The 549,559-nt window shown below is 33.8% G+C and overlaps 12 protein-coding genes, 9 long non-coding RNA genes and 4 pseudogenes across 22 annotated transcripts in view; 17 read left to right on the top strand and 8 right to left on the bottom strand.

The window, feature by feature from the left end:
* LOC128171131 (uncharacterized) overlaps positions 1–2,763 on the top strand; it is a 3,709-nt gene extending 946 nt beyond the window's left edge. The window contains exons 1-5 of one of the 2 annotated variants that reach the window (XM_052836881.1): positions 1–120; positions 983–1,115; positions 1,554–1,619; positions 2,284–2,319; positions 2,504–2,763. The exon at positions 1–120 is cut by the window's left edge and continues 306 nt beyond it. In XM_052836881.1, coding sequence (XP_052692841.1) covers positions 16–120; positions 983–1,115; positions 1,554–1,619; positions 2,284–2,319; positions 2,504–2,700 — 537 coding nt within the window. In that variant the 5' untranslated portion in view covers positions 1–15 and the 3' untranslated portion in view covers positions 2,701–2,763. Of the gene's footprint in view, positions 121–982; positions 1,116–1,553; positions 1,620–2,283; positions 2,320–2,503 lie in introns of those variants that run through there. The other variant, XR_008242009.1, reaches the window with a different exon arrangement.
* Positions 2,764–8,313: 5,550 nt separating this feature from the next.
* Positions 8,314–10,885, bottom strand: LOC128171086 (uncharacterized). The gene has a single exon (XM_052836840.1). The coding sequence runs from the start codon at positions 10,702–10,704 to the stop codon at positions 9,016–9,018; it is 1,689 nt and encodes a 562-aa protein (XP_052692800.1). The 5' UTR covers positions 10,705–10,885; the 3' UTR covers positions 8,314–9,015.
* Positions 10,886–14,172: 3,287 nt separating this feature from the next.
* Positions 14,173–18,973, bottom strand: LOC128171130 (uncharacterized). Its single transcript, XM_052836880.1, has 3 exons — positions 16,745–18,973; positions 15,434–15,484; positions 14,173–14,991 (listed from the first exon to the last, which is right to left on the bottom strand). The coding sequence occupies exons 1-3, from the start codon at positions 18,897–18,899 to the stop codon at positions 14,930–14,932; spliced, it is 2,268 nt and encodes a 755-aa protein (XP_052692840.1). The 5' UTR covers positions 18,900–18,973; the 3' UTR covers positions 14,173–14,929.
* Positions 18,974–19,119: 146 nt separating this feature from the next.
* On the top strand, positions 19,120–20,529 carry LOC128171113 (uncharacterized; annotated as a pseudogene).
* A 13,812-nt stretch (positions 20,530–34,341) lies between these two features.
* Positions 34,342–35,643, top strand: LOC128171135 (uncharacterized). The gene is made up of 4 exons (XR_008242012.1): positions 34,342–34,466; positions 34,976–35,036; positions 35,227–35,318; positions 35,586–35,643. It is a non-coding gene; the product is annotated as an uncharacterized LOC128171135 (long non-coding RNA).
* A 2,742-nt stretch (positions 35,644–38,385) lies between these two features.
* LOC128174799 (uncharacterized) lies at positions 38,386–44,428 on the top strand (annotated as a pseudogene).
* Positions 44,429–44,459: 31 nt separating this feature from the next.
* On the top strand, positions 44,460–45,065 carry LOC128174800 (uncharacterized). Its single transcript, XM_052840254.1, has 2 exons — positions 44,460–44,834; positions 44,984–45,065. The coding sequence occupies exons 1-2, from the start codon at positions 44,503–44,505 to the stop codon at positions 45,063–45,065; spliced, it is 414 nt and encodes a 137-aa protein (XP_052696214.1). The 5' UTR covers positions 44,460–44,502.
* Positions 45,066–53,657: 8,592 nt separating this feature from the next.
* On the top strand, positions 53,658–54,207 carry LOC128171122 (uncharacterized; annotated as a pseudogene).
* A 10,121-nt stretch (positions 54,208–64,328) lies between these two features.
* LOC128171092 (uncharacterized) lies at positions 64,329–379,504 on the bottom strand. Its single transcript, XM_052836844.1, has 7 exons — positions 379,000–379,504; positions 378,113–378,212; positions 377,550–377,723; positions 365,258–365,485; positions 360,470–360,589; positions 64,886–65,110; positions 64,329–64,543 (listed from the first exon to the last, which is right to left on the bottom strand). Exons 1-7 carry the CDS (start codon positions 379,312–379,314, stop codon positions 64,329–64,331), a joined length of 1,377 nt encoding a protein of 458 aa, XP_052692804.1. The 5' UTR covers positions 379,315–379,504.
* On the bottom strand, positions 197,095–198,662 carry LOC128171141 (uncharacterized). Its single transcript, XR_008242018.1, has 3 exons — positions 198,359–198,662; positions 197,340–197,494; positions 197,095–197,210 (listed from the first exon to the last, which is right to left on the bottom strand). It is a non-coding gene; the product is annotated as an uncharacterized LOC128171141 (long non-coding RNA).
* Positions 221,417–226,200, top strand: LOC128171139 (uncharacterized). Its single transcript, XR_008242016.1, has 7 exons — positions 221,417–221,546; positions 221,807–221,875; positions 223,672–223,822; positions 224,186–224,302; positions 225,200–225,350; positions 225,600–225,828; positions 226,103–226,200. It is a non-coding gene; the product is annotated as an uncharacterized LOC128171139 (long non-coding RNA).
* On the top strand, positions 231,824–240,790 carry LOC128171088 (uncharacterized). Its single transcript, XM_052836841.1, has 2 exons — positions 231,824–231,897; positions 238,835–240,790. Exon 2 carries the CDS (start codon positions 238,836–238,838, stop codon positions 240,402–240,404), a length of 1,569 nt encoding a protein of 522 aa, XP_052692801.1. The 5' UTR covers positions 231,824–231,897; position 238,835; the 3' UTR covers positions 240,405–240,790.
* On the top strand, positions 276,216–285,863 carry LOC128171144 (uncharacterized). The gene is made up of 4 exons (XR_008242021.1): positions 276,216–276,387; positions 279,821–279,952; positions 285,393–285,475; positions 285,772–285,863. It is a non-coding gene; the product is annotated as an uncharacterized LOC128171144 (long non-coding RNA).
* LOC128171129 (uncharacterized) lies at positions 305,889–308,502 on the top strand. Its single transcript, XM_052836879.1, has 3 exons — positions 305,889–306,375; positions 306,857–307,019; positions 307,136–308,502. The coding sequence occupies exons 1-3, from the start codon at positions 306,067–306,069 to the stop codon at positions 307,414–307,416; spliced, it is 753 nt and encodes a 250-aa protein (XP_052692839.1). The 5' UTR covers positions 305,889–306,066; the 3' UTR covers positions 307,417–308,502.
* A 20,693-nt stretch (positions 379,505–400,197) lies between the features above and the next one.
* Positions 400,198–403,003, top strand: LOC128174801 (uncharacterized protein K02A2.6-like). The gene is made up of 2 exons (XM_052840255.1): positions 400,198–402,204; positions 402,296–403,003. Exons 1-2 carry the CDS (start codon positions 400,198–400,200, stop codon positions 403,001–403,003), a joined length of 2,715 nt encoding a protein of 904 aa, XP_052696215.1.
* A 38,386-nt stretch (positions 403,004–441,389) lies between these two features.
* On the bottom strand, positions 441,390–444,647 carry LOC128171137 (uncharacterized). Its single transcript, XR_008242014.1, has 3 exons — positions 444,309–444,647; positions 442,702–442,858; positions 441,390–442,077 (listed from the first exon to the last, which is right to left on the bottom strand). It is a non-coding gene; the product is annotated as an uncharacterized LOC128171137 (long non-coding RNA).
* Positions 444,648–446,088: 1,441 nt separating this feature from the next.
* LOC128171115 (uncharacterized) lies at positions 446,089–451,050 on the top strand (annotated as a pseudogene).
* Positions 451,051–462,814: 11,764 nt separating this feature from the next.
* LOC128171136 (uncharacterized) lies at positions 462,815–467,158 on the top strand. Its single transcript, XR_008242013.1, has 2 exons — positions 462,815–463,539; positions 466,862–467,158. It is a non-coding gene; the product is annotated as an uncharacterized LOC128171136 (long non-coding RNA).
* Positions 467,159–475,717: 8,559 nt separating this feature from the next.
* Positions 475,718–476,575, bottom strand: LOC128174802 (uncharacterized). The gene has a single exon (XM_052840256.1). The coding sequence runs from the start codon at positions 476,528–476,530 to the stop codon at positions 475,718–475,720; it is 813 nt and encodes a 270-aa protein (XP_052696216.1). The 5' UTR covers positions 476,531–476,575.
* A 61-nt stretch (positions 476,576–476,636) lies between these two features.
* Positions 476,637–480,181, bottom strand: LOC128171134 (uncharacterized). Its single transcript, XR_008242011.1, has 3 exons — positions 480,035–480,181; positions 479,170–479,327; positions 476,637–476,773 (listed from the first exon to the last, which is right to left on the bottom strand). It is a non-coding gene; the product is annotated as an uncharacterized LOC128171134 (long non-coding RNA).
* Positions 480,182–490,837: 10,656 nt separating this feature from the next.
* On the top strand, positions 490,838–492,213 carry LOC128171143 (uncharacterized). Its single transcript, XR_008242020.1, has 3 exons — positions 490,838–491,213; positions 491,839–491,894; positions 492,059–492,213. It is a non-coding gene; the product is annotated as an uncharacterized LOC128171143 (long non-coding RNA).
* A 13,790-nt stretch (positions 492,214–506,003) lies between these two features.
* LOC128171081 (uncharacterized) lies at positions 506,004–511,115 on the top strand. Its single transcript, XM_052836837.1, is given in 3 exon segments — positions 506,004–506,213; positions 506,318–506,923; positions 506,925–511,115. Coding segments are annotated over 3 exon segments (4,803 nt in total). The 3' UTR covers positions 510,912–511,115.
* LOC128171146 (uncharacterized) lies at positions 511,114–516,935 on the bottom strand. The gene is made up of 3 exons (XR_008242023.1): positions 516,798–516,935; positions 516,563–516,611; positions 511,114–511,181 (listed from the first exon to the last, which is right to left on the bottom strand). It is a non-coding gene; the product is annotated as an uncharacterized LOC128171146 (long non-coding RNA).
* A 19,096-nt stretch (positions 516,936–536,031) lies between these two features.
* On the top strand, positions 536,032–540,132 carry LOC128174803 (uncharacterized). Its single transcript, XM_052840257.1, has 4 exons — positions 536,032–536,189; positions 536,318–536,445; positions 539,661–539,920; positions 540,007–540,132. Exons 1-4 carry the CDS (start codon positions 536,074–536,076, stop codon positions 540,130–540,132), a joined length of 630 nt encoding a protein of 209 aa, XP_052696217.1. The 5' UTR covers positions 536,032–536,073.
* Positions 540,133–541,626: 1,494 nt separating this feature from the next.
* LOC128171098 (uncharacterized) lies at positions 541,627–546,110 on the top strand. The gene is made up of 7 exons (XM_052836850.1): positions 541,627–541,759; positions 541,864–541,977; positions 542,719–542,807; positions 542,958–543,100; positions 543,297–543,471; positions 543,852–543,985; positions 544,704–546,110. The coding sequence occupies exons 1-7, from the start codon at positions 541,692–541,694 to the stop codon at positions 545,034–545,036; spliced, it is 1,056 nt and encodes a 351-aa protein (XP_052692810.1). The 5' UTR covers positions 541,627–541,691; the 3' UTR covers positions 545,037–546,110.
* The last annotated feature ends 3,449 nt before the right edge of the window (positions 546,111–549,559 follow it).

Below are 549,559 nucleotides of genomic sequence, written 5' to 3' on the forward strand. Positions count from 1 at the left end.
AAGAAGTGGCAAGACATGCAGTCTGCCGTCAAGAAGAAGGAAGCTCAGCGGAGGAAAAACTTGACGCAAACTGGAGGAGGGCCTTCACAGCTCCCCATGTTGAAGCCTTGGGAGGAGAAAGTTTGTTGAACATGCCATTATTCTATTTTAATCTTTACAGTGTTAAAAGGCATGCCAAACCTTCATGAAGTATTTCATACTGTTGTATTCATATGTTAATTTGTTACATGTGATCCTTACAAGGAAATTAAGGTAGGTCCGTAACAATGAAATGATAAACTTCAAGTTGAAGATATCCATGGTGTTACATACAAAGATAAGCTGTTATTGTGTCATTTGTGTTTACTGGTCCATTGATTTAGCAATTACAAAAGCCCAAATGGTATTGTTTTGGGGGTATAACTGACAATATGATATAAAATTAATATTTAGCTACATGCTAAGGTTTTGTCATTTAGTGAATGAATGCTTGAAATTTGTAAATGTCTGAGAAGACAGAGCATTGCTGGTAAGTATGAACTAACTAGTATTGATGCTTCACTGACAATCTCTCATGAACATGTGTTGATCTGTGTTAGTCCTTGTCTGTCCTTTTATGTACCCTAAATGTATATAACTGTCTTAGGAGATAATGGGTTCAAATCCCATCACTACTGCATATGTTTTCAAGTAGTGTTTTAAGGTAGGTCTCCAAGTTCTAGTATCAACTAATATAACTGTTATGTTTGCATGCTGTTTTATTTCTCCCTTGTTTTGTCTCCAACATCAATCCAATTCAAATCTAAATGATATTGTTTATAAAATTGTTATTAATTATGAATCATTTGCTTTACAAGAAAATGAAGATGAAATGAAAATGATTTTTTTTCAAATGCTTCTGACAAGATGCTTGATTTTTAACTCCTTTTTCTTTATGGAATGAATTGTAAATTGTCAGACTATAGTAAGGAAATATGTACTTTCAACTCCATGAACATTTTAGATATTGCAGTTGATTCCTCAGTCAGCCATATCTGGAATTGAGGATGGGGTGGACACCAGTGAAGTCAGGTCTTCCCTTCAGATGTCCCAAAAACCAAGTAGCCTTGAGATACAGCCATTTATTGTCACTGAGGGTAAGATTATAAGTTGCCATGATACTTCGCTATCATTGATCATGTTGGTTTATCACTATAAATGGTTACAATAGTTATACCCCCACATATTAAGTTTTAGGAAGGGGGGGGGGGTCTTTTTGGAAGCACTCTGTTCATCTCTTTGTCTGTCTGTTCTACATGATCAGTCTTCTAAGATATAGAGTTGCATTATTATACCATAGGAGTAAGTGATTAATAATGAAGGAGAAAAACAACTTATTACTTCTGTCAAGACTTAGATTATTCAAGGTTTTATCCATCAACGAGCTTTGCATGGCTATGTTCATTAACTGCAAAGGTTGGGTTTATTGTCTTTTTTTCTGCATTGTAAATAAAAAAAATATCATTAATGTAACCCAGAGGCCTCTGGTTAAAAGTATGACTAAATAAATAAATAAAGAACAACGTTTGTTTTAGTTCCAGCTGAAGAACTTGAAAATCTAGACACTAATAGTGATGTGCCAGTTGTCTCTCAATCTGAAGGTTAGTATATACCCTATGTTTAGTATTCTTTAAACAATTCAACATTTTGAAATACTGATATTAAACTGAAATTGGTCATTCAGCCCAAGAAAAGTGCAAAATTTATCAAAAAACTTATAATTGTTAGTTTAAGCAAATTTAATTATCAATCTGATGAAAATCAGATCTGCGATCCGCTCCAACAAATTCAATGTAGCTACACAAAGATCTCTTGTGTGGCAACATCGGAGAGGATCGCAGATCTGATTTTAATCAGATTGATATAATTTTACACACTGCAAATATGATTATACCCCTTGCAAACAAAGATTTGGGGGGGGGGGGGGGGATAAATAGGAATCTCCTTGTCCGTCTGTCTTTCCCTGTGTTCCCTGTCTGTGCAATCATGTCAATGATTGCATGTATTGCACACACATGATTGTTGCAATATTGAAAATGTAAGATCATCAATATGTTAATGATTCTGATGGATTTGCCATTCTCAAATGTTAATATAAGTAATATACAGCAATGTGAAAAAATCATCAATGAACTTTTCTCAATGCTGTATATTTCTTAGATTACTTGAATTATGATATTTTCTTAACGGGGTGTAGCATTTGTAAGCTTGCAAGCTCAAGGTACCTCTTGCTAGTTTTCTTTAAAATTTCCTTTAACTTCACAGAAGAATCTTCTTTGTCAGAACCGTCCACTTCTAAAGGTATGAAAACAAGAAAAACACAAAACAGAAACACAATTCTATTTTGCCTTACATATGTAAAAAGAGAAAGCTTTTTCCTAATTAAAAATAAAAAAATTTTAGTTTATATTAAGATTTTAAAAAGATAAAAAAAATGTTCTGGCATTACTCTGTATCGAGATAAGATTTATTTTCCGTTTATAAGGAAAACGGAAAACTCAAACATTTAATGAGTACAGCTACGGATCTCAGCGCCTCATTGAAATTGAGGAGGAGAAGCTTTCAATCAAAAAGCAGAGACTGGAAATTGAAAAAGAGAGGCTCGAGATTTTGAAGAACTTTTATGCTTTGTTTTCTTCTTCAAATGTTCAATCTGTTTATAATCTTTTGTCTGAGTTTTAATTAGTAATTTCATTTATACTTGCGTGAAACTTTCACCCTCTGTGAGACCAATGTTTTTTATACCTCCGCTCCAAAGGAGAAGGGGTTATACTGTTTTACCCTTGTGTGTCTGTGAGTGTCTGTCTCATGACTGTCCTTTTGTTCATCTGTCTGTCAGTAACGGTAATTTCTGTCACAGTTTTTCAGCAACTATTCATCGCAGATGCTTGAAATTTTAACACACTATTTGTTTAGGCATGCCAGAAGTTAGGATTTATTTTTGTACCAATCAGCTTTCCGTCAAATTTGCTCATTTTGCATATTCACATCAGAGCGTGGTATTACTAGTGAACATTAAGCTCACAGATATCTTGTTCTGCCTTTTCTGACCATTATTACAATTACAATTACTTGTATGGAAGCAGCATTTTTAATTTGCTGGTTATATTAATTTTTATTATAATTATCCACCATATGGACTTGAATATTTTTGTTTATATTTTAAAGAATGTGAAAACATTAAGTACATGAATGAATTGTCTTGGACAATAGACTTAATCATTTTTAAATTTATCAAATAACAAATAAACACATGCATTCTTTGAACAAGGGACGTTATTAGCCGTATTTGGCCGCAAAATTTATCATATTTTCAACGTCTTAGTTTTGTTTCTTGATGTGGTGCATTGTACTAAGTTCGAACACTGGCTAAATTCAACAGGCACCAAAATGACGTCATTTTTCATTATGACGTCACTAGTGTACGCTAAACATGTAATATCTCCAAAAATCGTTTTAATATATAGAAATATGAATAATCTTTGCTGAAATTAAAACCTTTCACATGCATTAACCACTTTTATATTTAACATACTTATTTTCTGTATCATAACAAATTCATATACTGAAAATGGTGACGGTTAATAAGTGTGAACAATGTGAATTTTAGCAGAAAATATTAGAAAATTGCACATTTTAACAACGTAATTCAAACAACGCGATCCGACACGGACAGTTACTCGGCGTAACACGCGGTTTTTACCGGTGAAAGAGGGTTTATCTTATAAAAATCTAAAATATTTTTTTGTATACGTAAGAGAAGCCAAAAGGAAAAAAGAAATAGAAATTGCAACCGAAAAATAAATAAATTGATCAATAAATAAATAGAAAACTACAACACACACACTATTTAGATGTAAACGATTATATAAAATTTTTACAGTGGATTTTTGTTGAGATCATAACAGAAAATAATCGTCGACATATTGAAAGGATTGATTAAAGCACTAATAATTTCCTCTTTAACTAAACAGTTTATGTTTAAGTCCATTTGTATCCGTCATATGTGATCGAAGTAGTTTAATCAATCGTAAAACCAGAACAGACGTTAGACATATTGTCATATTGTCTTCGTCTTCCGTGATCTTTTATTACTTTCGACTAGTACCGATGGTCGGCCGATTAAATATTCACCTGCAACTTCGTGGGCATTGCTTCAATTTATCGAGGAAAAGGGTTCCGCGCCTGACCGCCGCTTATATACTAACCGACAGCCGGTAAATGTTTAACCTAATCCGTATACGGTTGATCGTCAGTGCATCAGCCGATTTGTCAAAATCGCCCCCAAAGACCAATTGACCCTCGATCGTCAGTCGGCCGACATTTAAGAAAATCCAAATGCCGAAATGTCGATCGACGGAGCGACGACAGACTTAAGAACTGTCTTCCGAAGGTCGGAAGATGATCGAGAATTGCTCGATGGACTACTAGTATTGAACGACTGGTTTAACTGAAGAAATCGGCCACCGATGCAGAAAAAAATGTAACTTGGCCCGATGGACACAAAATTGGTCGGCATGAATACGACATCGTCCAAGACAACGGCTGATGAACTGCCGACTGTCACCTGATTAATCCCATTTTTACCCCACCCCCCCAAAAAAAAATGTCCGCCGTTGCTCGTTTTTGGAAATGTGTCTCGGGTTTTACTAAATTCTGCGATATCAAATCTAAAATATTAATGAAAACAATTAAACCTTCTCGATAAGAACAATATATGCAGTTAATTTCAACTTATATTTTCTTTCTATAAAACATTTTTATATTTGCTAGTATCTATTTTTTTCCCTATAAAACATGCACATGTTTCATACACCGATATATTAAAGGAATACGGAATCATTCTTTGAGTATTATGAGGTGGTAATTTAGGTCGGGGCGTGATCAAATCCAATAAAGCCCGACGGGTATATATTATATGATATCTTATTACTTATATTCATATAATTTTCAGATATTGTACGATTAATTACATTGTACTTGAATATAAATAATCAAACCTCACTTGCGCCCAAATTATACGTCATTTGAATTTATTGGACTGTACAGTACAAAATCGATACGTAGTGTTATCACAGGCAAAGACACTGAAAAATGTACATATTCATTTTTTTAGCCCGCAGAATTAGTGAATCAGTAGATAAAGTGTCTTTCGTGATCTTGTCTAAAATTTTAGACTTCATCTTGATCAAACCACTTAGAAACCTTTTGTTTATAGGCTACATCACTTGTTCCAAGAAACGAGAGAGAGAGAGAGAAAGAGAGAGAGAGAGAGAGAGAGAATGTGTGATAGACTAAACTTTACGTACATTTAATTTTAAATCACTAATATAAGCTATTTATTTGATCTACATGTCATATATTAAATCCTTTAATCGATAAAATAATGCACAATAGCATATTATGATGAAATTCAACCAAGCAGTTTCAGAGTCCACGTGCTATATATATACTCAGCCCGTTAGCTGCATCACATGCTCCTTCCGCGAGTCGACAACAAAAACGTGTCGTTCCTTTGTTTTTCAAGTCCGAAGATAATAGAAGTATGATCAGCAATAACTTAGTCTTAAATTGTGTGTTATGTTTGATATGATTCTTACACTGCGAGTGTGAAGTTTAATTTGTATATATTCTATACGTTGAACAGAAATAAACTCTCTCTCTCTCTCTCTCTCTGAATGTTTGTTTGTGCATACTAGCAGTGACTGAACTACTAAATCTTATTTGAATAAATTTTAATTATTTTAGACTCACGGTTTAAACAACGATCTCCACACAATGACTAAAAGTTTGTAGATTTATGACCAGGTTTATAGGTTTTATCTATACAAAGCACACGTAATCACTGTCGGATTTAAGGGGGGGGGGGGGGTGGAGGGCGCACGCCCCCCCCCCCCCCCCCTAAAATTTTCAAAGTATGCATGACTGTAGATGATTTGATAAATTTTACATAGAAAAATTATCATTTTGTGTTTCACTTTATTTATAATCATGCCTGACTCAATGTTACACCTCATTGATACACCAGATGTGCTATGCTGACTGTAATTCTGCTGCTCTATAAGCATCTATAAACATCTGATCCTAATGCATGTTGACAGGTTCTGATAACAAACCAATTAAATTGTGTTTAAAACAAGCAGTGTTGGTCATTTCATTATATTCCCCAGGGCCCTGAACTTGGGGCTTCGACCAAGAATCGACTGGAAATACCGGCAGTTTTGTTTCAAGTGTAGACTGCGCTGTCATTTCCCTATTGCGATGCAAGCAAAAATTTCTGAATATTTAAAAGCTGGTCGAAGGTAAATATATAATTGCATTTAAAACCAGATGGTCTATGTGCAATCATTAATTAATTACTGGATATTTTTTGAATTTTTTTCTAGGTAAATAGACTATTTTAATATAAGAATATTGAAGATTTGGTGCATCAGATATTTCTAACAGCTAATAGGGGTCGGATACCGTAACGTCATTCGAATGTTGTAACTTTGATAACCTGGTTCAATTTGGGAGTTCATAAATGCCTAAAATATTTTGTTTTTAATCCAATACGTGTATTAGGTATAAGTAACAATATGTGTCAAATTGTTATATATATGTTATAGGCTTCTGTGTAAAGTGTACATAACTAAAAAAAATACCACTATTTTGAGCCTGGTTTTACCTTCAAAATACACGAAAACCCAGGAGCTTCCGGGGGCTTCGCCCCCCGGGCCCCCACCAGGGCTCTGCCCTGGACCCACATTGGGCCTCAAAGCGGCCCAAGACCCCCTGCCTCAATAATTTTATCCACGCCCCCCCCCTAACTACAAATCCTGTATCCGCCCTGATAATTATATTGAAAAGAAAGTGCATTGACATGTGTTCAAGAAAACTAACAAAGTATAAGTAAGATATTAAACAATAAAATGCTTTCTATGGTGATTCATGCGGTAAATGAAGGTGGCGACATTGCAGAAAAAATTACATTACCCGCGTTCTTTTTTTTCTGCATTGATCGCTAATTTATTGTTTATATTTACATCTTTCTATCAACAAATTAATAAATTGGTTGAAAAAAGTCAGAAAAATTAACAAAATTGTTGTTACGTACATCAGTACGTTAGGTATAAGAAACAGCCAAATCGTCTCCTATTTGAATTTGATTCTGACATCACCATGATTATTTCGTGTAGTCCGGGATTATTCTTAAGTTGCTGAAGGTTTCGACCGATCGATAAACTAGTAAGAACTGGATCGTTTATATTTCAGTTTTGTCAATTTTAACAGCGCTATGAATGTAAAATCCATTTTCGTAATAAAATAGAGGGAATCATAATTGGTGGATGTAAATAATATATTCATTTACCTCTACTGGCTTTCGAGTATTTCTATGCAGTACGGATTCCCTAACTATGTCGGGTTAGTTAAACGAAATTCTTATTCTAAACAAAGGGAATGGAAAGTTTGGAAATAAATACTAATACCAAAAAAAAAAAAAAAAAGAGAGAAATGTTTGGTTGTGTTAAAATCCGGTTAAGCCTGTCCGTCATGTTTATGACGTCGCGTTAAAGGCTTCGTAAAATGTCGACGTTTCGTTTTAACAAGGCGCCGTGTTTAACGTAAAATGTATCATACTTACACTACAGTTATATGAATAAATCATATACCATTGAGTTTTGTTTATTCTTGGCTTTTGAAAATGGTAGGTATCATTAGATTTTAAAACACGGCATTTTTTGGCCAATAACGTACCTTGTTCTTTCAATGGACTAAATGTATTTTAAGAGTTCCATCTGAAGACAACTTTAACAATAATACATGCATATAAAGTGTAAATTAAAATGTACAGTAAGTCATACTCTGGCATTATCTTGATGTGCTGAACAGTATTAATTTTTTGATTTACCAAAAAAAATTGACAATGACACTGTGGAGTAACAAAAAATGTTTCTTTGTATGTTTTCCAATTAGATGGAGAATTCAAAAATGAAGTATTACAATTCTACAGTAAGATGGCAGCTTTAAATGATATCTCTCTTTAAAAATATCAAATAAAAGAAATCTAAAACAATAACCAAATTGTTTACCATAATTGAGTTGACAATGTTGTACTGTTTGAAAAACAGCAAGTATAACCATATTCAATAATTATTGGTAATCTTTATTGAATGTAGATCTGATGTAGATCTGATGTGGTAAATTGCTGAAACAAATTATAAACAATTTATAAATACATGGGATAATATGCAAACTGACATTTTAACAATTCACACAATAATACATTTATATTATATATTTATATATGACGAATTCCAAAATGTGCACCCAGTATTGAAACAGTAGCCCGAGGGAAATTATGGAATGTAGGTAAAAAAGGGAAAATAATTTAATTGAAAAATATAAATATAGAATTCACACTTTATAGGTGTGCTGTGTACTTATTAATGACCAGTAAATCATATAAATGATGAAGGTATCCTTATATGTTTAACATCAACAAATGTAAACACGAGAAAATATGGCGCCTACAACCTACTACAGTAACAGTCATTACGAGGGTGCTTATGTTTGCTTTATAAACATGTCATGGCAAAAACAACAAATAAAATGAATATTTCATATATCTAAATGCATATGATACTTACAATTTGAGGGGACAAGGATGAAACATGGAATATGTTGGTAATGAAAATGTGTAGCACTGCGGCGGGACCGCACGTACACAGCGTGAAAAACTGAACATAGAAGAGTTCCACATAAAGAGGAATAACTCTCAGACTGTATAATACAAGATCAAGAAAGAGAACTCTTGGTTCCACTACACTCCCCGCCTGGCATCTTTGAGATGCCACTACTCATATGCATGCACAAAACATTTCAAAATTGTGATAAACTAGTTGATAAACAATACATCTCGTGATCACTTGATACATGAATCATAATACAAGTCAATGTTTACAAATTCATTGTTAACAGTCCATTATTCACAGTCCATAAGTTACAGTCCATAAGTTACAGTTCACTTTCTATTAGCAACACGAGATCATGAATTGGTCGAATGTAAAATGTTGGTTTTCCTGCTCGAATAGTTCGCACAACAACTTTTCTCACGATTCCATCGTCACTTGGAAATACGCGGTCGATAATACCAGTTGGCCAGTTGTTCCGATGCTCAGCGGGATCTTTCAACAGTACCACATAATCTTCTTTAACGTTTCTGGTTTTGCTTTTCCACTTACGTCTACTTTGTAGGATAGATAGATACTGCTTACGCCACTGATTCCAGAAAATATCTGCAAGGATTTGGACACGTTTCCATTGCGCTCTGTAAACGTCTTGTAGACTGAGTGAATCAGACACGACTGGTAGGAAATCAACTTTTCCGGTGAGAATCATAGTTGGTGTAAGAATCATTGGGTCATTTGGATCCGAAGGTATCGGTGCTATAGGTCTAGAGTTTATGATGGCACAAACTTCACATAATAATGTTGCTAATGTCTCATGTGTTAGAGGTTTACCACTAGATTCCAAAAGCATTGAATCGAGGATTTTCCTTGTCATTCCTATGACTCGCTCCCAGACACCACCCATATGGGAGGAATGTGGGACATTGAAAATCCAGGTGATGTAGGATTTGTCCAGGAACTGTTGAACTGGTCCCTCTTCTACTTTTATCGTGTTCACTCTCATTTCCTCAGCAGCTCCAATGAAATTGGTGCCTCGGTCAGATCTTATTATCTTCACTGGGCCATGGAGTGATAGAAATCTACGCAGTGCATTTATAAAACATGAACTCGACATCTCTTCAATAACCTCTATGTGAGCTGCTCTTGATGTTAAACAGGTAAACATCAGTCCCCATCTCTTGCTGTTTGCAGCTCCTCCTCTAGTTCTGCGGGTACAGACTTCCCATGGTCCGAAGACATCAATTCCAACAGATGTGAAAGCTGGGCCTGGTGTGATCCTGTCCTCTGGTAAGTCTGCCATCATCTGTGTTTCGAGGCCACGGCGAAGTTTTCGACAAGTCACGCAAGTGTGAATGAAAGATGAAATCATGCGCTTGCCTCCCAGGATCCAATAACCTGCCGTACGAAGTGCACCTTCAGTGAATAATCTCCCCTGATGTTTGACTTGCTCGTGAAAATGACGTATCAAAAGAACAGAGATATGACTGTTCTTGGGAAGAATAATTGGATTGATTTCCTTTGATGGTAAAAATCCAGCAGCTTTGTTCAATCTCCCACCAACACACATTAGTCCATTTTCATCTAAGAATGGTGCAAGTGTGGATATACTTGTGTCTTTGTTCAAAGGTTTTCCAGACTTTAAACTGTTTATCTCTTTAGAGAAGAATTCTTGTTGAATCTGTTTTAGGACAAAGGTCTCTACTTCACGAATTTCATCATGACGGGTAAGTTGCATAGGTTTCTGGTCACGACAAGCTCTAAACCTGCGGCAAACTCGCTTGAGACAAGCAATGACCATAATGAGACAACTCCAACGATCAAATCGATCAAATTTCTTGGTAATCAGATCAGATCCTGTTGTTGTAATGGTAACATCAGTTTGTGAACATATTACAGGTCTATCGATTGGACGGACTTCTCTGTCACTATCAGGTTCAACAAGTGGAAACTGTGTAGGTTTCATTTCCGTCACATCACACAACCATTGTGGACCAGTAATCCATGGTAACCGCATAATGTTGATCACGTTAGTGTTGCATCTTGTACAAGAATCTGCAGGATTCTTTTCACTGGAAATGAAGTTCCATTGATTGGCATTAGATATTCGTAGAATACGATCAACTCGGTTGCTTACATAGGTGTAAAATCTTCGAGTCCTATTACCAATGTAGCCTAACACAACTCTGCTATCTGTGTAAAATCTCATTGTTTGCAATGGGATGCCAAGTTGTACAGATATGATCTCTGCGAGTTCCGTTGCTAAGACAGCTTCACACAATTCTAGGCGAGGAATGGTGTGGCCATTAAGAGGTACTTACTTCTTCCCATGATGAATCGAACGCTTGTTTGTCCATCACTTACAGTTTTTATATATGCTGATGCTGCTATTGCCTTTTCTGAAGCATCTGAGAATATGTGAACTTCTGCTGTCTGGGCTGAACTAACAGAAGTGTGAGACATCATACGGGGAATGGCGATATCACTGAGACAGTGAAGAGACGATTGCCACTCCTTCCACTTTTGAAGATTATTGACAGGTAATGGTTCATCCCAGTCAACTCCTTCAGGTGTGCATTCTCGGAGAAGTATTTTACCGCTGATGATGATTGGTGATATGAAACCTAATGGGTCGAATAGGCTGTTTACAGTTGAGAGCAGACCGCGACGAGTAAAAGGTTTCTCTTCAGTAGGTACAGTAAACACAAAAGTATCGTCCTTCAGTCTCCAACAAAGTCCAAGAGATCTGTGTATCATGTCATCACTATCTATTTCTTTCAGCTGTTCTCCATGATCACTAACATCAAAGGCGTCCATCACAGCTTGTTTGTTGGACGTGATTTTGTGAAGACGAATCTGACCTTCCTGTTTCATGGTTGACTGAGTACGCTTCATCAGGCTGATAGCATCTGATTCATTTGGTAAAGAGATTAACCCGTCATCAACGTAGAAGTTATGCTGTACAAAGTTTTTCACATCTCGATCAGCGTGTTCGACAGTCTTAAGGAGTCCATAAGATGCAATAGCAGGCGACGGACTGTTGCCGAATACATGTGAAGTCATTCTGTACTCTATCATGATGTCATCTGGGTTGTTTTCTTTATACCAAAAGAAGCGTAGGTAATTGCGGTGGTCTTCATCAACACGAAATCGGTAAAACATCTGCTCTATATCTGCTGCCATCGCCACCTCATCCTTCCTAAAGCGAAGCAAGATCCCAAGACGACTGTTGATCATGTCTAGACCAGACATGAGTACTGAATTGAGGGAAACTCCACCATACTTAGCCGACGAATCAAAAACGCCTCTTATTTGATCTGGTTTCTTTGGGTTACGAACGCCAAACAAAGGTAGGTACCAGCAACCTGTGCTTGTTGGAGGTGGCGCAACTTCTGCTGCTCCACTGTTTAGAACTTTCTCCATGAATTTCACAAACTGTCTCTTCTTTTCTGTATCTCTCTGTAAACTGTTGTGTAGTATCTGAGCTCGATGTAATGCCTGAGGTCTGTTGTTAGGAAGATCAGGTTGGTTCTCTCGAAAAGGAAGAGGTGCAGTCCACATGCCGTCCTTGTCTTTAGTGAATGATATATCCATCAACTTTAGGAATAGTCTGTCTTCTACCGATAAACCAGTACAATCATCTTCAGGGGTCTTCATGAAGACATCTTCACCATGAAATTGAAAGTCACGCTCACCAATTATATAGTTAGACACAAGTGTTTGCCCTTTCACATCAATGTTGTTCTGACATGGTTGACTACACGTAACTCTACCATCATTGAGAATAGACACTTTGTTGACATTCACGGAAGTTCTTCTATGAAGTCTACCGAGACAAACTTCACCAATTATAGCCCAACCAAGGCTAAGTCTTTGAGCGAATGGTTCCCCTCGAGGTCCAGTGATCTGCTCTTCAATGTGATGGGCCTCCTCTACCAATAAGGAGCTGTATTTTTGAATTCACATCAAACTCAGGTATACTAGATGCAATTCTGAGAAGGTGAGGGTAGCTCTTAGCAACTTCTGGTGTAGGAATTTCAGAGGTTTCGTTAGGGATGTCATCACATTCCATCAGAAGAGGAAGGTCCATTGTCACAGCTGTGTCCAATGATCGTATCTTCATACTATATGCTTGCCGACCATTTTGGGCTGTCTTTCCCATACATGTTGTCAAAGTGTAATGAATGGGTGAGGACATAATGTTCAAGGCATCAAATAGTTATGGAGATGCAAGAGACTGGTTGCATTGGTCATCCACGATTGCGTAAACACGATACATGTTGTTAGGACAGTCTGTGTGAAATACATCCGCAAGGAAAATTTTGCTGCATGATCTGCCTTGATAATGGTCGCCACAGAATGTAGTACACTTGACACTTGTGTTTGTTGAAGCTTTCATAGGTACAGGCGATATGTTGTCTGTTTCTGACTTCATGGTTTGTAGAGCTGAGTTGTACATTTTCTCCCCGCCATGCATGCTTGGGCTTGATAATGGACCTTTGTTTATATGCAAAGCTGTCGTATGATAAATACTCCCACAAGCAGTACATTGGATTTTGACTTGGCAGTCTTTTGCCGTATGACTAGTTGAGGTGCAACATCTAGTACAAATGTTTTTACTTTGTAAGAAGTTCTTGCGTTCAAAGAATGGTTTTGCACGGAAGACTCTACAATCATGGATGCTATGATCTGCCTTATGATATGGGCAGCGGGCGTTGTTGTTGTTGTCTGTTGACACCTCAGACTTTTTGGAGTATACCGGTCTCTTGAGAGCTGGTTGTCGGCTGTTGGTGAATACAAATGCCGGATCATTTCTGATTTCACTCATTTCGCGTACAAATGTCACAAAATATGAAAATGGTGGGAACGGCACTTTGTTTAACTTTTTGAAATTGGAGGCTTTGGCGATCCATTTTTCCTGCAGGTGAAATGGTAATTTGTTGATGATAGGATTCACTCCAATTGACGAGTTAAAATACGATAGGCTTGTAGAAAATGTTGAATTGGCCATCAGTGATTCTATCTTAATGAGAATGTTTAACAAGTCATACAGGCGTTTGTTTTCAGCTGATGTCACTGGTCGGAAGTTTTCTAGCTGGTGACGTATCGACGCTTCGATCATTTCTGGTCTCCCGTACATCTCATCAAGTCTTTTCCAGATTATTTGAAGTGCTTCCTTAGGTTTCCCAGGATTTGCATTGCGAATTCCAATTGCTGTAAGTTTGGAATTGCCAGTGAGTCTATTTAACATTAACTCAAGTTCTTCATTACAGGAAACTTTTAGTTCACTGATAATATTGGTAAATGTTTCCTTCCAGGCATTGTACGAATCTGGCGAGTCATCAACGTTTGAAAAAGTTCAGGAAGCATTTGCTTTTTAATCATAAGCAGGGCCATTTCAGACAGCACATGAGGCGATTCAGTTGTGGGTATCTGGACATCAACAGAATTGGAAGGGATGTTTTCCACAAACTTCTGTGTTCGTTCCCCTGAACTCTCTCTCTCAATGTCCGCAAGGTCTCGCTCCATTGAAAACTCATCATCACTAGCACTCTGTTCTTGTTTCAGTAAATCTAAGTCAATGTCCAACTCACACTTTTTTCTGTTCATTTCAGCTATACGTATTGATTCATCTTCCTCAAGGCGAAGTTTCTGTTTTCTTAGCTCTGCTTCTTTTTTCATTACTTCCAACTTCCGCTCTTTTCTTCTTTTCCTCTCAGTGCTGGTTGTTGATATTTCTGAGGCTGTTTCTAAGAGGTCTAATTTTGCAGCTTTAATGTTGTCTAAGGCCTTGTAAACCACTGACTTTCCTTTCTCAAAGTCCTCAGTACATCGTTTCATCTCACTTTTACCTTGTTCACTTCTAGAGTGTCTTTGTAGAAAGACAAGGTACTGTTTAATACTGTTGTGAAATTCACTGAATGTGTTCTCTATATCACTCTGTAAGATTTGATATTGTTCAATGTTTCTGTCACATTTTTGCACACGTAGAATACATTTCTCGACTTTCCCCCATGTTTCGAATATAGGTTTTTTATATTTGGAACTTTCATCTTCAAATGCTAAGAGTCCTTTTTCACTCAAGATAACATCATGTTTATCCTTGGTAGAGGTGTTGGTTTCTGCAATCTCGTTCTGGGAATCACCGTTCGGTGGTAAGGGGAGCCCTCCAGTAGCCATGTTTCCTTGGTGTGTAAATTCAATTTACTGTACTGTTTGAAAAACAGCAAGTATAACCATATTCAATAATTATTGGTAATCTTTATTGAATGTAGATCTGATGTAGATCTGATGTGGTAAATTGCTGAAACAAATTATAAACAATTTATAAATACATGGGATAATATGCAAACTGACATTTTAACAATTCACACAATAATACATTTATATTATATATTTATATATGACGAATTCCAAAATGTGCACCCAGTATTGAAACAGTAGCCCGAGGGAAATTATGGAATGTAGGTAAAAAAGGGAAAATAATTTAATTGAAAAATATAAATATAGAATTCACACTTTATAGGTGTGCTGTGTACTTATTAATGACCAGTAAATCATATAAATGATGAAGGTATCCTTATATGTTTAACATCAACAAATGTAAACACGAGAAAATATGGCGCCTACAACCTACTACAGTAACAGTCATTACGAGGGTGCTTATGTTTGCTTTATAAACATGTCATGGCAAAAACAACAAATAAAATGAATATTTCATATATCTAAATGCATATGATACTTACAATTTGAGGGGACAAGGATGAAACATGGAATATGTTGGTAATGAAAATGTGTAGCACTGCGGCGGGACCGCACGTACACAGCGTGAAAAACTGAACATAGAAGAGTTCCACATAAAGAGGAATAACTCTCAGACTGTATAATACAAGATCAAGAAAGATAACTCTTGGTTCCACTACACTCCCCGCCTGGCATCTTTGAGATGCCACTACTCATATGCATGCACAAAACATTTCAAAATTGTGATAAACTAGTTGATAAACAATACATCTCGTGATCACTTGATACATGAATCATAATACAAGTCAATGTTTACAAATTCATTGTTGACAGTCCATTATTCACAGTCCATAAGTTACAGTCCATAAGTTACAGTTCACTTTCTATTAGCAACACGAGATCATGAATTGGTCGAATGTAAAATGTTGGTTTTCCTGCTCGAATAGTTCGCACAACAACTTTTCTCACGATTCCATCGTCACTTGGAAATACGCGGTCGATAATACCAGTTGGCCAGTTGTTCCGATGCTCAGCGGGATCTTTCAACAGTACCACATAATCTTCTTTAACGTTTCTGGTTTTGCTTTTCCACTAATGTCTACTTTGTAGGATAGATAGATACTGCTTACGCCACTGATTCCAGAAAATATCTGCAAGGATTTGGACACGTTTCCATTGCGCTCTGTAAACGTCTTGTAGACTGAGTGAATCAGACACGACTGGTAGGAAATCAACTTTTCCGGTGAGAATCATAGTTGGTGTAAGAATCATTGGGTCATTTGGATCCGAAGGTATCGGTGCTATAGGTCTAGAGTTTATGATGGCACAAACTTCACATAATAATGTTGCTAATGTCTCATGTGTTAGAGGTTTACCACTAGATTCCAAAAGCATTGAATCGAGGATTTTCCTTGTCATTCCTATGACTCGCTCCCAGACACCACCCATATGGGAGGAATGTGGGACATTGAAAATCCAGGTGATGTAGGATTTGTCCAGGAACTGTTGAACTGGTCCCTCTTCTACTTTTATCGTGTTCACTCTCATTTCCTCAGCAGCTCCAATGAAATTGGTGCCTCGGTCAGATCTTATTATCTTCACTGGGCCATGGAGTGATAGAAATCTACGCAGTGCATTTATAAAACATGAACTCGACATCTCTTCAATAACCTCTATGTGAGCTGCTCTTGATGTTAAACAGGTAAACATCAGTCCCCATCTCTTGCTGTTTGCAGCTCCTCCTCTAGTTCTGCGGGTACAGACTTCCCATGGTCCGAAGACATCAATTCCAACAGATGTGAAAGCTGGGCCTGGTGTGATCCTGTCCTCTGGTAAGTCTGCCATCATCTGTGTTTCGAGGCCACGGCGAAGTTTTCGACAAGTCACGCAAGTGTGAATGAAAGATGAAATCATGCGCTTGCCTCCCAGGATCCAATAACCTGCCGTACGAAGTGCACCTTCAGTGAATAATCTCCCCTGATGTTTGACTTGCTCGTGAAAATGACGTATCAAAAGAACAGAGATATGACTGTTCTTGGGAAGAATAATTGGATTGATTTCCTTTGATGGTAAAAATCCAGCAGCTTTGTTCAATCTCCCACCAACACACATTAGTCCATTTTCATCTAAGAATGGTGCAAGTGTGGATATACTTGTGTCTTTGTTCAAAGGTTTTCCAGACTTTAAACTGTTTATCTCTTTAGAGAAGAATTCTTGTTGAATCTGTTTTAGGACAAAGGTCTCTACTTCACGAATTTCATCATGACGGGTAAGTTGCATAGGTTTCTGGTCACGACAAGCTCTAAACCTGCGGCAAACTCGCTTGAGACAAGCAATGACCATAATGAGACAACTCCAACGATCAAATCGATCAAATTTCTTGGTAATCAGATCAGATCCTGTTGTTGTAATGGTAACATCAGTTTGTGAACATATTACAGGTCTATCGATTGGACGGACTTCTCTGTCACTATCAGGTTCAACAAGTGGAAACTGTGTAGGTTTCATTTCCGTCACATCACACAACCATTGTGGACCAGTAATCCATGGTAACCGCATAATGTTGATCACGTTAGTGTTGCATCTTGTACAAGAATCTGCAGGATTCTTTTCACTGGAAATGAAGTTCCATTGATTGGCATTAGATATTCGTAGAATACGATCAACTCGGTTGCTTACATAGGTGTAAAATCTTCGAGTCCTATTACCAATGTAGCCTAACACAACTCTGCTATCTGTGTAAAATCTCATTGTTTGCAATGGGATGCCAAGTTGTACAGATATGATCTCTGCGAGTTCCGTTGCTAAGACAGCTTCACACAATTCTAGGCGAGGAATGGTGTGGCCATTAAGAGGTGCTAACTTACTTCTTCCCATGATGAATCGAACGCTTGTTTGTCCATCACTTACAGTTTTTATATATGCTGATGCTGCTATTGCCTTTTCTGAAGCATCTGAGAATATGTGAACTTCTGCTGTCTGGGCTGAACTAACAGAAGTGTGAGACATCATACGGGGAATGGCGATATCACTGAGACAGTGAAGAGACGATTGCCACTCCTTCCACTTTTGAAGATTATTGACAGGTAATGGTTCATCCCAGTCAACTCCTTCAGGTGTGCATTCTCGGAGAAGTATTTTACCGCTGATGATGATTGGTGATATGAAACCTAATGGGTCGAATAGGCTGTTTACAGTTGAGAGCAGACCGCGACGAGTAAAAGGTTTCTCTTCAGTAGGTACAGTAAACACAAAAGTATCGTCCTTCAGTCTCCAACAAAGTCCAAGAGATCTGTGTATCATGTCATCACTATCTATTTCTTTCAGCTGTTCTCCATGATCACTAACATCAAAGGCGTCCATCACAGCTTGTTTGTTGGACGTGATTTTGTGAAGACGAATCTGACCTTCCTGTTTCATGGTTGACTGAGTACGCTTCATCAGGCTGATAGCATCTGATTCATTTGGTAAAGAGATTAACCCGTCATCAACGTAGAAGTTATGCTGTACAAAGTTTTTCACATCTCGATCAGCGTGTTCGACAGTCTTAAGGAGTCCATAAGATGCAATAGCAGGCGACGGACTGTTGCCGAATACATGTGAAGTCATTCTGTACTCTATCATGATGTCATCTGGGTTGTTTTCTTTATACCAAAAGAAGCGTAGGTAATTGCGGTGGTCTTCATCAACACGAAATCGGTAAAACATCTGCTCTATATCTGCTGCCATCGCCACCTCATCCTTCCTAAAGCGAAGCAAGATCCCAAGAAGACTGTTGATCATGTCTGGACCAGACATGAGTACTGAATTGAGGGAAACTCCACCATACTTAGCCGACGAATCAAAAACGCCTCTTATTTGATCTGGTTTCTTTGGGTTGCGAACGCCAAACAAAGGTAGGTACCAGCAACCTGTGCTTGTTGGAGGTGGCGCAACTTCTGCTGCTCCACTGTTTAGAACTTTCTCCATGAATTTCACAAACTGTCTCTTCTTTTCTGTATCTCTCTGTAAACTGTTGTGTAGTATCTGAGCTCGATGTAATGCCTGAGGTCTGTTGTTAGAAAGATCAGGTTGGTTTATGGAGGCAATCCATTATTTCCCAGCATGCATCTGTGCTCTGACGTAGATGAGACACATTGCTGCTGCTGACTGGGTCAGTGTTACAAACTGATTGCACTACGGGAAAAACATGCCTGAATGTCAAGCAAAATTTTGCACTGTCAGAAGAGGACAAGGATAGTATACATTTTCTATTCCTGACCCTAAGCGTGACTATGAATTGTGCAAAAGATGGATTCATAATTTGGGGAATGAGAAATTAAACATAAAGACTTTTGTGTTTGCATATCATAAAATTGTGTGTGAAAAACACTTTGAAGAGGATTATTTTGAAGATGATCTTGAGGTAGGAATTGGCTTTAATGTTTTCAATTTAAGTTAAATATGCATTTGATATACGAATGATTTTCAAATACAGATAAAATATAATTATTTTGATAAACAATCTTAAAAAATTTAAAAAATAGCATATTTCTTTAATAAAGGCACGCCTGATGAATTTCAAACCAAGAAAAAAAATGAGAAAGGGGGCAGTTCCTACTATTTTCCTTGACAGCAAAACTCCAAAGAAAAGGGAAACAAGTGAAAAAAGAATAAAAGAGAAGGAAAAAGTGGAAGTGAGTACAGGGTAATTTTAATAACTAACGTTGATACAGTCAAATTCATGAACAATGAATCTGTGCATTAAATAAAAGCCTTAATTTGTATCATTCTTGAATTCACAGCTACTTGAAAATATTCTTGTCAATGCTGAAGATGATGACAATATAGATGAGTCAGGCTGTTCTTATGATACTGGGAGATCGGGACAGAAAAGGAAAGGAGAAACAATTCCTGTGGGAAAATAAAAAAAAACAAAGGTAAGAAATTTAAAAGTTAAATGTATATATCTATTTTGTAAAGTAAAAGCAAAGGCATTTTACATTTAAAATCATACTGTTTTGTAGAATTCAAAGAACACTGTTGATGTTGGAATTCAGTTTGAATACATGGATGAAAGAACTATGAAAGATATGGGAACACAATGTGACATAAGAACTGAAAAATCAACAGATTTCTATGTCAACTGTAGATCAAGAGAAAACCCTGGTCTAGCAACATCTGATCACGGATATTCCTTCAACATCAGAAACTGACACTATTTTTCTCTCCTCTACACCTGTGAAATCTGCACAGTGCTTCTCGCACACGTTTGAATCGGATGAATTATCGCCTGTCAAATCAATTACTACCAAAGCTGACCCAGATTTCTCTTTCATTCCCTCAGATGAGTCAACAAATGAGTTATCAAATTTATCAAGTGATGAAGAGCAAGATGTAAGTACTACTGAGGATTCAATATTTATTGTCTTTTGGTCATGTATCAAATCTCTTTTCTGTATGTTAATGTGCCAAGTTTGTAAACAACCGTTTGATGTGTCAATGCTACAAACCATTATGTCAATGGGACATGATTGTCTGTGGAGTTTAATTGCATGAACAACCATAAATTTACTTGGAAATCACAACCCTTTGTAGGGAAACAACCCATTGGTAACATTATGTTATCAGCAGCCACATATTTTAGTGGATTATCTTTCTCAGGCATTTTAAACTTTGCTAAGTGCATGAATTTACAAATAATATCTAGAACAACTTTTACCAATAACAGCAGAACATTAGTGTTACCTGTCATAGATATGTACTACAGAGAACAACAAAATGATATTCTTAAAAAAATGAAAAGAAAAGCCCTAGTAATTTGTTGAGATGGTAGATGTGATTCTCCAGGTTTCAATGCTAAATATTGTACATATACAGTCATGGAGGCCATGACTTCTGCAATTTTAGATTTTAATGTTGTTCAAGTAAGTGAAACGGGTCATCTTCTACAATGGAGTTTGAAGGATTTAAGAGCAGAATTAAAATACAGAATTAGATTAGATTGTATCATATGTGTGTGCAAGTGATTATACACAAATGAGATGTTGTTGAAATATTTCAAATAAATATTGATTGTATTTGAAATCATTCTTTGGGAGTCTTGTTATTTAAGTGCTCTGGGGCTCTTCCTCTCTGGCTTTTACCGGTATATCTTAGATAGATAATATAAGCTGTCACGAGGATGACAGGACTAAGACACACTGTATCAAAATCTGGGTGCTGGGATATGTACTTTATGTGCTCGGTAATGTAGTCCGCCACATAATGTTCAAATTCATAGCAACAAAGACATTCCTTAAATGTAGGTAGAATTGTACAGTTTTCACAAGTACACCAATCCAATGATGCTCCTATCACATTCACATTAACTGCAGGTGGAGGGGCATCATTCAGGGCTTCAATTTCTTCCTCTGTAAACTCTGGTTCAAAATGATAGCCCTCAACTTCAATTTCATTGTTTAATTCACTTTCTGACGATGACCTTTTAACTGCGTAACTGAGTGTTGATTAACCAATGTGCCAAAATGCAATGTGTCTCGCTGACGTCGGCATCAGTGCTGCCCTCTCTTAGATGCTTAGAGATAACCCAGCAGGGAGGTAATGATTTTATCAATATGGCGGCTCCCATGGATTGCAAGAATTAGTTACTTTTAATGGAATATCTTCTTACTGAGGAACGCTATGTCTAATTGGCTTTACAAAATCATTATATACATCAAACTGACAAATTTGAGCCCTTGATAATTTTTTCATGTTCACTTCCTTTAATACATTGAACACAATGGTCAATGTGGAGTCAGCAGGGGGTGAGATAAGATGGGCGATTAAGACACAGATAAGATTTATAGCCTTAGTGTAGATTATGTGTGAACAAATAATTAATGAAGAATTACTTTAATGGATATAACATATTAAACCGTTACAACCCCCCCCCCCTCCTTGCCTTAAGATTTGACTCCGTTCAAATATAAAGATCGCGCGTAACAAAATCTTTAAAACTAGCAACATTTATACGAATAACACGCAATTAAAACAAAAAAAAATCACATGTTATATGCTGACAATGCAAAACAAAAATTGTTCAATGAACTATTTAAACATATAATATGACATTTGAAAATGCATTTTTATTTCAAGAAAAACAAAAACACATCTCAAATTAAAACATGTTACATCAGAAGCAATTATTTACATATTCCATATAGGTTAATATCGACATAGTATTAAACACATAGAAGAAAAAAAAGTCATTAGCAAATTATGTATATCTAAATTATTTCGTCGCAGAATTTTTAATTCCACAATATTCGCATATATAATAATCCATGTATTTACATCTTGCCTGTTTTCTGCGTTATAAAAGAGTGAATAACAATTTAAAATACTTTTTCGGTCGTATTTGACGTCCTATGCGCGTTGTCTTGAAAACGGGAATTTGCGCGTTGTCAATACCAATTTCGTTGCTAAGAGCTCGTTCTGATTGGTCATCGGGTACTGTTTGATCCGTAACTTCTTGCTTGTCTCGCCGTCGCCGTGTAATTCTTCACCACCCGTCATGTTGTTATTATCATCGTCTCGATATAAATCTGCGGCTCCTGGAACGCTTGTCTTGAACGGTTTTAAGCTATCTGCATGTACCACTATATAAGTATGTATATATACTGTATATTATTAATATAAAAATACATATTGTCATATTTTATACAAATATGTACAATATCATTTCTTACAGTCTTCTGTACCACAAATCAACAGACCAACCCGATAACGAACCTGACTGTAATAATACTAAAAACCTGTCGATTAAATTAACAACGCAACGCTTGACACTGTTTTCCAGAACGTTTTTGTTTGTTGGAAAGAAAAAAAGTAATGGTACAAGTAATGCACGATATACACAATTTCCTCGTTTATTCAATACACACTAAACAGTAGAAAAGCCCAACTCGCAACATAATACTTCCCACAATTTTACAGAACTAATTTGTTAAGAATTATACAGGTAATGATACAAGCAACGCATATTGCTGACCACATACTGGCCTCGTTTATTTAATACACAACGATCCTGATAACAAACCCGAACATTAAAAAATTAATTTTCTCAAAAAGTGTTTACCAGACGCCACAAAAGTGTCAACTCAATCTGTTGTTTGACATTTAGAGGCTGTTTAGTAAGTATCATACTATTTTATTATTTATCAAACGCACAACGAAAAAAATGTAAAAACTGAAGCGGGACAGACATACTGACGGACGCAGAGGAAAACTATACACTGTCGTGTATCCGCGCCGGTAGTGACATGTTTGGATAACGTGAAAATGGCGTATCCATTGCAAAAACAATGATTGTTGTGTCCTTTTTTCTCTCGACAACGAGGTAAATATTAATTAAAATATCGTAATAATAATTCATATTTTTCTGAAGGTTTTGCAGTTGAAAAAAGTGTGCCTTATTTTTGTTCATCGTTAATAAAAACGACTTATTTATAGGAAAATCAATCGTTAACGTGTCATTTAAACGCTAAAGCTAAGAACAATTTCTAGATTACGTAGATAATATAACATACTAAAAATCTGAAGCAGCCAAAATTAATTTTAAACATTACATTAACCAAATAAAATCAAACCAATGTCTTTTTAATACATTATTATGTATAAAAATAGCAAGAACTTCATGCATCTGCTAAAGAAGTAGTACGGTTTGGATAAATAAATTATTCCGGTTTGGATGCTAAAATATAAATTGTGCAAATGGTACAGTTTGAATAATTTAAATTTATAGCATTTTTTACATATTTTAGACATAGAGCAGTTTGCTTTTCATCGGTGTGCAACCGAAGATACATCTTTTTAAAAAATAGTGGATCATTCAATTACATAGCATGCAAAAGATGTATTTAAAGCCAGGTAAAAAGAACTTAACATACAGACGGTGAATTTTTCTTTCCTGTCCGACATTTTTTATAAACGTGATGAAACCAAACGAAGGGGACTATAACTGGATGACTAAGTTCATTTCTTTAGACAAGCATGTTTTCTTCCTCTGATAAAATGGTATGTTAAGTATATAATTGATAAGAAATTGATTATTTAACTAATAAGGAATCATTCTTTGACCGAGTATCATGAGTTGATTATTTTGGTCGGGGCGTGGTCAAATCCAATAAAGCTCGAGACGAAATTATCACCTCATCTATATCTATACTACTATATTAAAATAATAGACCCGAATTTTTTGGCTTTAATACCGAGAAATCGGAAGAGTACTGCCATTTGTTTTATATATTTTAAACTTTATTGGCACTCGAAGATTACCAATTTGTTTTTACTTTTTCTCAATCAAGCTTCTCTAATTAATAATCAACGAAAATTCCTTTAAAAAAACCCGGAAATCATATGGAATTTTCGGATTTTACAACCTTGCGCATGCGCATTACATTCACGCTAAATCACGGGAGGCTCTTTAGTTTTTGTTTCCACAATATTACATTTGCATGGATAAACTCAGAAACGATATTACAAAAAAGTGTAAATTTTCATTGAAAATTTGTCATATATATTCTGTTCATCACGAGAGATAGCTCGAACTCAGTGCATTTAATATGAAAAATTACGATACATGTAGTTCGGAATGTCAACTTGAATCGGGTGAAAAACGTTGCTGGAGAAAGTGTTAAATTCTTCATTAATATGAATTAAATTTTTAGATGATAGGTATTTACAGCCTCAAAATTGTTTATTATGGATAATTTGACTGTTATTTTCAATTCAGCTTCGTTAATATCTCCAAAATCGTTTCGGAGCGATTCTGCAATTTTTTGCTACATTACGGGTATATGAGAGACATTTTAACTGTGGTGTAGGCCTGTCCCGAGACATAGTTGGATTATTCTAACTAAGCAGAGTGTAGTGAAATGTAGGCATAAAGCTTTATTATGTAGGCTAAATGGCAACAATACGGTGTGTCGATGTATCTATTTCGTAAATGTCCAATATCATATACAATCTCAACCCATGCACGCACGGGTCAAAGTCTAGTAATATCAAAAGAATGATTCCTTATTACTTATATTCATTTAATTCACAGCAATTGTACGCTTAAATATTTGAATATTAATAAGCAAACGTCATTTGAATTTATTTGACTGACTATGAACAAATTGATATGTAGTGTTATCACATGAAAAAACACTGAACAATGTAAATATAGTTATATCAAGTTTTTTTTTTTACTAACATCTCAAAAGAATACTTTCTTTAATTTTAATTTATAAAGAAATTATGAGTTATAGCTCGAGGAACACAATGAAATGTTTTAAGAAAAAGTTTTTCACCTTTAACCTGAAAAGCAATACATCATATTAACACCTTAACAGACAACTATCTACTACTTTAATGACAATCGACAATATGACGTGGGTTTTTTTTAGTTACTTCACGATATCGTGAAGTAAGTTGAACGGAGAAAGTGCTTGATAATAATACTATTAACATGAGCCTCGTTTATATTCAATACAAAGCCAGTTCATCGCTAAACGAAGAAAATTATACGATTATTTCGCTCCCAGTGATATAATACAAAAAACCATAGTTGTCTGTCAAGTCGTATATTTACTCTGTTGTTAGAAATAGTTAGTCCAGATAATTCAAGTGATGACGAGACCTAAATAAACATCGCCATTTTATATGTACATTTATTCAATCATAATTCTCACCAGACAATCAAAACGATAAATATGTATCTATGTTTATCAAGAAGTTTTGGTGACTCATGCGGGAAATGAAGGTGGCGTTACTGCAGAAAAAGTACAAAACCCGCGTTAGTATATAATGATAAAAATTTCATAGTTATAAATTTGCTAAAGCGCAGTTGTTAGGCTGTTGTAAAACTAAAAAGTTGTTTAGGAACGTTTCAATTTATAATTTTAAAAAATAGACAAGTATGATGTTTGATAAGTTAAATACTCTGTATCAAAAGTGAATTTTTTTTCATTTTCATGAAACCCATATAACGGGAGACCAATAATTAAGAATATCCACGTTATCACGGTTTGTTCTGTGTAGTGTACCTATATATGATATCGTTTCAATTTTAAAAGAGAAAAAAAAACACATTTGTATCATTAGACGATTTTACAGACTATAAACTTTTTAAAGTTGGTATAATTCTGTATTTGACTGATCTCTTTTATTCTTTCACGTTTAAAGCCGATAACGTTATAGAATCATAACTTAATTGAAACTGTCGTAAACACTTGTTTTTTTGTGACGGTAAAGATTTTTGTAAGGCTGAATCTTTCGAAATTAATATCGATAGAATGATTATACAACAGAATTAACATATCTGTAAAGCACTCTGTATGCAATTTTTATAAGCCAATTGCAAGTTATTTGGAGCTTGTTTAAAATTGAAATTCAAATTACGGTATATTATGTTTTTTTGACTTAAATGCATAATTAAGTCTTTAACGTTTATCTTTATGTTTTTAAACAATGTGACTTCGTATGTCTATCACATGACGATATCCATGTTTATTGAAAGCATTCTTTGCAGTGAGGACATGTATATCGCACAGTAGCGATGCTATATTCTCTTCGTGAGGGGATAATTCAAAGAACTGTTTACACTCTTATATTAACCACATCCAAACCGTATCAGATGCGTATCCAAACCGTTCCTATTTTGAAAAACAAGGTCATCCAAACCTGTTCCGTTGTTCACAATTAATCGACATAAACTGCTTGTTTACATAATATTAACACAAACTTCATAGAACTTTAAAGATTTTATATGCTTTTAAATAGATCTGACGATCTTTTTAATGTAAAAATAGACAATGTAAGCCTTAAATAACACGAAAACTTATCAAGAAGCAAACGGAGCCTCCATTTTCACTTTATCCAAACACGTCACTACCGGCGCGGATACACGACAGTGCTATAGATCCCTCCGATAAAACCGGTTTGGGACAAAAAAGTTTAAATACATTGATATGCATGCGTACCCCAAAACTAGGAGGCACATTAATCTCATCTTTTTTTTAGTCTTTCATTCTCTCCTTTTTTCAAATCATTTAAGACTTCCCAGGATCTGAGCTTGTTGTTCTACATGTAGCACAGTATTAAATTATTTTGCATCCAGGTGATGATACTTTATATATAAAGTTCTCAAAAACACAGTCCATTGATGGGGGTTATTTATGCAGAGTTTACGTACACAGAAACAGGGTCCACTGATGACGCGTTATTTATGCAGATTTCACGTACACAGAAACAGGGTCCACTGATGACGCGTTATTTATGCAGAGTTTATGAACACAGAAACAGGGTCCACTGATGACGCGTTATTTATGCAGAGTTTATGAACACAGAAACAGGGTCCACTGATGACGCGTTATTTATGCAGAGTTCATGTAACAGAAACAAGGTCCACTGATGACGCGTTATTTATGCAGAGTTCATTTACACAGAAACAGGGTCTATTGATGACGCGTTATTTACGCAGATTTCACGTACACAGAAACAGGGTCTATTGATGACGCGTTATTTATGCATATTTCACGTACACAGAAACAGGGTCTATTGATGACGCGTTATTTATGCAGATTTCACGTACACAGAAACAGGGTCTATTGATGACGCGTTCCTTATGCAGATTTCACGTACATAGAAACAGGGTCCACTGATGACGCGTTATTTATGCCGAGTTCATGTACACAGAGACAGGGTCCACGGATGACGCGTTATATATTAAGGTTTATGTACACCGACACATATTAAATTGATGAAGCCTTGTTTTCATGCAGTTTGGTTTTGATTTATGTGGACTATCCTGTTAAAAGAGAACAGAATTATAGCAGACTTCCTAGAATGGTAATGATTCATTTTAACTGTAATAATGTATATCTGGTAAATTTATAATGAAAACTTTTATAACCTCGTTTTACTATACTTTTAGAGTTAGCGTTGGCTAATCAGAGGTGTTACTGTCCTTTACTCTTTTTTGTGTCCCCGAAAAGGACTTGACTTGGTCCTCCTGAACTTGAGTCCAGCTCTCATGATTCCACTACACTCCTTAGATCTCCATGGCAGAGGTTAAACTATGTTGAAAGAGTGGTCGTCATTATTCCCCTCTTACCCTGAGCATGTATGTAATACTGTAGCCAAGGCATCACTGATACACGTCTTATTTTCACTCATTCAATTTTTCTGTCAATCATGGATGTTCTTCACTGCAGTTTGTACAAAGAATAATATGTGTGCATTAATAGAATAATATCTACCCTACACGCATATAATTTAAAAACTAGTTATCTTTACAGGATATACATGTACATGTCAATATACATAATTATAATATTCTGCATTTTTTTTAAATATGTGTCAAGTGTATGTTTAAAATATACACTATAAAAATACAATTGATCTTGTGATAGACACTTGACCCAGTTAATTGGGTTTTTTATGCCATTAACCGTATATTTTTCTTCTCAGTGACCTGTGAGATTTGTCACTTGTACTCTGGCTTTAAGGATGGCATGGTCTTCCTCGTTTGACTTCTATCATATCTCTGACTAAGGTTTTCAAAATCGCCCTTAAATTCATTTCCTTTGTATCATTGAGTGTTTTGTAGTAAACCATATTCAATAAAGATGGAACTCATTTTCCGTGCGTTTTCTTTGCTTGATAGCGTTTTAGACGGTCAAGTAATTATGTACCTGAAGTGGACTACAACAACTGTTATGATCTGATCTGCATTTGTTTGTTCTAAGACTATACATGTATAAATGTACCTGCCCCACACGATTCCTCCTCAGTGCTTTCAACACCTTTTGGAATTGAATAATATATAATAAATAAACATGTACCCAAATCAGTGCTTTTATGTTAATTTGTTTGTTATGTTACATGAGCATGTAAGATTATCAAAAACATAATCAAATATCAAAATCAAAAATATACATTTGTTTTTGTGTAATTAATTAAACATATGCCAACTTCCATATGCAAAACAAATAATTGTTTGATAAGCAGTGTATTTAATCTAATATGAAGTCAGAAAAGATCCTCTTTTTGGGTTTTCTCTTAGGCATAATTTCCTCCTCAATACCACTTTCTTCCTCAGTTGTTTTACCAGTTGTGGTGTAATCATATTGCTCACATTCTTTCTTGCTATCTAAAAGTAAAATTCAGCTTGTAAAAAAGGTAAACAGTCAAATTAACTTACAGATTGTCTAAAAACATACATATAAATTATTTTTTTTTTACACTGAGTGACAGTGAGTGGTTTTATACATAACATACCAAAGGAAAATTTTACCTTTATCAGGTTGAACTTTAGGCATGTCTTCTCGGGCTTTCGCATCTCGTTAAGTGCAGCTACTGCATTACTGCTGTCGGCCCATCGAATAAATTTACCTTCAATCCAAGAAGGGATGACCAATTTATCTTCCTGGTATCCTCTCCAAAACCGCAATGACCATTTTTTGCGCCCCGCCATTTATGAACACCTGAAAAAAGCAATAAAAAAAGATGAGATATCTTTACATTTAATTAATTCAACCATGAAATGCTTTGTTTACATCCGAAATTAAATACTAAACTAGCATGTTCACTCAGCTATAAAATATTAAGTAAGATTGGCAAGTGCACTTAACTGCATTGACATGCTGGTGCAAATAAAATACATTGACATAGCTGAGTAACTTTATTGACATTAAACTAATCATGCCAGAAATATGCAGTATTCGATCAGAAACATGTCATATTCTCCACCTCTATCACCATCTTTCCATCTCATGGCGCAGGGGGGTCATAACATACCCCGTACCATCTGGTAGACAAGCTGCTTTCCTCTATAACTCATCATACTTGAGCAACATTCGCCTGGCTGGTCTGCGCATATTTTGTAATTTTTGAATATTCACCAAAGAGGAGCATGGGTTTTCGAACAGGTTTTCCAAAGACGTTTGTGCAAACACATCACAGAGAAAACGTTTGTCTGCTCTCTTCTCTAACACAAAGGCAAATTTCCCTTTTTAGGTCACCTGAGTCACCCAACTGGGCAATTTTTATTTAAAGAGAATGTTTTATGAATACTCTTTTTAGTAAAGAAAATTAAAGATTGTACATGACAAAACAATGAATTTGTATTTATCATCAGTCTTGGTAAGCAGTTATCCTTTGAAAAATGTCTCTTCAATTTGTGAAAATGTTGATTTTTTTAACAAGCGACTAATTTTAAGATGACAAAATTACCCCGAATCAAAAATGACTGAAAAGTCACGACCTATTTGCAGACGTTCCTCTTCGAAATCTGGAAGATTTCGGGAGGGTGAAGAGGTACGTTTCTGATCCCTGGAAAATCAAAAGTCAAAGAAGGATAACCCAAATCCTTTGTATGTGTTTTTTCGTAAGATGTTTACACACCTTGCGATTGTTTTGTTTTTGGCAACCGATTAAAAATTACACTAAAACTGCTTTGCTGTCGAGTTGTATACTCTTTTAAATATAAACATTTGAAAACACATAATAAACTTAATATACCTGGTCCATGTTTTTCAGAGAAACTTATGACCCATACCAACATTTTTTTTTGCAATTTTTTTAGTATTCTTTACATTGATGGAATTGTGATTTTAATGTTATTAATTAAAAAGATATTAAGTTATTTGATATTACGTTTGTATAATCACACAAAAATAAAATTCGTTCAGTCGACAAGTTTCTAAATCTTCGTAACATTCGTACATTCTTTCGTAAAACTCTGGACAGCATTTTGTTGTCAAAGAGGAAGGAAACTCAAAATATGTTGTATAATAAATCAATTTATATTCATCTACTATAATTGTAAATTGTATTTATTTTCATTAAGAACCCTCGGAACAAAGAAAAAATCAAGAAAATCGATCGCTTTATTTAAATTTCCCGCCACTATGGGAGCTGCCATTGAACTTTAATCTATGACGTCCCACCATCTATTCAGGTTTGTTTTATCAACATAGCATCAGTATTAGTAAATCATGATATTCACTCTAAATAACAAGTTCTGGAAACTCTGAAACAATATCGACTTGATACCATTCTTTTACCTTTGACTTTCCACTAAATTACAAACCAACCTCAAACAGCATGTTCGTTGAATAAGTTAAGTGTTGGAGACAAAGGACATCTCCACGTAGATGACAAGTATTGTAGAAAATGTCTGCCGTCGTTATTTCGACATGGTAATTCCGACTTTAGAGAAAATATTTAAACAGCCCAATTACAATTATAACATACTTACAGCGAAGAATTTGACTTGGAATAAAAATTTACTCAAGGCCGGTTTCAACCTTGAATGATAGGAGATTAACAGCTGTCATTTATTTGATAAAAATGCATATATTTATGCATACTTGTACTTATTCTTTAGATTGACGTGTGAACCTAAACATCTTCAATTTTCTTCAGTCGATTACTTGAATAACAGAAAGGCACAAGTAAGCATTTTTATTCAGAGCACATTGTACATTGTATATGTAAACCAAACCAGAATAGATTGTGTGACGTCAAAATAATCAATTTTTTGGTTTTTAATACAAAAGAGTTCTACATCATGTCAGCTTCCATTAATTACGATTTCTCTAATTTCAAACATGCATTAAAGCTTAACTATTTAGTTTATTTTCAAAACAGCTTTACTACATGTGATAATTTAAACTACTTTATTAATTTAAATAAAATATATGTTTGACTTTCCTTTCTCTTTAAATTATAATACAAATTCAACCCTTGAATTGTATTATATACTTTTTGCCTTTTCTTCCCATTTCGGGATATTTTCAAATGGTTCTACATCACTTCTCTTGAGAGAAAATCTACAGTGACAAGTCATATGAATTACAATAATCACCTTAATTTAGCCAAAATAAAAAAAAAATAAAAATTTATATATCATTATATAGGAGAATCTCCTCTTAAGAAACCGGAATATAAAAATATTCAGAGAGGTGGACATCATTGCAAATAAAGCAAACATGAAATGCCTGCTGGGTTTGCCCAAATGAAGTCAAAATACATGTAATATATTGCACATTTCACAAATGAAGACACACAGAATCATATTACACAGGAAAAATGTCCACATGTGTAAAATATGTGTATAATTTTACACATGTTTTGCACATATAATGCATGTGTACAACACATGTTTTAAAATTTATATGTTGAACACATATATTATACACGTGTGTAACATATATATTTTACATATGTTTAACACATATATAAAATAATATATGTTCAATACATGTTTCAAAGAACATAAACACGATAAAAAAAATGTTGAATTTATTATTTATTTTCATGACTTTCACCTATATTTATGCATTTATTAACAAATATTTGTAAGAATAAAATTTATCTAACAAACTATGGCAGAGTAACTTACAGAATATTTATTATAAAAATATAGTTAACCAATTCCGGATTAAAATCTCGATTGGCTTTAATTTTGTCGTTTGCAATCATACGTCATTTTTTACGTCACGGAAGCAGAAGATGTTGATCAATCATTTACAGATATTCGATTTGAGGCTAAAGGTAAGGTTTGTCAATCATTCTTATTCATTTATTTGTATTGTAAAATTATACAAATATTGCTGGTAGCAACCTAGTCATTTTACAACACGTCAAGTAGCTTGTGTTCTTCGGGAAAATTCGGGTTCAAAACAAGAAACATGTATTGTCAACGATCGATGCTTATCCAATCTACTTAGGTGAAATTGATGAAAGTTTTTAGATGAACTATAAAGGCAAATACGGTGATTTAATGTATATAATACACATAAATGTATATACTACATCTGCTATATGTAGGTAAACGGTAGGTCTGTCGGTAAACGTTTTCCACAAAGCTACAATTAAGCAGTTGTAGCTGAAAAAAAGCAGATTTATAGACAGAACAATGCTTGAAAATTAAGCAAACATTAAATATATGTTTATCAAATGTATTTTTATTTAGATCAGACACATTTCAATCTTGAAAAGTGAAAGTAGAATAAACTAGAGTAAAGCTCGTTGCAAAGTAACGAGTAGCATAAAACTTAAAAGCAGCAAGTCGAAAGTTTTATATAATTTTGTTGTAGTTGTTGTTGATATATCAAAACTGAAAATTAAATTGATTGTTTAAAATGTTATTTATTATGCAACAACTTGCTAAAATGTTCAGTCGGTTACTTAAGTGAGTATGCTAATCAACACACTTTATTTTTAGACAGGTCACAGAAGACATAAATAAACTAACGCAGTGGATAGCAGGGATATGTCTCTTTAAACTGTTTATGCAGTTGTAAGTATTATAAGTAAAATTCAGTATTTTATCTTCAAAACTGATTCTTGACTTTCTTTTGAAAGTATTCATGATTTAAATTTTGTAAAAGAAAATCAATGAAATTTTCATATTAATTCTAAATGTCATGTTTTAAGTGTTTTTTATTATTATTAAACATGCAATAATATACCTGCAATGTACTATAATATGCAACTTATTTTGATATATACAACTATTGTGTGTAAATTCTTTTCTTTTTTGTAGAAAATGGCTATAGTACAAAGGCTACCAATATTGGTCGGTCAGGAACTCCGAAGACATAGGGTAATGAATTTTTCAAGATCCAAACATTCTTCTTGATTTCATAAGACAGTTATACACTGCAGCTGGTATAAAAGTGACAAATCATGGTAATTAAATCTAAATACGTAGAGTTCTGACTGTATTGTTAATATTAAGACTTTCTGTATAGTGTACTGTAATTTTTAAGAGTTGAAAATCTAACTTTTACAAATATTTCAGGTTTAATTATAAAAATATTATCATAATATGTCTGTTTTTCTCCTCAAAATTAAATATTTATTTTATGCTGATTTAAAAACCTCTGATGATTGTATTAAGTTGGTATAACTATGTTTTAGAAAGAACCCAGTCCACACATGAATTGATAAGGTCAATGCACTGAAAAGAAGGAAGTTGAAGTTAGATCGACATAGAGATGGCTAGTTTTTTTGGTTAGTTTGTCAGTTCTGTTGCAAAAATATGTGCATGCAGTATCAGAATTCTGTTAAAGCTGCTTGGTATCCACTGATGGCTGCATGTTTGTATTATTAGTTACTTAATTATCTCAGACTTCTTAAAGTTGCTGTTAGTTTTTAGCAATCAAAAGCACTTGTAACAATGAATTATTATATAACATGTACATGTACTTGCAAAACAGCAATATAATTCTGAAAATCTGGATATTTCAGTTTTTATAGTTTTAATAATGGTAATTCTAGGATGTACAACAATGACTTTTCTTACATGTGTATACAGTGACTGATTTAAACAAATACTTGTTTTTTAGTTTTAATATTGAAAGTCTGATGTTTATTTTTCTTAGCTGTTCCGCTCTACAATGGACTAATTTGAGATCCTCTCCCCCTGGATGGCTGTGCAATTATTTGTACAGGCAATTCACTCCACCAGGAAAGAGTTCTGTGGACATGAGGAGGAAGTAGATGACAGTAGCACTTGTAAGTCTGACTTTGTAATATCATGTGTATGATATACTTATATATTGATAAAAATCAACAATAGATGTACTATTAAGGCATCTTAAAAGTGTCAGATCTAATGTATATATCATGGAATCATTAAAATTCGTGGTGGCTCAATTTTCGAGGAATTCGTGGGTAGCCCTCTCCCACTAATTTAAATCCTCAACGAAAACAATTTTAGAAACAGTTATCTTTGTTACTGAAACAGTAGGCTACGCATCCACGAAATTACATCCCCACAAAGAGCAAAAAAGTCATAATCCACAAAAATTGGCCTCCACGAATTTAACTGATTCCACAGTATACTACATGTATTGGCTAACAACTCAAACAATTGAACTTAACATGCAACCATTCCCTTCTTTGGACATAATTATGTACAAATAAAGTGCATCATGTACATGTGTATAAATATATATAACTATTTATTGAATGATACTTTATAAAAGAATTTTGATTATTTTTTCTTCATTTCTTTAATTCAGAGGTTATTCTTAACTACGAAAAAGTTTACCGAATGATAGAAGTTCTGGCCAGAGTTTAAAGGTGAGAATTATAATTATATTATATACACGATTGTATAGTAATAACTACATGTTTGTAAGTTCTGTTAGAGAAATACATATATTTAAATTGAAATGAAAATTTGATTCTCACATGACAATTTAATTTATATCTTCAATCTATGAAATATACCATGACTATATATTAACTTGAGATTTTTTTCTGTCACCAGAGTTCTATGTATCAATAAAAAAAGACAACAGACGAAACATCTGGGAGCTTCTGCAGGAAAAAGAAGAAAGAAGAATTAAAGGTTACCAAGCGGTAAGTTAAAAAATTGTTGTGATTTCACTCTTTTACAATATTAATACATATTCTGACCTAGATTACCAGGTACTTATCTAATATATGTCTGTATGAATTTTAGTATTGAATCTATATAATGTAATATCATTGGATAGTGTAACAAGTGTACATGTATACTGTAAAACAGAGACATAGCAAACAATAACTAATGGTGTAGAACATTAAAAATGAAATAGAAACAATACATAATTATGTATGATTGTGTCATTTTTCTTTTTTTTACAGGAACAAGGAAGAGAGAAATGAATTGTTACATGGCAATGAAGAATAAACTCCTGAGAACAAATTAATGAAGTTTTTGTTATAATTTTTTTATATGCCTGGTGTGCATCTGCAATAATATACTGATGATCTATACATTGATATCAAGGAATAGTTTGCAATATGAAGCACACTGTACGTAATATATTTTAAATGAAAGCTTAAGTAAAGATGTACCTTTATTATTGAGAATTGCTAACAAAAAATTATATATAAATTTCATATATAAAATGCAACACATATATTACACATATAGAATATGTGTTTTACACATATAAAATATGCTATGTTTAATTTCACACATGTTTGACACAAATTAAACACATGTTAAACATGTGTGGAATTAAACACTTTATATATGTGTGCTCTTTTTATGTGTTTTACACGTGTAAAATATATATGTAAAATATATGTTAAACACATGTTGCACACATGTTGACATTTTCCTGTGTAGAGAATAGAGCTATATGTATGTTAATGCAATATAGAAATGGATTCATTACAAACTAAAATATCCATTTACCATTATTAAATCAATAATCATTGTTAATTACTTAGAATAGATTCTACTAAAACTATTAATCATGAATACTCACATAGCATCATCGGACAAGCAATACACTTGAATTCTAACATCATCCTCATTATCCTCAGATAGAGCTTTTACAGGCCATCTCATTTGATTGGGCACCCCTCTTATCTTCGCCCATAGAAACATTTCTATCCTGAAAAAGTAAAGGTAATTCACACATTTTTAACATCCTTAGCCCTTAAGCGACATACATTTATGGTCTTACAACACTATTTTTCCGAAGGTTCACGTCAAAACATGGCTGAGGCAAAATAATTCCCGAATTTCTCTTCGTTTTTAGGGGTTTTCCGCCAGCGACAGGAACTGTAGTTTTTTATGAGATAAAAAGCAACGTGTAAACTGCCTGATTTTCCCACTTTTGTAAAGATTCGAGGTCACTTGAATTGTTTATGCCAGCATACTTGCCAACCTTCAACATGTAAAAATCTGGTCATGACCAGATTTGGAAAGTAAAAAATCTGGTCATAGCGCATAACGACATTCACGACATATTTACTATGCATTTCAAAGGTGTATACAACAAAAATGTGTTAGAATATGTGTGTAATATTTTATTGCAAAGAAGCATTGTAACTAACAGTTGCTGATTTTGAATTGTTTAATACTTCCAATGTTGGTATGTACTCAAAGCAATCAATTTCACTGCTGTTTTTCATCCCCACCACCCGGTAGAAACTACACCGGTCTCACCAATCTGAATTTGAAATCAAATATGAATATTTTATGTACGTTTATACATACTCAAAAAGACATCGACGTACATTATTTATACACTTACACTTTTTACTTGGACCGGGCCAAGGCAGAGTCTCGTGCAGTTAGCCAACGAGGATGCTTCAGCCATAGTGAATGTAGGAGAAGAAAAGAAATTTGTCCTCATTTTCTTCTCATCTTCTGTCAACTCAAACAGGGTGTCCATGATCTACAAAAAAATATTTAAAAAACTACACAATTTTCCTATAATTCATATAGATATACATAGTGGGAGTGTGTATTTGTGTTTATTTTGATATGTTTTTAATTTAAACTATAAGGACGTAAATTAAAAACAAAACCAAAAAAATGCAACCTACGATTGAGTCAGCCTTAAGTTCGATGCCGAAGGTAGGGTGGCACGTGGCATTTACGAGCCTTTGCCTCCCCGGCCTCAGGGACTCGATAAGCGTTTTCTTGAACGTGGAAATGTTTTTGGTTGTTGTCTCCCCCTGGACAATAGCCGGAACGAAGTATTTCAAACTCCTTCCAGACTTTTCGTAACGGCTTTTAATTGTCCTTATGGTATGTTCATGAAGAACATACACTCCGAGATTCTGAAATTCATAAAATAAATGCTATGAATAAATAGAAAAAAAATATTTATTTATTGATACAGTTTGGATGTAAATTATGCCTTCTCAGGCAAAAATGTCACCAAAAGACAACACAACAATTATACGAGGAAAACGCAAAGTTGTGAAATACTGATCAAACATATATCAGACTGATAGAGACAAGCGTCAATACTAAATGAATTAAACATACAAACTTATATATATAACGCATTTGTTTGCATACTCACCCGTTTATAAATTAAATAAATAGTTATATAGAAAAAAGATACCAACACGTTTTAACAACAACTCTTACTTTTGTTGTAGCCTGGTCCTCCATACTTTCGTTTCTTCAGGGAGCCGGAATGAATTTAACAGGTTTACCGTGCAATATATATATACATGTAAAAAGTGCTGACTTGGCAATTCTTAACCTTAAACTGTTAAAGGGTTTATTATACCCCCCGCAAACGAAGTTTGGGGGGGTACATAGGAATCACCTTGTCCGTCCTTCCGTGTTTACGAGAGTGCATATATTGGGTTTTTTTTTTTATACCTAATTGGTACTAATTGGGTACATTTTTCTTATTGGGTATACCCAAGAGGAAGTGTCGCTTAATCTACTTAAAATGCCTTAATTGGGTACATAAAAGTTAGTACCCAACAAAACTTAGACACTGCGTCTTGTCCAAGAAAGTGTCTGAAAAAGTTGCTTCTATGGACGCATCGTATATTCACTTTTATATCATACTCTCGGAACACTAAACTTAACTACGCTGTTGTCGTAATAACTCCCGAGAGTTCCGAAAATCAACTTCCGTAAATCTTGATCTTTAAAGCGTTTGATTTCACTAAAACAGCAATGGCGTCTGCAAGGCATAGCACGAGGTCAAGATCAAAAGTAAGTTTCCTTAATTTATTCATACTTTAAAGATAAGTCTTGCTTTGATACATTTATTGAATTGTTAAACATAGCGATATTGTACTTTTTAAAGTAATGATGTTCTACATTAGGATAATTATCGGAACAAAGAGACGTGTGTAGTTCGGATTTCCTCTGTCTTGATCCACTTGCAGCGAGCTATATATTGAAAACTATACTATTTATGATATTGAAAAGTCGTAAAAGTAGATTATGAATTTTTGTACTTTATTAACATCGTGTATGATATTCGACGATGTATAAACAGTTAGGTAAAAGAATTATAATATAATATAGATAGATTGCATGTCCATTTCTTGTTGGATATCGAACATTAAGTATAAATAAAGAGATATATTTGTGTTTTTTATTATGCACAGGTGAATCAAATACCAAAAGAAGAAAGGGTGTACCAAGGTAAGAGCATGAAATGATATTTGCCAAAAGAAAATAGATCGCTGTACGAGTTATCAAATTTATTACTTCCTGTGATAAATCGAAAGTAGAGAACATGGCGGCAGCGTGTTGTGAGGACTAAGCTGCAATGTTTACTGATGTCTTGCACCAGTAATTTTACCGGAAAACATTAAAAGTACAGATATGATCTTAAAAAGGATAAATGTTTCTTTTTTTTTGTTTCATTTTTTTTTTAATTCTTTAGAATTAATTATGCTGAAACAATGCCAATGAAGAAAGGCAATGTTTCATTTTGATGTTTTTTCCCCAAATTGAATGATCACTGCTGCCAGACTCATGGGTAAAAAAAATTACACAGACTAAAAAAAAGTAGGAATTTGTTAATAAGGATACATATATCTAATTTTTTTCTCAAAAATAAAGTATACTATAATTTTTCTTAGGGTCATTGTTTTTTATGCTTTCACGTTTTAATATATAAAACAGAAGCAATCTTCATAGTAAAGTATTATAAGGTTCATATACTAACTGTTATTTAAATGTAAAATTTACCAGATTCGGAAGTTCAAAATGAAAAACAAGTATCCAGTGGTGTTATATGTGATGTATTTAATAATGTATTCTGAATTAGACACGCACTAAGAATACTGTTCATTGAGTTTCATCTAGTGGATTATATTTTGCTTAATCAGTGGTGAGACAAAATTTGTTAACTTCTGTTCTCATGATCTTGAACTTAATTACTATTAGAACATTGACAAGGTGCAATAAATATTGAATGGCTGTAACAATAAGCAGAAGCATGACACAAAGTCCAAATATCAAACAGTGAATTCAAATCCAACAAATATTTAGGATAAAAAAGTTACACTAAAACTTAGATATACTTATTTTGACAATGTGCGTTTGGAAAACGATTTCAATCGATTTCCTTGAATTTCAGCTAAGGTTGTTTTTCAGGCGTTTTTATAGACATGTTTTTGTCGTAATATCTTTTAGAAAGTTAGAAAATAGCTTCAAATGACATATGAAAATGCCGTACACTAAACAGACTACATCATTATAGAAGATTATGAAGTTTTCAAATGTTTTGTAAAAACTAAATAATCATATCAAAAAACTCAGTTGCAAAGTTGGACAATTTTTACGCTGGACCGTGTGTACTTTCCGCGACCCTTTCATACATTAAAATTATATTCAAGTACATTGAGTGAAGTACCTTACTAAACCAATTATAGAAATAATTTGTTAAATATGCTTTAGCTAGTGTGTCTTAAGGTGTGAGAATATTGCAATGATCTTCGATATGTTTTTAAAAGATATATTCCATAATTGAAATTGTTTTTGGTTTTATCAAATACTATAATCAAACACGGAGGAAAGTTTTGAAATTGTTTACCTATGAGTCTAAGGAGAGAAGACTGCAGTATTAATAAATTTGTTGATTGTAGTTGATTGACATGTTATTTTTTTAAAATACAATTTGCATTAAAAAAATGTGCACCTAGACATTATGTATCAACATTGAACTTGCGTGTTTAAGGAGTCTACACATGCAATCACAAAGTGATATAAGCTATCAAACGTGCATCATACTAAGTAGATGACATCTACGAATATTCAAATACAAACAGAATAGCGGTAGCGAATATTGGAATATAGATTGTATTTATTCGTTTCAGCTCTACTTTAATCAAATTTGAATTTTGATATCTGGTATTGTTAATAACATAATTTAGTTTTAAGCCCCCATTTGAAGAAGGGAAGGCAAATTGCTTTGCTACTGTCCTTCTGTCTCTCTGTGTAAGTCAGTCCACTAACAGTTTCCGTTCATTTTCTTCGCAGAGGTTGCATTTACTGAAATGAAGTTTGGTATTCAGATTTATTTTTAACCATATCACCTTTTCTGCCAAAGCACTCTATTTTTGTAATTTCTGATTGTATTCTATTTAGTACTTTATGATCATTTTGTATGGTCTATGGGTTTCTGGAGTTTATTACTAACATTTTCTGAATGTTTTTGTATTGAGTAATACATGTACTAACAACGTATCAATGTAAGATAATTCATATTATGCTGCACAGTTATGATTATTTGAAGTAAGATATAGTGCAGTTGTTTGGGATGGGGGGCTTAGGATGAAGAAAAGGGGGTATAGTTATTACAATGGTTTGTTAGTTATTCTGCCTCCTCTTTGTTTTCAATAATAAAAAATTCACCAGTTTTATCATTAATATATTTTTTGGCCTTCAATCAAGACCACAATTAAAAAAAAGTCTAGTCAAAGAACATTTTTTTTGGTGTTCAAACAAAACCATTTGGGGGTACAATTCAGCTTTCAAACATTTAACAGAAACATTGTTGTCTTATTTGTATCAATCATGTTTTTTTTAAAAGAATGCAATTAAGAAACCAAAATTATTGCAAATAGGATAATGTTAACGTATCAGCTAATCAAGTACACTAAATATTTAACTGATCAGAAACAGATTTTTTACATATTATTATTCTAAAAATTAGAAATTTTATTATTAGTTTCCATTATGTCTATCAAAAGGATAAAGGCATGTCATAAAGTGTTTAGTTTGTATGAGATTGTATTCTTTTTCGCAGTCACAAAAGAATTTTAAGCTGTCAGCTAGGGCCATTTAATAGGATTTAACCACATATATCTGTTTGCTTTCAGTAAAAGTGGCCAAAAAAAATCCAACATTGATCACAGATTATAGACACGATCTTGCAGAAGCAAGAAAAGAGCCCAACAAACTCGGCACACCTGCTCCTAGTGTGAAGGAACACGGCACACATGCTCCTAGTGTGAAGGAACCCGGCACACCTGCTCCTATTGTGAAGGAACGCGGCACACCTGCCACTAGTGTGAAGGAACGCGGCACACCTGCTCCTAGTGTGAAGGAACGCGATACACCTGCTCCTAGTGTGAAAGAACGCGGCACACCTGCTCCTAATGTGAAGAAACGCGGCACACCTGCTCCTAGTGTGAAGGAACACGGCACACCTGCTCCTAATGTGAAGGAACATGGCACACCTGCTTCCATTGATAAAGAAGATGGAATTTCTGCTCTTAAAACACATACTCTTAGTGTCAAGGAATGTTGTACTCCTGCTCTTAGTGCAAATGAACTCAGCACACTTGCTCCCAGTGAAAAGGAACTCAGCACACCTGCTCCTAGTGAAAAGGAACTCAGTACACCTGCTCCCAGTGTCATGGAACTCAGCATTTCATGCCCAAGCAACAAGAAACTTGGCACTCTTGCACCGTGCATCAAGGTACTCAGCAAACCTGCTTCTAGCCACAAGGCACTCGGCACGTCTGCTACTAGCGACATGAAACTGATCACACCTGTTCCCAGCGATGATGAACTCAGCACGTTTGCTTCTAGCGACAAGGAGCTCTTCACACTTAGCAAACCTGCCCTTAATGTCAAGGAACTCGATACAATTGCTTTCAGCGACAAGGAATTTGGCAAACCTGTTCCTAGCAATAAGGAACTCAGCACATCTGCTCCTAGCCACAAGAAACTTGACACATCTGCTCCTAGCGATATGGAACTGAGCACATCCGTTCCCAGCGATGAGAAACTCAGCATACCTGCTCCTTGCGACACGGAGCTCAGCACATCTGCCTCTAGTTATAAGGAACTTGTCACACCTGCTCCTAGCAACAAGAAACTTGGCATACCTGCTCCTTGCATCAAGGTCCTCAGCACACCTGCTCCTAGCATCAAGGATATCATCACACCAGCCCTTTATGTCAAGGAACTCGGCACACCTGCTTCCAGTGCAAAGGAATCCAGCACACCTGCTCCTTGCGACAAGGAACTCAGCACGTCTATGCCTAGCAACATGGAACGGAGCACACCAGTTACCAGGTTTGAGGAATTCGGCACATCTTCTCCTCTGGACAAGGAACTCAGCAAGTCTGCTTCTAGTGACAAGAAACTCATCATGTCTGCTTCTAGCGACAAAGAACTCAGCACGTCTGTTTCAAGGGACAAGAAGCTCAGCACATCTGCTCCTAGTGACAAGGAACTTAGCACACCTGCTCTCTGCAACAAGAAATTGTGCACATCTGCTTCCAAAGGCAAGAAACATAGCCAATGTGCTTCTTGTGACGAGGATGAGGGTGGTGGTGACTTAGAACTTGGCCAACATACTTCAGACAAAAAAGATCTAAATGATGAAGTTCATCAGAATCATCCTTTGCTTAATGAGCATAATGGTAATGCTCTCGAACAGGAAGTCAGTAATTCTTTTATTATTGAGGAGCTGAATAACAAGGAGGATTTAGAACTCATCAATTCAATTTTGGTTCTTGACGACATTAGTTCTTGCTGCTCAGTATCTGATGATCCTTCTTACATCCCATGTGAAGATGAATATGATACAGAGCATTCTAACAAAATATTGACAGTCAGACAGAAAAAAAGAAAATGATCCTTGGCATTTAACCAGAAGGAAAACTGGTGCAACAATTTAGATGAGGACAGTGGTCATGACCCTGTTGTCTCATCAGGAGATCACAATGAATCATACGTTTGGATTCCTAAAAAAAACAACAGAGGAATAGCCCAAACAAAAGAAAAGGACAAAAATCCAGAGTAATTGCAAAGAAAAGAAAAGTTATTATTGAGGAGGTCGTAAGTGACAGCAAGTCTTCGGAAGGTGAGGATGCAATGAGTGATGTCTATCCATGTTTGAGTATGCCTAACACAGATGGAGGAACACTTGACTCCAAACTTGTGAAGAATTTCAATAGACGAAAAGAAGTCTCCTGTAATGAGGAAGGTGATGAGAAGTCAGACACGTCTTCTGAAGAGAATCAATGTGCAGAAGATGATGATGACATTTATGTCAGAGAGTTGTCCAAAACAAACATTTATGACCAAGTACATGCTTGTGCATACTGCAGCAAAGTACTAACAAATATCTCCAAGCACTACCAACAGATACACAAAAATGAACCTCAAGTGAGAGAAATAATGGATTTCAGTGGAACTAAAAAGGAAAAACAGATTCTTTGGAATATTCTACGTAACCGTGGGGACCACAATCACAACGAACAGGTTATTGCAGAAGGTAAAGGGGAGCTAATTTTGTGGAGAAGACAGCAAAAACAAGTAAAACTAGAAGACTATGGACCATGTCCTGGCTGTTTCCAATGGCTTAAACTATCAGAGAGTATGTCCAGCGAAAAATGACAATGAAAGAACTAGTAGTAAAAAAAAATTGCGGGTTCAGAGTTTGTATCTTTGTGGAAAGCTTCAAAGCAAAGCCAGCAAAGCCTTAATAAACGAAGTCTTTCCCATAGTGACTAATGACATTATTTCTAAAACTGCTCAACAAGATCCTCTTATTATATGCCTTGGAAATACGTGGATGTGCAGAAACATTGAAAATAAATTAAAAAGAAAATATTATACTTCCTCTAGGATGAGAGAAGCTTCAAGACTGTTGTTAAACGCCAGGGACCTGTTGGACTCTAATTTATCTATGTCTGACTTGTTGCGCCCAGAAAATTTTGACATATTGCAAAGGGAGCATTGATAACTGCCTCACCTGGTTTTGATGACTTGAAAGCCCCCTTAACAGCTATAAGGCTAGGCTACGAGATAAAACGGATGTTAAGTGTAAAATGGGCAGAGGGAATCAAAAGCAAAGATAAAACAGCAGCTAATGACAGTAAGAGCTTCCTCAAGTTCATGAAATTCGAATGGTCCACGAAAGTCACAAAATTAGCAACAGTCACACTTCAAGTTCGTAGCTTCAACAAAGAAAAAAGTATCCCTGAGCCAGAGGACATTATCAAAATTCGGGAAAAGATCCTTAATGACATCAAGAACTTCGATGAAAAGAGCACAACGCCACAGAACTTCAGATTTGCTGCAGAAGTATCTCAGGCTAGATTGTTGCTGTATAACAAACGTCGATCTGGCGAAATAGAGGGTATCAGGTATATTCAACTTTTCTTTCTTTTTTAATCATTTTGATATGGATCACCCCATGTTTCTTTTGAATTTCATGATAAAACATTGAACAAAATAAAATGCTTTATTTGTTGAGCTTGATATTAATATATTTATTTTTCTGTTTTTCAAATAGGGTGAAGGACTATGTGAGAAGGCAGCAAAGTGAGGTCATTCAAAAAAAAATTCTTAATGGTCTCCCATTGTCTTTTCCATAATACTTCTGCGGCCTTTTTGTTGCTTTCAATAAGTCGTAGGCACATTTTCATACCAGGTAATGTTTTGGATTTGTAACAGTCAGAAAGATATTCCTTGACTTCTTTTTCTTCCTGTTTGGACCATTTTACTCTTGTTGCTATATAAAATATATACAGGTAATATAAAAACATGTATACATTGGCATTAAAGCAAAGTCCTAGAAAATGGCTATGGAGTATCATTTTTGTGCTAGAGCCAATACTTGCAATGTCAAAAGTGATCTGATAACAACTTTCTCCTGTACTTAATGGCTTAAACAGGTTGGGAACAATTACCTTATAGCGATATAGTCTCGTTTAAGTGCGAATATTCTTTTTTACAGTAATAGAAAAAAATCCTATAAACGAGGGGTTTAATACAATGTGTCTGTAAAACTCCGCCCTATTGTAAACTTCGTGGGAAAATCTGCTTCTTTCAACTGACCTTCCTGACAAGAAATACCACTCCTTGTGAGAACAAAATGGTTTCTAACTCACGGAATTCAGACTCAACTGCATTGAACAATTTTTCAATATAAAACATTGTTTCAAAATATAGTTTGCTATATTTGTAAATTTGAAATATCCACATTCATTATAACCACCACATTTGTTACAAATTTTACAAGGGAATCAACATAAAACTAGATGCTGTCATTAGACAGTAATACCCGCACCATGTGTTTGCCCCTAAATAACACTGTTTTGTACCAGTTTAATTAAAAATGAAGACTATATGCAAGCTCTGGTAATACAATTAAAATTTATGCACCCACCCCGTGGCGGTTGCCGGTTTCAGATTTGCTGCTGTGTGCCTACATGAACATCATCGTGTGCACAGATTTAGAGAAGGGGTGGGAGTGAGGGGTCCAGACCCCCCCCCCCCCCCCACATGAAAATTCATTTATATCAATTGTAAAATTACCAAAATACACCTTGGACCCCAATGCTCTTACAGACATGTAAATACTCTACCCATTGCGCTTCAATGTTAGGTAACATTATTTGGGGGGTAAATATTTAATCAATATTTAATATACGTTATTGTTTATCTCAATAGAAAGTATACATGTACATCACAATATGCAGGTGTTCTGCACCACCTTAAAGCTGTTATTTTCCTAATAAAATAGTGAAAGTGGATTTGAAGAATAGGTCATAAAAATACATGCATGTTACAAATGAATGATCTTTGTCTGAAGTTACGTACACAACACAGGTCTGCATGTCTCATTAGCGGGTACTAGTTTTACCCAGCTCTTCGATTAGATGGGTTCACGTGTATACATACATGGGTGTTGCTAAAACGCGGAACGGAAAACGGAACAGAGAGCGGAACGGAAGGGAAAACGGAAAATCTTATCTAATGTTATTTACCTCATAGATTTGTTAATCATGCTAAAACGATATACTTTATGTACCTTTTTAATTTGTTTTGAAAGATATCAGATTATTTATTCAAGAATATTTATTTCCTCAAAATTAACAGTACATGCATTGACCACTATATTCTGTCCCAAAATATCCTCGATTCACTTTTTGCTGTATATTTTTATATACCTCAGGGTTCACGCGATTCTCTTTTAGAAGCATTAAACATTCTCATTATTCTTTCTTTAAAACGTCCTCTCTAGCTGATATAAATACACGGCTAAAAATAAAGAAGTTTACGGGGTTTTGCATTTCAACAGACCCGGATAATAGTGTTGAAAAATTGTGCAAAGTCTTCTGAGTGACTTTCAAATGGAGAAAAGATGTCAACATTTTCAATTATAAATCGTCCAAATGTGCTGCAGGAATATTTTGGATCGACAGACTATAGGCCAAATATATAATTGGAAAATCAAACCAGGCAACGTCTAGAGCTCTCTATTCGGATCATATGTATATAGCTGCTGGAAAAATCAACTGCTTAGTAATGCAAACGTAAACAAAATTGCATTGCTAAAAATACTAGTTTCACAAATTACTAGTTTCACAAATTACCGGGTATTTTAATGTTTACTGTATTTTAATTTTTAATGTCGTCAGTCCTACGTTTTTTTTTCTTCCATCTCAATGATACTGTATCGTTTGTATGATAAAAGATCGTCTAGAACACCGAAAATTCAATTTTGATGTAAGTATATATGTGCATTATATTTGAAATATAAAAATACTCAAAACACGTATAAAACGCTTTCACTAACTGCATACGTAACGCTGATATGCCAGCAATACCATATAAGAAAAATAAGTAAAAAGTTATAGCTAATTTGCTCGTTTAATCATGATAATGTTTCACAATTCGTATATATACATTTGATTTTTCCGTTTCGTACTCAACTAAAGCCGAATGAATACAATGCTATAATTGATAGACATTCATATGAATATTAATAAGATAACAACATGTTGATAATCATTCATTAGATATACATAAAAGATACAAAGTAAATCGTTTCTGGCCAGACTATACCCTTTTTAAGCGATAAACGTGATGATATTTTCCATTCCGTTCCGCTTTCCGTTCCGTTTTCCGTGCCACGTTTTAGCAACACCCATACATACATGTCTGTGTTTTCCGTATGCAGAAAAGGATTAATATATTAGTTAAGATCAGCTAAAGGAATTCATTATTGTGTTTTAATTGGATTATCATTATGATGCTGACCAATATAGGTAAGCATAATACATGTAGTAGCAGTAGCACAATATAATGAGATGCCAGCATACATACATGTAAGTTCTACTTTCACTTTCTAAATGTGATCTCCCTTTGACAGCATACTGTATCATCATCTTTTAATATTTAAATGAGCTTATCATCGTTACCTATCCTATCGCATTTGTAAAGTTTCTATCATTTTAGTTGCAAAAGTTATTTTTTTTCATTTGTCAAACTGCATGCACTATTGAGTTGACCCCATATTGACCCTGTATAAACAATTTCTTATTAAATTTGTGTATTACATGTAAGTAGGTGTAGACACTTATCATTTTTATATGAGTTATAATAGGAAGGAAGGAGTATTTCTTTCTTAATGTTTTATAATGCATCAAATACAATGAAGGTCATGACCTTATGGGACTGTTCTAGCTGACCCCATGAAACAGGAAAATACAAAATATCTTCTAATGTCATTATGATGCATCAAATGGTGTAAAGTACATTAATGATCCCCAGGTGTTGTCTTTAACCCCCCCCCCCCCCCCGCCCCGCCTTTATGAAATAGGAAATGATATGATACACTGTATATTTTGTTAACTTCTGAGATCCTCATCCCTAAACTATAGTCATTAATTGTGCGTAAAATTGTATATAGATTATGCCCCCTTGGAGACACCCTGACATTTTAGAACTAGAAATAATAATGTATTTTAGCTTAATTCATATGTTATACAGTAGTGTTTGATCCATGTGGGTAATTCCTAGCCTAATGATGTCACTGCTTTGTTTAGGAGACTTTACAATTGCCCCAAATAGGCGAATACACATGGAAGTGATGCATATAACATTTTGTTTATGAATCTTAAAAATTGAATTAAGCAATTTCCAAAATGTTAATGTGAATCACGAGAGAAAAAGCAATCAAGAAATGATTTAAAATTTGCTACTGTACACATGTAAGAATGTATTAAGAAGACTGAATCTTTATAACCAGGTTAGATAATTTGGGGGGGGGGGGGGGAATGTGGAGTATAAACATTTATAATTTGAATCATTTATTGTTATTACTTTTAACTTGTCAATGAATACTACTTATTGATCCAAAGGTAGAAATATGACCTCTGATCATATCTCAATAGATCATTTGTCAATTATGCAAGGTGAAATATAATTTTTTTTTAAGAATAACATTTTTTACCAGTTTATAAAAGTTTTTAGACACCCAAATTATATTTTGATTTTAATAGATCATTCGACAAGGGAGGGGGGGGGGGGAGATCAGTTTATATTTGAGTTTGTTTGGGAGTGGGGGTTCCAAGTCATATATTTGACAATTCTTTAATGTAATTTAAAATAAGACTAAGCCATACTACAGTCATGAACATTAATATTATAGAACAAAACACAAACTAATACATGTACAAGTATATATACATACTAGGAAGTATTACAAAACAGATGATTGATCTCTATCTGGCCGGGTTCTTAAATTGAATCATATATCATGTACATATTATATTATTGTTTCTTTGTTCAAGGCATTTAAGATGGTATATAGGTAATGATCCCAAGTGCTCTTCCAGAAATTATTAAATATCATAAAAACCATTGAGATCCCCACCTTAATCCAATTGAAAGATATTATTCCTCATTAGGTCATGCAGGCGCATCAGATCATTATGGCATGTAAGTCATGACCCTAAGGGGTCATCCTGACCCCGTTAGAATCAGAAATTGTCAATTATCTTTAAATTATTTATGTTTGATGATCCTATCTATATTTAATCTTTATTATTAAGTCTCACGAATGAAATTTGGAGACTTATTGTTTTTGTACGGTTCTTAATACATGTATTATTATTCTTCATCTTCTTTTTCTTCTTTCCTGCTCTGAACTTGTTTCTCAGAGATGGCAACAGAATTGTACAAAACTCTAGGATATGATAGGCCTGCATAACTAGTTGTGCACCCTGGTTTGATTTTTCTCATTTTGGGTTAGACAATCACTTTTCGGGGGAGGGGGGGAGGGGGGTGTCAAAAGGGTGTGGGGTCTAACATTGAACCTTGTAGGAAGAATCGTAGACTCTATTGTAAATGGTAACTTGAAAACGGACAAAGATAATAATATAGGGTTTTCATAATCATATATTGGCTGTTACTGGCAATATATAGGGTTTATTAGATCTGACCCCTGGGGTCATCCCCATCCCCCAGGAATTTGAAATTACCATATATCTTAGAAACTGTTATAATCACGACCCCTAAACCTTATATATTCATGTTTCTGATGTCAAGGGGCATCAAATGTTATGTAGGTCATGGGCCCTGTGGGTGGTCCTGACCCCCTCAAATAGCAAGTCCCTTAATATCTTCAAAACAGTTGAGATCCCCACCCTTAAACCATATATATTCTTGTTCCTTGTGTCAAGGGGCATCAAACGGTATGTAGGTCATGGGCCCCGGGGGTGGTCATGACCCCCCTTGAACAGGAAGTGCACGAATATCTCGAAAACGGTTGAGATCCCCACCCCTTAACCATATATATTCTTGATCCTTAAAGGGCATCAAAAGGTATGTACCTGTAGGTAGTGGGCCTCAGGGTTAAATTTAATTTTTCAAAACCGTAATGCACATCTATGGAACAGTTCCTATCATATCCCAAGATATGATGTGTCTATCCATTAAATCATAAAAGGAGTTCTAGGATCTATGTTTTTTTAAGTGATAAACGTCAATTTTCTGCTACTTTTTGACTCCCTGGATGAAATTTAAATTTTTAAAACCTTACTGCACATCTATAGAACAGTCCCTATCATATCCCAGGATATGATTGTCTATCCATTAAATCATAAGAGGAGCTCTTGGATCAATGTTTTTTTTTTTAGTGATAAACGTCAATTTTCTGCTACTATTTGACTCCCTGGATGAAATTTAAATTTTTAAAACCTTATTGCACATCTACAGGACAGCCCCAATTATATCCCAAGAGATGACGTATCTACTCCGAAAGTTGTAAGAGGAGTTCTGGGAACTACATTTTTTTTTGCAAAAAAACGTCATTTTTTGTTGCCCACTGATCCCCTTACTAAAAAAAAATTCTGGAACCTGATCACGCCTCAATATGACACCCCCAATCATATTCTAGAAGATCATTTGGCTACTGCCAAAAAAAATGACGTTTTTGAAACCAGTTTTTTTGTAAAAAAAAAACCGTCATTTTTCAGCCATTAAATGACCCCCAGGACAAAATTGAAAATTCCGAAACCTTATTGCGCATCTATAGGATACCCTAAAACATATTCCAAAAGATGATTTGTCTACTGTTGAAAATGTAGGAGGAGTTCGAGGAAGAAGGTTTTTTGTGAAAAAACGTCATTTTTTACCAATTATTTGACCCCCAGGACTAACAGAGAAATTTTGAAACCTTTTTACAAAACAACATGATACCCCAAATCAAACTCCAAGAGTTCAGTTTGCTGGCTTATAAGATGTAAGAGCAGTTTGAGAAAGTAAAACGTGACAGACGGACGGACGGACGGACGGACGGACAGACGGACGGACGGAACAGGGTAGCAACAATATACCCGAACTTTCTTTAGAAAGTGCGGGTAAAATAAACTAAATACCACCGCTATACCTGGGATATTTCTATATCCATATTCGCACTATACAAGTTTTTATTATTATACTTCCATGTTAGATACTGAAATCTGATTGATTTAGACGGAGTTGATAATCATTTCTATTACCTTCAGCGTTAGCAACACGCTTGGCAACGGACCGACAGTACGAATTGTTACATGCGCGTACGGTTCGCCGTTATAATCACGTCATTTCTATATAAAAGCAGTAAAAAAAATTCTAAAATTAAGACATTCAGTACAATAAAAAAAATAGAGCCTGTTGGGGAGGGTAACAGTTGAAATTGACATCACTAAAAAACAATTGTCAACCGACGCGAAGCGGAGATTGACAATGATTTTCTCGGGGTTTGTATTTCAACTGTTACCCTCCCAAACAGGCACTATTTATATATTGTACAAGTATTATTTCAAAGACAACATTTATTCAAACAAGAGTGAAAAGGAATACTGCGCAAACTTTTGAGAGAAAAGCGTAAGTATTAATGATCGCAGGACCCGGCTGCCGACCAGTTGAACACTATGCACATTTCTGCTTTGAAAATAATATTAAAGAAACTAGAAAACTGACCAGTCAGGAAGGGCCCCGCTATGACAATTAATATAGAGAAGTGAAAAAAACTTTGAATTCCATCCTCTTTATATTAACAATGATGAAAAATAAATGCCCGGCAGAAGATGTAAAGAACTGGAATATATAGGATCTCGTGATTTGTAGTTGGATATGATTTTCATCCAACAATTAAAGTGTTTTTTTCTTGAGCCTTAGTGAGGGGATAAAACATACAAGTTGGATAAAAATCATATTATACTACAAATCATGAGATTCTATTTATCCCATATTTTATACACCGCAATCAATGTTTACACTGTTTATAAATCTCTACATTATTTTACTTCATTATGCCTAGGCAAATCCCATTGTAATGTCACAACTGTGGGATATCAAAAGTCATATCCACGGGATAAAGTGGGTTAACATGGGATGAAATAAAATTTGTTAAAAAAACAAAGAATTGATACCAATGCAATGATACCTAGGCTTTGCCTCTATTCAATAAAATTATTATAAATCATTGTGTACGGTATTTTAACCAAAATAAAATATGAATATTTTATTTTAAATCCATATTTCAAAGAATGTACACAATACTACACGTCATTCAAAATTGACCTTAACTTCAAAACAAAGTTCATTTGCAGACACAGGCAGTGCAGTAATTAATCTCAATGTGACAGATAAAGATAAAGCTTAGGATTTTCTTCCTGTGGAAGGTTAATTAATCCCAAAGGACAAATATTGCACAGCCTTCCATGTATACAATGGTAACATTCTCAGCAGTTATCTCTCTTTGCCCATTCATTCTCAGCAGTTATCTCTCTTTGCCCATTCTTCTTATGCATAGTTAGGAATCTACCCCACCACCCCAGCTCCAAACCAGAAGACATAGAGAACCAAACTTAGCATCAAAATATGTATTTCTGCCTACTGAACTACCATACCAAATTTGAACTTGATTGGGCAACCATAAAAAAAGTTATTAGAAAAAAACAGGAAATTTGTGGACGGAAGAGTGACAGACGGACGGACAGAAGGACGGACGGACAGAGTGATTACTATAGGGCACCCGCAAATCCTTGCGGGGCCCTAATTATTCTTCTGGATACTTCGGAAAAACCCCTGTATTGTGCAGGTAAAAAAATCTTGTCTTTCTTTCACTTCTTCCTTCCTTTCAACTCCACGTTGCTAAACACGGTTTATCACCTGTGTGAATAATTGTTCTTTCTATCCTTTTCTTTCTTTCTCAAAAGTATGCGGTATCGTTGTATGGGAAAACTCCGCCTCCTGTCACTCTTGGCCAATCCTAGACCTGTAAAGATACTGGTGACCATCAAGAAATTTGCACGCAGCCTTGACTTACATAATATTCTGCTGACCATGTACAATTTACAAAAAAAAATCAATCATGCCCTGTCACTTCGTGGGAGAAGAGGTGATTTGCTCTGGTATATAATTGCATTTTTTGTATCATTACTTGTAATTATTATATTCAAAGTATGGTTAGTTTCAAGTTTTGAACTTTATTTGTATTTTTATGTTAACGTACAGAGCCGGAAAAAATTACAAGGGGGGGGGGGGGGCAGGCGGAAGCAAACCTATTCCTCCTTTCTATATTTGAAAAAACATGTTAATGTATAATCAATCTTGTGCGAATATTTACGGTTTTAATGCATTTTTGAGAATGGATTTGAATTTTTTTTTCAGACCAAACAACGATCACAATGACTGACACGTCGTCTATGCGTGAGTTTTATATATTACTGTAATAATTTTTATATTTTTGTTGTTCGTTTATTTTGTTTGTTAATTATTTAGTTTTACATGGGGAAGGAATTGGGTCGATCTCTTTTCTTGTTCGTTTTTATGTTGTTGTTGATTTTTTTTTATTATTATTTATTTAGATACCAGTCCTCCATCTATCAGCGCGTCGGTAACAACTGACAGCAAGCGAACATCCGCCGGTGTTCTCATTGATACTCACACTCATCGTACATTGTCCACTGTTACTCACACACAGGTCCAAAGTTCATCTCGTGCCACTCGCTCACACACCCAAACTTCCACCCCCGTTGCTGACACACATGATCATACATCTACCGGTTCTACTCTCACACACACCCACGCATATCCACCCCCGTTATTAGTACACAGGATCAAACACCTATCGGATCTACTCTCACACACCGCACACATCCACCCCCGAAATTAGCACACAGGATCAAACATCTACCGATTCTACTCTCACACACCCAAGCACATCCACCCCCGTAATCAGTACACAGGATCTAACATCCATCACTCCCACAACTACTTCCACAGTCCACATTTCCACAGTCATTACATCCACCCTTGTTTCTATATCCTACCCTGCAGAGAGGACTAACACGAACGATAAACAAAGTAAATGTGTTTATTACTTCTTGAGTTTATTGGCAATACCCATAGTTATTCTCGCATGCATTTATAATCAACGGCAAAAAAAGAAAAACGGTTTTAATCGCATGACCAGCGACATCATAGAGGAACACAATAATTTCAACAGATTAAAAACCTCTGTTCATGACACTAATATCAAAATGGACGAACTTGATTCAGAATATATTTAATATTGTATTTCTGTAATATGCATGTACTCTTATTTTTGTGTTCTCGTTTCTACATGTATTTGGATTGTAGAAATAAATGTGATATTTCGCATGTACGTGTTTTTCTTTTCCAATTTGTTTCAATTTTGATTTTTGTTTTGCATGATACGAAACCTGATGTTGTAGATCAGCATGTAAGTAGTTAATTCATTTCTTAAATTATAAATTAAGTAGAGTGGCCCCAGGTGGAGTTTAAATATAAAGTATGCTATTGTGTTCATGTACAGCGTATTTATAATTAATTTTTGTTTTTAATTTTATTACAGTCCAAGATGCCTATGGCCTGGCAGTCTCTGCTGTGGTTATGGTGCTCCTCCTCCTCCTGGGATGGATCCTACGATCCATCTTAAGCCATTTTGGCATTGAATGCCGCGTCCCAGTGAGGAGGGGGGAGGGAGGCGGAGTGATGTCGAAAACCCCCAGCCACGGGACGAGGAAACCCGCCCCAAAGAGCGTGTATGTACAGAAGTTAACCTAATTGATCGTAACAATAAAAAGAGACCTCTTAAAAGCCTTTTCATATATAGATATATATATAGAAAAACATTTTAAATATATTTTGTTTAACAGCTGGAAATGATGGAATCGACTGCCACGGGAAAAACGGATCAAGACAGACCGCTGCCAATTGGGGCAAAGGGTGGCCGACCCCGCACGATGCCCCCCCCCCCCCCCCCCCCCCAAAGTCTCTTCTGATAACTCCGCCGTCTTACTACCTCAGATCTTAAGTCAAATGTTTTATTTCAGATTTCTCTATACTATACATTTAAAGGATTTTTCTTTGATTTTTAGCTCCAAGAATTAAAGGACAGAAAGACAAAAAGGACAGTGCGCTATAGTCAGATAGACTGTGCATCCTATTTACATGTTGAAAACAATTTTGATTAAATTTTATTGGATTACTATCATTGTTTGTTTAAATGAATTAACTGAAATGACAACAATGGAGCTATTGTTCTTGGCGCGTGCGGCTGTAGAGAGGGGGAAAACAATGGGCTATTGTCTGACCACCGGTAGGTGTAAAACAATGGATCAATGTGAAATTGATACCCGTGATCAAGAACAATCAATGTGAAATTGATACCCGTGATCAAGAACGGAAATTCAATGGTCTATTGTTAATTGGATTTTCTAGATGTTAACGTTATGAAATTTTCTATGACGTAGTCTATTCGTATATAATCTTGTTTTCAATCAAAATAAAACTTCATTCTTAACTCGCCATTTTACAAGCAAAGGTTGTATAATTAAATGTCGTTTATTTAAAGTAATCACCATCAGTTTTACATCTACCGGTGGTCAGACAATAGCCCATTGTTTTCCCCCTCTTTACAGCCGCGCACGCGTCCAGGACAATAGCCCCATTCAATTGAGAACAATAGCGCCCATTGATTTTCCCCTCTGTACAGCCACTTATACTACTTATATAATAAATGTAATATATATGTTATACGTATTTTAAATAATCATTAAGAATAAAATTTTCAATCATTTACAAAAGTAAACGTTGAAGCTTGTATTTACATTACAATAGATCGGTACGTTTTACTGTGAATCCACCTTAGATTCATTTAGAGCTTGCTGCAACACACTGGAAAAACAGGACATCTTTACCACTCAAAGAAATGTTTACATTCTTATTCTGAAATGTTCAAGACGCCCGCACATCCCTCTTCAAAATTTGTGGAAACATCAAAATGTATTTTTAGGGGTTCGAAATTACTTCGCCCGTGTCCTAGACTCTTCTCAATTTTTTCCTGGTTTATCTCTTGTGTCTCGGAGACGAGGTGAGCCTCGTCGAGTCTTTTTTGTTCTTATTTGATGAGTGAATTTTCAATCAATGATTAATTAAAATGTTCATTTACGTATATGAATGGCATGATCGTGACACATTGTACTTAAAACATTACTCAAGTATTATTCAAGTTCATTAAGTATGTTTTTATTAATTGTAATTTTTAATAAAAGCAAGAATTATATGTAAGTTGTACTCCGAGGTATACATGTAGAATTTATGTTCCTTTTTTAAACGTGTGCAAAGTGATATTATTTAAAGAAATTGAAATGATACACACTAATGGTTGTTTAATGAAATCAACTATTTGAATTGTTGCAAGAAACTTTTTTACTTGATAACATTTAAATGATTATTAAATGGCAAATCTTTATGACTGTATATATACATAATTTGTGTAATCTGATTGCAACTTTGTAAATGTTATTTTTATGATTATTTTCGCTCGATTGATGTTATTTTCGGTCAGTTAAATACTCAGTACCCAAGTAAGTAATCAACTCACCATTCTAGTATGTATACATTACGTAATATAGTAAATTGAAAGACGTCATTTTATAGTTGAAAATTGCAGATGTTGCCTTTTCAGGGAAACGTACTCAAAAGAAGTCTCTCTTATGATGAGTTCTCATCATCTTGGACCTTAACCTGGACGTCAACTGCCACATCATTTGTATTCATCATGTTTATTTTTCTCTCAGATTGTCCATCTGTGTTATTTCTATATTGTGAAGATTCGCACAGGCGGTTACTATCAAGCACGCTCTGTATGGCTTAATTCGAAAGTCAAAGTTGAAGGTATAGAACCTCTTTTTCAGAATCCCACTTTGCAATGACATCCAACACTTTAAACTGAGGATCACATGCCATCTAAAGTTTTTTGTAAAATTAGCAACTTCTTTGCATCTACCCGCTTATCAAACGCATCTGCCACAAGACTTCCCAAAATATGGCGATGTTGATCGCTTGGGCGATTGCGTAAAAGGTCAACTAGTGTTTTCTCTGATAATACTGTTAATTTTAAAGTTCTGATCAAATCATTATGAATTATAGTTTCTTCAAGTTTAATCTGAAAGAACATGAAAATACACATAAAATGTTATATAATTCAAATAGATATTATATTTTTTTTTAATTTAAATTACTATATTTACATTCTACTGTGTTTTTCCATTAAATTCCGTGATGTTTAAATGCCTCTAAATGCAACAAGTAGTCAAAGGTCAAATTGACGAGTTTTATTATGACGTCACAAACGTTGAACGCTGTAAACTGCAACGTCACAAGCGAAAATCAAAGTTCACGCTTGTGGCTGTTACTGTGGCTCTTCCATTAATATTAACTTACCCTTAGGATAAGATAGGAATTTTAAGGTATGAATCACATTTGCAGACAAGGCAAGAAAGTAAAAAAAATGTAAATATAAGCATTAAATCATGATTTTTTGAAGTATACACTCTCATAACTGCAGCGGTGTGTGCATACAAATTTTCATAACGCGCTAACGCGCGTTTCTCAATTTGTATGCACACACCGCTGCAGTTATGAGAGTGTATACTTCAAAAAATCATGATTCAATGCTATATTAATATTCAGAAAATTTGGGAATTACTTTCTAAAATGATAAAATATATTTATATAAATGAACTGAAAATCATTTAATTGTCACAACCGTCACACATTGTCATTACCATGACGAGAACGTTTCGAAAAATGGGCACGGTAAAGACAATTATTATGTTAATGACCTACAGGGCCAAATCGTGTCATCATGGCTGCTGATAGCGTCTGAATTGGTAATAAAATTAATCAAGTTTATCGACGACCTTTCATGTTTTCGTTTAGGCTGAGGTGTTTGTAGTTTTTGGTTTGTTTGTTTTTTTTTTTTTGCATACGGTAATGACACACAATAAACATTATTTTAGGTTGTTTAATGTTAAGACCGAGTTTTAGCTATTTCCTTCTTTTTCCAAACTTCCACCCTGCATCATCTACAACAATTTTCCCGGTTATAATCAGCCACGTGATATTTATAAAAACATTTCAATCTTTGTTTGATGAAAAAAGCGATTGTTAAAATTATTTCAATTTCTTGCGAAATCTTGATACACATGCTGAGCACTTTTGGGGCATTTGTGTGTAGAATGCCCCGAACATGAAAATAATTTCAGTTTGACCTTGACCTATGACTTTGACATTTTCCAGCTGGCATAGAACTTCAAATTCAATCTCATTTAATGTCATTTTTATTCAAACTGAGCAAATTAATCAAATGGGAAATAATCTATGGTCTAAAACTGATTATGAAGAGATCTGCTTTAACCTTTAATTGTCTTAAGGTCACTGCACGCCATTTACCAAAAAGCCCTGTTTAAGAAAAGTATCAGCCTAAATGGGCTAACTGGAGAATATATATATATATGCTCTTAAAGGGACATGGTCACGATTTTGGTCAAAAATTATTTTTCTGATTTTAATGTTTACAATGCGTAAGTAAGGCATTTTTAATATGCAACCAAAATCTGAGTGTCATTCGTTGAGTTATAAGCGAGTTACAGAGCTCACAGTTCCTTACTATGTAAACAGTGCCTTTTTTTTACATTTTGAATGTTGAAATGAAAAGTCCTATTTTAGATCTTAAATAAAAGTGTGAAACGTTATGTATTGTTTATTTATGCTTAAAATAAATAAAGAAGATAGAAAAATTAGTTTGAAAAAGATTTTTTACTGGTATATTGAACCTATGTAAACAAAAACAGGACACGAGCCTTGTTTATATAACAAAGAATTGTGAGCTCTGTATCTTGCTTATAAACTAATGACTGACTATCAAATTTCACTTGATCATTAAAAATGCATATCTAAAGGATTAAAAATGCATATCTAAAGCATTGTAAATAATAAAAACAGAAAAATAGAATTTGATGAAAATCGTGACCATGCTCCTTTAAGAAAGGATTTTTGTTTGATCCAATTTGACCTTGACGTATGATCTACAGACATCATTTAAAGTCACTGCATACCCTTTGACCTAAAGCACCATGTGGATGAAGCTTGAGCCTGTTTGGAGCAAAGGGAATGAAGATCTACTCAAGACAAAGATTTCTCATATAATTCTGCTGCGACCTTCACATTTGACCTTGAAAATTGGTTCAAGGGCACTACACACGCGTTATTCATAAGCTCTGTGTATGTGAAGTATCAACAAAAAGGCTAAGTGGAAAGTATACATGCTCTGAAAAAAGTATTTTTGCATGGTCCGATATGACCATGACCTATACAAATCTTCATTCAAGGTCTCTGCGCACCCTTTGACCATAGACACTCTGTGAGTGAAATATGAGGTAGATTGGACTAAGGTAAGAGAAACTATGCTTCGGACAAGGATTTTATTTATAATTCTGTTAAGAGCTAGAAACATACCGGTAGTTAAGGTGGAATAACACATCATTACAAAATGGTTGACCGCTGATCGAAGTACGAGTACATTTGATTTTCAGTAGTATAGAAATAAATAACAAGCACTTTAATGTTGTTGCCATTAATATTTGTGGTGACCAGGTAAAGGAATTTGTAATGCGTTTATATTGGATTAACACTACAATGTTATCAATACAGATGTATGTACATTACTATTTTATGTAACCTCATCAGCACACACACACAAAGACTTTAAGCTTCAAAATGTCTTTATTTTGCAATCTAAACGACACAATCAAAAAAAAAAAAGAATTATATAGAAATTTCTCTCTACTGTTCTGTTTAAAAGATACACAAAAACAGCTTATTTTTTTAAATTAAGGTGGTATGGGACACCTCAATGTCGTGTTTATTGAAATTAATAATGAAATGAAGTGTAATTATATAAGTAGTGTCTTTCGTAATATTGTCACCTAACAGCGTAGTGTAGTTGATAAGATGGTTAAATACGAATCTGTAAATCATGAGTTCGAATCCCGCTGTGGGTTTTAGATATTTTACCTCTGTTATTTACCTCTAATATTTTTAAAGGCTATTTATTGATTAAATATTGTAAAATTTGAAAATTCTAAACCGGTAAAAGTTTTTTAATTATAATATACTTTAATCTACATTAATATCAACAGATGTCCGATACCACCTTAATGACTGCATAGTTATAAAACAAAATGTTATTGCAGATATGCTACATGCCAATTAGAATGGGTTTTTTTTTTCTCAAACGCTGTATAAAATATAAAGGTACACAGTTAAAATATATACTGCATGAACTATTAGAAATGAAAAAAAAAACAAAGGAAAAGAAGTTCAATGAGCAACTTTAAAAAAATTGTCAATATGAGTAAGACTCAGCACAATTAGAACAAATTAATCTGACGCGATGAGCGCGATGAGAACAGCCGCATTTATTGGTGCAAATATAGAGATATACGGTAACATAAGTATACGGTTTCACACCGATAGTCGACCTATCAAAATAAACTTAGACAATAGTAAAGTCATATATACTTCAGAATTACTTTCTTACTTGACTGAATTTTTAGATCTTACTTTACCCGATTTAAAAAAAAATGTTTTCCCTTGGACTGAAATGTCACACTTTCATTGGTTTAAAAATTGCACGTGATTGCCTCATATATCTCTATATTTGTTCTGTGAGAAATAATATTAGGCAGTATGGCCGTCATTGGCCGATGCTTCACTTACTCATTTCGACATTTCATAGTATTTAATACATAAACCGCATGCCGTACGTTCTTAAAGTATTTGGAGTAGTTGCCCTTTGGAATTCTTTAAAACTAGAGTAGTTGCCCTTAGAATATTGAGGTTACATTGTTTTGTCTGGGGCAGAACAAAATGGCAGCGTCGAAATTTGCTCAAATCTCTGCAGAGGAAAGGGAGAAAACATTTAAAATTGAATAGCAACAAAACATTGTAGGTAAACATGGGTGAAGCAAAGATTTGCAAAGAATATTTGAAAGGTAAGATTGAAAATTTTGAAAAGTTTAAATGTGTTAAAGTGGACGAGATGTTGGGCATCTTGTACATGGCGTTGCGTAGATCATCGCTATTTGTGAATAAATATGTCGCTTGATAGTCCTCGGGAAAACAAAACACTTATTAGGTTACAGTGCTGCTATAGTGAAAGTTGACAAAACTATCCTATCCTATCCTATATCCTGCATCCTATCCTTCAAATAAACTCTATCCTATCCTATCCCATACCTTCAAAATATAGGAATGCAAGTTAAATGAAACGAAATTTAAGAATAAAATGATTTTATCAATTAATGTAGTACTCAAAATGAATAATTAAATCTTAAAAACCGAATATTCTTCGAGCGGGATGATTTACTTACCTGTGCTACGGTAAAATCAAATCGTACTCGGGATGGACACAATAACGTAAACAAACAGGTAAGCGATTCGATTTTTGATTTTGTTATATTTACGCATAAAAACAGATAAATAACTTAGATGCACTTATAGAGGAACTGTTTAGTCACATATTTTTATCAAATTAATTTCTTATCACATATAACCGAGCGTAATTTTCATTATTCGAGCGATTCGTTCGGCAATAAATGTAAACACGATCTGGAAATAAATAATTCCATTAGTATAGTTAAACAACTCGGAGTTATTTTTAAAGTATAAATTCTTAAACATTTATAGGTAGCTACCATTTATAAATTGGTTCAGGTTAATATCGGACAGAAATATGCGTCCCTGTTATTGGGCATCGAAGAAATGATATGGAACGGGAAGCAATGTCTGTTTCTTGTATACATGTTTATCTTTTAAAATGCAGAGTTGATCGTTTATAAATTCAAGCTTTTATTACTTTGCAGACTTTAAATGAAGTAAATACAGAAATCTATTTCTGACGTTGTCAAATGTTGCATCGAATTTTCGCAGTAGCTCCGTACTTGCGTACGAATTGACAAAGATGTAGCGCTGACATTTTAGCGCACATCAATATTATGCACCGCGTTCTTGATATAATAATCATTCTTAAATGGTTTAACTTGTAAAATGTATTAAATTGACATTGAAAATACATTGTTAAGCCAATTTTCGTTTCGCAACATAACTCTGAAATTTATACCCGAATCTGATTGGCTACAGGATGCAGGATAGGATAGGATAGGATAGGATAGAACTAAACTTTTATATTTCTATCATGTATCGTGCATCCTGCATCCTATCCTATCCTATCCTTGTCAACTTTCAGGATAGCAGCACTGTAGTTACTGACTCACTTCGGAAATATATTGGGTTGATAAATCTCATAGACGGCTCGGCTTTGCCTCGCCATCTATGACATTGATCAACCCAGTAACCTTGTCGTACCTCTGAAAAGGATGTTTTTGTATTTTGTTAAATTATCATTATACCCCCGCAAACGAAGTTTAGGGGGGTATATTGGTTTCACCCTGTCCGTCTGTCCGTCTGTCTGTCTGTCCGTCTGTCCGTTATTCCGTCTGTCTGTAGACGCAACTTTGTCCCCCCTATAGAATTTTTTATTACTGCATGGAACAGTTTGAAAATTTGTACATATGTTGAACACCATCTGAAGATGTGCACCTGCAATATTTTTTAAGATCAGACAAGATTTAATGATTTTATGACAGTTTTCATTTTCCTTATTCTATATATTGTACACTAATGTTGAAAAGTAAGGGAGGTAATCCTTACAGATTTTATTAATTAATTAATAGAAAACACTCTAAAATATATTTATATAAATACATCCAGATGGAGTTTTTTGTCTTTATGTCTTAATTAATAAAAAAAATTATTTTTTATAAGTATTCTATCAACTGACAATGCAAAGTTTCTGTTTGTCAATGATAAATTCTTAGGAGCTAATAAGAACATCAAAGACAAGTGTGGCTGAATTCATTTGTCCCAAGGGAGCCATTATCTGAGCCATGGTTCAGATGGAGCATGTGTTTAGGGGAAATTGATAATCTGTAAAGTGGGTGATGGTTTTGGGGCTATTTTAAAACTGTTTCATGTAAACCAAAAGGTCTATCATTATAAGGAAATAAATAATATAATTATTAATAAAGAAGTTAAACTATTTTTAGAGGTTGTTTAAATTTATTTGTCAAGTAAATTGATGAAGTGACCCTACTGGGCATTAATTTAAAAGAAATTCAAAATTATTGATATGATTGTAGTGTTTTGGCAATTTTAAAATTGTTTGTAATATTAAATTTTCTTTTTTACATATTTTTACATAGTAATGTAATTATGGTAATGTTTTGGGAGTTTATTAAATTTATAAGTTCATCAAAGAAAATCATAGTCCTATGGGATCAATTTTCTGATATGGAGTTCCATTGTGCCATAGGAGAAAGTAAGGAAAATTTGAAATAACTAATTGCATCTGTCAAGACTCTTATTAGAAAGATAGTGAAAGTTTTATCAACAGAAGAGCATTGCTTGGCTACCGGTATTTCTATTCACTGCTAAGGGAGGGGTTATTGTCATTTTGTTGGTTTTTCTTTAAATCAATTAAATTAAAAAAATATATCATCAAATACATACATTTGTAAATGTATTACTGTTAAAGATATGTATTTACAGTGAAATTCTGACAATTTTGATTTTAATTTTTCTTTGTTAACTAATTTTTTTTTTTTTTTACAATTCTAGAAATGTTTTTGTGTATGTGTTCCAAACCTTTATTATTCAATTCAATTATTTGTCCCATTTGAAATTAGCCTAGCGGGGGTATTAGTCCCATTAGGACAGTTCTAGTTTCCATAGGGAATGCTTCTTTTAACGCAGGAAAACAGCTTGATTGGGAGTGTGACGTCTGTTTACACACACACACACACACACACGAAAAAGACTTCGTTTTGAGGTTTTTAGTCAGATATTTTGAGAAAGTGCCTCTATAGTGTTACATGTATATAGTGAAAACAATTACAGATGTGTACCTTGAAACATAATTATGATAGTTATACGGATACGCCGAACACGTCAACTTCACAAAGAGTGAGATACTCAGTTATCTTGGAGATCTTTACGAATCTCCCCTCTGGTGACGTCGGACAGTCGATGACGACCAGCTGTGACGCAGTACCGGGGCCAGGAAAGAAACCACAGGGAGTGTTGACGTCTGATTCAGTCAGCCCTACAGTGACGGTGACACCTCTTAGCCGGTTTGACAAATCTAGAATAGTGAAAAAACATTATAAAAATAAATAACAGAAAAACATTTCAAGAAATGCATTTTTCAAATTTTAATAATTTATTTTCTCATTATATTACTCTTATGCATGTTATATTAGAATATAAATGACTTTACAACGAACACGTTTGAAACACATTAAACTTGATAAGTAATAAAATTCCTGCAAAGAAAACAAGAAACTAAATGACAACCTTTACATATGTACGCTATAGATTCAATGATTTTGTCAAAATGATAGACCATTACTGCAAAACTAGAAAATCCACATTGTATCCATACATTATATTTCTATTTTGCTGTGCTGATACTTTGTACGCTTACCTCCATTATGGTCTATTCCTCTGTTGAGTATTCTGACAGATTTGATGGAATAAACAGTCAGTAGATCCACCCTCCACCAAGGATTGGTGTCGCCCTCCCATGTGTGTGTACACTTGTCTTGGTAAATGTCTGTACCTCTGTTGTCGTCCACTGCATATTCAGCCCCAAAGGGCGACATTGTTGACGACTGTTTCGTATGTTTGCCCAATGCAAGACCTAGCAGAGCTGTCAACGATATTACAGATGTGTGGGTGTAGAGCGGATGATTTTTAAACGTTATATGAATCAACACTATACATTCAACCCCACCCCTCAAAAAAACACATTCAAAACACATACCCCTTTGTACATGAAATATACAATTTTGGTAGTAAGCTTCCTGGTCTACATAATTATGATTTAAGTAATTATGAATTCTTGGAAGTAAAGAAGACGTTTATTATCAATTATTTGCATTCACATAGGTGACCATTTTGACCCAACATTACAGTCAACACCCATATCCGGAGGAACATGAAATATTTAACTTTATAGAGCTCTTTCTGGTCAACATATTTATGAATTCAGTTTTTAAGGCGTGGAGATAATACTCGGCAGTCTACTCGCAATCATCTGGATTGGCCATCGTCAGATTTTTCTTCTTTACCGCCTTCTTAATGCGCATAAGAAATGAGTTCTTTTAAGTGTTAAAAGTATTACATGTTTGTTCCATTTATTCAGCTGAATTGTGTACACAAATCGAACTTTGCCTTCCTGGTTATAGACAACTTATTGTATAAGTATCAATTTGCTTAATCAAGAAATGGTGGTTGAATACAATAAGGTATAACAATTCGCTAAATATTATTTTAATTTATCGCTTAAATTTTAATTGGAGACCGTGCCCGATCGAAAGGAAATTTAATATGTAAATGTATTTGTTATCGGGCACGATCTCCAAAAAATGTAAGCGATAAAGATATCAAAGGATGAATGACCATCTTTAAGTCCTCCTTAAAGATAGCTTAAAGACGATCTTTAAGCCACCTTTAAGCTATATGTGCTAAGGTGGCTTTAAGAAAGCGTAAAGATGGCTTAAAGGTAGCTTAAAGGCTATCTTTAAGCCACCTTTAACTTATAGATCCTTAATGTCCAAACTTCTTTAAGACACCTTTTAGCTACCTTTAAGCCACCTTTAAGCCATTAAAAAAAAATCATTCAATTTTATCCTTAATATACCAACAAAATGTATTAACTATATGGGCTAAAGGTATTGTTATGGTTTTTATTTTTGAAAATAAAATGAAAAAGAAATAAATAAAAAACGCCTAAGGCGAGAATCAAACCCGGGAAACTTTGTTCACTACCATCTCCTCACATCCTCTGTGCCACGGTAACTTACATATCATAGGTGGTTTTATATCCTATATATCAGTGGCTAATGAATCAGTGTGTTTAGTGTGTATATATTAGTCGATATTGAATATATGTATTGAATGTGTATTTTTTACTTGAAAACATTTTGACAAACCATTCAGTTTGTAACAATCAATTATATCTAATTTATAAATTACATTGTAAATTGCATGTATTTAGATTGAAATACGGAACTTGGTCTTCAGTGAAAACAATATATTTATATCTCAAAGGAAACCGTTAGGCTCACTAGCAGGCCTTCTTAATGAATTTAAACCGAGTAGATAGACGGCCATCTAGATCATAGCTATAAAAATGTAAGAGAGAAAATGAAATCATTTCTTTTATTAAATGCAACTATTAGGGTATTAGTTCTAAGCAATTTCCCGGTTTTCATGATCACGGCACCGTTTCCAGTCTGGGCGGACTCCGAAAACGGAGTAAACGGAAGTGATTTCTCAAAAGTAAAAATACTCCGAAAAAGGAGTTTAACGCATGCGCAGTTAATCAAAATATCACATTTTTGCGTGAAACAGGGCACTCTGGAAAATTGATCGTGCAAAGCGGATTATTCATATGCAGGTCTGAAAATACGTTTAAATGCTTTATAAGACATGTTTCAACAGAATGTATCTAGCAAAAATATACGTTCGTTGGGCAAATCAAATTGTATTTGCTGTCAAAGTTGGTCAATTCTGTTTCGGATGAAGAAGTCAATAAAGTAAATATATTAATGTTTTTTCCATGATTTCACTATTATTAAAGATGATTTATGTGCTAGGGTTTGAAAAAAAACTATTACTGTGAGGTTTTCTTATCCCGTTTTTAGTCATTACACCGTTCTTTTGATCACGCGATGACTCGCCCAGTCGGCACTTCTAAAAACCTTGTATACATCGTAATTAGTCGTATTTAAAAAAAAAACATCACCTTTATTAAAGGCTTAAATACTTACATGAGTGCAACATTTAAATTTCAATCTCCATACTTCAAAGTTTTAATTTGAAGTCTGATTTTCTTGTCTTATAAGTCCTGGTCGACCACGTGTGAGTTTTAATATTTGTATGTATTTTTCCCGTTGTTTACCGAAACATTTCCACATTTCTTTTGAGGTATAATTCTAAAATTAACCATTTCTGAGTCGTTTCCATTTTTTTTCGCGCTTCTGAAGGATTTTATTCTATTTTTGTCCTCCGCCGCAACGCGGTGCGGGGACATAGAAATGCCGGGCGTCCGTCCGTCCGTGGGTCCGTGGGTCCATGGGTCCGTGTGTCTGTGGGTCCGTGCGTCCGTCCGTCACACTTTTTTGTAAGCGCTCTCATGCCTACAAATTTTGTCGGATTTTCATTAAATTTATACCAAATTATACCCTGCTGGTCAAGCAGTATACTAGTATCGAGTCTATCGACCAAGGCTGATTTAGGAACTTGACCGAAGTATTAGTGGTATAAACATTTGGTATAAATTTTATGAAAATCCGTCAAAATTTGTAGGCATGAGAGCGCTTACAAGGTCAATTTTTGGATAAAACAGTCATTATTGTGGTCAAAGTCCCAGAACTCCAACAAAAAGTATCGACCAATGCTGATTTTCAAACTTGACCAAGGTAATAGTGGTGTAAACATTTTGTATAAATTTAATGAAAATCCGTGAAAATTTGTAGGCATAAGAGCGCTTACACAAAAGTGTGACGGGCGGACACTTGGACGCCCGGCATTTCTATGTCCCCGCTCCGCGTAGCGGCGGGGGACAACAAAGCAGTAATATCATGCCCGGTATAACAAAGGCAGTTGAGAGTCTTTTCATCATTAACATGTACCTAGCAGATCTAGAATTAGACCTAGAAATAATTAAAATTTTAAAAAAATACAAGCCGTAAACCGATTATTAAATCAAATCAAGCATTTTGGATTCATTATTTTCATTTTGTTTAATAACCGGATGAACTAAGAGAGAGAAAGAGAGAGAGAGAGAGAGAGAGAGAGAGAGAGAGAGTTCACCAATTAATTTATAATAGGAAACAAACATACTTTATTTAGTTTCATGCACAGATTAAGATACAGAGACTGTGCTCACCCCTACAATAATTTTGAAACAACAAAAAAAGATAAATAATTTTATAACGGCAATCTGTGTCCATCAGAGCGGTGTTGATGATAGCGATCTGTGTTTAATGGAGCGACAATTAAAACCGCCTGGAACACCCCCCCCCCCCCCCTCTTCCATGGAAATTATATTATCACTCAGATCACCCCCTCCCATCCCTATAAAAGAGCTTTTGCATTTAATTGTTCAGCTTGATCAAACTTGACTTAAAGGGAACTTAAGAGGGTTTAAAGACAACTTAAAGGGAGCGTAAATGCCACTTAAAGATGCTTAAAGGTGGCTTAAAGATGGCTTAACGGTGACTTAAAGAAGTTTGGACATTAAGGGCATATAAGCTTAGCTTAAAGGTGGCTTAAAGATTGTAAATCCTTTAAGCCACCTTTAAGGACTTGCTTAAAGATTGTTTTTCGCCCTGTGTATATAGTGATTTTATTTCAATAAGAAAACATAAATATGCAGCTGGTTAGGTCGATCATTATCGATAGCACGTGGTGTGGATTTGTATGTAAACAAAAACACCATAGATAATCTTGTTCAAAGGGAATTGGATTTGATAAAATTATGTTTTATTATTATAATAAGGGACACACTGTAAATGTGCTGTATCTTCATTTTCAAATTCTGAACCTGTGAAAATTGCCTAAAGACTGTATAAAGCAGAAAGAAAATAACTTGAAATTTCTTTGATTTTTGTTACCATGATGGATTATTGTATTATTAATGCATCACTTCGTATCTTACAGGAAATATACTGAGTTATGTAGATGCATGTAGTATCGAATAAGGTTTCTTATCAATCAACGATTGACCGCTAAAATATTTAGTAAATATGTTTAACTGAAGGAAAACCTTTCAATCTGTGTCAAACAGAGTTAAGTGAAAATGATGGTTTCACTTTGATGACCATATTTTTCATAAACCTCAATGGAATTTGCAATATGTGGCATGCATTTTCTCAAAATTGCAAAAGTATTTTAATTCTATGACAAAATGTCTTTTCAGTGTAAGTTAAAAGAAGGCAAAGGTCAGTTTCAGAAAAAGTACCCGGTCAATATTTTTGTAAAATTGAGAGTTGCTGTTCTGGAAGGCTTATAAGTGTTGCAAAAATTAATGAAATTATTTCTAATACATGTAATAAATAAATGATTCTTGTTTAAATTGATATGCAATATGTAGGCCCCTAATGTTAAGAGGTTAAAGCTGACATGAATTCATAAATACGCATTATTTCCCTTTTATATCCGCCATATTAGTTGTCGATTTCTATTGTTCTGCTCATCGCTACATTCAGGAATTTCATACACCCGAACACGTCACCTTGGACGAAAAGACTTGTAAAAACACTGTCTGTGCAAAATAATACAGATACCTTGGACATCCTTTCAAAGAATAAACATTTTACTACATTTTACTACAATGTGTAGTTCATGCATTTAGAAGTCCGTGCAACGCGAATGCCTCGATCGAAACTAATATGGCGACCAAATGCTTTGATGAATTCATGTCAGCTTTAAATGGCTACACAGTAAAATTGCAAGTTAAAGACGGGAGATGAATTACACGAAAAGTAGGTGGACATAGTAAACTATACACCGGTAAGTTTCTGACATGTGATGGTGCAACATGCACATGTTACAGAAGATCAACTCTTTGCAGGGAATTAGCTGCAGGAGGTCTTTAAAGCTGAAAAATCATGAGAAAATGGACACAATAGGAAATGTTGAAAATCTCAGAAAAACCACTATGTAGAAAATTTTACTCATCCTGACTAGGAATTTGCCTCAGAAATTGGTGATTAGCGTGATAAGGAGTAAATTAAAGGCATTTGTTCTTTTTCATCCTGCAATACCTACTTAGCTAGTTTTAAATGATTCTAAATTGGTAAATATCCCATCATTTTACATTGAATACCATCAAAAAGCTATATAATTGTGATATAAATATAATGTAATGGTATAAAACTAGCCAGCCTACCTCGAATACAGTGAACTTTCTTACTGGACAGCGTCACACACAGATCGTCAGTAGAGCAAGATAGGCATTCATTTGGAATATGGCCAGTCTACAAGAGAACGAGGGTGTATGATTTTTGGAGGAAAGATAAGAGAGGTACCTTGTTCAGATAAGCAGGCACACTAAATCTATCGAAAAGATATGCGAGCGCTCTCGAACTCTTGCTCATCTGAGCTAGCCTCAGGTGTACATCATATACATGGCATTGATGGCTATTTGTTTATGGGAGGGTCGGATCAAGGATTTGAAGTGAGAGGGGTGCCAGCTTTAGGCAGGGTGGGTAAAAAAAGAAGTATTCAAATGAAGACTTCGGTGATGTATCTTCTCGTGATTATACTTCAAAAGAGTAATTGAATAATCTCTAAACTTTTAAGGTTTGTAGATAAAAGACAATCAGTTATCCCATCAAAACCCCGTGCCTTGCATAAATAAGAAATGTATCTTTTTTCATCTTACGACTAGCTGCACATGTACACTAGTCAGTAAAAAAAAATTCAATGAGATGATTTTTTAAAAACTTTTTTAAAGACTCGTTACATATAACAGGTCGGGGAAACTATTTTCTGTGATGTCGGAATAAATTTACATACTAAATGAGGCACAGACGTAATCGACAAACTGACCAATCAGCTGAATGACATTCATGGGTTGAAATGCATCATGGGTTACTACAAAATACTACATTTAAAAAATGCTACTTTTTCTAATTGCTTTTGGAAAGGCATATTCAATTTTTTTTTCAGCATTTTGTACATTAACACAATATTTTCATCATTATCTTCTATTTCCTTGCTCACATTCAAAAACACTCATTTTACAATGGTAAAAAAATGGGCTCATCAACTGCATTGTAAATGTCTATTTGTTGACAAAAGCCTTACTGCCAGCGCTTATTTTTTTAGTGAAGACAGATTTCACGTGATTTCATGGTCCTAAGCATTCGACTCGGAGGTGTTGGTACATGTCAGGCATTTAACCTCATGTGACCATTTAAAGCCTAAGTGTAAACGGTTACGAGATGCGTGTTTGACGGGTACTCTTGATATTAATCCATGTATTCTTTGAGACAATACTTACATGTCAGTGTATGCATCTACTGGGACTTGTGGCAATCCATCAGAGCGAGTATATACAACGATGACACATACTACTTATACATGCATGTTCATATGTACAATGATCAATGTACGTGCGTATTGATTAATACTATTGTGTTATATAAATGTCATACCACAATAAACATGCATCAAAATGAAATCAGTTTTAAATTCTAGTCAACAAATAGCACTACAACAGCGAAAAACACAAAATTTACGAAAATCAAATACTGGAATATAATGACTTGTGCAGACTTTATGAGAGGTATTTCAACGTAAATTAGTCTAAACTACGTGTTTATTGTAAAAACGTAAACATGTAGTAAATCATATGTGTTGCTTTTTATTCACTGATTGGACAGTTGCTCGCGGTACGCATCGCTCTGCGCAATGACAACAATATCCATATAAGGTAGTTTCCCCGACCTGGTTAAGAATACTAGCTAGTATAACTAGTACTACTTTAATGTGGTTGAAAGGTCCATTTTAACGAAATGAAAGGAAACCGAAATTTAAATGTTTTTTAATGTAAATTACACCACTGAACATGTCGTTTGTAAAGAAGTTCGCTGAGTACGTCATTGTATAGTGTGTTCTTCAATGACAACATCAGAATATGAAACATTTATAATTTGTAACATTCAAAATATTGGAATCTACTTGTCAATGCATATAAACCTACATGTGGTAATACCGTAAACTAGAAATTGTATAATCACAATAATTCCCATTTCCTAAACTAAATCTGAGACGGATATAAAAGTGATAAAAACAACTTTTTGCAGCTTAATTGAGCAAATAAATTTTAAAACTCGGGTTTGTTCAATGTGTAAATGACACTTTGAAAAGAAGATAAGAGAGAGAGAGAAAGAGAGATGTAAAGAATTAATTGCATGTACCTGATCGAGTTCAATTCTAACATAGTCAGATTTTGATTCCGTTTCGTTGATGATCGACACGAGATCGCACAGCAGTTCCTGTTTCTGGTAGTTGACTCCCCGACATAGCTTGGGTCTATATCTACATTCCCGGACACACTGCTGTTGTCCAATGATTCCCACTACCCGTACAAAGGGACCACGATACCTCTCACTATGAACAACGGCAGCTGTCGATCTTTCGTATAATGATACCAAACAAAGCAGTACTGTTGTAAATGCCACTTCATTCACAGATTTATTAATCAGAGAGCCAACCATTCTGTGCTTGTTCAAAAAAATGATAACAGTTTAAAAAAATTGTCTTTGCTTTGCTGACGAGTTTCACAATTTAGTAAATACAGTGGTAGCAACGTTATTGTTGACAAACAACACGCACGATTCTGATACACGAACGATCACGCACGTTACACGGACGATCACTAACTTACTGAATCTTCACGATACACGAACAAAAACGATTAAACACGCAACCGAACGATTCTACATCATTAAACACGCAAAATCAAAATAAATTTTTAAGATTAGAATTAAGGAAACGTATTACTTTAATTTGTATTGCTTTATGTTTGTGTCTTATTGAAAAGCGGCATGTACTTTAGTCATGCACTGTTTTGTATTTTACGAGTTAACATTTTTACACATCCATACACAAATATAAAGGATTCACACACAAATTATTTTGTTTTTGTCTCCATAACGAATATTAACTTCTATCATAAGTTAAAGAAAATTACGTTTAATAGAAATGAAGATAATGCATAAACTACACAAAATTATTTACATACGAGTTGACTGTTTATATATGTAATTTAATTCTCTTACGTACGATTTAATTATGCGGGATACAGGTAAATTTGTTACCTTGTTCCATAGAATTTCGATTTTTCACATCCAATATTTTCATAATTTACAGTACATAATTGATTTATTTCTATATATTCTAAATCTTGAAGCGTCTTAATAAATTTTATTTCAAACAAATGTGTATACAATCTATTAGATAATAATGCGTATCGTATTCTCATCTGAAAGAAAAACGTTGGGAATAATCGTTTAGTTTAAAACGGGGAATGGGTAAGCCTGGCCGCTTTCACTCAGCGTGTCGCTTTTGCTAATATGATTGAAATTATTTGTCAAGACACAGTTGATGCTTGATATAGGCTGATTATAAAATTAAGCAAAACTAACTCGACCGAACAAAGGATTGAATGAACTGGAAATACAAAAATGTATTTAACGACGAAAAAGAGAATGAATGTAAACAACCGTCAATGTTCTTATATAAAAACAAGTTTTATTAAATTCACATTGTTTTACAAAAACTACTTGTCTTTGTTTTAAGATTAAATCCTGGCATTCCGTAAAAAAAGTTACAAAACGAAAAAACCGCACGATCACGCACGAACACGCACGATAAAAAACGCAAACCAATTTTCCTGATACACGCACGATCCCGCACGTTACACGAACGATCACCCACGTTACACGAACTATTTAACACGATTGGCTTGTCAACAATAACGTTGTTACCACTGTACCAACAGCGTGTTATCTTAAAGCTGGAAACTAACATTGATTTCTTTCCTTGTGGCCTTCTTGCGGAGTTGATTGTATATACATATTAGGCAGTTTTCTATAATAGATTGTAACTGTAGTTAAACGGTTCGGATTAGATCAGGGAGGACACGACCGGACATTTTCTTTAAGAATGATCGACGTTGTCAACAGGATAAATTGATTTCAAAATTGCCATACCAATACATTTAACAATAGGTTTTGCTACAAGTAACATACACAATCAAAAGTGTCGTTTCATCGTATGAAATTATGTATGATATATCTGGAACTTTAACACATGAAAAAGAGCATAAACAAGAAAGTCATGTTTTTTCATTGTTATGAAACACAATAATAAAATATTCATCTTATTGATTTCATATAGAATCTTGCAAATCACCATTGTCACCTCTTCTCCCTCTGTATCTTTTATTATTTTACACAGTCATATATAATGCATGAATTACTGTTTCTGTTGAAAGCTTGCACAAGTACTCAGCCTTTTATTTATTTACACGATCTTTCTGCGTATGATTGTTTTGAATCTATTTTTTATTTCGAATACAAACTATAGTTTAAATGGAAAATTATTTATTTAAAGGGACTTGGACACGATTTGACTTAAACTGTTCAAATTTTGTTTTTCCATTTTCAATGTTTATACTGATAAATAAAGAAGTTTTTAATGCTATGCCAAAATTTGAAAATCAAATATCAAGTTATAAGCAAGAAACAGAGTTCATAGTTCTTTGTTTTGTATACAAAGCTCGAATGTTGTCATTTTTTCATATGTGAAGTATTGGTGTAATTTTCAATCAAATATATCTTTCTTTTGTTGATAATAGTATTTATTAAGGTATTAAGTTAAAATTGTTTCTACATGTCATTTTGTCTAAGAAATGGTAATTCTCTACATTAGATGTTTTGTAAACAACTATAAACTCGAGCTTTGTTTACATAACAACCAATTCTTACCTCTGTATCTCGCTTGTAACTTGACTTTAACATTCAGTATTTTGGTCAATCATTTAAAATGCTCCAGTTAATCATTTTATACATAAAAAGGAAAAATAAAAATGTTGATCTCAAATCGTGTTCAAGTCCCTTTAAAAGACAATGTTCATAACGATGTTCATTGAAAACAGGAGCTTGTAACATAAAGGATGCTAAGATTTTGACTTAGTGGGGTCTAAACTAGGACTTACGCGGAATCTTAGGACCTACATAAGTCATATTTAAGTATGTCTTATACCGTAACATAAAGCAAACTCAGCAATGTTTTAGCTAAGTCATGCTTATGTTAAAAAGTAAAAACGAATTCTTCATTTCTTTTATCGAACTTAAATGTACTGGTAATAAATCGTTATCTTCGGTTGATATCTTTATTCATAGATACAAGTGCTTGGTACTTTTTGGTAGAAGTAAATGTACTGACACAAAAATTCAAGGTGGGATGAGTGTAAATATATGCACCTAAAATTTTTTAAAAAGCTCAAAACAATATATATCAGGGAATGAATTCAGCCTATTGTTATATCCCCGCTTCGAAGGAGAGGGGGTAAACTGTTTTACCCTTGTGTGTCTGTCTGTCCGTCCGTAACAAAAATTGCTGTCGCATTTATCTCAGCAACTATTTATTGCAGATGCTTGGAATTTTTACACAGTGTTTGTTAAGGCATGCTTTATCGTGGGATATATTTTTGTACCAATCAGACGTCAACTTCCTGTTAAATGATGACTTTGCTTATTTTTAACCAAAATTTTCAAACAAATTAATCTTGAAAATACACGAACGGAAGATCAACAAAACCTATAGAAAATGAAGAAAGAACTCTGAAGGTATGTATATGAATTTGATTGAATACGTAGATTTCTCTTGATTTTTTCTTGAACAAATATATTGTTCGCAACGTTCGTTTGCATGATACATATTTGACAGATGAGAATTTTTCAATCCGTGTATACGTTATTCAGCCTTAAAGACTGTTTTTATATAGGCATGTAATTAAACACATACAAGAATGGTTATTAATCTGAATGTTTGGTCTAAAAACAATCAATATTCGATTGCCGATACTACAATGCATAATGGCGACCCAGTATATAGCAGATGTCATGTAGGCAAAGAGTTAGTCGTCTATATTTAGAAATAAAAATGAAGGACGCAATATACATGGAAAATATATATTTCTATATATTTAGTAAATAAATCAACCCATATAAAACATAATTATTTTCTTATTAGAAGGAAAAACGACGAAGTTTTTTGTTTTAAAGTTTTCTTTTAAGTGTACTGTACAACATGTAATTCCCATTCCCTCGGTAGTCTGAATTGTGTAATGGTAGGTTTCTCGATTGCAAATACGACGATCCGGGTTTGATCACCGCTCGGCGTGGTATTTTTTTTCTTTAAATATTGGCTATAGAAAAAATATTGTAATGTAGAAAAACATTTTCATCATAATTTGGCAATTGCAGTTTATCATCATATTATAGCAATTAAAGTTAATCTAGAAAACATGTGTAAATGATAATATATTGATCACACGTCTAAAACAACACTTGTAACACAGCTGAAGGTCTGCAGCTCCACAAAATATTAGAATGACAGTTCCATTAAATACATGGGGGGGGGGGGGGGGGGTGGGCACTGTAATTCTACAGTTTGTCAATCTGAGTTTTTCTGTAAAGTTAATTTATACTTGATACATTGCAAGTAGTAGTAAACATAAATATCCACAATACATATAAAATAATATCTTTATTTTTTAGTGAACATTAAAGTTGTGTATAACTACATTTTTGTTTTGTATTTTCAGAACATAAAAATGAATGAAGATCAAGTGAAAACAGAGGATAAAAAGATTTTCCCATGCATCCTTTGCAAAAAAAAGAACAAGACCAAATGACAGAAAAAAAATGTGAGTCAACAGCAATCCGTCGCTTCCTCAAAAAGAACTTTCTTGTTGAGGCAAACTCAAATGACATTTTGTGCAACAAGTGTAGACATAGCTACCATGGACACCAGAAAACATACCAGCAGAAGTCTAGTTCCCATCCTGTGTCTCGGCCTCCAAAAGCAGGAGTGTGCAGTCCACCATCTATATCTTTGCCTCTTTTTTTGAACGTTTTTTTTGGGGGGCTATTCTAAAGGTTCATAAAGAGAAGCAAATGTAAATATAGAGTAGTAATGACATAAAAAATAAATCATTAATGTTTATATTTACATTTCTTCATGATATTGATGGAATTAATGATATCTATGCCCCGCCATGAATTGGCTGGGGCATATAGTGTAACCCTGTTCAGTCATTCTGTACATCTGTCCTGTTATTCTGTCATTGTTCACTTTCCAGTCATTATCTTAACAACTGATGATTAACATTAACTAAGATTTGATACATGGATATGTCTTATGAATATATAGGTTGAATTTTGAATTTGGTTGCGGTCCCATGATTTTTGACAGAGTAATGCCTCTTGAACTTAGAAAATTATGGGAAATTCCCTTTCCGATCATTATCTCAACAACCGTTGCACATGTATACACATCTCAGATTTGATATATGGATGTGTCATAGGAATATACAGGTTGAGTTTGAATTTGGTTTCGGCTGATGATTTTTGACAGAAATGAAAAATTCTCAGTTTCCGCTCTCTAACTTTTGAAGGGATGCATATATTCATAAAACTGATATTTCATATACATGTAAGAAAATACAGATCATGTTCGAATTTAGTTTTGGTCTAATTTTTTGACAGAGTTATACCTCTTGAACTAAGGAAATGATGGGAAATTCTTAGTTTCCGCTCTCTAACTTTTAAAGTGATGCATATGTAAATCTGATATTTCATAAAAGGTCAATTTATTACAAATTCAGGTCAAGTTAAAATTTGGTTCCAGTCTGATGATTATTGACAGAGTTATGCCTCTTGAACTTCAAAGATAATGAGTATTTTTCAGGGATTTATAACTTATTCTGCAATCAAACCATTGTTATACTAAATTTGTAATTTGAAATTTTGGTCGCCTGCGGGGGCATTAGTGGCGTTACAACACATTTATTTTTTGTTAAATTAATCAGAATAAATTGCAGATCATGGAGGTAGTAAATCAGTAATTACAAGAACAGCTGTTTTAACTTTGTAGATTTAGGATGTAACACAATGTGATTATGGCCACATCCAGGACATTCTAATTTCATTACTTTTTTAAATATTTTTTTTTTTTGGGGGGGGGGGGGTGAGCCCTTTGAGAATTCTGGCCATATATTAAATATAGCTTTGGAGAGTTTGTCCAGACAACTCCTTAAACCACTGCACAAGAAGTAGAGAAATGTTGTAGGTATTTGAAATTAATTGTATTGAACATTATGTTTGGAGATTAATTTTCTTAAGAATTTTGGCCATTTTGAAATTGATAGATTTTTTGTCATAATTTTTCAGTGCAATTTCTCTCCACTGAATAAAAGTTTTTGAAACTTTGTTGATATTGAAGACATAATATGTAGATATGCATTATTTCAGGAAATCACACACTTTTATTTGAGCTTGATTACTTCTGATATAATTAATTATGAATAGTGAATGAAATTATATTCAATTTAAAAGCATTTTATTTGATTGAAATCTTATGTAAATGAAAAAAAAACCAATAATTGGTCAGATTGCATTATAATTTATATCCAAAATGACCCATTTTGTAAAGGGAGATGGGTTAAATGCTCTAGGCAGTTCCAGTACATGTTTATTGTGATTATTTATTTCACCTTTAATGTACCTTTTACAACAGAGTGTTGAGTGGGGGATAAAGAGAAGTTGATTATCTGTTTTGGAAGTTTATAATACTGTAATAAATTTCTTTCTCTTTGAATTGCCACACAATCTTGAAATGATCTGTATTGATTCTGATGTAAATGGGTCAAAGGGAGAACAGCTTTAATTTTTTAGTGTATAACTTGAAATCAAAAATTGATTTTATTCATAAAAATCATGTCCCCACCTCCAAGAAAATGTACTTAATAGCTATTATTTTAATTGCATCTTCTTGTGCTTTTTCGACAGAGTCCATAAAATTGCCCAAAGGGTATTAACATTTTTTTATGTTAAAATTTTATACAAAATGATTTAAATGAAATCACTTCACTGTTGTCAATTTAGGTATTCTCTGGACAACTTTGTGTCTCTGCTGAGGTGCATTTAATGGAATATCATTAATTTAAAAAAAGATTATCTCAAATCTCAGCAGGTAATATATTGCCTTGTGTTTATATAAAAGGGGGTTGTCATTCGGGCCTGTATAATACATTCAAGTTTTTTTTCACTTGTTGGGAAAGCTAGAGAAGTTGCAATTGCCAGTTGTTTATCTTTAAAGTTTTCTGTGAAAATTGTAGATGCCAAGAAGGAAGTATTGGAGGATGAGCAGTGCCAGGAGAGAGTTACAGACTGACAAGACTGAGGAGACTGGCCTCATGAAAAACAGTAAAACAAATTCTGACCTGGACTTGAATGAGGAGACTGGCCTCGCAAAAAACAGTAAAACAATTTCTGACATTAAAATGACTGAGGAGACTGGCCTCGTGAAAAACAGTAAAACAAATGATGACCCTGAGGAGCCTGTCCTCAGGTTACAAAAAAACAGGAAAACTGCAAAAACATGTGATACAAATTTGCTCAATGAACTCTGTGAAACTGATCTGCTTCATGAATCTGTTGAAATGACTTTGCAAAATAATGTGGATAAAAATCTCAGAAACAAAGCCTCTGCAATTAAAACTTTCAATGATTGTGGTGCAATAGTTGAAAATGAAAAAGGCCACAGATATAAAGACAACCAGGTATGCACTACAAAATTAGTTTTGGGGTCATTTCATCAAGGAGATGCAAGATTTTCATCATTCTCTAGAGGAAGTCAGTGTACTTGCAATGCTCTTACTATGCTTATTAAATGTTATGAAAGATTCTCTTTCACAACTGAATTCATAGATAGCACTTTAATAGCAGGAGACCAGGTTTATACAATGTTGGTCAAAAGTTTGCAGCAAAAAACAAATGTTTCATAACTCCTTAACTTTGATGAATTGCCAAGTAACTTAACTTTGGGAGAAAATCATCATATCATTCACAAGTTTGATACCATTTGGGGATTAGTTGTGTCTGAAGAAAACTACAGCCAAGTTAAATCGTTGCATCAAGCTTTAGAAGAGGCCTTCAAGATTTCCATATATTTGCTTATCATGATAGGAGCTATTTGTTCTGGTATTTATAAAGCATCAAGTAAAGAATATTACTTCTTTGATTCTCATTCACATGACAGCAGTGGCATGTCTTCATGTGATGGTAAATCAGTACTTGTGCTGAACAAGGGAATTGATGATTTGGTGACTTACTTGTACAATATGTACAACAGCATGCATATTGATTTTTCCATGCAATTTGAAATTTTACCAATCTCAATTAGGACATTGCATCATAGTTTTCCAGACAAAGATCAATTGCACAAAACATTCTACAAAATGGATGAACCTACATCACTGAAGGCATATGATGAAAAGCAATTAAGTAGAAAAGGTTACATGAGAGAATACATGACAAAAAAGAGAGAGAATGCACGATTCAAGACAATAGAACGACACAAAGATGCAATTGCAAAAAAAAGAAAGCGACAAAATGAGAACTTAAAATCTAAAGAAACAATCGCAAGGAAATTAAGAAGACAGAATATTGAAGTAAAAACAAACGAAAAAAGAGAGAAACAACAGCCAGAAAAGTAAAAAGACAAAATCCTGAACTGCAAGAAAGAGAAAGAAAAATAGATAAAGCTGCTAGGAAGATAAAAAGACAAAATGTCAAAGTGCAAGAAAGAGAAAGAAAATTGGATAAAGCTGCTAGGAAGATAAAAAGACAAAATGTCAAAGTGCAAGAAAGAGAAAGGAAAATAAATACAGCTGGAAGACAGTTAAAGCGTCAAAATGCAGAAGTGAAAGAGAAAGAAAGGAAAATGAATACAGCTGGACGACAGTTAAAACGTCAAAGTGCAGAACTGCAAGAGAAAGAGAGGAAAATGAACACAGTTGGAAGACAGTTAAAACGCCAAATTGTAGATATAAGAAAAAGGGAAAATGAAAGAGAAACAGCTGTTAAAAAACTAGAGACAAAATGAAGATGTAAGAGAGAGAAAGAGAGAAAAAGAAGGAAGTAAAATTTCTAAAAGAAAATTAAGAGAGAATCCTATTGCTCTTGAGAAGGAGAAATTGAAAAAACAAGCTAAAAGATGTATCCTTTCATGTAAAGAAAAAGAGAAATTGCTTGGTAGAGAACAAAAACAAAAACAGAGATCAAAGGTCGAATACTGTAACAAAGAAAATGAACAACATAGACAGCAAAGGTATGGAGTACATATAGAAGATTGCATCAAAAAATTTCATGAACAGATAAGACATGGTCCAATTTTTATATGCTCATGTTGTCATCAAACATGGTTTAAAGAGAGTGTTTTAAAAGTGGAAAACACCAAACTAGATGACAGTACAGAAAGTAAATTTCTTACTAGTACTCTTTCTGTTGGAAATATGGAGTGGATTTGCAATACGTGCTATTCATCAATAAGAGAGAACAAAACCCCAAAGTTGTCAGTCCTAAATGGTATGAGATGGCCACTAAAGCCAATAGAATTAGCATTGTTTCCTTTAGAAGAACGGCTTGTATCTTTGAGAATTCCTTTTATGCAAATAAGAGAGTTGCCAAGAGGTGGTCAGTATTCTGCAAGAGGAAACATAGTAAATGTTCCAGTTGATATTCAACCTACTGTAAATAGCTTACCTAGAAAATTGGATGAAAATGTCACAATTCCTGTCAAATTAAAGAAAAGATTATCATATCAAAAATGTGATTTCCATGAAAATGTAAGACCAACAAAGGTATTGATTGCATTGCACTGGCTTATGTAGCACCAACAAGCAAATTTTACAAGAATGCAAATTTAAGTGTTGATGACAGCTGGTTTCAAGAAATCACAACTTCAGCAAATGAAATTGTTCAAGAACTCGTGGAATCAGAGATGATAAGCAACTAAAGTAATGATTGTATAGAGACAGATGAAGATGAATTTTGTGAAATAGATGGAATTGGTAGAGATGGAAATTGTGATACTTTGCTAGATGATGCCTCGCTAGACATGAATCAGGTTTACACCATTGCCCCAGGTGAATGACAACGTCCTTTAAGTTTATATCAAGATCAGGCTGCTGAATATTTATCATTTCCAACAATATTTTGTGGGAAAGAAAGATTGAAAGATGAGGAGAGACAAGTTCCTGTGTCATATGCAGATACAGCTAAATGGGAGTTAAGAAGTATTGATAGACGTGCGGCACAGTCTGTCCCAAACTTGTTTTTTAAGTTGAAAAAAATTCAAATGAAACAAGTTACTGACAAATGCAACTTAGCTCTAAGAAAATGTAAAACTAAAGGAAAAACATTTACAGCAAATGATGTAAAAAAATCCTGAACATGTCAATAGTGTTGTTAGACACAATGAAGGTTTTTTTGTCTTTCGACAATTACGCAATGATCGATAGGTGGCGCTACGAACGTTTAGGTTCACGATCTATACTTCCGGTAGTAGCTCGTCACTGTTTTGGTGTTTACATTGTTATCGTAATGCCTACATGTTGCTGTGTCCCTGGGTGCTCAACCCGCGGTGGATTGAGTTTCCCTAAAGACAAAAAACTGAAGAAACTCTGGGTGTTAGCCATCAAAAGAAACAGCGAGGAGTTTCGCTATAAACAATGGTGTCCTCAGCCACACAGCGTTGTCTGTCACAAACATTTTCGGGAAGATGACTTCATATCTGTAACTTCGCACGGTAAGTTTTCTCTCTGATATGTTGTTTCATTGGCGTTATAACAATTTTCAGTTAATTAAATTTGTGTTTTGGTATTAAATTTTTATAATGAGTGAGACTGTTTTCACTGGGCGGAGGGGGGGGGGGGGGGGGTTCGGATTGCTTTGCATTGTAATGTATTGATGTCCCGAAAATGAAAAAAACGAGTAAGTGAAAACATATGTGTCTTGATTATTTATATGTTGTATACTTTTGTTCGTTGTTGAATAATTTTTTACTTTATTTTCATGAATTGATTGGCCATGTTTGAATAAATTGGCAGATTCAAAATATGCAATGAAATTGACAAACTTGTGATTATGTTACAAAGTTTGCTCTTCCATAGCTATTTTGTTTTGTCATAAATCACAAAGCATAGACCCATATTTAACTTGAGCTGACAGAATGTGATGAAGAATGATGAAGAAAATCAATTTCTTGGAGGAGGAATGCCACAACATGCAGGATAAGATTTATTATTTTCTTTTATGTTAAATGTTGTTATCAAACTTATGAATCAGATAAAATTCATTATAATATTTATAATGTTGAATGTTGTTATGAAAATTTGAGAAAGAAATGAAATGGAAGAAATTTTTCACTAATTAGAACTGAAGCTTAATATAGTCATAGCTTCAGGTAAAGCCTGTCTGCTATTAAGAGAAGATGTAATCTGAGCTTTTTTTTTTCATAAAAGAAATTCATTATAAGACCAGCAATTTGAATAAATAAAATGAAATTGTATTAATATTTGTTTTAGGAACTGATCCTTTGAAAAAACAAAGAAAGGCTGATGCGATCCCTTCAGTTTTTCCTTGGAATAGCTGCATCAAACAGAAAAAAGATGAGCGAAGTGAGCGAAGAGATGCGCGCAATCTTAAAGTTGAAGAGATTAAGAATGAGGCTGAAGAACCATTAGAAGTATTGATGGATGATGCTGATATATCTGATGTGGCAAAGTGGTGTACTGTTGATTCAACAGACAGCAACTTAAATCAGGACAAAGATGCATCAAATTTTACTGAGTTGGAAGACAAGGAAGAAGTGTGCTTCACAGAGACATCATCTCAAACCATCCCTACACCTTTTTTATCCATAGAAAACTTTATTGATGACCATGAAGGAATGCTATTTTACACCGGTCTTGCAACACACACAGATTTCCTTTTTGTTCTTCATAGTTTAGGTCCAGCTGCTTAACATCTAAGATATCTTTACAATCAAGTTCAAAATTTGTCAGTTGAAAATCAACTGTTTTTAACTTTGATAAAACTAAGACAGAACCAAACAAACTATGAATTGAGTCGCTCATTTGGAATATCAAAAACTACAGTAGACAACATTTGGATTACATGGGTAAATTTTATGGCAAGACAATTTAGAGAAATTAATTTCTGGCCCGATAGAGACACAGTTAATTTGTTTTCACCCTGTGACTTTTTTCAAAAATTTCCCTCTACAAGAGTTATTATTGATGGCACTGAAATCCCAGTCAAAAAACCAAAACCCCCTGTTGCTCAACAATCTACCTTCTCAACTTACAAAAACAGAAACACTGTTAAAGTGCTTGTTGGTGCTACACCTGGAGGACTTATATCATACATCTCCCCAGCTTATGGAGGGTCTACCAGTGACAGGCAAATTGTTGAACGTAGCCCTTTAACAAACATTTGTGAACCAGGGGACTCGATTATGTCAGACAAAGGATTCAATGTCCAGGATTTGTTTGCCCCAAAGGATGTTAAGGTGAACATTCCCACATTCTTTAAGAAAAAAAACCGTATGTCTAATAAAACTGTTTTAAGAGACAGAAAAATTTCAAGCAAACGTGTTCACATTGAGAGGTTGATAGGGCTTGCGAAAACATATAAGATATTAAAAGGACCCCTCAACTCTACGGAAACAAAATTAGCAAGTGAAATTTCTTATGTGTGTTTTATTATGTGCAATTTTCGAAAGTGCATTGTCCCTAAACATGCATAAATACACTCCTATTCAAGTTGAAAACTTTCAGTTTTTTTGCTGAAAACAAAAAGTATCACATATTTATAGATTGAAATTTTTTATTATCAAAAAACACTTTTTATAAACAATTGTGCACTGAAAATGTATCCAATTTGTAAGTGGTGCATATTTCAATCTAGTGTACAGTCAGAGTTTTATGTTCAACTAATATACAGGGAAGTCTAATGTATACCAAGAATTCCACAAGAACTCAATAAGGCACATCTCAGCATTTAATCCATTTGTTGGAAAAAAACCCTATTCAAAACAGCTTTCTTGAAATGAGTCTCAAAGAATTCTTTCAATTTCTTGAGCATGTTTTCAATAAAATGTTCATCCCTATGTATTGTAACTGTTTTTATGTCTTTTAAAGTATAAACAATAAATGTACATTCCTTCCTTCCAGAACAGAAGAGCTGTCCTTGCATTTGATAGTAATAATCATGAGAATTGCCAAGCTCTAAGGTGTCATTAACATAATTAAGATAAGGTACAGTTTCCTCTGATATTTCTTTGTTTTTTGCTGAATAGGGACATTTGATTTCAACTAATCTGTTGTCATCAATGACTGCATCAGGAGATGCAGCCAAGTAAGGATGTGATTTAGACACAAAAATACCACACTTTTTGGTTTGAATACCAGATTTTTCTTGAAATTCCTGTAAAGCAACTGATTCATAGCATTTGCCATGTAAAATAGCAGGGGCAAATAATTGGGGGCTATGTTTTGTCAAATTTTTGGCAACTTTGTTTAGATCAGTTTTCTCAGTTGCTTTACAAATTTTTCCAAAGTTAGAGGAATGAATTCTCTTTTGACGTTCAGTATGCCATAATTTATTGTTACTTTGTCCACATGTCTGTCTTTCCGTCCGCATTATTTCATTGTCAGTTATGGCAGTAATATTCATATTCCGAAGCCAGTTGTCGGAAAGAGAACCTTGTAGATAGTCATGGTCATTGTTTAAAGCCACTTTGTTGGCATATGAAAATAGCTGAGACACAGGGAAATAATCAAGATTTGGGTGATTTAACCACACATTTCTGAAAATGTCTTGATGTCCAGCAGCATTTTGAAATTCTCTTGGTCGAGGTTCAAAAATGACATTAAGGTCTTGGTTAGCCAATGGTAAGTCTTTGGCCTTGATGGGGCTACCCTTATAACGTTTGGTATGATGAAATGTTTGTAGGTTTTGAGTACATGTTTCTTCTGTTACTATGTCTCCACACTCACTAAACATTTGTAAACCAAACAACACAGTAGATACATGCTTACACACAGCAGATGGGCCCATCCCTGCAGCACATTCACACTGGCATTGCACAATACATCCATCTACATCCACACAGACATCCACTTTGTATGAAATGCTTTTCTTCATCTCTGCATGACATTCAGCTCTCACAAAAAACAAACCAACATCACACACCAATCGCACATATTTCAGAAACTTGCTCTCATATATATACTTCACATGATCATCCACACTTTTCCCCATTTTCCCTAAATATGCAGCATTAGCTTCTTTCTTTACAGGTGTAAATTGTGTGTCTTTGTTAATATCTTTGTACTGCTCATAGCAGGGCACTTTCATTTCGTATTCTCTCTCAACATTCTCACTGCTACCAAAATTACTGTTTCTGTCATAAGCTTCTAGTCTGAAAATATAGACCATAATAAGTTTAATCTTTTACTTAATTCGGATTTGTTGTTATTTTTCTAATTCTTTTCATTCAATTATGTGCTGAAATGAAAGACATTTTTCCTTGTGTATATTCAAGTTTGTGTTCAGTATTTTTTTTTACTTCAAAACAATGTTCCATGACTTAACCCTATAGCTACAACTGTAATAGTCATTTGCGTAAGTAAATATTTCTCATACACCAGTTAAAACAACTTTAAAACATTTAGATTTCATTTATTCACCACTCTACATGTCAATAATGTTTAACAGAGGAAATTATGGTTAAATATCGAAGCGAGTCAGACCTTTCGACAAGCTCTCTTTTCCGACCGGAGACTCGCGCATTCCGTCGACGCAATTCGTCTCTTATATCTTTGAGGCACCACGATCCGTAATCAGCCATTATGTATAATGTTTAAAGGAATCTGCGAAGCGAATTACGATTGAAGGTTAAAGTGAAAGTGATCTTCAGTCGCGGAGGCGAGAATAGCGTTGAACCTAATCGTTGTGAGCGCCACCTATAATAAGGGGTGGGTAATTGGGAGTTTTATTCACCTGCATATCTTGAGACTCGTAAAAAAGATGTATTCGCCATGATCAGACAGCTTGGTTTACCAACATGGTTCATGTCTTTGTCTGCTGCAGATACAAGATGGATTGACCTTATAAGAGCACTTGGGGTTTTAAATGATGGAAAGGAATATACAGAAGAAAAAGTTGATAATATGACATGGTTTCAGAAATCAAAATTGGTACAGAAAGATCCAATCACATGCACAAGATATTTTGATCATAGGTTTCGTATGTTTATGAATTCTGTTTTGAGAAGTGATCATCATCCAATAGGCATTGTGAAAGACTTTATAGATTTTATAGAATTGAATTTCAACAGAGAGGGTCTCCTCATGTTCATATGATTGTTTGGATTGAGCATGCACCAAAGTACCAAGAAAACACTGAGAAGGAAATAGTTGACTTTGTGGATCAATACTTATACTGTGCAAATGAAGATGATTTAACTAGCTTACAGGTGCATAAACATTCACAAACATGCAAAAAGAGAGGCAGAGCTGTTTGTAGATTTGGTTTTCCCCTTCCTCCTCTTGAAAACACTATGATATTGGAACCACTAGAATCTGATGTTGACAAGTTCAAAAATATGTTTGACAATATACAAAAAGAGCTGAATGAAATGAAAAATGGTTCTGACTTATCATACCATGAACTTCTGCACTCAGTTTTAAAAATATCTGAGGATGATTACATTAAATGCATAAGAAGTTCACTCAGAGGTCCAAAGGTTTTTCTTAGACGAAATCCACGTGACATAAGAGTCAACTCGTACAACAAAGATGTTTTAAAAGCTTGGAAAGCAAACATTGACATACAATATATCTTGGACCCATATGCTTGTGCAATGTATATTGTTTCATATATAAGTAAATCACAAAGAGGAATGAGCGATTTACTGAATAGAGCTGCAAAGGAAGCCAGAGAAGGAAATCTTGACATAAAGAGACAGGTGCGGCACATAGGAAACCATTTTCTCAATAGTGTTGAGGTTGGAGCACAAGAGGCTGCATATCTAGTTTTACAAATGCCACTGACAAAAGCATTAAGAGATGTTGTATTTATCAACACAAGTCCATCTGATGACAGAGTAATTCTCATTAAAACTGATGCTGAGTTAGAGAAGTTGACACCAAATTCTACTGATGCGGAATGTAGCAATGTTATTGAAAGGTATGCAAGACGTCCTAAACAGCTTGAAAACTGGTGCTTAGCTGATTATGTATCACATGTTGTTTTTCCCAAAGAAAATAGAAAAGAGTATGATGAAGTCGAAATAATAAATGATGATGAAAACAAAAATAATTCTGATGATGAAAATGAGAAAAGGGACTCAGATCTTGATTTAGAGCCTGACTTTAGCGACAACTTTACACTTGTAACTCTGAGGAATGGGATTAAGATTAGGCGTCGCAAAGTACCAAGGGTCATAAAATATGTCAGAATTAATGTCAAAACTGATCCAGAAAATCACTACAGAGAAAAATAGATGTTGTTTCTGCCTTGGAGAGATGAATCGGTGGATCTTTTGTCTGGAGTTGATACATATGAGAGGTCATTTAATCTCAAGAAGTCTTTCCTTACACACAAAGTTAAGGAGTATGAATACAATGCCGAACAGCTAGACGAAGCTATGCAAATTGCAACTGAGGATTTTTCAGAAGCTTTCGATGAATTGGCACCAAATGCTCAACAGTCAGAAGCAGATGACATAAGTGAAGGATCTATTGAATCTGAAAAATTGGTTCAGTTTAATCCTGACTGACCTATTGAACAAAGAGAGTATGATATAGGAGCTGATATTGGTATAACATCAACAAGACAAATTACAGAAGAGAGTTCTGTTAGATTGCCAGACAATGAATATTTAGAACTGTTAGCTGGTCTGAATATAAAGCAGCGGGAATTCTTCAATCATGTTTTGCACTGGGTTAAAACAAAAAAAGAACCTATTTATTCTTTTTTATCTGGAGGTGCTGGTGTTGGGAAATCTGTTTTAATTAGAGCACTTTATCAGGCCATGCATCGATTTTTGTGTTCCACAGAAGGTGAAAATCCAGATGACATTAGAATACTTTTTTGTGCCTACACAGGCAAAGCAGCATATAATATTGGAGGGTCTACCATTGCTTCTGCTTTCCATCAGAAAATTAACCAAAACCAGCAGGGATTGCACTGTGATGAGTTAAACACTTTTCGAACAAAGTACAGAAACCTTAAATTAATCATTATTGATGAGATATCAATGGTTGGAAATAGGTCTCTGTCACTGATTGATAGTCGTCTACAACTTCTCACAGGCATCAAGAAACCTTTGGTGGCATTAGTGTAATTGCTGTTGGTGACTTTTTTCAACTCAAACCTGTGATGGACCGTTGGATCTTTCAGGATTTAAATACTGATGCTCAAGCTCTTGCAAGCAATCTTTGGAAAGACCATTTTAGTATTTTTGAATTGGATGAAATAATGCGCCAAAAAGATGATCTTGCATTTGCACAACTTCTTCATCGCCTCCGTTACAATGCAATGACACCTGAAGATCTCAATATTATTAAAAATTGCATGGTAACAGAAACAAGTGACAATTACCCACACCATGCTCCACATCTTTTTACGCAAAATTCTAAAGTAGATGCTTACAACAATCAGATGATTGAAAAACTGGAAGGAGAAAACGTCACAGTGAATTCAGTAGATTCTGTTATTAAAGATTACTCAAAAGAGCTTAAGGAAAAGCTGCTCAGATCTTTGTTTAAAGTAGATGACGTGAGCAAAACTGCCAATTTGATGCAAAAGTTGATTATTGCAGTTGGTATGATATATGCATCTCAGTGAATGTTGATGTGTCTGATGGTTTAACAAATGGGTCATCATGTAAGGTACAATTGATTGAAAGCAGGATGGAAGGCATATCAAGACCTAGCATAATTTGGGTGAAATTTTTTGACTCTGCTGCTGGAAAAGCAACGCGCAAGAAATATAAACATTTGTTTCATGATGGAATAATAAATGACTGGACACCGATTTTTGAAGTTCAGCGGTCATTTGTATTCAATTACAATACTTATCAAAGGATTCAATTTCCATTGCGACCAGCTGCAGGAAAAACAGTTCATAAAGCCCAAGGTTGCACTGTTGATGAAATTGTAATTGACTTGTCTCAGACTAAAGTGAGAAAAACTCCCCATATTCACTATGTAGCTCTAAGTCGAGTACGATCAGTAGATCATCTGCACATTCTGAACTTCAATGAGCAGGCATTATCTATGGATGAACAAGTTGTACAGGAAATGGAAAGATTGAAAAAAGATGTACCATTGCAACTTTGTTATGTCCCATTATACCAGGTCAGTTATGATTGTTTTAAAATTGCTTTCAGTAATTGTAGATCACTTCATAAACACTTTCAACAACTAAAAAGTGAGCCAAATATCCATGCATCAGATGTAGTAAGTTTCTCTAAGACAAGACTATATAGTGCAGATGAAGACAATTTTCAACTACATGGCTACACAACAATATTTAACCATGAGGTTACGGGTGATATGAATAGACGTCCATATCATGGGACAGCGCTATATGTTAAAACTCATTACAAGACAACATGTATCTCGAAGTTTAACAATGGCTTTATTGAGTTCATCAGGGCGAATGTGCATTTAAGCCAAAGTAGATATGTACAAGTTGTTGTAATTTACAAATATCCATCTTGTTCTTTGGGAAATTTTGAACAGCATGTAAACATGCATCTTAAGCCTCTGATTTATGTCCAGAGTGAGTTGCTGCTTTTAGGGGATTTCAATGTTGATTTGTTTGCTGGCCATACTGACTTTTTAACATTTTTTGAAAAATGCTTTAACTGCAAGTAAATTGTAAGAAAGGCTACTCATGATAGCGGTTCTCAACTTGACTTAATGTTTACAAACATATCTCAATTTGCAACAGACGCCATTGAAGCATACTGGTCTGATCATAAGTTGATATACTGTGCATTTGAATGATAAACATTACTGCATGTTAACAGAATGGGGCACCAAATTTATCCCTCAGAGGGAGCCGCGAAAATGATGCCCCCTCCCTCATCACATTTGTCACCTTAAAAAGGTGACAAATGGCCTGTTAAAATGAAAAAGTATATATTGTAAGGCACCAACCATTAATTGCTTGTGGCATAGTCATGGATGTAATGGTTTGGTCGAGGTTGGCGGGGATTAAAGCAAGCAAAAATTTAACCAGCACCCATTATGTTGGAAAAGTTAGGAGCTAGAGTATTCAGTACACATTCTGATGAAATCCCTGTTTAATGAGAATCATGTTTCTCAGTTTTTATCTTCTAGACTTTAAAAGGCCAATTTCACACAAATATCCTCTTTTCCATTGATGTAGATTGTATGTTATATAATACCAAAATTCTGACTTCAAAGATTATACACACCATGTCCAAACCCCAACCCATGACTATGACAATGATATCTTCATTTCTAGATTGTGTATGAATAATTTTACTATGTTACAGTTGTATTATTTTTTTGTGTTTTTATGTTTTATGGTGTCATCTTTCTTTGTCTGTACAATATGCATTAGTGTATTTACATGCTAGCAAATTGTTCAAATCTTATAACTTATTATTTTACAAAGATGTTCAAATCTACAAAAATGTTATGTGAACATTCATTTCTTGAATATTCTTTAGGTAATAATGTATGCTTTCTGCACTCAAACTTGCGTTAATAAGACGAAAGATACTTTGTGATACTATTAACAATAGATCCAACCACAAATGACTGATCTGAAATACCACTGTAAACAGATCCTTAACACTTAAGAAACTGTGCAAAATAAACCTCAAAAATTGAACTTTGTTCATCTTGCAAGCAGATTTTGAAAGTATATGACAGAAGAAAAGAAAGTGGATAGTGATTCCAAAGAAAAACTGCTTTATATGATATATAAAATTATATATAATAAATAATGAAATAAATTATTAGGTTGCGTATGAAATTATTACATTTTTGTGTAAACCCTTTTGTATACTGATTTTAAATTATTTCATATTGCTTTTGTTACATCTCCATGTCACAATAAGTTTGATAAGATGCACCTTTAATGTATAAGATCTTTGGCGTCAAAGAAAAATTGTTTACATCCAATGTGAATAACCAAACCATTATTAAACCCTTTTTAAAAATAATTTTAACTTATGTAATTTAAATTGGAATATTTCTATTTAACATTTAGCTATAATTATTTGGTTGTTACCAATAAATGCTATACTGTATTCCTATATGAAATAATGGTTGGTGCCTTACAATTGCATATTCTTAATCTTTATAACAACATACTTGATTCAGTTATGATTATATAACTGTAGTATTACATGTAGTTAAAAGTATTGAGTACAAAAACAAGGACTTGCTTTCACGGCATACTGATTTAATTTATTCTAATCAAATTTGCCCTTTATAGATTTGTTATTATTGTACTTTAAGCAAATTCATTTCACTTTAAACTATACTCAACATTATTGTTTATTATGATATATTTTACTAAATGCTATTAATGAATGTAAATGCATGGATGTATTTCTCTTTCAAATAATAAATGCACCAGTATCATAACAAGTAATAATGACACTTGTACATGGAATAAGCTTCAATCATTTTTAAAAGACAGGTAAGTATAAAGAAAGGAGGTCAATGGCCAGCCCGTGGCGGGAGGTAAACCTACCTTTTCTAGAAACTGTTGTTTCAATTAATGACAGAGAGAATTTATATTCAAATGATATGTTATATCATAGAAAACATTTTTGGAAAAAAACTAAATACTGGTTGCATGATGATTGGAGATGCGTACTTATGAGGTACACTTTTGATAAAATATGGTGATCAGATGGAAATTAGAAATACATGCATTGCTTCACATAAGAATATTTCAGAAACAATTTTCATGATTCAATTACCTCAGTAGTCCAAATTTGAAAATATGTCATAATCAAACACTTCTGTTGCATATTTTTGAAAACGATATAAATTAGAAGTTATGATTGTGATATTTATCACATTAATTTGTATGTTTTTAGAATCAAGGCTTCTTACTTGTGCGTTGTATATTTGTTCTTAATGATATATTATGGGAAATGTTATTTGACTTTATATGAATACATGTAAATACCTCATTCAAATACTACATGTATATGTCAGTATTAAAAATTAACTTCTATGCTGCATAAGCTCAAATCATAATTATAAGTAATATGTGTAAAAAAGGAGGTCTTTTGACAGCTCACAAAAGTGGAGTAAACCTACCTTTTTTAGGATATAAATGTTTACTAATAAATAAAAATATGGAGCATAGTTATGTTAAGATAGTACTAGTATGCCATATTATAGAAACATTTTTAAGACATATTTATTTAATACCGTTTGCCTGTTGATCAGAGAGAGTGTGGATTCTTGAAAAAACTACGCTCTTTACAAAAATTTATGATCATAAAGAAAAATAGAAATGCATTACTTAATTTAACATAAATAACATTTTTTTCCTATTTAAAAATTGTTATAGTCACAGTTTTGTATTTATGTTACACAATTCATATTTAGATTTATTTAAGACAGTTATGGTTGTGAAAACCATTATATCAATTTGTAATGTTTATAGTAATAGTTCTGAAATAATTTGTAAAAATTTATTGCAAGTTTACCATCATAATAAATGATTTCAACCTCAACTTGTTTTTATTATAATCAGTGACTCTATGTTTACAATCACCCATAGAGTAATTGTGATTAGAGTGCAATCTCATCTACCCAGTATGTGTACATGCAAGGTTGACTTTGATATCATCCTTTTGCAAAAGGGGCTTAATATCTAATACGAGAATATCCAATGAAAAATTTCAAAACCTTTTTCATACAGGATCCATTCCAAAACATTGTCAAAATATTTTATACACTACTCCATAAAGCTGGTTTTTAAATGGCTATTGGTGTTCAGGTGAGCGATGTGGCCCATGGGCCTCTTGTCTACAGTTTTGAGGTTTTCTCAGCTTGGAATAAAGATAGGTCTTTCATTTCTGCAATTGATATTCGCCTTACCATAAGGATGCTTCGTGCCAAATTTGGTTGAAAGTGGATAAGCGGTTTTAGACAAAAAGTTTAAGATGCGAAATGTTTGCAGACGGACAGACAGACAGACGGACGGCGGACAAACTGTGTTCAGGAAAGCTCACTTGATCTTTCAGCTCAGGTGAGCTAAAAACGTGAAATATACACAACGAATGGCAGTATCTTTTTTACATGTTTATATTTTATAGGGGGATGGTCAAATTTTATATATTTTCTGATTTTGTTTCTAAGAATCAATTAAGATTTGAGAGTCGTAGTGTTGTTAGCAAGATACGGGACTCACAATTCTTCGTCGTGTAAACAAGGAAAGTGCCTTGTGTTTGTTAAGAGAGGTTTTCTATACCATTAAAACTCTTTCTCAAGCTAATTTGTCTTGGTACTTGTTTTAAGCATAAATAAACAGATCCCATCGTTAACTAGAGGTACTGTGAGCAAGCTCACAATTGATACCCCCCGCTAAGAAAAAAATCATAACGCGTGTATTTTTTGCTTTTATAGAAAATATTGGATGAATCTATTTCACTGACCATTTTCTATAAATAACAACTGCTCTTTTATTTAAAACTGGTAATGCTAATAGGAGTAAACAAACCAATTTCTATCCTTTAAAGTAAATCCACCCTCCTGTGACGTCATACATTTTACATAAATCATGAATTCATTAAAATTCTTGCAAGTAGCTTTGTAATTTTTTATGATATCATAGGTGCACATCAAAAACTCAAATCATTGTTTACTTGGAGATAATCAATAAGCGTTTCTCATCCTTATATTCGATATAATTCAATAATTACAAAGGGGAATAACTCTGTTCTACTTTTCTCTAGGTGATATGTCTAAATGCTATAATTTTTCTAATGTAAACAATTTTTTCTTTTTTTTTAATTAATTTTAGTTTTTTGGCATAGTAAGTAATAAATTTAAATAGACAAACAATTAGTATCCATCCACTTATATTTAATTTTTAAACCAAAAAAAGTGTGATTTTCAGATGATAATTTCATGAGCCTTTGTTTTTTATTACATTACATCTTAAATAGTATGGATACATATATATTTTATTCATTTTTTGATGAAATTCAAGTCCAATAAGTTAAAAACAAGTTAAGTTTTTAACTTTGAACCCATGATTTTATAGGTACGGAGTTACCTTAATTCCATTTTATTTTAAGTTAACTGTTAATGCATGAGGACATTTGCACCCTTTCTTTAGCAACCATGACTCAAATCAAACTCGAAACAAAAGCAATCCACATGTCAAGCAGCCATTTAATATTAAAACATTTTGAATTATTGGTATACTGAGCCCGATTTTTTCCGAAATTTTTTTTCCACACTTTTTTTTCTCCAAATAAAAATTTCATCGGGACAGGCCATTTTCAGAGAAACGGGGATGAAAATCTAAAAATAATTTTATGTGGCCTGAGAAGAGCAAGCTTTGTGTCAAATTTTAGCTTCTAATATTTCCATTTATACAAGAAATGACACAGACGAAATTTAGCATTTTCGAACCAATGACCTTGAACTTCCTCAATTGACCTTGGGTCAAGGTCATGACACACCCTTACGTCATAAGCAATATTTGTGTTAAGTAAGAACATTCAATGTTTCTCCATAAGGAAGATATGGACCGGACACGAATTTTGCATTTTTTCTGCCTGTGAAATTGACCTTGCACGAATGACCTAGGGTCAAGGTCATGACACACCCTTAGGTCATAAGCAATCTTTGTGTGAAGTAAGAACTTCCAATATTTCTCCATAAGAAAGATATGGACCGGACACAAATTTTGATTTTTTTCTGCCAGTGACCTTGACCTTGCACGAATGACCTTGGGTCAAGGTCATTACACACTCTTAGGTCATAAGCAATCTTTGTGTGAAGTAAGAACTTCCAATGCTTCTCTATAAGAAAGATATGGACCAGAAACAAATTTTGCATTTTTTCTGCCCTTGACCTTGCCCGAATGACCTTAGGTCATGGTCATGACACACCCTTTGTTCATAAGCAATCGTTGTGTGAAGTAATTATCTCCAATGTTTCTCCATAAGAAAGATATAGACTGGACACGAATTTTGCATTTTTTTTCTGCTAGTGACCTTGACCTTGCCCAAATGACCTGGGGTCAAGGTCATTACACGCCCTTAGGTCATAAGCAATCTTTGTGTGAAGAAAGAACGTCCAATGTCAATGTTTCTCTATAAGAAAGATATGGACCGGACACGAATTTTGCATTTTTTCTGCCAGTGACCTTGACCTTGCCCGAATGACCTTAGGTCATAATCAAGACACACCCTTAGGTCATAAGCAATCCATGTTGTGTTACTGGAACCAAAAAAATTAATTCCTTGGTTTCATTTACAAGATTTAAAATACCATTTTTCATTCAAAACTAAAGATTAATAATTTATTTCTTCAGTTATCCGAATAGCATATTCACCTTCACATACAATGTTGTATTTCCACTCTCCGTTTGACTGACAGATCAGCCGTCCTGAACCAGACTGGGAGTATCCGTCAGCACACGAGGCGTGTATCCTCCTGTGTATACCAATGGCGTCCTCACGTCGTGTTGTATTCAAGTTTATTCCTTTTAGATCAGGTATTCCACAATCTTAAGAATAAAGACACACAATTAACAATGTAATTTTTCACTGAAATTAATATGATTAATACCTATGATAAGAGGCTACATTTTACTTTTACAAAAAAGACACGACAATGTTGTCAATTTTTCTAGTCTATTGTGATATTTTCTTCAACTGACAGTTTGTTTAAAGCTGCTTGGTCCGATTTTATATCAAATTTTATGCACGCTTTTAAACGATGGCTATGCTTAGTATATGTATAATAATAGACATTGCAGTAGTTTTACCCGTGAGTTATGCCAAATTTCAATGAAGAAAAATAGGTACAAAATTTGCTAACAAAACAAACGACATTAAAAGGTACCGCGTTATTTCGCCTCGTGTTAAATTTCACCCCTGACGACGAGACGGGTATGGTTGTATTACGACTTTGACATCGCTTTAAATAAAGGTCGAAATGATCAGACAAATTACAAATAAACATGTGTATGTTTTGTTCGCTAATATTTCCAAAGTCTGCTTTCTTTACAATCGATGCATAGCGTGCGGGTTGAATAACCCCAATCATTCGGGGGACGAAACCAAGCGGTTTCCTTTTCTAAACATTCCCGTGATGCATTTTGGTTTGTTTTTTCGTTTGCCCAAAGAGAAATTATTTTTATTTACTTTGAATATTTCTAACTTTGAAAGGAGACTGATTCTGCTGGTGTAAATAGGAGAAAGTCCATAACTTTCTAAGATAAATGATATGTATGGAAAAAAAATTGATACTGTAATTACAAAAAAATCGGACCAAGCAGCTTTAATTAATATTTATATCTAACAATTTATACTCCTGGAAGTATTATAGTATATTGTGTTCAATTAAAACATAATACTTGTCGACAAACGGTCTTTTCTTTTAGATTATTTATTTTGTTAAAAAAATAGCTCTCTTTGACACTTGAAATTTTTCCAATATGCGTAAGGAAAACCAATTATGTACATGTAACACGTGTATCTATTTGCATTAAAGAAAGGTACTGGATGATTTTACCTGACAAAACACATTCAAAATTTTTTTCCTCGGAATATCTCTTGTGTTTACATGTCTGGTTGATTTCACAGGTTGAGTTCAAACAAGCTCCAGCCAGCTCCTACCAAAGTAAAACAATAATGAACACGAGAGTTCACTGTAAATGTAACTTATTTAACCTATTCTTAAATGTTTATTGTTTATATAAATGTACAGTTTATATGTATATTTGCGTAATTATTTAAAAAATTGTATGCAACAGAGTTTTGAAGGTTTTAAAGTGGATCACTAAGATGACAAATTTTACAATATTGTTTTATTATAAACCATTTTTTATAACATTTTCTAATATATTTTAAAAGCCGATTCACATATTCTATTTCATTGTCAAATTGGTTGAGACTACCATTTAAAAATCTCTTTTCCTTTTTTTTTGGCTATCAAACTGTTTTTGATGCCAGAGGAAATAAATATATCTGGCTTGATTTTCAGGTTCGTGTGTATTTTTGATGTCAACAAACTGTCTTGCATAAAAGCGGTTTAAGTTTCATATCACGTAGCCAATCCACGATATGTATTGACTTTTGTTAAACTGGTCGACAAAATTTATTGATTTTAGTTAAACATGCTTTACTGCGTCAATTTTTTTTTAAATCATCCAATTAATTTATGCATCAATCCTCTTGGTATCAATAAAATATAGAGACTACAAAGATGGTTTTTTTCTGATCCACTTCTCTCAGTACTTTGATGATTTTACTAATTTTCTGCTAGCTGCGTCGACCTGCGTGGCTGCAATAAATGGCTGCAAAATCAATTCTGTTGAATGTGATGGTAGTTTTTATATTTTTGCATAAATTGTATATAATTAAAGTGTCTGAATTATTACTTTCGAAGCAGCAATAAAATTGTGCTGATTTCTGTATCACGTCATTTGATTAGGTTATCGCGATTTTAGTGAATACCCACAGTGTACATCAGCTGATTAATGTGTATGTAAGCTGAGATAAGTGCATATAAGCTGCAATATGGGTGATAAAAGGGTCTGTATCTGGTTTGTACCTAACTACAACCTAACTACAAAGTCTTACGAGCCTGAGACGGTAGATAAATGTGTAGAATAATATGTGCATGTACTGATTATTTTGTTTGGTAAAGTAGTTAGTACGCTGACGTCATGGAACGATGTGTTCGTTGAACAACGCTTACAGCAAATTGTCACTCGCACTACAGTGACTATTTAATTAAATCATTAGTTAAGATAATTGCAGATAAGGCAGAGCAGCCGAATCCGATTACGATATAGCCGGCGGGTTTGCACCATATTCAGTATTCTCGTTATTGGGTGATTAATTAAGAAACAAACTGCAAGTTAAAAAGTTTACCGGGATATGAACTTGGTTGGTCACGTAATCAAATCCTGTAGCCCGAGGGGCCAATCAGAAGATCTGATTACGTTAATCACATGGTTTGAAAATGGTAACTCGTTCAAAATGATTAAATTACAAAATTTAATTATCATAATAATAATACTATAGGAAAAATATTTGCGAATGTAAATATTAGGGACTTAGCCAACAATTACTCTCCACATCGTACACATTTAAATGGGAAACTAAATAATTTATGATTCTAACTTAATGTTGACCTACATATGATAGTCAGGTAAAACGTAAAAGATTACACGGACAGCTTGTCTCCTGACTCTCAACCTCTAATCTAAATCTTAAACTCTGGCTTTGACTAACGCATCTAAAGAAAAAAAAAGAAAAAAAATTGATTGGCGTAACTCTAAATATTTGAAATGTATAAATTATCCAACCAGATAATATTTCTTTAATCGCCCAGTTAAACGACTATCAATTCACCTACGTGAATCGGCTGACTGTTATGTTATTACATTAACTCTATTAGTGTCAAACACACATGTAAGATGAACACTATTGCCTTTCAATCCTCACTTTCTAACAAATATATTTTCCTAAAGCTATATTTGATTTCTTTGATCTTCTATTTCTTTGTTACAGTTGAGACAAGTTCGATAAACATTTGGTTACATTCTAACACATTACAATCAGGAGGAATTTCCAACAAGCTTAAACTGTAGAAAATAACCGCAACATCCAAAATATACATTTTACATGGTAATAACAAACTCAGAAACGTTAAACATGTCTAGAATTGTATCGTTTATTTATGTTTATAAATGATGCAAACCATGAAAAAAGCAGTGTATTTATTCATCAACAATTCATTTTAAATGCTTACTTTGCTAAAACTTTACAATTAAATTAAAGAATATCAAGAAAGAACCCACTTAAAGTTAAATGAACTGTTTCCGCCACTTCCTTTTTCACCATGAGAACGGTAGACCAAAAACGCATTTAAAAAAAAAAAACATTTACTTTTTATTGACGATCTCTTTTTTCATTGCAGATATAATATTTGGTTGAATCTTAATAGTATTTTTAAGCAACTCAAAACGCTAGAATTGTTGATGCAGATTTAAAAAAGAAATTAAAACTACAATCTTGATTTTAAAATCATAATAAATATAGGGAATATAGGGAGCTATCAGGAAAGAAAACCATATAACAATACGATGGTTGTTATTATGTGTACTCTTTAGGATGACGTATGTTTTAATATATGACTACCAATTGAAAACAAGTATGCCAAAAATCATATGATTTTGAAGTTGTTTTCAAAAGATACAGCGAATTTTATTTTGCATGAATTGGATTTACGGAACACCATTTCTCATTTCCACAACGTCAGGTGACGCCGAACTACTGATAGGCAATTTAAAGCTGCCACTCTTTCTCAAAGTAAGCATCTGTTAGTCCACACACTTTTCATGCCATTAACCTATTTAAAAAATTCTCGTTCACATCATTTGTCAAATTTTTGTTCAATGTCTTTTGTGTCAAATCGTAGATTATGTAGGTCTGAGAATCTCTGTTCACGCAGTTTCGACTTTATTGATAAGGAAAATGACCAAAACTTATTGTGATCTCTTACATGTATTTGGTTTATTCTTACGCGGTTAAATTGTACATTTTCTTAATAAGGAAAATGCGTACAAAATGCTAAACAATTAAAAATTGACATGCTCCGTGAAACATATCTTCAAAAATAAACTAATCTTTACATATTTCTTAGGAAATACGTCACGATTAAATATGAAAAGTTTCGTTGGTATCATGCGAACCTGTCCGCGAACTTTTCTAACAACCCTCGTAGTCGTAATATTCAAATAAATCATACTTGATTCGATAGCTGTGTCAGAGACGATATAAACAGGCTCGTTGATAGTAAATAACCATATTAACATATTTACCTTAGGCCAGTACCCCCTTTCACTGTATACCCATCCAGCACTGTCCATGTAGTTAGTCTCCGCTGTCGTCTTATTTTCGTAATTGATTTCACAGTAATTAGCTCCTTTGAAATAGTTGACTGATTTACACCGTGGTGTCACCATATATTCTGTCACACAGTCCAAGAAACTGACTTCTGTAAATGACTGGATCAGTTTCCTGTCCAATCTGTGTCCTCGCTGAAGTTGAGAGAAGCCCGGTTTTAGGCTGCCATAACACGGCACAAGGACGGTTATTAAAAGCCACGGACATCGGAAGATTTGGAACAACAACATTGTACTATATAAAGATATAGCTTTCCTCCCTATCTTGAACAGTGCGACTTACGCTTCAAAATAATAACAATTTGAACAACTTGAGTTTGTTTTTCATATGGAGTTTGTAATGTACATTTTTGATTTATTGATTAATATGTAACCAATAGGCACTTAAATGTTGAGGTAAATAATTAATCGGTAATCAATCACTTAGGAAAAGAAGCAATTTTGTAGTTTTTATTAATTTTAGTCAATCTACCTTTGCTAAGGTTACACTGAATCTTGAGGGACTATTATTTTCCTCTAATGTAGTATTCTGCACTTATGATCACATTTTATTTATTTTCTTTCTCTTTCTTCCCTTCTCTGTCTTTTCGTTATATTTCTCCTTCTTTATATATATGTTCTATGTTATGTTATTGTGACGGTGTGATTTTTATAGGGTACGAAATAATTTGCAATGTGATCAATTTTTGATATATTTTAATACACCAAATATCTGCATAGTTCTTAGTTTTTGTTATATTCAGTACTTTTTCTATACATTAATATCATACGTGTTCATACTTAATGCACGTTTGATAAACAAGTCAAAGATTTTCACGTCTTTTATCAATCTCACATAAATCCATGTTTACGTATGTCAAATATTTTAAAATCTGGATTAATCCTTAACTCGTATTTTTTTTATTGTTTTTTGATATGTTAATATTCATTAACACGAGCAGTGTTCCATTGAAGCAAACGTCCCGAAAAACTATACCTTTCTCTACCATGAACAACTTAAATTTGAGCAATCTTAAATAATAACGTGGACGGTATTAGCTTGTTTTTTTTTTAACTAGTTTTGTAATTCACATTAAGGACGATGTTTACACAGGGGTTGAGTTATTATAAAGTTCAGTGTCATGAGTAAAATTTGTTCTTAACACTAAAAGTATTTATGAAATGAAATATTATTGACAAACCATTCGATATTTTACTTTATTATGGAATAAGGCTCAAACAAAGTTGGACACAGTTAGCAAAACAAAGGAAATTCGGACTAAAATTTTCAGATTTTGTTTTTCACTGAATATTTCTGGTAGTACTGTAATATTCAAAGAAAAGATTTTATATATTAGTAAACTCAATATTGGATATTTTCTGTTGGTTTTATCTCACTTTTTTTTTAGATATTCGAATGGCTCACACTACAAATATATTTAAAAAAAAGATAAAAGACACCATATCTCAAAATTTTGATCCTTGACCTCACATAAAGTTTATGCCTGCAGAGTAAGGTCAATATACCTAGTTTAATGCTATAAATGTTTAAGTATTATCATCATTCATTTTTTTTGTACAATCGAATCAAAAAGGGTAGGAATTTGAAAACTATCATTCACTTTTTTGAAAAAATGGAAAAGAGACATTTCCAATAATTTTAATCAATATACATTTGTTAACGTAAATCATAGATCTCCTCAAATCAAATACTGTGCTGATATTAGCATATTACATATATATTTTTCTACATTTATATAATGAAAATCACTCTATTTCATGTAGAACTTAGTGGTGTAACATTATTATTTGTTTAAAAAGTTCAACAATTCAGCTACATGTTAAGGACGTTGGATCCTGCGATCAGAAGTCTTGTTTTTTCTGAAGTATTTTTTTTTAAATTAACATATATAATATAACCAAAATTTACAACAAAATTGTGGGGTCTATGTGCTTCATTTGGCACTACGGTATATTTAATATGACCTTTTGGCACTGAAAGTGCACAGTACACATAAATGCTTTTCCTCTAATATGTTTTACGGTGTGACCGTCGGCGCAGCAACATGCATTTATAGTCAAATAGTGATAGTTAACAAAGCAAACCAGCTGGTTAATCATGTTTATCAGTGTGCATGATCCTAAACATAAACAAGAGGCCAATTGGCCTTAACGGTCACCTGAGTAGCATATAACCCATACAAACATTTGTCAAGGAGTCTCATATATGCATTTAATAAGTTTTCATTCTGGAGTAGAAAAATTATAAATCTGTAATAAGGACCACCTCCCTGCCTGAAATCTTTCAAAAAAAACTATGAAACCTATAATTTTGGTGAAAAACTTAAAGATCTGGTCTCAAAATCAGTTTTCCTTTTAGGTGTGTGGGAGTAAAGAGGATAATTTTTAAACATAATATGCATAACACCGTTACATCCATTTTGGCCCTGTCCTAGAGTCAAAACCCATACTCCAGGGGACATGAAATGTAGAATTTTAGTAGAGGACTTCCTGGTAAACATAACTATGAAGTCAGTTTGTCATACAGATGTGTGAGAAAAGAGAAGATTTTTAAATATTATATGCATTAACACTATACTGCCCCCCCCCCCCAAGTCCTGAACCCCTGACCCAAGGGCCATGAATTTCACAATTTTGGTAGAGGAGTTAGTAGAAGAATTAAAATTTTAGCATTTGCCACCTCTAAACACCTTTGACCTAATAAATTCAAATAGTAGTAATGTTTTGTTTTAACTTGGTGAACTCAAAATGATAACAAGTCTTAAATACATCTAAATAATTTGAAGATTCACATGACTTTACAATTAGCAAAGTACAAACCTTTAGAATGAAACTGTTGTTCTCATTTGCAGATTTGAATTATAAATGGACATTAGGAACAGTTGAAAGGTAATGGAAATAATTGGAATGTGAACAGTTAGAGACTGGTATGTCTCCCACTGTTCATAAAAAATATATATGATCCTTAAATTTTGCCAAGAGTAATGTTAATCGAAGTATTCTCATAAGTACATTTATCAGCAACCATTTATACATGCAGAGAAAGTCCGTCTTGAAGTAAATGTAGCAACAGTGGGCATACTACTCTTTAAAACTTTCTTATATACATAATTAGTCACTTGTCTCTACGATGAATGTAAAAGAAGTTCAGATATGAATTATTGATTAGATTTCAAAAACAACAGGCTCGGATTTGATAATGAAGGAACAGGAGAATGTCTAGTCAACAAATTCTAAAATCAGATTCAAATGATGAAAAGAAGAAAAATCTCATTGCAGAAAATGAAGATGAATCTGAACTGATGCTCTAGATATCAGGATGAAGAACAGGTAAATGAAGTAAAAAAAAACTTTGAATGTGAAACTCTTTTCACGGACGACGACCCATTTCACATTGCGAAGATATTTGGCTCACCTAAATGAGTGATAGTAACAAACATCATACTCTCAATATTATGTCACAATCACTAAAACTCTATGAAAAATTGCAATATATAGCTGTTCTACATCAGTTGAACCAGAAACAGGTTGTAGAGTACTACCGCTTCTAAGACATTATTTCTGCTAGTTTAAAGCAGTTTGTGAAAAGAAACTTCAACCATATTTATTTTATTGTAGCATACACGAAGAATTGGAGATCTTTAATCCTGGAAAACTGATAAGTTGAGCAATGAAGATATAGTTATTTGTCGAAGTATGAACAACTGCAAAAAAATTACATCAAACAGTTAGAGACCAGTTTGTCTCCCACCGTTCTCTGTAAAGACTATTTGACCATGAAGAAAAAGCTGAAACAAAAAAATATTTATCCATAGCTATTCTTCTGATATATTTGAATTTAATTTATGCTTCAAATTTCTCAAGTTGATATCTTGCATTAAATGTTTGAAAGTTTTGTAAGTCTGGCTAGCTATTGTCTCAATTCTATGAATTTCTTTCTCTCTAGAAGCTGTTGGTGTTTTTACTTTGTGGCATATCCTTACTGCATTTGCCAAGAAGGAGGGACGCCATGCAAAGTCGGGGTCAGAATCATTTTTTCCTGTGGATTTGGCCCGAGAGATCGCTACAAAAAGAGCTCCAGGATTTCTCGATTCAAAAGCATTTGTTCCTGGATGAATAACAATATATCTATTAACCCAAATGGTCATTCCTTGACACCGGTGAATTGTTGTTGCCCACCAAAGTCTTAACGGAATCTGCTTGCGCCTACAAAAATGACACCTGCAATATATTTTTCTTTCTTCTGGAAATATTGGAACTACTTTTGGTTTATCAGGGATGAAGGGTGGTCCACTATTATTAGGTACTTCTACTATGACAACATCAGGCAGTGAAGGGTGTCTTCTGTCATTACAGTAAATGATGTCCTCAACAATGTCAATTGCACCATTATAGAGACCAAACTTTACACATAAATTGACTGAAATCATAACCTTAGACATTTTGCATATACTAAGTGTGTCAAGATGACCTTCAGCATTCTCACTTTGACCTTGTTTTGGAATGTGGACCTTTTGTAACGGAAGCAATTTTCGCCACAGGAAATGTTTTATTTAAATCTAATTATTTGGATCTATTATGACCCCATTCTTCATCATGAGTTAGGAATACAAAGAGTCCTGATAGCAACATTATTTCTAACTATTCTGCACCATGTGTCAGTTTTAAAATGTTCCTTTGAAACTGTTGCAACCACTGAGCTTGACAAGGACTTGCTTTGTATTCCCTAAGACATGAAAGAACGTCTTTTAACTCTTTTTCGTGTTCCTCTTGACGAATGACATTTTTTAAGACAACAGAAGTATTAAATTCTTGCCAAACTAAAACACCGTGCATTGAAGCTGGAGAAAAAGACTTTGTATTGTACACAGGAGCATCTAAAACTGGTGGAAGCTGAATATAATCTCCAAAAAATACCACCACAGGAATACCACCCCAAGATTGGTCTGCCAAGCCAGTGCCACATCTACAGTGGAAGTCCATCCATCCAAGTGTAGTTAAAGAGCGTTCATCAACAAGGAAGGCATGAACCCCAATGCAGTTGGCCTGGTTGACCTCTCCTGGTGGACCCATCTGGAGTTACTTGATAAGGAAGGATTTGCCAGAGCCAGCAGAACCAGAGATAATCATTCGAAGGGGCTTATCAATTTCAGATTCATTAGAAAAATCTACAAGGGTTTTCATAACAATGTTAAAAGCTAATGACTGATCTTTGTTCATTTTGTTTAGGTCAACGGGGGTATTTTCAGACTTTCATTTTTATTTTCATCACTTGCGATGCTGTCCACCAGTCTTTCCCCAGATCACCAGGATGTATGTGTGATGTGTCACTCCAATCATGATCAGGGCTTCCATCATCAAAAGTAAAGTTTAAAGAACTGTTGTCATAATTTGGATTGGGTCGAAGAGCTTCCATCCACTCTGGTTGAGGAACATCGCTATTTAGGACTTCATGTTCCTGTGAAAGATCATCAGGTTCTTTTTCTTTTTCTTTAGCCCGCTCAATGTCTGCTTTTACAAAATTAGTTGGGCCATTTATTACAGGAGCTCTTCCATTTTTGGAAATAAATTGATAGAGAGAAGAATGGTAATTTTTATGTCTAGGAAGATATTTGTCAATGATAGTACTGTTTGTTATTGTGTTGATACCAGATTGCTGGAGTACTCTACAACCTGTTAAACTTACTGATTGAAACAAGTGACTTGAGCGGAACAGAGGAATGGAAGACAGCTCAAAAGAGGCCTCCACAGAAGAAATATTTATCTTTACAGTGTTCATGAGAAGCTTCGAACACTGTGATTTTAATGTTTTACCAGAAGACTCATCAGAATTATTCACAATGTCGGAGAACAGATCAGAGAGAGTCCCAGTGCGTTGATTACCTTTGCAGGCATACCCTGTAAAGTATTTTTTAGTGCCAAGTATTTCATCCACAGATGGATTTGAAGGATCACTTTTAGAAAGGATCAAAGAAATGTCCCCATTAGCTCTCCAGCCTTGTGTATGACATTTGGAGTGCTGCACAAGTACAGGAAGATCTCTCTCTATTTCAAGGCGCAAAGAACCAAGGCGTTTCAGTGTAAAACTTACACCAAATCATTAATAAAAAATTGTTAGCTCTATTAACCTAAGTACATAGATCGTTAAGGTTTTATGAATGACCCTCAAGATAGCCCTGGCAAAATGCAGTAATTCAAATCAAGCTGTTTTAAAAAAAGTTTTTTAAATGTAACGGTGGTCTGTTATTTTCCACTTTAATTTTCCCGGATTATCACGAGACTAGTTCATACTCAATTAAGAACAGAAGCAACAACATCATTCTAATGAACTCCTTAACAGAGTCAGAAAAAAAAATCGCAATAAAGGGTGAAATCAAATAGTCACGATTAAAAATGAACCCCCTTTTGTGTAATTAATAAACATGTTATCTTTACTCTCAGTTTAAAAGAAAACAATATCACCGTAGAAGTTTTTTTTAGCTAATCTGAGCTGAAAGCTCCAGTGAATTTTTCTGATCACTTTTTTCCGCCGTCCATCGGTCTGTCCGGTTTTGTTTTTGTGTTTTTTTTCTTTTACATTTTTGACTTTTTCTACAGTCACCGATTTCAACCAAATTTAGCACAAAGCATCCTGAGGTAAATTGAATCCAAGTTGTTAAAGCTAAGTCAACTTTTATTTTAAATGCTTTCCAGCTTTTAACATATCTTTTTAAGAAAGTAAGAATCAACAACCTTTTGAGAATTTTGTTCATTTATTTCTGTGTGCAGAAAACTACCTTTTAAATTTAATTCAGATTTTTTTTATGAAAGTCATCTGTATCTTTATTGATTCATTTTATTGATTTACAGAGAATTTCTCTATATGAGATGATTATTTTGACCCCCCCCCCCCCCCCCCAAAAAAAAAAAACCACATCGTTTTACTGAAAATTCTACGTATCAGTGCAATTACCTGAACTAATTATTATTTTATGTAGTAAAACAAAGCTTTTGCAAAGTTTTGATTGATGTACTCCTAATATCGTATATAAATCAATATTGAACCCTAATAGTTTCGTTTATAATTCATGAAATCTGTAATTGCAACCCTTATCGTGCTTCATGGTGAATTTTAAATTGACATACAGGAATGGTACATTATGAAATGAATCTTTTATAAATAATACATTTTTAATTAGATTTCAGAGAAGTCTTTTACTGCAGTCCCTTGATGCATTTGGATAGATTTACACGAAATGTAAACAATTTGATTGGCAAGGTAACGAATGTCGGTAATGTTTAAACCTATTACAAATCATTCAATAGTAATCAACAAAATGCAAGGAAAATGTAGTAGAGTACTATTTAGCTAAAATCGCACCGGTTGTCAAGAACCAAGAGAGATAACTTTAAACAATATTACAACTCCACTTTATTGATGTATTGAAAACTCAGAGTTGCAATATAACATTATTTTCAATACAAAGTTATTAACGCATTGTCCACAACAGGATGAATCTCTGCCATTCAGTCAATAGAAAGGTGACTGAAAAGTGACTGAATGGCATATTTATGCCATTCAGTCACATTTTCAGACCATTCAGTTATCATTCAGTTGACTGAATGGTAGAGATTCATCCTGTGCACGACACCAGACGGAAACATATCAATGAACTCCTTAACAGCGCAGAAAAAGTAAAAAGGGCTAAATCAAAGAGTCACGATCAGAAATGACCCCCTTTTTGTGTAATTAATAAACGTGTCATCTTTACTTTCTGTTTAGAAGAAAACAACACAACTGTCAAAGTTGTATAGCTCACCTGAGCCGAAAGCTCAAGTTAGCTTTTCTGATTACTTTTCGTCCGCCGTCCATCTGTCTGTCTGCCCTTAATTTATAACGAGATCGAGAATACTATTTCTTATCTTTCCGGTTTGAAATAAAAATAGGCTAGAATAAAAAAACTATCTTCATTATTTTATGTGTACATTTGGTGTAATGGGGATGGGGGTGCATGCGTGGAGAAATATTTGTGACGATGGGGATTGTGATTGGCAGAAGAATAGGTTGTATAATGGATGAACATGTATCAGCAGTGGATTTTTGAGGTTTGGACATTTTAGGGGTTTTGAGTGCTTGTAGAATAGTCGGGTTTTGTATATTGAAGAGATAAATCTTTCATGGGATGACCACTTCATTCTAGTAAAAACACCAATGACCATCTACCTTTATGAGGCAGCACGTGTAAGTAGATTTATTAATAAACGTTAAATACTTTCATATTTGACATCTTAGTAGGCAAAGTATAAATGTAAAAGGTGCATATTCTTTCGAGTACTCTATAACATATAAAACTACACTGATCTGCACTGAAGATGAATATGTTTTATTAAACTTATTAAATTTGATAATTCAGCATTCTTCAACCACCTACAGCACAAAACCCCACAAATCCCACACCACCACCCCGCATGACTCTGACTCAACCACATAAACCCTCACCACCTTCACGCCACATGACTCGACAACAACAACACACAGCATTTCCTCTCCTCTATCCAATAAGGTAAGTAAAAGTATATGTTAGACATTTTTATTCATTTGAAGCACACAGTTATAATTATTATTTCTTTTTAAACTTACACTGATCGTACAGTGTGTAACTGTACAATAGTTCCTGTGAAAAGGATGTTTTATTTTGTGACATTAATTAAAATACCTCGTATTTAATTTGATATTTCGGCACATCTAAACTCCCTCCAGCATAAGAACCCACAACAACACCACCAATCCACCTTATTCTGACTCAACCACAAGGGCCCTCTTTACCTCCTCTCCTTGGAGCTCCACTGATGATGACAACGACCATACCACCACAGTTATGACCACTGTAATCAATAAGTACTCAAATCTGCAATACTTTTTACAATGTTTTCTTTAAAAAATTAATGTAAAGATAGTGAATGATAAAAGTAAAATTTAATTGCTATTTAATCATCCACGTTTTACTCCACATGGTGAAAAATCATTTATTTTATACCACATTGCTTGATTACACCCCTTTAGAAATATTTATATATTACTGATTGCACAAACTAGTGCATACTATTTTTAAACTGCAATGAATGCTTTTTACACTGTAGTAAACTAAGCATCTTAATAATCTTAATCAATGTACATTAAGCGGCTTACAATATGCATATACAATGAACTAAAGTTAGCAAATCTCTTATTTATACTTTTTAAAAAAAAAATGGATTATTAACATCGGGTGCGTCTTTTTACCCCAATGAACCCCAATGATACCCCCAATGAACCCCAATGATACCCCAATGAACTTTGAAATACCAAAATGATACTAAGTATGTTCATAATTGATACACTTAATGAATTTTATGTAACAACATGTTACACAAATGAAATTTCAACTACGTGCCGTTTTTTCACCGATTGGGCCATATCTTGTGATGGGAAATTATTACAATCTTTTAAGCTAAAATTTGACTCAAAGATTGTTTGTGACCTGTAATTATGTCCTGATGGGAGTTTTGGTCATTTGTGCTAGTTCAACATAACTTTAAGAAAAAGAGACACATCGATTCTTTTCCATTAGAGAAAAACTTCTACGTCTTTACGAATAAATGATGAATGCAGAAAAAGGAAAGTTGAATGAGATAACCCCCTCTCTCCCTAATTGTTTTTTTAATTTTGCTCCCCAATTGCTTTAAATTCTTATTTGGGACAGTAATAAAAATTATAAAGAAATTTGACATTGGAACAAATTAAATATATCATCCATTTCAGTGTGGATTTTTTAAAACCCTGCCAGCTCCTCTAAATATTCAGCCATGGTTTGGATTTTTTATTTTAATTTTAAAGAATAGTTTTTAAAAAAAGAATTAAGAAAACTTTCGGTCAAAAATGAACAAAAACAAAAAGGAAAAAAACCACCTTGATATTAATCATTTACATGTACGGTGTTTATTCACACGCTTGCGCGGAAGATCTTTTAACTATGCACACATTTAGTTTCATTGGGGTATTAATATTTCAAAGTTCATTAGGGTATCATTGAGATATCATTTGGTATCATAGGGGTATCACTAGGTGTATTTGGGTATCATTGGGGTAACATTGGGGTTCATTGGGGTATCATTGGGGTTCATTGGGGGTATCATTGGGGTATCATTGGGGTTCATTGGGGTAAAAAGACGCACCGATTAACATCCTCTATTTTGACCATTTTTACGTAACTTCAAAATTCTCCTGCTTTTTATATAAAACAAATTGCTTGCTCAAAAATGAGAGAGGTAGTTTTGAAAAATTTACTCTTAGAAATACATGTAGTTTGTTTAATTTAGAAGATGACGAAAGTGCTGAAGTCACTCATATACCCTCTATTAAAGTTTAAACAATTACATAGAAATCTTGTAACGGGATTCCCCAGCAAAAATGAAGACAATCCTTTTTCTTAATTTCTTTAATGATGTTATATTTTTATACTTTGTAATATATTATGATAAAATAAATATAACATAATTGTATAATATCAAGTCATAAAATACATTTATACATTATTACAATTGAATTATCTTTAAATACATTTCCATTGAAATATACACATTTCATCATTCCCATATACATATTATTTCATTCAGTCCAAGATTAGAAATACACAATTAAGGGAAATAACTCTTATGAATTTTAGCACACAAAAGTTATTTTTCTTTTACAATAAAATATTTAAATATACAATTATAAAGCATACCAATTTATGGAATTGAGTCCGGTTCCAAACCGTTCAGTTATCTTCAATTACTGATGTTAATTTATCTGAATATTAAATATGTATCTAAATACATGAAATATTAAGAAATATTTACAATTATATATTTAGCGGTAGTTTATATGCTAGTCCATCAGATTTATCTTCATCTGACACAATGAAAAAATACAATTTTACTTATCAGATTTATCTACATCTGATATATACAATATTTACAAAGTAGTTCCTTCTAAATGCTTAATCCTGAGAGTTCATAATATAAACTCCAATTTTCTATAATATTAGTAAATGGTTAAAATAGAATCTTACATTGTCTGGATATCTTCAGGTCTTCAGAATAAAACGAATAGAATTTTTGACAAAATAAACTTCTCCGTTCAAATTCTGAGAGTGTTCTACCTGAATACTGTTCACAAGACAATGAAAACTCTTGACCAATAAAACCCGAGAATTTTCAGTATCAACCAATGAATGTAAAATGTAAAATGTTTGAGTGTGTGTGTGTGTGTGGATTTAAAGGGGTGGAAGGCTCTAGCTAAATACCTTGTTAGTAGAAGAATTATAATTTATTTTATTTTAATTTGATAAACTTTTATTTATTTATATTTACATTTTTTTTATTACTTTTTAATTAAAAACACATCTACTACAATATATTTGTAAAGTGTTGAAAATTGATATACTAAGAAACTAACTATTCATCGATTTACCTCAAATTATCATGTTCAAAAATAGTTTCAAAATTTTAAAATAGTCGTGATTCCAGGAAAGTAATACCTTCCAATATTTTAGAAATCAACTTTTGTACAAGCCTGTAGCGCTTTGAGGTTATAGACATTTACGTGTCGATGAATCCTGCAAACCTACTATCTTGAGCGCCCACTTTATTTCCCATTCACCTGTTTTCTCAGATTTGCTAGGAATTGATCCCCTGAGAAATCCATTGTGATAACATCCAGCATGGTAAGATTTTATGTATATCATTATTACGAGCGACAACACATTAAAATTATTTCGAGGTACAAGGCACTATAAACGAAATTCTGTTTATTAGCGATGAAAGAGTAGACTCGATATTGTTCATGAATTATACATGTAGTTACATTGAGGGTTTTCCCCTTACTACAAACTACTGGGTATACAAGTACATCACCCAGAGTTAATGATAAGACTACAATTATGGAAAGTTCACTTATGCTGATAACCATGCTGAAGTAAGCAGCCATTAACAGCAGCCATTAAGCAAGTAGAGACTAACGGCCAAGGAAATTCATCCAAATACCGAGAGTACTCAAACAGATAATATGTTTTACTCTACTAGACTTTGACCCATGCGTGCACGGGTTGACATTGCTTATGATACCGAACATTTACGAAATAGATACATCGATCTTTCAGCCTACAATAATGTTATTTATTTCACTAAACTCTGCTAATTTAGAATAATCTAGCTTTAATTCATATGAATAAAGAATTAAACACTTTTTCACCAACGCTTACCTGCTTCGAATTTACACATCATGCTGACATTTGGAACTCTTGGGATTTTTCGTATCAAATGCACAGAGTTAGAGTTTTCTCCCGTATTTCCTTTGATGAACAGAATATATGACAAATTTACACGTATTTGTATTATCGATTCTGAGTTTATCCATGCAAATTTGAAATTGTGGAAGCATAAACTAAAGTGCCTGTTTATATGCAATTGTGAATTGAAAATGCCAAAATAAAAAAAAAAACAATTTATAAAAAAAACTAGAGCAAAGCTCGTTGCATAGCAACGAGTGGGTCTTCCTTTAATGTCGAAAGTAAAGCTATATGTTCCTGTAAGAAGCAAAGTTCTTAAACCAATAACAAGATCACCTAAAACGAACAGAAAAAAATACGACTTAACAAAATCCAAATGATTCTGAAGATTGAAATTATGTTTTTCAGAAGGGTAGAAATATTTTGAAGACAGGTAATGTTTTTTTTACTCTCTGAGTATAACGCTTTCGAAATCTCGTCTAATACAAATTACATATCAAACAACCTTCGTGTAATACTTTGGGGCCATTTGGATCCCTAATATGATGGACCTCTTTTAAATATTAAGTTGTTGTGAATAAAGTCATAATAGGCTCATCAAGTGTTTTTAAATTTTTAACCGTTCTTGAGGTATGTGGTCAAAATGTGTTTTAGGGATCTTGCCATTGAACTTTTATCATTGATACCAGCGCGGTTACCACCACACAAAAAGGTGTTATGTCCCTGCGAAAAACAATTTTAACAACATAATTGTATCTTTAAGAGTTCTTATTTTTATTGAAGACAATACCAATTGAAGTCATGAAGCGCTGCTTGATTTTTCATCAAAATGTGATTTTGTGTCTAATCAAAATATGAAAACAATTCGACATTGTGTGCAATTTACAACTGCAACATCAGATTAAAAGTTGTTAATGTATATATTAAAAAAAAATATATTGTTATATACGTTGTCAACTTATAATACAAAACAGAAGAAAGTTTTCAGAATAGCACTTTGTTGATTAGGTTTATAACAAAATAAAAATCTTCTATTAGCATGAGTGTTTAAGAAGCTGCTTAAAAAAGGAAATAAAAAAAGTGTTATCCATCCAAAGAATTTTTGGTATAAAATATCAAACACGTATTGTTAATATACTGTACTAGTACATAAAACTATGTTATTTTTTTAAAAGCAAATTAATCCATTGGGTAGAGGGTATAGATAATGCATCATTAAGATAGAGATGATCGATATAATTAGTTTCTTGTATTTTTGGTAAAGGTTTTCTATCGTCATTACCTCCTGCTAAATGGTGCGGCTAATTAAGATCGTTTTATAAATATTTCATTTTTATATGATAAACATAATGACTGCATATGGAGTTATTGTCTTTAATTTGATTCGGTATGCATCGGCATGCTCTACGTATGATCAATTTCAAAAACGAAGCAAGCTGTAGATAAAGGAAGATTTTTAACGGTCTCAATTGAAGTCATTCATTTCGTAATCTTGATGGTCGATACAACGATCTTGTCAGCAAAAAAAATCTTCTGCTAGGTCTAATGCTGACTGACGTTTTTCATACATATAGGTAGGCCATTATCATTTATCGAATTTTTTTAACGAAAGGTGTGATTGGTCAGCAGAGGATGCTCACTCCTTCATATCACTTGATCCTACCCTCATATTTGTAGTTGTTCGTTGTTTTACTCATATTTTATACCTGTATAGCTTTTGGACTTTTGATTTTGAACACTGTTCGTTAAAAGCTCATTTCTTTTCAATATAAACAACTATTGCCTTGCAGCATACATTGGGACCAAACACTACCCCCCCCCCCCCTTCTTGGTACATGTCTAAATAAATGTGGGAAAAAACCCAAAGTGAGATTATTTTGCACAAACTTTTTTTTTAATTAGCTGGCCATTCCACATTTAGAAGGTATATTGTGAAAACATTAAAACATTAAGTTCGCGGATCGTATTCTTTATGGCTATTCATATGATTTCAATGTGGTACAGGTTAATTAAATAAATAAACAGCAGTGCAATAAACGTCTTTGCATCATTGATTTACTATAAGTTATTTCTTAGAAACTAAGTAATGTTCAAAAGACTTAACAGACCCTTTTGTCTCAATCGGACGGGCTAGCCAATTTTCCTTTATATCAAACTATTTGTAACGAGCGCATTTGTGTATTATTATGTAAAGATATTACATTTTGAAGTTAGTGCAAATGATAACAAGTACATTGACAGCATATAAACACCTTTAGAGGTTGTAGAGAGATCGGTGTAACATAAAAGGGAGACCACATACCTTGATAATTTTTTTAGCTGAAAATATATCATTTAATAAAAATCTATTTATCTTTATATGTTATTTAATTTTCTATATAAAAATGTGATAAGATGTATTCCCGTACTTATTCGCTGAAATCTACATGTTCTAAAATTGTATTGCAATATCAGAAAGGTAATAAATGGGCTATAATCATATTGAGCTACACATGTGATAAGAATAATATTTCTGAAATATTTGGGTAAACTTGTGCATTCATTTTTTTCATAAAACTTGATATTGAAAATAAAACCACTGTTATACAGTGTCCATGAAATATATTATATACAATCTTCCTTTATTTACACACAGTACCTTCACCGATACATTGGTTAGACTTTTTAAGTGTTTTGTTTTATTTTACATTTATGAAATCGTTTAATCTTTTTAGCTATCGAAGTCAGTACAGGCTCGATAAATTTTTAACGCACTTGTATTTATCTAGAATATTTATAATTCTATCATCATACATACATGTACAAGAGACTAGTGTTTTATCTGACTATTACAAAAATTGGAAATATTCCGATATTAGTAAGCTGTAGAAAGGTTAGTAGAATTTCATTTAAGATGAAGTTTTTCAACGAAATAGCTCAGTCTGTAATCATGACAACCCATCTTTGCAGCATCAGAACACGTATATATCTTCAAAGAAAGAAAACTACAGCCTCGTGATTACTGTAAAACGTGGAGATTCTTTCAGTGTGTACTTGATTTTGATTTGATATATACACATGATCTAAGGTGGTTCCACCTTCTGTTGTGAAAAAATTTACTATCTGGTTAAACCCGATGTTTTTCATAAAAGTTTGTATTGGTCCTTTCGTTTTGGTATCTTCGTTGAAATCTCCTAGGACAATGCAAGTCTCGCCTTGTAGTGTTACTGTGTCTACGAGAAATTTCAGAGAATGCAAAAACCTGGTTGTGCTTAAAGTAGGCGGTCGGTAAACATTTACCAGTACTAGGGTCTTTTTTAAAAACTTGACAACAATGCTTTCTATGTTTTGGATCGAATGATGAATAATCTGTTTTTCATCATCATTTTCTTTGAGATAGAGAGCAACTCCGCCTCCTTTTGAATTGCGCAGCGACTTCATATGTTCATCAATGTTGCTATACGCTTGCATCCGTGTAAGATGGTGAAACTTAAAGCCATTTAGGTTTAGTTGAGTGGTGTCTTGATCAGGTTTTAACCATGTCTCTGTTAAACAAATTACGTCTGCCTTTGTAAATCGACTGTCGACCTCCATATGGCTAAAGTGTTTGTTCAAACTTTGAATGTTAGGAAGTACAACTATTGTTCTGTTGGAGTCATTCTCAAAGGGCCCGTCAAGATCAAGCTTTTGCATGTTTTCCATAGCTGATTTAACATCTGAATCCGCATACAACTTCTTTATCAACTTTGTTTTGTCATTTGTTTCAATGAACAATCCGTTTTTTGATGTTACTCTTGTCAATGCTACATAAGCTTGACCGGGAGCGAATGTTCTGTCAAGGTTGACAACAACTTTTTCTACAGTCATACCTTGTACTTTGTGAGCTGTACAGGCCCATGAGAGTTTTAATGGAAATTGTTGTCTCACTATTGAGATTGATTTTCTAATAACAATTTCTTCTTGGATTCTCTCAATTAAAACCATGTTTCCATTTTTAGTTCGCTTTCCAGTTTGTTTTCCTACATTTTGACTGTCAAAGATAACAGCTATTGCTTTAACGTTTGACTTGTCCGCCTCTGTATGTTCAAAGTGGGAAATGTATCCCATTACTCCATTAACTAAGCCATCTTTAACATCGGAGTTTCTTGTTAGCATGACACGTGCATTAACTGCAAGCAAGAGCGAGCTTGATAAACTGTCATTTTTGGTTTGGGATGGTTTATCTTTAAGGCAAAGTTTTCCTGAGGTTTTATCTTTTTGATAATCTTTTGCATCAATTTGTATGAAGTCTTTGCATTTATGTTTCAACATATTTCAGTTGTACGTGTTTACCTCATCATTAGTAGAGAAAACATGAAGGACATCTTCAGGACCTTCTCTGATGCAGTCATTTACTGTGTTTAATGTTTCTATTGCTAAAGGTTCTTCTAAAGTTCTTGTGCGCAGCAAATTCAAAGCTGTTGCGAAAGGGACATCATCACGCTGACGCATAATTTCACTCAATTCAACTTCGTTGAACAAATCTCGCCAAAAGTCAATGGGATATGATGCGTTATCATTGTAAAGTCTCTCGTCTTTTCTTTGTTTTACAGGTGGAAGTTGGAAAAAGTCACCAACAGCAATCACACTAAGTCCTCCAAATGGATCTTTACATTTCTTGATTTGTACCAGTCTCTCATGAATGTAGAATAATAGCTTCTTGTATACCATCGATACTTCATCAATTACAAGAATCTGCAAGTCTGCCAATTTCATTCTGATTTCTCTTAAAGATTGTTCTTTTAGTGGTTCGTATGGCAGAGGCAAAAACTTTGTCAATGAGAAAACGCTATGAATTGTACTGCCACCAATGTTAAAAGCAGCTGTGCCAGTAAACGCTGTCAGCAAAACTGATAAGGATTCTGGTGATGATAAACTTCAAGAGAAAAGGCGTGATGCTTCGAAATTGATACGCAAAATCTCATTTGTTTCTGTCCAATCTAGCACATCCGGATTTCTTTCATCGCATTGTTGTTTGAGCAAAGAACTGATGGCGTCATTCCATCTATATTCTGCTGAAGAGAACGAGCAAAACCATGTAGGTATTCCAAGCTGTCTTAGCATAGCAAAAAGATCTTTCTGTATTGCAGACCAATACGCTGGAGTTCCTCTGATCGGCTGCATAAATCTTATAGCTTCGTCGTTCCTCAGCAATTTCGAGAGAATTTCTGGATTTCGTAGCATATCTGAATTGATTGCTTTCCCTTTTTCGTTTAATGAGATTGTCTTCCGAATTGAAATCTGGGTTTTTTCAATCACCTGATTTAGTTCTGACAAATACTGGCTGAAGAAAATGTAGTTTGTATCCTTTGCAAATCTATTATCTGCATTCATAAGTCTATTATTGAAGTATCGAGCAAGTGTTAGTCTCTTGTCTCTTTGTTCATCAAATGAGAAATTCCCTGACGGAAAATGATAGGGAAAGGTTTTTGCTTCATTTCCAGGTTCCTGAAGCATTCGTACTGGATTATTTCCTTCTGCCGGAGCAATATTAAAGATATCATCAAAATAATGGTCTAAAACTTCTTGTGCAATATCTAGAGGTTGAATACAGGTGTCAATTGCTATCTGTTGCTGTTCATTTTCTTCCGTCAGTGTTTGAACTTCAGCTTGAACTTCTTCAGTTGCTTGAACTTCAGCTTGATCAACATCTTCATTTGTTTCTGAATTGTCAATGTCTCTATTGATAGACAGATTTGAATACCATTTGTTGTTTTGTTTCAAGTAATCTAGCGCGGAGATAACATGGGTTGGGTTAATGAATTGATATTCATAATAACCTTTGTAGCTCAGTTTTCTCTTTAGTTTAACTCGAAGCAAATGGTTTTCGTCATTGTTCAAAGGTAAAGTAGTTGTTTTTTTCAAGTTAGATGGCACACAAACAACTGGACCATGAATATTTTTCTGTCCACCTTTTGGAAGAGCCATTACCTTCATGAAAGGAATATGTTGGGAAATCAAATGTTGTTCTAATCTGTTTAAGCAGGATAATTGTTCTGGGACGGGTTCAAGATACATATTGTTTGCTGCTGCTTCGGATGGAATTTCACCATTTATGATCTTTCGGTGACACGTATAGCAAATCCACAGAGAAGACTTTGTACAATCTTTGGAACAAGATGCTCTACATTGATGCCAAAACGTATCTTTAATGCAAGTACCAGCCACTTCTGCCGATTTTTCACATTTAGTATACACGTCTCTATTACACTTCTGTACTTGATTATGAAACATTAATCTATGACAACTACAGCATACGAAATCAGGACCTTGAGCAGTGTTTCTTTTGAATAGATGACATACTTCCTCCATATTGTCAAGTTTGATTTTCTTATTGAACCTATTTTGTCGAGACTTTTCTATTTTCTTTTTCTGAAAAAGGGGACTGGATTGGTAAGATTTCTTACTGTTTTCTTTGGACTTCGATCTGAAAGATTCATCCGTTTTGTATTTGAATGAACTAGTACATAGGACTTTCTCTCTGAATTTTTCATCACTGTGATATCTCTGAACACTTGCTCTTTTAACCTTTTCTCTATGGATATCATCAGAGCGATATCTGCTAATGCTTCTTGCTTTCACGTTTTCTCTGTGCTTTTCATTCAGTTCATACTTTTTTGAGCTTCTCAATTTCATGTCTTGTCTATGTTCATAATCAGTTTTGTACTTTAGTTTACTTCGTGTTTTGACATTTTGTCTATGAACGTCATCCATTTCGTATTTTTCGGTGCTTTTTTCTTTACAATTTGTTCTATGTACACTGTCTGTTTTGTACTTTATAACACTCTTTTGCTTGATATTCTCTCTGTGTATAGCATCAGTTCGATACTGATCATTTGCTTTCCTCAACACCTTTTCTCTGTGATCTTTTTGGGTGTATTGTGCTCTACTTCTGATCATACTTTTGAACCGGATCTTGTCCTGAAATGCTTGATCGTTTTGATATCTTTCTTTCAAAGAGATTCTAAATTCATCGCCTTCTTGGTACCTCTGTGAAGCATATGCAAGCTTTTGCTCTCTGAATTCCGAGTTTTCGTTGTACTTTTTTCTATACCTTTCTCTTTTGTATTGACGTTTGTTTTTTTCTTTATCCCTACTTGATCTTTCGATGCAATTCATATCTGTTTCTACATTAATTTTTCTGTTGCCTTCATCATTATCAAATAATTGACCAAAACTGAGGACAACGTCATAATGATTCTCATTTTTGTGGTTTAAATACAAACCACCTTGTTCTGATTGGAGTTCTGATTGGAGACATGCATAGATATTTTGTTCTGAGAATTTCAGCCAAATACCATTTGAAAATGTGAAGATATTGATGGACAGCATGTGAGCTAATGCTAAAATTTCTAACTCTGTTGCCCAATGCCCTTCTTTTTCCATTGATGTCACATGTTTTTCGATGGAATCTTCGTTAGTTCTCAAAAGGAACTGAAATTTATCTACATTTTTCAAAATATGATGGCATATTGAACGTCGAACAACATGATGGTGATTTTCTGAACATGTGAGGCAATAAGAAATTGCTCTGAAAAAACAGTTACCATCCCCAGTGATCTCTTTGCTTAAAGAAAGTACTCCTAATTCTTGAGTAGGCCTTTGGAAGGTATTATCTTCTAACTGAGCATATGGTATTCCTATTGCAAGGCATGCCTGTTGTTTTGATTCCTCTGACATAGGACAAAATCGAAATCTGTTTGTTTCACTATGAACAAATACTATTTCATCATCTTCATCATCATTAGCAATATTGCAGTCAGTTAAGTTTTCTCACCAATCTTCTCCAGTCTGTTCTGTAGCAGTATGCAAAACATTTCCTCCCCTCTCTACTTTTTTTGCATGGCATTGTGTCCCCGTTATGTTACACTCAACAACGTTTGAAAATCCCATGGAAACGGCAAGTTTCTTAATATGTTCTAGTAATCCTTCTACATTTTGAAATAAGAGTCTTGTACTTTTTCCAGTGCAACAGCATAATCCTTCGGGTGATCTTGAGTGCGAGTCAAATGTAAAATATAGTCCATTTGTTTTTCCAATAAGAAATGTATTTCCCCCAAAGCACACAAAACATCCATTTGATTCCATCAAAGCAATTTGTAATGCCTCATAAAGTGGGTAAGCATTGAAGTCTGCATAAGATGGCTCATTACCTGACAAACTAATAATACTTGCTAATGTTGAATTTATAGTGAATTCATATGTTCTATTGAAACACTCAAACAACTGAGGTAACTCATCTACCAGCAAGTATCTACTGTGCATTGAAGAACTTCTTTGCAAAAATGTATACAATTCATCACCTGTTGCTAGTATTTTGTTCATGTCTTGTGTTGTCCAGTGTATGCTGCTTTTAAATTGTTCAAATGCTAGCCCTGCTAAACTATTTGCAACACATTGAGTACCTGCATTATCACCAAACATGGGGTGTGCCTGATGAAATGAACATTGAACAGATGTCTGAAACATTGTGTTGTTTTCATTACAATGAATCTCGTGTTTACATTTGCTATTCTGGACAAAGAATTTCTCAGGTGAGGATTCAGGTTCATGATTTGTCTTGTATTCATTCATCTGTGCATTGTCTTTCTCATTGTCATATAAATATTCAAGTTTTTGTTTCTTTGCGGGTTTTTGGTGGATACCCTGAGATAAAACACCATGTCCATTCTTCACATCATTTTTTTAAATGTAACTATGCTTTGTTTGTTCACAACAAATACTGTTTTCCGTTACCAAGTCAGCACTGTTTATACTGTCAGAAGCCATTTTGAATACTGTCTTTATTTCCTCATCTTTTGATATACTGCTGGACCCTCTTAGCACGGAGGAGTTCAGCTGCGCCTGACCTGCTGGGCTAGGCTCAGAGCCTTCATCATACCCAGGTACTCTCGCAGGAGTACAAACCCACGCTGGGGAGTCAGTGGACAGTGCCTTTGTCACGTTTTTGACAAACAGACGACTTCCCCGAGGAGATGGCAACCTCGGGGCAGGTGGATGCATTTTCACACAAGGCGAGGCCTGCATCCTGGCCAGGGGTTTTTCCTCTTTAGATGGAAACCCCATCGAACCATACCCTGGAAGATTACCAGGAGGAGCTATGCTAGCCCCGTCCATTGACCCGCAAGGGACAATAGACTCTGTGGTCTCATCTAAAGATGCATCAGAAGAAGCGTGGTGTCGTTTTAGTCTCTTTCTGATCTTGTCTTTCTGCCGTTGACCCCTATTATCGACCTTAACCCTCTTTGGCATCTACAATCAAAAATAATTTTTTTTAAATTGTACCAATCATTATCACTGTAACCTCACACTAAAGTATGCAATTTTATTTTACTTATATTGTGTTTATAAGGGAAGTCTCTCTGACAAAAAATGTTTTTAAATGATTCCATACAGAGCATGCTTGGAGCTTTTAAGGTAAAATATTAAAATATTTTTGTATTCCCGTACTTATTCGCTGAAATCTACATGTTCTAAAATTGTATTGCAATATCAGAAAGGTAATAAATGGGCTATAATCATATTGAGCTACACATGTGCTAAGAATAATATTTCTGAAATATTTGGGTAAACTTGTGCATTCATTTTTTTCATAAAACTTGATATTGAAAATAAAACCACTGTTATACAGTGTCCATGAAATATATTATATACAGTCTTCCTTTATTTACACACAGTACCTTCACCGATACATTGGTTAGACTTTTTAAGTGTTTTGTTTTATTTTACATTTATGAAATCGTTTAATCTTTTTAGCTATCGAAGTCAGTACAGGCTCGATAAATTTTTAACGCACTTGTATTTATCTAGAATATTTATAATTCTATCATCATACATACATGTACAAGAGACTAGTGTTTTATCTGACTATTACAAAAATTGGAAATATTCCGATATTAGTAAGCTGTAGAAAGGTTAGTAGAATTTCATTTAAGATGAAGTTTTTCAACGAAATAGCTCAGTCTGTAATCATGACAACCCATCTTTGCAGCATCAGAACACGTATATATCTTCAAAGAAAGAAAACTACAGCCTCGTGATAACTGTAAAACGTGGAGATTCTTTCAGTGTGTACTTGATTTTGATTTGATATATACACATGATCTAAGGTGGTTCCACCTTCTGTTGTGAAAAAATTTACTATCTGGTTAAACCCGATGTTTTTCATAAAAGTTTGTATTGGTCCTTTCGTTTTGGTATCTTCGTTGAAATCTCCTAGGACAATGCAAGTCTCGCCTTGTAGTGTTACTGTGTCTACGAGAAATTTCAGAGAATGCAAAAACCTGGTTGTGCTTAAAGTAGGCGGTCGGTAAACATTTACCAGTACTAGGGTCTTTTTTAAAAACTTGACAACAATGCTTTCTATGTTTTGGATCGAATGATGAATAATCTGTTTTTCATCATCATTTTCTTTGAGATAGAGAGCAACTCCGCCTCCTTTTGAATTGCGCAGCGACTTCATATGTTCATCAATGTTGCTATACGCTTGCATCCGTGTAAGATGGTGAAACTTAAAGCCATTTAGGTTTAGTTGAGTGGTGTCTTGATCAGGTTTTAACCATGTCTCTGTTAAACAAATTACGTCTGCCTTTGTAAATCGACTGTCGACCTCCATATGGCTAAAGTGTTTGTTCAAACTTTGAATGTTATGAAGTACAACTATTGTTCTGTTGGAGTCATTCTCAAAGGGCCCGTCAAGATCAAGCTTTTGCATGTTTTCCATAGCTGATTTAACATCTGAATCCGCATACAACTTCTTTATCAACTTTGTTTTGTCATTTGTTTCAATGAACAATCCGTTTTTTGATGTTACTCTTGTCAATGCTACATAAGCTTGACCGGGAGCGAATGTTCTGTCAAGGTTGACAACAACTTTTTCTACAGTCATACCTTGTACTTTGTGAGCTGTACAGGCCCATGAGAGTTTTAATGGAAATTGTTGTCTCACTATTGAGATTGATTTTCTAATAACAATTTCTTCTTGGATTCTCTCAATTAAAACCATGTTTCCATTTTTAGTTCGCTTTCCAGTTTGTTTTCCTACATTTTGACTGTCAAAGATAACAGCTATTGCTTTAACGTTTGACTTGTCCGCCTCTGTATGTTCAAAGTGGGAAATGTATCCCATTACTCCATTAACTAAGCCATCTTTAACATCGGAGTTTCTTGTTAGCATGACACGTGCATTAACTGCAAGCAAGAGCGAGCTTGATAAACTGTCATTTTTGGTTTGGGATGGTTTATCTTTAAGGCAAAGTTTTCCTGAGGTTTTATCTTTTTGATAATCTTTTGCATCAATTTGTATGAAGTCTTTGCATTTATGTTTCAACATATTTCAGTTGTACGTGTTTACCTCATCATTAGTAGAGAAAACATGAAGGACATCTTCAGGACCTTCTCTGATGCAGTCATTTACTGTGTTTAATGTTTCTATTGCTAAAGGTTCTTCTAAAGTTCTTGTGCGCAGCAAATTCAAAGCTGTTGCGAAAGGGACATCATCACGCTGACGCATAATTTCACTCAATTCAACTTCGTTGAACAAATCTCGCCAAAAGTCAATGGGATATGATGCGTTATCATTGTAAAGTCTCTCGTCTTTTCTTTGTTTTACAGGTGGAAGTTGGAAAAAGTCACCAACAGCAATCACACTAAGTCCTCCAAATGGATCTTTACATTTCTTGATTTGTACCAGTCTCTCATGAATGTAGAATAATAGCTTCTTGTATACCATCGATACTTCATCAATTACAAGAATCTGCAAGTCTGCCAATTTCATTCTGATTTCTCTTAAAGATTGTTCTTTTAGTGGTTCGTATGGCAGAGGCAAAAACTTTGTCAATGAGAAAACGCTATGAATTGTACTGCCACCAATGTTAAAAGCAGCTGTGCCAGTAAACGCTGTCAGCAAAACTGATAAGGATTCTGGTGATGATAAACTTCAAGAGAAAAGGCGTGATGCTTCGAAATTGATACGCAAAATCTCATTTGTTTCTGTCCAATCTAGCACATCCGGATTTCTTTCATCGCATTGTTGTTTGAGCAAAGAACTGATGGCGTCATTCCATCTATATTCTGCTGAAGAGAACGAGCAAAACCATGTAGGTATTCCAAGCTGTCTTAGCATAGCAAAAAGATCTTTCTGTATTGCTGACCAATACGCTGGAGTTCCTCTGATCGGCTGCATAAATCTTATAGCTTCGTCGTTCCTCAGCAATTTCGAGAGAATTTCTGGATTTCGTAGCATATCTGAATTGATTGCTTTCCCTTTTTCGTTTAATGAGATTGTCTTCCGAATTGAAATCTGGGTTTTTTCAATCACCTGATTTAGTTCTGACAAATACTGGCTGAAGAAAATGTAGTTTGTATCCTTTGCAAATCTATTATCTGCATTCATAAGTCTATTATTGAAGTATCGAGCAAGTGTTAGTCTCTTGTCTCTTTGTTCATCAAATGAGAAATTCCCTGACGGAAAATGATAGGGAAAGGTTTTTGCTTCATTTCCAGGTTCCTGAAGCATTCGTACTGGATTATTTCCTTCTGCCGGAGCAATATTAAAGATATCATCAAAATAATGGTCTAAAACTTCTTGTGCAATATCTAGAGGTTGAAGACAGGTGTCAATTGCTATCTGTTGCTGTTCATTTTCTTCCGTCAGTGTTTGAACTTCAGCTTGAACTTCTTCAGTTGCTTGAACTTCAGCTTGATCAACATCTTCATTTGTTTCTGAATTGTCAATGTCTCTATTGATAGACAGATTTGAATACCATTTGTTGTTTTGTTTCAAGTAATCTAGCGCGGAGATAACATGGGTTGGGTTAATGAATTGATATTCATAATAACCTTTGTAGCTCAGTTTTCTCTTTAGTTTAACTCGAAGCAAATGGTTTTCGTCATTGTTCAAAGGTAAAGTAGTTGTTTTTTTCAAGTTAGATGGCACACAAACAACTGGACCATGAATATTTTTCTGTCCACCTTTTGGAAGAGCCATTACCTTCATGAAAGGAATATGTTGGGAAATCAAATGTTGTTCTAAGCTGTTTAAGCAGGATAGTTGTTCTGGGACGGGTTCAAGATACATATTGTTTGCTGCTGCTTCGGATGGAATTTCACCATTTATGATCTTTCGGTGACACGTATAGCAAATCCACAGAGAAGACTTTGTACAATCTTTGGAACAAGATGCTCTACATTGATGCCAAAACGTATCTTTAATGCAAGTACCAGCCACTTCTGCCGATTTTTCACATTTAGTATACACGTCTCTATTACACTTCTGTACTTGATTATGAAACATTAATCTATGACAACTACAGCATACGAAATCAGGACCTTGAGCAGTGTTTCTTTTGAATAGATGACGTACTTCCTCCATATTGTCAAGTTTGATTTTCTTATTGAACCTATTTTGTCGAGACTTTTCTATTTTCTTTTTCTGAAAAAGGGGACTGGATTGGTAAGATTTCTTACTGTTTTCTTTGGACTTCGATCTGAAAGATTCATCCGTTTTGTATTTGAATGAACTAGTACAGAGGACTTTCTCTCTGAATTTTTCATCACTGTGATATCTCTGAACACTTGCTCTTTTAACCTTTTCTCTTTGGATATCATCAGAGCGATATCTGCTAATGCTTCTTGCTTTCACGTTTTCTCTGTGCTTTTCATTCAGTTCATACTTTTTTGAGCTTCTCAATTTCATGTCTTGTCTATGTTCATAATCAGTTTTGTACTTTAGTTTACTTCGTGTTTTGACATTTTGTCTATGAACGTCATCCATTTCGTATTTTTCGGTGCTTTTTTCTTTACAATTTGTTCTATGTACACTGTCTGTTTTGTACTTTATAACACTCTTTTGCTTGATATTCTCTCTGTGTATAGCATCAGTTCGATACTGATCATTTGCTTTCCTCAACACCTTTTCTCTGTGATCTTTTTGGGTGTATTGTGCTCTACTTCTGATCATACTTTTGAACCGGATCTTGTCCTGAAATGCTTGATCGTTTTGATATCTTTCTTTCAAAGAGATTCTAAATTCATCGCCTTCTTGGTACCTCTGTGAAGCATATGCAAGCTTTTGCTCTCTGAATTCCGAGTTTTCGTTGTACTTTTTTCTATACCTTTCTCTTTTGTATTGACGTTTGTTTTTTTCTTTATCCCTACTTGATCTTTCGATGCAATTCATATCTGTTTCTACATTAATTTTTCTGTTGCCTTCATCATTATCAAATAATTGACCAAAACTGAGGACAACGTCATAATGATTCTCATTTTTGTGGTTTAAATACAAACCACCTTGTTCTGATTGGAGTTCTGATTGGAGACATGCATAGATATTTTGTTCTGAGAATTTCAGCCAAATACCATTTGAAAATGTGAAGATATTGATGGACAGCATGTGAGCTAATGCTAAAATTTCTAACTCTGTTGCCCAATGCCCTTCTTTTTCCATTGATGTCACATGTTTTTCGATGGAATCTTCGTTAGTTCTCAAAAGGAACTGAAATTTATCTACATTTTTCAAAATATGATGGCATATTGAACGTCGAACAACATGATGGTGATTTTCTGAACATGTGAGGCAATAAGAAATTGCTCTGAAAAAACAGTTACCATCCCCAGTGATCTCTTTGCTTAAAGAAAGTACTCCTAATTCTTGAGTAGGCCTTTGGAAGGTATTATCTTCTAACTGAGCATATGGTATTCCTATTGCAAGGCATGCCTGTTGTTTTGATTCCTCTGACATAGGACAAAATCGAAATCTGTTTGTTTCACTATGAACAAATACTATTTCATCATCTTCATCATCATTAGCAATATTGCAGTCAGTTAAGTTTTCTCACCAATCTTCTCCAGTCTGTTCTGTAGCAGTATGCAAAACATTTCCTCCCCTCTCTACTTTTTTTGCATGGCATTGTGTCCCCGTTATGTTACACTCAACAACGTTTGAAAATCCCATGGAAACGGCAAGTTTCTTAATATGTTCTAGTAATCCTTCTACATTTTGAAATAAGAGTCTTGTACTTTTTCCAGTGCAACAGCATAATCCTTCGGGTGATCTTGAGTGCGAGTCAAATGTAAAATATAGTCCATTTGTTTTTCCAATAAGAAATGTATTTCCCCCAAAGCACACAAAACATCCATTTGATTCCATCAAAGCAATTTGTAATGCCTCATAAAGTGGGTAAGCATTGAAGTCTGCATAAGATGGCTCATTACCTGACAAACTAATAATACTTGCTAATGTTGAATTTATAGTGAATTCATATGTTCTATTGAAACACTCAAACAACTGAGGTAACTCATCTACCAGCAAGTATCTACTGTGCATTGAAGAACTTCTTTGCAAAAATGTATACAATTCATCACCTGTTGCTAGTATTTTGTTCATGTCTTGTGTTGTCCAGTGTATGCTGCTTTTAAATTGTTCAAATGCTAGCCCTGCTAAACTATTTGCAACACATTGAGTACCTGCATTATCACCAAACATGGGGTGTGCCTGATGAAATGAACATTGAACAGATGTCTGAAACATTGTGTTGTTTTCATTACAATGAATCTCGTGTTTACATTTGCTATTCTGGACAAAGAATTTCTCAGGTGAGGATTCAGGTTCATGATTTGTCTTGTATTCATTCATCTGTGCATTGTCTTTCTCATTGTCATATAAATATTCAAGTTTTTGTTTCTTTGCGGGTTTTTGGTGGATACCCTGAGATAAAACACCATGTCCATTCTTCACATCATTTATTTCAATGTAACTATGCTTTGTTTGTTCACAACAAATACTGTTTTCCGTTACCAAGTCAGCACTGTTTATACTGTCAGAAGCCATTTTGAATACTGTCTTTATTTCCTCATCTTTTGATATACTGCTGGACCCTCTTAGCACGGAGGAGTTCAGCTGCGCCTGACCTGCTGGGCTAGGCTCAGAGCCTTCATCATACCCAGGTACTCTCGCAGGAGTACAAACCCACGCTGGGGAGTCAGTGGACAGTGCCTTTGTCACGTTTTTGACAAACAGACGACTTCCCCGAGGAGATGGCAACCTCGGGGCAGGTGGATGCATTTTCACACAAGGCGAGGCCTGCATCCTGGCCAGGGGTTTTTCCTCTTTAGATGGAAACCCCATCGAACCATACCCTGGAAGATTACCAGGAGGAGCTATGCTAGCCCCGTCCATTGACCCGCAAGGGACAATAGACTCTGTGGTCTCATCTAAAGATGCATCAGAAGAAGCGTGGTGTCGTTTTAGTCTCTTTCTGATCTTGTCTTTCTGCCGTTGACCCCTATTATCGACCTTAACCCTCTTTGGCATCTACAATCAAAAATAATTTTTTTTAAATTGTACCAATCATTATCACTGTAACCTCACACTAAAGTATGCAATTTTATTTTACTTATATTGTGTTTATAAGGGAAGTCTCTCTGACAAAAAATGTTTTTAAATGATTCCATACAGAGCATGCTTGGAGCTTTTAAGGTAAAATATTAAAATATTTTTGTTTCAAAGGGTAAATGTTAATGTTAACAAGAGGGCCATGGACCACATTGCTCACCTGAGCAACAATAGGCATGATAAATTCAGCTTCATGGAGTCATATTTCAAAATATCTGGACAATGTGGTATAATACATGTAGTTCCTATCCAAAAAATCTGTTTCCCCCTGGATATTCTTATATTTATAATCAAGTCCTTTTCTAACTGGATGATTTTATAGTCATACACATTCAGCATTGCAAAACTCAAAAATACCCTTAACAATTGTTCATATGTACAGGATATAAACGAACATCAAACTCTGAACCCCTTGTGAGGCCCAATAATCGTCCAAAGGCCAAAGTTTAAACAATTTTAAAGAATCAGCAATGTATTATAATAATGCGTGCATATAAGTAAAAGCATATATTATAACATTTCAGTTTTTGTAAATAATGAAAATGTTTTCCTTTGTACAACTGAATCCCCAATGTGGCACCACACTACTCCTAAAGATTGTGATTTGAACAACTTTGAATCTACACTCTCTGAAGTTGCTTTCACTAAAGTTACAGCTTTTCAAGGCAAATGTTCTTTTAGGAAAAGATTTAAAACAATTGTTCTATATATTCCTATGTAAAATTTGTCCCCTCCCCCTTGTGACTCCAACCCCACCCCCCCCCCCCCCCCAGGAATCATGATTTGAATAAACTTGATATCTCACTGCCTTATGATGCTTCGTAACAAGTTTCAGCTTTCAAGCCAAAATGATTATTGAGAAGATTTTTAAAGATTCACTCTATATATTCCTTTGTAAATAAAACGACCGGCCATTGTGGATTCATCCTACCCCTGAGCGTCATGATTTTCACAACTTTGAGTCGACACTACCTAAGGAAGCTTCTAGCTAAGTTTCACCTTTCCTGGTCTAATGGTTTTGAGAAGAAGATTTTTAAAGATTTACTCTATATTTTCACATGTAAAAATGCAACCCCCCCTCCCATTGTGGCCCCATTATACCCCCGATGATTTCCACAACATTGGATATACACAAACTGAGGATGCTTCCAAATACGTTTCAGCTTTCCTGGCCAAATGGTTCTTGGGAGAAGATTTTTAAAAATTTACTCTCTATAATTGTTCGTGAAAAAAAGGTTTTTTAATATTTCTCGGAAATTTTAAATAATTCCTAATTATCTCCCTTTGCAAAAGGGCGTGGTCCTTAATTTACACAACTTTGAATTCCCTTAGCCTAAGAATGATTTGTGTTAAGTTTCGTTGAAATTGGCCCATTGGTTCTTGAAAAGATGTTGAAACTGTGAAAAGTTTACAGACAGACGAACAGCGGGCAAACAACAAACAAAATGTGATCAGAATAGCTCACTTGAGCTTTCATCTCAGGTGAGCTAAAAAGGAGCGATATCGCAATGTTTCCGGCTTTAAACACCATTCTTGAAAACACAACATTGCAAGTAATACCATATGAAGTAGAAATGTGCACTCTACCAAATAACCCATTATTTGTCAGCATATCATGGTTTGAAAAACTAGAATTTGTTCTTCATTAGGTTGCCCGCATCATAATTTTACAAAATTTAGCATTATAAACCAGTTGAAAAATTTTACAAGTCTAACATGCAGGACTAGTACCATTTAAAACTTAGACGGCTTAAGTGTGTTCATTGTATGTTGATTATTGAACTAGCATATAAATAGATGATTTAGGATAATACCACCCATAAGCTAATTCTCAAAGGTTTACAAATTCTTTTTAGAACTGTCTGATGAAACTGTTTCTATAACAAAAGCTATAATAAAAGCCGTCCAATCTGTTAACAACTTTAAGTTTGAGCAACTTGTTTTCAAAACTAGACATATCTCAAGATATGCCTTAATAATAATTTCATTGTAGCAAATGTATATTATAAGAAGTATTTAAATCTCATATTTTTTCTAATAACATTTCATGGATGATGCATTGCTAAAGCTTTTGACTTTTTAAATAATAATGCATATTGACTATAATTAAGAAATGGGTCAATTATACATATGTACTAGCTGTTCAATGTTAAAAATTGCAGATTTTGCAGCATACAGCGGGTCCAGTACAATCTCTTCATTAGCTATATACCTCAAATAAGCTATATAGCATTAACAACTTATTCTGCTATTCTCAATAGCTTGACAAAAGCTATTTATATACAGTTTTTCACAAACATGTTGACAATTAGAAATAGACAAAAGAAATACAATAGTTTAACTACTTATATTAACACCATGGGCCAATATAATAGCAACCCTAATTAAAGATAGTTTTAAAACTGCTCCTTTTGAACAATTTTAAGCGAAATATTTATTTCCATTGTTTGGGTAACTGACTGTCAACCACTTTGTGTGGATTGATGCATGAATTAGAATATTTCCTCTCATTGTATTAAATTATCAGAATCTGGGATGGTTCTCACCAATTTTGTTTCACCCTGAAATGTTTGCACTTGCCTCAGAGCGAAATATCTCACTGTATTTAGATAATTTTCTCGTGTTATTATTCCTCTGAAATTAATTATTACCTATACACTATTTGAAATTATGTTTCAAAAACAAACTAACACAAAAAATCCCCATTGAAACAGTGCTTGCTTTTATACATGCATCGCCAGGATAACATGCTTGCTTGATCAGGATGTTTACTTACCAATTTTATGAAGCCATTACAACCATACAGTTTTGTAAGGTTCAGAACAAGAGGTGAGAATTGTGTTGTAAGAAGAATTATAGCCAGTCATTCATTTCAGATCATTAATTACATAAATTATCTGCTTGATTGAACATTACATTAACCCCCCCCCCCCCCCCCCGGATAAATTGTAATGGTCAAAATACGCATTAAATAAATTATCTGCTCGAACTTTACATTAACCCCCCCCCCCTCCCCTGTATATATGTAATCATCAAAATATGCATTAATAATACATAGTAGTGTTTTCTATGGCGAAAATTTCAGAATAATGTGTAGACTTCCTCCAAGTCACAGAACGTTTATATATGATAGCTATTACTGTGCAGCTCACAACCCGGAGCTAACAACCAGTCTTTTTAAGGTGTATTCCACACAATAATTGTGCCATAGTTTATCTGACATTCTTTAAAATGTCCATTTATTCACTGTAATTGAGAAGTCAGAAATGTTCATTTATTGCAGATAAAATATCGGTAATCAACATTTGAAGTTGATGACAAGCAAAATGCTGAAAGGCCTACTTTAATATCAAAATAAAACACATGTGGATTTTCGATTATTTACTTCACATTTATATGTATATGTTTCATACATCGTTCACAATTACGCATGTAATCAATGTGTAACTGCACAGTGCGAACCATCTCAGGGTGAATTAGAATAGGAGCGAACCATCTCAGGGGGAAACATGTATAGGAGCAAAACATCCCATTGCCATTTATCTCGTTTACCATAACTGACCTGCTTCATATTTCATTCAAAGAGTTACTGTGTAGTCATGAATCAATTGCCCCAAAACTTTATGAACTTTTATGTGCTAAGACTCGTAAGCAGCTAAAATTTGATGAGCAATAATGAAAACCATTGAACACAGAGCACTTCACGGTATAAAACCGGTACATCGAATTACTGAATGACAGGATTTTCAGAAATAACACCTGAAATTACCGAAATGACACTAAAATCTCAAGAATGACACCTTAACTAAATTAAAATGGGGAGGTATTATATCATACGTTTATGTCTTTCAGGTAAATGCAGAATTAAAAACCTAAGTTAAATATCATATTTATTGAAAATCAAAGAACAATAACCCTTATAACAACAATCTTGATTTAATACTTGTATAAAATAAGCTATGAGGAAAAAATCAAAAGAAATAAGTAATTTCTAACGAACAATACATATATCAATTGATGAGGAACTTTACTGGTACGCTTTTTAAATATCAGAGGGTCAAACTACATGCATTACATGCATGCTCATCTCTTAATTTTCCAACTATCCAACCATTTTGTTTCTTGCAATTATACCAATGATATAATTTAATATATAATTTTTAACCCTATAAAAACATTTTTTAATAAAAATGAAGTGTTATATCTGTATATTTGAGTGTGATTTTGATAATTCCAGGCTTCATTTCGGTAAATCTGTCATTTCGATAAATCGGGTTACCTATTAAAAACAGTTATTTAATATACTAAAGTGAGATTTTTTATACATGCTGAAAAGTTACACATCAAACAAAAATGCCTGGCAAAACAGTTTTTTCAAGCTTCTCTGAATAGCTTTATAAATATAATACAGAGCTGTGGAAAAAATGTTGGTCATGCCAGCTAGATCGGCTTAATTTAGCCAAGACCATCATAAATTGGTTAAATGTCGGACCGTTTGACCAATGTTGTTTGCCCAATCAGCATAATGATAAAAAACGCAAAATGAGATCGCTGTAAATGTGTCGTTCCTTGACGCATCGGTATTTCTCAGACAACTCCCCTAATGTGCGATCAGTATCCATTATTGCCGAAAAATACATGTTTAAAATTTCTATATTTCTCTCTTCATGTAAGCTGTCATGTAAAAATATCTAGGCAAATCTCTGCACTGTTCATTTATTTAATTTGAGGAATAATTTTTATTTTATTCTCATCAATATCCATTTACTTCTGGCTAAAATTAAACCCTGTCCATGATCTTTGATTTACAGGAAGTTTGAGTACCCATTATTGCTGCTCATATGTTTTCATAAAAAGATAAAAATTTCAAAAGAATTAAACAATAAGAAAATAAAATGTTAGAATATAACATAAAAAATTATATCATAAACACAATTCAATCATATTATAATAAGCAATATTCTTTTTGATGTCCCTGCGGCCACATGCACACAAACGGATGAACATGTGCTTCACATGTCTTGGGACAAATGATTAAAAATTAAAGAAATGCATTGTTTATTTATTTAAAGCTTTTTAAAAATAATTTTTACAGTTTCCAGTAAAAGAAATCATGTCTGTGAAAGTTAATAGCAACGCCTATCATGATTAACACCGCATGTGCGTGTGGATAAATCTTTAATCCGCCTCAGATTGCAAACAAAATGGCGTCTTACAAGCAAGCTGACGCTCGGTTCACTTTCTTAAATATTGTGTAGTAGAGATGGTATCTTGCTTATTTTCATCAAATAACATAATTCTTCGAATTTGGATCTTAAATAAAATGCCCTGTTATCAAGGTGGATTATAAGGCAAACACTCAGTGACATGTGTCATCGCACGAATAAAATTGAGATACGTTTTCATAGGCCTACCTTTTTAAGGTAGCTCGCGGGTTTACCTGCTTGTGAGAAAATCTACCTTGAAAATGTGTCCACGTGATCCATAGGTTTTATAGGTTTATTTCTAAAATTTATTTAAGATTCGTCTGCGCGGTAATAATGTTATCGTGTTTCAAATACAGTGTCATTAATAAAATTAAGCAACGCCATTTCAATGAAATATATAGTAAAATGCACATTTTAACCGAGAAACGCATTACAAAACTCTGCTCCAAACTTTTAAACGATTCAGACGAAATTAATCATACTCAACACAAAAACAGAGGAGATAATTATGAATCAATTCATAAAAAAATATCAGTATGTGTTCTCGGCCAATTTTTGGCAAAAAAACTTAAAAGATTTCTCAAAACCTTATATTTTCATTACGACGTTAGCCTGACGTCATCATTTCCTTACTTCTTAGAACACCAAAATTGAAATGCATTTATTGACAAGAACATGTAAATGCTTATTAGACATTATTGTGAATGTTATCAAATCCAATTAATGTAAGGCTGTAAAGATACAGAGAATTGCTATTTTTGTTTTTATGAAACTCTTAGTCAATCAATGCAAAAATAAAATGCCAGTCAACTACTGACATTATAAGTAAGTAATCGAATAAAACAGTTATCTCAAGCCAAAAGAAATTTAAGAATTTAATCGGTAGTACAGATTACGGAAGTTATAATTGTAAAAAAAAAAAAAGTGAAGTTCATGCATGTATACATTCTATTTTAAAACATGACTTTAAATGGAAGAGTTCTAAAGCACACTCATTCTTTATCTTTATAGAACAAAATGTGACAATGTATGTGACATCTTTAAATTTTCAGCACTTGATATTATAAATCTTTGTATAAACAGTCATAAACCGCATATAAGCTTTTTCAAATATTTTTCTTTTATGCTTCTAAATATCTCATTTGTCATTTTAAAAAAGAATTATGAGTTTACTATGACGGTCAACTCTTTACGTCGATTCCTATTATGACGTCAGCAAACCCGCGAGCTACGTTAAGGTCAGTTCGCAGATGTTTGAAGTTAATTTTCTTCATTCTCAACTCTTATAGTGTCTCAAAAATTTTATTATTCACTTATTTTGTTGGAAATTGAAAACTTCTATAATTAAATAGTTTTGAAACCTGCAGTATGTGTTTCTCATTTTTATTTCAGTTTTCCATACATCATTTTAATTGTTGGTATTCAGACAGGCATAATTTCATTCGGACAGGCACAGTTTAATGACATATCTGTCCAAATGACTGACTTCCAAGAAAATATTTCAACAGCTCTGTAATATAAACATGATGTACTGGTCTTTAAATTAATATATTTACATTTTCCAGTCTCTTTGCCTGTGATAACACTACGTATTGATTTTGTACCATAAAACCCATAACTTCAAATTGGGGCGCCAGCTGGGTTGGCTTATTAATATTTAAATAGTTAATCGTACAATGGCTTAAAATTATATAAATATGAGTAACAAGGAATCATTCTTTGAGTATGATGAGGTGATAATTCTGGTCGGAGAGTGATAAAATCTATCATAAAACCCTTCGAGCTTTATTGGATTTGATCACGGTCCGACCGAAATTATCACCTCATCATACTCAAAGAATGATTCCTTATTCCTTACACATGAACAACTCTCACAGTTTTCAGAAGAACGATAACTCCGGTTAAAAAAACAAAACAAATCACCATTCCGATCGCGTTACTAAACCCGAGTTTCTAGCAAAGCAACAAACCAGTAAAAAGATATACAACTAGACACGATCTCGTTGCGAGCAACGAGGAGGTCTTCCGTCTGATTTTAGAATTTGAGATATGTGTTAGATCTTGATTTTGCTAAACATGATTTAGAATAGAAAAAACGGGGTCTACATTTTAAGGGCCAGATACTATTTTGTTTCAGGGATAAAAGCTTTGTTCAAAAAGTTTTAGGGGCCAGTCCCTTACTTCCTTATTGGAGCCGCTGAACCAAATTTTGAAGGTTGCATGTTGTAAAGTACATCATTTTGAGTATCAAAGTACATCATTTTGAGTATCTTTTCTTCTACACTGCATTTCAAAACATTTTCCTTTTTGAGATATAGCTGGTCGTAGTTTATGGACCTTTGGCCCCTAAAAAATCCTTATTCCATAACACATGAAAAAATCATTACATTACTTGGATACAGAACTGTAAGATAAACATATTTGCTTCTATAGCCTTTCATTAAATTTCCCTCAGCAAAGAGCTACAGATGAAACATTTTAGAGCCCTTTAGTTTCCTAATTATAGGAGCCAGCCCTTTTTTTGATATCGAATAAAAGGTCAATTGAATCTCAACACATTTTGTTCAACAACTGTTTAGAAATTCGTTACCGTTCTTGAGATATATGGGAAAGAAGGTTTAAGGGGCTGATCCTTTAACTCCTTATAGGGACCATTTAACGAAATTTTGAAAATTGCATCTTATTAAGTACATCTTTCTAAATATCTTTTCTTCTTTACTGCATTTCAAAATATTTTTCCTTTCTGAGATATTGGTGATCAAAATTCTATAATTTTGGCCCTTAAAAACCCTTATTATGTAACACATGAGAAAATCATTACATTGCTTGGATATATAACTGTAAGATAAACATATTTGCTTCTATAACTGTTCACAAAATATCCCTCAGTAAAGGGCTACAGATTAAAGACTTTAGAGGCCTTTGGTCCCCTAATTTAAGGGGCCAGCCCCTTTTTCTTGGTAACAAATAAAAGGTCATTTAATTCTACACAAATTTTGTTCAACAAGTGTTTAAAATATCGTTACCGTTTTGGAGATATATGAGAAAGAAGGTTTTAGGGGCCGGTCCCTTAACTCCTTTTAGGGGCCGTTTAACGAAATTTTGACGGTTGCATTTTGTTCAGAACATCATTTTGAACAACTTTTCTTCTGTACTGCATATAAAATATTTTTCCGTTCTGAGATATGGGTGATCACCTTTTTTGACTTTTGGCCCCTAAAACCCCTTAATTACGTAACACATGATAACATCATTACATTGCTTGAGTACATAACTATAAAACAAACACATTTGCTTCTACATCATTTCACAAAATATCTCTCAGTAAAGGGCTACAGATTAAAGACTTTAGAGGCCTTTGGTCCCCTAATTTAAGGGGCCAGCCCCTTTTTCTTGGTAACAAATAAAAGGTCATTTAATTCTACACAAATTTTGTTCAACAAGTGTTTAAAATATCGTTACCGTTTTGGAGATATATGAGAAAGAAAGTTTTAGCGGCCGGTCCCTTAACTCTTTTTAGGGGCCGTTTAACGAAATTTTGACGGTTGCATTTTGTTCAGAACATCATTTTGAACAACTTTTCTTCTGTACTGCATTACAAAATATTTTTCCTTTTTGAGATATGGGTGATCACCTTTTTTGACTTTTGGCCCCTAAAACCCCTTAATTACGTAAAACATGATAACATCATTACATTGCTTGAGTACATAACTATAAAATAAACACATTTGCTTCTACATCATTTCACAAAATATCTCTCAGTAAAGGGCTACAGATTAAAGACTTTAGAGGCCTTTGGTCCCCTAATTTAAGGGGCCAGCCCCTTTTTCTTGGTAACAAATAAAAGGTCATTTAATTCTACACAAATTTTGTTCAACAAGTGTTTAACATATCGTTACCGTTTTGGAGATATATGAGAAAGAAGGTTTTAGGGGCCGGTCCCTTAACTCTTTTTAGGGGCCGTTTAACGAAATTTTGACGGTTGCATTTTGTTGAGAACATCATTTTGAACAACTTTTCTTCTGTACTGCATTACAAAATATTTTTCCTTTTTGAGATATGGGTGATCAAAATTTTTGACTTTTGGCCCCTAAAACCCCTTAATTACGTAACACATGATAACATCATTACATTGCTTGAGTACATAACTATAAAATAAACACATTTGCTTCTACATCATTTCACAAAATATCTCTCAGTAAAGGGCTACAGATTAAAGACTTTAGAGGCCTTTGGTCCCCTAAATTAAGGGGCCAGCCCCTTTTTCTTGGTATCAAATAAAAGGTCATTTAATTCTACACAAATTTTGTTCAACAAGTGTTTTAAATATCGTTACCGTTTTGGAGATATATGAGAAAGAAGGTTTTAGGGGCCGGTCCCTTAACTCCTTTTAAGGGCCGTTTAACGAAATTTTGACGGTTGCATTTTGTTAAGAACATCATTTGAAACAACTTCTCTTCTGTATTGCATTACAAAATATTTTTCCTTTCTGAGATATGGGTGATCAAAATTTTTGACTTTTGGCCCCTAAAAACCCTTAATTACGTAACATACGATAAAATCATTACATTACTTGGATACATTACTGTAAGATAAACATATTTGCTTCTATAACATTTCACAAAATATTTCTCAGTAAATGGCTACAGATAAAAGACTTTAAAGCCCTTTTATTCCCTAATTTGAGGAGCCAGCCCCTTTTTCTTGATTTCAAATGAAAGGTCCTGTAAATATTAACCTTTCTTACATTACATGTCTTAACAAAATATTTTTCAGAAAAGAGATAAACAAAGAAAACAAGAAAAAAATACGACATTTTTTTAAACTAAATTTTCGGGTCCAGGCGAGCTTCGGCGCCTTTCAATCCAGATCAAAATGAAAATAAAATTGCAAATCTACAATCTTTTGTCTACCATTCCATGAAAGTTTGAACTCAATATCTGTTATAGTTTAGGAGAAGTTAGAGTAACAAGCCACCCCTCTAAAAATCGCTAAAACGTCAATATCTCAAAAACGGAAGTGACGTCATCAATATAATTAAAAACCTATAAGGTTTCGATCGCTATCTATCACATCTGAAAGTTTCATGAAAATCGGTCAAGCCGTTTCAGAGAAATCGCGTGCACAAAATTTGTAAGAAAAATAATAATAATAACTAGACACGATCTCGTTGCGAGCAACGAGGAGGTCTTTTGTCTGATTTCTAGAAGGAAATATGACATCATCGACTTTGATTTTTGACAACAAAACATGATATGGAAAAAGGAGTGAAGTACTAATGCTTTATTGTATCGCTTTTTATAAGTTCTCTTACATTGCTGTTTTAAATACTTGCATTTCTACCAATTAAGATGAAAAAGATTAATCATGTTCACCTCTGGTCCCTAAAAACCCTTATTGGGTAACACAAGAGGAAATCATTATATTGTTAGGATATATAAACTTATTATACCTAATCTAGCTTTAATAACCATTCACAAAATGACTCCCATTAAAGGGCTATAGATAAAAGATTTTAGAGCCCTTTGATCCCCTAATTTAAGGGGCCAGCCCCTTTTTCTTGATATCAAATGAAAGGTCATTAAATTCTGAACACATTTTGTAAACAAGTGTTTAAAAATGTGCTACTGTTCTGGAGATATATGAGAAAGAAGGTTTCAGGGGCCGGTCCCTTATCTCCTTATATGGGCCGTTTGACGAACTTTTGAAGGTTGCATAGTGTTAAAAACATCATTTTGTACAACTTATCATCCGTAATGCATTTCAAAATATTTTTCCTTTCTGAGATATGGGTAATTAAATTTTTGGACTTTTGGCCCCTAAAAACCCTTAATTACGAAACACATGATAAAACCATTACATTGCTTAGATACATAACTGTGAGATAAACACATTTGCTTTTATAACATTTCACAAAATATCTCTCAGTAAAGGGCTACAGATTAAAGACTTTAGAGCCCTTTGGTTCCCTTATTTGAGAGGGCAGCCCCTTTTTCTTGATATCAAATGAAAGGCCATTTAATTCTTAACAAATTTTGTTCAACAAGTGTTTAGAAATTCGTTACCGTTCTAAAGATATATGAGAAAGAAGGTTTTAGGGGCCGATCCCTTATCCCCTTATAGGGGCCGTTTAACGAAATTTTGACGGTTGCTTTTTGTTAAGGACATCATTTTGAACAACTTTTCTTCTGTACTGCATTACAAAATATTATTCCTTTCAGAGATATGGGTGATCAAAACTGTGGACTGTTGGCCCCTAAAAACCCTTAATTACGCAACACGTGATAAAATCATTTCATTGCTTGAATACATAACTGTAAGATAAACACATTTGTTTCTATAACATTTCACAAAATATCTCTCAGTAAAGGGCTACAGATTAAAGAATTTTTAGCCCTTTGGTTCCCTAATTTGAGGGGCCAGCCTCTTTTTCTTGATATCAAATAAAAGGTCATTTAATTATGAACACATTTTGTTCAACAAGTGTTTAGAAATTCGTTACCGTTTTGGAGATATATGAGAAAGTAGGTTTTAGGGGCCGGTCCCTTATCTTCATTTAGGGGCCGTTTAACGAAATTTTGTCGGTTGCATATTGTTAAGAACATCATTTTGAACAGCTTTTCTTCTGTATTGCATTAAAAAAAATTTTTCCTTTCTGAGATATGGGTGATCGAAATTTTGGACTTTTGGCCCCTAAAAACCCTTAATTACGTAATACATAACAAAATCAATACATTGCCTTGATACATAACTGTGAGATAAACATCTTTGCTTCTATAACATTTCACAAAATATCTCTCAGTAAAGGGCTACAGATTAAAGACTTTAGAGCCTTTTTGTCCCCTTATTTGAGGGGCCAGCCCCTTTTTCTTGATTTTGAAGAAAAGGACTTGTAAATAGAAACTTTTTTTACATTACATGTCTTAACAAATTATTTTTCAGAAGAAAGATAATCAAAGAAAACCAGAAAAAATTACGACGTGTTTTCCATCTCAATTTTCGGGTTCAGGCGAGCTTCGGCGCCTTTCAAGCCAGATCAAAATGAAAATAAAATTACAAATCTACAATCTTTTGTCTACTATCCCTGAAAGTTTGAACTTAATATCTTTTATATTTTAGGAGAACGTAGAGGGACAAGCCACCCCATATTTATTTATGACTGTTTGCGTCTCTGAAAATAATTATCGGTAATTATTTAACATTAAAGAAATCGTGTAAATGCATGGTTTCATTGTCTGAATTTTTCATTACAAGGAGCGACAATTTAGATACTTTTCTCCTCTTACCCCACAGGTTTAAACAATCGTGAATTACATGATTATTAACATGTTAGTTTGAAATAGTGAAAAATTTGATTCGCGTAAATGTTATATACAGTTCTAAGCTCTGATTCGCGGAAAAAACATGACGCGGGAAAAACCTGATATACGGTATTTGATTCTTTAACCTTTTACAAAATATCTCTCAGTAAACAGCTATAAATAAAAGACTTAAGACATATTTGGATCCCAAATTTGAGTGGTTAGCTCCTTTTTGTTAAAATCAAATTCAATGTCATTTAATTTCAAACACAATTTGTTCAACAAGTGTTTTCAAGACATTACCGTTCTTTCTTCTCTACTGCATGCCAATAAATATTTTTATTTTCTGAGATATGGGGGATTAAAATATTACTAGTCATATGTAAAAGACTTGAGACCCATCTGGGCCACTTATTTGAGGGTCAGTCTCTTTTTCTTCATATCGAATGCAAAGTCATTTGATTTTAAACACATTGTATTAACAAGTGTTAAGAAATTCTTTACCGTTCATGAGATATATGGGAAAGAACATTTATGGGGTTGATCCCTTATCTCCTTAAAGGGTCGTTTAATGAAATCTTGGTCACTAATTGGAAGTGTCTGTCGTTATATAATCAATATGAAATGTATTCTTTTGTATCTGTAATCATTTTGTCAGCAAATTTTCAGAAATTATATAGGTTGGGACCAATCGCCCAAATGGGATATACTAACCCGTTTGAGACATAATAGCCCAAATAGGATATAAGTTTTAAGTGGAAAAAATCTAATTTTGAAATTATAATCGGCACAAGTTGAAATAAAAATCTGAAAAAAAATTGTAACCAGTTTTAGCAGGGGGCAAGAACAGAATATCCGCAAATATCTATTTGCTTGGTGTGATAGTCAAAATTAAGGCATCGTGGTAACTGTAGTAAGTTGATACCCTTTCGACTTTTGCCATTAAAGAATTTGACATATAAACATGGTCTAAAATAGTAGCTCCTTCTGTTGTTTTGAAATTAACGATTTGCCTACAACCATGGTTAATCATAAAAGTCTGAATAGGGCCTGCAGAAGAAGCGTCTTCATTGAAGTCTCCAAGACATGCTAAGAATTTACTCTGAGATTTGTAATATGTAATCACCTTTTCGAGTTGCATCAAAAACTTTGTAACATCCAAGGAGTTAGGGCGATATACAGTGACAACGACAATATCTTCTGGCATACATTTTACACAGATTCCTTCAATATTTTTCACAGGAAGTGAACTAACTATTTTGTTAGAAGCGGCTTCTTTTATGTAAACACCCACACCACCACCTTTTGAGGCATGCAATTGAGAAACTTGTGTGTTTGTGCAATCATATGAATCCGCTCTATTCGTTTGATGAAATCTGAAACCATTTATTTCAAAAACATTCACGTTTTGTCCAGGTCTCAGCCAAGTCTCTGTTAGGCAGATTATATCTGCATTTTTACATCGAAAATCCATCTGAAGATCATTGAAATGTTTGCTAAGGCTTTGAATATTGTGAAGATAAATCTTTATGCCATTATCTGATGTTTCAGCGTTTGGGAGTGTTAATTTCGGCATTTTGTCTAGAGCTGCATTGACTTCTGGATCAGCATAAATTCTTTTCTGTACCATTTCAGGTTTATTTGATTCAATGAATAATCCTTGTTTTGACGTAACCCTGCTCAACGCAACATAGCCTTGTCCGGGTGAAAATGTCCGGTCTAAATTAACTACTACTTTATCAACCGTCAATCCTTGCACTTTGTGCGCTGTACAGGCCCATGACAATCGTAACGGAAACTGATGCCGAACAACGTTTTTTGTTTTCTGGGACATAATATCCTCATGAATCCTTTCAATTAAAACGATATTTCCATTTTTATTTCCATTTCCATGTTTCTTCCCAACATTTCCATTATCAAAGGTTACTCCTATTGCAACAACTGTGTTTTGTGCATGTCTCTGACCGTAGACAAATTTTGATACAATTCCCATAACTCCATTTACAAGGCCATCATCTACGTTGCAGTTTCTTGTGAGCATCACTCTTGCACCGAGTCCTAATAACAATGTGCTTGGTAGACTGTCTGTTTGAGAGCTTGTCAATGGCTTATCTCTTACGATCAGTTTTCCTGTAGTTCTATCTTTTGTGGAGTCTTGAGCATCAATCTCAACAAAGTCGTCACATTTTTTTCTAAGCATTGTCAAATTATAAGCATTAACCTCATCATTTGTTGCATAGACATGAAGAACATCGTCTGGCCCCTCTCGTACACATTCGTTTAAGATAGCGTTAGTTTGTTCTTCTAATGATTGTTTTATTTCTCTTGTTCGAAGTGTATTCAGTGCTTCTGCAAATGGAATGTCTTGTCGTTGCCTCATAATTTCTTTCAATTCTACTACTTTGAAAAGTTCTAGCCAAAAATCGAAAGGATAAAGAGCACTATCCTTATAGAGACGTTCATCTTTGCGCTGTTTCACAGGTGGAAGCTGATAGAAATCTCCAACGGCAATTACTGACACTCCCCCAAAAGGTTCCTTGCATTTCTTAATCTGTACTAGTCTTTCATGAATATAGTATAATAATCTTTTATACACCATTGAAATTTCATCAATGACCAGAATTTGAAGATCCGAAAGTTGAACTCGCATTTCACTGAGACTGTTCTCTCAATGGTTCATAAGGCAATGGCATATGATTTGGCAGTGAAAACAAATGGTGAATAGTATTTCCTCCGATGTTAAATGCAGCTGTTCCTGTGAAAGCTGTAAGAAGAACTGAAACACTATCGGGAGCTGTCAAGTTTTTTCCAGTAAGCGTGATGCTTCATAATGTATGGCTTTAATTAGATGACTCTTGCCTGTTCCTGCTCCGCCAGTTATGAAAATGTGCAGCGATTCAAGTTTTTCGCCGAAGCTTTTCTTTAAACACCAATCTCTCACCAAGTAAAATACTTTCATTTGAGTCTCATTCAAATTTTGAAGAACATGAGTTATCTGTTCTCTTGACTGTGTATTTTGGTTTACCTTGTAGAGAACATCAGAATTATTTTTAGGTTGCATGTCTGGTAATTCTTCTGTAGCATTCAAGTCTAGATCATCATTTCTATCTCTAGAGCATTCATGTCTCATTACTTCTGTCTCTGGACAAAGAATTGCCCAAGCATCTTCTGGCTCCCCGATCTGTTCGAAGTTTTCTTGTGCTTCTGCGATAGCATCTTCATTTTGGGCATACCTTGCTCTGTTTGTGTCAACAATGGATTTGACAGATTGCAATTTCTGTTTTCCTAATATTCGCACGTGCCCGTTTTCGTAAAATGCCTCATATTGATCATAACCTGGTGGTTTTAGTTGATTAGTTCCCAAGTAAGGCAAGAACAGTTGTAATTGGCACTGGTAATACTTTTCCGGCATTTTTTTTGCATCGAATCTTGGGTATCGTATTATTGCCGGCTTGGCACGTGTTCGCTTCTGAATAAATCCTTTCGAATTTTGCAGTTCAAATACATTTTCATTTTTAGTCTTTGGAACCTGTGATTTGGCAAGGACTCTGAATTCTGAGCAAAATTCTGCCAGGCACATGTTTTGAAACAACGGTTCATTTGGCCGACTTTCATATCTGTCTACAATGTTTGACATCCATATATCTTCATCATCTTCTTGCTCAATTTCATCGGTTTTTCTTGATTTTTGTATTCTTTTGATTTGAGACAATGGTTTTGTGAGTCTAGTCGGATTCTCCCCAACTGGTATAAAGACAACCTTTCTCGAACATTCCTTCATCTTCAGGTTACATACACGATACACAGCTTCCTGTGCACTCACTTCTCTGTGATTTAAATACGCAGAGCCAATTTTCTTTAAGGTTGATCGGGCACTTTCATTTCCTTCTTCTGCCTCTATTTTGGTTTGTTTTAACACCATTCCCATTTCTCTTTCAGACTTTGATATGTATGAAATTATGTAGACTATACAACTAAATGGATCCAAAACAAACTGAATATCCATATTAGCATTCCAGCATTTCAAAAGACATGGATTATACTGATTGGTCCATAATTCGGATGGGTTTCTTTTAAGAACAACTGATGTTTTTTTTGCTAATCGTTTGTGTGCTTCCATGTACTGAGCTTGTGTTAAGCCTAACTTCTCGAAAACCTGTTCCGTGTTTTCCAAACCGTTTGCATCATCTTGGATTTCATTCCAAACTTGTAAAAGGATTTGTTTAGCCTTTGACTCTTCCTCTTTGAAGTTAATTGCATCCGCATCATTTTCGAAGTTGTCTTCCTCACTCGGAGAGTTGATGAATGTACATGCAGAAGGAGGTCTAGGAAAATTAAACCTACATTCTGTGCCCTTCTTTCTACACGACTTGGAATGCTTTTTGCTGTGTTGTTGTACAGACAAAACAATATCCTTGAGCTCCAAATCTTCATTGTCAGATGGTAATGCACAACTCACATATTTGTCAATGAAATTGCATACTTCTTCCTCTCCGTCTTCATCAAAGTTTGGAGCATTTTCTACCCAATATAAGCAATGCATGTGGGGTTACCCTCTTTGTTGGAATTCAACTCTCTGGAAATAATCAGTAACATTTCCAATTGGTTGTGATGGTGAAAATATCACTTCTGTTTGAAAAACATGAAATCTATGCTCGAACATTCTAGCAACTGTGACAGGATTACTTTTCAGCACTTCATTTTTTTCACTCCAGTCCAACATAGAAGGGTCTCTGGTATCATTTTGTTGTCTCAATATTGTTGAAATTGCATCATTCCATCTATGTTCTGCAGCAGAAAATGAGCAAAACCACGTTGGGATTCCTAGCTGACGAAGCATAGCAAACAGATCTTTTTGTGCGGCTGACCAATATGCTGGCGTTCCACGGATGGGTTGCATAAACCTTAAAGCCTCGTCATTTTTCATTAACTTTGATAGAATTTCGGGGTTTTGTACCATATTAGCTGTCATAGTTTGGTCACATTCCAGTCTCCTAACAGATTTTCTGATAGATATTTGTGTCTTTTCTATGACTTGATTTAAGTCAGACATAAACTGGCTGAAAAAGATGTAGCTGCTGTCTTTTGCGAATCTGTCATCAGTATTCATAAGACGATTGTTGAAATATCTTGACAGTGTAATTCGTTTTTCTCTCTCGTCATTCCACGAAAAATTTCCAGTTGGAAAGAGGTGCGGAAATGTTTTTGCCTCATTACCTGGCTCTTGTAACATTCTTATCGGATTATTTCCTTCACCAGGAGCAATATCATAAATATCATCAAAGTAATGATCGAGAACCACCTGAGCAATATCAACTGGTTGTAAACAAGAATCTGTCGCAATCTGCTGTTGTTCATCATCGTATGATAATTGTTCCTCAATATCAGCTGTTGTATGGCAACTGTCAACATTTCCATTCCAGTTTGTGTCTATTACTACATCTTCATACCATTGATTGTTTCTTTTCAAATACTGTAATGCCTCGAATACGTGTTTTGGATTGACGAACTGGTATTCGATGTATCCTTTATAATTCAGTTTTCTCTTAAGCTTCACTCTTAGTAACAGGTCTTCCTCGGGTTTCATTGGTAAACTTGTTACTTTCTTCAGATCTGACGGAACGCATACAACTGGTCCATGAATATTTTGTTGACCTCCGTGTGGAAGAGCTATAATTTTCATAAACGGAATGTGTATCGCAATCAAATGTTTTTCAAGACTGTTTAGTTCTTCAAATTCCTTTGGAATATCTTCAAGAGCCATTTTATTAGCTGCTGCTTCTGCTGGGATATTTCCACTCAAAATTTTCCTGTGACATGTAAAACAAATCCATAAACTGGATTTTATACAATTCTCTGGACATGTTTTTGTACACTGGTGGGAATACTTTTCTTGAATGCAAATCTCTGCAACATTTGCTGCCTGTTCGGTTTTGGTATAAAATTGGCGTTCACACTTTTGAACTTGATTCTTAAATAAGAGTCGATCACAGCAACAGCATGAATAATCTATGCCTTGCTTGGCCTTTTCTTTAAATAGTTTCATAGTTTCTTCCTGATTTTCCAATCTAGCTCGATGAACATCTCTCTGTTTCTTAACTCTCTCTTTTATTTGTGATTTTGCTTTTAGACTGGAATCGTATCTATTTTTACTTAAAGCCTTTCTTTTTGCCCTGAATAAATCATCATTTTTATACTTTTTAGCAGCTGCATGAAGTTTTGTCTCCCGGAAGTTTTCATTTTCCCTGTATTTCAATGTGCTTGCAGTACTGACGTGAATCCTGTGCATTTCATCTAACTTGTATTTCAGTTTACTGTTTGTTTTGACATGTTCTCGGTGTTCAGCGTTTGATTCGTATTTTTGAATACTTTTTCTTTTGACGTCATCTCTGTCTTGTTTGTCTGTTGAATACCTCTTAATGCTTCTCTTTTTTAATTTTTCTTTATGTTCTTCATCATTTCTATATTTTTCAGTGCTTCTCTTTTTGACATTCTGTCTATGCTCAATATCTGTCGCATATTTCTCAATACTTCTCTTTTTAGAAGCATTCTTATATTCTTGATCTGTTGCATATGCCTTAATAATTTTTGTTTGCATTCTATGTCTATGGTCAGTATCTTCTTGATATTTGATTTTGCTTTTCTCTTTTGTTTTGATATTGTAGTCAATGTCAGAGTGATACCTTTGTTTGCTAACATTTCTGATATTATCTTGAAATTCTTCATCTTCCAAATATCTTTGTGCAGCTGTTTTGAGCTTTTTATTTCTAAAATTCATGTCATTCTGGTACTTCTTTCTCAAACACCGTTTCCGTTCCTCTGCATAACTTTGATTTTTTAGTACTTTTGACGATTGTTGTCTAATTTTTTGCATTCGTGTCCGGTTTCGGCATCGCTTTTCATACTCAAGGGAACCTTTATGAGTTGGCATTTGGGTCATGTTTGACTCTTCTCCATTAACCGAGAGCACAACATTATAATGGTTTTGTTGCCGATGATTAAAGTAAAGTGCTCCTGTTCTGTTTTGTTCATCAGGTTCTACATCATTCACTGAAAATCTTATCCATCTTCCTCCAGAGAATGTGTATATATCGCTGTTCAGCAAGTGAGCTGTAGCAAATATTTCAACCTCAGTAGCCCACGTACCTTCTTGTGTCATTTGTGTAGAAGAAATGTGACTTTCTACAGATTGTTCATCATGTACGAATGGTTGAAATAATTGCTTGTTTTCCATCAATTGCTTACAGACAGCGTTGCGCATTACATTGTGAAAATCCTCTGAGTTTGTAAGACTGAATGAAACGGCTCTGAAAAAGCAGTTTCCATCTCCTAAGATTTCCTTTTCTATCCTTGGGGTAGTTATGTTTGTTCTCGAACACTGATTATCAATTGAATCCTTGTTTAATATGCAAGGGACATTCAATTTTTGACAAAGATGTTGTCTCATGCTTAAATTCAAAGGGAAAAAACTGAACTGAAACTGCTCTTGACTAATGAACACAACATCATCATTTCTGTCATATGTTTCAACACTCGTGGTTTCTAATAACATGGGGCTTTCAAACAGGTCACCAGAATTTTGTTCGTTCTCTAGCTTGTTATTGTCATGTTCAATAGAGTTCATTTTGCAGGACACACCAGTCAAATTACATTCAACGCTGTTTGAATATTTCATTGAAAGAGCAAGATTCAGTATGTGTGAATATACTTCACCTACATTATGAAGTAAAACCCTTGTACTTTTTCCAAACATACTTAACATCCCATTAGAAGACCTTGAATGAGAATCAAAAGCAAAATATCCACTTTCTGTTTTACCTATTAAAAAGGTGTTACCACCAAAGCAAACAAAGCAACCATCAGTTTCTGCAAGAGCAACCTGCAAAGCTTCATCCAGAGGTAATGCATTAAATTCTGCAAAGTTCAATTCATCCTCGGCCATAATAACACTTACAAGTGATTCGTTTGCATGAAATTGGTATGATCGATTAAAACATTCAAACAGTTCTGGTAATTCTTCCACAAGCAAATACCTTTCAGTAATTGATGAGCTCTTTTGCAGATATGAATACAACTCATTCCCTGTCATTAATACTCTGTCCAAATCTTGTGTAGTCCAATTCTTTGCATTTTTAAATTTGTGATAGGCCAATCCTGCTAAACAATTTGCAACACATTGAGTTCCAGCATTCTCTTCAAACAATGGATTAGCTTGATGAAATGACCCCTGTACTGAATAAGTTGAAACACAGTTACCTGTTTTAAATGATTTCTGCGTATTTCTTTCTCTTCTGTTTTCCTCAATATCATTATCTGAAATAGCATATTTCTCATAGTTTTCATTCTCATTTCTATTTGATTTCCTTTCAGTTTCCTTTTTGTTTACCGTCAAAATGCCCTCATCTTTTGTTTTCCTACTGGTCCCTCCATACATAGAGGTTTCCAGCTGCGCCTGACCTGCTGGTCCAGACACGTGCACGGTGTCCGGTCCAGGTGCCCTCGGTGGAGCACAAACCCTTTCTAGGGAGTCAGGGGACGGTGCCTTGTCCTGCTCACGGACAAACAGACTTCCCCGAGGAGATGGCAACCTCGGGGCAGGTGAATGCATTTTCACTCTAGGCGAGGCCTGCACCCTGGCCAGGGGTTTTTCCTCTTTAGGAGGAAACCCCATAGAACCGTGCCCCGGAAAATTACCGGGAGAAGCTGCCTCAGCTTCCTCCTCTGTTCCGCAAGGAACAGAGGACTTTGTCAAGGTCTGGTCGTCTAGGACATCAGGAAAAGATCTGCGTCTCCTCTGTCTCATTTTCTCTCTATTTCTTTCTCGCTTTTGTCGAGTGTTGACAGCTTTTTTCTTCGGCATCTGCAAAAAATATCCCTAAAACTTAAAGTTTTAAATATAATTTCTGCATTATTTATATTCATTCTTATTTGAGTGCAGGCACAAGGTAATCGTAATCAACTAATCATATTTGATTGTAATGGATACTTGATTATAACAAGAAGCCCATGGGCCACATCGCTCACCTGAGCATCACTAGGCATGATAAAATCAGCTGTATGGAGTCATAATACAAAATATCTAGACAATGTGGTTTAATACATGTAGATCCTGTATAACAAAAATCTGGTTCACCCATAACATTCTTATATTAACAATCAAATCCCTTTTTAACAGGATGATTTTATAGTCATATCACATTCAGCACTGCAGTTGTCATAAGACCCTAAACGATTGTTTATATACAGGATATAAACCTACATCAAACTCTGAACCCTTTATGAGGCCCGATAATCGTCCAGAAACCTAAGTTTTAACACTTTTAAGGAATCAGCAATATGTAAAAATCCTTGCATATAAGTAATAGCATATATAATAACATTTCAATGTTGTAATTATTATCAATAATTAAAATGTTTTCTTTTGTACAACTGGATGTGGCCCCACCCTATTCCAAAAGATTTTAATTACTAAATTTGAATCTACATTATCTGATGTTACTTTAAATAAAAATACAGCTCTTTTTGGCAAATGTTTTTTAGAAAATCAAAGGCCGGAACGGCCACAAAGGCGTCGAACAGACATTTTTTTTTTATATAGAATGATATCAATAACTTGAATTTCTGTTAATTTAATAGTGACTTCGTATTTCAAATAATTTTAGACATAGAATAGAGATGTATATGAATTATGTTTTGTGCTGCTTTAAAAACAGAAATAAGTTTATTTTCTTATAAAATAGGTATTGGTGCTTTTACAATTCAAAAACTCATTATGGTTACAAAATTCGAAGAAAGTTCAAAAATAAATTATTTTATTTAAAACAATTTTCACAAGTTCATGATTTGAATACATTAACAGTATGTTCCTATTATAATAACAAAACATACTTTTATTTATTCCAATTCCCATTTGAAACAAGATTCCCTATGGTACGGTTGTTTACAAACAAATCCACAACACGTGCTATCTAAAATGCTCTACCAGACCAACTACATTATCGTGTTTATTTTTAGCAACAAAATCACTAGATACGTTTATCGCTTACATATTTTTTGGAGACCGTGCCCGATAACAAATAAATTTACATCGCAAATTTTATTTCTATCGGGCACGCTCTCTAATTAAAATGTAAGCGATAAACTAAACTAATATTTAGTGAATTTTTACACCTGATTGAATTCATCCGCCATTTCTTGATTAAGCAAATTTATACTTATGCAATGAGTTGTCAATAACCAGGTAGGCAAAGTTGTTTTTTTTTTGTACACAATTTATTTTTATAAATGGACTACGTTTAATACTTTAAGGAACTTATTTCTTATGCGCATTTAAAAGGCGGTGCAGTGCATGAATTTGGACGATTGCCAATCCAGACGATCGCTAGAAGGCTCTCGAGCATTAGCTCGACGCCTTAAAAAATAAGATATTTATGTAATACTTTGAAAAAAATTGTCCCATCGCCCTCGTTGTGACCCCACCCTACTCTCAGGGATCATGATTTAAATAAACTTGAATTTTCATTACCTGACGATGCTAACACACCAGATTCAGCTTTCCTGACGAAATGGTTCTTGACAAGAAGATTTTTTTAAGATAAACTCTACATATTCCAATGTAATAATTCGACCCCCTCCCCATTGTGGACCCACCCCATCTCCGAGGGTCATGTTTTCACAAATTTGAATCTACACTATTTGAGGATGCTTCTACAGGAGTTTCAGCTTTCCTGGCCACATAGTTTCTGAAAGACGATTTTTAAACATTTACTCAATATATTCCTTTATAAAAAATTGACCCCCCCCCCCCCCCTTTGTGGCCCTACCCTACCTCTGTGGGTCATGATATTCACAACTTTGAATTTACACTACCTGAGGATGTTATCCCACAAGTTTCAGCTCTCCTGGCCAAATGGTTGTTTATCAAAGATTTTTAAAGATCTACTCTATACATGTATATTTCAATGTTGAAATTAGACTCCCTCCCCCCATTGTGGCCCCAACCTACCCCCGAGGGTCATGATTTTTCACAACTTATAATCTACACTACCTAAGGATGCTTCCACATAAGTTTCAGCTTTCTTGGCCTTATGGTTTCTGAGAAGATTTCTAAAGATTTCTTCTGTACATTCCTAATTTGTGGCCCCTCCTTACCTTCGGGGGTCATGAATTTCACAACTTTGAATAAACACTATCTGAGGATGCTTCTAAACAAGTTTCAGTTTTCCTGGTCTTATTGTTTCTGAGAAGAGAAAATTGTTTACAGATTTACTCTAACTATCACTATGTAAAAATTTGACCTTCCCATAGTGGCCCCACCCTACCCTCGGGAATCATGATTTTCACAGTTTTGATTTTACACTACCTTAGGATGCTTCCACACAAGTTTCAGTTTCTCTGGCCAAATGGTTCTTGAGTAGAAGATTTTTTAAAGATTTACTCTATATAATCCTATGTAAAAATTTTAACCCCCCCCCCCCTTTGTGGCCCCAACCTATTCCCGAGGGTCATGATTTCACAATTTATATCTACACTACCTAAGGATGCTTCCACATAAGTTTCAGATTTCTTATCCTTATGGTTTCTGAGAATTTTCACAACTTTGAATCCCCTGAGCCTAAAGATGCTTTGTTCCAAGTTTGTTTGAAACTGGCCCAATGGTTTTTGAGCAGATGTTGAAAATGTGAAGAAAAGTTTACAGACAGACAGAGGGACGACAGACAAAATGTGATCAGAATAGCTCACTTGGGTTTTCAACCAAAGAGATTTTTAAATACTTGCAATAGTAATTTTATCAATTACAGCCAAAAATATAAATGTAATTTTAATTACATTTTTGATTAGTTTTGATTACTTTGTGATGCACTTTTAGTGTTGTTTATATTATAGTTCATAAAAAAAATTGTTTATCTTCATTTATTAATTTATGATTTGCCACTTCCACTAAGAGGATTAGATGGTTGTTGCCATTTTTATATGATATTGATCTGTTATAGAAGAAATAAATAAAAATATTGAGAAATACTAAAATCTAACCCTCAAAGTGTTTAGATAATAACAGTTTATAGATCTGTAGGTAAACAAATTATGTCTTAAAATATATAGTAGATCTGATCGTTCATGTTGACTACTGAGCTGCCTTAAAATATAAATATTATCTCAAATGTGGAATCCGATGTAATTAGATGTTTACTCTGTGTTTTTTACTTGTGTGCAGATTTTTTAATATTATCTTATCTAACAAGTAGAGCTAGCAAATGGTTGACCATAAATGAGAGATAGAAAGACACATGTAATTTGTGTTTATCTTTCCAGAGAAAGAGACAAAAAGGTGTGCTAGTGTCACTAAGTGAGTTTGTCATTGTCAGTCAAAATATTCATAAAAGCAGCTACTGCGGTATGACAACCCCAATTAGGATCCATCATATTAAAACAATAACAAGCTCTACAAGCAATTCATTCCAATCATGAAGTGGGTTTATCTAAAATTTCTTTATATATTGCTGATAGTAATTTAATTGCAAAATTTAAATCAAATTATTTTTTTTTTAATGAAAATCAATATTTTGATAAAAGAATAATTATGATTGTAAATTGTGCAAGGTCTAATGTGACCAAATCTTATAATTAAAATATTATCCTAAAAAACAAAGAATATTTAGGGAACCTTGCTTCAGTATTTGAATAAAATGTCTTTGAGCTTGTAATTTTTATAAATTAATTGGTATAATCTATATGTTTGGCTATTTCATTCATTATCCAATCATTAACTGCATTCTGGATCTATGAACAGACAAGGACAAACACTACTAGTGACACACATGCTTTTGTGTCTCTCTGGCAAAGTAGACACACAATATAAAATCTCTCTCTCTCTCTCTCTCTCTCTCTCTCTCTCTCTCTCTCTCATGGTTAATCAGTAGGTAGCTCTAATGTTTTTTTCTAAAACACATTATGTTAAAAATAGTTTGTCATTCTGTTTGTCATACCTATACCTATGGTTTGTAAATCTGCAAGGAAGTGTGAAACACAAAGTAACAACTGACTAACATATTGTATGAACAGGTTGATATGCATGCAAAGTAAGGGGGTGGTATAATATATCATATGATACACCTTTGTATTATATTGTAGTGTAATGACAGATTATTTAATATTTGTCAACAATCAAACAAGATTATCTTAGTGTCCTTGATAAAGGAGATCAGCCTCTGTACCTGAAGATCCCTTAATGTCTAAAATACTTACAGTTCCTCCTGGATTAATATAATTAAGATCAAGTTGTGTATCTATGGGTACCTTTATTTAGCATTTACAAATTCATAGTTATATTTAACTGTTAAAGGGGGTATGGGACATCTGTTGATATAACTGTGGTTTATAATACATAACTGAAATAATTTCACCAGTTTAATATTTTCAAATTTTACAGTATTTAACCCAAAGAAATTCTTTTAAAAGTTTACAAAATATAAAATTTTTAAATCAAAAGCGGGATTCAAACTCATGTCTTATAGATCTAGATTTTTAGTGAACCCTTCAACCCACTGCACTATGCTGCTAGGTTACAAATCTGGAAAAGGAATTAGTTTTAAAATAACACCTGATTTTAGCGTCCATTTCGATACATACATGTAGTACGTCACAACATGGAGGTGTCCCATACCACCTTATGTGTGATCGATATGAATAATATTTACTTTTAAAAATCTGTCAATTTTTATCATAATACCAATCCCATTTTGTTGTTTCAGTATTTAAGATAAGATTTTTCTCTATTCCTTTGTATCAAATGGGATTTAATGGTTTAAAATGATTTAATGATTTAAAAATCCCCCCATTTTAAAAAATAGCGTATCAGCCCTAACCTTGATATAGTTATTCCCTTGTAGTACAAAATCCTTGTCAATGCTACTCCTCTTACAGGGTACCTGTTAGATATTATAGAGATCTATATGTAAAAACATTATCCTGAAAATTTTTCTGTGATCGCACGAGTAGTTTTCAAGATATTTGGGGAAAACCAGATTTCACACCTGAACGAATTTTGAATCAGTAAAATTCCACCGAGGGGACAAGATTCACGGTCTAGGACGAGGCTTTGCCGAGTCCTAGACCGTGAATCTTGGCCCCGAGGGGAATTTCACTATCCCACACGAGTATATAATGAATGATTATTTTTCTCGCATTATATTAGTTTAAAAAATGATGTTTGACAACTTTCTGTTATGACGTTCAAAAGATTACTTTCGGTGTATCCCTCCGCGTGCTTCAAATAGTGCAAGTTAAATGAAAGAATACGACAGTTTTTTTCAATTAAAATATGAAAAATTGTAATTAATTAAGCAACACAATTACTTAATAGATAATCTCAATGCACTATTTTGCATTTCCCTATAGCAGACAACATTTGTTTACGTTTTAAAACGGCGTAGTAATACACAATGTAAGACAGAAAAATCTCACACTGCTGTCTCACACCGGACAAACCGATCTCACACCAATGATAATGCAAGACAAGTATATCGTATGAAAACTGATGTTTTCTTGCATTGTTTCATCGATATTTGAACTTTTTTTTGTTATTGTATTTCATTATCAACCCTGGATGACTAAATGTACTGTTGTTTGATTTTAAACCTGTATTTTATCATACAAGTGAAAGGTTGTCAATGTGACAGCAAACCGGGTTTTCTTTTATGAGAACTGTATCCATAATCCATGTTAACCCTGAATTTATAAATACTACCTAACGTGTCCAGTGAAATTGAGTACCCAATAAGCAATATTTTGCCAAAAATGTTAAAGTTCAAAAGCTGGTATTTTTTTCATTAATTATTAAAAATCAAAATCCTAGCAATATTCACACCTCTAATATTTGCAAAATAACAACTTCCTATATTGAAAACTGTAGGTGACGTTATCCGTACAATAAGGGTACCCTATATGCAATTTTTTGCCCAAAAATGACGAAATTCAAAAGCTGGTATTTTTTTCATAAATTATCAGAAATCAAAATTCTAGAAATATGCACACCTCTGATTTATGTACAATTGATCTTCATTAAAACAACTTCCTATCTTGAAAACTGTAGGAGGAGTTATCTGTACAGTGAGTGTACCCTATATATATGCAATATTTTGCCAAAAAATGTCTACGTTCAAAAGCTGGTATCTTTTTCAAAAATTTTCAGAAATCAAAATCTTAGCAATATGCACACCTCTGATTTATGTACAATTGATCTGCATTAGAACAACTTCCTATCTTGAAAACTGTAGGAGGAGTTATCTGTACAGTGAGTGTACCCTATATGCAATATTTTGCCAAAAAATGTCTAAGTTCAAAAGCTGGTATTTTTTTCATAAATTATCAGAAATCAAAATCCTAGTAATATGCACACCTCTGATATATGTACAATTGATCTGCAAAATACATGTAACAACTTCCTATCTTAAAGAATGTAGGAGGAGTTATCCGTACAATGAGGGTACCCTTTTGGCAGCCGCCCGATCGCCATTTTCACTACTTCAATAACCGGATTTTTTCCATTAATTAAACCAAGTTAAAAATGTAAACTCCAGAAAATTGTTTGCTTCACGAATTAAGTCAAATGTACTACACATTTTGCATGTAAATGCACAGCATATATGTACAAAGGTTGTCCAAAAAGTTCATGGACAATCGCGTTTTTGTCATATAAAATGGGTTTATATATACATTATCAAAATGTTTTGAAATCATAAAATTTCAAATCAAACTAAAATGGGTTTGAATGTTTTCCATAAAATTAAACTAAAATTTTAACGTATCAAACGGCCCAGTGTAAAAATTGTCTAAACTTTGTAATTGAGTTTTTAATTGAGATATAAATATTTACAGTTTTTATAAAACTTGTCAAAACTTCATCAACTTCTATTGTGATGTAGTATGTATGGTCTACATTATTTTCATACGTTTTTTGAACCGTTTTCAAACTAACAGAGGACTTTTTAAAGATATTACGGCAAGAACATGTCTTTAAAAATGCAAAAGAAAGCGATGCTGGCATACCGCACGGAACAGCGCGCCATCATAAATTTCTATTCCGACTGAGGTTATACACAGATACAAAAAACAAAAGATGGAGAAAACAAGAAAAACATAGAAATAGTTCACATTTACTTATCTACAAGCGACACCAGCGATATTTTTGATGAAGCGTGCAATTGTACCCTCTGGCCGGTCAGTGAATGCAGCATATCACTCTCGGATAAACCATGACATTACAGAAATGGCGTTATAACTCAGCGTCGGACTAGGCCGTCCAGCCTATATAGGCATTATGTATATTATGATAACTCCAATATAAACTAGAACTGTCCTAATGGTACCAATACCCCTGCAAGGCTAATTTCAAATGAGGACAAATAATTGAATTGAATAATAAAGGTTTAGAACACATACAAATAAAAAAAAATTCTAGAATTGTAAAAAAAAAAAGTTAACAAAATAAAATTAAAATCAAAATTGTCAGAATTTCACTTTGAATACATACAACAGTAATACATTTACAAATTTATGTATCTGATGATATTTTTTTTATTTAATTGTTTTAACGAAAAACCAACAAAATGACAATAACCCCTCCCTTTGCAGTAAATGGAAATACCGGTAGCCAAGCAATGCTCTTCTGTTGATAAAACTTTGAATATCTTTCTAATAAAAGTCTTGACAGATGCAATTAGTTGTTTCAAATGTTCCCCACTTTCTCCTGTGGTACAATGGAACTCCATATCAGAAATTTCCCAACAAATGCTCCATCTAAACCATGGCTCAGATAATGGCCCCTTGGGACAAATGAATTCAGCCACACTTGTCTTTGATGTTCTTATTAGCTCCTAAGAATTAATCATTGACAAACAAAAATTTTGCATTGTCAGTTGATAGAATACTTATAAAAAAGAAATTTAGTTCAGACATAAAGACAAAAAACTTCTATTGGATGTATTTATATAAATATATCTTAGAGTGTTTTAATACTATTAATTAATTTATAAAATCTGTTAGGATTCCCTCCCTTACTTTTCAACATCAGTGTACAATATATAGAATAAGGAAAATGAAAACTGTCATAAAATCATTAAATCTTGTCTGATCTTAAAAAAATTGCAGGTGCACATTTTCAGATGGTGATCAACATATGTACAAATTTTCAGATTGTTCCATGCAGTAGTAAAAAATTCTATAGGGGGGAAAAAGTTGCGTCTACAGACGGAAGGAGAGACAGACGGACAGGGTGAAACCAATATACCCCCCTAAACTTCGTTTGCGGGGGTATAAAAAGAACTTTGCTCTGATTTATATATACATATACATTATTATACTCTATATTAAAATATCGTAATACTCTCCTGAAAATAGTGCTGTTATTGTGAATATAATGAATTTGTGTTCACGAACTTTTTGGACAACCCTCGTATGAAGCAAAATGACAATCAATTAAAGCACTATTGTTATAATATACATATTTTGTTTTTGTTAATACTCTCATTCTTTTGGATGACTTTATAAATAATTTTGATAATACATGTAAATGTTTAGTAAAAGGTAACGCGGGGTCCATTCCTTGTATTTAAAGCATAAAATTTCAACTGTTGCCGCCCAATTATTCATTAATATTTACATCTCCCAAGTATTATTCCCTCTATTTCTTTTTCTTACAGAAACTTAAAGTTAATTCATAACTCTATAGAAACAGACAGACTGAAATCTATACGTCCCATTTATCGATTGGTTGAAATCTACAACGGCTGAAACTGACAAGAAAATGACAGAACAGATATCGACACGCCCTGTTTATTCATTGGTCCAAACCTATAGCGACCTAGGAAAACTCACGGACTGCACGAAATAATCATGACGATGTCAGACTCAAAGTCTCACAGGAGACGATTTGGCTGTTTCTTTTAGCTAACTTACTTTCGTACATCAACAGTAATTTAGTGAATTTTACTTACTTTTCCTAATCAATTTATCGATTAGCTTAAAAAAAGATGTTACTATAAACAACAAAATGCTTTCTTTGATGATTCATTCGGGTTATGAAGGTAGTGATCATTGCAGAAAAAATTTACATAACCCGCATTTTTTCTTCAATGTCACCACCTTCATATTCCCAATGAATCACCAAAGAAAGCATTTTATTGTTTAAATATTGATTTCAGACCAATAACAATCATAATAGCAAGCACATTTTAACAAACAAACATGGCAATATAAACAGATCAAGGTGAAAGTTCAAAATGGTTGCAGTTACTAGCAGTACTAATATCAGTGTTGGAGGATAAAGATTAAAGTAAAAAACATATAGAAGCACATCTACTGTGGGAGAATCTTAGTTGTCTACAGTAAAGATATTTTGGTACAAACTTGCTGTCAGTATGGTTTAAAACGTGAAATTTTACAAACCAGTATGAAACTTTCCTTCCTGTTATGAAAACTGTTACTCTCATTGAAAACTTCCAATAGCAATCCACTTTACAGAGAAACAATATGAACCCTAGTAATTATTCTCAATACTGTTTTTGTCAAAGTTGAAGTGAAAACAATAAAATGTTAAAATAAAATGTTTATCCTACCAACCCGCCTCGTCTTTTATTTATAAAGCTGGAAAAGAAAACACACTGTTAATTTACTTTGGCCTAACCGAGTTCAGCAGGTAGCGTTTTTTTTTTCATCATAAATTACCAAAAATTAAAATCCAAGTAATATGCACATCTGTGTAATATCTTCTATTGATTTTCAAAACATCAACTTCCTACATTGAAAACTGTAGGACAAGTTATACGTACAATAGGGACACCTTTTTGGTAGCCGCCTGCTGCCATTTACACCATTTCAATAAACCTATTTTTCCGTTGGAAAACCCACTTAAAAATGGAGATGAACTTTCAATTTCAGTACTCTATATTAATTGTTTCATCACAGGTAGTGCATTAATATGCTTCCGGGTTTCGTAATAATTTTTGTTACATGTCATAAAGTGTTTAGCATAACGATAACCACAGTTTCTCACAAAAATGTTCATTTCAGAAATATATCAAAAAATGCAAGTTATTTATCACTCATATTTACACCATGGACCAATCAAAACCAACCCTCTGGTAATTATAAAAAGCATTCTGAGAGTATTGCATAAGCAATACACTTCCCCTACCGGTTTGTAAAATTTAAGAAAACAATGCACTGTGCAGAATATCATTTCTTACAGTCTTTTGTACCACAAATAAACAGACCAACCTGATAACAAACCCGATTGTAATTATACAAAACCCCTGTCAATTAAATTTACAACACAATGCTTGAAACTATTTCATAGAACTTATTTGTTTGTTAGAAACAATAAAAGGAATAGTGTAAGTAATGCACGATATTATTTACTGACTACATACTTTGAAATCCTCGTTTGTTCAATATACATCGAACCCGATAATGAACCCGAACATTAAAAAATTAGAATATAAAAAATCAATTTTCTCGAAAATATGTCAACCAGACCCTACAAAAATGTGAATTTGATCTGTTGCTTGACATTTTGAAGCTGTTCAGCAAATTTCATATTATTCCTCAAAGGCATAAAGAAAAAAAGTGTGGGAAAACTGAAGTGGGACAGAAGGATGGACAGACGGACAGATGGACAGAGAGACTGATGCATGCAGAGGAATGCTATAGTCCCCTTCAGTGAAAACCAGTAGGGGACTAAAAAGTTTTTACTTCGCTTTGCAGGTTTTGAACAATTTCAAGCAAAACATATTTGCCTTTGAATGGATTTTTCATAAAAATCGGATAATTCACCACAAACTACTTAAATGGAAAATCAAATAAAGTCATGTATGTATCAACAACAATAAATATAGAGACAACATTTGAATCACTGACTGTCCATCACCAATTGTGTAGTGAGGCATGGACAACTATGATACCCTTACATTGTGCTGAATTATTACCAATCTATTACCATGCTTACCCTGCATAACTGACCTTTTAATTTCATTCAAGAAGAAATTGTGTGATCATGAATCAACAACAAAAAAATTATACAACTGTAATAAGTGAACTAAAGGTCGATTATGTTTGCATGCTGAAATAAACATCTATATACATATATCGCAAAATATCTAAAATAGACTATTCTGAATAGCTGTATTATTACCTAAAGCCTTTTCAAGCTTTATAGCTGCTTGACCTGTTTATTGTGCGTGCTTCAAACTTTTTGGCAAAGAAAAAAAATATTGGAACTGCCAAACTTTCTACACACCATCTGATCAACAAATAGGCCAACTTCATGCAATGCATTCTGCGTATATTCATAAAGGTCAAGTACAAACACTAGATTTAGCTATGTAGCTTGATTTACCTACATAGCTATATTTACCTACCTGAAGTAGGTTTATTCAGCCAACTTTATGCAATTTTGCATTTTATGTAAAACAGACAAAAAGTCGCAAGGAACTGTCTATCTATATTTGTACTGTGTAGTTTTATAAAGCAACCCAGAGCAAAAAAAGTTAAAACATTGCCGCGTTTGAGCAGTTTTAAGGAAAACATGCATTTCTATTGTTTGATTAACTGTATGACACCTTGTGTGCGATGAGGCATGGATATGTGTGATTGCTTCATATTATTAAGTTAACCAGAACTGTTCTTCTTTGTTTTCCCATTTAGAAAATAGCTGTTTGGTAAAACATAACCAGTTATATATCATTTATTTTAACAGTTAGCCCCAAAACTTTTAAAACTTTGACTGCATTTGCGCAAAAAGAGCAACAGTTTAAGAGTGATTTTTTATGAATTGTTTTCAGATCAGTTCAAAGTTGAAAATTGCTGCTTCACTTTAGTGCTAGTACAAATGCCCATTTAAGACAAAAGTATGATTGAGTAGCTAAATAAACCTACTTCAGTTAGGTAAATAAAGCTATGTAGGTAAATCAAGCTACGTAGCTAAATCTAGTGATTGTACTGGACCTGTTATACACGAACCACATTCAAGACATAAACAATCACAACAACTTTAGATAAATAAGTAATAATTGGCCTCTAGAAAAGACCAAAAACGATATGTTATTATGGTTAAATACTTTCATGTCGGTGTCATTTACAATACACCATGTTGAAATCAGACCCATGGAACTTTTACTTACGCTGCGCACTGATCAAATAGGACACGACCACTATTATATATCGATACACTGGAATCAATGCGTGTATTTCTTCTGATTGATATTGCCTCTATCACTTCTACTTAGGCCTAATACTGATTGGAATACGAAGTTCTTCTTGACAACTCAATATTTGACAATGTCCAAAATTGCAAAAGTTAACGGTATCTTCGTAGTTTCTCCAGACCGACGCTATCTTTTCTATTTTAAGATAATGACATCATTTTTGTGAACTCTTACGAAAAATGTGATTCAACATATTAATTTGCACTATAAATTTTCGACTTTTTGAATTTTTTCTATTTAACAAAGTACTTCAAGTATCTACTTGTTTAAATCTGATTACTTATATAGATATATGTGTACATTAAAAAATGCATTTTTTTTTCTTATATTTGCAACAGGCAATCATCAGGATGTGAACGCATAATATTACAGATCGGCTATTACTGCATGCGCGGATTTAGGGAGGGGGGGGGGGTAATTAGGGGGGTCCGGACACCCCCTATAAAATTCAAATTTCTTTAAATTACATTATAAAAATAACAAAAACATGCCTTAGAACCCCCCCCCCCTCCCCCTGACAAACTGAAATAGCAGTCAGACCTTTTCTTCTATACTGCATTTCAAAATCTTTTTCCATTCTGAGATATGAATGATTAAAATTTTAGACTTTTGGCCCCTAAAAATCCCTAATTACGTATCAATTAATAAAATCATTTCATTGCTTGAATACATAACTGTAAGATAAACACATTTGCTTCTATAACATTTCACAAAATATCTCTCAGTAAAGGGCTACAGATTAAAGACTTTTGAGCCCTTTGATCCCCTTATTTGAGGGGCCAGCCCCTTTTTCTTGATATCAAATGAAAGGACATTTAATTCTGAACAAATTTTGTTCAACAAGTGTTTAGAAAGTCGTTACCGTTCCGGAGATATATGAGAAAGAAGGCTTTAGGGGCCGATCCCTTATCTCCTTATAGGGGCCGTTAAACGAAATTTTGAAGGTTGCATTTTGTTAAGAACATCATTTGAAACAACTTTTCTTTTGTACTGCATTACAAAATATTTTTCCTTTCTGAGATATGGGTGATCAAAATTTTGGACTTTTGGCCCTTCAAAACCCTTAATTACGTAACATATGATAAAATCATTACATTACTTGGATACATTACTGTAAGATAACCATATTTGCTTCTATAACATTTCACAAAATATTTCTCAGTAAAGGGCTACAGATAAAAGACTTTAGAGCCCTTTGGTCCCCTAATTGGAGGGGCCAGCCCCTTTTTCTTGATATCAAATGAAAGGACATTTATTTCTGAACAAATTTTGTTCAACAAGTGTTTAGAAATTCGATACCGTTCTAGAGATAAATGAGAAAGAATGTTTTAGGGGCCGATCCCTTATCTCCTTATAGGGGCCGTTAAACGAAATTTTGAAGGTTGCATTTTGTTAAGAACATCATTTGAAACAACTTTTCTTCTGTATTGCATTACAAAATATTTTTTCTTTCTGAGATATGGGTGATCAAAATTTTGGACTTTTGGCCCTTCAAAACCCTTAATTACGTAACATATGATAAAATCATTACATTACTTGGATACATTACTGTAAGATAAACTTATTTGCTTCTATAACATTTCACAAAAAAATTCTCAGTAAAGGGCTACAGATAAAAGACTTTAAAGCCCTTTGGTCCCCTAATTTGAGGGGCCAGCCCCTTTTTCTTGAATCAAATGAAAGGTCCTGTAAATATTAACCTTTCTTACATTACATGTCTTAACATAATATTTTTCAGAAAAGAGATAAACAAAGAAAACAAGAAAAAAATACGACATTTTTTTAAACTAAATTTTCGGGTCCAGGCGAGCTTCGGCGCCTTTCAATCCAGTTCAAAATGAAAATAAAATTGCAAATCTACAATCTTTTGTCTACCATTCCATGAAAGTTTGAACTCAAAATCTTTTATAGTTTAGAAGAAGTTAGAGTAACAAGCCACCCCTCTAAAAATCGCTTAAACGTCAATATCTCAAAAGCGGAAGTGACGTCATCATTATAATTAAAAATCTATAAGGTTCCGATCACTATCTATCATATTTGAAAGTTTCATGAAAATCGGTCGAGCCGTTTCTGAGAAATCGCGTGCACAAAATTTGTAAGAAAAAAAAAAAAATAATAATAATAATAGGGAAAAAGAAACCGAACGAAAACAATAAGGTCTTCCGTTGGAAACGGAAGACCTTAATAATAGGGAAAAAGAAACCGAAGAATAACAAGAAGGTCTTCCGTTGGAAACGGAAGACCTTAATAAAAAGAAACCGAAGAATAACAAGACGGTCTTCCGTTGGAAACGGAAGACCCTAATAAACAGAATATCCAGGGAAAAATTGATTTTTTTTATATAGGATCTGTTAGACTATATTGTCCATATTTTGTTTTGGTATATTACTACGTAAAGCTGATTTTATTTTGCTTATTGTTGCTCCGGTGAGCTATGTGTCCCATGGGCCTCTTGTTTTTATTACACTATATGTCTCATTGAAAAATCAAGAGCTACCGTATATCTATATATACCGGTAGTTTTCGCAATGATATAATTTTCGCTTTTTTCATGATGTCTTTTAATTCGCATATTTTTGAATACGCAGAAAAATATATTCTGTATTATTTTCTATAAGAATCTTTTTAAATCGCCAAAAATGACTGGCAAAAATTCCAAATGCTACACATTTCCCCCATTGTGGCATATTTTGTGACACGCGTAAAAACTCGAATGTACGGTATTTCTCTCTCTCTCTCTCTATTAATTCTCTCTCTCTCTCTCTCTCTCTCTCTCTCTCTCTCTCTCTCTTGTTTGTATACGATTAAGAAAATAGCTAGTGTAGATGAAAACATAAACGATTTTATGTTATGTATATTTCGATTTGGATGAATATCTGACCACTATATATCAATATTGGATACTGTATCAGAAATGGTCTTTACACAGGAATGTGCTTGAGAGTTGAGCTATAAATTTCCAAGTCATTGTTTTTTCTACTAAGTTCACTAATGATGTCAACATAGCAGTGTGTTTAATTTTAAAATACAGGTTAATGACACGATTGAAGTTGGTTACTTATTTGTGAATGACACTGAGTGACAAAAAAAAGTTCACGTTTCTAATTACAATGCCCATATTATAATTATTTGTCAAATAAAATAATAGATATATTTCAAGAAAAGAATAACATGTATTATCTTGAGTTAAACAGTAATTGACTTCATACAAAAGAAATTTAGTTGAATTGTCGACTGAATTCACCCTTATTTTTCTAAAAGCAGTGTTTTCCTTACTTTGATGAGTAACATGTTTATTATAAAAAAAATCTCTAGGAAATGATGTAGTATATTTGCGTCCCTCAAGCTAACCTCAGATAAAAAAAAAACTACAAATCTCTCATTTTGTTCTATAAAGTGTATGCCCTAACGCAAAACATCTTTCGGATTAAATGATATTAAGTAATAGATGACATTCACATTCCCTGAAGAAAATTACCTAACCAGTAACAGAAATTGTAGTTAAATTAATCACATATAACGTGTTCATTTTTTGAAAAAATTATACATTTCATGGAAAATTATACAATTATTCAGGAATGGGAACAATTTCTAGTGCATTCAATGGCTTTTATGAAAATAAAGGGCTTTTCCTTACTGCAATAATACTGTCTGTCTGTCTGTCTATCTGTCTCTGTCTCTCTCTTTCTGTCTGTCTGCCTCTCTTTTTTCCCTCTCTTTTTTCTTTTTCTCGTTTGTATACAAGTAAGAAGATAACCAATATTATATTTTAAGTACAAAGAAACAGACATAAATGCAAGAATGACCGATTTTATATGAAGAATAAATGCAGATCACTTTCTCTCTCAATTAATCATCTCTCTCTCTCTCTCTCTCTCTCTCTCTCTCTCTCTCTCTCTCTCTTGTTTGTTAGGAGAAAGAAAAATAGCTTTTATTGCATTTTTAAGGATAAATAGATGGACAGAGATGCAAACATGAACGATTTCATATAAAAGATAAATCATTTAAAATTTGTGATATTTTTTAGAAATCAAAACAATTTTTGATCAAATCCGTCGACTGTTGCTTTTTATCGTGATATTAATTTTATTGCAAGCGACTGTGTGGTATAAGTCTTAGTTAACCTTCACACTCCCTGATGGAAATTACCCAACAAACAACAGAAATTGAAGATAAACTACACAGCACTTTGCTCAATTTTGTTCACTTCTCGGAAAATTGTCGACTATTCAGAAATGTCAACTTTTTTTTTTCTTAGATTCTATGTTTCATTGGGAAATTAAGAGCTTACGTATATCCGGTAATTTTCGCGACGATTTAAATTTCGCTTTCTTCATGATGTCTTTTAAACCGAATTTTTTTTAATACGCAGAAATTATATTCTGTATTATTTTTCTATAAGAAACTTTTTAAATCGCCAAAAAATGACTAGCAAAAATTCCAAATGCAACACATTTTCCCCATTGTGGCATATTTTGTGACACGCGAAAAAAACCTTAAATTTTTAAGTGCAATGAGATAGACAGAGATGCAAACTTGAACGATTTTATTTCAAATATAATCGATTTGGTTGAAAATATGACTACTATATATCATTAGTGCATACTGTATCATAAATGGTCACTACACAAGTATGTGCTTGAGAGTTGACTTATAAATTTCTCAATCATTGTTTATTTCTACTTAGTTCACTTATGATGTAAAAAAAAAGCAGTGTGTTTATTTTTAAAATCCAGGTAAATAAAACAATTGAAGTTGATTACTTATTTGTGAGTTATACTAAGCGATATAAAATAGTTCAGTGTTCAATCGTTTTTTCTTACTTTGATGAGTGAAATGTTTAAAATTTAAAAAAAAGGGTCAAGCAAATGATGCATTACATCTGCGTCCCTGAAGCTAACCACAAAGTTAAAAAAGAAAAACTACAAATATTTCATATTAATCTTTTAATTGTATGCCATAACGCATAACATTATTTTATTTGAAAGTCATCTTGTAAATATAAAAAAAACTATAACATTTGGATTGAGAGAGAGAGAGAGAGAGAGAGCTCTTGATCATTCAATGAACCAAAAAGTGTAATTAAAATTGTTGAAATTTCTGAATTATTTTCCAAGAAAAAACAAAATTTACCATAGAGCTGAGTTATTATTTAAACTGATGATTTCTGTTTTTTATGGATTTCTCTTTCGTGTTGTAAGTTTTGGTGTTAATGGGTGTCGGGAAATACCAAATTATGTTGCAAATTGTGTAATTACTGCCACACGGTATAAATAAAATTAAATTAACATAATGACATACATGTACTTATTATTTGTTAATTGAATCAGTAATCAAGTGTTATTTTATACAATTAACTAAAAACAGAATTTTTAAATATGATGCTATGAGGTACCGTACTAACAAAATGGAATGTTATGAATATTTATTTTGCAGATTTTTTTTTCAAATTATGTAATTCATAAATGTCAGTATAAGATATCAGTCCAATTATTTTTGTTTCCCTTTTTTTGTGTATTCCCTTCCAGGAAACAAATTACGTTGAATCTGATGTCATCACTTGAGTTGATTGCAGAAATTATCTGTCAGGAAACTCTTTTATAAATAATGCACCGACAAAGTGAAATCACTTGTACCAACGCTTATATAAAGACAACAATGCAGAAGATGTTATACTTGATGACGGTAGTATATTTCTATTACCAGTTTAAATAATTGTAATTTTTTTATAACAATATCATAGCGTTTTACGAGTTTACTAAAATGCTTGAAACGCTTTTAAATAGAGAGTTCTTTGTTTATCATTTTAGTCTGGATCAGTTTGCTTTTCTAAAAGGCTATAATCTAACTTTAAAAAAGGTTAAGGGATATTGTACTGGTGATTTAAATGGATTTCACCAATTGTAACGTTACTTTTTAAACTGAATTGCTCACAGTATTGCATGGCCGCGTTATTAATTTAACCCTTATTAGCCTCTTAAAGTTTTACACAAAAGCTGAAAAAGATTGAGATTTGTAATTCATTACAGTAACAAAATTGTTGATCGTATCGACATCTATTCGTAAAAACTATTGCCAGGCAGGTGTATTACATGTATATAATCAAACTGTTTAATGGGGACTTTAGAGTGCTGTAATGTAAAAATTGAAGATAATTTGTTACAATATGTAAGCATTATTTAAGATCGGTAAAACACGCTTATAACGAAGTCCAAGGGACAGTTAATTTTACCTCGTTATAAACGTAGTTCGTTAAATCAATCAAGTTTACAACATGTAATAAAGTCACAGGGTATGAAAATCACTTCCCTATAAGCGTCAATTCATTATAAGCGTGTTTTACTATTTGTAATACTATAAATTATCCGAAAGTACGAGTCAACAGTATTGCATAGTATTGTATCAAAAATCGGAAGGAAGACCTCTTCGACAGGTCTGTGCACAGGCTATAGTAATATTTGTGACAGTAAAGGACTGGGGGTCTCCTGTTCATTGATTTTATTTTAAATCTTATTTATGTCGTCTATCGTTATGTTTGATTTAGCATAATCTTACATGTAACACTGAAAATAAATCAGTCATTAATTATTAAGATTTGAAAAAAAATACTTTGAGACACGGATCGATTGCATGATGGGAAATGAAGACAAAATGTTGATAATATATATATAGAGAGTAATATCTAATGATGCAATTTATTATTTTTATTGAAATTCAGGTTGTTCTGATCATATCAGTAGCAAACGCAGGGACCTCGTATAAACATCAAAGGAGCAAAAGAAATGGTATGAATAAAATATATGTATATTTCAATCTTTTTTTTTTTGTTAAAATTTTCTATATTTTTATCGTTGCTTTATTATTCCATGTTCTTTATATCTAGCTTAACACACTTTGTATAAACGCGCAAATATATATATATATATATAGAGAGAGAGAGAGAGAGAGAGAGAGAGAGAGAGAAAGAGAAAGGGGTTTATATATAAATATAGGTTTATAGAGGCCAGAGTCTTCGAATTTTGACGCAAGAGAAGGGGACTTATTTGTTAAGCATTGTAATAGACAAAATGTTAGTACTGATAATTTTTATTAATCCCTCTTTATCAAAAAACCTATTCTATTTATCTCTCCATTAAGGACCTACAGGACAAACCCCTAAGATTTTCAATCACATATGTTGTGAAAGTGAACAACATTGTTATTTAAGTCTATTACATGTACAAATTAATGAAAATCGTGTATTGTATCAATAGCTATTTGGAAAAATCATTGCCATGCCCATTAGTTAGGTAATTAGGTATATTTTCGGTAATAAAATTTTTAACCCTTAATGTGCCGCATGAATTAATTCTCACTTAGCGAACATTCTGCAATTCTCCATTTCCATCCAGCCAACATTTTGAATTTTAGACCTGGGTGATCAGGGGCTCGTAACGTAAAGGGTACTTAAGTCTGAAACTGCTTAAGTGAGACTGGGGTGCATTCTTAGACTTAAGTCAGTAAGTATAAGAGTGCTTAGCTAGGACGATTTGCACAAGACGTCGGCGGTCTATAGAGATGTTTAGTTTATTCTAAGGTTTGTTGACCTACATTTATAAGTTTTATCTTAATTATTTCAATTCAGCATTTGAATACATGTACAGTGTATTAATCAACTGATGTCCACAAAATTAATGTCTTAATATTGCACAATATCAAAGTTTGGTTTAATTGATTTAAATATTACTAGCAGACGTTATGAGGTTGAAAATTCTTTCATAAAGTATGGAAGTGGACTGCTGAATACATGTAGGTACCACGTAATGGTCAATTTACAAGAATAACATTATATCTAAACTAACAAAACTTTATAAACTAAAAAAGACGTTTGAAGAAAGAAAATCCCTCATTGATTTTAAAGACGACGATTGCCTCAATTTTAAAACATCGACTTCTTCAGAATATAGGAATTGCATTGTCGAGGTAAGATCTAGAACAAAAGATAAAATTCAATTCACTATATTATTCCATCAACTTTTAACGTCAGCTCGATATCACACCAGAGGCAGTTTTCGAGAATAACTAAACCAGTGAATATTCGTCAAAACAAAGAGGTAACAACAGTAGACCAAAAATAAATGCCGTAGACTTTTTTAGAGCTTTTATCAAATGTTGGGTGCATATATATATATATATATATATATATATATATATATATATATATATATATATATATATATATATATATATATATATATATATACATTCATATCACCTTTAATTTTGTGTATGTTCATTTACTTCTACTTATTCTTATATCAAAGATATCAAACAATGGTTTCTATAAAGAAACAAGATATTAACCTAAGATAATGATTTATTACCGATACATTCAAATCGATAAAGAAAATGAAGATTTCATTCGGTTTATTTAACATAAGCATGACTTAGGTAATATATTTCTAAGTTTGCTTTATGTTATGGACAAAGACAAACTTAGATCACACACGTATATTGTGATTATGATGAAAGGGTGGCATCCCTAACATATGTCAGCAACCCCGTTTTATTCGTTGAATTATACAAATATCTACCATACTTTTGACCTTTTCTAAAAATGTGAGTGACAAAAGTGACACATCTTGGTTGATGAAAATAGCTTGAATCGCTTTATATTTTCATAATGGGCATATTAGTGATTCTCACTAAGAGTGAATTATGATCCGGTCCTTGCAATAAATAAATATAGAAAAATGAATTAAATGGGCGGGTTCTAGTAGAATAGAGGATACAAAAATAAGCAGATATAATTACATTTTGAATTATCAGCTAATAAAGTCATTGTTCTGTCTTGATTAATGTACGGTTGCTGAATTATATTGTATTTCTAAACAGTTTTGTAATATCATTGACAGTTCCGATGGAACTTGCAAAGGTAAACCTGCCGAACAGTCGTCAACGTATTTAACATATTCGGCCACGCTTGCAGTAGATGGTAACAGAGGTACAAACGTGATCGAAGGTCTTTGTGCCCACACGGGATTGGCAGATATAAATCCGTGGTGGAGGGTGGATTTGCAGGCTGTGTATTCCATCACATCTGTCAAAATACTCAACAGAGGACCGGATGAGTACGCAGGTAAGCTTAGAGAGTGACGACATTGTAAATTGAAACGTAGTGGATGGACAAAAACAGCTAAAATTTGCTGTAAAAATAAAAAAACTAAATATTTGTCAAAAAAAAACCAACAAACGTTTTATATAGCTATTCAATTTTCTTTTTTAAGTATAATTTTATAAATTATCAACTATTATTTGATCGCAGATGTTTTCGTTGTAAAATGATTCATACTTACAAAAACCATACATAGGAACAATATGATGAAGAAATAAATTCAAATTTAAAAATAATGAAGTTCTTTAATTTTTTTTTATTTCTAACATCTGTTTTTTGACCTATTATAGATGAGTCAAACAGACTGCGGGATATTACCGTCACTGTAGGGCTGACAGAATCAGATATTAACACTCCCTGTGGTTTCTTTGCTGGTCCCGGAACTCAATCACAGCTGGTTGTTATCGACTGTCCGACATTAACACAGGGGAGATTTGTAAAGATCTCAAAGACAACCGAGTATCTTACAATGTGTGAAGTTGAAGTGCTTGGATTCTCTGGTTAATATTATTATAGCTAATGTCTTAGCTTTAACGATACCGTATTACTGATAAGGTTTACTCGGAGGTTGATATTTTATTTTTTTTCTGTAACAATTAATCGCAAACTGAATATATTATGTGTTTCATAATTTTGCCAATTTTATGAGTGTTTTATTGCGTTCATATCACTGGCTGACATTTAAAAGGAAAATTATAAACCAGTTCAAAATGGTAATGAAGAAAAAAATGATTTAAATTTAAAATTTAATTGAAATCTAAACTTTGATGTCATTTTGAATATATATATATATATATATATATATATATATATATATATATATATATATTACTGTTTGAGACCCTCCAAATCGTTTTATTAAGGTCTTCCATTTCCAACGGAAGACCTTGTACTGATTCTGATGGTAACTCTTCATTATTAGGGTCTTCCGTCTTCAGCGGAAGACCCTTCTATTATTCTTCGGTTTCTTTTTCAATTCTATTATTATTAGGGTCTTCCGTCTTCAGCGGAAGACCCTTCTATTATTCTTTTGTTTCTTTTTCACTTTTCTTATTATTCTTTTTTTTTCTTACCGATTTTGTGCAGACGATTTCTCGGAGATGGCTGGGTCGATTTCGCTCAAATTTTCAATATAAACGTGTTTTTATCTAAAGCTGATACATTTTTTTTTAATTTTGAAAAAACACTTCCGGTCAAAAGTTATCGTCCGTTTACGATTTTAAAAAGTCAATTTTGTCTTTCCTGTTTCTCAAAAACGAGTAAAGATATATAGCTGAAATTTTCAGAGACGATAGATCTAGCGTTTTTCTGGTGTACCTTGGTCAAGAGAATGTCCGCCGTCACTTCCGGTCGTCACTGGAAGGAAATTTGAAAATTTGAATTTTTCGACTTTTTTATTTTTTAATATATTTTTTTGAAATTTTCACACCTTATAGTGACCCTTTCACTGATTCAGAATATGTAATTAGTTTTAAAATCGATTGAGGCATACTCGAGAAATTAAGCGTCAAAGTTCTGAAGCAGAGTCCGAGTAGCTCCGTCGTTATAGTCGTGGACATGGCCCAGGCGACCCGGGTTCAAGCCTCGAGTGCCGCAAAATTTTTTTCTCATTTTTTAGCTTAGATCTACGATTTTATCTTTGAATTGATAATTTTAATCATATCTATTCAAAAATTGGACGGAAGACCCACTCGTTGCTCGCAACGAGATCGAATCTAGTTATTATTCTTTTTTTCCTTACACATTTTGTGCAGGCGATTTCTCGGTAATGGCTGATTCGATTTCCTTAAAATTTTCACTGATGATGCCTCGCCATCTGACGTTTGTACCTCCGTGACAATTTTTCCAAATTTACTTCCGGTCGGAAGTTATCGTCAAAAACCGATTTTTTAAAGTCAATTTTGTCTGTCAGGTTTCTCACAAACGAGTAAAGATATAGGGCTGAAACTTTCAGAGATGATTGATCTATCATATTTCTGGCGCACCTCGGTCAAGATAATGTCAGCCGTCACTTCCGGTCATCACCGGAAGGAATTTTGAAAAATTGAATTTTTCGACTTTTTTATTTTTTAATATTTTTCTTTGAGATTTTTACACCTTATAGTGACCCTCTTACTGATTCAGAATATGTATTTTGTTTTAAAATCGATCAAGGCATTCTCGAGAAATCAAGCGTCAAAGTTCTGAAGCGAGAGTCCGAGTAGCTCAGTCGATACTGTCGTGGACATGGCCAAGGCGACCCCGGTTCAAGCCTCGAGTGCCGCAAATTTTTTTTTCACTTTTTTTATCTTAGATCTACGGTTTTATCTTTGAATTGATCAGTTTGATCTAAACTATTCAAAAATCGTACGGAAGACCCACTCGTTGCTCGCAACGAGATCGTGTCTAGTTGTTATTCTTCTCCTAGACGTTTTTCAAACCTTGATTACGTTTTTGTTTGTCGTCCGATTTCCTTCAAATTTTCAGGGTGTATTGTAAATTGGATTTTGGTTCGAATTATTTCTCTTTTTAATTTTTTGGGGGGCATTTGTTCCCGGACATTTCATATCATGGTTCAAAGCAAATAATCCAAAGTTTAAAATCTTTAAAATTGACACTTTAAATGTTGTCCTCTGAATTTTGTATTTTAGTTTTTTTTTCAATTGTACTAGTTGAATTATAACACCGAAATTTATGTTTTCAAAATTGCTAATTTTTACTATGTTTTTGCTTTGAATCTTTTAAGTTTTAATTATTTTCTAAATGAATATAGAACAAGCGTTTCACATGAAGACATGCATTTCCGCTTTCATTTTGCTTAGAGGGAATGCGTAAAAGTGTTTTAAAGTCACTGCTAATACTTTTCTTGTCCAAATATATCCTCAACTTATCACAGACATACCTTTATCTGTTTTACGAGAGGTCCAACTCTTCAATACTCTACAGTTTGGAGGTTACAATAATACATAGAACATAGAGGCATGACCTAATATTCAAGAGTTCGAATTGATTTTCTAAAGCCCTGATTGATTAGAAGTTAAGGTAGTGTGAAAATGACCTCCTATCAATAATTATCAGACCCTGAAAAGTGTACGGAAGGGGGGGGGGTGTTATTAAACTGATTGACAATCCTTTCTTAACTTGAAGCTGTTGCGGAAGACCTCCTCGTTGCTTGCAACAACGAGCTCAGCTCTAGTTATTTATGGCAAATCGAACAACACTTTTGACGAAAATTTCAATTAATATTTAAAAGTAACTAGCATAAAAGTAGGATTTTAACTTAGTTTTTTAAAGTAAACAATAGTACCATTATAGCTGGACGACAATGTACTATAAGTAACTTTTTTGTTTCTAGTAGTGGAATTTTATCGACCCTGAGTAAACATTACCCTTAAAACATTTTTCAACATTTGAAATGGCTTGAGAGAATAAAAATGGAATATAGAATATACATGGCTTTATTTATATTGACATTATTTGTGATAATAAATTAGAAGTAAATTATTCACAGAATTAAAACAAGCAATGCAATCAAACAAATATTATACATTTATTACATGATTGAAGTAAATTATTCACAGAATTAAAACAAGCAATGCAATCAAACAAATATTATACATTTATTACATGATTGTAAAGGAGCTATGAAGATATTTTTTCCCGCTGGAAGAATCATATTTCCCGGGGGCAATATTAAGATAAACACATTTTAACACTTTTCTTGTAAAGACCGAAATTACGAGAACAATATATCAATAATTCTACATAGGCATGTCATTTAAACTTGTTTTAGTTCGAGTGTTTCCATTTCAATATCTCTTACAGATTCCATTAATGAAATCAATGACAAAACTGACGAGAATTATTTATATAAAACAGAAAAATACAACAATAATTCTAGTAAAGGTATGCAGTCTAAACATTTTAATATTTCGTAGCGTTTTCAAAAGTCGCTGATAAACCATCGAAATAAATTTAACAGAAAATCGGGTCTGTTTGACTGAATATCAAGCCTTTATTACAATTTAAATACATTTAAATGTTTCAATTTAAAACATATTTTGTCTTTTTAAACAAATGATAAGTTTCTGTACTATAAAACAACCGAACCCCGTTGGTTTGTGTGACATTAATTCTTGTTTGCTACTTGAAACTTTACTTGCGTCTGAAGTGAAGGGTATCGCCAAACATTTGTTGAATTTGGTATCCCATTTCTAACAAACAATATATTGCCTTAGTGTTCTATCAAAAACGGTATATTATCATTTTTGATTTAAAGATATCAATCAATGTTTGGACAATCCATGTAAGAACGGAGGAACTTTCACACAGAAGGACGGGTGTTTCACGTGTTCGTGTGCCGATGGATGGACAGGGGTACGCTGTAATGAAGGTATATATTTATTTCTCTTCTCTCTGTAAAATGAAATATCTCGCTCTTGTGTTTCTCTTTATTTCATCGAGTTAGAATTAGATTTTAATGTTTATCCACTTCTTTTTATGTGTGTTTGCATTTTTCTCTTACTAGGTCATATATTTCTATCTAACTTTTGATCTTCATCGTTTTCGTTCATGTAATAACTTAATTTACTGTAAAAGTGTTTTTTAAGTAGTTGTGTCAAAAATAAAAATACATATATACTGTACTCTTCACACCTTTTGTTAAAATATACTGTTGTTTTGAAACATAACAGGATTCAGATGCGTAAATATTAATGCTCTGAGGACATCAGGTCTGATGCAGCATTTAATCATTTCATAAATTCCTGGCTTCTTTTGGTACTGAAATGCTTGAAGGGATAAATTTACAATATCATAATATTTCAACCCCCAAAAAGTCCTTTCAACATTACTTTTTTTTTAATTTAATTTTAATTTTAATTTCCAGTCTTTTGTAATTAATATTTTTCGTGACTATCAAGTGCAATGACAGAAAATGCAAACTTTGGAACAAATTTAAAGAAAGTTTAAATTTATGATTGATTTTTATTATGCCTCGGTGCAAAAAAAGTCTGGCGTCTACTTTAACAAAAAATCAACGCATGTAGCAATTTTCTACGTCCTCATATCAAATTAAGCATCAGTTTTGATAGTGAGGATTGTCAATGTTGATATTCATTCCGTAATATATTTTTAAACGCTATTTTTATGTCTATAAATAAAAAATAAAATATTTTTTACGAATTTAGTAGCCGAAAAAATGAGGGCTTTTAAACGTTTTCGCATATTTTGTTTCTTCTTTCTTTTTCTTTTTCATGCAAAGTGATAACTTCAATATTTGTGTGCCAAGATTATGTGCAGGACTGTATAATAAACCATTAAATTTAAGTCAAAGGTCAAACCTTTAAACAAAAATAAGGGGGGGGGGTTGAAAGAGTTAATTGTACGTATAAATGAATCTGATAAATATTTGTTACAGATACTTATTACACACCAGTTCTAAGAGGTCAAGGTCACAAGATCAAAGGTCAAGGTCGAATAAGGGGGGGGGGTTATTTCGTATGTGTTTGTGAAATCAATGAAATTCAAAGGTGAGTTACTGCCAGAAGGGGACTTTTGGCCCTTTTGGGATCAATAAATTGAAGAAACTTCTAAGTGCACTGAGGGCATTTGTAAACGTTTTAAGTTTCTTTCACTTATGGTTTCAGAGGAGTAGCGATAACAAACATTTCGTACAAAAGGGGCAACAACTCACTGACTATTTCAAGGTGGGAGCTGAATGGCTCCATTTAGAAATTTACTACTACATCCTTGATAAAATTTCTCTATATCACCCTCAACAAAAGAGATACGAAAACTTATGAATAAACCTTGACCTTTGACTTCTGTGTCACTTTGTTTGGCCAAAGCAGACGTTTCCATCCCAAGTGGTCTGAAGTCTCTATGTCAAATAATAAAAACGTTGGAAGTGATTTTATAGAATCTTAAATACTTTCAGGGACAATAACTACTAGAAGGGGGCCTCGAATTCTTTCGGTATGAAAAATTGAAAAACCCTCTAAATGTACTGAAGACATTGGTAAAAGTTTCAAGTCGCTATAATTCATGGTTTCAGAGGAGTAGCTAGAACAAGCTTTTCGTACACAAGGGCAATAACTTTGTAAGTTCTGGGAGTTAACAAGCGAAGGGTCATTTGGTACCATAATTTTTAAAGGCCAATAATTACATAAAGAAGAAATTGCTTCAATATTTCTTGAAATAAAAAAGCTCTCCCTGAAAAAAAGAGAAGAAAAATAATAATAAAAAACATAAGTAAAACAAAAGGTTTTTCACCTGAAAAACGAAAACGAAAGACGGCCGAGATGTTTCAAATTACTGAATACTACTGCATCTTTTTTATGTTTCAGAATTAGGAAATCAAGAGGACTGTAAAAGATCAAGCAGTGGTTGGGATTATTCCGGGAAGAAAAACGTCACACAAAGCGGAAGGACCTGCCAGGTATGGAGTGCGCAGTCTCCACATTCCCATGGATACACTTCTTATCCTGAAAACTACTGCAGAAACCCGGATGGGGAACCATCGCCGTGGTGTTACACCACAGATCCGTACAAACGCTGGGAACTTTGTGACATTCCAGATTGTGGTAAGTTTAACGGTTTTCTTTTCGCCCCCCCTCCATTTAAGACTAACGTCTTGATATTTCTATATTTTGGCATTTGCTAAAATTAACAATGCCTTTCAAGTAGGATTAACATGTTAATTGTTTTTTTTTTAAAGATTTGTTATTATTGGAATTAATAAAGTTCAACCATAATTACCCTATTTCAAATTGAAATAAAACCACTATTGAAACAAATTATTTCAATAGTGGTAGGGAATGCATTTCATTTGAAAAATCACTTTGCAACCACTATTGAGATAAAACCACTATTGAAATAAATTATTTTAATAGGGGTTGGGAATGTATTTCACTTCAAGGATCTCACTTAGCAACCACTACTACTATTGAAGTAATGATTTTAATAGAAGTTGGGGATGTATTTCATTAAAAGAACTACTTTACAGACACCATTAAAGTTCAACTCCTAGTAAATTAATGTTTGCAATCGTAGATGGGAATGAATTACTTTATAAATATAACTATGTAATCACTATTGTAACAAATTTGGAATGAAATAAGTTAAATATCATATTTGCAAACTATTTTGAAATAAAAGAAATCTAACGAATAATTTTAAATACACAGTTATGTTGCAATGTTCACTGCTGTGAAGAAATAAATAACCAATTCTCGCAAATAAGCATGCATATACATTTGTTTTTATATAACAAACAATTTCAAATACACAATTAAGGCACTAAAGACTTGCATAGTTTACGGTAATGATAATCAAGACTGTGAAATAAATGTACTTATTTTAGGATTTTTACTGTTGTGCAGAAATAACCAATCCTCGCAGATTAACATATAGAATTGTTTTCATGTTTTTTTCTTTACCTATTTCTCTTTCTATAGATATATGATGTTTTATGAAAATTGTAAATTATTTGTACCAGAGGACAACGCAATAACTTCTATTCAAAACCCCTGCATATTAAAAAATAATTGATAGCAAACATGTCATTATAGATATATGTTATAATAAATATCACTATTGAGATAATAAATTTCAATAGTGGTTGGGGATGTACTTCATTATGACCATTATTGAATGAATAAATTATTTCAATAGTGGTTGGGTATGCGTTTCATTAACACCACTATTGAAATAAATTATTTCAATAGTGGTTAGGTATGCATTTCATTACAACCACTATTGAAGTAAATTATTTCAATTATGATTAAGGATGCGGTTTATTACAACCATTATTGAAATAAAATATTTCAATAGTGGTAGGAATGCATGTCATTTTAATGCCTATTATTCAGACTGTGCATAGCACTTTCGGTTCCAGATGACAGGTGGTATGGGAAACATGACCATATAGAGGTAAATCAAAGAACATCATAATCAAAAAGGAATTTATCATTTCATAGGACACACTTCTTATATTCAGAAATTCCCCTAGCAGAAAGGAAAGTGTTACAAACAGACATAATAATATACATAAAACTGAACTGCATCATCAACCACTATTGAAATACTTTATTTCAATAGTGATTGAAATGAAAGGTATCCCTAACCACTATTGAAATAACTTATTTCAATAGTGGCTGAAATGAAACGCATTCTTAACCACTATTGAAATAATATATTTCAATATTAGTCATAATGAAGTACACCCCCAACCACTATTGAAATAATTTATCTCAATAGTGATATTTATAATAATATTTATCAATAAATAATTATTCAATATACAGCTGCAGGGTGTTTGAATAGAAGTTCTGGCAATTTACAAGATGTTCACTATTGTGCAAATAATATACAATATGCATAGGACATGATATGTTTGTAGAACGAGAAATGGAAAGAAAAAAATATAAATTTTCAAAGTAATATTAATAGAGAAATTCATTCTAAGCTGCGATTAAATTTTTTTTTAATAGTAATTGTACTTAAACAGTGTCTGTAAATTGATTTTCAAAATGGAATACATCCCGGAACACTATTTAAATAATTTATATCAATAGTGGTTGCAAAGTGATACTTCAAATGAAATACATTCCCAACCACTATTGAAATAATTTATTTCAGTAGTGGTTGCAAAGTGATACTTCAAATGAAATACATTCCCAACCACTATTGAAATAATTTATTTCAATAGTGGTTTTATTTTGATAGTGGTTGCAAAGTGATTTTTCTAATGAAATGCATTACCAACCACTATTGAAATAATTTATTTCAATAGTGGTTTTATTTCAATAGTGGTTGCAACACACCATCTTAATGCGATTTTTAGGGGCTTATTAAATAATTGCATTTCGCTTTTGACATTCAAAAAAAATATATTGAAAATGCTAAACAATTCTTAATTAACGTATATATTTTGAACAGATTATTTTTTATAATCATTTGTAAATTGCAGACAGCTCTTTAATATAGGTAGGGTTTTCTCCGCCTCGTTGTAATACTGAATTACATTTTTAATGTAGTATAGACCATCAAAGGTTGTAAAATTCGCTTTTGTTATGATTATAGAAGACCCGTACAATTCTTACAGTTACATGTATTTCTTTAAAATAATTTCCTTTGGTTTTTGTAACAAAGAAAATTTTAAAAATAATGTTTACTGTAGTTTTTATGCCATGCATATTTCCCGCATTATAAACGCTCCTTAAGTTCTTGCTTATTTCACAAATACATACATGTGAATAGAATTAGACAATATGTAACTGTTTTATTGAAAGATTACATAATGTGTTTTTGTAGTTAATTTAAAAGCAATATGTGTGTCTTAATAGACGGTTATCACTATTTTTAGACTTTTTATCACTTGTAGAAAAAAAAATTCTGTGTAGGGATTTACAAATGTATAGAAAAATATTCAAAATTCAAATTTAAATTTATAGAATTTTTCTTTACTAAAGTTAGTTTGTAGCTTTGCCAATTATATTTTAAAAATAATAAAGAATTATATATGATATGAGTTAAATTTGGCCCTCATAATTCGCCATTTTCTAAAGTGTTTCAGGTACAATAAAAAGCTAACATATTTTTTAAAAGAGTTGATATGAAATATATTTTTCATATATGTATATGATTTATTTGCACTTACTGGCAGTATATAACGTCAGAAAGTGACGCTATTTTTAGAATTTAATCAAAATCAGTCAAAAATTGACATTTTTCTTATCTTTTTACTACAGTGTCTGCTCCCCTAGAGTGCCTCCCGAACTCCGATCCAAGGGGTACCCAGTACAACGGTACTCAGAGCGTGACGAATACAGGCGACACGTGTCAACGCTGGGACAGCCAGACCCCCTTCACCCACAGCTTCAGTTACCTTGGCGACCAGGGAAACTATTGCCGTAACCCTGACGACGACTTGAAACCATGGTGTTTCACGACCAATGTAAACAGGCAATATGGCTACTGCAATGTTCCTTTCTGCTGAACGAATTTCTAAACAATCTGTGAAAGGAAGACATGTTTTCTTTCTTATTTTCTCCTTTTCTGACCTTATTCTCTCCTTTCCTGACCTTGTGAAACTTTTAACCAATTGTGATTTCTGTTTCATTTATAAGTATTCTTCTGGACTTTCGTGTGCGACTTATATTCATCGAAGCTTTTTTAGAATTGTTTTCAGATTTGTGTATTGTCTTTAATAAAATAAACTTTTGCAAATCTGTTTAATTGAATGCAGCAAAAAAAAAAAGATCTCAATTTCAGATGGAAGTACACCCAAATAAAATTGTGTCACCTAATTTAAAAACTTGTGAATACCTATACTTATAAATTAACACTTTTGCCAATAAGCTAGAAATTTAATTTCAAATTGCAAACAATTTTTTTATTTCAAAATCATCCTTCGTTGGAAGAACTGAATTTCAGGCTCTTAGGGTTCATTTTAATCAACTCTCCTTTTCAGTTACTCTGGCAACCAGGAAGCAAGAAAATGTTTTGCCTAAGCAAAATTTATCACTGCTGACAAGGCACATGAAAATAATTGATATATTCGATGAAATGTGCTTAAGTATGGTTTCTCAAGGAAACTTATAAATACCCTGGAAATAATAAGATTTTATATATTATAATTATTTTAGATAGTTTTCGTCTTCTTATGTATTCCTGTGCCAGAGTTCAGTATAGTCTCCAGACGCTCAGTTGTCTACGTAAATCAAGTCTCTCTTTGTTTGTCGTAGATTACCAGAGACAGTAAACGTCTGGTTGAACAATACTAGAGTTCAATATTGTTTGTATCAAATCAACTTCAATGTCATTTGGTGCAGAAGTGTAGGAGTCATGTACAGTTGGGATTACTCTACCCATCATGACATAGACATTAACTCTTTGCCCCTTACGCCGTTTGTGACGTTATAGCAGCTTTACGTCAAGCGCTGTTGTATGACGTTATCCCTTTCCCCACAGCGCACTTGCGATAACGTGTTGAAAAACGTGATTTTTTACAATAACGTTTTCAATATATATGAGGCGCATTCAGTTGTAATATGGATATAGATGTAATTAAACATCAAAGAGTTACACATACATGTAACTAACAAATCTCAATAAAGCATGTCTCAATAATATCTAAACTTATCTATATATTAAACCACCTGCAACAAAGAGTAATGCTATGAAATATTGTTATTTTCAAATTTCTCACATAAACAAATAAAACAAGTTTTTATCCTAGCTTAAAAAAATTCAACTTGTAAAAATCGGAAGCGAAAATTTGCAGATACTCGTAGTTTCATTCTGTGTAAAATGTAGAAGTAATTTCAATAAATTAATTGTAAATTACAAAATATTACATTATTATAAAGAATTTGATTGTGAATAAATCCTGGCAGTCCAATTAATTCAATATACACTGATAACTTCAATGCCATTTAATACACACACGCACTCATTCTTCAGTGTTCAGAAACCCGGGAAATACATAAAAGTACTGCTTTCTGCAAAGGTGCACACTGCATAAAACACACCCATACGACGTGTCTTTCCTCTTCTTGGGAGTTGATTTAGAACAGTTTCTGCAATATGATCTTTTTACTGATACTTTCGAAAGCTTGTGGAACGTAAGGGGGCGGATGTACGATTTTCCTCGAGGTTGCCTCAACGGGTGTGCGGAATTTACCAATAAGTTGCTGTGCAAGAGCAATGCGGCAGTCAAGCTGTCGATACTTCTTTTTAGGTAGACTTGGCAGGCTCTCTTTTATGATAATAAATGCGTTAATGATAGCAGTGTTGATGAGAAAATGCAAGACGTATTTCCACCATTGTTTGCTTGGTCTGCCGACGGGGTACTTCGATCTTAATTGGTCAAAGATGTCAACACCTTGGAAATATTGTTGACAGAGGCCAACACTTTTCCGGCGAGGAACAGAAATGACCGTTCCGTCTTTTAATCTCCTGGATGCGTTAGTGCTCCTATCCAGGGGTTGAGAGTACAGCAACGGGTTTACTATCCATCCACAGGGTCGCCGTCAAATTTCCATCTTGCCTGTGCACACAATACAAGATATGAGAAGGTGGATAGCGGAATAAGAAAAACTAAGAAGGACAGACAATGATTTCACAGTTCGATTATCATATGAATCAATATTTCATCATGAAATATATTTTAAATGCTATGTAATATGTAATGCCATGTAATATTTTAGCATAACTATTTTCAATTTAAGTTAAACTGGACCCCGTGACATCGAAATCCCCACAATTAAAAATCAAAGTTCTGAAGTACTGACGGGAGTTGATTTATCGATTATTATCTATCTTAAAATCAACGATATGTTATTTTGCTTGGCAAGTAGTTTATAATCTCCATTTGAATAAAGCACATTTTTATAATATGGATTCTCGGACTTTTCCGACAAGAATTTCAAGAAAACCTCTTATGAATCATGTTGTGTTATATTAAAAAATCGAATTGATTTCGTCAACCTATGTATCGGTATTCGAAATATTTCAAAAAGTGTATGGATCCAACCAATAATGAACTCTATTCTCGTTCAACCAGATGCTCGGCTGTCTCCGTTAATCTCCGACAAGTAAGAGATTCCAGGTCACGTGATAGCTTAATGATGCGACCTCTTAATATAGACTGACTCTCTGCTTGTCGGAGATGTACGAAGACGGCCGATGGTTGAACAAGACTATTGAACTCTGGCTAGGAATACATACGACTGCAAAAAACTTCTAAATTTTTCGTACTTTTTAAAATCTGACAATTTATTAGGTATTTATAAATAAGTTTCCTTTTTAAAAAATGCTTCAGCAGAATTTATCGATTATTTTTAAGAACAAACTCTTGTCAGCGGTGATCATTTGTGCTTAGGTCCAAACACTGTTTCAGTTTCGGTTTGCCAGAGTAACTGCATAGGAGAGTTAATTAAAATCAACTCCTAAAATTCAATTTCAATCATTCACAACTTATAAATCACAAGTAATATAATAAATTATTGTGCACATCATGTTAATTTAAAAAAAAAACATACACTGTAAAACATGTATAGACAAATTCACAAAACTGCACAAAAAGCTCTGATCGTCAAGACATCGCGTAAATGTTAAATCATTATACCTTATCAAAAAATCGCCTTGTGTCATGTTTGGAACATTTTTCAAATCTGCAGGAAATCCTTTCCTATTTCGGACGATGGTTCCGCATGTGAATATATTCTTAGAAAGCAATGATTTAGCAAGTGACACCGATGTGAAAAAGCTGTCGTAGAAGATGTGTAAGTTTTTGTTTTCCAGGCCAGAGGTTAGCTTTTCTACGACTGCTTGTCCGACTGCTACCCCTCGATACTGCTCTCTGCCCAGGTAAAGATCTAGCTGTATATGCGTCAAAATGCGTGACGGTGGGGCAACGGTATATGCGTTGAAGTACGTTATCGTGGGGAAGGGGGTTAAAGAGGTGAAGAAAAAGAGTCTTCCGATCAGACGTTCTATATGACGGTATAATGTTTTTGTCCAAATTGTCTTGACATTTTCTCCTTAAGCAGAAGAATCAGAAATCTCTAGCCTTTCTTTGTCGAAAATATCCTGCCAGTCGCTAAGCTATCTCTTTATAGTCAGTGGATAGACGGTCAACCCTAAATAAGACAGTCATTATATGTCCTAAAAAAATCTCATAGAAAAATGCATTTATACTAATGGGAAAATTCTACCATAAAACTATAAATTTACTTACAATTTAAAAATTAAGATTCACTGAACAAAAGACTTCAATTAAAAAGAATCAAAAGTATAAAAGAGAATAAACATTACCTGATATTGAAAAGGCTCTTATTCTCAAATTATAGCGGCTTTTCACAGTCGCTTTTAAACGCATGTCTCAAACAGTTTCATTGGCCTGCCTTATTCTTTTTGTGTGACAAAATGAATAAATGAACTAAAAGGCCTTATATAACACTAGTTCTATTGCATTGCTTACTTCTGTGGGTCTCTGTAACATTATGAATTCAAACAATCTAGAACGATAAGTGAGTATCGTGTTTCCCGCCGCTTTAATGGCGAGATAGTCGGATTCAATTCAATTCAATTCAATTTATTCTCTCAAACCATTATCATACAATGGTACATGAGGTACATTAACATATTTGCATTACATTGTGATGTCAAGGGTCCAATAAATTATATATAAATTATAATACAGGATAGTATTACATGTGTTAGTAAGCATAAGTAAGAGAAAAAAAATAGTAATAATACAAAAAGTGGTAGAAAAAAATAGATCATCATATAAAAATTTAATACAATGTTTAATTGGTGTTTAATACGCGGAGAGTAATAATAATAATAAATGCCAATATAGTTTAGGCTGGACAGCAGAATTGCTCTTGGATATTCAATATAAAAGAGCTTAATTTTTTCAATGTTTTGATGTTCGTTGTCATCAGCAATTCCCTAAATTTTAATGTACTTGGTTTTTGAAAATACTTAGTACGTAGAAATTGCTTACGTAAATTAAAGAAAAATTTGCACTCAAGAATAAAATGATATTCGTCCGCTAATTTACCACTATTACAGAGTGTGCAGCTTCTGTCATTTACAGGAATTTCATGCCATCTACCGGTTTCAATCGGTAAACGGTGATTTGCTGTTCTGAATCTAATAAGGGGTTTCCAAATTTTTTTAGTAAGAATGCCTAAGTATTTTTCAAAACCAAACTTTTGTTTATAAATTTTATATATTTGACCTTTAGATGAATTATCTATATCTTTTGCCCATTTCTGAATAAACTGGTCCTGCAATCTTTGTTTGATGGCGGCAGAAATCCACTTATCACTAACTATTGCAGTACATTGTTCTGTCCAGATATTAGAGAACCCACATGCGTCTAAAATATGTCGTATAAAATCAGTCCATGGATTTACACAGTCATTATTATACATATATTGGTTTGCTAAATATTTGTAAACAGTAAACACAATCTTATTGTCTTGACCTTGGATCATTTGTGTCCAATAAGAAATCATTCGAGAATATACAGTGACGTATAAAGGATAACGACCTGATTCACCATAGACCATATATGATGGAGTACTACTTTTCAAACATAGAACATATTTTAAAAATTTCAAATGGATTTTTTCAATAATATCTATATTCTCATAACCCCAAATTTCACAAGCATAGAGCAAAACCGGTACTACTCCTTTATCAAACAAATCAAACTGTTGTTCTATGGGTAGATTAAAAAGTCATATTTTTCTTATAATACTATACATAGCTTTATGTGCTTGCTCAGCTAAGTGTTTTTTTTTTTGCTTTACAAAAAGATCCACTTCTGGAAAATACAGTACCCAAATATTTGAATTCGCTCACAATTTCAACAACGTTATTATTATAATAAAAAATGTTTTTTGGCTAAGGGCCTTTTGAAAAAACTAATATCTTTGTTTTTTCTACGTTGACATTTAGTTTCCATTTTGAACAGTACACATGGAATTCGTCTAGTGCTTTCTGGAGATCATCAGCGGTCTCAGACATAATAATCGTATCGTCTGCATAAAATAACAGGCAAAGTTTCAAGTATAACATCAACTCATCTTCAATGGAAGAACTAATACTTTGTAACCCAACAATATTTGTATCTAATAAAAAATCTTCTAAGTCATTAATATACAAAGAAAATAAAAAAGGAGATAAATTTTCTCCTTGACGCACACCTATATAACAACAGATTTTTCCTAAAACCTGCCTGACTGCTAGTAATGAGGTTGATTTCAGATACATACGTATCTAAACGCTTGCTCAAAATGCAAGTAAATACCTTTCCGAGGCAACTAAGTAATGTTATCGGTCTATAATTTTCTGGCTGGGTGGTAGAAACCAATAAAAATAACCCACAATTTACCAAGTAGGCGAAAGATATCTTTATCAATATGATAACTTCAAATACACAGAACAGTTGACTTTGCCTTTCTCGATCAGCAGACGATATCTCTATGAGTATTGGCGAATTCATCTGGTGCCTGATGAATTACCCCCGCACTTACACTAGTATTCGTTCCTGTGGAATATTTTTCATATTTAATTTTAGATTTCTTCCAAATAGCATTATTTTCATTTCAGAAGGATTTCAACACCGAATAATAAAAATGTTTTTAACGTTTTACCTCTCAAATGACACGAACTCTATCAGTCTCCCCTTCGTCGTCAAAGTCACAGGCTGCAGATAAAAAAAGTTGATAAGTATAACGAATAACATTTTAAAATCATATTGTTATTTTTCAACTGCATGATTGTGCTTAAGATCTGTAGTTATATGTGAATATTTAACGATGAATAAGGTATAATACCTCCAACAGAGTAGATGGGGTGGAATTATAGCACCGTTGACAAGCAAAATCATATGCTGGTCGGATGCTGAGAATGTTAAACACCTCTCCGACTGAAGCGTTTAGGGGTATGGCAATCTTACTCCAGAGGGTGAGACGAGCCGTCCTCCACTCATATCCCAGTTGGAGTTCCCGTCTCTCCGTTGTAGTCGTCGTGTGAGACATCTCTCGAATCTGCAAAGATAAATTTAATTTTTTTTATTAAAACATCTAGTCGTAAAGAAACAGCAATGGCGTCAGAACCGGAGAAGAGAAGAGACTAGGAGAATTTATCCATTTCTCTCTATTTTTGCAGAGACAGACATTTTCATAATACATGTAAATGAACAAATCATTTTTTAGAGGCAGGTTAAAAGGAGTCATGCTCGTCCCTAAAATATAAAAAAATATAGTTAAATCGTTCTCCTTATGCGGAAAAAAACAAATTAAAAATGTGTGGGTCTTAATTATCACCTTTTTGGAAACTCGTGGTAAATATCGTAAAATTTATTTTAGCCGCGTTCTCCGTGGACTCAATGTGCCCAATCAATGATCTATTTATAAACAGTTATACTAACTAGAGTTTTAAGGTACCTCACTACATCTAGACTTATACTTTTTAAGACACTACGTCACAAGATGGCGATTTAAATGTTTTGTTAAACGGTTTATATCGTTCGATTGGGTTGTTTATCGTCGTAGCTCAGTGGTTAAAGTATTGGGCTTCTGAACTGCAGATCATGAGTTCAAATCCGCCTGAAGCTTTTGTTCATGTTAACTGAATTAAATTTTCGAAAATGTAATTTTTCATCCAAAATTGCAAACTTTTTTGCTAATTAAACTTAAATTCTTCTTATCCATTATTAAAATCAATTAATTTTCTGCTGATCTGAGAAAATATTTCCAGGTTTAGTGAGCATCCTTAACAATTATTCCAAGTTTATTATATAATACAAGCTGACATGGTAAAGCATTATAAAACTTTAATAACATTATCTCATTTCTTAAACTGATTAATCATAAAAAGGAAAATTATCACTAGTCACTGGTTGCAAAATTACATGTTAGTTATATTAATTTCATCAGAATAAAACGTACTTGAGTAATTTCTACCGGCCCCAAAGATATTCTTTTATGCTTCTCAACAATGGGGGCATCTGCCATTGGTTATACCCGTGGTCGTCGGAATTCTTCTAATATGGTCTTATCCCCGTCTGTCAGGATTCCGCTTGTGTTCATAATCTGAAATATGAAAATAGTGATTGTCTTCTTCTTCCGTTAAGGGGTTGACTTCAGTGACTGAGTGATGATAATTGTTTTATATTTTAAATACAAATCACTTCTAAAATTGCATATCATGTAAAAAGGAAAATTTATTGATTTATTTATTGAAATTCATAAATTTGGCTCATGTAAATAGACGAATGCATGTATGGTGTGGTGTGTGTGGCGGGGCGGGGGGGGGGGGGGGGGGTGGCACTTACAACATCATCGGCCTTTAACTCGAGTCAAAACACATGATGGCAATGGACCCGAAGAATTCTGTACCATGAATTCTTCTTCAACTTCTTGGCTTTCTCCTTGTTGAAGATACTTAATGTTGTCAACTCTTCATTAGCCAAGACATTGAAGAAAATTGCTGAGGTCTTTCCAGTTTCCGAAAACTTCGATTACAGAGTTCGTGTTTCCCCTTCCTCAATGACAAATACTTTGAAGTTCTAGGATAAAAACAAATTTGACGAGCAATGAATTTTATATAGTTATATTATGATAAGTATCTGTTTTCTTTTTACACCTTTCCCACCCACCCAACTGCCGGCCACATTGCCCCCCCCCCCCCCCCTTTCCATTTTCGCTGTGTAAAACACGTTTTGCTCTTGAAAAAAAATATAGGGCAAACAGTCTATTGAATTCTTTTTAAAATGTATTCGCCAGAAAAATGGGTAGAAAATAGATTTGTAAAATACCCGGTGTGTGTGGAAGAAAGGGGGGGGGGGGGTTGAAATGAACAACAATTCACAGAAGTGATAAATATAGAAATTAGCACTCAACTAACTAAAAACACGAGATTCCATACATGTAGCAGTTATTGCACGTATAACTCGAAGTTTATGTTCATTTACTAGAAGGTTTTGGTATTTGGTATTTACAAGAAAGTTAGCATGTAAGGAATCGGATAAAGAAAAATAAATAATTATCATTTCGAAAAGATTCGACGTCCCACACAGTTATAATTCCTTAAACTCCCTCAATGATAAAAGCAATTGAACAGGATCCAATAAGGCTAATCAACGATGAAAAATAATTATATATCAACATTTAACGTTGCACTATATTAATTTCCCCCTGTATTAAGCATTTTGTACTTCATTTATTTGGAATGATTTTATAAAATGAATAAAAACATGTATCAAATACATAAGTTTTGAGTTATAAAAACATGTTAAAGCTAATATTTCCTACTTTTTCTGCCATCTTTACTCTTCCAGGGCACAGTCAGGGATGGTTGAATTGATAGACGTGTTCGATAAACAGAACGACGAATTGAAACGTTTACACGCTTATGCGCAGAAAAACACACAGGCACATTCAAATTGCTTACTTGACAACATTTTTTTGACAGTGTATAGCTAACTACGGTGTGAATCTAAATAGTTTGATCTGTTTAAGAATTAAAACAAAAGAATCTAAGAAAGAATGTGTCGGAGAGAAAGAGAGAGAAAGAGAGAGAGACAGACAGACAGACCAACCCTCAACCATCTCGTCCACCATAGGCGGATTTGTGAACCTCCTCAAAACATTTTCATCATCTTTTGCACATCATCTACAATTAACATAAAGATAAATGTCGACATAAATAAGTCATAAAAATATCATTGAAAGCTCTATTGACACCTTCTAATTAAAAATTGAACTCGCGTGAAACCAATAGCGAACGAATGCAACACACAGAAACGTCACATGAGTTAGGATATTACCACTCATTTTATTCTAATTTAGCTACAAAATCAAAATTACCAGATAGTCTCGCTTTTTTTTTTTAGCTATTCTTGGATTTTTTCCCCCCAAAAATGTATCTTTTGAGTACTGCTGGTTGGCAACTAACACATTGTCAAGCTTCAAATCTCTGTGGGCCACATCATTTTGATGTAAATCTGCTAAGCCATTTCAGATATATATTGCAACACATAGTCTTATATGTTTTAACACAGTAATATTGCAACAACCATCAATAGAATGCACCATATCTTTGAAATTTGAGACTTTGATTTACGGAAATTTAACTTCTACAAATTTTGGAAGAATGTTGTCTGGCTTTTAAGCTTTACGGATTCATTATATATTTCATTCGAAACCAGTGTATTTGTTTACTACTTTTGACATACAAAATATATTCTACTAAATGTAGGTCTTACTTAAATGGTTTTACCAATATGCTTAGTGCTTTATTGAATATAGAAGTTTAGAGATTTGAAAAGGGAATGACCTCAAAAGGTTAGATTTTTAAATTATTTTTGTACCTTTTTTGTACAGGTGTCTATTGTAATGCAAAGCACCGGTATCAGAGGGCAATGATGCCATTGAAGTGACGTAAGGGGGGGGGGGGGTTGATGGATTGTATCGTAGCGGTTAGTTCGATTTAATGATTGTAGTGAACCATATTTTATAAGATAGAACTCATTTTCCGTGCGTCTTCTATGCTTGTTTTCGTTCTAAGCGCAGTAAGTCTAGTAATTATGTACCTGGAGTTGACATCAACAGCTGGTCGCTTCAAGTTTTCTTTGAACATTAAACTTTTATTACGTAGTTTCTATATACAAAATTCATGTATGAAATAAAGTATAATTACAATTATTACCAAGTCAAAATTCACTCTATCAGACTTGTACACGTACTCTGTCCAAACAGGGCTCTTTGAGTATAACATGCAGTCTCCGCCTGTCACTTCGTATACCTCTTATGCGTAAAGTAAATGCATGCATGTTTTTTAATCAAATGCATACTTATATATTATTATAAATTTCAAATTATTATAATACGTGTGTTGAACCAGAATAATTGAGGATTGTTTTTAAAAAGATGGACGCGGTAATTGATTTGAAGTATATGCAATTGCATGTTAGTAAAATTGTACTGTTTGTTCAATTCTAATAACCATTTTATACACAGGAGGAAAGACATAAGAGTCAACTCTTCAGACAGAATTTGTAGCTGTCACTTTAAAGACGGCAGGAAGGAAAACGGTCCTACATTGTTTCCTTGGAACCAGGGCACTTATTTTGACTTTCCAAATCCAAATAAAATTTCACGGTAACTAATGTATTTATGTGAAATATAGAACATTTCCACAGTGCTCACTGTTCAGTATACTGCTAAATGTTTGAAGAGTTTAACAAAAACAGTTACTCTTTTGATAGTCACCAATTAATGGCCCTCGGGGGTTATATGCATTAAAACAATAAAACATTATGATTATTACAAATAATGGATGAAATATATAAATATTTTACTATTAAGTAGGCATTGTAAGTTACAATGGGAGCTGGTACATTTGATATTACACATACCAAGCTGCCATACATATATGCAAGGGTATACATTAATTTGCAAGTACAAAAGTAAATGCTGTTTCTCAAAATGTGAAAATGTATTCTTCAATATTTTTTTATGTAATGTGCATTCAAAACTGATAGAAAACATACTAAATGACAAAACTATTGTGTAGATTAGAAGATATTGTCTTTAAGAAATTGTTAACTGTTAAAGTTTAATCCTATTTTTATGTATTCTAGACAGTGCAGGCAAGCTGAGATCGGTGAATCTGCAGAACCCGAAACAAATGAAAGTATACTTACAGACACAGAGCCTGTGGTTGAAAATGAGGTTGCTGATGAGGAGCATAATTACATGCAGTCTTATTCATCCCTAGTATTAGAAATCAAGGTGATAAAAATCAAATCAGAAGGAATTTTTTTCTTCATGTATCTAACAATATACATTTATATTAATTAATATTGATTGATGGCACATATACATTCATTCCAAATTCTTTAGAAGCAGATTGGATTTTAAATTCAGTGCTAGCAAAATAATGAATGGTACATTGTATAACATTTTTTTTTTTTTAAAATGAAGCATGTAGTCATCATTTTATTCATCAATTATGGTTTGTATTGTAGGAACTGGAGAAGCAGATATCATGTTTGCAGACAGAAATAGCAAATCTTCAGTCACAGAAGCACCCTTTAACATTTGCAAATGTCACCGACAATGAGCAGAAGGTATAAGACATCAAATAAATTACATATTTTTAAAGACAATATTTAGATTACTTGATTTACTTCGGATGACCTATTGCAATTGGAATATGTCAATCATTGGTCAAGCCAAATTCAACTTTTTTTTTTTTTTTAATAAATTAAAACTGAATGTCTTATCCGAAGGAAATGACTGATTTGATAATAAAATTCTTGCAAGTTTAAAATTTCTCTGATCATGTTTGTACCAATATACCTTATAGATTTTATATCTACAGTTAAATTTATTATCTACAAGATCATTTAACAGCTTCAATTATCAAGTTGACCTATTATAAATTTTTAGATGTTGATGTACACCTCATTGACACCGCAGATGTTTAGGATTATTGACTCAACCTTACAGCGATTTCCTTTGGTATACGTGGATGGTTGGACTCCAAGTGCATTTTCAAGGACTGACCAACTTTTCATGACATTAATGAAACTTCAGCTGAACTGTCCCTTCCTTGACCTTGCAGAGCGCTTTTGTACCAGCAGAGCAACTATTCATAATATCATCATTACCCATGTCTTTGCTCTGCATGAAGTTTTTTTTTGAAGGTATGATGGAAAATAACATTCCTTCGCTTCTTAAGTGCAAGGCTTCAATGCCAGCAAGCTTTGGAGATTTTAACTGTTGTCGTCTGGTGATTGACCCCACTGAGGTTACTCAGGATGTTCCCGGTCAGGACATGACAGCCCAGTCACAGGCCTACAGCTCATACAAAAATAGACATACTGTGAAGTCTGTTACTGGTGTTGCTCCTAATGGAGCCGTTGTGTACGTAAGCAAACTATATCCTGGCAGCACCTCAGATGTTGCTATAGTAAAGCATAGCAACATGCTTGCCAAGTTATCCCCAGGAGACATGATTTTGGCCGACAAAGGGTTTACGATCCATTCTCTTCTCCCTCAGGGCATTCATCTGAACATCCCTCCCTTCCTTAGAGATAAAGGCCAGTACACCCCAGCAGAAGTCCAAGTCTGCAGGAAGATAGCGCGGTCAAGAATCCATGTTGAGAGAGTGAATGAGCGAATAAAAAACTTTGAAATTCTGTCACACATTCCTCAGCAGTTCCGCCACATTAGTACTAAGATTTTTCAAGTATGTGCTATGCTTGTAAACTTTCAAAATCCCATGATTGCAGAAATTGCAAATGATTACAGTTTTGATCAGTGAATTTATATGTTATTAAATGTTTATAAATACCCCCATCAATCTTAATGAATTTTCTTTATTAAACAAGTTTGATTCAAACCATAATAGATTGTTTTTTACATTTTTTGTCATGTAATTTTAAAATTTATTAAATTAAGAAATGTAACAGCAACATTTTTTTCTTTTATCATTTGTTGATTTAACTTTACAATACAAAGCTTTGCTTTTTTATCTTCTAAGATAAATAACACTATCATTGAAGAAAAAAACACACACTGATTGGGTCAAGTCAGGAGTACCAGGTCTGTTTATTTTAAGAAAAAGGTTAGCTGAACTGATACAAGCTTATTTATCAGTTTTAAGGTAGGAACCCAGACACTGTGATAGTCATTTTTGAATAACAGAGAACAAATGAGCAAAATAGAGGTTGGTAAGTTTCTCAATGATCTGGCCCCACAAGCCGTCCTGGAGAACCCTAACAATGGCAATGTCTCGAGTTGTCCACACAACGAAATCACAGGCTGATTTGTTTAGGATGTATAGCTGCCCCTGTACTTGGTCGTAGAAGATATGATCTTCTTTAAGCTTGTACATCTGTCTGTCATCATGAACCTGGTACTCTAGCAATTCAAAAAATATATATCTTATTATCAAAATTTCAACATTTTTACATTGTTTTTTTTTTTTTAAATAAAAAAAAATGCAGGTAATATAAAAAAAAATACCTAAACAAAACTCTTTGATTGAGGTAATGGCTTCAGGGATTGTCATATTTCTAGCAGTGAAGGGGCACTTCACTTCCAAAATTTCAGGCCTCACTTGCATTGCCTCTAGCACATCAGTCATATCTGCTTCTTGGTGGTTATAGTTGTGGGTAGCTGCCCGCTGAATGAGGCCATCAGGACTTGCGCCTAAAACACCATTCTCATGCAACCATACACCTAAGTGTAAAAAAGTTAAACACAGTGCTTTATTTTATTGAAAGTACATGTATACCAACAGCTAGTGTATTTAGTGATTTATGCAGTACTTGTATAAAAATTACTGCAACATAATCATCATATGAAAATGATACTAGTGTAGCATATTACCTGTGTCTTCAACAACTGCATCTCCATAAGAGCAATACTTTGCATTGGCAACTGACTCATTGCTAACTCCCCATACAATAGCATCTTTTGTAGATAGGTCATACGAGGCAAGAATTTGTTTTAACAATGAGGATGGGAACCTGAAAGAATGATTCATTACATGTACAAAATTTACTAAAGTAAAAAGTCATATGTATTACATACACATCAATACACAGGATGATCAACATTAAACATTTGAGTATGCTGAGAGAAAAAAAATATTTAATACATAATTTTCAACCTGTTTCGTCTGATGGCAGCTAGCACTTTTCCAAAGTTGGATGCAGTCAAACAGTTTTTTCTGACCAATGCCCAGAGGTGGTTATTCCTTTGTCCTGCGGTCATCTGTGCAACCTAAAATTGATCATAATTTTGTGAACTTTTCCACTTAATAAGATATTAATATACACATTATATATGTATTAATTTTGATCAATTCAACTTCGAAACCTCACATTATGTCATAAACAAAGTAAAATCAACCTGCTCTATTTTCTCTTTGGAGATTGCAAGATTCGTCTTCAGCCACTTTATCTTGTCCGTAGCTCCTGTGTAGCCTTCCCCAAGCAGCAAGTCTTCTACAGTTGGAACATCCAGTGTTGGAGATGGAGGCTCTTTAGATACAATCCATAGCATAGCTAAAATGTGTAAAATCAAATAAATTATAATAATTAGATACATTACTACACTTTACTATGCTAGGAAAGATATTTCCAAAACATGACAGATGTACAAGTAGTATGTTATTTTGTTTCTATATATGTATTAGTGCATGAAAATCTGAAAAAGAACACGAAAACTAACTTCATGCAAAACAAAGACACTTTAAAGTAAAACTTTTTTCCCTTAAAATAACAACAATAAGAAAATGCTTATATTTGAATATGTACCCAAAGCTGCACTAAAAGCCAATATTTTCATGAGTTTTAAGCAGCACATAAAAATTCCTCTGAACACTAATGTCACAGTCTTGGAGCTGAAAATCCTGCACTGCGTGCGTCAGGCACAAATATTCAAATGTTTTACCAACACAAACATTAATAAAATTTGAAGAAAATCACTCAAAATTAAAAAAAACAACTCAATTTTTAGCATATCATTTAACCTGAAAATTGACCAAGAGCATTAAGCTTATTGCACAGGAAAGCTACATCTGTCTCATCTACAGGTCTTGTTGTTGCCCTAACAGAATAAGATTAGTTAGAATAATATATCTCCTGAACACAAAGTTTAATCTAGGATAAGATAAGAAAAAATAATTTTTATGACTAGTTATTATCTGTAATAAAGATATTATTTACGGCTGGACATTTGAGGATATTAGGATACAATAACCAGATTTATCAATGGCTACATGTTCTGTACACAGTATACATGTACACTGTACATGTATTATGATATACAACTGCATGTAATGCCATGTGAAACAAATTTTGTGAAAACTAATTATTCCTGCCAATTCATTTATTTTAAATTTAACATGACTTGATACATTTACATACCTGTAATTGGCTATATTTGGTGGGGTGGAAATAGTTCTTCCATTGTAGTGGTCTGTTATGGTGGAGCTCGCTTTGGATGCTGAATCCAAGAAGCTCTCACGTCTGTGTTGCTAACATTCTTATATCTAAGTAAATTATTATCAAGATTATTACATATATTATTCAACTGAAAAGATGAACTAGACAAGATGTGCATATATATTTTCTTTAATAAAAACACTATACCCATATAAAAGAATAGACGCCTTGTGGTGGCACTTGTCTTGGCCGTTCACACAGTCACATACACCGTCAACAACTGTGTTATTTTTTCCCAGCGTGATCTACATTGATTAATTAAATACTTTCAGACAAAACCTTACTACAATATTACTTCTGATATTATTAGAGTGGGAATCATTCAGAAAGTCGTGAACTTATATTGACATGGTAACTCCGATCTCTCATACTCGCCTGGACTCTTCACTGGACGTGATTTAGTTCGGGGTCAAAACAAAACTTCAAAACATGATCTGCTTTGACCGCCAGCTCTGATTTTTGTTGAAGTTTTTTTGTGCCGGACACATAGTTCAGCCAACACAGAATCGAAAATGCCATTTACAAAAACACGTGTATTTGTTTATCTCCAACGGCTGAATTCTCGTTAAATCTCATGTTATGACGCGTTTCCGCTTTCTTGCCCTATAAACCTCAGTAGATTTTATTGATATTCTTAAATATGACATACAACATAATTATCTGTGTGTGTCTGTTTTCCCATCATGTAATAAGTGACTCACGGGTTTTCAATTCTTTTCAGTTTAATTTGAAACTGAATAAGTTGAAGTTATATCCAATATATTGCATTATGGCAGATACATATGAAAGACAAGAAGATATTTAGTGAAGAAAAACAGTCCAAATTAGTTTTGCACACATCAATAGAAAAAGTTACATTTATAGACCTAAACATGCTGTTCTTTTTTCAAGACAGTGTGCATATGAAGGAAAACGTTGATAACTCCCACTTCGATAGATCGAAATATCCTTATTAACCAAAGTATATTTATAAACAAAATAGTACATTTCATCATAATGTAAAAATATTAAATGATAATATAAAACATTTTGTTTATATCAGTATGCTAAAACCTACGAAATTCTGCATGTGTCGATAAAGACGAGGAAGATGGCAAACCAAACCGGTGGAAGTATAGGAACTGGCAACTTGAACATGCTGAAATTAAGATTTTACGTGATGGCTGAACCGCACACACGTAACGAAAACATGTTCACAGTAGTGTGTAATAAAACCAACGACGCCATAAAAGCATATTTTTCCTCCTTAACTAAAAGAAACGTTTGAAAAGGGTGCTTCCCTTAGGGTCCACGCATCAAACGTGGGAGCAGAAAGTATCAGGATATCTGAAATTTCGAGTGCAAGTTTATAAGTGTTAAATTTAACACATGAATCCATGTATAGTTTGTATACGTAAGCATTAACTGGCATTCTGCAGCATATATTTATCATAATTCTCCCAAACTGTTTAAAGAGAAAAATGTTGGCAACTTCAGCAAACGCCATATTGAACTCGTGTTTTAATTGTCAGTGAACGAAAGTCGTCTTTCTGCGTTATTTAAGTCACAGGCAACTATAATTTTAGTAAACTTTTACTTTTACTGTCTTAACAATTGTGATCATCTACCTAATCTTTTCAATATATATAGCTGCTATAATGTAGCCCTCTCGGAGTCTCCGATTTATATCTGATGGCCTACTGGAGAGGGCTCGTACAATTCTATAGGATCTGCGTAATTTTTTAATGCGGCTCACTTCGGTCTGTAAAGATCGATTTTATATTTGATTTTCTTTAGATAAAATGAGGTTCAAAAAACTAACCGTATACATATATATATATATATATATATATATATATATATATATATATATATATATATATATATATATATATATCAAAACCAGATAAAACACATTTGCATGTGTACCAGTCGTCTTTTTCAACAGCCATGACAGTTCTCGCGTGATTTTAAGGGATTTACGCTTGGGAGTTTTGATGGGCTTGATAACGTGAATATCCGTGTAAATAATAGATCCTACCTCGTTCTATCACTCATCATTTCAGGAAAAAGTAAATAATAGAAAATTCATATTTATCGCGTTGATAATGTTTAAAATAGGGGAATTCCTATGTTCAGTTCAAGATTCGCTCCTAAATTCTCATTGGCTGTCCCAAAATAAAACCGATCAAGGTCAGTAAACATGGCGGACAAATTCAACGTGCGTTGTTGACATACACGAAAAATAACCGATATTTGGACTATACCTGATATTTTTGGATTTATTTATGCCATAGACATCAACAATGTTTAAGTTCAGGTAAGAAATGCAGGGACATGTATAATAACTATATATCTCTGTATTTTAGCAGGGATGTGTACAACGTCTTAATTTAACAAAATAACAATTATGTTGTTGATTTAAAATGTACACTTTCACTTTAGATTTCAGGAAATCATTAATTATTGTCAAGTTTGAACTTAAGAACATAAGATTCCTAATTGAATATTGGTGTTAAACAATTACATAAATTATATTTTGGGATATAATGCATAGGATTTTGGGAATCTGAGAAAATTGTCTTCTTTACATCCATAAATGTGGGAATAAAACTGAATGTATCGGTATGTCCACAAACTCCTCTACCTAGATTGTGAAATTCATAGCCCCTAAGCCAGAGGTTCAAGCCTTAGGGGGAGGAGGGGTAATATGTCCATATTGTAATAATGCATGATATATATCTCATCTGTAATGTTTAAGTAACTTCTTTTCTTCTCCCACACACTTGTAAGGAAAACTGAATTCTTAATTCTATCGACCAGGAAACCCTCCACCATAATTATAAATTAAATGTCCCCTAATGTAGGGTCTGACTTAAGTCAGACCAAAATAGTCATGGTGTTAATGCATTTAATGCTTTAAAAATGATCTTCATTACTTCTATTAAAAATAAATAAAAACTGACTACAGTGTTAATTGCCAAGGTTACTCAGACCGTCTGATAAATCCGATAAAATTTTATGAGGTCCGATTTAATACAATTAGACCAACTATCCGGAAAGGTTTAATGAGTTCTATTTTTCAAATTTGGCGAAAAGCTTACTACATGCACATATTTAGATGTAACCAGGTATATAATGTGTATATTAAATTACAGCGCTAGTGTGTTTGATTGGTATACGTGTTTAGAGTGAATGATTGTATGAGAGTTTAATATCTATAACGTGGGCAATGACAAGACTGGACAATAGGGTCACATGACTAACTCTGCATGCACCCTTCCCCGCCAAAATCTGATACCGGACTGGCACTCTCCGCCTAGCCCTTGAACGGGTCAGAACTATAGCTGTATGGCAATATACTTAAGCATAAGGATTGTTTGTCCCGGTAAGACTTAATGTAATAAATTAAAGTCATTCTAAATTATAATATTACTGTTTCATTTCGTTGTCTAATGTGTATGTTTGTCTGTGTCTAATTGTCTTGTCATTTGTGTCTGTTCTGTGTTATTTGTTTAATTACGAAATTTCAGGTTTATTATGTATTAATAAATATATAACAACGACCCAAGCTTGGCTTATTTCGACCACTGGCTACATAGAAAAAATATTTAAATGTCATCTTTCGGAAAGCTACACTTTCAAAGTTACTTTGAAATGCAAACAACAAGCAAGTATTGATTTTCAATGCAGGTATTTCAAATAGCATCCTTGGAACTTGATGATGGTGGCAAAGTACACAATTATTTAAACCCACCAGAAAAAACAGTGGAAAATTATCGGCTAATCCGAGGCTTTTGCGCTTTCGTAGGTAGAACTGAATAATCGATGACGCATATTGCTCCCCCCCTTCCATAAAACGCCATCTGGCGTTTACTTGTGCCTCAGCTTGTTTCATGTTGATGTATGTTCGTTTTTCATTTATGTCTGATGGAATTACTTTGTTTGATTTGTATTTAAATATCTTAAGTCGGTTTTTTATACTTTTTTTGCAAAGAAGACTGTTGGTTTTGCACTTGTGGTCATTGATAACATCATTTTAATTTGCTGAATTTGAAATTGTCCTTGAAATTCGCAGAAACGATTGAACTCAATATCCACCGACCATATTCGTATCGTGATTACAACGACATTTAAGAGTTAATGGCGATGTCAGACAGAAAAAATTAACACTTTAAAACATTTTTTTAATGAAAATCTGTTCATTTCCTGAAAAAATTCTCTCGATACTTTTTATATTCTCGTGTTTGTTACGTCATATTTAGCTGTCAATCTTAATATTGGATGGCGAATCCCAAAACACCAAACTTAACGATTAAGGTCAGTAGCGGGTTTAAAATTTCCCGCCTTCTGCGCAGTGCGTTGACTTAGATTATTGTAGATTCATTGTAGACTTAAGAGTTTTAGCAAAACAATTAGACAAGTGTAGCTCTTGTAGCAAACCCCTGCGTTTGACCAATTCACTGGGTTTTAAGCCAGCAGGTGTGACAGGAATTGTGTATGTCCAATGTCCAGATTATGGATTTTAGGTTTACCTTGGAAAGACACATCACACTGGATATAATATCAGAGGCCGAGGGGCTTTTGATATAAATACAAAAGTTGCTACAGGTATACTTTTTGTCTTAATTTATGATAATCTAATTTTTAGTTCATTCTAAGTTCTGTTTCCATCATCTTTTGTTTATTTTCTTAATAATTCATCAATCATATCAGTGATCGATAAAAGGCATTTCCATTTATTAGTTGGATTTATATGTACAAAAGGAAAACTCTTTCATGAATCTCATTACCTATTCAATATTTTTCAGAACACCTTACACCATTTTTCAAAAAGATCAAATGGGTACATTCATGTCTTGGCAATGCAAAATACTCTTGGACATTTTTATTGTATTTTTGTATTTCAACAAGATGTGATAAAGTCTGCATTATTTATCATTCTAATTAAAAGTGAATGAAACTATATAATCGCTAATATTAAAATCAATCAATTTTTCAATCCTAAAGAGCCCAAATCTTTCTTCACATCTGTCTTTAACAAAATCTCAATTTTTTAAAATTCTAAAATCTTGTAAATTAGAATGAAGACTGTGCTGTAACCACTTTTACATATTAATCAAATTTTTATACTAACATATACAATGAATAAGAAAGTTATCAAAATAAAAATACCTAAAAACGATGGGTAATTCCTTCCTGTATAGTGTATACTTTAAAGGAATGGTGCATGCTGGAATTGGAGAAACACAACTTTAAAATATCTTTTCTGCCATGAACGTACATTGTATAAATCACAAAACTCTGAAAGAGAAGGGAAAATTAAATCGGAAAAGTTACCGAGGATGTAGTGTCCGTATCGGAGGAAAGGTTTTTGCAGGAGGAGGATTCAAAGCCATCGTCAATTGATACTGGTAAAATATATGAGAAACTAGTTGATCTGATATATAAGTTTTATGTACCCCATATTACTTCCAGAATGACATTAAAAAATGTTCAATGGTGAAGTATGACGTTAATAATTTTTGTAGGTTTTGTAAATATGTAACGTATGCAAAATATATTAGTTGTTCTTATTTACTTATGAAATAACAGAAGTTTTTTTGTACATGACTTTAAATGAACACAGATCGTATGTGTACTGTTTAATATTGATCATTTTGCAGAACAATCTGGTTTTAGAGTGTCCACTGATACATGTTGGCAGAAAAAGGGTTCAGGAAAAGCACCTAAAAGCTTATCAGGTTAATTTGAAATATGCTTAAAAACAAATAAAATCTTAACTTTAAATATTGTAGTACCTCCAAAAATATTTAAGTGGAAAACAAAATATGACAAATTTAGTCCGAATTTCCTCTGATTTGCTTAAAGTCAAACTTTGTCAGAGCTTAATTCCATAATTTAGTAAATATAAGTAATAATTCATTTCATAAATACTTTTTGTATTTAAAACAAGTTTTACTCATGAAATTGAACTTTTTAACAATCCGTATTTGAGAACTCAAACCCTGAGTAAACAACATCCTTATATAGAAAATTTACGATTCATTGAAATACAAACCGAACTACAAAGAAAAAGACTTAATTTAATGGGTGTGGATGGTTCACTACTAGACATAGATGGAGTGGCTAGAATGTCTTTAATTATTGGCGGAAATAGTGTTGTACAAGATTTTTATGTAAAACGCTCAATGTCCGGAAATGTTATCCATGGACGTGATTGGTTAGGTTGAATTTTGACTTAAAATCTTTAAGAATTAAAAATGCGTATGTGCCCCTGTAGGAGGTTACGCACATCTCATCCGTAGAAAAGGGTACGAATTGCAGACTGGCCTCACTGAAAATTAATGATACTATCGTACCACTGGATGTTGATTTGTGCATATCTTCCCTGCTACGAACCACGGGTAAAGTTAAAATAAAACCCTAGACAGCAGTACAAGTACCGGTAGAGGTTGGTAGTAATTATCGCTCCCGCGAATTTGAAATTTCGGTCTTGATCGCGGAATTTTGTCATTAAATCCAGGATTACTGGTCTGTAAAGCGGTAGCCCCAAGGAACAAAAGAAATCGTTCAATGGTGATCGTTGTTAACACCACAGGTAAGTGTATGGTTTTAAGACGAGGTGTCGTTGTGGCCCGGGGTGAGTAGATTACAGATCAACGTGTTGAAGACCCGCGCAACTCGGATCCGTATCCGATACCGGAAATAAACGCTTTACAGACTCGATTTTAAGGCACCTGACGAATTTCAGCTTTTGGTTAAAAATTTACTTGAAAAGAATATTGACTTATTTGCGAAGTCAGACGCTGACTTAGGACGGACCCATACCGTCAAGATGTTTATAGACACTGGTGACCATAACCGAATCCGGAAGCGACCATACCGCGCTCCTTTGAATAAACGAAGAATAATTTCCCAGGCAGTTGATGGGATGCCGGCAGCGAAGGTGATAGAACAATCAGTATCCCCATGGTCCTTCCCGATGGTAATTGTAAAGAAAGCAGATGGGAGCAACCGACCCTGTGTAGATTACAGTTCCTTAAACAACATCACCAGGAAGAAGGGTTATCCCTTGCCAATGATAGATGATATCCTCGCACAATTAGGCCAGGCTAAGTACTTTTCTACGCTGGACTCAAAAAGTGGCTACCGGCAAGTGGCCATGGACGAGGAATCAAAATAAAAAAAACGGCATTTGCCTGTCATCGTGGACTTTTCCAGTTTAATGTCATGCCGTTTGGATTATGCAATGCTCCAGCAATTTTTCAAAATTTAATGGCAGTGGTTCTACAGGGATAAGAAGACTTTACAACAGCTTATCTTGATGACGTGATCATCTTGTCGACAGACGCTGTGCAACATCAACATCTTCCAACAGGTATTTGATAGGTTACGACACAACGGGTTTAAATTGAAGTTAAAGAAATGCTTCTTTTATCAAAATCTAACCAATTATCTAGGCTTTATCATCAACGGTCAAGGTATTCAGCCCGACCCAGGGAAAGTTAAAGTTATCAAAGGGTTGCCTCAGCCTCGATGTGTCCGCGATGTACGGTCGTTTATTGGCATGACTGGATACTATCGATGTTTTGTTCCCCAGTACTCACAGGTTGTAGAACCACTGACGGCTTTTACATGAAAATATGCCAGGTTAAATTTGACAGAAGAGTGTACCGCTGCATTTGAGAAACTGAAGAAATACTTGAGTACAGTGCCGCTCCTTGCGTATCCGGACCCAAACAAAGGTTGCATACTGTATACGGATGCGAGAAAAATGCTATTGGGGCATGCCTGAGTCAACCTTGTGCTGATCCCCCTGATACATTGTAACCCCAACGTAAGGAATGAGAAACCTCTCTTTTTCCTGTCCCACAAACTCAGTGACACACAGACACGATGGTCTGTTGTTGAATAAAAGGCTTACGCTATCTACTATGCACTGCAAAAACTGGACGCGTACTTGCATGGAGCTCCTTTTATCATCCGCACAGATCACAAACCACTGAAGTATGTCTTGGAATCCCCCATGCAAGATGTGGGCAATGTGTATGGCTGGGTATGACTGTACCGTAGAGTATGTTGCAGGTACAGAGAACTCTTGTGCTGACCTCCTCTCTCGGTTAGATTACTCACTGCTGACTGATGACTATGATATTTGCACAGAGACGGGACCGGATGTAAGCGACAAGATGTACGAAATCGGAGTCCTTGATTCTTCTAATCTTCGTCCTAAGGATCGTATGGACTTCACAATCGAAGACGAAGGGCCAGAAGCTCTCAATGACAAGTTCCGAGACGAAAGGACGGACTCCTCCGATGAGGATGACATACAACTGGCCGAACTACAGAGACAAATAAGACATAGGGAAGAACGTTTAGCTGATAAGCCAAACGAACTTGGTGATCAGTTGAAACCTGACCCCGACGACATTGAGACCGATGAGACTATGCATGGTGACGTACGGTCAAATTTGGACGAAGACATGTCAATTGAGGAGGTCAAGGTCAAGAGGCCCAAATCAAGGAGCAGTAAGGCTAAGGGTCTTTTGAAAACACTGTATCAGTTTTGGTAAACTCGTATATACCCTCCCCCCGTGGATTTTAAAATCCGGACGATATTTACGTCTTTAGGTCATAATAACTAACTAAGCGTGGGAATAGCTAGATACATGATTGAAGCATTCTCTAATCAAGTTGGAACTTTGACAAAAAAAATAAGCAACGCATTTCTCATGTTATTCAGAAAAGCATAACTGTTATTAAACAAAATCGGGGACTAATTTCGGAAAATCGACAATCAATCAACCATTTGATACTGGATCTTAGCGTACTTGCCTCTAAGTTAGGCAATATTACTGAATTGCGACTTATGGGTTTTCTATAAATATTTTGAATGTAAAACTTTTGTTGAAAACGACCATTGTTCGCATCCCTCTTTTAGACGCACATTCTACGTTTGAAGTATACCAAGTTTACAATTCACCTGTTCCCATAGTTACCACTTCTTCCGTGTCCCATGCGGAACAACCGCTCTCTCCTAACTCCAATGATAAGAATTGTCTTGCAAGATACGCGCTTGAAAATGAAATGCTAGCAATAAGTGCACCAATGTTGTCAAAGATTTTTTGACTATTAAGAATCCTCTTTATCCCGTGCATTTGAGTAAAACCTGCTTAGTGACCCTCTTTATGGAAAAGGCGAATGCCATACAAACGTTTTGTGAAAAAGCAGTTCATGTGAGTAATTTGCTGCTGGCGCAGTATATTAGCGATGGTCAGTGGACTGTGTCAACAGTCCAAGAGTTTAATTTTTCTCAAGTATTATTATATTTTTAAGCTTTATGCTATTGGTTTAAAAATTGTGCATCTTTTTACAAAAACTTCTATCTTTACCTTTTAATATTAACGTTAGAACCGAAAGATATAGACATATATTTTATATATCCATCTATCATTTTTAGAACCTAACGCTTTTTGTATTGGAGAACGCCGAGCCACTGATGCCGAGCCACGGATTAAATCGTCAAAGTTTTCTCCAAGCGGTAAAACTACAAAGTTTTACGCACCTTGCATATTGGACGAAAAAAACTAGTACAATAAGTACGTTTAAACTTGAGCAAAGCAAAAATGCTTAGAAAAGAAACTCCATTAAAAATCATTAAGGGGCATGTCTCCGAAATATTTGGAGTGGAGATAAAAAACGACACCCTAGTAAGATTAACCAAAAAAAAACAATCTATCTATCTATCTATTTAAAACATACTTGTATAACATTAGAATTATATATATATTATGTAAGTATTTGTTGCAAAAATATTATTTTCTACATGATTTTTTTGTTTATAATTTTTTTTATCAATTCTTTATTACGATACTTTAAAATAATACACTGTTGCTATATTATTGTTTGATATATCCCCCAATCTGTTAAGCTCTAAACACATTAATTTCTTGCCTACTGACACTTTGTTTTTAATTTCCAAAAATTATAGTTCATGCAAACATCATGGGATCATTCTAAAGAGCAGGAATTCCTTATAACAAACTTCTATAGACCAAACGTCCTGAGTTTGTTAGAGGCAGCGTCTTTGCCATTTAATGCCAGACTATCTGTAGGGTCCGTTTTTGTGGATTATGTAAGTTTATCTTTTTCTGTTTTACCGCTAATAAGAAACTCTTAAAGCTTATTTTTAAATGCCGCTGCAAAATGGTGCACACACACACACACACACACACACACACACACACACATATATATATATGTCACATTTAAGTTCCAAACTGTTTACCATAGTTTTTACCTGTATATCTATTTTTTATCACATCAGGTGTCAATAGATTTATTTTTAGTACGTTAAACTCACTCAACTGGTTAGGCATTTAAATACCCGTACTAGTGTAGTCAGTTTGGGCGTAGCAGGCACCTGAGAAGGACATGCTGTCCTGTAATAGAGTTTGTCCAACAAATTATTTACATCTGAGTATTTTCTAACCAGGTTCTTCTCACCTCTGAGGTAAGAGAGTTTTATTTTAAAGTTTGTTTATTGTTAATTTCAGTTGCAATGACAGCCAAGTTCCTTTTTGTGTTTTTGTTCATTTGTTCCATAAAGTTGTTTTAAACTTACCATATTGTTTAAGTACATAAAAACTGGTAATGTGTATAAAGTATACAAAGTAACTGTAAAGAAACAATGCTCCGTAAACATTGTAAAAAGTGTGTATAGTAATTGCGTGAATTCTGTGTATAAGTAAACATTCTATTTGTATAATATATATAGTATGTGTAAAGTACAAGTATAAAAATATATAAGTAAAACATGAGTAAAAGTATGCATGTATAATATAAGTAAATACATGTAAAGTATATGTGTAAAGTAATGTGTATGTATGTGGAAAAAACGTGCATAGAATATTACCCCAATGTATGGTATATACAGTTATGAAATGTATACTATTAATAGATCCCAGTATTCCAGTATTGCAGTATTCAGTATTCAATGGAGTCAGCCTTCAGAAAATGGAATCACCATAAACATTCATCATTCAACAAGTCACGAACTTTGGCCTGTCTTACACGGATACACGGACGGATGGTTTTGTGAGCCCGCCGAGGCCGCCATTACGGACCAGCCAATAAGTGACATACAAAAACTTAAATATAATTCAGTTCAAAATTTTTCCGTTTGGCCCCTCTGTCTAGTCATTAATGATCATTCATTTAAACAGATTTTTGAAAGAAAATATGATCCTTTGCGGACTCTGGTTTGGTGAGTCAAAAGCCATTTATGAGTATTTTTACAAAACTGCTTATGAAATCTCTCAAAATTTTAGTAAGTAATGGAATTCACTATGAAGTGGAGAACGAGAAGATTTGCACTAAAGGCTTTCTAATCTGTGGAACAGCTGATCTACCAGCCAAAAGTGAAATTTTAAATTGTAACCAATTTAACGGCCAGTTTAGTTGCATGTCGTGCTTACATCCAGGGGAACATAATGAACACAAAAAGGCGGAAGCGTTCACACCTGTCCATATACTGCATCTATGCCTAAACACGAAGAGAGAATAACTGAAAATTGCCTGAGAGATGAAGTGGGACTCGGTTCTCTTCATGTGATCCCGGCTGTGACAGGGATGGGCGTGGCTGCGCCCCCTAGAAGATCGGTGACCCCAGCTGTATGTGGCACTGGCTCCCAGTTTATTGAATAGTTAAACGCACGACCTGACTCGTAGCGGAAACCGCTTCACGAACGGACCCGATCGCCATTCTGGAAGACGACAGCAATTAATGCAGATGTATAGGGGAGTTTGGGGCAACCAACGTGAGTAGTATAAGGCTCCTAGATAGGGGGGTCAACTGAGGTCAAATCCAAAATGGCGTCTAATATTATTTAGGTCAAATCCAAAATGGCGTCTGAATAAAGGTAAACAAAGGCAGTATAGACAGAACAAAGTCAAATTTTATTGAATTCAAAGCAAATAAATGAACAAATGAACATATATACATTGTTTAAGGAGAAAAATGTTAATAAAGAACAAATTTTTTCACTGGGAAACGAATTTTTTTTCACTCGGAACACATTTATTGGCTGATTTCACATGTTGTTTCTCCGCCTTTGAGGGTTTGATCCGTGAAGAAGATCGAGAAATAATCATTTTCGTTGAACTTCGCGGCCATGGACCATTTTTCAGTGGCTTCCTTCGGTCCTCCGTTCAGATAGATGTTTGGTCCCAGGAGTTTGTTATCAAAATTGTCGATATAGTAACAATCAGAATCCACAGCTCCATGTTTAATAGGCTTTTTTAAAATGAAGTTTTATCACCGTTCTTCCACTTAAAAAAGGAAATACGGCTCCTAAAGGAGTTCTGATCTGAATTTCAATCGTGTCAAAATGTTTCTTACTCAATTTCAATTATTCTACTCTTCTGGGTTCCCACACATTTTGGTATTGATCCCAATTTGGGGGGGTGAAATGCGTGGATGGGGACCACTCTCATCAATTTTATTTGATTAGATCCTACGATCTGGGGTTCTATGATGTCGCAGTAGATGAATAATTGTTTCAGGTTTGTTGATAAGTCAAGGCTGTAACGAGGATGATAAGCCACGTTGATCCATTTGGTATGACCAAACCCTAACGCTTCATCTTTCTTTCCCTGAGCTTGATTGTACATTGTAGCTAAAGCAATAAATTTGCCAACGTCATGGTTACTTTCAAGAAAAAGAGCAGCATCATCAAATCCAAATTTATAAGCTAAGGAGATAGGAAAACGAATGGCAAAAAGGCATTCTTCACGTAATTTCCTTCCATTGATATGATACTCTAATCGGTCAAAAGTCTTGTCGTGAAACAACTGCAGATTATTGTTAGATAGTATTCTCTCTTCTATTTTTTCTGTTTGTTTAGCTAATTGTTTTTTTGCCTGGTCTGCAGTTAAATTTAATATCTGTTCTTTTGTCAATCTTTGTTGTGGAACACCGCCACCACACTCTAGCCACAGTTTTCTAAACGTTCGTAGCAGAGCCAGATTGATTTCATTAATCAGTTCGTCAACATTAGCATACTCTCCACTTTTAAAAAAAAGTCTATGAATACTCATTTTCGTATCCTCGGGTGGGATTACTTTATTGTCTTCGCTTTTCTTAAAATTATTATTATAAAAAGAGTCCTTCCAGTCGGTCATAGGCAAGATATTTTTCAGATTTACACCCGTTAATTGTTCATCTCTAAATCGCTCAGTTTTGCCTTGGTCTGGATTCTCTATAAATTTTTCATATTTGTTTTCAAAGAGTACATCTACATAAGATTCCTTTTCTGAAATGTTTTCAACATTACCGGAATACTGAACTTCAGTAAGACCCACTTCCCATTCACCACTCGTTAAATCTATGGTTTGAGGTAATAACGTTTTAAATTCGGCCAGAGTATTTTCTGGAAATGTTTTATAGGACCCATCACTGGGTAAAGTCATGAAAAAACCTTCTCCCGCATCCATGATCAATTCAAAATGAATAAAAAATAAAATTACAAGTTTTTATATATATGAACAAATTTTAATTCAAACATACAACACAAATTCAGAAAAGTTTTTTAAACATGAGAACGTTTTTTTTTAATTCACTTCGTCTCCATGTCTTCATTTTTCTCTTCCATGACCCTCTCCATTTTCTGAGCGGCTTTTTCATCAATCTCGGGAAAATTCTTTTCTTCTTCTTTTTGGACTGCGGGTTCAAAGGGAGGAAGATGTTCAAGGGGAAAAGGTTTTCTCATATACAGGTACTCGATGGGGTCACAACAATCCACATAAGAGTATCCAGATCTTCTAAATTTTTTCAATTCCATTAAAGTTTTGCCCAGTCGGTTTCCCCATTTCGATTCGTACATGGTCCACATTGGCTCCTGACGGTAAAAGGCTGCATTTATTTTGTACTTGTACTGGTTATACTGGGTTTTTCCAAAGACCAGAAAGTGTTTAGGCAATACGACTCTCTTGTACAGCCTGATCATGGGCTTCCATTAAATCATGCTGCTTTAAAAAATCTTTGTAACAGGCGGTCTTGGAAGGTAGCCATTCTCCCTTGTGAGAAGCCTTCTTGTCTGTTCTTGAGTGGAAGGCACATTCAATTTTCCAACGATATTGATATCTTCGAGTCATTTTGGTCAGAATGCCGATAACAGTTCAGAGTGTTCTTTATATGGGTTTTTTCAAGGTTAAATGACGTCAATAAGGGACCCCAGGTGTCAGGTGTTGTTATTGTTATGGTAGATCATGTTTAGACTTGGGAGGGCTGGGACTGGGCATAATGTACCCCATGACCGAGCTAAGAATAACCATCCAGAAATCTCGATTCGTATCGTGTAAGGCTAACATTGCAATAGAGGCAATAATTAAAGTAATACAAATCAATAATTGAGCAAAAAAGATAATTTCAGCTCTAGGTATTTTTCCACAGCATAGTTTCCAATGTTTTATTTTGGAAGAATGAGATCCGATTGGGGTATCCATGAATCAAAACTGGAAGGATATCCCTTCCAACTCACTTTGACAAGAGAAATGGATTTTTTTCCGACCCGTCCCTTTTTATATCCTAAAATTTCATCCACTTCATAGACTTCGTCTTTTTTAGTCACTTTCTGTAATTCAGATTCGTAAAAAGTGCCTTCTAATTCTTCTCCGTTAAAATCTTTTACCTTATATCTATAAGGTACAGATTCCTGGATTAAACGAGATACTTTAAATATCTCTCGAGTCCAATTCGGTAAATAACCTTTTTCAAAGGTACGTTTAGCTTTACTGATTCTCACTCGATCTCCGTCTTTAAACTTAGGTTTTTTAAGACTTATTTTCTTATCATACAATGTTTTCCACACTTCTAACACATTGGAGGAATTGACATCAGCAGGAGCTCTCTTGATACTTCGATGGTAACTGTGATTATAAGCATATACTAAATCGGGTAAAATATCCACATAACGTCGAGTTTTTTGACGAGTGAAATACCGCCACATTCTTCCTTTGAGAGTACGTTGAAATCGTTCTACGATACTGGCTTTAGTTTCTGCATTTCGGGTAGTAAAAAAATGAATGGATTTAAAAGCACTTAATAATTCCTTGTTGGTAAATTCCCGTCCTTGATCTGATTGAATGCGAAGAGGTTGTCTGCCGTCTTGTTTAATAATTTCCTTTAATCCCCGAATCATTTCTTTCCCCGATTTCTGTTTTATGGGTACTACCCAGGCATATTTAGATAAGACATCAATAGCACACAGTAAAAAAGTATAGCCGTCATTGTCTTTTTTTAATTGAGAGACATCCGCTAAATCTAATTGCCATTGTTCGTCGATACCGGTCACTCTCGTTTGTCCTCTTATGAATTTTCTTTTTATGGGTTTATGCAGAGTATAAGCTTCTTGTTCTTTGAGCCATTTTCTAATTTCAGATAAAGAAATAGAATAGCCTTTGCTCCGTAATTGGCGATATAATGACTGTACTCCGCCATACCCTGTTTTAGGATCATAATAAATATCTTCTAACACAGAGTCTATATTCTTTTCTTTTTTCTCTTCTTTTTTTATTTTCTTAAGACGTCCCATGAGAGATTTTTTACTTTGGACGAGCGAGGGGTGGGTTGTATTGGAAATAACTCTTGACTTATACTCCTTTTTCTAGCTCTTTGCAATCTTTCTAGGGGAGATTCATGAGGAGTATAACTAGAAGCATCTTGAAATCCAGTATCATCATCCTCGTCCTCATCATATTCTTTTAGGGGAGCAAGGGCTCTAGGGGTACTGATTTTTCCAGGTCTTTCCATAGCTTTTATAACGCTAGGATTTACCAGATAATCTCGAGGGACTTTGGTTTCTTTCAAAGCTTGAGCAAATTCATCAGAACCTGGCAGTGCAGGTAACCTAGTACTAGATTTAGTTTTCATTGTATTGGTAACTAAATCTACAATATTAGAACCAGGAATGGGTTCTCCCCGATAACTTATTTCTCCATCGTCGTTCCATTTTATGACATTAGATTTTTTAAGGTGATCTAAAAGAAGGCCTGCTTTTCTTTGCATTTTATTAGAAACACTTCTGATTACTTGCTGATCCATTTCCCTGGTTTTAGGAATAGCATCATCAGGGGCAGCAGCTCCATCAGCAGGGGCACCATCAGCGGGGGCAGCAGGGGCAGCAGCAGCAGCAGGGGTACGGGTAGCAGCAGCGGCAGCAGCGACAGAAGCAAGAGGATTTTGTTGAATACGAGCTTGAGCTAAATAATTTTGATACCGGTATAATTGTTGCCCATACAAAGCTGCTTTTTCTTCAGGGGTCAAATCTGTTCTCGATTCAATCTTATCTAATTGTTGTCCTAACCCAATAGCAGCAGAAAATTCGGGAGGTTTAGGTAATTTACCTTTTAATTCCAATAACATATTCTCGGGAACCAATACCATTTTACGACTCATTTTGGTACAATTTGTAAAATTTTCCTTAAAACTAAATTAAAAAGAGACCCTCCTTTTTGTTTCAACAACAATTGTCTTCTTTTTTTAGTACTCTGAGGTTTAACTAGTTTTCTCAAGATGTGCTTCTTAGTAGAGAGTTCTTGCTTCTGAGAAGGGGACAAAGGAGTGTTACCTTTTAATAGGTTTTAAACAACCTCACAAATTTTATGAATGCAATCACCACTGCAATTTTTTAAGGCTTCATTTCTTAATTTCCCTGAGGTTTCAGGAGACACTAAGACTTGAAACATAGGCATGTGAGGTCTCAACCGGCATTCACAAGACGTATTCTTCTTTTTCTTCTTCATATCTGAAGCCATGATGAAAAACTGATAAAAATCTCTTTTTTAAACGTCTTTTATAGGGAATTTTTTTATCTATTGAAAAAGGTACTGATAGAAGGAAGATGAGCAGTAGCCATATGACGATCGTAATTTTCTTTCAATCGGAATCCAACATCATCGTGAGGGCAAAAATATTTTAAACCTTTCAACCCTTGATTCACAGGATTAGGATCATAAACTTTCTCCCATGGTTTTTTTAACCCCGCAAAAGGATCTTTTGCTTTCTTCTTCAATTTCAGAGAGGGTCTGCGGTTAGGGGTAGAGGCAGCAGCCACTTCAGGAGATACAGGTCCCGTTAAAGGGGAGAAAGGAAGAATGTGATCAAATAATGAGGGGGCCGGGGAAGATCTTGTGGGGGTAGACGTCAATATATTGTCACTGGTTCTAGCAGCTCCTATGGGTCCTGTCATAGCCCTATCCATTATCTGAACGGCTTTATCGTCCATGTAGGGGAGAGTAGCATCTAAATCTTCATCTTGATAAGATACATTAGGGGTTACAAGACTTGCAGGGCTTCCAGGGGTGGGGTTCTGATAAGGCAATCTAACCATCAATTGCATCTTACCCCCAGGAGTTCCAGTTATCTTATCCATGTTAGGGGGTTGAGGTGGGGCTTGGCCTGTTTGACCTTGTCGATGTAAATCTACTTGCTCCTGAATCCAATCAGGTAAGTCTTTTCTCAGAGGAGCGGTTTTTACAAAATCTTTTATATTTAATTTCTGTGTTATTTTCTTCTTTGATTTACTCTTTGCTTTACTCTTTCTAGGTTTAGCAATTCTCTCTTTACTCAGATTCCATTTCAACAAGTGACGAATGATCACCCCGCCTAAAAATCCAGCACCTCCTCGTTTCAAAATCGCTTTTAATCTATTATCATCATTGACATGTTTATCAGCAATGACGCTCAAATCTTCTCGATGTTTATCGATAAAACGTTGAGTTTGCTTATCGATAGGAATAGTCCCTTTCAGCAAATTCTTAGCCCCAATCAAAAACCATTTCAATAAAGTCTTGCGACTTAACTCGATGATCTCTTGTCTCTTTTCTGGATCTTTTTCTCCCTGCAAAAGTTTCAGGAGTCTCAAAATTTTCTTTTGTCCTGCCATGATGTTCCAAGTCAAAATGATATAAATCGTACGTGACCTTTTATTTATATTTCTCTTGGCATATACACCACTAAATTCTCAAACATTTGACTTCTCAATCTCAATTCATCGGGAGTCTGTGAACTCAAATCTACTAACAGATATCCGTGAGGGATGCGAGTAGCATCTAAATAAGCCGACATTAAATTAGGCATATCTATTTGTCGACTCAAAACCGTGATTTGAGATTTGTCTCTTGTTTCAATTGAAAAGAAGAGAGTGAATCGTAAGAATACATGATTGGGTATGAGGGAAATGTGACTGGTGTTAAGTGTTTTATTTCTATTGTACTGTACTAGATAGCATCTTTTCGAAAAATATGGGTGGCCCTGAAAAGGGCCGTTTGGGGCTAGATGGAATTAGCCTGCCTGTCGTGGTGATGGTACTGCTGGGCTGCCTCTTCTAAAATTCTCCCCGGAATCTGCATACAGGGCAGGAGTTGATGCTTTGGGAGACTCCTACCACGCAGGTACAGCAAACTTTCATAGTTCTGCAGTTCTGGCACTGCACCTGCAAATGGCGATCATCCCCGTAGCAGATGACGCACTCTCCCATCTCTTCTTTCACACCTTTTTTGCTCCAGCTGGGTAGGATGGTCAGGTGAGTTCTTGGATCTACGGGGTGCCGGGTGTGCTCGTAGAGTTCAAGCATGATGTCCGGTGATGGTTCCCTCGATGCCGGAAGGTTGGGAAGAAGCGGTGAGGGGGTCCTGGGAGGCGGAGGCAGCGACTGGGTGACACCAGGGGGTCCGGGAAATGTCCGTACCATGGGAGGAGGAGAGGGCGGACTGTCAATATTAGGAATAAAGTCGGCGAATAAATTCCTAGCCCGCTGGAATGGCCGAACAAAAGCGGAGCTCTGAGATGGAATTGTGGACGGGATATGGGCTCCCGATCTCCCTCGCCCTACGGGATAGGGTCCTCCTCTTCCTCGACCAATAGCTCTGGGTGGAGACGGCGCTCTTCTCCTAGTGGTAATGACTCGACCGCGGCGGGGCTCCGGAGCGGCCTGAAGAGGCGGATTGGTCGCTGAAAATGGCCTCGGCGGGGTCCGAGGAACTGGACACTCAGGCAGTCTAAACTGGTGGTCCTGCCTGGCCACATAGTAGGACTGGTCGCAGCGTAACCGGTCAGGAGAATATAGCGGTGGTGAGGGGGTATTCCTCTTAGTCGGGGTATCCGTAGGTGAGTATGGTTCCACAGGATCCGGGCTGGCTGGTCCGCTAACAGGAATAGCTGCAACTTGTGGAACTTGCATGATGGCTGGTCCGCACACAGGAATAGCTGGAACTGGGGTCCTGGGTGCAACGGCTCCAAAATTGGGCGGCGGTGGTCTCGGAGGAGGCACACTGGTGGGAGAAGGCCCCAATCTCTCCTGCTCTGAAGGTGGCAGATCCTGGACAAACACTGGTCTGGGAGGAAAAAACTCTTCACCAAGTAAACTGCCCTGCGGATTCTCATCTGGCTCAAACATGTGGAGCACCCGGAAACAAACTCTCTCATACCTCTGCTCCACGGTATTAAACTGGTAATCCCAGAGTTCGAGGACTTGTCTGGTAAACAGGCGAGGAAAGCTAACTCCAACAGGAACAAAGGATGACATCTTTAAGTGATAGCTGCAAGTACTAGGTAACTAGTGAAGTGCGGGGATTGAGAACGCCGATATTTACGATAAGAAGGCGGAGTTTAACAAACTAAATGAGAGTTGTCTAGGAAATCAGAGTTCAATAGTTCAAGTACCTTGAAATCGACAGTTTCAGCACGCGCTGTGGCTGTGACGTCATATCATTGGTTTTAACTCTTTCGTACTCAAGATACACCATAGAAAAAACAATTTTTTTGGTAAATCAATTTTTATTAATACCAACATAACTCAAAAATAATAATACAAACACATTTTAACTCAGAACACAAACATATTAAATCAACTTCAATTTCTTAATCAAAAGTTCAGGCAATTTTATGCGTCTTGTTATAGCACTAAAAAGTTCGTAACCGTTGTAAGGAGTACGCCAAAACCAGGTGTACAATTCATAGCGTTTTCTTAAAAGCGGATCAAGGAGATGGCTCATCTCTTCAATACGCCGTTCAAATCGAATCCGGTCTACTGCAGCGGTCATCCATTCGCTCGTCCGATCCTCGTAAGGAACTTCGTAAATTTTCAATTCAGGATCAAATCTTACTTTTTTTATTGGGTTTCTTGGCTCTCTTGTTTTAACACATCCACGTCCGGGACAACGGCTTCTTCGTCCATGGGTCGAGCGTTCTCGCTGTCGTCCTCTACAATCAAACATTGAGGCATGTCCAGATTTCTCTTTAGTTTCATGTACGCAAACTCCAGAGCCGCAATTTTCATTTGATCGATCTGCCGAATTATGTGAGAACATTCTCTTCCTTTTCGGGTAAACATTCTCTTCATACAATTCCAATCCTGATATTCTTTTAGAGTCACCCCGGTTAATTTCTGCAGCAACCCTGGTTTGGCTCCCTCCGCAAACCAATAAATCGTCGGCAATCTTCCGGGATTCGGGTTTTCCGCGACCATTATCAGTACTTTCTGAAGCCATCTCAGGTTGTCGATTTGTTTGCTCATCTCCACGATCTGTACCAACTTCTGTCGTTTCTCCCCGGTCGCCAACGCGTTCCATTTCGTCACCAACAAATACCCTTCAAAGGAAAATGAAGCAATATCAGACATCATAATTGCTCTAGTATCATGCTCTTTTTTGAAATGATAAAAAATCCTCTATTATATACCCTCAGACAAACATGTTTACGAACTTTTCTCAAGGCCACTACACACCTGCAGGTGTTTACGTCAAACTCACAGATGTTTTTTAGGTCAAACAGCTGCAGAGATTTTAACAATAACAACTTCAGTCATGTAAACAACAAGGGTATATAAGACAGGACTTTTTATTAAATAAAATCATTCTCTAAAAAATCATGAACTATGATCCATCTCTCTTGACCCAGTCGCAGGACACCGTAGCCTTAGAAATGGCTGCATATGATCAAGAGGATCCCTCATACATGAGCAAGGAAGACTTCGGAATTATAACTACCACTCAAGAAGGAATTCTGAATACCATGCAAGTCATGAGCAATGAAATTGCTAATCATACCGACGTCATCTTGAAAAAAATTCAAAAAGGAATTCTGGATATCCTCGAAGTCATGACCAGTGAAATTAGTAATCATACCGACATCATCTCGCATAAAATTCAAGAAATACAGCAAAAAAAAGGAGGAATGACTACCGTTTATAAATGCTATACCTGCGGAGAGGAAGGACACTTTTCACCCAAATGCCCTCACAAAGAAGAATACCAAAAGAAAAAAAAAACTAACAGCGCCGAAGAAATCAAACCAAAATTTACCTGCTTCACTTGCGGAGAACCGGGACATTATTCTACCAACTGTCCTGAAAAAGAGAACGTAAAACCAGCACCAACTAAATCCAACGGATGCTTCAATTGCGGGGAAGAAGGACACTGGGCTAATAAATGCCCACACGAAAAACAGAAAAAGAAAACAGCACAAAAAAGAAGCGCTTGCTATACTTGCGGAGAAACAGGCCATTGGACCAAGGACTGCCCAAAAATCGAAGAAGTCATTCAAACTTCGGATATTGAAGATAATGAACCACCCAAGAAAATCAAAAAAGAGAGAAAAAAACCAACCAAAAATCCTAAAAAAGAAGACTGGGACGAGGAAATGAAAATAGAACAAAAAATACCGGGCCGAATGAAGAGAATCAACAATCAAAACATGTTCATTGAGGAACCCGACCTCGATTAAAAACCGAAATCCGTGAAAGAAAAGGATTATTTCTTCAATGTAAATACGTTTAATAACTTTAACTTTAACGGTTTATCATTATTTTCTTGTTCTAATTGCATGTTTTCATTCAATAAATTCGTTTTCACTTTATACTGCCTTTGTTTACCTTTATTCAGACGCCATTTTGGATTTGACCTAAATAATATTAGACGCCATTTTGGATTTGACCTCAGTTGACCCCCCTATCTAGGGGCCTTATACTACTAATGCTATTTTAATTACTTACGATGACACCAAAAACATTTTAGTCATTTTTTGCAGAGGCAATTATTTGTACATGTAAATTCACAATAGTTACATATTAATGAAGTATAGCTACATTAATATGAATACCTTGCCTAATATTAAATTTGTGATGGTCAGACCGGTTTGAATGCCAGTGGCCAAATAAATCAGTTGGTAGAGCACCTGTCTAGGGGTATCAGGTTCGAATCTCGGTCTTGTCCGTCATATTTTTTTCCCTTTTCACATTAGAATCTGGTGAATACAATTTTAGATTGAATGCTCAAAGAAACAAAAACAAAAGAGAAAATATTTGATTGGTGCATAATTTTTTTATCAGCTTTTGAGAAATTTCTAAGTAAGTTACATTGCATTAGGTAAAATCTAGCAATTAGGAAAGGGCTTGATTGCTTTGCTCCCTATGCCCCTTCTGAATCACTAGAATTTACTTAATATGATCTTTTACATAGACTTTAAAGATCAAGACAAGATTTTAATGATGCATTGAGTGACATCTGTAAACTGATTAGTTGTAGAATTTGAAATATACAATTGTGCAAAACAAAAATCTATTGCTGGTAATTTTAGAAAGGTCTCTGAAATTCCTGTTATGTATTAGACATGTAGACAATTATATATGTTCTTTTTTATATATACAAGAATTTTTTTTTAACTTACAAATCAGCAAAGAAATTTTTATAATTTACACTTTACAGTAATACAAAATAATTTAATGATTGTCAAGGGAAATAATTGCCTTGTCATATTGAAGAAAAATACTGCCTTTGCATATTCACGTTAAACATTGATTAAAAGTGATAGATATTCCAATGAACTAAGAGTTTTTCTGCAATTTTAATGAGCGGATGTGATTTCTCATCCTTCTTTTCCATTAGCTCTCTGTGCCTTCTGATGATGGCTGTTTGGAGTTTAGCTAAAGCTGCGTCGTAGAAGTTTCTAAGAAGTTTATCATTCGTGCTTTTGAGGATTCTCCTATACTTTAGAAACTCCTTGACAGTTGGGTCATCACTTGGCAGAAGTGCTGCAACCATGGAGACAGTTGAGTCTGAATCTAATGAGGTAAAAAATACATCAATTTAAATGTATTTATGTGACATATATTTTCTTTTTATTTAATTTATCATATTTTCAAAAGTGCATATACCTTTTACATCTGTAAAGAGCTTCCTCTTGCATGACTTCTTTTGAACAGAGTAAACTGTAATAAGATTGTAAAACTTGACATATATGTTTATACAGACTGGCATGTTTTATAAGATATATCATGCATTTTTGATTTTTTTTTTACCATCTATAGGGTTCTCTCTTGCTCTTTTCAGGCCACGTCTGTTTTCTGCAGCTTTGATCCCATCATGCTCTCTGATTCTGAGAACTTAAGAAAATGAAAGGTACTTAAGTTTTTTCCCAAGTCTTTGTCTTTTGATGCATAATTTTGTCTTAAAATGTTTGAAGATATACATGTTATACAAGATTCAAAACATGAGGGAATTACTAAAATAACTGGTAATTTTTATATTTCAAAGATATTAACATAAAAAGCTATCTTTTAATTACTTTGTTTGAGAAATGCCCCCCCCCCCCCCTCAAAAAAAAAAATAGATAGGTAATGATCCCTCCCCCCACTGCCAAAATTAGCAAAAACTCAAAGAACTAATTTACGGTTAGCATTAAAAATGGTTATAATAAGTGATAGTTGATTTGTATGTTAGTGTACACATTATACACATTAAACATGAAATTAAAAAAAATATATTTGATTGCGATATTTTACATGTTCATGCCACCTAAAAGTGTGATATATTTTGAAGGTTGAATAACACACCTTGAAAAATTCATTTAAATTAAGAGTAGATTATTTGATTATGAAAGATTATTTGATTATGAAAGATTATTAATGATAAATAAACTGCACATAAGTCAAAAAATTTGCAGTTTAGGATGAAAAATGAATATCTAAAAATTTCTATTCAGTAAATAAATGTTGTTTTGATCAGAGGTCAGCCCATCTTCGCTAGTCAAGGGTTTTCGGTCCACTTTGCTCCCCATAAACCCTTGGCGGATTTCATTACGAAAACTCGGTGACAAGCTCCGTTTTATGATTGGCTGCAGCTGCGAGTAGCTGATCCAATCACAGTGCTTGTAAATATAAACTTTAAAAGAAAATACATTTGTGATCTTTGGTAAAACATTCGGTGCTTTTAACAAGTTGAGACACAAGTTCTCGAGTACAGTGCCTCCCCAACGATGGTCTAACCAGATCGCTTTAAAAACCTATATATTTTACTGGGATTGAACATAGTACTATAAACTTGTCAAGGCTCGCGTGATAGCATGGGAAGTAAACATGGCGAATGTAGAAGTTGCATATCTCTTTAGTATATACGTTCCTGCTTATGGTTATTGCTTTTAAGGGTTCAATGAGCTGAGTTTTATTTAATTTCTTTGGTCCGCAATATTCATGACAACGATACCTGGTTTTATGGCATGTAACCTTTCGTATAAATCGGCGACTTTTTCACTCCCGGTACAGGTCCTTACAAAACACTACGAACAAAACATCCCGTACTTTCCCTAGATTATAACTTAATTCGTATTTAATAAAATCGTTAATTATGTTCCGATATTCGGTAGTCAATATGTTTTCAAGTTGTATTAATGCCATGATGTGTATATAACCCATTGTTTAATTCGATTAAAATGTAAATATGCAAGGGACGCAACTCAAGTTGCTCGCTAGATAGCGCCATCACATCACCCGAGTTTTCGTAATGAAATCCGCCAAGGGTTTTGGGGAGCAAAGTGGACCGAAAACCCTCGGCTAGCGAAGATGAGGTCAGCCATTTTGTAATGATGTGTTATTCCACCTGAAATGTTTGTATTACCTGGGAGTGTTGTCTTTGCAGACACAGTTGAAATGTGTTCACCTCTATTGTTTTCCTTATCATTATTCAATGTATCGGCAGAATCTGAAATATATTTTCATTTAGATAAGATCCTATAAATCAATAATAAGATATTTAATCTCATATTTTGATTGAAAATTTCGATTTAATACAAGATTAAAATTCAAAACAAGGTTGTGGAGATGTGATTAGTGCATTGATTCACTATTTATGTTAATTAACTTTGACTCAATCTATTTTTAATTACAATGTACCTCTTTCTTGTATTTCATTTTCATTAGCTTTGAGTGTGTCTTGAATTGATGCCACAACGCCTACTGGTTCCTGCTCATCTGATGCATCTTTCTCTTGTTTCTGGTTTTTTGTGCCTGTTGGTTCATCTTGAATCAAATCTAAGAAGTGATTGATGGATCAATGGGAGAAAAGCATTAAGTATGAACTATGTTAATATTCTATGATTAAAACAAAATTTACAAAATAAAACAGATTTTTATCGGGGAAAATCATTATGTGGGTATTAATTGACTTTAAAATATTTGAATACCCTGGTATTTAATAGACAACAATAATAATGTAATACCAAGCACTTTTTGTGTTTTATTTTTCTATCAATTTATTGTCACCTTTGTAAAATTACCTCTGTTTCTTATGCTAAATTGGCTTGAAACTTCATTTGGTTGTGAATTATTATCATGCATTGTTCCAGTATCAATAAATGGAGCACTTGTGTCAATACATGTCTCGGTGACGAAAGAAATCTCTGTAATATTGTATGTATTTTTAATTTTGTTACAGATAAAATATCATGAATGCAACTCCCACTGACAACAGTAGATGGTATTTAGGCAGTAGATAGTGGTAATAACATGTACAATCAAATGCCAAGCCAAATGGGATATTTCAATTTAAAAAGTACATCTACAAAGCTGCTACATATTATGCATCATAATTTTTTGTTATATAGTTATCTTTCACATACTGTGGAATCATTAAAATTCGTGGGGGCCAATTTTCGTGGATTGCTTAAATTTGACAGGTTCATGGGGATGTAATTTCATGTATTTTCGTATACATGCAAGAGGAATATCACTTTATAGCTCTAATTTATTAATTCGTGGGGGATGTTAATTTGTGGATGAGAGGTAACCACGAATTCCATGAAAATTGAGCCACCACAAAATCTAATGATTTCACAGTATTCAATGAATGAATTGGCTGCTTATAATTTAATTTTTTGTAATTACATTGTAGTTGTAGATAAAAACAGTCATTTGACCTTCAAAATGACATCAAATTGTACAATATTCAAACGTAACATCAGGTGGATTGATACATTTTTGACGTTAGTTTAACTGTGACGTAGGCAACATTCTTGATACGATATAAAACATTTTTTTAGCCAATCAGAAATCGTGTTACAACCAGAATTAAATTATTACAAAATATGTGTATTGTAGATACCTGGTTCCAAAACTGGCTCTACTTGAGGAACTTCTTCACCTGGTTCCAAAACTGGCTCAACTCGAGGAACTTGGACTGAGTCTTCTCCTGTTCTCTGTGGTACATTTTCATGGTTCTCTACACTAGATGATGTTCGGTAAATGAATGCTGGAAAATCATTGAATATATTTTTTAGTAAATATTTATTCATTGACCATCCAAAATTGTTGACAGGTGGATTGATACATTTTTGACGTTAGTTTTACTGTGACGTAGTCAACACTCTTGATACGATATAAAAATTTTTTTAGCCAATCAGAAATCGTGTTACAACCAGAATTAAATTATTACAAAATAAGTTTTTTGTAGATACCTGGTTCCAAAACTGGCTCTACTTGAGGAACTTGAACTGAATCTTCACCTGCTTCCAAAACTGGCTCTACTCGAGGAACTTCTTCACCTGCTTCCAAAACTGACTCTACTCGAGGAACTTGGACTGAATCTTCTCCTGTTCTCTGTGGTACATTTTCATGGTTCTCTACACTTGATGATGTTCGGTGAATGAATGCTGGAAAGCCATTGAATATATATTTCAGTAAAGATTTATTCATTGACCATCCAAAATTGTTGACAGGTGGATTGATACATTTTTGACGTTAGTTTTACTGTGACGTAGGCAACACTATTGATACGATATAAAACATTTTTTTAGCCAATCAGAAATCGTGTTACAACCAGAATTAAATTATACAAAATAAGTGTATTGTAGATACCTGGTACCAAAACTGGCTCTACTTGAGGAACTTGAACTGAATCTTCACCTGCTTCCAAAACTGGCTCTACTCAAGGAACTTCTTCACCTGCTTCCAAAACTGGCTCTACTCGAGGAACTTCTTCACCTGCTTCCAAAACTGGCTCTACTCGAGGAACTTCTTCACCTGCTTCCAAAACTGGCTCTACTCGAGGAACTTGGACTGAATCTTCTCCTGTTCTCTGTGGTACATTTTCCTGGTTCTCTACACTTGATGATGTTCGGTGAATGAATGCTGGAAAACCATTGAATATATATTTTAGTAAAGATTTTTTCATTGACCATCCAAAATTGTTGACTTTCCTATGAAAATGGGGTGTAAAAATGAATTGCATGGGGCTCTTGTTAAATCGAAGAACATATATAAGATTAAGAGATGTGCTGTATACAGTACACTGTACCTACCTTCATTTTTGAAAATGGTGCAAAGTTTTCCCTCTTCATATATCTTGATCTTGTAGAGCGGCAGAATCAGTTCCGATGCTTTGCAGTCCTGGACACACTTCCTCCAGTCCTCTGCCAGGAGCATTTGTAGGTCCTTGTTAGACGAGGAGCGAAAATGAAGTAAGGGAGGGTATGAAGAACTATCTAGCTCGTCAGGTCCATCATGAAACATCACACTGCCGTTAACGACCACCACATGTTTTCTCCACCATACATGAAGTCAGCAATTCTCTGGTAATGTGCTTGAAATAGAGTTGGTCTTCTGCGTATAAAATCTATATCAAATTTTGTGTTCTCTGGCTTTGGTAGGAGTTTTGCCTGGTGGCTAATAATTGATTCTTGGTGTCGTACATAGTCTTTTTTTGTTCCACTCATCTGTTTGGCATTGTATCTTAACACAGCATTGTCGATTATTTTGCCGCATTGCCTGTTGGCTGTATTTAAGGAAATGCTGCGAAGATCACCAAATGTCCTTTCCTCTTGCTCTGGTATGAGTGAGCGTAGACAGTTTCAGGTGTGTGAACGGTCAGGCTATGAAAGTGGCAGCCATATAATTTTCTTGCAGTCATTTTCTTTGGTATGCTGATAACTGTTTTTGAAAGGATGCTGAATTTAAAGCATAGATTGTACAGTCGAAGAATTTTCTTTTGTGTTCTCTGTTCATATGGACTATAGCAAATGGATATTATTTCTACTAATGATGTGCAAAGGTCGTAAATATCTTTACTGATTTTTTTTTCTGAGAACTTCAAATGGGCAAACATAGCAAGCTTGACTGCAAAGAGACGAGCATCTGATCCTTTAATTTGGTTTTTGTCACCTATGGTTGCAGTCGAAAACTTCTCAAAGTCCTTAAGTGTATCAGGGTTGCTAATATGGTAGGGAAGCTCGGTTATCAGATTTTGCACTACATTTGTAATGTCATGGAGGGGCTCACCTGGTGGCACTTCGTAATCATGCAGAAGATCAAAGACATCTTCAGGTGTAGAAAACATGGCTGGTGGTCTCTGAATGCCTCTTAAAGTGTTACTTAGTTCCTCCTGCAATTCAACTTTGTTCTTGTCATCTGTATCATGGCCCCTTGCAACGAGTTCTCTCATAATATCTTGCTTCTTCAAGTTGGCAAATGGTGATGGTCGCATCAGTGAAAATCCTTTCCACAGCTCCCCTTCTTTAAAGATCTCAAGTCTTTCTTGCAAGGACGGAACATCAATCTGGAAAGTATTTTCTAAATTCATGTGGTCTTTTGATGGAATGCCACATAAACAAGCAAAATTTCCCCCTCTTTGGTGACCAGCTTCAAATTGGCGGGCCGGACCATCTCTGTGTAGTCTAATTCGGTAAGTGTTCCTGATTTGTCAATTCTGTTGGATGTGAACATTTTGGGAGCTATTTTTTCTCCAATATAGAGTTCTCTGTTTTCAAGTTTACTATGGACCTCCTCCATTAATTTTCTAGATGGTCTTGGGGTCGGAATTGATATGTTTCTGTAAATTTTTTGTCTGGATCTTCGAATTCTTAGAAGAAAATCTCTTCCACTTACTCTCTTACACTCGTTAAACTGGTTGGTGTCAATACCATTTTGCGTAGCGAATGTCATCAGAACTTGACCAGCATTTTTAGGAAATTGACCTGATTTGTTCTTAACATGGAATTTGATGGCTAAGTACCGCCAGATGACCTTTGAACCAGAGGGAAGTTTTTTCATGTAAGTAAGGAAACCCTGACGGTCAAAAGAATAGTTATTTATATTTCCTACATGGTTTTTAGCTTTTTTAACACCTTCCTTGATTTTTTTGGAGGTAAGAATAGTTCTCTCCCTTGCTGATTGTGTTTTTTCAAAAAACATACCTAATCTGTCTCTGTCAAATTGGCTGTAGGATTTACCTGATGCCAAAAAATTTTGCAATTCATTTTCATTGTTGGTAATGATTTTGTTTATTTTGTTTGTGTTTTCCCTTGTTTGCATTGTTTTCTGTTTGCGTTTCTGCTCACTGGGCAGTTTTTCTGTTAAGTTGTATCGTTTTGAAACTACAGTTTTAAGATTTGTTTGAAATTTTTCCTCAAAGATAGGTTCAAAAACATTTAGTATTTTGTTTACCCCTATGTTGTTTTTGTTGTCAAGTTCATTTACAATTTCATTGGACAAATGAATCAAGTTTTTTGTAGATTCTGTTGCAGACTTGTGTAGTACAGAATAATTCAGAAGTTTTGAATGTTCACAAGGGGGACAATCATGTATTCTGTGGTCCAGTGTTTCTTTGTTAGACAATGATTCCCATTTTTGCAACGAAAAATGCTCAAGAAACTCTTTTCTTTGTCCATTTTTGTTGTTGTCTCTCCAGTATTTAGGCAGGGCTAGGTAGTTTTGCAGTCGTGGTAATTGACGTACACACTTGTCATATGGCAAATGCATTTTTGGATATCTGTGCATGACATTGTTGTAGAAATTGTATCTAAATGATGGTGATTTATTTGAAGATTTCACATTTGAAATGGAATTTATGTCATTTTCCCTGGTTGACCACCACTTGATAGATTCAGGATCTTTACTACTTCGACCAATAATAACTTTCGCAAAATTGCAAAAATTCATTATTATTTTAATCTCTTGGTATCACTAATGATTTTGAATGTCATTGTTGATTTTCTTACTTACATTTTGTTGTTGTTTTTTAAATTTCACATTTCAAGGTCAGGAACATGATATTGCACATCAGCCATGATTGTTGCACACTATTAATCTCAAATAAAAAAATATGCAAGATTTTCAGAAAAATTGGTAATTTTTTTCCGTAGATTTGAATTTTTTTTTACTGTACATGTGAGGGGAGGATGTGCTAATAATATTAAATTAAATTTTTAAAAAAATTTAAAATCCAAAAAAAAAAATGGTTTGCGTTTGTGGGGGTTTTGATTAAAAAAAAAAAGAGGTCCATGATTTTTAATTTTAGGTTTTATGTTACATTTTTACAAATTTACTATTTTTTCTTAATCTTATACACAAAGCTTTTTGTGTTGGAGATTATCTGTTCTCAAACGAGTCAATATGCTTTTTAATTGTAAAAATACATGTGGGTGATATTTTGTTTGAATAAAGAATACTTAATTTTTATAATTCTTGTTATTTTTTTCTTATGATTTATACAATTTTTCATGGTTTTACTTGCTGCTCTTTAAAGGCTATGCAATAGCTCTTGAGCTGTTGGTGGCGGATCCAAGCTTATATTGAATGACATTTGTTATTACTAAGTTCTTGTAGGCTTAGATAAAAAAAAAAACAATAAATCAATATCATATCATTTATTCATAAGTAAAAAAAATAACAAATTCTTGAAATGCGGTAGCATACAAGGGGATATTCCAGTATAGCTGAGATAGGGATGATCTTAAAAGCTTGGTGGCGGCACTGTCGTGAAAGGAGGAATAATGGCTGGTTTTACATCAGCAGAGCTGGATTGCAATCTGAAAACAAAATTTCATTTGATAAAAATATCTTAGATGTTGCATATATTGCAAACGTAAATGAAAGTGTGAAATAAACATTTTTTTTATTATGCACTCAAATTTCGCGCTCTATAAACTTATAAATGAATTAGAGTTATCTGTCCTTGATCGCAATCAGCCGTGCGTTTGAAATTATGCTTCTTGCGTGAAATATCAGCGTCTGTTATGAAAAATCACAAAGTTCGAAGATAATTTCTACATTCAAAAACATATCGTTTGTGGAATAGTTAACTGTGTGTAATTCTCTCCAAGAAAAGTGCTGGGTTATATTGATGGATTCTTTAATTAACATGTATTTTTTAAAAGTAAGTAAAGCATGTCGTGATTATGCATGGGTTATGGCAAGTTCGACGTTAAAAAAATATATGTTGTTGTGAATGTATGACTTGCTCCCAACACTTTTTGGGTTAAGAAATTTGAGCACTTTTGATCAGTAAAAAACGCACATGCATTATCAGTCTCTATATCTTCGAACTTCTGGGATAAAAATGGATGAGTGATATTTGTCTATTTTTAGTCCGTCACGTGATAAACAGCTGATTTTGGTACTGCAACTAGTTCAAAAATTTACGGGAGGATATATGCAGTTTGAACATATGTAGACTTTATTTTTATAAAAAATATATAAGTAGTTACTTTAGCTTTAGAAATGTATTATTAAAACATCTCTTATTTCCATTGGTTTACGGATGGACGTCCTTAACTTAGTTGCGCAATACTTTGTATTCAAAAACATGCATTTCAAGCTTTTTTATCAAAAGGGTTGCATGTTCATTTCAAAGTCAACTAGTAAACTAATTGTTCATGGAACAATTAGGAGGTCTTTACACCATTCATTTACCCTCTTGTTTTGTTCAAATCTTTTGCGGGAAATCTGTAAATTAAAAAAAAAATGATTCCGCATAGCGGTATCTATCCGGGAACACTTAGATTCGTAGGCAAGATTGTTGCCACTACACTACGTCGCTTGTTACTGGATAGAAGGTAAAACTTGTTGAGTTGTGTAGTCAATTTGGATGATAATAGAAAGAAGAGATTGAGCGTTTTTCTGTCCATCTGCAGTTGATACGCAATGTTGGGAAACCTTTAGAAAAGATAGGCGCCTAGCGATTGGTGGAGAGAACAGTATTTGTTCATCAGTTTATTAATTAAAATCAGTGCCACTTGTAAACAATGTGGCCGGATAGCGTTAGCTAAGAAATGAACAGGCCAGGTCAAACTCTGGTCGCGAGCGGCTATTTGAAGGTTTTGAAATGTCACTTTGGATTAACTGAGGCGCATTCTCCTAAATTCATATTGAAATCGTGGTCTGGGAAGGAAGAGTCATCCTTCGTGGATCTTGAACAGGTTGCTGATACATGTAAATATGCAAACGCCGATGTTCAGTGAAATTTGAGGACAAAGGATAGACAGAAAATGGAAATTTAATTCGTATAAAATCGGGAAATGAATACTTGTGGGTTTTAATGCTCGTGTGTTCATCAGATGCTATCCCAATTTTGGGTTAAAGTGAAAAGAAGACACACACACGCAGTACAAGCTTTTATTTACATTCGAAAGACAGGACATGGTAAAATTTCTCATGCATGAATTAGAGTTGTCGGCCTTTCGCCGTAAACATTTCTTGTTTGACATTTTTAAATCAAACAAAAACACAACCAACTAGATCGTTCTCGTTGCGAGCAACGAGTGGGTCTTCCGTCCAATTTTTGAGTAAATGAGATAAAATCCCTCACTTTTAAGACTAAATTGTTAATTAACGCCAAAAAAATTAGGAAAATCGAATGAGCCATCTTCGAGAAATCGCCTGCACAAAATTTGTAAGACAAAAAAAGAATAAAAAGAATAATAAGAAAAGTGAAAAAGAAACAATAGAATAATAGTAGGGTCTTCCGCTAAAGACGGAAGACCCTAAAAATCACCATTTTTTGACATTGCAACTGGTATTAACAGAATTAATTATATAATTTTAACTGTTAGTTCTTTAGCATTAATATTGTTATTTTTATTCAATAGGAAACATTTTAATGCTTGCAAAAGAAATAAGAACTACAATTCAAAACCAAAACATATAAAGCAGTATCACCTTGAACCTATTTACAAAAATAAAGAATTTGATGAGGGTGAGGATGAAACTCTATTCAATGTATAATGTTAGATATTGTGGTACAAGTACCCTTTCTATTATCTTACTATTCATCGGGTTCGGGGTGCTATTAATATAAATACGCGGACCCCTGACCACATGTACATGGAACAGACCAGACTCCTCTCCGAAGTCTTAGTTTGACCTGTGTATTGTAAGGTTTGTGTATACTTGCATATGCATGCCAATAAATATTGACAGTATTCACTCGTCTCACGACATCTGGCGTCGCCCGGACACGGATCTACAATTTGTTGTATTTTTTTTCCGAGTCAGTTGAACTATCGGCACTGACTCAGTTCACTCAGCTCATACACGTGTTTCGTCGAAAATTCACATTTTTTGACACGTGTTTCTTTATTAGTGTAGGTTAACGTGTTCCCTTTTAGTTTTTGAACGTTTTCAATCTATCTAATATTTTTTCTGATAAATACTTTGGAAGATACGAAATTTTTGTAGTTCGCTATTTTTGCACAAAACACGTGCTAGCCATTTTGGATTGGAATTGAGCAAGACGGAAGCACGTGACCGCGTGACCGGAATTGGTCATCTCAATCGAAAGTACTTTCATTTTGAAACTCAGTTTGTAAACAAATCAAGTTTTGGTAAATTTCACGTTATTCTTTCAATTTCTTAGGATTATTTGGGAAATTTTAATAGTAAGTTAGCCACGTTATATATTTTGTGTGATATTAAAGGTTAGGAACATTTTACTGAGAAATAATTGCCCTTATTTCAACATTACTTTATATATAGAGTAGGTTGGTAGGGTCAGAGACTCTCAAACTGTTTTTGTGTTATTAACCTTTTCTCAAATATTACGGTTACACACAATTGTACAACTATGGCTGTCAATATCTATGCTGCCAGTGCTCAAGAGTTGCGGACATTGGAGGGTGTTGGAGAGAAGAAAGCAGCCAGAATTATCAAGCTGCGTGAAACGGAAGAAGTTTCAGAGGAAAATTTAGCTGCTGAAATTCAACTTCCCATAGAAACAATTCAACAGTGGATACAGGAAAACAAATTGTCACTGCTTAAGATACCAATGTCGTTGCCGACCCCCCAAGAAGATAGTGGTCTGCCTGCAGACCAAACTTCATCTGAAATGCGCCTTAGTCGTCTGGAGACCATTATTTTCCAGCTTGGACAGTCAGTGCAGACAATTGCAGAGGAGATGAAATCCCTGAAGGACTCCACCCTAGCCAGTAATGAAACAGTCCAGGAATGTCAGCAGATAATTCAGGAACCTGACCAAATGGCAGCTTTCAGTACAGAGAAACAGCAACAGAAATTCAGTCCAAAAAATCAACAAAACGATATCAACAAATTGCTAGACGCTATCCCATCAAACGGAATATATCAAACAGCCACAGGAGGAACTTTTCCCAAGGGAACCACAGATAGTAGAGCAAGCTTTCAGAAAACAAGTACACCTATTTCGGGTAGCTGTGGAAAGCCTGTGCCGTTCTCGTTAGCTGCTGACTCCATGTCCCCTGTAAAGCCATTGGATCATATTCTGCATGGCGATTCAACCAGGTTTTTCTCAGCTTCAGGAAGCCTGCCTACCATGAGCAAACAGAAAATTTTACACCGTGATGTACCTCAAGTCTCTGAGGATCTCGTGCATGCATCATCAATGCCAAGAGCCAGTGTAGTAAATTCAGCCCCGACCGTGCCATTTGCAGCCAGCACTACTGTGGGGTCAATGGCTCCCGTAGCTGCGCCTAGTCAAAGCACATCATCCAAGAGAAGAAAGCGACATCGATACAGATGCAGCTCATCCTCATCAGATAATAGTGATTCTGCACCTCGAAACACCCAATTTGCTGCCAGCACTGAACGTGGTCATGAGAGTCGAAGGGACAGATCAAGAAGCCATTTGAATATGAATATTCCGGAGTTTCGTGACCTTCCAGTCAATGTCAGAACTGAGCATGGAAATGAACGACAGAGAGATAGGTCCAGAAGCAAAAGCCCAAACATACCAAAAATGGCTACCTTCAAAGGAACTGACTCGCCTAATTGGGAAGCTTTCATCTACCAATTTGAAAGAACAGCTGGTAGGAGACAGTGGTCTGACAATAAGAAGTTGTGTCGGTTACTAGACTGCCTGGGGGATGTTGCATTGGAATATGCCCATCGAGTTAATGTACACAATGACTATCATACCCTCAAGAAGTATTTAAAGAGGAGATTCAGTACAAAGGAGGCTCCTGTTGTAGCTCGCAGACAACTTCCATTCTTAAAACAACATGAAAATGAAACAATGGAAGAATTTTCTCAGCGAGTTTATTCCCTAACATTAGATGCTTATGAGGAATGTGAGGGTGATATCATAGAAGAGATGGCAGTGGAGGCTTTCCTGAGAGGCTGCAGAGAGAAAAGTGCGGCAAGACATGCAATGGATATGGAACCTCGTACCATCCACAAAGCTTTAAAGCTTGTTAAAACTGCTTTAGCCAATGATAGAGCACTCTTTGGAGGAAGAACTAATGCTTACTATCACCGCCAAGTCACATTTCAAGATGAATCAAATAAGACAGCGTGTACAGGTTCCGCTGGTAACTTGCAGGACCAAATTGACATTCTTACCAAGGCAATTGAAACTCTAAATACTAATCTAAGAATGCCAAACCGATACTCGGGACCTGAGAGCAGACAAGATCGGTTCAGGTCACCAAGCCCAAGTTTGAGAGGGAGGAGCCCAAGAAGATTTTCAGATGGTCAGCAAGGTGAAAAGCTTAGTGATCGAAGCCCTATGCGCCCTCAGTACGGTCAACAAGACAAGTCATCTGCAATGTCCTACTATCGACAGCACGAAACACATTCACAGAGTAGGGCACCTTCGCTCTCACCTGTAAGAATGGGTAGTGCTAAGGATGAGGGTTTAAACACCAAAGGACCAGGTCGACAGGCCTAGATTTGGTCCACGAACAGAAAGGCCAAGTTCTTGAAGCTATGATAAGGAAGTCAAAAGGAAAAAGCCTAGTTGTAGATGCAAAGTTCAATTCAACACCATTGAAGGCCATTATAGACACTGCAGCAATGCTGACCCTAGTAAACAAGAAGCATGTTGAAACCCAGAGTGAAAATCATGAGGTAGTTAAACTGAAGGGTATAGGAGGACATACTATAATGGGGTTTAAACTCTGCAAACAAAAGATTCAAATTGGCACCCTTTCTTTTACCTGGGACTGTTGCGCTGTTGCTATGAATGATGACATCATAATAGGACTCGATTTTTTGGAGGCTCATCATGGGATTGTCAACCTTAACAACAAGACTCTCTCTCTAAATGGCTGTCTAGTACCTACAGAGCTTAGTAAGGATGAAGAGTCATTTGCGAGGCGGATCTCTAGAGTCACCCTGCTTTCCAGTCGAGTTATTCCCCCCAATACCATTTTAAACATACCAGTTACATTGGAACAAAGTCTTCCTAAGGATTACATAGTACAGCCTGTGCAGGATAGTACAGGAATCTTAGGCTCAACCATACTGGGAAGGGGAAAGCAAACCTTCATGCAGTTTATCAATGACTCCAACAAGTGTATTAAGTTGCCCGGTGGCAAGTGTGTTGGCTTTGCAGAGGTAATTGGGGAAGATTGCTTAGTTGGGCCATCGGCAAATAACGAGGCTGAAATTAGACAAATAAACATAGAGCCGGATAGTAAACTCGCCTTACCTGAACATCTTGTAGACTTATTTAATAGATCTGCAAAAGACCTCAACGAAGTCGAACAGGAACAGTTAAAGATATTGCTGACAGATTTTCAAGATGTGTTTGCTAGGCATGATCTGGACCTTGGTTGCCTTTCAGCAATAAAACATCGTATCGATACTAAGGATGCCAATCCAGTTAAGCACAAAATGCGTCGAACGCCACTTGGATTTCAACACCAGGAGGAGGAGCATCTAAAGAAAATGCTTGACGCAGGTATAATACAGCCATCAAACTCAGAGTGGGCATCAGCACCTGTCCTAGTCAAGAAAAAAGATGGAAATGTAAGGTGGTGCATTGATTATCGCAACTTGAACAGCGTCACTGTGAAAGATTCTTTTCCCCTGCCTATCATAGAGGATTGCCTAGACACCTTACAAGGAACCAAATTCTTCTCAACCTTAGATATGACCTCTGGCTATTACCAAGTTGAGATTGCAGAAGAAGATAGAAAGAAGACAGCATTTATTACCCGTTACGGGCTATTTGAGCACACCCGAATGGGTATGGGATTATGTAATGCCCCTGCCACTTTTCAGCGGGCAATGCAATTGGTTCTTAGGGGACTGACTTGGACTCAAGTTCTTGTCTACCTAGATGACGTCATTGTCCTAGGAAAGGATTTTGCTGATGGGCTTGCTAATGTAAGAACTACATTACAAAGGTTTAGAGAGTACTCTCTAAAATTAAAGCCAAAGAAGTGTGATTTATTTCGTCCCGAGACAGAATTCTTAGGAAAGGTTGTCAGCTCATCTGGAATTTCTATAGCCCCTTCAAAAATAGAAGCAGTAAAGGCCTGGCCTCGTCCAATGAACCAGAATGAAGTTTTGGCCTTTCTGGGTTTCCTAAACTACCACAGGGATCACCTTAAGGACTTTGCTTCATTGAGTGCATGTCTGTATGATCTAGCCCACACAAAGGGGAATTTTTTGTGGGAAGATACACATGAAGAGGTTTTCCGTCGAGCAAAGACTGCATTGGTAACTGCTCCATGCCTATCATATCCACGCCCTGATGGTCTGTTTGTACTGGACACTGATGCTTCGGATCATGCCGTAGGCGCAGTACTTTCACAGGTCCAAGACGGAAAGGAAACGGTAATCTGCTACGCCAGTCATGTGCTTTTAAAACCCCAGAGGAAGTACTGCACCACGAGGAAAGAGCTACTAGCAGTGGTAAAATTCTGTCGGCATTTCCGACACTATCTACTAGGCCGGCGATTTATGGTTCGTACTGACCACAATAGTCTTGTCTGGCTAATGAGATTTAAGCACATTGAAGGTCAGCTAGCACGCTGGCTAGAGGAACTGGCTCAATTTGACATGGAAATCTTACATCGCCCAGGAAATAAACATACTAATGCAGATGCTCTAAGCCGAATTCCAGATGATAGGCCAGTATGTGATTGCTATGCTGCAGGTGCATCCCCTGAAAGCCTTCCATGTGGTGGATGTGGCTACTGTGTAAGGGCCCATAATCAATGGTCAAGATTCTCAACGGATGTAGACGATGTGGTCCCTCTGTCAAGGAAATGTGCCCCAGCAGACAACTCTCAGACGGAAAAGCCAGAAGACGCTTTCAACATCCTTGCAGCCAAATTACTAGATGATCCCAATGTGCCAGTATCCTGGATTGAGGGGTACTCTGCAGAAGACATTGCCACCATGCAGCGAGAGGATGCAGACATTGGCATCGTCAGGACCTGGCTAGAGAAGGACGAAAACCCAACAAAGTCACAACTACATCTGGAAAGCCCTGCCACTAGGGCACTCTGGTTGTTTAGAGAGTTCCTTCACATTAAAAATGGTGTCCTATATTATGAGTGGATTGACAAAATTGATAGGAGATTCTGCCTGGTAGTACCAACATGTCTCAAGAAAACAGTTCTAAGTTTTTGTCATGATACTAAGTCTGCAGGACATTTGGGACAGCAGAAGACATACAACAGGGTTAAGCAGTCTTTCTACTGGCATAATTTATCACAAGATTGTACAGAATATGTTAAAGGTTGTACCACCTGTAATCAAAATAAGAAGCCTCATATCAAACCTAGAGCTGCCCTTAAGTCTTATCATGCAGGATTTCCTATGGAGAGGGTACATTTAGACATTTTGGGTCCGTTTAATACCAGTGAATCTGGAAACAATTATATACTAATGATGATAGATCAGTTTTCTAAATGGATAGAAATGGCAGCTTTACCAGACCAAACAGCGTTGTCTGTTGCTCACAAGTTTCTTATCCACTTTGTCGTCACTTTTGGGTGCCCCTTGGAAGTGCATACTGACCAAGGTCGCAATTTTGATAGCAACTTGTTTCGAGCTCTATGTGATGAGTTACAAATAGCCAAGACCAGAACTACCCCATACCATCCATCATCAAATGGACAAGTGGAGAGATATAATACAACAGTCCTCCAGATGATTAGATGTTATATTGAAAAGGACAAGAGAAATTGGGATAAAGATTTACCGCTTCTGGCGATGGCTTTGCATTCCACTGTCCACCGACAAACTGGATACACACCTAACAGACTAATGCTTGGACGAGAAGTGATACAACCAGTACACCTAATCACCAATAACATACCAGGACACTTGTCACCACAGACTGCAGATGAATGGATTGCTGATCTGAGCCTTCGACTTGCTGAAGCGCATGCTTGTGCCCGTCAGAATCTGAAACAGACCCAGCATAGACAGAAGCGTGACTATGACTTGCGAGTCGTGGAACATCATTATAGTGAGGGAGATCTGGTGTACAAATTAGACTCCACCACCAAAGTTGGCCAGTCCCAGAAGCTAAGGGCACCCTGGACTGGGCCATACTTAGTTGTTGCCTGTAGACCCCCGATATACACTATAAGGGACAGGAAAAAAGAGCACATTATTCATCATGACAAATTAAAAATGTGCCAGGATCGGGAAATTCCAGTGTGGCTTCGCAGGCTGCGGCACCAATATTTCCAGACAGATGACTCCTCTGGTAGTCAGGATTTTCCAGAAGACCATGAAGGTTCCTCTTTGCCAGGTCCCGAAGTTGATACAAGCAACAGGGAATTGGAATTACAATCTGGCAGCGTTGATAACAGTCAGCCATCTGCTGGACAGTCTGACAGTATTTCTCATCAGACCAGGGCAGGTCGACCAGTACGGCCTCCGAACAAATACAAAGATTTCTGTTAAATGAAAACCCCCTAGAATTTTGTTTAGTGTATATAGAACAAGGGTTATTAGGATATGTAGGGACAGGGTGTCTCTTGTATCATTTTGTGTATATGTTTTCTTAAAAGAGGAAATTTTTGTATGCATACTTTAACTGGTTTTACATTCATTTATAGCTGTTATATTTTGCCATTTTCATAAATTCATTTTACAGGATGCATTCTGATGGAGAATTAGATGAGAGCAAGTTTGTCCCAGACTATAACGAGGAGTTAACACCATCCCAGAGCAGCCATGGTGAGCCCGCATCAACGAACACGAGCAGCCTCTGCTCGATGGATCTGATGATTCTGGACGAGGTTCGTTGCTCATCAGACGAGGTAGAGGATCCCAAAGAACCTGTGAACCAGCTTTGTGCCGACAAGACGAAGGAAGCTGTGTTGGATAAACCCTTGCCAACTAGACAGGAGGGAGCTGCATACCACTGTCCTCTGTGTCAGATAAGTCTGAGTGGTCATGTCAAGCGTCATGTCTTCAGGGTCCATCTCCCACCGTTCTGGGGCGGCAATTGTAACCAATGTGACTCTGGTGCTTCTCATACGCTCTCTCTAGTAGGGCAAATAGGAGACCAGAATTTTCACAATTGGTGTGAATTGGTTAATGGGTCGTTGCATCTCCTGGGAAAGTGGGTAGGAGTAGACACTCTAGAGCAGTTGCTAAATTTTGTTGTTGCACATCAATTATACCCACCAGTTGGGCACTTCACTGACACCGAAATTAGACTAATGTCATTTTATGCAAGGCATTACAGCAACCATGTTCCCAGCCAGTTTCAAACTTCACCGCCCAATCACGTGATTTGCATCACCCATTGGCAGGTGCTTTGTACTGTCCTTCGACAGCTGTCTCCAGAGAAGCACAATTTATTCCGGACTTCGAGACAGTCTTGTGGTGGCTTGAACAATTTTGCAGTAGTGGTCGATTCCCATTTTCACCTTGACCAGATGTTTGCAAGGGGAATCATCTCGGAGTGTTCGGAGGTTTTTTCGTCCCCAGCTAGTCTGGGCCAGTTTCAGCTGTTGTATGCCGTGGCCAATTATGTGTTTCCCAAACACTGGTCACTGTGGGAGAGTCAAGTCAGCAAGAACAAGCAGGTTCGTGTAACCTTTGGAATACACCCCCATCTTTCCAGCCGAACATCGCTTGATATGTTGTCAGAGCTCCGAAGACTTGTAGCCCTACCAGAATGCATAGCAGTTGGAGAGATTGGAATTGACATGACCACTACTTGTGATTGCCAGCACCCGTGTTCCCGGCCAGCGTGTAGGAAGGCATTACTCCATAGCCAAATGGACCTTCTCTCCGAGTTGTTGGTGTTGGCCATGGAGACGAACAAGGCTGTTGTGTTACATTGCAGGGACTCCGGGACTGGAGAGGCGGCTAAACATGTGCTACAAGCAATCAGGATGTTGGACATGGAGGGACATCTGTTCCATCGTCACTGTTTCACCGGCTCAGTTTCTGAGGCAGAGGAATGGATGGAGAGTTTGCCGTCTGTACTGTTTGGGATTTCTCCTAAAATCTACACAGACAGGTCAGTTCAGAATGCTGCTCGGTTCATCCCTCTTGAACGAATGATATTGGAGACAGATAGCCCATATCTAGCCGCAAGTCCAGCGGAGACAGTTGATGTTGCTCGTGAAGTGGCAAAGCTGAAGGCCCTGTCCATCGAGGATGTTCTCAGGTCTACTTCCATGAATGCGGCCCGCCTTTATGAACATTAATTGTTTTGTTTTTGTTTGTTTGTTTTTTTTTCGTTTTTTTTTAATCACTATTTCCCTGTGCAGACTATAACTTTTCAGAAATGAAGAAATGTTAATGTGTTTTGCAAATGTTTTATATGCATTTCATTTTGTAATTTGTTTATCTTTAGGAATCGTCAATATTTCTGTTTATATGTCAATCAAATATATGCATTTGTTTTCACGGAGGGGAGGAGTGTGGTACAAGTACCCTTTCTATTATCTTACTATTCATCGGGTTCGGGGTGCTATTAATATAAATACGCGGACCCCTGACCACATGTACATGGAACAGACCAGACTCCTCTCCGAAGTCTTAGTTTGACCTGTGTATTGTAAGGTTTGTGTATACTTGCATATGCATGCCAATAAATATTGACAGTATTCACTCGTCTCACGACAATATCATTGTATATTACATCACGGCTTGATTATATATTTCGATTTTTTTTAAAAAATAGGTTTCTTAATTTGGGCTATAGCCGTCACAAGTGTTGTCCTTATCTATGTGTTAAGGACGTTATTACGTATATTGAGTCGCTGCTGCCCTGAGTTGAACCTTCAAGACTAAAATGAAACACATCCATTATCTAATATAATATCTCCTTCATTATTTACAACCTCCATCCCGACTACACCATTTCCTCCCCAGTCACGACAAGAACAGCCACAGCATTTTTGGCGAAAAAATCCTAAAGATCTGGTCTACAAAATCATGAATTCAGTTTTCCTTTCAGGTGTGTGGGAGTAAAGAAGATAATTTTTAAACATTATATGCATTAACACCTATACATTCAAAAGAGGGTGTGTTCTTGATACATTCAAGCAAAGACTATGGTTTCAAACAGCAGACTCTAGATGGACATAAATGAATTACATGCAGTTCAACTCTTTGACGCTGTATTCATCTTAACAATTTTTTCACTTTGCAAAGAGATGAAGGAAACCAAAAATCTAAGGAAAGTTCCTACCAACAGACGTGTTTCTTTACAAGAAGAATGCCATTTAGTTCAAATCATCAAATGCAGGATAAGTACCTAGTCTATTATGTGAAATATTTCCTTTGAGGGATAGCAATAATGCCACTGAAGCTGATTTTTGTGATGTCGGTAAGCACCCTTTGGACACAGATTTAGGTAAGGGGTGGAAGTGAGGGGGTGTTTCAAAACTGGCCATTTTTTATCTTAGTGGATAAACATAGTGTGAGCATAAAGGTATTTATGATTATCGAAATATCAAGCGAAAAATGTTGTTCCAATCACCGATTATAATCGAAAAAAAATCTTCTATTATCGCATTATAACTGATCGATTACTACCGGTTTCATTGCGATTAATCAATTGAATTTTCTTTCGCACTGTTTCAAAGTGGCTGACAATTTTTATCCATCCCAGGGGAAAAGGACGTTTCCGGGTTTGGACCCATTTAGGACTCAATCAATGTTGGAGAGATCTAAAAGAAAAATCTGGACATAACTTTGAAATTTTGCTAATTATGCAGAAATGTATACGTTTTAAAATGTAAGTTCGTTGTGCACGCGTTGTGGAACTACTATGATAAGACCGGTTAAGTTGTTAAACGCTTGCAAGTAAATCAAGTTATTACCTATAAATTAAACAGAGTGTATTCCTACACAATCTTTTAACCTCTTGCCAAAAAAAAACATTTTGAGGATTACGTTTACCCAGCAGTTAAGATAAAGAGAGATAAAGAGAGCTGATTCGTTCGATGGACTTGTTTGTTTTCTAACTTGAAATTCAGAAATTTAAAAAAAACTTAAAAAGTGATAAAATAAACAGTATAATTATTGTGAGATAATACATAAATTAATAAAATCATGCACATGTTGGTCCAAATTCTACATGTTAATTTTTATGCACACTCTATCTTTCTCTCTCTGACATGGTAGATGATTATGGTAGATGATTTTTAATTTTAAATATACATGTATAGTCAGAGCAATTCAAAGCTTTCAATTTCAAGTGTATCATAAGCTGGAAGAGGTGAGTGAGGCTGTTGCACATATCGATAACAGGATCAGAAAGAAAGAAAGCCAACGAAAAACAACGCGACGATGAGTGCGATCCTAGCGAAAGTTAAAAGGCTAGAAGACCAGGATTTGGATACCGATCACGAGAGACTTAAGGTGACACGACAAAGCTATAAAATTAGTATGACCACACAGTATGACACTGGACTATAGGTCCTTCGAAGCATCGATTATCGATTTATCGTGTCGTTTAACCTATGTAAACCTTATAACAGTGGAGGGGATACAAAGGATAAGGTAGGTGCCTGTATGTACAACGAGTCTATAATTCACGACGTATTCGCAGTCAGGAAAAGGTCGCACAGGTTGAGTACATGTAACTGGTGTTACGGCTAAATCATGAGCTAAGGTGTCTTCTGATGAACGAATATATATTTGGAAAGTGTTCAATTTTGAACCGGGTACATTTTGGAAAATATTTCTGCAGCTACCAACATATGCTACTGCTTGTTTTCGCTGCCATTCAGACATTTCTTAGGGATATTACTGGTGTGTCCTTGGGGTACATGGAAGCAGCCAGCAATAATATTTTCAAGGACAGCAAGATCTACAGACGCAAATTAATTTTTCGCAATCGATATCATAAAAGACCGATTAATGGCGTTGAGTCGGCACAAGGATTATAATATAATAATTTAGACTAGTTAAATCATATATAGTTCTTATAAAAGATTTTCTTTTTTAAATATTGTTCTATACTTCCAAAACTTAGAGTGCACTTAGAAGGAAACAGAGAAAATGTCATCTCTCATGTCTACCCTAAGACGCTCTATCGCCTATTTTTGAAGTTGAAACAAATTATTGCAAAGGACAACCAATCCGTATAATTGAATTTTTGCAAAATTATTAATGGTCTGAAAGTTTCCCTGCGTTATCTCATAAGTGAATCCATATAATTGAGTTTTTGCAAAATTATAAATGGTCTGAACGTTTCCCTGCGTTATCTCATAAGTGATGTTTGCAAGGTTATGGGAGCACATTACCTATTGATGAAAGAGGGCAAAAAAGCAGAAGATGTGGCAAAATTCATCGCTGTTTTACAGCTGATTTGGCCTTCATGAATCAGTAGTAAAAAAGAGACAGTCAGATTTAAGAAGACCAGTTAGACTGCCAAGTGAAAGAGAAACAGAGAAATTAAAAGATTGAACAAAGGAAATTATTGACAGACTTTCCATAGATATGCATAAGACTTTTTGGCTATACAGAATATAACCAGCTACGAGATGCTGCTGTTTGTAGATTAACACTGTTTAATGTCGGGCGAGGAGGTGAGTATATTGACAATAATGGACAACAGAATGAGCTTTTAAGCTATAGTGTTTCTGACAAGTCTGCTCCCATGTTGGCCATTGTGTCAGGCCCAAAAAAAGCCTAGCAAAATCGTAAAAGGAAAACCCCTCCTTGAAAGAAACTTCATCAGCAAAGGAAGAACAATTTCTATTTCGTCCAAGACATTCATCAAGGCCAGACCTAACCTAGAAATTCAGTTCGTTAATAAGTTGTTAAATATTGTAAAATCTAAAAATGTTATTTCAATCTATTTTTGAACAAACTATATTAAAGCCAGTTGTTTAATGTATATTATAGCTGAATGATTAAAACTGTCATAATACAGGTATCAGTTTTAAGACATATGTATGTGTATTAATTAATTTACAACCATTTTAGATGCATCTCTATTTTTGCACCTATGGTGCTTTGTGATTTTGGGCTCTTGCAAATTATTGTTTTTTTCTTTTATTTGTTTTTACACCTGAGCTGAAAGATCAAGTGAGCGAGCTTTTCTGATCACATTTTGTCCATCTTCCGTTTGTCTGTCTGTGAAATTTCACATTTCCCCCCAAGCCCCAACATTGTTAACCAAATATATGTTGGTTCATTTGGCAGATAAAGGAAAAAATATATATTAATTTTACTGGACTTGATTATTTCAAGATTTTGGGTCAGAGTAGTAGGCCATTGTTGCTCAACTGAGCGATATGGCCCCTTGGTCTCTTGTTTCTACTGCTGGATGCATTCTTAACCATTGATTTATTTTCAAGGAAAATTCTATAAATAACAATTACATAGAATCCAAGAAAGTCAAGATGAACTTTTTTAGTTATTTAAAGATGTATATGATACAAGGTTTTACAATATTTGAGAATTTGGTGTTTTTTAAATTGATGATTCTAAAAATTCTTATACAAAAAACCTGAAAAGGAGACATGCAACCTTAAAGGCCTTCTTGGCATAGAGTGGACATTAGAGACCATAGGGGAAAGGAATTTTTTAAACTTTGTTGCATCAAACTCGAGGATGAACAGGATAATTAATAATCTTCATATCATTTGAAAACATTTTCCCAGCCATGCTTGTCTATCAAAATATTGGTTTTTATATTCTTTGAAATATTGTTTTGTGGTATAATTGGAACCATTTTGTCTGTCCACCTTGCTCTTTGTCAGTCTTTCTGAGTAGTCATTATTTTTGTCGGGCATATTTTTTCAAGTGATAAAAACAGCTTTTTATATGATATTTGATGAAGTTGTATGCCTGCCATTTTTTGAATTTTTTAAAGGTTTGGTCACATGGTAAAATTTTTCATCCGACTGTCAATCAACTTGCTCAGGTAAGTCGAATGGAGTTGATTGGTAGAGTGGTCACATGATCAGATTTAACAATTGATTTATGATGTAATTGAGCAAGTGCTTGGACTCTGGTTGCAGGAAAAGTATTTGTGATGTCATGATTTTCACCACAAAATGGATTGAAAATAGGACGCTTTAAGATTTTCAATTGACTTTCGGATTTTGTTTTCATCTTGGATGGTCACATGGTGCGATTTTAGTTGAAAGCAAATTGATTGAGAAAAACGGATGGAAAATTGGACAGTGTTACATCACGTTAAGAGTTTTTTTGGCAAAGCCATGAACGTTTTGATCATGCTAATTAAAATATATGTATTTTGAGCCTACTGACTTCCTCAAAGTTAATGTTAAAAAGAAATAAGGAGTCATTCTTGAGTTGTATGAAGTGATCAAATATGGTCAGGGTGATCAAATCCAATAAAGCCCAATAAGCTTTATAGTAGATCTAATCAAGCCCAACAATAGAAATTAACTTTAATAGAATTGTTGTGCCTTAACTTTAAACTTAGTAATTTTGATTTTATTCAGAGGCCCAGAGATTGCCTAGAAGTTTCTTCGGAACAGACACCCAGAGACTGCCAAGAAAGTTCTTCAGAACAGACACCCAAAGACTTCCTATAAGTTTCTTCAGAACAGACACCCAGAGACTGCCTAGAAGTTTCTTCAGAACAGACACCCAGAGACTACCAAGAAGTTTCTTCAGAACAGACACCCAGAAACTACCAAGAAGTTTTTTCAGAACAGACACCCAGAGACTACCAAGAAGTTTTTTCAGAACAGACACTAATGATACCACAGTAGTTTGCTTTTCATAATGAGAAAAAAAAATTTGTACTTGAACTTTTATTTCTGTAAAGATAAGATGACCATGGAAATGTATTCTTCATTTGGGAGTTTTATAAAGACAGATCTGTTTATAATTACAAACAAATTATTTTCTTATTTGTATTAAAATTGTCACAATAATTGAAAACCCTTTCTCAAAAATTACCACAATCTAACTTTATTCCCAAAAATATTCCTAATTACCAATGATCATTTACATACTTTCACCTTTAATGCATCTAGATTTCCAACTTCCTCACAACTATTGCCTCCAAAAGGAGAATAGTACGTCTGTCAGATGAAACTAGAGAAATAGAATTAAAACTCTGGTGTGACGACGCAAATATGATTCATGCATCAAACAAGACAGTAATCATCACATGTGTCTGTGTTGATATTTACATGAGCAAACTTTCCTTGAACACAACCATGTCTTCTATAATCCAGGTATTCTCAACACCTTCTAGATTCCATTGTCTTGTTCTTACTTTTCTTTTGATACTGTAAACATTATAATATATCTTTAAAATTTTGCAAAGGTAGAATGAATCAATTACCTATTGAAACATTAAATTACAATAAAACTTGTCTAATCCAGCGGAGGATGGTTCTGAAAAATTAGGCCGGATTAGCCAACATCCGGTTTGGAGGACATTATAGCAAATTAATATAAGTATTTAATGCAGTAGGTATTGGTCTATTCTTACGTCGTTTTCAATTTTTCTGAAATATATTAGACCTCTTTGATAATGATTACAGTGCCGATTTCATTTTCATTTTTTATTTGGAATATAAGAATTGCTTAACGAAATAAATACACCGCAAATACCTTTTCGATAAAATCAATGTAAGTTATAAATTTTCCAGCAGCCGAATGACATGAGAAGTCCGACACGGGACAAGTGCATGATTCATTAAAAGAAACACAGACCACGCGACAAGTCAACAGGTGGCTGATTACATAATAACAAAAACTGTTTTCATGCAGGAAACAATTGATGAATATTTAAATACAAGGGAATTTAATAAAGAATGGAGCATTAAGTGTTACCATACATCAAGCATTACAAACGATATCGACAGTCTTACTCGTGCGGTATTCACAATCATGGTGTGAAAAAAAACTTGGGGTATAATATGCAATACCTTTTTGATCTAATTTTAGCTAAAACAAAATGCGAATTTATTTATTAAAAGAATTAATGGTATAAACTGAAAGAGTTGATAGTTTTGGATTTATATTCACAGTTGTTTAAATCAATAGCAACGACAGGAACATTCATCGATAATTGAGCAGTAACTATCCCGCATAAGACTGGTCGAAAAGTGGCCAGAATACGGGACATAACTCTCACTAATTATAAGCAGCCGGTTTTTTTCATCGCGGCCGGTTTACAGAATATACAAGATCCGGATTGCACAACATGATAGGGAAATGTCAAGGGACTGACTAATGTCATCGGATTGGACAACATTACAAAATGCACAACATCTGGATTCCACAAGTTTTACTGTATTCATTTGTGGCAAAACACATGCAAACCAACCTTTTTTTTATTTTTCAAAATCAAGTATATTGGTATTAATTTATACAGTTCAATTACAAATTAAGGCATTTCTAGGAACTGAAAAATATGTCTGTCTATCTGTCTGTCTGTAAACTTTAACATTTCCCCCTAAGCCCCAAAATTGTTAACTAAATATACATGTACATACGAATAAATGAACTTAATTTATCACAATACAAGTATCTTCTACTGTGCATATATATTTTACCACCCAAACACTTTAGGTGAGCAGAGACATAAATAGCATCAAAGTTATATTTCGAAATAGGTATCAAATACCGCTTCCATACAGTTTCGCGCGCTTGTCATCCTGCAAAGCTCTTACAAGATCGGATGAACTGTAACAAATTTGACGATCATGGCATAACGTCCTACAGCGAAAAGACTTAAAACAGTAAGAATACAGTAGTTCATGAAACAATATGCTTAATCTTTAAACCAAACCTTCATAAAAAAGAGGAACACAAATTTTAAATTTAACATCCAAATGCGATACGTCCTTTAGCTCTCATCGAATATATAATAAGACGTTTAAGTAAAATTTAATTTCATAAATTTCAATTTTAGTTTATGTTACATTAACGTACACAGATGACTTCCCCTAAAACAAAATATATATATATTTATGTCTGTGTGTGTGAGTTGGAACAATACAGTATGCGTATTGAACAAGAAAAGTTTTTAGACTATAGGTATTATTCTCAGTGCATTGATATCAGACCATGTACATTTATTTAACAGATATTTTTTCTAACAATTTTAAGTTTCAAATAAAACTTTTCTATTGAAAACCAGACCTATGCAGCACAGCAAAAAATCTTCCTGCTGGAGCAAACTGCACTTAGGACAACGTCAAGTGGGACGAAATTTGGTAATAGTACGGTATATACTGTGCAGTCACTTTACAGTCAAAATGACGTCATGAGGATTCCCAGATCCCACCCACACAGGTCATAATTGAGGTCACAATCCAAGGGTGACTCTACAGTCAGGGTGTACTCTACAGTCAGGGGTGACTTTACCGTCAAGGGCGACTCTACAGTCAAGAGGGACCCTACAGTCAGTGTCACTTCGGGGTCACATCTGAAGCTTGGGTTTTTTTTTATTGAATACATGCAACATGGGTTATTTGTATTTGCAAGAAGAGGAATTGTAACTTTTCAAACAGCTGCAGACTATTTTTTAACCTTGTGTTTTCCACTACTATTGAAAGGGATTGTCCCTGACACACCCATGATATACCAGAGACTATAAAAGTCCAAGATTTCTTAATTTTTTTTTACCTTCCAGTTTTTGTATGCATAGAGAAAAGTCACCAACGTGTGTCCGAAAGTAATATATTGCAATAGACAACTTATTTGTTTGTTACCACATAAATTTTGGTGATGAATTTTCATCACCAATTTACATAAATTTTAAAGAAAAAAAAAGAAAGAAAGTTCTCAAAATTTTAATTCTCCAATGTTGACAAGTATGAAAAAGAATCTAAGCACACCCTAGTACTCAGAAATTATATTCACAAAAAAAAATATAAAACCCCTCAGTTTTATTTTCACTGATAAGTAATTCACTTCATTTTTAGCTCACCTGAGCTGAAAGCTCAAGTGAGCTATTCTGATCACATTTTGTCCGTCGTCCGTCTGTAAACTTTTTACATTTTGAACTTCTTCTCTAACACCGCTTATCCAAGTTCAACCAAATTTGGCACAAAGCATCCTTATGGGAGGGCGAATATAAATTGCAGAAATAAAAGTCCGATCTGTATTCAAAGCGGAGAAAACCCTGAAACTGTAGAAAAAGGGGGGTGCATTTTTAAAAATCTTCTTCTCAAGAACTACCGAGTTCAATTCAACGTAGTCTAGCATCCTTATGGGAAGGAAAATATAAATTGCAAAAATTAAGTGCTAATTCTGTTTCAAGTCTGAGTTATTACAAAAATAATAATAAAGGAAAGGCGTGTTTCAATCAATTTAATAGCTTCGGGCTCGGCATACGTTAAAATGGGTAAGCAAGACTTGGCCTGAGCAAAACAAAGGATTGGCAGGTATTAATCTGCCAATCTCATTAAAATTTTGGGATATTTGATGGACCAGTATATTTGTATTCGCTGTAAATATTGCTGCAAAATAATGCGTATTTGAAATTGACGATTGCCGATCTGCCCCGGCTTTTATTTTGCCACGGCCCGGGTTTGCATACCCATTTTACCAAGACTCGTATTCCATACTTCTAAAACGAGGTTCTTTGTTTAAAGCAGCCATGACATTATACGAAAAAGGGTCGATCTGACTATGATGAATTTGCTTGCTATGCAACCGTTCGCGTATGAAGGGAAATTTTTGAAACATGCAAAATATATTGGTGCCGATTTTGTGAAGTAAATTAAGGCTAAATATTTCAATGTGTTGACCGTTTTCACATATTTAGCTATTATATATATTTATAGTTCTGATTTTCGTTTCGTTTTCATTATTTATGCTTTGTAACCTGGAAACTATCGTCTGTATTTCGTGATTTTTACGTATCAAATCAAACAGAGACTTCGGTATATCAAACAGTTAACTGTTTACCTGCGCAAATTCAGCAAAATCTGATGTAGGGGTACTGAAATACAATTCATTCTATCGGTAATTCGGCATTATCTTTTGCGTAATGGTAAATTAATGCAATAGGTTTTGTTGAGATGCTCGGCATTTTCTCGAGTTTATTCAGTTAAAATAGAGTTTGATATCGCTGACGGAAATATGTAGGTATATACATGTATATATATGATTCATTTCGAAAAAATAAATGGTGTTCTTTAAATTATTTGTTATACATGTAGTGCATGTTTCTTGTGTTTAATTGTTACCCTACAATTTCTATTTACTAACCATATTTGAGTGTTAAGCTTCGAATTATAAGCAAGATACAGAGATTCTTATATGAACTTGACCCTCGATAGTTGAACTTGAAATTTAATATTCCTTTTTAAAATAAAACCTAAAAAAAGTGTTACAACCGTTTGTCAGAATTTTTTGAAAAGGTGAAACACTTCCTGCCATTTGACTCCAGACCGCGTTTTAGACTACGTCTCCAAATAAAAATTCCAGCTCCAGTAAAACTCTGTAGAACTCGGCGAAAATTCATGGGACTGTTCCTCACACTTAAATCTAATTGCCTGCCAAATTTCAAACGAAATGAACCCTATTTAAGAAAGTTATCCACCTCAGCGGCATCGAACCATCGTCCCGAGAAACGAAATTTCAACGCTTCGATATTTGTATCTAATAAATTCATGCTCAAATTTCACTGAAAATCTATGTTTACATTTCTATCAGCAACCTGTGACGACTTGTGTTGAAGTGCAACGAAAGATAACTCTTCCTTCCCAGACCCCGATTTTAGATGAATTTAATTTACATTTTCTTTCAGTTTGTTTATTTTCCCGACTTGGCTGAAATACATGACTGGCCTTAATTCAGTTCCGATTTTTCGTACTTGTAATCCACGAATGCATGACATGTACAGTTAATAGATTTCTAAGCACGTGAATTTCAAATCACAGGGAGAATTCGCATCAGCTGAGCCGACGTGACGTTCCCACACCTTCAAATACCCGCCGGCGACCAGAGTTTGACCTGGCCTGTTGATTTCTTAGTCAACACTACGGGTACTCGGATCGATACCACTGTGTGGAACCGATTTTTTTTTTCGTAAATTGATTTTTCTCTAATTTCTCAATAATTATCAACATTTTCGGGAATTTTTTTAATCATTATGGAAGGTGGAAAGGCCTCTAATTGTTCCGTGAACAATAAGTCTACAAGTTATTCCTTTTTTTTTCTTTTTTATTTCAAGAGATGTTGAAAGAATTTTTTCTTTATGTTATTGGCCATTAAATGTTATAGTACCAAATGACCCTTTGCTCGCCACTCCTAGAACTTACAAAGTTATTGCCCTTGTGTACAAAAAGCTTGTTATCGCTTCTCCTCTGAAACCATAAGAGATAGAAATTTGGAACTTTTACCAATGTCTTTAGTACACTTAGAGGGTTCTTCAATCTATGCATACCGAGAGGATCTGAGCCCCCTTCTAGTAGTTATTGCCCCTGAGAGTATTTACATTTCTATAAAATCACTTCCAACTTTTTTATTATTTGTCATAGAGACTTCGGACCACTTGGGATGGACGCATCTAACTTGGCCAAAAAAATGACATAAAGGTCAATGGTCAAGGTCATTTGGAAATCCGTTAATTAATGAGTTTTTAGATCTTTTTTGTTTAGGGTGGTAGAGAAAACTTTTTCATGGATGTAATAGGACATCTTAAGGCATTTTGAAATATAGCCCTTTGGCTCCTTCTTTCAGATAATTACATATTATTGCCCTTGTGTACAAAAAGCTTGTTATTGCAACTCCTCTGAAACTATAAGAGATTGAAAACTGGAACTTTTACCAATGTCTTTAGTACACTTAGAGGGTTCTTCAATCTATTCATACCGAAAGGATCCGAGGCCATCTTTAAGTAGTTATTGCCCCTGAAAGTGTTGACATTTCTATAAAATCGCTTCCAACTTTTTTTTATTATTTATCATAGAAACTTTGGACCACTTGAGATGGAAGCATCTACCTTGGCCAAACAAAATGACATAAAGGTCAAAGGTCAAGGTAATTAAACAATCCGTTAATTAATGAGTTTTTAGATCTCTTTTGTCAAGGTTGGTAGAGAGAAACTTTTTCATGGATGTAGTAGGACATCTAAAGCCATTTTAAAATATAGCCCCTTGGCTCATACATTTGAATAATTACAGAGTTATTGCCCCTATTGTACGAAATGCCTGTTATCGCTACTCCTCTGAAACCATAAGAGATAGAGATTTGGAACTTTTACCAATGTCTTCAGTACCCTTAGAGGGTTCTTCAATCTATTCATATTGAATTGATCTGAGCCCCCTTTCTAGTAGTTATTGCCCCTCAAAGTATTTAGATATCTACAAAATCACATCCAACCTTTTTATTACTTATCATAAATACTTCGGACTACTTGGGATGGAAGCGTCTTCCTTAGCCAAACAAAATGACATAAATGTGAAAAGTCAAAGTCATTTGAAAATCTCTTAATTAATTAGTTTTTAGATCTCTTTTGTTTACGGTAGTAGAGAAAAACTTTTTCACAGATGTGGTAGGACATCATTAGACATTTGAAAAATATAACCTTTTGACCCCTTTCATGAAACATTTATAGAGTTATTGCCCCTATTGCACAAAATGCTTGTTATCGCTATTCCTCATTAACCATTAGAGATAGAAACTTGAAACTTTTACTAAAGTATTCAGTATACTTAGACGCTTCTTCAATCTATTCATACCGACAGGGTCCAAAGTCCCTTTCTAGCAGTTATTGCCCCTGAAAGTTTCGAACATATAATAAAAAACACAAATAACTTTTGAATCAATAATCATAGATACATCAGACCACTTTGTTTTGAAGCGTCTACCTTGTCTGATGTAAATGACATAAAAGTCAAAGGTCAAGGTCAAGCAATAAAAAATTGCAAACTTAATCGTTTGACACTTTTTTTAATGAAGTAACGCAAAAAAAAAATACTTTATTCTATTGAAGCAATCTTATTTCAAACATAAAAAACAATGAGGTGGAAAGACCGAACAATTAGTCTACTAGTTAGTAATTGTTATTGTTGCTTATTAACAATAGGGGAAAAGAGCAATGATAAGGAGACCGGGTTTGAAATGCATAGAATGTACACGACCAAATGTAAAAGTATGTGTTTTGATATGGTCCCAAGCAAAATTATTTCTCGCGTGAAACATTAACCGGAAGTAAATAATGGGATGTAATTTTAAAGATGATCGAGTGACAAAGACCAGCCACCTTTCAACAGTTGCAAGCTCCTCTACATACATGTGTACAAAGGTCAGTAAAAATGACATGTTTGTGTATTCGTGTAAACTCTGTCTAATTGAAATTGATTATGCAACATGAAATGAGAACTACAATGTTATATGTGTATTACATAAGATTAAATACATATAATTTTGGGGAATCCTATCTTGTTGGTTAGTATATAAGATACATATGTGTGAAGATTGTAAAGATATCCCTTTGCATAACTATATATATTAATACGGGCTCTCTTTTTTCATCATCTGCTCTATTATATGTAGTTTTGAGATGTTTTTTTAGGTGAGGAAGCTACTCGGTCTGCTAATGAGCCACAAAAAATGAAGAACACTGATATTCTTGATGTTGAATTTGACTTACCTATATATTTCATTTCGGTTATTTCCATTTTAAATTTAATGTTATTTTAAATTTAATGTAATTGTAATTGAAATATATAAGGCTGTATTTTTATGAGATGTGAAAAAAAACAGAAGCTAGAAAAAAACAAGCAAGTTCGGTAGGTACTTCTTAAAGAAAAACCAAATTGTTGGATAAAAAACACAGTTTTACAAAGTTGAGCTTCAGCACGACAGATCTTACTTTAAACAATTATTATAATGATATAGCTGAGTTTGATGCAAGGACATGTTATGATTAAGGTAACTCCGTACCGATAAAATCATGGGTTCAAAGTTAAAAACTGAACTTTTCTTTAACTTATTGGACTTTCATTTCATCAAAAAATAAATAAAATATATATGTATCCATACTATTTAAGATGTAAGGGAATAAAAACCAAAGGCTGAAATTATCATCTGAAAATCACACTTTTATTTGTTTAAAAATTAAATATAAGTGGATAGATACTAGTTTGTCTATTTAATTTTTATTGCTTACTATGCCAGAAAACTAAAATTAATTTAAAAAAAAAAATTGTTTACTTTAGAAAAATTATAGCATTTAGATATATCACTTAGAGAAAAGTAGAAAAGAGTTATTTCCCTTTGTCATTTTTGAATTATGTCGAATATAAGGATGAAAAACGCTTATTAAATATTTCCAAGTAAACAATTATTTGAGTTTTTGATGTGCACCTATGATAACATAGAAATTACAAATCTACTTGCAAGAATTTTAATGAATTCATGGTTTATGTAAAATGTATGACGTCACAGGAGGATGGATTTACTTTAAAGAAGAAAAATTCTGAAAATTTAATAATTCATGTCTGATTTCACAAAAAAAAAAATAATTATACAGCAAATTGTATATCATATTCGAAGTGTAATTTACTTTTAAAGAATGATTAATCTTTTTACATCTTTTCTTTAAGGTGACGTATCATGGGCCATAGTAGTAGTAAGTGGTATAGTCTGTGAGCTATAGGGGCAGTGACGTCTTATGGACCACACCCCAAAGGTCAAGGTCAATGACAGTTCCATTAGGTCAAGGTCAATGACAGTCCCCCGGTCAAAGTACTAACCCATATAGGTCAAGATCAAGTTCCCAAACAAGGTCATATCACCTTCACTTTTTGGGGTCAATAACGACCTTGATAATTAGAACCCTCTCGGGTCACCATCATTATAGAAAGGACAGTCTGTCACTCAAGTTCATCATCAAGGTTCATCAAGGAAATTACCTTGAAAAAAAATTTATTGTATTGTCAAACTGAGAGAATTCAATACAATAAACAGTTTTTTTTAAAATTTTAAACAGTTGTGTGTAAGATTAAATAAATGAAGACTTCATTGGAGAAATGAAAACTTTACACGTTTTTTCTCTGGTTCTCCGTACTTGTTCGTAAGATAATTTACAATTATTTCACTCTGCTGCAAATCCATCGTCATCCGCTTCTGCAAAGATTTTAATACTTGGAATTCTCTCGAAGCGACGACCCTAGGCTCTGAAAACCTCTTTAATAGCGCTTCAAACTTCTTTTGATTTTTCCTCCTTTTAAAATAAATAGAATAAAATAAGTCCATTTTGAAAATAATAAACACGAGAAGATATTGAATACTTTCAATTAGTAAAGTTTGAGATGTGTATTTTTTTAAGAATTTACATATCAATTAAATTACCCAAACGTGGTAAGGATTGAGACCTCAACTTTCATTAAGGAGCAGTTTATTTTGTCATGGTCTTCGGGGGATAAAGTTAGAGGCCAGTTCTCACCATGGGCTGATGAATAAGATGAAGACGAAGCATTGGTAGCGCATGTAGCGTAGCTATCGAAGAAAATGCATGCAGATGTTTTAGTACTTAAAATCTCGGAAAATATATTGAACAGGATAAAACAAGATATCTGTGAGCCAATGCTCAGTAGTGATACCCCAGCTCTGATGTGAATATGCAAAATAAACAAACAGAAAATTGACGTCCAATTGATATCTTTGACGGAAATTTGTTTGAGAAATTTGGCTTAAAATATTCAAAGTACTCATTAAAAAGGAAGTTGCCGTCTGATTGGTACAAAAATATATCCCACGATATGGCATGCCTATACAAATACTGTGTAAAATTTTCAAGCATCTGCAAAAAACAGTTGCTGAGAAATCTTTGATAAAAATTTGTTAAAAAATTTTTTGCTAAAATAAACAAAGTACTCATTTAACAGGAGGTTGACGTCCAGTTGGTACAAAAACATATCCCACGATATGGCATGCCGTAACAAACACTGCGTAAAAATTTCAAGCATCTGCGATAAATACATGTAGCTGCTGAGAAATCTTTGACGAAAATTTGTTTGAAAAATAAGCAAAGTCGTCATTTAACAGGAAGTTGACGTCCGATTGGTACCAAAATAAATCCCAAGATATGACATGCTTTAACAAACACTGTAAAAATTTCAAGCATCTGCGATAAATAGTTGCTGAGATAAATGCGACAGAAATTTTTGTTACGGACGGACAGACAGACAGACACACAAGGGTAAAACAGTATACCCTCTCTTTCGGACCGGGGGTATAAAAATCAGTTATTTTTCATTTCTCATTTTTTTAAAAATAATATTTGATTATCATTACCCAATATGTAACATAAAGAAAAACATCCTTACCTGTAAAAAGGTAGTCCTGGCGTTGTTAATGTATTACTTGTTCATGTATCATATTCCTCCATGACTGGTGCCGTGGGTGCCGTAGAAATAGACACCTTTGCATTTTGTTGAAGAAACGGTGTAGATGTCTTAGTAAGCATTCTATTTTGGGAAACAATTTTTAGCGCCGAGGGGTATACTTTCTGTCTCAGTAACCCCTGTCTTCCTATGTAGGGAGGATGTCGAGGTTTTCCCCGCTTTAAATGAGGTTTGCAGAGGAGACTGTATTCTCGTTGTTGCGGAACTCTGGAGCAGAGTTTTGAGAAGAGAAGGTGGTGTTTGCCCGTAGGATTTTTGTGCATTCCGATGACTGGGCTCAGTACTTCTAGAATTGGACTCGGACACAACGGTATTGGGACGAGTGGGTGAACTTAACGTTTTGGGAAAAGAGGGAGACTAGTTGCTAGTATCCTTCGATTCCTCTGTTATTTCATCCCATAAGTCGACTAAATCGGAAGAGTGAGGGTGACAGCTTTTAGTTCATTCATGGATTATTTTACTCTCAAATACAATTAGAAAAAAATGTCTTAAATGTAAAAAAAAAAACAAGTAAGAAAATGAAGTTATTTATTTTGTACTTGCAAAGATTTAAATGAAAAATGTTAAACCTGAATCATTACAGCAGCATGATATGTGTCAACTGTTAAATTGAAACAAAATTAAACTATGATGATTTGTTGTTTTTTTGTTTGACAATGGCGTTACTCCATAATTTGTGTGTGTTTGTGTGGTAGGGTGGGTGTGTGTGATATAAAGTAAAAGATAACTAACGACAACAGGGTTTTGAAATTAACAGTCGCTCACTCGCTATTTGCTACTAAGTTTCATTTGCTACTAAGTTTTATTGAGGGCGATTTGAAAAGGCAATTCCAGTGCCCACAAGGCGATTAAATAATTCCTGATGGTAACACATATTTTTCCAATTTTATCTGATTGTTTTGTATTTTCATTTAGGTTGATCACTCAGAAACTTATCTTTTATCCCTATCTTCATTAAAAAGTTTAAACGTCTTGATGAAGACTACTAAACATCATTATCAGTAAAGTGTATCGTAGTGTATATCAAGAACATTTCTTTTTAAAGTATCTAACTAATTTTGGCCATTGTTTGATATTTCGATTTATGGATGGTTTCAGCCAACCAATAAACTTAAGAGCAGTAGCCCACTGGCTAGCAAAAAAAAGTCAAGCTAGTTTAAAACCCTGGACAATTAACATTGTAATTATCTGTCTTAGGAAGAACAGAAGAAGCTACAACTCCAGCTTTCCCAAAGACAAAAGGTGAGATTTGTCAATTGTAGTTCATCATTGGTGTAGTAACTAGTAGTAAGGGGGCATTGACAGTCACAGTCAATGACGTCACGCCAGGTCAATGGGTGACTGGACAGTCACGTCAATGACGTCATGCAAAGTCAATAAAGAGTTCACAGTAAAGTCACGTGTTGAGTCCATGGACCTAGTCACAGTCAATGACGTCACGCCAGGTCAATAAAGAGCGAAAGGTAAACTTAGAGGTCACAGAGACTAAAAAGCACAACAAAGAGGTCACAGTCATTGTATACATGTGTAACTCATAATCACTTGTTTTAACATAATAAAACGTGAACGTATGCCTAAAAGGTCAACAAAGAGGTCACAGCCATTCTATACACGTGAGTAACAGTCACATTTTATCTTTTTTAGTGTATACATGTACACGTGTCAGTCACAGTAACAACATGACACGCTTATACCAAATGATTTTTAAAAAAGTTTAAAAATTATCATATTTTCTCAAAAAATATTTGATTTTTCTCATTACATCCGTTATCCACAGTGCACATGTTTGCAACAGTTTCAGAATGGGGCTTCTTTTTTTTAACTATGTTTAAATTCGAAATGTGTGTGGCAGGGAGGGGGGCTGTACGATGGTTGTCTTCCCAATCATGTAACAACCTTAACGTTTCCCCTACTTCGATAGGAGAGGTGTATTGGATTTGAGATGCACAGCTTAAATATCATATCCATTGAAAATAGCCAGATGAGTTGCAGAGAGAGTTGAATGCTCGGAGGGATAAAGGGGACTGTTCTTTATATGAATGGAATTCAGTGTGTAAGTAAAATTTTTAATTTTCTATCGTTTTCAAATTTTGATACAAATATCTTTTCATTCATCTAATTATTAGAAGACGACAAATTTTAATTGCATAATGTAATTTACATAACACATCAACATCTATCTAACAATATATGGTCTTTAATTGACAGTGTAAATATAAAAAATAAAAACAATAAAAACATAAAAAAAATGTATTATCCTGTTTGTCACCCTTAGACCACAGCTCAAACAGTGACAGCCCGCCCTACCAGAGCTCGTGTGTTGACAGCTTTTTCTACCATAGTTCGTCAGATGACAGCTAGCCCCAGCACAACTCGCCCGGACACAGCTCTCCCCATCGCAGCTCGTATGTTGACAGCTCGCCCTACCGCAGTTCGTCCTATGACAGCTCACCTTACCACAGCTTGTCCAGAGACAGTTCCTGTGATGAAAGCTCGCCACACCACAGCTTGCGCGTTGACAGCCCGCTCTACCACAGTTCGTCCTACAAGAGTTCAACCGGTGACTGTGCACCCCACCAGAGCCCACTTGGTGACAACCTGCCCTCCTACAGATCGTCCTAGCACTGTCAATGTGTGTTTATACTATTTTTTTTAAACAAATGGTTTTTTTTTCGTTTCGTTTTGTTTTTGTTTTGATTTTTTAGAGCATTTTCTGTCAAATGCTTTAATAACATTTCATAAAATTGTGTTTCATATTCTATCTCAATTATTGTAGATTTTTTCAAAGGGGAATCCTGACCATCAACCTAGTGAGGGGAGTGAGATGAACACATTCATGACGATTGTTTTTAGTAAGTACTATTCAAAAAGTGTCGCATGGGGGTATCTACACCCAAGATGAAAGGTGTTTTTTGGGGGGCGCACCCAAAAAATGAAGGAATTTGCAATTCAGCTCTTTTAAATGTCATTGATATGTATGTGTTAATAATGTAATAAAACTGCTTATTAATTATAACATTTATGGATCTAAACCAAAACAACATCAAAAAATTATTAAATTGAGAAATCAGTCCAAGTCATTTCCAAAACATTGTGAAGAAACGTATGTATGTCGTGTATGTTACCAGGTTAACAGGTGTGAGACTGTTAGTCAATATATCGGGTCTCAGAAGCTCAGTGGTCTGAGAGCTGGCACAATACGCCAGATGCCTTGGGTTTGAGTGCCGGTTGAGACATGACTTTTCACCACCTGTTACATTTGGCACACAGCATTTAAAACACATTGTCATTCCCCAGGAATATGCTTTATGTCATATCCCGTACTCTTGGAATCCATGGATGTATTTCTGTAAGAGGGAGGGTTTGTAAATGGGTTAACAGGTACGTGACTGTCAGTTGATATATCAGGTATCATTGGTTAGAGGCCCTGGCTTGCGTCCCGTTATGAATTGACTTTTCACCACCTGTTACACATAATGTCATTATCAAGTCGTACAAATGATCAATCTATTTTGAGCAGTGTAAAGCAATATCATTTAACTGCTTAACTGGATACAACGTAAACACGTTTTAAAAAAATCATAGTAATTGTCAATCTTCCTGCACTTGAGAACACCCAGTGAAGTCTGACACAAGACAGGTGCATGCTTCGGACACAGCAAATAATGAAACAAACAGTCAACAGGTGGCTAGTGACGTAATGGCAAATGCACTGGCGATAACTTGTTTGATGCAAGGAATAGAGGTCAGAGTGGATAAATATGTGATCATGTATGACATGTATAGTTGAATAGTGAACATCACATTTCTAATGCAATCATAAGGGGAAGTTTTGTAAACACTAAATGATAGAATAAGCAAAAAGTAATTAAGATAAAGCAGAGACTGGACGTACTTTCGTATTCCAATTTCCAGAAGCTTAAGATTTTTTCTTAAAGTTGAATTGAAAATGGATTCGTATAAGTATTCAAATTTATAAAAAGTTTTTAAAACATCAACAAATCTTTTTTTTTTCAGAGGTCAGCCAGACTTAGAATCACCATAAAAGGTCTGAAGGATGACGCCATACAAGGATTGAAAAGGGAAAAGGTGATGAAAGTCCTGACACCAGAGTATCTCTTTTCAGAAGAATCCGACATCAATGAAGAGGGAGAATTTCAACATTTTATTGTCAGAAGACTACCATGGCAGAACGAGAGATTCAGGAAACTGAAATACAAGTTGGAGGAAGTTCACAAGGCCAGGCTCAGCCCACAACATCAAAGGCAGTTGAAGGCCAGACGTGTATCAATGGTGCCATCCAAGAAAAAAGCCCCCGAAGATTGCCCCAAGTTTGTGAGGAGGGAAGAAGACAACGTTTAAGTAAATTGACTATATTTGGTATGGTCAAATATCTGCCCCAATTTTTTAATAGTATTGTATACAAATCAAGTTTTCGTCAATCTTTGTACAGAGGATGCCTATCACTTTAATCTTGCTTTAAGTCATTATTGCCCATTTGCTGTTTATCTTTATATGTCACCTAAAAGACCCATTTCCCGCAATATTGCAAACAAATGAAAATATCATCATTTTTTCTTTATATTTTGCATTCAGAAAACTAGAGCGCGGGTCTGCTCAAGTACGACTTTAGCATTTGTTTTTGTTCATATAAGTTTACATATTATGCTAGAAAATGGTACTTAAGCATGCCTGCGCTCTGTGCCCAGTCAGAAAACCATCAGTAAACACCCATAGAAAACATCAATTTATCAAAATAAGACAATCTTGATGATGTCTCTACATTATGACATCACAGTGGTGTTTTTCAATATGATTTCAACAATTTTCCACCTTATTGTGAAAGCTCTTAATAAAACTTTAATTTAGGGGTGCAACATGCACAATCCACTTATAGTCCTTTGAATGACTTAATGTTCACAGGTGTTTTATTTAAAATGTATTTTATATGTTTTTGTTGTTGTTGATGATAATTTATTCTTTGAGTTACCTTCTTATATTTAATGTAGTTGCTAGCACTGTGTTGTTCTATTTATCATTTAAATAGTAACTAATTTGGCAAGAGTGAAATTTTGAACTTTAACTTATATTTCGATATTTCCTTTAATATAAATTAACCCCCCCCCCCCCCCAAAAAAAAAAAAAAAAAAAAAACAACAACAAAAAACAAAAAACAACAGCTTTAAAAATCAATAGTAGCTAATTTGTTTGACATGTGTACTGATTTCAGTTTGAAGCTATTTATTGCATTTATATGTGTGTTTTTGAAATGTAGATTTATTTAATTTATTTTTTGTATTTAATGTTATTTATATCTATTGTATCTCTATTTACTTGATTAAATAATTTGACTAGGGCCTCAAAATTGTGATTATGTGTGGTTCACAGCCTTTCTTTTATTATGCGACCACGGTCTATAAAACTTAGTATTCTGTTTTGATATATATTTTTCAATGCACTTGTTTGTTTGTAACAAGCCATTCAACGACTTGACAGATGAATTATCTTTGATTTGTTTATGGTATGATTTTTAGGTTGATTTAAGAAATATAAAGTTAGTTAAGGGGGCTGGATGGTCCCGGCTATTTCTACATTATACAAAATAAAGTTAGTTAAGGGGGCTGGATGGTCCCGGCTATTTCTACATTATACAAATCTCCTTTTGAATTTCCGCTTTTTAAAGATATAGGAAAATATGAATTTGTTGACCATCCAACCTTCTTAAATTTTAAGCTGATTTTCATTTGCAATTCTAACTCTGATGTTTTAAATTTGTTTTTCTACATAATATAAATTGCATTATTGAATACAATGGAGTTGATGTTTTCTTTAATGTTATTTAGAGAAAAGTAGGCAACAAATGAAAGTTGTGAGAAAGTTAATTAAAAATCAGGAATTCTTAAATCTTAAAAAATAAGTAAAGATGTCAGGAATTGTGTTTACTGAATCAATATTTAGATGACAAAGGATAACAGAGGTTCATAACTGAATAATAATATAATCTAACAAATATCTAAAAACGACACCCTTTCTTAAATATTCAACAAAATATCATCAATTAGCGCAGTATGAAGAGTGACTAAATCAATGAAATGAAACTGAATGGTCACTTAAAAATGACTATTTAGATAAATGGTATAGGATATGTGATTGAATATACGCTGAGATATGACTAAATCGCTACCGAAAAACGATTGAATGGTAGCAGAAATGTAACTGAATGGTAGCTGAATGATAACTGAAACATGACTGAATGGTAACTGAAACACGACTGAATGGTACCTGAAATGTGACTGAATGGTAACTGAAATGTAACTGAATGGTAACTGAAACATGACTAAATGGTAACTGAAACACGACTGAATGGTAACTGAAATGTGACTGAATGGTAACTGAAATGAAACTGAATGGTAACTGAAACATGGCTGAATGGTAACTGAAATGTGACTGAATGGTGACTTAAATGTGACTTAATGGTAACTGAAACATGACTGAACGGTCACTGAATGGTAACTGAAACATGACTGAATGGTAACTGAAATGTGACTGAATGGTGACTGAATGGTAACTGAAACATGACTGAATGGTCACTGAAATGTTACTGAATGGTGACTGAATGATAACTGAAACATGACTGAATGGTAACTGAAATGTGACTGAATGGTAACTGAAACATGACTGAATGGTCACTGAAATGTGACTGAATGGTAACTGAAATGTGACTGAATGGTCACTGAAACATGACTGAATGGTCACTGAAATGTAACTGAATGGTAACTGAAATGTGAGTGAATGGTAACTGAAACATGGCTGAATGGTAACTGAAATGTTACTGAATGGTAACTGAAATGTGTCTGCCATTCAGTTAACTGGATGGTCACTGAAAGGTTACTGAAGGCTAATGGAAAACTACCTTGTCAGTGACCATTCAAGTACCAGTCAGTTACTATTAAGTTACCATTCAGTACACTGAAAGGTTAGTTTTCATCCTGTGAACAGGAACTAAACACGTATTGTCAACAATGCCCCACTTTATAACAACATTGCTACCTCTCAAACACTTTTACTCCAACTCATAACTCGAAGTTCTTAATTCAAAATTTTCCCATGATAAGCTATTAAATGCCAAAATTTTCAAAGTATTTTTTTTTTGTTACCTGTTTTTTACCTTCTTATATCTATGATCATCTACTTAAAGCAAAAGAACTTGAATTTTTATATGCTTTTTTTTTTAGATTGTAATTAATATTTTCAGTAACTAAGCATTGCACTGGAATGATTAGAAGTAGTGGCGCTTCATGAATAAGCAAAATTGGTTAGCATGTTGAAGTCACAATTACTATTTCCCAATCATTTGTCATTGCAAAGTAAAAAAGCATACCAAAATCGATATTTAATGTCAGTTTTAATAAATAAGTTTATTCACTAACTTACGTAACCATATTCATATAACCCAGATTTTAAGCACCGATTTACAATCTAAAAGTACATGTACTTAGTTGATGAAATGAATAAGCTTTTATTGTTTAATTTAGACACCAGAGATACACCGTTTCCCCGCAGAAGTACAATGCGAATGTCAGTGATTCTTCTGCAAGGAAAAGACTGAAACTTACTCAGGGAACAAAAGTCCAGAGTACAGCCATAACTGCAGCAAAGATGTTGACGCTTCTGCAAACGAAGGTTGAAGAGCAAGAGCAGAAGGAACAGACAGTCAAGAATGCTAGTGAAATTCTTGAAAAATTCAGTACATCCGTGAAAGATGCTAACATCCTTACATCTGACATATGTGAAGAAGACTATATGCTGGTTGTCAGTGCAACATTATTACTTATAAGGTTAGTTACTGACTCACTACGGAAATATATTGGGTTGATCAATCTCATAGATGGCGAGGCGAAGCCGAGCCGTATCTATGAGATTGATCAACCCAATATATTTCCGTAGTGAGTCAGTAACTAACCTAATAAGTGTTTTGTTTTCCCGAGGACTATCAAGCGACATATACATTCACAAATAGCGGTGATCTACGCAAAGCCATGTACAAGATGCCTTACATCTCGTACAATTAAACTCATTTAAACTCATCAAAATTATCAATACCACCTTTCAAATACGCTTAAAAAATCTTTGCTTCAGCCATATTACTTACAATGTGTTGTTGCTATTCAATTTTAAACTTCTGCAGAGATTTGATCAAATTTAGACGCTGCCATTTTGTTCTGCTCCAGATACAACAATGTGACGTCAATATTCAAAGGGCAACTACACTAATTTAAAAAATAATTCCAAAGGGCCACTACTCTAAATATTTTAATGACTTACTAAACACGATTTCTGTGTTAAATAATATGAAATATCGAGATGAATAGGTGAGGCGGCGGCCAATGACGGCCATATTGCCTAATATTAATCCTCACAGAACCTACATAGAGATATATGAAGCATCCACGTGCCATGTTTAATCCAAAGAAATTGTGACATTTCAGTCCGAAGGAAAACAATTGTTCATAGTTTCCTCAGTCTGCTAGGCAAACTATTAAATCATATTCCACCACATTTTCCTGGATTCGTAGAAAAGATTAAGACAATCCTAAAAGCAAATTCTAGTGCCAGTGAAAGCGATTAGAGTTATCTGGAAATGGTCATTAGAGTTTTCAAAAGTGTGGAAACTTTCTCAAAACACAAACAGAGGACTTTTTCTAGAATTCATTGTGGACTGCATCTATAATAAAATAACCATCCAAGATATCCAAACGGCCGTCACAGCTTTAGAGTTTGATACGGATATACGTATATTGGAGGGGATAGCACTGCCATTAGTCTGTGCAAAGAAGGTAATTTGATCTGTCTTGCCTCTTGACAAGTTGAACATACTATAAATATCATTGGCAATTTTTTTTCAAATTCAAACTCATTGAAAAAAAAACAAAAGCACCCCTATAAAAACAACAGATGATAACTGTTTTGACAGCTACACACGATCAGACAATTCTCATTTGTTTTTTATTATTTTAGTCACTGCTGTATTATGTAAAAATTTATGTTTCATTATTTTTTTTTTTTACTTTTCAGAGATTCCCAAACTAGATGGTTGAGAACAGTACATGGAAAAGTTGATGGACTACATCCAGGAAAAACTGAAACCCTACTACCTGGTGACGTTGGAGAGTTGTGCAACACCTGGGGAAACTGCTGTTACAAAGCAAGCACCAGACTTCAGGATATGAGTGATCCAGACCATAGTGACCAATGCACATTGTGTTAGATTAGGAGAAAAATAGAATCATTCATTATTACGAGTGTGGGATAGTGAAATTCCACCGAGGGGACAAGATTCACGGCAAAGCCCCCTCCTAGATCGTGAATCTTGGCCCCGAGGTGAAATTTCACTATCCCACACGAGTATATAATGAATGATTATTTTTCTCGCATTATGTTACCTTAAAAAATATGGAGGGTTATCTTGTTTAAAATCCAGACTTGTAAACTTGTAAATTCGAATATGCAATCGTGTTGATGTGTGAGCCTGAGTATGAATATGTGTAATTCTGACCGTGTAACCTATAAAACTCGGGCATAAACACGTGTAAGATTTGACTCGGTTCCTTCGCATGATGCACATTCTGCAACTTTATTGTTTAAATTAGTTAAATAAACCTTCAACTTTGCACACTTTCAATCCGTAGTTTCTGCATTTGTAATTTGTAGCTCGGCAATATCACATCTGATATGATACAAATTGACAAATGTAAAGTCAACAAGTTTGTCGAACTTTGACATGACCTTATATGGCAACTGCTGCGGGAAAAGGCATGCCGTAACCGCCGGAATGGACGAAAAATAAACATAATATTCAGCTAAACTGTTGCAATAAGCTTTTTATGAACGGCACCTTTTCTATCGAAAACACCGGTATTATTTTTAGAAAAAAAATTGAGGTATGATTGAAACTGGACCAAACAGAAAGAGGTGAAAAAAAATCGTTGGCGATGTGACAAAAGCGCTAATTTCCGCAATATAATTCTCATGGTATTATAAAAGGAAATGCCTAATATCTTATTTCTTTAAAAAAAAAAGCTGACATGTAAATAAACTGGAATATAAGTTAATGCGTACTCTTTTCTAGAAATGAGACGGATCAAGAAATTTCATAAGTAGGTAAATATATTTTGAGCGGCATGGGGTTCGAAGACCACCGTGGGGTCCCATGTAACTCCATTGCTTCTGAATTCTAAAAATTTTGAGAGAATTTTTAACCGGGTTTTCGATTATTGAAATAGTAAAAATGGCGGGCGGGCGAGTGGCTGTCAAAAAGGTACCCTTATTGTACGATAACTCCTCGAACAGTTTTCAAGATAAGAAGTTCTTTTGCAGATCAATTATACATATATCAGAGGTATGCAAATTGCTAGGATTTTGATTTCTGATAATTTATGAAAAAACATCAGCTGTTGAACTTAGTTATTTTTGGGCAAAAACATTGCATATAGAGTACCCCGTTTCATTGGATAGGTAGTATTTATCAATTCAGGATTGACAAATGGATTTTGGATACTGTTCACACAAAAGAAAACCCGTTTTGCTGTCACATTGACAGCTTTACCCTTATTATTTTTTAGAATTAGTTAGAATAAACGACCTGCAAAGATTTGGTAATTTTTAGCGGAAAAATTTATGTTACTTTACATGTTTTTATACTTTTTTGTGTAGGTGAAAGATAAATAATAATACAATCTTCAATAATAATAAAACAAACTAGCGCATATTTTTTGTGCGCCGTAATTTGAAGTTTTACTATGGGAGTCACTGTAGCTCCCAGGTCGTCCATCTGAATTTTTTCATACCGAGAGCTACAGACCTACAGCTAGTTCACAAGTGGCTGTAAAGCTGTATTATAATAGCTCTTCAGAACATTTTTATCAACCAACTTCACAACGTTAGGCTGTTTTGAACCGACATTCAGGACGTCATACTCATTTCGCGTAATAAATGCTTGTCTCATTAATCACAATCTCAAAACCAATGTCTTTAAATAGTTGACATAAAACGGAGAGAATACCTTTGTGTGTTTTGTCATAAAACTACCTATATATTTTTCAACTCGATTTACCATTCGAACTTCATCATCGATTTTTTGGTAACATGATGTTGCACGTGGGGGACCAAATTTCAATAAAACATTTACACCTTGATTTTCATACACCTTACCAAATATATGAGTTCTACGTTTTAAAATTTAACGCAAAATTTTCTAAAAATATGAGTATTAAATTATTGTCTTGTTTATTAAAGGAACAGCAACAACTGCAACCAACACTGCGACGACAGAGGGTTCGGGGAGTACAGCCAACCCCACCACCACCCCAGAGGGTTCGGGGAGTACAGCCACCCCAACCACCACCACAGAGGGTTCGGGGAGTACAGCCATCCCAACCACCACCCCAGAGGGTTCGGGGAGTACAGCCACCCCAACCACCACCACAGAGGGTTCGGGGAGTACAGCCAACCCCACCACCCCAAAGGGTTCGGGGATTACCCCAACCCGAACCCCCGAGGATTCGGTGAGTACCCCCACCCCCTAGCTGCAGGTCTGTAGATCCCGGTCTGAAAAAAATTCGGATGGACGACTGTGGAGCTACAGTGCCTCCTATAGTAAAAAAAACTGCAATTTACTGCGCACAAAAAAATGACAGACCGGGAGCTACAGTCCTGCAGCTACCCCACCCCCGAGAGTTCGGGGAGTAACACCACCCAGAGGGTTCGAAGAGCACCACCACCCCAGAGGGTTCGGGGAGTACCACCACCCCCACCCAAGAGGGATCGGGGAGCTCCACACAGGAGACCAATTTAGTGACCACCGGGGGTCACCATCTCCACACCGGCCACCAGGAGGCCACGACACCAGTAGAGGAGGGGATAAGGTCTACAATACAATACATAAAAACCTACCCCTCCTCTACTGGTTCTACGACACCTGATGTTTCGCCTAGTTCTACCACTGTTATATTAGGTAATTTGCAATCAAATATTTATCATATGAATTTAAATTACATTTACTTTTTATTTCTACTTGTTTTGTTAATTCCAATAAGCTTTTATATATTTATCATTTATTTAAAAAAATTAAAAAAAAGCTCCCAGCTGTATCGCATCTCTAGATGCAGGAGGTAATGACGATTCACTCCCTATAAATTTTGACCTGGTCGACTCCCAATCTTCTATAATAGACCATATCTCAGACTGTGCTTCTGTCCATAGACCAGAAAAAAATGAACTACCCCCTCTTGACAGTGACCTTTCTTTACAAGAGCCAGAAGCACATTCAACAGACATTGCTTATGACATTTCAATGACACACCATTCTTATGCTAATCATAAGTTTGACAAAATATTTCCTGCTGCCGAAGCAGATGAGAATGATTAAGACATTGGACATGATGGACAAGACGAGAAATTGACTGATGAAATTTCTATAACAAAAACTGGTCATGACAACAGAAACAATGACTCTGCTAATTAAATTTTGGACATTAGACATACAAATACTTTAAATGGGAGATTTACTGACTTTGACCACTCTTTAAAAATTCGTTTGGACACAACTGTTGGAGAAAATTTGAAATCTATACCTTGTGGTAAAAAATAAAATTTTTATTTAGCTATTGACATAAAAAAAACCAGAAAATTTGTAGATGATTGCGGAGCATGGAACAAGCCCTCATTAAATAATCCTCACTATATGGCTACAAATACTGGAAAGTTTGAATATATTCACAAAAATCAAAATCAGTTCTTCGAAAAAAAAGGGTAATTTAGTTCTATTAGACCCTCAGCCAATTCTGTCTTTCGCGGTATCATTCAAAACATAGAGAAGACAGCAATTTTTAAAGGAGGGTTAGTTGGTTCCAGAATTGGACAAAACGCAATGACCTACATATGATGTGTTTATTTGAATATATTGGCAATTACCCAGGGGAACGGATTCATGGAAATTTAATAAGAACAAATCAACCACACATTCGTACAACTTTGGCTCAAATGTCTGCTATGATATAAGGGATTAAAAACCATCCGCGATTGTCAAAGATCTTGAGAAAATTGATACCGAAACTTTTTTGGACCTAACCCTAACCCTACCCAAATTAAATCAAAGGCCTGAAGGGCCATAATGGCTTACGGGTTTGATATGACTATATTTACATGGATCGAGTATGATTCCCTCTATTTCTATAAGGAAACTTTAGTTTAGCTCTATAGAAAGTAACTAGCTAAATGTAATTCATAGATCTATGGAAACTAACAGGACCGATATCAACATGCCCCATTTGTTGATTGGTCGAACCTTAGTGACCGAAACAGACAGGATTGAAATCTAGACACCTCTTTTATCAATTGGTTGAAACCACCATTGCTTTTAGGAAAATCATAGACTGCATAAAATAATGATTATGTCAGACTCAAACACCACTATGAGACAATTTGTTTCTTTCTTTTATCCAACGACTGAAGTACATTAACTGTAAATTCATGCAACTATATATAGGACACAAAAACACTTAAAACCAACATGCTCTCAAATATCAGTATACCTTGTATTCCTACGCACTATGAACTTGCGCGAGAGTTGGTGCACGGTGCGACGTAACAGCGCCACAGCCAGCGCGAAATCACTGCGCGTAAAAATAGAACCATTATAACAAGAGCTTGGACTTTGTGTAGTTGTGTCAAACAGCAATGTCACGTATGCCTGTCTATTTCATTGCTGCCCACTCCGTGAAAGCTCATTGAAATCAACACGATTTGTCTGGCTTCTGAGTTAAGACTACGCAATCGGTGCATATTTCACTTGAATCCAGCATCATTTTTAACATGTTTTGACGCAACAAATGATAGCTACGTCTTACGGAAAATTAAAGGCCTTGTAATAATGGTTCTAATATAACCAAATGATGAAATGTACTGCATGTTATGTACTATTATAATTAATGAATTCTCATGAAATCTACACCAACAAGTATTATTCCATTTTATTTGTATTTTATAATTGTATAATTGTTCATATTTTTCTGGATTTTTTTTACTTTTTTAAGAGACTGACCTTCACAAGCTTTTATAAGAAGATTCACAGGGCAGTTCTAACACCTTCTGGTTTTTTTTCCCTTTGATAAGAGATAATCTCTTTGAGGGGGGGGGGGGGGGCAAGAAACAGGTAGAACTATGCAATTACAGCAAACTTGTTTTGACACCAAATTTAATTAAAATTAATTACTGCACTATAACTTTGCAGTCAGTCTCTCTTCACATGACATGTATACACAGTCATTTTTAGAGGCATACTATACGATGTTTCTATGTTATAGTAATGTGACATCGCTTCCGTCTATGACTTGCAATCAAGCTTAACTGTATATTGTTTTCTTATTTGAGTACATTTGGTCACAAGTTTCCAATACTTTTACGACAAATAAACAGTTCAGTCATAGCACAACCAAGGTAACTCCATTGAGGGAACATTGTGCTATTTTTAGATCTTGGAAAATCCCCAACATTCGATAATGGCGGAGGTGTCGAAGAAGGCACATTATATTAAAACAAGTAGTAATTGCCCCTCTTTTTATGCATTCATGACCGATTTATACTCCCAGTTTCAATATATCTCAATCATAAGTTCAGTTCTTTAACCGTTAAACACTTTCCCCCTTGCTGAGATCGATGTCGATCGAAGTTAACGACGCTCTCTGCGGGTGCAAACGTTTTAATGAAGATTGAACGAAATAACGACAACTTAACATTTACTTATCACTGTTAGGATCTGAAATAATTGGGAAAAGATTTTTGCTTATAATACATGTAAGTATGCATAGCGGAAAGCATGGCTGCACTGTGTGATGCATGGCGGGGGCCTCTATGCAAAAACGGCCTAGGGAAAACACTGCAGTTAATATTCATTCGCGTTAGATTTCGAGTTTATTTAAATAAAGCCAATTCATTTTGGTTACAATAACATAAGTGATAATAACAAATGGAAAGTATACATGTACTCTTGCTTAAAAACATCTATTATGAACAACAAACAGTTAACTTTGCAACATTCGAATAGAACTATTTTTTGTCGCGCATGTTCAGATAACTGAACTCTTTGCCGTAAAGATTATCCGGCAACTAGATGACCGTAAGCCATAAAAACAGACATTCAAATTCAAATAATATGGATGAAGACATTTAAACAATCTTAAGATCCCTGTAACAAAATTCTTAGTTACATCCGCTGCGTAGTTGCCAATAATGACAGCAAACCACCAAACATTGTATGTTACACTAACGAACAAATTGAAGACACGAGAAATTGCATGACAAATGACAGTGTGATTTGCATCGACAGGGCATTCAATCTAGGGCCTTGTTTTCCCACAACTCTGGTTTATCAAAAGAAAAGGTTCCTCAACCTCCCTAGATTTGCTTTGGCCTGTTTTCATCCATTGGGATGGACATACTGTGAATCTCTCTCGAAAATTAGATCAGCTTTAGGCTTTCAATTACCTGTCAAAAAATTGTATTTGGCACTGATGAGGAAGAAGCTATGATTAATGCAGTCAAAACTATATTATCAAATTCTCTGTACATTTTATGTACTTGACATTTAAAAGAAAATGCTCAAAGAACTTTACATGCTTAACCAAAACATTTCTGAAAAAAAATAGAAGTCAGGTTATTTCTGCGGTTCTTGGACAAAATGGTTTACTTTACTCTGGTTCGCGCATTGAATTTTAAAAAAAAGAGAAAGAAATTTTAGAACAATATAATGACTTAGGATTAAAGTATTTAGAAGAAAAACTTACTCCAACAATTTCAGAAAAGATTTACCTCCTACGACTGAAAAATTCAATTATCCCACCACACTGGAAAAATAACATCTGTGAATCAATGAATCATAAAATTAATCAGTTGGTGACTGGCACATTTTAAAAGTTCCAGAACTGGTAGAACGCCTCAAAAATATCCATGGTGCCCTTCATGGTAGACAGAGCAAAAATTCTTAGGGTCATGAATTTTTGGCTATGCATGGATAGTGACCGCCGAAAGAAATTCTTCAATAGAGTTATAAAATTTAGGCCTCGTGTAAACACGGTCGAGTCCTCAGATGGCCTGCTAGAAATGCCTACTTCTCGGCTGGCTAAAAAACCGGGACAAGTCAAACGTATAAGAAATACTAAAACTCTGTCAATGAACAAGCGCCCTAAGATTTAGTATGACGGCTGACCTTGAAATGACCTAAAGGGTAGGAAGAGATTTTTTGGGATTTTGTTTTGGTCATTTTCTTTATTTCTCTCCCGCTTAGACAGGCCCGAGTGAATAAAGAAATGACCTTTTTAGAGTAATAATTTAAGATAAGAGAATTTTTGGAAATTTTTGGGGGTGTCATTTTCGTTATTTCTCTCCCGCTTAAACGGGACTGAGTGGTTAAAGAAATATCATTTTTAGGGTAATAATTACAGATGAGAGATTTTTGGGGATTTTTTTTCTCTCTCCCACTTCGATGGGACCAAGTGAATTAAGAGGTTGAATTGGAGGGGTTGTTCTTTTATATTTAATTTACAATGTTGTATTTATTTATTCATTCTATAAAAAAGTTGTCCTGTTGTATGTCCACGCCGTAGGACCTGGGAACACAAAATGTGTGGCTAGGAGTGCCACATCTTTTCATATGGAGATACTATAAAATAAATAATATGGAAATTTATTTCAATTTTTGGTTTCTTCTTTTTTTCATCAGTTTCAAGATAAAAATATTTTATTGAATTTACATTCAATATTCAAAAGCTTAATTTCCGTATAATTCTTATATGTTTCATAGTAAATGAATGAGGCTTAATGATTTGATTAATGTATTCAATTCAATTTGGCTTTTTTAGTTGTAAACCAGTTTATCAAACTTACACGTGTTAATTTATGCATGCATGTTTTAGATTCTGAGCACCATATCTCCGGTTTCAATATATGGATTAGAAGGTGGAGCCGACAGAGGGAAACAAGAGTGCACTGTTAGAGAAGTCAGTGGTCCATTATACCAGAATGTGAAAAGCTTCATCCTAGAAGGACCAGAGACGAGGGCAATAAATTTAAGGTACTCCGCATCAGGAAAGACGACAACGCTTTTGTTCTCAGGCCTGGTCGATGAGGATGCAGAACCCCACATAATAAGCACCTTTAAGGAGGATTTGAAGAACAGACTGCTGCCTGGATCCAGTTATAAACTGCTGTCCACAACATATCATCAGTACGGATACGAGCTGAAAACAGATTCAATTGTAAGTATATGTATTAGAGCATAGCTAAAATCTTATTTCTTTTAAATTTTTAACTTTCAAATACAGTGATAAATAACTTCTTGTCCAATTTCTTATTCAATGTTTTGAAACAAGACTCCAAATGTAAAACAATATCAGCTTTACAAGAACAATAAATCTGTAAGCCAATGCTTACTAGTGATAACCCGATGTGATGTTTTAATATTTAAACAATAAAGCGTTAGCGGGTTATGTAAATTTTTCTGAAAAGTTGAACATGCCGGACACCGCCACAGTAGCAAATGGGATAAGGATTTCCCTTTATAAGACTTATAATATTGCATTATATTATTAAACGTACAACTTTTTGCATCCTCAGGTCGGGGAGGCGGCAACTACGTCCTACGGGACCTAGGGGAGAGAGCTCCATCTCTTCTATGAGTGTACTAAGTTCCGGGGGAGAGAAAACCATCAATTTCACCCTTAGAAACGATGTGCTATACACCATAAGATGCATTGTCCCGACGAAATGTCTTAATCTATAATTAGATATAGGAAAACTACTGCAATATCTTTTATTATACAAATACTTAGTATAACCATTTTTAAAATCATTCAGAAAATTTGATACAAAATTGGATAAAGCAGCTTTAAACTGTTTTTTAAGTTTCAAAGGGAACTAATTTTCCGGGTAGCTGCATGCTTTTCTTGAAAATCATTTCGTTCCACTTCCAATAAAATAATTGTTAAATTCTTCGTTTTTTGGGCCTTTCCACAACCTCTTCTTTACTTTATGTGTTTTTTAAAATTATTTTTCTCCAGCTCTCTGATTATCTAAATGTCATGCGAATATATATATATATATATATATGAATAGTCACATTCAGGAATACACTAATTTAAATATACAGCATCCTGTTCAAAAACTAATTTCCGCCAAATATAATACGTTTACAGTAATTGTAAAGTTTTGTGTACAAAATGATTTTTATTGCTATCCCTCTGAAACCAGAAAAGTTTTCAGATATCAATATATATTTTTAGCTGTTTTTTACAGTTATAATGGAAGATATCAAGAAGTCACTCAATTGCGCTTCAGATACTTGGGAGGCGGCTTCACAAACCAAAACAAGGTAATAAAAATGAAGTGGAACATGATACAGAAAAAGTTGCTAGAAAATGCAAGGCAAACTGTAAACCAATGGAAATTAAATTAGAATCTGTACAAAAATAGATGAAGGTTTTGAAAGTTGAGAATGAAAAATTGAGGGAGGAAAATCAACATGTGAAGTCTGAAAAAATTTATCTAGAAGAAGAATTACTAACACTGAAAGAGGAAAAAAACAAAAATAGAAGTTGACTTTAACAAGTCCCAAACTATTACGACATCTTTCTTTTCAAATTGTTTGGAGGATGAAAGCTTTGCCAAAGATCTATCTAATCACAGTGCAGATGAATCTGATGCTTGTGAGGCAAACGGCGGCGAAGATATTTCTCAAACCCCATAAAAGAAAGTCAGAAAAGAATTAAAACAAGCTAAATGCAGTTCAATACACCTGTGACATAAGCCTACACAGTATATTTTCTCTTTCTTTTATAAAAAAAATTTCAAAAACTTTTTCTAAGAGAATAAATCTATAACAAAGCTATCTTTTTTTCTATATTGAGTACGTAGAATATATTTTAAACATTTGAAAATATACATTTGAATGTTGTTCATACTTGATCTGTTCACTCACGTGTCTCAAAAGAGCTGGAGTGAGCATTTAAATAACTTTAATATAGAATTTCAATATGTTCTTGCTTACAAATTAATTTAACTCCAAGTTACAATTGCTTTTTCATATATATATATATATATATATATATATATTGCTAGATTTACACATGTACAAAGTACACACTTCAGTTGGAGAGGTCTTTTACACCCTTAGCATTCGACCAGCAAATGATTTTGATGGTCAGCGGTGCTTTAATTCCACACCGTCTACTCCGTTTGAGGTAAAATACATATTCATCGTTAAATATTACCTAATACTCGAAATTAAGAACAATACAATTTTAAAAAGTTTTTAGTTATACTTAACAACCTTTTTTAACTTGCACCATCTGACCTTTGACGACGAGGAGGTGGAGGAATGTTAGGGACTAATCGAGTCCGTGTCCTTTGAGAGGTAAAACATTTTAATTATTCGGCATTGATATTGATGGAGCAAAGAAACAATTGTAATAATTACTATTTTTTGATCGTTAGGAATATTGTAAAAACCCATCAGCAACCAGAGAAACAAAAAACAACAAAAGTAAATACACCACATTGTTCTGATTATAAATAGTTATACATTTACATGCTTTGCTTAACCGTGTGGAAGCCTCAATTAAAATTCGCTTGCATTTATTAAACACACTATTCAATGATTTTGCTCAACATAATATATTGAATTGACGATTTCTTTCAGCAATGTCATTGGGGTAGAGGGCACGCTGCAGTCAGCACAGAGGCTCTTACCTCCGTGTTTGCAGAGAAGTTAGCGGAAAACACGGAGGCTCGAGGAACCAAGAGAAACGGTTCTGTCGTGGTGAGAGAGGTTATCTGGGCGTGTGTTGACGTGGGCGGTCATATTTTAAAAAACTCTTGACCAGAATTATGTCTTGAGCATAGAATGCCGTTTGTAATCGGTAACCTATTCCTAATATCCTGTAAAAGCGAGGTGTAGTGTGGCATGGAACTATTGTGAAGTGTATTTGTCCGTGTTTGCAGGGAGTTCGAACCAAGAGGAACAGTTCTGTCTTGGAGATCTAAGTTATCAATCTAAACTAGACACAAAATTTTGAATATATATCAATAGGATTTCATTTATAACTGAGTGCTTCTTTCAGCACCAGAGTAAAAAAAAAACCAAAAAGTTTTATAAATAAAGAAATAAAAACTAGGGAAATTTATGTTTTAATAACGTTGAGGCGTACAGTGTCGAGACAATACCACTGTTTTCAAAGCAAAGACATTTATAAGAGTACCATCATTGCTTCAAATAGGTTGACAAAGATCGGCGCACTTTATTTACATTGGCAAAATGACAACACTTGTCACAGTTAAATGAATGACCTTGTCAAGCACTTCAATTTTCTTCAACGTGAGTTGACATTATACTGAATTCAGGGCGATTCTCGCCCTTCTCCTCTTGCAAACACTTGTGCACCGTCTTGAATTCGTCCAGACATAATTCGTTATTCGCCAATTCATCAACATTTCCTTGTATACAGTAGTGAAATTAAAATGTGGATTTTAATATCATAGTTTACATAATATGCCAAATGTCAGCTACTTTGATTCCTCGTGGTCTTGTACAGCGTCGATTCGGAAATGATTAGAGCCTGATGTATTACTTTGTAAACCTTCTTTTTTACACCATGCACAAGACATCAGATTGTTTACCGAATCATACACCATCCATGGCCTGTCTTTCTGCCATTGGTGCCGAAACTTTCTGACACGTGTTTGTTTATAATTCACTTTAGAGTCACTTGCTGGTCGTTTGACCGGTTTAGCAGATTTCAAAAATGGTAACATGACCGCCCAATCATGACTACACGTGGCATCGATGTACGTCTCGTAATTTAGCAAACATATACAATATGTTTAACTAAACACTTCAATGATTACGATTGACGCTTATTTGACAAGTCGTACCGAGAATTTTGACTGCACAAAGCAAGTTACGCGAATAACTTTGGTACAATGGAAGAAATGACAAGTAAACATATGGTGGCAGGGGATAGTTTTTTTGGTCGAGGATGTGCGAGGCAGATAGTGCTCATATATGTGATTTAATTGTTCAGTGGATTTTTATACCCCCGCAAACGAAGTTTAGGGGGTATATTGGTTTCACCCTGTCCGTCTATCTGTCTGTCCGTCTGTCTGTAGACGCAACTTTGTCCCCCCTATAGAATTTTTTATTACTGCATGGAACAGTTTGAAAATTTGTACATATTTTGAACACCATCTGAAGATGTGCACCTGCAATTTTTTTTAAGATCAGACAATATTTAATGATTTTATGACAGTTTTCCTTTTCCTTGTTCTATATATTGTACACTAATGTTGAAAAGTAAGGGAGGTAATCCTTACAGATTTTATTAATTAATTAATAGAAAACACTCTAAAATATATTTATATAAATACATCCAGATGGAGTTTTTTGTCTTTATGTCTTAATTAATAAAAAAAAAAATTATTCTTTATAAGTATTCTATCAACTGACAATGCAAAGTTTTTGTTTGTCAATGATAAATTCTTAGGAGCTAATGAGAACATCAAAGACAAGAGTGGCTGAATTCATTTGTCCCAAGGGAGCCATTATCTGAGCCATGGTTCAGATGGAGCATGTGTTTAGGGGAAATTGATAATCTGTAAAATGGGTGATGGTTTTGGGGCTATTTTTAAACTGTTTCATGTAAACCAAAAGGTCTATCATTATAAGGAAATAAATAATATAATTATTAATAAAGAAGTTAAACTATTTTTAGAGGTTGTTTAAATTTATTTGTCAAGTAATTTGATGAAGTGACCCTATTGGGCATTAATTTAACTGAAATTCAAAATTACTGATATGATTGAAGTGTTTTGGCAATTTTAAAATTGTTTGTAATATTAAATTTTCTTTTTTACATATTTTTACATAGTATGGTAATTATGGTAATGTTTTGGGAGTTTATTAAATTTAACAAGATCATCAAAGAAAATCATAGTCCTATGGGATCAATTTTCTGATTTGGAGTTCAATTGTGCCAAAGGAGAAAGTGAGGAAAATTTGATACAACTAATTGCATCTGTCAAGACTCTTATTAGAAAGATATTGAAAGTTTTATCAACAGAAGAGCATTGCTTGGCTACCGGTATTTCTATTCACTGCAAAGGGAGGGGTTATTGTCATTTTGTTGGGTTTTCTTTAAATCAATTAAATTAAAAATATATATCATCAAATACATACATTTGTAAATGTATTACTGTTATAGATATGTATTTACAGTGAAATTCTGACAATTTTGATTTTAATTTTTCGTTGTTAACTATTTTTTTTTTTTTTTACATTTTTAGAATTTTTTTTTTGTATGTGTTCCAAACCTTAATTATTATTCAATTCAATTATTTGTCCCATTTGAAATTAGCCTAGCGGGGGTATTAGTCCCATTAGGACAGTTCTAGTTAAATTTGCTTAAATTGGTTTGCATACAGGGGACACATGGTCCCGACTCTTGAGAATTTTTAAACATTTCAGAATAAAACAAGTACAACTTACACATAGCACTATGTAGAATAGCCAGTGACGGTCTCAAAATTTTCTTAAAAATTGCCCTTTTTAAGATTTTCACGGGTCCAGCACCACGCCCTAGTCCCGAGCAACTGCCATAAACTACCACAGGATTGGTAGCTTAATGTATACCCATGCAAATAATCACCAATTGATGGGGGGGTCAATCACCTTCTTTTCGAGTGACATTTCGTGTTCTGAACCCACCCTACTTTTAAAGCACAAAACCGAAAGTGAAAATTTTGGCCACAGTTTCGCATTTTCATTCCATATCTGATGAAAAGAGCTACTAGTATTAAAGTGTCATATATCAATGAAATTGACATGAGCTCCTCTATCCACAAAATGAATGCAATAAATATTCTAGCAATTTATACCCCTCAAATAATTAGCTAAACCTCAGGTTTTCCCTTAATTTCAAAATGTTGACGGGTCTTTCCTTCGAAACTATCCCCTGTCACCTATTGTACGATGACAACAAATTTACACATGCCCTTCGGGCATGTAATTTGGCAATTTATTTACAATTATTTACAATACTTAATTAAGTAAATAATGACTAAGTCGACCAAAAAAAAAAACCATTAAGTGTAGATTTTCAAAATGAAAAGATTTTATTTGCAAAATATACAAAAGTATATAGGAACACATGAAATTAAATTGCTTTGAACAATTTTTACAACTTTTCATTTTTTTGTAGAATCGGATAATTGACTACCTCAGGTCAATAGATAAGAAGATTGACTGTTTGTCGACAGAAGTAAAAAAAACTCAGGGAGGAGATTTCCTCAAGCAAAGACTGTAGAAGGAAGGAAGACCTCCAAGAATCAGAGTAAGCTTATATGTAAATGTGATTTATTTATGCAGTAAAAAGATAAACTTTAAAGAGGTAAAGCACTCTTTTCATTTGATATTGCACCATGTAATTAAGGTCTTCCGTTTTCAACGGAAGACCTTTTACTGATTCTGTTGGTAATTCTTTTTATTCTTTTTTTTCTTCTAGACGTTTTTTAAAACTCAAATATCTTGCTTGTTTGTTGTCCTATAAAGTTCAAATTTTCAGAGCTTATTGGTAATTACTATTTCTCAATATCTAAGGAAAATCGTTGAAATCGACACTTCCGGTACCGAGTTATTTCCCTTTTTCCCAATAATATAGGCATTCTTGTGCACGCAAAGGCTCTGAAACCGCTCACAGCATGTGTTACAAAGTCACAAATCTTAAAAATAGAGAGTTTGAACGTTGTCCTCCGAGTTTTGTTTTTACAATTTTCTACCTTTAAAGTTTCAAAAAATTAATTTGAGTTTGTGTTTCAAAAAATGCTGATTTTTGGTTGTGTTTTTGTTATGTTGCTCTTTAGTTTAAAATTTTCTCTAAACACATATAGAACAAAATATGTGCAAAATATCAAGGGCTTTCACTTGACACCATTGAAAAAGGGCTGGCCCCTTAAATAAGGGGTCTAGAGCCCTTAAAAGGTTTTGCTTTAAAACTCTAAAATGGTTAATATTTCGCTATAGCAGTCGATAGAAAAGTTGTTCATTATTGTGTTATCAATGTCGTTACAAAATTATTTTGTACCGGTAATGCATAATATGAGTATAAAAAGCTTGTCTTGTTTACATGTACCTGTATTTATTTGGCAAGTAAGCGAATCGTCTTCGTGCGCATAACGTACATAAATTAACAGCTGAAAGTGTACCAGCATATACGGGATGCTTTGATTCATTTGAAAAAGTGTCTAAAAAGTATACGTGTACATGTTTTTCTTACAGCCTTTCTTTTTTAGAGTCACCTCTGTTTAGGTCCTATAGTGGACAACCGTTAAGAAAAACAAAAACGAGAAAATATAAACGTTCTTTTTCTTATCTAGTGAGATACATAAACTAGATTTAAAAAAAAATAACTGCCATGAGATGAATTTGAGTCATTTTACTGCAAGCATTTCAAATCGACCTAAATTCTTAGTTGTTTGCGTCATTACATAACCCATCTCACCCGCGGCCGAGAAAAATCGATCGCCAAGGTCGCGGCTGGACTACCTAGCGGTCAGCGGTTATCTAATACACAAGAATCGCGTCTGTCATATGTGATTTTATTTAGCCGCAAACACAAGAATCGTACACAATGACATTAAAGCTTACTCTTCTTAATTTGAATTAAACGATAGAGTGTCAATAAGAAATCGTTCTGTTTAATCATAAAAGCAATGCCATTCTCGAACTGAAGCAGTATCAGACAAATAGATCAACTGTGGGATTAAAGGGGAAAAAAACTTATATTAATTAGAGTTTAGTCATCATACTGCAAACATTGTAAATATTCCTGGGTTCTGAGCTCTCTATGTGTGTTTTACCTTTACGTAAGTTATCCGATCCCTCATCCGCGGCCGAGGAAATCGGTCGCGGCTGCACTACCTAGAGGTCAGCGGTTATCTAATAACAAGATATATATACAAGAACTGTTTCAATTTTATGTTCTTAAAGTTTGTTCACCTTCAATTTATTTAATTAAACATTAGAATGTGAATTGAGAAGCCCCTCTAAAAATTGATAAAAGCAATATTATTCAAAATCAGAAACATCATCAGACATAAATCAATAGTGAATTTGTAATTCTAAAATGTAAAACTATACATGTACTAATAATGTTATAGATAAACAACGAAAAACCACAAAGATTAAACCACCCCTAGAACATAGCCAAGGAGATCTCGCGCGAGTGGACAAGTGATCCGCGGTAGCTTCGTGTTCTTCTACACGTACTTTATCACACGTGCATGTTTATTGATATTTTGTATGATTCCAACTATTTGTTTATTCGAGATTTTGACCGGTACATGTAAGATTGACTTGTGTTTCAATTTAAGATTTTTTTTTTACCCACGAATATTTCCGCTAAATACTGCTGAGAGGTTTTATAGATATCGTAGAAATTAGTTGATGCTTCATAAGGTTGCACATAAAATGAGAGAGAGAGAGAGAGCGCTCAAAATTGGAAGCATTATTTAGCCGAATTTAGAAAATGAAACAGTCCCCAAGCGTTCAAGGCAGGATAAAAAAAATCAAATATCAAATTAAAACATGCGGAAGAGGCAATTGCAACTTCTCTGGCCTTCCCGGCAAGTTTGGAAAAACACCTCGAATGTATTAACATCACCAGATGTTAGAATTTTATACAAAATTGAGTCGCTTCCCATTAAAATAAGTATCGGCAAAAAGTCTTGTATGTCGTTTCTGTGTTATATTTTAGTGTATATCGTTTACTTTAATGAAGTATAACTCACATCTCAACAGATCATAAAATGTGTTGTAATTATATCAAGTTTTATAAAAAGGGGGGTTGTCATGGACGCCTAGGTAATACATTCGAAGTGTTTTTCCGAGCTTGCCGGAAAGGCCCCAGAAGTTGCGATTGGCGGGAGAGGCTGACACGATAAAAGAATTGTCCAGAATTGAGGGATTTAGTGAGTATTTTTAGAATGTTCGCATGAGTTTTTAAACAAGATTTGTTTAGAGTTTATCGGTTTCATGATCTCAGTGCAAGGGCTTTATTTTTTTTCAAAATGTGGCGAATACTTATTTTTGGCGACTACTTAACATGTGTACATTTTTCTCCTCAATGTATGTCACTTTCCCACCCGTGTGTTTATTCGGTCAGTCTATGCCAAGTCAATCCGCTCCACGTGCGACCGAAAATCTCGTGTCGCGTCAGCGCACATAGCTCAGAATATTGCCCCTGGGCTGCAGATCAGCAGTTGATAAATAATTGAGTAACATTTGGAAGGATGCTTTCACTGCAGCGGTCAATTTTTAAACAATAAGTGTCTAAATATTCGATGTCAATCAACCTCACATTAAAGGTGCGATATCGTAATCTGAGAATATGGCTAAAAAATTAACCTGTTGAACACGCTAAACGTCTGTAGTTATGAACAGAATAAAATATATGTTATCAGAGACATAAATAACTTAATAAGTTATTTATGTCTCTGGTTTTATAAGTTAACAGTTTTAAGTCAAAAATTAAATAGAATTTGTTCTCAGGATTAGAAGTAATGATATACGACATTAAATCATCAGAGTACTGCAAGTGTCGACAGTTTCTTATTTCTTTGAAATAATTGTAGTAGTTCAATTGACTTGCAGACTATAATATAGCAACTTTTTTGCATCTCAAAAATGTATGCATTTAATTGCGATAGATATTTGTTCTTGGGGATTTTACTTATTGTTATATGCACATTGATAAAAAAAAATCATTGAAGTTGTGTAGTATGAGGTTGTAATGCAGATTAAGTGACCTAAAACTCAGCTGAATATTTTATTTTTAATCTAGCTTGTCAAAATGGGAGATTGTTAACTTGTAGCTTGTTAACTCTGAATAAGTCTTGAACAGAAGAAATACAATCTTTATAGCTTTCGCTACATCTTCTTATTTAGGTGTACGCGTACATAAAGCTATTTTAGATTTTTTTTACTGTATAAAAAAGTGTTGTTTTTCCTAACCTTAAATTTAAATCTATAGAAATTCAATATCTACATGTAACATCTCAAAAGCTTTGATAGCTTACCGCTTGGAAATCATTTATTGATGCAAATTGACAAATGCCCATGAAAAGACATTATTGGACCCCAAGGGTTTTTTTATCCTTTCCGACGATGATGAGAAGAACTCAAATGTGCATACAAATCATACATTTACATGTATATTTATATGTGATATGATAGAAATAATTGAAAAATATAGGTCTTTTTTGTGCCGCACTAAACGGGCGAAAAGGAGTTTTATACCCCACGAAAATAAATTGAGGGGGGGGGGGGGGGTGGGGTAAATAAAAATCACCTTGTCCGTCCGTACATCGTGTCCGGTCTATATCTTTCTGATGGAGAAACATTGGAAGTGTTCTTACTTCATACAAATATTACTCATTACCTGACGAAGCGTCATGACCTAAACCCAAGGTCATTTGGACAAAGTAAATGTCACTGGCGGGTAAAGTGCAAAATTTGTTTCCGGTCCACTTTCGAATTTCTTACTTCACACAAAGATTGCTTATGACCTGAGGGTGTGTAATGATTTGTCCCCAAGTCATTTAAGGAGAAACATTGGGAGTTTCTATTTCATGTAAAGATTCCTGATAACCGATGATGTGTCATGAACTTGACCCAGGATCAGTTGCGCAAGTTCAAAGTCATATTAAACATGTGTCATATCTTGTATTAATGGAAATGAGTAAAAGCTAGAGTTTGACATGAAGATTACTTGCGACCTGTAAATATTCCCTGCCTTGTCTGATGACTCACTTAAGAAAAAGAACCATCCATTATTCTCTAATAGAGAAATACGTGAGTAATGACTTCTTTCTTAGCGGGGATATCATTTGTGAGCTTGCTAACAGTACCTTTTAGATGGTCCAGTGGGAGCAATGCCCCCCTTTCTCTCAACCAAAATTTCTCTTAAGTTAACGCTTAGAAAATTGATTTTTGGGTCATTTCCCCCACCGCCACATCCACACTATTATTATAATTAAATTAATTATATACATGTACATAAATAATGTACTTTTTAAAGTTATTCTAAACTTGAAGTAAGTTAAACGAAGAACTTGCCTGGTATGAAAATAATACTTTCAAATTGAGTCTCGTTTTCGATTTCTTGAACTTGCCATTATCATATTGATAATCCAGTATCATTAAAAACCATTTCCCTTCTCCTTACACTCGCCAGGTTCTGATAGACCCCTATCAACAACAGACTATCTCCACTTGACCTTCACATTTGCATACAATCTAAATAAACACCTACTTAGCAACGATATGCCTTTATCTGTTTAATGAGTGGTGCAATACTCAATCTAGAGGTTACATAGAACACAAGCATGAATTAATTTTTTTTGTCTCCATTTGAAAAGTTCCAATCAATTTTCTAAAGCTCTAATTGGTAAGAAGAAATGGTCGTGTAAAATGACCTTTTATCAATACAGGGTCTGTCAGGCTCTGACAAGTGTCCGGAAATGGAGGTGTTTTAATCAGACTTATGGACAATCCTTTTGCGACACGAAGTTGCGACGGAAGACCTACTCGTTGCTTTGCAACGAGCTCGGCTCTAGTTCTACCTACTTTTGGCTCTGTCAACATGAGAAGCAATTTTCAGAGACATATAATTCTTATTTTTTTTATAAATTAGATATGATAACATGTCTTAAATTACATGCATGTGAAAACTTAAAATGTTGAGTCCTTATACCTATCATATTTTTTCCCAACAGACAGCAGTTCATGATGCATACAAGCATGCTATAGAGGATGGTTCTGAAGAATGGGTGACCAAAATGGCAGACAAAAATTTGAAGTAAAAAGCATTTTTTGTTCATATCTACATTTATAAGTTCTTAAAAATTCAAATCATCCATGTAAGTGCTTACTATTTTACAAGCAATGCCATTTAAACGTAAAGAATGTTAAAGACTGTTTTCTATTATAATAATTTTAAGCTACCAAGTTCTCAAATCTCTTTGTTATATATAATTTTTTATTTACATGTATACCGATAATTATATAACAAAGCTTTAGTCATTTTTATTTTTAATTGTTGGAGCATTACATTGGGAAAATCATGAGTTAAAACAATTATATAAATTCTTAAAGGGTCTCATCTGATGAAAATAAGGAGATAACTGAAGCGTTAAGGCGCTTTGTGAAGGGACTTTACCCTGAGGTTCAGGATGGTGTAATCCAAGGTATGATGTTCAAATACATGTTATATATACATACAAGATACATTAATTTTGACAACACTTAAAACTATTTGTTTTTTAATGAATTGCTTCTGTATACTTTTAGTATTGAGATGGTTTCTTATTCATCCAAAATTACTCTATACAGATTTATTTCACATAATGTTATGCTTATACTCATTCTAATTTCATGTATTAATTCATCATGGAAACCCATTGCTCCTACACACTGCCCATTGGTTGAAAGCAGTATAACGGAGAGAAAACCTGTGGGTTCTGATGATGATCTTAATTATGATTAGTGATATATGTATTTATATTATATTTCCTTTCAATATACATTGTGTGTATGTACCCTTTATTTCAATTTTTAGCTGCTGTGGGGAGGGACTTTGACTCCATATCTTAAAAAACCACAAAGAGTCTACAGGAAAGTAGACAAGCACACAATGAAAATGCTTCATTATAGCAGAAGAAAAAGGGTAAATGAATTTCTTGTAGCTTACGTTATATTGAATAGATAAGTTGATTTAAGTTTATTTTTGAGCCATATGGTGTATAAAATTTCAAAGATAAGAAGAAAATTTTAAGCTTAATGAAAACATTGCATACTACAGTTGTCAACAAAGATTGCTTGTACATTTACTAATTGTATTTTTATAGTGAAGAGAACGAATTCTTCATATTATTTGCATGTGGTGTAGATTTTTTCCTCTTATTGCATTTATATTTTTCTTTGTAGAAATTGCAGTGGAGAACATCCATGATCGCGAAAAAAAACTGGCTGGGATGAAGAGAAAAAGGCGTGTCCGTGATGCCATGGACATTACGTACATGTCCTCGGAGAAAGAGGTAAATAGTGATGAGGACTCCTTCTTTACTGTCAAACCTCTGCCGTGGAGATCTGAGGAGTTCAGCGGGATCATTGCATAGCTGGACTCCAAGTTCGAGAAGACTCAGTCAAGTCGCTCTCGAAGACAGAAAATAAAAAGAGTCAAGGGCAATAACCCCTCTGAAAGACCAAAACCCACTCTCAGAGATGGGCATGAGTGGGTGTTTGTATAAATGCTCCTACAGTAGAACAAGGTTAGAGCAGATACTCCAGTCAAAAAATTGTAAATAAAGTCATGCCAGTTTTACTTTTATTCCTCTTATCTTTAACAGTGTAAAGTCCATTATAAATTTATATTAAGATATAAACTATTACAGTAACAATGAATCATTATGTTTCCTGTCTGGAGGTCTGCTATAATCTTGTACTGTTTCAATTAGATATTGTACAAACTTGAGCAATGGTTTTCAATTAGATTAATATTTGTGGGTAGAAAATCATTATGTAAATTACATTTCTTTCTTAAACAATTCCCTGGTTTAATATTTTCCTCAATGTTGTCATATACACTCAATTCTAATGTTATAATTTTATATATTTTTTTTTGGTTGTTATTAATGACGTGAAAATATGACACATTACGAAAGAAAATTTTATATTAAAAAAATTAAAACTTAATTCATGTAACATAAATTTAATTTTGATTTCCTAAGCTATATAGCTGGTGTATTGAAATATTCTGTATATATACATTGTTGATGATAGATTGTCCCGATTAGACACACTCTATTCTCAGATCCTTCTCCATGTCATATAGAAATTATTTTTTAAAATTGGTATGACTTTGGTATGATTGTGAGTTTTTATTTGGATTTAATCATATTTCATTTATCAATTTCAATAAAGATTTGAAAACATGTACAGCCTACATGCATTTTGAAATCATGGTTGATTAAAGGTTCCTTGTGAATACTGTGCCATCCAATTTTGAATCCATGTCCATTTAGGTAGCAAAGGACAGTTTCGAATAAAGTACCCGTCAATATTTTTGTAAAATTGAGAGTTGCTGTACTTGAAGGCTTATGAGTGTTGCTAAAATTCATGAAATGATTTTTAATGATTATCATTAGTTAGAGGGGTGACTCTTGTTGAAATTGATATGCAATATGTAGGCCCCTTATGTTAGGTACATGAGAATCAGAAGTAAAATGTGAAACCTGCGGCTATGACTGTTGTGCTGACTTTACACAGTGAAATTGCAAGTTACAGACGGGAGGTAAAATAACACGAAAAGTAGGTGGATGGGACATTGAAAACTATACACCGGTAACTTTGTAACATGTGATATTGCAACATGCACGCGGTACGGAAGGTCAACCCTCTGCAGGGAATTAGCTGGGGGAGGTCTAAAAAGCTGAAAAATCATGAAAAATTAGCAAAATATGAAAGGGTCAAAATCACATAAAAACCAGTATGAAGAGAATTTTACAGGTTTTGATTAGTAATTTTCTTCAGAAATTGGTGATTGGCCTTATAACGAGAGAATTAAAGGTATTTGTGCTGAATGAGAACTGAGGAAATTCTAGTTACAGAGTTCCGAAGACATGCATCCCTTGGCTACAATGAATTGTATCAAAAAAACTGTCCCCTGCCACCTTAGTATGGGATAAGCCCACATATTTTAATTGATAATTATCTACTTTGACTTTGAGACTTCTTGATAATTATAAGTTTATAAAAATAAAATGTTGACTATATCAGTTTCATTGTTTAAGTAATTGTGTATTTGATATGAAATGATTAGATTGATTAATGTTGATAAGGAATAAGCATTCATGATTTTATGTTTTCAAATGCAATTTTTTTTTTAAAAAGAAACATTTTATATGCACCAATTATGCATCTTTAAGGTGGGTCGCGGGTTTGCTCTCGTCATCAAATTATGTACTCAATTAAGACAACTCGACTGGCTGTTTTGTGCACATTTGTTTATGACGTCATAAAGGAGACATCTCAAGGTTTCCCGCTTCACATTTTCTAACGTCAAATACTCTTAGTTATAGATCTAATAAAGTAATTCGATTTTACTAATGTGAAATTGTACATAAAAGCTAAGTAATGACAGTCATGTAGTCTCAAACTTGAGAGAGAGAGAGAGAGGGAGAGAGAGAAAGAGAGAGAGGGTCTGTAAAATAGTTTTGGTCAGTAATAATTCTTCAAAAGAAAAAGAATTACAAGCATTAATTGTAAGTATATCGTAACTATTTTGACCGAAAAAAGAGACGAGCAAAGCCGGGGAATTAAATTTTCTAAATTAGTTCAATAGTTGTAAAGATTTTGATAACCAAAATAAAAGTCCATATCTTACAAATATCATCCGTTTTATAGATTTGAGACTATTCGCATATATTTACATTAACATTTAACATAACATTTGACAAAGAGATTGTGGAAATTGGGAAGCTACTTAAAAATTTGGTACCATCCTTTCCTCTAAATTTTAGATATAAAAAATATTATGCTCTGCGTTCTCTGATTTAGAATAAGAGGGCAAAAGTGGGCAATTTAATTAAATATTCTTAATAGCAACTAAACAAATCGTTTTAATTATTTAAAAGAATGTCTTTATAATACAAAAGCAAAATTAAGATTATTGTTTTTTACAGGCCAATACTAACTGGGGGTACACGGGAGGCCTTATAACTTCGAATTCATAATAAAAATATGCTTTTTCATCTCCGTATTAATTTCATTCTCTCTAAAATTGCTTTTTCAGAAATGTAAGCTTCTAGTTTAAAATTAAGAGGTCTAAATTTGATTTTTAAGTGATGTTATCACTAAATAAGTGGAACGGGTTAAAAATAAATGACGTCGTACTTACGACGTCAAATACGAGAATACGGCAATTTGTGGTAAAATTATCAAAAATTAAAAATTAAATAGCAAAAAATCTAGCGAGAACACATATCATTTTTTTTACATTAATTTATTTTAAATCACTTTTTCTTTACGCACAGAAACAGTTGATAAATTTGTCTTAACTGTTTTAAAGTTACTTGCAATTTCTCAAAATAACTCCATCTTGAAAAATGCTCATTTTCCTATGTATTCATTAGAAAAGTGTCAAAACAGCACCATCAACAATACCAAGTTCAAGGCGGTATTGCATAAAAACAGCGTAGACAAATTTGATAAATATTTTATATAATGAACTTTAAATCCTACAGAACGAGTTGACAAATTTTCAGGGTATGTTTTCTCGTGAGAATTTTTAATGGGTAAACCCGCGACCCACCTTACATACCATTAATTATTATTTTGCCATACATGTATTAAAAACTTTGTATTTATTGAAAAGCAATATTTTGGGAATCCAGGTTGAGATTTTGCCCCAAAAGGTGAACCATTAATCGTTTTATTGTGTTTTTGTGAATGAGATTTACATTTTCCATGCACTGAAGAACTTTGTACAAATAAATTGGCTCATGCTTTATGACAACAATCCTCCATATTCTTTTATCTTTAGACTCTATTGGTAATTAAGCTGCTCTGCTACATGGATATGTCTTTTCAATAATAATAAAAAACAATGTTACTATCCTTAAAATAAGTCAAAGATTTAAACAAATGTTGAATTTTGGAAAATGACTTGCATGTACTTGCATGTAGTTCTTAAAACTCAATGTAAAGTGAGGTACAATAAACACATGAATGTAGAATATAAGTTGAGTAAAATGAGAAAATTAAACTAAAACTCGACGTAAAATTGGGTATAATAAACATTTAAATCTTGAATTTAAGTTGCGTAAAATGATTAGATTAATCTTGAAACTCGGCGTAAAATTCGATATAATATACATTTATATGTGGAATATAAGTGGAATATATTTACTTGTAGTTTACTTTGCGTTTAATTGTATATTAAATGTCATTAAATTTCGGCGTTTCATAAGAATTTTACGCCACTGAAAACTTCAAGTAAACTCCACATAAAAGTTAAAATTAAATCCGCATTAATTGTCTAAATTTCACGTATAATATTGGAATTAATAGGAGTATAGTTTGTGATTAAACGTCACTTTTCGTGCAGTGTAAACAATACATTAAACTTTCACAGGTACAGGATCTATACACTGCCACTTTTGCTGAAGTGTATGTTGTAAAATAGGGACCTTCCAGGGCCAGATATGAGTATAAAAGTCCGAACTTCAATGAGGTATGAAACAGATTGCTGAAATGTAGATAGAAAAATAATTAATTGTATTGTAGACTTTGAAGTTTCTTTTCCGAATGTTCATAGTATTTATTTTAAAAGTAATAAAAACATTATGTCGGATTTAGCAGCTTACCAAGAGTTTTTCGTCTATGGATGGAACCGAATGTGCCACATCACTGTTTGTCAACGTCGTCATCATCATCGTCTGCGTCGCCATCATCATCGTCTGCGTCGCCATCATCATCATCTTCTCCGTCTGCTCTGCTAGTTTCTTTTCAACATGCGGAACAAGATGTTCAAACGACGGAATCTGTGCTTGAAGGAAACATTAATAGTAATTGTTGTAGGGTTTGTGGGGAGGGATAATGTGAAAATACATTATGGGTAGGGTGTGGGGAGAAAGATTGTTTGTTTTGGCGGCATACGTGGTGTATGGGTTTTACGCCTTAAAGGAAAAATGCCCTGAAAATTCTGAAATTCTATTGTCCCCAACATTTAATACCTAACAAAGAAAAATTGAATAGAATCTCTATTTATGTTTACCTGAAAACCTTGTATGGCTTTTCCCCATCAGATTCGCTCTGACCCTCTTTAAGTTCCTCAATCTCCCGTACGAACTCTAAAAGAACATTTTTCTTCATGGTCTTTGTTTTTTTTTTCATTTTTCAAACAATGTGTTTGAGTCCATGTCATTTAATAGTGTTTGTATGTGTAAAATGATGTCTGCTTTTGTTTTGTTTGCTATGTCAGAATGTTTTGTCTGTGCTCCTTTAGAACGAAGATGGGTGTATGTTTGTGTCTGGATGCAAGTTTGTGGGTTGTAATGTGTGAGTAATGTAGATCTTTGTTTTGTTGTACGTTTTCTGAAAACTGAAGTAATTTGCTGTCTGTAGGTTTGTATGAGTGATGTAAGTGCTGTCTGTTTAACATATTGTTTTTGTCGTATAATTAAATTTTCGTTGATAATTTATTACTGTAAAGAGTTTGTTCTAAAGACGGTAAGCATTTTGAAAAGCTAAATTTGTAGAGCATGCACAACAACACACGGCATCAACTTCATAACATATATTTATCTAGAACTACAAATGCGCACACGAAACAGATACAAGTATGGTAACACGTACACAACATAATTCGACATATTACAATTAATCAACAGAATTCTTTCCTAACAGTTATACTAATAAACATGAACTAATTGCTGATCGACCTATTGTATCATGAAATCAAATTATTTTATTTATTGATACACTTTTTAAAACTTTTTGATGCGCTAAAATACTTCTGTTTCTAATTGTCACGTGATACAATGGCAAAACAGCTTCAAAGAACGAGTAGATTCCGAAAAACGTTGGAATCATTAGATTTCGTGGTGGCACAATTTTCGTGGAATTCGTGGGTACCTCTCATCCCCGAATTAAGATCCTCCACGAATTAATAAATTAAGGCAATAAAGCCATATTTTCTTTTGTAAGTATACGAGAATACACGAAATTACGTTCCCGCGAACCTGTAAAATTAAAGCAATCCACGAAAATTGGCCCCCACGAATTCTAATGATTCCACAATAGAAATACAATTCCATAGTAAACACATTTACTCAATAATGATATTCAGCATTAATTTATTTAAAACATACAATACTTTTTAAAATCACCATTAACGATCAGTGATTCGGAATTGCCTTAACCTGTCGGCGTATATATACATATTTATTTTTTTTTCTTAATTAATAAAACATGCACCAATTTTATATTTATTAACTTTTCAATAACCCAATGTTATAACATATTTTAAAAGTTCCCCACTTTAACAGAACAATGCAAGCGCTATATATATTGAATAACTTCATAAGACAACTCACACATACATTTGTCTTCATCGAATACTCATGAATTATCCTCACTCTACTGAATATTGTTCACTTTGTGATCGGAAATTTAAACATAGAAAAACTCTTATTCGTCATCAATGCCTTGAACGACATGTGGACAATTTTTTGGAAGAAAATATGCATTAACTCAACATTTGAAAACGGATCATTGCCGTCCTTATGAAGATCCAGTATTTGTTTCTGTTACCAATGATTTATATTCAGACAATATCAAAAATGACTGAAGCATTTTTGGACAATCCCTATTCACCTGTAAGTAAAATACCCTTAACGTCTTTACAAGAAACAATGGACCGTCTTCAGTCTGGGAACGAAAACTATATGAATAAAAGAATATACCATGAACCTAGAAAATGCTGAAGAACAATATACCCGGAACCTACAAAATGATGAAAAAGAAGAGAATATCCTGAACCTAGAAAAGAATGACGATACTCTTCATCAAGAGGATAATGAAGTACAATCAGATAGTTAATCAGATGTCCCTCATACTAGTAAAGTTGACACTCGTGAACTAATGTGTATTACTTTGCCTTTAAAGAGATTTCAACACACTTATTTGGACGGGCATCAACCGATAAAAAGAGAAACTGAAATAAGTTACAGTGAAGGACTTATACCTGAGGAAGTTGACTTTTCCGACATAGCCAAAAACATTCTTAATAAAGTACCGACACATACACATGTATGAACAATTTAAAAAATCGTTTCGTATCCGCAGAAAATTGTTAGTGATTTGGATACTCAAGTGTTTCGGTTAACAGGATTATTATTTTGGACTTATTTTCGTAAATCGGCAGTTAAAATTGTTACTAGTCCTATTAGCAGTTAAATATATAATTTAAATATTGTATAATTGATGGTTTTTTTTTTTTTGTTTAATTCATTTGTGCACTTCTTTTAATAGATTTTTATGTTAAATAGAATCAGTTATTAGTAGTACTGGGATCAAACATCAAGATAGTGGGTAAAGATTTTATCGTTAATTTGTGAAGTGTATATACTTACTGTTTAAGTAGTTTAGTAGAGGTTTTCTTTATGTTATTGGCCATTAAAAGTTATGGTACCAAATGACCCTTTTTTGATAACTCCCAGAACTCACAAAGTTATTGCCCTTGTGTACGAAAAGCTTGTTATCGCTACACCTCTAAAAACATAAGTGAAAGAAACTTGGAACTTTAACCAATGTCTTCAGTGCACTTTGAGGGTTCTTCAATCTATTCATACCGAAAGGATCTGAGCCCCCCTTGTAATAGATATTGCCCCTGAAAGTATTTAAATTTCCATAAAACCACTTCCAACTTTTTTGTTATTTGTCATAGAGAGTTTGGACCACTTGGGATGGAATCGTCTACCTTGGCCAAACAAAATGACATAAAGGTAAAAGTCATTTGAAAATCCGTTAATTAATGAGTTTTAGATCTCTTTTGTTTACGGTAGTAGAGAAAAACTTTTTTCATGGATGTAATAGGACATCTTAAGACATTTTGAAATATAGCCCCTTGGCTCCTTCCTTTAAATAGTTACAGAGTTATTGCCCCTATTGTACAAAATGCTTGTTATCGATACTCCACATTAACCGTTTGAGATAGAGACTTGAAACTTTTACCAATGTCTTCAGTACACTTAAAGGGTTGTTAAGAATAAGACGCACAACCATACTGTTGAGGAATGCTAAATGTAACAATATGTTAATTACATTTCAATGCATCATATTTGTAATTCATGAGTTCATTGGATTTTTTTTTAGACTAGTATGCAGTACTTGAAAAAAATTGACAACAAAATAGACAAAATTGAAGAAGAAATCAAAACTCTCTCGGAAGAGATTGGAAATGGAATGAAGGGAAAGGGGAAAAAGAGAGAATGTTCATGTTTCTCCCAAAATAAGAACCATCGAGGCAGTTTTTAATGAAAAACAACAAAAAGCATTTTGTCTCGTATTAGCTAATGACGTCATGTTACTGCAAACTTGAGCTGAGCTGACATGATGGGAGAGTGTCAAAAATATTACATTCATGTCTTGTGACATGAAAAAAGTATTTTCAGAGTTGTTGAAAACCGTTGATCCTGTCAGCAAGGCCGCTTCAAATCTTTCTTGACCAATAACTTTATGGAAATCATCGGACCAAAAAACCGATTGAAAAAATCGGACATAATGCTTAGCTTAATTTTATCAGTCGGGATCTGAATACAGATGTGAAGGTCATATTAACAGTAATGGTGGCAATGTTGATTGAGTTTGTAGAAAAGGAAAGTCACGAAAACGGGCCAATTAAATATATTTTACTAGAACACCAATGGTCCTTGAGAGTTCAAAGCTATGATATAGTATTTAATCCACACCCGGTCAGTTCATCAGCCATATTAGAACTCGGGAAGACAACAAGGGTCTACGTTTTTCAAGATTTTTAAACAAAAGTTGATATGTTGCAGTAGTTAGAGTGTAGTGAAGACAGAGAGTTGAAAATGAAATATCAACTCAGAAAGTAAAAAAAAAAATTATGAAAGTAAGGGTTAAATGAATAGAGGCACATGACATGGATATTTATGAAATCGTACTCATAACATATAAACTCATTTCTTTGATGCATATTTTTCTTTATTTAGAATAATACATATTTCTGGTCTGACAGAACATTGTCTTATCTGACAAAACCTCACATTGTGTCAGACCATATGTCTGACAGTGATAACAAACTTCAACAGCTCTGTGTAACAGGGATGGGAGAAATACTGACAGACGAGACCTGAATTTGAACTGGGCCCCCTGAATCTCTGGTCAAGTGCTCTACCAACTGAGCTATCTGACGCTGGTAATGGAATCCCGGTTTGTTCCGTCATTATTTATCCCATCCCGGATTATCTGTATATTACCTCAACCTGATGTTGAATCAAGTGTCTGGATTGTTAATACGGTTCAGTATAATTTTGAATATTTGCATGGATATGGTGATTTCTTTCTCAGTCTTATATACAGCATATTCAAACAATAACAAAAAAGAATGCTCCCCATTACACATCTGCAGACAGAGTTATAAAGAATTCATATCATACACTGTGTTTAAAATAGACCGGCACAAGTGACTGATAGGGATAAATATGCGGTTTACTGTATTCATTCTTTTCCCCTTTCCTTCTATATAAGATGCTGATTGCTGACCCTAACCAGTGAGGAAATATATGTATACAATAATTATGACTTCCTCATTTTTTTATAGGCATTTTGAGCTAGGCATATATATTATAAGGAGGGAGGAATACCGGAGTCGTAGATGTGCCTTTTAGTTTTGCAGGGGTTCCTGGTTCCAGTCACAGTACGCAAAGAAAAACATTACAACAGTGGTCAAGCGGGATAGACTGGCTTTTTCTAACGGTACAACATACCGGGACAAAGTCTCCCAGTCCATATTTAGATTTTCATCTTTTAGTTTGTGTTTGTGCACTCAAATCCTAGGTATATTACGCACATTACATAAAATATTGTAATGGTTATAATGGTGTTTAGCTTTCATAATAACATATATATCCAACTTTATTTCAGAATTGGTTGGGAAATCACCACAAATCCAAAAGTGGACGTACAAAACTTGTTAAAAGGACAACTCTTCCAGCAGTAAGGCCAACTGCTTATTCCTTATTTTGTAAGGAGTACTCCAAAGGTTAGTTTTTTTCTTCAAAAAACCATGCCCTGAGCAGTGCGTAAACATTGCTTTCATTCCCATAAATTTTCACTTTAACTTTAAGCATAGTATTTTATTTGATTGCTGAGAATGTGTTAAATACAAGTTCTGTGTTGATTGTTGCATTAATGTTGTTCAATTAATGTTAAATCATTGAACATTAATGTTTGATTTGTAATGAATACTTATCTTTATAAGAAATGAATGTAAGGCTACATAATTATTTTCTGTAGTTCTCATGCCATTTTTTTTGTGAGACAGATGCAGAAGGGATACCTTTGTTTTTAATATCATTGTATTGGCATTAAAATAGATGAAGGAGCTTGGTATTTGAATTTTTGATACCTGCATTTTCTATTTAATAATGATGAAATTTTTACGTTTATAGATATACTTCCCAAGACTAATCAATATGTTATCTTAGTATCCATTGCTTATCAGTAGGGAGTACATCCAGTTGAAGAAATTCCATGGGGAATTTGGCAGTGCATAAATTGTTCGACCTATTCCACAGGCTAATTTTTTTTTGGCTTTGTTATTACCTGGAATCTTGATTTATTTATAAATTTCATTAATTTTAATTTTCAATTGCAGTAGGTTTATATTTTTTTAATGAAATGTGTCTTAATTACAAGATGATGAGTATGATGTAGCACAGGATTATACTCAGAAAGAGGGGTGTATGCATATTGATGAACTTCCCAGTGCTCATGATGAAACAGGAACTTGTAGCAGCAATAAAGTGAACAGAGTAATCATCAACAAAAATAATGTCACGGACAGTATCTTGAATCAGTATAATCCATCTATAACAGATGATCATGTGATGATGAGTGTCAATACCAGGATAATCTTTCGGATTTTCCGGATAACTCTTGATAACAGCTGATTCAAATACGTGTGCTGATGAAAATGCCATTCTCCTACTAAAGGAAGATAAGATGAAACGGCCAAACATTTTAAAGACTGTGATCAAATACCTCGATTCTAATGATGTTCAATTTATCTGTTTATCAGTTTCTTGGTTCTAATGATGTTCGATTAATCAGATACTTTGATTCTAATGATGTTAGATTTATTTGATTATCAGACACTTGATTTTAATGATGTTCGATTTATCAGATTATCAGATACCTTGATTCTAATGATATTAGATTTATTTGATTATCAGATACTTGATTTTAATGATGTTCGATTTATCTGATTATCAGATACCTTGTTCCTAACGATGTTAGGTATATATAATAATATAGGAATGGGTTCGTTGCATTTCACTTGCTGTTATTATTTCCAAAAAGAACTACTATTGATACATTCATATAATATCTTAATTAATTACCAGTACTTTCTGTACAGAATGCACGAAGGATGCACTTTAAATGGTCAACAAAGTAACAACCTCAGTTAGAACTGCAGCAAAAGGAATCTAAACATTTTGACTGATTCAAGAAATTTTTAAACTCATGTAATACATATACATGCATATACTTTGCAGACTTTTTTTTCAATATCGTAAACTTCATTTGAACTACATGCAAGATGACTTGGTAACCACAAAGATCAACTTGTGCAGGATTTTAAATTAATATATTTAAGGTATTCCATTTACAGCAGAAGACCTTGTACTGATTCTGATGGTAATTCTTCATCATTAAGGTCTTCTGTTTGCTTTGTTTCTTTTTCCCTTTTATTATTTTTTTCTACGCTTTTTTGTACAAGCTATTTCTTGAAAACGACTCAACCAATTTTCGTGAAAATTTCAGATCTAGAAGATATTGATAAAAACCTTATCTATAATTTTTTGTTTTAATGACATTATTTCCGTTCGGGAGATACTGACGTTTAAACGATTTATAGAGGGTCTGCTTGTCCTGTTATCTGTAAATGAGAATGATGAATGAAATGTTGAGGACAGTTGTGTAAAAGATGAGGGCGAGGAATGATGATCAGTAAATTTTAGAGTATCATTTTATAGTGATTTAAAAAGACAGATTTAGGAACGCGCAGTTCAGACGGTTCTTAACTTAACAATGGAATTACTACACTGAACTATACTAGAACTACGGAAATGAACATTACTCAAACTTAACAATTAAATTACTACACTTAACAATACTAAAACTATTGAAATGAACAATACTCAATCTACTTAACTGAACTGCGATACTTATGATCTAAAGAATACTGAAACTGCTGAACTAAACGATAGTAAAACTACTGAACTGAACAGTGCTGAAACTACTGAACTAAACACTGCTGAAATAACTGAACAATAAAACTTCTGAACTTGACAATGAAACAAGAAAACTAAACAAAACTAAAACTACTGAACTGAACAGTGCTGAAACTACTGAACTAAACACTGCTGAAATAACTGAACAATGAAACTTCTGAACTTGACAATGAAACAAGAAAACTAAACAAAACTAAAACTACTAAACTGAACAACGGAACTCTCATTTTTTGACGCCATGGGCAAGACAATCACTAATACTGAGGCCGTTATACTGCTTCCGTCTGAAAAAAAAATCATACTGTACAGTTAATAGATTCAAAGGAAAGTTTTTGTACTATTTATCACTCTGGTCCCACCTTGCAGTAAGAACCCCTGTCCTAGGATTTACAATATTTACATTTTAAATGGAGAGCTTCAGATAGTGTTAAGAAGTCACTAAGCTGAAACCTGACATTTCCTGTGACGTAAAAAGATCCTGGTGATGAGCTTTTGTCATATGTGCACGTTTAATGCCATTGAAAGGCAAATGGTACATAATATCAAAGATATGTACACTGTTAACAGGGGGTAATATATCTGAGATTGCTCACAATACCTCTCTTGTGTAATTAGTCCCTTACCGGTTTTCACCGGAGGGGACTATAGCTTTCCTCTGCGTCCGTCAGTCTGTCTGTCCTACTTCAGTTTTCCACATTTTTTTTCTTTATGCGTTTGAGGAATAATAAGAAATTTGCTGAACGGCTTCAAAATATCAAACTACAGATCAAGTTTACACTTTTGTAGCGTCTGGTTGACATATTTTCGAGAAAATAAATTTTTCATATTCCAATTTTTTAATGTTCGGGTTCGATATACTGCATTAACAGTGCATTGTTTTCACAATTTCCACAAGCCGGTAGGGGACGTGTATTGCTTGTGCAATACTCTCAGAATGCTTGTTTAAATGCACTTTGAGAGGAAATGTTATATTTAATTCTGAAGATTTAAGATGTGCCAATGCTAAATAAATGCTAGATACTCCTAATAAAGTGTCTAAAAATGAATCGCTAAAAAGTCGCCAATCCCCTGCTTTAATTTACTTCCACATTAAACAAACATACGCCCCTGAAACGCGACGCGTTCATTCGTATCTTCAGTTGTAACTAGAAAGAATAATCTTACCGTGACCAGTAAGAATTCGTCCCATATACTTGCAATGTAGCAGCCGCGAAGAGGATCAACTTCGCGTCGATTTTAAGTCTGTTGAAATATTCTGCATGGAAAACATTACAAACCCTTATGAACATGCATATGTCTGTTAATCCACAAAATATCTATTTAATGAGTCGTACCAAGCATTTTGTTATTATATACGTTTAAATTTGCCTGCCATTTTGTCGGAAATCACACTAGGAATGTCTCGGATTTTATCATTAACATGGCAACCATAAACAGCGAATTTTTAAACTTGATGTTAAAAGTGGCAGTGATTTTGTTGCAAAAACAGTTAATCTGGTAATATGGGATTATGAAAGAGGAACAATGTAGGTATTTGAGACCAATCATATGAAAATTTAGGCCAGATACAGTGCGAATATTTTTTTTATTTGCTACGAAGCGAGTAAATAGGACGAATTCTATCGTTAAACCCGGTCCGTAGGACATCTGTCATTTTAACGATAAAAAAACATATCTAAATTGTAACGTGTCCGGGTGAATGAAATACCTGTATGCGGTGAAGCATCGATAGTTCTTTCTGATATTTAAAGGGGTGTGTGGCGATTAGCAGAACATTAGAAATGGACTATTGATCTGGGGATAAATAAATGTATGCTGTAAGAAAATTCGATTCAAAGTACGAGTTAACAAAAGGCGTTAAGATAACGTTAAGCTAACTTGTACGTTAACAAACGAAAGCAAACACATTAGAAAATTGTAATAAGTTATTCAATATATTGCTTTCAGTATTAGAACTTTCACGTAAAAAATTTCATTGAAATCCAGGCTATAAAATTGTTGGGAAATATTGTATAAAAATATTTCGAAAATTTTACAGGTAATGATACATTTTCCGTAAGAGCTGACATAAAGCTTACCGATCCTTATTAAATAACTCGTACATTGTAAATGTCGGCAGGGTTCGACGCATTGGTCCGGCCGGACAAGTGCATGACTATTTTTACTAGTCCGCAGGCAAGTTTATTAGTCCGTCCAAAGAAATAAATATGCAGTTTTAAAATAAATCATTTCCAGATGTATTAATACAATATGACCTAGTCTAATTTTTAAGAATCAATATATGAGGCTCAACAATTATTGAACAGAATAGCTATGATTCATTTCATGAAACAATGATTTTTCTTCATGATATTTAATTGTTTCTATCCTCAGATTAGCACATCCAGTAACAAAAGAACATGCTTTCTCTACAGATCCTGTTGCGTATTTTTTTTACAAATTGTACAAAACATTAGTCCAGAATTGTTTTTCAAAATATAGCCACTCGTGATCTTTCGTCCATGTTTCAAGGAAGTCACGAGATCGGCGAGTTTGTTCGCACTAACTGTCGCACTCCTTTATCTCAAAGCTGTAAGATGTCAGACACATTGTGTCTAGATTTCTCCTTTTCACGGTCTCTGTATCCGCGGACGCCTTGAAAAAATCAGATAACTTTTTTCTGTTTCTCCATGTTTTGCACAATTGTCAAACTACCTCATGATCACAGAGACATTTTACTTCACTATAATAAATTAGTTATATAAGAAAGCGTTCAGATGATTAAAAATTACTCGATTACCGCCATGCTTCAATAGCTAAAAATACATTCGGGGTTTCCCAAGAAAGTGTGTCTTCAAAATGACATCGTCGATCGTACTATAAATTTCAAGCTGTTTAGACGATATTTTTATTAGTCCGGGCGGACCGATTAGGCATAAATTTCATGAGTTCGACATGAAATGTATTAGTATGTGACTTACGGACTAAGGTTAGTGTCGAACCCTGTGTCGGCGAATTATATTGAAACAGTGCTGGTTCTACATATATATCAAACACTGTGTAAGGTTCTGGACATCTCTTTATTATTGCGATGCTAAAGTTAAGAAACGATCACGCAATGGTAAGAAAGAAGTATTAGTAAAGTGGATGGGTTACAACTCTTCATTTAATAGTTGGATTCCCGAGGAAAACGTTGTTAATTTTGAATAATCAGATATACTATTGTTTGAAAAACAAATGAGTTATTTTTTTATGATTAATTCAAATGATTGTAATCATATTCACACTTATAACACATCACAAGATTTTACGACTGAACTTCCCCATGAATTAGATCTGAGCGGTGATTGGGAATGCGGACTTACAGAATTTTCCTTTCAAATGAAATCAGAATTTCTTAAATCGATTTCAGAAATATATATATTTTGCGATATATGTGAGGATATATTTGTAAGAAATCAACAATTACCTGTTTTAAGAAGAGTACAACTTCAGGAACATGATGATAACACTTACTCATTTATTTTTTGTAAGCCGTTTTATATGAAAGTTATACAAAAAAGAATTAAGAGAATTCGCGTGTATTTATTTGATGAGAACTTGCAATTATCCTCATTATCTCAAGGAACTTGTAACTGTACACTTCATTTCAGAAAAAGAGTGCAAAATTTATTTTATCTATAAAAACTTTTGTTATAATTAAAAAGGAAATGATGGCCAATCTTATTCCATATGTTTCTTTTGCTGACAAATGGAAGACACATTTTTTGAATATGGTTACAAATGATCAATCAAAGCATAAAAAGGTCTATATAGTAGGGAAAAATCTTCACGGCAAAGGAGATGATGCAATAATCAAAATGGTTACTCCAACAAAGGAAGCAATTGATAGAGCACGCGCAGTTATTGATAAGGAAACGGAGTCATTTACATGCAAGAAAGCAACATGTTGTGGAGATAAAAAGAAAATATCGAAGAAACGTGCTCATTCTAACCGACGAAAGCCGGCGAAAAAGGATCAGTCTAAAAAAAAGAAACATTCCACCGAAAAAAAAATTAAGTTTTTGTTATAACAATATAGTGATCATGTTTAAATTCCAAGGAGCACAGGATGGACACTCTGACAACATCGCAGTTTTTAATTTACCTACAACCGATGCAGGATTGGAATCATTTGAATGGATTGAATATCGTCCTTCTGGACAATTACTTCCAAATTCTCCGATTGAATTTAACATTTTTGGATCCTCAACTTCTTACATTGACTTAAAATCAACATTATTATATATCAAACTGAAAATTGTTAACGGAAACAATACATCGGTAACATCAAACGATAATGTTGGATTAATTAATTTACCATTACGAACACTTTGGTCTCAAGTAGACTTTACTCTTCAACAACAAATTTTAACGAGTTCTGTTTCTACGAATTATGCTTATAAAAGTATATTAGATATCATGTTAAACAAAGACTTAAAAAATCAAAGCAATGCTTTACAAAGTGAGGGGTACTTTACAGATAATGCAGACGGTATGGATGATGTTGACGCTCTACAAGGAAGGAACAGTGGGTTATATTACAGATATCAATTAACAAAGGATGGAGAAATAATTGAATTAATGGGAGGATTGAGCTTAGATTTAATGGATGAAAACCAAAATCGATTTTTAATAAATGGAATTCAAATTGGAATTAAATTGTGGCCGAATAAAAAAGAATTCTGCTTGTTATCTTCAAATGAAAATGCTGACTTCAAAGTAAATATTGTGGATGCTAAATTGAAATTAAAACATATTAAGTTAACTCCTGGCACTTTCATTGGTCATCAAGAAGCAATTTCACAAAGAGATGCTTTGTATCCATTTTACCGATCAGACGTAAAAACATTTAATATACCAACAGGACAATATTCATTTAGTGCAGATGATTTATACTTAGGTGCAGTACCCTCTCATCTTATTGTAACTTTGATATCATCGGAAGGGTTCAACGGAAGCTATCAAAAAAATCCTTTTAACTTTAAAAACTTTGATTGTGGATATGTAGGGTTTTTTATCAATGGTCAGTCAATTCCTTCATCTCCGTTTACTCCAAATTTTTCTTCAAATAACTATTTAGAGTCCTACTATAGTTTGTGTAACAATTCAAAAGTTGTAAATTTTTCTAGAGAAGAATATTCAAAGGGATATTGCATTTATGTATTTGATTTGGATTGTTGCGAAAAGGAGGGAATGTTCCCTCTTATAAGAAAGGGGCATACAAGATAAGAATTAAAGTTCAATACACCACTGAGTGAAACAGTTACTCTATTGTTATATGCTAAATTTCCGTCTTGTTTATCTATAGATGCGGCACGTAATGTTAATGTGAAATAATGAATTCCAGCGAAATATTTGATTTGCTGATGTCTAATAAGACTGTTGAGAAACAATTCAAAGGTGTTTTAGCTTCCGATCAGTTGAATTTCATAGAGACACAGAGACCTGCTTTATATGTGGTTAATACAGATACAAGTGATAAGGCGGGATTACATTGGGTGTGTATATATCTACCAACTACACATTCCTTTACTATAGAATTTTTTGATCCCTTAGCTAAAAGCGTGGATAAATATAATCATTACATTTCAACATTTTTAATTGCAAATGGTCCAAATTTCATTTACTCTAACAAAAGAATTCAAAACTATTTTACTTCTTCTTGTGGACTTTTTTGCATATTGTTTTCAGTGTTAAGATGTGAAGGAAGATCTTTTTCAAATATCTTATCATTGTTTACAGATGAACTTGAAAAAAATGAAAAAATAATCGACAATTTCTTCGTAAAATAGGATATTTATCGTTTAACAAATGATTAGCATTATCATTTTGCATCGTTGAGTCGAGGAGTGAAGATGTTAGTTAATGAAATGAATATTGAAACAGATGAACATGACATTCTTAATAATTATAAAAAGACAAGAGGAAGAATGTCAACTAATTTATTTATAATTTTATGTTTGATTTCAATATTATCAATAGTGTCTGTTGAATTATCAAAGATAAATCAAACAAATTGTGAAAAAAACACCCATTTAAAGGACAGCGGTTTTTTACGTGATCCATTATTATTGAAGATAAATAAAACTTTGGGAGAAAAAAATGCAACTAACAAAGAACAATATTTACCTGCATCATCCAACGCTGTCGGGATTTTTGAAATCAGTCCCTCTTAGGGACATATTATCGTTAGAGGACGTGTAGTATACCACATCCTCTCCCCACATTCTGCACTGTAATGTAATATGTATTTATATATATATTTGTCTGTGTACATAGATTTGAAAAATGTTTTATTGACATGAATAATATCGCACTGTATTTTTTTATTTTAAAAAAAATGTATTTACTTGTATGAAATAAATATTTTAAAAACTATATACATACTTTTCTCCTCCTTCCATTCCGTCGCCTAGCTCCCTCGGATCTAGGCTGATGGCTAGGTCCCTCTGACCTAGCCTGATCCTGATTCTCCGAGTGTGATGACGGAGATGGCATTTCTGCCAGAATAATTAGTTTCTATGTGATGGGAAAAAAAAGGTTGATTAGAGGAGAAATAAGTATACCGTGAAAAAAAAAAAATTGATTGTTACTTAAAGATTAGACTGATTAAATAATTTAACTTACCAATAAATTCAATATAGTGATCAAAACGTAGTACACTTTTTGCTCCATGTTTAACAACTCTGAAAGAATTGGTGATTTGAAAATAAAATTCGTTCTATATATATCTATATGTAAACAATGGAAGTGTTATAACATGACGTTAGAAATTTATGTCAGTGTAACATTTTTATGATAATAAAACTTATACATGTGTAATAAATTAATTAATAATGTTCACATCGATAGATATATAACCTTTTCATGTTAATGGATGTTATAATGTGCATTATCGATATAATGGGTGTTCATGATTATATAACAACACAAAATGTTAACACCTTTAGACGAGCATCTTGATCTATCAACACCTTTAGTGTCTGAATAGCTATAGATATTATTACATAATTAGTATGTCTTTTTTTTCTTTTTTTTTTGACAATGAATTATTTTCTTTGATACATTGGTTGATCTATAACAGTAATCCTTTCAGGTGAATAGTTTTTTTTTTTTTTTTTTTAATTCTTTTTTCTTCTTAAAAAAAAAATTACCTGAATAGATATATTTTAAAGTATACAACCATGATGTAATTAATTTAAGACTGAAATTTTAAAATATTTATAGAATTTTTACAATCTTATATATTTTGCGTACATTAGTCGAATCCAAGCCTCGTTTTCAGTTAGCGTCACTTTGAATTGAGATTGTTAGTTTGAGTTAAAAGATGTTGTTACTTTGGATTTGTCTGGTCTGCGGATTTAGTCCTGCATTATCTACATGCAGATGGGATCAAGAAACCCTGAGGTGCAATGGGGATGATGGAAATGTGAGACATACCCCGAAATTACGAGAAATCCAGCGGGTGGAAATGGCTAGAGTGAAGAAAATCTCCTTTGCCCAAACGGATGTACCAAACCTGCGTTATCTAGCAATTAAGAACTCCCCTACACTTTCATGCAGAAATTTCACAAACTGGATGCTAGATATCAACGTTACGATAACGATCAACGACAGAAAGTGTAAAAATGTTGTGGTAAGTCAATATTTACTCTGAACAATAATCAAATCTCGCGGATCTCGCACGCAGCGGGAATTAACGTCAATTCAATATTGATCACTTTTTTCAAACAAAATCACATTGATAACAAATTTTGCAAAATATATAATAATCCTTATCTCAGCGAGGTTATAATATATACAAATATCAGAAATAGCATCGAGTATATTATCAAGGAAAATGTTCTTTTATATGTATATAAACAGTAATGTGATAAAAATCTTAAAAATTAGTTAAATTTATCAGAGACTGTTTTAAACTTAGAAGATAGTTTACTGTTACTTATCAATTCTTAAAAAATTATGTAAACATTACATATGTATTTAATAATGTTCACCAGGTCTTTGATGATTATTGTAATTGTGTTTGTACCAATAAAATATTTGTATTAGATTTATTTCTTTTAGAGAGGGGGAGAAATATTACATTCTTTAAATCATACTATATTTCCTTTCAGACAACCCTGCTTCCCAAAACTATGAGAACAAAGTCTCCAAGAAAAGTTTGGAAAACGAAATCTACCACACAATCCACCACACTTTCTACCACCGATTGGACTAATAACACCACCCTTTCAACTACTACCTCTTCATCCTTAGAACCTTTTAACTTAACACCTCGTATGTATTAGAATCTTCACAGACAAATTATTTGAATATATATATGCATATATTTAGTACTAATAAACCTGTTACATTGATGAAATGTTTCTTATAAAACTTTTTTTCTTTTTTAGAATTGAGTGAAGCTGTACTCATCCTTACATATTTAGTCATTGGGATGTTTCTCGGGGCCTTTTTCACCGGGTTTGGGGTAGCCCTTTGTCTTAAACAGCCATCCTTCTGGAATAGATGTTGGTGTAGAAAAGCAACAGTGCGTCGCGTGGAAACCATTCGCTTTCAGAACACCTCATATCTAGCATCAGCAAGTGGGTCTGATGACACCCTCTTCACTCATTCCCCTCTCCAGTTACCAGACTCAACTACGCCAAGGATTGAACATCAGCATCTAGAGTGATGTGTTTAAAACTCAGAAAACGTTGTGGGGAATGAAAATTTAAACCTTTCAAATTTCATTTTCAATATATTTAAACATTCCAATCATCATTTTCAATGATTTAAACATTCAAAACATCATTTTCAATAGTTTTCTTTTTTTTGTAAATTAATTCCAAGATATTTTTGTAATTTAATTTAAAGATTATATACTGGAAAAGTATTTCATGAGTCAGCAGTATTTGTTAAAAATTGTGCCAAAGATAATATATCATGAGTCAGCAGTATTACATTTTGCAACTTTGTTAAAAATTGTGCCAATATACTGGAAAAGTATTTCATAAGTCAGCAGTATTACATCATTTTGCAATTGTGTTATGATGATACCAATGCCATATCATATACTCCCCTTTTTTTTCTTTCTCAGTGTGTGTTATTGTATATATGTTTTGTTTTGTTTGTTTTTTTTTTTACTTAGAAGTAAATTTGTTAGATGAAGTGATGGTTAAGGTTACTTGATATTACATCAGCAAATGTAAATATATATTCAGTCAATTGTTTTTTGGTCACTCTGAAAAATAATTAATGCTTGGTTTACAATCCGATTGGTTTACTTTAAAACTTCTTTTTTTTTTGTACTTTGAAAGATAAAATAGTGTATTTAGTGCTTGGTTTTCTTCAATTTCTTTTTTTTTTAATGATAGGTTGATTATTAGAAAAAAAAAAATCACTCATTTTTTTTTTTTCTCAACGTGTGTTTGTGTATATATGTATATTGATGATTACAAGTGAATTTGGTGGCTTTAGTTATGAGTGAGATAAGAACCATATTTTACTGCAAGATTTGTTTTTTTATATCCTCTTCTCATGTCAGGTATTTTAATAACTTCTCTTATTTTATAACTTCTACAAATCTTTGTTGTCTCTGTGTGGTAATGTAATTTTAAGCTTTCATATATTTTACAATATTTTTGGTTTGTACACTTCTCTACACAAGAACACTATGCAATATATTCACAGTCTGCCATATTTTGTTTTACTAAATATTTTGGTGCAATTTTGTATATGAACTAACTCAAGAATATTTTGTAACTTTATTGTTGTTTTTTCTTTTAATTATATACTTGTATATATATGTATATATTTAATTTTTTTTTTTTGTTTTGCATAACAAACAGTTCATATCATTATAACTATTTTGTATTTCATGTTTTACTAAATATATTGGTGCAATTTTGTATATGAAGTAACTCAGGAATAATTTTGCAACATTTGTTTTAACTCAATTTCTTTGTACTCCCAAATTTTTTTTATTTTTTTTTGTGATTGTTTTGCATAACAAAAAGTTCATATCATTATAACTATTTTGTATTTTATGTTTTACTAAATAAATTGGTGCAATTTTGTATATGAAGTAACTCAGGAATAATTTTGCAACATTTGTTTTAACTCAATTTCTTTGTACTCCAAAATTTTTTTTTTGTGATGCACAGTTTGTATGACATATTTGTAGTTTTTTCTAAATACACCATGGAAATTTTGGAAAATGATTTTTTGTTTTGCATAACAAACAGTTCATATCATTATAACTATTTTGTATTTCATGTTTTACTAAATATATTGGTGCAATTTTGTATATGAAGTAACTCAGGAATAATTTTGCAACATTTGTTTTAACTCAATTTCTTTGTACTCCCAAATTTTTTTTATTTTTTTTTTTGTGATTGTTTTGCATAACAAAAAGTTCATATCATTATAACTATTTTGTATTTCATGTTTTACTAAATAAATTGGTGCAATTTTGTATATGAAGTAACTCAGGAATAATTTTGCAACATTTGTTATAACTCAATTTCTTTGTACTCCCAAATTTTTTTTTTTGTGATGCACAGTTTGTATGACATATTTGTAGTTTTTTCTAAAAACACCATGGAAATTTTGGAAAATGAACATTTTTTTTTCTCTTTTTTCACTGTTGGATAAAGGATGAACATAGCTCTATATTGATGTCTTTGTTTTAAATTAGTATAGGAGAAAGTTTTTCTTTGTGACGATAGTGCATGTTCAGCTTTAAGAAAAAAAAAAGGAATACTGATATACAGTGAACATATAATTTTTATTCAATTAGAAATAAACGAAGTACATCTACAATGATTGTTTTTTTTTTTTGTTTTTTTTTTGATCATTTCATCTTTGCAACTGATCAATACATGAATTCATTTCAACCCCAGTTCCTTTGTTTGAATTTCAGTAAATATTATATTGAAAATACAGATATTAACTAATTCTAATTACTTGATTAATAATAAAATAATTATCACAAAAGTTATGAGTACTGTATTCCAACTGTTCAGTTCATTGGAGCAGATTGAGTGCAATGTTGACAGTTAAGCTCGTTTTGATGAGAATATTGACATGGAATTACACTATCAAGATAAGGGATATCATCATTTATATCTATTAAGGTTTCCATGAGTGCTTCAAATTCATCCAGCTTCAATGCTTCTCCATTGAGTGAGGGTTTCAAAAATCCTCCATCTTTAGGTAAATACCATTTTCTAAAATCAATACATGGTACTCCATGTGTTACTGTTACAAATAGGTTTTTACCTAAATGTAAGGCATATGTCCCTTCTCGTGCTCTTATAAGATAGTTTTTTACTGCTAATTTGATTTTTTCTAAATGATCACAGAAGTACTTCCATTTTCCTCTATCCATGCTCACACACTTGTGGACCGCATCTTCCACTTCAAGTTCTATGAACACTTCACTCCCTTGCTCAATAATGCTGAGCTTTTTACCACCAATCATGAAATCAGAGAGGATATTGTCAATTTCAATAGACATCTCCTATAAATAATAATATGAAATTCTGTAAATATTTTTTTCTTTTTGGTTAAAAAAAACATCAAGTTAAATGAATAATGATAAGACATAAATATCTGAACACTATTTACTTACTTGTATTATCTGTAGAACAGTTGTAGGTATTGATCAGCAGCAAAAATGAAATGATAATTTTTTCTTCTCAAAACACACACATATATATATGTAGCAAAGGTTATGGTTAATGCAATAAATACTATCACTTTGCATGTAATAAATCAAAAAAACCATGCTTATGGTAATAAAAAAAGACATAAGGCTAACATATAAAATACATGAATAAATCATATTTGTTATAGTAACATTCAAACCACTTATGTCACCTTGATCTTACTGACATATTTATGATGTGGTAATATGAGTGGTTAATGCAATAATTGTTATCATTATGCATCTAATAACACACAAGTCAATGCTTATGATAATAAAAAGACATAAGCTTAAGATGTAAAATATAGGAATTAATTATATTTATTACATATTTGCATATATTCACCTATATCACCATAATCATTTTATGATGTGGTATTTTATATTTATTGACTAATATAAACACATCACCAAAAACATTAAACTCATACGAAATAACAACACATAACTTAAAACATTAAACCCATGCAAAATAACAACCACACATGCATGAAACAACCACACAAAATAACCACATCTACCCACAAATAACCACTCAACCACAAATTAACCACATAACCACACAACCACAAATTAACCACACCGCACCGGGTGTGACCACCTACCGGGTGTCATTGGGCACCATATATTACTACTTGAGTTCTTTGGATTTTTTTTTAGACTAGTATGCAGTACTTGAAAAAAAATTGACAACAAAATAGACAAAATTGAAGAAGAAATCAAAACTCTCTCGGAGGAGATTGGAAAGGGAATGAAGGGAAAGGGGAAAAAGAGAGAATGTTCATGTTTCCCCCAAAATAAGAACCATCGAGGCAGTTTATAATGAAAAACAACAAAAAGCATTTTGTCTCGTATTAGCTAATGACGTCATGTTACTGCAAACTTGAGCTGAGCTGACATGATGGGAGAGTGTCAAAAATATTACATTCATGTCTTGTGACATGAAAAAAGTATTTTCAGAGTTGTTGAAAACCGTTGATCCTGTCAGCAAGGCCGCTTCAAATCTTTCTTGACCCTAACTTTATGGAAATCATCGGACCAAAAAACCGATTGAAAAAATCGGACATAATGCTTAGCTTAATTTTATCAGTCGGGATCTGAATACAGATGTGAAGGTCATATTAACAGTAATGGTGGCAATGTTGATTGAGTTTGTAGAAAAGGAAAGTCACGAAAACGGGCCAATTAAATATATTTTACTAGAACACCAATGGTCCTTGAGAGTTCAAAGCTATGATATAGTATTTCATCATTATAGTTCATCCACACCCGGTCAGTTCATCAGCCATATTAGATCTCGGGAAGACAACAAGGGTCTACGTTTTTCAAGATTTTTAAACAAAAGTTGATATGTTGCAGTAGTTAGAGTGTAGTAAAGACAAGGAGTTGAAAATGAAATATCAACTCAGAAAGTAAAAAAAAAAAATTATGAAAGTAAGGGTTAAATGAATAGACTGATAATAAGAGGCACATGACATGGATATTTATGAAATCGTACTCATAACATATAAACTCATTTCTTTGATGCATATTTTTCTTTATTTACAATAATACATGTTTCTGGTCTGACAGAACATTGTCTTATCTGACAGAACCTTACATTGGGTCAGACCATATGTCTGACAGTGATAACAAACTTCAACAGCGCTGTGTAACAGGGGTGGGAGAAATACTGACAGACGAGACCAGAATTTGAACTGGGCCCCCTGAATCTCTGGTCAAGTGCTCTACCAACCGAGCTATCTGACGCTGGTAATGGAATCCCGGTTTGTTCCGTCATGATTTATCCCATGCCGGATTATCTGTATATTACCTCAACCTGATGTTAAATCAAGGGTCTGGATTGTTAATACGGTACAGTATAATTTTGAATATTTGCATGGATATGGTGATTTCTTTCTCAGTCTTATATACAGCATATTCAAACAATAACAAAAAAGAATGCTCCCCATTACACATCTGCAGACAGAGTTATAAAGAACTCATATCATGCACTGTGTTTAAAATAGACCGGCACAAGTGACTGATAGGGATAAATATGCGGTTTACTGTATTCATTCTTTTCCCTTTTCCTTCTATATAAGATGCTGATTGCTGACCCTAACCAGTGAGGAAATATATGTATACAATAATTATGACATCCTCATTTTTTTTATTTTTTCTTTATAGGCATTTTGAGCTAGGCATATATATTAGAAGGAGGGAGGAATACAGGAGTCGTAGATGTGCCTTATAGTTTTGCAGGGGTTCCTGGTTCCAGTCACAGTACGCAAAGAAAAACATTACAACCGTGGTCAAGCGGGATAGACTGGTTTTTTTTATCGGTACAACATACCGGGTCAAAGTATCCCAGTCCACATTTAGATTTTCATATTTTAGTTTGTGCACTCAAATCCTAGGTATATTACGCACATTACATGAAATATTGTAGTGGTTTATAATGGTGTTTAGCTTTCATAATAACATATATATCCAACTTTATTTCATAATTGGTTGGGAAATCACCATTAATCCAAAAGCGGACGTACAAAACTTGTTAAAAGGACAACTCTTCCAGCAGAAAGGCCAACTGCTTATTCCTTATTTTGTAAGGAGTACTCCAAAGGTTAGTTTTTTTCTTCAAAAAACCATGCCCTGAGCAGTGCGTAAACATTGCTTTCATTCCCATATATTTCCACTTTAACTTTAAGCATAGTATTTTATTTGATTGCTGAGAATGTGTTAAATACAAGGTCTGTGTTGATTGTTGCATTAATGTTGTTCAATTAATGTTAAATCATTGAACATTAATGTTTGATTTGTAATGAATACTTATCTTAATAAGAAATGAATGTAAGGCTACATAATTATTTTCTGTAGTTCTCAGGCCAATTTTTTGTGAAACAGATGCAGAAGGGATATATCTGTTTTTAATATCATTTTATTGGCATTAAAATAGGGAGCTTGGTATTTGAATTTTTTAAACCTGCATTTTCTATTTAATAATGATGAAATTTTTACGTTTATAGATATACTTCCCAAGACTAATCAATATGTTATCTTAGTATCCATTGCTTATCAGTAGGGAGTACATCCAGTTGAAGCAATTCCATGGGGAATTTGGCAGTGCATAAATTGTTCGACCTATTCCACAGGCTAATTTTTTTTCTGCTTTGTTACTACCTGGTATCATGATTTAGTTATAAATTACATTAATTTTAATTGTCAATTGCAGTAGGTTTATATTTTTTTAACGAAATGAGTCTTCATTACAAGATGATGATAATGAAGAAGCACAGGATGATTATCAGAAAGAGGGGTGTATGCATATTGAAGAACTTCCCAGTGCTCATGATGAAACAGTAAGTTGTAGCAGCACTAAAGACTAGGTGCACAGAGTAAATCATCAACGATGAATGTCAATATAAGGATAATCTTATGGATTTTCCGGGATAATCTTTTGGATTTTCCGGATGAACTCTTGATACATGTAACAGCTGATTCAAATACGTACGCTAATGAAAATGCCATTCTCCTACCAAAGGAAGATAAGATGAAACGGCCAAACATTTTAAAGACTTGATTCTAATAATGTTCGATTTATCTGATTATCAGATCGTTGATTTTAATGATGTTCGATTTATCAGATTAGATACCTTGATTGTAATGATGTTCGATTTATTTTATTATCAGATACTTGATTCTAATGATGTTCGATTTATCTGATTATCAGATACCTTGTTTCTAACGATGCTAGGAATATATCAAAGTACTGAAAGTACTGTTAGACGGTGGCGTCGTTTGAAAGTGGCATATTACATGTAACAATGAGTGATGTATGATAATTATTTTTTGTCGAAAACCGCGGCCAGTATCGCATAAATGCACTAATACTTAACGCTTACTCGCACAACTGGTCTTGAGTTTCCTACATGGATAATTCTGTGGAAATCGTAGCTGTGATCTCAATCTACACTTTACAAATGCTGTGTCTCTTGATCGTCATCTTTTGGGGAAAACCCAAAGATTTATCAAAGTAGTCTTTGTCGTATAGAAGTTTGTATGCATGTATATATTTTGTATCAATATGTTTGTATCTTTATCAGTTGACATTAAAACCCCGTTTGAATGACTCATTAAATATGTGGGTTGCCACCACATATTGAATGAATAAATCAAATCCAAAGAGATTTCAATACAGTTCGCCCAAATATTTGATTGTTTGAAGAAGGGGAATTTTGGCTTTCTCCCTTTTGACCTTTGGGTTGACCCCGCAAAGGGGGACAACTTTTGAAAAGTGTGGATTGGACTATTGTGCTTTAAATATATTGTAGATTTCTCAAAGTAACGAGAACAAATAAAGCTTTGGCATGATAAAATACTTATTTTTACTAACTATTTGGGTATACATATAGTATGTTTATGTCCCTCTCGACAGGATTTTCCCTCAATTTCTTCACGGGGAAAAAGTTGCAGTCTTGTGGACCATCACACTTGCTTTTTTCCTCATAGTCAGTTAATACATTTAGATGTAAAGAAAACGGAATGGGTTTACAAGAACTTGTTTGATAAAACTGGTATTGCTTTTGGAATGCACGTCATCATGAAACAGAAGAGTAAATCAATATTTTATCTTCGACTTAAGTGGATTATTTCCATTTGCTCACAACGAAAGTGAATGAAAATTTCAAAAAATATCATACAACATTCAGTCCCGGCAGTTTCATTAATCAACGTTTAAAACATTTGTTCTATTGTATTTAGCTATAGATTTATTAAAATCATTTGAATGAATTCGGGAAAGTCACATGTATATTTTATCGCTTCTCAGTACACTTTAACACGCATAAATTACTTGCTACATGAAACTTTTCTAGTAAACTTACAACAAATATTGATTTATTATACAAAATAAGTTTTTAAAACACCAAACAAAAAAAAATTCAAGTTGAACGCACGTTTTTCTGCCGTACAGCTGTGTATATAAAGAAGATGGGGGAACAAGATGGCGCAACTGCCCATTTGGTTTAGTCGTAAAATACAATTTCAAATTTAGCATTTTTTCAATTAAATATATTTGATATGTTATTATATAAGTTTACAAAATGGTAATTTCTAACTATATTCAGTTTGAAATATTTCAAAAAGATAAGAAAAAAATAATAAATCTTTAAGTTTTGGTGGTATCGAACCCACAACCTAAAAACCCAAGTTCTATAAAGTTTCCTTATGGCTGGTGCTCTAACCACTGAGCCATTTCATTCACAACAAAGTGCGTTGTTTAAATGCTATATGAGACTTTGACCACGAATTTACGGACTTGTATTATATTTATAAAACGTTTAATTGTTGAGCTACAAAATGATATATTTGAACTGTAGTGGGTCATCTCTCCACATTTTTGTTGAGTAAAATCGGTTTAAAATCCATTAAACCAGATTTAGACTGTAAAAAACATATTGAGCTCAGACCCACTCTATGAAAGAAAATGCATTGAAGTTATAAAAATAACACTATTAGGAGGTTTTGACACTCATATGTCAGTTTAAATCAATATATTGTAAGTATTTAAAATATTTAAAGATTACAACCCGATGTTACGTTAAATACACATTGTTTTTAATTATTTTTTTAAAAAGTATCAGATTTAATGATATTTTAATTTTGCCGTATCATTCCTCATATGGGCATTTTACACGCCTTATTCACCCATCTTCTTTGATTTTATTCTTTGCATGTACTAGACAATAGATCTAGGGTTCGCAAATCCCGGCAATATTTTCGGAAAGCTATAGTTCTTTAGCTCAGCAGAATTCTACAGTCATCTATGAAGCACATTTTTTTGCCTTCATGTTTCATTATTTATCGCTAATATAGCATGGATGTATACGCTACGGCCGATGTAGCATTGCGTTAAGTGATGACACTTTCTAACAGGTGTGTATTTCCATTGCGAGTCGCAACAAACTGGCGCATGTTGTAAATGCATGTTGACAAAATGATGCTAACACTTGGAAACAAATGTCGAAGAAAGTTCATAATAGAGTTGTACTCGCGAGTTAAAAATTATTTGAGAACAAACGGGGCGATGTTTACGTACAAATGTAAATAATGTTATCTGTTAGTGAAAAAATGCCCCCAAACCAAAGAAAAGATTCTCTAATACATTTAGCAGGGACGGGCGCATATTACTTAAAGTCACTATTTGTACTTCGCTCATCGAATTGCGTTATTCAGTTGATTGTAAAAAAATTCAACAGAAACTGTTTAGTTAACAAAATTATTATATCTTACATTACCGTTCACAATGTACCATAAATGTAAATGGGATATCGCATGTTTTTTCTCACAAAAAAGCTAGCGTTTGCTACAAATTAGAAATACACAAACTGACACGCCGTGAAATCCATAAGACGCATATGAAAAAAAAATCTGAACTAAAAATCTTTGAAACATCGTAAAATGTAGTTTATATACCTTTAAAATGGCGACCCGATTTGCACTTAAATTTTACAATCCGACGTCGATTAGCGTGTTTGAGAGAAAGTCAGCAGCAAGTAAAGCGTCAACATCTATCGAGGTCCCTGTAATAAAATTAATGTTTCTACAGACTGAGTGAGGAACAAAATAAGGTACATTGTAAATCACACGTCAGTCGAAAATTAAACACATTTGTATCGTAAATTTAAAGTTTTTTGTGTATTGTGTATTGTGCTGAAATATGAAATGGCAAACCAGTTTAAATAGTGTGTTTCTGACAATTATTTATATCATAAAAAAAACAAGAAGCAATTATTGTGACCAATTGTGACCAATTATCGCAGTGATATAGTTTATGCAGTCCTGATACAGTTAAACGTCAAAACTGGCAGTTGGTGCTTAAATTATTAATACCGCGTAAGCAGACAGGATAACGGCTCATTTAAAATAAAACACAATTTCATACATTATTTAAATGTATGTACAAAATAATTAGCAGCTATAATGCTTAAAATATCTGATAAGATTAAAATTAGTTCTCATGCTGAAATCGACACGTTGATAAAACATTGTCTGTATAACACTGTATACATGTACCTAACAGAGTTATCGTTCGTTATCCGCTAGGGTCCCCGTGAGAAATACTCTTCCGGTCAGGACCGTAGCAATAGACCGTGGCTATTTATAGCCACCGTCTAATAATACTATCGGAATGTGTTCGTTTCTTTTAAAATATCAACGGTACAAGCTACTAGCCGATATGGGTTTCAATAAACAACTTGTTAATGTTTACCTTACCACTTGTAGCTTTATTACTTTAGGACTATTGTTATTTTATATAATCTAATATGATAACTAGCATTTCTGTATCGATTAATTTTTTGCGTGGACCCTGAGGTCCACGCAGAAAATATATAAGCGAGGTTATACCGGATGCTATGGGGAAAATTCAGCCTGCGCATGAGCTAGCCTGGTTCCTGTGCGTAATGGGTAGCTCAGGGAACCAGGCCAGCACACGTTTATCTGAATCGGGATCGGGATTTCGCGCCGTATGCACACATAAGTTAAAAGGCGCTGTAATTGTAAAGTTGTCGGTAAACAGTACAGAAACAAAGTATTCCTTTAAAAAAATGATTGGCATGTGATATGAACTATCAGTATTATGAAATAAGTTAATGTATGCCTGCATCAAATAGCATAATTTGCAATGTTTTGTTGTTTTCCGAATACACAAGTAATTTAACTTTACTTTTATAGTAGGCGAGGCTAGAGAAATTCCCGATTAAATTTTTTAAGCATTTAGGTATGATTGAATAATTGTGTCACTGTATAAAAGTTTAAATCTCAAGAAAATTGCATCATATGAATATGAAATTTTTAATTTACACAAAGCTGTCACTGCATAGTTAACAAAGTAGTGCGAATCGTAATGTGTGCGCAAATAGTAAAATTCACCGAATGCCTGATACTGCACATGCAAACTTCATTCATAGATAGATCATAATTATTTTAGAAGTATGAATCCTTTAAATTCTGAGATAAAAAGTCAGGGCTATACATACATATATACGTAATACAACGTACATATTTAGTGGTTAAAAGCAGAGGGCTAGAGTCGGTGAAATCTCTGATAATCTTAAGGCTTTCACTTTTTCGTTGGAAACACATACAAATGGTCCACGTATTGTAGTCCTTTTTTAAAGGACAGCAACTTCTTTTTCAATTGATAGTAAAAAACATGAATTACTTTGATTACCTGGATTTATGAACAAGCTAGCTTATTGCAAAAAGAAAAATTTGATTAACTCGTGCATAAATTAGTCGGTCAGTTTAGAACATTCATCCCCATAAATCACAGACCAGATTGTGTTCTTCCTTTAATTTGCCTAGTTGAGCGTGTATTGATGCCCATTCGCTATCACCCGTTCTTGCAGTAGTAAACCGGGTTTTCTCTTGTGTGAACATTTTTTTTTAAATTTTGAATTTCGAGCCCTGTATCTTGCTAATAACTCTATAAATGACTCTCAAATTTTATTTGATCATTAGAGAAATGCATTACTAAAGCATTGTAAATAATGAAAACATAAAAAATATAATTTGACCAAAATCGTGACCATGCCCCTTTAAACGTCGACCATGCGTGAGTGTATGATGATGGAGTTGATGCAGTCAAACTGAGGTTCAGGAGTTTGTTCACAACCAGGGTCAACTTGGATAAGGCGAAGATTGGGAATCTTGACCGGTTGTTTGTCGGCCCAATGTGCTACGGTGCTGCTATCGTGAAAGTTGACAAAACTATCCTATCCTATCCTGTATCCTGCATCCTATCTTGCAAATAAACTCTATCCTATCATACCCTATCCCATACCTTCAAAATATAGGAATACAAGTTAAATGAAACGAAATTTAAGAATTAAATGATTTTATCAAGTAATGTAGAACTCAAAATGAACAATTTAATCTTCAAACCGAATATTCTTCGAGCGGGATAACTTACTTACCTGTGCAACGGTAAAGTTAAATCGTACGCGGGATGGACTCAATAACGTAAACAAACAGGTAAGCGATTCGATTTTTTATGCATAAAAAAACAGATAAATGACGTCGATGCACTAATTGAGGAACTGTTTATCACAAATTTTTATCAAATTATTATCTTATCACATATAACTGAGCGTAATTATCATTATTCGAGCGATTTGTTCGGCGATGAATGTGTAATAGGAAAGGAGGAATATATATTTAAAACATATGGCTGGACCGGGAATCGAACCCGGGACCCCTGCACCTCTAGTCAGGAGCTCTAACTCTGAGTTATCCAGGCCGATATCCACGGTCCATATAGCCCCAACTACTACATTCCTCCCTCCTTAAATGATCTTCCCCCCTCGAATAATATCGGACAGAAATATGCGTCCCTGTTGTTGGGCATCGAAGAAATTATATGAAACGTGAATCAATGTCTGATTCTTGAATACATGTTTATCTTTTAAAATGCCGAATTGGTCGTTTATAAATTCAAGCTTTTATTACTTTGCAGACTTTAAGTAAATAAATTAATACAGAAATCTATTTCTGACATTGTCAAATGTTGCATCGAATTCTCGCAGTAACTCCGTACTTGCGTACGAATTGAAAAAGATGTAGCGCCGACATTTTAGCGCGCATCAATGTTATGCACCGCGTTCTTGATATAATAATTATTCTTAAATGGTTTAACTTGTAAAACATATTAAATTGACATTGAAAATTCATTAAACCAACTTCGTTTCGCAAAATAGCTCTGAAATTTATACTCGAATCCGATTGGCTACAGGATGCAGGATAGGATAGAATAGAACTGAACTTTTATATTTCTATCATGTATCGTACATCCTGCATCCTATCCTATCTTGTCAACTTTCAGGATAGCAGCACTGTAATTGTAGAAATTGCTGTACCTTGGAACGAGGAAGCAAATCACATAGTATATTTTCTTTTGATGGTAACTGCACAGGGTCCAAGCCCGTTTTAACATTAATATCAATGTAACCATAAATGAAGAAAGGGGTCTAACTCTGACCCAGATAAAAAACTACCAGCTCGCTTCAAAGGCCTAATAATAAATCAATTATTTTTTTTACAACACTTGCAATGTGCATGTATTTTGCTGAAAACTAATGTCTAAGATACACTCATGCCGAATTTAAAGTTGATGGGTTTTAAAATAGCGGAAATATACGTCATTATACTCTCGAAGTTGCCAGTTTATTTTTACTCGGACATTTACCGGTTTAGGGCCCACGATGGGATTTTGCCTGTGAAAACAGCAGTATTGCAACACGTCGAGAAACATTCGCACTAATCTTTAAAAATCTCACAACAACCGCACGCTACTAACATCCTTAAATTCCGATAAAATTCCTTAAATACTCTCCCAACTGAACTTTTGATCACTAAATAGACATTTCCAATGATGAAAGTGGCTTGATATTTTCTGAAAGCCAATTCCATCAAAGTTAATTGGAGAACGTTTTGGACTGTCTCTACTGGTTCGGATTTTGAGATTGATGTCCCGTCCTAATATTCCTCCTCTAAGTTTCATTCAAGTTGGATAAAATCATTTACATGTACCATTGCACAACATAAGGGATTCTTTTTATTACGGATTTTACCACTTTTTAGGTCACATGAGTCACTCAGGTGACCTATTGCAATTGGACTTCGTCCGTCGTCGTGTGTCGTGCGTTGTGCATTACAATTTTATATCTTTATTGTTACCATTTTTGGCGTGATGCATCTCTATGGTTAGAAGAATCTAAATTGTTAAATTCACGATCAGGAATTTGGTGAAATACATTGTCAATTCATGACATCTTTGTTACACTTGTATACGTACTAGTATTCAAATCGTTTTCTCTTTGTATTTTAAGTTTGGTACTCTTCGCAAGTAATAAAGTGTCAAGTTTAAAAAAAATCTGTAATTTTGGTTTTTGATGTCGTTGGTAAGGACACTTCATTATGGCGAAAAGTGTTGATGACAACATCCGTGATGTGAACATATTCTCTTGGTCTTATGTCTTTCTCGGCAAAGCTGTGCCACAATGCTAATTTACATTTAGTGGTTGCATCTTCTATGTATATGTTCTTTACATTCACTCTTTCCTCTCTTACAAACACCTGTTTTGTTTCTTCTTAAAATAGTTAAAGAATGAATTTAATTTTGAGGTATTGTCGTGTCGTGTTTTTGACTACGCTTGTATAGGGGGAATTCTATAACTCGCTTGTAGTGTGAGGACCCGTTTTGCAATGTCCAGTCCAAAAGGTTTGGGACGATTGCACTGAAATCAGAACAGGGAAGCCTTTAGACAATTAAAAGATGATGTTTATTGTTGCAGGTCTCCGATTAGAATCTGAACATAATATTAGTCACCAGGCACAATAAAAATTATGACACTATCTGCATTACGCATTACAAAGGTGGGTGCCCTAGCCTACCTAACACTGGTGACTATCAGAGAGATTAAACAATATAAAAACACTCACTCTGTATAAAAAATATAAACAATGACATTTTTCTTAATAAAAGTTAAGGTAAACAATTGTCGAGGAAATTCGAACTAATAAAAGTAAATAGAGTTAACAGTTATCTAATCAACGAGGCTTTACACAAACGAAGCGGTAATTCAAACAATGCATAAATTTACCTGAGTACTCCTTTAAATAAGGATCAATTAAGTATTTAAAGTATAAACTTACGATATAAAAGTTAACTGTTGCATCGCTGTGCAGTAAACAAATCTTAAACTCAAGAACCAACAACGGAATAACTATTTCCGACTTTGTAAAAAGAAATAAAGTGCAAGGGCCGCAGGTGTCAGTTATGAATCAATAAACAAAAATAACTTTAATTAACTGATTAAAATAATGAATTCATAGACTAAGACAGAATTGTAACTAAAGTTAACAATTCAAAATAGAAAAACAAGGTTTAAATCAAATATAGCTCGACTAAGAAAATTAATGAAGTAAATCAAAACTTTAACTTAGACGAAAGCTCAAATTTCTTAAAAACACATTAAACTTGAAAATGTCATGAAAAACTTTTATGCATTTAAAAATTTAGAAATGGTTAAACTTTATAATAAACTTTAAATTAAAAAAAAATAACATAAACCATATTTTACCTGAAATCAGAACAGGGAAGCCTTTAGATAATTAAAAGATGATGTTTATTGTTGCAGGTCTCCGATTAGAATGACCAAGGTAGGGTACGCTATCTCAATCGGAGACCTGGGCTTCCCTGATCTATTTCAGCCAATCAAAATTTAAATTCTTTGTTCGGACACAATTTTGGTAATTAAAAATTAACCCACGTGACCCTGATCTCCGGACACTGGTCATAAAGAAATAATTAAGTTAACGTAGTTAATCCCCTAACAAAGAAAAATCTGCTGACACCTGAGCACATCTTGATCTTGACACTAGGTAAAAATGATAAAAAGGAAACCTTAATAACAATTATAAACACCGTAACACCCATATGTAAATTAACTTGGTCGTCGGACTAATAAATTACATAATACGACATTTTTGTGACCTTGTTACATGTACTCCGCATACCTAACAGGATAAGTTTTGATAAGTAATTAGACAACCTTTAGGTATTTACTTTGAACAGCGTTGCTTTGTACAAAAAAACTGCAACTGTTAGATATGCCGAAAACGACTTTTAAAGTAAACATTATATTCAACCTTTTGTAATGAATTTTGAATTAAAAGAAAAATGCAATAAATGTGAACATTGCTGTAAACCATAAACCTAAACAACATATTGAGATCAATATAACAAATTTACTACTATACTTTATCCAACAAACTATGACTAAAAATTCCTCTGCTAATATTCTACACAAAACAATTTTACTCATATATATTTAATTAAACACACATATACTGTTAATAAACACATCTGTCCTTTCTGATATATTTCATTTTGTCAAATAAAATATACAACATGACTACTTTCCCCCTTGCTCCAATTACTTTCGTCCTCGAAAGCTCAAATTTCAAGCATAGTAGTAAGAGAAAATAAACCAAAAAAAAAAAATTAAGAGGAGCAAGGTGAAACATTATACTGGTATATAACCAAGACAAAAATGAAATCAAGACTATTATATACCTACAATTAACTATTTTCATCGGTAAAGTATTGAGGGGAGTCAAAAAAATACATGTTATAGGTGATTCTTTTAAAAAAAATGAATTACAATAACCCTGAGTTGATTCTAATGATATTCAAAACCATGAAAATACCATCACATTATATAAAAAATTGACTGAATACAAGAAAAAACGTTAAGTGAAAAAAAAAACCAAAAAACAAAAAAAATATGCTGTTAAGCTTGTTAATATAGAAAAACAAAATTTGGTTAGTCACAAAGAAGACAAGTCTGGTAAGGTTTTGTGATTCTATTTGTTTCTGATAATTTTGGGAAAAAAATATTTTGTTTAACATTTAACCAATCCAATAATGAAAATTATCAAAGTAAAAGAAACTAGGAGAAATTTAAAGTTAATCTTTTTTTGTTGGTTAGTCATTGAAAGAAATTGCCCAAATTAATAATGCATTTATTGTAGGTAGAATGCATATTTGTTGTGAATAATGATTACATAAGCTCTGAAGGGTTGTTTTAAAATGTTGTGTAACTTGAAATGTAAGAACGGGTTGACAGAAAATTTGTGAGGGATTTGTATAGCTGTTTGTGTTTGTTTATCTGTGACAGAGAACTCGGACCATTTAGTAATTACTTTACAAGACGGAAAATTTGATACTGAAACATCAGAAATAATTGGTTTGGTTATGTCATAGTATGAAGGACAGAGTGATAAACGTGTAATAGGAACTATAACACAGTTTCCACCGGAGGTTAACTCTAATGCTATAATTGACCCTTTCTGTGACTTAGATTTGTACAATAGATATAATACAATTAAAAGGATAACCAAAACAATTACCGATATGATGACTGAAGCATGTACCCAAGTAAACTCAATAAATACATCAGAAGTCTCTTTAAGAGTTGCTTCATTACTGGGCTTTCTGTATATAAATGAAGGGACATTTTGAGAAGATGCATGGTGCACCTCCTTCAAAATTAACAAGGTGGTACAAATTTTCCTTACCTTGATACATAATACAATACATAACACAAAACATATACCTGCTAAACTTAGAAAAGCTAAGGTAATGATATCTGAAGTATTAGTCCATTCTTGAGGAATTTCAATCTGACCGTCTAACATGGGTTCAGCAAGAGACTTAAAAATTTTCTGATCCTTCTTAACTGCATTAGCTATTTTCTTAAGGTTTAAATGAGCTTTGTGGTCATTGGCTAAAACATCATGCATTGTATGATTGTAAAAGATGAATTCATAGACTAAGACAGAATTGTAACTAAAGTTAATAATTCAAAATAGAAAAACAAGGTTTAAATCAAATATAGCTCGACTAAGAAAATTAATGAAGTAAATCAAAACTTTAACTTAGACGAAAGCTCAAATTTCTTAAAAACACATTAAACTTGAAAATGTCATGAAAAACTTTTATGCATTTAAAAATTTAGAAATGGTTAAACTTTATTATAAACTTTAAATTAAAAAAAATAACATAAACCATATTTTACCTGAAATCAGAACAGGGAAGCCTTTAGACAATTAAAAGATGATGTTTATTGTTGCAGGTCTCCGATTAGAATGACCAAGGTAGGGTACGCTATCTCAATCGGAGACCTGGGTTTCCCTGATCTATTTCAGCCAATCAAAATTTAGATTCTTTGTTCGGACACAATTTTGGTAATTAAAAATTAACCCACGTGACCCTGATCTCCGGACACTGGTCATAAAGAAATAATTAAGTTAACGTAGTTAATCCCCTAACAAAGAAAAATCTGCTGATACCTGAGCACATCTTGATCTTGACACTAGGTAAAAAAGATAAAAAGGAAACCTTAATAACAATTATAAACACCCATATGTAAATTAACTTGGTCGTCGGACTAATAAATTACATAATACGACATTTTTGTGACCTTGTTACTCCACATACCTAACAGGATAAGTTTTGATAAGTAATTAGACAACCTTTAGGTATTTACTTTGAACAGCGTTGCTTTGTACAAAAAAAAACTGCAACTGTTAGATATGCCGAAAACGACTTTTAAAGTAAACATTATATTCAACCTTTTGTAATGAATTTTGAATTAAAAGAAAAATGCAATAAATGTGAACATTGTTGTAAACCATAAACCTGAACAAAATATTGAGATCAATACAACAAATTTACTACTCTACTTTATCCAACAAACTATGACTAAAGATTCCTCTGCTAATATTCTACACAAAACAATTTTACTCATATATATTTAATTAAACACACATATACTGTTAATAAACATATCAAAGTAGTCATGTTGTATATTTTATTTGACAAAATGAAATATATATATATATATATATCAGAAAGGACAGTATGTTTTACGACATAACATAACTTGCAGTTTACTTGGCAGTTTATTCCTTTAAACAAAACTAACTCCCCGTATCATGTTCATGCTTTTGTTTCATTTTAAACTACCCGCGCATTAGTACAACATCCTGAGTTACAGGTGAACCAGATAAGAACGAAGCGAGAGGTGGCAGCCATATGTGAATTTGGTGATTGGACGTTAGTTTGCGACTTCACAGTTAGCTTCTCAAAGACGATGGGTGAATAATGCGTGTAAAAGTACCTAGATGAGGAATGATTAGATATTACAAAATTAAAATATCCTTATATCTGATAATTTTATAAAAAAAAAATAATAATTAAAAAGTGTATATTTAACGCAACATCGGTTTGAAACCCTTATTTTAAAAAAAAGAATACCTGTAATACGTTGATTTTAACTGGCAAGTGCGTGTCAAAACCTCCAAATAGTGTCATTTTTATAACTTCGATGCCTTTTTTTTCATAGAGTGGGTCTGAGCTCCATATCTTTCTCATAGTCTAAATGGGGTTAAATTGAATTTAAGCCGATTTTAATCAACAAATATGTGGAGAGATGACCTATATATACTATACTTTAAAATTGTCATCTTTAAGCACAACAATTGAACCTTTTAGAAAAATAATACAAGTCCGTAAACTTGTGGCCAATGCCCCATTGGACATTTAACCAACGCACGTAGTTGTGAATGAAAATGCTCAGTGGTTAGAGCACCAGACATTCGGTAACTTTGTTGACCGGTCTTGGCCGTAACGTTCCCCGTGGTCCATCTTAATCCTTCCCTGTAATCACGGACGAGTAAGGGTTGGACATTGTTAAAACCTTGGATATTTGATCCAGCATGTTTCGGTACTTTATGTTGTTTCTGATGGACAACGTCGGCAGTATTTTGTTTAACAAGGTCGAGGCTTGAACGAATGTTGCGATCATTTTCATTTGTAGTTGCATGTGGTGTTGTGCGGCACATATCCTAAAGAAGTAAAGCACCTAATTATGGCTCCCTTCGAAGAATGGAGGGCATATTGCGTTGCTGCTCTCGGTCGGTCGGTCGGTCCACTAACAGTTTCCGTTCATTTTCTTCGCAGAGGATGAACATATTGAAATGAAATTTGGTATACAGGTTTATCATGATAATATCTAGGTCAATTTTCGACAGAGTTATGGCCTTTGGACGTAAAACAATGCCAGTTATTTGCAGTTTCCGCTCATTTTCGTTGCAGAGGATCAACATATTGGAATGCAATTTTGAATACAGGTTTATCATGATAATATCTAGGTCAAGTTCGATATTGGGTACGATGGAGCAATTTTCGAACAAAGTTATTCCTCTTGGACATAGAAAAATTCCAGTTATTTGCAGTTCATTTTCTTTGTGGGTGTTTCCAACGGAGGGGGGCATAAGTGTTTTACAAACATCTCTAGTTTTTAGTTAAGGGTTGTAAATTTATCGTTGTCAGCCCTTTTGATTGCCCGTTTTAAATACTGTACAAATTTTCACGCTTGTCCATTGGTGCGCGGGTGGTACGGTGCGGATGTTTCAGCTGTTTGTGCCTTATTCCATTCAATGTCATTAATTGTTTGAAATCTGTTGATATGAATAGTGAGCCATTATTTGATACTACTTCATAAGTAATGGTTTGACGGACAAATAGAGTATGTAGAGTTTTTACAGTAGCTGATGTTGTGGTAGATGTCATCTGGAAAATCTTCGAGCCATTTGCTGTTAGCATCCACCACGATGAGGAACATTGTAACTTTGAAGGGTCCTGCATAATCTGTGTGTAATCGATACCAAGGAGTTTTATGCCAACCCCATTGACGTACATGTGCAGCAGTAGGTAGTTTTTGTACAGAAAGGCATCCTGCACATGAGCGACATGTTCTTTCTAAATTATTTTCAGTGAAAATATTCATCTTATGTCATTTACTGTCTCAGTTGTTTCTAGTCAAATTAGTACTTGTGTTCTGACTTGTATTCATATGTAGTATGAGTTTTTTTCTTCTTATTATTTGTACATGATATTATATTTTGAACATTGTTAATATAATCCACATAGACAACATTTTTATTTTAAAAAATTCATCTAAGGGGAAGGAGTGATATATATGTATTACGTCATATGTTTTGTGTGTATTGTCTGTCTGTGTGTCGTATATTAAAGTAGAATCCAGAGCACTTGTCCTGCCTTTGGTGGCTCAATTCTTTGTATACAACAAATAATATGTTGTAATTCAAGCACTGCAGTACGATGTATCGTATCACTTCATTAACTCGAGATGCTTGCATATTCAGGCACGTAGCATCGTTTTTGAAAGTGGGGGGGGGGGGGGGGGGGGGGGGGCAGACTCATCCAAAAAATCTTGACAAGCAAAAAAAAAAAAAAAAAAAAAAGGTAATTATAAGTTTCCAAAAATCTTCAAAAACCTAATCGGGGGGGGGGGGCTGGCGTATTCAATTTCACTCCTCATTTCCTTATTTTCATATCAATTTTTTACATACTCCCAAACAAGTGGGGGGGGGGGGGGCAACTCCTTGATAATCTCATTTTTTGTATGTGAATTTTAAAAAAATTGTTGCTGCGAGAAAAAGCCCCCCCCCCCCCCCTGATGCTACGTGCCTGATATTAATAATCATGATATTAATAACTGATACTAAGGCCTCTTCAACTGTTAAAAAAAAAGATGGAATAATTTTTCCATCAGTGATCCCAAAAGTGTATTGCCAGAATAATTGGATAAAGCTCCATGGTCATGATATTCAATTTAACTTTTGCCATTCTAATGGAAAAGCACCACAAAACCACCCAGTTTAAGTGTGCTTGAGGACAATTTTTCATGATGTGTCCTGTCTCACGACACCCATTCCATCTACGTTCTCTTCTTTCCTCGCTTTTCACCTCCATGCTTCTAATTTCTGACCACAGCGTTAAAAGTTTCTCCTTCATTTCTTTCATGAAGTCTGCCATTTCAGTTGAAGCGGCCTCTGCAAAAATAGGAACTTCTTGTTTCCTCCGCGCGTTGACTTCTATTTTAGCCCGGTCCTTAGGGAGAACCATTGCCTCTTTACGAAGTTCTGTAAAGAGTATAGCTGACTATTTGAGCATACATGTAGTATGTTTATTGTCCCTCTCAATAACATTTTCCCTCAAGTTTTTCAAGGGGAAAACGTTTCAGTCTCGTGTGCCAACACACTTGCTCTAGTCCTCATAGCCAGTTAATACATGTAAGTGTATATTAAACGGAATGAGTTTACAATATCCTGTTTAATAAAACTGAAAAATGCTTTTAGAATGCACGTCATCATGAAACTGCAGAGTCAATCAATATTTTATCTTCGATTTCGAGTGGTTCATTTCCATTTGCTCACAAAGAACGTGAATGAAAATTTTAAGAAATAAAAATCATACAAAATTCAGTCGCGGCATTTATCAACATTTAAAAGTATATTAATTTTGTTCTATAGTGTTTAGCTTTAGATTTATTCAAATCATTTGAATGAATTCGGGAAAGTCAAATGTATATTTTGTCCAATGGTGCGGTGTTTTTTCTTTGATGTTTCTCGACTGATATATCGCATACAATTTTGTTATTTGAATATCACATATGTGATATTTTTGCATACTAATTAGATACGCCCCCTCATGGCGATTGGCTAAAGAAAACACACAATACTGGCAACAACCTTTATTCAACAAATTGTAAACATGACAAAAAAAAATGAAAATTTAAAATTGAAATGTTCTGTTTCTTTAACAGTTTGAAACAAAAACTGAACAGTTCTTTAAAATGTTACGTGATCAATATACACATTATGCCTACTTGTTTCCTGCATCAAAAATATGGACATTACAGTTTGTAATGTTGATCATTGGGATGCACATTGGATCAACCATTAACTTTGGAAGTTTGCTATTATTGGCTTCGAATTCTGCCGCGCATTCGTTTTCTTCCGAGCCCAATTTCGGTGGATTTAGCGCCATGCTTACTGCACTAAGTTGTTCCTGGCTTGGTCGTTTGTAGTTCCGAACTGCCGTGCTTCTGTGTCCTGTTCTGGACATTACAAGCTGTTCCTCTATTCCTGACAAATAAAAATTTATGAATACAAAAGAAAATTAAACTAGAGACGAGCTCGTTGCAAGCAACGATTAGGTTTTCCGTCGTAGCTGCGTCATACTTGTGACGTATTACAAAAAATTGATAGCTGACCATAGTACAATATTAGATGTGTAAACACTGAGAAACAAAGTATTATATTTCTGTGACCGCGTAGATTTTACGGTGATAGAGAATTCGTCTGGATATGCATCGGTCGTGTGCAGTACAAACCGGGTGAGGGAATGTTGGCGTAAAGTGTATAAGGTAAAAGGTTGGGGCGCGTTGTGGGCCGTAAGCTAAAACGAAGGGTAGGTTTGCCGTATTCCCAAAGGTCCACCAGTATACAGTTCCAGAGAAATAAACAGGCAATTGATGCAGGATTCCACATTATTGGACGAGACTCAACGATGGCAACATTATAACAATTTAACAGACAGACATGTTACAAACAAGTCGGATACGGCCAGAAGTGGCCTCCGGACTCAAGACTCTGGGAGAGTCAGACGTGGCCGGGGCTGGACGCGTATTCCAGACTGCGCATTGACAATTGTACATAACTATTTATAAGAATTTTAACAATGAGCATAAATTGCAATTGACAGGTAATGATATAAGTAAGCTGAGTGAAAGGTTCACAGATATAAAATATTAAAAAACTCAATGAGTCTTTGATCTCCAAGAAATAAAAATCTGATTATTGCACAATGTTGTTTTAAGAGATTAACAGTCCTTAAGACATGACACTCTGTCTCTTTGAAATCACATATAAAGTCTGAAATAAAAAAAGTAACTATGTAAGAAATAAACTGTGAGAAAAAATTACGAAACAGATGTTGAATTTTACAAGTAAAGTAAAAAAAAATTATAATTGAACAGTGCATTTTGCACGATGATACTACATGTTTATAAGAAAATACAGCTCTTAACACGTTGTCTCTAGTTTGATTCGCCGCATTTTATTCACAGAGTGGGACTGTGTCCGCGTACGAAAATAATGGCAACTTTCAAGAAATTCGGATGGACGATCTGTGTACTAGGTCGTCCATCCGATTCTTTTTCTGACTAAAAGCTACAGACCTGCAGTTAGAGATTGTCAAACTCTTATTGATTATGTCAATTTGTTTGTCTCAAAGAATCATTTTTTAAATCAATAAAGTTTTACCTTAAAAAAAAGAAAGAAATCGGGCACAATTTTCAATGTTAGCATTTTACAATTTTATGGTCTAATAAAATTTCAAGAAACAACTCTTCATTGCTTTATCCGAAATATTGCATGAACAAAATTTACATCGCATTTTTTAAATTACAAAAGGATATTCAAAATGAACTTGGATTAACCGCTAACAAACAGGCATACAGAAAGATTAAGAACCAATTTCTTCTCTCTTTTTTTTACATTAAAAGAAATTCAAAAATAAATCAAAATATATTTTTTCTTTGTATGCGTTAATAAAAATGTAGATCAGCAAGGGGTTCTTTTTCGTGCAAGCACCTACTTAACAGATTGTTACACGGGTCTACAACGATGACAAATATCGAAAAGGCAATATTAATTGTGGGTGAAGGATGAATGTGTAGTTTGTTTTTTAAGTTTATTTTTGATACATGTAATTATATTTATCTGGATCGGTTATGTTTGTTAGTTTGTGTTGTTTATTCAAGAGGGGAATAAAGATATGAGTGATTTCCAAGCACGTAGCATCGTTTTTAAAAGTGGGGGGGGGGGGGGAACATTCAACAAATCTTGACAAGCAAAAAAAGAATTTTTTTTTTGAATTTTCCAAAATTTTCAAAATTTCACTCATAATTTCAATTTCATACCATTTTTTTACATTCTACCAAAATGGGGGGGGGGGGGAACTCCATGATAATTCAATTTTTTTATGTAAAATAAAAATAGTTGCTTCGAGAAAAAGTGGGGAGAGGACATCTTTATGTCATATAACATGTGAAACTGATTTCATTCCACCCACAAGCTTGAAATAATGAAATAATTTTAATGAAAACAATATAAATAGACGTCATAAATCCCATATCAAACGACATATTACCACTTGGTTCTGCGCGTCTTTTTAATGAATTTATAAACAGCGGCAAATTCTAAAATGTATTTTTAAAGGTAATGTTATCTGCAAGTCTGTAGACCTTGTATGAAAAATTTCGGATGGTAGTCAATTTTTCCGGGATACAGACCGAGCGGTACATATATGCAGCTAAGGTAACTAAGAATGATTCCAATAAAATACTTTGTTGAGTAATGCAAGCTTTAAAGAAAGCAATACTTATATTTGTTTAAAATATAACACCCAAATACTTCGTCTTACATACGCTATGTGTAGAACAAGCAGAACCAGTATCAGTCTGACCGGCCTCACCATATACATTGTTGGAATTTTATTGTCCTAGCATTGCATTGCTCTGCATGTACACAATTTCTTTTAAAATTAAACACTTAAAGTGTTCATTTATATGGCTTCACATAACGTACAAACGTGATTCAAAATAACCAAGACGGAAAACGGTAAAGAATTCAGTCATTGAGTCTACGTTTTATAGAACTTGTAAGAAAACACATTGCGGGTCTGAATGTTTGTTGATATGTCAATCTATCAATATACAGTTTGTTAATTATTTTCGATTGCTAAGGCTACAGCGTATTTGATGAACATTGAACAACATTTTTTCCATGCCACTTTTTTCCATGGAAGATAGCAAATACACGTATAAAGCATTTATAAAATTTATTTAATTACCTCTTTAGAATTGTGTATGGAATAAATAATTTAAAAGTTACTGCTGAAGGTTGTTTGGTATTTTCGTTTGTAGATGTTTTGCAAGTAAAAAACCTGAAACGCGGGGCAAGTCATAATTAATATCCCTTATAACCGTAACTTAAAACTAGCGGCTTTGGATTCAAATATTATCGTATACGAATAATAGGTTCACTTTTTAAAATCATCTCCACGATGATAATTATATTATATCCATCGCAAATCGGTATTTTTTTTGGCTTTAAAAGAATTGTTCTATCGGGAGCAATCCCGCGTTCGTTTAAATTGCCAGCGTACATTTGTCATGTCAGTAATACACATTGTGCTTTATATGACGGCCGTGTATACGTATTGAAGAAAAGTTGAGTTTAATTACCATGCATTGGAACCATTTTATTAACACATCTCCCAGCACTGAAACAATTCAAAATGTCTCTGTTACAGTAACACAGTGGGGCGTTAAACGTGTACGTCCAGCTCTACAAGCACATGCACTGTCGTCTAGGCGACGGCCTGAATACAGCTAGCGACTCTCCTATCGATCGGTTACCTGAGTCTCGTAATGCATCTAAATATAGACAGGGGCACAGTTATGAAACAAACAACAAAAATAAGGTCAAAGAGGTTTATCTATATCAAATGAAAATGTACATATGTATAAAAACATTTGGGAATTTTATGTGGAATTATTTTTGCCCGCTACATGTATCAGTTAGTGCATTAAAGAAGCCCTTTCATAACCTCATAAACGTGCGCACCCCCACCAAAAATGGACCGAACTGACAACATTGTTTCTGCAAATACTGACTATAAATTACGAAAACATTAAATTGAATACTATAGAAGGATTCAAAATTAATTTCTTTACAACTTTGCTTCAATAATGCATTAGAAATGTTTATTCCTTTTTAAGTTATTGACAAGAAACTTTGGACGCCTCTAACTCCCTAATTATAAGGGCCAGCCCCTTTTTCGGTATACTGAATGAAAGGTCTGGGGAAGACCAAGAACTTTTAAAATACATGTTATAACAAATTTTTATCAGGTAGAAAACTAACACGGAAAATACGCGAATTTTTTTGATTTTTTTTCTTACCTTTGTTTCAACATCTATACTACCCCTTTTATTTGCATTTAAATAATAAATAAAATATATCTCGCACAAATTCAATGTATTAGCTTCCAAACCAGCCCATCTTTGAGACTCTGCCAGTCATCGTTTAAGCTAAACCCCCTGGACAAAAGAAGTCGTTAAATTTTACTAAAAGGGGAATAACTCAAAACCGGATAGGAATTTTCCTCAACTAAAATATGTAACGACAACATCACGCGGCATGTTATCAGTCCTGAAAATTTCAAAACAATCGGTGAACAAACGAGCGAGATATTAAGGATCAAAGTTGGCGTCTAGAAGAAAAAAAAAATAATAAGAAATTTGAAAATTTTTCAGAATAATAGTAAGGTTTTCCGCTGAGAGCGGAAAACCTTAAAAACTACGCCAGAGAGAGAGAGAGAGAGAGAGAGAGAGAGAGAGAGAGAGAGAGAGATAAATATTACCTGATTGAAATAGATTTGTAGCACATGTTCGTTTGCCCGAATGGTTGGAGAAATTCCCATGGAAGCCAGCCCCACTACACATATCCTTGATGATTTTCCCGAGTTTGTTTACTCCCATGACCTGCTTGGAATACTTCAGTCCCTCACCTGCTAATGGACGACGGTACATGCTTCCCGGTCCAACCATGTCAATGTAAGTTTGGTACACATGAAATAAATTCCGAGGTCCGTCGGGTCCACAGTCGTGTTTTACTTCCTTGGCAGTTAGGTTTCGCTGATTTAATCCCCCCGCAAAGTTCTTGGAAGTACGACCATAAAATGTAATAAACATTTTGTCACTAATCTTGTCGAGCTTGAACTGCTCCGTCACTAATGAACGATGTTCATCAAGACCTCTGAGCCCAAATAATTTACAGTTGTAGAAGAATATTGTGTTGGTAAGTGCAACTGAAGTTTTCATACCCAGATGTCCGCCTTCCCATAACGCGTTCTCCATTTCGGGGGAAATTGGAATTGTCACATCTATTCCCTCCGTGGCGAGTTGTTTCATTCGGGCATCGTATGTTTTGCGGAAATTCCAAAAACGCATATCTTTACCGTCAAGAAAATTTAAGTCGATTTCATTATCTCGCTTAAATCTTAAAATAGCAGCACACAACTGGTGAAAAGTTTTAGGTGGATATGGACTACCATCAGCCCTGCGGCACTCGATCACAAAGCAGGACAAAATATGGTCTAAATCTTGTGAGCTGCACGATAGTAAATCAGGAAGTTGCATTTCTTAACCTGAATTAGCGTTTCTCGATTTTCGCCAGTCGTCAAAAACTTTAACTCCCCAAGATGTATTGCGTCGTGTATTGGTACTTTCCTGACTTTTGTGAAGCTCCTTTATTTCTGTAGAATTCACTGGTTTGCCGAAACGTTCCGGAGGGTCGGTTCTGACGTCATATTGTTCAGTTTTAATGTTATCCTGTTTTTCTAACTCCTTTAAAAATTCATCAACGTCGAAAGTAAAGTTTCCAAATTCAACATCTTTTTCGTCCAATTCATCAAAGTTTTCAAAAGATTCAAGCGCTTGGCTTAAAATCAAGTCATCGGAGTCGCCGAGTACGTCCATCTTCCTCCACCGAATTTCTGAAACTGCGCATTTAATTTGTACCAGAGAGCGGGAAAAAGTGAAAATATCACCGGATGGCGGGAAAATGTGCCAAAACCATTGGACAAATCAGTTACATGATTGACAGCTCGAGCATGTACGGAATATATCGCCTCACCTTTTGACACTCGGGGGCTCCGCCCCCTCGTGCCAAAAAGTGAGGCGATATTTTCCGTACATGCTCTCGTGTCATCATGTAACTATAACATATCGCTTCTCAGTACACTTAAAATCGTATAATTTACTTGCTACAGTAAAACTCTGTTATAGCGAAGTCCTAGGGATTAATGGATTAACTTCGTTATATCCGTAATTTGTTATATCCGTATAACGAATAAGAAATATATAGAAAAAGATCTTAAAATATTCTGGGAAAGTTTTCGGTCCAAAACTCAGTTCTTAGTGTGAAAGCACAGGTTATGCAGATCTAATTTTGATGAAACCATGTTTCCCTAGAGAAAAGTGGGGCCACGAAATAGGGGGGGGGGGGGGGTATATAGGAATAGAGAAAAATCTTTTTACAAGTATAACAACAAAAGGTGCTTGTATTTATCAAAAAAGAGGTGAATTAAAATTGGCCGATTTTCAATGTTTTTTTGGCAAGACCTACTGTACTTAGTTTTCAAGATAGTTTGATACTGTAATGCTAATTTGATCAGATTTAAGGCAATTGTTGCTCAGGTGAGCGATGTGGCCCCCAGGCCTCTTGGTTTTTGTTGTAGTTTTTTTTCAATTTGCGCCAGTTTCACTTAAACTCTATTCTAGTGTTGATAAAATAAATCAAAAATAATTAAAACCAACTTTTCAATCAACAAACATCCAGTCAATTAATATTTTTTTTTTATTTCAATGCTTATACTATAAACCATTCACCAAAAAAGTTTAAAAAAATTAATGTAAATCCCGAATCATCTCTGTTTCAGTTAAACTCTGTTAATATACAAAATTTTAATCGATTTGCATCTTATGAAAAAGATAACAGATAGGAACAAAAAAGTCTTGTAGGTATAAACGAATAAATGTTTAATTTATGATTTGCTAGTTGTATATCATAATTATTAATTTTTCAACTCTGAAACATATTAAAGGATCAAAATCAGCATTTCATCATGTACAATATGCACAGTACAAAGGGCGAATTTAATTTTAAGCCAATCGGTAGAACAACATCCATTACTGTTTCAACCATATATTATATTATGAGTAAGGGCATCCTGGTAATTGGAAAACAAAATGATAGATATTCTAAAGTAACATAGCTTCAGGGACGCACATGAACTGAATCATTTTCTGCCTAATTCTAGAAAGATAATGCAGGCTGCTTCATCTAACATGTTTCACAGAAATAAATTGATGGATAAGTTATGAAAAATGCCTTTGAATTTCTATTGATACTAACCTTAAATATCTTGATAAAATGTGAAAAAAATTCTTTTCGTTTTATTATAGTTACCGGATTTGCTTGTCATTAGTAATGTTTTACCCGGTGAACCAAAAATTAAAATTATCAAGATAATCACTACACAAATGTTTAAAAAAAAATCGATATGTTGTTTATAAAAGAAGTGTTAAAACGTTTACCTCTCCCTTGTAAAATAATAATGGGAAATTCCATCGAATTTCTTATGAAGTTTAGTACCGTTTCTCTCAAATTTTTATGTTCATTGCTTTAGAAAAATCTGTAATTTTATTCTATTCTCCCTCTCCGAAAAAGAGGGGTATGTTTTTTTACCCTTGTATGTGTCTATTCCTAACAAACATTTATGTCGCGTTTTTCTCAGCAACTATTCGTCGCAGATGCTACCTATAAAACACTATTTGTTAACAGTGAATGATAGTAAGATAGAAAAATTATTAAATCTTTATAAATAGCTTAAGCTTGAAAGTGATTTTAACTCATTTATTAGCTTTGTGCAGGAATACCTTTTTAGTCAATAGGTAGAGTCTTGTTCTCTATTTGAGGAGCTTTTACCCATTTGATCAATCCCAAACTGCTTTAAACAGTTCCTTTGAGATTTCTGTTCCACTAAAATATTCCAATGTGTTCTTCATTGTAGAAAGCTTCCCCATTGGGGAAATTCCTCCCCTAACCTCTTTTTGGTATCCTCATTATTCGGAGGTCACAAGGGGGGGGGGGGGGTCGAAGTTTCATACATTCATACACACCAGATAGAGAACTGTATTTTTTTTCTGAGTGAGAAAGAAAACTCCACATCAACATGTTGAGTCGTCATTACATCATTTAATATAATTAGATTAGTTTTTACATTTCTGTATACAATTTTATCAGGAAAGGGGCAAGCTGTGTAATTGAAATTACTAATGTCTGCAAATAATTAGGTTTTTTTCCTTTAGGGAAGGTAGATGTCAACGATTTCAGTTTTCACGCAATTGCTTGCAATAACATTATCGATAGAAAGTAACAGATGGGAGAAATTATGTGCGAGGACACGCATTTTATAGGAAAACCAAATGATTCAAGTCTGTTGTTTTTCCATATTCTATTCTGAGGTTACATAGCTTCAAGGACGCACATTAAAAGCATCATTTCGTACATATTTTAAGTAATAAATTACTACTGTTATGAATTGAGTTTGATTAAAATTTTCCTTTAAATTATAGTTCTAGTCGTTGATGAACCTTCTAATTTTAACTAATATTCACATAAACACTACACACTCGAAACGTTCCAAACTAACCTACAAACTATTGTACTAAAATGAAAACACAGCCGCTTTTTTAAATACAATATTATCCATTTACATTATAAAACATTCATAATATGGATACAATTAATAAATAACAGCTCAAAACTATGCAGAATAATACGAGAAGGAATTCATGAAGACCTATTAATTACATAAAAAGATAAGCGCTTGTTGTTTAAAAAAATATACTACGATCAACTCGAGTAGTTCCTTTCGACATCGAAAGCAAGGTTGCCGAGTAGTTAGCGAGCTGGCCCCTCAATGCTAGGAGGGCGAGTCTACCGGCAGGGTTTGAAAACAATTACAAACAGTGAGACTATGTATCTAGAATTAAGCAAACGCCAGCAGAACGCTTCATATCTTGACAAAAATTTAAACAAAGGCGTGGAACTGACTTTTTCAAGTAATTAGGACTGTGAACTTTTTAAAGAGAATGCTATGTAATATCATGCATCATTTAATAAATAATGTTATAATTATGAATTATGCTTTATTTCATGTGTTCATTTAATTAAGTCTGTTCCGTTTTTTCTTTTAAAATTAATAAAAAATAGAAAATCGACCTCATTTTTTTTTTAAGTTACACATGTATAATTATAAAATGTTTGATCTAAAATATATTTTTTTTACCAAAATTGGCAATAAAGCATAACTGCATTTGTAACACAGTAACCAATCACGATTACAATTTTTTTTAAAAAATCCGTTGAACGAGTAAATTGGCGAATGTTACGGTTTTTGCAGTTGGCTTTTATTTACTACAATTTTATAAGAAACCACAAAAACTCACAATAGCCTTTTGCGATAAATTAAACTTTAGTTTCTGTTACTGGTTAATCAATTTTTGGAAGTACAGTATTACGTAAATGATGAGATTGCTTGCAAATAATCTATCATTAAGATAAAAAGGAACAGACATAAAATGCTATGAGTAAGGGCATCCAGGTAATAGAAAAACAAAATGATAGATACTCTAAAATTACATAGCTTCAGGGACGCACATGTACTGCATCATTTTCTACCTAATTTAAGGAAGACACTGCAGGCTATTTCATCTAACATGGTTCTTTGAAATAACGTGATGGATCAGCTTGATAGCTATGCAAAATGCTTCTACCTTTCTATTTATATTAATCTCAAGTTTCTTGATAGATGTTAAAAAAAATTCGTTTTATTATACGAGTCAGCTTTTCTTGTCATTGTTAATGTTTTTTTCCTGTTGAACCAATAACTAAGATTATTAAGATAAAGACTACACGACTGTTTTAAAAAAAATCAAAAATGGATATGTTATTAATAAAAGTAATGTTAAAAAGTTCAATCAAATTTCTGATGATGTTGAGAGTTTAGTACTGTTTTACTCAAAATATTATATGCACTGCTTTAAAATATGTAATTTTATTTTATTCTCCCGCTCCGAAGAAGAGGGGTATGTTGTTTTACCCTTGTGTATATGTCTATTCGTAACAAACATTTATGTCGCATTTTTTCTCAGCAACTATTCGTCGCAGATGCTAGCTATAGATAAAACACTATTTGTTAAGGCATGCAAGATAGTGGGGCGTTACCTTCTTGTTAAATGACGATTTTGTTTATTTTTAGCCTAACTTTTCAAACAAAGTTTTGTCACAGATTTCTCAGAAAGTTTTAATCACAGAATATTGAAATTTGAATACACTCTTTGATTAGGCCTATCATATGTTAATACTCATTTTTGTACAAACCGGACGTCAGCTTTCTGTGAATGCGACTTTGATTATTTTGTATATTCACTTCAAGGAGGGGGAGGGTGTATTACTAGTGGAAATAATGTTTTAGTGTTTTGTACTTTAATACTCATGACTGTGAAATTGTTCTTTGACACATTGTTAATTTTAGGTGGATCCAGATTTGAATAAAAATGTTGCTAACTTTTTATTTATTTTGAATTGTTTAAGGGTGTTATTTACTCAGGGTTTGAGTTCTCAAATTCCGATTGTTAAAAAGTTCAATATAATGAGTAAAATTTGTTCTAAACACAAAAAGTATTTATGAAATGAATTATTATTGACAAAACATTCAATAGTTTTACTTAATTATGGAATTATGCTCAAACAAAAATTGACTTTTAGCCAAACAGAGGAAATTCGGACTAAATTTTACAGATTTTGTTTTCTGCTAAAAGTTTTTTGGCAGTAGTCTAATATTAAAAGTTAGGATTTTATATTTAAGTCTACGTAATTTTGCATATTTTCCGTTGGTTTTACCTCACTTATTCATTAAAATAATCTTATGGCCCGAATAATAATAATATTGAAAAATGCTTAAAAACATTAAAAGACATCATATCTCAAAATTTTGATCATTGACCTCATATAAATTTTATGCCAACAGAATAAGGTCAATATAAGTAGTTCAATATCATAAATGTTTTTGTATTATCATCATTCAATTTTTTGTAAAATTGAATCAAAAATGGGTAGGGATTTGAAAACAGATAGAGGAAATTCGGACTGAATTATTTTTAAAAATTGATGCTGAAATCTTAATGTTGTGTACTTATTTAGTGCCATTACCATTCGTTAACTGTATCTTATTTTTTAAAGTGTTTAATTATTTGTAATATTTTTATAATTAAGAAAATCTCAATCGTAGTGTAAAATTTTATGGGATTTTTCTTGAATTTTCAATAAATATTCAATGGCCATTAACTCAAAAAGTAGGTCATTGACCTACTTTTCTGAAAGTGAAAAATAATAATACAAGCAAAGGTCTATAACACACAATAGATGGTTTTTCATTATCATCAGTGGATTTTTTTTTCATTCTGAGTAAACGTCATCCTTAAGTAATAGTTTCTACGGTTGTAGTATTATATTTAAAGAGTTAATATGCAAAGCATAGTGTGATGAACTAAGCTATTAAAATAACGTTTTCATTAATTTTCATTTGTAATATTGTTGGAATAATTGTGTAGGGCAGTTAGTTGAGCAAATTATTAAACGGTTGTGTTCTTAATGACTTCGAACCTTGCTCGGGATTCTAAATTTGTTTTTAAAAATTCAAACTTAAATGTTGAGTGATCCATACAATCTAACAAAAAAAATCATTAAAAGATATTGATATAAAAAACGTGACCGACAAATAACTTTCACTATCATTGTCAAGACGTTTAGATGGAATTTCATGCATCTATTTTTTGCAGGTTATTATTTTTCAGATTAGGTAATTTATAAAGGTCAGTGTAAACTATCTAATTATTTTTGTGATCGGCTTCGGTCGATCACTATTGTGTCCAAATGAGGCAGCCGGCAAATGCTTCCACGTGCGCACACATTCCGCTTGCATAAGTAGTTCTTATAAAACTTGAAGCTTTGGTTTAGTATTTACATTTACATTTTACTCAGTTTTATTTGCATTTATTTACCTTAAGAGATGCAAACATACAATTAATACAGTTCGACCTGTTAATTGAAGAATGCACATTTTGTCTCACGCGTAAGAATTTCGATCGAAAGATTCATTCAGTAATGCAGTTGATCTCAATGAACTGACATAAGAAGATGCTCCATGAACTGACCTCGATCTATTGATGTTGCAAAATAGAAGCTAGAAAGACGGCTTGATTTATAAACAAGGTAACGTTATAATGCGACCTCAATAGCAAGTTATGATGGCATTTAATGTTTTTCAGTCGCATTAAATTATTTAATACAACTCTTTCTTTCTATACGTGTTAATGCTCTTTGAAGTGCCCTACCTAGTATTCTGAAGAAGAAGATACATCAACATTTAATAATTACGTTAGAAATATAAAACAAGACAAGGAGTTTACGATCGAACGGCTTTCCACAAATTTATTTCAAAATTAAACTTGTTAACGGTTTATAATGATGAAATTATGGTGTACAGATTCTGAATATTCTATATTTTGTAAAAATACAGTAATTTTTAATTATTTTACATCAAACTGATCATGTTGATTGCTTCTAGCTATCTATATATCATTATTGCCGACCGATCCTTTAAAAGGAATACTTGTTTTTTTCCACTTATTTTTTTATAGTGTGTATTACCTTCTCTTCCAGGAAACAAAATTCGTCGAATTTGTTGTCATAATTTCATTGGATTGTAGAAATTGTATGATATAAACTTCCCAATAAAAATCGACATCGTATACACGGTTGTTGCTCGCCATTTTTACAGCCAATTACACAAATGTAATATCGACATCGTATTGATCAGAATAGCTCACTTGAGCTTTTAGCTCAGATGAGCTAAAAATAAAGAAAAAAAGTTAAAATATTCGATTATACTGAAGGGATATTGAGGAATTTTGAATGATTTTTAAATTAGTTTAATATGGATTGCTAGATAACGACGAAAGTGAAATGAACCAAATTCACATGACTGACAACATATAAGATAAGAAACGGGTCATTTTGCTCCTTAAATTCTTTAAAAGAGTTATCTCCCCATTATGAAAAATAGAACATTTAAATTTGGTCAAAATATCTGCCGTTATTGTTTTATTTTATTTTATATTTTAATAAAGAGAAAATGTATGCATGTATTAACCCAGAGAGTTTTTTGAATTTCAAGTTACATTTTACAATATCTTAATAAAACATACGTTGCCCATATACTTCAATGCAAAATTCAATGTGTAAAATAAAATTAAAATTAAAATAATATATTACTAAAACATTTCATTGAATAATTTTTATAGCTCGCACTGTCATTCGTCGCTCTCATCGGCACAAGCCGCCTCGTCATCAATGGATGGATTTTTTCTTTTATTCAATATCACCTTCCTTCGTAGTTTTGGGCGATCTGCTTTAGCCTTTCCTTCCACTGTTTTAAGAGCTTTTCTTTGGGACGAATCGGGATCGACAAATGGAACTTCAAGCTCTCCTTCAGACGAACTGTCAGCATGCTTTGTTTGGTAAAAAAAATATATAATTTTGATTATAAACGTATGAATCATCATCATAATCATCACTCTCAACAATCTTTAACGATGACGTTTACTCAAAATGAAAAAAAATTCCACTGATGATAATGAAAATCCATCTATTGTGTGTTATAGACCTTTTATTGTATTGTTATTTTTCACTTTCAAAAAAGTAGATCAATGACCTACTTTTTGAGTTAATGGCCATTAAATATTTTTGGAAAATTAAAGGAAAATCGCTACAAATTTTACAATATGATTGAAATTTTTAGGTCACCTGAGTCACTCAGGTGACCTATTGCAATTGGTCTTCGTCCGTCGTCGTGCGTCTGTGCGTCGTGCGTTAACAATTTTACATTTTTAACTTCTTCTTGAAAACTACCAGGCCAATCGTTACCATTTTTGGTGTGAAGCATCTCTATGGTAAGAAGAATATAAATTGTGAAATTCATGGCTCTACCACCCCTGGGGTGCCACGGGCGGGGCCAAATATGCAAAAAAAGCCAAATTTTCAAAAATCTTCTTCTCTACTCCCACGCATGTGAGGAAAAAACTGGTTGCATGGTTATGTTGTCCATGAAGCCCTCTACCAAAATTGTGAAATTTATGGCCCCTGGGTCAGGGGTTCTGGCTCTAGGGTGGGGCCAATATGGCCATATAGTAAAAATGTATTTAACCTTAGAAAATCTTCTTCTCTACTACCATATATATTTTTAAAAAACTAAATGCAAGATTATGATGTCCATGAAGCCCTCTACCAAAATTGTGAAATTTATGACCCCTGGGTCAGGGGTTCAGGATCTAGGGTGGGGCCAATGTGGCCAAATAGTAAAAATGTATTAAATCTTAGAAAATCTTCTTCTCTACTATCATATATATTTGTCAAAAACTAAATGCAAGATAATGATGTCCATGAAGCTCACAACCTAAATTGTGAAATTCATGACCCCTTGGTCAGGGGTTCAGGCTCCAGGGTGGGGCCAATATGGCCATATAGTACAAATGTATTAAATCTTAGAAAATCTTCTTCTCTACTCCCATATATATATATGTTAAAAACTAAATGCATGATTATGATGTCCATGAGGCCCTCTATCAAAATTGTGAAATTCATGACCCCTGGGTCAGGGGTTCAGGCTCTAGGGTGGGGCCAATATGGCCATATAGTAAAACTTTTTTAAATCTTAGAAAATCTTCTTCTCTACAACCATATATATTTTTTTAAAAACTAAATGCATGATTATGATGTCCATGAAGCCCTCTACCAAAATTGTAAAATTCATGACCCATGGGTCAGGGGTTCAGGCTCTAGGGTGGGGCCAATATGGCCATATAGTAAAACTTTTTTAAATCTTAAAAAATCTTCTTCTCTACTCCCACACATGTGAGCAAAAAACTGAATACATGGTTATGATGTTCATGAGGGCCTCTACTAAAATTATGAAATTCATGACCCCTTTATTAGGTGTTCAGGCTCTAGGGTGGGGCCAATATAGCCATATAGTAAAACTTTTTTAAAACTTAAAAAATCTTCTTCTCTACTCCCACACATGTGAGCAAAAAACTGAATACATGGTTATGATGTTCATGAGGGCCTCTACTAAAATTGTGAAATTCATGACCCCTTTATTAGGTGTTCAGGCTCTAGGGTGGGGCCAATATGGCCTTATAGTAAAAATGTTTTAAATCTTAAAAAATCTCCTTCTCTACTCCCACACATGGGGGCAAAAAACTGAATACATGGTTATGATATCCACAATCTCCTTTACCTAAATTGTGAAATTCATGGCCCCTGGGTCAGGTGTTCAGGACATGAAGGGGGGGGGGTGCGCAATATGGCAATATAGTGTTAATGCATATGTTTGAAAATTTTCTTCTCTATTCTCACACATCTGTATAAAAAAACTGACTAATAATTATGTTTACCAGGAAGTCCTCTACTGAAATTTTAATTTTCATGTCCCCCTCAAGGATGGGTTTTGACTCTAGGGCAGGGCCAAAATGGATGTATATAACGCTAAAAAATTATTTTCTTTACTCCCACAAACCTGAAAGGAAAACTGAATTCATGATTTTGTAGACCAGATCTTTTAGTTTTTCACCAAAATAATAGGTTTCACAGTTCTTTTTGAAATGTGGTCGTCATTACAAATTTATTATTTTTTTACTCCAGTATGAAACCTAATTAATTAGATGCATATATGAGACTCCATGACAAGTTTGTGTATGGGATATATGCTACTCAGGTGACCGTTAAGGCCAATTGGCCTCTTGTTTTAATTGTGAAAATAATACAAATTGCGCAACACTTTTAAAAATGAAATACAGTTTTTGAATGGCAATGACACTGATTAGATACAAAGCATTAAGTTTTCGTTTACAATTTTTAGCTCACCTGAGCCAACGGCTCAAGTGAGCTTTTCTGATCACAATTTGTCCGTTGTCTGTCGTTGTCGTTGTTAACTTTTCACATTTTCATCTTCTTCTCAAGAACCACTGGGCAGATTTCAACTAAATTTGGAACGAAGCATTACTAGGTGAAGGGGATTCTCGTTTGTTCAAATGAAGGGCCACGCCCTTTTTAAAGGGGAGATAATTGAGAATTTATGAAAATTTGTTGGTATTTTTCAAAAAACTTCTTCTCAAAAACTATTGGGCCTGAAAAACTAAAACTTGTGTGGTGGCATCCTCAGGTAGTGTAGATTCAAGTTTGTTCAAAGCATGGTCCCCGGGGGTAGGGAGGGGCCACAATTGGGGGATCAAGTTTTACATAGGAATATATAGAGAAAATCTTTAAAAATCAATCTTCTTCTCAAAAACTATTGGGCCAGAAAAGCTCAAATTAAAATTGGAGCATCCACAGGTAGTGTTGATTTAAATTTGTTTAAATCATGGTCCCAGGGGGTAGGGTGGGGCCATAATTGGGGGATCAAGTTTTACATAGGAATATAAAGAGAAAATATTTAAAAATCTTCTTCTCAAAAACTATTAGGCCAGGAAAGCTCAAATTTGAGTGGAAGCATCCTCAGGTAGTGTATTTTAAGTTCAATCAAATCATGGTCCCCGGGAGTAGGGTGGGGCCACAATAGGGGGATGAATTTTTACATAGGAATATATAGAGAAAATCTTTAAAAATCTTCTTCGCATAAACTATTAGGCCAGAAAAGCTCCAATTATAATGGAATCATCTTCAGGTAGTGTAGATTCAAACTCGTTCAAATCATGGTCCCCGGGGGTAGGGTGGGGCCACAATTGGGGGATCAAGTTTTACATAGGAATATATAGAGAAAATATTTAAAAATCTTCTTCTCAAAAACTATTAGGCCAGGAAAGATCAAATTTGAGTGGAAGCATCCTCAGGTAGTGTAGATTCAAGTTCATTCAAATCATAGTCCCTGGGGGTAGGGTGGGGCCACAATGGGAATACATAGGAATATATATTAAAAATCTTTTTCTCAAAAACTAGTTGGCCAGGAAAGCTCAAATTTGAATGGAAGCATCCTCGGGTAGTGTAGATTTTAGTTTGTTCAAATCATGGTCCCTGGGGGTAGGGTGGGGCCACAATTGGGGGATCAAGTTTTACATAGGAATATATAGAGATAATCTACTTCTCAAAAACTATTAGGCCAGGAATGCTCAAATTTGAGTGGATGCATCCTCAGATAGTGTAGATTCAAGTTCATTCAAATCATGGTCTCCAGGAGTAGGGTGGGGCCAAAATTGGGGGATCAAGTTTTACATAGGAATATATAGAGATAATCTACTTCTCAAAAACTATAAGGCCAGGAATGCTCAAATTTGAGTGGAACCATTCTTAGATAATGTAGATTCAAGTTTGTTCAAATCATGGTCCCTGGGGGTAGGGCAGGGCCACAATGGGGGATACATTTTTATACATAGAGAAAATCTCTAAAAAATCTTCTTCTGAAAACTATTTGGCCAGGAAAGCCCAAATCTGAGTGGAAGCATTTCCAAATCGTGTATAGATTCAAGTTTGTTAAAATAACAGTCCAGTGGTGTGGTGAGACCACAGTGGGGAATGAATTTTTACATAGGAATATATAGAGAAAATCTTTTAAAATCTTCTTTTTAAAGACCATTTCGCCAGAAAAGCTTTAACTTGTGTAGAGGCATCCTCGGGTAGTGTAAATTCAAAATCACAGTCCCTAGTGGTAGGGTGGGGCTGTGATGGCGGTTTGAATTTTTACATAGGAATATATACAGAAAATCTTTTAAAATTTTCTTCTCAAAAACTATTGGGCCAGAAAAGCTCAAATTAAATGGGAGCATCCACAGGTAGTGTAGATTCAAATTTGTTCAAATCATGGTCCCCGGGGATAGGGTGGGGCCACAGTTGGGGGATGAATTTTTACATAGGAATATATAGAGAAAATCTTTAAAAATCTTCTTCTCATAAACTATTAGGCCAAAAAAGCTCCAATTATAATGGAATCATCTTCAGGTAGTGTAGATTCAAGCTCGTTCAAATCATGGTCCCCGGGGGTAGAGTGAGCCCAAAATGGGGGGGGGGGAGTCAAGTTTTATATAAGAATATATAGGGAAATCTATAAAAATCTTCTTTTCAAAAACAATTTGGCCAGAAAAGATCAAATTAAAATGGAAGCATCCTCAGGTAGTGTAGATTCAAGTTCATTCAAATCATAGTCCCTGGGGGGAGGGTGGGGCCACAATGGGAATGCATAGGAATATATATTAAAAATATTTTTCTCAAAAACTATTAGGCCAGGAAAGCTCAAATTTGAGTGGAAGCATCCTCAGATAGTGTAGATTCAAGTTTCTCCAGGGGTAGGGTGGGGCCACAATTGGGGGATCAAGTTTTACATAGGAATATATATTAAAAATCTTCTTCTCAAAAACAATTTGGCCAGAAAAGATCAAATTAAAATGGAAGCATCCTCAGGTAGTGTAGATTCAAGTTCATTCAAATCATGGTCCCTGTGGGTAGTGTGGGGCCACAATGGGAATACATAGGAATATATATTAAAAATCTTTTTCTCAAAAACTATTAGGCCAGGAAAGCTCAAATTTGAGTGGAAGCATCCTCAGATAGTGTAGATTCAAGTTTGTTCAGATCATGGTCTCCAGGGGTAGGGTGGGGCGACAATTGGGGGATCAAGCTTTACATAGGAATATATATTAAAAATCTTTTTCTCAAAAACTATTAGGCCAGGAAAGCTCAAATCTGAATGGAAGCATCCTCGAGTAGTGTAGATTCAAAATCACAGTCCCTAGTGGTAAGGTGGGGCTGTGATGGCGGTTTGAATTTTTACATAGGAATATATACAGAAAATCTTTAAAAATTTTCTTCTCAAAAACTATTGGGCCAGAAAAGCTCAAATTAAATGGGAGCATCCACAGGTAGTGTAGATTCAAATTTGTTCAAATCATGGTCCCCGGGGATAGGGTGGGGCCACAATTGGGGGATGAATTTTTACATAGGAATATATAGAGAAAATCTTTAAAAATCTTCTTCTCATAAACTATTAGGCCAGAAAAGCTCCAATTATAATGGAATCATCTTCAGGTAGTGTAGATTCAAGCTCGTTCAAATCATGGTCCCCGGGGGTAGAGTGAGCCCAAAATGGGGGGGGGGGGGGTCAAGTTTTATATAAGAATATATAGGGAAATCTATAAAAATCTTTTCAAAAACAATTTGGCCAGAAAAGATCAAAGAACTGGGTACGCTAAGTATAACATATCGGCCCTGTTGAAATATGAAAAATCAAACACATGATATCTTTAAAATGTTCGCCGGAATAATTCATGTAGGACACCCCATGCATGAATGTAACTTTCGTTTGCTAAAATTCACGTGCGTTTGGTAATTGTAAACTCCGAAACCGGACCTTGTTTACGGATTTTGTAAAATATATGGGTTTTTGTAATGTTTGATCTGATATTTCTAAAAGGCCACATTCGAGTACATACACCAATATTTCAGAATAGCACAATTTTAGACTGCTTATTAACATAGAAACGGAAAAAAATATGTACAAGACTGCGGCCACTTTCGTTTTTTATTTTTTTCTATTTTCAAGATGCACAAAAAATGAATGTTTTCATTGGTTAGCTAAGACGTAAGATGAGTTTCTTTAATATGACAATGCCTAAAAAAATACTTAACTGTAAAAATTGACTTATGTTGACAATTGACTTTTATTAAAGAAAAATAAAACCGTTCCATGGAAAAATTGGAGTATTTTTATTAGTTTATTAGTCCTTAGACACAGTGTATTTGAATTACTCACAATTGCATACGTGTATTGCAGATAAAATGGTCAACATTATTGTGTAGTAAAAACAAATATACAATATTGATTTCAGGATGGATACATGTATAAGAAGAAATATTTTTTTTAAAACCTCAACATTTCTTATAATTTGCTATTTAATGAATATAAAGTTATCAGTGTGTCGTTGTACTCTACATAAATGACGTAACAAGTGTAAACAAATGACGTCATAAAGTAGCTGAGAGAGAGAGAGAGAGAGAGAGAGAGAGAGAGAGAGAGAGTTCATACAGATGCATTTTTAAAAAATTTCAAAACAGTTTTATTATCAAATCAGAAGTCAGATTCAAAACATTATATTTGTGTAGATTTATATATTTGGTACAAAGTTATTAGAAATATATACTAGTAAATCAGACACTGAATGTTTGCCGATCCTGTTGAAGTAATTAAATCAAACTTAAAAGAAATATTTTCACAAGAAAAATATAATAGTGATCATATTCCTATATGCATGCATTTTAAGTGCCCAGTAAATTTACTAGTACATGGATGTCATTAGTCTCTGGAACGGGACATGTGTCTAGAGGTTAGTCGCGTACATGTATATTCTACAGTATTTAAAAAAAATTACAACATTTTGCGAGAATGTAGGAATTCAAAACTAAGGATAGATCTAGCTGTGTTTAGCTTTTTAAATGACAACTTTAATTCTAGAAAATACATTAAATACTTTTTTTACATCGTTCACGGATGTCTTGCGTTAATTATTTCTTGATCGATCTAAACTATCTATTACGGTAGAATGTTGGTAATAATTAGTGTTGGGTTATCATTATTAACAAAAAATAATCAGTTCAGATTAAAACATTGTCAAATATATATTCATGTCGCTGGAATATTTACTGGAGGAATTAAATCGCCGAGCAGGGGTATGTCCAGATTTTTGATCAATTGATCGATTTCATTCATCTTGATAATATCTTGATAGTGTCTTACTAAATGTACATTAATCGATTAGTAGTTAAGTGTGCATAGTGTTTCTTCGATAAATTCCTTCTAAAACATTCAATCTAAAGTATAATATATATAGTTGTTACAAAACAAATGTAAAAAAAAATCTTCTGACCCCCTCCCAATGGATTTATTCAAAACATTGGAGATATAATCCTTTGAGTGTTAGGTAATTTAAAAGCAGGTCTTCGCGCGATAACTTCACATGAATTCATAATGTTTGCGTGCCGATTAGTGAACGGGATCATGAGAGTACCCCAAAGCACACCGTGTGTTCACATTCAGCTTTATAAATATTTGAATAACAAAAACTGTTTCTATTACTTTCCTAACGTTGGAAATGAAAAAAAAGGCCTTTGATTTTCCATCTTAATATAACAAATACAATTTAACTGCTTCATCTTTCAAGCTTACATGCAATTATTTGATACATTCATTTGAAATAATGAACTAAATTAATTTCAAATAATATATATGTACATGCTCCAGCTATTATGGTGTTTCGATGGGGCCACTTCGACTTTCGCCTTGAGGGCGAAGATGCGAGAGTGTGAAGTTGCGAAGGCGAAATTGCGAAGGTGCGAAGGCGAAGGAACGAAAGTGGAAAGATGCAAAGGCGAGAGTGCGAAGGCGAAGGAGCGGTACTACTATCGCTCTTTCGCCCATGCAACTTCGCACTCTCGCCTTCGCAACTTCGCACTTTCGCCTTCGTCTTTTTTTTTATTGCATTCAGCATGAGGTATCGGTCGATTCCAATGGAATCGAATTTGTTGCAGATGCCGCACTCGCCCGAGGTTTGCCGATTAATCTCAGATGTTATTGATACCCATGCGCTATAGGCCATCGTGCTTATTATGAAAGTTTATTAATATTTTACTGTGTTATATGACATATATGTTAACCGATGCTCACTATGCCTTATCTTTATATACTCCTCATAAAATGTAATGTCCGCAATAATGTGTACACATACACTTCCAGACTCCCGTCACTTATTAGCTGTCTGTTTACCTTAAACCAACATCATGGTTCAAACACATTACCATTTTAATTTAATTATGCGACATTCCTTTTTCACGGATGAGCTGGAGAGGGGCGTGGACCCCCCCCCCCCCCTTTCCCCCACGAAAATTAATTTCACACAGTAATGGAGAGAGGGTCGGACACCTCCCCCCCTCCACCCCTGGAAAATTTAGTATTATTGATTTCACATAGTAAAATACCAAAATATGCCTCGGACCTCCCCCCCCCCCCCCCCCCCGACTAGTACAATTATCCTTCGGACCCCCCCCCCCCCCCTCTCCACTAGAAATCATGAAAATATTGATCTGCGCAGGGTGTTGAAAATAAATTCTCAAAAGTTAATCTTCTGCCAAAGATGTTATTTTATACAGCTAAAAATATCTTTAAACGATAGAGAGCTTAAAGAAAATATCTTTAAACGATAGAAAACATAAAAAGGCAAAGGCAAAAGTGCGAAGGCGAGGTTGCGAGGGCGAAAGAGTGATAGTAGTATCGCTCCTTTGCCCTCGCAACTTCGCACTTTCGCCTTCGCATCTACGCGCTTCGCCGTTGCATCTTCGCACTTTCGCTCCTTCGCCTTCGTACCTTCGCCTTCGCAACCTCGCATCTTCGCCCGAAATTGCAAAGGTCGAAGTGGCCCTATCGGAACACCATAAGCTATATATCGAAGAAAAAGACTGAATTTTCTACTTCCGTTTATGAATTTATGAACAACAGCGAAAATTAAAATTGTCATAAGATATGGTAGCCCTTGAATTATTTTGTTTAGTCGAGCAAGCTTTTTGGAAGGCTATTACTTGTACAGCTTACACTTCTGTCAACACTGGAGAAATAGTATGTCACATGCTCAAAACAAGGATGACAGGCACGTGTTATTGCTGTTTTTATTCTCTTGTCTAATCATCTTAAAGAGAGGACAAGCATTGTGGGCAAGTTTATAAGATTATAGGAGTTGACACTGCTGCTGATTTCTATAAAACCAGCGATCAATCTGGAGCGGGCAAAACCTGCCCTTTCAATTTTTCAAAAATCCGTCAAACTAGATAATGTAATCCTGCAGTTTTTAATTTTTACCTCGGCTAAAAAGCTCTTATACAGTAACTGTGAAAGAAAGATATTCACATGCATTAGACATTTAAATTGATTTAGATATAAAAAAAAAACTACATTCATTTTAAATACATTTTGCCCATCGTCTCAATTTGCACATTAATCTTGTACATTGTCAGAGGTGCAAGCGAAAGTTGCGTAACACGACCTCTGGTGAGAGAATGCAAACTATTATGATGATGATGTATAAATTTATATAACATGAAACATAATTAATTCCTTACCGCTAAAGGCAAAGAAATAATGGATTAAATATGTCTTTGTTTACATTATATACCAGAACATCCTTTTTATAATTATTATTTGAAGAACGTTGTCAATACATTTCATGACGTCATGACGTTTTTGGTTAACTGAATAGCTATAAACAATGCTATGTTTAGATAACTATTATATGGAAACCGTAAAAGATATTTTCAAAAATCAAACTGTTTTGAAACCGTTTAATTCTCCAAATAATTCACTCAAAATTTCATTAACTTTGAAAACAAGGCCGATTTTGCTGCTTACCGTACCCAGTTCTTAAAATGGAAGCATCCTCAGGTAGTGTAGATTCAAGTTCATTCAAATCATAGTCCCTGGGGGTAGGGTGGGGCCACAATGGGAATACATAGGAATATATATTAAAAATCTTTTTCTCAAAAACTATTAGGCCAGGAAAGCTCAAATTTGAGTGGAAGCATCCTCAGATAGTGTAGATTCAAGTTTGTTCAAATCATGGTCTCCAGGGGTAGGGTGGGGCCACAATTGGGGGATCAAGTTTTACATAGGAATATATATTAAAAATCTTCTTCTCAAAAACAATTTGGCCAGAAAAGATCAAATTAAAATGGAAGCATCCTCAGGTAGTGTAGATTCAAGTTCATTCAAATCATAGTCCCTGTGGGTAGGGTGGGGCCACAATGGGAATGCATAGGAATATATATTAAAAATATTTTTCTCAAAAACTATTAGGCCAGGAAAGCTCAAATTTGAGTGGAAGCATCCTCAGATAGTGTAGATTCAAGTTTCTCCAGGGGTAGGGTGGGGCCACAATTGGGGGATCAAGTTTTACATAGGAATATATATTAAAAATCTTCTTCTCAAAAACAATTTGGCCAGAAAAGATCAAATTAAAATGGAAGCATCCTCAGGTAGTGTAGATTCAAGTTCATTCAAATCATGGTCCCTGTGGGTAGTGTGGGGCCACAATGGGAATACATAGGAATATATAATAAAAATCTTTTTCTCAAAAACTATTAGGCCAGGAAAGCTCAAATTTGAGTGGAAGCATCCTCAGATAGTGTAGATTCAAGTTTGTTCAGATCATGGTCTCCAGGGGTAGGGTGGGGCGACAATTGGGGGATCAAGTTTTACATAGGAATATATATTAAAAATCTTTTTCTCAAAAACTATTAGGCCAGGAAAGCTCAAATCTGAATGGAAGCATCCTCGGGTAGTGTAGATTCAAAATCACAGTCCCTAGTGGTAAGGTGGGGCTGTGATGGCGGTTTGAATTTTTACATAGGAATATATACAGAAAATCTTTAAAAATTTTCTTCTCAAAAACTATTGGGCCAGAAAAGCTCAAATTAAATGGGAGCATCCACAGGTAGTGTAGATTCAAATTTGTTCAGATCATGGTCCCCGGGGATAGGGTGGGGCCACAATTGGGGGATGAATTTTTACATAGGAATTGAGAAAATCTTTAAAAATCTTCTTCTCATAAACTATTAGGCCAGAAAAGCTCCAATTATAATGGAATCATCTTCAGGTAGTGTAGATTCAAGCTCGTTCAATTCATGGTCCCCGGGGGTAGAGTGAGCCCAAAATGGGGGGGGGGGGGGGTCAAGTTTTATATAAGAATATATAGGGAAATCTATAAAAATCTTTTCAAAAACAATTTGGCCAGAAAAGATCAAATTAAAATGGAAGCATCCTCAGGTAGTGTAGATTCAAGTTCATTCAAATCATAGTCCCTGGGGGTAGGGTGGGGCCACAATGGGAATACATAGGAATATATATTAAAAATATTTTTCTCAAAAACTATTAGGCCAGGAAAGCTCAAATTTGAGTGGAAGCATCCTCATATAGTGTAGATTCAAGTTTGTTCAAATCATGGTCTCCAGGGGTAGGGTGGGGCCACAATTGGGGGATCAAGTTTTACATAGGAATATATATTAAAAATCTTCTTCTCAAAAACAATTTGGCCAGAAAAGATCAAATTAAAATGGAAGCATCCTCAGGTAGTGTAGATTCAAGTTCATTCAAATCATAGTCCCTGTGGGTAGGGTGGGGCCACAATGGGAATACATAGGAATATATATTAAAAATCTTTTTCTCAAAAACTATTAGGCCAGGAAAGCTCAAATTTGAGTGGAAGCATCCTCAGATAGTGTAGATTCAAGTTTGTTCAGATCATGGTCTCCAGGGGTAGGGTGGGGCGACAATTGGGGGATCAAGTTTTACATAGGAATATATATTTAACATCTTTTTCTCAAAAACTATTAGGCCAGGAAAGCTCAAATCTGAATGGAAGCATCCTCGGGTAGTGTAGATTCAAGTTTGTTCAAATCATGGTCTCCAGGGGTAGGTGGGGCCGCAATTGGGGGATCAAGTTTTACATAGGAATATATATTAAAAATCTTTTTCTCAAAAACTATTAGGCCAGGAAAGCTCAAATTTGAATGGAAGCATCCTCGGGTAGTGTAGATTCGAGTTTGTTCAAATCATGGTCCCTGGGGGTAGGGTGGGGCCACAGTTGGGGGATCAAGTTTAACATACGAATATATAGAGATAATCTACTTCTCAAGAACTATAAGGCCAGAATTGCTCAAATTTGAGTGGAACCATCCTCAGATAATGTAGATTCAAGTTTGTTCAAATCATGGTCCCTGGGGGTAGGGCAGGGCCACAATTGGGGATACATTTTTATACATAGAGAAAATCTCAAAAAAATCTTCTTCTGAAAACTTTTTGGCCAGGAAAGCCCAAATCTGAGTGGAAGCATTTCCAAATCGTATATAGATTCAAGTTTGTTAAAATAATAGTCCAGTGGTATGGTGAGGCCACAGTGGGGAATGAATTTTTACATAGGAGTATATAGAGAAAATCTTTAAAAATCTTCTTTTTAAAGACCATTTCGCCAGAAAAGCTTTAACTTGTGTAGAGGCATCCTCGGGTAGTGTAAATTCAAAATCACAGTCCCGAGTGGTAGGGTGGGGCTGTGATGGCGGTTTGAAGAACTTTACCGGTATAATGAACAAATGTAAACAAGAAACAGAACACAAAACTTCCATACAAGACAAAGAATTGATCTCCGTATTCTGCTTATAACTCTACAACTGAGACTAGAATTTTGATTGATTAGTAGAATTGCATTTCTTAATCATTACAAACACTAAAAATTTAAAAATTGAATTCGACCAAAATCGTGAACTTGCCCCTTTAAAACACTTTCGATTTATTCTATAATATGATATTTAATGATTCAAAACAAATAACAAAAACATTCAGTAAACAACAAAATGGAAGGGAAATGTCGTTGATTACTATTTAGGTACAATTGCATACGTCGTCAATTACAACCGCGCACTTCGTCCAAGAACCAAGAGAGATAACTTTAAATAATATTACAGCTACACTACACTGATACATTTAAATCCCAGACTTCCAATATGACATTATTTTAATTACAAATTTATTAACGCATGGCCCACGGCGATAGACGGAAACACATCATTCTAATGAACTCCTTAACAGAGTCAAAAAAAAAGCAAAAGTCGCAAAAAGGGTTAAATCAAAAAGTCACGATCAGAAATGAAACCCCTTTTTGTGTAATTAATAAACGTGTTATCTTTACTGTCGGTTTAGAAGAAAACTACATCGAGTGAGCTTTTCTGATCACTCTTTGTATAATATTTTTTTTTTTCACTGAAGACCAAGTTCCGTATTCCATTCTACATATATGCATGCATGTAATTTATAGATTAGATATAATTGATTGTTACAATTTGAATGGAAGTCAAAATCTTTTCAAGTAAAAAATACACATTGAATACATTGATTCAATATCCACTGATATATAGGTTATAAAAACCGCCCGAAAATGTATGTTGCCGTGGTGTAGAGGAAGCGAGGTGATGCTGGTAAACAAAGGGTCCCGGGTGCAATCCTCGTCTTGGGCGTTTTGATAATTTTTTTTTTTCATTTTATTTTCTAGAACAAAAACCGTTTTTAACACCTTTTTTATCATTATCATATAGTTAATATATTTTGTTGGTAAATTAAGCACAATATTGACACAAAAGATTTTTTAATGGCTTTAAGGTGGCTTAAAGGTAGCTTAAAGGTGGCTTAAAGAAGTTTGGACATTAAGGACCTATAAGTTGTCCTTAAAGGTGGCTTAAAGGTAGCTTAAACATAGTCTTTCAGCTGCCTTTAAGCCATCTTTACGCTTTCTTTAAGCCATCTTAAAGCAACACATATAGCTTAAAGGTGGCTTAAAGATCGTCTTTAAGCTACCTTTAAGCATCTTAAAGCTACCTTTAAGGAGAACTTAAAGATGGTCATCCATCCTGTGTTTGAAGTGCCTAATTTTTGCTGCTTGCAAAAAAGTCGTTTTTTTTATTGACGAGCTAAGTCTTTCATGTGATGACCACTTTATTTTAGTAAAAACACCAATCACCTTCTACCTATAAGATGCAGCATATATATACATATTATTACATAACAATTTTTATATCGCATCCTATATTAGCCCGAGCCGAGAGGGCTAATATAGGATGCGATATAAAAAAATTTATGTAATAATATGTATATATATATATAGGATGCGATATTATATAAATAGTGCCTGTTTGGGAGGGTAACAGTTGAAATTGACACCCCGAGAAAACCATTGTCAACCGACGCGAAGCGGAGGTTGACAATGGTTTTCGAGGGGTGTCAATTTCAACTGTTATCCTCCCAAACAGGCACTATTTATTTTGTTATACTGAATGTCTATTTTAAAATTTTTAAGAAAATTTTACTGCTTTTATATAGGAATAGCGTGAATTCTACAGCGAACCGTATGCGCATAATTTTCGCGCATGTAACATTTTTTAATGTTACCCGTTGCCAAGTGCGTTGCTAACGCTGAGGGTAATAGTAAATATTATTAACTGCGTCCTAACCAATCAGATTTCAGTATTTAACATGAAAGTATAACAAAAAAAATTGTCATGTTATGATTTTTAAATCATATACTTATAGAAAATATTAAAGAGACAGTAAAAAACATCATGTGATGAATGATTATTGTTAACCAATCGCTCCGTGTCTATATATTCCATCTTTGATAAACTTCCAAATTTTTGCGCCAGCTGTTTGTAAAATAGGTTGACGTCGACGTAACTTTTTGACGTCATACTCGGAGATCGGATTTGAACGATGCATACCGAACTCTACGTTATAATAGCCGATGATTAACGGAAAGGGTGCGATATTAAATATATATCTTATATCACACACCTAGGGTTTATATCACACCCCTTAGCAAATTTTCGGTTTATATCGCAAAGGGCAAAAAACAGTATATTTTCTATAAGTATACGATATAAGTAAGATTTTTTAGTCTTCTATATTAATAAACGTTAGCTCCTTTTTTCTTCACTTTACCTGTTTTATTTGTGCATATTCTTTGGAGTACTCTGTATCACAGAAGGATACACTGATCTGCACTGGAATAGAACATGTTTATTAAATTTATTAAAATTGATATTTCAGCATACTTAAACCACATACAGCACAAAACCCCACACCACCTCCTCCACCCCGCATGATTCTGATTCAACCACAGAATCCGTCACCACCTTCAACACGCCACATGACTTGACAACAACAACACACAGCACCTCCTCTCCTCTACCCAATGCAGTAAGAATTAGTATTTGTCAAACATTTTTATTCCTATGAAGCACACAGTGCTAATTATCATTTCTGTGTAAACTGACACTGATACTTACACCCTGCATGACTCTGACTCAACCACATAAACCCTCACCACCTTCACGCCACATGATTCGACAACAACAACACACAGCACCTCCTCTCCTCTATCAAATGAAGTACAATGTAAGAGGTAGTATTTGTCAGACATTTTTTATTCCTTTAAAGCACACGGTAACAATTATTATTTCTTTATAAACTTACACTGATCGTACAGTGTGTAACTGTACAAAGATCCTTGCAAAAAGGATGTTTAATATATGTGACATTAATTAAATTATTAAATGTAATATTTTCTTCAACAATTTACAGCTCAAGAACCCACACCACCATTACATGCTTCTGACCCAACCAAAATCACCTGCACCACTCCACTCAACCACAAAAACCCACTGAACATCATCTCCTAGAACACAAGGACCCTCTTTACTTCCTCTCCTCTGAGCTCCACTGATGATGATAACAATTACACAAGCACTGTTATAACCACTGCTGTAATCAGTAAGTATTCAAATCTGCAAAAGTTTTAACAATGGTTATTCAAAATCTTTTAAAGATAATGAATAATAAAAGTATAATTTAATTGTTATGTAATCATCCACAATTTACTCCAAATGGTGAAAAACATTTATTTTATACCGTATTGCATGATTTTATCTCCACCTATAGAAGCATATGTATATTGTAGATTGCTAACTGTACAAACTTGTGCATACTATATTTAGACTGTAATGCATGCTTTCTACGTTGTATTAAAACTGAGCATATTAATAGCACGAGTTTGTACAGTTAGCAGCCTACAATATGCATATACTACAGTTAGCAAACTTCATTATTTCTATTTAACTTTTCTTTCAAATGGATCATAAACCTTTCCTACTTTGACCATGTTTACATAAATTCAAAATATTTCTGCTTTTAATAAAAAAACTAATTGCTAGCACAAACATTTAAAAAAAAAAGTTTTGAAAAATGTAACGCTTCAACGTGTCATTATGTATTTTTAATCTAAAGACAAAAGCTATAAAAGAATATTATCTAGGTCAATGGTTACAATGTTCTTTCCACTGTCCTATTTAAAAGAAAACGAAAAAAACTGCAGTTGTTATTTATTGACACAACATTAATAACACAGAATAAAAACCAACACTAATTGATTCGAACGAATTTTGTAAATGTTGATACATATTAAGGTACATGAAAGATTCACAGTCAATATATCCAGTGTATGTAGTATTATACATGTAAATGAGATACGATAGAGTCATCAAGCCACATACAGAACAAACAGTACTACATGTAAATAATCATTGCATGCATATCTTTTACAATTATAATTACGCTATGCTATGGTTATGATTTAAATGATATGCTATACTATTTTTAGGATATGCTATACTATACAATGATATGCTATGAAACTTTGAAATGAAAGGCTTAACGATAAGATATGTTATGGTATGCTATGACAATTGCACGAAAACGCCTCTTTATACAGAAGTTCAACACATTTGAATTAAATGATAAGAAGCTAAAGCCCACCACTGTTCTGTAATATTAACATTATTTCTCGAAAATAAAATCATGTAAAAGCGAGTTAAACCATGTTGTATGCTATGTTATAATATGATGAATTGAAGTCATGAGATATGTTATGTTATCGGATTCCAAAGCAGTGGTATAATACATTGTATGCAATGCTGTATGTTGTAAAAGATTCATGTATGCCTGAACTGACTGAAGGCACAAGTAAGACTTGTCCAGCTGAATTAAAAAAAGAGGATACATATTAAATTATCCGGGATGCACAAACAAATGCATGTATTTTTATACGGTAACTTTTCATCTATGACACCAAATCATTTGATGATTAGACGAGGACGCCAAACACGTCAACTTCACAAAGAGTGAGGGCCTCTGTTGTCTTGGAGATCTTTACGAACCTCCCCTGTGTTGATGTCGGACAATCGATGACGACCAGCTGTGACGCGGTACCGGGACCAACAAAGAAACCACAGGGAGTGTTGACATCTGATTCTGTCAGTCCAACTGTGACGGTAACATCCCGCAGCTTGTATGACACATCTAAAATAAGTCAGTTTATGGTCATTCAGGATATGTACTGAACACTTCAACATGCTACTACACCAGTTGCACGGATCGGTTCAGGAAGCTTTTTAAACAGAACGCTTCACTTTTTGCACGGTTCTGTTTATAATATACAGCTGCAAGCTTTGTGAATAATTTGCTTGCTTTTATTATGAAATGGTCGTGGCCTGAAGCTTTTTACTTTTTGTGATAATGATTTTAAAAGTAACATACATGTATATCGTTACAAGGAAATATAATAATCTTTGTGAAAAAAAGGCTCTTCACTCCTAAAGTCTAGACAGTTATCAACTGTTATAAAGTAATTCAACTCATTTTTGTCTATTCAGGTATTAATTCTATGTGCTCATGCACATGTTTCTATATGCAAGTCTAACCGAACACGCCATCGGATATTTTATCTGAAACGAAATCTTGTGTACATTCAGACATTTTGTTTTCTCTTCATGCTACGCGTATTTTGCATGTATGAACACATTTCTTTTGATATATACAATTAGTTCATAGCTTTTTTTCAATGTGTATCGGCCCGATCTTCTCAAATTGTCGTTTAACTGCATTCCACATGTATCTCAAACGACCGTGTAGTGAGCGTCCAGCGCGCTAGTTACCCTTCGTCGTCGAAAGCAAGATTTTTGTCTTGTCTAGATGCCCTAGTGGTAAGTGCGGTGGCCGCTCACTGTTAGGAGAATGGGTTCCAGAGGTCGTGAATTCAGGCCCTGGCCGGGGCAGAATATATATATATATATATATATATATATATATATATATATATATATATATATATATATATATATATATATTTTAAGAGATTGTTTAGAGAACTTAAATAATTTTTTGAAGAGAAAAAACCTACAGTATTGATCAGACCCAACCTAACACCAGAGTAAACCCCATCTGAACCCCGGGTTTACATTTGATGTTTACTTTGGGTTTGCTTTTTTAAAATTTGTGTCCACTCGGGTTTGCTTTTTATTTCCTCGGGACTTGCTATTTGGGTCATTTAATTGTGAAGCAGACCTGTCTTTTATCTTACTATCCTACTGCCTGTAATTCCTGCTCTTTCACAGGGCCAAAAAACCATCTTTAAGCAAGTCCTTAAAGGTGGCTTAAAGGTGACTTAAAGGAGCTTAAAGGCTATACAACCTTTAAGCCGCCTTTAAGTCACCTTTAAGCAAGTGCTTATAGGTCCTTAATGTCCAAACTTCTTTAAGCTACCTTTAAGCCACCTTTAAGCATCTTTAAGTGGCATTTACGCTCTCTTTACACTGCCTTTACACTGTCTTTAAGTGGCCACTAAGTCAATATTGATCAAGCTGAACAATAAAAACATATATTAAATGCAAAAGCTCTTTTATAGGGATGGGAGGGGGTAATCCGGGTGATAATATAATTTCCAAGGAAGGGGGGGGGGTGTTCCAGGCGGTTTTAATCGTCGCTCCTTTAAACACAGATCGCTATCATCAACACCGCTCCGATGGACACAGATTGCCGTTATAAAATTCTTTATAATTTTTGGGGGTTTCAAAATTATTGTAGGGATGAGCGCAGTCTCGGTATCTTAACATGTGCATAAAACTAATTAAAGTATGTTTGTTTCCTATTATAAATTAATCGGTGAAAATATCTCTCTCTCTCTCTCTCTCTCTCTCTCTCAGTTCATCCGGTTATTAAACAAAATAAAGATAATGAACCAAAAAATGCATGATTTAATTTGTTAATCGGTTTTAGGTTTGTATTTTTTTTTCAATTTTCATTATTTTTAACTCTAGATCTGCTAGATACATGTTAAAGATGAAAAGACTCTCAACTGCCTTTTTTATATCGGGCAGGATATTACTGCTTTGTTTGTCTAGACATAGTTTTGTTCGTTTGTGTATATCTAATAAGAGTCTATTGTTTGTCCAACTTAAGAAAACCTCTGGAACTAACACAGAATATACAAGATATACACAACAGGTGTGTCGTGTGCCCAGGTGCATGTTTGTGTATATCTAATTAAAGTCTATTGTTCGTTCAACTTAAGAAAACCCCTGGAACTAACACAGAATATACAAGATATACACAACAGGTGTGACATGTGCCCAGGTGCATGTCAGGGTTTCTAAAGGCGTTGAATCTTAGTATGTACGAGTATACGATAAGTCTAGTGAATAAAAGTTAATTTACATTTGTAATTCATTTTCAAAGTATTATTTTCTAGCTCTGGGTTTCAAAAATGTTACGTCTACAAATTAACGATACATGTATGTAAGAGTAAAATCTTGAGGCTAATTAATTAATGTACCGGTGATCATAAATAGGGGTTGATTATTGAAATATATGTATAAGGGTAAATATGTTAAATATACAAAAATATATAGTCATTTGCATTTGCCACATGCAGTAAATACGTCACCGGTAATTGGTTATTTTGTTTGTTATAGAATTGATAGTTTAAAAATCATGTACATACAATTACATGTAAATATTTAAACATATTGGAACGGCGCCGCGATCATGAAAACCGGGAAATTGCGGGAAATTGAACAAATACCCTAATAGTATCAATGCATTTAATAAAAGAAATGATTTCATTTTCTTTCTTACATTTTTATAGCTATAAATTAGATGAACGTATATCTACTCGGTTTAAAATTTAACTAAGAAAGCCTATTATAGTGAACTTAACGGTTTCCATTTAGGTATAATATATTTTTGTTCACTGAAGACCAAGTTCCGTATTTCTATCTAAATACATGCATGCATGTAATTTTTAAATTAGATATAATTGATTGTTACAAACTGAATGGTTTGTCAAAATCTTTTCAAGTAAACACATTCAATACAGTGATTCAATATCCACTGATATATAGGATATAAAAACGCTCATATATATGTAAGTTGCCGTGGCGCAGAGGAAGTGTGGTGATGCTAGTAAACTAAGGGCTCAGGTTCAATTCTCGCTGTGGCCGGGTTTTTTTGTGTTTTTTTTTTCATTTTTCTTTCTAGAACAAAAACCGTTTTAATACCTTTTCTTTCATTAAGTTCATACATTTTGTTGGGACTTAAGCACAATATTGAATTAAAATTTTTTTAATAGCTTAAAGGTAGCTTAAAGGTAGCTTAAAGGTGGCTTAAAGAAGTTTGGACATTAAGGACCTATAAGTTGTTCTTAAAGGTGGCTTAAAGGTGGCCTAAAGATAGTCTTTAAGCTGCCTTTAAGCCATCTTTATGCTTTCTTTAAGCCACCTTTAAGCAACACATATAGCTTAAAGGTGGCTTAAAGATCGTCTTTAAGCTACCTTTAAACACCTTTTAGCTATCTTTAAGGAGGACTTAAAGATGGTCATTCATCCTGTGTTTGTTCATGTATATTTTGAATACACATGTACTGTCTGTTTTTCGGGGTACACTTCTGATCGTGGTTTACTCTCTGTGTCCTCTATGGATTTACTTTGCGTCCACTCTAGTAAACCCGGAGTAATCCCAGAAAGTAAACCCAGCGTTTAGTTGGGGCTTATTTTCTGTTAGTTTGGGTCTGGTCGATACTGTAGGATGGGAATTATTCTAACTGTTTTTTGTCAATAAATATAACTTGAGTATATGTTACCACCAGCGATTATAGTTTATAATTTTTAGAGTAAAAAAAATCATATTTTTTATATTTTTCTTTGCAATTTTTAACCAGTTAATAGTATTTTTAAGACCACCACCAATAGATTTTTTACAATTATATTAATTCTGAATGTTGGGATTATTTTTTTGGTGTGTTTTTTTTTCGGTTTGTATGTGTGTTTATGGGGGGGGGGGGTTAAGGTTAAATTCACTTTAGTTATCAATTAATTTAATAACATCTAACACCTTATTGCTCATTTATTTAAACTCCAGAAATTTTTTAAGTTGTGTGAACTAACGTCATTTTAGCTACTATTTACCAAACATATGAAAATTATTTTTATAAAGGTTTTTGTGCGTCTGAATGATATCCAATTCCATTTTTCAAGGGAAAAAATCAGCTAATGTGAAAAATGTTCTTGAAGTTTTTGCAACTATTTCTTTTGTAAAAAACAAAACAAAAAACAAAAAAGACACGTAATTTTTGGCTCATTTTTTACCCTTATGGTTAAGATAAAATTTCTAAGACCTTTTACATCAACAAGTCGCCTCCAATTATATGCCAGGAGTTGATTTGGCTTATGCATACATGTAAACTAATTAATTTTTTGAAACTTTTTTTTTTTTGTAAAACAGAATAAACATAATTTTTCAGCATCTAATTGACCCCTTGGATGTAAATTAAATTTCTGAAACCTAATTGCGCATATATAAAAGTTACATCCTTATCATATTCCAAAAGATGATTTAGATACTGTGTAGAATGAAAGAGGAAATAAAAGAGTTTCCGATATAACAGAATAGTAAATCAATATTTTTTGGGACTCTATCGATCGTAGCTATGAACCAATTAACTAGAATTTAAACAACATTTTCCTCTACAATTGGTATACTTCGATTTTGTAATGTTGTTTTTAGATACGTTTACCTGTGTTTAACTGTCTTTTTTTTGGTTAAGTACTCTGACAGTTGTGATGTTATACATTTATAAGGTATGGACATAAAAGCAAAATCAAGACTTGCAATGTTGTTCATTTTTACACTTACCTGCTCCGTATGTATCTACTCCTCTGTTGAGTATTCTGACAGATGTGATGAAATACACAGCCTGTAGATCCACCCTCCACCAGGGATTGGTGTCGCCATCACCTGTAGCTGTACACTTGTCTACACCAACGTCTGTTCCTCTGTTGCCATCCACTGCACACGCGGCGTTATACTCAAGATATGTTGATGATTGTTTGGCAGGTTTACGTAATGCAATGTTCGGCAAAACTGTCAACGATAATCCAAAATTAAGATTTTCATGATAACGATAAGACCATACTATTTACTAATGAATGCTAAATTGACTTTGATAAATAGAGCCGTAATTAAAAATGTTCAATTTCTGACGATAGCTAAATGACTTGTATTCAACACTTTTTAGCATCGATATGTTACATGTTGAACATTTTAAACTGGTTCAATATCAACAAGAGGAAGGTTTGCAATGAAAACACCAAAATTTGATGAAAATATGCATACCTGATAATACACTTTATAAATTTTCAGGGTAGGAATCATATCTCCTTTAAACTAAGCTAGTGTATCTTCAAACGTTGTATAGCCTTAAGGCCCCACCTACAATTTTTGCACTGTTTATCATTGCCTGACGTCATGACGTCAGGTATATCTACGGTTTAAAAGTTGCAATCTCCGAAACAGTGCAGACAATTGGACAAGCAATATCATGATATTTCACAAAAAAAGATTAACCGACGCATGTTTCAGATATCAGCATTTACATTCACAATTGATGAAAATGTTATATGGCATGTAATAACAACAGTAAGCAAGAGTTTTCAAGTAAAAGGAATGTTCACCATGCAGAGCACGTGTGTAATCCTGATTTAAAAATAGATCAGCATTCCACCATATTTGAACTGTGGAAAAGGGGGAGGGGGTCATCGCAGCAAGTTGTAACATATTGTCTATTACGGTACAATGTTAGTAATAATTGGTGTTGGATTATCATTATTACAAGATATCGAGTCATTAGTTTGGAATAAAACACAAATATATTTATACAGCTACAGTGTATAATGTTTACTGAAGGAGCTTAACCGCATTATCGGGGTGTGACCCCATTTTCGTTCAGTTTGGCGATTTCATTCATCTTGAAAAGGGATCATAACTCGCGTGTCTTACTAAATGTACATTACTAAATTTAACAATTACTAATCAAGTTTGTTTCTTAATTCGATAGATTTCTTCCAAAACATCCGATCCAAAGTATAATATACATGTATGAAGTTGTTACAAAACAAATGTCAAAAAATTCATTTGACCCCTCCCTATGGATATCTGCCAATGGATGAGTTCATTCGTTGCGTGAAAGGTAATAGCAGGATTTCGCGCCATAATATCTCATTCGTAGTTTTTGCGCGCTGATTAGTTGACGAGTCCGTTGGGATCATGCGAATACCCCAGAGCACACCTTGTGTTTACATCACAGGCACTTAGCATCGGGGGTTGGGGGTAGGGAGGCTGCTTCCCCCTCCCCACTTTTTTGGCAGCTGGCACTTTTCTTAACTTTATAGGATAAATGGAAATATAATGGATTTGCCCCACTCCCCCTTCCACTTTTGTAGAGGCATGCAAAAAATAAAACTGCAATAAGGAATTCTAATTGAATTGAAGTTACAGATAGGGTTTTTTTCATGAATTTGAGAATTCACTTTTTTTTAATTTCTTGTCAAGATGATTTTGATGAAGCTGCCCACACACATTAAAAAACAAAACGTGTTTGTATACTCTTTCATATTTCATTTGGTTGGAAATTTTTAAAAATTGATTTCAGTTGATTTTGCATCTTAATATAACAAATACAATTTTTAAAAACGACCATTTACTCTCCAGCTTTCAAGCTTACATGCACTTATATGATATGTGTACATCCCTAAAAAATTGAATTAATAAAATAAATGAATTTCAAGTGATATATGTGTACATGTTCTAGATCGAAAAGACTGACATTTCGTCTTGCACGTTCCGTTTGAAAATTTATGATCAGCAGCGAAAATTAAAATTCATTTTTGATAAGATAGCATAATTGATACATGCATGCTTCAATTGAATAATTTTGTTTAGTCAGGCAAGCTTTTTGGAAAGCTATTACTTGTATGCATTTAACATCTATGTAGAATTTTGCAACAAAGTAAAGATGCACGGGACAGTTTTTATTATACAATTCACTGTAGTCAGGGGATGTGTGTTTTCAAAATTCCCATTCAACACATACACCTTTATTTCACTCCTTGTAATTTAGGCCAATCACTATTTTCTGTGGAAATCACTTGTCACAATAAGCACATTTTTCACCATAGTGGTTTCTCTAAATTTTCATATTCGCCATATTTCTTGATCTTTCAGTTTTTATGTGATTCCCTGCCAAGGGTTACATGTACCTTCTATACCGAGCGCATGTTGCAACATCACATGTCAGAAACTTACTGTTTTATATTCTACTAATTTGAATTTCATTGTGTAAAATCGACACAACAGTAATGGCCGTAAGATTTGTAATTTGCTCTTGATTTTCATGTACTTTACATAAGGGGCCTTCATATTGCATATCAATTCAACAACTATTATTCTTTCTGAGAGAGAGAGAGAGAGAGAGAGAGAGAGAGAGAAAGAGTTTACCTTCATTACAGAGTGCCTCTTTGCATTATTCGTTATTTCTCCCTATGTACGTAATTTTGCAATAGAATATCTTCAGCTTAACAATTTTGGCATAAATTCCCCTTCACATGAAAAACCCCTTCCCAACAGAATAAATATAAATAACAAGCGTGCTATACATGCACATGTATCCCTTTTTACAGCGAGAAATTTCACAAGACAATTTGTTTCAATTTTCTCGTAAAGATTAACTCGAGCGTCTTCTAAACAAAGAAGGAACATACTAATGTACCAAATTTTGTTGAAGATCTCGACATTTTAAGACATCTGTTTTCCTCATTAAATATGTAGGGCGTAACATATTTCCTAGTTCTTTACCTTCATCACAAACTATCCCGGACCATCCGGCGTCATATGTACAGGTGAATGAGCCGGGTGTGTTTGTGCATGTGGCTCCATTGAGACAAGGGTCATTCTGACACTCATTAACATCTTGCATGAAATATTTAAATGGTTACAAAGATTTCAACAACTGCTAATTTTCTTAATGGGAACGTGGATGTTTGCTACATGCGTTTACATGACAGCCGATACCAAACTTTGCCGTTTAAATATAACATGACATACTACATCCGGAGTATCGATTTTTGTCTTATTTAACTTTTTTTAGTTACGCTGTTAATATTTTGCACCTCAAGTTTTAAACTGATGGACGAGAAATGAAAATCGTTCTTAAAAACAACCACCAATTTTCTTTTCATTTGATAATCATGTTGAAATATAAAAAATTCAGTATCAAAAAAAGCAAAAGCTTTTTTGATGTATACGTCGCCTTATATTAAAAATTTAACACATACTGTATACAAGGAAATTTTCGCCTCAGTTTCATTTTCGCCCCTTTCCCGCCCTCGTTGTTAGTGGCTGAATTCAAGACTTGGTGAATTCCATTATTTCAAATTATTTCGCTTTAATCAACTGTGTCTGGGCGATTTCAAAACATGGCGAACCGTTTGCAAGTAAAACGGGTGGAGATAACACTGGGCGAAAATTCCCGGTATACAGTAACAGTATTATTCAATGAACCGAATTTACTAATACGATATATACTGATCAAAATAAGTTTAGCAATTGCTTTTGATTAGATATAATTTTAAAAAGAGTTCTTGATTTGTCTATTATGTATTTCTCTGAAGTCAATAGAATTAAAGGAATCAAAAGACAATGGTTTTTTCTAAAGCTCGACGCGTTAAATCCATGATGTCCAGCGTTGGTACAATGAAACAATACAATAGGTTATGCTTGAATGATCACAGTCCGGGGAAAGTTTACTTCCTAGAAAACTTGTCGAACACGTGTTTAAAGGAAAACCGGTGAAAAGTTGCAAAAACGTCTAATGGGGAAACGACCAGGACTTTCTGAAAATAAACGTCAACGGGCAATAGGGATGTTAATTGTTGGTTGCTCGCAGAGAGATGTTGCTCAGGAATTTAATGTGCATCCGTCTAACATATGCCGACTTTGGAACCGATTTAGGACAACTGGAAACGTCAGCGATCGACAGCGTTCAGGACGGCCACGTAAAACGACTGTCAGACAAGACCGTTTCATTGTAACAACGTCAAGACGTAACCGTTTCATGGCTGCTCCTAGAGTTGCAGAAGAGTTGCACCGAGCTACTGGAGTAAGGTTATGTGGTCAAAGTGTAAGAAACAGGCTACGTTCAGCAAATCTTCGAGCTCGAAGACCTCTCACTGCAGTACCATTAACTCACCGTCATCGACAAACCCGCATCGCATGGGCCAATACTCACCGTCGCTGGATTCAGAGACAATGGAATGAGGTTCTGTTCACCGATGAATCGCGATTTAACGTCGATTTTGCAGATGGAAGACTTCGTGTTTGGAGACGCAGAAACGAGCGATTTGACCCAGAAAACATTATCCAACGTGATCGTTATGGCGGCGGAAGTGTCATGGTTTGGGGTGGAATAAGCCATCGGGGTAAAACGGCGCTTGTGGTAGTTAATGGGACGTTAAATTCTCAAAGATACTGCGACGAGATTGTCGTTCCTGTAGTTGTCCCCTTTTTGTGCCAAGTAATGCAAGACTCCTGCAGCAAGACAATGCCCGTCCGCTCACAGCACGTCACACAGAAACCACCCTTCAACAAAACAGTGTTGTCACTTTGGATTGGCCTGCACGAGCGCCAGATTTGTCACCAATTGAGCACGTTTGGGACATTCTTGGTCGTCATTTAAGACAGCGACATAACGTCAACAACGTAGCGGAACTGGTCCTTGCCCTGCAGCATGAGTGGAATCAGATCTCAATGCAAGAGGTACGAAACCTGATTAGGAGCATGAGACGCCGCTGTATGGCTGTTATTGCTGCAAATGGAGGCCACACAAAATACTGAAATTGACGGTGACTTAAAGACCTTAACCTCTATTAAGTTTTACGCTGTTTTCTTGCGTAACGGAGCAAGATTGACTAAAAAGTTTAATCCAGTTTATTCACGTTATAACAATCCAATAAATTAAATAAATATGCAGGTTGTATCTTATTTCTGTTACTGTGTGTTATATCAAATATTTTGAATTGCTAAACTTTTTTTGCTCAGTATATATAAAAGTAGTAAGACTGATATACTTGTATGCAAATGTATGTTGTAGTACAGAATAGAAGGGGGTGGATTTTTTTATTTTTGGGACAAGCGGGATAACTCCGCTTTAGATTGCGACTCCGTGAACCGGAAGCTGCGAGTCCCTAAGTTTGATAAATCTGCCATTGCCAATACATGTACATGCGTTGATCTCTCCTTCTTATGTTCAGGTAATATATCATTATTTACAATGTATTGCATTCTGTATCATAATAACAAGTTTTATAAGTATGCTAGAGGCATGTTCTGACGTGATGTGATAATGCTATATGCATGAAATATTGAATTGGGACTGCAAAGCGATCAGGTAAAACAGTTAGCTACCATGTGCATGCTCTCATGTTTTCACGTTGAGAGTCAGTGTAGGGTTATATGCATTTGTTTGAATAGTTCATCGTTAGATGAATTGTTTCTTAGTTATACCGTAAATCTGGAAATTTTTACCGTAGATAAATTTTTAGCTAATTTGCGCGTGCTCTGCATTCGCAAAATTTTTTTCCTAAAAGTTAATCAACAACAAAAAAAAGTAATGAAAATTTTGCCGAAGGCTTGTCTCTTCTCCTAACTATATGAACAAGAGGCCCATGGGCCACATCGCTCACCTGAGGAACAATAGTTATGAGAAAATCAGCTCAATGGAGTAATAATACAAACTATCTGGACAATGTACAATAATACATGTAGATCCTGTATAAATAAAATCCATTTTCCCCTGGATATTCTTATGTTTATAATCATTAGTCCCTTTTCTAACAGGATGATTTTTATAGTCATATCATATGTTGAGTATTGCAGTTCTCAAAAAGATCCCTAACAATAGTTTATATATGGGATATAAACGTACATCAAACTTTGAACCTTCTCGTGGGGCCAAAGAATTGTCCTGGGGCCAAAGTCTTAACAATTATAAAGAATCATCTGGCTGATTAGTTTCTGAGAAGATTTTTAAAGATTTACCCTATATCTTTTGTTAAACTTTGACCCCCCCCCCCCAAAGTGGCCCCACCCTACCCTGGGAATCATTATTTTCACAACTCTGAATCTACACTACCTGAGGATGCTTTCACTCAAATTTCAGCTTTCCTGGCTGATTAGTTTCTGAGAAGAAGATTTTTAAAGATTTACTCTGTTTATTCCTATGTAAAACATCGACCTCCCATTGTGGCCCAAACCTACCCCCAGGGGACATGATTTTCACAAATTTGAATCTACACAAGTTTCAGTTTTCCTGGCTGGTTTCTGAGAAGAAGATTTTTAAAGATTTACTCTATATAATCATATGTTAAACTTCGACCCGCCATTGTGGCCCCAACCTACCCCCAGGGGTTATTATTTTCACAACTTTGAATCTACACTACCTGAGGATGCTTCCACACAAGTTCCAGCTTTGCCGGCGGATTAGTTTCTGAGAAGAAGATTTTTAAAGATTTACTGTATATATTCCTATGTTAAACTTCAATCCCGCATTGTGGCCCCACCCTACCCTCGGGGGTCATGATTTTCACAACTTTGAATCTACACTACCTGAGGATGAATCCACACAAATGTCACCTTTCCTGGCTGATTAGTTTCTGAGAAGAAGATTTTTAAAGATTTACTTTATATATTCCTATGTAAAACTTTGATCCCCATTGTGGACCCACCCTACCCCCGGGGGTCATGATTTTCACAACTTTGAATCTACACTACCTGAGGATGCTTCCACACAAGTCTCAGCTTTCCTGGCCAATTAGTTTCTGAGAAGAAGATTTTTAAAGATTTACTTTTTATATTCATATGTTAAACTTCGACCCCCCATTGTGGCCCCAACCTACCCCCGGGGGTCATGATTTTCACAACTTTGAATCTACACTACCAGAGGATGCTTCCACACAAGTTTCAGCTTTCCTGGCCGATTAGTTTCTGAGAAGAAGATTTTTAAAGATTTACTCTATATATTCATTTGTTAAACTTCGACCCCCCCCCCCCCCCCCATTGTGGCCCCACCCTCAGGTGAGCTAAAAAGGTTCAGTTTACCATTCAATAAAGTGGTTTCTGGAAGAACAGACTTTGACAATTTTCGTAATAAATATTTACAATTTTTTTACTTTTTTAATCTTTAGCTTTTAAGATCTGTGTACAAACATTGTGAGCAAATCTCTGTATCTTGCTTATAATTCGAAGCTTAACACTCAAATATGGTTAGTAAATAGAAATTGTAGGGTAACAATTAAACACAAGAAACATGCACTACATGTATAACAAATAAAGAACACAATTTATTTTTTCGAAATGAATCATATATATACATGTATATACCTACATATTTTCGTCAGCGATATCAAACTCTATTTAAACTGAATAAACTCGAGAAAATGCCGAGCATCTCAACAAAACCTATTGCATTAATCTACCATTACGCAAAAGATAATGCCGAATTACCGATAGAATTAATTGTACTTCAGTACCCCTACATCAGATTTTGCTTAATTTGCGCAGGTAAACTGTTAACTGTTTGATTTACCGTAGTCTCTGTTTTATTTGATACGTAAAAATCACGAAATACAGACGATAGTTCCCAGGTTACAAAGCATAAATAATGAAAACGAAACGAAAATCAGAACAAGCTAACACCAACGTCATGTGTGAAAACTGTCAACGCATTGAAATATTTAGCCTTAATTTACTTCACAAAATCGGCACCAATATATTTTGCATGTTTCAAAAATTTCCCCTCATACGCGAACGGTTGCATAGCAAGTAAATTCATCATAGTCAGATCGACCCTTTTTCGTATAATGTCATGGCTGCTTTAAACAAAGAACCTCGTTTTAGAAGTATGGAATACGAGTCTTGGTAAAATGGGTATGCAAACCCGGGCCGTGGCAAAATAAAAGCCGGGGCAGATCGGCAATCGTCAATTCCAAATACGCATTATTTTGCAGCAATATTTACAGCGAATACAAATATACTGGTCCATCAAATATCCTGAAATTTTAATGAGATTGGCAGATTAATACCTGCCAATCTTTTGTTTTGCTCAGACCAAGTCTTGCCTACCCATTTTACCGTAGGTAATTCTTACCGTATGCCGAGCCCGAAGCTATTAAACTGATTAAAATACGCATTTCCTTTATTATTATTTTCGTAAAAACTCAGATTTGAATCAGAATTAGCACTTAATTTTTGCAATTTATATTTTCCTTCCCATAAGGATAATTTATGCTAAACTACGTTGAATTGAACTAATTAGTTCTTGAGAAGAAGATTTTTAAAAATGCACCCCCCTTTTTCTACAGTTTCAAGGTTTTCTCCGCTTTGAATACAGATCGGACTTTTATTTCTGCAATTTATATTCGCCCACCCATAAGGATGCTTTGTGCCAAATTTGGTTGAAATTGAATAAGCGGTTTTAGAGAAGAAGTTCAAAATGTAAAAAGTTTACAGACGGACAGACGGACGGACGGACAGACGGACGGACAGACGGACGACGGACAAAATGTGATCAGAATAGCTCACTTGAGCTTTCAGCTCAGGTGAGCTAATAAGTGTCATTGAGTTAAAACTTATGTATGGCTCATTACAGAATGAGTAATGTTGACCTAGTTTGTGTATCCCAGCATACCTCCGGTGTAATGGCTGCGCCCATTGTTTACATGTGTGTTTTGGTAAAGTTGGTTTGTGTTATAGTATTTTGACGTCTCTAAAGCCAGATTATTTCATATGTTTAAGATAAGAACCCTACAACAAGTATACACAGTTATGCCATTATTGTATATCATAACGATGTATAGTTATATCTAGTCATTATTTGTTTTATATCTTAAAGCATTAATAGGTCAGTATGTCATGTCATTTGAAAGTATTGCATTATCAACCGAAGACTACTTTTACCGAATTGTAGTCATTTAAATGAAAAGTTTGGTTGTTCCTATCAGGTGATCTACCAGTTGTGTTCACATTTAGTTAAATTAAATACAAAATGTTATGGCTTGCAGTACAAGGCCTTATGGCCTAGGGTGTGTTGTGTATTGTATACATGTGACACGATGATTAGACAAAAGTTTTATAAATCTGCCATTTCCAATACATGTACATGTGTTGATCTCTCCTTCTTATCTTCAGGAACCAGGCCCAACAATTCTGGTAACATGTATATCGAGAAACTCTAATAACACATTTTGTTGAGAGTTATGCTTGCATTGTCAAGATATTTAAATAAAAAAAAAAGCCGAGGTTGAAAAATATTCCAAAAATAAATCGATTAGCTTAGTTAAGAAACATTCTTTTGCTTGCAAAATTCATAATGATTTGTCTTTGATGATAATCTACGTATGGGTGTTAACTTTTTTGAAGTAAAAACTTTATCAGTTAACAACTTTGCAGAAACAGATATTGAATATAACTACCACATTAACCGCCCTCCCTTTTTTCTTTTTTTTTTTTAAAAAAAGACCCTTTTCGTATTTTATCGACATTTTTATATTCGGTCATAATTGATTTACAGTTTAAAATTGAGTAGAAAAAATTCTGCGTTTTTTTTCCTTTTCTCAATCAAAACATAGTAAAATGTAAATATTTCATAATTTTTTGTTAAGGAAAAAAATTTAAATAATAATCATTTACAGAAGACATTTGTATTTTAAAAGACGCATAAGCAAAGTTCAGACAGAGGCTAATCATCTTCCGTTTTTATAGTGCTGCTATCCTGAAAGTTGACAAGGATAGGATAGGATAGGATGCAGGATGCACGATACATGATAGAAATATAAAAGTTAAGTTCTATCCTATCCTATCCTATAAAAGTTAAGTTCTATCCTATCCTATCCTATCCTGCATCCTGTAGCCAATCAGATTCGAGTATAAATTTCAGAGTTATTTTGCGAAACGAAAATTGGCGTAACAATGTATTTTCAATGTCAATTTAATACGTTTTACAAGTTAAACCATTTAAGAATACTTATCATATCAAGAACGCGGTGCATAACATTGATAGGCGCTAAAATGTCGGCGCTACATCTTTGTCAATTCGTACGCAAGTACGGAGCTACTGCGAGAATCAATGCAACATTTGACAACGTCAGAAATAGATTTCTGTATTTACTTCATTTAAAGTCTGCAAAGTAATAAAAGCTTGAATTTATTAACGACCAAACCGGCATTTTAAAAGATAAACATGTATACAAGAAACATACATTGTTTCACGTTTCATGTAATTTCTTCGATGCCCAATAACAGGGACGCATATTTCTGTCCGATATTAACCTGAACATATCGAATTAATAAATGTTAGCTAAATATAAATGCTTAAGAATTTATACTTTAAAAATAACTCCGAGTGGTTTAACTATAAACGATATAAACTGCCTAAAGGAATTATTTATTTCCAGATCGTGTTTACATTTATCGCCGAACGAATCGCTCGAATAATGATAATTACGCTCAGTTATGTGTGATAAGAACATAATTTGAAAAAAATATGTGACTAAACAGTTCCTCAATAAGTGCATCGAAGTTATTTATCTGTTTTTATGAATACATATAATAAAATCAAAAATCGAATAGCTTACCTGTTTGTTTATGTTATTGTGTCCATCCCGCGTACGATTTAATTTTACCGTAGCACAGGTAAGTTATCCCGCTTGAAGAATATTCGGTTTTAAGATTTAATTATTTATTTTGAGTACTACATTAATTGATAAAATCATTTAATTCTTAAATTTCGTTTCATTTAACTTGCATTCCTATATTTTGAAGGTATGGGATAGGATAGGATAGGATAGAACTTATTTGCAGGATAGGATGCAGGATACAGGATATAGGATAGGATAAGATAGTTTTGTCAACTTTCACGATAGCAGCACTGTAATAGAAAATATTAGGTACTTTTGATTATTTGAATTTAAAAAAAACGACGACAATGGGAGACTCAATGTTAAAATGAACTAACGTGTGCTAGGTGGTTTTCAAGTTAAATGCAGACCGGAGAAGGTTGTACCTGATATTTTTTTTAATGCAGAACTAAACATCGGGGGAAAACAAAGAAAAGAAATTGTAAAAAAGTACAGAAAACAAAAATGTGGAAATATATGATTAATATGAAGATATTGATTTTTTCAATGGTGTACGTCTATCATTATGAACAGAAATTAGCCCTTTAAAAATGCTATACACCCTAATAATTTAGTGGGTTATGTTTGCACTGTTGTGTGTTTTATTTCATGTTCATTGGAATATTTCAATTGTCAATCATTTTATTTGCTAAATATATCTATTTCCAAACATTATGCATAATAACACTTTCACTGCGTTGTTCTTAACTGTTGGCATTGCTGGTGCCCTGAATGTGGCTCAGTACTCGTGGTATCGAAAAAAATTAATAAACCAATTTTATTTTACTTGCTGCATTATTGGAAATCTTGGTTTCATTTTACATGCATTTAATACACCATCTGTTTTTCAAAACTAAAGCATGAATAATTTACCTGCTCACATATCATATTGGCATATTTGCATGAATAATTTACCTGCTCACATATCATATTAGCATATATGGGCGCGCTTGATTTTACCAAAAGGTGTACACCGTGTACACTTTTGTAAATCAAGTGCAAAGGTGTAGCGTTTAGGTGTTCACCGGGTGTACACTTTTTTACACCGAGTCAGGGGCATGTGTTGTTGGGCTTAGCACTGAAACCAATATGGCGGACGAATGTTATGATGGAAACTTGGAAAATGATTTTAAGTAATGTAATGGATTAGACGTCGCATAAAAGTTGTCGTTTGTATGAAAGCCATTAAATTTGAAATTTGTATTTATTTATTTGCATTTATATTACAAAAAAACTATTAATTGTTACGCAACAGCAGATTCTTTGTTAAAACTACACCCTTTCCGTCATTTTCATTCTTAACTTCCCTACACCATGTACACTACACCATTGAAGTGGACTTGATACACAATACAAAATATTTACACCGGTGTATACCAGTTTACACCAAGTGAATCTTAATCAAGCGCGCCCATATTCACCTGTACAGACAATGTCGTATTTCCACTCCCCGTTTGACTGACAGATCAGCCATCCTGAACCAGACTGGGAGTATCCGTCAGAACACGAGGCGTGTATCCTCCTGTGTATGCCAATTGCGTCCTCACGTCGTGTTGTATTCAGATCTATTCCATTTTGATCGGGTATTCCACAATCTTATAAATAAAGGCACATACACTAAAATTAATACCTAGGATAAGAGGCTAAATTTTACCTTTACAAAAAGGTACGACAATGTTTTCAATTTCTCTAGTCTATTATAATAATTTCTTCAACTGACAGTTAGATTAATAAATATTTAAATCTAACAATCTAAATTCCTGGAAGTATTATAGTATATTGTATTAAATTAAAACATAATACTTGTCGACAAACCGGCTTTTATATATTTCGTTTCGATGAGTTATTTTGTTTAAAAAAAGAGCTCTCTTTGATACTTGGGTTTTTGTCAATATGCATAAGGAAAACCAATTGTGTACATGTAACACATGTATATTATTAATGGTATCTATTTGCATTAAAGCAATGTACCGGATGATTTTACCTGACAAAACACATTCAAAGAATGTATCCTCGGAATATCTCTTGTGTTTACATGTCTGGTTGATTTCACACGTTGAGTTCGAACAAGCTCCAGCCAGCTCCTAAATTTTAAAGGTGAATCTTTATTATTAAATAAACCCCTTAAAATCACAGTAAACTCTTAATGATCAAACGTGCAATTTATTAAATATGAAATATGATAGTTATGGATGGAGTAACTGAACGTGTATAATAATGTTCACATGTACTGATTGTTTGACTTGGTATATTAGTTAGTACGTTGACGTCATAGAGCGACGCGTTTGTTTTAACAACGCATGCGGCTATTACGCGCAACACAACAAAATTTAAATATATTCTAATTAAATCATTGGTTTAGAAAATTGGCTATTTAAAACACTTTATAGCTAAAACAGAGCATTCGAAGCCCAATACGATAAAATCACCGGGTTTGCGCCGAATTGGGCACTTTCTTATCGGCGATAACTCGGGAACTAGCCGAACACTCGCCGTATTTTTCACTTTTATTTCTTTTGATAAAACAGAAATAACAGTTATCCTCCATTTTGTAGTCATTAAAAAGGTAACTCTTCAATCAATAATTCTAACTTAACGTTACCCTGCAGTACCGATCAGACCCAGCCTATTTAAAAATTAAAAGTATATTCCTGATTTTTAAATTAAATCACTATGCTCACTATATTTATTTTATCAAGAAAAAGTACATATCACAATAATTGTCGTAAAATTCAAATTACATAAAAATGATTCCATAGTATTGTCGCAGACAATATAAATAGTAAATAGCCATTTAAAATTGTGCTGTATATATATTTTGTCTTGGGATAGAGTATAGATATTAGTTAATATAGATTCTAACACATTTACCTTAGGCCAATGCTCCTTTTCACTGTACACCCATCCAGCACTCTCCATGTACCTAGTCTCTGCTGTCGTCTTATTTTCGTAATTGATTTCACAGAAATTAGCCCCTTTGAAATAGTTGACAGATTTACATCGTGGTGTTACTAGACATTCTATCACACAGTCCAAGAAACTGAGTTCTGGGAAGGATTGGATCAGTTTCCTGTCCAGTCTGTGTCCTCGCTGAAGTTTAGAAAAGCCCAGTTGCAGGCTGCCATAACACGGCACGAGGAAACTTATCAAAAACCATGGACATGAGATGATTTGGAATAGCAACATTGTACTGTAGAAATCTACGGTTTATTTGTACACTGAACAGTGCGAATGCGCAGTTCAGAGTAAAACATTCTAATACCGTTTGAGTTTGTATTTTATATTGAGTTTGTATTTTAAAGTTTTGATCTATTGAATAATCTGCAATCAATAAGCACTTAAATGTTAAAATGAATAATTAATCGGTAATCAAGAATTTTAGAAAAGAAGCAATTTTGTCGCGTTCATCAATTTTAATCGATTTACCTTTGCTAAGGTTAAACATTAAATCTTGAAAAAAATATTAATTCCCTGATATAATATTCTGCAGTTCATGTGACATTTTATTCTCTCTTTCTCTCTCTCTCATTGTAACGGTGTGATTTATTATAAGGTACGAAATACTTTGTAAAGTATTTATTTTTATTTTTCTTTAAATACACGAAATATCGGCATAATTCTGTGTTATGGTATTTTCAGTAGTTTCTTTAATCAAAAGTATATAACATGCCCTTCATTTACTTAAGGCCAAAATACATTGTGAAATCGAGTTACAATATATTTTCTTTATTTGAAAGTAATTTTTTTTAAAAAATGTATTTGTTTTTTGTGCAATTTAGCTTTCTATCAGTCAGGCATGAGTACCTGGTGTTTCTTTAAATGTAAAGACCGAAAGCTAGAATATTGTTATATCAGTCAAATATTTTAAACCTTGAATATTACATAAAACGTATTTTTATTATTTTCTAAATATTTTAATATTTATTTACAGGCATTATATTGTTCTATAGAAAAAAAAAATCACGAAAACCTTTTTCTTTTTCCTTGAACATCTTGAATTGTGCACTCAAAAATAATAATGTGAACCGTATTTGCTTGTCTTTTTTACTGGATCTTGTAATTTACATTTTGAATTTATTTCCTAATGGGTAATTAATATCCATTGGATTATTAAAACGAATATTTGATAAGTAAATAATGTTATCAAATAAATGGGAGAGATACATTTTCAATAATTTTAATCAATACACATTTCCTTGTGTAAAAGAAAGCCTCTTGAAGGACACTTAATAACCTATAATCGAATACTCTGAAGTTATTTTCTCATTACATATTTATTTGTATCTCTATATAAAGAAAATAACTTCATTATATGTAGAACTTAGTGATGCAACATCATATTTGTTATTAGAGGTTCAACAAGTAAGCTACATGTTAAGGTATTAAACATCAGCTCCCTGATTTCTAGTGACTTGTGTGCGGCACTTGCTATATCACAGCTAAGGAAACTGGACACTAGGGAAAAAATATATATATTTCATTACGTACATGTATCACACTTGACCTCGTCAAAGTTGAGTAAACCTGATATTTGAATTTCATGAAAGCATTACATGTGAATGCGAAAAAGTAGTTGAAATTTTTAAACAAATACTCTTTGAGGTCCTCAGTTATTTATGGTTTTGTATTGTATAAACGTATCGTAACAGCGCACTTGGAAGCAAAGCATAGACAGATCGCACAAAGCCTTTTTATAATTTATCAAAACGACAAATTAAGGAGGACTGGTGTGCAACCGATTAACCATTATATTTACCTTTTATTATCTTTTTAGAAATTATTTAGATAATTATGTCCCCATTTTATTACATCTTCTGCAATTGTTAGGGATTAAAGGTCAGTTTAATATCGTGCGCTGTTGTAGTTGACGTAAGGCATATTGCTATTTAATATAAGCTTGGTTTATTTATTGTAAAAGTAAAAAACACATATGTTAATTATTCATTACAACTTGTTTTTTCGACTCTCATCTGCAGCTGAAAACCACGCTCGTTGCTTCACAACGACTTTAGTCAAAATTATCGTGATCAATTTATCTTATCGTAAATTTCCACGAAATATTAAAAATTAAATGTGTTTTATCGATGTTTCGTTTTATATTAGAATAAAGATTTACAAGCTATAAATTATTTACCAATTCGGTAGTTACTCAAACCAAATCAATTTCCGACAAATTACTCAAACCAAACCTTATCAGGTTAAGATACGATGCGTCCTCTCATATCTGATCTGATAGCACTAAGGAATACAGAGTCACTTGTATTGTAACATTAGGGGGCAGTTTTGTTTAAAGGGGTTTTTCTTTTACTTCCCCCCCCCCCCAAAAGCTTGTAGTTGTTCGTGATGTACTGAATAAAGCTAGGAAGGAACTGATGAGGGCTATTGGTACTTTGCGGAACGGAACCAGTTAAGAGGCCACTAACGGGGAAACTGAAATTTAAAAAAAAATTAAACCCGTCTTATATGGAAGGTTTTTTCTCTCAAATTTTGATGTTTTAAAGCACCACATGTGTATTACATGAAATATGCCACGCATTACCCTATAAGTCATTACACGTTTCTTTCCTTAAATAAACCCAAAACGCACTGGTTTTTTTCAGATGCAAGTTTGACAATGAACATATAAATTTGAGATTTAAACCAAACTCAATGGATCTATGCGCAACATCGATTAAAAATAATGAAGTAATCTCTATTCTCAATAATTTTCTTTCGGTTCCGTTTCGTTCCGCAAAATACCATTACCCGTGTGGATATTGGTATTTAACGGAACGGAACGGAATCTTTCAAACTTACAAAAATATGAAACATATCATAACAACTTCTCGCCGTTTCTATATTCTTTCGAAATAAATGAAGCAAACTAACAAACCATTTCATCCATTCACACATCTTGTGTATGTGCATATCATTCCAGCGTTTGTGTGCTTGTGTTGTGTAAAACGTCAACTTGTATTTTATTCTTTAATCCATTTTATGTTATTTACACTGGTGAGTTTCCAAGTTTGTTACTCAAGCAAGCAAAAAACGCAATGCCTATTTCTACATTAAGATGAATTCTAAAATATACCAAGGACTTTCGCAAGGAAAACGTTAAATATTAATTCATTATTTACCTTACTTCTGAAAAATTGTCTTCCGGTTCCGTTTCGTTCCGCAAAATACCATTACCCGTGTGGATATTGGTATTTAACGGAACGGAACGGAGTCTTTCAAACGTACAAAAATATGAAACATATCATAACAACTTCTCGCCGTTTCTATATTCTTTCGAAATAAATGAAGCAAACTAACAAACCATTTCATCCATTCACACATCTTGCGTATGTGCATATCATTCCAGCGTTTGTGTGCTTGTGTTGTGTAAAACGTCAACTTTTATTTCATTCTTTAATCCATTATATGTTATTTACACGGGTGAATTTACAAATTTGTTACTCAAGCTAGCAAAAAACGCAATGCCTATTTCTACATTAAGATGAATTCTAAAATATACCAAGGACATTCGCAAGGAAAAAGATAAATATTCATTATTTACCTTACTTCTGAAAAATTTTCTTCCGGTTCCGTTCCGTTCCGCAAAATACTATTACCCGTGTGGATATTGGTATTTAACGGAACGGAACTGAATCTTTCAAACTTACTAAAATATGAAATATATTATAACAACTTTTCGCCGTTTCTATATTCTTTCGAAATAAATGAAGCAAACTAACAAACCATTTCATCCATTCGCACATCTTGCGTATGTGCATATCATTCCAGCGTTTGTGTGCTTGTGTTGTGTAAAACGTCAACTTTTATTTCATTCTTTAATCCATTATATGTTATTAACACGGGTGAGTTTACAAGTTTGTTACTCAAGCTAGCAAAAACACAATGCCTATTTCTACATTAAGACGAATTCTAAAATATACTAAGGACATTCGCAGGGAAAAAGTTAAATATTAATTCATTATTTACCTTACTTCTGAAAATTTTTCTTCCGGTTCCGTTCCGTTCCGCAAAATACTATTACCCGTGTGGATATTGGTATTTAACGGAACGGAACGGAATCTTTCAAACTTATTGAAATATGAGTAATGTTACAAATACTCTTTTTTATACTGTATATATTTCTCTTTGTTTTTAAAAAAAAAAGCAACACAGACGAGAATGAGGTATATTTTAAGGAACTGATAATATTTTCATAAATTGAGAATAAGGTCACTTTTAGGGAACTGATAATATTTTCATAAATTGATTTTTACAATCATGGCTTATTAAAATAAAAAAAAGATAATAACATCCATTCATCGAAATTGATTACCATTTTTTCAAAAATCATGCATTTCAAGGTAAACACCACAATAAAAAAAAAAATAAAAAAAAATATCTGATTACAACCATTCTAAATATTTTATGAAAATAATTACACTTGTAAGAATAATTTTTCATTTACTGATACAACATCTAAGAAACTAGAACATTTTCAAACATATTTCAAATATAAATATACATTTTTTCAACAGTTATCTCAAATTCTGTTCCGTCCCGCAAAATACCGATATTTGTGTGGATAATGGTTCTTTGTGCAACGAAAAGGAACCAAATTTGAATTTAATGTCCATAATACTAAAAAATTATGTTTGAAATTCAGAATTAATTTTTTGTTGTTGCTTCCTACTCCTTGCCTTCCTGCTGCATGTACATCATCTATCTATCGTAATCGAGTAATTTTTTTTACCAGTTTGAGAAATTATTTCAAGTTTTATTAAGCCACCTTAAAGTTGATGTCCAATAATGTTGTGAATAGAAAAAATATCTTATCAAGAATACAATAACTTTACCTTTCACGAAACTCAATTTTTGCAGAATTGCCACAAAAGTATGGACAGAATAAGTTTATAATAATATTGTGTTAGATTAATGTATTATTTTCATCTTAAATCTGACAGTAAATCTATCTTTGAGAATTCTAAGTTGTAAGATAGAGAGGCATGCACAAGTTTCACTCCATAAAGTTCATATTTTATATAGAACAGTTCAAATGTATACCAATATAACTCAATAGAACAAAGTGACTTATAATATGCATCGTCCTTAAAATTTAATCAGTTATTAATTAAAAAGTTGTATAGACTACAGTTGGGCTCTTTTGAATGCTTCATTTTATTCTGCGAAATATGAAATGTAATTCATCACATATGATTTAGCTTATATGGTAAACTCTTTCTACGTAGAATCCTTATGCACCTGACGTTATATTATGTTCTCATAATAAAAAAAACCTGCCTCATTCGTGAAATAACTGTCCTATCCTACCATAAAATATTAAATATCTACTGTTTACCTAATAATACTCAAGGTAAACATACACAAGAGATGGGCAAAATTTACGTTATTTTATAACCAGCTCCAAATCTATAATATTATTTGAGTTAAAATCTTAAACCTGTCTAAGCATATAGATAATTAAAATCCATCCAGGTCCAGACGCCGGAGATGTAACATAAAATTCAACCATAAAATTTCATCTACTGCCTAAACAAAAAGCTATATGAGAAATACATAAGAGCTGGTGTCTATGATCGAATCATACTTTGACATCATTAAACCCGCGAACTACCTTATGTCATATCCAAATTTTTCTCTTCGCAGATTTAAATGCAACTCATGGAGTGACACTTCACTTGAATCAATCAAGCAGCACCAGAAATATGGGTGACGCCCCAGCAGATACTCTCGCTTAATACAATAATATTTTGCCCTCATTTTTTTTCTTGTGGTCTTCCACACGGTGCTTCCATCTTCGTTTAGGCAAGGGTATTTGTACCTTTCTTGGTGTGAAATAATAATATCAAAGGGCGGAACTGCATTCCTTATGCTAATTACTGAATGGCAAGTAGCACAAAATTGTGTTTGTTTTCCTTTGCTAATAGAGGTAACAGGCACAATTTTAAATAGTTCATCATTGTGCCATGATTCACAATACTGGAATGGCCGATGTACATTGAGATCGATGATGAAGTCATCATTCTTTTATTGTCTCGAGTTCAATTGGTAGCTTTTTAACATTCTGTTTTCCTTTTCTTGGTTTCTTAACTCTTTTTTCACCATCAGAGGAGGGTTTGTTGTTGTGAATAGCTAAGGATTGATTGTAATTAAAGTTGGTAAGAAGCTCTCTAAGTCTACCCCTGTCATCCGCAAGAACAAGTATTTGCCCATAAAGGCCCAACTTTTTGAACTGAAAGCACTGACAAATAAATCCTTTTGAGGTTTCTTGTAAGATGTATGCCTTCTCATCTTCTGCAATACAAAAGTGCCCGTTTGGCAATTCATCTATTTTATGGTATGAAATAGTTATCTCTGCTGCCTTCCATAGTTCCTTAATTAGTGCTCTTGGAAGAGATGAGAGCAACGAAAAAGATTCCTCAGGTTCTAAAGATAATTTCTTTATGATTGGTTTTTCATAGTGACTATGCATTCTGCACAAAAACACCCTATTCATTTGGTTTTGTTTTTGCTGCTCTGTCATTGTAGCCCATTTTAATGGATGAACTTTTGAAGTTTTTAAATGGTGTTGCCAATCTGTATTCTCTATGGCCATAAATAGCTTTGACTAATTCTCTTTCTTGTGGAATTACAAGATTTTCATAAACAAAATCATGAACAGAAGACTGATCTAAAAATCTTGAACCTAAAGATTCCTTCAGCACATTGTTCATGGATTCAGCACGTTGGTTGTCAAACTTGTTTGGTGGGTTACCAAGACCAGCATCCACCCTTTTTTCTCGTCCCATGTTTTTTTTAAAAGTTTCTTTAAGGGTGTTATTTACTCAGGGTTTGAGTTCTCAAATTCCGATTGTTAAAAAGTTCAATACAATGAGTAAAATTTGTTCTAAACACAAAAAGTATTTATGAAATGAATTATTATTGACAAAACATTCAATAGTTTTACTTTATTATGGAATTATGAACAAACAATATTTGACTTTTAGCCAAACAGAGGAAATTCGAACTAAATTTTGCAGATTTTGTTTTCTGCTAAAAGTTTTTTGGCAGTAGTCTAATATTAAAAGTTAGGATTTTATATTTAAGTCTACGTAATTTTGCATATTTTCCGTTGGTTTTACCTCACTTATTCATTAAAATAATCTTATGGCACGAATAATAATAATATTGAAAAATGCTTAAAAACGATAAAAGACATCATATCTCAAAATTTTGATCATTGACCTCATATAAATTTTATGCCAACAGAATAAGGTCAATATAAGTAGTTCAATATCATAAATGTTTTTGTATTATCATCATTCAATTTTTTGTAAAATTGAATCAAAAATGGGTAGGGATTTGAAAACTGATAGAGGAAATTCGGATTGAATTATTTTTAAAAATTGATGCTGAAATCTTAATGTTGTGTACTTATTTAGTGCCACTACCATTCGTAAACTGTATCTTATTTTTTAAAGTGTTTAATTATTTGTAATATTTTTATAATTAAGAAAATCTCAATCGTAGTGTAAAATTTTATGGGATTTTTCTTGAATTTTCAATATATATTCAATGGCCATTAACTCAAAAAGTAGGTCATTGACCTACTTTTCTGAAAGTGAAAAATAACAATACAAGCAAAGGTCTATAACACACAATAGATGGTTTTTCATTATCATCAGTGGATTTTTTTTTCATTCTGAGTAAACGTCATCCTTAAGGGAACGGACATTCAGTTGCTTTGACTCAATGTGTCGTTTAAAGTCAGGTGGCCACTGAGCTGACAACTGTTTATAATCCTCCTCAAAGTTCTTTGAGTCAACTAAACCAAGTTCCCTCTTACCATTGATCTCACTTCCCAAAATTGATTTGATGACTGCAGTTTTATCAAGACTGGGATGTCTCTTTAGTTCTTTTGGCATATCTTCTTTAACATGATTAAAACATCTCAGTTTTATACTTCTGATAGAAAGAGGAACATCTTCAATTGGAAACACTGCCTCAAATCCCAACTCCAAAGCTAGTTCCCCATCTGTACCATATATCAATTTCTCTATCCCATTTGACTTAAGTTGACTGGCTAAATACATGTAATCTTCCTTTTGTCTTCCAGTACTTGTAGCCATTCCCGCAAAAATGGTTGGATGTTTTTGTGAATCTCCCCTGGACAAACATAGGGTGGGGAAAACTAAGACAGGTTGTAAAAAAGGTCCAACTTTGTAGGTCATGTCTATCCCAAGCTGTGCTTTACATTCAGCATCTGGATTACAAAATGTTTTAATCCATGTTATCATATTTTCTAAAGTTGCAAATGTGTTTGGATAAATTCTTTTGCATTTTTCTCGGCTAACAAAATCCACATTCTTTACAAATCCCTCATTATCCATGGCTGCCACAAGCTTTGAAAAATCAGGGATAGGTACCTTTCCAGTATTTCTTGCCTTAAATGCAACAGTTCCTTTCTTTTTGACATTATAAATTTGCTGCCTGTCTCTGGGTGAACTACTTGGCGATTTTTCTTTTCTGATTTTGTTATCAATCATGTAATTAACTTGTTTGGGTGCTGCTACACGTGCTAAATGCTGTTCCTCAGAAATAACAGATGGCTTTGTTCTCATATAAAGATTTGATTTCATCTTCGAGTTTCCATGTGATCTAAGCATGGATTGCTCAGCTACGTTAAGGCAGCACAAGGAAAATGAGCACGCGCCTAATGTCACATAGCCCCGCCTATCTCATGAATATTAATGAGACAATCTCTAAAATCTCCAAAATAGTTTTTTTTAAGAAATAAATTCAAAAGTAACCATTGTATTATATATTTCTTAAAAAATAATACGTTTTCTCAACAATATTTTGCTAAAATTTATTATCTAAACGAAATATTAATATATTATTCCAGGGACGTATATACAAGTATATACGTCCCTGATTATTCGTATCGTTTGGTTGCGTATCCGTGTTCTCGCGGCGCTTGGAAAAGGCACATGGCCAAGGAGGAAGACATGACAGGTGCGAGAAGAGTCTGTGTGAATACACGAAAAGTTTGCGGGGATTTGGGCTAAAAAAATTATTTATGTAAGATAACATGTTAAATGAGACTATTTTATATGTAGCCATTGACTTGTCATGTTCGTATTATTGCACAATATTCTAGTAATCAACACCGAATCAGCCATGCATGTAGGATTGTGTAGAAATAGCACGTGCTTTGTCGTCGGATTAAAACTGTAATATTCGGTGATTAATCATTATTTGCGACATATTATCATAAAATAAATATCTAGTAAACTCTGGTAAACGATGTCTTTGGTCCTTATTCACTGACATGCCGACTTGTTTACAATCGGAATGAATCATTAGTCCAATTCGATATAATCAATCTGTACCCTGTGTATACATAGTAAACTGCTTATATAGCTAAACTTGGATGTCTATCGCAATGGCGTTAGTACAGTTTGTTTCAGTAAACTGAAATGCAGGTCCCAAGTTCGATTATTGTTCATTTGAATAGCATTAAATGCCCCCCCCCCCAAAAAAAAAAAAACCCACAAAAAACAAACAAACAAAAAACAAAATAACAGAAAAACTTAGCAGATGTCATTTTAAGTTGAAATAAATGTGCAAGAAACCAATATCTTAGGATTACAATAGGTCAGGCTTGTATGCAAAACTTTTCTCAAAGGCGTTGAGGAACCATTAAGAATTTGGAATTATTTTAATCATGAATAGGCACCATCACAGAATACATGTACAGATATATAAATCCTTCAATTTCAACACATCAGATTGCACATCTGAAACTTGTGATCAAAGTGTATTATTCTTTTCTTAATGTCAGATATTTCGCATTTCATGTTTTATATGCATTTTCTGTTTCTAAAAAAATCATGCATTAACTTATATCTTTTCAATTCAGATCGTTATATGTATAAATGGAATATCATTTCATCGAGTGCCCAATATAAAAATATCTAAACGTATAATGATAAAAGAAACAAATAAATCTAAAACTACCCGTTCCGGACATGGACACATTTACTATGACAGAGTCCGTATTGAACAAAGATTCCTAACTGATCCGCATACATTGTGATGTAAATATCCACGTTTTAAAACTTTACCACTAAACTAACCGAATGTGAAAGTAAACAAATTAACTTTATTAACTTCCGGAGTTAAAGAGTTAGACTAAATTTAGATTACGCGCCAAATTCAAATGCCGAATTGGAAATCAAGAGCAAAGTTGAAATACATTAATAAGGAATTATATTGAACTAAAGGAAATAGATAAAAGCTTGTTAAAACTCTAGTTCTAGTAAAAAAACCCTAATAAAACAAAACTTAAACATGCCTGAATAATAGAAGAACGCAAGTCGGAATTAGAGTTGTCGATACATATATTTAGAAAACCCGCAATAGAATGAAAGATGCGCGGTCCCAAGCACTAATTCTAATTCCGACTGCTTGATTAAACGACCAATCGAATTCAGGGATTGTTAACATGTGACCTTATCTTAATTCGATGTCTTTGTCCGAAAGAGTAAGTAAAATTACATAATCAGGGGTTTCGAATAGGAATACTAAATGGCTCTCGGCTAAAACGTCTTACAAGCTATCACCTTGATAATCCCACAAATAAACAAATGTAAGGCAAAATTTGGAGATCAAAGGTTATGAAATGGACATGTGGGGTTACTCAATTAGTGTCATCTTTTGTTAGCGGGGGAAGTGAGAAACTCTATTACGATAAATAAAAAAACTAAATTTACACAGTACCGAAAAAGGGGACATGCCAAACAAGGTGTTTTTCTATTAGATTACCTAGTTAATTTAACCACATTCATTATGCAAGAAATATCTTACATGTAGGAATGTACTAAAGAAAAATAAATAAACATCATTTTATACCGAGCTCAAATTCTATAAAATAAAAGGTATACAACTTGCTAAAAATGATTATGATATTGATATATAATGCTTATACTTATAAAATGTTTAAAATACACGACTTGATATAAAAATGAACAGTGAAAATTGTATCCAAGTAGGTTTAAAAGTTTTGAATTTACTGGGTGGGTGTAAATACAAAATTTACAACACATTACATCGAATTGATCGTTAATTTTCGAGAACCAAGTCCTGTCAGCGGTGAAGATTTGTGCTTAGATCCAAACACTGTTTCACTACTGGTTTGCCAGAGTAATCAGGGGCGGATACAGGATTTGTAGTTAGGGGGGGGGCGTGGATAAAATTATTGAGGCAGGGGGTCTGGGGGCCGCCTTGAGGCCCCCCGTGGGTCCAGAGGGCGAAGCCCCCGGAAGGTCCTGGGTTTTCGTGTATTTTAAAGGTAAAACCAGGCTCAAAATAGTTGTATTTTTTTTCTTCATTTATGTACACTTTTAAAAGATGAAATAAGCAATAAAAATAAACAAACAAGATAAAGTTTTCATTTATTTTAATCACCAGACTTCTGCCATCTACTATTTCCCCTTGGTGCTTACTTCCTTTACAAAAAAGCCTATAACATATCTATATATATAACAATTTGACACATATTGTTACTTATGCCTAATACATGTATTGGATTAAAAACAAAATATTTTAGGCATATATGAACTCCCAGAATTAACCAGGCTATCAAAGTTACAACATTCTAATGATGTTACGGTATCCGACCCCCTATTAGCTGTTAGAAATATCTGATGCATCAAATCTTCAGTATTCTTACATTAAAATAGTCTATTTACCTAGAAAAAAATTCAAAATTATACAGTACTTAATTAATGATTGCACATAGACCATCTGGTTTTAAATGCAATTATATATTTACCTTCGAACAGCTTTTAAATATTCAAACATGTTTGCTTGCATCGCAATAGGGAAATGACAGCGCAGTCCACACTTGAAACAAAACTGCTGGGATTTCCAATCGATTCTTGGTAGCAGCCCCAAGTTCTGGGCCCTGGGGAATTTGATGCAGCCACCATAATGAAATGACCAACACTGCTTGTTTAAATTTTAAACACAGTTTATAAATTGGTTTGTTATCAGAACCTGTCAATATGCATTAGGATCAGATGTTTACAGATGTTTATAGAGCAGCAGAATTACATTCAGCATAGCACAGCTAGTGTATCAATGAGGTGTAATATTGAGTCAGGCATAATTATAAATAAAGTGAAACACAAAATGCTTTTCTAAGTAAAATTTATCACATCATCTACAGTCATGCATACTTTGAAAATTTTAGGGGGGGGGGCGTGCGCCCTCCACGCCCCCCCCCTTAAATCCGCCAGTGGTAAATGCATAGGAAGGTTTATTTAAATCAACTGCGAAAAATTAGAGTATTTAGAAAGTTTTAACTGTCCTTCCTATGCTATATTTAAAGAGACAGTACAGATGAAAACACATAAGTGAAAAACCTCAGATTTACCCATTGTATCGTTAGGGAATAAGAAATAACGTTGATTCTAATAGTTGCAATACATAAAAGTCCCTTTCACCTGTGTTTTCCCCAGGCCATTTTTGCATGACGGTACCGCCATGCATTGGTTGAAGGTTGAATCGAAAATAAAATTAACAAACGCAATGTGCCATTTTTGAAAAGTCATGAATTTTATTTTGACAATCTTTCACCTGAATACTACCGAACTCCATGTGCAAGCCGGAGTTAAAGGGGCATGGTCACGATTTTGGTCAAATTTTGTTTTTCTGTTTTTATTTTTTACAATGGTTTATGAATGCATTTCTAATTATCAAATGAAATTTTGTTGGTCGTCGATGAGTTTTAGGCAAGATAAAGGGCTTACAATTATACGTCATGTAAACAAGGCTCGTGCCCTGTTTTTGTTAATATAGGTTTAATATACCAGAAATAAAATCTTTTTCAAGATGATTTGTCTATATCCTTATTCATTTTAAGCATAAGTAAACAGATCCTAACGATTAACACAATCATTTTAGGTCTAAAACTGGAATTTTCACTTCAGCATTCAAAATGTAAACAAAAGCTTTGTTTACAGAGCGAGGAATTGTAAGCTCTGTAACTCCTTTATAACTCAACAAATGACTCTTAAATTTAGGTTGCCAATTAAAAATGCCTTACTGAGGCATTATAAACATTAAAATCAAAAAAAAATTTTTTCACCAAAATCGTGATCATGCCTCTTTAAAATCATATATAATTAATAAAATTATACACATATACATACTGCTTTTCGTCTCTAAAGGAATTTTGTACATATAAAATAAGTTGGCTCTTTAGTTTATTAAACTGAATTTAAAGTTTGAATAATGCATTGTAAGCAAAATTTATATAAATTATATATTTTGGGTGACCAATAAATCATGTAATATATACAATCTTATCGATTGTGGAACCAAGTTAAATGTTCATGTTATCCGGCTTAGTTGGAATCAGGCTTGGGGTGAATTACATTGTAAAGTAATGCATTACATTACCATTACTTCACGAAATAGGGCATTAAATTACCATTACCATTATTTAATTTTTTTAATGCAATGCATTACATTACCATTACATGAGTAAAGTAATGCATTACCATTACCATTACTTTGTGAAAATTCAATAAGTTTTATAAAAGTAATTTAAAAGCTAAATAAAGAGTTTGTGTAAATGTTTCATAAATAAAACATGCTTAAACATATTTACAGGTTTATGTTCACTGTCAGGTTAAAATGTAATGACTTATATCAGATTTATGTTGCACTTGTAGTTCTCAAAATAAGGTTGGTCCCGTAACATTTACACGCTAATGGCGGAGTTGCCAATCTCTGTTATTTATGTCTCTGATTTTCGGAGTGTGATTTTTAATGAAATGAACGGTTATATCGTAATGCATGTAGGTGATGCACGAGTTTACACAAAAAAGTAGTAAGTAGCGAACGGATTAATTTTTACCTATTAATTTTGCATGAATCGCTGCAAGAAAATCGTGTCAGATAAGTCGGTCTAAAAAATCAAAATGGCGACCGTGACAAACCTTTTTATTGTTAGAGTACTTAAAATCTTATTGCAAAAAGAAATATTTTTAGCGTCAGGTGCCTGTGTTTGTTATCGGTATACAAATGTTCACTTTGTTAATTCAGCAGTTTGAGAGTTTTCGGGGTTTTCATAAACCTTGTATAACGGATAACGTCCGACTTGTGGATTATCCCTTGGATCACAAAATTGAATAAATCTAATGATTTAAATTATCTACCTTGATATAGTTGTTTTGATTTTCCCGGTTAGTAGTAATTTTTTTAAATTTTCCTTGCGGTCTTTTTTTTTTACATCAAATACCGTTGTGTCAATTTTTCTACAATTATGAAGGCTGGGATTGAGTAAAATTTTGACAAAGTATAAGACAATTTCAAAAAAGCCAAATTATCATAGATTGAAAAAACTAATTCCATCTCATAATTTAGGAAGCATATACGAGGAAATCAAGGACAAATACAAATTCAAACTTTCAGAACCCCGTCTTTCAGTACTCTCAGTACTTTGATTATATTTTAAGTTGGTAAGGAAAGGATAGCCAACCATAATTTTTTTAGCTATCATCCTCTTAGGTAAGAGTAAGGATTAACCACATAGTATTGATTCTTTACACTTAACATATTGTTGTATGTGTATTTTGTTGTATGTCTTGAGGACTAAGTACAATTCAGGGTGTGCTGAACAGGCAGAGGACTTGTGGGATCCAAGACGAGAGTTCCTTACCATCATTGTTAAGGAAATGAAAGATACGATGCTTGATGAAGAAATTAACTTTGTTGCGTCGGATTAAAGAATTGCAAAACAGCCCTTCTTTTTGGCAGGCATCCTTTTAGGTAGTTTTTTTAAAAGGAATTTCCACAAAGTACTGATTATTTACATTTTTTGTTGTTATAAATTTTGTAGTGTTGTTGCATGTCTTGTAGGACTAAGATCCGTTCGGGGTTGGCCGCTCGCGCCTAATATCGACTCCCTGATAAGTTCCAGGTACGGTTAGTAGTCTGATGAGAAGTCTGAAAGTAAGTCGTGTTTGTTTTATTATACCCCCCGCAAACAAAGTTTGGGGGAGTAGGGGGGGGGGGTAATATAGGAATCACCATGTCCGTCCGTCCGTCTGTCTGTGCAATCATGTCCGGTCCATATCTTTCTTATGGAGAAACATTGGAAGTTCTTACTTCACACAAATATTGCTTATGACCTAAGGGTGTGTCATGACCTTGACCTAAGGTCATTCAGGCAAGGTCAAGGTCACTGGCAGAAAAAAATGCAAAATTCGTGTCCGGTCCATATCTTTCTTATAGATAAATATTGACATTGGAAGTTCTTACTTCACACAAATATTTCTTGTGATGTAAGGATTTGTAATGACCTTGACCCAAGGTCACTCATGCAAGGTCAAGGTCACTGGCAGAAAAATTGCAAAATTCGTGTCCGGTCCATATCTTTCTTATGGAGAAATATTGGAAGTTCTTACTTCACACAAAGATTGCTTATGACGTAAGGGTGTATCATGACCTTGACCCAAGGTCATTTGGGCATAGGCAATGTCACTGGCAGAAAAAAAGGCAAAATTCGTGTCCGGTCCATATATTCCTTATGGAGAAGCATTGAATGTTCTTACTTCACACAAATATTGGTTATGACGTAAGGGTGTGTCATGACCTTGACCCAAGGTCAATTGAGGAAGTTCAAGGTCATTGTTTCGAAAGTGCTTAATTTTGTCTGTGTCATTTCTTGTATTAATAGAAATATTAGAAACTAAAATTTGACACAAAGCTTGCTCCTCTCAGGCCACATAAAGTTATTTTTAGATTTCATCCCCGTCTCTCTGAAAATGGCCTGCCCCGATGAAATTTTTATTTGGAAAAAAAAATGTGTGGAAAAAAAATTTCGGAAAAAATCGGGTTCAGTTTACCAATAATTCAAAATGTTTAAATATTAAATGGCTGGTTGACATGTGGATTTCTTTGATTCGAGTTTGATTTGAGTCATGGTTGTTAAAGGAAGGATGCAAATGTCCTCATGCATTATCAGTTAACTTAAAATAAAATGGAATTAAAGGATAGAAATTGGTTTGTTTACTCCTATTAGCATTAACAGTTTTAAAAAATAATCAGTTGATATTTATAGAAAATGGTCAGTGAAATAGATTCATCCAATGTTTTCTATAATAGCAAAATTACAGGCGTTATGATTTTTTTCTTAGCGGGGGGTATCAATTGTGAGCTTGCTTACAGTACCTCTAGTTTTACATTTTCCTTTAATATCGAGTACTGGTAATCATACTGTGTTTACGTTGACAGGCTTAGTTTTTTAATCAAATGTAAACCGTTCAATCAAGCAGAAAGTGACATAATGCAAAAAAGTCCGCCCTAGACATATAGATTTTGTACAAAAGTTTCCTGCACATGGTGATTTCCTCTGAATAGCAATTTGGTCCCATTGAGTAAAAAAATGGTATGAAAATAAGGACATTAGGAGTGAAATTGAAGTCAAAGATATACTAGCCAGACCAGTTTGCTGTTCATTTTTGTCAATGTAAACAAAGTGCGCCAATCTTTATCAACATATTTGGAGCAATGCTGTTTTTGCTTTGAAAACAGTGGCATTGTTTTGAAATGCTATACGCTTTAACGTTATAAAAATCAATAATGTTCACGATTAAACTTTTTTTAATTAATTCTACTTTCTGTCTTTTTACTCTGGAGCTGAAAAATAAAATCAGGTAATTATTTAAATGAAATTACACTCAAATATTTTTTAAAATTTTGTACCGAATTTAAATTGATAACTTACATCTCCGAGACAGTACCGTTCCTCTTACCTCCGTGATTGCCTCGAACTTCTTCTCTGCAAACACGGACGTAACGACCTCTGGGGTGATTGAAAAGAGGGTGTCTTCTACTTCAATGAAATTGCTGAAAGAAATCACAAATTCAACAAATTATTTTGAACAAAATCTTGGAATAGTGTGTTTAATAAATGCAAGCGAATTTTGATGGAGAGCTTCCACCCTAGTTAAGCAAATTATGTAAATATATAACAATTAGTAATCAGTGGTGTATTTAGTTGTGTTTTTTGGGATTTTTTTTTTGGTTGCTGATGGGTTTTTCCAATATTCATAACGATCCAAAAGTATTAATCACAATTGTTGTTTTTCTCCATCAATATCAATACGGAATGATTGAAAAGCTTTTACCTCTCAAAGGAGACGGACTCGACCAGTCCCTCAAACACCCCCACCTCTTCGTCTTCAAAGGTCACCGGCTGCAGATAAAATAGGTTGTTATGTATAACGAATAACCTTTTAAACTTACATTGTTCTTTTTCAACCGCATTTATTGTGCTTAATATTTGGAGTAATACATGTATTTGAATATTAAAAGATGAATAAGGTGTATTACCTCAAACACAGTGGACGGTGTCGAGTTGTAACACCGTTGACCAGCAAAATCAGTTGCTGGTCGGATGCAGACAATGTAGAATACCTCTCCAACTGAGGCGTTTGGGGATTTCGCGATCTCACCCCAGAGGGTAAGACGGGCTGTTCTCCCCTCATTCTTAGTAAATATAACAACCTCAGTACATGTATTTTAATCGAACCTCAACATTCATTTTTTCATTACGAAATATGTTTGCTGACATATATAACATGTCATTACAAAATGCAATTTAAACACCAATAAATTAATAACATTAGTTGCATATTATGAGTGTATGAGTACTGGATCAGACAATGGTTGCCATTATAAAGAGAAAAAAAGGCCCAAGACGAATGAACAATGCTTGACGTATCTCGGTCTCTGCTAGCAAATGAGCAGCGGATGCCACTTGTCGTTAGTTTTCATAAGCATTAAAGCGAGATGGCAACGCATTTGTTTAAAATTGTATTTCCTTGTTTGCACAACTACTTTTTAAAGAACTATTCATCATAAAGTTATAGATCAATAGCGTTGCGTCTGAAAAGAGGAAATGCCATTTAAAAAGGATTTTAAATGTCTCTGTTCTGTAGCTAAATTACACGGTAACGAATATCCAAACAGGAGTGGATTCTTGGATAACATTAAATATTTTATGTTTACTTTGTTATTTTCCTGGCGAAAATTCGAGTAATGAAAATCGATGAAATCCTATATTTATTTTATAATATAAAAAACAATGAAAAAAAGCTAGCCCTTACCTAGTCCTGTTATAAATACCCGTATGAAAAAAAAATCCACCCTGACTTAAGGCGGACAGAAGGAGGAATTTAATAGGCGGACTCCGCCTTTTATTCTTGTGAATGCATTGTAAATTTTACAGATTCAGGGTGGAATCAGGGCGGTATATGGCTCGAAATATTTAAATGAGATAAAGCGTATTCCGTGAAAATAAAATCCACCTAAACACGTCTATTAACCTGGAAAAGATTCCTCCTGATCAAAGTTGGATGAATTCCGCCTTAGACGTAAAAGGATTCCGCCTTGGATATTCATGGAATAATGTGGAATCCGCCTTAAAATACGATGGAATCCTCCTTAAAATAAGGTGGAATCTGCTTTAAAATAAGGTGGAAGCCGCCTTTTTATCCGCCTTACCATGATAAGGCGAACTCCACCTTAAAATACTTCTTGACCTGTGATCTTTGTAAAAATGGTGGGTAGGGGTAGATTCATAGTCTGTCTCAAATCCTTTATTCCTGAAATATGCTCAGTGTTCCAGACCCTGTAATTTCAGTGTTTTTTTCCTAGAACACAGCATATTTATATATTATATTATATATCACAACCAAAAATTAAAATATCTTACTAGTTAACTTGATATCTTTTTATTTTCATTAACATTTTCCAATATTAAATTGACATGAATTCATAAAAGCATTTGGTCGCCATAATAGTTTCGATCGCTCCTCTACTGCCACTGGGGTATATATATCGGTTGAGAAAGTTACGGTCGGTTGCTTTCCGATCGAGGCATTCAGGTTGCATGTTGTAGTAAAATGTTGATAGTGAAGAATAAAGAAAACAACAATCAATGAAAAACAAAATATGTTTTTTCTGTGAAAGGATTTTCCACGCGGCTATGTTAAGGCTGTCCGAAGCTAAATGTATATCGAAAAATGATACTATTCTAATTATCGACAAATACTTTAACCGAGCGAGTTTTTTAAAACTTTTATTTCATAAATTAACAGTGACATCTAACACTATATTTGATGCATTTTCGTGACGTCATATATTTTTTCTTAAGCACGTGACGGGTGTATTTTATCACGGTAAATAATCAATGAAAATCGCATCGGCACAAGTGAATAATGACATTATATCAAATATATTTTTATGAAAAATCCTTCGATAAGTAATGTATTTTGCAGTTCTCGCTGGGGGTTCATATAAATATTTCGTTTATTTGAAATATTGTTAAAACATTTCGCACCGCCATCAAAATTAGGCACATTTTTACCTTTTAGGCTCGATTTTATATGCATATACATATTGAAGTAAATATTCTAATTAAAGCATCATTGAATCAGATAATTTCCTCTGTGTTTGGTTATTAGATAAAACGTTACGATGATCCCGAGTCACGTGACAGAAAGCGATTTTTAGAGGCTATAAAAAGCCGACGCTCTATTGCACGGAGTTCAGTTGGCGTATAGCGGCAGAAGCGATAGGAATATGGGTAGGAAGTTCGAACTATAGGTCTCATTTGCGGTGTCTCAAATTAATGTAGACGGACCATTTGAGATTTATATAGTCTTCGGTACTGTACTAGTAGTTAATACAAAGCCAAGAGAGTGATTTTAGGCACTAGGGTTCAGACTGCGGTCTGTGAGGCTTTGGTTCAGCACACTTGCTGGAACGTAGAGTTTCAGACAAATAAAGGTTTCAAGCAAAGAGGGTTTAAAGGAAAATTTATTATATCATTCAATCATATTTGTGATCAAAGTGAAGTGATTTTCATTTATTTATAATAATCGAACTAAACTAAACGTAAGGTAACGTTAAGAAAAATTAATATCATTCGTAGTTAGAACCCACAAAACACATTACAATTTGGTTGACCAAAAAAGGGACCTCACCTTTGCTGACAGGAGGAAAGTGATTGTGACAGAAAAGATTGAAATGAAGAACCTTCTTGAAATATTCCCTTTGGCTTCATCTTCGCCACGAAGTAAGTGATTGAGTTGTACACTAGCATTTCAATTGAAAAAATTAAATTGGAAGGTAATTTTTTTTTCACATGTACTTACACATGTCAAAAAGTAATTTAAGTTGAGTTTCATATCATGAACATGGGTATCTCAAATACAATGGATGTGTTGAAGTTATAAAAAAAGCCAAACCTCTTAATCTGAGATGCTTTCAATAGTTCAATTCCATAGATATCTCTCAGTATTACCTTTGTCTCATTGAGTTCAGCTTAAATAGGACTGTATATACCATATATATAATCAATTCTAATTCATTTAGATATTGAAGGAGTTTGACAGACTCAAACCAAATCTGTCCTGTCAAGGATTAGAGGATGTCCTTTCCCAAGGATTAAAGAAATACAAAAAACCAATTCTAACTCTCAAGTCAAAGAAAAAGGCAGATTGTTTAAAAGAAAAAGAAAGTTCAGCCTCTCTTCTACGATCCTCGGAACAATGCGACTGTAAGTAGTTTAATCATACTTCTAACATTCTAATACTATAATCGGTAATTGGTAACTTTGATTCTGTATGTCGTGTATCTTGTTGCAACCGAATAATTATACATTTACACTGTACCTCAAGATTTTTCCACTTTTCATATGCTGTTTTGATATTGAATTTAATAACAAATTTTATCATCAGGAAAGAATGAACAGCTTATGCTTGTACATGTATTTTTGTAATAATTTCTAAACAATATAACTTTTTCCCCCATAAATGCTGATGACTGTCTAAGTATTGCTGGGCTGTCCCTCCTATTTAAAGAGAACCCCGAGGAAATCATCAGGTTTGAGGAGGATCCAACAAGCTCGCTATATATATATTAGTGAAAGAGAAACTTCTGTCAATGGGGGAGGATGTTTTTGTTCTATACATTGAAGGGGGAAAACTCACAGGGTGTGAAATTATTTACCAAATGGGAGACGAGAAAAACGTACATGCATTGAAAGACAAGAAACAGAACTACAAGCAAAGAGTAGCAAAGCCCGAGCCAGTAATTCGATGTAAGTACTGCGGAAAAGACCACATTAAGGGATCTGATCATTGTCCAGCTTACGGCAGATTTTGCAGTAAATGTAATCAGAAAAATCATTATGCAGCAGTGTGCAAGAATGGGATGCAGCCAGCAAAACATTATTCCAAACATAGGAAACCAAGAAATCGTCAGATTCATCAGATCGAAGAAAGTAAAGAAGACAGTGATGACAACTTTTTCATGTACTCACTTGACTCGGGAAAAGAAGATGACTGGACGGTGCAATTACTAGTCAATGATGCAAAACCCATTAACTTTAAAATTGATACTGGTGCTCAGTGCAACGTTATGAGTTTAAAAGCCTGTCAAGATGCCAACATCAAAATGAAACAATTGACGCGGAGTAATAACAAAATAGTCTCGTATTCAGGCCATGCAGTGAAAGCCTGTGGAAAAGTTCAAACCTTGGTGAGACACAAGGACCAATATTTTCTCATGGAAATTCAGATAGTTGATGAAAACGTTCAGCCCATACTCGGATTGAAATCCAGCTTAGATATGAACTTAGTGAATCGTGTGTACACAGTGAACAGAAATCAAAGTACTGAAAGTGTAGAAGGACTACTCAATGAATATGATCATTTGTTCCACGGAATCGGATGTTTACCTGGAAAGTACGACATCAAAGTTGATCACCGTGTTAAACCAGTAGTAGCACCACCCAGAAGAATACCTCACACTTTGAAAGACAAAGTACGTGAAGAACTCCAAAGAATGGAATCCATGAAAATTATCTCAAAAGTGAAAACTCCAACTCGTTGGGTTAGCCCCATAGTAGTAGTGAAGAAACCTAGCGGCAAAGTTAGAATTTGTCTGGATCCTAGAGAACTGAATAAAGCTATATTAAGAGAACATTACCCTCTAAAGACTGTCGAAGAAGTTGCTGCAAGCTTGAAACAAGCGAAACACTTCACAACAATGGATGCAGCCTCAGGATTCTACCAAATACAGCTGACCGAGGAGAGTTCTTGGCTCACAACGTTTAATACCCCCTTTGGCAGATACAAGTTTGAAAGACTTCCTTTCGGGATATCTTCAGCACCGGAAGTGTTTCAGAGGGCGATGTCTCAAGTGTTTGAAAATCAGCCATGTGAAGTCATAGTAGATGACATTTTGATATGGGCAGATAGTGAACAAGAGAACTTAGAGAAACTACGGCAAATACTGAAGAGAGCTAATGATCTTGGATTACGCTTCAATAAGGACAAGTGTAAAGTCAACAAGAAAGAAGTTGAATATGTTGGACATATTTTCAGTGCAGAAGGTGTAAAGCCCAGTGACGACAAGATCAAAGCAATTTTGACAATTCCAACACCAGAAAATAAGAAGGAGTTGCAGCGATTCATGGGAATGATAAACTTTTTGGGCAAGTTCATTCCAAATCTGTCAGCACGAAATCAACCACTGAGACAGTTGTTGGAAAATGAAGTAGACTGGCACTGGGACGAGGCCCAAGAGAGAGCCTTCAATGACTTAAAGGAAGCAATCACCTCAACTCCTACACTGAAATACTTTGATGTCAGTGATGACATCACATTATCCGTAGATGCATCATCTTTTGGATTAGGTGCTTGCATCATGCAAAGAGAGCAACCGGTGGCTTACGCATCTAGAGCCTTGAATACAGCTGAGAGAAATTATGCACAAATTGAAAAAGAGATGCTTGGAATTGTGTATGGACTACAGAAGTTCAATGAATATGTGTATGGAAAAACTGTTTTAGTCGAAACTGATCACAAACCACTAGAGAGCCTATTCAAGAAACCCTTATCCAGTGCACCACCTCGACTACAACGGATGATGTTAAAAGTCCAGCAACATGACATAGTAGTGAAATACAAAGCTGGCAAGGAACTTTATATTGCGGACACATTGTCTAGATCCAAAGTTTGAACAAGTTGGTAACCTTGAGGAGCAATTTGAAGTACATGTCATTGACACTATTCCAGTAAGCCATGAAAAAGTGACACTTTTTCAGAGTGAAACTAAAAAAGACCCACTTCTCATGAAACTAAAGGATACAGTTCTACAGGGATGGCCGACAAACAAGAGAGACTTGGATAGGGAACTTACTCCCTATTGGAATTTTAGAGATGAAATCAGCATTGTAGATGGCTTATTGTTGAAAGGAGACCGCATTATTACACCAGAGAAGCTTCGACCAGAGATGTTGAAAATCCTACACAGCAGTCACCTGGGACAAGAGAAATGCATACAAAGAGCGAAGTCAACACTGTTTTGGCCAGGGATTACTACACAGCTGAAAGACTTGATAGAACAGTGTAATATCTGCAACCGATACCGAAACTGTCAACAGAAGGAGCCAATGATATCACATGAGATCCCAGGATATCCATGGCAGAAAGTGGCAGCAGACATTATGTTTTTCGGAAACGCAAGATATCTCATAACAGTTGATTACTTCTCAAAGTTCATTGAAGTGAATCGCTTACCAGATGGGAAAGCTGCTACAATTATTAACATACTGAAACAGCATTTCGCACGACAAGGAATCCCTGAGGAGTTCATCAGCGACAATGGACCTGAGTTTGCAAACCATGAATTCCGACAATTTGCTAAGGAATATGACTTCCAACATACAACATCATCGCCGAGATACCCACAGAGCAATGGTATGGCTGAAAGAGCTGTTCAGACAATCAAAAACATTTTCAGAAAAGCCTAGGATGACAACAAGGATCCTTATCTCGCACTCATGGAGTTAAGGAACTCGAAAATTTCAGGAGTGAAATTTTCCCCTGCACAACTTCTACTTGGACGGAACACGAGAACTCTTATACCAACCGTGAAATCCAGCCTGCGACCAATGGGATATAACACAGAGAAAGTTCTCGAAGAGCTCCAGAACCTCAAAGACACGCAAAAGTCTTTCTATGATCGCAACTCCAAACCACTCAAACCGCTTGAAATTGGAGACACTGTACGCTTAAGAAATCCAGGACAGTCCATCAAAACACCAGGAAAAGTGGTTAGACCTGCAGAAACGCCAAGATCATATGTCGTATCGCATGGAAATTCAACATTGAGGAGAAACCGCAGAGACCTCATCAAAACAAAGGAACGAAACACAGAACAACAGGAAGACGCTGAGGAATCAACCCAAAGTGAAAATTGTTCATTTCCAAATAACCTGCCTAATGATTCTAGCGCTCATTCTGGAAAACTTGACGTGCCAAGTAGTTTTACCACATCTAGTGGTCGCGTGATCAAACCACCTCGCAGACTGGTTACTGAGTGCTAATTTCTATTGCATATTTTAATAGTTTACTAGTTGTGTTGTTTGTAGTTGATAGTTAAAAAGAAGAAAAAAGACATTATTGAGATCTGTTTATATAGCCTGTACTGTGAATTTATTTCCAAACATATTTTGAGTGCAGAATTTACTTAAAAGGGGAGATGTCACATATTGTAAATCCAAGAACAATAACTCTTTATAATTACATGTATTAGACTGAATAGAGTTGTCTTTCTTTGAATATGCTGCACCTGTTTACAAATAAACTGGTTCTCATCGCCATCTTGATTGTGATTGTGCTACAAAAAGTTGCTGAATGCCTTACCAGAATATATTCTTCTGAGTATTAAGCAATTAAAAAATGAATGGACAGAGCAAAAATAATAGTCCGCATTTCAAAGCTAAAATTTGCCGTTGCAGAGGCTCTGGGCAAAAGGGAGCAGGTAAAAACGGGACAACCCTCAAGGTATTTGCAAATTAATTAGAATACATATACGCAAGATAGAAAATGCATTCTGAATGATGTGGCCTTAGCTATAGATACCACTGTCCCACCATGAAACTCCGCCCGAGAACTGCATGCACAGTACCTGAGAATGAACCCCCTAACTAACAGTAGCAGAACTCCTACAGAATGGTTCACATTGGGAAGACCAGCAAGATATTCAACGCTGCTAACCTGAAGCACAAACAACTGACTGCTTTACGTGCCTTGAATTCGACTTTAAAGCTGAACGACAAAAAGAAGTTTACTGGAAATAGACCCTTAAATGCCTGTACTGCAACTTCTGGTCAGAACAAAATAATATGTAGGAAGAAATGCAGACAGACAGCCATAGTCCAAAGACTGCTTAAACCAAACATAAGCCTATGGGTAGCCTTAATGGAAAATCCGATAATGGGACCATCTTACAAGAAATATTCCTGGCCCTCAACTGTCCAGCTCTATCCTACGCCGGACTGCAATTCAGTGGGAGTAAGATGATCCCATGATGGTGGAGATGGTTGAAGAAGGTAAGAAAGTACCTGAAGGACACTCTGGAAACTGCGGATACCCACCCATTACACCTATTCCATTTGAAGGTGACAGCCGCTACAACAATCCACTTTACTGGTATCGGGACAGGAATCCATTCTAGTCTGCACCACAGGGTACTTAGACCATATGTGAAAATCTTACCACTGAGAAAAAAAAACATAGGGTCGCTGCAAAAAACAAGCTTTGTCGTAAGCGTACAACAAGTGAAAAGCTGTCAATGTGACAGCAAACCGGGTTTTCTTTTATGTGAACTGTATCCATAATCCATGTCAACCCGTATCCAGTGAAATGGAGTACCCTGCATGCAACATTTTGCCGAAAAATGACTAAGTTCAAAAGCTAGTTTTTTCTTGATAAATCATTGGAAATCAAAATCCTAGCAATATGCACACTAATCATATAAGTACAATTGATCTGCAAAAGAACAACTTCCTATCTTGAAAACTGTAGGAGAAGTTACCCGTACAATGAGGGTACCCTTTATGCAATTTTTTGCCAAAAAATGACTAAGTTCAAAAGCTGGTATTTTTTGTATTAATTGTCGGAAATCAAAATCCCAGCAATATGCACATCTCTAATATATGTACAATTAATCTGCAAAAGAACAACTTCCTATCTTGAAAACTGTAGGAGGAGTTATCCGTACAATGAGGGTACCCTATATGCAATATTTTGCCGAAAAATGACTAAGTTCAAAAGCTGGTATTTTTTGTATTAATTGTCGAAAATCGAAATCCCAGCAATATGCACACCTCTGATATATGTACAATTGATCTGCAAAAGAACAACTGCCTATCTTGAAAACTGTAGGAGGAGTTATCCGTACAATGAGGGTACCCTATATGCAATATTTTGCCGAAAAATGACTAAGTTCAAAAGCTGGTATTTTTTTCATAAATTATTGGAAATCAAAATCCTAGCAATATGCTTACCTCTGATAAATGTACAATTGATCTGCAAAAGAACAACTTCCTATCTTGAAAACTGTAGGAGGAGTTATCCGTACAATGAGGGTACCCTATATGCAATATTTTGCCAAAAAATGACTAAGTTCAAAAGCTGGTATTTTTTCGATAAATTATTGGAAATCAAAATCCTAGCAATATGCACACCTTTGATATATGTTCAATTGATCTGCAAAAGAACAACATCCTATTTTGAAAACTGTAGGAGGAGTTATCCGTACAATGAGGGTACCCTTTTGGCAGCCGCCCGCCCGCCCGCCATTTTCACCATTTTAATAACCGGATTTTTCCGTTGGAAAACCCGGTTAAAAATGGGCAAATGCCCATATCATCCAGGAAAATGCTCAGCATTCCTTACCATGGAGTGAACACTTCACCACCGAGGAAATCGGTCATGAATTACTTACAAAGAACCTACCCCATTAGCAATATGACTACAGATGGAGACAGTGCCGCATTCCGTAAGGGGAAACAGAACTAATTCCAAAATTATCGAATGAGAGACCAACTGATACTGTGGTTTCGTCAAGATTCGTTGAATACCAATTTTCATGGATTTCGTTGTTAAGTTGATCCACGAAATGTAATGTTCACTGAAATGAAATTTCTGTTATCATTTTGTATTGATAGGGTCATTGGCCTCGAATTTACGTATCCTTGAAACTGTGATTTTCATTTTATCCATGAAAATTGATACCCTTGAATATTGATAAAACCACAGTACTGACTATAAAAAGCATTGGTTGCTGACATCATCGATGTAATAGGCCGAATTAGCAGAGAACTGTTTAATGTCTTGATGAAGACCAGACATTATATAAGAGACAAAGCTTATCAGTCAAAGTATGAACTGTAGCGTGTACTGATGAAAGAAAAGGTTGCCCTGTGTCTACCTATTTGTGCAGGTAAAGCATTTTTATATCGGTTAGTGCTTGCAGATAGCTGCGTCACTTGCCAGTGTCGATTTAACAATTTCGGAAATGATATGTTGTGTGGTGGTGTATTCCAAATTTGAGAAGTCGTTTGAGAAGGGATATCATCAATTATAATATAGCATGTGACAAGGAAGGTCTTGTGTCGTTCAATTCAAGGTTGGCAAAAAAGCGAAAAATACTGGTTAATAAAGTACAACTACATATAAAAGTACTTCATATGTCGTCTTAATCAAATTTGTAGAAATATAAACAATAGTACATCATGTCGGCTATGACATTTTATAATTGTCTATGATTTCCTGTAATGGTTCATTCATACACCATAGATATTTGTTTTAAAACTCAAGTCAGGTATAGGTGCATCTATACAGTTACCATAAATATGATATCAAAAATTTCATTTTCTGGTTATTTGGTGCATGTGAACATGGGCCAAAAAATTATGAAAAAAAAGTGTGACTAATCCCAAAAAATATTTCAAAAATTATTAAAGACAATGATACATTTTCAGGAATAACTGACGTTAAGCAGGCCGATCCTTATTAAAGAATTCGTACGTTTTATATGTCTGCGATTGAAGTTCCAGCGATATACTACAGATGAATGTCTTAAATGTTGGGTTGTTTATAGTTGCGTCTCAGTACTTCATTAAATAGTGCTGCATGTGAACAAATATAATTTATAGAAGCCTGTGCTCGATTTGACACATATGAGCTCAGTATTACAAAGTATAACACATAATTTAAAAAAAAAACATCCTTCAATTTACATTACAAGTATGTTACATGTTATAATACAAAGCTATAATCAAATACATTTGTTAAAGATGAGGCGCCATCGGACACCGATCATAACCCCTGAATATAACAAAAAGGGGGGTTTTATCCGCACCATCCAGCACAATAAACTATTAATGTATCTTGCATTTGAAGAAATTAGATTTACATAAAGAATTGGAATAGCTAATTAAAAAAAAATAGGAGCAACCCTATAAGGTTACCAATGCTATTTTTTGGTCCGGAAAATAGTAAACACAAGATCAGACAGAAGCCCCTGACTTTATGATCGGCGAGTAGTAAAAAAAAGATCAGAATCTCCCGACTTCATGACTGTGGACTAGTAAAAACAGATCAGAAGGATCTGAAGCATTTCTATACACCCTTTGAAGTTCTCCATGTTTTCAATCGATTCGACTTGCATTGTGGGAAATTTCTATGTTTCAAGTACTTGCTTCCAAAATTTCAAAATTGCATATGCAGATGGTAGATACAGGGGTCGACTTTCATATGTAATAGGACCTACTTTCATTCACACAGAAAAGAGCAAACAATAGTTAGTTTTTCTGTTCTTTGTTGAGGATGAACCCAAATCTGAAGACTATACAAGCATTATGGTAGCGATGGTTATGAAGCGTTCATGACTGCTTCTATAATTTGTTTTCAGGATGCACCAAAACTTCTGTGCTCTACTAAAAAAAGGACAATATTCAAAGAAAGTTGAAGAATGACTTTAGAACCAGAGAGGTTGCAAGCAATCATATATTATCAGATATTTTTGGGAGAGCTGTTGGAACCGTTAATAAATAAGGATTGATAGATAGTGGAACAACTCAAGAATTTTATGAGAAGTTATGAATTTAAAGGCAACTTGGGACTGTCTCTAGTCTTGCTTACATTCGTGGTTTGTGTTATAGTTTGTGCTCTACCCGAGATTAACCTGTACTTTGGCATTGTATTTAAAAAGAAAAAAAAATAGTGTATAAAAATGCAATGGAAAAAGTTTTCATTTAATAGTTTTGCATGCAGGAAGTACTAGTTGACATGATAGGTGTATGTTAATGGATATGACTTTTAAATGTTTATTCAGTATTAAGGTGGTATGGGGCACCTCCATATTGTTACTACCGGTACCTGCGTTTTGAAATACACAATAAAACCAAATTTTTGGTTTTTTTTCCAAAAATTGTTACTTATCAAAATAGTTAGCAAATTCTCAAACAGTGAAAGTATTTTGATTACGACGAAAATTTTTTTCACCTTATAGACATTCCTCCTTGACTATTTATGTGTTGTAGTTAAATCATAGTTTTATTAAATTTTTATGAATCATAGTTTTATTAAATTATTATGAATTTCAAAATGTAATTTGTAATTTAATTAATTACATCTGTAAAGTAATTGTAATTTAATTAATTACTTTTGAAAACTCTTGTAATGGTAATTTAATTGAAGAATTTAAGCAAGTAATTGTAATTTATTTAATTACTTTTCATTGTAATTGACCCCATCCCTGGTTTTGATAGATGCAATTAGTTGTTTCAAATTTTCTCCAATTTCTCCTGTGGTACAATGGAACTCTATATAAGAAAATTTATCTCATAGGACTATGATTTTCTTTAATGAGCTTGTTAACTTTAATAAACTCCCAAAACATTACCTTAACTATTTTAAAAAAATTTAAAAAAAACTAAGTAATTATGGTCAATAACACACACATAAACACCCACTCACACCCTTAACCCACTCTCACACACACATATCTCTAAATACCTGAATGTGGAGAGGATAAGGTTCTCCTCGCTCAATCTCGGTTTCTTTGTTTGACTGAAAAAAACAACAGGGTTAAATAAGTAATATGTCAATGTATAAAATTTACAAAGCTGTTGTTTTATAGAGACACTATAACTTAAAATTATTTTTTTCATCATAATAATAATTCTAAGTTAGTAAAAAACAATAATATTTACAGTTTGACTTATTGGAAATCTTTACTTAAAAAAAAATATATGTATACCTTATCAAAATTAATATTTAATCAGTTTATTATAATTCATGTATTTGAAAACAGTGTATATAAATTATACAATATACATCATCATACCTTTGTCATTCACAAGAAAAGTCCACTATAGCTTTCTTTTTCTGTTTGTGCCCTCCTTACCCATAAAATCTCTACAACATTAATTAATATATCAAGTGTAAGTCCCATCTTTTTATTCCTGGAAATCAACTCTCATTTATGAGGCATTGAATGTGTCATTAATTACCCTTCATTAAAGGAGGCAACCGAGAATTCTTGATCACCGATCCACTCTGTTGTGAATTCGTTAAATATGGGGGAATATTCATTAATATCTTCATCTTTTACAAAATTTCTATAAAAATATTTGGAAATAAACGTAATTTTTTTTACCGTTATATTTTTTTTACATTGACAATGATAATCATTAAGTTGTAATCTCTAGCTTAAAGCAATCCAATCATTATCATTTTTTAAAATTCTTCAGAAACCTATATAGTCTTAAAATGTACAGAGATAATGTGATCCGTTTTTTTAAAAGATATCTAATTGAATTTTTGAATTTAAACGAAAACACATTGAATTCATTTTTAAGAAGAAAAAAATCACGTATATATGTACTTGTTTGGAATAAATAATCATCGAATATACCCAAGAATTTTGAAGGAAAGGAGGTACCGTTGATTACTGTGATATGTATATTAATAGAGAAAACAGGAAAGAAAAAAAAACGACCTTAGGTGGCTCTATACACCCACAGTTTATTCCAATTTTCAATAGAAGACCACAAAACATATACTTATCAAATATTAAAATGACGATAGGGATACTATAGGTATTTTTAAAGAATTTTTTAAATGTTTTTTCGTGTTTTTGTAAAATATTTTTTAAAAAGACAGTTATCAACAAATTGAGAGAAATTATCTTGTGATATGATGGATATTTCCTTCGGACACATAAAAAAATATATAACACTTCTTAACATTTAAAAATGTTATTATTGCAATTTTTTTTAGTATTTCCCCAAAACATATATTTTCATATTTTCTTACTCTGTTGACAAATCATCTGAAAGAGTTGCTTGATGTTATAAGAAAATGTATTTTAATAAATGTGAAATAAAAAATTGAATGAAAACAATTGCAAATAAACACAAAAAATATTTTAAATTTCATTTGGTATGAAAGTTCCTCATGTAAGGGTTATCGTTCCTAAATCCCAAGGCCCAAACACCTTCGGGACTTTTCATTTCTGAGTTGAAGAAAATTTCCTAAATATAATGTTGGAATGATAAATACATGCATATTTCATTATAGACTTTGCCCTGTATAAGTGAATATATTCGCTTTAGTGCAAAACTAAAGTCAACTAAATAAAAGGGAACATTGACTAGGCTAATAGGATTTATGTATCCCAACCTGAGAGAAATTCAAAGCAACCCTCTCACCCCCGTTAGGTGTCGATATTAATGTGCATTAAAGTACATAATAATTGAAATATTTTAACCTGTTTAGAATTTTCTTTCACGGTATTCAACCAAAAAATCCGTTTTAGAAATTTTTGGAAAGTTAAAAAATTTATTGTTCTCAACGGGAATCGAACACATGACCTACTGGTTTGTAGTGAACCCACTAACCCACTGCGCTACGGTGTAACATATCGATGATGCTAAAGAAACTCTTTAAAAATTTATACTTGATTTTATTGTTTATTTCGATAAATAATACCACACAACGTGAAGGTGTCACATACCACATTACTTGTAAGTAATGATTTTTCCAATTATCAAATTAAATCTATCCATTTCACAAATTTTTCAAAATAGCGGTTCCCATACAATTCACCTCAGTTTAAATCAGCCAGTACCGGAAATGCATGTTTCCAGATTTACTTTTTTGCGTACTGCGTCATCAAAAAGTGGTGTATAGAGCCACCTTAATTAACAGCCAAGTGGTATAAATTTTATAAAAAATGCACAAACCTTTTAAACTTTTTAATAAGTCTAAACATAATTCCAAACAAATACATTTTTTACTTTAAGTAGAATTACTTACTTTACTTGATTCGACCCAGCCATTGTAAGAATGAAGATGTCACAAAATTTAAGATCTAGAAGGTATGGTGGACAGATGATATGTATTAATTGACTCCCTTTATATATAGTTCTTTTTGGGCGTCTGCAATAATTATCGATATAAGTTTGTTCCGATTTTCTGACGATTCAAAAATGTTTGTTTCAAAAAGGTCAAAAGTTTGGGGAAAAGCACAGACGCTAGCAAAAAATATTTCGGGCCAGGTCCAAAAAGCGCTTTTTGCAGAAATTGCGCCAAAACTTAAAGTCACGTTTTCGACACCCTTGCTAGCCTTCATTAAAACGCGATAAGAGATAGTTATTTATTTAACCTCATTATGGTAAAATGCAGACTGGAAAAGAGCTCGTTATTATACTTGTAAGCGTTATCATAGATATAGGTACAGGATGTCCTATATAGCAGACGCGGATCCAGCTTTTTAAATCAGGAGGGGTCCAAAAGATTGAAAGTCTGGCGAAGCCCCAGGAGACTTTGGAATTCCCATGGTTTTATGATAAAATGCAAAATTTTTGGAAATTCCATGGGGGGGGGGGGTGTCTCCCCCCAACCCTCTCTAGATCCGCCCTTGTTATATACGTTTGACACAGGTACCTGACGTTAATTATTTTACTATTAACCCTACCTAATAATACACAAGGTACTGTTTTCACTGTTATCATGGTACCCCTGAGTATTTATTTCGTCAGGTATACATATAATAAATAGAAAAAATAACTTTATCATAACTGATGTGTTTACCTGGAATAAATTTTGATTGAATTGATGTAAACTGGTCTCATGTATTCTTGTATTATGAATGGTGACTCAATCTACATTATGTGTGCATCAAACTGGGGTACACTGATTAATTGTCATTTTATTAATGCGTAATTATAATAAATGTATTAATGCTTGCTGTGGACATGAAGTGACACCCTTTTCCTCCGATTTGATTATTTATACTAATTAAAAGAATTAGGCATCTTAACCTATATTTTAACGGGTCAAAATTTTGTCATGTCTGCAATGAAATGTTAAAACAATCATGTGTCAACACCATGTCAGAATAATGCGCGCGGCGACCTCTTAACCTCAGTCTTACTAGAGGTCGTGTTTTCATTGGAGGATTGAATATAGAGGTGGTGACATAGTTACTATTGAGACCCTAAAGAGGGGGGCATTTTAGAACAGTAAATTTATAGAGGTCGTGTTCTCATTGGTTGCTTTTAGAAAGGGAGGATGAATATACAGATTTAGTGAGCATGCGTAAAAAAAGTATGAGGTTTTAGGTTATGACGAAACCATAAGATGATTCTATGGTTTGAGAGCATGCGCTGTAGTATCGATAACGTAAAATAGATGATATTAAGCAATACGTGAATTTTATTTAGAAATAATAGGTCGATTTAGATGACCTATTTTGAGCAAACAGTGAAAATAAGGTATACTTACCTGTGCACAGAGAGAGATATTTTAATTAAAAAAATTACATGAGAAAATGCGGTGATGTAGCATGCGCACTTGAACATTAAAAAAGGGTGTATATTAAAAAAGTTTAGGGTATATTTTAAAAAGTAGTTACAATTTTTTATCATTTTTCAAAATGCCTTTAACACCAAACGATTCAACTCCTTCGGCTGCGGTAAACGGGCTGGATACTGCTTTACCAATCCCTGAGCATGAAGACTGGGTTTGGGAAATAGCAATGTACCCCTATCCTTCTGGGAGGTTAAGGGACATTGATGGCAGACTGGTATATATGTTTGATTATAAGTACGAACAGTACTTACAAAATCTAGAAGACCAAAAAGAAGAAAAAGAAGATAAAGAAGAAGTAAAGGGGAAGAAGGAAGAAGAAGACAAGAGAAAAGAACAGTAGCTTCTTTGAAGCTGAAATATTTCAACGGTCGTTTTAACGCCCACCAAATTTTTCGAAAAGATGTATCTCATACAATAAAACTGGGGGAAAAGCATTAATCAAATACAGTAGGTGAACAGGTTTTTTCCCACCTAATGTACTTGATGATGAAAGACTTTTCTTGACAGCCTACGGTTAGTGTTTTCATATGCTTAACTAGTCAAGTTTGTGATAATTAACTGTAGGAAGCAAGAAAATAAAAAAAAATAAGGGGAAAAACAAACAAAGTAAAATTATATTCAATATTTTTTATATAACTTTTTTTTAAAAAACTTAAGTATTATAAGAATATGTTGGTTTCACAGAAATGAAGCGCACACATGCACAGCAGCGACGCTATAACAAGTTGCGCGACGGGATAATAATGCCAATCACAAGAAGGAACGTTAGTCAGATTGTGTACTTTTTTACAGATTGTGTCGCTGTCACTGTCCCGGTAAGTCGTTGCCGATGCCCCTGTGCCGTGACCTCCTCTGTCGTCGGAGTTTCTTCTATGTTTCTATCAGTATTGATGTTGATAGAATGTGATGTATTAAAAGTGATGTATTAAAAATGATAGTAATTAAAGTAGAAATGATGATAGTTTGCGTGTACTATACACTGTGCGGCCAGAGAATGGTGGGTCGAGTAGACAGTGTACTGCTGTCTGCGGTGCCCGTATGATGTGATGTAGTGATGTCTGATGTCAAAGTGTGCGGGGTACTGATATTGATTGTAAGTGTGGAATCAATGTTGGTAAATGGGGTCGCTGTGACAGTTTGAGAGTATGTACGTGTAGAAATTGTGTGTTGTACGGTCGACTGGTCTGCGACATATTTGATTTAAGGAGGGTTGAACAGAGGAATTGTCTGCTAAAATTTGAATATCAAAAAGCAAAAAGCAATATCAAAGTGTATCTGCACCCGAGAAATTATTCAACAAATAAAAAATAAAACAAAATCAACATCTTCAATCATGCACATACTTACACATTGGCGGCATTGTTGCGGTGGTTGCGTCGTCTATCGGGAGGAAAAAAAACACTATTTACATTAGCTAATAACATTCAAAATAGATTTCTCCGCTATCCTTTTTTTGGAGTAAAAAAAATTATTACCAGGGCACAAAGGCCTTCCATTAACGAAACGGCAAGCCATTGCGAAATGTGATGCAATCGGCAATTAATTGTGCTTATTCATTTGATAAAAGTGACAGAGGCAGAGTTTTCTCGCGATCGGTGTTTTCTTATGATCGGTCTAACCGTAGAAGTGTGAGCGCAGAGACCCGTTTAAGGAAATAAAAAAATAATTACGTCTGCACCTGTGGTTTTTCTCCGTCGAGTCCAGCATGACTATGTCTCTGATCTGGGTCTCTTTGCATAAATGTACATACTGTACAATAGATCCGCAATTACCCAGAATTCTTAATTGTACGATCGGGACTAAGGTAGTTATATTTCGAATGAAACATTCTACCTCTACGTATGATGCATAAAGGGGACAAACATCCTCACCAGTGCACGTTGCAAAATTGCCAAAATGAATTTTACACATATCACATCCCGATGCCCCTCCAAATAGTATACAGACAGAGAAAAGAATCACAAAATGCATTTTAAGGAGGTAATAAAATCTGATCTTTTATGTAGCAGTGTTATTGAATAACTGAAAATGCTTTAATTATGAACTTTGATCCCAAACAAATAAAAAGTGATGATAACCAATTTTTATTGGACTCCGTATACAGACAATCACTGTATTGTGTATATCGTCTGAGCATTATGACATACATTTGTGTCTATCAAAATTTGCTTATTTGGTCATTCTGTACCCGACGAGGATACTGATTACAGAAAAAGTAGCTTTTTCGATAATTTTAAGTTTTATGAATTGTTTAATTTAAACGACAACTGATTTGATTTGATATTCCCTGTTAATGATTGTAGGCCAAACCAGTTGGGAGGGTGCGCAAGGGAATTAATGTCACGCGTTCGAACTCGTGATTAACCTAGTGGCCGTGTTTGACGGTTTTAAGTTTGCAAACATGTCATTTTTCAAAAAGTCATTTAGACAATTTCTAAGGAGAAAAGTACCTACCGATCTCCTTCATCCCTTTCTCACGATGAAGTTTTAAGATAGTGATAATATATATCAAATTCCGACGAAATTTGACAGCAGGAGTACCAAATATAATTACCATAAAGAAAAAAAATGAACAAAAGAATAAAAAATCAAAGTAACATAAAAAATGAACGGATGAGTTTCAGAAAAGATAAGAAAGCATAATGGGTCCCTCCATCTTTTTTTCCTAAACCCAAATTGCCTTGAAATTTGATTTATAATATTTTTCTAAATTTTTTTAAAATTATAATGAGCACGAGAATTTTCAAAGCTGTATTAAAACCGAAGAAAACGCTCAATAAAATTGTCTTTGGAATATATTCACAAGGATTCAAACATGGCAATGTAAGTTTTTTTTTGTTTTTTTTTTTTTACCTATGATTTGTGTTTCATTTTTTTTATTTCAGAAATAAAATTAGTAAATTCCGCACAAGAAAAATAGCGATAAAATTATTTATTTCTCTGAAATATAATTTTAAGTCGCTGTATTTGCGGGGAAGTGCGTCAAGTAATGAGAAATCTCGCGCAAGCGATTAGCGACTTGGACGACCTGCCATGTCCGTGAGTAATTGATAATAGAAAAAAAAATAACACGATTTTACTTAAAAAGTTAGCTACAAGTGAGTCAATTTTTTTTAAAACACACATTACAATGAAAACTTCACAACTGTAAAGTAAAAAAAGTAAATTTTAGGATAACTTGAAATATGAAGCAACTTTGTGTGAAAGTATCTTTTGTAATAGAATGTAGAACGAAGTTGTAAATTAGTCTTTTCATTTATTTTTTTTTTGGTTTAAGTATGGAGCAGTGTGCCCCTCCACTTCTTTCTTCGTAAGTTTCGTTTGTGTTGTTCTTAGAAATAAAACGTACTCTCCAGTGTATATAATTTTAATCTCCGTTCTGTTTACTTTAACCAAATTTTTATTCTTTATGATTTACACTTAAAAAAATAAAATTGATCATCATTTTTCACCCATATGTAAAGTACTCCACTAGCATCCAGAAAGAGGACGCACAGCTCCTCACCGGGATGTTCGTCAGGGTTAGTATTTTTCTTCCCAAAATTAAAAGTTTCAATTGTTTTATTGTTCAGAAATAATAAATTCTACACTCAACTTTCACTCAAAATTAATAGCATTTCATATTCTGTCCGTACATATACTGTAGATTCCTAATTAACCGCGAGAAATTAATATCCGCGTAAAATCGCGAGAAGAACCCTTCGCGGATTTTAAAACCTCGCTATTATTTTCTTAGAGTTCAAAACTATAAGAAATAAGGATGGAAATTCCGTGTTCGCTATATTATATTCTCGCGATTTGATCCGAAACCACCAGATCGCGGAATTAAGTACTCGCGTTATATAAGGAATTTACAGTATAGCACGCCGATATCAAAGAAGAGGAGGGGAAACCTGTTAGTACATTTTATATTCAATGAAATGCAATTTCTTGTAAATGATCTTAGAAATATACGTATACATTAATTTTTTCATATATTCTTAACTTTAGTCCCTTTACTCCGTCGGTGCCGATTGGGTCAGTAAATTAATTTTGATTTTATCCTTTTAAATATTAAATTCGTAATTTATACATTGTGGTATGCAGTAAATATAATGTGACCCTTAATTCTCATGTTCATTTAGATTACCCCCCCAAAGCGCCGATTCGTCCAACGTTAGTATGATTCTTTTTTATTAAATTAAAATATTTTTGTCACTGAGTTATGTTTTTTTTTAATGTTTGAATGGTTATATATGTAAAAAAATTAGCGACGAGTAAGTTACGTAACAAATTTACATGTTTCATTTGGTTTAATTTTAAATATATATAGATTTTTTTAGTTCCAAATTTTACCTCCTTTTTCCCGTAGTTCAACCACGGAGAGTTACTGCCGTCTGGACAGTAGGTATATATGTCTTTTTTAATCACCATAGAATATCTGTTATATCAAATACTAACTGTTTGATATTTATGTCATTTTTAATTGTCATGGTTTTGGATGTTTACGTTATTTATTCATGCTTTTAAGTACATAGAAACGTATAACATTATCTAACCAATTTAGCGCATTTTCTTTACACTGTCTTGTAATCATTTTATTTTAGTCTCGAGAGACAACTGCTGTGAGTTATTATTAAGGTCTTCCGTTTTCAACGGAAGACCTTCTACTGATTCTGTTGGTAATTCTTTTTATTCTTTTTTTTCTTCTAGACGTTTTTTAAAACTCAAATATCTTGCTTGTTTATTGTCCTATAAAGTTCAAATTTTCAGAGCATATTGGTAGTTACTATTTCTCAATATCTAAGGAAAATCGTTGAAATCGACACTTCCGGTACCGAGTTATTCCCCTGTTTCCCAAAAATATAGGCATTCTTGTGCACGCAAAGGCTCTGAAACCGCTCACAGCATGTGTTAAAAAGTCACAAATCTTAAAAATAGAGAGTTTGAACGTTGTCCTCCGATTTTTGTTTTTACAATTTTCCTCCTTTAAAGTTTCAAAAAATTAATTTGAATTTGTGTTTCAAAAAATTCTGATTTTTGGTTGTGTTTTTGTTATGTAGCTCTTTAGTTTAAAAATTTCTCTAAACACATATAGAACAAAATATGTGCAAAATATCAAGGGCTTTCACTTGACACCATTGAAAAAGGGCTGGCCCCTTAAATTAGGGGCCTAGAGCCCTTAAAAGTCTTCGCTTTATAGCTCAAGAATGGTTAATATTTCGCTATAGCTGTCGATAGAAAAGTTGTTCATTATTGTGTTATCAATGTCGTTACAAAATTATTTTGTACCGGTAATGCGTAATATGAGTGTAAAAAGCTTGTCTTGTTAACATGTACCTGTATTCATTTGGCAAGTAAGCGAATCGTCTTCGTGCGCATAACGTACATAAATTAACAGCTGAAAGTGTACCAACATATACGGGATGCTTTAATTCATTTGAAAAAGTGTCTAAAAAGTATACGTGTACATGTTTTTCTTACAGCCTTTTTTGGAGTCACCTCTGTTTAGTTCTTATAGTGGACAACCGTTAAGAAAAACAAAAACGAGAAAATATAAACGTTTTTTTTTCTTATCTAGTGAGATACATAAACTAGATTTTAAAAAAAAATAACTTTCATGAAATAGATTTGAGTCATTTTACTGCAAGCATTTCAAATCGACCTAAATTCTTAGTTGTGTGCGTCATTACATAACCCATCTCGCCCGCGGCCGAGAAAATCGATCGCCGAGGTCGCGGCTGGACTACCTAGCGGTCAGCGGTTATCTAATACACAAGAATCGCGTCTGTCATATGTGATTTTATTTAGCCGCAAACACAAGAATCGTACACAGTGAAATTAAAGCTTACTCTTCCTAATTTGAATTAAACGATAGAGTGTCAATAAGAAATCGTTCTGTTTCATCATAAAAGCAATGCCATTCTCGAACTGAAGCAGTGTCAGACAGATAGATCAACTGTGGGATTAAAGGGGGAAAAAACTTATATTAATTAGAGTTTATTCATCATACTGAAAACATTGTAAATCTTCCTGGGTTCTGAGCTCTCTATGTGTGTTTTACCTTTACGTAAGTTATCCGATCCCTCATCCGCGGCCGAGGAAATCGGTCGCGGCTGCACTACCTAGAGGTCAGCGGTTATCTAATAACAAGACATATACACACGAACTGTTTCAATTTTATGTTCTTAAAGTTTGTTCACCTTCAATTTATTTAATTAAACATTAGAATGTGAATTGAGAAGCCCCTCTAAAAATTGATAAAAGCGATATTATTCCAAATCAGAAACATCATCAGACATAAATCAATAGTGAATTTGTAATTCTAAAATGTTCTAAAAACTATACATGTACTAATAATTTTATAGATAAACAACGAAAAACCACAAAGATTAAACCTTAAAATGATGATCACCCCTAGAACATAGCCAAGGAGATCCCGCGCGAGTGGACAAGTGATCCGCGGTAGCTTCGTGTTCTTCTACATGTACTTTATCACTCGTGCATGTTTATTGATATTTTGTACGATTCCAACTATTTGTTTATTCGAGATGTTTTATAGATATCGTAGAAAGTAGTTGACGTCTTCATAAGGTTGCACATAAAATGAGAGAGAGAGAGAGAGAGAGAGAGAGAGAGAGAGGAGAGAGAGAGAGGAGAGAGAGAGAGCTCAAAATTGGAAGCATTATTTAGCCGAATTTAGAAAACGAAACAGTCCCCAAGCGTTCAAGGCAGGATATAAAAAATCAAATATCAAATTAACACATGCGGTAGAGACAATTGCAACTTCTCTGGCCTTTCCGGCAAGTTTGGAAAAACACCTTGAGTGTATTAACATAACCGGATGTTAGAATTTTATACAAAATGGAGTCGCTTCCCATTAAAAAAAGTATCGGCAAGAAGTCATGTATGTCGTTTCTGTGTTATATTTTGAGTGTATATTGATACCTTTAAAGAAGTATAGCTTGCATCTCAACAGATCAAAATGTGTTGTAATTATATCAAGTTTTATAAAAAGGGGGGTTGTCATGGACGCCTAGGTAATACATTCGAAGTGTTTTTCCGAGCTTGCCGGAAAGGCCCGAGAAGTTGCGATTGGCGGTAGAGGCTGACACGATAAAAGAATTGTCCAGAATTGAGGAATTTAGTGATTATTTTTAGAATGTTTACATGAGTTTTTAAACAAGATTTGTTTAGATTTTATCGGTTTCATGATCACAGTGCAAGGGCTTTATTTTTTTCAAAATAGTGGCGAAGACCTATTTTTGGCGACTACTTAACATGTGTAAATTTTTCTCCTCAATGTATGTCACTTTCCCACCCGTGTGTTTATTCGGTCAGTCTATGCTAAGTCAATCCGCTCCACGTCCGACCGAAAATCTCCTGTCTCGTCAGTGCACATAGCTCAGAATATTGCCCCCGGGCTGCAGATCAGCAATTATTGATAAATAATTGAGTAACATTTGGAAGGGTGCTTTCACTGCAGCGGTCAATTGTTAAACAATAAGTGTCTAAATATTCGATGCCAATCAACCTCACATTAAAGGTGCGATATCGTAATCTGAGAATGTGGCTAAACAATTAACCTGTTGAACACGCTAAACTTCTATGGTTGTGAACAGAATAAAATATATATTATCAGAGACATAAATAACTTAATAAGTTATTTATGTCTCTGGGTTTATAAGTTAAGAGTTTTAAGTCAAAGATTAAATAAAATTTGTTCTCAGGATTAGAATGATTAGTAATGATATACGACTACATTAAGCAATTAAGTCGGTCGATCGTTATTAAATCATCAGAGTACTGCAAGTGTCGACAGTTTCTTATTTTTTTTAAATAATTGTAGTAGTTCAATTGACTTGCAGACTATAATATAGCGACTTTTCTGCCTCCCAAAAATGTATGCATTTAATTGCGATAGATATTTGTTCTTGGGGATTTTACTTATTGTTACATGTATATGCACATTGATATAAAAAAATCATTGAAGTTGTGTAGTATGAGGTTGTCATGCAGATTAAGTGACCTAAAACTCAGCGGAATATTTTATTTTTCATCTAGCTTGTCAAAATGGGAGATTGTTAAGTTGTAGTTTGTTAACTCTGAAAAAGTCTAGAACAGAAGAAATAAAGTCTTTATAGCTTTCGCTACATCTTCTTATTTATGTGTACGCGTACATAAAGCTATTTCAGATTTTTTTTGTATAAAAAGTGTTGTTTTTCTTTACGTTAAATTTAAATCTATAGAAATTCAATATCTACATATAACATCTCAAAAGCTTTGATAGCTTACCGCTTGGAAATCATTTAGTGATGCAAATTGACAAATGCCCATGAAAAGACATTATTGGACCCCAAGGGTTTCTTATCCTTTCCGACGATGATGAGAAGAACTCAAATGTGCATACAAATCATACATTTACATGTATATTTATATGTGATGTGATAGAAATAACTGAAAAATATAGGGGTTTTTTTGTGCCGCACAAAACGGGCGAAAAGGATTTTTATACCCCACGAAAATAAATTAAGGGGGGGGGGGGGTAAATAAAAATCACCTTGTCCGTCCGTACGTCATGTCCGGTCTATATCTTTCTGATGGAGAAACATTGGAAGTGTTCTTACTTTATATAAATATTACTCATTACCTGACGAAGCGTCATGACCTAAACCCAAGGTCATTTGGACAAAGTAAAGGTCACTGGCAGGAAAAGTGCAAAAAAATTTTCTGGTCCACTTTGGAACTTCTTACTTCACACAAAGATTGCTTATGACCTGAGGGTGTGTAATGATTTGTCCCCAAGTCATTTAAGGAGAAACATTGGGAGTTTCTATTTCATGTAAAGATTCCTGATGACCGATGATGTGTCATGAACTTGACCCAGGGTCAGTTGCGCAAGTTCAAAGTCATATTAAACATATGTCATATCTTGTATTAATGGAAATGAGTAAAAGCTAGAGTTTGACATAAAGATTACTTGTGACCTGTAAATATACCCTGCCTTGTCTGACTCACTAAAGAAAACGAACCATCCATTATCTCTAATAGAGAAATACGTGAGTAATGACTTCTTTCTTAGCGGGGATATCATTTGTGAGCTTGCTAACAGTACCTTTTAGATGGTCCAGTGGAAGCAATGCCCCCTTTCTCTCAACCAAAATTTCCCTTAAGTTAACGCTTAGAAAATTTCCCCCACCGCCACATCCACACTTTTATTATAATTAAATTAATTATATACATGTACATAAATGATGTACTTTTTAAAGTTATCCTAAACTTAAAGTAAGTTAAACGAAGAACTTGCCTGGTATGAAAATAATACTTTGCAATTGAGTCTCGTTTTCGATTTCTTGAACTTACTATTATCATATTGATAATCCAGTATCATTAAAAACCATTTCCCTTCTCCTTACACTCGCAAGGTTCTGATAGACCTGTATCAATAACAGATTATTTCCACTTGACCTCCACATTTGCATACAATCTAAAAAAACCACCTACTTAGCAAAGATATGCCTTTATCTGTTTAATGAGTGGTGCAATACTCAATCTAGAGGTTACATAGAAAACAGGCATGAATTATTTTTTTTGGTCTCCATTTGAAGAGTTCCAATCAATTTTCTAAAGCTCTAATTGGTAAGAAGAAATGGTCGTGTAAAGATGGCCTTTTATCAATACAGGGTCTGTCAGGCTCTGACAAGTGTCAGGAGAAGGAGGTGTTTTAATCAAACTGATGGACAATCCTTTCGCGACACGAAGTTGCTACGGAAGACCTACTCGTTGCTTTGCAACGAGCTCGGCTCTAGTTTTATATAATAACGATTTCATTTAAAAAAAAAAAAAAAAGAAAGAAAGAGAAAATTAATGATAAATTTTTACATGTATGTAAATTAAGAACTATGAAATACAGTTATTTGTTAACAAATATTTATTCAGTATTTCATTAGATGGTCTATTTTTATTCTTTTTTTCTTTCATTTATTTATTAATTCTATATTTATTTATTTTTTATTTGGTTTATATTAATTATATGTATATATGTTAATGAATTAGATAAAAATTTCTCTAACCTAATGATGAGGTTTGTGTACAATAAATTTCAGATCGCTTGAGGGAAACGCAAGTATGGCCTCGGCCAGCACCTCCACCGCGGCGACGGAGCCCGAGGAGCCCGAGAAATGATTGGAAGAGTAAGTCAATGTTGATGATTGAAAATAAAATGAATGCACTGAAATAAAATTAACAAATGAATATTTTGAATGTAATTAAAAAACAATTGAATGAAAGTTTTTTTTTTGGTCATGCATTTAACAGTATTGTCTTTGATTAAATTTCTTACATAAAATTAACAAACAAAAAAATTAAATTTAACTTCAAAAAAAAATCTATTTTTTTTTTGTTATGACTTTAACAGTGTTTTGTTTGAATAAATTTCTAAACTTAAATAAACAAACAAATATTTCAAAGACATAAATGAAAAAAACAAATAAATAAAATGTACTTTTTTTTCCTATGAATTTAGCAATATTTTGTTTGATTTAATTTCAGATTAACAGAGGTCCCCTTCCCCCCAGACAGGAGGAGAAAATGGACATGTTTTAAAATTAATAAATATTTTTTAAAAGTGTTGTTAGTTGTGTATATGGCAATTGAATTACTTGAAAGAAAAAAAACCTGGTATCTATAGTTCCAGAAATCTGTAGACTGAGCAATGGATTGATTGATTTAAAAAAAAAATTCTGCTTTGGGGTGATGACTCATATTTCCAAGCACATTGGATGAAAAAAAGTTTTCAATATATTCCAGAAAGTAACATTAAAGTTTGCGTTTAGGAAAAAAGAGGCATTTTTTTTTACATAACTACCTCTTGGACGAAAATGTACAGAAGACAATGTGTACAAACACCGTTTATCACTGTGTCCGATATTTCCGATGACGCCCTTGGGTACTTCTGATTTTTTTTCTTATCAAATATGATGATTGATTTATCTCATTTTTGTTTCCGCAAAAAATAATTATATCAAATATTTACAACTTTATTTAAAAAATTTTTTTTTTACTTTAACAAACATCTATTGAATTATTATATCATTAATAAAAGACGGGAGGATTTTTTCCATTAGCGTCTTCGGATATTCTAGATCCCATATTTTTTTCATAAACGATATTCTATGTAATTTCTTCAATAATGTCTTGAATTGAAATAAATAAAAGTATGATTTATTATTATAACACACTGTTAATGTATTTAAATTATGAACCTGTGAAAATTGTTTAAGCAGAAAGACAATTTATTTTAGATCTTTGAAATTTCTTCGATTTTTGTAACCATGAAGATTTATTGTATTAAAAACCCATCACTACTTATTTTATAAGAAACTATATTCACATTTGTTTTTAAAGCAATACAAAACATAATTCATTTACTTTTTTATTCTAATATTATTTGATATACGACTATTAATAAAGAAATTAAAATTATTGATATTCTATATTTAAAAGAAAATATATAAAAGAAAATGTCAGTTTGACGCCTTTGTGGTCGTTCCTTTGATTAATATCTTTTTGTAACTTTGAAAAAATAGGTATTTTAAATAATACATTTTTTTTACATATGGAAAAATCGTTATTGATATTTTTTATAAAAAAATTAGGAGGGTATTGCAAAACCGGGATGAAACAAAGAAAAAGAAAGATTGAACCGACTACGTAACTAATAAAGGTATAACGCTAAAAAAATACTAACTGTTGTAAATGTCAGTTCGACCCTCGGAATCTCTCAGGAAACTGGTGCCTGAAGTCGACAAAAAGGTTGGTGACGAATAAAAGAGATGGAGTTTGGCAAGAATTCCTAAGAAACCAGAATCAAATGGATTTTTGCCAAGTTCAATTTCAAAGTCAAACGACTTAAATATTAATTTGTGAAAAAACATACCTTGAGTGTGCTCAAAGATTATTTGTGTTCACTGACATTAATATGTAATTATGTTTAATAAAAAATTGTTTCAAATTGTATTTTTTTAAACAATATTTTAAAAAATTTCTTAAAACTTTTCTTGTCATAATTGATGGGTTTGCAAATAAATTTACATTAATGATGCCAGGAAAACGCCAGAACAGGCGCCATTATAGAACTGGAAATTCGTCGCCTCAAACTGGAGGCAACATTCTCCGATCGATTTTAAATATTAAAATGTTTCATTCACAACTAATTAATAAAACGAGGACTTTACTGCTCACTAATATCGCTTTTATAGTTTCCTTCATCCCATTCAAACAGAAACATTTATTCAAACAGACTGTTGAATACATTTTACGGAACTGATGACATTTGTTATAAGTTGGTGCATTTTAGACATCTCGCGAGAAATAGGTGAACAACACTGTTGTTTTATGTGTGTGTTTATCACATTATATATATATGAATCTAGAATGCCGCTTCCAGTTCGAGGCGGCGAATTTACAGTTATCGTAGTAGCGCTGGTTCTTCCGTTTTTCTTGCACAAAAAATATCAAAATTGTTAAAATAAAAGCCAGAAAAACTTCAGATATTTCAATGTAGACCACCAGAAGAATGGATTTCCACCAGTCTAGCAAACCCGACACGCAGAAACGCGACGGGATGAATGTAGAAAGCAGACAAGGGGGACAAATCGCTGTACTGCTGGATACAACATTCCAGATAAATGAATGAGGGACAAAAAGGAAATCAACTACTTCTTTGTCATAATTGTCTCCAAACGGTGTTTTTAAAATATAAAAAAACATAGTATTTTCTGGGGGGTTTTCACCTTAATTGTGCTTATGTGTTGAAAAATTTAATTCAGAACTAATGACGATGAAAAATTAGTGGTTTTTAATAAATTGCATTGGAAATCGTACTATTAATCGTTGTCAATATGACTTTAGCATACTCGCTTTTTGATGTACAAAACAAACTTCCCTGTAAGACAGTTATCCCAACGTAAGTATATCGGAAGTTCAACCCTTAGATATTTTTTGTACAAAATGCGTTTTTTCAATTTATAAAGAAAGATGAATTTTTTTCTGTTACGAATTGTGAACGCCCTTATAAATATACACCCTGTGATTCATTGTTAAACAAACATGCCCACCAAGTGATTTCGAGACTTTAAAAAATGATTTTATGAATGAATAACGAATTCAAATACGTTTATAGATAACAATCAGAATACAGGTGTCACGTTTCATTCACCTGTGAGAGAGGCGCTAGAAGGATTACTCCACCTTAAATGAAACCTTCTAACATTATATAAGCATTCAGGGATACTTTTTTAAAACTTACTGATCAATATACATCATAAACAATAGAGAAAAAACATACACAATGAATTCATAATACCTAAAAATAATTCGGAAATAAAAACGTTCCCAGAAAAGTTCGAAAAGTAGTTAAACATCCACAAATTGTTAATTCTATCCTAATTAGGTCGCTTGTATTTTTTTCCACTATGATGAAGAATTATCAATTTTTAGCTCATAAATTTAAGACGGATAGTGTTTAAAATGTCAAATTACTTATATGATTCTAGGTCGTATGTGTTTGATTCATTTTGATAAACGTGAATAATGTTCTAAGGTATAAATTAACATTTGCGAAGGTCTGCAGATTTGTTAACCCGTACATAATATCATTTTTTTTCCGTTTAGAATGAAGGTCTCAAACCAAAACAATTCCCAAGGTTCACTACAAATCATGGTAGAGACAAAATAAATCCCTATATTCCCGTTCGATTTTAAAGATTTCCTGCCACCAACAGTGACTGTATGTTTTATAAGATAAAAAAAACCATAACATGTTAAACAGTAAAATACATGCTTGATTTGGCCTCGTGTAGCAATGCTAATGAAATAATTTTTTTTTTACTCTCAAGAAACATAATAAATAAATTCAATACAGTTTTTTAAATATTCTTTCACGCGTGCTCACTCTCTCACACTCAATCTAATTGGTAGAGGCTGCTTAAATTAAAAAAAATAACAAAAGAATTAACCCCCCCCCCCCCAAAAAAAAAAAAACAAAAACAAAAAAAAAAAATAATAAGGTAAATATAAAAGAGTAAGAATATTAGAACGGATGAAAGCACATAAATTGGTAATTAATGAACAAAGTGTTAATTAATTAAGACAAATAACATGACTAAGATTGAATCATAGTGTCTCAGATAGAATACCAGGGTTGCCAGGTATTGACACATTTTTGCATTTCAAAATTTTTACAAGCTATATATTTTTCAACCTTGTATTTGTTAAATAAATAAGATAAAAGACCTGAAAGGCATGGCAGTTTGCCTTTTTTTAAACAAGTAAACAAATATTGTTTCGAACATAGAATAATAAAATTAATAACTTTGTTGTTTTTAGACATTGGAAGTTCACCAAACAAAATATTAACTACATTAAAACCAAGTCTTAAGGAAGTTGCATGGTAAATATGCAAGCTAAGGTTCATGAAAATTTCTTGCGTCAAGCAGCCAGAACAGAAAAATAGTGATGAGATAATATTCACATCAGACATGATATACAAATACAAATACAAATACAAATATTTTATTGGCACAGACACAATTACAATAATTGGCAAAGGCCCAATGAATATATAAGAAAATCATTGTATGTTTACAATAGTTGCATGTACAGTATATATATTTTTACTGATCTATATAGATCAGTTTAACATTTCCTTAGACTAATTGACATCTGTGTTCAAAGCAGTCATTAATGAATTTAACAGTAATATTTAAAATAGTATGTATTTCACTATTTAAACATACATGTAAAATGTATCTTTCTTTGTCCAAGTTATTGGCAATATTTATTTTACTTATCTTATAAAAATTACTAAAATAATTGTTCCTTAGATGAGAATAGGCTTTACATTGAAAAAGAAAATGAGTTTCATCTTCAATTGCACCAGTTTTACAAGCATTACAATATCTTTCATTCCTAATTGTGGCATTATATCTACCACTTTCTATTGCAAGTTTATGTGCACTTAATCTTATTCTACTAATAGAGGATCTCTCAGATCTTTTCCTGAGTATATCAACATAAGGACTTCTTTTTCTCATATATAATTTTTGAAAAAATGAAAGTTTTTCTGAACTAAAAATTTTTGATGATTGTTCTTGGATACATTGGTCAATGATTCTTTGCTTTATGTTTGGTAAAAAGTGTTGGATTGTGCTTTTATAATTACTAATGTTTGAGAATCCCAAATTGTCTAGGATGCCATAAATTTTCTTAGTCCAGGAATTGGAATTGATCGTTCCCTGATATAATTTAAATGCCAAAGAATTAGATGTTATCAAGTGATTCCAATATTTAATGCTTGAGAATGAGATTTTAGACCAAAGTGGTAACCTGTTTAATTCTGCCAAACAACCAGCATTAGATGTTTTGCAATGTAATCCAAGTATATCTTTAAGAAATTTTACATGAAATTTTTCGATAACTGAAATATCTTTCAATGAGAGATCCACTCCCCATATTTCACAACAATAAAGAAGTACAGGAAGTACAATAGAATCAAAAAGTTTTTCTAAGAGCTTACATGGATTATCAATACCAATTATTTTTTTCATTTTAAAATATGCTTTTCTGGCCTTTTCAACAAGCACAGATGTTGCTAAATTAAACTTCCCATTACTTTTCAATACAATACCCAAATAACAGTATTTTGATACAACTTGCATAGTATTTCCATTGAAAGTGAAATTGATGCTTTGATGTTTACTATTTGAGTTAAAAACCATGATTTTAGATTTATCAACATTGACTTGTAATTTCCAATTTGAACAATAGTTGTAAAGAATATCTAAACTAGTTTGTAAACCACTTTTGCTCTCTGATAAAATAACAATATCATCAGCATAAAGCAGACAGTTTACATTGAGATTATTTACATGTACAGGTTCACATTTTACATTTTGTTTCAAGTCACTGACAATACCATCAATAAATATATTGAAAAGTGTAGGGCTAAGAACATCCCCTTGTTTGACACCACATTCAGAGTTAAATATTTTACCTAACCCATCAGAAAATTTTATCCTACTGGTTGTGTTGCTGTACATGGAAAAAAGAATATTAAATAATTTTTTAGAAATATTAGAGTTAAGGAGCTTATAAAATAAACCTTCTCTCCATACAGTGTCAAATGCTTTTCTAAGGTCAATGAAAGCAGCATATACTTTTTTACTTTTATAATGGTCAATGATAGTTTTTATAGAGAACAAGTGGTCTGATGTTCTACAGTTTTCTTTGAAGCCAATTTGATTTTCACTTATAAGTGACATGGACTTTACAAATTCAAGTAACCTAGTATGTATTATTCTATTGAAAAGTTTTCCAAGATTTGAGGTAATTGATATACCTCTATAATTGCTAGGGTCAAGCCTATTTCCAGATTTATATAACAAAACTAAATAACTCTCATTCCAGCTTTGAGGAAATTTACCAGAATTTAGTATAAAATTAAACAATTTTCCCAAAGAATTTAACATTAAATAACCTCCATGTTTTAACATCTCATTTGCTATCATATCTGTAGATGAGCTTTTCCCATTTTTCAGAGATTTTAAGGCAGTTTTAATTTCATTTATGGTGATTTCTGGTTCAAGGAAATTGCTATGGTGTAGTTTATTTTTCATAGCATGAAATTTTTTTAATATATCTTTATGAAACTCATTAAGATTGTTGTCAGCTTTATTGAGGTTTGTAAAAAATTGGTAAAATTCTTCAGAATTAACTTCATGAGACGAAACCTGTCTTGTGGTAGATTTATCCAGTTTGTTCAATAATTCCCAAAATGATTTAGGATTATTGTTAATATTTTTGTAAATATCATTACAAATTGTGTTTCTATAATTTTGTTCCTCAAATTTACATAGTCTTCTGTATTTTGCTTTATATGTATAAAACATTTTCCTGTATTCACCATTGAATGGGTGTTTGTTTACAAGTTTCTCATAATTTTTAACTGTATTCCTAAGATCAGAGCATGACTGTGAGAACCATGGTTTTTTCCTTGTTTTATGTTTGCCTCTTGATGTTTTCATAATAAATTTGGTTGATATTCCTGCACATTCAACAAGTATTGAGCTAAAGGCTTTTGAGATTGATTCACAATCAAGAAATTCATTATTCATAAATTCAGAAAATTTAATTTGAAATAAACTGCTTTGAATATTATTAGTGTATGATTCTATTGCATCATTGTTCCACAGAAATTTTCCGGGAATAGGTTGTAAATTATTTAATCTATCAGAGCAAGGTTCTGAGCAAAAACTGTCAAATATTGCACAACATATAGGCCGATGGTCTGAGAAGGATGTAAAATCTAAAACTTCAAAGTAACCTACTGAATTCAGAATATCCTTAGATACAAGACAATAATCAACAAGACTACAGCCGTTATATGTTATACAAGTTGGCTGACCAGTTAGGTCACCTGTTGTTCTACCATTTAAAATTCGTAAACCAGATTCCTTACAAAGGTTCAAAAGGCATTTGCCACTATTGTTAATATGTTTGTGGTCAAGATTATTTCTTGACATAATTCTATCTGGTTGATATAGAACATCATCAGAACTTGTGTGTTCAAAATCAAACATAACAAAATCAGGTTGGGTATTGGTGTACGCATTGAAGTCACCTTGTATGATTACATCACCATACTTACTATATTTCACAATATCACTTAGCAGAATTGAATATATGTCTTCAATGTCGTTTACATTGCCGTTAGAGTATTTAGGAGAAATATAAACAACTCCAAGATAAATATCCCTTTGTAATCTAAAAAAACTTTTATCAAGTTTGATCCATAAAATATCTGGATGATTATTACTTACTGGTTTTATACCATTTATAATTGTTGTTTTAGCATAGATATGTATTCCGCCTGAATAACGCCTAGCTTTTTTATGTTTTTTCCTAAAACTTGAATGAATTAATTGGTGATTAGGAAATCCATTGAATTGGTTTGTTTCACCTGTCCAGGTTTCGACTAGACTAGCTATGTTAAATTGGGACAATTGCTTTTGAAAATGAGGATCTTGGATTTTTTCATTTGATAGACCTTCAACATTCCACATACCCAACTTCAGAAAATCTGCATTACACTGTTTGGAGTGTTTTGAATATTTTTTCATACTAAATTGAAATGAAAAGGGATACTGGAAAAATACACTTTTTGTAATAAGTATATGCATATCTTTGAGCAAATATTCTTTGCTAACACTAAAATAGAATAAAAAAGAAAAAGAAAAAATTACTTGTTCCTGAAAACCCACAATTCATAGTGGATAGAGACATTAGTTAAAGCATCATATACGATGTATTCAATAAGTCATCAACAGAGTGATGAAATGTCGTAATTATATGGGACAATTCAGTACATTATATGTAGTACAACAATTTGGATAACAAAAATTCTTCAGCAATACCTTACAATGCTGACATTATACAGTAATCAGACTAGCTATCTGATAATAAACATATATCTTAATGGACATATATGTCTATTTTGTAAATTTGAACAGTGCTTTTTTAGGTTTTCAAAAGTAGCTTACATCTAAAACAAGAACAAGTAACATATTATCATAATACACTGTATTACAAAGTTGTTCAGTGCTAAATGAGTAATTGAGTTGTAGAATGTTTTATGTAATTTAACCGTTATTTATAATGTTGACATTATATAGTATTCAGACTAGTAATATCTGATAATATAAAAAAAAAGAAATAAAGAAAAAAAGAAAACTTATTATATGTCTATTTGTAAATTGGTACAGTGTTTTTTTTAGGTTTTAGAAAGTAGCTAATATTAAAAACAAAAGCAAGTAAATTATCATAATATTCCCTTTAAATTGGTACAGTGTTTTTTTAGGCTTTAGAAAGTAGCTAATATTAAAAACAAAAGCAAGTAAAATATCATAATATTCCAAAGTTATTCAGTACTAAATGAGCCACAGAACATGTTTCAAGCAGTTGAACAGTTATTCAATTTTAACGTTGGAACTGGGGAATGGCCCAGGGCGCCCTCCACGGATCCGCAGGCGGAAAAAACCACGGTGCACTGCCTGGGTGTCCATGGAAGTGGAACATAGGAGGGTTCTCGTATTTGGTGTTACTCACAGGCCGAGATCCGCTGTGCCGCATGGTGGCTCCCGCCGAGCCCAGGGTAGATTGACGACGACCATTTCCATTGTCACGAGCAATGTTGAGAGCGAATTTTAAATGTTTTACAATGGCTGGTAGGCCTTTTCTAAAGTTCAGGTGGACATCATCATGGTACATGTCTTCTGTTGGTTGGAATGGGTCTGCAACAGTGACTTTTGAGTATTGACGACAAGCTGCATAGATTGCAGCATTTGCCTGATCCACTTTGCTAGCATTAATATCTTTTCGGTATATGATTGGTAATAAGTATATTTTGGAGTGTGTCCAAACTGTTGTACATAACTTTAGAAGATCTGAGAATTCCTCACTTTTTACGTTGTTGTTGTGGAGGTCTCTTGTTCCAACGTGGATTACGACAATAATTACATAAAGATAATCGATGCTAGATGTGTTAATTGAACAATGGTGAAAACATACTTGACACCCCTGTTGTAGACTATCAAACAACCTGGGTAACCTGACCATGGGGTGTTAATGGATATACCCCCTGCATGCGTACATCTGCTTATTATGGCTTACGGCCATCTAGTTGCCGGTCTAATCTTTACGGCAAAGAGTTGACAATTATTTGAACATGGGCGACACAAAATAGTTTCATTCGAATGTTGCAAAGTTAACTATTTGTTGTTCGTAATTAATATCCTTAAGCAAGATTATATATTTTCCGTATGTTTTTTATCATTTACGTTATTGTAACCAATATGAAATAATTTTGTTAAATTTAATAAAACTCTAAACCTTACGCGTATGAATATTACAACAGCGCCATGTTTAAAGAAGGGCAGAGAACTCTAACGTCATGACATTTTCGCGCCAGTTCATAGTGCGTAGGAATACAAGGTTTACTGATATTCGAGTGCATGTTGATGTAAAGCGTTTTTGTGTCATTATATTACTGAATGTCTAAAAACAACAACTATTAAGTATATCAGGAAAAAGTGTCTTCTGCGTCGTGTGTTATGAAAGGTGCACAGAAAGAATTATTTTGTGCGTAGTTTGTGATACGTAGTCACGTGATGTCTAGAAAATAGCGTGTCTGGCCGATCGCAATCATCGCATCGAAGTTAAGTTTGTTCAAGAAAGATTCCTAAAGACCGCGTAGAAGCTTGAGAAAGTGAGGAAAAGGTACGTAACATATATTTTTTCTGTAGAAAACAAGGTTTTGTTATTGATAATTATATTTTAAATACATTTTACGTTAGCCTTGAGCACATGTTGTAGTTTGTTTGTAAACAAATCCACCAGACCGTGTACTTGCATGAATACAAACGACTGAAAGAATAAAACGATCTAGAGAATATTCTACAGAACATTTAATCAGTGTGAAAAGGACCCATCTTTATCACAGCCAATATTAAATAGGGTCCTAACATTACGAATATGCATATGTATTGATATTGATGCAGATTGCTTGATATAGTGAAAGTGTCATACGTACCGTATAATATCTTAACTATGCTAAAAATATTCTTTGAATTTTATTCAGAGTAAGAGTTGTAGATTCAACTTGAGTATTGAGTAAATTCCATAATTTATGTTTATTTCATGAAAACAGCCTTGATATTTCGCATGAATACCTGGAGTTGATATTTTAATGATACAATAAATTCTTGGGAGCAGATTTTGTACATGTATGTATTCTGGAGTTGAACCACATTTGATTACTGGAGTTGATATTAAAGTATTCTGGAGATGCAAAACATATAATATCTGGAGTTGATAAATTATACAAAACATTCTTTGGAGTAGAATTTACATATTGAATCTGGAGTTCATATATTTATTCAGATAACTGGAGTTGATATTTTTATTCTGATTGCTGGAGTTTATACTATCATTCTGATCACTGGAGATTTTTATTCTGAATTTGCTGGAGTTCATACTTTAATTTTGAATGCTAGAGTTAATATTTTTATTCAGAAGTATTATATTGAAAGATTGATTTCAAATTAAAATAATTAAAATGCTTTGATATTTGTTTTGGAAATGCTATTATATGTTGAAATGGAGCTAATTATTTCTGTTTAAAAATCTTGTGGGTACACTTAAGGATATTAAAGATTGAATTAAACTACTGCAGGGGTGTATTTAGTGCAGAAAAAGTTTGAAAGAAGTATAATATTTAAAAAATTGATGTGAAATATAGATCTTTTAAATTGTTCAATAGTTTCTTGTTGTTGAATTCATAAAATGGGGGTAGACATTACACAGTGGCGTGCTAGAATAGGATGTTATAGCTGTAATAAGAGTAAGAAAATTCAAAAGAAAAACACAATGGGTAAAAAATGGTTTCTTCTTCTATATTTAGCATCAAACATGAACAAGGTTTGTTTGATTGTTTCAGTGTTGTTGTTTTTGTGTGGTGATGTAGAATTGAATCCTGGACCCAAAACTGATTTTCCGATTCAGGGAACTTTCCACCAAGGTGATGAGTTGTTCAGCTTTGAGTCTCGTGGACGGCAATGCTTTCCTTGTTGCACTGTTTTTCTGATTAAACTTTACATGAAACCTTTCATATCTTCGGAGTGGGTAGCCAAAGATCTAGATGAAATTCTGATTCAAGGGATTATGTTTACAACTTTGCTAGAGAAACTTTAATGTCGTATAGGTCCTTCTTGAGCCACAAGATGTACCACCATTTATTCAAATGAATAAAATATTTTTTAACTGGGAAATTAAAAATCATACAGTGGAACCATTAATGAAAATTTCTCTAGAAACTATCCATTTGTCAATTTAAAGATAGCACTTGCGATGGGACTCTCAGGAAATGAAAATGAGAATCAATTTTGCATATTCCTGTGTAAGGAAAGTGCCATCGCAATTTCAAGTCAGAATGGTTTTTTTGTTGTTTTTGATTCGAATGCTAGAAATGCTGCAGGTTTATCCTCGCCCGACGGAACAAGTGTTATTATTCAAAAGAAAACCTTACAGGAACTATGTCTTCATTTGAGATGTCTTGTCAATGGAATAGATGAACAATATGATTTGCATGTGATTAAAATCTGTACTATGTCAGAGTTCAAACTTAAGTATGAACACAGAGTAGCAGATGTTAATATTTGCACTATTCCAGATAGCAATTGTCCAAAAAGTAAGGAAGCTTTAAATGTGAATGAGAAAATTGACCTCACTTCATGTGAAGACCAAAGAGCTGTAAAACTTGACCTGCCTTTTAAGTCTCAGAATCTAATGGATAATGACACTAATGTAAATAAAAAGAAGCGCAAAAAGAAATCACAAACATCTACTGGTTGCAAAAAGCAATGTTGTGATAATTCCGATAAACTGGTATCAGAATTTCATTTACTTATATCCCAAGGACCAGAATATATATGTGTTAGTTGCAGTCAACTATTCTTTAAACAATCTGTTGAAGAATTTAGATGTTCTCAGAAACTCCAAAAGAATTTGTTACAAATGTGTGTAAAATCAATTAAAACGGTAAATAACAAGGATGGATCTGCAAACAATGCAAAACATATCTTATGGAAAGTAAAGTTCCACCCTGTTCCATTGGTAATGGCTTTTGTTTTCCAGCAATACCAAATGAATTGCAAGGATTGACAAAATTAGAAGAAAGATTGATATCGCCAAGAATCCCTTTTATGCAGATCAAAGAATTGCCCAGAGGGGGTCAGTTAGCTATGCACGGTAACGTTGTAAATGTTCCCGCTGATGTGAACAAACCAGTTAAACTCTTACCAAGAAATATGGATGCTAGTGAGACAATTCCAATAAAAATAAAAGAAGTCTCAACTTTAAAAGCCACATAGCGTTTGAACAAGTCCGACCAGAAAAAATTCTAATGGCAGCACAATGGTTAATACAGAATAGCAAATTGTTTCAAAATGAAGGGATAGAATTAAACGAGAGTTGGAATATTGTAAATAATGATGGTTTATTAAAGGAGAAAGAAATTCAAGAAAGATTTTATAAACCATTCAGATAGTGAACAAGAGCAACAGGAGTTTGAAGAAGACGAATGGTCAGAGGATGATGGGTCAGTTTTGAGGTCCTCAGGAAATCTTGATACTGTTATGCACCCTGCAGATTTTCGAGAATTCAATAGAATTTTAAGCATTGCCCCAGCAGAGGGGAACACTCCATTAGGAACGTTTCAAGATAAAGATTCTGAATTCCTCTCCTTCCCAGCAATATACTGCGGTGAAACCAGGAAAAACCACAATTCTCGATCTACCCCTGTCCACTTTAGCACAATTTGTAAGTGGGAATTGAGAAACTGTGACAGGAGAGTAGCTAAAAATGTGACAAATATCTTTTTTAAACTCAAGAAATTGCAGATAAAACAAATATCTGATAAAGTGTCACTTGCTGTAAGAAAATGTAAAATGAAGGGTATAAAACTTACTGTGAATGAAGTTTTGTCAGAGGGTTCAATTGAAAATATCATTAAGCATGATGAGGGCTTTAGAGTTCTACGAACGATTCGTGGCTCGCCACCGTACTGGGAGAGAACGAAGAAAGACATATATGCAATGATTCGACAATTGGGCATTCCAACATGGTTTTGCTCTTTCTCTGCAGCAGAAACAAAATGGAAACCTTTACTAAGAGTGTTAGGAAAGTTTCTCAGGAACAAAACATTCACAGATTTAGAAATTGAAAATTTGACATGGTTTGAAAAAAGTGAACTTATTAAAGCTGATCCTGTAACATGTGCTAGATATTTTGATCATAGATTCCAAATGTTTTTAAACAATGTATTAAAGCATGAAAGTTCTCTAATAGGTAAAATAGTAGATTTTTTCTTCCGAGTAGAATTCCAACAGAGAGGTTCCCCACATGTTCACATGCTTATTTGGATTGACAAGGCCCCATCTATTGTTAATGATCTAAATAATAAAATTGAAACATTTGTTGACATATATATTTCTTGCAGCAAGAATCAATCTATTGCTACATTAGTCAATTATCAAACTCATAGACATGCCAAATCTTGCAGAAAAAAAGGTCAGCATGTTTGTCGTTTTGGATTTCCTATACCTCCTCTTGATAAAACTGTGATTTAAGAGGGCTTAAATGATGAAAGAGAAGACATTACTGAGGCAAAAAATAATTACAAACAAATTACTTCATTTTTAGATGGGTTAAAATCGGTAGAAAATTGTGATCTAACATTTGAACAGTTTTTGACTTCATTGAAACTCTCGTATGATAAGTATATTCTAGCCATAAGATCAAGTATTAAATCTGGCCAAAAAAAAGTGTTTTTGAGGCGAGCTTTGTCTGAAATTAGAGTAAACAACTACAATGAAACATTACTGAAATGCTGGGAAGCTAACATGGATATACAATATATACTTGACCCATATGTATGTGCAGCCTATATTGTATCATACATTTCTAAAGGACAACGAGCAATGTTCAATTTTCTCAGTACTGCATGCAGGGAATCCAAAAATGCTTCTAGTAACATTCGAGACCAAGTAAGAAAAGTTGGCAATACATTTTTGAATCATGTTGAGGTTGGAGCTCAAGAGGCGTGTTATCTAGTGCTACAGATGCCATTAAGACGGTCCTCTAGAGATGTAGTATTTGTAGATACAAATCCAGAAAGTGAAAGAGTAACTCTAATGAAACCAAATACTGTGTTAAAAGAACTACCAAAAGCATCAACCTCTGTAGAATCAGACAGCACTATAAAGCGTTATCAAAGACGACCAAAGTCAATGAGTAAATTATGTTTGGCAAATTTTGTGGCTCTATATACTGTGCAGTATGGTAAAAAAAAAAGACCAGATAATCACAACAAAAATTGTTCCAAAGCTGTTCCAGAAGAACTGCCAGAAACGTACGATCATGATTCTGATGACGATCAAGAGTCTTCAGATGTAAATGTACTTTTGGAGTGTGAACAACATGTTTTTCATGATGGTACTGTTATGGTAAAGAGACAGCGTCCAAGAGTGCTTTATTCTGTAGGCTACAGTAAAGGAAATGACAATGAAAACTATTTCCGGGAACAGTTAATGTTATATTTGCCTTGGAAATAATATTCTGATATTTTAGCAAATTTTTCGAGTTATGAAGAAAGATATGTTGACAATCAAGGAGAAATTGAAAGGAAGAGAAAAAACTGTGTATGTAATTATACGATTAATATATCTGAACTGGAATATACAGTGTCGGCAACTGAAGAATGTGCTGTTATTTCTGAATTGCAACACCAAGATGAATGTGATGCTGAAAGCGGATCAAGAATGTGCGAAGAATACGGATGCTTCAATCCAGGAACTAGCTCTAAAAATAATGACTATGATCTTGCATTAGATCTAAACATTGGTAGAAAACAAATACCAAACCAAGAGGAACAGCTTGCAAGGGAATTGACTGATGATGAATACAGAAATCTTGTTAGAAAATTAAATGTTAAACAAAAGGAGTTTTTCTATCATGTACTTAATTGGATGAAAACTAAAACCGATCCACTTTATCACTTTCTTAGTGGTGGTGCAGGCGTTGGTAAAAGTGTGTTACTAAAAGCTCTTTATCAGGCACTTGTAAAGCATTTTTCACACCAGCCTGGGAAAAATCCAGATGATGTTCATATTTTGATTTGTGCACCAACTGGCAAAGCTGCTTTCAATGTAGGTGGTTGTACTGTACACTCTGCTTTTAATATTCCAGCAGACCAAGGGTTTCATTATAAACCTCTTGACATGCAACAGTTGAGCAACTTTCAGTCAAAATTTAAATTTCTAAAACTTCTTTTTATTGATGAAATATCTATGGTAGGAAAAAATATGTTCAATTTTATAAATTTACGATTGCAAGAAATCTTGGGTTGCATTAGACCATTTGGTGGTATTTCAGTTATTTGTTTTGGGGATTTGTTTCAACTGAAACCAGTTTTTGATCAGTGGATATTTGCTTCTAGTAATACTGAAAGTATTGCATCTTTAGGAACAAATTTATGGACTGATCATTTCCTATTGTTTGAATTGGATCAAATTATGAGACAGAAAGATGATTTAGAATTTGCTGAAATGTTGGATCGAATTAGAGAAGGAAATCATTTGGAAGAAGACATAACAGCATTAAAAATGCAAATTCTTGAAGAAGAAAATGATACAACACGGAATGTGCCACATTTATTCACACACAGATGTGACGTTCAGAACTATAACAGAACTATTTTTCAGCATGTGTGCAATTCCAAAAAAACCATTGTAGAGGCCATTGATAGTATATCTGGAGACTTACCATCCTTTTTACATGAAAAAATTCTGATGAAAATTCCAGAAGATGCCACAAAAACAAAAGGATTAAGGGGCCTAAATGCAGTCCTAAAGCAGAACCTACCAATCCTTTACAGCAATGATAAAATGGTTGAGGTTTTCAAAAAAAACCCGATGGCAGCTTTCAAGCGCCCTAGAAACCTTAAGGACATGGTGGTAAGAACCAAACTAAAGAACCCTCTGCCTAATGGTGGCTTTAGAACTTGTTCTGACACCAGATGTCTGTTGTGCAAACACAGCTCTGATGCAGACGACTTCTCTAGCCCCATTACTGGCCGTACTTACAAAATGTTCGCAAATACTTCTTGTCGTACGGACAATTGTTTATATCTCATCAATTGTAAATTTTGTCAGAAACAATACGTAGGGGAAACAGGAGACCTCCGCAGGCGCATCAATAATCATCGTTCCACAATCAAAACTAAGAAAATTAAAGAACCCGTCGGGGAACATTTTAATTTAGATGATCACAAATGGGAGGACATGATGGTTTTGGTCATTGATCACAACCCTAACTGGACAGATGCGGAGAGAAAAAATAAAGAAAAATTTTGGATGCATAGACTGAAGTCATTCCGCCCTTACGGCATTAACAAATTAAGTGACTTCACCAAAATGAACATCAATTAAGTACTGATTTGTTTTCGTAGCAATATCACCATCTTCATCTTTTTCGGTCCATGTATAAACTATTAATCATGTTATTTATTCAAATTATTAGCTATTTCCTTAATCGGTTTTGTTCTCTTGCTTTATTTCACTTCCATTAGTTTTTACATTCATGATTATTTATGTGGTCTTTTACAGGGCCAATCTTCCCTACAAACTTTCACTACGAATTATCTTACTAGTACAACTTAATTAACAGCATCCCCCAATTAGCAAGTTAATTCGTTCGCGTTATCTTTCAGCACTTCTTCACAGACCGTCCGCTGCGTAGGACGGGATTTTTCTTTCTCGGGCTCGAATTCTTAACTACGCAGCACTGTTAAGGTTGCATATGCTTAAATTACCAAGAAATATGTCATCAAAAACGAGCTACAAATATGATGGTCGTATTAATCAAAACTCGCATACAGCTTTTCCCATAATAATATTAGCTTAACTCAAGTGACCCATGTGTTACGACACACATGTGCATTTACCGTCATCACGTGCCTATCACGTGACATCGATATTTATAGACATTTTTCTATGTCACACATATTTTTCAATATCGCAAGGGCATACCCCCGTTGTACATTTATTTGTTTTGCATGTATAAGTAAAATGTGATCTCCTTCACCCAAAAATCACTGCTGCTTTAATGGAATCGAGTTAATTACAACGCCATTTCCAAAAATACACTCGACAATCCATCATTTACGGGGGTATCACGTCATTTTTCATCAACGAATAAGACAAATCCGGAGAATGAAACAAAGCAGCAGCATTTTTCAGTTACCTCAAAACCTTCTTGATCACTGTGTAAAATATCAAAAGTATCCATGCAGGTTATGCCCTTGCGAAAATGCGTTGAAGATGATGTACATGTATTTTCCTTAACTTAACCCCCTTTTCAAACGCAATGCAGATCTAGATTTCGGCTAAGGGAAATAACTATGAAGATATAGTGTTGTGGGAAATTTGATACATTACGAGCATTTTGCGATATTTTTCCTTGGTTGTATTGCTGGAGGCAAAATTGTAACTCAAGTAGAAATAAATATCATGCATTTATAAATTTCAAGTGACAGCGTGGGACAGTAATTCATCAAAAGAAAAAAAATATGAGAGATAACTACGACATGCATTTACCTCTTTATATTCCATGCGCGGATCCAGAAAGTTTTTCCGGGGGGGGGGGGGGGGGGGGGGGGTACGACAGTTATTTGAGTTTGCCAGGGAAGGGGTTGTCCAAGGTATAATTTTGTAATGTAATTTAAATAAATTTGAATTTTGCAGGGGGGATCTGGATCCCCCTAGCTGACCCCCCCCCCCCCCCAAAAAAAAAAAAAAAGATCCGTGCATGTATTCAGCGACAATCAAAGCCGTGCATTTTTTCATTTTATTTTTTACCTAAATCAATAATTGGTGAATGAAATATATTTTAAAACACATTCTTTCTCAAAATTACTGTTTATTTTTTTGAAAGTATTCCTCAACATTGCTGTTAATTTTTAAGAAAGGACAAGCACAAAACTCTTACCCCCACCCCCTTCTTATTGAACAAATACTCAAAGAACAATACATGAACAATGTAAATTCCTAGATTTTGAGTGTTGATCACAACAACAAATACATAGATTTTCAAACATTTATTATTCATTTTTCAAGGGAATATTGAAAAAATAACTCATAGTCAGGAAACTGTTAACAAATAAATAATGGTTTAAATAAATAATATTTGCATATAAAGATTAATTTGGACTGTAAGTTTTAAATATCATTGCTAATAATTAAAAAAAACAAACCAAGAGTTGCAAAATCCTTAGCTCAGATTCAACATATAAATACATGTACTAAGATTAGGTTTGTATATTTATAATTAACATATATAATCATGTTGATATTTCTGTTTGGAGGTTATGAATGCACATAATTGTTTTCCTCATACAAAATCATGCCGATAGTCTCCACATAGGAAAAGCTGGGTAACAGGCAGGAACATAGGGAGGTTGAACCAGCCAATTCACCAATTGATGCAGATAGTCTCACGCATAAGCCTACAAAGTTTAACATATAACATTATATATTTTAGTACTTGCACTTTACAACAGTATAAACTAAACAATGTCAAATGACGAAAAATGATCTTTCACCCTGGGAAATCTTTTTTGATAAAGTACAACCCTATGAGCAAAGAATTAGTCTCTGATGTTTATTCAAAGTTCTTGTAAACAATAGTGAACACAAAATATACCAAGATGGACACACCATTACATAGAAGAATAATTGGAAATGCCACTTGGGCATTTACATGTACATGTATTTTATGTTCTTTTTTCCTAAATTTTGATTTCTTTATATATTAAATATAAATATATATTATTATTAACATTACAGATTTTCTTGTGGCAATTAACAAATGTTCCCAATATACTGAAGAAAATCAAGAGAACTTAATACTCCAAGATGACTTAGATGTAAATGAAAGAACCCTCCCCCCCCCCCATTAAAACAATCTTTATCGTCAATGGATAATACTAAGCAATCAATGTTTGCGATATAGTGTATACTCTCAGAGCAAGTTTAATTACATTTCCAGCAGAATGAAAACACACAAATACATGCAGGGTAGTCTCCACCCACAGAATATATATGTAAGGCACTGTATTTTTAAATCTTACCAAAAACATGTTAAATGCAATTGGATAAATTCAACTTAGGGGCTGAAGCAGTTGATTGTAATGAGTCACTTGAGCACACAGCATATGGAATCAAACACCATGACACGGGTACCCCGCATCTTTCACCTCTTCTACACAACACAAGTAGTACAGGAATCTACAAATGAAATACATGTATAAGCTACAGTGTAAATGAAATCATCAAATTACCCGTTATTTAGACTTGAACTCAAATTTTATGCAGCGATACAAGTAATAGTTGATCAGTATGCAGTCTTTGAGGCTGGCAATCAGCTAATAAAGGTGTGAAAGACAAATAATAGCACGTCGTATTTTGAAACCTCAAAGCTATCACTCTTTTTCTTTCTAGATTATATATTCCGTTCAATTAAAACAAATAAAGTCAAAATTATACAGTGCACTACATAACAGCTTTTAATCGACATAGCCGCCTTAACTCCAGATAAGTCTCAACGAAATGTTTTGACTGACCCCTGTCATTGAAGGCCAGGTGTACAGTAATTGCATGATGCGAGTTGAATGAAGGTGATGACAATCTAGTTGTAGCTATTAACAATGTAATGCTACCTAACAAGGATAACTGTATTGCTTTAATTGTCTGCAAGGACAGTCAATGCGCCTGACAAATAATTTCATTTAAAAATTGTTCTGATAATTTAAACATGTTAAAAAACCTGATCATGTTGATAGTTAAAATGACACGGGTACCCCGCACCTTTTATTTAAAAATTGTTCTGATAAATTAAACATGTTAAACAACCTGCATGATCATGTTGATATTTAAGACTGGTCAGCAAAACAATACAATATTAGAGACTCAGAGATGATTATTCTCACAGCAATTAACCTATGTTGTATCATCTTTTTTTATTCTAGACCATAATTTTACATATACTGGTAATATAATTATGACACACTGTTATATTGAAATTAATTCTAAATAAATATTAAGACTATTTAATTTCTATGTAAACAAGCTGAGCAGTGACATTTTTATTTGAAGCCACATGGATCAGCAGTCAGAAGTGATACTTTAAGGCAATTTGTCAGAGTTAAAATGATTTCTTTTAATTAATTGGTGAACATGCAAAAAACAAAATATTGATTTTATACCAGTCCATGTAAATAAACCAACACAGTCTAAAACAGTGGCACTTCTTATCATCTACATTGATACATGTAAGGCGTCGCTGATAAATAATCAATGCGGAACTGGAAGGTTGTGCATTCAGGTAAAATCTGATGTCTGATGGGGAAAAGCTGATAAATCGCCATCGACATTTTTTTGTCCAAGACGTTTTCAACAAGTTGGATTTAAATTCTCTTTAAATATTCTTTAAAATAATAAGTTATATGCAATTAAAGTATTGATATACATAATCATTTGTGTAACAAAATGACATGCTAGTGCTTTGAAAAGTAATAAAACTTCATAATTATTTACAACATGTGCCATGATGTGGTCGTAGGAAAACACATCTCGATCCTTACATCACATTGTTGTTTCAGCACACAATAAGTACTGCGTTTACATTCTTTATCATACTGTGTACGTTAGTTTATGGAATGATATGTCCAATACTTACCATATCTCCTGCATAGTTCGACATCCACACGCATAGTATCAATCCACAACATCTCGGCGCACATGTTTACATCCATGCCTGCCATTTTGCTACCAGCTAAAAATAGTCGACGCGTCACGGATCGATACAAGCGTCGGAAAGGAGCGGATCGGAACCAAACGACAATTAATGTTTTCATTGAAAATAAGTAAATAATGATCATTATTGCACAATGAGGGGTTTAATATTTGATTTAACTCTTTCTCAACAAGAAATTAAATCCAAAAACTAATCAACTACCATAAATAGATGTTATTTACGTTAAATTACATATCTAATGAATATTCATGAGTTCAAAGTTGATCCAAATAAGCCCCGCCTACAAATTCCAGCCTTAACTGTGCTGCGTATAAAGATGTAGCTGCCACGTTTTGATCCGGTGTTTAAACATTATCTAGTTTTTATATATCATTTAGTTTAGTTTAGTGCTAGTTTTGTAGATGTTTTTCTTCTTTCTTATGTAGTTTTTATTTTGTTGTCCTGAAGAAGGGACGGGTTTTCCCGAAAATTTGACAATATTTTACTTTATTGTTCGTGTCGTTGGTTATTTTTAGTGCTTTATATATATATATGAGAGAGAAAATTGAACTGACGAACATATAAATACCAACTTATGTAAATACTTATTTGAAGTTCACGTACGTAATTTGTTCGACAACCAAAATAAATTAGCTGTTATACCAAAGATATACAGCTGTGGCTACTTTTCTATGGACTGCACTAGAACTGGTTTGTTGAAGGATAATGTTCTCTTAATTCCTCGTAATTAAGGGGTGGGGTGGGATGCCCGGGGGGGGGGGTATGGGGACAATATAAGTGGGGACAATATAAGTGGTTCACTTATATTTATATCTGTTGATCTGTTAATGATTTCGCATGCTCTTTCTTGTCATATCTCAATAGCTATTATCATTTGTCAATAATGCAAGGTGTAAAATGATTTTTTAAAACACTTCTTACCGGTTCATAAAAATATTTTTAAGAAAAAGAGAGAAAAAATATCTTATTTAGAGTGTTATAATAATCCAACAACTGGTTTAATAATGTCTAGAGTAGTATTTGTTGTTAATGTGCTAAAGTGTTCACCATCGCATGGGCTTTAATGTTTGATGTTACAGATGTGTCTTTCCTTCTGATTTTATATTCTGAACTCCATCTATGTAAATGTATATACAAATTGGCATATGCAACGGAAAATGAAAACAAATTCACTTTTAAATGGTGGTATGTTGCATACAAAAATGTTGTCTAGAGTAGAGCCTGCAATGGTTTGGAAATGGATGACCAGCTGGAAACCAAGTGATTAAAATTATATAAATAACACCAGTGCTGCTGTTCAAGTCACAAAAGTCAAATATTAAGCAGGTACTTTGGTACATGTAAGAGTTTAGAGTAAAAGAAAGGGATTATAATATAATGAAAAATATCCCCATAGAAGAAACAGAGGACTATGAATAAAGTATCACATCCTGTTGACAACGTTGATCATTCTTAAAGAAAATTTCCGGTCATGGGCTTCCTGATCTGATATTCCGAACCGTTTAACGACAGTTTCAATGAACTTTAGAAAACGTCCTAATATATATATAATTAATTGTATAAGAAGCCACGAAGAAAAAAATCAATATCAGTTACCAGTTATAAGACAATACGCGTTTGGTATTTACAAAATTTTGTAATTCGTCAGCAAAGAAAACAGAAATATTATTTAACTGTTTTTATTCTTTAGAACAAGCACATAATGGTTAGCTCTCTGATTAGTAAATCTTTGAATGAAGTGACATTTACAACAGTACTGCTTTGTTTGGTATCATTATACGAAAGATCGACAGCTGCCGTTGTTCATGGTGAGAGGTACCGTGGTCCTTTTGTACGGGTGGTTGGAATCATTGGACAACAGCAGTGTGTCCGGGAATGTACACACAGACCCAAGCTATGTCGGGGAGTCAACTACCAGAAACAGGAACTACTGTGTGATCTCGTGTCGGCCATCAACGAAACGGAATTAAAATCTGACTATGTTAGAATTGAACTCGATCAGGTACATGCAATTCATTCTTTATATTTCTCTCTCTCTCCCTCTCTTAATCTTCTATTCAAAGAGTCTTTAACACATTAAACAAACCGGAGTTTTACACATTATTTGCTCAATTAATCTGCAAAAAATTGTTTTTATCCCTTATGTATCTGTCTCTGATTTAGTTTAGGAAATGGGAATTATTGTGATTATACAAATTTTGTTTATGTCATCAATACAAAGTAGCTCTAAAGGCATAGACTAGATTCCCATATATATATGTATATATATATATATATATATATATATATATATATATATATATATATATATATATATATAAAACAGTTTTTAAGTGATGTTGTCATTAAAAACACACAATACAATGGCGGACCCAAGAAGGGGAACGCATGCACTCAGTGATTTTCTTTACATAAGACATGTTCAGTGGTGACATGTACATAAAAACCCATTCAAGTTATGGTTTTCTTTCATTTGGTTAAAATGTGACCTTTCAATCACCTCTAAGTAATATTGGTTATACTAGCTAGCATTATTAACGACGCCTCCATTTTTTAAAGTACAAGTTAGCGTTGTTATTTTTTTTAAAATCATCTCATTGAACGTTTTCTTTACTGACTAGTGTACATGTACAGCTACTCGTACATGTAAGACGAAAACAAGAAAATAAATCTTATATTTCTGCAAGGCACAGAGTTTTAAAGGGATTACTGGTTGTCTGTTATCTACACACCTTGAAAGATTATAGATTTTATTTTTACACATTTAAAGTATAATCACGAGAAGATATATCACCGAATACTCCTTTTTTACCCTACAAAAAACCCCTTCCTAAAACTTGCACCCTTCTCGCTTAAAATCCTGGATCCGCTCCTGCCTTAAACAAAAGCAAACAATGTCATGTATATGATGTACACCTGAGGCTAGCTCAGTAGAGCAAATGTTCGAGAGCGCTCGCATATATTTACGATATATTTAGTGCACCTGCCTATCTGATCAAGGTCCCTCTCTTATCCATTCCCCCCAAAAATCATCCACCGTGATTCTCTTGTAGACTGGCCAAATTCCAGATGAATGCCTGTCATGCTCTACTGACGATTTGTGTGTGACGCTCTCCAGTAGGAAAGTCCATTGTATTCGAGGTAGGTTGAGTAGTTGTCCATCAATACATTATATTTATAACACAACTATATAGCTGTTTTAATACATTTATGTTAAGTACAATAATAAGAGATATTTGTCAGAGTACTTAGTAATTGTATCAATTGATACAGAAACCAGTTTATTATACAATTCACTGTAGCCAGGGAATGTGTGTCTTCGGAACTCTATAACTAGAATTTCATCTGTTTAATTCAGCACAAATACATTTAAGGTTTCTCCACCCTTGATGTTTTATGGTTTAATTTCAATTGAACTAAAATATGGATGTGTTGCAAATATATGTTTCATGTTGTGGGAGCTAATACAGGAACACTATTAGAATAATTATTGCGACAACTGCTCCCCAACTTAACTGATCTTTTGTCTGATTTCCATATACATGTATAAAAGCAAATCCTACTGAAGTTAATCACAATCGTTTTTCGTATTTTTATAATGAATTTAAGGCCATTAAAACTTGCAAGTATTTATATTATGGCATTTGCAGTGCATTTTAAACCAATTTTTCAACCTTGAAAAATACATGTTGGCATCTCTTTAATTTTTTTAATTATGGTTCAAACCCACTCAAAATTGCTACATTTGTAAATTATTATATATCCGATCAAAGATGCAAAGAAACGAATACCAAGCGGGGTCAAAAATGTTAAATTATGGTGTATGTACATGACTGCTTCATACGGTTTTGTCAGTTTTTCATGGAATTCCGCGATTCCATCTAAAACAACTATTTAAATTATTAAATATAATTGTCATTTCATATTAAATAACCTAACATTTACTAAAAAAAAATATCTAATATGATTAAATATTGTCAAAACCAATATTCACATTTTACTAATAATAAAGCAGATAACGTTAAAATAGTCCGGAATGCTCCCGATGACGTCATCCAACAATCGAAATACCTTAACTCACTCAAACACCAATTTCTGAGAAAAATACCTAGTCAGCATGAGTAAAGTTTTTCTACATAGTGGTTTCTTTAGTTTACTGCCTTTTCATATTTTGCCCATTGTTTATGATATGTCAGCTTTATAGACCTCCTGCAAAGAGTTGACCTACGGTAACATGTGCATGTTGCACCATCACATGTCAGAAATTTACCGGTGTATAGTATACTTTGTCCCATCCACTAACTTTTCGTTTTATTTCACCTTCCGTCTTTCACTTCCAATTTCACTGTGTAGCCATTGCTGCAAGTTTCGCATTTCACCTCTGATTCTCATGTTCTTAAAATTAGGGACCTACATATTGCATATCAATTTGAACAAGAGACATGCTTCTCACTAAGGTAAATTACATGTATTAACAAGAGGCCCATGGGCCACATCGCTCACCTGAGGAACAATAGGTATGATAAAATCAGCTTAATGGAGTCATAATACAAACTATCTGGACTTTGTACAATAATACATGTAGATCCTGTATAAATAAAATCCATTTTCCCCCTGGATATTCTTATGTTTATAATCATTCGTCTCTTTTCTAACAGGATGATTTTATGGTCAAATCACATGTTGGGTATTGCAGTTTTTAAAAAGATCCTTAACAATTGTTTATATATGGAATAGAAAGCTACATCAAACTCCGAACCTTCTTGTGAGGCCGAAGAAATGTCCTGGAGCCAAAGTCTTAAAAATTATAAAGAATCATCTGGCTGTTCTGAAAAGAGGATTTTGACCCCCATCCATTGTGGCCCCACCCTATATCCGGGGGTCATGATTTCAACAACTTTGAATCTACACTTCCTGAGGATGCTTCCACACAAGTTTTAGCTTTCCTGGCTGATTAGTTTCTGAGAAGAAGATTTTTAAGGATTTACTCTATATATTCCTATGTAAAACTTTGACCACCACTGTGCCCCCTAGCTGCAATAATGTAGCACTCTCCCGATTTCTTTTTTTGGGGAGAAGGCTACAACTCCATAGGATCAGGTGCAGGTGCGGGATCGATTCACTCCCGCAACGATTTCGTCTCAAGTCGTATATAAATGACAATAACATTTGCATTTCTTACCTTAACTCAAACATTGTAGATGTATATGGCATAAATAATCCAAAAATATCAAGTATATCAAGTATAGCCAATATATCAGTTATTTTTCGTGTATGTAAATAACACAAGTTTAATTTGTCCGCCATGTTTACTGACCTTGACCGGTTTTATTTTGGGACAGCCAATGAGAATTCAGGAGCGGATCTTGAACTAAATATAGGAATTATCCTATTTTAAACATACTTAACGCGGTAAATATGAATTTACCATTATATACCATTTCCTGAAACGATGTTCTAGTGAAAGAACGAGGTAAGATCGATTATTTACAAATATAAAATCGATCTTTTCTGACCGAAGTCAGCCGCATTAAAGAAATAATTTTGCACCATTACGGAGATCCTGTGGAATTGTAGCCCTCTCCGGTAAACATCAGATATAAAAAATCGGAGAGGGCTACATTTTTGCAGCTAGGTTTCAGGGGAGTAGCGATAACAAGAATTTCGTACAATAGAGCCGATAACTCTCTAATTATATTTAAGGAAGGAGCCAAAGGAGGTCCTACTACATCAATCGAAAAGTTTTTCTGTATCAACTATACACAGGAGATATAAAAACTCATTAGTTAAAATATTTAACAATGACCTTGACTTTTATGTCATTATTTCAGCCGGGGTCAAAGACACTTCCATTTTACTGGTCCGAAGTCTCTATGATTGATAGTAAAAAAGTTAGAAGTGATTACATGGAAATCTAAATACTTTCAGGGGCATTAACTACTAGAAGGGGGTCTCAGATCCTTTCCGGTATGATAGATTGAAGAACCCTCTAAGTGTACTGAAGATATTGGTCTTCCAAGACTCTATCACTTATGGTTTCAGAAGAGTAGCAATAACAAGCTTTTAGTACACAAGGGCAATACCTTTGTAAGTTATTGGAGTAATCAAGCAAAGGGTAATTTAGTACCATAACATTTAATTGTCAATGATATAAAGAAAAAAAAAGTTACAATATCTCTAGAAATAAAAAAGCTGTCCCAGAAACAATAGGATAAAAAAGAAATACAAAAGGTCTTTCACATGAAAGGTTGGAAAGACCTAATTACTAAATTTATAATTATGTAGACCAGGAAGCTCACTACCAAAATTGTATATATCATGTCCACCAAAGTATGGGTTTTGACTTTTGGGGTGGGGGTGGATGTATAGTGTTAATACATTGAATATTTAAAAATCATATGTCTACTCCCACATATCTGTAATATCGTTGACAGTTCTGCTAGGTCTTGCATTGGGTAAACATACGGAACAGTCGTCAACATATTCGTCTTATGGGGCTGAATATGCAGTAGACGGAAACAGGGGTACAGACATATTCCAAGACAAGAGGATGCCGACATAAAACCCTGGTGGAGGGTGGATCTACAGACTGTATATTCCATCAAATGTCCGAATACTTAACAGAGGAATAGATAAATACGGATTCGGTAAGTGTAAAAAATAACAACATTGCAAGTCTTGGTTTTACTTTTTATGTCCATACCATTTATATGTACATGTATAGCATCACAACTGTCAGAATACTTAACAAAGGAAAAGACAGAGGAATAAACCATAGTGAAGGTAAGGGTACAAAGTCTCAGCATAGTAAAAAGGAAATATAATGGATGGATACAATGTGGTTTTATTAGTTATGCAGTAATCATAAGGTCTATCATTTCGACAAAATCATTGACTCTGTAGCCTAAAAGTAAATGTTATTATTTTGTTTCTTGTTTTCTTTGCAGGAAGGATTCTATTATCAAGTTTAATTTTTTTTCAAATATGTTCGTTGTAAAGTCATTCTTATTCTAATATAACATGCATGAAAGTAATATTATGAGAAAAAATATTATTAAAAATTAAACAAGAGGCCCATGGGCCACATCGCTCACCTGAACAGCAGTTCCTTGTGACATTCTATTTCGTAGCATATGCTTTTTCTATTTTTAACATTAAACCCCTTTCTGGGGCCCCAGAATTGGTCCGAGGTTTATAGTTGGCTTTAACGACATAAATAGTAACATAGGAATGAAAATGGGAAGCAATGCGGTGGGACTGCACGAACACAGCCTGAAAAACTGAACGTAGAAGAGTTCCACGTCATGAGGAATAACTCTCAGACTGTACAGAACAACATCAAGGAAGATAACTCTTGGTTCCAGACTATACAGAACAACATCAAGAAAGATAACTCTTGGTTCCACTACATTAGAGTTTACACAATTTGAAGATCCTTGCATAGTAATCTCAAATTTATATTTATACTACTGAAAATCAAATGTAATCGTACACCACGTAAAAAAACAACATCAGAACCCCCCGTTGAAGAATATGTTCCCATAGTGATCAGTCTCTCCGTCTACCAATGGCCAGAACTGGCTTAAATTCACCCAACGTGCCTTTGGGTTAACGGCATAGACCTCTAAGGTGGAAAAACACACCTGGAAAAAGTCACTAAAATTAACAGAATTTTTTTCACTTTAACAGAAAATAAAAGATATAATAATTAAACTGTACAAATGTCTAATAAGCCAAAAATTTGCAATTTGGGATAAAAATGAAAATTTAAAATGATTATCCCAGTAAGTAACAACGAAAGCCCCTACGGGATTCGAACTCGGGAGGTACGGATCTAACGTCCGACACTTTATTCAGTCGGCTATGGAGAAGGTTAAATGTTTTAGTCCATAAAATCGTTTTACTAAAACGAAATGTCGTTTCGATCAGCGGTCAACCATTTTGTAATGATGTGTTATTCCACCTTAACTGTGTTTCTAGCTCTTAGCAGAATTATAAATAAAATCCTTGTCCGAAGCATATTTTCTCTTACCTTAGTCCAATCTACCTCATACTTCACCCACAGAGTGTTTATGGTCAAAGGGTGCGCAGATACCTTGGATGAAGTTAGTAGGTCATGGTCATATCGGACCATGCAAAAATACTTTTTTCACAGAATGTATACTTTATTAGCCTTTTTGTTTTCACTTCACATACACAGAGCTTATGAATAACGCGTGTGTAGTGCCCTTGAACCAATTTTCAAGGTCAAATGTGAAGGTCGCAGCAGAATTATATGAGAAATCTTTCTCTTGAGCAGATCTTCATTCCCTTTACTCCAAACAGGCTCAAGCTTCATCCACATGGTGCTTTCGGTCAAAGGGTATGCATTGACTTTAAATGAAGTCTGTAGATCATATGTCAAGGTCAAATTAGATCAAGCAAAAATCTTTTCTTAAGAGCATATATATATTCTCCAGTTTGCCCATTTAGGCTTATACTTTTCTTCAACAGGACTTGTTGGTAAATGGCGTGCAGTGACCTTAAGCCAAGATAATTAAAGGTTATAGCAGATCTCTTCATAATCAATTTTATACCGTAGATTATTTCCCATTTGATTAATTTGCTCAGTTTGAACAAAAATGACATAAAATGAGATTGAATTTGAAGTTCTATGCCAGCTGAAAAATGTCAAAGTCATAGGTCAAGGTCAATGCGAAATTCTCTGAAATTCTTTTCACGTTCGGGTATTCTACACACAAATGCCCCAAAAGTGCCAAGCATATGTATCAAGATTTCGCTAGCAATTGAAATAATTTTAACAATCGCTTTTTTTATCAAACAAAGATTGAAATGTTTTTATTTTTGATATTAGTCATAAAAAAACCCAACAATAATTATTTTTTCCTTAATAAAAGTATCGAAGTTCTTATAAAATACAATGTTCGAGGTTTTGGTTATATGCAGAAAATGTATTAAAAAGCGGTAACTAGCTCTCCGTATGGTGAATTTAAAAGCTTTTAGCAACTGACAAACATACTTCTTCAAGCATTTAGTGGAAATCCTAATTTCCACATTTAATTCTTTTAAAAATCTAAAATGTTTCCCATATTTTTATGTCATTACCGTAACATAACTTAAAAAATCGCCGTTCCCGAAAGACAAAGTCGCATTCTTTATAAGCATCACGTGACTGATTATAACCGGGAAAATTGTTGTAGATGATGCAGGATGGAAATTTGGAAAAACTTGGTCTTAACATTTTACAACTTAAAAGAATGTTTTTGTGTGTCATTACCGTATGCAAAAAAACCCAAAAACTACAAACACTTAAGCATAAACGAAAATTTGATAAGGTCGTCGATAAACTTGGTTAATTTTATTACCAATTCAGACGCTATCAGCAGCCATGATGACACGATTTGGCCCTGTAGGTCATTAACATAATAATTGTCTTTACCGTGCCCATTTTTCGAAACGTTCTCGTCATGGTAATGACAATGTGTGACGGTTGTGACAATGAAATGATTTTCAGTTAATTAATAAATAATATTAATTATAATATAAATATTTATATAATATATATAATAATAATATATAATATTTTATCATTTTATAAAGTAATTCACAATTTTTTTTAATGTTAAAGCAATTTATATAAAAAAAATTAGTATCTATTTGAATTATATAACATTTTATGTGTATTTTTATGATACTTCAAATTAAACTTGAAGAAACTATAATTTATAATAATTTGATCAGAACTTAAAAATTAACAGTATTATCAGAGAAAACACTAGTTGACCTTTTAAGCAGTCGCCGAAGCGATCAACATATTTTGGCAGGTCTTGTGGCAGATGCGTTTGATAAGCGGGAACATGCAAAGGAGTTTCTAATATTACAAAACCTTCAGATGGCATGTGATAGTTTAAAGTGTTGGATGTCATTGCAAAGTGGCATTCTGAAAAAAAGAGGTTTTATACCTTCAACTTTGACTTTCGAATTAAGCCATACAGAGCGTGCCTGATAGTGACTGCCTGTGCGATTCTTCACAATATAGAAATAACACAGATAAACATTATGAGAGAAAAATAAAACATGATGAATGCAAATGATGTGGCAGTTGACGTCCAGGTTAAGGTCCAATATGATGAGAACTCACCATAACAGAGACATACTTCTTTTGAGTACGTTTCCCTGAAAAGTCAACATCTGAATTTTTCAACTATAAAATTACGTCTTTCAATTTACTATATTACATAATGTATACATACTAGAATGGTGAGTTGATTACTTACTTGGGTACTGAGCATTTAACTGACTAAAAATAACATCAATCGAGCGAAAATAATCATAGAAATAACATTAACAAAGTTGCAATCAGATTACACAAATTACGTATATATATAATCATACAGATTTGCCATTTAATAATCATTTAAATGTTATCAGGTAAAAAAGTTTCTTGCAACGATTCAAAAAGTTGATTTCATTAAACAAACATAAGTATGTATCATTTCAATTTCTTTAAACAATATCACTTTGCACACGTTTAAAAAAGGAAAACAAATTTTACATGTATACCTCCAAGTACAACTTACATATAATTCTTGCTTTTATTAGAAATTACAATCAATAAAAATATACTTAATTAACTTGAATAATGTTTTAAGTACAATGTATCACAATCATGCCATTCATATACGTTAATGAACATTTTGATTGAACATTGATTGAAAATGCACTCATCAAAGAAGTACCAACAAGAATAGAATTCCTGGGTCCCCCGCCAGTCAAGCAGTATACTAGTATCGAGTCTATCGACCAAGGCTGATTTAGGAACTTGACCAAAGTATTAGTGGTATAAATATTTGGTATAAATTTAATGACAATCCGTCAAAATTTGTAGGCATGAGAGCACTTACAAGGTCAATTTTTGGATAAAAGTCATTATTGTGGTCAAAGTTTCATAACTCCAACAAAAAGTATCGACCAATGCTGATTTTCGAACTTGACCAAAGTATTAGTGGTATAAATATTTGGTATAAATTAAATGAAAATCTGTCAAAATTTGTAGGCATGAGAGCGCTTACAAGGTCAGTTTTTGGATAAAACGGAGTCATTATTGTGGTCAAAGTCCCATAACACCAACAAAAAGTATCGACCAATGCTGATTCTCGAACTCGACCAAGGTAATAGTAGTATAAACATTTGGTATAAATTTAATGAAAATCTGTCAAAATTTGTAGGCATGAGAGCGCTTACAAAAAAGTGTGACGCACGGACGGACGCCCAGCATTTATATGTACCCGCACCACGTTGGGGCGGGGGACAAAACGACTCGACAAAGCTCATCTCGTCCCTGAGACACATAAGATAAACCAGGAAAGAATCTATTGTAGAGTCTAGGACACGGGCGAAGTAATTTCGAACCCCTAAAGTTACATTTTATGTTTTGTTTCCACAAATTTTGAAGGGGGATGTGCGGGCATCTTGAACATTTCAGAATAAGAATGTAATCATTTCTTTGAGGGGTCAAGATGTCCTGTTTTTCCACTGTGTTGCAGCTAGCGCTAAATGAATCTAAGGTGGACTCTGTAAAAAGTACCGATCTATTGTAATGTAAAAACAAGCTTCAACGTTTACTTTTGTTAATCATTGAACGTTGTATTCCTAATGATTAATTAAAATACGTATAACAAATATATTACATCCATTACATTTCACTCATATCATGGAAATCAAATGCATTCTCACAGCATTAAGGAGACCAAGCCCCAAAATCATGAAGCAATCTAAAACTTGAGTAGTAAATTGTACACTGTATTAATGTCTCTTGATTGAAAACACTGACAAAATTGAAATGCTATTTAAAGTGACTTGATATAACATTGTTCATTACAGATTTCAATCAAACTTTTAAGTTAAATATTTTTTGACTGACAGAAATTTTGACATAAGTATGAAATTGCTAAATGAGTCTGAGGCTAGACCAACATGTAGATTGGTATACATAATAACATTGCGACATTGATTTTAACTCATGTACCTTGTTCAAAATAACTTGTTTTTCCATTGTGTTGCGGCTAGATCTAAATGAATCTTGGGTGGAATCTGTAAAAAGTACCGATATATTGTATTGCAATTTCAAGTCTCTTAGTTTACTTCTTTATATCATTGCTTAGTTTATTCCTATTGATTAATTAAGATAAATATAACAAATATATTACTTCCATTACATTCCACTCATATCATGGTAATCAAATGCATTATCTCAGCATTAGGGAGACCACATCAACATGTAGATTGTTATACACAACTACAATTCAAAGTATATCTGGTTAATATAAATGGATTTACTTTAGTCTGAATCAAAATGTCTGGGCTTGCAGCCTCTTGTTCTTTCGGGTATTTTTTGCGAAGTGGAAATGGACTGCAGATGCAAAATCATTCTTTTAATAATAAAATTACCCAAAACCTCCTTATTAGGGTCTTCCGTTTCCAACGGAAGACCCTATTGTTTTTCTTCGGATTCTTTTTCATTATTATTATTCTTCCTCTGACTTTTTTGGTGGCTTATATCTCAAAAACTATTCAACCGATTTCCACGAAATTTTCAGAACTTGTTTGGTATCGTAAATACTCGAGGTTATCAAAATTTGAACTTATGACGTCACTTCCGGTTTCAGAAATTGACGATTTTGTAAATTTTTAAGGGTCATTTTGTCCACGCATCTCCTCCGAAACTAATCAAGATAGCAGCTTGAAATTTTCAGGGATTGTAGATTAATGAATATAGATGTACCCCCATGCTTCCAATGATGAAAATTGCTAAAGGCCTTAAAGCTCGCCTGAACCTGAAAATTGGCACCAAATTTTTTCACGAAATTTTTGCAAATTTTCTGTGATATCTTTTGATGTATAAATATTTAGTTAAAACATGTAATGCAAAAGTTGTTTCAAAATACACGGGCTATCGTTTAAAATCAAGAAATAGGGGCTGGCCCCTCAAATTAGGGGCCAAGAGGGTTGTAAAGTCTTCTTACAATAACTCTTTACTGAATAATAATTTGTTAATAATTATAGAAGCAAAAATGTTCATTGTTCGGCTGTTTATCTATACAGTACCATACCTAAGTCATATGTCACGTAATAAGGGGTTTCAAGGGGCCAGAATTTCAAAATTTCGATCATTAATATATGAAAAAGGAGAAATATTTTGAAAAGCATCGTAGAACAAAAGTTGCTTTAATTAATGTTCTGTACAATATGCCACCTTAATTTTTTTTGTTCATGACCCCATTTAGGAGATAATGGGCCGGCCCCTAAAACACATTTGTAATGATATCCTAAGAACGGTTTACATTTCGTGAACACTTGTTGAACAAAATATGTTTATATTTGCAAGACATTTCATTTGATATCAAGAAAAAGGGGCTGGCCCCTCCAATTAGGGGTCAAGAGGGGTCTTAAATCTTTTTACAAGAACCCTTTACTGAACAATAATTTGTTATTAATTATAGAAGCAAAAATGTTCATTGTACAGCTGTTTATCTATACAGTATCATACCTTAGTCATATATTACATAATAAGGGGTTTCAAGGGGCCAGAATTCAAAACTTTGATCATTAATATCTGAAAAAGGAGAAATATTTTTAAAAGCAATGTAGAACAAAAGTTGTTCAAAATTATGTTCTGAACAATATGATACCATACATTTTGTTGCTAGTGGCCCCGGTAAAGAGTTAAAGGGTCGGCCCCTAAAATACAGTTGTTTAGATATCTCGATAACGGTTAACCATCCGTGAACATTTGTAAACAAAATATGTTTATATTAGCGAGACCTTTTATTTGATATAAACAAAGGGGCTGACCCCTCAAATTAGGGGCCAGAAGGGCTTTTAAGTCTTTTCATAATAACTCCTTTCTGACCAACAATTTGATAAAAATCATGAAGCAACAAAGGAGCTTATATTAAGCTTACTTTAAAAAACTGAAATACGTTTTAAAATCGGACGATGCATTACAAAAATATTGGGATTTAAAAATTGAGTTTTCCGGAAATTTTGATTCCACGTTCTTGGTTAAGAAAATAGAGTTATGTTAAAAATTAAAATAACTCGTCCCTCAAATGATTCGGAAATTGTAAATTCGTACTTGAAGACATTCGGGACTTTTTATATTAAGTCGTTCTAGAAATTGTAAAGGTTTTTGTTAATTCGTTCTTGAAATCATTCAGACATTGTTTAGTCGTACTAAGAATTATTCGATTCTTTAAAAATATTTTTTTTAATTTTCTTTGTAGTTGGTTTTAGAACTCTGCTTCTTACAGGAACTTCTATCTTTACTCTCGACGCCACTGGAAGACCCACTCGTTGCTTTGCAACGAGCTTTGCTCTAGTTTTTTTTATATTCTTCCTTCCGAATGTTGACTGACGTTTTTCATACTAAGTGTTAGACTATAATTATTCACCTAATTGTCTACGGACTTTTCCGACTTTTTCCCTGCGATTACGACAAAGAGCACACAGAGGGTGTGACCGGTCAGCAGAGGATGCTCACTCCTCCTAGGCACCTGATCCTACCTCTATCTATTTAGAGGTCCGTGTTGCTCTTCTTTGACTTTGTATTTCGTTTTATGTTTTTGAGATGGTTCACGGTTTGTTATTATCATTTTTTTTCTTTCACGTAATAACAATTTCATTAAGCTTAACTCTTAAAAGTTCAGACTAGAAAGTATGTTTAACTGGATTGCCTATATGCTAGTTGCAAAATACATATTGATAAATGCTTGATAAAGAGACAAATTGATCATTACCAATTATTTTATTCACTATTCAGTCCATAAATTATGTCACTCATGTAAAAACTTGAATCACTTTTATTTAGATTAAGTAAAAATATCTTTCCACTTGAATTCAGTGATTCTCTTCCATTTTAAATGTCCACCTTTAAGCAGCTTAACAAAACGTTCCAACCGTATCTTGTAACAAGGTTGACTTAACTATCACTCCATAATCTGATATCTACCTCACATTAAAAAACCCACATAAAACTATACCCATTAGTTCTAAATATAACAAGTAAGTAAATCTATATTTGTATCTTGGTATCCTTCGCTACAGTACCTCAAAGGACACAAAGAGTATACCCAGATCAGAAGTATACCCTGAAAGCAGACGCTTCATGTTTATTCGGAATATACTAGATCTATTGTATAGTACATGCAAAGATTAAAATAAAATTTATATACATACATCTGTTAGACAAAACAATATATCCCGTCATTATTTGGTAGAATACCATGACTATACCTAATTTGAGGTATCAATATTATTTGGTTTTAAGCCCAATTTATAGAGATATTACTTTCAACATTAAATTGTTTATGGTTGACATAACACAAATATTGACCGTACGCTGTGACCTCATATTTGCAGGATTAAATTCTAAATAATTCTTAAAAATAAAGGATTTTATTAACTTTTTTTCTTGCAAATTGTTTAAAACTATTGCTAAATTATGTCTACCAAATTTAGTATTGATATGACGTTAAGTAACATAGCTATGACAAAAGTCTTCGTATTTTTGATTGACCCTCGTAGCTGGAGCGCTCAAAAACCTGCGTTCAACTTGGATTATGTTTGATTTTTGTTTTTAAAAACTAATTTCCTAACTTATCCTGTTAACACATTAGATTTCATTTTACCACTACTGTTTTATTCGTGACTTGGAGAAATTGAAAAGATTCCTGAAAATAGTATTTATTTCTTTGCTCCTTTTGCTTAAATCTGGTGCGGAATAGTTTACCCATATTGTCATTTTGTTTTGTATGGGGAAAAGGTCAATGTTCAAACGGTTTTAAAAATCAAGATGTTAATGAACAGTTTTATTTTGGGACCATCTCTTTTGAGTTCTGTATGATAAAGTAGACATACTTTAGTAATGATCTCGAGGTCATGGGTCAAACTTTATTACAAAGACTCCTTTGCTTGTACGCTCTTCTTACATTTTGGACAAGTCCCATAAACAGTATTATTTTACAGCAAAAATCAGATTGGATGCAAATTGGAAGACCTCGTAAAAATTATACATATTAGTGGAAAACTCTTAACACAACGCAGAGTTTTTTAAATGAAAATTAAAAAAAAAGTTTTCAAAATCTCGCAAATTAAATGCAAGATATAAAAAAATATGTGCTTTCCAACCAAAGGAACTGATTATGACCTTTAATTATCTAAAGCAAATGTTTTTGTGAATAATTAATATATATTTATTGTATGTTTACTAGAAAAGTTTTATGTAGCAAGTAAATTATGCGTTCTAAAATGTACTGAGAAGAGATAAAATATACATATACATATGACTTTCCTGAATTTATTCAAATGATTTGAATAAATTTACAGCTAAATACAATAGAACAAATGCACTTTAAAACGTTGACCAATAAAACTGCCGCGACGGATAATTGTATGATTTTTATTCTTGAAATTTTCATTCACGTTCTTCATAAGCAAATGGAAATAAACAACCCGAAATCGAAGATAAAATATTAATTGACTCTGCAGTTTAATGATGACGTGTATTCCAAAAGCATTTTCGAGTTTTATCAAACAGGGTCTTGTAAACTCATTCCGTTTTCTATACACTTACATGTACTACATGTACATGTAACTGGCTATGAGTGTTAGCCCACGAGACTGCAACTTTTTCACGTGAAGAAATTGAGGGAAAATGTTGTCGAGAGGGACAATAAACATACTACGTGTATGACTAAACAGTTAGTAAAATCCTGATAGGTATTTTATCATACCAAAGTTTTTTTGTTCTCGTTACTTTCAGAAATCTACAATATCTTTCAAGCACAATAGTCCAATCCACACTTTTCAAAAGTTGTTCTCCTTTGCGGGGCCAACCCAAACATCAAAAAAAAAAAATTTCCCTTCTTTATACAATCAAATATTTGGGCGTACTGTGATCAAATCGCTTTTGATTTTTATTTATTTGTTCACTATCTGGTGGCAACCCACATATTAAATGATGCATTTTGGGGAAAACAAAATACACACCGAAAACGGATTTTAATGACAAATAATATTGATACAGACATATAGTTACAAACTTATATACTACAGAGGCCATTTTTCTCACACAGATGACGGCCAATAGACGCAGGTTTTGTAATGTGTGGATTGAGATAAGAACTCAAAATAAATATTCATGTAGGAAACTCACGACCAGTTGTGCATGTAAGCGTTAAATATTAGCACATGAATGCGATACTGGCCGCGGGTATTTGACGACAATAGTTATCATACATGTAATATGCCACATCCCAACGACGCCACCGTCTAACAGTACTTTCAGTACTTTGATTACATTTGTTTTTACATAAAGTTTCATTCATGTTAAAGGGACATTGTCACGATTTTTGTCAAATTCCATTTTTCTGTTTTTGATATTTACAATGCTTTAGAAATACATTTCTAGCGATCAAATGAAATTTGAGAGTCAGTCATCAAGATATAAGCAAGATACAGAGCTTACAATTCTTTGATATGTAAACAAGGCTCGTGCCCTGTTTTTGTTTACATTGGTTTTAATATACCAGTAAAACAATCTTTAACAAGCTGATTTGTTTATCTTCTCATTCATTCTAAGCATAAATAAACAGTTCCTAACCTTTAACACATTCATTTAATGTCTAAAATTGGGGTTTTCACATCAACATTCAAAATGTAAACAAAAGCTTTATTTACATAGTAAAGGATTGTAAGCTCTGTAACTCGCACACAACTCAACGAATGTCACTCAAATTTTGGCTGCATATTAAAAATGGCTTACTTAAGCATTGTTAACATTAAAATCGGGAAAATAATTAGGGTCTTCCGTCTTCAGCGGAAGACCCTACTATTATTCTATTGTTTCTTTTTCACTTTTCTTATTAGGGTTTTCCGTTTTTCAACGGAAAACCCTTCTGTTATTCTACTGTTTCTTATTATTATTTTTTTTTCCCGCAAATTTTGTGCACGAGATTTCTCGAACATTTTTTGTCTGATTGCTATGAAACTTTCAGGGTATGTAGATGATATTAATATTTCTAGACGTTTTTTTCAAATTTTTAAAATTCACTTCCGGTTATGAGTTATTGCCCTTTAATTGGAAATTGGGGGGTCTTTTGTCCAGAGTTGATCTCGGGAACTACAGATGATAGATGCATGAAATTTGGCGAAATTGTCGGTAACATTTTATAGTTTTGCTGGCATGAAAATTTTGGTAATTTCTTTGTTAGTTTTTGAGCTATTTGTCGTCAAAGTTTAAGATTTTTTCGGGGCTGAAATTTTGTCGCTTTTTGTATTATAACCTTTAAACTAAAAATATTTTGTTAATACATATAGAACAAAAGTTGTTTAGAATAACGAGAGCTTTCATTTAAAATTAAGAAAAAAGGGCTGGCCCCTATAATTAGGGGTCAGCAGCTCATACACGTATTTTTCTGATAGCAAAAATCGTTATCATTTTATGAAAAAAAATTAATTCAGTTATTGTTAATATATTAAATCATGTCATTTGGTATCAAATTAAACAAGTTCTGTGCTATATTTTTTTTTAAATTTCATAAAACAAATATGTGAGAATCGTACATGAACGAGTTAATATGTCTATATAGACACACAAGCGAACAAATGCCACATTAAGGCCCAGGCATTTACTGCATTACGTTGTGTTGCGTCTTAGATAAATTGTTGTGATTCAATTTCATTTTTTTTCATCTATATCATTTATGAATTCAATGAACACACATTATTTAAACGTTCTATGTGCAACTATTTGTCGGGGCGCCCCTGTTTGTAACCCCCGCGCGCGCGCCGAATGTAAACAGTAACGAACGGCATTGTAGAAAAGAGAGAGCCGTAATGCAGAAGAGAAGTTGTGTATTCTTTCGGTGTACACATGCATTTTCAATTTGCTGTGAAACATATGAACATGCACAGGGAACAATACTAGGCCTACATATTTGTTTAAGGAGGATATTTTTCAAGTGTGAATCGTTTACGAGGAAATTCTGACAGCCACACTTCTGTCGACGATCAGCCGTTAATAAGCTACGAGTAATAAAGGAGAAAAGATGGACATTAAAGTGTGTGATTTATGTGGATGTTACTGAAGAAGGTGAGGCTTTTACTCCTTTTAAAGTTTCTTGTTAACTGGTTAAAATTTAGTATATAGTATAGATGTACATGTAAGTACGTGCACACTGTTAGATGTTTTTGTTATGGTGTGGGTGTTTGTTTACTAACGTGTAATTTTTACATGTTTCATGGATGTTTAGACTCGCTCGAGGTTCATGGGGGACTTGAAAGGGTAACTGAATTTATCTATTTAAAAAAATAACAGATTGTGAATTTTCAACTCAAAATTCAAAGCAGGGTCTAATTAGAAACATCATATATATTTTTGTGCAGAAGACTCCAAATGTAGTCATGAATACCCTGTAGACATAACTTCAAGTAAATACAATTGTATACTTCAGACTTCAGAGTTAAAACATGACTTTAATATCTTTATGATGCCGATCATTGTATCATTAAAGAGGTTTATCAGACCAACGGGTACCCGGTACATGTACTTGTACATGTAGGTTACAAGTTAGAACTATGCCTACCATTCTACCAGTTCACATAATTTTTCTTGTTTAGCAGGTATGACGTGTACTTAAATTGTCCTTGTTAATGTTTTAAATGTAATTTTTTATTCTCTTTTTTTAATCTGACTACTGGCAGTACTGGCGTGCGAGCAGTTCTCGCCGAGGACCATTTCTCGCTGGTGAATCATATTTTCGTATATAATTTTATGTGTTGATAAAATGACGTAACAATGCACTGGTGAGAAATGGTACTCGGCGAGAACTGATCGCACGCCAATATTGATTAATTACAGACAAAAACTGAAGGTTGCGAGTGTTATTTTTTATTGAACAACATTGTTTAAAATAATTCTTTATATATGTGACGATCAGACCGGTTTGAATACCAGTGCCAGATAGCTCAGTTGGTAGAGCACCTGACTAGAGATTCAGGGGGCCCAGGTTCAAATTCCGGTTTGGTCCTTCATTATTTCTCCCATCCTGTTACAATATTGGTGTTGTGACCAACCCCTGGAACTAACAGGTTAACTCGATCCTGCCAGGGATGATCTTCGAGGGTGAAGATCATTTAAGGAGGAGGAATGTGACGGTCAGACTGGTTTGAATACCGGTGCCAGATACATGTACCTCAGTTGGTAGAGCACTTGACTAGAGATTCAGAGGGCCAGGTTCGAATCCCACTTTGTTCCGTCGTTATTTCTCCCATCTTTTACATATACGAGGGTTGTCCCAAAATAGCGTAGACAGGACATATAATTTATAATCTGTTCACTGCAATTTCATTAGACTTCTATGTTTTCTTCAATGACCCTTTGGCAAACAATACTGAATAATTCAAATCTGTACTTTATTTATTTCTCGAGAAAATAAATAATTAGTAACAACAAGTTTTGTCAGGCGGCGCAATGTTCGACGTCGAAAATTTCCAGTTTTACGTTGTTGCTAAACCCTGGACATCGTTTACGATAACATTTACATTTTATTTCCAAAAAAGTCTTAGAAAAAATATTATCTTTGAACAAGTAACCTGAGTGCACATTCAACATATATTTCTAGTTTTGTTTTTTTTGTTTTAAATATTTTCTTAGTACAAATGATCTGTCGGCTTCACACTTGTCCTGTATTACTTGTTGTCTAAGGTCTGTCTTGCCGAAATGTGTCTTTAAGCATTTTGACGTCCATTGATATCGTTCGGGGTTTCTTTTAAACCACTAATTGTCATCATACTTGTTCAAATATTTTCAATGTTGTTTAACTACTTATTCACAAAACGCATTTTCAATCGATTTTGTTAATTTCATTTACTTCCAAAGCCGCTTAGCATTTATTTCACAGTCTTTACAAAATTGTATCAGTTACTGCTGCGCCGCCTTAAACGCTGACATCGTCATTTTATTACGAGTTAACTTTTCAACATGTCACTCTAAGATATTTAAAAGTTTTGTTATAGCCAAAACAATTTCTGAGTAAATAATAGAATTATTACAAATATCAATGTATGTTTTATTTGAATTTTTTTATTCGAAAAGTACTTTTCCTTGCAATTTTCATTTCATATTATGTTGATTTTAACTTTTTGTTCTTGACATTGCGCCGCATGTCGAATTTCTGACCTTACATGCTTTCATTTCACTAATTTAATCTCAAACAATATTTGATTTTAAAACATTATTTGAATGCAAATTTCTTGAACCCTTTGTGGCAGAAATTTCATCTTCCTTTGTCTTCGATTAACTGAATAACGCCACTTGTCTACGCTATTTTGGGACAACCCTCGTACATGTATATCAGATATATGACAGATGATTAAGGTCATCACATGTTTTGCAAGATGCAATAAGTGTTAAAAACCTTTACTTTACAACAGAATACATTTACCGGTAAGTGAATATTTATATGTTTCTTGTTATTATTTGGTGCGATTTTCTTGACAGTGTCGCATTAACTATTTACCCGCTCCTAAAACACAAACTTTCTTTTTGTGGATTCAGCTTACCGCTGATTGGCTGCTGTTGCAGCAGACAAATAAGATATGCACGCACAAAACACAATGAACTTATCAGAGAATGAGTTGAGTTTATTTAAACTGTTGCAATTTGGGTATTTTTTTTTATATGTATACTTGTGACAAAACATATATGTGGTACATACAGCTGTAGCTTTATGAAGAAAATTTTGGTTAGACCATATATACCTATCATGCAAGTATATGATATTTACAAAAAACTTGCAATTTATGGCGCACGAAATATACGCTAGTTTTATAAAGATTGACATACATGTAATTTACCACATTCTGTGAAAAATAATCTATTAAAAATTCTTCATTAAGTTTACTCATACATGTTTTATGCTTATTACACGTAGTATTGTTTTTAAAACATGTAATTTATAAAAAAAATAAACAAAAACCCTCGCTAAATTTATTTGCAAAAAAAAAAACACAGTAGAATTGATAAAAAATGGTATACCAGAAGCTAATACCAGTACATGTACTTTGACGCTGTTCGGTGGGTAATATTCGTTTGTAATTTACGAAATGAAATATTGACTGTTGCACTACAAGTACGGTAATAAACTCTCTCTCTCTCTCAAACTCTCTCTCTTTCTCAATTTGATAAGTGTTTATACCTATGAAAATTTTTTAATATTATATTCTGACTTGATATGCAAATTTTTGATCTTGTACTGCCTAAATGTTATGTCATGTATTGGGATATGTCATACTTATTACACTGCATGGTCAGTGTATTTTTTACAGAAATACTATGCATATGTTAATGTAAACACAGCTATTACTAGTACATGTATGTAAACACAGCTAATTATTTTTTTTATTTATTTCAGCTCAAAACAGACTCTTGTTACCACATGGCTTTTACCGGTACCTGTTGATTCTTGTGGGTCAGCTCCTGAGATTAACCTGTCACCTCTATCCACATGCATATTCCTTGTGTTCTACAGACTATTTACCGGTAATTCAAATTAAATCCGATAATGCATGAACAATAATGGAACTTGAAGAAAGCATCATGCCATGTTGTGGTTTGTGTTTGATAAGAAATTATGAAAACAAAATTAAGGCTGTTTAAAGAAATTCATAATTGCTGTGAAAATTTGTTTTTCAATAAAAGTATACAATTATGTTTCCTTTATTTTTTTATTTCATAAAGATATTTAGATGTGTTTACATAATTGAAACCCCCCCCCCCACTCTATTTAATTGTCTGCATTAAGATTACATGTAGGATATGTAAATGTACATTTGACTTTGAAATAACATCTGCTATGATAATTACTTTTGAAATGAACAAGAAACAACCTATTTCTACCTTTCTAAGGTATATATGCATAAAAAAGTAGAAAAACATGTCAAATTTGAACATTTTTCATTGAAATCAACTCTGTCTCCAGCTACCTGGGTGTGTTTAAATTTAATTCTAATTTAAGGCAGATGTCTAACTTGTAGGTTGTAACTTACTGTTTTAGCATGGTTAGAAGGAGACTAGAAATCAGAATAGATTAGATATTCACTAAATATGATTGTTAGCTTACTTTTTTCATGAAAACAAGAAATCACAAGCAGGACAGCTGTCTATTTGTTAATTAAAATGGTACAAATCATACAATAAACAAATAAAGATCAAATTTTAGAATCATTGATGATTGTTTTCAAATATGTGTGAGAAATGACTGAAGGAAATTGCCACACGTTTCATAAAATTAAGTAAAACATTTCAAACCATGACTTTTTATGAAAATGAAAAGATTGGGGGGTGGGGGGTATACATGTAAGGGTATTTCTAAGTGATGTGAAGCTTTTATCATGATTATATATTGTAGGCATATGTTGTATTGAATAAGGTTTCTTTTTAAAGGTGGTTGAACAAAAGTTGACCTCTAAAAGGTCAGGTAAAGATGTTTTACTATGGAGAACCCTGTAAATCTGTGTTTACTAAAGGAAATTGGAAATGGTTGGTTCACTTAAATGGCCATATTTTTATTAAACCTCAATGGAATTGGCAATATGTGGTATTCTTTTTCTCAGAATTGCATTAGCTTTCTTATTCTAAGACAAACCGTCTTTTCATAAAAATGTTAGTGTACTAAGTTAAAGGTACAAGGAACAGTTTCGGATAAAGTACCGTCAATATTTTTGTAAAATTGAGAGTGACTGTACTTGAAGGTTTATCATTGTTGCGTAGATTCATGAAATTAATTTTAATGATTATCAATAGTTAGAGGGATGTCTCTTGTTGGAATTGGTAAGCAATATTAAGGCCCCTAATTTTAAGTACATGAGAAGCAGAAATAAATTGTGAAACTTGCGGCTATGACAGATATGTTGACTTTACAGTGAAATTGAATGTTACAAACGGGAGGTTATATAACATGAAATGTAGGTGGATGGGATATTATTATATATGCCTATTTAGTATTTACTGGGTATGAGGACAATAGCAAGTTTATTGTCCCCCAAGACAGCAACTATTTAATGAGGCAAAGCCAAGGGAAATAGTTGCTGTGGAATGGGACAATAAACTTGCTATTGTCCGAATAGTCAGTTAATTGGTATTTCATTATACAGAGGAAAACTTTATTTGTCAGCGATGCAGAATTTCTTGATGATAAACAAATTAGAGTTAAATCAAACTTTGTATTTAATGCGGCGATCTTATTAGGTCAGAGGTGTTGCGAGTTTAAGGTGATATGGGACACTTCCATGTTGTGACGTATTGTTTATCGAAATAAACAATAAAATAAAGTGTAATTATATAAGTACATGTAATTTCTTTTCAAAAATGGTCACCTAACTCCTTAGCACAGTGGGTTAGAGGGTTTACCGGTACTAGGAACCTGTAAGTCATGAGTTCGAATCCCGCTGGGGTTTTTACAATTTTTACCTTTTCAAATATTTTTAAAAGCTATTTTTTGGTTAAATATTGTAAAATTTGAAAATTCTAAACCGGTGAAAATTTTTCAATTATATAGTACTTTAATTCACATAAATATCGACAGATGTCCCATACCACCTTAAAAAGGAGGGAAATCAAATTCTGCTGATGAATGGTTTTGATGACTATTCACCATGGGCAGATAGCATGGATACTATTTTATATTAGATAAAAAGGCATGTTTATGCGGGCGCCTTCTAGTGATCAATTTGTCTGTCTGTCCATCCGAGATGGCTTGACAGGAGCATAGCTTCTCTCCCCTTGGCCCAATCTGGCTCATACCTCATCCACAGGGTTCCTTTGGTTGAAGGATGTGCAGTGACCTTGAACCATGTTTTTAGGTATAAGGTTAAGGTCATAGCAGAATTATATATATAAAATCCTTGTCTGGGGCATATCTTTTTTCCCTTTGGTCCAATCTGGCTAATACTCACAGAGTGTCTCTATGGTTAAACGATGTGCAGTGACCTTACATGAAATTTCTAGGTAACGGGTGAAGATCATATCGGATCATGCAAAAATCCTTTTTTGAGAGCATATATAATTTCTACTAACACCTATTTGGCTCAGACTTCACATTAGCAGAGCTTTTGAGTAAAGGGTGAAAGGGTGTGTAGTGACCTTGAACCTATTTTCAGTGAAAAGAAACTGTGAAGGTCATACCAGAATTATATTTTTAAAATCCTTGTCTGGAGTATATCTTCTCTCCCTTTGCTCCATTCAGCCTCATACTTCACCCACATGATGCCTTTGTTCAAAATATATGCAATGACCTCGAATGATATTTGTAGATGAAGAGTCAAGGTCATATCAGATCACACAAAAATCCACATTTTAAGAGCATAGATATACTCTCCTTTTAGCCCCTATTTGGCTAATATTTTACCTTTACAGAGTTTATTGGTTAATGGCGTGCAGTGACCTTGAACCAAGTCTGTCAATGTGAAGGTCATAGCAGATCTTTTTAAAATTAGTTTTAGATAGTAGATTATTTTCCAAATATGCTTAATCTTGGTCAGATTGAACAAAAATGCATGTTTGTTAGGGGGAATGAAATTGAATTAAAAGTTCTATGCCAGCTGGAATAATTTCAAGTTATAGGTTAAGGTCAAAGCAGAATTCTCTGAAATAACATAAGCGGGGCCCTTTGAAATGTTCACCATTTCAATGTTGTCTGGTTCATAGTATTTTTACATAGAAAATATTCACAGAAGTACAGTAAACTTAACTTTACATCGATAAGTTTCTGACAATTAATGACGCAACGAGCACACAGTACGAAAGGTCAACCTTTTGAAAAGCAGTGAAGAGGAAAAGTTGCTCAGAAATATGTTTTAAACAAAATTGATTTTTTACATAAATTTTAATTTTGCATTCTGGGTTAAGAAAAAAGATGTTAGTTCAAGGTAAAGTAAACTTGTACCTAAAATGAAGTCAAATTTGTTAAGTCGTACTTAAACACATTGTTTTTTTGTTAAGTCGTTCTTGAAATGGTTAAGGGTTTTGGTTAAGTCGTACTTAAAAATTATTCGGATCATGTTAAGTTGTACCAAGAATCATTCGTTTTTTTTTTATCTTTTTGTACTTAGGTTTCTTTGTTACTTTATTAAGAACTCTGCTTCTTAGACGTACTTCTAGCGTTGCTTTCGACATTAGCGGAAAACCCACTCGTTGCTTTGCAACGAGCTTTGCTCTAGTTATTCTTTTTATTCTTTTTTTGTCTTACAAATTTTGTGCAGGCGATTTCTCGAAGATGGCTCATTCGATTTTCTTCAAATTTTAAGGGTTGATGTGTCGGCATCGGAAGTTAATACCCCCGTTTTAATTTTACGATAACCACTTCCGGTCCGAAGTTATCGTCCGTTTACGATTTTTAAAAGTCAATTTTGTCGGCTAGAGATCCAAAGAACGAATGAAGATATAGGGCTGAAATTTTCAGTGAAGATAGACATTAATTTTACCTGTTGCAACATGGTCATAAAAACGTCCGCCATCACTTCCGGTCGTCACCGGAAGGAAAGATAAAAAATCGTTTCTTTCAACTTTTTGCTTTTTATATTTTTTTCTAACGGGTTGATAGAGACTCTTTTACTGATTCAGAATATGTAATTTGTTTTGAAATCGATTGATGTGTTCCCGAGATATTAAGCATCAAAGTCCAGAAGCGAGAGTCCGAGTAGCACAGTCGTTAGAGTCGTGGACATGTGCCCAGGCGACCCGGGTTCAAGCTCCGGGTGCCGAAGTTTTTTCCCCTAATGTTTTGAGTTGATTAACAATTTAGTCTTAAAAGTGAAGGATTTTATCTCATTTACTCATAAATCGGACGGAAGACCCACTCGTTGCTCGCAACGAGAACGATCTAGTTTTTGACCAAAATCGTGACCATGCCTTTTTAACAAAACATGGATTCAAAATACTATTTTTTATGATTAAAGTTTCATCCATTATTTTAAACTACGTAGTTTTCTAACATATGACAGAGGCATTCTGCCCATTTCACAATAAATAGCTGAATTAGAGGTTGACCTTTTTACATTCAGTATACATGTTTAACAATAATTTAGATGAATTTCTTTTTTATATCCGAGACAGAATGAAGAAAATTTTAAAAAAAATGTGGGAGTATGGCAAGTATACGAGCTCTTGCTGAGAAGAATCCAGAAATCAGAGAGAAGTGGAGAGAAAGTATAGAGCCTGTTCAGTCAACAATAAGGAATCGGTTTTTGAGTCTGAAGTTGAAAGATAAAGCAATGCAGATATAGATCCTGTTTCTGATGATGATATTGATATACTGCAACGACATCTTAGAGAACACTTCCCAGAACTGATTTGAAAAATATAACGACACTTGCATTAAACAATTAAGAATTCGGGGTAACTGTGGATCAGTGAAGCAATTTGTGTATTTCTGTCAGAATATTCCCATCAAAGACATAGTCATGTTGGACTCGGAGGAAAATCACAGGTGCAAAGGTAACTGGTTTTTTTCCTTACACGAGTCTCAAGCGCTGCGGTCACACTTCTAAAGAAAGACCGATCGTGAGAAAACCCCGCATCACCTTTTTCATTAAAGATGACTTGCTACTTTAAAAACGGACGTGCTGTTTGCCCTGGTAATAGCTTATGATTGTTTATTGCTCAAATTTAAGGGAAGCGGTGAAATCGAATTTTAATGTTAATATATGTTAATGATACCTTTTTATGTCAAAAGATCCCACTGCTACGACAGAGATGACCACCGTGTGTAAGTATGCGCATTGTTTGAGTTATGTTCTTGTTTTTTGTTGTTGATTTTGCGGGTGCAGATACACCTAGAAATTGATTTTCTTTTTTTCGCAGATACTTCTTCTGCTCAACCCTCTGTTCAGCGACATAGCAACCCCACAATTCAACCTACATCAAATCACAACATTTCGACAAACACGAGCGCAGACCCGCACGGTGTCACTTCGGCCTTACCAACTGATATTAATTCATCGACTGACTTTATCTACTGTAGAAGTAGAACTATTTTTTGAGGATTTAATTTTGTTATTTCGTTGATAGTATTATCCAATTATTAATAAATACAGAGTTTCCCATTTCACACTCTCACGAGAACAAGATAAAAGACTACGTACATGCATTGAAACAACGCCAATTTCCGGAGTTATCGTCCTTTCGAGTGACGTCACAATGGATTTCTTACACATTGATCCGACAGAATTTTTCGGAGTCAGTAAATTTCGACCCACAATGCAATTCCTCAATGTCGGCCGATCTCACTAGACTGGATACCATCTCGCGAGAATCTAAGTAAAACTTTTGAGAAACAGATAAATTGTGTAATTTCCAAAACATCATGCTTTTTAAGTAAACCAAACAGTATTTTTCGCGTAGTTTTTTCTAGTGTGTTTTCAAAGAGACAGACAACACTTGACTGACGTGAACTTTGACGTCACAATAAGGGGAAAGTACTCTAAGTAGTTATTGTAAATCTGCTGAAATATAAATACCAAAATCTTCTCAAAATCTTGCAGAGCTAACGAATCGGGACATTTCTTCAGAGAAAGGAAACAGCTGTAACTTGCTCTCATTTGGATGAATGCTCACAATTATTTTATTCACTATATTTACGGTAATTTCCAGGAACGTTTTTTAAATGGGGCGTGGCAACATCATTCAAAAAAATCGTCATAAGCAAAAATAAAAATAAAATTATCAAAATCAGGAAAATTCTAATCGGGGTGGGGAATGGTGAGTGCGTGGTATGCCTTTAGCTCTTTAGCTGCTCAAAAGTGTCTTTATTTTCACTACTATTTACGATAATACATGCTCCCGGGGGATCCATTTTCCTTATGTGATCAACTATTTTTTTTTATACGTAAACTGATTTTTTTTAAACGGAGGAGGGGGGAATCTGTGATGAGTCAATTTTTATTTGTAAGTTTAATAAAAATGTCTGGTGCAAGAAAAGAGGAAATAAACTGCAATGTACATATTGTTAAAATCTTTATTATTCAACAACATTTTATCTGAGATAAATTCTATTTAGGCGTGCGACCAGTATATAAACAATCTGATTAAAATCAGATCTTTGATCCATTCCGACAAATTCTGTTACGAAGAGCGTTACAAAGATCTGATTTTAATCAGATTGGTATATAAATAAATAAAAAAATCTTATGAATTATGAATAATGAAAATGTACTGGAAAAATAGGTATATTTATTTTATTTTGCATTTAAATTCATTTACTTTACGTCACTACTTTTATTTTTATTGATATATCATAATTCATTTTGATCACCTGCTGCGCTCGCCCCAACGGGCGCACCGTAAAACATATTACATTTTAGAGATTTCGTTATAATGAAATTAAATTATTAAAAATTAAATCCCAACGAAATTTTATTTGGTTTAAAAACAACAAAATTTTAACCCAACGAATATATGTGCTTCTACAGTATTTTATTAAGTTACCATAGAAAAGAACAATACACCAAGAGATGATCTTTAGGAAATTTAAATAATGCTTGTTTTCAATCTCTCCTCCCCATCCTGTCCTTTAAATATTTCTCCTGAAGAAGAAAATCTCCACTGGCATGACTGGTTGCGCAGCACAGTTAAGGCTGTCAATAAACTCCGTTCAGACAAAAAGTACGGGAAATGTGCATTATGACATCACAGTATATTACAAACCTCGAAAGTTCTTATTAATCTATTTATTAGTAAAATTAAATTATACTAATCTTTTAATTCACGCTTCCACGCCCCGCCCACCGATGGCAACCAAAATGACGTGACTCTATACTCCGACAAACTTTGTAAACAACATGGCGGGTGATTTAGAACTCGTCCCTGACAACTTCACAATAGCGTCGTTTAATCACGCCTTTTCTGAGAAAAGTCTATCAAAAGGTTTAATTTATTTTCAAGAAGGGTACATTCACAACGTAACTATTAACAAAAACAAAGATAACACTGTAATTATTAGCGCAAGATGCTTCCGAAGCATGAGGAAGGGGGAAACACCTCACCGGCTTACTGTTGATCTCTCAGACTCCGCTGTAACGGACGCGTATTGTTCATGTACTGCTGGGTAAACTTGACAGAGAGAATTAAACCAGTTTTTACGAGTTCTTTTGCATATTTGTTGCTGTTTGGTGTTTTTGTTGTTAAAGAGGTATTATTATTTTTCAAAAGTTGCTACATGTATGTTTTGTATTCAATCAGCTGCTCCGAGTCCACTCCTTTTGTAATATTGACGGTAAATTATTAATACACATGTATCAGGGTAAAACACTACGTATATGTTATATGAAAGGTAAAACTGAATTGATGATTTTATAAAATATAAATTGGGATCCTTGTGATGATACACAATATATATACCTGAATTTTGTCATATTAAATCTTATTGCTAAACTATTGACAAACAATCGACAGTTCCTTGTCGCACATAAATATTTTCACTAACATATATTTACTTTTGCTGTTTTGTTGATTTGTTCTAATCTTTGTACTTATCTGAGTAAATATTTATAAAACTTCTATTATACTGTTATTAAAGACAGCAAATATCCTATAATTCATGAGAAAAATCCAAAAAAATTGCAGGGTTTCAGGTAAATGCTCCCATATAGTTGGACTAACAAAATGTATACAATGGTTCAAAGTTCTTGGTCTTAAGGATGTCCCCACCGAGCAATCTTGTACAAGCCTTCCCCAGCAATGGAATATACCAAGAGGAAATAAAATACAGCCTGTTTCAATAAATGAAGTGTTGGTTGTTAAAGCTAAGGAAACTCACAAAAAAGTTCCAGTTCTTCCAAAAGAAATTAAATCCAGGTATATGAATTATCTGATAAATTGTAAATTTTATTAATTCTGTTGTAAAAATCATCACCTGATTCAATCACATCTGAATTAATATAACAATAGAGTACCCGAGTTGACAGAACGATCACATCAAATGCTGAAGTCATTGGATGGACTACCAATATGTCATTGGATGGACTACCAATATCAAAGTTGAATACAAAACATGTACCAACAATAAAAAAAGAATTTGGTGATGTGAAGCTTGGGTCAGCTCTCAGCTATCAGGTGTGTAATACAATACACTGCTCACACATAATCATCCAACAGAAAGAATCAACATAAGACATACATGTATGTAACCATATATATTCAATACATACATGTTCAATTCAAGAATCAAGATAATACATATCAAATACATGTTTTTTTTATTAAGCAAAAAAAATCACTTATTTTTCAACACCGGATTCTGCCACAGAGTTAGTAGTACACAAACGGTCCAGATTTTATTAATTGATCCAAACAGACTAGTAGTAATGCAACCAGTCAATATTTTGAAGGTTCTTATTTTCCTAATTGCCCTTTCAACATGAATACGATGGGCTGCAATTTTTGGTGTAATTTCTACATCTGCCTGACACATTTGAATACCCGAATTCACAAAAGATGGCAAGTTTAGATGCAATCCAACATTCTGAAGTTCACCAGATATCGTGAAACCTTTGTCGGCCATAATAGAATCTCCACGATGAATATATCCTGTTAAAATGAGCTGCTCCAAGAGTTTATAAAACCCACTCTTTGCTGTAATTTCTACATCAGACATTGATCCTGTAAACAGCTCACTTACAAAAATTATGTTGCCCATGGGGTCACATGCTACCAGTCCTTTCAGGGTTGTTGCTGACTTATAATCAGAGTACATCTGTGACTGTAATTTTAACGATGACGGTTTTTGGGTCTTAAGTTCTGTGCAATCAATAATGGCTAAAGTGTCTGGAAATTCTACTCTGAATTGCGAAGGCATATTTCGAATTATGTCATTTCTGTGTGGCCATATTGGTATGGATCCAAGGATCAAATACATATGTTCAATCCACGCAGAAAATATTTCACTCACAGACTGAGTTGATATCAAAAACCGAGCAGCTAGGTCTTTCAATCCAAAGTTATGGCGAAGTCGCATCAGAGTTAATAGTAGTTGAGTTTCTGGTTTCATGGTCTTCACATCTTTCCTTTTCTTTGGGAATACTGGCATTTGTTGTTCAGTTAAAATGTTGTACAAAGTTACAAAAGTTGAATGTTTAAGGTTAGTGTAGAGTGATTTTCTTCTCTTGCTGAATAATTTTCTCAATATTGAGGCCTTCAATTTGAACTTCTGGTTGATTTCGAACGGTTGATAATTGTAAGTTTAAATGCTGGTTAAGAATTGTCTGATGATGAAGTTTTTCCTCTGTCTCTTGTAGCTTTTTCTGCATTAGATGGTCTATCTAACATGAATCTGTGGACCAAATTAAATGTTTAATAGCATTAAGATACAAATAAAATTTGCCACTTAAATACCTATTCATGTATTCTATAATTATTTTATATTAGATGCAAACTTGAAAGTTTCCACTGCATTGATATATTTCTTTAAACACATGTACAAACAATATAATTACTGATGCGAACTTGATTAAAACCAATTGTTAAAAAAATTATTTTCAACATGTTCAAAATTGGTGCCTAATTAATTTCAGTCAAAATCAAAGGGCATACGAGTGAATGATGGAGTGTTAATGTATTGTGGAAATACTACCTTTCCACAGACATCAGTTGTGAAACTCCCCCCATGGTACAAGGAATTACTAACAGAGGAACTGATCCCCTCTAATCCAGAAGACATAGAAAAAACAACAAGGAACCAATATGAAAATCCTGTCTGGTTTAAATATCGGGCAAACCGCATCACAGCATCACAGATGCATCGAGTTGTAAAAAGGAAGAAACAACCAAATGATTTGCTGTTAAAGTAGATCCAGTGTTCTGTGACGTCACACTTTTTTGTAAAACTTTGATTTCTTTAAAAATTGTGCAAGATAGTATTTTTTATTTTATGTGAATATCATCACATGGATGTAATTAGAATTATTGGTAGGTTCAAGATATTTTCGCACTTAATTTTATACTAAATTTCCAAATTTTTATATATTTTATCTATGCAAAGGGGAAATAACTCTTTTTCTGACTTTTCTCTCAGTTGTATGTCTAAATGCTATAGTTTTTCTTATTCCAACGATTAATTTTAAAATATTTTTGTAATTGTAGTTTTCTGATAAAGTTGACATTAAAATTAAAGAAGAAAAACAAATTTCTGCCTACAAGATTTTACTTTTAACAAAAAAAAACCCATTTTTCTAATGCTAAAATATGCTTTAGTTTATGTTTATCTGGCATCTCAAAAAGTGTGATGACATGTATATTTTTTCTAACAATTGATGACATTTAACGAGGCCGGGTCTAATTAGTTCTGCCCTAGATTTTTTAATGAAATTTTTTACCTGAATTTCTAATGATATAATTATTATTTTAAGATTAAAAAATACGACATTTACCACACTGTTTGTTTAGGGGGTCATCTCAAAGTTTGTTAATCTTTAACATAGGACCCTATGGGATTTCGCTTGAAATGTTACAATTTTGCACATTTCTTTAAACTTCTGCCCTAGGGATTTCTTTTTCTGTTCTACATATTAAAGGTATTGCTAAAAGGCATCAAATGGTCAAATAAAAAAAACCCTTTTACCTCCTGGTTTGTTCCAGGGGTCTTATCAAAGTTGATTTTTGTATGCCCAATTTCCCAGATTTGTCAGATAATGGCTATTTTTTATTTGAGAAAGGCGGAAAAGGTGATCTTTGTAGTATTATTAAAGCATTCAGACATATTTAAATAATAAAAAAATATATAACATCACATTTTAAGGGTCATTAATATAAAATACACGGTTACTGTCTTGAAATATATGAATTAAGCTATACATGTATGTAGGCGGGTTAAGAAAGTGTGACAGAGGGCTAGGCTTGCTGAACCCTCTTCACGTTTTCGACCCGAGCCCAAATATAGCTTATACTTCGAGACATTTATGTTTATTCCACAATATAACATTATTTTTAGGCATCAAACGAGATATTTTCAACAATTTTCGCTGAATATCTGCAGTTGAAACTATCACGCCATGGCGTCAACCAAGCAAAAAGATGACGTCACAATACAATTAAACGCTGCGCGAAAGCGTGCGTACTCGTTCTGTACTCGGCCTCGTTAAGTCTATTAAGTCGAAATCAGTTCAGTTTTTCAACTTTCCTCAGAGAATTTTACGAGTATGGAGCTACCTTAAACTCCCTTTTTCAAAGTAAATTATCGACAAAGTCTGCAGCTACAGAATATAAATTAAGTAGGGAAAAACTGGCCATGGAGAAATTAGCAAAACTCAAATCAGTCCAAAATGCACACCTTCATGATTGTGGACTGATTATCAATAATGCATTCCCATTTCTTGCTGCAACTCCTGATGGTAAACTGTGTGAAAATGGAGAGTGTGGGATTTTTGAAATTAAATGTCCATATTTTGCCAGAGATTTGTCAATTTCTGAAGCTTGTTCTCAGATAAAAAATTTCATGCTAAAAGAGGAAAATGGTCTGATATCAATAAATAGGAATCATGATCATTATGTTCAAGTACAGGGACAATTACTTGTGTCTGGTGCACCATGGTGTGAATTTATAGTCTACACAACAAAGGACATGCTTGTTGAACGAATTTTCCCCGATGTTTCATTCATGACAGACATGCTTCTAAAGCTGTCTTTCTTCTATAAATTCGTTGCTGTTTCCTTCTTAAAGAAGCATATTACCTGCAAGTAATGATAGCCCTTCAAAACAATTTTCAGCTGGAGTTGGCCCCCTATCCAATGACGACTCCCCAATCTCATCAATACATTCTTTAGGCGAGGTTGTACATGTATCACTTGCAGTTGTTGTATGTGAATTTTGTTGAATATTATGGTATGGCCTGTAAATAAAATGTTTAATTTATATGAATAATTGTTTAACTTCAGTATTGTTTTAAAATCTATCATAAATTTACAAATTAAAATTTCATTCATTATAAAGGAAGTACATGTAGTATTCATATCAAATTAAATGGGATAAGATTATTATACTCTGTCCCAAGTTTCAGCTTCCACAACTTTTTGCGTAATGTTTCGAAAATCATAAATACCTCTCTGCCCAAAGTACATGTGTACATCCATTCACTAGAGTGAAAAAAATCCAGATCCCCTAGCTGTTTTGAATCGCCCTCTCTATTGCTTAAGGTTTCAATACACAGCCCAAAATAAAAAGTCTACAGGGATTTTGCACTGCAGACCATATAAAAGTATCTCATATGATAACGTTAATAAATTGTGCGAGGTTTCACAAGTACTTCCAAATGGAGAAAAGTGGTCAACATTTTCCATTATAAATCTCCATAAGAAATTTGTTTTCGTTCTTGTGAGATTCTCCAAGTAAAAACAGATTATGTATATCAATGAAGAAATCTTGGATTTTTTCCCTTTTATCAATCTGAATTGTACTTAATTGACAGGTATGTTTATTTTCATTAAAAATCATCAAAAAGTGATGGAAGCAATAACTTGGGACGGACTATAATAACAAGAAAAAAAATAAATAACCCATTGTGTGATGGTATTTTCTTTGAAAAAAAAAAAGACCAACCCGCTTCGTTCTCTCCAATGACGTCTGCTTTTTCTAATGTTTGAACCATCAGAAGGTATTGGATCTGGATATTCCTCAGTGGGACCACTGGGATCCACAAAATGCTAAAATAGAATTCTCAGTCATAATTTATGATCATACATACACTGAAGACAGTGAACAAACGATCATGGATGGTTTTGATAAATAATTATCATACCATGATCATTAAAATATGTTGATCAAATAAGAAACTTGGAATCTGTTGACAAGTTTAATGTACAAGTATCCATCTTGAATATTCCTACTTATTTTATCTGCTTGTCAGATTTGTTTGGCCATTCTGGTTTTATTTTACGGAAGGGGACTTACATGACAATCTTATGAGTGTTTTTTCTACTATATTACAATTTTAATTTAAGGAACAGGGAACGGATATTTCAATTTCAATTTCTTTATTAACCAATTAAGGGCCCTCAAGGGGCAACATGAAGACTGTAGACATACAACATCCAATGAACATAAAACATTCAATAAACATACACAAGAGGGAAAGAGCTGGATGATTAAAAGAACTATGACAGACATGAACAATTAAATAGTATATATGTATAATTATGTATGTTTCCATACATTCAATATAGTGTCTTATGATCATATACACATTCTCTCTCTCTCTCTCCCTCTCTCTCTCTCTCTCATTTATCATACTGACTTCTTGGCCTATATGGTGTGTTATATATGAAATTCTACATTATTTCATTTACCGAGAAAATGTAATATTCACCTTTGTACACACAACCGTGTGTCGATTTCTTCTGCTCTCATTTAGCTGGTAGTGTGGTCTCCCACATGCCTTAATTCATCTCAGACATCTGTCTTTCTGCGTTTTGGGCTTGGGAAATGGAATAAAATGCACTCCCTGTATTCTCTCAGGACGCCTGGTATCGCTGTTGCATCGTCCCCACGCACAGGTCTTCACTATAATAGAAATTTTAACAAATGCTAACCTCCGACATGATGTTTATTGTCGGAGGTAATGGCCGACAAATATTCCGCGATTCTGATTGGCTGAGGAAAGATAGCAACAGCATCACTAGTGACGACGTGGAAGCGTGAATTAAAAACAACAAATGCTTTTACTTACAATTTTGATGTCCGTTATATCATACACACTGAAAAATAAGCGAGATGTCGTTCTCGCTGTACTACAAAATATGACGTCATATGCTTCAAAATGACGCATTAAGTTAAATCATTGAAGGCTATCGTGCAGTTTTATAGCGAAGAAAAATAAATGTCATACATTAACGGAAAAGTATAAATGAATATTTTGTTTAAAATTATTATTAGTAGAATGCTACCTATATAGTCTTATTGTCATTTTATTAAAAGTATGCATCGTATAAAGAAGCCACCTCGGTTTTGTATAAAATATCGTTTCTCTAAAATCTGAGTACCTAAATAAATCTGTTCATTTGTTCATAATGCTACGCCTACAATTTGATTTGATGAAAACAAAAGTTGGCACAACTGTTAAAACAAACTTAAAACAATACATTGTAAAAGGAAAACTTGAATGAAGTGTCTTTTAAGTTGAGATGTGCCTTTTATCTCTTTTTATATTAGCAAAACGCTAGAGTCATAATCTCATAAAATATCTCTGATTTTTCAGGACTTTCTTGAAATTGAAAGGTGATCCCCAGTTAAACCTTTGGAGAGTCTCAACTCTGAAACATCCTAAACAACAGGGCAGTAATTCTTGCGGCGTTTACTGGTTGATGGTCAGTAACCTTTGTTTTTAAAAAGTCTAATATTTTACTGGAATGAGAATATAAAAAGATAATTTTAAATAAAATTGTTCTGTTTGTGAAAATTAACATGTACAAAAACATAAAAATGTTCAGTTTCCTATGTTTGGGTTCCTTTTTTGGTTTCAAGTTTGCAGAAAAATATGCATGTGGAATTTGTCTTGACTTTGAGTCATCCAAGCCTCAAGAGCTTGTTTTTGCCTACAGGCAAAAAATTCTTCAGACAATTGTACAGAATCCTAGTAAGTAAAACCATTGTTCTGTAGATTTTGAAATGAAGATTTTCATCTTCAAAATGGAATGCAATCCTCTTATTAATGATGGAAAAAGCAAAAATAAAAGTTATAAACACCAGTGGCAAGTATCCTTAGAAAGTGATGATCAGTTCCGGGTGTAGTAAGTCTGAAGAAGGGAACCTAGAGGAGAAACATGGTGCAAGTAGTACCTTACCCAGTCTCCATCTAGAGGGGCGAACAAAATTGAGAGTGTGTGGAAATATGCTAAGAACCACTTCAAGAAAATGGCTGGAACAGAGCTAACGCAATTTGATAGTCATTTGGCAGAGATCATGGAGGACAGATGTGAAGGCCAACATTTACACATGTTTTTTGACCAGCTAAGACGCATCTACACACTGACTGGACCACCTGTGTACCATTACACAACACCTTTTGTCGATACGTGGACAGGTTTACAAGAGGCTTCAGATTCCCAACTAAGTTACTAGGAAATTAAAGCCAGGTATATTTCTTGCAACATTCTGCTTCCAATTTTTTTCAAATATTGGGTTTTTCATTACAGGCTCTTTGATTGACACATTTCCTCTTGAATTTTAAGAAAACACAGATGCGGAAACAGAGTCTGCAATATCGGATGCAGATCATGATGACAATCCTGTCATTATAAGTGACACTACATCCTCCTATATTTCACCAAAAGGAGAGCTGTCCTCCATGGAGTTACCAGAAAGGGGGGCCAGGATGTCAGACAGCTGTGATGCATTAATGCATGCCATGTTTTCAGACTCAGATGATTCCAGTGAAGCGGATAACATCCTTACTGGTAATTATTCTAAAATTATGAATAGAAATAAGAATATGTTGAGCACATCACCATATTGATATATGCAATTAAAAGTTATAATAAAATGTTGAAAAGATCAATATTACCTTTTATAGCAAATGTTCACACATGCCACACGTCCTTTTCCCATCAGCATTTGAAACTGAAAGAGAACCCAGGTATACAAATTAAATAAACAAATATTTATAAAGCTATTTTACGGAACTTTCTGATAGACAATTTTCATAAGTACTTTTTGAAGGTAGTGAATCGTATTTAAGGTTGGAGGGAGTGGCAGTGCGAAGGTGCAAGAAAAGGTAAATAATAAATTAAAGCCTAACGTAATGGCTAACATACAAATATTTCATAAAAGAATAAATGCAAACTACAGGTATTTTATTATAATATTCTAACTTCAGTTACAAATAAGAAATATGCTGCGGCAAAACCCCTACCGAAATCGATTATTGGCACAGAACCCAAACCCAAGTCGAAGGCAGGTGCAGAACCCCAAACCAAGCCGTAAGCTGAGCTGAGAAACTGAAAGGTAATATTACAAATTTAAATCATTAATCTGTACTTTAAATTACTTTTAATTGTAATGTAAATAAAATGACATCTGTATTTACCGTTCATTACCTATCACATCTGGGATGAGGCGGCACATGGTAGTAATTTCCGAAGATAGTGACAGTTCTTAATGACAAAATTCAGCTTCAGCTTGCTGTTATCCTTTACCCTGTACTTCAACCTGTGCAACAATTCCATCACAGCATGGTGCTGGAAGCAGTTCATCATCTGTCAAGAAAGAGAAAAGAGGCAATTGTTGCCACCTGTAATAATTTAATAGTATAGTTAAATTTAATTGTCGTGACATAAACTCTTACATGCAGATACATATCATATAATAATAAAATACATCAATTTTCAATACAGGCTTATACAAGATGAGAACTGATAAGGTATGCCAACCTCCCTTGTTCAAGGAGAAGAAGAAGGAAGGCCCACAGAAAAAGTGGCTTTTCATAGCTTTCAACTATATTTCCTTCAAATGTATTTGTATTTTTATTTTAAAAATCATCAAAGTGTTGGACGCAATAACTTGGACAAACTAAATTAAATTGGGCGGGGTGGGTGCGGTATATTTACATGTACACATGTTACATTATTCAAATATAGGGTGATCTTTGTGCGTGAAAGATACAATTTCTCTGCAAGTTTATGTTGTTTTCTCTATATAATTGACTATATAACGGCTGTGCAACGAAAACCCATGATGCTGCTACCATTGAAATGTTGAAAACGGATGGTTGTAATCTCGTCTGGTAAATATCCGTTGTAAAGCACATGTCAGAATGTGACTACATGGACATCATGAAAGACCAGGTTCCTTCAAACCAAGAAGCCACTATACAGGACTTGGCCATGTCTATTTATCTACCAGGTATTGATAGAACATCGGCAATGACGAAATCAACGGTCTTGGAGTCTACCGAAGCCATCTTATCTACCCGCCTACTTTACGCCAACCGTAAAACGAGTATTTCTCGTGGATTAAGGACGGGCCGCTTCCCATCTTGGTTCGGAACCAAAATTTTTAAAAAAATGCGATACGTTTTGTTTTTATATGCCTTTTGAGTGATAAATTAATAGCTTAATGGCATAATTTGAACTTGGTATAATACAGAACACTGCTCTATAAATCAAATGTGATTAGAAGAAGCAGGCCCTTAATCATCTGAAATCTATAAGTGCAAACCAAACAGTTTTTGTTATGCATGTATATCTTGTCTAAATTTTGTACATTGCTCATTAGTACTTTGAATATCATTTATGAAGAAAGTTAAACCTCCCTAGAGAGGATAACGACAACTTACACTTTTCTCCATGGATTACAAACAGAAACTACATCGGCGTTCGGAAACTCTATCCTAAGCTACCTAGAGCACTTGGTCAGTGAAAAAGAAAGTGGAAGTTTCAAGAGTAGAACATTTAAAAAGTCTGCAAGTTGAAACCGACGGTTATACATGTGCCACTGAAAAAAAGAAAGGCTATCACAGCCATAACGGCAAAGCACACGACTGAGCTACAAGAACATAGTTAAAAACTTCTGTCGTTACATAACCAACCTACAAGACCGGGCCACTCATCGTACACGTCCACGAACAACAAAGGTCATTCCAAACAACAAAGGAATGTAGGACACCTTTTTTTCCTTTAAAGTTGTTGTCCTGTTTTATGTCCGTGTTTTGTTTATGTTGTTCCGCGTCAAAAGAGCACGAGGAGGAGGAGGTCGAGGAGGTGGTAGAGGTAGGGAGGACTCCCTACCGAAACCCAAGACTACCCACCTGTGAAAGTACACGGGTGCTAAGACGCTGTTAATTTCCTTTTCTATGTATATATTTATTTTTTTATGTATATATTTATTTTTCCCTCATCCGTGTTGTAAATATTTTATGTATCATTTATTACTTTTAATGTTGAATGTATATAGTTTACATATATTTGTTGAATAAATGTTGTGTTCTATTATTTTGAATGGATTGTCATATTGTTTTTTAAAGTAGATTTTATTTTTATAATATCACTCTCTTTGAATAAAAAAAAGAGATAGTTTATTCCATACGTTTTGATATAGTAAGTTTTGAAACGCAGTTTCTAGTTTTTTTGTTGTATGCGATATCGCATGATTATTTCTGCTGGTTCCGGTTGGGGTACAATATGTTAACAAAGACTATTCTTAAAAGAAAATGAAGTCAACTTTTGTGTAGCAGTTTTATTATTATTTCATTCATAATTTTACTTACTCATGTACTAAACTCTATGTACATGCTAAGTATTTACATCTTTTCTTTTTAAAAAGAAAGAGAGAAGCATGTATACAGGATTGATTCGTTTAATTTAATGAAGGAGGTAAGTGCATTGTATTCACTGACAGTTTTAAAGATATATGAGCTGAAGTATCTAAAAATATTTCTCGGAGCTCAGTTCAAACAGATGGAAAAACAAAGAAACTAGAGCACAGATTAAAAGAATCTGAAAAAAACCTATAAGATCAGCTAATGTTAAGGCATTCCCAAATTATTCAAAAAATGCTCTTAGATGATCAATAATGATGAATATTGTAATAATTAATAAGTAATTTTGCTGAGCATGTACATAAAGTTAGATGCCAATTTCTAATTTTTATAACGAGTAAAATTCAACACTCTTATTGGAATTTACCGACACAAGAGAATGTGTGATTCAAAACTGGCTGGTGCTAAAAACATCTTAGACGATATATTGATATTTGGCAGAACGCAAGAGGAGCATGACAAAACGCTTAACTACACACTAAAGGCACTGACCGCCAGTGGCCTAAAGCTCAGTCAATCGAAATGCGAGTTCAATCGTGACCATATTACATTTTTCGGCTTGTTCAGGAAATCCGGGATATCACCTGATCCTACAAAAGTATCTGCTATCCTAGAATCAAATAGTCCAGCAAATGCACGTGAATTGCGAATCGTCTTACTGTTCAAGGTTCATACCTGATCACTCAACCGCGAGTAAACCATTGCACCGCCTAACACGATCTGACACTGATTGACATTGACTTCAGAATAGGAACATGCGTTCGAAACCTTCAAAAGCTACAATCCGAACGAAGAAATCAAAGTTGTAGAAAATGTTAGCCCTGTCGGCTTACGGGCAATACTTACCAAGGAGGACAAGGTAGTGGCCTTCGCAAGTCGTTCTTTGAGTGTACTAGACAGATAGAGAGGCTTTAGCAATCCTTTGGGCGTGTGAACATTTTGACTTCTTTCTGAGAGGCACATCACACTTTCCAGTTATCACAGACCACAAACCCTTAGAGAAGGCTTACATTGGCATTGCCTGCTGTCTAATCCATTTATGTAAATGTATATTTGCATAATAAAATATGTTCAAATCAAATCAAACCCTTGGCCACGGTCTGGAAACGTCCGAAACCACCATTAAGGATCGACAGATGGGGTCTTAGACTTCAACCATACACACTAGAGATTGTCAATCGACCTAACAAAGACAATCCTGCGCACTTCATGTCGTGACATCCTATAGTGACACCTAAGCTATCGGGAGAAGATGTAGCAGAGCAGTATGTGCGGTTCGTTGCTAATAAAGTCGTTCTGTAAGCCATGGACCAGGATGAGGTCAAGCGAGCAACTGGCCTCGATAAAACATTAAAGAAAGTAATTGAATACATGTGCACTGGAAAGTGGTATAATTTCAAGCACTTGGAAGATGCTGATGTAGATTTACTCGAATTGCAGACCATACGTAATGTCAAAAATATCAATAAAGCAAATAATATTGGGTAGCAACAGCATATCCAGGAAGTGGGGCTTTCTAAGTCGGATGTACCAAGGTCATCGATAACAGAACTAAACCTTTCTAGGCAAGCGCACTTTCAAAGGTTACAAAGAGAAAATGCACATAAACAAGCTGTCGAAAAAGTAAATCAGAAAGTGTCAGAAATCGTTTAACCTTTTCACTTCTTCATACCACGTTTATCCAATACGGTTACGCGCTGAAAAATGACACAGTTGTAAGTACACGTATATTTTATTTCTTTTAAATATATAACTGTAAAATACTTTATCCATATTCACTCTCGTATTCAGCAATTTTTTTTATCATTTTCAGTGTATTCTTGCTAAAAGTCAGATTCAATACTTTCATATAACTCTTCTTTTTCTTCCTCCTCTCTCTATCTCAGTGTCTCCCTTCCCTTGTCTTGCCTCTGATCTGTCTTAATACCATGTCTCTCCTGTTCTTTTTCTCTCTCTTATCTCTGTTCTTCCACAATGCCTTCTTTCTCATGCTGCCTTGTTGTTTCATCTTGTTACCTCTGTTTCAACAAACTGTTGATGCTGCTTTTCTTCTGCATTTCTACAATCCATCTTAACTTTTCTAAAGAATATGCATGACGGGGGTTCCGTGAGTTTTAATAGCATCAAATCTCAAGTTTGATGTGCTATGACAGTGATCCAGGATGTAATGTCCCTTGGTTTTTTTTGTAGAATTCTCGACAAACTTCGCACCACATATTTTTTCACTCTCATCGCATTTGAGCCATGATCTACCCACCTGCCAATGTTTGTGGAAAGCACGATGTCTTGCTTCGTCTTCATACCTTTTTCTGTTCTCCGTTTTGCCCTTTCCATCAGTTTTGCACTTTTTAAAAATACTCTCTGCAGTTAAATACGTCAGCATGGCAGATGTACACAATAACAAACAGTAAGATTTGGTATATATAGTTTCACAATACAAAATATGTTCAAAATTTACTTTAATGTTGAAATTAATAACTATATTGAACAAAGTTAGTGTAAAAACATAACTTTGAAATTATTTATTCTAATTTTTTTTAATTCCGATTCAATAATAATAAGTAATCGGAAATTTAAACATAGAAAAAATCTTTATCGTCACAACTGTGAAATTCATGGACATGGAAGATTCCATCATAAATGCCCTGTAACAACCTGTGGAAGAACTCTTGGAAGAAAATATGCATTAACTCAACATTTAAAAACGGCTTATTGCCGTCATTATAAAGATCCAGTATTTGTTTGTCACCAATGATCTATATTCAGATACTTGTGACGAAAATAAAAATGACTTTGAAGAATGTTTAGACAATCCCTATTCACCTGTAAGTGAAATATCCTTAACATCTTTACAAGAAACAATGGACCGTCTTCAGTCTCGGAACGAAATCTATATGAATGAAGAAGAATATACCCTGAACCTAGAAAATGTTGAATATATCCTGAACCTAGAAGAGGATGAAGATACTCTGCACCAAGAAAAAGAAGACGTGATGATTCAAGAGTGTAATGAAGTACAATCAGATAGTTCATCAGATGTTCCTCATACTAGTGAAGTAGACACTCGTGATCTAATGCGTATCAATTTGACTTTAAAGAGATTTCAACATCCTTATGTAGACGGGCACCAATCGATAGAAAGAGAAACTGAAATAAGTTACAGTAAAGGACTTGTACCTAAAGAAGTTGGCTTCTCCGCCGTAGCCGAAAACATTCTCAATGAAGTACCGGAACATATGGAAAATGTAAAAAACCGTTTTGTATCCGCAGAAAATATTTGTTAGCGATTTGGACATTCGAGTATTTCGATTAATTGGATTATTATTTTGGACTTATTTTCGTGAATTGCCAGTTAAAATTGTTACTAGTCCTATGAACAGTAAAAGATATTATTTAACTATTGTATAATTGATGTTTAATTCGTTTGTGAACTTCTTTAAATAGATTTTTATGTTAAATAGCATCATTTATTAGTAGTACTGAGATAAAAAATTAGGGTAGTGGGTAGATAATTTCATCGTTAATTCGTTAATTTGTGAGGTGTATATGCTTACTGTTAAAGTAGTATAGTGGAGTTTTACGAGGGTCAATCAAAAAATACGAAGACTTTTGTCATAGTTATGTTACTGAACGTCATATCATTACTAAATTTGGTAGACATAATTAAGCAATAGTTTCAAAAAATTTGCAAGAAAAAAAGTTAATAAATTCCTTTATTTCTAAGAATTGTTTAGAATCTTATCCTGCAAAAATGAGGTCACGGCGCACGGTCAAAATTTGTGTTATGTCAACAATAAACCATACAATGTTGAAAGTAATATCTCTATAACTTGGGCTTAAAACCAAATAATATTGAAACCTAAAGTTAAGTTTTGTCTTGGTATTCTATGTTCCAAATAACGACGGGATATATTATTTTGTCGAACAGATATTAGTAACTAAAGACAGATAGTCCTCTTTAGAATTGACTAAAAACATCGACGTCGTCGGACGTCACGGCGCAACGAGAGGTACAAATAAAATGGATTTAACCCCGGAAAAAGCCGACACAAGCTGTGAAAATGCTCAATGGTGCAAAAAATAAGTCAACAATTATCTGCAAGTTTGTGTTTAACTGTAATAAATTTTGTGGGGGTGGTGGTAATTGTATTTTGAGTATAAAACAGTCCGAAAGAGAGTAGAATATCTGTATATATTTGGTCAAAAAATGAGTAATGTCAAGCGACGTTCAGGGTTATCCTTACTGTAAACTAAGAGATACACGGTTAGAAAATGAAAACTTATGATTTTCGAACAAATGTGTGCAAATAAGATGTTAAGTGGTTTAGTGCAATTGTAAATTGTTAGGAGAGGGGCACAAGAGACTAAGCGTGATATAAAGATGGGGTATATCTATAAACTGTGCGTGTTTAATCTTGACGTCATGTTTTGAACGTTACCGTGCGCCGTGGTGACAAAACATGTTTTTAAAAAGGGGTAACAAAAATACCGTTTCATCAAATGGACTAAAACTTCGCATATCAATAACAGAAGTATTGGTGCACAGATTAATCTGTTAAGTATGGCTTTCATGAAAAATATATGATAGACAGCCACATTGTCTTCGTATTTTTTGATTGACCCTCGTATTTATTTCTAATAGTGTATTTTAGTGGTAGTTTTTTTGTAGTGGTAGTTAACAGTTAAAGTAGTCATAAATTGAGGACAGTTATATTAAAAATGAGTGGAAGGAATGATGAGGGGTAATTTTTAGTGTATTAGAAAATTTTGTTCTTTATCAGGAAAACCTTGGACTGCTGATCAAGGATCCAAACAATCCAGGAAAGTTCGACTCTGTCTTTGTGGACAAGATTAGAGAAAGACAAGCGATCATTCTAGCCGAGTCGTCTAAGAAAACTGCAATGACCTTGCTGAACTCAGTTCTCGGTTGTGTCTTCAAAGATGAAGAACTTGCAAGCTCATCTGGGCTGGGACTAAGGAAAAGTGGAGATGACAAAAAGCCACCACTTAATAAATAAAAAGTTGATGCAGTCAGAGGTCTGTATTTAAAGCAATAAATTATTTTTCATATAATAATTTAATGTACACTCAGCTATGTTAAGGAAGGTCTAAGAATTCTACCACGTGTGATTTAGAAAAATTTGCATAAGCCCCGCCCCTTATTCATGAGATTTTACGAGATATGTGTATTTCGGTAATTAACAAACATCTACCAAAATGAATATGATTAATTATTGGGTTTGAATGGTTCCAGAAAGGTGTACTGAAATAAAATCATAAACTATTCTTTATATCTCGCGAAATCATGAAATTCCTAAGTCGTCTGATGACGTGTCGAGGCTGACTACGTCACATCGGCGCTTGCAGCTGTGATCAGAATAAACATGTGGAATTCAGTGATATATCTCGGAATTTAACTCGTTTACAACCAGCGTGGACAGAAATCGGCATAGGATTCAACTGAACAAGGTAGGATTTATCTGTACTTCCCCTAGATATTGTTTTATATTATTTAATATTGTTGGATGGAACGGAAACGAAATGAAATTCCTCGGCTTCGATTTTGTTTACTTGTTTACATTTGTTTTTCATGTAATATTGTGTTCAAACATCAGTTTGGTGACTCAGTCAGGCAAAGTAATTGTTCTGCGTTTCGCTAGTTTTGATCATAAAGAGCATTGAGGCTCATTGTAGCTTTAAACTGGTCTCATATCGCGATAATATTAGATCGCATTTCCTCCATGTTCAAAGTACACAAAAAGTCCATGGCCAAACATTGTATGTGCTAGCACTACAAAGCTTACTGTGAGGATCTGGAATGATAATATGATGATTAGACAAGATTGTAATGTTGTTCAAGTAAATCGAAATGTGTTATTTTATTCAGCCTTCTTTTATAAAGATCTAATTAATTTTATTGAAGACAAAATTAAAGTGTGTTCAAACTGAATTTCCACACACATTTGATTATGCCTGTTGTAATATCACTGAAATTGAAACCCCCATTAATATGCCCAATAATAGAGTAAGTTTTCATTTTCATGTTATCTTTAACACAATAGCTTGCTAATTATGACACATTATTCATTTTCAGGGTTATTTAGGCAGTTGATGGTCCACTGAAAACACTTGTTGGGATGTTGATAAAAAGTAGGTACTATATAAATATTTGTTTTACTCACTAACTTCAACTTCATGTATAGTTTGTTATTTTTTAATATCATATTGATAATGATACTAATGTAACCTATTATAATAATTTGCATTGATATCTATTGAAATGAAATTTGAAATTGATAATTTCATCATTTCAGGTATTGGTTTTCTTATCAACTGGACTACCTCCTAATATCAAAAAGACAGAAGAGAAAAACATGTAGTCTGCAAGAAGAATTGTCAATTTCCATAAATTTCACATTATGACTGAAAAATACTAAAAATCAGAAAACACTAGTCTTGTTGAACAGTTTGTCACAGAAAAGCAATCTTTATAGTATTTGTAAAGTTGATTATTAAAATAAATTCTTGATAATATTGATATATTGTTTCTTCTAGCCTTCTTTAATTAGTACTAAAATATCAATTATAATTACAAGTAAACCTGATTATACATTAAAAAAATTTATTCACCAGCATAGTAACATAAATTATTATGAAACATTATTGTGTAATGTTAAATTACAAACTCAACACTTACACCCCCCCCCCCCCAATAAAGGCAACTGATGAAATTATTTTTTTCCAATTTCAACAATTTTGTAATGATGATTGGTGTGAGCAGAAACAACATTTTAACATTATTTTAGTAAAATTAACAGCGTTTAATTATTTTAAGAATGAAAATTAAAATCATGATCTTAGTCAGTGTTGCGTTTAAATTTCACACTAATGACGCTGAAAGTGAAATAGGTCAGATAAAATGCAGTAGTGCAAGGGCATACACTTGATCAAATAAATTTTAAAGTTCCATGTCTAACCATTGTATCCCCATTATATCAAAAAGTGCTGGGAGCTGTATGAAATCGCTACGCATTTCATATAAATAAGCGTTAATTGCGGGAAATCCCTGTAAATTGCTGTTCATACACTGTTTACATTGAATTTAATAATTGTTCTTACTTCAATATTTTAAGCTCCCAGCACTTTTCGAAATTTTGAAGGTTCATTTTACAAGTTAGAAACAGCAATAACTATATTTGTTTATGTTATGCCCTTGCACTTTGCATTATTATTCCTGGTTCATCTATTTTTAGCAGTATCACGTGACAGGGTATTCCCAAGAGACTCAAAAATTGCTCATGCGATAACAAATTATTTAATTTGTATAATCGATAAAATATCACTTTGTTTAACAATTTTTTGGAGTAGAAAACCAAGATTGTTCAAAGGCTAACATTTCATGTGATAAATATCGCTAATTTTTTATGGACGCCCTTAACATAGCTGAGCATTTTTTGGAAGCAATTGTCAATTCAACTGATTTAAAGTGTATTAGGATAGTTTGTATGTAAAACAACATTAATAAGTTGGTGGTGGTGGTGGTTGCAGCCGTATGCAACACAAAAGTCATTTCTGCCCATTTCGAAAACAGTATCTAATGACGCTTAACCCCTGACCTCGCTTGACCCCATCATCCGCCGCATGGATTATCGGAATTGTACAAGTCGAGAATGTCCAAAACACCAGTAAAGGTTTTTTATTTAAAGTGATTTTTTTAATCTGCTACATTGTAATCGAACATAAATAAACAGTTGTGAACTAATGATAAGACACTTGTGTTTCGAATACATGTATATCTTTAAAATATGATTTAACTATCACATAACATTTTTTTTGTCCTCAAAGCACAAATTCTATAAATAAATTTGTGTAATAATAAATCACTAAAATTGGGTTTTCTCTCTAACTTTATGGTTAATGTATTAATTTTTTTGTCAGTTTATATCAATTAAAACCTTACTACAAGGTCTTTATAACATGTAAAATTCAAACTTTTTGCATTATTGGAAGAATAGAAAAAAAATATCTTCAAAATTTATTTAACAGAAATTTTAGACGAAGTTCCAATTAAAACAGGATTAGTTAAAAATTCAACCTTGATCATACCATCAAAAAAGAAATCTATGAGGACATTTAGTCTGATAAAGAGTCATTTGAGGAAGATTTATCTCTGAAAAATACAATGATAAAGAATTTGTTCCCGAGTATGAGGAAACATCCGAAAGTCCAACATCAGAGATTCCAACATCCGAAATTCAAACATCCGAAAGTCCAACATCAGAGAATTCAAACATTTGATAACGATTCAATTAATCAAGAAAACAGTTTCTTATGGGGACGGACGAACTGAAGTTATCAAAGAAATTAACTTTTCATACACCGAAAAAATGAGGGAAGCTTCTCCACTCGAAGTATTTTGGAACTTTCTTAACGATTTTATGGATGAATCCTAAAACAAGTGGGAGTTTGTTTCAAGAGAATCTGAGCCAATTGTGATATCTGACCCGATGAACTATTTCCCTAACAGTTATTTACTCGCGTACCCTGATGACTTACCATAGAGTGAATTCTGTAAATAAACTGTAAACGTTATGTTAAAAACACAAGTTATAAACTGTACGTATTTGCTCTTATAATGATTTCGTACCATTTTTTGTTTGAAAAGCATACGTTATTTAAGCATAGCATTTTTTTATTTGCATTTCCTTAATTGAACGGTGTGCAGTAGATAAACCCTGACTGCGAACAGGTCATGATGGGGGGGGGGGGGGGTGGGGGGCAGTTAATTGCATTAGGAGGAGAGTGTTAGATAATAGAGTGTGGAGAGCAAGGGGAGTAGTGATTTATTGTCTTAAGATTTATAGCCTGGCCTTAGGCAAGTTCATGGGAAGTGAAGGATGAGTGAGGGGAGTAATTGGGTACATATAGCCGGAGTAATTCAAGAGGAAGAGAGATATTTTGATTGTTAAATTGGATTTTAACGTTAGTGCCTTTCATTTATTTTGGATTTATTAGGTGAATTATATTTTGATTATATCTAAATCTACTTCTGGATTTTAATACACATTTGTAGCGTTTTAAAATTGCGTTCATCTCATCAGAAGGAATTAATTACTACCGGAATAATATATTGATATTTACTTTCCGCCACCAAACATAAGGACAATAGTAAAGTCGATTTAAACTCGGTAACACTATATAATTTTGCAGAGCTTAGGAGTATATTCAACCTCATAATATACTTGTTACGGAAGAAACTCTGGGGATTTTATTGTTTGGATTTATTAAGATCCGCAGTTCCTGAAAGCAACACAGATTGGAGGATACTTGGTGACGCATGGATAGAGAGATAACTGAAGCTCACTCGATCAAACGTAGCATGACGACTGTTTTATGAACGAGTTAACAAGTCATAACTGGACAAATTTAAACTAAATCTTTCTTCAACAAATTCGTAAAAATCATTCCTGCTTGTGCAAAGGTGATGATGACAAAAGCTTACATGATCAGGATGATCGACAAAACTCTGAATCTAGAGTTTTTACTTTGTTTTATTCACAACCAGCAGAAGATGAGGACATTGATATATTCAAGCCAATGATATATTCAAGCCTAAATATATCTTTATTAATTTAAAAGTCGGAAACAGAAATCAACACCAATACCATAAGCTGCTTCACATATTTATTTTTGAAAACATTCTGTAGTAGTTAGATCTTTTTCACTACTGTATATGATATATTTTGACTTCGCGTTGTGTTTTTACATGATATTTCACCCAGATAATTTTGAGTCCACCTGCTAAGGCTATTAAGAAAAGCAGAAGAATTTGATAAGTTTAAAATATAATTTATTCGTAATTAAATAATAATTAATGACGATGAGGAGCTAGTGTACCTTAGTGATCAAAATGAATAACGAAAAATCAAAGAAAAAAGTAATTTTCCAAAATAAATATGGAATTTGAGTCAACTTAAAATTGCCACAAGGAGGGCGACTTCGTACCTTGATGCAAGGTTCAGAGAAGAAGCCCCGAGAATGTGCTCGGGTTTACTTACTTGTTACTCAATAGTGAACACTAAAAACAGAATTGGCCAGTAAGAATTTACGTTTTATAATAGATGAAAGAGAAAATGAATAACGAACCCGATGAATTTGGAAATAATTTAAGTAGGTACTAATACACTCCTCCTCCTTTAAACAGTTATTACATTTTATTCAATAAAATTAATAATTGTAACAATACGTCATGTTATAAATAAATCAACAAATTGTAACTTTAACTGTACAACAAATGTCTTGAGACATACATTACTTTAATCAGTTTAATGTTCAATAATTTTTTCGAAGTTTGGAATGATGCAGTAGTCTCCAATCACTTAACTTTTAACTTTCTTTCCGTTTTCTCGAAGACTCTTGATGACTGATGTGTTGCCGTTGTTTTCTCCCAGGAAAATATCGATTTCCTCATCTCGACAATTAATTCGACATTCCTCTTCCAGGGAAGATGGCGCAAATAGGCCCCTCTGTTGTGCCCGTCTCTTCCTCTGGGCCAGGGCCTTTTCTTCTTTTAAATTCTTTCTTTTTCTTTCTTCCGGCGCACCTAGGCGGAAAGGTACACAATGTCCAGGTTCAACGTAAAAAATGTTTTCTTTTTCCTGAACCTCTAAAATGGCTTCCCTGTGTATGCAAATGTGTACGCGACCTTAATTTTGGATCACAAAGTTCTTATGACACACAGAACATTTAAAGATATTAATATATTTAGTATGGACTTTGCTCCAATGGTTAATATATTTTCGGAAAGTAGAAAAAGGGCCAAGTTTCCTACACGTCTCCACCTCACAGATGGCGCCGTCGACCCACAACTTTCTTTCATTCTCCTGGAATTGCTGCAATTCCTCGTTTGAAATATTAATGTCGAGAAAGTCCATCTGGAAATACATATATGTTAAAATGAATAAAGAACATGTTTAGTTTATACAGAATTTGAATGCATCTCAACACTAGGATAAAACAAATAATAAACATTTACCATAAACCAAAACACTGTATACATTAATTTTATCTACAGTTTTATTTTATAAATCAAGGATATTCCGCGGTTTTATGAGGCGGCCCGCTCTTGTACACTTCCTCGGGGGTGGCTGATCTATTTCCCCAGTGTCTGAGTCTGAATAGTTTACTGAGTCATCATCTGAAACCCAATTAACAGGAGGATTCTTACTCAGATATTGTTTGAGATGATCTTTATTGACTGATATAACTGTAGATGTTGCATCTCTTTGTATCCTACAAATGGACTTGCACACATCTTCCACAAGTAAATAAGCATTAATCATTGTTTTCGTCTCATCTGTAAAGTACATTAAACCCGTCGAAATACAGGCACACGAGAATACACGTTTTCACAAATATCTATTCCATCCTACTGCCTACAAAATGGATTTAAAACCTGATAAAAAATTCTGATAATTTGCGATGATATATATAACATGTGCTTTGATTAAATACAATGAAAAAAACTTACCTGTACAGAAATATATCCTTCCGATAAGCTAGTCTTAGCGACAACATAACCGGATGTTTTTCTTTGTCAGAAATATGCTTGAGAGTTTACAAAACGTTTCATGTGCTAAGGGAGAAAACTTCAAAAAGCGTCCGACGGAGTCCAAAAAAAGCGAGTCCTCTGATAATGTGGTTAATTTTAAATGAAGCTAAATCTGTTACTAAACTCAGAAGCAACTAAAAAACGTATTTTAGTTTGAAGGTTAGGAGCTAAGCTCATAATTTTGAAAAACTCTTAAGTATGTCCTGGACAAATCTTTCACCACATAAACGTTTATGGTTGACACAGACGGACGACGGACAAAATGTGATCAGAATAGCTCACTTGAGCTTTCAGCTCAGGTGTCAGGTGAACTAAGTTTTCTACTAAAAAGTATAATCCTATCTTAATCAATTTATATCATAATAAAATTGTAATCAAATTACTTATTTTTAACCAAACGTTTTGCTAACGCGGGGTCTTAAAAAATTCTTTGAAATCGGTCTCTATGAGTGAGGAAAATATTATTTAGCGGCCAATATGTGCATAAAAACTTAATAATAACATATTTACGATATATATTAAAGTAAAATTTCATTTAATTTATATATGTTGCTTATTTTTCGAAAATATACTTTGCAAAATTCTTTTTTTTTGGAATGTATTTCGGTTTGAAGACATATGCCCCCCCCCCCCCCCCCCCCCCCCCCGTGAAACAACAAACCCTTTGGTAAAAATATGACAAATAACAATAATTAAAAGGGGGTGATTTGTTAAAAACATTTCCGTTTTCATTATTTTCTATTATGAAATTAGCTATTTTAACCAAAAATAAAAAGTTATCTTTTTTTGTTTGACCAAATCATTTACATTTAATTAAAATATACATAAATGTTAACATTATAATAAAAAAATTAATTTAATTACACAACTTTCAAAAAATGACTCTAAGTTAGGCGGCTGAACAATGCTATCGTTCGCAATCCTTATAAAATCAGGCTAAATCGGTTATTAAATTAGAATTTTTTAAAAAGAAAAGCAATTCGTAAAATAAAATAAAACAAACTTCCAAAAAGACCAACAAAGCTTGTTTTGGGATATAAGATATTAACAAAAAGCATCAAACACAATTTAGCATACTTTGCCATTGCGCTGTCAAGTTATGAATCTTAAATTCACCAGATCACCTACCTTTCGAAGATTGTTATAGGTGCTAAGATACAAATTTTGGTCTAGCTTTATAAATCCCGAGTTTAGTTTTTTACAAATATAAAATTAAAAGCACAAAATAAACTGGTATAATTACTGTAGGTGTTACAACTAACAATTAAATAATCACACGTGTTGTTTTAATAAACAATTGCCAGTTTTGTTCCCCTGTTTTGGCCAGATATATACTATTAGTGGGGTTATTTGGCTTCTCCAGTGTGTTGCATACTAATGTAGTGGCAGAAGTCACAACTTTATTTTTCATATTTTTGATATCATGTCTATGATAACTGTATAGATGCACCCTGACTTGAGTCTTAAAAACAAATATCAATGGTGTATGAATTAACCATAACAGGAAACCATAGACACTTATAAAATGTCATTGCTGACATGATGTACTGTTGTTTATATTTCAACAAATTTGATTAAGACGAAATATAAGGTACTTTTACTTTATAAGTTGTACTTTATTAACCAGTATTTTTCGCTTTTTTGCCAACCTTGAATTGAACGACACAAGGCCTTCCTTGTCACATGCTTTATACTAATTGATGCTATCCTTTGATTTGGCAATGAATAAGTATCCAACGTCTTCTCAAATTTGGAATATAATATCACACAACATATAATTGCCGAAATTGTTAGATCGACACTGACAAGTGACGCAGCTAACGATATATAAATGCTTTAACTGCACAAATAAGTAGACCCAGGGCAACCTTTTCTTTCATCACTACACGCTACAGTTTATAGTTTAACTGATGATCTTTGTCTCACATTATGTCCGGATTTCACTGAGACATAAAACAGTTATCTGCTAATTCGGCCTATTATATCAATGATTTCAGCAACCATATCAGGACCAAAATGCTTTTTATAGTCAGTATCAGTTGGTTTCTCATTCGATATTTTTTGAATAAGTTTTGCTTGCGGAATGCGACACTGTCTCCATCTGTAGTCAAATGGCTAATGAGGGTAGGTTCCCTGTCTGTAACTAATTCATGACATTTTTCCTCGGTGGTGAAATGTTCACAGCCGATGGGTGCATCAATGGTAAGGGTTGCTGAGCATTTTCCTGAATGATATGTGCATTTGCTGTTATAAGTACGCTTACGACAAAGCTTGTTTTTTGCATCGAACCTATGATTGTTTTCTCAGTGGCAAGATTTTTAGTTATGGTGTAAGTACTCTGTGGTGCAGGCTGGAATGGATTCCTGTCCCGATACCAGTATAGTGGATTGTTGTTGTGGCCGTCACTTTCAATTGGTATGGGTGTAAGGGGTGGGTATCCGCAGTTTCCACAGTGTCCTTCAGGTACTTTCTTACCTTCTTCAACCATCTCCACCATCATGGGACCATTATTACTCCCACTGCATTGCAGTCCGGTGTAGGATAGAGCTGGACAGTTGAGGGCCAGGAATATTTCTTATAGGGTGGTCCCCATTATCGAATTTTCCATTAAGGGTACCCATAGGCTTATGTTTGGTTTAAGCAGTCTTTGGACCCCGGCTGTCTGTCTGCATTTCTTCCTACAGATTATTTTTTTCTGATCAGAAGTTGCAGTACAGGCATTTAAGGGTCTATTTCCAGTAAACTTCTTTTTGTCGTTCAGCTTTAAAGGCATCTCTATGGTAATCTAAATTGTGAAATTCATGGCACTACCATCCCCTGGGCGCCACATGTGGGGCCAGATATAAAAACAAGCCACGTTTTTAAAAATTGTCTTCTCTACTCCCACACATGTGAGGAAAAAACTGGTTGCATAGTTATGATGTCCATGAAGCCATGAAAACAACAAATGCCTGGATGAAATTTTCGCATATTAGCATTTAACACCATTCTACATATACAGCAAACGTTTCTTCTCCCATTGACAACAGCTTGTCTGTGGCCAGTATATAGATGGGGCATTAGTGATCCAGCTGGAATGAAGTGAGGTCCTCTTGCTTTTCTTTGAAGAGAAAAGGTATGCCTGCTAGAGTTAGGCAGTCTTCTGCGTCTATAAATTAAATAAAGCATTTACCTTCAGAATTTTTTTTCAGGTTATGTGTAGTTTATTAGGGCCCCGCAAGGATTTGCGGGTGCCCTATAGTAATCACTCTGTCCGTCCGTCCTTCTGTCCGTCCGTCTGTCACTCTTCCGTCCACAAATTTTCTGTTTTTTTCTAATAACTTTTTTCATGGTTGCCCAATCAAGTTCAAATTTGGTATGGTAGTTCAGTAGGCAGAAATACATACGTTGATGCTAAGTTTGGTTCTCTATGTCTTCTGGTTTGGAGCTGGGGTGGTGGGGTAGATTCCTTAACTATGCATAATAATGAATGGGCAAAGAGAGATAACTGCTGAGAATGTTACCATTGTATACTTGTAAGGCTGTGCAATATTTGTCCTTTGGGATTAATTAACCTTCCACAGGAAGAAAATCCTAAGCTTTATCTTTATCTGTCATCAACTGAACTTTGTTTTGAAGTTAAGGTCAATTTTGAATGATGTGTAGTATTGTGTACATTCTTTGAAATATGGATTTAAAATATATAATGTTCATACTTTATTTTGGTTAAAATACCGTACACAATGATTTATGATAATTTAATTGAATTCTAAAATCAAGATATATATTAAGATATCCTTTTTCACTATTTTATTTTTTGATTATTAATTTTATTTTTTTCTGCCTTTATGCTGTTAATTTTAACAGGTAATCAGATAATAACCCCATTCTGTCATTTCTGAAAAAAAAAATCTGATTGTAAATTTAGAAGAAAAGGATGAGAGAGCAGAACAATTAATCCCCTGGGATTAATTATCTTGCCTGCTGCAGAAAATTTAGAGGCTTATCTCTATCTGTCATATGAAGATTAATGAACACCTTTTTCTGCAACTGATGTTTGTTTTGAAGTTGAGGTCAACCCTGGGTGTTACAATGTATTTGCATTCACTGAAGGCTTGCATTTTATAAAACACCTGTTTAAATCTTTTTTAAATACACATATAATTTAGTTTTTTTTTATATAAGACATGAGGTTATCCCTGTTTTATGCAGATACAAGGTTACTATTTAGAGTTTTTGGACATTCAGGAATTATCTTGAAATTTTAAAAATACAGTTGTTACTTATAATTTTCATATTTCTCTCTTGACCACCTTATATATATTGCAGTTCTTTACATCTTATGCCGGGCATTTATTTTTCATCATTGTTAATATAAAGAGGATGGAATTCAAAGTTTTTTTCACTTCTCTATATTACCATAATTGTCATAGCGGGGCCCTTCCTGACTGGTCAGTTTTCTAGTTAGTTAATTATTTTCATGAACTCTTTATTTAAATAAAGAGTTCATTCTAAAGTATGTATAACTAATCACTTAATGTTTTTTTTTTGTTAGAACTGATTGTGTGCAACAAGAATAATGTTTGTATATTGTTTCGTCCAATCAATAAATGTGAAGCTTCCTTAGTTGTCTTACTGAGAATTTGATGTACATTCTTGTACATGATATTGTCTCTGATCGCTAATCCATTCACACCTGTAGCAGAAGCAGAGATGGGTTTCGTTGAAGGAGTGACATACTTATAAAGTAATTGATCATTAACACAGTAGCAATACTATTTAAAACGTACACTGTAAAAAATGTGTTTAGCTCCGGAACATTTTTCTAAACACCAACCATGTTAGAGGTTTTTTATGTGTTTAATTTGTTAACATGTTCATAACATATTTACATAAATGCTTAAAATCTTAACATGTTACTCATGTTTTGCGATTAGGTGATAAACACATGGAATTTCAGGTGTTTAAAATCTAAACACATTTATTCAATGGTTCTAAGGCATACTCAAAAAATTTCACAAGGGATACATATTTTTTTAGATGGCTATTTTGTATATTTTGATAGAAAAATCTGAAATGAGACTGGAATATACATTTCAAACTTTTATTAAAATAATCTTTAAATTTTTCGAAAATGTACAGATAATTTTAAAAACTCATCTATTCAAGCTTCAATTTTCTTTTCTACAGTTCTGATTACAAACGAAAAGAATGTTTACTACTTTATTTTCGGACATGTGACAATCTAATTACTCTTTGGCTAGCTCATCATCAACCTTTCTGGAAAACTTGAGGTAGCTGGTCGACATGAAGAAGTAATTCTTTCTGTCCTGATGTACATAGTGTTGAAGAAATCCCAACAACTGATGTTGTTTAGGATATGTCAGATCTAGCGCATAGTACGGACAGATTCAAATGTTCAACGCTTCCTTTAAGTTGTGCTCCACATCCATACTGACACCATCACAAACCACGATACAAGTTGATACAGATTTTCATCTCCATTAGTGACAACAACAAGCCTTGGTGCCTCAGATTTTTCCCCAGTCAGTACCATGTTGGAAGACTGTATAATGAAATATCGTTATATAAAGATAAGTCAGTCATGTAATTTTCTTTCTCAAATGTGTATTTTCAGGATAAAAATTATTTGCATTAATTCTTTGAGTAGAAATCACATATCTTGCAAATTTATGGATTTATAATATTGGCACATGGAAAGACCTAACGACACACTGTTCTATTAGGCAGTAATGCTATAACCCCTATAATTTCCAACATAATAGAAGAAATACATGTAATATAGAAATGTATAAATTCCATGCGTGAATTAAAAAGGGGATTGGGTTTTGGTAAGGAAGACTCTTTGTCAATATTCTTCTCCATGTGTGCGGACAAAGAGAGAAATTGGTATCTTTACGTTTTTAACTTCGTTTATTTCCGTTAGTATTCGTATTATCTGGTTTACTTTAATACTGGTTATTTCATGCACGAGCGCTTTCGCGCTCAGTATAAATATATTTCCCGGGGAGTATTCGATTAATGCGACGTTCGTCACAAAGCAGTACAGGTCGTGTCTTTGGTTTTCCCTACCCTCCCTGACCCAAATATGTTTTTTTAGATTAACTAATATTTTGTGTTGCCATTTATTTGTATGTCGAATGGATATGAAATGCGATTTGTAACGAACGCACCAATCCTAAAAAAAAATCTGTTTTGTTTTTCAACAAATTAGTCAAGAAAATATTTATTTCCGGAGGAGTAAAACGAGGGAGAAAATAAACGCGTGTTAAAGGAAAAAGGGGTGTCCTGTAAAAAGGTTTCATAGAAAGTCAATCAAGCGCGTTCGAATAGTAACCTTGTTTTGTGAACAGAGTGAATAGCGGGGTAGCCAATCGGATTTGACATTTACCATTCATGGTGTCGCGACATGTATTGATATTGTTCACGATAAATACATTTTATTTATAAATGATACAAGTAACAATTGTTGGAATGCTGTTGTTATATTTATATCCAATATCTGATTGAACGTAAATTTAGTTACTCAGGCGTATCGAAAGTTACCTGGGTACGTACTTAAAGTAGTAGAACTTATTTGAGAATTCGCTGCCAATCGTGCAATAGACTCCCACTCAATTTGTTATTTTGGTGATATCGATGTTAATAATATGTTTATTATATTGTGAATAAGAATGAAGGAAAACGAAAAGTTAATTGTACATGTATATAATGTAATAAAAATGTCTGTTGCACTCGCGCAGGCGAGCTGTTCCTATACTAGTACATGTATGTTGGTGTTTTGAGTTTTAGTTTATAAATATTTTATGTTCGTTTGAACGGGTGAATTCGAACATAATTATAATGTACATGTTTTTCGGCCATTTAAAAAAACATACATGTGTATTATTGATACAGAGTATCAAATATGATTTAAAAAAACTAATTACTCAGTACCTTAACCCCCTTCCCCGCAGTAACGCACTTTAACGCATATACCGTTGCCCCACAATCACGCATTTTGACGCATATACCTTTTCCCCGCAATCGCGCACTTTTCGTTGTTGACTGTTACGGCTCCGATAACTCTTAATTTTTTTGTTTAACTTATCAAAATATATTGATGGTATTTTAATAAAAGATTAATGTAATAAATTTATGTCATTAAATTTCGAAATCTTTTGCAAATAATATAAATTTTTATTTAATTCTTGAAATGTCATACTTGCCGGATTAGTTCGCCAACTTCGCGAGACAAAAGTTTTGATGGCGGCGAGTGAAGTGGATTATTTTACCATTAACCATGGTAATAGAGTATTCATACAGCTCCCTTAAAACAGCTGGTTTCTCAAATGACGTCTGCTTTAGTCACTGTGGCCATTTCTTTAATTAAATTTGACAGCCCCCTCAATTTACAACGTAAGACAAATGAGAAAAAAGTCCTTGAGTTGCTTCTTGATTAAGATTGTTCAAGAATATATAAATACAGACAATATAAACAAATCTTCAAGACAATGTGGAGATAAATTATACTGTGGTATTGATCCTGTTAAAGAAATTGTTAATCCATGAAAATATAATACTACAACATGTCTGTGTGTTTACATAGATAAATGCTCCATGCAGAGAAAACAGTTCCAGGGACTATAAAGAATTTTATAAAATCGTCTTGCATGCTATAGCCTTTATGGTATAATATTCTTTTGTCTGTCATTTGATACATTTTGACTATGCCAACATGGTGATGCCAATAAACCATTAGTAGTAGTATATGGTACCCGTAAACACCTCACCTCATGGTTAAGGTGGTTGGTGGTTACTGGTGGTTACTTCCGGTGGTTAAGCTTCCGGTGGTTAAGGTGGTTAGTGGTTACTTCCGTGGTTAAGGTGGTTAAGGCAAGCTTCCGGTGGTTAAGGTGGTTGGTGGTTACTTCCGGTGGTTAAGGTGATAAGTGGTTATTGGTGTTTACTACTTCCAGTGGTTAGTGGTTACTTCTGGTAGTTATTGGTGTTTTGTTATTTTTCGGTGGTTACTTTTACTTCTAGTGGTTAGGTGGGTTTTTAACTTTTGGTTGTTAGGTGCATAATTTTACTTTTGGAGGTTAAGTGTTAACTAAGTGGTGGTTATTAAAGTTGTTGGTTATTGCGTTATACATAGGTGGAGGGTGGTTACTTCCGATGTCTAAGTTGAAAGACCTTAGCTTTAGTGGTTATTTTAAAGAAATTGTGGATTGTATTTTACATCAATTACATACATTGTTTTGGTGAATAAAAATGGAATTTGCATCACCAAACACCTAATTTTATTTGTGTAGTAGTGTAGGGAGTCGTACTGTTTGAGAGACACCTTTTATGACAAGCTATATGTTAGCTTGGTTATATTGGTAGTGACTACAATTGACTTTGACGTTTTTATAACCACCTATATCTTAAGCATCATTAATGTGTCCGTTAGTATGGAAAAACCATATCACCCTCTGTGTTAATATTTTTATATCTTTTTTTTATTACTGTGTATACATTTTGCAATATTAAAACTTCATCTTTAATGCATAAAGGCGAGCAATGTTATTATCTTATGCGTTTTGATGGGTGATTTTATTTTCAAGTTGTATATAAAAGGATGCATTAATGCACAAATACAACGACATTTCTTTTGAGAAAAAAAAATGTCAGAGGATAAAGTTGGCAAGGATAACTTAACAGTTAAATCATACTTTTGTAATGTGTGTTCAAAAAGCTATGCTTACAAACACACATTTCAACGACATTATTATTCTATTCATGGAAATAATGATGGATTTAAATGTATACAGTGCAATAAGTGTTTTAAACGCAATGATGTGATGAAGAAGCATATGAAGAACTGCATCAAAAAGGTATGATATTTTTAAGGAAACGCTAAAATGTTTTTATTTCCTCTTATGAATAAAACTGTTTCTAAACAACTTGAATTTATTTGATATTTTTTTTTTAATTTAAGATGAAAGCAACAGAAACTACGGAAACAACTCCAACTCAGAACCTCCCACAATTACCAGAGAATAAGCAACCATCCTCTCCATCATCAACACCATTACAATTGAGTGAAAACTTGAGGCATGCATCTTCTTCCCAAAACCCCACTGAATTTGAAGAAGTACCTTTAACAAGAGAGCAAAGTTTAAAGGAATCTGATGAGTCCGAGACAAAATCATCAAACTTAATTGATGAAGGTATGGATCATTCTAGAGGTGTAAACTGTAGACTTTGTGGGTTACATTTTGGAGATAGACGCTCATTAATTCATCACAGAGTTACTTCACATCTCACTGGAAAGGGTGATAAAATTTGGTTAAATGATAATGCGCCATGGATAAAGGATAATGGGGACATAGACTTACAACTTAAAGAAACCTATGAAATGAATATTCTACTTATTAAAGAGTCGCAGGATAAAAAAGTTTTATCAGCATATTATAATTTTCCAATTTCAAATGATTTTACTATAGAGGAACTTATGGTGTTTGTGAATAAGATTTATAATTTACAAACAGAAACATTTCGTTTAAATCTTGTATTTGGATATATACTTTGGAATGTTGAGACAAAAAAAATATCGATATTTTAAACCTTACAACAATACAGAAATTTTTAACTTTCCTTTTTGCATTTCAAAGAGAAGAGATTTAGAAAAATTTGAAGAAAAACTTAAGGAAATAGATATTTGTAGTTATGTTATGAAAGATCGTCCAAGTACGAAATGGAAATTTTTTGCTGTAACAAATGTAAAATTTTTCTTATATTATTCAGGATTCATGTTAGGTGCTCCTGTAAATTTGCCAAATTACATAACAAAACAAAACAATGGTATAATTAGTTTTGAAAAGGATATAAAACATAGCAAAACATACCAGGATAATTTATGTCTGTTTAGATGTTTAGCTTTTCACGACACAAATTCATTTGCTAATGCATTTGAAACAAGAGTTAAACACAAATTTGCTGTTTGGTGTGAATATATGTACAAGAAAAAATGTATAGATGTAAAAAATATTGATATAAAAGATTTTCAGGGTGTATCTTTAAATGAAATATCAAATGTTGAAGAATGTTTTAATGTTAATATCGATGTTTTTGAAATTGATGAAAAGGAAATAACCAAAGTTGTATATAAATCACCAGCATTATTTAATAGTCATATGTATTTGAATATTTTTGAAAACCATTTATCATATATTACCAATCTGAATCGATATGCCAAAAAATATATGTGTTCATTGTGTAAAAAACATTTTAAAACATGCAAAAAGTTACATCGACATGAAAAAAACTGTTCTATAAAAACTATACATGTTTTTCCAGGTCGTTTTTACGAAAAAAAGAAAACTATATTTGATGAATTGCGAGAAATAGATATTATAGTACAAACGAGTGATGAATATTTTCCTTGGTTTATTGTTTTTGATTTTGAGGCGATTTTAAAAAAAGTGAACGAAAGTAGTGTAACTTCGAAGTTACAAATAGAAAGAATTCATCAACCAATATCAGTAAGTATTTGTAGCAACGTTCCTGATTTTGAAAACGAACGTTTTATTTTAAATGAAACTACAGAGGAATTATTACAAGAAATGGTTCTTTATATGGAAAAAATCAATACAAAAGTATATGAATTGGCTAAAGAAAAGTGGTGTGATGTTTTCAAAAAACTTAATAGTCTGGTTGAATATTGGAAACCTAATGATCACCAAGATCTAAAGCAAAGTAGCGATTTACAAACAGATGCAATGGATACTTTGGAGTGCGAACCTCCTTCAAAACTTTTTTTAAAGAAATTGGAGAAAAAAAACATTTATCAGGAATTTCAAAAAAATCTTCTAAAAGATACCTGGACAATTAATTATAATGAACATTCTTCTGACTCTGAATGTTTAAGTGAAATTGATTGTGAGAATGAATCAGAAAGTGATTGTGAAATAGAAACGAATGAAACTAATAGGGTAAAAATAATAATGCATAATCATGTAAAGCGAGTTTTATCAAATTTTACAAACTATTGTTTACAAGTCCCAGTATTAGGGTTCAACTCAAGCAAATATGATTTAAATCTTGTGAAGAATAAACTTGCTAAAATATTAGGTATGCATGATCAGAATCAAACGTTTGTCATAAAACGTAATAATTCGTATACATGTATTGCTACTCCAAAATTTAGATTTTTAGACATGAATCAGTATCTTGCTGCTGGAACGTCATACTCTAAATTTCTGAAAGCATACGGAGTAGAAGAAGAAAAGGGTTTTTTCCCGTATGAATGGTTTGACTCAACTGATAAATTAGATGATACAAAACTCCCTCCAATGGGGGATGATTGGTTTTCATCTCTTAAACAAAAAAGTGTTTTAGATGACGGAAAGCAATCACCCCTTGAAAATAATAAATTTTTAGAGTCAATATGGAAATATCATGACATGAAAACATTTCGAGATTTTTTACAATGGTACAATAATTTAGATGTTAAACCATTTGTCAAGGGGGTTCTAAATTATTGTAAGATGTACTGGGAAAAAAACATTGATGTCTTTAAGGTTGCATTTTCAATTCCAGGCTTAGCAAGACTTAATCTCTTCAATGCTTCCGAGAAAAAACACGCTGTATTCCCGCTTTTCGATTTTTCTACCAAAGACATATACCGAACAATTCAAGATAATATAGTTGGAGGACCATCTATCATATTTACTAGATATCATGAAAGTGGTAAAACCTTTTTACGTGGAAATTTTGAAAAACCATGTAAACGCATAGTAGGTTACGATGCAAATGCACTTTATTTGCATTGTATAGGACAAAATATGCCTGTAGGATATTTTATAATTCGACGAGAATGTGATGGGTTTAAAGCTGAAAAAATGAGTAAATATTGGAATATGTTTATTTGGATGGATTGGGTTAGTGGATCTAAAAATTGTAAAATCCTTCATAAATTGAATAATAACCACGAAAAACGTGTTGGACCCTTTCCCGTTGATGGATATGATCCGATTACAAAAACAATTTACCAATATAATGGGTGCTATTTTCATGGACATTCTTGTCATTTAAATCAACGCATGAATAGTAACGAACGAGAGAAACGATTTAATAAAACCAAAGATTGTGAAATGTACCTCACAAAGCAGGGATATAAAGTGCAATCAATTTGGGAATGCGAATTTTTTCAATTATTAAGAAAAAACAAAACTTTACAAGCTGTTGCTGATCAAAACTGTCCGTCATTTTATAAAAAATACAAAAATAAAGTTACAATGAAACAGATATTAAAAGCAATACAAATAGATGAACTTTTTGGAATGGTTGAGTGTGATATACATGTTCCTTTAGAATGGATGAAAATAAAACCAAATACAACACTTTCCCCTTTTGATTATTTTAAAGAAATGTCTCCTATTTTTTGTACAAGCGAGGTACCCTTTTCTGCCATTGGTGATCATATGCAATCATACGCAAAAGAAATGGGACTTTCTGAAAATTCAAAAACATTATTAATAAGTGGTAATAAGGCTACCAAAATCATGTTGGCTACACCTCTTTTAAAGTGGTACTTAGAGCATGGATTAATTGTAACTAGAATTTATACTGTTGTCGAGTCAGCATCAATGGATTGTTTTTCCGAATTTACAAAAAATATATCAGAAACAAGAAGAAGGGGTGATTGTGATAAATCTCTAACTGTTATTTCCGACACCGCTAAGGTAGAGGGTAATTCAGCTTATGGCAGTCTTTTATTGAACAAAGATAAATTTGTAAACATTAAATTTATTGAAGGGGTAGAAAATGCATCAAAGAAAGTGAATGACCGATTATTTGTTAAATTAACAGAACTAGATAGTGAAAGTAACTATTATGAAATTCAAATGGCTAAAAAGAAAATTGTGCACAATATGCCGATCCAACTTGGATTTTTTGTTTTACAATATGCAAAACTCCGCATGTTACAATTTTATTACGACTTTTTGGATCAGTATATTGATAGATCAGACTTTGAATATATGGAGATGGATACGGATAGTGCATATTTCGCAATTTCAGGTGATAGTTTGGATGATATTATTAAACCAGAGTTTCGCGATAAATATTTACAAAGTGGTTTTTTTAACTGTACTGATAATGTTGTATACAATGATTCAAACTTTTGGTTACCTAGAAAGTGTTGTGATCCACATTCAATTTATGATAAAAAAACCCCTGGGCTATTTAAACTAGAGTTTGAAGGGGATGTGATGGTTGGGTTATGTTCAAAAACATATGCTATTAAAAACTCAAATGAAAACAAAGAAAAATTCTCCTCAAAAGGAATAGCAAAACAAAGTGTAAAAAATGCTGTGGAAACATACAAAAGAGTATTAGATACAAAACAAAGCGAATCTGGTTTAAATCGAGGTTTCCTTTTACGTGAAAACAACATTTTTTCTTACAATCAAATGCGAACTGGAATAACGTATTTTTATTGCAAAAGAAAAGTGTTAGATGATGGCATTCATACTGATGCTCTAGATATTACCCTAACTCCGTGTAAAAAACTAAAACTTGATAATTAACTTGCATATAATTTTTGACATATCGATTTATATTTATGAATTAGAAATAAACCCACTTTGTTATTTATTATGCATATTTTATAGTGCATGTATTACCTATGTTTGAAACTGTAGAATATTTTGTTTAATGTTTTATTTTATTTTTAATGCTTTAATTAACTAAGACGAAACATATGTACACATGTTTATTTATGTTTTATTACTTTTGAATATACATATAAAAAATGTGTCCTTGTCTTCCATCTTTTTTTTTTGTCTTTGAACTTGCAGCTAAAAAAAAAAAATAGAATATATATTAAACCAGTTGATATAAAATAATTCATTTTAATATATATATTAGAAAAAGAAACATGTATCCATTCCATTCATGTTCAACAATTGGAGTTTCTGGATGTACGGGTTCAGGGAAAACTACATGGGTCTTAAGATTTTTATCTCAAAAAAATGATTTATTTTTTGAAAACTCTCCGAATATGGTTTTATACTGTTATAGTGTATATCAACCAATGTTTGAGAATATGAAAGAAAACATTGAAAACATCGAATTTTTCCGAGGATTACCTGGAGATGACAAATTAAATGCAATCATGAAAACAGGAAACCATAACATAATTGTTCTTGATGATTTAATGCATGAAATATCAAACGATCCTGACATGGAAAAACTTTTTACACAAAAAGCGCATCATCAAAACTTTACTGTGATATTTATTACTCAAAATTTATTTTGCAAAGGTCTAACCACTAGAACAATAAGTTTGAATTTACACTATTATGTGTTGATGCGAAATCCGAGAGGTGTGACGCAAATACGTACTTTAGCTCAACAAATCGGACAGACAAAAGCATTGATGTCAGCGTATAAAGATGCTACACACGACAAATTTTCATATTTGCTTGTGGATCTATCGCCGATGTCGGATGATTCTCATAGATTTCGAACAAAAATATTCAAAAACGAGGACACTGTGTTATATATTGAAAGCAAGAAAAAATTATGACATCTAATGTTCACAAAGTATTTAATTTTATTGATTTAATTTCGGATCCTTCTACAACTAACCGACAGTGTAAATATTTGTTAGAATCAACGAGTGAGTTACAGGTTGCTGCAATTTGTGAAATAATATACAATATAGTGTATGGACAACTAAAATTTTCAAAGAGAGACTTAAAAGCGTTAAAATCACATTCAAAGCTTATAGATTTTCTTCTTTCGAAAAAGAAACCACTAAAACAAAAACAATATCTTTTAGTTAGATATAACAGATTTATTTTAAACATATTGCGTCGAGTGCGCAAACAACTTATCAAATTTCTGAAATGAGTTTTGTTGATAAAATGGTGATACTTCCCTATGAACGATATGAAAGCTTAACAAACAACGTGTCAAAGACATTTGATAGTGTTTCTACACAAACAGAGGATAAACTAACATTGGATCCGGATTTTACGAGTGATGAGAATATTAATCAATGCAAGTCTTCTTTTAATCAAGTTGGAAAGGGTGCAAATGAAGAAGATATAGTTCAGTCATCTTTACCCAACATTAAAAAAGTAAAGAAAAGACCACCACCAGGAGTTCCCGAAAAAAAGAAAAAGTGGTTAAAATTCTAGAAGGATGTCAATCCAAAGTAAAAAGGAGGAACAACTTTCATCTTTGTACTATACACCTAACAATCCTGCAAGTTTTTCTGGAGCTAAAAAGATATATGAGGTTTTGCGAAAAAATAAACAAAATATTTCTATTGGTGATGTAAAAAAATGGTTAAAAAAACAAGAAGTATATACCTCTCACAGAAAAATTCACCGTAAGTTTAAGCGAAATAAATTTATTAGCTATAAAATAGATTATATTTGGGATGCAGATGTTTGTATAATGGATAAATATAAAGAATATAATAAAGGTTATAAGAATTTTTTATTAGTTATTGATACATTTTCTCGTTTTGCATTTACTCGTGCTCTAAAAAATAACACAGGTAAAGATATTAAATTAGCGTTTCAGTCAATATTTCATTCATCTAATCGAACTCCGATGAAGGTGAGAAGTGATCAAGGCAAAGAATTTAATAACGCTGTTGTTAAGAAAATGTTTCAGGAAAAAAATATTGATTATTTTACAACTCAAAACACTGAGATTAAGGCACATTTTGCAGAAAGATGTATCAAGACAATCAAAACAAAACTTATAAAATATATGCAAAATTCAAATACTTTTCAATGGGTTGACAAACTAAATGATATTACGAATTCCTATAATAATACTATTCATAGATCAATTAAAATGACTCCAGCTTCTGTAACCTCTAAAGATGAAATCAAGATATGGAAACTGCTTTATGAAAATATCGATGATAAACATTTTTTAAAACCACCCTCCAAATTTAAATTTTTACTTAACGATGTTGTGCGAATTTCATTCATAAAAAAAACATTTGAACGGGAATATGATATTCGTTGGAGTACAGAACTATTCATCATCGCTAATAGACACGTCAAAGAAGGCATAAGTAAATATTCTTTAAAAGATTTTAATAATGAAATGATTACTGGTGAGTTTTACGAAGAAGAACTTCAAAAAACTTTTATTAATGATGACACAACTTATCAAATCGAACGTATAATTAAAAAACGAAAACGCAATGGAAAGAAGGAAATATTTGTAAAATGGATAGGTTATAATTCTTCATTTAATAGTTGGATTCCGGAAGATAACATTGTGAAGGATAAGTAAACGAGATATTATTTGAAATGAGTTATTTCTTAATGATAGATTCAAAAAATAGTGTAAATTTTCATGAACATAATGCTCCATCCGACTTTACAATAGAACTTCCACATGAACTGGAACTAGGAGAAAAATGGGAATGTGCATTAACAGAAATCAATTTCAATAATACCTTTGAAATATTACAAAATGTGCAGGAAATTTTCGTATTTTGTGATGTTTGTGAAGATAGTTTCATTAGAGATCATCAATTACCTATTTTGAGACGAATATCACTTGGTGGAGACAACAAAAATTATACATTTAACTTTATGTTTCCTTATTATATGAATGTTTCAAGAAACAGAATTAAAAGAATTCGGATTTATATAACTGATGATAGTATGCGTAGATTATCATTTCTTCGAGGGATGTGTTCATGTACACTTCATCTTAAAAAAAAAATATGAGTGCAAATATTATTCCCTATATATCTGTAGCGGATAATTGGAAAAAACATTTTACAAATATGGTTAGTGATAATAATCTAAAACGTAAAAAAATTTACATAGTTGGTAAAAATCAACACGGAAAAGGAGATGCTGATGCAATTATTAAAATGGTAACACCAACAAAAGAAGCAATCGATAGGGCACGCGCAATTATGAGTAAAGAAAAAGATCAGACTAACTTAAATTCAAAAAAAAGTGATACTAAAGAAAGAAAAAAGAGGAAACACAATCATTGTGGAGGTCAAACGCGAACCCAAAAGACGTCACCAAAGAAGAAGAGGAAATTTTCCACGGAAAAAAAATTTAAGTTTTCTTTGTAAATAGCAAACGATATTCATTATGTTTAAATTCAAGGGAGCATCTGATGGACATTCCGATAATATTGCGGTTTTTAATTTACCACCAACAGATGCTGGGTTGGAATCATTTGAATGGATAGAATACAGACCTTCCGGACAATTATTACCAAATTCTCCTGTGGAATTTAATGTATTTGGTACTTCAACAACGTATGTAGACTTACGATCTACTTTACTTTATATCAAACTACAGATTACAACAGGAAATGACATCCCAGTTGTTCCGGCTAATAATGTTGGATTAATTAACCTTCCTTTACGTACAATATGGTCACAGGTGGATTTTACCCTTCAACAGCAAATATTAACTAGTTCTGTGTCTACTAATTATGCTTATAAAAGTATTCTTGATTTTATTTTAAAAAAGGACTTACAAAAACAATCAAATATATTACAAACTGAAGGATTTTTTAAGGATGATGCAGATGGTTTGAAAGATGCTGATGCTTTAAATGGACGAAATAATGCATTGTTTTATAGATATCAATTGACTAAAGACGGTCAAATAGTTGAATTTATGGGGGGTTTAAGTTTAGATTTAATGGATGAATTTCAAAATCGATTTTTAATCAATGGTGTACAGTTAGGAATTAAGTTATGGCCGAATAAAAAAGAATTTTGTCTATTATCCACAGAGGAAAATGTGGATTATAAAATTAATATTGTTGATGCAAAATTAAAGTTGAAACACGTAAAATTAACTCCAGGAGCTTTCATAGGACATCAAGAAGCTATCTCAAAACATGATGCTCTTTATCCGTTTTATAGATCCGATATTAAAACGTTTAGTATACCAGCTGGACAATATTCTTTTAGCGCAGATGATTTATATTTAGGCAATATACCATCCCATCTGATAGTTGCAATGACTCCATCAGAAGGATTTAACGGAAGCTATAAAAAGAACCCCTTTGATTTTCAATCTTTTGATTGTGGATATGTTGGTTTTTTTATTAATGGTCAATCAATTCCATCATCCCCATTTACTCCAAACTTCTCTTCGAGTAATTATCTAGAATCTTATTATAGTTTGTGCAATGAAACAAATGTAGTTAATATTTCTCGAGAAGAATTTTCAAAAGGATATTGTATTTATGTGTTTAATTTAGATTCATCAGATAAAAATGGAATGTTTCCTCTTTTAAAGAAAGGACACACTCGGATAGAATTAAAATTTAATTCTCCGCTCAATGAAACAGCCACGTTATTGTTGTATGCTAAATTTCCTTCTTGTTTATCAATAGATGCAGCACGTAATGTAAATGTAAACTGATGGAGTCTCAAATTATTATAAATTTCTTACTATCAAATGAAAATGTTAAACAACAATTTCAAGGTGTGTTAGCTTCAGATGAATTAACATTTATGCATGTAAAAAGACCTGCTTTGTTCGTAGTAAACACTGACACAAGTGAAAATGCGGGGCTACATTGGGTGTGTATATATTTTCCCAAATCACCAGAAGATAATATAGAATTTTTTGATTCACTAGCATATCCTCCAAATGTATACAACAATTTTATTTCGACGTTTTTGACAGCAAATAGTGCTAATATTATTTATTCAAAGAAACGGATTCAGAACTACTTTACTTCAACATGTGGACTCTTTTGTATATTGTTTTCCGTTTTAAGATGTGAAGGAAAATCTTTTTGTGATATTTTAAATTTGTTCACAAATAATTTAGAATTTAACGAAGAAATCATTTCACATTACGTCACAAATTTAGGATGTCTTAGTAATTAGGTAGTAACATTCTGCATATCTTATCATTTTGCAAACAAGCGTGAAACAAGGAGGATGTTAAACGAAATTAATGTCGAAGAAGAAAATATAAGAACTGTAAATAATGAACCTCGATGGAAATTTTCTTCATCTAAAATTTTTATCATTTCCTGTTTAATTTCTATTTTATCCATTGTTTCTGTGGAAATGTCACGTATGAATTTTATGGATTGCAAGCATGTTGGAATGGATATGCCTAAGATAAATACGGATATAAGTAGTTTTCTACGAAATGGTTTGTTACTTTCAGAGAATAATACTGTGGAATTGATAAAATAGACTTACCTTAGTCGCTGTAATAGGTTATGCTGCAATTCCCTTGCCTGTCTTTAAACTATAAGGAAAAACATAATGATTACAAATATTATCATATTATGTAACATTATAGACTTATCACTTACTATGAATTCAAATGTGTAGTTTGTTATATTGTTTTATAAGGTAATAAATGCTTGAAAAGAATAAAAGTCTTGTTGTGTTTTCTTTTTACTAAATCATACAATCTAAAAAATTATCTTACACAATTACATCCCCTTGCATGAGAGGTAGCTTCATTATTGTCTTCCTCTTCCTCTTCCTCTTCCTCCTTGACATCAACAATCTCTGGAGCCTGCTCAATAGCAGGCTCCGTCTGTATTATCGAAAGTATCATAAGTTTCTGAAGAAGAAAAAAAAACCAAGAACTTTAGACATATAATCGTTAAAATATAAATAAATATAGTTTTAAAATATTTAAAAATTTAATTAAAAAAAAAAAGCATGCATTTATACCTTTTTCAAAAACTCACCATGATATTCAAAATTTGTAGATATAAGTCTTCTCTATTCATTTTGGATTATGCGATGGTAAAGTGGTATAAAATCTACAACACATATATATATATTGGTGGGTAATAATCGTTAAGAGTGTCATAATAAAAAAAATCAAGTTGACACGTTTGTTAATTCATGAAGTATCTATCTAGATCATGAACAAAAAAGAAAATGTTCTCATTGTTATTAAGTTATGTAATTTACATAGCCTAAAGGATACATTGATCAAGTAAATGATAATATATGTCCATTTTTCATTTTTACCCACTCCCCAAAAGCATTGTTAGCGTGGGAATTTTGAGTGTGTGTTGTTTTAGATGTTTTAACGCAAGGTGAAAAGCTTAACGTTTTAATAACCATAAAATGGAATTCTAAAAAAAAAGAAATAATACAACATGCACTTATAATTATGTTTTATTTAATTATTACATAATTAGGTTACCTACTTTTACCTTGTACCAAAACTCATTCCCGCCAAAGTCAAAGATCTGGTATTGGGTAAATGTAGTACTAAAAATTATCCAACATCGGAAACTTAAGAATACATTAGATATTTTAAGAAATGTTGTAAAGATGTAAAAAAAAATTGTTTATATATATATATATATTAGGTGTCATTTCTTTCTTTGTTTTATTTAAAAGATTTGAAAATTCTCTATTTTATTCAAACCCAGCGAAACTACTTTTACCTAACACCACAATTCGCGGAGATTCTCAAAAGGGTTAGCGTCTCAAAATGTTAGCATTACTTTTGCTCGTATTAGGTGTTAGTTGCACTGTTGAAGGAGTTTGCAACGAAAAGTTTGGAGTCGTTGAGTGTGATCGAGTCACAAAGGAAACAAGGATAAGAAACTTGCACAAAATCCGAAGACTCGTGATCAGTGGAGTGGAGGAATTCGCTTACACGCAGAAGGACCTACCATTGATTACAAATCTAGCAATCAAGGACTCCCCAAAGATCAACTGTAGCATCTTCAGAACCTGGGACATAGATATTACCATAACTGTTAACGACCGCCCCTGCAACGCAGTAAGTCTTAGTTTTGATTTTGTTTATTTTTTTTCTGTCAAGTGAATTTTTCAAAATCACTGATATACTAAAGCTAGTTGCATAAATATTGTAATCTCAAAGAGTTGAGTAATATTTAATTTATCTTTATATATATATAAATATAAACATTTAATTTATTTTAGAAATCCACAACTAAATTGCTCACTTCCCCTCAAAAACCCATCCGCACTCGGAAAACAACACCTCGTCTTCGACCCCGAATATTTTCAACCATGACTACCATTACAACACCAGACTACAATGAATCAACCACTATTAATATTTCATCAACTTCTCTTCAGCCTATTGAATTCCCAGCATTGCCACAACGTGAGTATTTACTAATGACTAAATTGAAGTATTTTTTTTCAAAATGCAGGCTATTACATAAAAAAAAAAAAAAAAAAATTAAATTATATATACTTTAATTCTCAAATTAAATTTTAGATCTCATGGAGCCTCTCTTGATTATATTCTACACCGCCATTGGAGTGTTCCTTGGAGCATTTGCCACCGGGTTTGGGGTGCACCTGTGCCTCCGAAACAAACAACTCCAATGCTGTTGTCCACGGGATGCGCCTTTGGAGAGGGTTACATTTAGAAATACGTCTTTCTTATCCAATTCCTCTGACGCATCCGAGGAAAGTGTGTTTACTGTTTGCCCAGCTCTGTCATCCCCTGCTGATTCTTCAACACACTCACATGCTGAGTAACTTTTGTATAGACATGTTGAGTAACTTTAGTATTGTTATGTAGCAGTGTTCTCTTAGGAATTTTTATTTTATCTTGCATCCCCCCCCCCCTCAAATCATTTAGATTTGGATACATTGTATATATCCCCCCCCCCCCCCCCATATTTAGTTAGGGATTGCAATGGTTTTGAATTATTTTTTTTTTTATTTATTGAGAGATAGCAATGCTTTTAATGTTCTGTTGTATGGTGTTGTCATCCCCTGCTGATTCTTCACCACACTCACATGCTGAGTAACTTTTGTATAGACATGTTGAGTAACTTTAGTATTGTTATGTAGTAGTGTTCTCTCAGGAATTTTTATCTTAGTTTTAAGTTTTTTAAGTTTTTTATCATAGTTTTATTTATCTTGTATCCCCCCCCCCTCAAATCATTTAGATTTGGATACATTGTATATATATCCCCCCCCCCAGGGATTGCAATGGTTTTGAATTACGGTGTTGATCTGATCTGAAATCACATGTACTTTATCTAATCTATGAAAATTTAACATTCTCTACATACAAAATTAGTTTAAACATGGTGCAGCTTTAAGTTTAACTCAGGTATCTATTAAATAAATTATTTTCTCCTTTAGATATTTCAACATGCTCATCATTTAGATACATTGTATATATATATCCCCCCCCTTTTTTTTTTATTTAGTGAGAGATAGCAATGCTTTTAATGTTCTGTAGTATGGTGTTTGTTGATCTAATCTCAAATTACTAAATTTAACATTCTCTCTCTCTCTTTCTCTCTCTCTCTATATATATATATATATATTTATATTAGACATAACATGGTGCAGCTTTAAGTTTATCTCAGGTATCTTTTAAATATTCAACATTCCCTATCTATATATATATATATATATATATATTTATATTAGACATAGCATGGTGCAGCTTTAAGTTTATCTCGGTTATCTTTTAAATAAATTATTCTTTGAACAGGCTCACATTCTAATTTTTTTTTTTTGTTGTAAATACACCCCCCCCCCCCATAACAATGTATATATATATTTTTTTCTCTTTAATCTTGTTTTTACTTTTTAGCATGTTTTTTCTTTTATAGCAAGTTTTTTTTTTTTACTCATTTTGTGCTCACTCATCTGTGTATGGTGCTACAGTATTTACAGTGTGTGCCACTGTGTGTGCATATTTTTTATGTCTCAAAGCAGCAGTAACTACATCAATTCTTCATTTTTTTTTTTTTATCCTCATAGTTTTATGCAGCTTGATATTGTAATCTCAGGATTAAACATCATATTTGGTGCTACAGTATGTGTTGTTTGCAAGAAAATTCTTATTATCTTCATGTATTATAAAAATTTTACATACTCCTACTGCAAATGTACATATATATATATTTTTTCTTTAAACATTTTTTTTTCTTGCATGTTTAGTTTATGATTAGTTTAGATCTACTCATTTGTGTTCAGTCATCTATATAGTGCTGTGTGTGTCACTGTGTGTGAATGTGCACACATATTCAAATTTATATGTCTCAAAGTACAACAGTGATTTTGTTTTATCCTTAAAGTTTTATGTTGCATTTTATCACCATTTGCACTAAAACTACCTTTGCAGTAATTGGTCTTGTAACTCTCTCAATTTCAACATCCCATGTGATTTATATTTAAAAGAAATGAGAAAAAACTGTTATATTGTAATTAACATTTTATTTATAACTATTAGGTTAAATAAACAAAGTTAATATATACTCTTGTGTTGTTTTAAGTAGTAAAATATATAAGTTCATACAATCATTACAATATTTTCACAAAATAGGTTAAATCAATAATAATACTCATTTGGTTTTTTTTTTTTTAATCTATCAGTGTACTATTATAGTGACAACAGCTTGGTTTCGGCAACTTTAATTTATCAATAAAGTATTATTCTTTAAAAGATGCCGAGGGCAAGCAGTTGACGCATTTTTCCACACCACCATTTTCACCGTGCGTGTATTGACATGGAATGACACCTTCAAAATACGGAATGTCATCGTTAATGGTTGGAAGGGTTGTAAAAAATTCATTAAACTCAGATAACTTAAGTGCAACCCCTCTTCGTGTAGGTTGAAGGTGCACATCGTTTTTCGGAAGATACCACTTTCTGATATCTACACACATAATGCCGGATTCAACACTTACAAAAATATCCTTTCCGAGATGGAGTCTGTAGACTCCTTCTCGTCCGCGAATTAAGTGTTGTTTAACAGCAACCTTAATGTGTTCGATATTGTCACACAGATACTTCCACTTGGTTTTATCAAGGCTTATGCACTTCTCCAAATCATCTTCTGCTTCTATTTCGACCAGAATATCGTTTCCGTATTCTATTACGCTAATTTTCTTATCTCCAACCATGTAGTCTTCAACTAAGTTTTCAGCAATGAGTGCCATTGTCTATAAAATGAAAGATAAATAAATAAACATAAAAGTCTTCTTTTTTTTTTCAAATTGTAATGTTAATTTATTTATTTTTTTAATACAAAGTAATATGTAAATTTATAATGAAAAAAAATAATTAAAACTACTTACTTGTTTTATCTAGAGGATTTTCTTCGGGAGGGTAGAAGGTTTCCTTCAACAGAACGGATGAATGGAGAAAATTTTGTTCCCTTATATACAGAAAGAATCAATAAAAATATCACAATTCTCGGCAAACCTTGTCAAAAGCATTATTTGAATGCCTATAAAATACTCAACAACATACATATGAAGAAATACACATATCAATATAAAAAAATCTCACTCGCATTTTTTTTCCATAAAACACACGCAGATGTTCATAAAACCATCACAAAAGTTGATGTATGTCAAAAAAACTATGAATCCAAATACTAGTACACTAATGATAATAGTTGTTTTAATGATGCAAAATGTATGAACTGCTATTTTTTTTATCAGCTTGTTCCGATGCAGGTACCTTCCTCAAAAGTTATAAAAAATGTTAATAAAACTATTCTTAAGTAACTAACCACCGAAAGTGAAAGTAACCATTTAACCACTAGAGGAAATTACATTAAATCCATCAATAGTAAACACCAACAAACACCCAACATCAGAAGTAAAAAAAAAAAAAATGAGAATCAAACCAGAATTAAAAGAATCCACTTAATCACCACAATACTAACTAACCACCAATAACTACCAGATGTAACCACTAACCACTGGAAGTAGTAAACACCAATAACCACTAATCACCTTAACCACCGGAAGTAACCACCAACCACCTTAACCACCGGAAGCTTGCCTTAACCACCTTAACCACGGAAGTAACCACTAACCACCTTAACCACCGGAAGCTTAACCACCGGAAGCTTAACCACCGGAAGTAACCACCAGTAACCACCAACCACCTTAACCATGAGGTGAGGTGTTTACGGGTACCATATACTACTACTACCATTGAATGGCATAAATATTACCATGCTACTGAATTGAATTTATATTACCATGCTACTGAAATACAGCAGAGAAAAGTATGGTTTTAGAATGCTTTACATTTTTATTTTCGATTAAAATTGGCTCCTAGTAAAGTAAAAATGAAGGAAATGCTTATTTTTGGACGGAACTTATAATATTAGCGGGTATGGTTAATACGCATTGCAAAATAAAAGCTAGATGTACATGACAGTACATGTTAATATTTGATATATACAAAATGAACTGATAAATTAGCCTATAAAATCGAACAGCGAAGAATCAATATTCTTGACATTTTTATTTTTTTTTTATCATTCTTTTCAATGTCAGGAAAGTATGATATCTGGAACATGTTCAACCTGGATATAATCATTATTAATGTTTTGACTTTTTTCAAAACATTAAATATTAAAGGATAATTTTCAGTTTAGAAAGAAATTGACAAATATTAACAAGTTTAGAGTTACTTAGCAGCAGTAAACAACAATGTACAATTATAACGTTTTATTACTTCTAGATTATTGATTATCAGTTAATCAGAGAGTTCAGAATTATTCAATCATATAATAAAAACAATAAGTATTTTACATGTAGCACAAAGAATGGTCTTGCTTTTCTTGACGATTGTGTAAACTTTTAAGCGTGCACAATTTCATACCTAAAACGACCTTGCCGCACTGAAAGAAATTACTAGTAAAAGTAACTAAGTAAGCTAGTACATTTTACTGTCCAAATAATCACTAGTCAGTTAAGTACATTTTACAAACTAGGTAGTACTAGTACTATTGAAAAGTAAATTCAACTTGTTTCATAAGTATTTTTTACTAGTAGAAACTAGTAACATATTACCTATTTTACTAGCTATTTTCCATTACATTATAAGTTGGTTTTTGCATATTTTAACACATAAAATTTCATTTTCAGATTTGATATCACAATTTTGCACTGTTAAAAAACAAATAATACCAAAGTTCAATTTTGAATTTATTTGATATTAAAAATATTATTAACTACTTAAAAAACAATGCTGATTCTTTTACATGTCTCATTTCAACAATACATATACAATACACATGTACGATCTCAAACTGAGTCTCCACCCAATATGCTACAAAAATGCTTTGTTGTAATTAAGATATTTAAATAACTCTTTCACCATCCTTTGATTCAAAACACTAAACCTATATAGGGCACTATGTAAGAACATGACAGAAAGATTACAATTACATGTTCATTTAGCATATGAAAACAAACAAGGGCATCAAAATATGACGGTATGACCGTTTATATACACTTCCAAGTACACTGTCAAAAAAAATCATGTCTTTCCTTGAAAATCTCACCTTAACATAATTTAATGTGTGGAAGAGGGAATGAGGGCATTCAGTGAGGCCAATACATCTAAAATACGTTTGTCCAAAGAAACTTGTCCCAGCTGATTCTTTAGTCCTACAAGCACATTCTGGATGAAAGTGAAGGTTTTTAACCAGTTCTTTGGGTAGGCAATATTAAACACATAGATTGAAGCCAGTAAGGTGGTTAAAATTTGGTAAAAAATTTCACACCCTGTGAGTTTTTCCCCTTCGATGTATACAACAAAAACATCCTCCCCCATTGACAGAAGTTTCTCTTTCACTAATATATATATAGCGAGCTTGTGGGATCCTCCTCAAACCTGATGATTTCCTCGGGGTTCTCTTTAAATAGGAGGGACAGCCCAGCAATACTTAGAAAGTCATCAGCATCTATGGGGGAAAAAGTTATATTGTTTAGAAATTACTACAAAAATACATGTACAAGCATAAGCTGTTCATTCTTTCCTTATGATAAAATTTGTTATTAAATTCAATATCAAAACAGCATATGAAAAGTGGAAAAATCTTGAGGTACAGTGTAAATGTATAATTATTCAGTTGCAACAAGATACACGACATACAGAATCAAAGTTACCAATTACCGATTATAGTATTGGAATGTTAGAAGTATGATTAAACAACTTACAGTCGCATTGTTCCGAGGATCGTAGAAGAGAGGCTGAACTTTCTTTTTCTTTTAAAAAATCTGCCTTTTTCTTTGACTTGAGAGTTAGAATTGGTTTTTTGTATTTCTTTAATCCTTGGGAAAGGACATCCTCTAATCCTTGACAGGACAAATTTGGTTTGAGTCTGTCAAACTCCTTCAATATCTAATTGCATTAGAATTGATTATATATATGGTATATACAGTCCTATTTAAGCTGAACTCAATGAGACAAAGGTAATACTGAGAGATATCTATGGAATTGAAATATTGAAAGCATCTAAGATTAAGAGGTTTGGCTTTCTTTATAACTTTAACACATCCATTGTATTTGAGATACCAATGTTCATGATATGAAACTCAACTTAAATTACTTTTTGACATGTGTAAGTACATGTGAAAAAAAAAATTACCTTCCAATTTAATTTTTTCAATTGAAATGCTAGTGTACAACTCAATCACTTACTTCGTGGCGAAGATGAAGCCAAGGGAATATTTTAAGAAGGTTCTTCATCTCAATCTTTTCTGTCACAATCACTTTCCTCCTGTCAGCAAAGGTGAGGTCCCTTTTTTGGTCAACCAAATTGTAATGTGTTTTGTGGGTTCTAACTACGAATGATATTAATTTTTCTTAACGTTACTTTACGTTTAGTTTGATCATTATAAATAAATGAAAATCACTTCACTTTGATCACAAATATGATTGAATGATATTATAAATTTTCCTTTAAACCCTCTGTGCTCGAAACCTTTATTTGTCTGAAAGTCTACGTTCCAGCAAGTGTGCTGAACCAAAGCCTCCCAGACCGCAGTCTGAAACCTAGTGCCTTAAATCACTCTCTTGGCTTTGTATTAACTACTAGTACAGTACCGAAGACTATATAAATCTCAAATGGTCCGTCTACATTAATTTGAGACACCGCAAATGAGACCTATAGTTCCTACCCATATTCCTATCGCTTCTGCAGCTATACGCCAACTGAACTCCGTGCAATAGAGCGTCGGCTTTTTATAGCCTCTAAAAATCGCTTTCTGTCAAGTGACTCGGGATCATCGTAACGTTTTATCTAATAACCAAACACAGAGGAAATTATCTGATTCAATGATGCTTTAATTAGAATATTTACTTCAATATGTATATGCACGCAGGACAGATAAGGCAACACATCATTTTGATATGCTAATGAAGGGATAATGAGTTATGACGTCATAATATACGCCCCGCCTCTGTATTACCATATATAGAATATATACCGAAAACAGCAGTTTAAGCATAACATACGGCTGATTTAATACTTCATAAGCAAAATATAACTACGAATCACTCATGTGTGTTTTTATAAGTTTACAACAATCAGAATATACGGAGAATTTCCATAACGCATCTGTCGTATGGGTGTGAATCTGCGTCCCAAAAGCGCTCGTCAGACGATGTTAACACGTGTAGCTGGTATTCCCGATGATGGCGATCTTTTGATGATTTATCAGGTATGTAGATTAGATATACAGTGTATTTGTAATATACCAGATAGCTCAATAATATTTTATTGTGATTTATTACTGTTGATGCATTTCTGATCGACTTAATGTGTTGTTTCGTTCAAAACATGAGGAGAGACTGTATTGTTTACATTTAGGCCCATACAATGTACATTGTACATGTAGCTTCATTGCCAGTCCGTTAAATTGTTGATCATTTTCACCAATCGACACGAATCAGTTCATAGTACTTGTACTGACAATATTTAGCTTTACACAGCTGTTTTTTTTATTTCAATTTGTAAGTAAACAATACAAAGACTGTGTGAAAACAGCTGATTTGATTTACTGAAAATCAGTACAGTGCAGGCTAAAAGATGCTGATTTCATTTTCTGGAAATTGATAAACAGCTGATCAATAACACCTTTCTACTGTGTTCAAAATTCTTCCATGACAGTTCATTTATATTGTTTACACATTTATCCAGTTGATATATTAAGATGTTTATGCACATTAATTCCTAATTATTACTAGTTTGTTTTTAGAACTCAGTATATTACTACCATAACACTGTTTGAAATCTTGTCACCTGGGTTCATACTTATGATGCTGTACTATTGGTAATAAAAAAAACCAAATAATAATAAACAAATGACTGCATGTCTCCATCTGATTTTCTCTAAATGAGGAATCTACATTCATGGTCATATATGGTATTGTTTGTGTAGAATGTGCGTATGTAACTTTCAATTTGAAATAAAATTTGAAGTGTTGGTCATTTTACCCATCCATGCATAATATATGTAGACCTTTCACAAAAATGTTCAAATTACTGTTGACCTGTCCTTATATGCATGTAAATTAAATTGTATGACTTCTCATAATTATATTTTGTTATTTGCTGAGTAATTTGAAAAGTGTCACACTGATTTGAAAAAAAAAGGCTGGAAGAAAATGTAAGTAAATAACATACATGTATATGTTCGATAATTTATCATTGAAATAATGACCAATCTGATTATTCTATGAGACATTTCAATTAGAAAAAGTATTTTCAAGTACAAATGGTTTCATTTAATGTTTTAAAATGATTGATATAAACCTATGTTATTTATAAATCTACAATTTAGAATATTGCTCATCAACAAATCAACAATACATGGTATGTTTTAATTCACACTGACTGCACCAGCATTATATAATATCAATCAATCAAATCAGTTGTGCGTGTATGTGTGTGTGTGAGAGAGAGAGAGAGATGTAGAAAGAGATGGAGAGAGGTGCATTTTTAAGGTCAGGCCGGGTAAAATAAAGGGGTGCAATTAAACTAATATCATGCACATATCAGGGGTGAGGATGGGAATAATTTCAAATCGATCAAACTGAAAAGCTGTATTTGAATTTGTGCAAAATTAAATGCACATCTAAACATAATGAAATGTTTATTAAGATAAATAGATTCCATTGACTATCAAATTGTAGAAAATCCTCCATTTCAGTCTTTCAGCCATTTTGATAACAAGTAAAACTTACCGAAATATGTATAATTTTCATTTTAGCTGGTACCTGCTTTGTCTTGAGATTTACATAAATGAAGTTCTTATTGGTGATCATTTACCCGCACCCTTATCCTGGTGTCATATACAAGATGAAATGATGGAAAGAAAAAGCTGAACTTTAGAAACAGGAAGACTGTGTTTTTGAAGAGAGAAGAGGACCTGAACTAAGAAGTCATACAATAAACACATTGACATCATAAAAAGAAATTGCAATTTTCAGTTTGCATGCATATGTCAGGTTTAAATGTTGTCACAGAATTTTTTTTCAGAAAGTCCCTTTATCTTCTTGAATTAATACAACAAATGAACCAAATATAATTGTTTCTATATATATAATTTTGTTTGAGAAGTGGAAAGGGAATGGTATGTAAATGGGCGGAAGAGAGAGAGTCTCTCACATAGGAGAATTCAGACTTATTTAAATTCAATATACTGATTTGAACCAAAAATGGCTTTTGATCGCCTTGTTGCAGAATTTACACACTCTCTTTCCTTTCTCGGTAATGAGAAATGAGCGTTTAGAATTTATTTTGTGAATGAATAGATATGCTAACCCTCCCCCTCTCCTTAATCTTAATCATTCTGCATGTGTTGAATAAAAATAAAAGTCAATTTTAATGAGTGTTTAAATTACAAGTGTAACATGTGTAATACAAAGGTGAATACTGTTGATTGCTTATGGGGGATGGGAAAAGGCCTCATAAATGGGCAGATCTACATGTATAGTCTCCGTGGCAAATTCTAATTTAATTCACAATTTACATAGTAAAACACCATGGTACCTGACCCCTGGCAAACAGAATAAAGTTACCCCTTTGAACCCCCTCCCCAGAATAATATTAACAGACCCAAACAGTGCTATAGAATATGCAGTCATTGGGCAAAGGCTGCACATAAATAATGAAAAAAAATACTCCATATCTTATTTTTTAAAATATATTATGAGAACAATTTAGTTAGTTTATTAATATCAGAGGCTTCATTTGTCTCTGTTGATATCTAATCCCTCAAATAATTGTGTACAATTAGCTCTTATATATTTTTCTCCCATTACCAAAAAAATATTAAGAAACCAATAACTCCGCGAATGCGGTTAACCAAGAGAACTGATACACAACGGTTTTTTGTTTACATCCAGGATACAACAGAGGAAATGCGGACGATTCATCGTTTTCATCATTTTATGTGATAAAATGACATCGCGCCTATATCATAAGAGTTATCGCTCAAAGAGTTACCTCCCCTTTTGGGATCACTTGTGCGTTTGAAATGTGTATTGATTTGAGAGGACTTCTAGAATGAGAAAATTAAATGCAAAAGTTCAAGTGCAAGACGGCGATAGATATTATTAAACTTGGTATGATTTTCTTCCCTTTTACGAGTTCTTTATAAAAACTGATGCTCATTTGTTGAGAAATGAAGGTTTACTTTGTAATTGTAATGAAAATATACAAAAATGCACTATTTTAGGAACAAGTAGCCAGTTTTTAAAGAAATTTACATAACTAGTAAACTTTACAACTGAATGAGCATTGATTTCTATGATGTATGGATAATTTTGAATATGTTGCCATATCACTTACTCTTAAATTTCTTTGCCTTGCCCTTGAACTTTTGTCTCATTTTAGCATTGACGATTTTTGTCTAAAAGACGCCCACGTGACCCTAAAAAGTCACGTGACCGACAAATTTAGACATGGTCAAGTAAAGGAGACCCATATCTTTACAATAACACCCAAAATAGTTTAGAACTATTCATTATGCAGAAATGAATAGACAAAAGCAAAACGACCTCCTTTTACTGCTGTTTAAAAGCAAAATGTTGCCTTAACTGTCCTGCGCATATAAAAAAGGCTTTGTGCAAGTGAAAGATAAAAACAATTTTAGTATATTTTACGTGAAATCGGGAGAGAAAATAAGTACCAATGTGAATCTTGCTGGGGGAAACCTACCTATTGACCCGCTTTTGTGTAAATCGAGCCTAAAAGGTAAAAATGTGCCTAATTTTGATGGCGGTGCGAAATGTTTTAACAATATTTCAGATAAACGAAATATTTATACATGTATGAACCCCCAGCAAGACCTACAAAATACATTACTTATCGAAGGATTTTTCATAAAAATATATTTGATATAATGTCATTATTCACTTGTGCCGATTTTCATTGATTATTTACCGTGATAAAATACACCCGTCACGTGCATAAGAAAAAATATATGACGTCACAAAAATGCATCAAATATAGTGTTAGATGTCACTGTTAATTTATGAAATAAAAGTTTTAAAAAACTCGCTCGGTTAAAGTATTTTTCGATAATTACAATAGTATCATTTTTCGATATACATTTAGCTTCGGACAGCCTTAACATAGCCGCGTGGAAAATCCTTTCACAGAAAAAACATATTTTGTTTTTCATTGATTGTTGTTTTCTTTATTCTTTACTTCAAACATTTGACTACAATGTGTAGTTCATGCATTTAGATGCCCGTGCAACCTGAATGCCTCGATCGGAAAGCAACCGACCGTAACTTTCTCAACCGATATATATACCCCAGTTGCAGTAGAGGAGCGATCGAAACTAATATGGCGACCAAATGCTTTTATGAATTCATGTCAATTTAATATTGGAAAATGTTAATGAAAATAAAAAGATATCAAGTTAACTAGTAAGATATTTTAATTTTTGGTTGTGATATATAATATAATATATAAATATGCTGTGTTCTAGGAAAAAAACACTGAAATTACAGGGTCTTGAACACTGAGCATATTTCAGGAATAAAGGATTTGAGACAGACTATGAATCTACCCCTACCCACCATTTTTACAAAGATCACAGGTCAAGAAGTGTTTTAAGGTGGAGTCCGCCTTATCATGGTAAGGCGGATAAAAAGGCGGCTTCCGCCTTATTTTAAAGCAGATTCCACCTTATTTTAAGGAGGATTCCATCTTATTTTAAGGCGGATTGCCCATTATTCCATGAATATCCAAGGCGGAATCCTTTTACGTCTAAGACGGAATTTATCCAACTTTAATTAGGAGGAATCTTTTCCAGGTTATTAGACGTGTTTAAGTGGATTGTATTTACACGGAATACGCTTTATCTCATTTAAATATTTCGAGCCATATACCGCCCTGATTCCACCCTGAATCTGTAAAATTTACAATGCATTCTCAAGAATAAAAGGCGAAGTCCGCTTATTAAATTTCGCCTTCTGTCCGCCTTAAGTCAGGGTGGAATTTTTTTTCGTACGGGTATTTATAACAGGACTAGGTAAGGGCTAGCTTTTTTCATTGTTCTCAATCTTACAAAACAAATATAGGATTTCATCGATTTTCATTACTCGAATCTTCGCCAGGAAAATAACAAAGTAAACATAAAATATTAAATGTTATCTAAGAATCCACTCCTGTTTGGATATTCTTTACCGTGGAATTTAGCTACATAACAGAAACATTTAAAATACTTTTAAAATGGCATTTCCTCTTTTCAGACGCAACGTTATTGATCTATAACCTTATGATGAATTGTTCTTTAAAAAGTAGTTGTGCAAACAAGGAAATACATGTAATTTACATGGCCAGGTTTTTATTTATATATTTTTTTTTTGGGGGGGGGGGGGTGGGGGTGGGGGGATTGGTTAGCTTTTTGTTTTGTAAAAAAAAATCTGTAGTTATTAATTACTTCATTTCTATATCCTCTTTATATATACGACTTTTACGTCATTTAAACTATAGATAGTTTTAAAATATATTCTCCGTAGACATTGAAAATAGACAAGCAAAAGAAATGAGTTACAACACAGATGCAGAGGAATCAGATTCATCGATGAATTCCGGTTGTTCTTCCGGTAACGATTTTTTGAACGATACTGATTGCAAATTTACAGCGTACGTCAATTTCACCTGTTACAGTCAAAACATATGAAATGGGGGACAAGTGGACGCGGACGTCTGAGAAAACATTGGATTAAAACTGTAGTTTTAGGATTTGTATTTTCAATCCACTTCAGCGATTCTAACTTGCTATATAAGTTAAAGCGATCGAAAAAAGTGTGCAATGTTGGTGACTTTTCTGAAAACATATTCTTTAAGAATAATTATATTTCACTAATAATTATACTATAAATAATTTATATAATAAAGCTTAGTATAATTATACTATAATATATTTATTATAATAAAGTTGAGTGAGGTTAACATGAAAAACTACATTGAATAATGTTTCACGGTCTTAATATCAGTAACCGAATTTTTATAAATATTTACGTACCTCAGAAATCTTTAACAATGTCGATATAAGTGATTTTGTTGTTGTTAGTGTATGGCTAGATAAACAATGAATGCGCATGTCTGTTCGTATACATTAACTGAGCGAAAAAAATTATCTAAATATAATTATTATAATTTATTTAAACGGAATTTCTGTCAATAAACCCTGTTTCAACATTGGCCTCTTGTGAAGACTGATTCTGTGAAGTCATCCCATCGATGCTTTGTCTTGCGTAAAATCTTTGGATCTTTTTATTTTTGCTCATTATGTACTTATTGAAGAAATAAAATGATTTTTAATCGCTTTGCTGATACGAAATAAAATGGTTTACCATAGCATTATATAAGTGAGAAAACGTTGAGGTGGATTGAAATGCACTTCCCAAAACTATAGTTTCAATCTATTGTTTTCTCAGACGTCCGCGTCAATTTGTCCCCGGCCATTTCAAATGTTTTGACTGTAACAGGTAAAATTGACCTAAGCTGTATATTTCCAAACTTGCCGGTTAATGTTCCGCGGTCTTTTAAGTAAATCAATAAAACATATTAGCCAATATGCAAATTATTTACTTTTACTCGTACAAATGTATGTACGTCTGTCATGATTTTCTTTTTAGATGAAATTGATTCAGATTCCTCAAGCTTAGAGTCTAATATGAGCTCAGAATGTGGTAAGGAAAGAAAATAAGATTGTTTAAGTTGTTTTCGATTTTCTTTTACCAAAAAAAAGAAGAAAAAAACAAATACATAAGACAGCAGAGAGAGAGAGAGAGAGAGTAAATATAAATAAATTTAGCAGTTGCTATACTTTTTAGAAACTGTTCAAAATCAACAATCTCACGATGATTCATCAGAAAACAGACCAATAAACAGAAAACGTAAGTGGGTTGATCATGTTTAGTGTTTGGAACTACCTAAAATGGATTACTTATTGAAAAAATAAATCATTTGTTTGTACATTTATTCTGCACAATAAAATGTTTAACGCAACAGGGAAAAGGGGTCGGCCGTTTGGATCTAAGAAAAGAAGAACTGTTGATGTTTTCTATGAATCTTCAGAAGATGAAATACCTTCAACAAAAAAAAGAAGTAAGCATAATAATGCGCCATTTACTTCAAAATGGCAATAAATGAAGTCACTTGATATATAAACGAGTCTTGTCTGATCTGCTTTTTTTCATTCGTACGTAACCAATAAGACCGCGACACATTGCCTGTCGATTCAATGGAAATATACAGCTTACGTCAATTTCACCTGTTACCATCCAAACATTTGAAATATGCGGGGACAAATGGACGCGGACGGAGGAGAAAACAATAGATTGAAACTATAGTTATGGGAAGTGCATTTCAATCCACCTCTGTATGGTGTCCGGATAGGGCCATTTGCGTTAGCGCGACATCGCGTTCAGATAAACGAGACATCGCGCTAACACACAACACGCCGTCGCACTAACGCACCTTTGCACAACACGCCGTCGCGCTAACGCAACTTTGCAAGTTTCACAGTCTAGTAGGAAGTCGTGTCCAGAAATATCAGACTGCGCATACTGAAATATGTAGGCCTGCACGCAAGCATGGATGAAAAATAAATAAAATGTACTTTGAAATATATATTATTTTCATTTATTATCAATGCATATGAATAAAAATATAGTTATTAGTATGTCACTGTTTAAGGATATGCTAGCATCCATGTAAATTATTATAAAATCTACCAATTGACAAATTTACCATAAATATTTAATATAATTCATTAATTCAACAATAATATATTAATCACATGTTATATCCTGTAATTTTACATTTTAAAATTTCTTTGCTTGGTAATATACAGAGCACCTAATATGAATTTGTGACATGTTCGTGTTTTGTGTTAGCGCGATAGTGGGTCCCAGGCATATTTTTGGTAATTTTATAATGTAATTTAAAGAAATTTGAATTCTCTAGATCCGCGCATGCTAACAGTAAATAAAAGTCTGAGGTAGATTGAAAATACACTTCCTATAACGATCATTTCAATCCAATGTTTTCTCAGACGTCCGCGTTCATTTTCCCCGCCCATTTCAAATGTTTTCACTGTAAAGGGTGAAATTATTTCCAATCTTGCCAGTTTATGTTCCGCGGTCTTATTGTCTATAGGTGTATCCATTTTATTCATTCAATGAATAGGGTCATCGGTTATGCTTTAAAAAACAGGGGCACCGCAAAACGGAGCATCCCCTAGCGAAATAAAATATTGTGAGGGAAATGCATTATTTAGGATATATACAAGTAATTGAAGAGACCAAATATTCATCTTTTTAAAACCTCTTTGAGCAACGGAGCATCCGCTAGCGAAATAAAATTTATTGGGAAATGCATTATTTAGGATGTACACGTAATTGAAGAGACCAAATATTTATCTTTTTTAAACTTCTTTGAATTAAAATATTTCGTTTTTCCTATCCCCATGGACGGTCTGGGGTGTATTCATTGTGGGGTGGGGGGTACATTTAGGTGATTGTACAATTCCTTCCATTACTAGCGAAAACAAAACACACTACAAATGTTTTGAACTTAAGTTATATACTATTTTAGTTTTATTCTCCTTATTAAGTACATTACGCATTTCATAATGAATATGAAACGTAGCTAAAGATCTAGCGATTTGTAGTCCGCCTTCTGAATTCAGAATTTAAGCTAAGTGGGACGACACCCCTTAAACGGGGCGTGCAGATTTTAGTCTTTTCTTATAGAGCTATGAATTAAGTAAACCTTTAATTATGTGCTTTTCGCGGGCATGTTAAGGCTTCCCGATGCGATATGTAGAAAGTCACTTGTCTGTACTTCATAAGATATGACGTCATAATTAACTTTGACGTCACGATCTGCATTCCTGTCGATAGTTCTCAGGGAATGTATCTTAACGTTAAAAGTGAATTATATCAAACCAGTATAATACCGCATGTTTCCTTTATATAGATGTTGCAGTTAATTCTAGACGTACAGAATTCATTCATATTAAAAACCAGTATCAAATAATCGGCAGTTTTAAAGCTTCGTTTTAAGTTAAAGACTATTTATAAACTAGTGGTTTGGAGACTCTCCCTGCTACGTGTAAACAACTGAATGAAGAAATTTTAATGCATGTAAAACCAGCTTGGCGCAGGTGAAAGATCAGCACAATTTTAGAATATTTTACGTAAAATTGGTAGAGAATATAAGTACCAATGTGAATCGTGCTGCGGAAACCTTCGGATTTACCCCATTTTTTTGTAAATCGCTTTTGATTAGTAAAAATGTGCATTATTTTTATGATTTTGTGGAATGTTTCAACAATATCTTCTATAAACGAAATATCTATTTCTTTCCCAAGCAAGAACTTCAAAGTTTATGACTTAACAAAGGATTTTTCTTAAAACTATGTATGATTTAATGTCATTAATCACCTGCGCCGAAGCGTTTTAACTAGATCATGTGCAATATTAGGATTCGCCTGTCACGTGATTACGAAGTACATATGACGTCACAAAAATGCATCAAATATAATGTTTAACATCGATGTCAATAAATGTAACATAGATTTAAAGAAATACTCCCGGTAAAATTATTTTTGCCATGATTCAAATTATATCGTTTTCCAGCCGTATTTTAGCATCGGGACGCCTTAACAATGCTGCGTTTGTGGCCTGGGGTAAAATGCTGACCGTGGACCCACCGCCACTTTGGAGGGTCCAGAGTGGAGGGGGTGGAGCTTGGTGTGTCAATCTTAATTTAGAATCCGTTTGATCTGTCTTTTAATTGCGCCAATCATGCACCTAATACCTAAAACATATGGGTTGTTTATGTAACTGGTTTTTACTGATAAATTGTTATGTATGCACATGTTAGAAATTTTAAAAGGTGGGGGGGGGGGCTAAAATTTATTGATTTTAGCAACTTCAAATGAACTTTATCAGGATACATAAATTACTACATGTTTGTTTAACAATTATTCTGAGGCCAATGAGACTGGGAACAGGAAGTTAACTCACCTCAACTTTGAGAGATTTATTGCATCCCCACCCCCTCCCCGATGCAAAAAAGGAACATCAGTACAAAAAAGCAAGAATAATCAAACTTGCACCGAAGTAATTAGATTATTTAAATGTAGAAAAAAGTAATATGCTAAATCTCGAACAACCATTTCATTTGACATTTCATGCTGGTTAAGTTAAAAAAAATAATGCTATGGATGTGGGGTGTTGGTAAAACGCGGAAGTTATGTGCTTGTGTCACCCCCTCCACTCTGGACCCTCCAAAGTGGCGGGTACATCGTCAGCATTTTACCTCTAGCCGTTTTTGTCTGTCCTTTATAAAGCGTCGAATAATTGAGATCAAATTTTTCCCGATTCAGAAAAACGTCAGTTGTTAGCCCCAGAGAGCATAAGGAGGCTTCCATGCTGCATTCTCATGTGTGCTATGACCTTATCAGTGGTAGATATTGCCACAAGTAGGTCAAACTTTATGGCCCTTAGCACACATGAAAAAAGTCAATGGATATTAAACTGGATCCATAGTCATTCGTCGTGAGTTTGGTTTTGATAAAAGAACAATCAAATTAGTTCATATCTGCTTTTTAATATGAATGGAATTAACATTCTATATGATTATATTAAAGCCTTCAATCATATGTTTGAAACTCTAAAATTGGTAGATTATCAGAGAATGGACAATTTGAAACGACATTTCTCATCGGTAGCATCACAGTATGCTTAACTACGTGGCTGGCAGTGCTTGGAATCAGCAAAAGCACGTACTATAATATGAGAAAAAAATTTCAAAGTAAGATTTAAAAGTCAAACGTTGTATTCCTTGAATTTTATGCTTAAATTTGACATTTCTACCTAAGCGCTCATGAGCCAAAAAGAATAATGAGATACATAGCATTCTCACGTCTAACGAAAGCCCAGAAACTTCATTCAAAATTCGAAAAACGAGATTGGAAAAACTAGATTCAATATCTACATCAACCAATCAAAGCATCGATCTGAAAACCTATATTCTGGCGATTTTTTCGATTACAACAATTTTTTACTAAGACTAAGAACTCTGTATCCTGTTATTAAACTGTGTAGATACAGCTAAAAGGAATATATTGTGAAACTGGCAAAGTGCATACTAATAATTTTTTCAAAGTGCGTTGTAACGGGGCATCCGTGTTTCATACACACATTCTTTTAAAATTCAACATCTCCCTTACACATACAGTATGTAAAATTGTAACATTCTGAGACAATATCTCATCATCAAAATACCTGAAAATCCAAAAGCTTAAACTTAAAATCCAGGAGCATCCGAGGGCTTTGCCCCAGGCCCTGCACTCCCTGTCAATTTTTAATACACTAAAAAAAATCCTAGCTACGCCACTGCGGTGCTTTGTTAAGATACCGCCCGTTTATGTAATTTTCCGGCAAATCTCTACAACTTTAATTTGAGAAGTCATGATAATTGTCTGACAGCACAATAATGAACAGTTGTCATTTTTTTATTAGACAAGTCGCGACCAGTGATTATTTAATTAATTCAACTTTACAATAACTTTTCTTAAACTTGCCAGATTAACTATATTTTATGATGAATAATTAGCTACTGATCTCGACTTGACAGAAAAAAATATTGTGTTCAATACAGATAAAAACACTAAACAGAATTTTTTTCGTGGGTATGTTTAGGGAGCATTGGACATTTATGACGCATTTGCCGGTGTAAATAAGAATAATGACCGGGGGTCAAAAAATTACCCCGGTCATTTTTCTACGGGTTCATTATTCTGCTATACACCGGCTTTCTGCATATGCATAGCCTTAAAAGATTACAACGTATCCTTGTTACTTTTGAGTCATAAATTTCCTGAACGAGATTTAAACTCCAAAAAATCGCCACCTATCCTTGCCCCTGAGCATGATCCTCTGCTTAAAGGAAAATAAACTGCAATATCTCTATAAATTTGTAGCAATCAACAACTACAATGATAAAATCAACTAGAGCAAAGCTCGTTGCATAGCAACGAGTGGGTCTTCCGTTAATGTCGAAAGTAAAGCTAGAAGTTCCTTTAAGAAGCAGAATTCTTAAACCAATATACATGAAAAACTAAAAAAAAACAAAACGAATTATTCTTGGTACGAGTTAACAAAATCCGAATGATTCTAAATACGAATTAACAAAAACCTTTTCGATACAAGAACGACTTTGCAAATAAAAACCCGAATGTGTTTAAGTACATTTAACAATCATCGAATTATTTTAGGTACGAGTTAATTTAACTTTGAATATAACACTATTTTCTTAACCAAGAATGTGGAATCAAAATTTCCGGAAAAATCAATTTGTTAAACCCCTATATCTCTGTAATGCTTCGTCCTATTTTAAAACGGATTTCAGATTTAAATTAAGTCTTATGAGTTGAAAATGTTTGCTTCTATAGTTATTTACAAATTATTTTTCAGTAAAAAGTTATTATTTAAAGACTTTGTAGCCCTCCTGGCCCCTAATTAGAGGAGTCAGCCCCTTTTTCTTGATATCAAATGAAAGGTCTTGCAAATATAAACATATTTTGTTCAACAACTGTTCACGAATTGTTAACGGTTCTAGAGATATCTGAACAACTGTGTTTTAGGGGCCGACCCTTAAACTCCTTACTGGGGCCACCAACGAAAAAGTTTTAGGTATTATATTATTAAAAACATTATTTTGACCAATTTTCAAAATATTTCTCCTTTTCTAGCTATTAATGATCAGAGTTTTGGACTTCTGGCCCCTTGAAACCCCTAATTACGTAACATATGACTTAGGTATGGTACTGTTTAAATAAATAACTGTACAAAGAATATTTTTGCTTCTATAATATATAACAAATTATTTTTCACTAAAAAGTTATTATTAATAGACTTAAGAGCCCTCTTGGCCCCTAATTTAAGGGACCAGCCCTTTTTTCTTGATATCAAATTAATAGAATAACAAGAGGGTCTTCCGTTGGAAACGGAAGACCCTAAAAAGAATCAATAGAATAACAAGAGGGTCTTCTGTTCGAAACGGAAGACCCTAATAAAGAAAAAGAAACCGTAGAATAACAAGAGGGTCTTCCGTTGGAAACGGAAGACCCTAATTATGGTTTATAAAATACTGTTGTAAAGATTTTGTGAGGCAAGCCATTTAGACTTAAATTGAAGCAAATTTACACTGTCGGCATTCTGACAAAATTAAAGTAGCAATATCTTTACATGCATATTCAATTATGCAGAATGTTTTTTTTAACTAAAAAAAGGAACGATTTGTTTCAAACATCTTAATTATAAATACTTTGTTAAATGCAGGATTATCATATAATAGCACATTACCACAGCAACATATATATGGAATACTGAAAATACCGGTTTTCAAGCTAATAAAAATACAAAAAAAAAAAAAAAACCCAACAGACATAAATGCCAAACAGAAATCATCATAAAACTAGGGATGCACAAAAATTAACAGGTGGCGTTTTGGGAAGCAATATGGGTGGCCTGTTTTACGTACTTTTTTCAAAATTTTGATTGGCATATAAATACATTTGGTAGTAAAGAAGATCAATTTTAAGACTTAATTTTGCCTTTATGGTCGTTTATTATATTTTTTTGGATTGTTGGCTTTAAATTACCATTGATGATCTTGATAATTTTTTTTTTTGCTTTTTCTGCTGCCATTACTATTGTCATGTAATGAATTTACTTTAGTGTTTGCTGTCACTAGGATACAGGTTTCCAGATCGATGACCAATGATTGATTGGAGGATTTAGATATTGAATCTCATGTTTCGAAATCTTGAATCTCGAATGCATCGTCTGGGTTTTCGTACACCTGGAATAATATTTATATACAATTTCTTTTTTTTAATTTTTAAGTCCTGTCTTATTTAATATACGTGTCAAAAATATTTGGTAACAACATGAATTTGAATTTGACGGTAGTATATTCAAATTTAATGGTCTCGATATCTAATGACATAATGTGCTTTGAAGGAGGCGTGGTCGAAGTAAGCCGCTCTGGCACTGTAAAAGGGAAAATGACAACGGAGAGCCTATCTGCAGTTGCTTGGCTACAAGATTTCTGCAATAGTTATGCAGAAAAACTCCCAAACGAAAACAAACTAAATCTCCCCCCCTGTCTCACCAAACAGTACGTCTACGGACTTTATTTGGAAAAAGCCACCAATCCGGTATCAAAATCCCACTTTTATAAGTTGTGGAAAAGGGAGTTGCCTAATGTAACCATTCCAAAGGTATCCAAAATGTATATAATTATGTTATATACTTCTATATACGTGGAGACGGGATTGAATTTTAATTTTGTACTTGATTGTTGTAGAGAAGTCGTTTCTCAAAGTGCGACAAATGCACACTAATAAAAGAGCACTTGGCCACATGCAGAGAGAAACATCAGAGGGAAACTCTCATCAAAATGAGGGAGAAACACCTAAAACAACAAAAGTAAATAAATATCTCAAAAATATCTTTAAAATGATATAGTTAACAGAGGCCTATGGGCCACAACTAATATAGACTTGGTCTTTCATCCATGTTTATCCATGTTAATGCAGGAGGCCATTACCATATCAATTACAAGTAACACATAAAACTTGTTTAGTACGAATATAAACAAAAAAATCTTAGATATAGAGAGGTTTTGTGGAGATCCAGTCAAATTCTTAAGAAATCCATGCAAATGTTTCAGGTTATATAACGAATTCAGATATAATGAATTTACGGAAATAGCAAATAAATTTTGAGTCCCACATAAGGTAGCATATGATTAATAAATTCCTTTATTAATTTGATTTTATTCAAGCTCGTCTGATAAGATTGCAAAATATTAACTGACCAGATTGGAAATATAGAGCTCATTTGAAATGGGCGGAGACAAATTGACGCGGACGTCTGAGAAAACATTGGATTGAAACTATAGTTAAACGAAGGGTATTTTCAATCCACCTCTGCGTTTCAAACTTGTTTTATGAGTTAAGCAATCATTTTGTTAAGTATTAGCAAAGCGATTAAAACCATTTTATTTCATCAACAAGTCCCAATTCGGGAGAGATTATACCAAGGCAAAACAATGTCCTATGACTTGAGATAACCAGTCGTCACAAGTCTGAAAACAATAGGAGCCATTGTATTACTGATTTGCTAATATTGAATAAAATTTGCCCCCGCCCATTTCAAATGTTTTGACTAACATGTGAAATTGACCGAAGCTGTATATTTCCAATCTTGCCAGTTAATGTTCCGCGATCTTTAAATTCTAATTCTATTATTAACTTCATCTGGATGAGTTCCTATACAAATAAATACATTTATTTGCATTTTTATTTCATGTGTCTGCTTTACGATGACGTTTTGACATGAGACAACGGACGGATTCTCATTTTAAATCCTCTTTGAGAACTCAGTAACTTGCTTCAAAATTAAAAAAAAATTCTGCTGACTAACATAAAAATCAATGTTACTTATTATAGGATAAAGCAGGAAACAAAATCAAAAAAGAAATGAATTTGTGACTATACATAAATTTACATTTCAGTGATGAAAGAAAAAAGTATTATAAACACGCCTCAAAAGCCAAGGACAATCCCGAAAAATACCTATCAATGATAATAGATGCCATGGACCAGAACAAAACGTACCTCCCACACTTTCTATACAATGGAAAGTTTTTATCTAACATGTGGAAACTACGTTTAAATCTAATGGGAGTCATTGTTCATGGAATAGGTATACATAAACATTATCACACATTATGGCATCCTATTTTGATCTCATTTCTTTATAACGTGACATCGTTTGAAAGTTTTCATGGCCATAATAAGATTCCTCCATACTAAGACAAGCTTCAGGCTTTACAGGAGTAAAGTAAAGACTAGATTCGTGAAAAAAGAGGATTTTTTAAATTACCATCAACTTTATAATTTTATAGGCATCTCTGGCTTCTTTGATTATTTCCAATGGTCCCACGGTAGCAACCTCACCATATCTGTTCTGTTGCAATGTCTTCTCATGCTAGACAAAATTCCGGACACATTGTATTTGCAAATGGACAATTGTCCTGGACAGAATAAAAACCGGTAATTTTACACAACACCAGAGTAAATGAAATGACAATTTATTTTATTTATTTCGTCTGATTTTATTCACACTATCATATGTTAATTACTAAAATTATGTTTAGATATATACTTGGATTCCTCTGTTGGTTGGTGGAGATTGGCGTATTCAAAAAAATCAAAGTGTCATTCCTCATGGTCGGACACACGCATGAGGATATAGATCAAGTATTCTCCAGGTACAATCAACCTCGAAGGAAATTGCGCAAATTTTGTAACAAGGAACTTTATGTTTAGAAATCGATTTATGAAATATTCTTCTTTAATTAAGAGATAAATTGGGATTGACGAGATTCGACTGCAATCATAAACATTGCACACTAGTAATATGTACAAATCATCTGATAAATTACAATCTTACTACTAGTACCCATCATCAATAGTTTATTTTACTCCTCTCTGATCTGCATAATTTTTATTGTTCCCCAACATAATAAATAAACATAATTACAATGAATCCATGCTAAATTAAAGCCTCGTCCTAGACCGTAAATCTTGTCCCCCTCGGTGGAATTCCTCTTGTCCACAATCGTAATAGTCTTTAATTTAATTTCATTTGTAACAAGCATTTTGATTGGCTAATCACACAAAAAAAATTAATTTATTTTGTATAACCTGGTTAGCCAACGTCCCCTTGACAACCACATATTCATGCGCGTGTTAGAGTTTTTATGTAAATTAAATTTTATGCAAAAATCAACAATTTCTATATTAAATTATTGATTTTAAACAATCTTTTTACAAAATTATAAGGAATGCTTTGAAACAGTGCTTCGCGGATTATAAAGTGTGCACTGCCTCAAACCAGGTTATATCGGATAATCTGGGCAAAAATTAAAAACATTCCTTAATTGGCCAGGTGCAAATTTTCATATTAAATTCTGACCTTTACATTCAAACAAATTTCTTTCTACCTTCAGATTTTCTAGCCTCCTTTCCAGGCGGAGTGCTTTGACTCTAACCAAATTAATAACTGCGTTTGAAAGGTGTTACACTCCGGTACCAACAGGTGACAATTTCCCCGAGTTTCTAAAGACCTTTCTTGACTCTCATTTTCTCATTTTTTCCCCAGTGAAATGTGATGATAAAACAATAGAATGCAGACGTTCAATTATAGTTTCTTTTATTCCATGCATTTCTTTTTAATATGATTTTTTAGGAATAAGAACGGACAGAGTATACAATATTTCAGAAGCCTTGGACCTTGAAAATATTTCAGGCCATTCAAAGCCGCATGCTTTTAAAATAATTAAGGAAGACGCAAAAGCGACGATTTTTTGGAAGAAATGGTCGACCGATCGGGTATGTGTAGTAATTAAAGCTACACTTTACAGCTGTTGCATAGATATAATATAAATATAAAGCGTCGTATCTTTTAAAGAACGATGGTCATCAGTTTAAACAAATGATTACTACAAGTAGTAGATAGTCAATTTCCTTGATGCTTAAAATTGAGAAAATATTTTCCGTCACATAATTTTTTTCTGATAAATTTCAGATATGGCAAAAATGTGAAGGAACCCTTCTTAAGGATAATGCATTAGTATTTAGGAAACTTAGTCCATGTGTGGACGATCTTGACATGGAAAGGCTTGAGCGGGACGTGAGGGGCTCGTACAGATATTTTACAAAAAATGAGGACAAACAGTGGTGGGAAAATTTTTTTGCCGAAGGTATTCAGTGTAACTGATTTTAAACCACGAGATACAATAACCAAGCTTTCACTAAAATTATGATAATATATTTCAAAACATTATTTTATAATTAAAAACCATCAAAATGTTTCCCAAAGTTCCTTGCCTGTTTCAACATGTATATTTAATGTGAACACCCGTCCGGTCTTGTGGATGGTGAAGCGTATAATTGTGGTATTGGATGAGAGAGAGAGAGAGAGAGAGAGAGAGAGAGAGAGAGAGAGAGAGGAGAGAGAGAGAGAGAGAGTCGTTTAGTGGTCAATGGTCGGTTGCATGGTTTGATGCATACATAATTATTACATAAAGTCCATGCTGATATAATTTTAAAGAAATGAAATAAAGATATTGATGTACTTTAGTCAATGAAGAGTATGATTCAGACGACGAAGATGATGGAATTGCAGAGCAATTATTGGATAAAAAAAGGCAGAATTCCCCAAACACTGAAGATCTAGAGGTTCACATTTCCGACACAGAGGACCCTATTCCCCCAGTAATTTATTTGTTATATACAATATTTTGATATATTTAGCCCATGAATCGTAAACTTCCAAATCAGTTTATACTTTAAGCAATTTTTGTTGTCATGTCTAATGTTGATACTTCTCTTGTCACTGCCTTAAATTTAGAATTTGAAAAAAATAAATGAAAGTAATTTTCTCATACCCGAGAAATGTTAGAACATATCATCGAAGAATCCTCCAAGAAATAATGTAAATGAATTCTAATCTGATGCGTACTACCTTAAATCTGACATGAATTCATAATCATGCGTCATTCCCATTCACGTTCGACTACTGTAAACTACGTTTTTACATACGTACATGTACTTAATTCCGCGATTCCGCTGTTTTGTATAAAACTGTATATTTTTTTGAAAGAATTGTAAATTGGTTTAAATCTGGTTGTAACGCGCTTTCTGATTGGCTAAAAAAATTTATATCGTATAAAGAATGTTGATACTTTATTTTTTAAAATATTACCCGTCCCAATGTAGGCATTTTACCCGAACTAATGGCCTCTACTTTTTTTAGTTTATCAGCTAGGATTAAAAACTTTATAGTAAAGCATACTAAAACTGTTTTAACAGAAAACGACAAAGTGAAAGGCAAACAGGACAACCGATTATGCCAAAATATATATAATTAGAAACCCAAATAACATACATAATATATCTATTATATGCTTACTACTTATTTTGAAAATGATAGGTTGTCATTGGAAAGAGGCGGAAAGAAGCGGTCCCTCCTTGTACTATAGTGGGGATGATGGCATTAATGGATGTCCCTCAGTACGCCGGCGAGTGGCCACAGATAGGCCAGATAATGTCTCATGAAGGGGATGAGGTAGACATACACTGGTATGGTGGAAGCAAGACATCCCCATGGAAACCTTGTAAAAGGAGCGTGCCGGGTGAGCGAGGAAGAAGAACGGACTGGGTGGAAAAATGTTTAACATCACATATAGTTTCAACATTCAAGCTTACAGGGTCTGGAAATATTCCTAGACATATAAAAGACATTGTTGAAAACTATCATGATTAAATTAAACTTTTGCTTGTGTTTAGTATTTCAGGTATATATTTGGCCGCTATGTTCCACAATTAACCTTGCATTTCATTTATTATATTAAATTGATAAGTACATATTATTTACTTAGGTTTGACCATTGTAACCGGAGTGTAATCAATCGGAGGCGGTAATCTGGCCGCTCCGTCCCAGGATCTGTATTTTTTAAGATGAATTTAATTCTAACATTACATGTAATAGATAATTGACCATGTAACCGGAGTGTAATCAATCGGAGGCGGTAATCTGGCCGCTCCGTCATCAGTATTTTTTGTTTTGAATTTAATTATTGACCATTGTAACCATAGTGTAATCAATCGGAGTCGGTAATCTGGCCGGTCCGTCCCAGGATCCGTATTTTTTAAGATGAATTTAATTCTAACATTACATGTTATAGATAATTGACCATTGTAACCGGAGTGTAATCAATCGGAGGCGGTAATCTGACCGCTCCGTCCCAGTATCCGTATTTTTTAGAATGAATTTAATTATTGACCATTGTAACCAGAGTGTAATCAATCGGAGGCGGTAACCTGGCCGCTCCGTCCCAGTATCCATATTTTTTAGAATGAATTTAATTATTGACCATTGTAACCGGAGTGTAATCAATCGGAGGCGGTAACCTGGCCGCTCCGTCCCAGTATCCGTATTTTTTAAGATGAATTTAATTATTGACTATTGTAACCAGAGTGTTATCAATCGGAGGCGGTTATCTGGCCGCTCCTTCCCAGTATCCATATTTTTTAATTCTAACATTACATGTTATAGATTATTGACCATTGTAACCGGAGTGTAATCAATCGGAGGCGGTAATCTGGCCGCTCTGTCTTCAGTATTTTTTATTATGAATTTAATTCTTGACCATTGTAACCAGATTGTAATCAATCGGAGGCGGTAATTTGGCCGCTCCGTCACAGTATCCGTATTTTTAATGATTAATTAAATTCTTACATAACATGTAATTGAATATTGACCATTGTAACCAGTGTGTAAATTAATTCTAACATTACATGTTATAGATTTATTGACCATTGTAACCAGAGTGTAATCAATCGGAGGCGGTAATCTGGCCGCTCCGTCCCAGTATCCATATTTTTTTATTCTAACATTACATGTTATAGATTTATTGACCATTGTAACCAGAGTGTAATCAATCGGAGGCGGTAATCTGGCCGCTCCGTCCCAGTATCTATATCTTTTAATTTTAACATTACATGTTATAGATTTATTGACCATTGTAACCAGAGTGTAATCAATCGGAGGCGGTAATCTGGCCGCTCCGTCCCAGTATCTGTATTTTTCAATTCTAACATTACATGTTATAGATTATTGACCATTGTAACCGGAGTGTAATCAATCGGAGGCGGTAATCTGGCCGCTCCGTCCCAGTATCCATATTTTTTAATTCTAACATTACATGTTATAGATTTATTGACCATTGTAACCAGAGTGTAATCAATCGGAGGCGGTAATCTGGCCGCTCCGTCCCAGTATCCATATTTTTTAATTCTAACATTACATGTTATAGATTATTGACCATTGTAACCGGAGTGTAATCAATCGGAGGCGGTAATCTGGCCGCTCCGTCCCAGTATCCATATTTTTTAATTCTAACATTACATGTTATAGATTATTGACCATTGTAACCGGAGTGTAATCAGTCGGAGGCGGTAATCTGGCCGCTCTGTCATCAGTATTTTTTATTATGAATTTAATTCTTGACCATTGTAACCAGATTGTAATCAATCGGAGGCGGTAATTTGGCCGCTCCGTCCCAGTATCCGTATTTTTAATGATTAATTAAATTCTTACATAGCATGGTATTGAATATTGACCATTGTAACCAGTGTGTAAATTAATTCTTACATTACATGTTATTGATTATATTGACCATTGTTTCCGGAGTGTAATCAATCGGAGGCGGTAATCTGGCCGCTCCGTCCTAGTATCCGTATTTTTAATGATTAATTAAATTCTTACATAGCATGTAATTGAATATTGACCATTGTAACCAGTGTGTAAATTAATTCTTACATTACATGTTATTGATTATTGACCATTGTAATCAGAGTGTAATCAATCGGAGGCGGTAATTTGGCCGCTCTGATCCCAATATATGTATTGATTCATTTATTACATAACATTTATAAATATATTACATTTAGACTTTTTTCGACTTCATCAACTGGAATTGGAGTGTTATTTCATTGGGGATGGTATTCTGGCCACAACAATCCAATTACCTGTATTAACTCACTTGTTACGCAACAATTAATTATTACATTACATGTCACTACATGCCTTTTTGAGTAATCATTGTAACTGGGGTGTTTTCTATCGAGGGCGGTAATCTGGCCGCTTCAATTCCAAATACTTTGTATTTATATGTATTACATAACATGTAATGATTACATCATATCTTATTATGTCTTCATCATTGTTGCTGGAGTGTCATCCATCGGAGGCGGTAATCTGGCCGCTCCATTGCTGTTCATTTATCATTTAAATTTTAACATGCAATTAAATATATAAATACTAATGTGACTAAACCAAGAAAGTTTTAAATGTGTTTTGTATTGTCAGAATGGTAACGGTATAACAAAAAAAGCTACGAAGAACTATGTAGTTCACTGTTTATTATATACCTATTGACTGGCTATGAGGACGCTAGCAAGTTTATTGTTCTCCGAGACAGGAACTATTTTACAAGGAGAAGCAAGTTAAAAAGTATTTTATTATACCAAATAGTACTTGATTTGTTGGCGATGCAGATTTCTTTATGATATAAACAATTGCAAATTACAGTAATCGGCATCAAAATTTAACTGAGCGACTCAGATAACACCTGAGGTGTTCCAGGTTAAAAACATGAGGGAAATAGAATGCTTCCAGTGAATAGTTTAGACAATATAGCACGGGAACTTATATTCACTGAGGTAAAATAAACTCGTATAAATCATATGCAATCGCTATATATAAATACATGTGGATGTTAAATCTTTTCCTAAAATATATATAAAAGATTTTGACACAATATTAGCTATAAACAAAGATTATGGGAGAAACTTATCCGATTAACTGATTAAAAGGGTCGGAACGATGGAGACCGGTAAAAAAAAAGTAAAGGGTTTGTCGTATGAAATAAAATTCTAGTATACATGTACCAGAAAAAAGCGAAATGCTGTTAATTTCCGTAGCACAAGCTAGAACCCCCAGTGTCCATAGTGCTTGGATTAACTGGTTAGTGACCCATACGCATAAGCACAAAAGCGCACACCATGCAGTTATGTTACAAAGCTAGCTAGCATACTACAGAGGGTGTTTAAGGATCAGAGGGTGCATATACTACAGAATAAAACAGATTAAGAAAAATTCAAATTGGAAATGTAAGAGTTATGTGAAGTGCGTGTAATATAGCTATAGGAGTGACGCATAATAAGCACATATAGGGAAGTTATATAAAGCATAAAAAATAACACTGAAAACATGCATTTTGCTAATAGGTCTACATGAAATAGTGTGCATGCTATAGAAATATATTGTGGATGCTATAGAAATATATTGTGCATACTAAGAGTTATAATTAACAATGAAGTACACTCGCAATCTAAATACGCAATATCATTCTGTATTCAAAATCTCTCTCTCTCTCTCTCTCTCTCTCTCTCTCTCTCTCTCAGGACATGTGGTTAAAACCATGCTGAATCTTAGGTTTTCGCTTCATGACGTAACAGTTGGTCTTACGTCATTTTGCAGTGGATTTTGTTAGACTTGCACACTAAAACCGGCGCTTTTAAATGCAATGAAATAAAAGGGTGGATCCTGAAATTTATAGATTTCAGATGGAGTTTTCAAGCACAGGGGTTCTTAATTTCTCCAGATCCTTTATATACCTGATGCTACTGGTGGTTGGAATCAAGTTTGTAAAAAAAAAAAAATCAATTTACCGGTAAAAAATCAAGGTTCTTTCCAGCCCTCCTCCCTTTGTAGTGGGGAGAGGGGTGTGAAACAATATCACAATAATTTTACCACTTTCCATCATTTGCATAAACAAAACAAAACCTGGTATATACATTGTATATAATCTGCAAATAATTATCAAAATGTTGCAGACCCATACATGTTTAATTTAGAATATTGGTTGAACAATAGTATACAACATCTATTTGTAACACGGTTGGATCCACCTATACTCTCTCAGTGCTTGGGGTAAATATGACGTCACAGCGGACGTGACGCTACCAGCGTCTGCAGTGAGCGGAGGAGGAAGGATGCCTTCTTTTATGGCAGCCGTGTATATTGTATATTTGACAATTTACAGTTAACTGAGCGGTTTTTTTTTCTGTAGCAAAGTTCACGCGGTGGATAAAATGTGCAAGGTTAGTGAAATTGACATGGTAGAACTGCCAAGGCTTGACCTCGGAAGTTTCGGTAGAGTGTGAAATTTACGCTAGCTTGTGATGAATTCTGCAATGTTTTGGTTACATTGCCTGAGCAGT

This window comes from Crassostrea angulata, chromosome 2 (assembly GCF_025612915.1).
Source record: "Crassostrea angulata isolate pt1a10 chromosome 2, ASM2561291v2, whole genome shotgun sequence".
In the NCBI taxonomy this organism is placed as follows: Eukaryota; Metazoa; Mollusca; class Bivalvia; order Ostreida; family Ostreidae; genus Magallana; species Magallana angulata.

Coding starts and splice junctions, on each gene's coding strand:
- LOC128171086 (XM_052836840.1), bottom strand. CDS start 10,704: ATGCGGTTACCATGGATTACTGGTCCACAATGGTTGTGTGATGTGACG.
- LOC128171130 (XM_052836880.1), bottom strand. CDS start 18,899: ATGGAGAAAGTTCTAAACAGTGGAGCAGCAGAAGTTGCGCCACCTCCA. Junction 15,485..16,744: donor ACCAGAGGACAGGATCACAC/CAGGCCCAGCTT, acceptor GCCGCAGTGCTA/CACATTTTCATTACCAACAT. Junction 14,992..15,433: donor CATCCTTGTCCCCTCAAATT/GTAAGTATCATA, acceptor AATTTGTTTCAG/CAATTTACCACATCAGATCT.
- LOC128174800 (XM_052840254.1), top strand. CDS start 44,503: ATGTTAAGTGTAAAATGGGCAGAGGGAATCAAAAGCAAAGATAAAACA. Junction 44,835..44,983: donor GGCGAAATAGAGGGTATCAG/GTATATTCAACT, acceptor TTTTTCAAATAG/GGTGAAGGACTATGTGAGAA.
- LOC128171088 (XM_052836841.1), top strand. CDS start 238,836: ATGCATTCTGATGGAGAATTAGATGAGAGCAAGTTTGTCCCAGACTAT.
- LOC128171129 (XM_052836879.1), top strand. CDS start 306,067: ATGTTGTTACTTTGGATTTGTCTGGTCTGCGGATTTAGTCCTGCATTA. Junction 306,376..306,856: donor GAAAGTGTAAAAATGTTGTG/GTAAGTCAATAT, acceptor ATTTCCTTTCAG/ACAACCCTGCTTCCCAAAAC. Junction 307,020..307,135: donor ACCTTTTAACTTAACACCTC/GTATGTATTAGA, acceptor TTTCTTTTTTAG/AATTGAGTGAAGCTGTACTC.
- LOC128171092 (XM_052836844.1), bottom strand. CDS start 379,314: ATGTTGCTATTCCAAATCATCTCATGTCCATGGTTTTTGATAAGTTTC. Junction 377,724..378,112: donor CTTTGAATGTGTTTTGTCAG/GTAAAATCATCC, acceptor TTTATTTATAAG/ATTGTGGAATACCCGATCAA. Junction 64,544..64,885: donor AGGAATAGACCATAATGGAG/GTAAGCGTACAA, acceptor TCACTATTCTAG/ATTTGTCAAACCGGCTAAGA.
- LOC128174801 (XM_052840255.1), top strand. CDS start 400,198: ATGGGAGACGAGAAAAACGTACATGCATTGAAAGACAAGAAACAGAAC. Junction 402,205..402,295: donor ACACATTGTCTAGATCCAAA/GTTTGAACAAGT, acceptor ACACTTTTTCAG/AGTGAAACTAAAAAAGACCC.
- LOC128174802 (XM_052840256.1), bottom strand. CDS start 476,530: ATGCCAGTATTCCCAAAGAAAAGGAAAGATGTGAAGACCATGAAACCA.
- LOC128174803 (XM_052840257.1), top strand. CDS start 536,074: ATGTGTGCTATGACCTTATCAGTGGTAGATATTGCCACAAGTAGGTCA. Junction 536,190..536,317: donor TGGATCCATAGTCATTCGTC/GTGAGTTTGGTT, acceptor TAAAATTGGTAG/ATTATCAGAGAATGGACAAT. Junction 539,921..540,006: donor CTAATGTAACCATTCCAAAG/GTATCCAAAATG, acceptor TGATTGTTGTAG/AGAAGTCGTTTCTCAAAGTG.
- LOC128171098 (XM_052836850.1), top strand. CDS start 541,692: ATGCTAGACAAAATTCCGGACACATTGTATTTGCAAATGGACAATTGT. Junction 542,808..542,957: donor TTACACTCCGGTACCAACAG/GTGACAATTTCC, acceptor ATGATTTTTTAG/GAATAAGAACGGACAGAGTA. Junction 543,472..543,851: donor GGAAAATTTTTTTGCCGAAG/GTATTCAGTGTA, acceptor GATGTACTTTAG/TCAATGAAGAGTATGATTCA.